General features: G+C 38.8%; 15 protein-coding genes and 1 long non-coding RNA gene across 25 annotated transcripts; 8 read left to right on the top strand and 8 right to left on the bottom strand.

The window, feature by feature from the left end:
- Nucleotides 1–7,615: 7,615 nt before the first annotated feature.
- Nucleotides 7,616–69,051, top strand: LOC130907031 (uncharacterized). Its single transcript, XR_009061404.1, has 3 exons — nt 7,616–7,751; nt 11,271–11,336; nt 68,918–69,051. It is a non-coding gene; the product is annotated as an uncharacterized LOC130907031 (long non-coding RNA).
- A 5,525-nt stretch (nt 69,052–74,576) lies between these two features.
- On the bottom strand, nt 74,577–114,497 carry pls3 (plastin 3 (T isoform)). Its single transcript, XM_057820513.1, has 16 exons — nt 114,107–114,497; nt 91,201–91,306; nt 88,778–88,929; nt 85,934–86,063; nt 84,256–84,388; nt 82,367–82,448; nt 82,126–82,291; nt 81,912–82,054; nt 79,345–79,440; nt 79,086–79,281; nt 78,947–79,025; nt 76,934–77,051; nt 76,736–76,869; nt 76,549–76,672; nt 76,356–76,480; nt 74,577–75,309 (listed from the first exon to the last, which is right to left on the bottom strand). The coding sequence occupies exons 1-16, from the start codon at nt 114,314–114,316 to the stop codon at nt 75,177–75,179; spliced, it is 2,127 nt and encodes a 708-aa protein (XP_057676496.1). The 5' UTR covers nt 114,317–114,497; the 3' UTR covers nt 74,577–75,176.
- Nucleotides 114,498–122,103: 7,606 nt separating this feature from the next.
- On the top strand, nt 122,104–182,160 carry LOC130906425 (transcriptional regulator ATRX-like). Its single transcript, XM_057820759.1, has 35 exons — nt 122,104–122,354; nt 122,806–122,903; nt 122,990–123,039; nt 127,610–127,629; nt 127,725–127,846; nt 129,614–129,730; nt 129,814–129,923; nt 131,045–131,112; nt 134,054–135,789; nt 137,227–137,287; nt 152,206–152,360; nt 152,466–152,633; nt 152,698–152,797; nt 153,009–153,090; nt 153,177–153,362; nt 153,435–153,567; nt 156,864–156,973; nt 158,129–158,272; nt 158,332–158,512; nt 158,578–158,715; nt 162,087–162,262; nt 162,343–162,460; nt 164,328–164,464; nt 164,545–164,591; nt 168,328–168,410; nt 168,576–168,693; nt 168,763–168,851; nt 168,911–169,016; nt 170,361–170,538; nt 171,353–171,544; nt 171,670–171,813; nt 173,671–173,742; nt 173,810–173,905; nt 178,087–178,215; nt 181,678–182,160. The coding sequence occupies exons 1-35, from the start codon at nt 122,347–122,349 to the stop codon at nt 181,768–181,770; spliced, it is 5,565 nt and encodes a 1,854-aa protein (XP_057676742.1). The 5' UTR covers nt 122,104–122,346; the 3' UTR covers nt 181,771–182,160.
- ccdc61 (coiled-coil domain containing 61) lies at nt 181,616–199,246 on the bottom strand. 2 transcript variants are annotated; one of them, XM_057820762.1, is made up of 13 exons: nt 199,011–199,246; nt 195,429–195,584; nt 195,263–195,345; nt 192,648–192,808; nt 192,426–192,578; nt 192,146–192,356; nt 191,997–192,079; nt 191,715–191,890; nt 187,824–187,902; nt 187,557–187,757; nt 187,459–187,492; nt 182,581–182,647; nt 181,616–182,502 (listed from the first exon to the last, which is right to left on the bottom strand). In XM_057820762.1, exons 2-13 carry the CDS (start codon nt 195,574–195,576, stop codon nt 182,408–182,410), a joined length of 1,491 nt encoding a protein of 496 aa, XP_057676745.1. In that variant the 5' UTR covers nt 195,577–195,584; nt 199,011–199,246; the 3' UTR covers nt 181,616–182,407. The 2 variants fall into 2 exon arrangements, with proteins under 2 accessions (XP_057676745.1, XP_057676743.1); XM_057820760.1 differs by having other exon boundaries at nt 181,840–182,502; nt 191,715–191,893.
- An 8,742-nt stretch (nt 199,247–207,988) lies between these two features.
- Nucleotides 207,989–212,178, top strand: kcnk12l (potassium channel, subfamily K, member 12 like). The gene is made up of 2 exons (XM_057820279.1): nt 207,989–208,307; nt 211,238–212,178. Exons 1-2 carry the CDS (start codon nt 207,989–207,991, stop codon nt 212,176–212,178), a joined length of 1,260 nt encoding a protein of 419 aa, XP_057676262.1.
- Nucleotides 212,179–218,552: 6,374 nt separating this feature from the next.
- ppm1nb (protein phosphatase, Mg2+/Mn2+ dependent, 1Nb (putative)) lies at nt 218,553–227,828 on the bottom strand. Its single transcript, XM_057820847.1, has 6 exons — nt 226,896–227,828; nt 224,557–225,128; nt 224,350–224,467; nt 220,037–220,151; nt 219,893–219,947; nt 218,553–219,805 (listed from the first exon to the last, which is right to left on the bottom strand). The coding sequence occupies exons 1-6, from the start codon at nt 227,305–227,307 to the stop codon at nt 219,788–219,790; spliced, it is 1,290 nt and encodes a 429-aa protein (XP_057676830.1). The 5' UTR covers nt 227,308–227,828; the 3' UTR covers nt 218,553–219,787.
- Nucleotides 227,238–241,268, top strand: rtn2b (reticulon 2b). Its single transcript, XM_057820848.1, has 8 exons — nt 227,238–230,331; nt 232,698–233,025; nt 235,522–235,729; nt 238,561–238,699; nt 238,768–238,837; nt 239,569–239,615; nt 239,690–239,748; nt 239,823–241,268. Exons 2-8 carry the CDS (start codon nt 233,013–233,015, stop codon nt 239,917–239,919), a joined length of 633 nt encoding a protein of 210 aa, XP_057676831.1. The 5' UTR covers nt 227,238–230,331; nt 232,698–233,012; the 3' UTR covers nt 239,920–241,268.
- nectin3b (nectin cell adhesion molecule 3b) lies at nt 240,936–308,487 on the bottom strand. 2 transcript variants are annotated; one of them, XM_057820846.1, is made up of 8 exons: nt 308,294–308,487; nt 280,832–281,179; nt 277,011–277,310; nt 276,699–276,816; nt 272,141–272,292; nt 248,314–248,458; nt 243,514–243,616; nt 240,936–243,440 (listed from the first exon to the last, which is right to left on the bottom strand). In XM_057820846.1, exons 1-8 carry the CDS (start codon nt 308,361–308,363, stop codon nt 243,282–243,284), a joined length of 1,395 nt encoding a protein of 464 aa, XP_057676829.1. In that variant the 5' UTR covers nt 308,364–308,487; the 3' UTR covers nt 240,936–243,281. The 2 variants fall into 2 exon arrangements, with proteins under 2 accessions (XP_057676829.1, XP_057676827.1); XM_057820844.1 differs by lacking the exons at nt 240,936–243,440; nt 243,514–243,616; nt 248,314–248,458 and adding an exon at nt 262,199–263,952 and having other exon boundaries at nt 308,294–308,485.
- An 8,024-nt stretch (nt 308,488–316,511) lies between these two features.
- ppme1 (protein phosphatase methylesterase 1) lies at nt 316,512–328,521 on the bottom strand. The gene is made up of 14 exons (XM_057820026.1): nt 328,216–328,521; nt 326,112–326,205; nt 325,888–325,980; nt 325,758–325,815; nt 325,358–325,409; nt 323,369–323,523; nt 323,208–323,298; nt 323,068–323,133; nt 322,874–323,000; nt 322,673–322,802; nt 320,532–320,576; nt 320,387–320,451; nt 317,255–317,322; nt 316,512–317,162 (listed from the first exon to the last, which is right to left on the bottom strand). Exons 1-14 carry the CDS (start codon nt 328,299–328,301, stop codon nt 317,159–317,161), a joined length of 1,134 nt encoding a protein of 377 aa, XP_057676009.1. The 5' UTR covers nt 328,302–328,521; the 3' UTR covers nt 316,512–317,158.
- An 8,143-nt stretch (nt 328,522–336,664) lies between these two features.
- Nucleotides 336,665–345,762, top strand: LOC130906096 (dicarboxylate carrier SLC25A8-like). 2 transcript variants are annotated; one of them, XM_057820030.1, is made up of 7 exons: nt 336,665–336,809; nt 339,899–340,023; nt 342,315–342,522; nt 342,595–342,786; nt 342,854–342,955; nt 344,888–345,068; nt 345,143–345,762. In XM_057820030.1, exons 2-7 carry the CDS (start codon nt 339,907–339,909, stop codon nt 345,246–345,248), a joined length of 906 nt encoding a protein of 301 aa, XP_057676013.1. In that variant the 5' UTR covers nt 336,665–336,809; nt 339,899–339,906; the 3' UTR covers nt 345,249–345,762. The 2 variants fall into 2 exon arrangements, with proteins under 2 accessions (XP_057676013.1, XP_057676012.1); XM_057820029.1 differs by having other exon boundaries at nt 342,589–342,786; nt 345,143–345,761.
- Nucleotides 345,763–347,311: 1,549 nt separating this feature from the next.
- dnajb13 (DnaJ heat shock protein family (Hsp40) member B13) lies at nt 347,312–357,357 on the bottom strand. The gene is made up of 8 exons (XM_057820889.1): nt 354,138–357,357; nt 353,953–354,056; nt 353,632–353,793; nt 352,775–352,923; nt 352,591–352,704; nt 348,803–348,916; nt 348,652–348,728; nt 347,312–348,550 (listed from the first exon to the last, which is right to left on the bottom strand). Exons 1-8 carry the CDS (start codon nt 354,203–354,205, stop codon nt 348,391–348,393), a joined length of 948 nt encoding a protein of 315 aa, XP_057676872.1. The 5' UTR covers nt 354,206–357,357; the 3' UTR covers nt 347,312–348,390.
- Nucleotides 357,358–359,760: 2,403 nt separating this feature from the next.
- LOC130906494 (ras-related protein Rab-6A) lies at nt 359,761–379,751 on the bottom strand. Of its 3 annotated transcripts, XR_009061331.1 has the most exons (9): nt 379,392–379,751; nt 373,126–373,184; nt 372,995–373,048; nt 369,630–369,735; nt 369,417–369,528; nt 366,377–366,470; nt 365,968–366,061; nt 363,777–363,843; nt 362,373–362,452 (listed from the first exon to the last, which is right to left on the bottom strand). XR_009061331.1 is itself a non-coding variant. In XM_057820891.1 (8 exons), the coding sequence occupies exons 1-8, from the start codon at nt 379,459–379,461 to the stop codon at nt 362,388–362,390; spliced, it is 627 nt and encodes a 208-aa protein (XP_057676874.1). In that variant the 5' UTR covers nt 379,462–379,750; the 3' UTR covers nt 359,761–362,387. The 3 variants fall into 3 exon arrangements, 2 of the variants coding, with proteins under 2 accessions (XP_057676874.1, XP_057676873.1); XM_057820891.1 differs by lacking the exon at nt 366,377–366,470 and having other exon boundaries at nt 359,761–362,452; nt 379,392–379,750; XM_057820890.1 differs by lacking the exon at nt 365,968–366,061 and having other exon boundaries at nt 359,761–362,452; nt 379,392–379,747.
- An 8,260-nt stretch (nt 379,752–388,011) lies between these two features.
- LOC130906351 (gap junction delta-2 protein-like) lies at nt 388,012–433,626 on the top strand. 2 transcript variants are annotated; one of them, XM_057820601.1, is made up of 3 exons: nt 388,012–389,078; nt 394,005–394,061; nt 431,814–433,626. In XM_057820601.1, the coding sequence occupies exons 1-3, from the start codon at nt 389,008–389,010 to the stop codon at nt 432,676–432,678; spliced, it is 993 nt and encodes a 330-aa protein (XP_057676584.1). In that variant the 5' UTR covers nt 388,012–389,007; the 3' UTR covers nt 432,679–433,626. The 2 variants fall into 2 exon arrangements, with proteins under 2 accessions (XP_057676584.1, XP_057676585.1); XM_057820602.1 differs by lacking the exon at nt 394,005–394,061.
- A 39,433-nt stretch (nt 433,627–473,059) lies between these two features.
- Nucleotides 473,060–493,485, top strand: LOC130906352 (transgelin-like). Of its 3 annotated transcripts, XM_057820605.1 has the most exons (5): nt 473,060–473,225; nt 491,123–491,309; nt 492,406–492,577; nt 492,647–492,749; nt 492,829–493,485. In XM_057820605.1, the coding sequence occupies exons 2-5, from the start codon at nt 491,130–491,132 to the stop codon at nt 492,980–492,982; spliced, it is 609 nt and encodes a 202-aa protein (XP_057676588.1). In that variant the 5' UTR covers nt 473,060–473,225; nt 491,123–491,129; the 3' UTR covers nt 492,983–493,485. The 3 variants fall into 3 exon arrangements, with proteins under 3 accessions (XP_057676588.1, XP_057676586.1, XP_057676587.1); XM_057820603.1 differs by having other exon boundaries at nt 492,406–492,749; XM_057820604.1 differs by lacking the exon at nt 473,060–473,225 and adding an exon at nt 487,828–487,969 and having other exon boundaries at nt 492,406–492,749.
- A 9,018-nt stretch (nt 493,486–502,503) lies between these two features.
- Nucleotides 502,504–515,891, bottom strand: pafah1b2 (platelet-activating factor acetylhydrolase 1b, catalytic subunit 2). Its single transcript, XM_057820068.1, has 6 exons — nt 515,592–515,891; nt 515,099–515,186; nt 509,586–509,675; nt 509,360–509,476; nt 505,563–505,685; nt 502,504–503,788 (listed from the first exon to the last, which is right to left on the bottom strand). The coding sequence occupies exons 2-6, from the start codon at nt 515,183–515,185 to the stop codon at nt 503,510–503,512; spliced, it is 696 nt and encodes a 231-aa protein (XP_057676051.1). The 5' UTR covers nt 515,186; nt 515,592–515,891; the 3' UTR covers nt 502,504–503,509.
- Nucleotides 515,892–517,298: 1,407 nt separating this feature from the next.
- Nucleotides 517,299–539,650, top strand: LOC130906701 (myelin protein zero-like protein 2). 2 transcript variants are annotated; one of them, XM_057821250.1, is made up of 6 exons: nt 517,299–517,640; nt 528,445–528,614; nt 528,793–529,003; nt 534,093–534,273; nt 537,914–538,106; nt 538,687–539,650. In XM_057821250.1, exons 1-5 carry the CDS (start codon nt 517,583–517,585, stop codon nt 538,086–538,088), a joined length of 795 nt encoding a protein of 264 aa, XP_057677233.1. In that variant the 5' UTR covers nt 517,299–517,582; the 3' UTR covers nt 538,089–538,106; nt 538,687–539,650. The 2 variants fall into 2 exon arrangements, with proteins under 2 accessions (XP_057677233.1, XP_057677232.1); XM_057821249.1 differs by lacking the exon at nt 538,687–539,650 and having other exon boundaries at nt 517,301–517,640; nt 537,914–538,661.
- Nucleotides 539,651–539,943: the final 293 nt, after the last annotated feature.

The following is a 539,943-nucleotide window of genomic DNA, read 5'->3' as shown; positions in this document are numbered from 1 at the left end:
TGGGGGGCAGGCCCCCCTGGTGGCCGAAAAGTGCTATTGCATGTAATTGACTTCCCTATACAGCAGGGGTCCCCAAACTACGGCCCGCGTGCCGGATATGGCCCGCCTCCACATTTGGTTCGGCCCCCTGAACAATACCAGAGAGCATTTTGATTTTTTTTTTTTTTCTCAATAGTGTTATTTATTTCCTGGCCTTTTTCTGTGAAGAACTCAGATAGGATTATTTGATTATTATCTATTTAATTAATAGTGTTATTATTATTTATTATTATTATATTATTATTTTTATTTTATTTACTTTTGTTCCTTGAAGAATCCAGAAAGGGTTAATTGATTTTGGCTTTCTGAAAAACAATACATTTTTATATTTAGGCACTCCTGCAATCGTCACACTTTTTCTGTTACAAACTGACTCCAGCCCCTCATTAGAGAAGGGAAAAGTTATGTGGCCCTCACAGGAAAAAGTTTGGGGACCCCTGCTATACAGTATATGATTATAAAACTGCAATTTCTGGAGAAATTACTCTGGGTCTTTGCTGTGTGGAGATACAGCTCTTAGCCCCGCTCAGGTTGGTTTGGAGACATTTCAGGGACAATATCAGGTCGCTTCCTGTTGATTTGGGGACATTTGGGGGACACTTACTGGTCATATCAGGTAATTTTGGGGACATTTGGAGGGCGTATCCTGCTCATATCCGGTCATTTGGGGACATTTGGTGGGCTTGTCCTAGTCATATCTGGTCATTTTCTGTTGATTTGGGGACATTTGTTTTTTGCCATTGAAAATGAATGGGTAATTTGGACGTCCATGGTCGTCAATGGCATCGACTTACAGTTGAGTCAATGGAATCCAAGTACATTGGCATCAATAAAATCGACAAACATGGCCGTCAATGGCATTAAACAAAGTAAATGTCATTGAGAATGAATAGGTAATTTGGACGTCCATGGTCGTCAATGGCATCGACTTACAGTTGAGTCAATGGAATCCAAGTACATTGGCATCAAAAAAATCGACAAACATGGCCGCCAATGGCATTAAACAAAGTAAATGTCATTGAAAATGAATGGGAAATTTGGACGTCCATGGCCGTCAATGGCATTGACTTCCATATGCGTCAATGGAATCTGGGACGTTTGGGGGACATGTCCTATTGATATCTGGTCATTTTCTGTTTATTTGGGGACATTAATTTTTTTGCCATTGAAAATGAATGGGAAATTTGGACGTGCATGGCCGTCAATGGCATCGACTTAAATATATGTCAATGGAATCCAAGTACATTGGCATCAATAGATGGATGGCATCAGTGCACTGTAAATTCCTTTGGATTTTCCATTGGAAGTGAATGGGAAATTTGAACCAACGTTGCATCCCATTAAAAATGAATGGGAAAGTTTTTCGCATATTTCTGGGGAATCGTAAAATTTTTCCAAATTCTGTATACAACGCCCCTCACCGTCCCGGAATTTTTGATGTCCGAATGATGTGATTTGGTCAAAAATTGTAGGACTGGATACATTTGGAATTTTTTTTTTTTTTTTCCCGAAAAATCGGTGAATAATCGGCGTTTACGGGCAAACGGAAAATAATTTGGGGTTGTTTGAAAAATTTCCTGCGTAGCGTGAACATTCCAGTCGTTTCGATATTCGAACGGTACCGATCGGTCAAACGGTGCGGGCTGTGCGGCGCGCCAAAGAAATCCCATTTAAAAAACAGAATAACACTATCTGTGACTTTTTTCAAAGACCCAGATAATTAAAATTTTCCAGTAAAATATTGTCTATAAAAGCTGTAAAGAAATAAAACAACAAAACTGAATTAAATGGACAAAAAAAGATATATTTATAATGGGTCAAAATTATATTTTGAACAGATCATTTAACTAGCACCTTAGACGGCCATTTGCTTTGCTTAGCCAAAACCACCCGAGGACCGAAGAGGAAAGATGGACATACGTAATTTTTTTTTTTCAAACCTAAGCTTTCAAAAGCGACAACTACTGAGCAAGAACCAAGGATTGAAAATGTGGAACATGAAATGCTAGAGACCACCGACAAAATGGTGAGCGAGTTTCAATTTGCCCCACTAAAGATACTAATTGTACAACAGAGCCACCACAGGTGACTTGCCAATGTAGTTACCCCCGTCAAAAATGGTGTCCCCTGAGTTAAACAATTAATTGAAGCCAGAAAAGAACCACAATTTTATCTTTTGGACATCAACGTTTATCAAACTGGAGAAACTCCGTACAGGACTTGAATTACACTAATAACAGTTATAGGTCATCCTACGAGTAAAACTGTGAAACATGGAATTTTTTACGTTCAGTATGTATGTTATGTTATGTTATGTTATACGACGGGAAAAAAAAGTTGTTGTTTTTTTCGTTGATAACTACATCACCCAAAACACGGAAATCAAGCAAATCAGTGCAGCGCAGTGGCTCCGCCCAGGGGACACAATTTTTGACTGGGGTAAGTACATTGGCACAACACCGGTGGGTGTACCATATTCAATGGATGACGATCTTGGCGAAAGGTATAGCCTAAGCAGCCTGATTTGGAATTCCCCTCAAGAATGATGGGAAACAAAAAACGTTTTCATTTTCAACTTATTATTATAAATATTCTTGTGAGTTAATTTATTGCTGACACTGCGTTTCGGGGTCATCAACATGTTGTCCCCCCCTGCCCTAAAGGTCAAACTCCGCCTATAGTGAATCCTCATTTTTCGCGGTTAATGGGGACCAGACCCCCCTGTAATAAGTGAAAACCACGTAGTAGCGCCCCCCAAAGTGTGTTCAATGTATTTCTTCAGATTAGTGCTGCAACGATTAATTGATTAACTCAATTCGATTATAAAATAGATTTGAATTAAATTTTGATGCTTCGAGTATTCGTTTAATTAAAGTGGCGTTGTAATTGTTTGTTTTGAAAGTGTTTGCGTTTAGTTATATTGATTTGGGCTGATACACTACCTTCTAGTGGTGACAGGGAATATGACATAACTCGGCTGAATGCAGCTGCTCCCTGTTAAGGTATATTTTTGTTTGAGCTAATGTGTTTCTTTATGCATTCTTTATTTAGTTTAGGAGCATATTGAGCAGTTTTTTTGTGGGAATATGTGTTCGAGCATTTTGTTAAGAGCTTTGTTTAAAATAAAAATAAAACGTTAGCATGTTGTAGCATTTAAGCTAACAGACATCTCTATGCAAGTAAGCCAATTGTTCTCCTATTTTTTGTTTGAGCTAATATGTTTTCTTTTATGCATTCGTAATTTAGTTCAAATGTGTATTAAGCCATTTTTGTGGGAATATGTGTTTTAACGATTTGTTAATAGCATTGTTGCGGTATTCATTTAATTCAAGTGTTGTTGTAATGGTTTGTTTTGAAAGTGTTTACATTTTATTGATTTGGGTGGATACACTGTCTTCAAGTGACAAGAGTGAATATGACATAAATCATTTCACATGTCTGAATCCAGCTGCTACCAGTTAAGACCAACATTAGGTATATTTTTGATTAAGCTAATGTTTTTCTTTATGCATTCGTTATTTAGTTTAGAAGTATATTGAGCAGTTTTTTTGTGGGAATATATGTTTGAGGTTTTTTTTAAGAGCTTTGTAAAAAAAAGTTTGCATTTTTTAGGATTTAAGCTAGCAGACATTTTCTATGCAAAATAGCCAATTGTTCTTTTAGGTTTTTTTTGAGCTAATATGTTTTTTATGCATTTGTAATTTATTTCATAGGTTCATTTAGCCGTTTTTGTGGTAATATGTATTTTAACGATTTTTTTAATAGCATTATTGCAGTATTCGCTAAGTTTTTGTTTGTGCTAATGATTTTTCAATGCATTCATAATTTAGTTTATAGGTTTATTTAGCCTTTTTTTTGTGGGAATATGTGTTTGAGCATTTTGTCAAGAACTTTGTAAAAAAAAAAAAAAAAAAAAAAAAAGTTAGCATTTAATAGCATTTAAGCTATCGGACATTTTCTATGCAAGTTAGCCAATTGTTCTTCTAGTTTTTGTTTGAGCTAATATGTTTTTTATGCATTTGTAATTTAGTTTATAGGTGTATTTAGCCGTTTGTGTGGTAATATATATTTTAACGATTTGTTAACAGCATTGTTGCAGTGTTTGTTTAATTAAAGTGGCGTTGTAATGGTTTGATTTGAAAGTGTTTGCATTTAATTTTATTGATTTGGGTGGATACACTGCCCTCTGGTAGTGACAGTGAATATGACATAACTCATTTCACATGGCTGAATCCAGCAGCTCCTGTTTGGACCAGCATAAGCTAAGTTTTTGTTTGAGCTAATGTTTTTTTTTTTTTATGTATTTGTAATTTAGCCCTTTTTTTATGGGAATGTGTTTGAACTATTTGTTATATGAAGGTTGTTAAAAAAAAAAAAAAGTTAGCATTTTATAGCATTTAAGCTTGCAGACTTTTGCTATGTAAGTTAGGCAATTGTTCTTTTATTGTACTTGATTCTCATTTAATTTTTTTATACAGTTTCAGGCTCAGCTCAGGTATTTGGATTTTTTTATGTTCCTTATCTGATTACTCGATTATTCGAACTAAGTAGCTCATAGATTAATTGACTACTAAAATAATCGATAGCTGCAGCACTACATATAAGACTTTTTTCCCCCACTTTTTTCCCCCAAAGTATAATTAAAAAAACTTTTATGTATATGTATGTATATATGTACATTAGTGCTGCAACGATTAATCGATTAACTCGAATATTCGATTAGAAAAAAATATTCGAATTAAATTTTATTGCCTCGAGTACTCGTTTAATTAAAGTGGCGTTTTAATGTTTTATTTTGAAAGGCTTTACATTTAGTTTATTGATTAGGGTGGCAACATTGCCCTCTGGTCTGCATCATTTCACATGGCTGAATCCAACTGCTCCCTGTTAAGACCAACGTAAGCTAAGATTTTCTTTGGGCTAATGTTTTTTAATGCATTCGTAATGTAGTTTATATGTATATTTAGCCGTTTTTTGTGGGAATATGATTCTGAACCATTTGTTAAGAGCATTGGAAAAAAAAAAGGTTAGCATTTTATAGCATTTAAGCTAGGGGACTTTTGCCATGTAAGTTAGCCAATTGTTCTTTTGTTGTACATAGATCCTCATATATTTATTTTTAATATTGTTTGAGGCTCAGCTCAGGTATTTTAATTTTTCATGTTCCTTTTCCGATTACTCAATTATTCGAACTAACTAGTTCATCGATTAATCGACTACTAAAATAAATAAATGAATATTACTTCAGTTGTAATAATTATGATACATTTTAAACATGTTACTGTCCCACCTAATTATTTTTAAATAAGAATACTGTAGAAAAATGCTTGCCTTTATTAAATGGTTCATTGAGTGAGTCCACTCAAATCACTTACACTTACTCACTTACACACAATGAGTTGCCACAGCAAATGTTTAACAAGCTAAACGATGATTGACACATGCGGCGCCTTGACCTTTTGGCTTCCAAGCTTCTCTGGCAAGCTCAAACCTTAACATAAAAAGGCACTTCAAGTGTATTAAAATAAAACATACGTATAAAGTGTATTAAAATAAAACGCTGGAGCTGTCAAATTTACTGATGTGGGCCGTCATGGCGTGCTTTTGTTGTTCTGCTAAACAGGGACATTGTAGCTCATTCATACTGTACATACTAAATTACATGCTTTTATTTTATTTTGGCAATGGCGCTGTAAAATCATCAGTTTGTGTGATCGAGTGCATGCATTTGGCTCCCTTTCGTTCCGCCAGTGTTGTTTTTAAAAGCCCTTTTAATTTTCGTCTTAGTCTCAGTCTTTGGGACGATAATACTTATTAGTCTTAGTCATATTGTAGTCATCTTAAACTGTGTTTGTCTTCATTTAGTTTCTGTTTACGAAAACTCAAAGATTTCGTCTAGTTTTAGTCCAGGTTTACTAAAAATGTTTTGGTCTGTAAAATTTTACTCCAAAAATAAATGGATAAAGGTTTCCAACTATTTCGAATGAACATTGACAGACGAGCACATATTGTAGCATCTAAAAGGACAATGCCAGCTTGGTAATAATACATACTTAGCAGGAGAAAAGTACAATATTTTCAATGTATTGCCTGGACGCCACGAATTGTATGTAAAAGGAAAAAAAAGCTTTCGGACAGTTTAAGAGGACACTCGCCGTTAGCAATAGCATAATGCTAACGCGAATGTGAATGCCACGCTAACGCTACGAGTTACATTAAGTGTTTGGTGATAACTCAGCACAGAGCTTTAAAGGCTAAAGAAACATTGCATTTCTCTCTTGTCAAGATAAAAAAAACAAATCTTACCGTGTGTTCTCAGCCTGGAGACTTGAGAGCACCAGCACGTCACATGAGTGACACAAGCAGACACTGCTATGATGCGTGCTAACTACACAAAAAATGTCACACGTTGTGAACATGTGATGGAAACTATTGTGGATTTTCGTCTCGTCAGACGAAAACTGCCGTCAGTCTCATTATGTTTTAGTCACCCAAAACACGTTTTTAGCTCGTTAAAAAAATTTTTTCGTTATAGTCACAGTTGACGAAAACGACACTGGTGTCCGCAGTGTACATATGTCCATTCGCCCCTCAAGGTCAAAATGGATTGGACGTCTAGCAACGACAATGGCAGCCAATTAGTTAACAAGGATGTGACTAAAAACTTAAATGTTCAATTCACTATAACTGGAAGGACTGGCAGGGAATGCTCAGTGCCATTGACGGCACTCGAGGTCCATTCTTTTTGACTGAGAGGTCAAAATAGTTTGGACGTTTAGCGCCGTCAATAGTAGCCAATGAGTGAACTTAGCATTTGGCCAGAAATAAATTGGTCCGGCCCACGTGAGACCGAATTACCATAAATGTGGCTCACAAACCAAAACACCTCTGCCTACATTATTTGTCCACAACAGGTCTAAAAGCTTTGAGGGCCACTTAAGTGTAAAAAAATAGCATGCTAATGAACTATTCCGTTTTTTTTTTTATTATTTGTTGCAGAAGTGATGATTGAAAACATAAACATTGCCGTTTAGAAATGAAGTGTTAAATGTGTATGTTCATCAGTTTTCTAATTATTGTGAGACAAAACATGAATATGAGAATTACTGGTCATTTGAGGACATTTATTTCCATTTTGAATCAAACTGCTAGCTCTTTATCGGTATTAAGATGTTGACGAAATATAAATCTGAAATACTGACAGCTCTAGTATATATAAATATTTAGTCGTGTTGGGAAATTCCTAAACCAGTTTGACCTCAGATAGTCCTTTTGTGCCAGTCCTTTGTAGACCTTGTTGCCTCTGATCCTTTGGGTAACTAAACAGCTTCCATTTGTGCTGCTGCCTTTATTGGTGTGACGAAATGTACCTTCTTCTTGGATGTGTCCGCGTAGTTTTTTCCTCTGCGTACGCTTGCTTACAGGGAAGGACCAAAAAAATATTTGTGAAGAAAAGCATGTATTGCCATGTTAAAATCGGGTATATCAAGTAACACTAGAATGGAAAATTACTGTATTTGGAGGTGTCTTGAGCAGAGCAGTGGAAAAATCTACGCTGCTTTGCTAGCATAAGCTAATAGAACAAAATTAATATTTGATGCTTCTTTTGATTTTAATGCCTTTTTTTCTTGCACCTTTCAGGTTCACGTGTCATTTGGAGCTGAGCTGACTTGCAGAAAGGAAAATTACACCTAGGACTGCTCACCTATCAGGTAAGTATACCGAAAGACCATCAGAAAGGCAATTTCTGAGCAATTCATTCAAAAGTTCAAATGCTAAAAATACACGCAAAAGTTATGAAAGTTATTACATAACTAAAAATGTTTCGGAACAACTTATGGAATGCTTTATCATAGGCAGCTCGTGATGTCGCCTTTACTAAATCAGGATGTCTTTAAAACATCTTACCTATAGAATTCTTTAAAGATGATGAAACAGAATCGTTTCGGAGCTATTTACAGCATCCGTGACTTGTTCTTTGACATTTTTCCAGAAAATACCTCTATTTTTAATGGGTGGAAATCAATAACCTCGTGACAATATGACAGATTTGATTCAAAGGCCTCAAAGGGAAACTCGGAATTAAAGACTTAAAGGATCTAATAAACAACAATTGTTCTCTTTTACTAAAATATATTATTAGAAACACATAAAATATTGCCATTGATTTTGAAATCTATAATACAGTGGTATGAAAAAGTATCTGAACATTTTGGAATTTCTCACATTTCTGCATAAAATCACATTCAAATGTGAGCTGATCTGTGTCAAAATCACACAGATGAAAAAACAGTGTCTATAGGGTTTAATCAGGATAGTATGCAAACAATGACAGAAGGGGCAAAAATAAGTAAGTGAACCATCACATTTAATAATTTGTGGCCCCCCTTTTGGCAGCAATAACTTCAACCTGACGCTTCCTGTAGCTGCAGATCAGTCTGGCACATTGATCAGGGCTAATCTTGGCCCATTCTTTTCTACAAAACTGCTGTAGTTCAGTCGGCTCCCTGGGATGTATGACATGAATCGCTCTCCTTAGGTCATGCTACAGCATCTCAATAGGGTTTAAGTCTGGACTATGACTTGGCCACCCCAGAACGTGTATTTGGTTCCCCTAAAACCATTCTGAAGTTGATTTACTTCTGTGTTTTGGATCATTGTCTTGTTGCAGCATCCGTCCTCTTTTTAGCGTCAACTGTCTGACACACGGCCTCAGATTTTCCTGCAAAACATCTTGATAAACTTTTGAACTATTTCATCCATGAATGACTGGAATTGTCCAGGCCCTGAGGCAGCAAAACAGCCCCAAATCATGATGCTCCCTCCACCATGCTTCACAGTGGGGATGTGGGGGTGTCGATGTTGGTGAGCTGCTCCATTTTACTTCCACAAATGACATTGTGTTATTCCCAAAAAATTCAACTTTGGTTTCATCACTCTATGAAATTTTTTGCCAAAACTTCTGTGGAGTGTCCAAGTGCAAAAGCGTTTTTGCATTTTTAGACAGCAGTGGCTCCCTCCATGGAGTCCTCCCATGAACACCATTCTTGGCCATAGTTTTACATATATTTGATGTGTGTACAGAGATATTGGATTGTGCCAGTGATTTCTGTAAGTCTTTAATAGACACTCCAGGGTTCTTTTGTACCTCTCTGAGTATTCTGCGCTGAACTCAGCGTCATCTTTGGTGGACGGCCACTCCTTGAGAGGGAGGCAACAGTGCCAAACTCTCTCCATTTGTAGACAACTTCTCTGACTGTCGATTGATGAACATCCAGACTTTTTGAGATGGTTTTGTATAATTTCCCACATTTATACAAATCAACAATCCTTGATTGCAGGTCTTCAATCAGCTCTTTTGACCGGGACATGATGCACATCAGACAATGCTTTTCATCAAGACAATTCTTACCAGGTGTGTCTTTTATAGTGGGCGGGGCAGCTTTAAACCACTCATCAGTGATTGGGCACACACCTGACTGGTTTGGTAAAAGTTGGTTTCAATTGCTTTTTAAGTCTGCTCAGGCAGAGGGTTCACTTATTTCCCCCCCTTCTGTCATTGTTTGCATGCCATCCTCAATAAAATATGAAAACTTATAAATCAGGATGTCCAAACGTTTTGCAAAGGGGGCCAGATTGGGTGTGGCAAAAATATGGGGGGGCGACCTAGGCTGACATCCTTTACGTAGAACAATATATTTAAGCAAATTTTAGCAAGCCATTCTGTGTGTCACATTAGCTTTATTATTATGTTATAATTAATAATTTCAACAATCTCGCAACTCGCCTTTGTGGCGTTCTCTTTCGACTCTCGGGCTCTTGCGAAATACTGCTGCTGTGAAATTAAACTAGCTTAAAGTTAATTCAATTTCTCACTGTCTATCTTCCCTATAATCTTGTCGTACATGTCAGCGTGTCTTGTTTGGTAATATCGCCTCACATTGAACTCAACAGCGACTGTATCTTTGCAAATAAGGCGGACACAGTTGTTGCGTATTTTAGTGAAGAAATAGTCCAATTTCCATCTATCCTTGAAGTCAACAGTCAACTTTTTTTTGTTAATTGTCGCCATTTTAGAAAATTGGAAATAAAGGGTCACACGGGGTAATGTTGCTTAGAGTGCTGCTGCCTTTTAGTGGGTAAATGAGGAGCAGCATTTCGTGTGTAAGCTACTTCATATGCTGGTAGCAGTACTACTGACCAATTTATTAAGTCTGTGTGCGGGCCAGACGTTATTGATTTTATGACAGAAGCTGGGGGCTAGATGAAATTTGAACACGGGCCGCATTTGGCCCCCGGGTCGGACTTTGGACATGTCTGCTATAAATGTTTGAGTGGTTTTAGTTAAAGCAGACAGTTTTTTCATCTGTGTGATTTTGACAAAGATTTGATCACATTTGATGATGATTTTATGCAGAAATGTGAGAAATTCCAAATGGTTCAGATACTTTTTCATTCCACTGTATTTAGTACATATTTTGACCTACGCAGGGCGCGGTTTTATATGCGGTCGGCGTGATGACGTAGTTGGCCTGGACTGGGAGAATAGCTGTGCTAGCTAGCAAGCAACGCTAGTATGATGAATGGCATGATTTTGTCACATTCGTGCCAAATTCAGTGGGTGTTGGCTTATAGTCAGGTGCGCCTTATAGTGCGAAAATTACGGTACATGAAAACCATCCTTTTGAACATCCAACGATTGCTGCCAGCAAAATGGATTGGATGTCTATCGCCGTCAATGGAAATGAAACATTCCTCAATGCCAGCCTTCCCTATTGAAATAGAGGTATAAGTATATTGCAACATACTGTATATTTATACGGTAACACTTTATTTGAGAATGGCGTCATGAGACTGTCATAAGACTTATGATATGACACAATTGTGTCATGTTTTAATTGGACGTAAAAGATGCGGACTGGACATAAATTGAGTTAATAACAACATTAACCAGATGACACTTAATGACATCTGTCATGAGCATTCACTAATGCTCATGACAGTGTCATGTCATAATTATGATGGTCTTATGACAGCCTTAAGACAGCACTGTCACATAAAGTGTTACCATTTATACTACTGGCACAAATTTTGCAGAACAGTGAAAAAAAAATTCCAAATGGCCGTCTATCCCCGCCAATGGTTGACTCCGGCACACCTGCAACTCTAATGAGAATACGCGTTCCAGAAAATTGATTTTTTTTTTTTTTTTTTTTTTGTCCACGTCTCAGGAAGCCGCCAAGCTAAACACTCCCATCTCCAATGACCACAAACAAACGTCGCCGAAAAGCAGGAAGGTACGTGCCGTGACTTCAAGGAAATTGAATGCCTCATTTCAAATGAAAATACCAAGAGTTTTCATCACAACAACTAATTCACATGTTCAGTCCGCTCTGGATAATTTGGCGACCGCTTTCCGGAGTCACGATTGCAAATTGTCACCGAAACACCCAAAAACTAATTATTAGATATGTTTTTCAACAGAAACTGCCTTGCAATTAATTGGCTGACAACGAGTAGAGTGTCTCACGCCTCGCAACTAAAAGTTAAGGACGAGGACTCAATCAAAATGGACGGATGCTTCATCAAAACACATTTGTTTGATATTAAATAGACAGGAATATATTATATATTTTTGTAAAAATAAATTAATAAACTAGGGCTGCAGCTGTCGATTATTTTAGTAGTCGATTAATTGATGAATTAGTTAGTTCAAATAATCGAGTAATCGGATAAGAAACATGAAAAATTAAAATACCTGAGCTGAGCCACAAACGGTATAAGAAAATAAAATAAATAAGGATCTATGTACAACAAAAGAAAAATTGACTAACTTACATAGCAAAATTCCGCTAGCTTAAATGCTATAAAATGCTAACGTTTTTATTACAATGCTCCTGACAAATGGTTCAGGCACATATTCCCACAAAAAAATGGCTATATACAGTGCCTTGCAAAAGTATTCGGCCCCCTTGAATCTTGCAACCTTTCGCCACATTTCAGGCTTCAAACATAAAGATATGAAATTTAATTTTTTTGTCAAGAATCAACAACAAGTGGGACACAATCGTGAAGTGGAACAACATTTATTGGATAATTTAAACTTTTTTAACAAATAAAAAACTGAAAAGTGGGGCGTGCAATATTATTCGGCCCCTTTACTTTCAGTGCAGCAAACTCACTCCAGAAGTTCAGTGAGGATCTCTGAATGATCCAATGTTGTCCTAAATGACCGATGATGATAAATAGAATCCACCTGTGTGTAATCAAGTCTCCGTATAAATGCACCTGCTCTGTGATAGTCTCAGGGTTCTGTTTAAAGTGCAGAGAGCATTATGAAAACCAAGGAACACACCAGGCAGGTCCGAGATACTGTTGTGGAGAAGTTTAAAGCCGGATTTGGATACAAAAAGATTTCCCAAGCTTTAAACATCTCAAGGAGCACTGTGCAAGCCATCATATTGAAATGGAAGAAGCATCAGACCACTGCAAATCTACCAAGACCCGGCCGTCCTTCCAAACTTTCTTCTCAAACAAGGAGAAAACTGATCAGAGATGCAGCCAAGAGGCCCATGATCACTCTGGATGAACTGCAGAGATCTACAGCTGAGGTGGGAGAGTCTGTCCATAGGACAACAATCAGTCGTGCACTGCACAAATCTGGCCTTTATGGAAGAGTGGCAAGAAGAAAGCCATTTCTCAAAGATATCCATAAAAAGTCTGGTTTAAAGTTTGCCACAAGCCACCTGGAAGACACACCAAACATGTGGAAGAAGGTGCTCTGGTCAGATGAAACCAAAATTGAACTTTTTGGCCACAATGCAAAACGATATGTTTGGCGTAAAAGCAACACAGCTCATCACCCTGAACACACCATCCCCACTGTCAAACATGGTGGTGGCAGCATCATGGTTTGGGCCTGCTTTTCTTCAGCAGGGACAGGGAAGATGGTTAAAATTGACGGCAGCCAAATACAGGAATATTCTGGAAGAAAACCTGTTGGTATCTGCACAAGACCTGAGACTGGGACGGAGATTTATCTTCCAACAGGACAATGATCCAAAACATAAAGCCAAATCTACAATGGAATGGTTCAAAAATAAACGTATGTAGCTGTTTTGCAAGGAAGAATGGGCAAGAATGTCAGTCTCTCGATGTGCAAAACTGATAGAAACATACCCCAAGCGACTTGCAGCTGTAATTGGAGCAAAAGGTGGCGCTACAAAGTATTAAAGCAAGGGGGTCGAATAATATTGCACGCCCCACTTTTCAGTTTTTTATTTGTTAAAAAAGTTTAAATTATCCAATAAATTTTGTTCCACTTCACGATTGTGTCCCACTTGTTGTTGATTCTTGACAAAAAATTAAAATTTTATATCTTTATGTTTGAAGCCTGAAATGTGGCGAAAGGTTGCAAGGTTCAAGGGGGCCGAATACTTTTGCAAGGCACTGTATAACTATAAACTAAATTAAGAATGCATTAAAAACAAGAGCTCAAACAAAAACTTACGTTGGTCTGAACAGGGAGCAGTTGGATTAAACCATGTGAAATGAGGCAGACCAGAGTGTAAGTGTATCCACCCTAATGAATAAAACGAAATGCAAACACTTTCAAAATAAACCATTACAACGCCACTTCAATTAAACGAATACTCGAAGCAACAAAATATAATTCAAATATTTTTTTCTAATCGAATACTCGAGTTAATCGATTAATCGATGCAGCACTAAAATAAACCCAAGGGGTTGAACAGTGGCTCGGAATTGGGGTGCTGAGGGTGCTGCAGCACCCCCTGGTGTTGGGGAGAAAGAAAAAAGTTTTGCCAGATTATTTGTGTCAAAAATAAAGATGAAAAAAAAAACAAAAAAACACATTGACCAATAACGTATTCACCTTTGGGGATTAAATATATACAATGCTGGCCAAACGTTTTGGCACCCCTGCAAAATTTGTTGGTAGTCTTCAGACTTCATAATGCCATGCACACGGTCAAGCAGTCCAGTGCCAGAGGTAGCAAAGCAACCCCAAAACATCAGGGAACCTCAGCCATGTTTGACTGTGGGGACCGTGTTCTTTTATTTGAAGGCCTCGTTTTTTTCCCCCTATAAACTCTATGTTGATGCCTTTTCCCAAAAAGCTCTACTTTTGTCTCATCTGACCAGAAAACATTCTTCCAAAACGTTTTTGGCTTTCTCAGGTAAGTTTTGGCAAGCTCCAGCCTGGCTTTTTCAAGTTTCTGGGTCAGAAGTGGGGTCTTCCTGGGTATCCTTCCATAGAGTCCCTTTTCATTCAAACGCCGACGGATAGTACGGGTTGACAGTATTGTACCCTTGGACTGCGGGACAGCTTGAACTTGTTCGGATGTTAGTCGAGGTTCTTTATCCACCATCCGCACAATCTTTCGTTGAAATCTCTTATCAATGTTTCTTTTCTGTTCACATCTAGGGAGGTTAGCCACAGCGCCGTGGGCTTTACACTTATTGATGACACTGCGTACTGTAAACACTAAGGGTGTAGCGGTACATGTATTCGTATCGAACCGTTTTGGTACTTGGTAAAGATGTCCCGATCGATGGACATCGATCGGGACATCTTTTCATCATTTTCAAAGTATCGGAATCGGCAAAAAACTATCAGACATGCCTTTTTTTCTTTTTTTTTTTTTTTTTTTAAATTGTTTTCTAATTGTATTTAACGTTACAGACAAAATGTCTTGCACTCATCCAGAGTCTTTAGTTTTGGTTTAAAGTAGGGCTATCAAATTTATCGCGTTAACGGCAGTAATTAATTTTTTTAAAATTAATTATGTTAAAATATATAACTCAATTAACACATGCGTTTACCTATATATAGAGCTAAAAGGCAGCGTAATATGAGTAGAGTGAATTTAGGTAGTCTTTGGAGCCTTTTTTTAATTGGCTAAAGCCTTACAATCCCTCTCTCATCAATTAGAAATATCGTGGGAAGCAATGTAAAGAAGCAAGGTAGTAGTTGATCTTCTTCTTAACACCCTATGTTATTTCCCAACGCAGAGAAGATATATCAATTGGTGCCACTACGCACAGTCATGGTTGCACTTCCCATCATGCATTTGGGCACAACAGTTAAATGGCTACAGTATCATTTACTGAAAGCTCAACAAATACACTATATGGCAATATTTAGTCACAATATACAAAGTCACATTTATCCTTTAACAATTACAAGTTTTTCTATCAGAGAATCCCTCTCACAGAAAGAATGTTAATAGTGTAAATGCCATCTTGAGGATTTATTTTCATAATAAACAAATACAGTACTTATGTACTGTATGTTGAATGTACTGTATATATTCGTCCGAGTTTTATTCATTTTTTTCTTAATGCATTGCCAAAATGTATATGATCGGGAAAAATTATCGGGAATGATTGGAATTGAATCGGGAGCAAAAAAAAAGCAATCGGATCGGGAAATATCGGTATCGGCAGATACTCAAACTGAAACGATCGGATTGGGGGCAAAAAAACATGATCGGAACAACCCTAGTACTTGGTGCTCGGTTCGGAACGGAGTCGTACCGAACGAGTTTCTGACGTAATGTAACCCTTACTTTTCGAGGCTGTGAGTCGATCGGGTTACAGTTTCTTTGTGTAGATTATATTTACTCCGTCTTCTCTACTATAATGAGGACCAACGCGATAGGACAGTAAATTAGAAACGTCAACGGAGCGACAACGTGGCCGCCGCGAGAACACAGTGAAACGCGGCCGTTAAAGTCAATCAGCCAACGCATACCAGTCGCAGTGCGGCCACGTGTTAGACGCGTCCCAGAAGCAGCTCAACACGACGCAACCGAAAAGAACGGCAGAGTTTATTTATTTGACGCGAGACGCGGCCCTCCTGCGTCAATACTACTGGCTAGCAGACCGGAAGTCACTCGTGTAAAAATACGGTGGATCCGGTCGATTTTCAAACTAATATGCAATCGTAACCCACTTTTTGAGTCTAGCAGATCTCTTGAGTGGTAGATCGGGGCACAGGTGACTTGTCTTTGTTGATTTACTGCTGTCTTCTCTGCTATAATAATAACCAACACGGCACCGTATTCAATACAAAACCCTCCTACCACAACAAAACAAGTAGGAACTAATATTCACATCGGAACTAAAGTTATACAACATAAAATATACAATATAAATGAATACTACATTACATTTGTAAAATACAAACACATAATAAAAGAAATAATAGCCCATTTAAATAAAATAAATTGAAATGAGCTAAAACACCTGTAATTAAATAATAAGAATAATACACAGATCCTGCTTACACAATTAAATTAATTAATTTTTGTGTGGCGATTTAACTCGAGAAAATCCACCAATAAAGCTTTTGAAAACCGTTCCTAAGAAGAAGAAAAAAAGATTCATTTGTAAAATACATGTTAAAATCTTTTGTCATTGGGATTGCTTTTCTCTTTAGCACAGGACTTCTTTTTTCTTATTTCTTTCAGAAAGAAAGCTGACCAATACGCGGGGTCTGAAAGGCAAATTGTTGTTGGATTATTATCTTTGAATACCCGCTACTTTTTGAGCAGAATTCTAGCTTTGTATAGGGTATTGTTCCTATTGTTGAAAGCACAAGTGTAATAAACAATTAGCACATTTACGTATATTTTGCATTTTGTTTTCTTACTGTATCGAAAATGAACCGAACCGTGACCTCAAAACCAAGGTACGCACCGAACCAAGATTTTTGTGTACCGTTACACCCCTCGTAAACACAGGAACATTCAGGACATGTAGCCTTGAGATTGCCCATGCTTCCTCACAATTTTGCTTCTCAAGTCCTCAGACAGTCCTTTGGTCTTTTTTCTTTTCTCCATGTTCTATGTGGTACACAAAAGGACACAGGGCAGAGGTTGAGTCAACTTTAATCCATTTTAACTGGCTGCACGTGTGATGTAATTATTGCCACCACCTGTTATGTTCCACAGGTAAGTAACAGGTGCTGTTAATTACACAAATTAGAGAAGCATCACATGATTTTTCAAAGGGTACCAATACTTTGTCAGGCCCATTTTTGGAGTTTTGTGTAAAATGATAATGATTACATTTTTTTATTTCCACCCTCTTTTGTGTTTTTTGCAAGCAAAATAAATGAAGATATCATTACCAAAGCATTTGTAATTGCAATCATTTTCTGGGAGAAATCGAGCATTATCTGACAGAATTGCAGGGGTGCCAATACTTTTGGCCAGCACTGGATGTTAAAGGTCGAGGTCGAAAATGATTACGATGATAGTTCTATAATCGTGCCCAGTAGGGGTGCAACGGTTCAGTTAGCCCACGGTTCGGTTTGAACCTCGGTTTTGGGATCACGGTTCGGTTTTGGTTTTGCTTTTTTTTAACTGCCTTTCTTTTGCTTTTAAAAAAATGAAATAAACACTTAAAATGTAAACATTTTCGACTGTTAAAATGCCTCTTAGCTCTTTGGCTAGTGTAGTGACTGACTACTGAAATACACACACAGTACTAAAAAAGTTACTTGGCAAAGTAACTGGTGATACCTTTCATGAAAAAAACAAACAAACCCAAAAACATAGTAACCTTTGCTATGTTTGGAGGTCATTTAATGTTGTGAATCAACCGTTAAAGTTGATAAAATTGCTCCCGTTTTTGCATTAGTTCCCTTCTGTCTATTTTCGACGTGAAAATTTTAAAACTGTTTCATCCTTTAAAGATAGACTCAAGTCAAGATTTTGCCGATTTAGGAGTATTTTAGATAACAAGTTGCTTAGGTTCGCTCGGAAGGTTTACTACAACAGAGTCTTTCTGAGAAGTTTACTGCTCTAAAATGGCGGCTGTTTACTAACGCTACCGAGTCTGTCATTTCGCATGTAGTTCTATATGCATGAGTTATCTAGGCGTAGATTGTATGCTGTCGGCTACAGTCAAGAAATATTCGAGCCACCTAGCCTAGCATCGCGTTTGCTACAGCGTCTCAACTAGGGCTGCAGCTATCGAATATTTTAGTAATCGAGGAATCGACTGAAAATTCTATCGATTAATCGAGTAATCGGATAAAACAAATTTTTAGGTGAAGAGCAATTATAAATATACATGAGAAAACAAGACATTTCATCTAATTTTGAACCATTTTCAGTCAATCAATGTCTTTATTTTCGATGTATATTGTTGAAAACAGCCAACAATTGCACCTCAAATGTAACTAGAATTAAAAAAAAAAAAAAAGACTAATTCACTGCTTTCACTCAAAAAACCTTGAGACCTTATTAAAAAAAATATATATATATACACCTAAAAATGCCTTTACGCTTGATAACACACATCACTTAAAAGTTAGAATTTTTTCCCACGTGTTTCAATTGAATTTCTATTTGTGTCAAGCCATTTTTAAGTTCTAGTTAAGTTTTAAGTTAGTCTAAATTGTAAGTCCTGATAGGATTTTGAGTTTTTGCAGAGTTCAAAATAAATGTATGATTACAGGCTGTATTGGAGCACATTAGGGACCAGTGCTACTTGGTGTTTTATCCAGCAATGACTACTGAGCTAAAATTGATAGTTAGCATTATTGAGTTTTTATTTTACACTCTCATCACTCCACATCGCTATGTTATGTTCAAGCCTGTATGTAAGACACGTTAGCCAAGCATCGACAGTGGTCATAATTAATAGAAACCTAGCCCTCCGCAGGGCTAACGTTACGTTAATCTTATTAGCGCTTAGCGCTCTTTATTAGCGCTTTAGTGCTCTTTATTAGCGCTTAGCGCTCTTTATTAGCGCTTGGCGCTCTACTGCTTTAAGATGGCGGCTGTTTACTAACGCTGCCCAGACGCGGCCGAGTCTGTCAATGCGCATCTTGTTCAACATACATGTGATCTCTATGAGACTCATCAGACGCTACCTGCGACCAACCATCGTGCGGGCTAGTATTTAGCAACGTCGGCGTTGTTTTTAGAGGCTGTCAGCTGCAGTAAGTTTTTTTTTTTTTTTGCTTCTTCCTCTACGCACGTGACATCAGCGCGTTGTCCCGCATTAAAAGTAGTACGAGCAAAACGTGATGATTAGAGCTGTCAAAATAAACGATTACTCGAGGTGAATAAAATTACTCGGATCAGTTTTTAAACTCGAGTTACTCGAGTTGCTCGAGTATTCGTTTCAGCTCTAGTCTCAACACTCTTCCCTCTCCATGTCTGACTTTTCTCGCGTCATTCAACCAACGTATTAATGAACATAGTCGTCGTTGCAGAAACGGTGACCAAATCCAAACGGATGAAAAAAAAAAAAAAACAATGCACGAAAAACGTGCAGATATAGAACGTAACGTATGTCGTACACATTTAAAAATCAGTGCTCACTTGTACAAATTACGACGAGACCGTACAACTTGATAGGTATGAATTATAGTGGACCGTCACAGTTAGGTAGTAGCACTCTGTAGCACAGGACGTCCAACTATCAGTGGTCAGGTTGAAACTATGTGCTTTAGCGAAATCATCTTCGAATATTTTAGTAATCGAGTAATCGACCTAAAATCCTATCGATTAATGGAGTAATCGGATAAAACATATAATTTTAGGTGAAGAGCAATTATAAATATACATGAGAAAACAAGACATTTCATCTAATATTGAACCATTTTCGGTCAATCAATTTCTTTATTTTCGATGCACATTGTTGAAAAAAGCCAATAATTGCATCTCAGATGTAACTAGAATGAAAAAAAGACTAATTCACTGCTTTCATTCAAAAAACTTTTAGATCTTATTAATATATATATATTTATTGCGAGCTACTAGTTTATTTTTTGATTGAAAATTTTAAAAACTATTAAAACGAAAACATTAAGAGGGGTTTTAATATAAAATTTCTATGACTAACATTTATCTTTTAAGAACTACAAGTCTTTCTATCCATGGATCGCTGTAACAGAATGTTAATAATGTTAATGCCATCTAGTTGATATATTGTTATAATAAACAAATACAGTACTTATGTACAGTATGTTGAATGTATATATCAGTCTTGTGTCTTATCTTTCCATTCCAACATTAATTTACAGAAAAATACGGCATATTTTATAGATGGTTTGAATTGCGATTAATTACGATTAATTAATTTTTAAGCTGTGATTAACTGGATTAAAAATTTTAATCGTTTGACAGCCCTAAGAACAATATATTTAAGCAAATTTTAGCAAGCCATTCTGTGCGTCACATTTGCTTTATTATTATTTTTTATTATTTAATTAATAATTTCAACAATCTCACAACTAGCCTTTGTGGCGTTCTCTTTCGACTCTTGGGCTCTTGCGAAATACTACAGTGAAATAAACTAGCTTCAAGTTGCTTCAATTTCTCACAACGTATCATCCCTGTAATCTTGTCGTACATGTCAGCATGTCTTGTTTGGCAATATCCCCTCACATTGAACTCTTAAAAAACAGTGACTGTCTCTTTGCAAATGAGGCGGACACAGTTGTTGCATATTTTAGTCCAATTTCCACCTATCCTTGAAGTGTCGGCCGTCACAGTCAACTTTCTTTTTTTTATTTTTATGTTCATTGTCATCATTTTAGAAAATTGGGAGTGAAGGGTCACATGGGGTAATGTTGCTTAGAGTGCTGCTGCCTTATAGTGGGTAAATGAGGAGTAGCATTTAGTGTGTAAGCTACTTCATATGCTGGTAGCAGTACTGCTGACCAACTTATTAAGTCTGTGTGCGGGCCAGACGTTATTGATTTTAGGACAGAGGCTGGGGGCCGGATGAAATTTGACCACGGGCCGCATTTGGCCCCCGGGCCGGACTTTGGACATGTCTGCTTTAGATCTTATCCCCAAAAAAATTATATATATATATAAAACTTTTGCACAGTACTGTATATTTTTATAATATTATGTATATACAGGATATACTGTATGTATATATTATATATATATAAGTGGAAGCTTCCATGATCCTAATAAATTTAATGATTAAAAAAAAAAAACATATATATATATATATATATATATATATATATATATATATATATATATATATATATATATATATATATATATATATATATATATATATATATATACTGGGGCTGTCAAACGATTAAAATTTTTAATCGAGTTAATTACAGCTTAAAAATTAATTAATCGCAATTAATCGCAATTCAAACCATCTATAAAATATGCCATATTTTTCTGTAAATTCTATATATATTCTGTAAAATAAATTGTTGGAATGGAAAGATAAGACACAAGATGGATATATACATTCAGCCTACGGTACATAAGGACTGTAGTGGGCATTTCACTCTACTGTCATTTAAATCTGTCTATGCTGTCCTCACTCCGAAGCGTCTACTTTTTCCAAAGCTAGACAGCTAGTGAACGACGCCTTAATAATCACTTCTTCCTTTTTCATCTGATTTATTAATAAAATGGCCTCAAACCATTGTCCTCTTTAGACCATTTACGTAAAACTACAAAAAAAAAGTAAACAAGCATTGCATTAGCAACAACGTTAGCTTAGCACGCTATACAGGTTGACTAAACATAAACAAAAAGCGTCTCATACAAAAAATATAACATTTCGCTTATTAACATAATATGTACATTCTTTACAACAACCATACTTACGGACAAATCTTTTCCAAGGATCATATAAGCACAACAGAGACATCGTGCAGCCATATTGAACTGGCAAGAAAAAAATAAACCATGTCGCAAAGCGACCACGAGAGTTCGCTGTTAGACAGCACAAAACGCCTTCCTGTAAAACTTACCAAAAGGCAGAATACTGTCTGAGAGGGACATGTGCGTTAATTGCGTCAAATATTTTAACGTGATTAATTTAAAAAATTAATTTCCGCACGTTAACGCGTTAATTTTGACAGCCCTAATATATATATATATATATATATATATATATATAATATATATATATATATATATATACCTAAAAATGCCGTTACGCTTGATAACACACATCACTTAAAAGTTAGGATTTTTCCCACGTGTTTCAATTGAATTTCTATTTGTGTCAAGCCATTTTTAAGTTCTAGTTAAGTTTTAAGTTAGTCTAAACTGGAAGTCCTGATAGGATTTTGAGTTTTTGCAGTGTTCAAAATAAATGTATGATACAGGCTGTATTGGAGCACATTGGGGACCAGTGCTACTTGGTGTTTTATCCAGCAATGACTACTGAGCTAAAATTGATAGTTAGCATTATTGAGTTTTTATTTTACACCCTCATCACTCCACAACGCTATGTTATGTTAAAGCCTGTATGTAAGATACGTTAGCCACGCATCGACAGTGGTCATAATTAGTAGAAACCTAGCCCTCCGCAGGGCTAACGTTGCGTGAGCTAGTGACGGTAACGTTAATCTTATTTATTAGCGCTTAGCGCTCTTTATTAGTGCTTAGCGCTCTACTGCTTTAAGATGGCGGCTGTTTACTAACGCTGCCCAGACGCGGCCGAGTCTGTTATTTCGCATCTAGTTCAACATACATTTGATCTCTATGAGACTCATCAGACGCTACCTGCTATCAACTAGCATCGTGCGGGCAAGTATTTAGCAATGTCGGCGTCGTGTGTAGCGGCTCTCTGCTGCAGTAAGTTTTGTTGTTGTTGTTTTTTTGCTTCGTTCTCTATGCACGTAACATCAGCGCGTTGTCCCGCATTAAAAGTAGTCCGAGCAAACCGTGATGCTTAGAGCTGTCAAAATAAACGATTACTCGAGGTGAATAAAATTACTCGGATCAGTTTTTAAACTCGAGTTACTCGAGTTGCTCGAGTATTCGTTTCAGCTCTCATCGGGGCAGACCTAATCTACAGTAAGCAAATGTATGCTAGTAGCGAACGGCTCTAGGAAAATTTCTATCAAGTTGTTTTTAAAACAAAACTTCGTTTCTTCTTTTGTGTTAAAAGTTGCTACATTTTCCACATAAATCCAATTTATTCACACGGTAGCTCAGTCCTCTGTGGTGGCTCCCATGCTGTGCGCGTTAATGTTTCTCCTTGTGTAGTTGAGTCGTCTGTGGCCGCCTGTTGCTCCTGGCAGCCGCGCAAGTCCGAGCCAGCCGTGAAAAAAGTCGGCGTTATTGCCAAAACCACATATGGCGCTGCGATGACTTGATGGCAATTAAAGCGCTAGTAACTTTCGTTCGTGTTGTCCATCAAAGCTGATATTGTTGGAATTGTCAAACGCTAATGATGAGCCTGTAAACGAATGATGGTGATTCAGGGGCGTAGACGTTCAAACGGCTTGGACGTCTACTGCTCGTGCGTTTGTCCCCTGCGTGATCTTCTTCCTGATTTTGCGTGATTAATTAAGTGTTGCTTCAACTGTGGAATTACAATCAGGGAGCTTTCAGAGTAGCAACTTTGTTTGTGATGCACCCTTTAAGGCCCCAAGGCATGACACACTACCTTCCAAGTGCAGCCTTTGTAATTGAAAGACTGTGGCTTGCATTACAATGTCAGCAAAGCATAACTGAACTCACAGTAGAAGCAGCCACAAGCACTCACTGTACTTTGCATCATTTTTCAACTGAATGAGCTTTCGAAGTACAATTTCGAGGAGATTTACATCAGTGACAGTGAGATTGTATGCTTTATTGTCACATTTTTTGCTTGAAATAACCTAAAAAAAATTAAAACCTTGTCACTATCAGGCTGAAATCATGTGAAAACGAATGATGTGTCACAGCCCGAGCCTTCAGATAAAACATGCTTTCAGTGGCATGGAAAAATATCTGAACCTTTTGGAATTTCTCACATTTCTGCATAAAATCACCATAAAATGTGATCTGATCTTTGTCAAAATCACACGGATGAAAATACAGTGTCTGCTTTAACCCTGAGATGCACAAGTTACTGGACCCTACACTCTTCCATAAGTGGGTCAAAAATGACCCATATTAAAACCAATTCGTTTTTATGCCATTTTGATGAAGAATAATCACTTGTATATTAATTAGTATGATATTTAGGGCCACACAAGAATGATTTAATGCTTGAAATATCTTTATGATTCAATTAACATAAAAAAAACAGCAATAGACTTCATCCTTCCTTGTATTTTATCATCAATGAGGAAGAGCTCCCACGCATCTTTTTGGTGAGCCAGCGGTGCTAAGCCCTTGTGGACGCACTGACCAATTTCTAAAGATATTGTGGCTCTGTGTTCTGCCCTGGGTGGGAGGTACAGTAATTCTCTCTATTAAGAGCCCTACCAACTCATTCTGTTGGCCATGATTTGGACTAGAGATTTCCCGATCCGATATTTGGATCGGCTCGAACGCCGATATGGGCAAAAAAATGCGCATCGGTATCGGATCGGCCGACACGGAAAAATTCCGATCCAGACTTCCGATCCAGTTTTTTTCTTCAAAGTCCAGTCCGGGTTTTCCAGCGCACCGATTTACATAATCTATTCCAGTTTTTGCTTCGGTTTCCCTAATATACGGCACACCTTCAACACACTACATTACAGTCTCCCAATTTACCTTTATCGTTAAAAATGTCAGCTGTGTGGGATCATTTCACCTTAAAGGACGACAAAGACGAAGAGGCAGAGTGCAACATATGCCACAATAAAGTCAAGCGTGGTGTTAAAGCTGTAAGAAGTTTTAATACAACCAACCTAATCAAGCATTTAGCGAAATACCACCACAAACAATATTTTACAATACTTTGCTATGCTATAATTTGCTATGCGTGACAAACTGGCACTCGACAGTCCCAAAGCCCAGGGAATAACAAGAGTCATTGCCCAAGAATTCATTCTGGATGACGAGCCATTATCTCTCGTGAGTAAAGACGCACCATCCAACACTTAGAACCACGGTACAACATGCCCAGCCGTCATTACATCCTTGAGCGATTCGGCCGTGGAAGATTCGAGAACCATTCACAAACATCCAAATTCCGATTATTGAAATATGTCAAGTAAAGCAGAACTAATACACAGCGCAGTCTTCGGGACGCAATGAGAAACGGACCGCATTGCGTCCTGAGAGTAAACATCATGCTTGTCATAGACCCGGGTAATGCCAATGCTCAACTCACGGCTTTAGCTCAACTCATGCCGCTGGATAAAAAACACAAGAATATTAATTAATTTATAAGCTGTAATTAACTCGCTTAAAAATTTTAATCGTTTGACAGCCCCAGTATTAATACAAAAATGACAATTTCTTCAAATGTATAAAAAGTTCATCAAAAATTTGAATGGCATTATATCAAAAACATGTTTTTTGAGGAATACCTGGAATATGAATTGATAGCCCTTTTTCATTACGAAGATTTCTCAAGAAAATAACCTCACCGGGTCATTTTTGACCCACTTATGCATCTAAGGGTTAAGAAAAAGCACAAAACAAGACATGTTTCTTTGCCTCTTAGGCTCTCAAGTGTGTCATTGTAATCTGTTTTAGGCAATGCATGAGCGGGTCATTCCGCGCATGCGTTAAATATTTTAACTAGTGTTGCACCGATACCATTTTTTGGGCCCGATACCGATACCTGGCTGTGCAGTATCGGCCGATACCGATACCATTTCGATACCACTCTGTTAGCAAAAAAATATACATATATATATAAATATACAGTGGGGAGAACAAGTATTTGATACACTGCCAATGGGTTTTCCCATTGGCAGTGTATCAAATACTTGTTCTCCCCACTGTATATATACATGTATAAGGGATGCAACGATACAGTTAAGTCACGGTTCGGTACGATTTTTGATGCAATTCAATACATTTAATGCTCTGAAACAGAAAATACAACTTTATTTTTTTTTTTCTTTATTTGCTAACAAGCAAAAATAAAAGTCCCATCATATAAACAAGCATTTTAGTGCATAATATTTATGTGCTTAATTCTTACTGATCTGAAGAAATTTTGTATATAAGTGCTGAGAACAATCTTTACTGTTTGTAAAGTGGGGCACAATGTTGATTACTGCAGCTCTCTTAGCAGCCATATATACCATATAAGCAGGGGTGCACATAATTTTTTTGCCCAGGTTCTCAGAGGAGGACCTGGAGATGTGACTTGGTCCTCATTTAGCTTGAGAGCCGACCCGCCTGATGCGATAAATTTATGACAAGCTTTACTTAGGGCCAATTAACTTTAATTAATTATATTAACAATTAATTAGGGCTGCAGATATCGAATATTTTAGTAATCGAGTAATCGACTGAAAATTCTATCGATTAATCGAGTAATCGGATAAAACAAATATATTTTTAGGTGAAGAGCAATTATAGATATACATGAGAAAACAAGACATTTTATCATTTTCAGTCAATCAATGTCTTTATTTTTGACGTATATTGTTGAAAACAGCCAACAATTGCATCTCAGATGTAACTAGAATAAAAAAAAAAGACTAATTCACTGCTTTCACTCAAAAAACCTTTAGATCTTATTTAAAAAAAATATATATATATATATATATATACACACCTAAAAATGCCTTTACGCTTGATATCACACATCACTTAAAAGTTAGGATTTTTTCCCCACGTTTTTCAATTGAATTTCTATTTGTGTCAAGCCGTTTTTAAGTTCTAGTTAAGTTTTAAGTTAGTCTAAACTGTAAGTTCTGATAGGATTTTTAGTTTTTGCACTGTTCAAAATAAATGTATGATACAGGCTGTATTGGAGCACATTAGGGACTAGTGCTATTTGGTGTTTTATCCAGCAATGACTACTGAGCTAAAATTGATAGTTAGCATTATTGAGTTTTTATTTGACACCCTCATCACTCCACAACGCTATGTTATGTTAAAGCCTGTATGTAAGACACGTTAGCCACGCATCGAAAGTGGTCTTAATTAATTGAAACCTAGCTCTCCGCAGGGCTAACGTAAGATGAGCTAGTAGTGACAGTAACGTTAATCTTATATATTAGCGCTTAGCGCTCTTTATTAGCGCTTAGCGCTCTACTGCTTTAAGATGGCGGCTGTTTGCTAACGCTGCCCAGACGCGGCCTAGTCTGTCAATAAGCATCTAGTTCAACATACATGTGATCTCTATGAGACTAATCAGACGCTACCTGCTATCAACGTAGCATCGTGCGGGCAAGTATTTAGCAACATCGGCATCGTTTGTAGCGGCTGTCGGCTGCAGTAAGTTTTTTTTTTTTCCCCCCTTCCTCCTCTCCGCACGTGACATCAGCGCGTTGTCCCGCATTAAAAGTAGTCCGAGCAAAACGTGATGCTTAGAGCTGTCAAAATAAACGATTACTCGAGGTGAATAAAATTACTCGGATCAGTTTTTAAACTCGAGTTACTCGAGTTGCTCGAGTATTCGTTTCAGCTCTACAATTAATGCTTGATTAACATCAACTGGCACAACAAAATTGCAATTACTTTGAAGTGAAATGTAAAGAAATAAAAAGCACCAATTCAAAATAAAGGGCATTATGTGGCTCCCACATTAACTCCAAGCCTTTTTAAAAGTGGGATGTCCTCCTCATAAGACCTCATTGAACGTGCATGTTTAGCTTTGTAAAATGCGAGCAAAAACATGTTTGTCAGTGCATGTCGCTGTTCATTACCTTTATTCCGCCGTCACTTGTCCATAGGGCGAGTGGGGTCCTGTTTGACATCGATAGTTTGCTTAATTGCCTCATGCTCTCTGTTTTTTTCGTGCTTTTCAAAGTTTGGATGGCTGAAATTCTTTGACCCTTCATAAAATGCGCTGCTCTTATCGGCGACATTGGGATTCTCACGGCACATTTTGTACCGCATTTCCGTGCGAGCATCATTTGCTTCTAGCCACTGTACCTTCTGTAGCCATTTTTCAGCAAAAGTCCTTTTTTTCGGTAGCTCTGGTAACATCTCTGTCGTCTGTCTGTCTTTTGACGGGGTTGGGGGAACACGGAAGTAATTACTCAGTGTGGCCTGCCTCTTCAACATTTTGAGAATTTATTTTCTCGTGTTTGCCGCAAATACAGTGGTCAGCCATCGGTACGCAAAAGCGTATGGAAGCCGTTGAGGGCCAGCGCGTTTGTCTACGTCCAGTATGCATGCACGCATGCGGACCACTTATGTGCACCCCTGCATATAAGCAAAACATCCTATTTGTGGTCCGAGTCCATCTGTAACATGTACTAAATTAACAGTATTTGCAGCATTATCTATAGTCAATGGTATGGCTTGATTTGGCTTGCCATTCAGTCATGGTGGTTTCTAATTCATCAATGTAGTATATGGACTACGCATCGCTCTGGGCTCACGCAGCTAATGGCATGGGATCTAATGTAGCACATCTCGGTTGCTATTTGATGATATCTAGTGTGCGCACGCGAGAGTTGGCATGGGATCTAACATAGGACATCTACGTTGCTACTTGACGATATCTAGTGTGCGCGCTTGAGTGTTTTCTGGCCACAGAAGTCACTTCTGCTCATTACTGCACAACACCAGCATATGACAATCGACTTTCATAAACAGGACGAGTTTGAAGTACGGCGCTCTTGATTTGACACTCATTGTTCATCATGAAACCATGAGTTTGCTTAGTCTCCCACGGTCTTAAGCTCTCTGATCCCATCGACACTACAACAGTAGGCGTTAGCTTAAGCATGCTAATCGTTCGTGAATGCCATGTTAGATGAGCAGCGTAACATCACGAATATGTGTTGTAGTGTACATCCTTAATATAGAAGACGAAGGTGTAAATTTCGTTTGGTAATTTCGAGACAAAGACATACAGATGTCATGCATCGGGATTTGAGAAATTAGCTCTCGTGGGGAGGACAGTACATTTGCGAGCAAGTGATGCCAGTAGATGGTATCGGCGCCCTAAATGTTGGTACTCGTCGATAACGATACCACCAATTCGGGCCGGATCGGCGCCCCCTGCCGATACTGGTATCGGTATCGGTGCAACTTTAATTTTAATGTGATTAATTTTAAAAAATTAATTACCGCCCGTTAACGCGTTAAATTTGACAGCCCTAGTTCAGAGTGAACAAAGTCTCATTATTGAACCCAAATAACACAACAAGGTGTTGAGGTTTGGTGTAGCCGTTCTCGGCGTCAGAGCTTTTTGTTGCAGGTGGAAACATTCCAATCGCCAAGTAGACACAGTCGAGTAGACTCTCGTCTAGACTGTATGTCACTTTTGGGCACCAGACAAATGGCAGCGGGTGGCTTAGCCATTTCAAAATGACTTCTTTCCTGAAAACTCCTACTTGGGGAAAATTGAGCTCGGTAAACACCATATCTCATCAGAAAACATTTTCAAACTCTTACAAGAGAGAAGAAAGTCAGTCATTTGGATACAGATGGAAATGCACTCTTTTCTTTCGCATTGAAAATAAGCCTTCCATGGGCTCAAGGCTTTTTATTTCTGGCAGCCTACTGTATAGGAGTTGAATATTTGATTTATACATGATGTTATCTTTTGATCTTCTTTCACCCACATCCAAGAACAAACCTTGGGACGGCCACCACCAACACAGTTGTAGGCCAAGGTTTCTTCTTTTTGATCGTCCATTTTCACCTTGATTATGTTCATCATGAAAGATATCGGGGGGGGGGGGGACACTCAGTGGGTCTTTGATGGAAAGATCCAGTTGTGCTAGCTCAGTGTCATTAACACATTGAAAATGGTTGACTTCCAATCCATTGGAACAGAGAGGGCTTAATGATTTTTTTTTTTTTCTTTTTTCAAAGAACAACAACTACAACCCCTAGCAAAAATTATGGAATCACCAGTCTCGGACAAGCACTCACTCAGACATTTTATTATGTAGAACTAGCTGTCGCGTGCTTGGTGGGGCTCGCGTGTGACTGGATGTGATTGGGCGCGCTCGGGTGGGTGGTCCCGGTGCCGGGATTGGCGATGGGGCGGCATAGGGTCGGTCACCAACGGGCTTATACTCACAAGGGATTCACAGGATTACTGGGTTCTAGATCACAGAGCTGATTTGTGTTAACTCTACCCCTTTCAATCACTTAGCTTATAGACTCCCCCACCCCCGTCCCCCTCTTTCCCTGGTCAACAGGCCCCCCACATGGTGTCAACCGGAAATACATCTAGCTGACGATAGCACCAACATATTAATAGTTAGTGTAGACGTTCAATGTACCGTAATTTCCCGAATATAAGGTGCACCCGTGTATAATACGCACCCCAAATTTACTTGTAAAATCTAGGGGAAATTATTGTAGCCGTTTATAACGCACCCTAATTTTAGCACCAATAAATAGAAGAATACAAGAAAACAGAGCTCGTGTACAGATACAGAAATGTCATTTTACTGACTGGTGAAACACAGCACAAGCATAGCATTTTGGTAGTTCAAAACATTACCATAAACTGAGAATATTTAGGGTAATAATATGATTTGACAACTTCTCCAACTTCCCAGAATCTAGGAGAAAACAAAACAGATGTGACTTTTCTTTTAAAGGCTGCTGTATCACTTGCTCGTTTCATCATGATGAATAAATGTTTCTTCCATGGATTGATAGGGTAAAATGAAAGTGAGAACGCAAGTCGGAAATCCGAGAGAGCTCATCGCTGTCGACACGACAGTAACAATAGCAACTATTGTTATCTGGGTTAGAGTTTCCCGAGGGACAGATATAGTTGACGGACACAGGAAGTCTGTATGGGGCGCCGTTTGTAAAGCAGCACATGCTGAAAGCTACGACGACATTTTCTCACATTTAACGCAGCAGTTTTTAAAATGTGTGAAAACTTTAGAGTCACTTTTTTTTTTGCACATTTAATCTAAATCTTAAATCTAAATCGTAAATCTTAAATCTAAATCCTTAATGTAAATGTTAAATCTAAATCCTGAATCTTAAATATAAATCTTAAATATAAATCTTATATATTTAAGATCTACATTTTAAATATATCTTAAATGTAAATCTTAAATCTAAATCTTGAAACAGGTGAAACTAAATATTTAGCTAATATGCAAACACAGTCTGAGCTGCTCCAACTTTTATTTTATTTTATTTTTTTTACTTCCGGTCACCAGTCATATGAATTTACATCTTACATAAATATTTAGTTCCACCCGTTTCAAGATTTAGGATTTACATTTAACATTTACAATTTAGATTTGAGATTTATATTTAAGATTTACATTTAGGATATATATAGTTAAGATGCAGATTTAAGACATATATTTAAAATGTAGATTTAAGATTTAGATTTAACATTTAGATTTAAGATTTATATATGGATTTAAATATTTAAGCCTAATACTTGTTATTTAAAAATAAATATTTAAATTGCTAAATAATGTCGTAAATGTGCAAAAAAAGTGACTAAAATTTTCACACCACATTTTAAACACTGATGCGGCGCTAAATGGGAGAAAATGTTGTCGTAATTTTCAGCATGTGCTGCTTTACAAACGGCGCCCCATAAGTCTGTGTGCTTACGTTTGTTATGGTCCGAGTTGCGGAGCTGCAATAAATGTTGACTCAAATGAGTTCAAGAAACTAAATTCTGTGCTTTATGAAGAGTGAAAAAAGCAGAATTTAACACAGACGAAATCATTAGGCCGATCAGAGTGAAATATTACCGAAACAAAATGGTGACGTCACGTACCGTAATGGTCGGCAACGGATCGCCGCATACGTTTCTTCAACACAATGTGGCCGTGTCAATAAAAAAAAAAAAAAAAAAAAAAATCGGTTTATATATATTAGAGCTGAAACGAATACTCGAGCAACTTGAGTAACTCGAGTTTAAAAACTGATCCGAGTAATTTTATTCACCTCGAGTATTCGTTTATTTTGACAGCTCTAAGCATCACGTTTTGCTCGGACTACTTTTAACGCGGGACAACGCGCTGATGTTACGTGCGTAGAGAACGAAGCAAAAAAACAACAACAACAAAACTTACTGCAGCAGAGAGCCGCTACACACGACGCCGACGTTGCTAAATACTTGCCCACACGATGCTAGTTGGTAGCAGGTAGCGTCTGATGCGTCTCATAGAAATCACATGTATGTTGAACTAGATGCGAAATGACAGACTAGGCCGCGTCTGGGCAGCGTTAGCAAACAGCCGCCATCTTAAAGCAGTAGAGCGCTAAGCGCTAATAAAGAGCGCTAAGCGCTAATATATAAGATTAACGTTACTGTCACTACTAGCTCATCTTACGTTAGCCCTGCGGAGAGCTAGGTTTCAATTAATTAAGACCACTTTCGATGCGTGGCTAACGTGTCTTACATACAGGCTTTAACATAACATAGCGTTGTGGAGTGATGAGGGTGTCAAATAAAAACTCAATAATGCTAACTATCAATTTTAGCTCAGTAGTCATTGCTGGATAAAACACCAAATAGCACTAGTCCCTAATGTGCTCCAATACAGCCTGTATCATACATTTATTTTGAACAGTGCAAAAACTAAAAATCCTATCAGGACTTACAGTTTAGACTAACTTAAAACTTAACTAGAACTTAAAAATGGCTTGACACAAATAAAAAATTCAATTGAAACACGTGGGAAAAAATCCCAACTTTTAAGTGATGTGTGTTATCAAGCGTAACGGCATTTTTGGGAAAGATATATATATATATTTTTTTTTTTAATAAGATCTAAAGGTTTTTTTGAGTGAAAGCAGTAAATTAGTCTTTTTTTTATTCGCGTTACATTTGAGATGCAATTGTTGGCTGTTTTCAACAATATACATCGAAAATAAAGACATTGATTGACTGAAAATGGTTCAAGATTAGATGAAATGTCTTGTTTTCTCATGTATATTTATAATTGCTCTTCACCTAAAAATATATTTGTTTTATCCGATTACTCGATTAATCGATAGAATTTTCAGTCGATTACTCGATTACTAAAACATTCGATAGCTGCAGCCCTAGTTCAGACCAACCGGGCACTTTAGACTTCCATTCTCTGTGTCAAACAGCTGAACAGGACAGGTTTTTAAAAAAAAAATAAATAAATAAATAAATATCATGTAGAACTAACTCAGATAAAAACCTTGAAAAAAATATTGAATTACTTCAAAAGTGCAACTCTTTAGCATTCAGACACACTAAAAGAAATTAATAAAAAACATTGTGGTGGTCAGTAAATGTGCAGGGAAATGCAATGCAGATTCTTGACTCTTGACACCTTGTCCAATGCAGAATCATAACTCTTGACACTTTTGTTTGGTGCTGTTCCAGTGAGATTTACAAAGATGACTGCCTGAAGAAAACATCAAAAATCCCTCAGTCCTTGATAATATGGGGCTGCATGTCAGGCAAAGGCACTGGGGAGATGGCTGTAGTTAAATCGTCAATAAATGCAGAAGTTTACCGGTACATTGAAATTTTAGACAGCTTTCTTATCCCTTCAATTGATAATACAGTGGTACCTCTACATACGATCACTTCGACACACGATCTTTTCGACATCCGACGTAAAATTTGAGCCGCCATTTGTTTCTACATCCGACGAGTTGCTCGAAATACGACGACATGACAGCACTGCAAACGAACGCACGGTGGATTTTCTTGTGTGAGAAATCAACACAGTTTTCAAAAAAAGTTGATACAGTTGGAGAAACAAGGAAAAAAGTGATGCTTACCTTTGAAATGAAGATGCAAGTTATAGAAAAATATGAGCTTGGGGTGCGCGTCCCTGAACTGGCTCAACAATACAGCTCCATGGTCCTCTTCCGACCACTGTTCGCCACTATTTATAAGTTAAGGTGACAATTATTATTGTGGTAACATTGCCAAGGAAATCGCCAGCTTCGTCACGTTTTTATCATTTATTTAAGAACTTATCCAACACAAAACGCCCATTGTCTTAAGCAGTTGACCGCTCTCAAGAAAACGAAAGTATTATCTCTACCGCACCGACCTATCTCACTGAGACGTCACCTTCGCGGTGCGTTCAGGGACAGTAAAAAGTGTCCGCCATATTAGAATCCGATTCGTTACATTATTTACAGGAATAATTATTAATTATTCTTATTATTATTATATTATTCTGAATTATTTATTTATAACTTATTTGTTTTTCTATGTTTAATTGCCATTTGTAACAGTGCCAGCAGTATTTATTAAGAATTTAGTGTATGTTTTTAGGCTTTGGAACGAATTAATGGAATTATAATGTATTCCTATGGGAAAATCCTGCTCGACATACGACCATTTCGACTTACAAACAAGGTCCTGGAACGAATTAAATTCGTATGTAGAGGTACCACTGTATTAGAGATGCACGATAATATCGGTCACCGATAATTATCGGCCGATAATGACAATTATGACGTCACACAGATAATGCAGATAAAACGAAATTCAACCGATAATGCAATCCGATAATTATATACTTGATTTGGCCTCCAAATGTGCGCAATCAACAATTTTGTCCAATTGTGCTAGTTTTAAGGAGGTATTTTTGCAGTGTAATAATGTGATATATGTTAGGAATGGCTTACTTTTAAAGGCATTTTTGTGCAACTTGGTTGTTTACTCTCTAAGTAATTGTTAACAAGAGCTTACCATTACACAATGTCATTGCCATTGTTTAGATGTTGGAATTTACTACTTGTTCACATTTGATGTGGAAAAAAATAGCACTAAATTACATTTTTGCACAGTAACATTTGATCTTTGTATACTTTAAAATTTTACATACATATTTGAATAGAATTATCGGCGTGACATTATCGGTTATCGGGTGGAAGGGGCAGGAAATTATCGGTTATCGATATCGGTTGAAAAATGTATTATCGTGCATCACTAGATAATATGTTTGTCATAAGATGACAATGCATCATGCCACAGAGCTAAAGCTGTTAAAGCATTCCTTGGAGAAAGACTCATCCAGTCAATGTCTGCAAATAAACCAGACCTCAATCCTATTGAAAACCTGTGGTAGAAACTAAAAAAAAAGTGGTCCACAGGAAGGCTCCGACTTGCAAGGATGATCTGCAACTGTAATCAAAGAAAGTTGGCACCAAGTTGATGAAGAATACTCATCAAGTCCATGCCTCAGAGACCGCAAGCTGTCATAAAAGCCAGGGGTGGTGCTACTAAATACTAGAGATGTGTTTTGATTGTTATTCTTTGTTTGTTTCTCATGATTTCATATTTTTTCCTCAGAATGGAGTGATTCCATATATGTTTCCCTGCACTTGCTCTATAAAAGTAACATTTACTGACCACTACAATGTTTTCTATTCATTTCTTTTAGTATTTCTGAATGCTAAAGAGTTGCACTTTTGAACTAATTCATTATTTTTTCAAGCTTTTTATCTGAGTTTGTTCTACATGATAAAATGTCTGTGTGAGTGCTCGTCCGAGACTGGTGATTCCATACTTTTTGCTCGGGGTTGTACTTGAGTGGCGCCTTGGCACTCCTTCAGCTTGTAACCATATTTTTTTGAGTGATGGGGTGCAAGTTGCATAAGAAAACTCCCATCCGATGCCTTCAAGACAGCACACGAGCTGCTAGCTTGGACTTTTGGTCTCCTGGTTACCATGCTCTCCTGCAGCAAGTGTTCAAGTACTGGAAGATCACGTTACCTTCTTGCTTGGGCTATAAGCCTAGTACCGGTAGTTACTGTTCTCTCCTGTCATGCCGTGCGTCGCAGGTTCAAGTCCTGACCTGGACAAGGGGGAGGGAAAAAGCCCATCTTCCATGAAAAGAGCCACTAAGGGTTATTGACTGTTGAATGAGACTCCAACCTAACGGCACTTATATTTTAATGATAACATTTTATGCGATAGTTGTTGTAAACTCAAGGGAGCGCGGTTACTTTAGCAATAATTTCACTCGGCAAATCCTTCCTTTTCACCTAAATTGTCGCTTGAACTTTCTGCCGAGTAACTTCCGCTTTCCCAAACTTTCACTTGAGTTTGTGTAACCTTGAAGTTTGTGTTCGCAGATTTTCCCACTTTTTCAGGGGAAGGTTCTGATGTCTCAGCCTTGGCATTTTGCTGCTCTGAAGCCTTGCTTTTTTTTCCCCGCGTCTTGCTCTCCCACACATTCCCTCCGTTATCTCCACGCCTCTTTCAGCACCACACTCCAGCGTAATATCAGGCCGCATATAGTCGTGGCTGGCAAGAAAATGCTGTGTGAGTACGAGTGGTTGTTATTGGGAATTCTTGCCAAGTTGTAAATCCCAAAACTGTAATTAGCACTCGCTATGAGGTCTAAACCACTTTGCTAAACATGACTACTAGAGCTGGGAATCTTTGGGCACCTAACGATTCGATTACGATTCAGATGGTCCGATTCGATTCTAAAACGATTATTGATGCACCCCCCCCCCCCTTTTTTTTTTTTTTTTTTTTTTTTTTAAATATTTTGTACATTTGTTCCAAAATTGTTCAAAAATACTCTCAGGCTAAACCAAACTACTATTTCAGTATCAAGTTTAGAGCTGAAACGAATACTCGAGCAACTCGAGTAACTCGAGTTTAAAAACTGATCCGAGTAATTTTATTCACCTCGAGTAATCGTTTATTTTGACAGCTCTAAGCATCACGTTTTGCTCGGACTACTTTTAATGCGGGACAACGCGCTGGTGTCACGTGCGTAGAGGAAGAAGCAAAAAAAAAAAAAAACTTACTGCAGCCGACAACCGCTACAAACGACGCCGACGTTGCTAAATACTAGCCCGCACATGCTACGTTAGTTGCAGGTGGCGTCCAATGAGTCTCATAGAGATCACATGTATGTTGAACTAGATGCACAATGACAGACTAGGCCGCGTCTGGGCAGCGTTAGCAAACAGCCGCCATCTTAAAGCAGTAGAGCGCTAAGCGCTAATAAAGAGCGCTAAGCGCTAATATATAAGATTAACGTTACTGTCACTACTAGCTCACCTTACGTTAGCCCTGCGGAGGGCTAGGTTTCAATTAATTAAGACCACTTTCGATGCGTGGCTAACGTGTCTTACATACAGGCTTTAACATAACATAGCGTTGTGGAGTGATGAGGGCGTCAAATAAAAACTCAATAATGCTAACTATCAATTTTAGCTCAGTAGTCATTGCTGGATAAAACACCAAGTAGCACTAGTCCCTAATGTGCTCCAATACAGCCTGTATCATACATTTATTTTGAACAGTGCAAAAACTCAAAATCCTATCAGGACTTACAGTTTAGACTAACTTAAAACTTAACTAGAACTTAAAAATGGCTTGACACAAATAGAAATTCAATTGAAAAACGTGGGAAAAAATCCTAACTTTTAAGTTATGTGTGTTATCAAGCGTAAAGGCATTTTTAGGTGTGTTTATATATATATAATATATATATATGTATATACTTTTTTAAAATAAGATCTAAAGGTTTTTTTGAGTGAAAGCAGTGAATTAGTCATTTTTTAAAATTCTAGTTACATCTGAGATGCAATTGTTGGCTGTTTTCAACAATATACATCAAAAATAAAGACATTGATTGACTGAAAATGATAAAATGTCTTGTTTTCTCATGTTTATCTATAATTGCTCTTCACCTGAAAATATATTTGTTTTAACCGATTACTCGATTAATCGATAGAATTTTCAGTCGATTACTCGATTACTAAAATATTCGATAGCTGCAGCCCTAATCAAGTTAACATATAGCAGTAAACAAATATACAAAAATAACAGTAAATAAAAAACTCCAGTCCCCATTCTGTATCAGCAGCTTTAAACTACATTCAATTAATTTAATGTTGTGAATCAACCGTTAAAGTTGTTAAAATTGCTCCCATTAATCCATAATTTCCCTTTTGTCAACTTTCGACATGTGAAAGTTTTAAAACTATTTTAAAGATAGATTCAAGTCAATATTTTACTGATTTAGGAGTATTTTAGATAAAAAGTTAATTAGGTTTGCTTGGAAGGTTCGCTACAACAGCCTTGCAGAGAAGTGTACTGCTTTAAGATGGCGGCCGTTTACTACGTCTGCATCTAGCTTTTTGTAGATGTGCTGCAAACGCTACCTCTACCGTATTGCATCTAGTCTTATATAAATGATATCTACCGTAACATTATGTGGATGACGTACTTTTGTAGCAGCTTCAGGTATGTTGTTGTGTTTTTTTATCTCGTGGCATGAGTTGAGCTAGAGCCGTGAGTTGAGCATTGGCATTACCCGAGGGGCCGGGTAATGAGAAGCATGATGTTTAGCTACTCTCGCTCCGTTGCTCATTGACCGCGCGGCGCGCTGAGTGTGTTGTACTTCCGCTTTACTTGGCATATTTCAATAATCGGAATTTTGATGTTTGTGAATCGTTCTCGAATCTTCCACGGCCGAATCGCGAATAATCTAAGAATCGGAAATTTTGCACACCTCTAGTGACTACTGAATCTTTATTATTATACCTTAAAGTAACACTAGGTAACTTTTCAACTGTTATAAAACATTTTTATAACATTTTTGATTAGAGTTGTTCCGATCATGTTTTTTTACTCCCGATCCGATTGCTTTTTTTTGCGCCCGATTCAATTCCAATCATTCCCGATAATTTTTCCCGATCATATACATTTTGGCAATGCATTAAGAAAAAATCAATAAAACTCGGACGAATATATACATTCAACATACAGTACATAAGTACTGTATTTGTATATTATGACAATAAATCCTCAAGATGGCATTTACATTATTGACATTCTTTCTGTGAGAGGGATCCATGGATAGAAAGACTTGTAATTCTTAAAGGATAAATGTGACTTTGTATTAGAGCTGAAACGAGTACTCGAGCAACTCGAGTAACTCGAGTTTAAAAACTGATCCGAGTAATTTTATTCACCTCGAGTAATCGTTTATTTTGACAGCTCTAAGCATCACGTTTTGCTCGGACTACTTTTAATGCGGGACAACGCGCTGTCACGTGCGGAGAGGAAGAAGGAAAAAAAAAAAAACTTACTGCAGCCGACAGCCGCCACAAACGACGCCGACGTTGCTAAATACTAGCCCGCACGATGCTACGTTGGTACAGGTAGCGTCTGATGCGTCTCATAGAGATCACATGTATGTTGAACTAGATGCGAAATGCCAGACTCGGCCGCGTCTGGGCAGCGTTAGTAAACAGCCGCCATCTTAAAGCAGTAGAGCGCTAAGCGCTAATAAATAAGATTAACGTTACTGTCGCTACTAGCTCATGTAACGTTAGCCCTGCGGAGGGCTAGGTTTCAATTAATTATGACCGCTGTCAATGCGTGGCTAACGTGTCTTACATACAGGCTTTAACATAACATAGCATTGTGGAGTGATGAGGGTGTAAAATAAAAACTTAATCATGCTAACTGTCAATTTTAGCTCAGTAGTCATTGCTGGATAAAACACCAAGTAGCACTGGTCCCTAATGTGCTCCAATACAGCCTGTATCATACATTTATTTTGAACACTGCAAAAACTCAAAATCCTATCAGGACTTACAGTTTAGACTAACTTAAAACTTAACTATAACTTAAAAATGGCTTGACACAAATAGAATTTCAATTGAAACACGCGGCAAAAAAATCCTAACTTTTAAGTGATGTGTGTTATCAAGCGTAACGGCATTTTTAGGTAAGATATGTATACTTTTTTTTTTTTTTTTTTAATAAGATCTAAAAGTTTTTTGAGTGAAAGCAGTGAATTAGTCTTTTTTTTTTATTCTAGTTACATCTGCGATGCAATTGTTGGCTGTTTTCAACAATATACATCGAAAATAAAGACATTGATTGACTGAAAATGGTTCAAGATTAGATGAAATGTCTTGCTCTCTCATGTATATTTATAATTGCTCTTCACCTAAAAATATATTTGTTTTATCTGATTACTCGATTAATCGATAGAATTTTCAGTCGATTACTCGATTACTAAAATGTTCGATAGCTGCAGCCCTAGTTCAATCCCGAGTTTGCATGTTCTCCCCGTGCCTGCGTACGTTTTCTCCAGCCCTTGGTATGAGTGCATACACATGAATGGTTGTTCGTCTCCTTGTGCCCTGATATTGGCTGGCGACTGATTCAGAGTGTATATAGTTAGCTGGGATAGGCTACAGCCCCCCAGGATCCTAGCTCGAAAGATAAACATGAAGTTGATTTACTTTTGAGGGCCGCGCAAAGTGACGCAAAGGGCCGGATTTAGCCCCCGGCCCGCCATTTTGATAGCCTGATTGAAAGCAACCACGTGTGAAGGTCAATAATTACGAAAATACTCCAGTAGGGCTACCTCAAGGCACTTCCAAAAAAAGCCAAATGCAGGTGGTAAGTGTAGAAGCACGTGTTCTTATCTCGGACATTGGAGTTTGGCACTCAGTCACGGCCTTCCTACGGCAAAATAATAATTCTTCAAGAGGAAGGAAAACAGAATGATACAGAACGAAGTCGTAAACCTTGTCATCTTTGATTTTCAAAAGTGTTTACAGAGCTTATTGGAGGTGACCAAAATTTGTGGCGTGTGTGCGTGAGAAAACAGGCAATTGCGTGTGTCTCACGTTGGCAACTCTGATAAATTAAAATGCTAACGATGGACTACGTTAGCCTATTTGGTTGACCAACGTTACTAATAGTGATGCACGATAATACATTTTTCAACCGATATTGATAACCGATAATTTCCTGCCCCTTCCACCCGATAACCGATAATGTCACGCCGATAATTAAATTCAAATATGTATGTAAAATTTAAAGTATACAAAGATCAAATGTTACTGTGCAAAAATGTAATTTAGTGCTATTTTTTTCCACATCAAATGTGAACAAGTAGTAAATTCCAACATCTAAACAATGGCAATGACATTGTGTAATGATAAGCTTTTGGTAACAATTACTTAGAGAGTAAACAACCAAGTTGCACAAAAATGCCTTTAAAAATAAGCCATTCCTAACATATATCACATTATTACACTGCAAAAATACCTCCTTAAAACTAGCACAATTGGACAAAATTGTTGATTGCGCACATTTGGAGGGCAGATCAAGTATATAATTATCGGATTGCATTATCGGTTGAATTTCGTTTTATCTGCATTAACTGTGTGACGTCATAATTGTCATTATCGGCCGATAATTATCGGTGACCGATATTATCGTGCATCTCTAGTTACTAACCGTTATGTATGTAGGGTGACCAAACGTCCTCCTTTGCCCGGACAAGTCCTACTTTCACGTAGTATCCTCGTCGTCCGGGCGGGTTTTATAAATTCATAAAAATGTCCGGTTTTTATGATTTTTCACGGGACCAATTTTAAGAGAATCCCTCCGGCCGCTGGGTGGCAGCAGTTGACATGGCTCCTACTAGAAGGGAGGGAAGGAGTAGTTCTTCTTGTTTTTGTTGGCAGTTTACCCCTATCATGAGGCATTACCGCCATCTACTGGGTTGACAATTTGGCCACAACGCCTGCCCAGTTGTTAAATTTTTAACGATAAATACGTAAATAATGGCAACTGTTGACTTCTGTCGGAGCTTTGACTGTAAAATCCGATTTGGTGTCGCATCGTTGCGGTGCCGACGATTGTAAACTTTTCTAGCAAAGTTTGATTTTTGCCTCAGCTAGCTATCAGTAAGCTCAACCATGCAAGGCATTATGGGAAACGTAGTTTTGAACTGCTACGTTTGGAAACATGCTGGTTGAATAGTTTATCAGTTTACTTCGGTTATTGTTTGTGTGCAATCTAGAACATTGAATGAGAATATCAATTGAATGGGAATAACAATTTGTCAAGGAACTTCGAGTAAAATTCAAGTATCTTGAGACCGGGCTGAGTGTCCTCTTTTTTGGAAATCAAAATATGGTCACCCTAAGATGATTACATGATTATTTGTACTTTAATAAAGAATTTAAGTGTTCCAAAATATTTTTGTGAATTAATAAGCATCAACAAAAATTTAATTGCTAAATTAGTAAAAAAAAAAAAAAAAAAAAGAAAATTATTAAATTAGTCGACTAATCGTAAATCTAGTCTGCTGAATAACCAGGAGAAAATTTGTCGTTTTGGACAGCCCTAGTGTACCGGAACATATTTCCTCCACACCCTTCTCACCTTTTTAACCCCTGACCCATGAAGAGGGTCCCTGGATATGTTCGCCTTAGGCCCCAAAATTGCCAAGTCCGCCACTGTGTCCCGATCACATATTTTTGCATCCGAGTCAGTCACCTGATTTTGAGTCCTGATTCCATACTGATTTTTTGTATTAATTTGAACAAAAATTCCAAATATCTTACAAAACTGTACTTTTTACAGTACTTCCTCTTCTGCTTTTTCCAGGAGTGTTGCGGAGTATAAAACATATATTTAAGGCTGTCAAACGATAAAAAAATTTAATCGAGTTAATCACAGCTTAAAAATTAATTAATCGTAATTAATCGCAATTTGCAATCGCAATCTGTAAATTATTGTTGGAATGGAAAGATAAGACACAAGACGGACGTAAACATTCAACATACGGTACATAAGTACTGTATTTGTTTATTATCACAATAAATCAACGAGATGGCATTAACATCATTAACATTCTCTTAAAGCGATCCATGGATAGAAAGACTTGTAGTTCTTAAAAGATAAATGTTAATACAAGTTATAGAAATTTTATATTAAAACCCCTCTTAATGTTTTCGTTTTATTAAAATTTGTAAAATTTTCAATCAAAAAATAAAGTAGTAGCTCGCCATTGTTGATGTCAATAATTACACCATGCTCACTCATGGTGTAACACATAAAATCAGTTGGACCCAAGCGCCAGCAGAGGGTGCCAAACACCAAAAAACAAGTAACAAGTGGACATTAAACTGTACTGTCATTTTAATCTGTTTGAGCAGGGCATGTGCGTTAATTGCGTCAAATATTTTAACGTGATTAATGTAAAAAATTAATTACCGCCGGTTAACGCGATAATTTTGACAGCCCTAAATTATTTAAATCCATTGTATTTCTGGATTATTTCATTACATTTTAGCCCATAAAAAGTACAGACATATATGTAAATTAGGCCTGAACGATATTGGAAAAAAATTACATTGCAATATGTTACCAAGGCTCCACACTTTTTGCTCACTTTTTGCATTGGTTGCGCCTCACATTTTTCTTCAGCTGCACCAACACAAAATATAGGCGCACAGAACTGTGAGGTGGACGTGCTAACCACTGTCCTACTGTGCCGCCTTGATAATGTTAGACCAAAGTTCCAGCATCATCACCTTGTCAAGAGTCAAGAATCTGCATTGGAAAAGGTGTCAATAGTCAAGAATCTGCATTGGACAAGGTGATGATGCTGGAACTTTGGTTTGGTGCTGTTCCAGTGAGATTTATAAAGATGACTGCCTGAAGAAAACATCATAATTCCCTCAGTCCTTGATGATGTGGGGCTGCATGTAAAGTAATGGCACTGGGGAGATGGTTGTGGTTAACTCTTCAATAAATGCACAAGTTCACATTGAAATTTTAGACAGCTTTCTTATCTTTTCAATTGAAAATATTGTTTGTCATTTTCCAAGATGACAATGCATCATGCCACAGAGCTAAAACTGTTAAAGCATTCCTTGGAAAAAGACAAGTCAAAGTCATGGCCTGCAAATAGCCCGGATCTCAACCCTATTGAAAACCTGTGGTTGAAATTGAAAAAAAATGGACCACAGCAAGGCTCCGACCTGTAAGGATGATCTTACAACTGCAATCAAAGAGAGTTGGCACCAAATTGATGAAGAATACTCATCAAGTCCGTGCCTCAGAGACTGCAAACTGTCATAAAAGCCAGAGGTGGTGCTACTAAATACTAGAGATGTGTTTTAATTGTTATTTCTTTGTTTGTTTCTCATGATTCCATTTTTTTTTTCTCAGAATGGAGTGATTCCCTCCATATTTCTCTGCACTTGCTCTATAAAAGTAACATTTACTGACCACCACAATGTTTTTTACTCATTATCTGGGTCTTTGCCTTTTCAATACGACACGCCCCCAATGACCTAATATGACCAGGCCACGCCCCCCAAATGACCTGATATGACCAGGCCACGCAACCCATAAGTCCCCAAATGACTTGATATGACCAGGCCACGTCCCCCCAATGTCCCCAAATGACCTGATATGACCATGCCACGCCCCCCAAATGTCCCCAAATGAAATGATAAGACCAGGCCACTCAACCCAAATGTCCCCAAATGACCTGATATGACCAGGCCACGCCCCCCAATTGTCCCCAAATGACCTGCTATGACAGGCCACGCCCCCCCAAGTCCCCAAATGACCTGATAGGACCAGGCCACGCCCCCAAATGTCCCCAAATGACCTGATATGACCATGCCACGCCCCCCAAATGTCCCCAAATGAAATGATAAGACCAGGCCACTCAACCCAAATGTCCCCAAATGACCTGATATGACCAGGCCACGCCCCCCAATTGTCCCCAAATGACCTGCTATGACAGGCCACGCCCCCCCATGTCCCCAAATGACCTGATAGGACCAGGCCACGCCCCCAAATGTCCCCAAATGACCTGATATGATCAGGCCACGCCCCCAAATGTCCCCAAATGACCTGATATGACAGGCCACGCCCCCAAATGTCCCCAAATGACCTGATATGACCAGGCCACGCCCCCAAATGTCCCCGCATGACCTGATATGACCAGGACGTGTCTTTCAAATGTCCCCAAATCAACAGGAAGTGACCTGATATTGTCCCCAAAATGTCCCCAAACGATCCTGGGCGGGGCTAAGATCTGACATAGCAAAGACCCAGAGTAATTTTTCCAGAAATTGCAGTTTCTAGTTTCATTTAGTGTTTCTGAATGCTAAAGAGTTGCACTTTTGAACTAATTCATTATTTTTTCAAGCTTTTAATCCAAGTTTGTTTTAAACGATTAAATGCGTGAGTGCTCGTGATTCCATACTTTTTGCTCAGGGTTGTATTGTATATAATGTTGGATTAATTATCACTACATTCGTGGTTGAATTGATTAAATAAAAAAATGACAATAATACCGCATATCGGCAATAACTTATGAATGTAATTCGTGCGTGAAGGAGTTCATTGTCTTGTCGCTATACAGACTTGTTTTGTTTGAAGCAGACGAGCAAAACGCAGACGATACAGCATGCTTATCTTCAATCAACATTGCGCGCTCGTAGTCAAAATTTGCTACAAGTGACGATGCTCAATAATGTGTTGTTTTGTCTCAAAGAAGCAAGAAAAAACTTTTTGGGGCTTTATTCCAAATGGATTCAAAGAGATTGATCAGAATGGCATATGAATGCTTTCCTGTTTTGTAGGTTACAAGACTCTGTGCTATGACGAGCAAATGTCCCCTTTTACAAACTGTAATCACACTTAAAATGTCACTGAATGATATTTTCTACACTATTGACATTTTCCACATCGCAACCTCGTGCAGTCTGTCATTAAAAGTCGGAAGAGACTCTCCGCGTATCCCGAAGTCATTAAAAGATCGATACGCGTTGCAAAAAAAGTTTGTTTATTTTCTCCCTAATGAATAGAAAAATGTATTCATCCAAAATAACTCCCAGCATGCAATAGTTGAAATAACATTCCCCGTAATTTCATCAAGCGTCTCTAAATTTTGCATTATTTGTCCAATGTTTCCCTCTCAAAGCATGATGCATCATGCAGTGTTTGTCTGAAAGTGTGAAAATAATTTGGCATTGTCTCTCAAGCACTTGATAATCGCTTATGCAACTTCTCTTTTGATTTAAAATGGACAACAGAAATGGAAAATTTGAACACGTTGACATTGCCATCCCAATTCCAATGGATTGGACGCAGGGGCGGATCCACAAGGGTGGCTGTTGCAAGAAGCTAGCAAAAATAAATACTGTTGCAAGCATAAACACTTGTTTATTTTAGGGCTGTCAAACGATTAAAAATTTTAATCGAGTTAATTACAGCTTAAAAATTAATTAATCGTAATTAATCGCAATTCAAACCATCTATAAAATATGCCATATTTTTCTGTAAATTATTGTTGGAATGGAAAGATAAGACACAAGATGGATATATACATTCAACATACGTTACATAAGTACTGTATTTGTTTATTATAACAATAAATCATAAGATGGCATTAACACTGTTAATATTCTGTTAAAGCGATCCATGGATAGAAAGACTTGTAGTTCTTTAAAGATAAATGTTAGTACAAGTTATAGAAATTTTATATTAAAACCCCTCTTAATGTTTTCGTTTTATTAACATTTGTAAAATTTTCAATCAAAAAATAAACTAGTAGCCCGCCATTGTTGATGTCAATAATTACACAATGCTCATGGGTGCTGAAGCCCATAAAATCAGTCGCACCGAAGCGCCAGCAGAGAGCGACAAAACTCCAAAAAACACAAGTAACAAGTGGACATTGCACTTTGTTGTCATTTTAATCTGTTTGAGTGGGGCATGTGCGTTAATTGGGTCCAATATTTTGACGTGATTAATTTAAAAAATTAATTACCGCCCGTTAACGCGATAATTTTGACAGCCCTAGTTTATTTGTTTTACACTGCTGGCCAAAAGTATTGGCCACACATCAACTATATGTAAAACTATGGCCAAGAATGGTGTTCATAAGAGGACTGCGCGGATACTGATATTACTACATTTAAGTACCATAATATTCGGACTATAAGCCCCTACTTTTTTCTCGGCGTGTCTACTCCGCGTCTTTTATAAGGAAGCAGCTTATTTATGGATTTATTTATTTATGGACAAAATATTAAATGGGATATTTCACTTACTGTATTGGCCCGAATATAAGACGGTGTTTTTTGCATTGAAATAAGACTGAAAAAGTCGGGGTCGTCTTATATTCGCGGTCTAGACATTATACCCATTCACGACGCTAGATGGCGGCAGACATCATTGAAGTGATGTTCTGTCATGACAGATCTCAGCTACTCTCAGGTTTAACCATTTTGCATTATTTTATTGCAATGTTTTTCCTTATTCAGATTTGTTTCAAGACAACAGTTTCAGTTAGACTTCACTTTGATGGTTAATGCAGTTATTGCAATTTTGTTGTTTTATCACAATAGATTGGTTTATTTACATTTCAAAAACCAGAAGCCATTCATTTATGAATGTGATTGCACTTTAGTTTACATATTTAAATGTTCAAATATTAAGATTTGAATGACGCAAAATAACATGCTTTTTCTCTCAAATATATTTGTATGATCATGTTTCAGATGTACTGTAATTATTTTCTGGATAAAAATTAATTAGGTGTTCAAAAAGTCTTTTTTCAAACTTGAGTCTTGAAAAAGGGGGTCGTCTTATAATCAGGGCCGTCTTATATTCGGGCCAATACGGTACTTATTTTTCCCCCTTGTGTCGTTTTTTGCATACTATCCTCATTAAAATAAGAAAGCCTATAAATGTTTGGTTGGTTTTAGTTAAAGCAGATACTGTTTTTTGATCGGTGTGATTTTGACAAAGATCAGATCACATTTGATGGTGAGTTTATGCAGAAATGTGAGAAATTCCAAAAGGTTCAGATACTTTTTCATACCACTGTATAAAATAATTAATCGCAATTTTATCAGGGAACGACTTTGAATATTTTAATGCCGCTGCTCGTGGAGACTCATATATGCCTAAGGGAGGTGCCTGTTTTTGGTTTTAGGTCGCTAGTGGCTTTGGTTTTGAAAATATTTGAATTTTAAGTTTTTGAAAATAGCAGCCCTGTGCCCCATTTCCCGTCAACTGATAGTGAAGTATATGGATAATGTATTATATCATCATGAAGTATGTGCCACCTTCAAAAAGTTTTCTAGATCCGCCCCTAATTTGTCATCCATCACCGTCAATGGCAGCCACTGAATTAATATACCATAATTTTTGGACTATAAGGCGCACCTGACTATAAGCCGCACCCACCAAATTTGACACAAAAACAGCATTTGTTCACAGATAAGCCACACTGGACTATAAGCCGCAGCGCTCCTCACTGTATTATGGAATATTTACACCAAAAGTAGTAATAACTGGTAACACTTTATTTGACAGCGGCACCGTAAGACTGTCATAAGACCAAATGAACCACCATGAAGCTTTGAACCAGTGGGCTGAAAAGCTTCATTGCTTCGAGAAGCTTAATTTGCCCATTACTGCTCCACCTGCTGTCAACACTGTTGTCGTCCGACATGCCTCCTAGCATGCATTGCAGCACTACAGATGTAAATAACAATCAAAATTCATGTTCTCTGCAAATTATTTCTTCAGTTACTGATTCAGTTTCATTTATTGCTAGAGATGGTATTTGGTAACTCTTTATTTGAAAATGGCCCCATAAAACTGTCATTAGACAATCATAATTATGACATGACCCTGTTATGACAATTAATGAATGCTTATACCAGATGTCATTTAGTGTTATCCGGCAAATTATCTCACTTTTGAATGGATGTAAAAGATCCGAGCTGAACATAAATGGAGATAGTGACATAGTTTGCCGGATGACACTTAATGACATCTGTCATAAGCATTCAGTAATGCCCATGATAGTGTCATGTCATAATTATGACGGTCATAAGACCAAATGAACCACCACTGCTTCAAGAAGCTTCATTTGGACATTACTGCTCCCTTGGAGAGACAGTCAACGTCTGCTGCCACCTTCCGTCAACACTGTTGTTGTCCATCATGCGTCCTAGCATGCATTGCAGCGCTACAGATGTAAATAACAATCAAAATTCATTTTATGTGCCAATTATTTCTTTAGTTGCTGTTCCAGTTGTTTCATTAATTGCTAGTTATGGTATTTGGTAACATTTTATTTGACAGTCGTGCCATAAGACTATCATAATTATGACATGACACTGCCATGAGCATTAACGAATCCTTATGACAGATGTCTTTTTGTGTCATTGGCAAATTATCTCACTTTTGAATAGATTTAAAAGATCCGAGCTGGACATAAATGGAGTTAGTGACATAGTTTGCCGGATGACAACGACATCTGTCATAAGCATTAATTAATGCCCTTGATAGTGTTATAATTATGACGGTCTGATGACGCTGCTCTCAAATAAAGTGTTACCTATTAACCCAAATAAATCAACAAATAAGCCGCGCTGGACTATAAGCCGCAGGATACTGAGGGAGGGAAAAAAGTAGCGGCTTATAGTCTGGAATTTACGGTATACTTTTTTTTTTGTAAGGGAATCTATTTGTCCCTGAGACAATAGTCATAAATACCGAATCCATTATGCGTGTGGTATTAGTGCAACTCCAGTTACCATAGCAACGTCTCTCTTTGTTGTCTGTTGTTGTAGACCCGCAAGTTGTAGCGTAGCCCCAAATCTCCTCAGCCGATCCAACAAAAATTTCCTCCTCAATTAAATAGCAGCGCGTGAGATATGACCGAAGGTAATAAAGCTCCTCGGCAAAGTAATTATGATGTTTCTATTCGCGTGACTTTTTTAGTAGCGGGCCGGGAACATCTAATCCTCCTTCAAGCGTGTTTCTGCCTCAATTAACAATGTATCCAAAAGTATGCTTGGCTCCTCAAAGCACAAGTCAGAGTGACATTGAGATTGCAACATCCACGATAAATGGGGTCACGCTGCACCTTTGAGCGGGAAAAGAACCACTCGGGCCGCACTTATAAGGCCAATCATTTGAATTTCACGCAGCCTTGACTGAAATAAGAGGAAAACCTTGCTACGGTTTTCACACCGGAGTCGATCTGTTGCTCCGGCTTGGATAAAAAAAAAAGATGTTGTCATCATGAATCTAGTGAAGCGTTTTTTTTTCCTTTGGTTGCATACACTGTACTTATCTTGTCAGCAAGATTGCAGGAAAGTAGCAATTATTTGATCGGATATTGTCCAAGTTGCTACGTCTTTATAGCTTATTACTCGCCTCTATTAAACTCATTGTTGTCCAAAAATGAGCCTGCAGTACCAAAGTTTGCCACTGGAGGTTGGCTTCAAAATAAAGCAGGGCTGTCCAAACGTTTTTTTTTTCCCCGAGGGCCGCTTTCAGACAAATTAAAGGATGCAAGGGCCAATTTGAAAAAAAAAAAAATTTTTTTTTTAAGTTTAAAAGCAACTAGGGCTGGCTGTCAAAATTATCGCGTTAACGGGCGGTAATTAATTTTTTTAATTAATCACGTTAAAATATTTGACGCAATTAACGCACATGCCCAGCTCAGATTAAAATGACAGAAGTGTAATGTCTGCTTGTTACTTTTTACTTGTGGATGGATGTTATTTGGCGCCCTCTGCTGGCGCTTGGGTCCAAATGATTTTATGGGTTTGGCGAGTGAGCTTGGTGTAATGAGATCAACAATGGCGAGCTACTAGTTTATTTTTTGATTGAAAATTTTACAAATTTTAATAAAACCGAAAACGTTAAGAGGGGTTTTAATAGAGCTGGGAACCTTTTGGCACCTAACAATTCGATTACGATTCAGAGGCTCCGATTTGATTATAAAACGATTATTGATGCACCCCCCTCCTTTTTTTTTGTTTTTTTTTTTTGTTTAAATGTTGTGTACATTAGTTCCAAAATTGTTCAAAAATCCTCTCAGGCTAAACCAAACTACTATTTCAGTATCAAGTTAACATATAGCAGTAAACAAATATACAAAAATAACAGTAAATAAAAAACTCCAGTCCCCAGTCTGTATTAGCAGCTCTAAACTACATTCAATTAATTTAATGTTGTGAATCAACTGTTACAGTTGTTAAAATTGCTGCCGTTATTCCATAATTTCCCTTCTGTCTACTTTTGTCAAAGTTTTAACACTATTTTAAAGATAGATTCAAGTCAAGATTGTCCACTGAAACTCAGCCTATTCTCATGAAAGTTTGAAAAACTTTAAGAGCAGCACTCTAAGCAACATTACCCCATGTGACCCTTTACTTCCAATTTTCTAAAATGGCGACAATCAATAAAAAAAGTTGACTGCGATGGCCGACGCTTCAAGGATAGGTGGATATTGGACTATTTCTTCAATAAAACACGCAACAACTGTGTCTGCCTCATTTGCAAAGAGACAGTCGCTGTTTTCAAAGAGTTCGATGTGACGCAATATTACCAAACAAGGCACGCTGACATGTACGACAACATTACAGGGAAGATACGCAGCGAGAAATTATAGCAACTTGAAGCTAGTTAAATTTCACAGCAGCAGTATTTCGCAAGAGCCCGAGTGTCGAAAGAGAACGCCACAAAGACGAGATTGTTGAAATTATGGATTTAAAAAATTATAAAGCAAATGTGACACACAGAAGGGCTTGCTAAAATTTGTTTAAATATATTGTTCTATGTAAATCAGCCAAGGTAGCCCCCCGCATTTTTACCACACCAAATCTGGCCCCCTTTGCAAAAGGTTTGGACACACCTGTTTAACTTCTTTCACTTGGTACCAGCTAAATATTATTCAAAAGATAATGATGGTGGAAGAAATAAGCATCTTGAATTTGAAACTATATGTTGTCGGCGATTAGCCTCGCAATGATCTTAATTGTGGTTGTCAGCCCAAAACCCTCTAAATATATATTAAATGCATCTTACCAGATATAAAATGACTACTACATAATCTGTAGTGATCATTTGGTGCCCAGTTTTCTCGTCGAATTGCAGCAGTCCATCTCGCTCTCCTTTCCGGGTCTCTCGGAATACGGTAGAACTTCAAGTCTCTCCGTCTATCTTCTCTGTTATTGCAACCAACCGCCACACACGCCTTCACCATTTTGATTATTAATGTTAACGAGCAGAAAAACACGCCATAATAGGAGGAATTTACGTAGCGGTAATGCTTAAACCCGACGAGCTGACGGACAATATGGCGTGGAGGCGTGATGTGAGTAGGGTCTATTCATTTGGGTGATTCTCAGGTCACTTCCTGTTCTGTAACTCAAAATAAACAGGAAATGACCCATAAAATACCCGAAAATCAACAGGAAGTAACAGAAAATCTACAGGTACATGACCTTAAATGGCCCAAAATTACATCATTGCCAGGCGTTGGCTGCCACTGACAGCCATAGACGAAACAGCCCCACAGCATCACTGACCCACCCCCATACTTCACAGTGGGTATGAGGTGATTTTCAGCATGCGCATCTTTCGTGGCACGTCAGACCCAGTTAGAGTGTTTGTTGCCAAAAAGCTCAATCTTGGTCTCATCTGACCAAAGCACACGGTTCCAGTTGAAGCCCCAATACCGCTTGGCGAACTCCAGACGTTTGCGTTTATGATTGTGAGTGAGGAAAGGTTTTCTCCGTGCATGCTTGTTGGCGTGTAGACAGCACCTCATACCCACTGTAAAGTATGGGGGTGGGTCAGTGATGCTGTTTCGCTTCCAAAGGCCCTGGGAACCTTGTTAGGGTGCATGGCATCATGAATGCTTTGAAATACCAGGTCATTTTAAATCAAAATCTGTTGCCCTCTGCCCGAAAGCTGAAGATGGGTCGTCACTGGGTCTTTCAGCAAGACAATGACCCTAAACATATGGCCAAATCTACACAGAAATGGTTCATCAGACACAAAGTCAAGCTCCTCCCATGGCCATCTCAGTCCCCAGACCTCAACCCCATTGAAAACCTGTGGGGTGAGCTGAAGAGGAGAGGACCCAGGTCTCTGGATGATTTAGAGAGATTCTGCAAAGAGGGATGGCTGAAGATCCCTCTTTCTGTCTTTTCCCATCTTGTGAAACATTATAAGAGAAGATTAGGTGCTCTTTTGTTGGCAAAAGTATTAACACCAGCGGTGCTAATAATTGTGACACACATTATTTGATGATGGTTGGATTTTTCTCTTTTTTTCCATTAAGGTCCCATATTATTTAGAAAAAAAATATTAGAAGCTAAAAAACACATAATTATTATAAATCCAATAATTATGGAGGGCACTGTACATAAAACGGCGCCATTGTAGTATGTTTGCGGCAATGCATGAGTGGGTCGTTCCGCGCATGCGTTAAATGCGTTAAATACTTTAACTAGGGCTGTCAAAATTATCGCGTTAACGGGCGTTAATTAATTTTTTTAATTAATCACGTCAAAATATTTGACGCAATTAAGGCAGGTGGCCCGCTCAGACAGATTTAAATGACGGTACAGTGACACGCTCACTTGTTAATTGTGTTTTATAGAGTTTTGCCGCCCTCTGCTGGCGCTTGGGTGTGACTGATTTTATAGGTTTCAGCACCCATGAGCATTGTGTAAGTAATTATTGACATCAACAATAGCGGGCTACTAGTTTATTTTTTGATTGAAAATTTTACAAATTTTATTAAAACGAAAACATTAAGAGGGGTTTTAATATAAAATTTCTATAACTTGTACTAACATTTTTCTTTTAAGAACTACAAGTCTTTCTATCCATGGATCGCTTTAACAGAATGTTAATAATGTTAATGCCATCTTGTTGATTTATTGTTATAATAAACAAATACAGTCCTTATGTACCGTATGTTGAATGTATATATCCATCTTGTGTCTTATCTTTCCATTCCAACAATTATTTACAGAAAAATATGGCATATTTTATAGATGGTTTGAATTGCGATTAATTGAGATTAATTACGATTAATTAATTTTTAAACTGTAATTAACTCGATTAAATTTTTTAATCGTTTGACAGCCCTAATTTTAACGTGATTAATTTAAAGAAAATTAATTACCACCCGTTAACGTGATAAATTTGACACCCCTAGTTTTTATATTATTTTTTATTTTCTATACACGAGAGGTGCCGGATCTGCCCAAATAAGTCACGGAACACATGGAGGCCAAAATCAAGAGGTGCCAGATCTAGTTCCGGCAGGATCCGGCACAAATTAATCCCTAGGAAAGGGGGAAGTGACATATGCCTTAAGTGACTCCATCTAGTGTTAAAGATGAGAAGTGCAACAGAATGTAGCCTGAATTTAAACTTCTTGTGCTGGCTGTGATCAATAATATTTTCCTTTTTTTGCTGCAATTGGTAGTTTGGACATCCCTGATATAGCGCATTGCTCTGAAACACCCCAATTTCATCATCAAAATCAGTTGTATTTGACTTCTCAATCTGCCTCCAATTATCTTAAGTTTGCGGACGAATAATGAGCACGCAGGAATGAGCTCCTCTTTACTCTTGACACCCGCAACACCAGATTCATGACTTAACGGGAAAATACTGAGGAAATATCCAGGAACTGCTTTCATAGATCTTTTTTTTTTTTTTTTTTTTTTAACAAAAGTCTGCTTGAAGATGAACACGAACTATGACGGCCCTGCAGGGTAACAAAAACTCAACGCTGGACTGATTGGTAGCTATGATTACAAACTTGTTGTTTTAATTGTGTTGGGTAATGAGTCCTAACGTGAAGAGGGCTATTTAGAGTGTGATTTTACAACCGCTATAAAAGTTTCCGGAAGATGTCGTAAAGTTCCTGCTCTCATTCATCTCGACAATATGAATGAATTTACCTCATGTAAACGGACAAATGGTCATTTGTCTTTTCTCCAAAAGATGGGATAGGAGCACCTCGACATGAGGAACACCACAATTTGATACTTGATTTTCACGAAAGCTTTGCATTACGGTCATAGGCGGCTCTACTATTCAGGCGAAGTACACGATCGCCTTAAGCCCCCGACCAGTAGGGGGCCCCAAACCAGCTGCCGTTGCCCCAACGAGCAAGGAGGGCTTGGGCCACCGGAGCCAGCAGCACTCCCAACTATTCGTCATGTATAATTATGTCAGCATACCAAACAAACAAATAGCAAAACAAAAAAGAAAGCCATTTGAATGCTGAATTTTTATTATCCCCCCACACACGGACTACAATGGACTGTTCCACGACGACGGACAGAGTATCAGTCGCTTAGCTTCATTTAGCGCCGTTTAGCATCGCTTAGCTGTTCGTTAGCTTCACTTAGCTCTCCCGCGGTTTTCACGCCACTAAGCTAGCTATTTTTACAGCTCACTTGCTACTTTGCACGTCGGCTATTGTTTATTTCGAACACATGAGCTCTCCATGAGAGCCAAAGTGCAGTGAGGGAGAAGTTGAGAACAGGCCGGTAATGCCTCTTTAAACTTTCTTCTTCTTCTTCACACCGAACATAAAATACACGACAGCACACCCTGTTGCGAAACAATGCAGTACAGTTCCAATCAGTCACTCATTTGGGATGAAATGCATAACTGATGCTACAACAATCTAACGATATACTGGCAAGCGGGGTGGCCAGTGGGGTGGCCAACCAATTTATAGGGGTGGCCGTGGTTGTTTCTCCGGCCCTTGGTATGAGTGCATGCACATGAATGGTTGTTTGTCTCCTTGTGCCCTGCCCTGCCATTGGCTGGCGACTGATTCAGAGTGTATATAGTTAGCTGGGATAGGCTACAGCCCGCCAGGATCCTAGCTCGAAAGATAAACATGAAGTTGATTTACTTTTGCGGGCCACGCAAAGTAACGCAACGGGCCGGATCTAGCCCCCGGCCCGCCAGTTTGATACCCCTGATTGAACGCAACCGCGTGCGAAGGTCAATAATTACGAAAATACTCCAGTAAGGCTACTTCACGGCACTTCCAAAAAAAGCCAAATGCAGGTGGTGTTGAAGCATGTTTTCTTATCTCGGACATTGGAGTTTGGCACTCAGTCACGGCCTTCCTACGGCAAAATCATAATGTTCTTCAAGAGGAAGAAAACAGAATGACACAGAACGAAGTCGTAAACCTTGTCATCTTTGATTTTCAAAAGTGTTTAGCTAAAATAACCGATTGTCAAAATGAATCAACAGCTACAGTGCCTTGCAAAAGTATTCGGCCCCCTTGAATCTTGCAACCTTTCGCCACATTTCAGGCTTCGAACATAAAGATATGAAATTTAATTTTTTTGTCCAGAATCAACAACAAGTGGGACACAATGGTGAAGTGGAACAACATTTATTGGATTATTTAAACTTTTTTAACAAATAAAAAACTGAAAAGTGGGGCGTGCAATATTATTCGGCCCCTTTACTTTCAGTGCAGCAAACTCACTCCAGAAGTTCAGTGAGGATCTCTGAATGATCCAATGTTGTCCTAAATGACCGATGATGATAAATAGAATCCACCTGTGTGTAATCAAGTCTCCGTATAAATGCACCTGCTCTGTGATAGTCTCAGGGTTCTGTTTAAAGTGCAGAGAGCGTTATGAAAACCAAGGAACACACCAGGCAGGTCCGAGATACTGTTGTGGAGAAGTTTAAAGCCGGATTTGGATACAAAAAGATTTCCCAAGCTTTAAACATCTCAAGGAGCACTGTGCAAGCCATCATATTGAAATGGAAGGAGCATCAGACCACTGCAAATCTACCAAGACCCGGCCGTTCTTCCAAACTTTCTTCTCAAACAAGGAGAAAACTGATCAGAGATGCAGCCAAGAGGCCCATGATCACTCTGGATGAACTGCAGAGATCTACAGCTGAGGTGGGAGAGTCTGCCCATAGGACAACAATCAGTCGTACACTGCACAAATCTGGCCTTTATGGAAGAGTGGCAAGAAGAAAGCCATTTCTCAAAGATATCCATAAAAAGTCTCATTTAAAGTTTGCCACAAGCCACCTGGGAGACACACCAAACGTGGAAGAAGGTGCTCTGGTCAGATGAAACCAAAATTGAACTGTTTGGCCACAATGCAAAACGATGTTTGGCGTAAAAGCAACACAGGTCATCACCCTGAACACACCATCCCCACTGTCAAACATGGTGGTGGCAGCATCATGGTTTGGGCCTGCTTTTCTTCAGCAGGGACAGGGAAGATGGTTAAAATTGACGGGAAGATGGATGCAGCCAAATACAGGAACATTCTGGAAGAAAACCTGTTGGTATCTGCATAAGACCTGAGACTGGGACGGAGATTTCTCTTCCAACAGGACAATGATCCAAAACATAAAGCCAAATCTACAATGGAATGGTTAAAAAATAAACGTATCCAGGTGTTAGAATGGCCAAGTCAAAGTCCAGACCTGAATCCAATCGAGAATCTGTGGAAAGAGCTGAAGACTGCTGTTCACAAACACTCTCCATCCAACCTCACTGAGCTCGAGCTGTTTTGCAAGGAAAAATGGGCAAGAATGTCAGTCTCTCGATGTGCAAAACTGATGGAAACATACCCCAAGCGACTTGCAGCTGTAATTGGAGCAAAAGGTGGCGCTACAAAGTATTAACGCAAGGGGGACGAATAATATTGCACGGCCCACTTTTCAGTTTTTTATTTGTTAAAAAAGTTTAAATTATCCAATAAATTTTGTTCCACTTCACGATTGTGTCCCACTTGTTGTTGATTCTTGACAAAAAATTCAAATTTTATATCTTTATGTTTGAAGCCTGAAATGTGGCGAAAGGTTGCAAGGTTCAAGGGGGCCGAATAGTTTTGCAAGGCACTGTATTTTGATCATCGTTTCATTGTTTAGAGACATTTTTGGCCTAAAAATGGGCCCAGGAATGTCCCGACATAGGCGGATCTACTATTCAGGCGAAGTGGGCGATCGCCTTAGGCCCCCAAACAGTAGGGGGCCCCCAACCAGCTGCCCTTGCCCCAATAAGCAAGGGCTTGGGCCACCGGAGCCAGCATCACCCCTAACTATTCGTCATGTACAATTATGTCCGCATACCAAACAAACAAATAACAAAACAAAAAAAGAGAGCCATTTGAATGCTGCATTTATATCATCTCTCCCTCACACACACTACAATGGACTGTTTCACGACAACGAGCCAAAGTGCAGTGAGAGAGAAGTTGAGAACAGGCCTCTAATGCCTCTTTTAACTTTCTTCTTCTTCTTTACACCGAACATAAAATACACGACAGCACATCCTGTGGCAAAACAATGTAGTACAGTTCCAATCAGTCATACACGCAAAAGCTGGTTAACAGCAAAAGCACGTCATGTTTGTCATATAAATAATGATTTCTGGAGTTAATCCCACATACTTCAGAATTAATATTATAATAATTTGAGTAAATACTACAGAATACAGATTCTACACTAATAGCTTTCAAATGACACTTTATGACAAATATGATTGGCAATGAATAATTATTATAATTATTATACTACTATTATATATAGTAGTATACTATAATAATAATGCTAGAATTTTTTTTAAAGAATTGTTTTGAATAATGTTGGAAAGGCAAAGTCACTTTTCTGAATTTGTTTACTTTCCATTGTTTTGCACTAGTAAATGCTATCAGCATTTCACCGCATTGTTTATTTGTGATTAATTATTGTTATTTACATGATCATTTGTACTTTAATAAAGAATTTAAGTGGTCCAAAATGATTTTGTGAATTAATAAGCGTCAACAAAAATTTCATTTCTAAATTAGTAAAAAAAAAATTATTAGATTAGTCAACTAATCGTAAATCTAGTCTGCTGAATAACCAGGAGAAAATTTGTCGTTTAGGCCAGCCCTAGTGTTCCTCCACACCCTTCTCACCCTTTTAACCCCTGACCCATGAAGAGGGCCCCTGGATATGTTCGCCTTTGGCCTCAAAATTGCCAAATCCGCCACTGCGTCTATTGTTATTTCAGTAAAGATGTTCATTAATGCCACCCAAAAAAAAAGCACAAAAACAGGATTAAAAGAAATGCCTTTTTTTCCATTAGCACGGTTCCTTGACACCAAGACGTCACAAGGTGGCGCCAAAGCACTTCTTTTGAATGAGAGGGGAGATCCTTAGCGTTTCTTTTTTTCCTTTGCTTTGTTAGATCAAAATGCCTTATTATTTGAATACAGTATTTTCTTTTATGGGGCTATACAATTTCTTTGAGACTTTAGAGTTTCAATGTTATCTGGAAGAGAAAGAAAAAAAAATACAGTCACCTTTAAATGCTTTTAAAAATAGTTCCATAAGACGCATGGCACAACAAAGTTTTCTTAATAAGTATATCATGTAAAAAAAATAATAATAAATTCATCCTCCTCACTATCAAGTTTTACAAAAAATAACAGGGAACAATTGCAAAGGTGTTGCTAATATTGGGATATGTATTATTCAAATTATACACTATTGTCATTAAAGACAGAGGAGAAATAACTAATAAGTTTGAATTTGTGCTCCCCTAGCTATTTTTCACGATGCACCAATTTTAATCAAAGGTTTGTTTTTTATTGTGATTGGTGAAACCGTACTGGGTTTCCGTGCGCATTTGACATGACAGGGGGTAAACTGTGTGTTAAGTGCTATTGTATAACTGAATAGCTGTCTGATTAGAAAATAGAAAGCGCTCGCTACATTTATGCTTGACTAACCCATTGTAAGTAGGTACATGAGTCTATATAGCGCACTTTTTATTATATTTAGAAAAATAAAATATAAAATGCAGAATCACAATGTTTTAAATTTTACAGTTAATGTTTGTAATACTTGTCTATATGTGTTATTGAACTATCAACACAAGAGTGGTATTAGGAAGTTAGTATTCATTTTGACAATTCATTTTTGTCTTATTATTTTTTTAAACCACTTGTAGTGACCGGGGAAATAATTCATTGCTCTTCCATTAGATCACAGCAGTTTAAACCCGTTTCTTTGTATACTTTCAATCAACAGGTCCAGGAAGGAAGTGTACAAATCAATTTATCAGTACTAATCCATATATCAGTACTATTCTTAGTTTTCATGGCACTTTATCAGATTGTATGCGGTGTAAAGCATTGGTAATGAGATGGAGCAATATTACCACATGGTGGACAAACTGTTGCATAGCAGTGATGAAAATTGTATTAGAAAAAAAATTCCTTCCCCTTAATGAATTCTGGTCAGTTTGTCTTCATATAGGGCTGTTAAACGATTAAAATTTTTAGTCGAGTTAATCACAGCTTAAAAATGAATTAATCGTAATTAATCGCAATTTAAACCATCTATAAAATATGCAATATTTTTCTGTAAATTATTGTTGGAATGGAAAGATAAGACACAAGACGGATATATACATTCAACATACTGTACGTAAGTACTGTATTTGTTTATTATAACAATAACTCAACAAGATGGCATTAACATTAACATTCTGTTTAAGCGATCCATGGATAGAAAGACTTGTAGTTCTTAAAAGATAAATGTTAGTACAAGTTAAAGAAATTTTATATTAAAACCCCTCTTAATGTTTTCGTTTTAATATAATTTGTATAATTTTCAATCAAACAATAAACAAGTAGCTCGGCATTGTTGATGTCAATAATTACACAATGCTCATGGTGCATAAAATCAGTCGCACCTGAAGGAAAATAGTCGATTATCCTTGTTACAGGTTGTTTTATTCTTACAAAGAACAGGAGATAATGACATAGAATTCGGAAATAAAAAAGAACAAAGAATTTACACGGAAAGACAAACAAATACAGACGAGACATCTTGGTACCAGTAGACAAAAAGACAAAAGTGCCGGCCTCTCTGCTTGGAGTCTTTTTCTTCCCTTTACTTTGGGGGCAGGGTCAAAATTACTTGGAATGTGCATTGTGAACCCCCATCTACTAGGACTAGCTAATATTTTCCAGATGTGCTGCTTTTCAATGGCATATACTATCTTATGATGGAGAATGCAATGTCCACTTATGATTATTGTGAATAAATGGAAATATATTCCTACACACCAAAGCGCCAGCAGAGGGAGACAAAAAACACAAGTAACAAGTGGACATGACACTGCTGTCATTTTAGTCTGTTTGAGCGGGGCATGTGCGTTAATTGCGTCAAATATTTTAACGTGATTATTTTTAAAAAATAATTGCCGCCTGTTAACGCGATAATTTTGACAGCCCTACTAAAAATAAAACAGTTTATTTTAAAGAGGTGTGCAAGAGCAGAAACTGCTTTTTCAGCCTTGTCTGTGTTTTCCGCCATATAAAAATATATACTCATTTATTTTAAAAAAGTTAGCGAGAGAGAAGTCCAGCCCAACCTGACCTGAACATAAATAATTGACATTTTGGGCCCGACCCGGCCCGAAATTCAGGTCGGGTCAGGTTCGGGCTTAAGATTTTACTTCTAAAAACAACAGGGAAAAATGCAAATGCAAGGCAGGATGGCGGAAAACTCAAAATTGTTTATTGATTGTTAACATAAAACACAAGTACAAATAAAAATCAAGGGGATCAAACAAAAGGTATCAAAATTTACTACAGGAACAACCAGGGCAAAAATCATGACGAGAAAAGATGCTTGGGTAGACATCGACAATGACGCAACAAGGAGTGAACAGAAACTGGGAGCTAAAATACACAGACAAGGGGTAATGAGACAATGAAGCACAAGTGCGTGATACAAGAGGCAGCGGATTGGTCAAGACACAAGGAGCAGGCCACAACAGGTGAAATCAATGGGTAATCACGATGACTACAGGGATGCATCTGGGCCGCGCCCTTGCGCCATTTGCGCATTTTGACAGCCACTGGCGCAACTTTGTAACTCCACTGCGCCAGCACCGGCGCAATTCTATTACGATTGGGGCATATTGCTACATGATCTGTACCACATATGACATACTTCTGTTAAAATACCTAAAGAAATAAATTTAGTTAAACAGCAATTGAAAACTGTTCATTTTCCTTCAGAGGTTTTAACTTTCGTCGTCTGCCATCTTGCCTTACCGATATCTAGCCATAATCACCTTGCATTTGTTTTGGTGCGTTCCAAAGTCATGGAAGAGGCTATCTCGGGCTTTTCCGTAATCCGCCGGAAACTTTCGAAAGAGATAATCGATTTACTAGGGCTGTCAAACGATTAAAATTTTTAATCGAGTTAATTACAGCTTAAATATTAATTAATCGTAATGAATCGCAATTCAGACCATCTCTAAAATATGCCATATTTTTCTGTAAATTATTGTTGGAATGGAAAGATAAGACACAAAACGGATATATGCATTCAACATACTGTACATAAGCTGTATTTGTTTATTGTAACAATAAATCAACAAGATGGCATTAACATTATTAACATTCTCTTAAAGCGAAATATGGATAGGAAGATTTGTAGTTCTTAAAAGATAAATGTTAGTACAAGTTATAGAAATTTTATATTAAAAACCCCTTTTAATGTTTTCGTTTTATTAAAATTTGTAAAATTTTCAATCAAAAAATAAACTAGTAGCTCGCCATTATTGATGTCAATAATTACACCATGCTCACTCATGGTGTAACACATAAAATCAGTTGGACCCAAGTGCCAGCAGAGAGCGCCAAACACCAAAAAACAAGTAACAAGTGAAAATTAAGCTGTGCTGTCATTTTAATCTGTTTGAGCGGGGCATGTGCATTAATTGCGTCAAACATTTTAACGTGATTAATTAATTTTTTTTAAAATTTCCCAGATGCATCCCTGTGACTACACGCACAAACTTAACAGAACTGAACTCAAGGCAGGACAGTATTTTCAAAGTCAATTCCAATGAATGCTCCATTTGGCAAATATGAAATGCAACTTCTTGGCGCCAAAGTAGGACACATTGACACAATATCAGTACAGACAGGAACAGGAAGCGCAAAAAAAAAAAAAAAAAAGACTGATCATTTTTGGACTTCAGCAGAAAGCCAATATTTATCTGTTGTTATTTTCAATGAGTTTTAAAACTTTTTTTAGGGTGGCAAAAAAAAAATATTTTTTTTTATGCATACTGTATTTTTCCAGTTAAACCAAAAATGTTTAGTAAGAAACATCGTGCAGAAGCGGTTTAATTGTATAATATCGTACATATTCACCTTTTTTGTCATTGAGTCATGTTGCATCATATTCTGTCTTACATATGATCAACTATTTAATCACACAGTATAGATATTGCCCAATTTCTAATGACTTATCAATAAGATCCATTCATTCGGGCACGTAGACGAGTCGTTTCAGGGGAGTTTGTCGTCGTCGTCGTCGTCTCGTAGACCAGTGACGCCTCACTTCGGGTATTTGACAAACTGACACTCACTGAATCAGAGTGTCCGACTCAGCCTGTCAAATACACTAAGTGGGGGGCCGGTTCGCTCCCAATAGATCTGGCTGTATAGGAGAAAAGTTCCATTCAAAACAGGCAAAGCATTGGTAGAGTCGTTCAAATCCGTAGGTTACCTGCGGTGTCTAGGGCCGACGGCTCTCGGCGCGCCCGTCCTTGGCGACTAAAGAGTCGACAGTGACGACCGACGTGAACATTAAGGCAGCAAAGGGGAAGTCAAAACGAGGAAGATAAGCGAGCCGCTCACTTGCAGGAAATGTGTGGAAACAAAGTGTCAACATGTCAGTGTTGTGAAACGCTCTCGTTTTGTGGCTTTATTCTTCTTATCTTCAGAGCCGTTCTATCAATGAACATCACATAGAACCAGTGGCGCCTCCAGAAATTTTTCATAGGGGTGGCCAGATGGGGCCACTTAAAATCTTGGGGTGCCCAAAACTAAAGGCCATAATTTCAGGTTTTCATTATATTATTGCAGTAAAAAGGTCAGAGGTAAACTATCATAAAAACTTAAGGACATGGCTACTGATATACAGTGCCTTGCAAAAGTATTCGGCCCCCTTGAATCTTGCAACCTTTCGCCACATTTCAGGCTTCAAACATAAAGATATGAAATTTTATTTTTTTGTCACGAATCAACAACAAGTGGGACACAATGGTGAAGTGGAACAACATTTATTGGATAATTTAAACTTTTTTAACAAATAAAAAACTGAAAAGTGGGGCGTGCAATATTATTCGGCCCCTTTACTTTCAGTGCAGCAAACTCACTCCAGAAGTTCAGTGAGGATCTCTGAATGATCCAATGTTGTCCTAAATGACCGATGATGATAAATAGAATCCACCTGTGTGTAATCAAGTCTCCGTATAAATGCACCTGCTCTGTGATAGTCTCAGGGTTCTGTTTAAAGTGCAGAGAGCATTATGAAAACCAAGGAACACACCAGGCAGGTCCGAGATACTGTTGTGGAGAAGTTTAAAGCCGGATTTGGATACAAAAAGATTTCCCAAGCTTTAAACATCTCAAGGAGCACTGTGCAAGCCATCATATTGAAATGGAAGGAGCATCAGACCAAGACCCGGTCGTCCTTCCAAACTTTCTTCTAAAAACAAGGGGAAAACTGATCAGAGATGCAGCCAAGAGGCCCATGATCACTCTGGATGAACTGCAGAGATCTACAGCTGAGGTGGGAGAGTCTGTCCATAGGACAACAATCAGTCGTACACTGCACAAATCTGGCCTTTATGGAAGAGTGGCAAGAAGAAAGCCATTTCTCAAAGATATCCATAAAAAGTCTCGTTTAAAGTTTGCCACAAGCCACCTGGGAGACACACCAAACATGTGGAAGAAGGTGCTCTGGTCAGATGAAACCAAAATTGAACTGTTTGGCCTGGTTTGGGCCTGCTTTTCTTCAGCAGGGACAGGGAAGATGGTTAAAATTGACGGGAAGATGGATGCAGCCAAATACAGGAACATTCTGGAAGAAAACCTGTTGGTATCTGCACAAGACCTGAGACTGGGACGGAGATTTCTCTTCCAACAGGACAATGATCCAAAACATAAAGCCAAATCTACAATGGAATGGTTCAAAAATAAACGTATCCAGGTGTTAGAATGGCCAAGTCAAAGTCCAGACCTGAATCCAATGGAGAATCTGTGGAAAGAGCTGAAGACTGCTGTTCACAAACACTCTCCATCCAACCTCACTGAGCTCGAGTTGTTTTGCAAGGAAGAATGGGCAAGAATGTCAGTCTCTCGATGTGCAAAACTGATAGAAACATACCCCAAGCGACTTGCAGCTGTAATTGGAGCAAAAGGTGGCGCTACAAAGTATTAACGCAAGGGGGCCAAATAATATTGCACGCCCCACTTTTCACTTTTTTATTTGTTAAAAAAGTTTAAATTATCCAATAAATGTTGTTCCACTTCACGATTGTGTCCCACTTGTTGTTGATTCTTGACAAAAATTTAAAATTTTATATCTTTATGTTTGAAGTCTGAAATGTGGCGAAAGGTTCAAGGGGGCCGAATACTTTTGCAAGGCACTGTAACTTTAAACTTTAACACGTGCTCAGATAGGCCGGTATCGGCCAGTATCGGTATCGGATCGGAAGTGCAAAACAATATCGGTATCGGATCGGAAGTGCAAAAACCTGGATCGGGACATCCCTAGCCCAGATGGCCATTATTGACGCACTGATGATTGAACGCCCTGGCGGGCCTCTTCCGGCCCACGGGCCATACATTTAAATTTCACATATTTCATGATTTAATGTGAATTTTAAGTATCATCTTATGTTTTTATTTGTATTTGTCAACATTGTCTTCCTGATTTTCATATGATGTTTGTGCTATACAAATAAATTTGCCTTGCCTCAACAAAGAGCGAGAGCGCTTAACATGCAAGTCACTTTAACGGTGAACCCATATTGAGGAAGTTGGGGCCAAAAAGAAGCCTCCCACTGCACTCTTGAGAAATAGCGGAGTTCACTTTCATCAAGTTGTTCCCGAACACTTGACTGAGGAAACGGGCTGCATTTCTAGATGGAAGATGATTAAACAATGAGAGGAATGGCACCTTATTAATTAATTAATTTATTTATTTATTACAGCATGCTGACATTGAACTGAGAACTTCTTATCGGCTTACCTGTCACTCACTTGCTCTATTACTGTATTTTTACCTGGAGTTGAAAGATGGATGCTCTGAGTGACATTTATTTTTTAAAATTAAACCTGCAACACGAAGCACTTATCAGAGAATCCTAAAATGTGAAAAATAAGGTCCTAATTAGAGCTGAAATGAATACTCGAGTAACTCGAGTTTAAAAACTGATCTGAGTAATTTTATTCACCTCGAGTAATCCTTTATTTTGACAGCTCTAAGCATCACGTTTTGCTCGGACTACTTTTAATGCGGTACAACGCACTGATGTCACGTGCGTAGAGGAAGAAGCAAAAAAAAAAAAAAACTTACTACAGCCGACAGCCGCTACAAACGAGGCCGACTAGCCCACACGTTGCTACGTTGGTAGCAGGTAGCGTCTGATGCGTCTTATAGAGATCACATGTATGTTGAACTACATGCGAAATGACAGAGTCAGCGGCGTTAGTAAACAGCCGCCATCTTAAAGCAGTAGAGCGCTAAGCGCTAATAAAGAGCGCTAAGCGCTAGAGATGATCGGACCCGATCGATCGGGATGCGGATCGATCGGGTCCGATCACGTCATTTTCAAAATATCGGAATCGGCAAAAAAATATCGGCCATGCTTTTTTTTAATACATATATATATTTTAATTACATCGTTTTCTAATTGTATTTAAAGTTACAAACATAATGTTACACTCATCCAGAGTCTTTAGTTTAGGCTTAAGGTAGGGTTATCAAATTTATCCCGATAACGGCGGTAATTAATTTTTATAAAAATGTATCACATTAAAATATTTAACCCACGCATTGTCGCACTCAATCTGTAATGGCGCCGTCTTACCTATATAGAGATATAAAAGGCAGCGTAAAATGAGTAGAGAGAATTTTGGCAGCCTTTGGAGCCTTTTTTTAATTGGCTAAAGCCTTACAATCCCTTTCCCTATGATTACAAATGTCATGGGTAGCAATGTGGGGAAGCAAGGTAGCAACTGATCTTTTTCTTAACACCTAATGTTATTTCCCAACACAGAGAAGATATATCAATTGGTAGCACTACGCACAGTCATGGTTGCACTTCCCATCATGCATTTGGGCATGGCGACAGTATCATTTACTGAAAGCTCAACAAATACACTAGATGGCAATATTTAGTCACAATATAAAAAGTCACAAGTCTTTCTATCCGTGGATCCCTCTCACAGAAAGAATGTTAATGTAAATGCCATCTTGAGGATTTATTGTCATAATAAACAAATACAGTACTTATGTACTGTATGTTGAATGTATATATTCGTCCGAGTTTTATTCATTTTTTTCTTAATGCATTGCCAAAATGTATATGATCGGGAAAAATTATCGGGAATGATTGGAATTGAATCGGGAACAAAAAAAAGCAATCGGATAGGGAAATATCGGGATCGGCAGATACTCAAACTAAAACGATCGGGATCGGATCGGGAGCAAAAAAAAAAAACATGGTCGGAAAAACCCTACTCAGAACCATGAAATTTTAGGTGTATCAAATATGATATATTTGGCAATAAAGGGTTAAGGAAAGCGTGGTACGAAAAAGAAAAACTGAGATTGAAAAATTTGCATTTGAACACTTACTTTTTCATTGAAAAGGTTATGATTGAAACAATCCTTTTTGTGTTTGGGCCATATTATAATTAGGACATTTGTGTCAATCATTCAATCCCAAAAAAAAGTTGCTCCAATCAAAAAAAAAAAATTTTTCTATCAAAGAAAAAAAACATTTTTAAAAATATTTTTTTTCTAATGTATATATAGTTTTAATTCTATGCAAAGCAAATGACCGTCTAAGGTGCTCAAAAAATAATTTTGGTCCATTATAAAAATGTATATTTTTTGTTCATTTCATTCATTTTTGTTGCAGTTTTATTGCTTTTAGGGCTGTCAAACGATTAAAATTTTTAATCGAATTAATCACAGCTTAAAAATGAATTAATCGTAATTAATCGCAATTCAAACCATCTATAAAATATGCCATATTTTTCTGTAAATTATTGTTGGAATGGAAAGATAAGACACAAGACGGATATATACATTCAACATACTGTACATATGTACTGTATTTGTTAATTATAACAATAAATCAAAAAGATGGCATTAACATTAACGTTCTGTTAAAGCGATCCATGGATAGAAAGACTTGTAGTTCTTAAAGGATAAATGTTAGTACATGTTATAGAAATTTTACACTAAAACCCCTCTTAATGTTTTCGTTTTAATAAAATTTGTAAAATTTTCAGTCAAAAAATAAACTAGTAGCCCGCCATTGTTGATGTCAATAATTACACAATGCTCATGGGTGCTTAAGCCCATAAAATCAGTCGCACCCAAGCCCCAGCAGAGGGCAGCAAAACTCCAAAAAACACAAGTAACAAGTTGGCATAGCGCTGTGTTGTCATTTTAATCTGTTTGAGGGGGGCATGTGCGTTAATTGCGTCGAATAATTTAACGTGATTAATTTAGAAAATTAATTACCGCCCATTAACGCGATAATTTTGACAGCCCTAATAACAATATATTTGAGAGAAAAAGCATGTTATTTTGCCTCATTCAAATCTTAATATCTGAACATTTAAATATGTAAACTAAAGTGCGATCACATTCGTAAATGACTGGCTTCTGGTTTTCGAAATGTAAATAAACCAATCTACTGTGATAAAACAACAAAATTGCAATAACTGCAATAAACATCAACGTGAAGTCTAACTGTAACTGTATCTGAATAAGGAAAAACATTGCAATAAATAATGCAAACTGATGAAACTTGAGAGTAGCTGAGTTCTGTCATGATAGAACATCGCTTCAGTGATTTCTGGCGCCATCTAGCGTCGTGAATGGGTATAATGTCTAGACCGCGAATATAAGACGACCCCACTTTTTCAGTCTTATTTCAATGCAAAAAACACCGTCTTATATTCGGGTCAATATATAGGAAAGTTAATTACATGCAATGACACTTTTCGGACACCAGGGGGGGCCTGGCCCCCCCTTAAAATCCGCTTATGAGCAGAACGCGTCAATGCAAGAAGTGCATGAATGAAATAAATATAAAGTGAAATAAATGAATATATATTGAAATAGATATTAAATAAAAGTATTTAATGACACATTTGTTACCATTTAATAAGTAAATTCATTTTTGCACTCAGCGTGGACCTAAAGCAGAAATCCTCTGTGTGTAGCAAACACATTTAACAAGCCAGACTGACATTTTATTAGCACCTCTCAACAGTGATGTTCACAAAACCACATAGAAACGTTTGCAGAATGCTCCCAATCTTTCAGAATGTTTGACACATACCCATTTTCTCAACAGGAATTCTGCTTATGCTGCAGGGCCATCTGCTGGACATTAGCATACACAGCAAGCGAGAACATAAGTTATGGGACAGGGGTCCCCAACCTTTTTTGCACCACGGACCGGTGTGAGTTGGGTCGTTTTTTTCACGGACCGGTGTTCTGTCAAATTTTGCACCCTTATAAAATTTTGCTCCCAAACCTTTTGCGGCGGTGAAAAAAGCCCTCTTTTATATTCAGTTGGACTCTCAATGTTATCCAACGGTGCTTAAAAATTGTTTACATCATAAACATACATGTGCAACACGAAAATGGCGTAAATTAATGCTTAACGACACGGCCAAGTCATTAAGTGAGAGAGCTGCGTGCAGTTATTGTGTCCAGCTAACATGGCAAACGTAAGTTAATAGGGTTGTTCCGATCATGTTTTTTGCTCCCGATCCGATCCCGATCGTTTTAGTTTGAGTATCTGTCGATCCCGATATTTCCCGATCCAATTGCTTCTTTTTTTTTGCTCCCGATTCAGTTCCAATCATTCCCGATAATTTTTCCCGATCATATACATTTTGGCAATGCATTAAGAAAAAAATGAATAAAACTCGGACGAATATATACATTCAACATACAGTACATAAGTACTGTTTTTGTTTATTATGACAATAAATCCTCAAGATGGCATTTACATTATTAACATTCTTTCTGTGAGCGGGATCCACGGATAGAAAGACTTAGAAAGATAAATGTGACTTTGTATATTGTGACTAAATATTGCCATCTAATGTATTTGTTGAGCTTTCAGTAAATGATACTGTAGCCATTTAACTGTTCTGCCCAAATGCATGATGGGAAGTGCAACCATGACTGTGTGTAGTGGCACCAATTGATATATCTTCTCTGCCTTGGGAAATAACATAGGGTGTTAAGAAAAAGATCAACTACTACCTTTCTTCCCACATTGCCTCCCACAATATTTCTAATTGTTGAGAGAGTGATTGTAAGGCTTTAGCCAATTAAAAAAAGGCTCCAAAGGCTGCCAAAATTCACTCTACTCATTTTAACACTGCCTTTTAGCTCTATATATAGGTAAAACGGCGTCATTATCAGTGTTGTTAATAACGGTGTTAGAATATAACGGCGTTACTAACGGCGTTATTTTTTTCAGTAATGAGTAATCTAATTAATTACTTTTCTCATCTTGGCAACGCCGTTACCGTTACTGAGGCGGGAAAGGCGTGCGTTACTTAGCGTTACTAAGTTGGTTGAATAAAAAAAAAGACTGACAGAAACGGACTCACGGAGACGAGAGAGCAGAGCAGGAGTGGGGAAGACGCCGTTGCAACCGCGATGCTAGGTGGCTCCAATAATACCTGACTGTAGCCATAGCCGACAAATTACGCCCACATGACACGGTAGATATCATATTATAGAACTAGATGCAAATGACAGACACACCTGCATTGGCAACATGTTTTAAGGACTACATGCGTTAGTAAACAGCCACCATCTTAAAACAGTAGACCTCTCAGGAAGGCTCTGATGTAGAGATCCTTCCTAGCGAACCTAAGTAACTTTTTTTTTTTAATCTAAAATGCTCCTAAATCGGCCAAATCTTCACTTAAATCTATCTTTAAATGGTGAAACCGTTTTAAAACTTACACATGTTTAAAGTAGACAGAAGGGAACTAATGCAATAACGGGAGCAATTTTAACAACTTTCACGGTTGATTCACAACTTTAAATGACTTCCACACATAACAAAGGTTACTATCTAGTTATTGCAATACCCTTGTGTCTAGTTAAGTGGAGGGTAAAGAATTGGGCTTGGGCCTATTGTCCCCGAACCCTTTAAACTTCACATTGTTTTCTTCACCTGTTTTTTTTTTTTTTTTTTTTTTTTTTTTGAGAGAAAATAAATAAATCACTAGTTACTTTGCCAAGTAACTAATTACTCTTACATTCAGGTAACTGAGTTACTAACGCAATTACTTTTTGGGAGAAGTAATTTGTAACTGTAATTAATTACTTTTCTAAAGTAAAATTAACAACACTGGTCATTATAGATTGAACGCGACAATGCGAGAGTCGTGCAGCGCATGCGCTAATTGTGTTAAATATTTTAATGTGAATTTTTTAAAAAATTAATTACCGCCGTTAACGCGATAAATTTGATAGCCCTACTTTAAGCCAAAACTAAAGACTCCGGATGAGTGTAAGACATTTTGTCTGTAACGTTAAATACAATTAGAAAACGATTTAATTAAAATATATATATATATAAAAAAGGCATGTCCGATATTTTTTTGCCGATTCCGATACTTTGAAAATGACGTATTCGGACCCGACATCTATATAAGTTAATATTCCTTTCTTTAAAGAAAGTCAGTACTTTGGAATCGCTGCATTCGCGGTCATTTTTAACCTTACGCGCATACCAAATTTGTCAGAACACCGGCAATGTGCGGCAGAAAAATACAGCAAATATAAAATAACATTGTTTTTAGCCCCGTCGTGTTAAGTGCAGGGAAAATACAACTCACCCGCTGAATCAGTGGGAGGCCTGAGCTTGTTTCGTTGAGACGAGATGGGAGAGTGAGAGAAGCCCTCTTCACAAAGATACGATGTTGGAAATCATAGCAGTTTTCAGTGCTCTTCTAGCGATGTCAGGATATTCCGAAATGATTTTAATCCAGAACCTCGGTAGAGTTTTTGTCTCAAAAGTACGTCTAAGGTCGCCGTCATTTGTGATCGCTACAAGCTGATACAGACCCCACTCACCAACGTTACACAATGACGTGTCGCTGTATTGTGCCGCCACATTGTCCGTCATTGTGTGTCCGTATTCTAGATGGTCTCAATTTATCGTGCAATTTATAGTGCAATTCATGGAAGCCCCGGTGCCTTCAGACGCTGTAAACTCATTGGATGTGTTGCATAAAAGGCGTTATGTGGAAAAGCTTCGGTCGATCCATTCGCCAGATCCATATTTGATGCCTAAATCGATATTTTTCGACCCGCTGTCTTCGCCGTCTCTGCCTGACATCTGCTACCCTGATATCTACAACTATCTTGTCCACAGAAACTGAGCCTATTCTCACGAAAGTCTGAAAAACTTTACGAGCAGCACTCTAAGCAACATTACCCCGTGTGACCCTTTACTTCCAATTTACTAAAATGGCGACAATCAATAAAAAAAAAAAAAGTTGACTGCGATGGCCGATGCTTCAGGGATAGGTGGATATTGGACTATTTCTTCAATAAAACACGCAACAACTGTGTCTGCCTCATTTGCAAAGAGACAGTCGCTGTTTTCAAAGAGTTCGATGTGAGGCGATATTACCACACAAGACACGCTGACATGTACAAGATTACACGGAAAATACGCAGCGAGAAATTAAAGCAACTTGAAGCTAGTTTAATTTCACGGCAGCAGTATTTCGCAAGAGCCCGACGGTCAAAAGAGAACGCCACAAAGGCGAGATTGTTGAAATTATGAATTTTAAAAATAATAATAATAAAGCAAATGTGACACACAGAAGGGCTTGCTAAAATTTGTTTAAATATATTGTTCTATGTAAATCAGCCAAGGTAGCCCCCCGCATTTTTACCACACCAAATCTGGCCCCCTTACCAAAAGGTTTGGACACCCCTGTTTAACTGATGATCCGGAGACGAGGCCAGCTTCTTTCACTTGGTACCAGCTAAGTATTATCCAAAAGATAATGATGGTGGAAGAAATAAGCATCTTGAATTTGAAACTGTATGTTGTCGGCGATTAGCCTCGCAATGATCTTAATTGTGGTTGTCAGCCCAAAACCCTCTAAATATATATTAAATGCATCTTACAAGATATAAAATGACTACTACATAGTCTGTGGTGATCGTTTGGTGCCCAGTTTTCTCGTCGAATTGCAGCAGTCCATCTCGCTCTCCTCTTCGGGTCTCTCGTAATACGGTAGAACTTCAAGTCTCTCCGTCTATCTTCCCAGTTACTGCAACCAACCGCCACACATGCCTTCACCATTTTGATTATTAATGCTAACGAGCAGAAAAACACGGCGTAATAAGAGGAATGTACGTAGCGGTAATGTGTAAACACGACGAGCTGACGGACAATATGTCGGATCAAGTCAGGGGGGCGGAGTTGTGACGTCATGTGATTGGGGTCTATTCCTGTTGCACAGACATGCAGGGACTACCTGTGTGTATACTAGTATATACAGTGCCTTGCAAAAGTATTCGGCCCCCTTGAACCTTTCGCCACATTTCAGGCTTCAAACATAAAGATATAAAATTTTAATTTTTTGTCAAGAATCAACAACAAGTGCGACACAATCATGAAGTGGAACAAAATTTATTGGATAATTTAAACTTTTTTAACAAATAAAAAACTGAAAAGTGGGGCGTGCAATATTATTCGGCCCCCTTGCGTTAAGACTTTGTAGCGCCACCTTTTGCTCCAATTACAGCTGCAAGTCGCTTGGGGTATGTTTCTATCAGTTTTGCACATCGAGAGACTGACATTCTTGCCCATTCTTCCTTGCAAAACAGCTCGAGCTCAGTGAGGTTGGATGGAGAGTGTTTGTGAACAGCAGTCTTCAGCTCTTTCCACAGATTGTCCATTGGATTCAGGTCTGGACTTTGACTTGGCCATTCTAACACCTGGATACGTTTATTTTTGAACCATTCCATTGTAGATTTGGCTTTATGTTTTGGATCATTGTCCTGTTGGAAGATAAATCTCCGTCCCAGTCTCAGGTCTTGTGCAGATACCAACAGGTTTTCTTCCAGAATGTTCCTGTATTTGGCTGCATCCATCTTCCCGTCAATTTTAACCATCTTCCCTGTCCCTGCTGAAGAAAAGCAGGCCCAAACCATGATGCTGCCACCACCATGTTTGACAGTGGGGATGGTGTGTTCCAGTTTTCTCCTTGTTTGAGAAGAAAGTTTGGAAGGACGGCCGGGTCTTGGTAGATTTGCAGTGGTCTGATGCTCCTTCCATTTCAATATGATGGCCTGCACAGTGCTCCTTGAGAGGTTTAAAGCTTGGGAAATCTTTTTGTATCCAAATCCGGCTTTAAACTTCTCCACAACAGTATCTCGGACCTGCCTGGTGTGTTCCTTGGTTTTCATAATGCTCTCTGCACTTTAAACAGAACCCTGAGACTATCACAGAGCAGGTGCATTTATACGGAGACTTGATTACACACAGGTGGATTCTATTTATCATCATCGGTCATTTAGGCCAACATTGGATCATTCAGAGATCCTCACTGAACTTCTGCAGTGAGTTTGCTGCACTGAAAGTAAAGGGGCCGAATAATATTGCAGGCCCCACTTTTCAGTTTTTTATTTGTTAAAAAAGTTGAAATTATCCAATAAATGTTTTTCAACTTCACGAATGTGTCCCGCTCGTTGCTGATTCTTGACAAAAAAATAAAATTTCATATCTTTATGTTTGAAGCCTGAAATGTGGCGAAAGGTTGCAAGATTCAAGGGGGCCGAATACTTTTGCAAGGCACTGTATATAGCGGAAAACATTCAGGTGACTTGAAGGTCCGCTCTGAGAGCCCCAATTTGGCCAAAAAGACTCACCCCTGTTTAGGTTGAGCAAAAATAACTTTTGACTACCAGTCCACTGTCCCTGACAGGGTTAAAGCAAAAAAAAGGGGCAATCAAGCTGTCAGTATTCAAATTCATATTTATTGCTCCACACAAAGCACTTTGGATTAGACATAACAATTTGGCCCTTGTCGTAGTAGAAGTTGCAGTTGATATTTCTTAAATGCATAAGAAGGCCAAAGTTTCACTTGCTCCTTATTGGACAAAATAACAGAAGGCCAGCTCTGACCAGCAAATGAGCTCACATAGATAGAAAAGAAAAAACAGCATATACTTTTCGGACATCACTGTAGTTGGCTTCTGTATTCTAAGGAGGCACGTGTGAATGTTGCGGGGGCGTCTCTCTCTCTCTCTCCTTCTTAAGCAAATCACTGAGGAATGTGTGGATGTCAGCACAAGTAAAATACAAGTAAACCATTCATAGAAAACAACGATTCTTACACATATCAATAGCACTGCAATTCATCGATAACATTAGGTCCATTTGAAATTTACCAGTGGCATTTTAAATAACAGCGCGTCATTCTTTGTTGAGCATCTCCGGGTCTTTCAAAGACGCGGCGATACTTGCAATTTGATGATTTTTCTTAAAGAAAACAATACAAAAAAGGGGGGGAGAACTCCAAAAAGTGATGTCAGCAAGTGTTACAGCCAATTCTTTAGACTCGCTTCATCCCTCGACCCATCAGGCACGCGAAGACGGTCATCACCATTTTGGGTTTGACTTCCACCAGGTCCTCGGGGAGGGCGTAGACGCGCGCGCCAATTTTCCTCGCCATGGAAATGGCGTATCTGGAAAAACGCATCAAATTGGGCAAGCGTGTTAGCATGAGGTAAGTGTTTTTTGGTCATTAAAATAACAAACATTAGCAGTTAGTATTTTTATTAGGTCTGTCAACTGATTAAAATTTTTAATAGAGTTAGTTACAGCTTAAAAACTAATTAATCGTAATTGATCGCAATTCAAATCACCTATAAAATATGCCATATTTTTCTGTAAATTATTGTTGGAATGAAAAGATAAGACACAAGACGGATATATACATTCAACAACATAAGTACTGTATTTGTTTATTATAACAATAAATCAACAAGATGGCATTAACATTCTCTTAAAGCAATCCATGGATAGAAAAACTTGTAGTTCTTAAAAGATAAATGTTAGTACAAGTTATTAAATTTTATATGAAAACCCCTCTTAATGTTTTCGTTTTATTAAAATTTGTAAAATTTTCAATCATAAAATAAACTAGTAGCTCGCCATTGTTGATGTCATTACACCATGCTCACTCCCCAAATCCCATAAAATCATTTGGACCCAAGCGCCAGCAGACGGCGCCAAACAACAAAAAACAAGTAACAAGCGGACATTACACTGCTGTCATTTTAATCTGAGTGGGGCATGTGCGTTAATTGCGTCAAATATTTTAACGTGATTAATTTTAAAAATTACTGCCCGTTAACGCGATAATTTTGACAGCCCTAAAAAAAAAAAAAAAACATTATTTTTCAGCTTCATGCTTGTACAGCCTCACTCGCCCTCCTGCTGCTTTTCTTGGTTAGCAATGCACTGGAGATTGCTTGTTAAAGTTAACGATGATTGACAGGGTTTGAAGTTTTGATCTAGCAAGAGAAGCTTGGGAGCGCTGCCTTCTAAGGTGCCGAATGTGGCAATCATTGTTTAGCTTGTTAAACACTAGTGTGCTGTGGCAACTCACTGTGTGTGTAAGTGTTCTCAGTATTAAAGACAAGTATTTTTCTACGTTATCCTTGTTTAAAATAATTCGGTGGGACAGTAACATGTTATAAACTTCTTTGTTTTCATATTTGTAGCTTACTTGGCATTCTCCAGCTTGTCGACTTCGGAAAGGCTTCCAGTTTTAACCAGCTCAAAGTTGACGCTGCCGGGCTGGATGGCGTCGATCAGTTGTAGCACTGCTAAACTGCTGCTGATCTCCTTGTCCTGATGACCACACACACCCAAACAGTTACGTGATGATCCTATCTAACACTCCGCACCAAAAGTTTTACCTTAAAACTTGAAATCTTGGTTGCTTTTCCAGCTTCTGCTAATGTTTTGTTGACCCATTTGACAATGATGTCATCATTGACCTTCTCACCGTCGCCCAAATCCTCCAGTACGTTCAGCGTGTACCTGAAACAATACCAACGTCATTGCTTCGCTATCATTGGTTGTTTTTTTTCCCATCGTCCTCACCTTCTCATGAGCTGCCACACCAGCGCCAGGGTGAGCGTAGAATTCCCGTCATTCAAATCCTGCCCGCCGATGCCGACCAGAGAAAACTTGGCGGTGGTTTTGCCAAGGTCCACGGCGTAGTTACAGTTCTCCAACTGGATAAAATAAACACATTTAAATCCAACACGTTTCCAAGACATTTCCAAGTCTGAAACACACCTTCTTCATATTAGTTCCAAGCTTGGGGTACGGCGGCCTGTTGACTTTGCTCTCCCAATCGACACGTACTTTAATCTTCTCGTAGAGCTGCAGGATGACGATGGCGTCTTGCAGGTCTCTGTAAAACATTTTAACCTTTTTCAGGGACATCTATTCAAAAGTTAGTGCTTTGCTAGCTGGTTGTTAGTGTTGCATCGTGAGTTTTGTATCGCAAATCGTATCGTGAGGTATCAAGACGTTCCCACCCCAGGTGGGTGGGGACCAATGTTGTTAATCTTACTTTAAAAAAATAATTAATTACAGTTACAAATTACTTCTCCCAAAAAGTAATTGAGTTTAGAGCTGTCGCGACTAGTCATCGATAACGTAAATGCGTCGACGAGCACAACATCCCGTCAATGGTTTATGAAGGATAAAAAAATTAGGGCTGTCGAACGATTACATTTTTTAATCGAGTTAATTACAGCTTAAAAATTAATTAATCGTAATTAATCACAATTCAAACCATCTATAAAATATGCCATATTTTTCTGTAAATTATTGTTGGAATAAAAAGATAAGACACAAGACATTCAACATACGGTACATAAGTACTTTATTTGTTTATTACAACAATAAATCAACAAGATGTTATTAACATTATTAACGTTCCCTTAAAGCGATCCATGGATAGAAAAACTTGTAGTTCTTAAAAGATAAATGGTAAATGGTGTTATACTTAATGTTAGTACAAGTTATAGAAATTTTATATTAAAACCCCTCTTAATATGTTTTTTTTTAAATTTTTAATCAAAAAATAAACTAGTAGCTCGCCATTTTTGATGTCATTACACCTTGCTCACTCCCCAAAGCCATAAAATCATTTGGACCCAAGCGCCAGCAGAGGGCGCCAAATGACAAAAACAGGTAACAAGTAACAAGCGGACATTACACTGCTCTCATTTTAATCTGAGCGGGGCATGTGCGTTAATTGCGTCAAATATTTTAACGTGATTAATTTAAAAAAATTAATTACCGGCCGTTAATTAGATAATTTGACAGCCCTAAAAAAAAAAATTTGTGCTGCAATGATTAATCAGTTAACTCAATTAACTAAGTATTCGATTAGAATTCAAATTAAATTTTGCTGCTTCGAGTATTTGCTTAATTAAAATGGCGTTGTAATGGTTTGTTTTTAAAGTGTTTGCATTTAGTTGTCTTGATTTGGGTGGATACACTGCCCTCTAGTCTGCCTCATTTCACATGGCTGAATCCAGCTGCTCCCTGTTAAGACCAACATAAGCTAAGTTTTCTGTGTGAGCTAACGTTTTTTTTTAATGCATTTGTAATTTAGTTTATAGGTATATTTAGCAGTTTTTTTGTGGGCATATGTGTTTGAACCATTTGTTAATTATAGGTATTTTTAGCCGTTTTTTTGTGGGCATATGTGTTTGAACCATTTGTTAAGAGCATGGTTTAAAAATAAATAAATAAATAAATGGTAGCATTTTATAGCATTTAAGCTAGCGGACTTTTGCTATGTAAGTTAGCCAATTGTTCTTTTGTTGTACATAGATCCTCATTTATTTATTTATTTTTTATCCCGTTTGAGGCTCAGGTTTAATTTATGTTCCTTATCCAATTACTCGATTAGTCGAACTAAGCAGTTCATCGATTAATCGACTTCTAAAATAATCGATAGCTGCAGCCCTAAATTGGATTACTCACTACTGACAAAAATAACGCCGTTATACTCTAACACCGTTATTAACAACACTGGTGGTGACCTATAGTCAGGTGCGCCTTATAATCTGAAAATTAGAGTAAATATTTTTTTACTGCAAAACATGTGCAGGCAGTAGTAGTACCACTATTGGATGTCAAATGGTGGCCACAGATATTGTCCTGAGGACCGTAAATGGCCCCTAGGCCGCATGTTTGGGACCACTGTCCAATATGAATTCAATGTAAAATGTTATTCATTTAAAAAACATGTGATAATATGTCCAGTGCAGATAAGTCGCTGGTACTTACAGGTAGAGATGATTGACGCTTGGGTTGACGCCCAGTGAGTTCATCCAGTTTCGGAACGTCCGCTCCTCTCGGGTTTCACCTGGACGGCAAAGGATCAGCAAAGATCGTTCGTTTGTACATTTAATGTTGCCGAACTCACCTTCCAGCAGGTGCCAGTCCAGATCCTGGTTCTCGGGTTTTTTCAGAGCGGGGTATTTGTTAAACAAATTAGCCACGAAGGCCATATTGAGTTTGGGGTGGCCGGAAACGACGTCCGTCGGGGTGACGAACTGTCGGCAGCCGAGCCGGTCGGCCTGCTGCAGCATCGCTTCCGCTCTCTTCATGTCGTCTCTCTCCTGAAATAGCGCAGAGGTCGGAGATGGTTCACACTCCGCGATGAAACATTTTCAACTACTTACACTGAAGCCCGACATGTTGATGTTGATGGCCGGCGCGTCTTCCTCTGTACCCTTTGGAGCAATCTGGTTGAGGAGATGGAAGTAGGCCCGCGAGTCCTGGGGAATCAAATAACAACATGGTTGATTTCTGTCGTCTACTCTAGACAAGTCAACCATTGTAATTTTCGTCATATTTCGTCAAAGAACAATTTTTTTCATAACGACGACATGATAACGAGCTAAAAACATGTCTCAGGTGACAAAAACGTAACAAGATTGACAGTTTTCGTCTGACAACTGTGGAAATAATTGTTTTAATGATTTGTTAAGAGCATTTTATAGATGGTTTGAATTACGATTAATTACAATTAATTAATTTTTAAGCTGTAATTAACTAGATTAAACATTTTAATAGTTTGACAGCCCTAGAATAAATATCTGTACAGGCACCATAGTCAAAATAAAGACACGTGATTGAACCTCCTAGCATTAGTGTTGCACCGATACCATTTTTTGGCCCCGGTACCGATACATGGCTGTGCAGTATCGGTCGATACCCATACCATACCGATACCACCCTGATTTTATATATATATATATATATATATATATATATATATATATATATATATATATATATATATATATAATTTTTTTTCTTCCTTTTTTTTTTTTTTTTTTTCCCCCGAAGAGCTACATAATTGGATGTGAAATCATTGCTATTAAGGCTTTGTCAGGCTGTTGCTTACCTTTGCAAAATAGGAAAAACCTTAAACCTCTCAAAGGCCAAACAGTGTAACTTTCATGAAATTATTGTCACATTCTGCTGCTGATTAGATTGTGTTTTGTTGCTGGGCTGTTAGTGGGGGCGTTCCTGACGTCGCACTTGAATCCAATGCGGGCTCATCAACGCAGCATTTAAGCACGGGTGAGCTCAGAGAAGGCTGCCGAGATATTTTCTTTGCTGATCGCCATTTGACATCTCGCACTATGGTCTCGCTACATTTGCTTGTTACGCCCCTGCATTGGGTTTTTTCTGTTAGTGTGCTGCACTCGTTTGCAACCTCTACCCTGTGCAGGTATTTGAGTGTTTTTATTTTGGCTTTTTGGCTCGCTGCCTATCGTCTTAGTTAATCTTCGAGTTTTTAGTATTGAGCTCCGGCAACCTGCTGTCACGGACTCCTTTTGTTATTTCTACTATCCAGTGATCGCGTGTTATTTTTTGTTTGCAATCATTAAACCCTTGTACTTATCCCCCGCTTGTTGTCCGCTTCGAGGTCCAACCTTCTTTCCGCATTTGCGGACGCTCACAATTATAAGTAATAATAATTGACCACAGCATCCCGTCTCTCTATTAGCCTCGTTTTTTCGGGAGGGGGTGGGTCCCTTATTTCTATTTCTGAAAGGTGGCAACCCTACTTTGGAAACAGTTCCCAAATTACTGCAGCATTTCTTTCAGTAAAAGACAATAAAAGTTAAGTAGACGTAGTGAACTGACCAGAGATTGTTGCACCTGTCCAGCGCCCTTCCTCTGGATAGCAGTCCTGCTCTTGCAGGCTCAAACTCGTGTTCGTTCACGTTTCGTCTTCACATGTTTTATCAGGTTTGAGGTATTGAAACTGGCCGATTTAACTCCACATCTCGAAACTTTCAGGCCGCAAATCTTGCACGCAGCCATTGATTTTAATTGACGGGATTTCTATTTTGAAATATTTCCCGACCGCCGCCATGTTGGCCATGTCGCCATGTCGGCCATGTCATTGGTCAGAAGTGGCTATTGGCCCGTTCTCATTAGTCTGGAGCAGGCCAATAGCGATAGCTGTTTGGTGCTCACGTGTCATCACACAACACAGAGACAAAGTGTAGTGAGCGCCAGGAGAAAAAAAAAAAGGCTGCGGTCAAATGTTATAATAATGGACCGGTAAATGGTATCGGCGCCGTCTTTGTTGGTACTCGCCGATACCGATACCACCATTTTGGGCCGGATCGGCACCCCCCAGCCGATACTAGTATCGGTATCGGTGCATCTTTACCTAGCATGCCGCGTGTTTAGCGCCGTTGCTAACTGTAACTGTAGTCTTGAAACAAATCTGAATAAGGAAAAACATTGCAATAAAATAATGCAAACTGGCTAAACTTGAGAGTAGCTGAGATCTGTCATGACAGAACATTACTCCTCAAATTCAGCATTCGCTTCAATGATATCTGGCGCCATCTAGCGTCGTGAATGGGTATGATGTCTAGACCTCGAATATAAGACAACTCCCACTTTTTCAGTTTTATTTCAATGCAAAAGACACCGTCTTATATTCGGGCCAATACGGTAAACAGGCTGCCAAAAACAACACCGATGTCACCAAGTGCTCACATTTAGTTGTCTAACTCACTTTGGCCTACTACAGTAAATCATTTCTTAATAATTAACCTTTTTTGTTTGTTTTTCTATTATTACCCTTGTGTAATTGGCTGTCTGCCAAAGATCACCAGAAGGTTTCGTAACCAATTAAGTGCTATTTTAAGCGTACCGTGCAGTCAAACATTGGGCCGATAGCCTGACTTTTGTGTCAGTGACCTTTGTTCACGCCTACCTTAATGTCAGAGCTGAAGTTGTTGATCTTCTGCCATCCGGCGTTCTCCAAATGGAAGTTGGCCCAGCGTAGCAGCAGCTCTTCCGGAGACAACTTCATTAAGTCCTCCAGGGTCTCGCCTTCTCTCAGCAAGGCTGCCAAAGCTATCAAAGGCGGGAATGACGGGGTAAGAAACGGCAGGGAAAAACAGACTGACGGACATTATAACCTTTACCTTCATTTCTGCTTAGCTCGATGTCTGCAAACAAACCGATCTTGATGATCTGCCAAAGCAGACCCAGCACCAAATGGGGCTTCCCGGCTTTCAAGTCCAAAGCACCGATGTTAACCACGTGGCAGCCGATGGCCGAGGCAGAGTTCAGCGCCAAGTTAAGGTTCTCCTGGAAGAGCCGAGCCGCAGGTATCACAACACTTCATTCCTTTTGTTTTTACTACTCGTGTTTCAATTTACTGACCTGAATTGTAAAGGGTGTGAGCTTCTTCTTGTTGATGGTCCTCTCGTCAATGGTGTCCGGCACTGATTGGTTGATCATTTTGCTGCATATTGGGGGGGAAAAGCGGTGCGTTTAGAAGCGACAGTGAAATGCCTTACGTTTTGTTGTGTATAAGCCTGTCGCAATAACACATTTTAGTAGGCAATAAATTGTAGTGCTGCAACGATTAATTGATTAACTCGAGTATTCGATTAGAAAAAAATATTCTAATTAAATTTTGTGGCTTCGAGTATTCGTTTAATTAAAAGTGGCGGTGTAATGGTTTATTTTGAAAGTGTTTGCTTTTATTGATTAGGGTGGATACACTGCCCTCTGGTCTGCCTCATTTAACATGGCTTAATCCAACTGCTCCTTGCTAAGACTAACATAAGATTAGCGCAAACAAAAACTTATGTTTTTTAATGCATTCGTGATTTAGTTTATAGGTATATTTAGCCGTTTTTTGTTTTTTTTTTGTGGAAATATGTGTCTGAACCATTTGTTTGGAGCATTGTTAAAAAAAAACGTCAGCATCTTATAGCATTTAAGCTAGCAGACTTTTGTTAGGTAAGTTAGCCAATTGTTCTTTTGTTGTACATAGATCCTCGTTTATTTTATACTGTTTGAGGCTCAGCTCATGTATTTTAATTTTTCATGTTCCTTATCCGATTACTCGATTATTTGAACTAGTTCATCGATTAATCGACTACTAAAATAATTACCGATATGCGATATTTGCCACTAATGTATTGACAATACTCCTGAAAAATCACCCATTCATATGCAATAAATTGTTTTTCTTAAATAAAACAAACTATATTAAAGATAATACTTTCATTTAAAAAATAAATTAAAATACCTGATCTTGGCCGCCAGCTTAAATGCCATGTTTTTTTGTTTTTTTTTTACAATGTGTCCGTTTGTTGAAAGCACTGTATTTGTGAAGATGAATGTAACTGCCTAAAATGAAAAAAATAAATAAATAAACGTTCTAAAAAAACACACAATAAATAACGAGTCATTTGAAAGCAAGCTAAATGCAGAATATGAAACGCCATTTTTGTTTTCTGCCATTTAGAGCCCATCAATAGTGTTGATTTGATCCAAAATGGCTGTCATCTTGTCCTGCAAAGTGCACGTCAGCAAATTTGAAGCCAAATTATTCATTTCCAATCCGATTTTTCATAATGGGTGTCATTTTAAAGCTATTCTTAGTGTAGAATCTGAAGTATGTGAGATTAACTCCAGAAATCGTTATTTATATGTTGAACATGACGTGCTTTAATTTTCAAATGTTCACCAGAAGTACCTTTGCTAAGCCGCTAACCGTAAGCTTTACACTCAGTTAAAAAAAATATATATACGATTTATGCATGTGTTTTCTGTAATATTTTTTTCATTTTTTGCATATTGTTTGCAAATGCTGTAAACCAGCAACTTTTCATGTTTGAAGTGTCACCTTTTAACCGCAGTTTTGGGTTTTGGAGTAGACTGCTAATGTTTTATAGCAGGCTAAAGTGGTTAGCACATTTCCATTAGCCTCAATGTAGCAATGCTAACATTTTACGTTTCATACAGATGTTTCCTTATTTCGTAGGTCTGAAGTTTAATTCTTTGGTGTGTTGATGACCAATAAACATCTGAAAGGAACTAAAGTCTCAAATGCCACTAACACGCACGTGTGCACGCAGCGCACACACACACAAATGTATGCACGCACGCGGCGGTAAATCGCAGCCAGGAAAATTAACCGCCCTCATTTTTATTTACCGTGCGATAAATTGGCTTATTGCATATTGAGGTAGGCTTAGTTGTGCATTTCAAATAGGCGTCTTATTTGTTAGCTTGTTACTATTAACTTGATGTCTCACCAGAGTACAATACCGTCAGCCATAGATGTGAACAGAGAGTCGGTGCTGGGATCCATAGGCAAGACATGTTGGCAGTCCGGGTCTCTTTCCAGAGCAGTGTTGATCCAATTCGCAAAAGCGAATCGCTCTTCCTCTGTCGAGGCGCAGGTGGATGGAAGAGACATCAATTGCAAGCAAAGACAATTGTATTGCGTATACTCATAGACTTCATAATGATATTGACGGGTCACAACCATCAAGTAGGAGGCCTCACCACATCAAGAGGAGTTATTCTCAAACACACGCACGCAGCGATCTATCGCCGGATTTAGGTTGAAAAAATACGAAAGCTGTACCGCATTCAAACAGGAAGGATCGTCTCAGGAGTCATTTGTTCGAAAATTCAAGGTAATTATTATATTTTTCGTATCATGCTTGCATTTTGAAACGTGAAAAAAAACAATGGGAGAAATTAGCCGCTGCAGCATTGGCATTATACTTCGCAATTTTTACATAAAATAAATGCCACCTGCTCGTTTTTTTTTTTTTTTTTTTTTAACTTTTAACCAAGAATTGAGACTGTTTCACGTCCATATCCATTTATTCACAAGAATTTTCAACATAAAAAGCTCTGTTTTCATTAGGCAGCCGCTTCACATTCGACATATTTATGTAAAATAAATGCTAAAGGCACATTTTTTTGTCCTTTTAACAAAAAAATGACAGTTTTACGTGCATATCTATAAAGAATTTAGGGATTTAAGCATTTATTCACAAGAATTTCAACATAAAAAGCTCTTTGTTGTGGTAAGGTGGTGCTACAGTGACTGAAAACTAGCAGCACATTCGCCATATTTATGTAAAATAAATGCTAACTGCCCGCTTTTTTTTTTTTTGCTTTTAACCAAAAATAGAGACTGTTTTACGTCCGTAGCTATAAAGAATTGAAGAATTAAGCATTTATTCACAAGAATTTCAATGTAAAAAGCTCTTTGTTGTGGTAAGGCGGCGCCACAGTGACTTAAAGACTAGCAGCAAATTCAATATACTTACGTAGAATGAATGCTAACTGTCCGGTTTTTTTTTGTTTTTTTTGCTTTTAACCAAAAATTGAGACGGTTTTACGTCCATATCTATAAAGAATTCAGGGATTTAAGCATTTATTCACAAGAATTTCAACGTAAAAAGCTCTTTGTTGTGGTAAGGCGGCGCCACAGTGACTTAAAGACTAGCAGCACATTCGACATATTTACATAAAATGAATGCTAACTGCCCATTTTTTGGTTGTTTTTTTTTTTGCTTTTAACCAAAAATCAAATCAAGATTGTTTTACTTCCACATCTATAAAGAATTGAGAGATTTACGCATTTATTCACAAGAATTTCAATGTAAAAAGCTCTTTGTCGTGGTTAGGCTGCAACACAGTGCCTTAAAGACTAGCAGCACATTCGACATATTTACATAAAATAAATGCTTTTAACCAAGAATCGAGACTGTTTTACGTCTACATAAAAATTCAGGGATTTAAGCATTTTATTCACAATAAATTTAAATGTTAAAAGCTCTTTGTGTTCCCACTCGGTCAGCTTTGACGGAGATAGGCCCCCTATTAATTGGCACTGCGCCCCGTGTTCCGTCAATATCATTATTAAGTCTATGGTGTAGTTTAGGATTAGAGTTCAAGAATGTCCCTTCTTACCCGAGAAGGAGTGCTGTGTTCCTTCACTTGACAGCTCCGACGTGCCACCGATGGCCAGGATGCCTTCTTTTCGGTTGATGACTTTACGGAAGGTTTTTGCTACTTCAGAGCCCTTCAGCTTATTCACAATCTTGACACAAGAACAAAATTGACAATTATTATTCAAATACATGGAATTTTAAGCAAGCACAACAAAAAAGCAATTGTTCAGAAGTATCAACAGCTACGTTCTAAGAAGAAAAATAAATATTTGCAGACGACTTAGTCAGCCCGCAAATAAATACTGCTTGACCACAAGAATTATTTTCAATCACTTATGTGAAACCACGCTTGTTGCAAATAGTAGCAAATTCCACTGTTTTTCGTGTTCCGGTTTGTCGTTATCGAGTCAAGGTCAGCTTTTAGACCGCAGCATAGCTGGAATGTCTCATCGGCATGATAACATCATGAGGAGGCACTATACCAACGACACTTTTCAGAACAATGCGCATGTGTTCCCAAAAAGAAAAACAAAGAATGTTGCCTTTTTCATTGGATGACTTCATGACACATCTTAGGAAATAAGAGTCAGCACAAAATGTCATTTGGCTAACCAAGCAGAAGCAGAAATGCTATAAAAAGACACATTGGACCAACACTGACTAAGTTTTCCACAAGCCCACTCGGTCAATAAGACTTGCGACTGTGTAGATTTATTTGAAATGAATCACAAAAACAGCATGTGAGTTGTATCTGAGAATAAGTGGCGGATGCTGGTCTTTCAATGAAGGGAAGCTGAAAGTGTGTACGCCTGTGAGTGCTTTGTGACGGTGGAGGGGCTCAGTGGCACCCGCTGTTCGGTAGGGAAAGAAACGAGCGTGCAGAATGTCAAGTCTCCTAACACAAGCAGCTACAATAAAAAAAAAAAAACCAAAAAAATTAAAAATAGAAGCTCAATTTTTCGTTAGTCGTTTTGCCTTTCCAAGGAAACCAAGACAACGAAAGGTTTTGTACAAAGATGAAATTTCTTAATTACTAACTACAGTTTGTATCTTGTGAATATACTATAATTTTCGGACTATAAGATGCACCTGACTTTAAGCCGCCACCCGCTAAATTTGACACGAAAACAGCATTTGTTCATAGTACGGCTATCCCAAACGACTAATTTTCTCCCGATTCGTCAGCCGACTGCTTTTACGATTGGTCGACTAATCTAATCATTTTTATTTATTCATTTATTTATTTTACCAACACAGCATTGACATTTTGTTGACGCTTATTAATTCACAAAAACATTTTTGAACACTTTATTAAAGTACTGTATGAATAAACACGTAAATAATAATAAATCATGAATAAACAATGAGGTCAAATGCTGATAGCATTAACTAGTGCAAAAGAATGGAATGTAAAGATTCAAAACACTGACTTCGCCTTTCCAACATGATTCAAAACAATTCTTAAAAAAACATCTCACATTACTATTATATTATACTACTATATTTAATAGTATTATAATTATTCATTGCCAATCAGATATTACATAAAGGGTGTCATTTTAAAGCCATTCTTAGAGTAGAATCTGAATTCTGAAGTATGTACAATTAACTCCAGAAATCATTATTTATATGACCAACATGACGTGCTTTTATTCTGAAATGTTCACGGGAAGTACGTCTGCTAAACCGCAAACCATAAGCTTTACACTCCAAAAAAAAAAAGCACTTTTTGTCATTGCATTAGTGTCAGTAATTTTTTTCTTTTCTTCATTTTTTCATTTGCAAATGCTGTAAAACAGCGATTTTTCATGTTTTGGAGACCACTGACAATGTTTTATAGCAGGCTAAAAAGTAGGTTGTCTTCTTCCCCATTAGCCTCAATGGAGCAACGCTAACATTTACAGTGTTTAATGTAGATGTGTTTCCTTCTTTTGTATGTCTGAACTTTAAAGTGCCTATAACACCAAAAAGCATGTTTATTTCATATTTCACGCTGTATTTTATGCTCCTGAATGAAATGGACCGCTTGAATGTGTGTGGAAGCGATAGTTTTATTTATTAAATTTTTGAATCCCGCGCCATGAAAATGAATAACCTCGTGTTTTGAGGAGGAATGTGAATGTGACGTCACCCGGGTCACAATACAGCATTGCTTTATAGCAGGGGTCAGAATCGAGTTTTACGTCCATATCTATAAAGAATTGAGGGATTTACGCATTTATTCACGAGAATTTTCAACGTAAAACCTCTTTGTGGTGACAAGGCAGCACCACAGTGAGAAAGACTAGAAGCACGTTAGACATATTTACATAAAATAAATGCTAACTGTCCGTTTTTTTTTTTTTTAACCAAGAATCGAGACTGTTTTACGTCCATATCTATACGTAAAAAGCGCCCCGTCAATATCATTATGAAGTCTATGATATAACTCAGACGAAATTTTCGTTGACTAAAACTAGACAGACGAAAATATTTTGAAATGATTCAAATATGACTAAGACTAAAAAGTATTTTGGTGCCAAAAACAACACTGCTGCTGAGAATGCCGATTTGAGAAATATTACCATCCGGTGCAGCTGAAGGTAACTCTCTCGCTTGCAGTGAATGAGTTAAAGAATTTCCGACAACGAACGGGCTGCACTGACTGACTTGATAAAAACAAAACGCATCTCATTGGGAACCATTTTGCAGTAGTGCGGCGACTACTGCAGTTCTGCCACACCAGTGAAATTAAATACTGAAGAAAAAACAAAAAATACCACTTGGCTGACATCACTTCCTCCATTCCCGACTGTATGGAGGCTTTCACAGTGAGGGTGAGAGGTTTGAACAAAGGGCACTTTCTAAACGCAACTGGACTCACCGCAATAAACTCGTTGAAACTGATCTTGTTGTCATTGTCCTGATCCAGTTGTTTGATGATTTCTCGAACCTTATAGCCTGGCAGCGGATGGCCGGACTCTTTAAGAAGTTCGTTAAGTTCATCGTAACAGATATGGCCGTCGTTGTCCACATCTAGAGGAAAAGAAAAGCAATTTTAATGAGAGATAGACAGATATATCGGCTGGCCGATATATCGGGCCGATATTTGGAAATTTGACGTATTATCCGTATCGGCCTCTTTTATTTAATCCAACATGAAAAAGTCAATTTAAAACTAGGGGTCATGACTTGGGCTAGCGCCATTTTTCAGAGGATCGGAATTGGGTGAAAGGGATCAGGTTTTCCAATTAAAAAATATATGTTTTTCTGCTTCATACTCGTCCAGCCTCACTCTGCGCACTGCGAGTTTTGCTTGTTAAAGTTAATGATGATTGACAGGCGTTGAAGCTTTGATCTTGCCAGAGAAGCTGTGCACCGCTACCGTCAAACATGCCAAATGTGTCAATCATCGTTTAGCTTGTTAAACATCAGTGTGCTGTGGCAACTCATTGTGTGTGTGAATTTTCACCAGAAAAGCTCCTGTTCCGCAAGGCGGCTGCTCGCCTCATTCACTAACATACTAGCATTGTACTTCGTCAATATATGTAAAATAAACGTTATCTGCTCTTTTTTTTTGCATTTAACCAAGAATCGAGACTGTTTTACGTCCATATCTATGAAGAATTCCGGGATTTAAGCATCTATTCATAAGAATTTTCACCAGAAAAGCTCCTGTTACGCCAGTCGGCCGCTAGCCTCATTCGCTAACAGTATGTAGTGTATTATAATAATAACAAAGGGTTAGTCTATTCTATAATAAGTTGTGACTGTATATAGTTTATTAATAATCTATTTACATATTATTTATACAGTTATAAATAATATGATAATATTCTGCATGTTTTCCTCAAGTATTAAGTTTCTAAAGTTAAATTGAGTGATTTATTAGCTGTTGAAAACAAAACAAAAATTTGTTGCTATTTTGGTCAAAAACATATCATATGTTAAACATTGCTATTGATCCTGAAAATATAGGTGATTGTCTCATCTCTCATTGTCTCATGTAACATCTGAGACTTTTATAGCCATTTTAATTTGTGTTATACTTATATAAAAATAATTAATCAGGATTTTATAAGGGAACGACTTAGAATTTTTGTGCTGCTCATGGAGACTCATATATGGCTAAGGTAGGTGCCTGTTTTGGTTTTAGGTCGGTAGCAGCTTTGGTTTTGAAAATATAAATCAGCCCCGTTTCCCACGTCATGTCAATAGGTTATGAAGTCTATGGCTATTCTTATTTAAAAATAATTCACATTATGAAGGCGGGACAGTAACATGTTTAACCCTTTTTTTTAGGGCTGTCAAAATTATCGCGTCAACGGGTGGTAATTAATTTTTTTAATTAATCACGTTAAAATATTTGACGCATTTAACGCACATGCCCCGCTCAAACAGTTAAAAATGACAGCACAGTGTAATGTCTATTTGTTACGTGTGTTTTTTGCTGTTTTGTCGCCCTCTGCTGGCAATTGGGTGCGATTGATTTTATGGGTTTCAGCACCATGAGCATTGTGTAATTGTAGACATCAACAATGGCGAGCTACTAGTTTATTTTTAGATTGAAAATTTTACACATTTTATTAAAACGAAAATATTAAGAGGGGTTTTAATATAAATTTTTTATAACTTTACTAACATTCATCTTTTAAGAACTACAAGTCTTTCTATCCATGGATCGCTTTAACAGAATGTTAATAATGTTAATGCTATCTTGTTGATTTGTTATATTAAACAAATACAGTACTTGTGTACAATATGTTGAATGTATACATCCGTCTTGTGTCTCATCTTTCCATTCCAACAATTATTTACAGAAAAATATGGAATATTTTATAGATGGTTTGAATTGGGATTAATTTTTAAGCTGTGATTAACTCGATTAAAAATTTTAATCGTTTGACAGCCCTACTTTTTTTTTTCGGGACAACCCTTTTTTGCCGGAGAACTATTTATTCATCCTTTTATTCAACTTTAGAAGAGATGCTTCTGAGTCTGGGAAATTCAGGCACTTGTGGAGCTATTATTTTTTATTTGTGTGATTCAATGAGCATGCTTTCGGCATTTCATTGAAGTTCAGCGTTTGCATTATTCCATTTTTACAAATATCGGCTCCAAAAATCGGTTATCAGCCCCTCTAACTACAACAATGCATTACTTTTTCAAGCTTTTTTTCCCCCCAGAGTTTGTTGTACATGATAAAACCAGTGTCATACATACATATAACATATCCGCTGACCTAATTTTACCATCAAATGTGACGCATATACTGTAGAACAATGGAAAATGTACACATCGACTCACCAATCTTCTTAAAAGTCTCTTGCATTTCCTCCAGTTCCTCTTTTGATATCTTTCCAGACATGTTTTTGTGATTGACCTGAGGCTGGTCAGTCAGCAAAATGTATGGCTGCATGGGAAATATAAAAAAAGTCATAAGTAAGAGTCCCAAAACATCACAAAAGTAGCTTTTCAAAGCTGCAACTTGTGGCTCCTCAGATCAGAACATCACAATTAAGATACTAAAAAAACTGGGTACCACACAACTTGATAATAAGGGTGTGACAAAAAAATCAATTATTAGATGCATCGCGATTTGACACGTGACGATTCGATTACGATTCATAAATGTTCAAAAACAATGATTTTCCCTAATAATTTTATGACAGCCGCTAGTAGCGGAATGACATTTAAGACACGCCTGCCGCCCGGACACCTTTAACGGACGCACGCACAACGCTATGATAGATACAGCTGGTTACTGAGCAAGAGATTTACTCCTTTTTAAAAGACTCGAAAATAAATTCGTGTATGATACAGGCAAGGACCTGGTGGTCGCGCTTTTAGAGCGAGAGGGGAAGAGAGAGAGTTCCTTGTCTTGTCTTTCAGTTGTCCAGCAGTAGGTTCAAGTCAAGTTAATTGGAAAAAGTCCCTTGTGTTTTGCTTAGTCCCGTGTCCGTCTCTCAGAGGTGAGTACATGAACCCTCTTGTACTGTCTAGCTTTTATTGTTATTGTTTTTGAGATGTTGCTCGTTAGCGCCGAGCGCTGTGCTAATTAGCGACTTCGCTCACATGTATTTCCATGTCAAGTTGTGCGTTGTTTGGAGGTGTACAAAAGTTATTCCAGATGCAGAATGTCTAAAACCAGGATTAAGTACAGCGGTAACACTACAAATATGCGAAATAATACAGAAATCTGTGAAAACAAAGTATACAAATAAGACTTCTTTTAACCAATAAAGACTGTTTGTTTGCAGAAAATGTGGAATTCATTCCACCAGTGTAAATCTTATTGTATTGTTGGGAGAAATGAGTACTGCTGTTAGTTTGAAACAGCTAATGTTTTTGCTTCTTCTTGTGAAAAAGAGCATCTCAAGATCAGCGCTGTGTTGTACAGTATAGCAATGTTGAAAAATTGAGTACTGCCTGTTCTTGTTTTTGCACTGTCTTGTATTTTTTTTCTTTTTTAAAGCAGTTTAAGGGCAGCTTTTTGTCATGTTTCTATCGTTCCTGTTGAATCATTAGAATATTTTAAATAAATAATGGACACAAATGTGTTTAGCTACTTTATTAATTAATAATGTATGATGCATCGATAATCGTGATAATTGTGATCATCGTCAATACCGTGATCATCGTTCCATAATCGAATCGTAGCACCCTGAATCGTAATCTGATTGATTCGTGGGGTGCCTAAGATGGCACACCACTAGTCTTATGACGCCGCTGTCATAGTGTTACCCATTAACCCAAATAAATCAACAAATAAGCAGCACTGGACTATAAACTGCAGGATTCAAAATGAAAGAAAAAAGTAGCGGTTTACAGTCCGAAATTTTTATATTTTGTCCCACTTCTCGTGGATAAACAAGCGTGAAAGAATATCCGATAACACGACAAGTCAGCCAAAACCTCCGAAACATCTTATTTTGCGATCCCTAACTCCTCCGAGACAGTCACCCTCTTCCAAAATCCCAGAAAAGGAGGAATTCCTCCTTTTTAAGCTCTTTCCTGAGTGCAAAAGCCAAAGAATGCTCAGGGGCCTTGTGCAGATCAGGCGAGGAGGGTGTGCTGTCTCTCCAAGGCCAAACCGGTGTGGTGGCATTCCTTGTAGAGAACACAAAACAAAGATGAAGCTGGAGCTGGAGTGACGATCTCATTTTCCAGACAGAAATGCCTTCTTGTTTCCCCGATTTGGAATCCACACTCTGGAGCTCTGAGTCAGAAATACCAGACAAAGCCATTTCTGGTTTTCTCACTACCACAGTTTTGTTAGTAATATTTGAACAGTAAAAACATGGTTTCAAGATCTTTCACGCATTTGGATTGTTTGCTTTACAGGGTGTCAGTTTCTCTTTTGCAAACAATGGACTAAATAACTAAACTTCCTCTTCTGCGAGTCAAAACCAGGAACGGTGTGTTCCCAGAGATTAGCCCAACAATCGGCGAGATAAATCTGCTTCCATTAAAAAAAAAAAAAAAAAAAAGTCAACTATACTCGAGACGGCGTTGAAATTTGACTCCTTGAAAAACAATGTTTTCAGGGCAAGAACAAAATGGGAACGATCAAGGAAATAACCCGTGTTGCTATATTTAGCCTCTCCAGAAGGATGTGAAACCCGTCCGCAGCCACAATAAAGGCCGACGCGCATTACCTCATTCGCCGGCCCTTGTCGCACACCCTCGACAGAGGCCGAGTGGAAACAGAAGAGGGGTTAAGCACACAGAGCGGGGGCCACAGATGGCGGCGGACAAATGCGAGACATGGCGTTGGTGCCAGAGAAGAATGGAGCGCTTGTAATTGCCTTAGCAAACCCGTGGCCTCAAATCAAGAGTCAGGCTATGAAGACAGTTGTCTTTTTGGACAGCTGGACTGTGGTTTGGGTAACCCTCTTTGGTGGGGAATATCAGCTAGAAAAGGGGTGTCAAAAATTTTGGTTCGCGGGCTACTTTCATCGAAATTACTTCTTATGTGGGCTATGGCTGTCCCAACTGACTAATTTTCTCCCAATTAGTCAGCCGACTATTTTTACGATTAGTCGACTAATCTAATAATTAAGAGTGTGACAATATCTCGATACAGCGATATATCACGATATTTTGCAACCCGATTGGTTATCGATATGCTCCCGCCACGTATCGATACTTTTAGTTGACATATTGGCCATACGATGGGAGTATGAATGCTGTAAACTGCTCAATGTTTGTTGAGCAATTCCTCGGCGGCCCACTAGGGGCGCTCATGAGTGGCGGTGAAGGTAAAGTGTGCACAAGTCGTCTAGAGAAAAAGAGACGAAGCACCAAGTGGGTTGAAAAAAATAAAAAAGCTCCGTGAGAACGGTGGAGGAAAAAAACAGAAAATATTGCTACAAATCAAACACGTGGACACACTTTAGATTTTACACCGACAAGAAAGGAAGTAAAGTGAACAAGGACTTTGCTGTATGCAAGAATTGTCTAAGAAAAATAAGGTTCACTAGCAATTGGTGACGCAGTGGACACCGGAGTTTATGTGCTTCGCTTTCATCACTTGAGGTAACAAAGTTTTGCATTATAATTGACTTTTTAATTTACATGTTTACATTATTTTGACTAAAATAAACCAGGACCCTAAACTGGATGAAAAGGAATATTGAACAAGCCTACATGAATTTACTAAATTATTTGATATTATTTGATTACAACTTTCAATCTAGTTTACTACACAAACTGTTATTACTACCATTTTGATACAATAAGCTATAAAAATGGTTTGAATAGCTTCCAAGATATATAAGGTGATGTGCATGATAATTAATGTAGCCTACATATTAAAAATAGGTAATTATTGCATTTTTAATTTCTATACATTCATATTTACTCAATACTTCCAACACAACACAAAAAATATCAGGATTTAGACTCAAAAGCTATTAAGTAGCTAATATTTTTGTTTTATTTTGCTTTTAAGGTGAGGAAGAATGCGACTGACAGAGTGCGACATCTCAAATGCTGAAGCAGATTGGTAAAGTGCTCAAACCAATGCTTTTGGCATCAAAGGTCATATACGAAGAAAAGACCCACCAATGTTATCATTGCCCCACTCCAAGCTCATTTGCTGACATACACCTACAGCACTGTTAATTATTTTTTAAAAGATTTAAAACTTTAAAGAAATTAAGGGTGCCATTCATCATGATCTCTCCAAGAGATATTGAAGAGAGGTTGTGGTGTGTTTCCTCTATATGTGCAGGTACACAATTTGCAGTAGATGTATATTTTACAGCAATGTTGCACAAAAAGGTGTCACTGTTCAATAAATGACTTAAACAGTATTTTTTTCTATTCTGAAATATCTTTTTTTCTTTTCGTTTCAACAGTTTCATCGTAGAATATCATGTATCAAATTTCTAACCAGTATATCGATAATCGCTGTATCGTGATATCGTGAGATAATCATTATCGTGAGCCTTGTATCGCAAATCGTATCATATCGTGAGGTGCCCTGAGGTTCCCACTTCTACTAATAATTTAAAATATATATATATATATATATATATATATATTTTTTTTTTTTTTTTTTAACTAATTTAGCAATTAAATTTTTGTTGACGCTTATCAATTCACAAAAACATTTTGGAACCCTAAAATTATTTTTTAAAGTACAAATAAAAACATAAATAACAATAATAAATCACAAATAAACAATGCGTTCAAATGCTGATAGAATCAAGTAGTGCAAAAGAATGGAATGTAAACCGATTCAGAACACTGACTTCGCCTTTCCAACATGATTCAAAACAATTCTTCAAAAAACACCTAGCATTAATATTATAGTATAATACTATATATAATAGTATTATAATAATTATTCATTGCCAATCAGATTTTTCATAAACGGTGTCATTTTAAAGGTATTCTTAGTGTAGAATCTGAAGTATGTGGGATTAGCTCCAGAAATCTTTATATGACGAACATGACATGCTTTTATTTTGAAATGTTCACCGGAAGTACTTTCGCTAAACAGCTAACCATCAGCTTTACACTCCGCAAAAAAGCATTTTGTCATTGCATGTAGTGTCAGTGATAGATTTTTTTTCTTTTTTTTCGTTTGCAAATGCTGTTAACCAGCGATTTTTCATGTTTGAAGTGCCACCTTTTAACCGCAAGTTTGCTATCACGAGACGACTGCCAAAGTTTTATAGAAGGCTAAAGTAGGTTACTTTTATTCCCCCCATTCACTTCAGTGTAGCAGTGCTAACGTTACAGTGTTTAATATAGATGTGTTTTCTTATTTTGTATGTCTGAACTTTAATTCTACAGCGTGTTGATAAGAGAAAGGAACTGGAGTCTCATATGCCATCAGCACGCACGCACGCGCGCAGCGATAAAACGCAGCCGTGAAAATTACCGCCCTCATTTTTATTTGCCGTGCGATAAATGGACTCATTGCATATCGCGACCGGCTTAGCAACTAATAAAACACGTCGTTAGTTAGTTAGATGGACTTACAAACTGGGTGACGGCGCTTTAGGTGTTTATTCACGGCCGACGTGCAGCCAAGCTTGGCATTGAAGAGACAGGACACAAGAGTGTACGCTCCTTTGTTTCTTTGAAATAAGGCAATGTTTTGGACACTCTGGTGCGCTCTTTTGGCTTTGTGCCGCTTTCCCCGCTTGCATACAGAGCGTCCGACATTATGAACTTTCCACGCATATATTTTTTTAACCCTTCATTAACAGTCGACGGGATGTTGTGCTCGTCGACGGATTTACGTCATCGATGACATCGACTATGTCGACTAGTCGGGACAGCTCTAATGTGGGCTAGGGGTGTGACAAAATATCGAAATGGTGATACAGTGCTGGTCAAAAGTATTGGCAGCCCTGCAATTCTGTCAGATAATGCTCAATTTCTCCTAGAAAATTATTGCAGTAATATCTTCATTTATTTTGCTTGCAATGAAGAAACCCAAAAGAGAATGGGAAAAAATCATTTTACTTGTGCTGTCAAATTTATCGCGTTAACGGGCAGTAATTATTTTTTTAAATTAATCACGTTAAAATATTTGACGCAATTAACCGAATGACTCGTCCATGAATTGCCTCAAACAGTTTAAAATGACGCCGTTTAGCACATTGAGAGTGAAAACACAGAAATGCAAGTGGACACAGGCGTTCATTGGACCGCGCCTTTATTAGTTTAAGCTTTGGCAACTCTTTCACAACAAATATACGTATTGTGGCGAACGACGTGAAGAATGACAGGAGACAATCTTTTTCTTTACACGCTTAATTGAATACAACGCAGAACATACTGTACACCATTTGCAGCCACCACTGACAGTCATGGTTGCCCAACTTATCATCATGCATTTGGACGGAAAAGTGTAGACGCTACAGTATCATTTAGTGAAAGCACACCATAAATAATATTCCAATCTCTCACAGAGGACAATCTATTTCTTAATACGCTTAACTGGACACAACACAGAACATATTGTATACCAGGTTTCACTAAGGCACCGAGGTCCGGATTTAGTGAACCCTGCTGTGTACTATTTGCAGCCACCGCTGACAGTCATGGTTGCCCAACTTCCCACGATGCATTTGGGCGGAACTGTTAAGTCGCTACAGTATCATTTAGTGAAAGCACAACAAAAATAATATTCCTATCTCTCAAAAAAATAATGTTCACAAAAAGAAAATCACTCAATACAAAGAGAACTGGCATTCCTACTCAAAATACCGTAACTTCCCGAATATAACGCACACTTTTTTCCCCCCAAAATCAACTTGTAAAATCATGGTGCGCATTATAAACGGGTACAGAGATAGAGACAAAAATATAAGTATATCTTATATATATATATACACACACACGTATATAAAGACCGATTTTTTTTTTTGACACGGCCATGTTGTGTTGAGCTACTAGTTTATTTTTGATTGAAAATTTTACAAATTTTATTAAAACAAAAACAAAGAGGGATTTTGATATAAAATTTCTATAACTTGTACTAACATTTATCTTTTAAGAACTACAAGTCTTTCTATCCATGGATCGCTTTAACAGAATGTTAATAATGTTAATGCCATCTTGTTGATTTATTGTTATAATAAACAAAAACAGTACTTATGTACCGTATGTTGAATGTATACAGTGGTACCTCTACATACGATCGCTTCGACACACGAACTTTTCGACATCCGACGTAAAATTTGACTCGCCATTTGTTTCTACATCCGACGACATGCTCGAAATACAATGGCAGCACCGCAGACGAATGCACGGCGGATTTTCTTGTGTGACAAATCAACACAGGTTTCAGAAAAGGTTGGTACAGGTGGTGAAACAAGGAAAAAGTTGATGCTTACCTTCTAAATGAAGATGCAAATGACAGAAAAATATGAGCGTGGGGTGGGCATCCGTGAAATGGCTCAACAATACATCTCCACGGTCCTCCTCCGACCATCGTTCGCCAGTCTTTATAAGTTAAGCTGACAATTCTTATTGTGGTAACATCTCCGAAGAAATCGCCAGCTTCGCCACGTTTTCATCATTTCTTTCACAACTTATTCAACACAAAACGCCTGCCGTCTGCCGCAATTGACGGTGTTCTCAAGAGAACATTCAAAGTGAAAGTGAAACTCAAGCTCACCGGTCCAGGCACGTCAGCCCCGCGGTGCGTTCAGGTACACAAAAAAAACGTCCGCCTTATTAGAACCCGATTCGTTACACTATTACAGGAATTATTATTATTCTTTTTATTATATTATTCCAATTTTGATTTATAATTTATTTGTTTTGCTACGTGTAATTGCCATTTGTAATAGCACCAGCAGTATTTTTTAAGGATTTAGTGCAGGTTTTTGGGCTGTGGAACGAATTAATGGAATTATAATGTATTCCTATGGGAAAATCCTGCTCGACATACGACCATTTCGACTTACAAACAAGGTCCTGGAACGGATTAACTTCGTATGTAGAGGTACCACTGTATATCCGTCTGGTGCCTTATCTTTCCGTTCCAACAATAATTTACAGAAAAATATGGCATATTTTGTAGAGGGTTTGAATTGCGATTAATTACGATTATTTTTAAGCTGTAATTAAAAAATTTAATCGTTTGACAGCCCTAGTTTTAATATATAACTTGTACTCAAATTTATCTTTTAAGAACTAGTCTTTCTATCCATGGATCGCTTTAACAGAATGTTAATAATGTTAATGTCATCTTATTGATTTATTGTTATAATAAACAAATACAGTACTTATGTACAGTATGTTGAATGTTTATGTCAGTCTTGTGTCTTATCTTTCCATTCCAAAAATAATTTACAGAAAAATATGACATTTTACAGATGGTTTGAATTGCGAATAATTACGATGAATTTTTAAGCTGCAATTAACGCGATTAAAAATTTTAATCGTTTGACAGCCCTACATATATTATATTATATTATATTATAATATAATATAACACTATTAATGAAATAGATAACCAAATAACCCTCTCTGGGTTCTTCACAGAAAAAAGCCAGGAAATAAATAACACTTTTGGAAGAAAAAAAAAAATTGTTCAGGGGGCCGGACCAAATGTGGAGACAGGCCGTAGTTTGGGGACCCCTGATCTAACATATCGGGGAAAATGCGACTAACAAGAAAAAAAATACAATTAAGCGATAGTTATGAGGTAGATATCCGTGACTTTTTTACAGACGCCATTTTTTTCATTGTGACATAATTTGTTTCAAAGTTTCACATTTTTTTTCTAAATGAAATATGAGACATCAATTCATGATTCTAAGCTAAAAACGACAGACATTTTGAATAATAAATATAACTATTACCTTCGTTTTATGGCTGGGTTGAAACAAAAGCGATTGCACGACGTCTGTAAACGGGGGTTTTCAGGGTAAAACGGACAAATTAAAAATAGTTCGGGGGCTTAATGCACTATGAATCTGCTATGGCAGCACATAGACGGATTGTTCTTTCGAACACAACAGTTGTTTTGGCTTAAAATACAGCAGTTTCTTTTAAAGAGGAGTGCAAGAGCAGAAACTGCTTTTTCAGTCTCTTCTGTGTTTTCTGCCATATCGATTCTTGGCGGGAGCATATCGATAACCTTTGAGACTACAAAGTATCACGATACATCACCTTTTTGATATATTGTAACACACGTAGTCCAAGTTGCATGATACCTCGTAGTAGCACCTCAAGAGAAACAGTAGTGTTGAAAAGAGAATGCTTCTGTAACTGTATATCGCTCGGAAGGCACTTCTACGCCGTTTACGAAAGCTCTAGGTGGATCTATCAGCCCATTTAGAGACTCATTCCCGGATGATTTCATTAAGAGGGGCAGGGAGACGGCAGACACACCCGTTCGCCCGCCTGCACTTCATTCACGAGGTTACGTAGGAACTGTGAAGCACGCAAATAGACTGGCACCCTTCCCATGTGGTCAACCTTATACATACACACCCAACAGTCTGTAATAACAGATTTTAGGTTTGTGCCAAATGCATGTCGATCTGAGGCAACGTGACAATGCAACAACACTTCCTTTTTTTTGTGGTCCACGGATGAGCTAGTTCCAGCCACACTCGTTGACAGATAAGCTGTTATGACAACTGCTGCATGCAAATGTGAAAGAAAAAAAAAATCTGACATCATTTAAAGCAACGGCGTTAAACAAGCTTCATGCTAGGAGGTCCAATCACATGCTTTTATTTTGACATTGGCGCCTGTACAGATATTTATTCCCATATATTTGTTCATTATACTTGATATATTAATTTCTACATTGTTTGTCTTCTGACTTTATTTGGATAAGAGTGCAGCTCTCAGCTTCTTCTATGAACCAAGGTCAAAAAAGAGAACATAACATAGCTGTTAGTAATATTCCACTTTCCTGTGAGCCATTTCATGAGTTAATATGTGGGCTTGCCTATTCGCATTTTCAAAAAGGAAGTGTGCTGAAAGGTCGGACGGATTCTTGTACTGGCTGGCCAGCCTTTGATTGTTCTTTTGTTAATAAATGTACCGTATTGGCCTGAATATAAGACTTTATATAAGTTTTTTTGCATTGAAATAAGACTGAAAAAGAGGGGGTCGTCTTATATTCGCGGTCTAGACATTACACCCATTCACGACGCTAGATGGCGCCAGATATCATTGAAGCGATGTTCTGTCATGACAGATCTCAGCGACTCTCAAGTTTAACCAGTTTACATTATTTTATTGCAATGTTTTTCCTTATTCAGATTTGTTCCAAGACTACAGTTAGACTTCACTTTGATGGTTAATGCAGTTATTGCAATTTTGTTGTATTAGCACAAAAGATTGGTTTATTTACATTTCAAAAACCAGAAGCCATTCATTTACGAATGTGATTGCACTTTAGTTTACATATTTAAATGTTCAGATATTAAGATTTGAATGAGGCAAAATAACATGCTTTTTCTCTCAAATATATTGTTATAATCATTTGTTTCAGATGTACTGTAATTATTTTCTGTATAAAAATTAATTTGGTGTTCAAAAAGTCTTTTTTCAAACTTGAGTCTTGGAAAAAGAGGGAGTAGTCTTATAATCAGGGCCGTCTTATATTCGTGCCAATACGGTATTTATAATTGCTCTTTACCTTAAAAAAAAAAAAAAATTGTTTTATCCGATTACGCAACATAATTTTCAGTCAAATACTCGGTTATTAAAATATTTGATCGCTTCAGCCCTACAGTAATTTGCCATTTGTTAGGGCTCCAGAGTGGCTAAGCTAGTGCGAGTCAAATGGGCTGACTTAACATGCCAAATGTTGCTATAAAGTGCATGTGACACGAGAAAGCATGTTTGTTTCATAATTCACGCGGTATTTTATGCTCCTGAATGATATGGACCACTTGGATGTGTGTGGAAGCGATCGCTATAATTATTTAGTTTTTTGAATCCCGCGCCATGAAAATGAGTGACTTCCGGCAACAGTCTCGAGTTGAGAAAGGGCGCTGTGATGTGTACGGATGAAGGCGTCCTCTTCACTATACAGCCATACTGTTGTGTATGAGGACTAAGGATTCAGCTGATTTATTGGCTTAATACGTTTATTTTTCGCATCACGCCAGCCAAACAGCTGCAGAAAAATCTTGCTGTATGAGAGAGAGGCGTGTGCGCCTTTTTGGAGTTTCAAAAGGTTCCCATTCACCGTGGATATTGGCCAAAACAAGCCCTACTACTCTGGGACCATTGGGTGTTTTGTATTATGTCAATTACTGGGATGATTTTAATACTGTATGTAGGTGGCTTGCATTTTGTGGCTGACATGCATGCGGGGCGGCTATTTTTCGGCACAACACCGGCGGCTAGTCGCACATCCACCCGCCGGCAGAGCACTATATTCGGCTTATTGTGCTCATGTGCCCAGTGTTGTGTCAAATTTTCCAACCGATCAGAAATTGCAACTATGAGTTAAAAATAGCCGCGAATAGAGCGATTACAAAGTAAACACTCCAAACTTTCTTTAAATTAAGGACTACTTACGTTTGATCATTGATAGGCATGTAAAAAGCTCTCCACGTGCACATTAGCTGCACAACATCTGCAGCCGCCCTCCTCCGGGGAACGAGCTGTAAATTGCTCTCCGGCGAAGACAATCGACAACCCAGTCGTTATGTCAAAACATCCGAGCTAGTTATGTGTGATTTTCCGCTTCGAAGACTTTGAAACATCACTCGGTTTGGGTTAGCATGTCGGCTAGCTGTCACGCCTCTTGGTTTGTTTACATTCTCCGAAGCCGGGGAAGGGAAATGACATATGTCCGATTTAGGTGTCATAAAATATTGTTCGGGAGGTGCGACAGTAAAGGTGAAGTCGACAGTTTTGGAGTAATTTTGCCATGTCGTCCTGAATAAGTGCATTTTTATTATTTCATATTTCATTTAGCACAAGACTGTTATTTGTCATGACCATGCCATTTATTTAGCAATTGGGGAAAATACTTGGATAAAAAGAATATCCTGTAAAAATATTGAACAAGAGAGACAGAAAAAAATGACATTTTGCAGCTCTCTCTGTCGCGTTTTCCTCGTTGTGAATAATTCCCCCTCGACGGGCTGACTGGTCCTTCTCAAGCCATTTATTTAGCTATTGGGGAAAAATAATTGGATAAAAAGAATATCCTGTAAAAATATTGGAGTAGAGAGACTGAAACAATGACGTTTTGCGGCTCTTCGTCGCGTTTTCCTCGTTCTGAATAATTCCCCCTCAATGTGCTCAATAGTAAAACCGATGAGCCCATTCTCCCGCTGACGTCATCCACCTGTTGGGGACCCTAGAGCCCTATAATGGTAGGCGTGGCTAACCGGCAGATTAAAAGACTAATTTCTCCTCATCTGCGCTTTGCTAAATTGTTGTATATAGTCGAATCGTCTCAAAATATGATTCTAATTCACATAATAATGCTATTTAAGACTTTTTTTTCTCCTGTCGTATGCTCTTTAAGTCTGATGTCAAAAATTCTGAACTTCCTCCTAAGAATGACAGGGGACGTGACCCAAAATGAACTCATTGCCTCTTTGACAACGATAGACATCCAATTCACTTATACAGGAAGGACTGACTGTGAATGCTCATCTTCCAGTGCCATTTACGGTGCTCGACGTCCAATCCATTTTGACTGGGAGGGGATTCATTCATCCCACAGGTGTTGCTTAATGTGGCCTGCGAACCAACATGAATTTGACGCCCCTACTCAAGAGCTGCAAGCAGGGCGTGGCACAATCAATCAACATATTCAAATGAAAAGCTCACCACTGTGACTGGAACAACTCGCTTGTCGTTACTCAAGAGTCAATGAAAGGATGTGTGCGTCGCACTCAACAGCCGTCGCTTAGGAATGTTACAGAACGGGTCGGCAAGTTTGTAATCGGGCACCCTTTTCAACCGCACGTAAACCGACACACCTACCAAATTACTCAAAATGATATATTTCAACAGATCACGATATGAGAGGGCATGAGAAGGGATATGAGAATGCAAAAATGACCCAACAAATAACAAGCAATGGAAATAATCAGTGTAAACATTCTTGCGTTTACAACCTAAACCAATTTTCTCTAGCACGGTTAAATAAAGTGACCAAAAAAAAGTGAAAACATGCAGCTGTGATGGACTGGAAGTGATGCCGCCTGTTTTTTAGTGGTGGCGGCACAGAAAGTGGGCCAACCAGTTCACATGTACACAACCATGAAAGTGTGAGGGGATGGAACATACAAATCATACTGCTTGATAACCTGGTTTCTCTTTAAACGACAATCTGCATTTAAATTAGGACTGCTACTAATGATTTTTTTTTTTTTTAATCATCGATTAATCAGACAATTAAGCGATTATTTGTTTCTTCGGATAACCGTCTTTTTCAATTACCTTCGCAATTTAAGTTGAAGTTGTTTTAGGCATGTTGTGAGTTACAAGGAAGACAAAATGGATGACTATCTCCTTCAAAAATCATATTTTAATACAGATTCCTGACTTAACTATAGTCTACAACTAGACTGTTTTACACTGTTGGCCATAAGTATTGGCACCCCTGCAATTCTCTCAGATAATGATCAATTTCTCTCAGAAAATGATTGCAATTACAAATGCTTTGGTAGTAATATCTTCATTTATTTTGCTTGCAATGAAAAAAAAAATACAAAAGAGAATGGAAAAATAATTAAATCCTGATCATTTTACACATAACTCCAAAAATGGGCCGGACAAAAGTATTGGCACTAGAGGCGTGCGAAATTTCCGTTTCTTAGATTATTGGCGATTCGGCCGTGGAACATTCGAGAACGATTCACAAATATCCAAATTCCGATGATTGAATTATACCAGGTAAAGCGGAAGTAAAACACAGCGCGGTCTTTGCGACGCAATGAGGAACGGACCGAGAGTAAATATCATGTTCAACTCATGCTGCTAGATAAAAAAAACAATCATACCTGACTGCGGCTGACAGCCGCTACAAACAACGGCCAGTTGCTAGTTGCTACAAACATACGGCTACAGTAGATATAATATATAAGTAGAAGTCGATGCAAAATGACAGACAACGTCGGTGTTAGAACATGTATGAATGAACAGAGATGCGAAATGACAGACTTTCCGGCGTAGGTAAACAGCCGCCATCTTAAAGCAGTAGACCTCTCTAGAAGGCTCTGTTGTAGGGAATCTAATTAAATTTTTATCTAAAATACTCCTAAATCGGCAGAATCTTGTCTTGAATCTATCTTTAAGTGATGAAATAGTGTTAAAACTTTGACAAAAGTAGACAGAATGGAAATTGTGGAATAACAGGAGCAATTTTAACAACTGTAACAGTTGATTCACAATATTAAATTAATTCAATGTAGTTTAAAGCTGCTGATACAGAATGGGGACTGGAGTTTTTTAATTTACTGTTATTTTTGTATATTTGTTTACTGTTATATATATAACTTGATACTAAAATAGTAGTTTGGTTTAGCCTGAGAGGATTCTTGAACAATTTTGGAACTAATGTACAAAATATTTTTAAAAAAAAAAAAAAAAAGGGGAGGGGGAGTGCATCAATAATCGTTTTATAATCGAATCGGAGCCTCTTAAAATCGTTAGGTGCCCAAAGATTCCCAGCTCTAATTGGCACACTTTGAAAAATCATGCGATGCTTCTTTAATTTGTGTCATTAACAGCACCTGTTACTTACCTGTGGCCAATAACTAAATCACATTTGCAGCCAATTAAAATGGATTAAAGTTGACTCAACCTCTGTCCTGTGTCCTTGTGTGTACTGCATTGAACATGGAGAAAAGAAAGAAGACCAAAGAACTATCTGAGGACTTGAGAAGCAAAATTGTGAGGCTACAAGTCCATCTCCAAAGACCTGAATGTTCCTGTGTCTACCGTGCACAGTGTCATCAATAACTGTAAAGCCCATGACACTGTGACTAACCTCCCTAGATGTGGACAGAAAAGAAAAATTGACGAGAGATTTCAACGAAAGATTGTGTGGATGGTGGATAAAGAACCTTGACTAACATCCAAACAAGTTAAAGCTGTCCCGCGGTCCGAGGGTACAACAGTGTCGACCCGTACTATCCGTCGGTGTCTGAATGAAAAGGGACTCTATGGTAGGATACCCTGGAAGACACCACTTCTGACACAGAGACTTAAAAAAAGCCAGGCTGGAGTTTGCCAAAACTTACCAGAGAAAGCCAAAAACGTTTTAGAAGAATGTTCTCTGGTGAGCTTTTTGGGAAAAGGCATCAACATAGAGTTTACCAGAAAAAGAGCAGAGGCCTTCAAAGAAAAGAACACAGTCCCCACAGTCAAACATGGCAGGGGTTCCCTATTGTTTTGGGGTCGCTTTGCTGCCTCTGGCACTGGACTGCTTGACCGTGTGCATGGCATTATGAAGTCCGAAGAATACCAACAAATTTTGCAGCTTAATGTAGGGCCCAGTGTGAAAAAGCTGGGTCTTCCTCAGAGGTCATGGGTCTTCCAGCAGGACAATGACCCAAAACACACTTCAAAAAGAACTAGAAAATGGTTTGCGAGAAAGCACTGGAGACTTCTAAAGTGGCCAGCAATGAATCCAGACCTGAATCCCATAGAACACTTGTGGAGAGATCTGAAAATGGCAGTTTGGAGAAGGCACCCTTCAAATCTAGGAGATCTGGAGCAGTTGGCCAAAGAAGAATGGTCTAAAATTCCAGCAGAGCATTGTAAGAAACTCATTGATGGATACCAGAAGCGGTTGTTGACAGTTATGTTGTCTAAAGATTGTGCTACCAAGTATTAGACTGAGGGTGTCAATACTTTTGTCCGGCCCATTTTTTTGGAGTTCTGTGTAAAATGATAATGATTTAATTTTTTTTTCATTGCAAGCAAAATAAATGAAGATATTACTCCCAAAGCATTTGTAATTGTAATCATTTTCTGGGAGAAATTGAGCATGATCTGACAGAATTGAAGGGGTGCCAATACTTTTGGCCACCACTGTACAATCCGAATCCAATTTCAAAGCACACTCTCTTGTATGACACTTTACAGTTTGAATGGGAGTTTGTGTTGAAAGCTGTTATATGAATGGATTTAAGTGTGCAGTTTAATTAGAAAAATGAGAAAACTTTACTGACAACTCAAGGGCTAATATGCTTCACCAAAACACAAATGGACACTTAAGACACTGATTAGCAAAATTGCTCACGAGCTTAGTAGTGCTGCAACGATTAATCGATTAGCTCAAGTAAAAAAAGCTTCGAATTAAATTTTGCCGCTTCGAGTATTCGTTTATTTAGAGTGGCGTTGCAATGGTTTGTTTTGAAAGTGTTTGCATTCAGTTTTATTGATTTGGGTGGATACACTGATCTCTAGTGGCAACAGTGAATATGGCACAACTCATTTAACACAGCTGAATCCAGCTGCGTCCTTTTAAGACCAACACAAGGTAAGTTCTGATTTGAGCTAATATGTTTTTTTATGTATTCGTAACTTAGTGTATAGGTATATCTGGTCGTTTTTTGCGTTAATACGTGTTTGAACAATTTGTTAAGAGAACTGTAAAAAAATGTTTAAAAATGCATTGTATAGGATTTAAGCTAGCGGTTTTTACTATGAAAGTTAGCCAATTGTTTCTTTGTTATACTTAGATCCTCATTTATTTTTTTAACTGTTTGAGGCTAAGATCAGGCATTTTCTTTTTTTTCTTTTTTTTTCTTGTTTTATTTTATTTATTTATTTATTTATTTATTTATTTTAAAAATATTTTATTTATCCTTTTTTTTTTTTTTTTTTTTTAAATCAAGGCATTAAAGCATTTTCATTTTTAAATGAAAGTGCAATTCTTCGCAGTTGGAAGAAACACTCCGAATTTTATTTTGTATTCGCATATAATGCTCTTTTGAAAGTGCAATCTTAGCAAGCGTTTGTTTTACATCTCCTAAACTTTATTTTGAAACACATTAAATGTTCCTAATCTGATTACTCGATTATTCGAACTAACTAGTTGATAAATTAATCGACTACTAAAATAAACGATAGCTGCAGCCCTATAGCTTGGTAGTAGTAACATCATCCACAAAGAAGACAAACAATCCAATTGGGTTTCATTTCCTCCCCTCTGACAGAGGCGCACTGGATCGAAGAAAACTAAAGACAATCTAACTCTCAACTCGTCGAAATATCGATTCAGCAACCCAACCTGAGTGTAGCAGTGAACTCGCTCTCTCTCTTGGCGCAATCACTAGCGCTCGCGCTCACATTACACACAAACAAGGACCAAACAGAACTGCTCATAGCTGCCGGCAAAAATTGATTATCAAATTAGTGAGCAACTAATTTATTAATCGATTAATTGTTGCAGCCTTAATCATAGACTACATAAAGATATTGAGAGAACACATTCCCCAGACACTGCGCCACACCTTCAAGTCCCACACTCCTTCCCACACTCCGCTTCAGTCGGTCGCAGTTATTCTCAAACAGATGCAGCGATCCAACGCTGGATTTAGGTTGAAAAAGTACGAAAGCTGTACCGCATACAAACAGGAAGGATTGTGTCAGGAGTGATTTGTTTGAGGATTCAAGGTAATTATTATATTTTTCGTACCATGCATGCGTTTTGAAATGTGAAAAAAATTCACTGAGAGAAATTAACCGCTACGGCACTGGCTTATAGTTCGCAATATTTACGGAAAATAAATGCTAACTGCCCGTTTTGGTTTTTTTGCTTATAACCAAGAATCGAGACTGTTTTACGTCCATATCTATAAATAATTCAAGGATTTAAGCATTTATTCACAAGAATTATCAACGCAAAAAGCTCTTTGTGGTGATAAGGCAGCGCCACAGTGGCTTAAAGACTAAAAGCACATTCGACATATTTACGTAAAATAAATGCTAACTGCCATTTTTTTTTTTTTTTGCTTTTAACCAAGAATCGAGACTGTTTAACGTCCATATCTATAAAGAATTCAGGGATTTAAGCATTTTTTCACAAGAATTTTCAACGTAAAAAGCTCTCTGTGGTGATAAGGCAGCGCCACAGTTGCTTAAAGACTAGCAGCAAAGCAAATTTGACATATTTACGTAAAATAAATGCTAACTGCCCTTTTTTTTTTTTTTTTGCGTTTAACCAAGATTCGAGACTGTTTTGCGTCCATACCTATAAAGAATTCAGGGATTTAAGCATTTGTTCACAAGAACTTTCAACATAAAAAGCTCTTTGTGGTAATAAGGCAGCGCGCCATAGTGGCTTAAAGACTAGCAGCAAATTCGACATATTTACGTAAAATAAATGCTAACTGCCCATTTTTTTTTGCTTTTAACCAAAATTCGAGACTTTTACTTCTGTATCTATAAAGAATTCAGGGATTTAAGCATTTATTCACATGAGTTTTCAACATAAAAAGCTCTTTGTGGTAATAAGGCGGCACCACAGTGGCTTAAAGACTTGTAGCACATTCGACATAATTACGTAAAATAAATGCTAACTGCCCGTTTTTTTTTTTTTTTTTTTTTTTTTTTTGCTTTTAACCAAGATTCGAGACTGTTTTACGTTCATATCTATAAAGAATTCAGGGATTTAAGCATTCGTTCACAAGAATTTTCAACGTAAAAAGCTCTCTTTGGTCATAAGGCGGTGCCACAGTGGCTTAAAGACAAGCAGCACATTCAACATATTTACGTAAAATATATGCTAACTGCCCATTTTTTTTGCTTTTTACCAAAATTCGAGACTTTTACTTCCGTATCTATAAAGAATTCAGGGATTTAAGCATTTATTCACATGAGTTTTCAACATAAAAAGCTCTTTGTGGTAATAAGGCGGCACCACAGTGGGTTAAAGACTTGTAGCACATTCGACATAATTACGTAAAATAAATGCTAACTGCCCGTTTTTTTTTGGTTTTGTTTTTTTGCTTTTAACCAAGATTCGAGACTGTTTTACGTTCATATCTATAAAGAATTCAGGGCTTTAAGCATTCGTTCACAAGAATTTTCAACGTAAAAAGCTCTCTTTGGTCATAAGGCGGTGCCACAGTGGCTTAAAGACAAGCAGCACATTCAACATATTTACGTAAAATATATGCTAACTGCCCATTTTTTTTTGCTTTTTACCAAAATTCGAGACTTTTACTTCCGTATCTATAAAGAATTCAGGGATTTAAGCATTTATTCACATCAGTTTTCAACATAAAAAGCTCTTTGTGGTAATAAGGCGGCACCACAGTGGTTTAAAGACTTGTAGCACATTCGACATAATTACGTAAAATGTTAACTGCCTGTTTTTTTTTTTTTCCTTTTAACCAAGATTCGAGACTGTTTTACGTCCATATCTATAAAGAATTCAGGGATTTAAGCATTTGTTCACAAGAATTTTCAACGTAAAAAGCTCTCTGTGGTGATGAGGCGGCGCCACAGTGGCTTAAAGACAAGCAGCACATTCGACATTTACGTAAAATAAATGCTTTCTGCCCGGTTTTTTGCTTTTAACCAAGATATGATATGGCACTTTTTTATGTCCATATCTATAAAGAATTCAGGGATTCAAGCATTTATTCACAAGAACTTTCAACGTAAAAAGCTCTGTCAGCTTTGACGGAGATAGGCCCCCTATTAATCCGCCCTGCGTCACGTCAATATATTATGAAGTCGATGCCTGGATTTAAAACCAACATACAGGACCCACGTGGCTTTGGAAACATCTTTGATGCAAAGTAGTAATACCACATTGAACGCCAACAGGGGCAAACCTGTGATTTTATTTTCACAAAATGGAAGAGCAAGAAACACTCTTTCCACTTTTGACACTATGACTAATTTGTTGGAGTCCCGACGATGGCGACACATGGTAAATCACTTAACATTGGGCTGCTGGTTAAAACGCTTTCTCATTATAATCAGAGACGTTTACGTGAACTCATTGGCTGCCACTGACGGCGAGAGACGTCCAATCCATTTAAACTTTCAGGGCTGCCGATAAAGGGATAGGTTTGGTCTCAACATTGGTAGGGACGATATGATAGCATACTCTTCATGTACACTTTTTGCCCGGGATAGGACATTAATAAGACCAAACAGATTGGATGAACGGGGGGCAGGGCTACATTTCTCACGAATATTAAACTAATTTATATGCTAAATCAGGTTGTGCTCATTACGTCGACCATGAACGACCAGTTGATCGGAACGCTAGTGTGGGTAGTTCGTGGCATCCAAAAAAAACATTTGTTTTAAATGAACGTACATCGTTAATTATGATTATGTTGTGTGCTGTAAGTTGTTTTGTGTGAGCAACATATGAGGTTATGCAGCACCTGTCTCTAAGCATCTTCTTGCTCACTCAGCGAGTTCACACAGTTTAATGTTATGCTAACTCTGATGCAGGTCAGACTTTTAGTAGCAAAATTAGTGATGTGTTTCCCACCTCCACAACATTGGTGTCTTTTTAAATTACCTATAGTGACTGGTGCTGGCTGAAAAAAGCTTCTAATAGCCTTCTTTTTCGAAGGTGGTGGAAGAAGCTGACTGTTGACAACATCTATTTCTCTTGGAGCTGTGTGAGTGTGCGTTTGTGTGTCAGGTGTGGGTCAAGTCATCAGCCAATTAAGCGTGCGTTTGAGGGAGGAAAAAATGGAATGGTGCAGTCAGCAAGTGAGAAGGGGTAAATGTAAGTAAGTTTAAGCTAGGCATGTGCCGGTATGAGATTCTGACAGTATGATAACCTTAAGCAAAAATATCAAGGTATTGCAATTACAGTTCTAAAATGTGTTACTTTGAGATATCTGGATTTTAAAACTTTTTTTTTTTTTTAAATAAAAATAAATGCGAAATCATATTCGAGGTATTGCCTCCAAGGCAGCCACCCTCCGCAAACATGTTTTACATGTCGGTTGGCCCCCTCTAAGCCGCGGCCGTCTGTAACTTTTCTGTAGCCGAAGTATTCCCATATCAGCAAATTCATTTTCTTCGATGGGGGGAAAAAAGTTCAGGAGTTTAACCTCCTCCAGCCATGATGTAGTACAGCTGACTCACTGACACTGAGCAACAACTGGTGTGGGAGGGTTGAGCCTTCCTTACAGCTGCAAGCGAGGGATTTCTCCATGTATTTTTGTTACATAAAAAATAGCGAATACCTTAGGGACGGTATGACGGAAATTTTGGGCGGTTCTTGACGTTTTCATAGCGCGGTATACCTTGAAACCGGTAATCGGCACATGCCTAGTTTGAACATATTGAAAATAATTCACTTAATAATGATAGCGTCAATTCTATCCTTAAAATTAATGGGAAGACAATCTTAATTATTTAGTCTCAACATTGTTAGGGACGATATGGCATAATCTGCATGTACACTTTTTGCTGGGGACGGGACATTCATTATAATCAATCCAAAATAAATCTGTATTGACTCATACTAACTTTAATGTGTATTGGTTCAGCCTACACCATTCAATTCAAACCTTTGTTTTAAAAAATTACCAAAGAAACACTTTGAAAACTTCCAGCAAAAATGTCCGGATTTTATAAGCAAATTTAAATTGCATTATTTGAATATAATTTAAATTACATTAACAGAAACAAAAAATGCAAGCTTGTTAATCATCTCTGAATTAAAAAAAAACATTTCTCTTAAGACCACTCAACATTGTCTAAATAAAAAAATCAAATATAGCTGAAAAAACTTGAAAAAATGAAAAATGGAGCTGTCCTTCAGGTAAAACACTACTGCTTTTGTCCACATGAACGGCCAAACTCGACAACAAAAATTAAAGCTCCTGTGTGCTGCCTTAAGACCCCATAAGTAAAACAAAACGTGAAATTGGAGAGGAGTAAACCTCGGTTCACTACATTTCCCACAGTTAATTTAACGTTAACAGTAGAAAACACATAAAGGACACTTTTCTCTAAGCAGCTTCGTACTCGAGTTTTGCAGGTTCACACAGTTTAATGTTATGCTAACTCTGATGCAGGTTGGACTTCCAGTAGCAACATTAGTGGTATGTTCCCCACTTCCACAACATTGAAATCTTTTTACATTTCTTACAGTGGCTGCTGCTGGCTGGCAAAAAAAAAAAAAAACAACTTCTAATATCCCTAAGATCCAATTTGGGTGTGTGTGGGAGGGGGTGTCAAGTTGTCAGACAATCAAATGTGCGTTTAAGAGTGGGGGAAAAAAAGGACCGGCACAGTCAGCAAGTAAAAAGAGGTACATGTATGTCCGGACATAATGAAAATAATTCACTTTATAATGGTACGGTCAATTCTATCCTTACAACATATGGGAAGATGATCTACTGGCCTATATAACATGTAATCATAATAGGGAGAATTTGAGCATTCTGAAAAGTTGGTAGCGGTTTGTCCCTACCGTCCCTATGCAAACCTACACCCTTCTAATGCATATAAGTTAGCTTAAACGTTGGTGGGGACAATTTGAGCATCCTGAAAAGTTGGTAGTGTTATGTCCCTACCATTTTGGTGTAATTCTGTGTATTTTTTTTTAACCCCTAGAATTGTTTTGTACTTTTTGTACGTACTTATATGTGCTTCTATGTATGTATGTGTATGTATGTATGTTGACCAGCAATTCTAAAGTACTGTATTAAAAAACATTGATTAAATTTTTTTTTAAAACGCACAGTACACTGGAGGAACTGATTGAATGAAATGTGTATATGAGAGATCGACATCTCCGAGAATCATTTACTGGAATCGGGCCAACATTAAAGAACGTTGTCCAAAAAAAAAAGGGGGGGGGGAAACTCAAACGACACTTGTCAATCATCACGACGTCTCCAGTTAGGTTATACAAACAATTGCGCGTTTTAATGATTTAAAAGTGGCGCAGCTCGCCCGATTGCGCATGGGTGTTAACTTCAACACTAACTGACGTAAAGTGTGCATTTCATAAGCGATTACTGACGAGAATCAAATTTTAAGACACGTTTGTCAAATCAACGAAATACACCGTGGCGGTCTATTTTGAGACTTTTAAGACCACACTGAATGCTAAAAGAAGCGGGGATGAAAACTACAGCTAATGCTAGGCTGCTAGCAGACAAGAGACGTTTAAGTTTGTCGGACGCCAAAGTATCCTTGGGTTTGATGGAGGTAGAAGGACTCATAAAAAGCTTTAATTCAATTGAGAGGACCCCGGGCTGGCCCAGAAAATGTCTCGACAGGAAATTGGTGCTGTACTCACACTCTGTGCGCCTGAAGTTCCGGACGGCGTCCAGTTCGCAGTGCTGTCTCCTCCACGTCGAGTGGGAAGTAGGCTGAAGTTGGAATTCTTGTCCCGCCCAGCAGCGGTGTCACCGCCTGCCGCCAGACCGCTGCCGGTGACTGGAGGATGCTGAAGCGGCGTTGGGGTTTTGACCATTTCGCCCTTTTTGGCTCTAGTAAAACCCGACATATTCGTAATGTTCTTCGGAGCGTTTACAATTAAAAATTCAAACGTAACGTGGCGCTGGTTGAATTATGCTAGGTTTTGTTCAGCGAACGAGCCGAGTGAAAATCTCAAGAGCCGAGTGAAAATCTCCAAGTCAAATGTTCTTCTGAGACCTCAACGGGAAGGTTTTAGCCCCAAAAGTGTGTTTGAAGACTTTGTGCCTTTACTGTTTTTAAAACGGCTTTAAAGTGACGGCTTTCAAGTATGTGACGTCACGACGCACTGTGATTGCTTTCATGTCCGTGACGTCACCACTCCACACATGGAAACTAAGACTAGACAAATAATGAAAACAATATATGTGTTACTGTGAAGCCAGGATTCTGAATATGTTCTGGGCGAGGTTGGTGAATATGGGAGTAGTCAGAGATGTTTACTACTGACATCTAACGACCTTGGCCAGATTGTATTCAAAATTGTGGATTTACAGTACCACAAATATGAGAACTGTAACCTGATCAACGTTCACATGCAGGGCTTTCAATTGTTTTTTTTTCTCAATTTTGGTACAGTAGAAATGCATAGTTTTGAGTATGGTAGTAGGAGTAGTCGAGAGGTCCACTACCAACACTCACCAACCTTGGTCAGAACTTACTTATTGAGAATTTTGGATTTACAGTAGCACAAATATGAGAACTGTAACCTGATCAGAGTTCACGTGCAGGACTTATAATTCATTTTTTTCTAAATATTTGTACAGTAAAAATGCATAATTTTGAGTACGGCAGTAGTCAGGGAGGTCCGCTTCTAATATTTATTAACATTGGCCATATTTTATTCAGATTTGTGGATTTACAGTACCACAAATATGAGAACTGTAACCTAATCAAAGTTCAAATCCAAGACTTTCAATTATTTTTTTCCCTCAATTTTGGTTCAGTAAAAATGCATAGTTATGAGTATGGGAGTAGTCAGAGAGGTCCACTCCCAAAACTCACCAACCTTGGTAAGAACTTATTGAGAATTTTGGATTTACAGTTGCACAAATATGAGAACTGTAACATGATCAGAATTCACAAGTAGGACTTTTAATTCATTTTTCTAAATATTTGTACAGTAAAAATGCAGAATTTTGAGTACGGCAGTAGTCAGGGAGGTCCGCTTCTAATATTCATTCACACTGGCCGTATTTTATTCAGATTTGTGGATTTCCAGTACCACAAATATGAGAACTGTAACCTGATCAACGTTCACATGCAGGACATTCAATTATTTTTTCCCCCCAATTTTGATACAGTAAAAATGCATAGTTAAGAGTATGGGAGTAGTCAGAGAGGTCCACTCCCAATACTCACCAACCTTAGTCAGAATTTATTGAGAATTTTGGATTTACAGTAGCACAAATATGAGAACTGTAACCTGATCAAAGTGCGCATGGAGGATTTTTAATTCATTTTTCTAAATATTGGTACAGTAAAAATGCATAATTTTAAGTATGGGAGTAGTCAGAGAGGTCCACTAATACAATTCATCAACCTTAGCCACAATTTATTCAGAATTGTGGATTTACAGTCACAGAAAAATAAAAACTGTAACCTGATCAACAAAAATGAGAACTGCAGATAGATTAGAGTGTGCATGTATGACTTTGGATTAAAATTTTCTCAATTTTGGTACAGTAAAAATGCATAGTTATGAGTATGGGAGTAGTTAGAGAGGTCCACTCCCAATACTCACCAACCTTGGACAGAATTTATTGAGATTTTTCTATTTGCAGTAGCACAAATATGAGAACCGTAACCTCATCAGATTTCACATGCAGGACTTATGATATTCTTCTAAATACTGTTACAGTAAAAATGCATAATTTTGAGTATGGGAGTAGTCAGGGAGGTCTGCTACTAATATTCACCAACATTGGCCAGAATTTATTCAGATTTGTGGAGTTACAGTACCACAAATATGAGAACTGTAACCTGATGAACATTCACATGCAGGACTTTGAATGATTTTTTTTCTCAAATTTCGGTACAGTAAAAGTTTTTATGTATGGGTGTTATGTAGAGATTCCTTTTATACTGTAATATCACACCCACAGGAAGGGAACACTATGGCAACAGCAGTGTGACATAAATATGTCACAATGGGAGTAGTCGAGAGGTCCACTATACCAACACTCACCAACCTTGGTCAGAACTTACTGACTGAGAATTTTTGATTTACAGTTGCACAAATATGAGAACTGTAACCTGATCAGAGATGCAGGACTTAGCTACAATTTATTCAGAATGTTTGGCGCCGCAAAAAATTAAAAGGCTTATATCAGCCTGGTAATGAAGGCAGCACATGCTGTATGTATCAGGCATGAAAATCTCTCACCTTTCGGCGAAATTCGCCGTTTTGAAGTCAAAAAGGGCGACCTACGTGAATTGCGTAGATCCGAGGAGGAATTCTTTTTGGGAGGGGGGGGGGGGGTCGGGAGGTTTTATTTAATTATTATTATTATCATCATGTGATTAACTTAGTACGTAAACTGAGCACTTAAGAACACAGTCAGCAAATCCTTCTAGATGCTTTGCTGACGAGAACCAATCATCGGCCCAAGCTGCGTTCCATTATTCCAAACGCGCGCACTCCTTACGCGTGTACATGGAGTGCTCGGAGAGCCTTCGGTTGCATTGCAAAGCTGCGAAAACAAAAAGCAGGCCTTATCCACATCGGGGCAGACCAGAGCGCAGCATACACACTTGCCTGTATTTGCCAGCAGATTGAATTTGGTGAGTAATGGTTTCAATCATTTTCACGTTTTGCGATATAAAAAAGTTACTGCCATTCGTTGCAGCTTGCGTTGAACACTGCCAGAGCTAGCCAAATCTCCCATGAAAAAAAATAGCTCCCGTTAAATTGGCGTCAAGCTTGTGTATTTTGCGGTAATATAAACGAAGAAACACACTGTTGAGTCAAATTAAGCGGCATTCTCTCGGATAGAGGGGGCGCCTCACATCGCTCCCGTCGTCCGCCGGAGACGCGTTATTTTCGGCTTGGATTTGAGCTGACGGCCGGTGTCGGCACAACAGCGGCCCGACGAGTGGTGGGAATGAGTCCTGCTTCTTAAAGCTTTTCAGAAATACAGGGATCGCTCGTTTTTCGCGGTTAATGGGGACCAGAACCCGCCGCAATAAGTGAAAACCGCGAAGTAGCGCCCCAACCCCCCCCCCCCCCCCCCCCCATTTTTTTGTGCGTGTTCAATGCATTTATTCAGATTGGTTTTCAAGCACTTCAAAATGTAAGAATTATGATACGTTTTAAACATGTTACTGCCCCACCAAATTATTTTTAAACAAGAATAAAGTAGTTAGAAAATGCTTGGCTTTATTAAAAGCTTCATAGTGAGTCTACTCAAACCCTGTCAGGCTTTGGTAAACGGTGATTGGCACATGTACAAAGTTTTTCTTTTTATATATTTTTTTTTGTTTGAAGCAACTTATTTGATTGAATAATAAAGACACAAATGTCCTAGCCAAAATGTGGCCCATACGCAAAACATTACTTAAATGGAAAAATTTGTTTCAATCAAGAAAAATAGTTTTCAAATGCTTTTTTTGTCTCAAATTTATTATTGCAATCAAAAACTTTTATTTTTTTATTGAAGCTACTTTTTGGGATTAAAAGTATATACTGTATTTTGATTGAAGCAACTTTGTTTTTGATAGAAGTAACTTTGTTTTTCGATTGAATAATAAAAACACAAATCTAACTCCATCGTTATTGAGTGAGAAAGAAATTAAGAAAGCTTTAAAACTAAAAGCCACCAGGGAGTCTGTTTGTTTTTTTAAATATTTATATTTCATTTAGGGCTGTCAAAATTATCGCGTTAACGCGCGGTAATTAATTTTTTTAATTAATCGCGTTAAAATATTTGACGCAATTAACGCACATGTCCCGCTCAGAAAGTATTCTGCCTTTTGGTAAGTTTTACTGCAAGGCTTTTTTTGCTGTCCAACAGCGAACTCTTGTGGTCGCTTTGCGACATGGTTTATTATTTTCTTGCCAGTTCATTATGGCTGCACGACGTCTCGGGCTGATAATGTTGTGCTTATATGATCCTTGGACAAGATTTGTCTGTAAGTATGGTTGTCGTAAAGAATGTACATATTATGTTAGTAAGCGAAATGTTCTATTTTTTGTATGAGACGCTTTTTGTTTATGTTTAGTGAACCTGTATAGCGTGCTAAGCTAACGTTGTTGCTAATGCAATGCTTGTGTACTTTTATTTTGTAGTTTTACGACGGTCTAAAGAGGACAATGGTTTGAGGCCATTTTATTAATAAACCAGATGAAAAAGGAAGAAGTCTAATTATTAAGGCGTCGTTCACTAGCTGTCTAGCTTTGGAAAAAGTAGACGCTTCGGAGTGAGGACAGCATAGACAGATTTAAATGACAGTAGAGTGAAATGCCCACTACAGTCCTTATGTACCGTATGTTGAATGTATATATCCATCTTGTGTTTTATCTTTCCATTCCAACAATTTATTTTACAGAATATATATATAATTTACAGAAAAATATGGCATATTTTATAGATGGTTTGAATTGCGATTAATTGCGATTAATTACGATTAATTAATTTTTAAGCTGTAATTAACTCGATTAAAAATTTTAATCGTTTGACAGCCCTAATTTCATTACATAGACATGCGTCGTAGGGAAGGGAGATTGAGGGATAAAAAAAAAGGAGTTAAGATGAGGCTGCTAAAGGCAGTGGATACCTCATCAGCTGGGTGAATAGCAGACCTGGTAAGAACAAGTTTGCAAGGATAGTCGGGTATTAAATCCAATTATAAACACAATTACAATGTTATTTTTCTATAAGATTTTTATGTCATTGCTTTATTAATCATTAGGTGCTAGAGTTGTTAAGTATAATAAATAATAATAATACATTTTATTTCTAGAGCGCTTTTCAGATACACAAAGACGCTTTATGTATGGATAATAATGAAATAATAGTTTTAAGAAAACTGCTGTTGGTGGCTCAGTGACCATCTGATGTGGTTTGTTCTCAGATGAACAAGTTGAGGAAGGAAGTTTTGATGCAGAGGTTGAAGGAAGAAAAGAGGCAGACTGACTGAGTCACAGCCAGAAAGTGTTGATGACAGTTTTGATTTCTATTCACTGTTGCCCCCTCCCAATTAAAGTATGTCACAGTCGCAGCCAATTATTATCTAAAGCTGGTTAAAATTGAAGTTATGTTATTTTAAGGTGTATTAAATACTTGTTCATGTGCCCCTTTTGATCTACGAGCACCCACCCCTCCACCGGTCTCAGCATGGCCCTGCTGAAACACAGTGTGGGTCGACAGAGCTCAATATTTTGTTGGGGTGTACAATACAGTGTACTGGAACATATTTCCTCCACACCCTTCTCACCTTTTTAACCCCTGACCCATTTTCATGCCTGATGTATATGTATATATGGCGGAAAACTTAGACAAGGCTGAAAAAGCAGTTTCTGCTCTTGCATTCCTCTTTAAAATAAACTGCTGTATTTTAAGCCAAAAGAACTGTTGTGTTTGATAGAACAATATGTCTATATGCTTCCATAGCAGATTCATGGCGCATTAAGCCCCCGAAGTATTTTTAATTTGTCCGTTTTACCCTGGAAACTCCCGTTTACAGACGTCGCACAACCGCCTTTGTTTCAACCCAGCCATAAAAAGAAGGTAAGTAATTAGATTCATTATTTGAAATGTCCGTCATGTTTAGCTTAGAATCATTAATTGATGTCTAATATTAAGTTTAAAAAAAAAACGACTTTGAAAAATTATTCACTCGCCTATTTTAAACTTTTAAACAAATGACGTCACAATGAAAAAATTGGCGTCTGTAAAAAAGTCACTGAAATCTACCACATGACTATCGCTTAATCGTATTTTTTTTGTTACCGTTGCATTTTCCCCAATATTTTAGATGATAAATAATCGATCCAAACAAAAAAATTTTTTAAAAAACGTTTATAAGGGTTAATATATGAAAAAGAAGATCTCGACCACTCCTTGATGTCTGCGATTTCTGCATCGCGACCCTTGTTATATTACCAAGTTTCACCCATAAAATCCCCCAAAAATCAAGCTGGGGCCATTCACAGCTGTGTCTTGACACTCGATGATACATGCTACATGGAGTTTTTGGATCGAAAACAGGTAAGTACGCGATAATATCTCGTTAAAATCGTGGCGTCTTTAATTCTGCTCTCGCGTGCTCTCACCTCCAGTTAGAGTTTTGCTGTTAGAATTTTTTTTTAAGTGCCCTCCTGTTCAAATTTTTTCTTCCCCCAGAAAATTGGGATTTTAAGCTTTGCAATGATGTATCACTCATGCATATAAGACAATTTTGAAATTTGGCCAAATTGGGGGTCTCAGAGCGGAACTTCAAGTCACCTGAGTGTTTTCCGCCATATCTATATGTAGCCATATTAGCCTACTATCAAAATGACTAAGTTGGCTACAAATACACAATGAGCCTTAATGATTACCGTATTTTCCGCAGTATAAGGCCCACCTAAAAGCCTTCAATTTTCTAAAAAGCCAAATGTGCGCCTTATAATCAATCCAGTGCACCTTATATATGGATCATTATTGATTAATCATAGCTTGGGCTGCAGTTATCGATTATTTTAGTAGTCGATTAATCAATGAACTAGTTAGTTAGAATAATCGAGTAATGGGATAAGGAAAATGAAAAATGAAAATACCTGAGCTAAGCCTCAAGTGGTATAAAAAAAAAAAAAAAAAAAGGATCCCTATGTGTAACAAAAGAACAGCTGGCTAGCTTACATAGCAAAAGTTTGCTAGCTTAAATGCTATAGAACGCTAATGTATTTTTTTTTACATCTCTCTTAACAAATGGTTCGGACACATATTCCCACAAAAAACGGTTAAATATACCGATAAACTAAATCATGAATGCATTAAAAAAATAAAAAACGAGCTCATAAAAAACTTATGTTGGTCTTAACACGGAGCAGCTGGATTCAGCCATGTGAAATGAGGCAGTCTAGAGGGCAGTGTAGCCGTCCAAATCAATAAAACTAAATTCAAACACCTTCAAAATAAACCATTACAACGCCACTTTAATTAAAACCAATACTCTAAGCAGCAAAATTGAATTCAAATCTTTTTTTCTAATGGAATACTCCGGTTAATCGATTAATCGTTGCAGCTCTAATCATAGCATGACATTCCCTTTAGCGCAGCTTCATCTAGTGGATGCGTAACGCAAACCCAACCACTAGTATTACTACTACCACTGCGCCTTATAATGTGGTGCACCCTATATATAAAGTTTTAAAATGGGCCATTCATTGAAGATGCGCCTTAGACACCAAAGCGCCTTATAGTGCGGAAAATACGGTAGATGCCTATTTTCCCTACAGCGCATCTATAGAGAAAGACGCACCATGTGACTACTTTGTTGTACGATGCCGGCTCAAGTTTAATTCCATTACAATATTAATGAATTAGAAGAATGTTTGTTTCATGTTTGTCCTCCTGCGGAAGCCATATTAAACCAAAAAATATATTTCTGTCCCCAATCTTTTTCCTTTTTTAAACATTTATGAAAAAGTTCCAGGGAGCCACTAGGGCAGCATTAAAGAGCCGCATGCGGTTGTAAAGCCACAGGTTGCTGACACCCCTTTAAAGTATAGTGTGTGACCATTATTGCACCTTTTGAAGTGAATTTGCTTTATATCATTAATGAAATATTACTGACTAATACTTGTAATGTAGTCTTCTGTACAATGTTTAAAAAAATGTAATACCTGAAGTGAATCCAACCGATCCAAAAACTAAGGCAAATGATGTAGTTTTACTCCGAACTGAAAGGTGGCGTGTTAGACCCGTTGCAGTGAAATCGTCATCATTGTCATGTGAAATGTTTTTTTCCCCCCGTGCTTTTATTGTTGTACGATGCTGCACTCAAAATAAGCCAATTTTCCCGTTTTTGGAATGCTTAAAAACTAGGATTTAAAAGGATTGTCCAACTGTTGCAGCGATGTTGAGGTAAAAAGGCAAAACCAGTGCGTTCGTACCCTTTTAGCAGCATGCTAGGCTAACTAAAACGGCTAACAGCCAGTCTCAAAGCTAAATACTAAAGTGTCGGTGGAATACTGCAATAACGACGATATCGTCGAAGCCAGGGACTAGTTTGAAACGCGTTTGAACAAATAAAGCATTTTTTTCCTCATTTGACTCCTAACAATATCGCAGTTTCACCGTTAGAAATAACAGTCGTCATATAAGCGTAGTTGGAATTGGTTGAACAGTTTTCATATACAAACCCATTTTCTTGGATAAGCGGTGCTGGGAAAGGATGGCTAATCTTAGTTTTGTTGTTATTTTTGTTTTAAATAAAACCAAGCTCCTTGTATATTTGTTTCCATTATTATTTTTTTAAATTCAGCACCAGATATTTTGGTTTATTTGTTATTTTAACTCATTTTTCTCTCTGCAGTGGCACGACAAGCAAATTGAATGTACTGGTAAACAAGCTGAATGAGTACCTGGCTCAATCGACTAATGAGGATGGCGATGTTTCAGCAGAACCTGATGGTAACAACACCAAGCATTCATCTTTTACTATCGTTTAACATCTGTTGCAATTGCTTGCTGACATTTTCAAACTCTTATATTTACAGATGTGAGCAACAGGAATGGTTTGGTGCAAAATTCAGGAGCCACGATGGAGGTAACGGAACATACAATAGTACACTGCTGGCCAAGGGTATTGGCACCCCTGCAATTCTGTCAGATAATGCTCAATTTCTCCCAGAAAATAATTGCAATTTCCAATGCTTTGGTATTAATGTCTTAATTTCTTTTGCTTGCGATGAAAAAACACATAAGAGAATGAAAAAATATTAAATCATTATCATTTTACATAAAACTCCAAAAATGGGCCGGACAAAAGTATTGGCAGCCTCAGCCTAATACTTGGTAGCACAACCTTTAGACAAAATAACTGCGAACAACCGCTTCCGGTATCCATCAATGACTTTATTACAATGCTCTGCTGGAATGTTAGACCATTATTCTTTGGCCAACTGCTTCAGGTCTCGAGATTTGAAGGGTGCCTTCTCCAAACTGTTTTAGATCTCTCCACAGGTGTTCTATAGGATTCAGGTCTGGACTCATTGCTTTCCACTTAAATGCTTTCTCTCAAAACATTTTCTAGTGCTTTTTCAAGTGTGTTTTTGGGTCATTGTCCTACTGGAAGACCCATGGCCTCTGAGGGAGACCCAGCTTTCTCACAACGGGCACTACATTATGGTGCAAAATTTGTTGGTAGTCTTCAGACTTCATAATACCATGCGCACGGTCAAGCAGTCCAGTGGCAGAAGCAGCAAAGCAACCCCAAAACATCAGGGGACCTCTGGCATGTTTGACTATGGGGACCGTGTTCTTTTCTTTGAAGGCCTCGTTTTTTCCCCCCTATAAACTCTGTTAATGCCTTTTCCCAAAGAGCTCTACTTTTGTCTCATCTGACCAGAGAACATTCTTCCAAAACATTTTTGGCTTCCTCAGGTAAGTTTTGGCAAACTCCAGCCTGGATTTTTTATGTTTCTGGGTCAGAAGTGGGGTCTTCCTGGGTATCCTACCATTGAGTCCCTTTTCATTCAGACGCCGACAGATAGTACGGGTTGACACTATTGTACCCTCAGACTGCAGGACCGCTTGAACTTGTTTTGATGTTAGTTGAGGTTCTTTATCGACCATCCGCACAATCTCTAGATGAAATCTCATGTCAATTTTTCTTTTCGGTCCACACTTAAGGAGGTTAGCCACAGTGCTATGAGCTTTACACTTATTGATGACACCGCGCACGGTAGACAAAGGAACTTTCAGGTCTTTGGAGATTGCCCATGCTTCCTCACAATTTTGCTTCTCAAGTCCTCAGACAGTTCTTTGGTCTTCTTTCTTGTTCCCATGCTCAATGTTGTACCCACAAGGATACAGGACAGAGTTTGAGTCAACTTAAATCCATTTTAACTGGCTGCAATTTTGATTTAGTTATTGCCACCACCTGTTATGTGCCACAGGTAAGCAACAGTTGCTGTTAATAACACAAATTCGAGAAGCATCACATGATTTTTCAAAGGGTGCCAATACTTTAGTCTGGCCCATTTTTAGAGTTGGTGTAAAATGATAATGATCATGATTTTTTTTCCCATTCTCTTTTGTGTTTTTTCATTGCAAGCAAAATAAATGAAGATATTACTACCTAAGCATTTGTAATTGCAATCATTTTCTGGGAGAAATTAAGCATTATCTGAAAGAATTGCAGGGGTGCCAATACTTTGACCAACAGTGTAACTTCTTCATGAATACTAGGGGTGTAACGGTACAGAAAACTCTCGGTTCAGTACGTACCTTGGTTTTGAGGTCACGGTTCGGTACAATAAGAAAACAAAATGCAAACTATAAATGTGCTAGTTGTTTGTGACACACTTTTGTGCTTTCAACAATAGGAACATTAGCCTATACAAGCTAGAATTCTGCTCAAAAAATGGCGGGTATTTAAAGATAATCCCCCCAAAAATTTGCCTTTCAGTCCCCACGTATTGGTCAGCTTTCTTTCTTAAAAAAAAAAAGAAAAAAGAACTGTGCTAAAGAGAAAAGCAATCCCAATGACAAAGATCTTAACATGTATTTTACAAATAAAATGCCTCAATGAAACATTTTTTTTTCTTATGAACGGTTTTCAAAAGCTTTATTGGTAGATTTTAGTTTTTAAGTTAAAGCGCCACACAGAAATGAATAAATTAATTGTGTAAGCAGGATCTGTGTATTATTCTTAATATTTAATTACAGGTGTTTTAGCTCATTTCAATTTATTTTATTTAAATGGGCTATTATTATGTGTTTATGTTTTACAAATGTAATGTAGTATTCATTTATATTGTATATTTTATAATGTATAACTTAAGTTCCTATGTGAATATTAGTTCCTACTTGTTTTGGTAGGAGGGTTTTGCATTGAACACAAGGCCGTAGTGGTTATTATTATAGCAGAGCAGACAGCAATAAATCAACAAAGACAAGTCAACTGTGCCCCGATCTACCACTCAAGAGATCTGATGGACTCAAAAAGTGGGTTACGATTAGAGCTGGTAATCTTTGGGCACCTAACGATTCGATTACGATTACGATTCAGAGGCTCCGATTCGATTATAAAACGATTATTGATGCACCCCCCTCCTTTTTAAATTATAATTAAAAATTTTTTTTTTTTTTTTAATGTTTTGTACATTAGGTCCAAAATTGTTAAAAAATACTCTCAGGCTAAACCAAACTACTATTTCAGTATCAAGTAAACATATAGCAGTGAACAAATGTACAAAAATAACAGTAAATAAAAAACCTCCAGTCCCCATTCTGTATCAGCAGCTTTAAACTAATTTCAATTAATTTAATGTTGTGAATCAACCGTTAAAGTTGTTAAAATTGCTCCCGTTATTCCATAATTTCTCTTTTGTCTACTTTCGACATGTGAAAGTTTTAAAACTATTTTAAAGATAGATTCAAGTCAATATTTTACCGATTTAGGAGTATTTTAGATATAAAGTTAATAAGGTTCGCTTGAAAGGTTCGCTACAACAGCCTTGCAGGGAAGTCTACTGCTTTAAGATGGCGGCCGTTTACTAACGCCCGCATCTAGCTTTTTGTAGATGTGCCGCTAACGCTACCGAATCTATAATGCATCTAGTTCTATATAAATGATATCTACCGTAACATAATGTTGATGTACTTAGTATCAGGTTTTCGGCAGGAGTCAGGGGTGTTGTTGTGTTTTTTTTATCTCGTGGCATGAGTTGAGCTAGAGCCGTGAGTTGAGCATTGGCATTACCCGAGGGGCCGGGTAATGACAAGCATGATGTTTAGCTACTCTCGCTCCGTCCGTAATTGCGTCCCGAAGACCGCGTGGCGCGCTGAGTGTGTTGTACTTCCGCTTTACTTGGCATATTTCAATAATCCGAATTTGGATGTTTGTGAATCGTTCTCGAATCTTCCACGGCCGAATCGGAAATAATCTAAGAATCGGAAATTTTGCACACCTCTAGTTACGATTGCATATTAGTTTCAAAATCGACCGGAACCACCGTATTTTTACATGAGTGATTTCCGGTCTACCCGATCCTAGCTACCGGTAGTAGTATTGACGCAGGAGGGCCGCGTCTCGCCTCAAATAATAAACTCTGCCGTTCTTTTCGCGTGTGTCCCGTTGAGCCGCTTCTGGGACGCGTCTAACACGCGTCCGCACTGCGACTGGTGTGCATTGGCTGATTGACTCTAACGCCCGCGTTTCACTGTGTTCTCGCGGCGGCCACGCTGTCGCGCCGTTGACGTTTCTGGGTTATACTGTCCTACTGAGTTGGTCCTCATTATAGTAGCGAAGACGGAGTAAATATAATCTGCACAAAGAAACTGTAACCCAATCGACTCACAGCGTCGAAAAGTAGGGGTTACATTACGTCAGAAACTCGTTCGGTACGCCTCCCTTCTGAACCGAGCACCACGTACCGAAACGGTTCAATACAAATACATGTACCGTTTCACCCTTACTAAAAAGCGTGAGAAAAATGTGGAGAACGATGTAAAACGCAAGGCACATGCCCCACACAAGTTCCCTACGTGAATTCTGTTATGAGGTAGTGGTCACTACAAAATAAAGATTCAAAAAAATATCTTGATGAGACAGGCGGTGATGAGGGAAAAATTCACCCCGTCTGCCGATACAGCCGCAGCCACAACAGCGTCATCTCTCAGTTCAATAGTTAGTTGTAAAAAAATTGTTACTTTGCTATCAAAAGCTCTATTAGTCTTGTTTGTTATTTTGTAGAAGGAAAACATTATTCAGATGTTTGGTATGTAACTGAAGCAAAAAATAGCTGTGTTAAAGTCAAAGTTATGTTTGAAATGTATGTTTTCACATAAAGCTCAATTTCTTTTTTTCGTCAGAAATTGGAAAATTGCTCAAACTAAGCTATTTTCTAATGCTAATTTCTAAAGAATAGAAAAAAATATGAACTTTTTTTTTTTCACTGAAAGAAGAGAGTTTAATCTTTCTTTTGGTGGGTTTAATGTTTATATAGTAATAGAACAGAGTTTTCTGTGGGCCTTGCAAAATCAGTCAAAATCCAGTCAAACGGCCGGGAGCGAAGGGGGTTGCTCTGGTGAAAATGGCTGGGAGTGAATGAGTTAACAATCCAAACCAGCCTTACAAAGCATGTTAAATATGTAATTTTCCTTCTTCACAGGACACCAGGTTCTCCAGAAGGTGAGTGTCGAACAACTGCACACCAAATGTTCTGCCAAAGCAAAAAGCCGGCATTTCCAAGTGAGATACTTAGTTACTCCTCGGTATGATTTCAGAAAACCTGCTGTCGTAACAAAGCATTCTGGCTTGGACGAGTCTGCGGACTCAAATGACAGTGACAATGTAGAATTCCCCTTCAGTGCAAACGGGCACCTGGATACCACTTGCCTTCCTAAAGGTATATGTAATTTTGACTACATCACTTTTTATTCTCTTAATTCTTGAGCAATTTTACTTTTGAGCATTATAATGATATAGTGGATGTCATGTAACAGTGTATCACAAAAGTCAGTACACCCGTCGCATTTCTGCAGATATTTAAGTACCGTATATCTTTTCATGGGACAACACTGACAAAATGACACTTTGATATAATGAAAAGTAGTCTGTGTGAAGCTTATATGATAGAGTTCATTTATTTTGCCCTCAAAATAACTCAAAATATAGCCATTAATATCAAAACCCCTGGCAACAAAAGTGAGTACACCCCTTAGTGAAAGTTGTCAATATTAACATACGTACAACATGTCAACTGTCAATATTTTGTGTGGCCATCATATTATCCAGAACTGCCTTTACTCTCCTGGGCATGGAGTTGACCAGAGCTTCACAGGTTGCCACTGGAATGGTCCTCCATGACGACGTTGCGGAGCTGCCGGATATTTGAGACTTTGCGCACCTCCACCTTCTGCTTGAGGATGTTCTATTGGGTTCAAGTCTGGAGACATGCTTGGCCAGTCCATCACCTTTACCCTCAGCCTCTTCAGTAAAGCAGTGGTCATCTTGGAGGTGTGTTTGAGGTCATTGTCATGCTGGAACACTGCCCTGCGACCCAGTTTCTGGAGGGAGGGGATCATGCTCTGCTGCAGTATTTCACAGTACATATTGGAGTTAATGTTTCCCTCAATGGAATTTAACTCTCCAACACCTGCAGCACTCATGCAGCCTCAGACCATGACATTCCCACCACCATGCTTGATTGTCAGCATGACACACTTATCTTTGTACTCCTTACTTGGTAGCCGCCACACATGCTTGGGACCATTGGAACCAAACAAATTAATCTTCGTCTCATCAGAGCGTAGGACATGATTCCAGTAATCCATGTGCTCTGTTGACATGTCTTCAGCAAACTGTTTGCGGGCTTTCTTGTCTACCGTCTTCAGAAGAGGCTCCCTCCTGGGGTGACAGCCATGCACAGCAATTTGATGTAGAGTGCAGCGTATGGTCTGAGCACTAACAGCTCCCACCTCTTCAATCTCTACAGCAATGCTGACAGCACTCCTGCGATGACCTTTCAAAGCAGGCATTTGGATGTGACGCTCAGCACGTGCGCTCAGCTTCTTTGGACGACCGACCCGAGGCCTGTTCTGAGTGGACCCTGTTCTTTTATAACGCTGGATGATCTTAGCCACTGTGCTGCAGTTCAGTTTCAGGGTGTTGGCAATCTTCTTGTAGCCTTGGCCATCTTCGTGTAGCACAACAATACGTCTCTTAAGATCCTCAGAGAGTTCTTTGCCTTGTGGTGCCATGTTGGGACTTTCAGTGACCAGTAAGTAAGTGTGAGAGCTGCACTACAAATTTGAACACCCCTGCTCCCTGTGCACACCTGGACCTAGTAACACTAACGAGTCACATGACATTTTGGAGGGAAAATGACAAGCAGTACTCAATTTGGACATTTAGGGATGTAGTTTCTAAGGGGTGTACTCATTTTTGGTGCCAGGGTTTAAATATTAATGGCTATATTTTGAGTTATTTTGAGGGGATAATAAATTAACTCTATTATATATGCTGCACACAGACTACTTTCATTGTGTCAAAGTGCCATTTTGTTAGTATTGTCCCATGAAAAGATATCTTTAAATATCTGCAGAAATGCGAGGGGTGTACTCACTTTTGTGATACACTGTATTTAATGACTAGTTTGCCATGCTTTGTCCAGGTACCGTTTTTGTCCGACCTGAACCTGTAGATAATGGCAGGGATGACTTCAGGGGTCCCGAGTTCCGCAGCCGGAAAACTAATGTCTTACGGAAAGAATTTCCAAGACGACGTGGTGGTTAGTCAAGTTTTGGTGAAAATGTTGCAAGATAAAAGACTACATATTTGTAGCATTTGTAACAGTGTTGTGTGCTTTTACAGGAGGCGAACATTTAGAAATTGTCAGCTGCACTGCTTGCGGCCGCCAGGTCAACCACTTTCAGAGAGATTCCCTTATTCGGCACCCAGTTCTCCAAGTACTCATCTGCAAGGTGGGTGAAACCTAACATTCTCTGGGGTCCCGCGGGGTCTTAAAGAGTTTTAAAAACATTATGAATTTGGAAATAATACCTTAAAATTCTTGAAAAAGTCTTGAATTTTCAGATCTGGGTCACAAAATTTATGATGTACAGTGCTGGCCAAAAGTATTGGCACCCCTGCAATTCTGTCAGATAATGCTCAATTTCTCCCAGAAAATGATTGCAATTACAAATACTTTGTAGTAATATCTTCATTTATTTTGCTTGCAATGAAAAAAATGCAAAAGAGAATGAAAAAAAAAAATTAAATCATTATCATTTTCCACAAAACTAAAAAAATTGGCCGGACAAAAGTATTGGGACCCTCAGCCTAATACCGTATGGGCCCGAATATAAGACAGTGTTTTTTGCATTGAAATAAGAATGAAAAAGTGGGGGTCATCTTATATTCGCGGTCTAGACATTATACCCATTCACGACGCTATATGGCGCCAGATATCATTGAAGCCATGTTCTGTCATGACAGATCTCAGCTACTCTCAAGTTTAACCAGTTTGCATTATTTTATTGCAATGTTTTTCCTTATTCAGATTTGTTTCAAGACTACAGTTAGTTAAACTTCACTTTGATGGTTATTGCAGTTATTGCAATTTTGTTGCTTTATCACAAGGTTTATTTACATTTCAAAAACCAGAAGCCATTCATTTACAAATGTGATTGCACTTTAGTTTACATATTTAAATGTTCAGATATTAAGATTTGAATGAGGCAAAATAACATGCTTTTCTCTCTCAAATATGTTGTTATAATCATATGTTTCAGATGTAATTATTTTCTGTATGAAAATTAATTTGGTGTTCAAAAAGTCTTTTTCTCAAACTTGAGTCATGAAAAAGAGGGGGTCGTCTTATAATCAGGGCTGTCTTATATTCGGGCCAATACGGTATATCTTAAAAAGTCTTAAATTTAACCTGAGGAAACCTGTAGGAACGCTGCAAGAGGTTTCCATCCCTAATTGTCACACCCCTAATTTTCATCATGTTCTTCTATTATCTTGTCCTTGGGATTTTTCTTGTTGAATACAATGTTATTTTCAGTTGTGTTTTTGTTGTTGTTTTTTTTTTTTTTTACAGTCATGTTACAAATATTACTCAAGTGATGACATCAGCAAGGATGGAGATGGGATGGATGAGCAGTGCCGGTAGGATTCAAATAAGAAAATTTACATTTACTTGTAGAGGTTGCATTTGATATGTACAGGCATGAAAATCTCTCACCTTTCGGTGACATTTGCCGTTTTGAAGTCAAAAAGGGTGACCTACGTGATTTGTTTAGTTCCGGGGAGAACATTTGGGGGGGGGGGGGGGGGGGGGTTGAAAGCAGTGTTGTTAATATTACTTTAAAAAGGTAATTCATTACAGTTACAAATTACTTCTCCCAAAAAGTAATTGCGTTAGTAACTCAGTTACCTGAATGTAAAAGTAATTAATTACTTGGCAAAGTAACTAGTGATAATTTTCATGTTTTTTTTTCGTCAAAAAAAAAAAAAAACAATGTTCTGAATCAACCGTTAAAGTTGTTAAAATTGCGTTATTGCGTTAGTTCCCTTCTGTCTACTTTTGACATGTGTAAGTTTTAAAACAGTTTCATCATTTAAAGATAGCTTTAAGTCGAGATTTTGCCGATTTAGGAGCATTTTAGATAAACAGTTACTTAGCTTTGCCAGGAAGGTTCTCTACAACAGAGCCTTCCTGAGAGGTCTACTGCTTTAAGATGGTGGCTGTTGACTAACGCATCTAGTTCAATATATATATTTCTTGCTAATGCCACCGTGTCTGTCATTTGCATCTACTTCTATAGTATGTGATATCTAACGTAGCATCATGTGGGCGTAGTTTGTAGGCTATTGGCTACAGTCAGGAGCCACCTAGCATCGCGTTTGCAACAGCGTCCCCACTCCTGCTCAGCTCTCTCGTCGCCATGAGTCCGTCTCTCTCAGACCTTTCTCGCGTCATTCATAGTAACGCACAGTAACGCACGCCTTTCCCACTTCAGTAACGGTAACGGCTTGGCCAAGATGAGAAAAGTAATTAATTAGATTACTCACCACTGAAAAAAATAACGCCGTTAGTAACGCTGTTATATTCTAACACCGTTATTAACAACACTGGTCGTAAGTCCATCTAACTAACTTGCGATAGATGACATATGAGACTCCAGTTCATTTCGCAGATGTTTCATCAACACACCGTAGAATTACAATTCAGACATACAAAATAAGGTAACGCATCTATCTTAAAAACTGTAAACGTTAGCATTGCTACATTGAGACAATCATTGGAGCCGTGCTATTTATTGGTATATACTTTGGCATCTCTTCCACATCAATTATAACTATTGTGGCGAGTGACGTGGGGAGGAATAACAGGCGATGAGCTTTTTCTTAACACCCTGTATTTGAACCCAACGCAGAGAAGATATAACATTTGCCGCCACCACTGACTGTCATGGTTTCGCAACTTCCCATCATGCATTTGGGCAGCTAAGAACAGTTAAGTCGCTACAGTATCATTTAGTGAAAGCACAACAAAAATAATATTTCTATTAAAGATGTCGATCGATCGGGTCCGATCACGTCATTTTCAAAGTATCGGAATCGGCAAAAAAATATCGGGCATGCTTTTTTTAAAATATATATATATATTTTTTTAATTTAAATTGTTATCTAATTGTAGTTAACGTTACAGACAAAATGTCTTACACTCATCCAGAGTAGTTTTGGCTTAAAGTAGGGCTATCAAATTTATTGCGTTAATGGCGGTAATTAATTTTTAAAAATTAATCACGTTAAGTAATTTACACATGTGCTGCACGACCCACTCACGCATTGTCGCGTTCAATTTGTAAAGACGCCGTTTTACCTATAGATAGCGCTAAAAGGCAGCGTATAATGAGTAGAGAGAAGTTCGACAGCCTCTGGAGCCATTTTATAAGTGGTTAAAGCCTTACAATACCTCTCTGAGCAATTGAATATAACGTTGGAATGTGGGGAAGAAAGGTAGTAGTTGATAATTTTCTTAACACCCTATGTTCTTTCCCAACACAGAGAAGATATATCAATTGGTAGCCCTATGCACAGTCATGGTTGCACTTCCCATCATGCATTTGGGCAGAAGTTAAATGGCGTCAGTATCATTTACTGAAAGCTCAACAAATACACTAGATGGCAATATTTAGTCACAATATACGTCACATTTATCCTTTAAGAATGACAAGTCTCTCTATCTGTGGATCCCTCTCACAGAAAGAATGTTAATAATGTAAATGCCATCTTGAGGATTTATTGTCATAATAAACAAATACAGTACTTATGTACTGTATGTTGAATGTATATATTCGTCTGTTTTGTTCATTTTTTTTCTTAATGCATTGCCAAAATGTATATGATTGGGAAAAATTATCGGGAATGATTGGAATTGAATCGGGAGCAAAAAAAAGGCAAACGGATGGGGAAATATCGGGATCGGCAGATACTCAAACTAAAACAATCGGGATCGGATCGGGAGCAAAAAAAACATGATCGGAACAACCCTAATTCCTATCTCTCCCAAAAAAAATAATGTTCACAAAAAGAAAAGCGCTCAATTCAAAGAGAACTGGCATTCCTAATCAAAATAGCTTTGCAAAATGATACTTAGTTTGGTCAAACTCATTCAAACAGTTCGTTTCGCTCAACAAATACAGTAGATGGCAATATTTAGTCACAATATACAAACTATCAAAATTACTATAACTTGTACTCACATTTATCTTTTAAGAATTACAAGTCTTTCTATCTGTGGATCCCTTTCACTGCAAGAATGTTTATGATCTTAATGTTATCTTGTGGATTTATTGTTATAATAAACAAATACAGTACTTAGGTACAGTAGGTTGAATGTATACATCCATCTTGTCATATCTTTCCATTCCAACAATAATTTACAGAAAAATATGGCATATTTTAGAGATGGTTTGAATTGCGATTAATTACGATAAATTAATTTTTAAGCTGTGATTAACTCGATTAAAAATTTTAATCGTTTGACAGCCCTAATTTTGATATGAAACGGGAGCTCAAATCTTTATTTTCCTTCCTGCAGTTGGTGTGCAGAAGGAGGCAACCTCATCTGCTGTGATTACTGCAGTAATGCTTTTTGCAAGAAGTGCATTCTGCGAAATTTAGGGCGAAAGGAGCTCTCCGGTATCTTGGAGAGCAAGTGGTACTGCTACGTGTGCAATCCCGAGCCCCTTTTTGGCCTGGTGATGGCCTGCGACAGCGTGCTGGAGAACATGGAGCACCTGTGGCAGCAGCAACGCAAGAGAAACCGAGCCGAGCCGGGGAAGTCGGAACTATACGGCACGATTCCTCTACCTCAAATCCTCCCCTTCCAGAATTGGGATCACAACGGTATGGAAGGTAGCGTCGAGTTCAACTACGGCACTTTAAACGTCTCCAAAGATATGACCGCAAAGGTTAAACATTTAGTCGACTCGGCGAACAACGTGAATGCGAGCTTTATTGCTTTCATTCATACCGCAACAAAGACTAAACAAGGCGTTCGAAGCATCTATCTGAAGTCTTATTTGGCGGTGGTGAAATCCATGCGAACGTCTCTGGCGGCTTTGGAGGAAAGCCTTAAAGAAGAATTCAGCGACTTGGATGTCTCCAGCCATTGGGAGGAGTTACTCCGCACTAATTTCGTGAGTCCGCCTGCCGCAGAAGCAGACGCGGGGCTCACCGGCGGTGGAAACTTGCGGAAACTGTCAAATGCGGAAGAGGAAGTTCTCACAGATGCGAGATGCGCAGGCGAGGACGTGGACTCGCCTTTGCACGATGATGGACTGAGTTTGCCGAGGTCTGACTCGGAGTCTTCTCCGAGTCAAGCCAACGTGACTAAAAAGCTAGTGGTCAAACTTACACCAGTACCAGTGGAGGAGGAGGAAGAGGAGGAGCCCTGCTCTGATGTACAGCTTCATCTAGAAGACACCGGTGAAGAGCTTTTTAAGGGAACAGATGCGTCGGGAAATGAAGAGACAGCTGTTGCTGATGGTAAAATGAGCATTGAGAACGCAAGCACATCACTCCACCTGGAAGAAGAGCAAGGCAATCGGCGGTCCCCCCGCGTGAAGACAACACCGTTGCGTCGTCCCAGCGACGTCAAGGGTAAGCCGTCGCTCCGCTCGGCAGCTAGCGAAAGCGACTCGGACACGGAGGCGCCGCCGAGCTCCGCGGACCCCCAAACCACCGAAGAACAAAGTTTAAGCCAGACCCGAGATGACTCCGACTCAGACGAAATCCCGGCAGCGCTCCTCGAGCGAGTCGCGATGACTCAAAGCTCCGACGAGCATCGCAGCGAAGACGACGAGGACGACGAAGGCAGTCAAGCGTCTACCAAAGTGGCTAAGAAACGTCTCTTCTGGCTCACGAAGAACACCCCGATATCGCCGGAGAGAATGCGCCGCAAACGTAAGCTGCTGGATCGTTCACCCGATTCCGAGACCTTGGCGAAGGCTCGACAGGAAAGGGGGGCGGATTCCTCTAGCGAGGATCTAGACATGCAGCCTAAAATGCAGCGCTTGAAGACCATCCGGCCCATCGGCAAGTCTCATCTCGTCCAGAGCGAGACGGAAAGTTGCGCCCGACAGCAGGTGATCGGGATGGCGAGAAAGCACAAGAATCTGGTACACCAGGAAGTGATGGAGATGTCGTCGATGTCCAGTGAGGACGACCGCGAAGATGATTCAGGCGATGATGAAATCGGCGGCGATGATAAGATGAAAGAGATCACAGATGATGCGGCGTTACTGGAACCGGCAGCTTTCCATCAATTATCTGGTGAGTCTGACAAATGATAGTCTACTTCTACGCCTTTTTATCTTAATACCATTGATGCTTGAACAGTTTTAATGTGCCACACTGGAGTTTGTCATATTCCCTTGTGTTTTCTTGTCAGAAAATCCATCGAGACATAAAAGGGTTTAACCCTTTCATGCACGAATTGTTAGTGCCCAAGCACCATATTCCAAACCCAACAGAAAATCGGGTATTTTTGGATTAAATGTGAAGTTTATATCGAGTCACAGTGTGAATGTCTGAGACATTGGCACCTAGGGAGTTTGTTGGATCCTCCTCAAAATTGGTGAGACTGTTCATGAGACATATGAGATCTTAGGTTACCAAAATGGAGTTTTCATTCACGGGCCTGACCTGGGCGGCGTGCCAAAGTTGGCCATTTTTTTGGCACATGCCTAATACATCTGGCATGTATTCGAGGTATACCAACCTGAACACAACTGCGTGGAAATATTATCCTGGTGTCCCTACCGGGAGCAGGAAACTCCCTTTATTACTAGACAGGCTCCTCCGCCAAGGGAAAAAAATTGACTTCAAACCTGCATCAGGCATGTGTCCAGATGCCTGATGGAAAATATTGAGGTTTCGTACTGTAGCGCCTCCTTTTTTTGTAGGACACTCTTCAATAGGGTTTTTTTTTCTCCTAGGTGTATGAATGTATTTCTAATCCCCAAAAAGAAGCGAGTTTTGAGCAAGTTAGGTTCTCATGAGATGATGACAGGGGGACAATCTGCCACCACCCTGACTTGTGTGCCGTCCGAGTTGGGCGACTTCCGAATTGCGCCAAACTGCGAGGGCCCGTTCAGTCCTGCTTGCAGGCGTAGTTTTTTTTTTTTTTTTTTTTCCATGGCAAATGAAGCTGGACAATTTGGAGGCCTTAACATGCTGGAAAAGTCAACAAAATTTGCAGATACATGCGATTTAGCGTAAATTTCAATAATTTTGCAACTGTGCGAAAACTCGTCCCCTTGAATTTTTCAAAAAGACCTCTCCGATTAGGTTTTTTTTCAACGTAAAGTGATGAAATTTGGGGAATCAGTACCTTGTTCAAAACTGCACCAAAAAGTTTCATGGACTCATATCCCAAACCCCCCAAAAAACAGTATTTTGGATTGAATGTGGAAAAGATATGCAATTTTAGTCGATTTACAGGGTGCACATTTGAGTGCCTAGGAGTTATATATTCCTCAAAATGGGTGAGACTGTTCATGAGACATATGAGATTAACATTATAAAAATGGTGTTTTCATTCTCGGGCCTGACGTGGTGCAATAGTTGCCCCTTTTTTGGGCAGTATGCCAAATTCAGTAAGAAAACTCATTTACTAAAGGAGGCAACCTGTGAGGAATGGATACCTCAAGTCGGTGACCCCTTATTAAGGCTTCACATGGCAATTCCTGATTGCTATTTATTTTGCAGGCGATGAGGATGAAGCTGGGCCCGCCTGGGCAGCAGGGGATGACGACGACCCCGAAAATAGGTATGGTTCTGAAAGCCTGGAAGTAGTGTGTGTAAAACAGCCAAGGTTTGGGAGAAAGACTGCAAGTTCGACACGCAAACCCTGTGCTAAATCCACCGACTCCAATGCCATCAAGAGTCAGTTGCGCTCTTTTCACGCGCGGCCAAAACGTAGCTGCAGTCGGGCGCCGGCAATCAAATACACGTCCTAGTAGGGAAGACGAGGGGCATCATAAAGATTGATTCAAATGTTTTATCTTGATCGTATAAATTGATTGCTCCGGGCAAAGCAGCAAGAATCTTGCAGTTCATTGTCCTAAAAGAGGAACTGTTTGTTGCCTTACAGACCCACCTGTATAACAGGCAGGTTTATGTGCTGTGAAAGTATTCCACCCTAGTAACACCGTCCATCCTGCTAGCGCGGGTTAGCTACACAATCAAACAACAATGATGTGTGCAGCACTTTGAACTGATGCAAATGTAATATACTATACAGGTGAAGTATACTTTCACAGGTGAAGTATGAAGTTTGAATCTTGCCTGTATGAATTTTACTCGGATTGATTAAAAAACAAAAACTGTTTCAAATTAGTTATTATGAAAAATTTGAAAACAAACACCAAAAAAAATACGGTGAATTAATCCAACATGCATGTTGGAGGTCAATTCCTGGCAAGAATAAAATGGAAATACTTCACCTTCAACTTCACTATGATTTTCACCATGCACTGAATCGTAAATCATCGCTGTTAGTGTTTCATTTTAAATTAATTCAAATAAGATTTCAAAATATTTAATCAATATCCTTGTGGATATTCTCACTCATCATGCTGCTCTTATTCTCAAGGCATTGAATGTATCCTCAGGACGGATCCACTTTGGGTACAGAAATAACTTAATAATGCAGGTAGTCCCTGGGTTACGAACGAGTTCCATTCCTACGCTGGCGACGTAACCCGAATTTCCACGTAAATCGGAATTCACCCTTTAAGTACCCCTAAATTCCAAAATAACTATCCAAAAACATGTATTATACGTCATTGTACTGTCCATGCCAAGATGTTGGAGCTAAGTCCTAGCTAGACAATGAGCTAAACTGTAATCTTTCCCCTCTTTCTCTCACTCAGCTGCATGACTACTTCTTGCATAGCAAAGTCCTCTAGCTTAAATGCTATATAAGGCACGTACAATGCTCTATATGGCAGATGGGCAGTTCTTCAGTCAGCGTTTTATACCAACTTCATGCAGAATGGAGCAGTATAGGCCGTTGCTTGGTGCCCACTTCGTTCAGACTTTACAGTATAACAGCAGAGGTCTGTGCTCGCGATTAAATGTACATTAATTATAAGAACAATGACAGGTACCTTCTTTTTTGTATGTTTCCGACATAGTGCCGAGTCTGCCGACCTGCAGTTATGTTAGCTTCTATTTGTATTTTAGTCGTAGGTAACTAACCTTTTTATGTAATTCTTTTAGTTTGTCTGTATGTTATTCATTTGATTTTACACTTTCTGAGCTGCTGCAATGCCTGAATTTCCCCCTATGAGGCATTATCTAAATGCTAATGTTTACAGCAATTGGCTAACTTGCATAGTAAAAGTCCGCTAGCTTAAATGCTATATAATGTTAATGTTTACCAGATAGTTTGTGGTGCGCAGTAGAAACAATCTGGTGCGCACCAGATTACTTAAATTTATTTTATTTCTGTTGATGTCCCTTTTTGGGTCTCCATACAAAGCAAAGCAAGTATCGCTAGGATGATTATGAAAGTACGGTTCAACTCAGAACAAGTGTTTTTTTTTTTTTGGCAGCCCTTTTAATTTTCGTCTTACTTTTGGACGATAATACTTATCGGTCTTAGTCATATTTTAGTCATTTGAAAATGTGTTTGTCTTCGTCTAGTTTTTGTTGACGAAAACTCAGATTAATTTCGTCAAGTTTTACCCGCCGTTTACGCACTATTTTTGTTTGAAAAATTTGAAAGATTCACTCCAAAAATAAATATAATAAATAAAAAAAGTTTCCAAGTTCCAACCATCTCGAATGAACATTGACAGACGAGCACATATTGTAGCATCTACAAACATCTACAAATCTATCACGTACCCTAGCATTTTTAGAATTTGTGGTCGTGGGCTGCATCACTCAGACAGCCTCACCATGTCGTGCCACGACAAAATTGCGTCATATCATGACAAATGAGATTTATTATTTTTTTTCCACATTTTTTTCCCAGGAAGAACCATAAAAAAGATCTTGAAATTTCTTCTTCTTGAAATCTTTGAAATATTTCATTAGCCAGACTAATGACGTAGCTCTCAGCTACTCTACATGTACGTAAAATGCGCACAGCTACATTACGCGTACGTATTACGTACGAATACGACATTTTTTCTCATAGCAGTAGTACTACTTACATCTCGTAGTCCTTATTTTTCCTTTAATTGGCCCTAATAGGAGCAGGAGTAGGGGAAAGGTTTTACTAGGTGAGAAGAGGCATAGTTTTTGTTGTTGTTGTTCTTCGTGAACGACATTTCCACACAAACGCACATTGAGGTACCATTTAGCTTAGCAAGGAGAGGTATAAGAGTCATCTTTCAAGAGTCCCAGACCTCGCGGAACTTGGAAAAAAAGCACATTTTTCAAGGTTTCGTCAGCCGAGATTGCGTATATCCGTCCTTCGAAACAGCCTGATAGCACAGATGTAAGTACACATGCCCCTCTGTTATCAGATGTGTTGTTGACGTTAGCACGGTGGCGCTCTGAAAATAGAGCAAAGTTCTATTTTGGGCCCGCCTCTCGAAGCAATTTCATTCAAACTTGCCATTCTGTACAAGACAGCCGTCCACCGCTCACTTTAGCCAAAAAGTCCGATCCAAAATACTGTAATGCCCTGGATGAGGGGGAAGAAGGAGAGGAGTCTGTATTGGCTTACCCACTTTATTGTGGCAACAATGATAAAGAAAAACAACAACAAAATAACAGTGAGCTGCCGCGACATGCGACCGCTATCCCATGCTATCTCACTTGTTCTCCCATTCTTCCTACTCGCTTCCCTCCACGTCACAGCTCCCCAGTCCGATTGTATTTCAAGGGGGCCGTGCATAGTTTTGGACATGGTAATACACAATGAATAGGTTGCTGCTGAACCCTTCACACTAGGCTGCTGCTAGTTTGAAACGGCTTTTTTAAAAAAAAATCTCTTTTGCGAGGCGTGGCGGCTTCTATTTTGGTGTGGCGGTGCGCCACAATCTTTTACTTGTAGGGGAAACCCTGACGCATAACACACACTCCGCAGGAAATAGCATGTTATTTTCAATTAATTACACCCACCTGGACGCCCCAGGACGCTCGACGTTAGCAATAGCCTAATGCTAACGTGAACACGAGTGCTATGCTAACGCTACGAGTTACATTTAGTGTGTGATGATCACTCAGCACAGACCTTTAAAAGCTAAAGCAATTGCTCATTCGCCGTCAATTGACTGTGGTAAACATCCAATCCATTTAAAAGGGGAATTCAATCACTGCCAGCTTCTCCCATTTCAAATGGATTGGACGTCGATTGCCGTCAGTGGCACTGAAACACGATCATTCAATGCCTTGAGGATTACTTAATACAATATAAATATCAAGTGCATCGGTCTGAAGATCCACCTTAGATTGCTGTTATTTCCTCTACTGATTTTCCTTTTAAAGTATCTAATGTATTTCTATATGACAGGCCCGGTTTAAATGTGGCCAGAAATATAATCTCTATTTTAACCAAGTTGCCTTTCCAATGGTTTATGTTGAAGACTGGTGTTGAAACCTTTTGGTGTACATGGCCCAAAAAAAAAAATTCCTCTAAAACATGACGATATACTATGTCAGGTTTTTGTGATGGACATAATCTTGTCATATTAATGATTGAAAAAAAAAAAACATTGATAACAAGACTGATTGGTGATATTTTTTGTAGGCACAAATCACATCTAGTTGTAAAAGATGTGATTTGTGGTGCATGCGCATTGACTTTTTGGACTGTTAATTAGTGCAAGATTTAACATTTAAGGCGTCGACATCAAGCCTTTGGTATTTTCCATTTAAATGAACAATAAATTTTGTTGTGACGTTATACTTTTAAAACTGGCATTTAGTCTCTTATTTTTCAAGGGCCTGTCTTTTGTCACTCTGCGTAAATATATTGTGTTTAACATTTTTTTTTAATTTCCAATACCTTCATCTTTTAAATGATTCAGATTTTTAATGCATGTTTCAGAACAGAGATATGCACTCCCCTACCTAAAAAACAATATTTCTTTCTCTGCCACCAAACTCTTAAAAGTTGAAGACTAGCTTAAAGACTTAAATTTGTGCTAACAAAAAAACTATCACTACTAGTGCCAAGCAAATAGGGCTGCCAAGATGAATTGACTGATAGGCAACTACCGTATTTTCCATACTATAAGGCACACCTAAAAGCCTTCAATTTTCTAAAAAGCCGACAGTGTGCCTTATAATCTGATGCGCCTTGTAATATTGGTTAATCATGACGTTCCCTTTAGATTAGCTCCATCTAGTGGATGCATAACGCAACCCCAAGCACTGCAGTTTTAAAATAGGCAAATTATGCTGTCCTCATGTCGAAGCGTCTACTTTTTCCCAAGCTAGACAGCTAGTTAACAACGCTTTAATAACTAATGATGTTCTGATTTATGAAATGAATGGCCTCAAGCCATTGTCCTCCTAAGACCGTTGTAGAACTACAAAAAAAGTACACAAGCATTAGCATTAGCAACAACGTTATCTCGCCAGACAAGTTTGCTAAACAAACAAAAAACGTCTCATACAAAAAAAATGTAACATTTCTCGTAATAACAGATTACATACATTCTTTTACACAACCATACTTACGGGCAAATCTTGTCCAGGGTTCATATAAGCACAACATTATAACAAAGGCGTCAGCCGGAGAACATATTGGATTGGCCATATTGAATTTGCGAGAATTCAATAAACCATGTTGCAAAGCGACCACAAGAGGGCGCTGTAAGACAGCACAAAAATCTCTGCCGTAAAACTTACCAAAAGGCAGAAAACCAATTGTTGAAGGTGCGCCTAATACTCTGATGCACCTTATAGTGCGGAAAATACTTTAATCGATTTTCAAATTGATAACTAGGATATATATTATGTAGAGATACATAAATAATTTGATACCATATTGATATCATTTAGCTACATAGGAGACCTAAAAATTGTTCAAATCTTCAGTTTTGAATTTTTTAGCTAAAAAGAAAAACGACTAAGCAGTTCATATACTCTTCAGTTTTTGATTTTTTTGACATTTTTTGTATTCAACATTCAACAGTCAACATCTCATTTGTGTTGTCCTCGATGAAAGCAGATTATCTTTGTTAAAATTTAAAATTAATACTCGCAAACATCTGCTTCTACGTTAAAAAATAATGAAACCTTTTCATAGTCACATTCCCGGTATTTTCCCTACTATAAGGTGCGGCGCAATTAAAAGGCGCACCTTCAATGAATTGCCTATTTTAAAACTTTCAGATATGGGGCGCACCGCGTTGTAAGGCACAAGGGGTCTAAGGGTTTGTGTTATGCAGCCACCAGATGAAGCTGCGCTAAAGGAAATGTCATTCCGATTTACGTAGAAATTCGGATTACGTCACCAGTGTAGAAACTGAACTCGTTCGTAACAGCTCCCAAAAATTTTTTTTACAGCACAATCGAAGCATAAACGATTGACATCATTTTTAGCTTTTTTTTTTTTTTTTTTAATCAAAACTTGGGGGCTGGCTGACCTAAGATTGACCTGTAAAAGAATTATAAATATCTTAAAAATGATAGCAGTACAAACGAAATTTTTGTACACAAACGTAGCACAAGCGATTGACATCATTTTTACCGTATATAAATTTGTGTCTGATGGGGGTGCCAACTTCAGAGGTTTGAACAAAATGGTACTGAAAAGAAAATCATAATTAGTGATTTGGAGTGACACTGATGGTTTAGTAAACTTGTTAACATGTTATCTATGCAATAGTCATCTGAATAAGTCTTAATGGCCATGTTACGTTAAAATAATGGGCAGTGGGCACGTTCTCATTTGGTTTTTTTATGCGTCATGTAACATTAGCATCTTGTACACTTATCCAGGCTGTTGTTCTGTATTCAATTTTTTATTTTAAATTGCCTTAAGATGACATTTCTATTCTTGGTTTTGGAGTTTATCAAATACATTCAGTGAGGAGCAGAAGTATTTGAACACCCTGCGATATTGCAAGTTCTCCCCTCATAGAAATGATGGGCAGGTTAGAATTTTTCATGGTAGGTGCTTGTCCACTGTGAGAGACGATCAAAAACAAACAAAAAAATCCAGACATCACACTGAATGATTTTTTTAACAATTTATTTGTATTATACTGCTGCAAATAAGTATTTGTACACCTGTCTATTAGCTAGAATTGTGAGCCTCAAAGACCTGTTAGTTGCCTTTAAAATGTCCACCTCCACTTATTCTCCTAAATAAGTGGAGTGGAGGTGGACTTTTTGAGTCTGACTTTTTGACCTGTTTGAGGCGGTTAGCTGCATATAAACACCTGTCCACCCCATACACAACAAAGACACCAGAGACAGAATTGTAGACCTCTACAAGGTTGGAAAGCGGTATGGTGCAATTGTCAAGCAGCTTGGTGATGTAAGATCCACCGTTGGAGCAATTATTAGAAAATGGAAGAGGCTAAACATGACTGTCAATCTTCCTCGAACTGGGGCTCCATGCAAGATCTACCTCGTAGGGTCTCACTGATCCCAAGAATGGTCAGGAATCAGCCAAGAACTACACAGGAGGAGCTGGTCAATGACCTGAAAGGAGCTGGGACCACAATTTCAAAGGTTGCTGTTGGTAATACACTAAGATGTCATGGTTTAAAAACATCCATGGCACGCAAGGTTCCCCTGCTTAAGTTTGCCAATGACCTTTAGATGATCCAGATGCGTCATGGGAGAAAGTTATGTGGTCATAGTAGTCATAATTCCACTCATAATTGTTGGAGGAAGAAAAATCATGACTACCATCCCAAGAACACCATCCCTACTGTGAAGCATGGGGGGGTAGCATCATGCTTTAGGGGTGTTTTTCTCAACATGGGTCTGGACAACTGCACTGTATGAAGGGAAGGTTGACCAGGGCCATATATTGTGAGATTTTGGGGGGGTAACCGTGACTGTCTTCCAACATGACAATGGCCGGACGCAGACAGCTAGAATAACCAAGGATTGGCTTCGTAAAATGTATATCAAGGTTCTGGAGTGGCCTAGCCAGTCTCCAAACCTTAATCCAACTGAAAATCTTTGGATGGAGCTGAAACTTGGTGTTTCTCAAGGATAGCCCTGAAACCTGACAGATTTAGAGAAGATTTGTGCGGAGGAATAGGCCAAAATTCCTATTTCCATATGTTAAAACCTGGTGAAGAACTGGAGAAAGCGTCTGACCTCTGTAATTGCAAACAAAGCCTTCTACACTAAATATTGGCACTGATTTTCTCAGGGGTACAAACACTTATGAACCCCATTAAATTACAAATAAATTATTTAGAAATCATACAATGTGAGTTCTGGATTTTTTTTGTCTATAAGTGGAAATGCACCTATGATTGAAATTTCAGAACTTGAAACTTGAGAGTAGCTGAGATCTGTCGTGACAGAACATCGCTTCAATGATATTTGGCGCCATCTAGCGTCGTGAATGGGTACAATGTCTAGACCACGAATATAAGACGATCCCCACTTTTTCAGTCTTATTTCAATGCAAAAAACACAGTCTTATATTCGGGCCAATACGGTACTGAAATATCTGCAGAAATGCGAGGGGTGTACTCACTTTTGTGATACACTGTATACTCAGGTGCGACTTATAGTCCGAAAAATACGGTACCCGGTGACTTCATGACTGTCAAAATAATAGTTCGCGGCAGCCCTACAAGCTTTTCAATAACAAGTCCTTTATCTGCTGAGGCTTGGAGCTATCTGTCACCACATTAGTATTTCTGGTCTCAAGGCATTTGATTTCGAAGCAACTGGAAAAATTTTATTCAATTAAAAACTGTTTTAGTAATAATTTGCGGGTACAGATTCAGGAAACTGAATCCGTATACGGTAAACTGGCAACAGCAGCTTTGTAAATTGGCATACTTGTATGTTTTACCCCACTTTCTATGCACAGATAAACATTACTGCTGACCATTTTCTAAAGCTTAATGCACAGCTTCTGTAAATGGAGGACTTTTGACTGCCTTCCAAATCCGACTGAAGTTGAGACAATTTGTGTTTACATTCAAATGTCGCAGGTCAGTACATCCCAATTCGTTAAGAGACAATGTTACACATCTGAGAATCGAGAGTGGGCTGTGAAACAACAATTCTAAACATCCAAATTCCGATACTGTCCTTTTTTTAATGACACCCATGTTTGTTTCTCGTGTTTTTCTCTCCAGGTCGGATTTTCTGACAGCACAGCAGTGAATGCAGTGCTGTTAGGAAGGAATGTCTTAAATGTGGGATTTTGTAGTTCTCGACTCAGTAGTTTGTGACGTGACTTTTTTTTTTTTTTTTTTACTCGCTAACAAAAATGGTCAGCAAGAATGTGAAGATCACATTGTTTGTGCTAACGGAAGCCAAAATCTGGTGCTATTTTATCGGGAGTTAGCCACTTAGCACACTCCGATTTAACACTTTCCGTTGTAAAGACCTTGGATGCACTGGCAAAGGGTGACTGCGGCACTCCCTAGTGACTCATGTTGATGACCTACTTTTAGATTAGGCACACGTACAAGCATCTGCGAGACTTGACAAGGGATGGACAATTGAGATCAAGTCTGGAAGAGGTCCCCTCGCAACACGCTTCGTTCCGGGCCGGAGTTGTGCTAGCATAGAGTAGAGGTAGCGCGAACAGTTTTTATTTATATGTGGTAGTTTTAAATGTTTTTTTTATTTTACCAGGGGACGTTTGGAACAAGAAAGACAGTCTGGGCAATTTTTTGGGGTGCACGAATCATCCTAACTTCACAAGTGTTAAGTATTAATAAGACATTCCATTGGAAAAGTTGAACCTGTTGAGCTACAAATGATTGACAGCCCAATTCTCAACCCCTCCCTCCCGCATTTTGTTCACTTCCTGTGGGTGTAATTGCCTTGTCTCGTTACATTTTTCAATATCTTAAGAAAAAAAAAAGTCATGAGAAATGATGTAATAAAATGGGGGAAAAAAATCATATATATCGTTCCTAGAAAGAAAAATGTTATGTCTTTTGATTCATTTGTGCATACAACTTGCTTGCTCTTAATAAATGTTTTCTTTTTAAAATGTCTCACTAGTCTTTCACGTCACGATGACACCTCAGTGAAGTTGCCCCCCACCCCATCAGACGCAAATTTAAATGTCACTTGTTTGTGCTACATTTATGCTGTAAAAATTTTCATTTGTGCTGATGTCGTTTTTGAGACATTTACAATTATTTTTGGGGTCAATATTGAAGGAATCTGACCTTTTAGCCAGACTGCCGGAGCTGCGCTGGGCCAGCGACCCGGGCCGGCGAGAAGCCAATAACCCGGCCAAAAGGCCAAACTCCGCGCGGTCACCTCAGTCTAAATAATCCCTTGTACTGACTCCATTTTGAAAGCTGGAAAAAGGATTCGAAGCGCAAGTTGACGAATTATTCAGGTCGACAGCGATCAAACGGTAAGGCAAACAGAAAATACTCAGGCGAGGATTCAGGGTCACCATATCACACGTCAACAAAAGGTTCTCGAGAAAAATGACAATGCTTAGTTAAACATGGTCTTTCTTAAGGCTCGTGGGGTGGGCCGTGGGCAGGAAGAAGGGTGTGTTTAGGATATGATAGGTTGTTTTTTATGTTTATTGTGCGGAAATCTAATTGTAACATGTATTTGTTACATGTTTTAATGCATTTAATGCAAAGATTTATGTCTGAAATTTGGGGGGCTTGGAGCTGATTAGGGCATTACACGCGTCCCTACTATGAGAGTTTACAGGTTACGATATAACAGGTAGTCCCCGGGTTACGACGTACGGGACTTATGCAATTTCGACTTTACTCCGCCCAATTTTCTCCAATCTTTTTTTTTTTTTTTTTTGTCGCATAAACAGTACCTTGTTGTAACTCACTGTCTTTTTTTTACTTTATTAATATGACATATTCTGTCCTCACTAAACGTGAAGTTGTCAGCTTGACAGACAGCAAACAAGGCAACTGTGCTTTTTGAAGCTTTTGACTTCCTTCATTTTTGGCAATTTGTAAAGGTATAACACATATGTACACTTACACTGGCATGAAAAAGTGAACCTTTTGGAATTTCTCACATCAAATGTGAACTGATCTTTTCCAAATCACACATGACGGAACTGCTTTAACTAAAACCACCCAAACATTTATAGGTTTGTATATTTTAATGAGGATAGCATGCAAACAATGACAGAAGGGGGAAAATAGGTGAACCGTGTGCCTAAGGAGACTTAAAGAGCAACTGAAACCCATTTTTACCAAACACTTTAAGTCAGGTGTGTGCCCAATCATTGTTGATTGGTTTAAAGCTTCCCTGCCCACTATAAAACACACACCTGGTAAGAATTGTCTTGATGAGAAGCATTGCCTGATGTGCATCATGGCTCGGTCAAAAGATCTGTCTAAACACCTGCGATCAAGGATTGCTGATTTGTATAAAGCTGGGAAAGGAGACAAAACCATTTCTGAAAATGTAGATGTTCATCAGTCAACAGTCAGAGAAGTTGTCTACAAATGGAGAGCGTTTGGCACTGTTGCTTCTCTCCCAAGGAGTTTTCGACCAACAAAGATGACGCCAAGAGTTCAGTGCAGAATACTCAGGTAAAAAAGAACCCTTGAGTGTCTGCTAAAGACTTACAGAAATCACTGGCGCTGTCCAATACCTCTGTTCACACATCAACTATATGTAAAACTATGGCCAAGAATGGTATTCATGGGAGGACTCCACAGTGGAAACCACTGCTGTCTGAAAAAAACATCTCTGCCTGGGCTTCCGGCTGTGGGAGTGGGGGGAGGTCGGGGCTCCGGTCTCGCGTCGCCCCACGGCGGGTCCTCGGCGTTCTCCTGCCTCCGCCTTCCCCTCTCTTCTCTAACTGAGTATCCGCCCTGTGGGCCGCTGCGGATCGCTGGCTGGGCGGCGGTGTATCGGCTGGATGTTGCCTGCTACGGCGGGGGACCCTGTCCTGCCCTGGGCTTGGTGGGCCGCTGGGGGCCCTGTGGCATGCAGTGTCGGCTGGGGGGCTGCGGCGGCGGTTCGTGGCCCGGGTGGGCGGACGAGCATGGGGTTGGTGGTGCGTCCCCTCTTGCCATCCCCGAGGGCCGGTAGATGGGCGCGCGGGTGGCCCGGGGGACCACCCTGTTTTCCGGGGGGGGAGGGACTCCTTTGCTGGGCTGCGGGAGGAGGGATGGGCTGCGCTGACCCCCCTCCCCCCGTGTCGGCGTGCGCGTGGCGTCTCCGCTTGTCTGCGTGGCTGCTGCGTGCCCGGCAGGGCCCGCGTGCGGCTGGATGTTATTGGGCGCGCCCGGGCGGGGGGACCCGGTGCCGGGATTGGTGATGGGGCGGCGTAGGGTCGGTCGCCAACGGGCTTACACTCACTAGGGATTCACACGATTACTGGGTTCTAAATCACAGAGATGGTTTGTGTACACTTTACTCCTTTCGATCACTTAGCTTATAGACCCCCCCACCTTCTTCCCCCTCTTTCCCTGGTCAACAGGCCCCCCACGTGGTGTCAACCTGAAATACATTTAGCTGACGATAGCACCAACATATTAGTAGTTAGTGTAGTTAGGCGTTCAGTGTATTTCTTGTTGTTGTGTTTCTTCTCTTTCTTCTCTTGTGTTTCTTTTCTTCTGTTCCCCCATATCCCCTTCCTGTTCGCTGTTTTGTCATAATAAATGAGGTATGTTGAATGATCACAAAGGGAGTATGTCAGACGCTCAATGTGAAACATTAAAACTGTTCAGACTATCCGGGCACTTAGACTTCCATTCTCCGTGTCAAACAGCTGAACAGGACAGGTTTAAAAAAAAAAAGAAAAAAACATTGTTGCCCGTTTAATGTTCGCAAAAAGGCACTTGGACACTCCACAGAAGTTTTGGCAAAATATTTTGTGGACTGATGAAACCAAAGTTGAAATGTTTGGGAGTAACCCACAACGTCATGTGTGGAGGAAAAATGGAACAGCTCACCAACATCATCACCTCATCCCCACAGTGAATCATGGGAGCATCATGATTTGGGGCTGTTTTGCTGCCGCTGGGCCTGGACAACTTGCAATAATTAGTGGAAAAAGAATTCAAAAGTTTATCAGGATGTTTTGCTGGAAAACCTGAGGCCGTCTGTCAGACAGTTGAAGCTAAAAAGAGGATGGATGTTGGAACAAGACTGATCCAAAACACAGAAGTAAATCGACTTCAGAATGGTTTCAGAAGAACAAAATACACGTTCTGGAGTGACCAAGTCAAAGTCCAGACTTGAACCCCGTTGAGATGGTCTGGTTGAAGTTATTGCTGCCAAAGGGGGTGGGGGGCACAAAATATTAAATGTGATGGTTCACTTTCTTGTTTTCCCCCCTTCTGTCATTGTTTGCATACTCTCCTCATTGAAATATGAAAATGTTTGGGTGGTGTTAATGAAAGCAGTTTTTTTCATCTGTGATTTTGACAAATATCAAATCACATTTGGTGATTTGAAATTAAATGTTTGAAATGAATGCAGAAATGTGAGAAATTCCAAAAGGTTCAGATACTTTTTCATACTACTGCATGTTCAAAACGACACACATTTTAACAATAAAACACTTGACACAAAACAATGTTCAAACATCCATCTAGTCTGATCAATATGTAAAGTAGATTAAATTAGCCTAATTCAACAAAAGACCGCTATCTTAAATGTTAGGAATGCTAACGTATTTACTAGGGCTGTCAAAATTATCGCGTTAACGGGTGGTAATTAATTTTTAAAATTAATCACGTTAAAATATTTGACGCAATTAACGCACATGTCCCGCTCAGACAGATTTAAATGTCAGTAGAGTGAAATGCCCACTTGTTAATTGTGTTTTATGGAGTTTTGCCGCCCTCTGCTGGCGCTTGGGTGCGACTGATTTTATAGGCTTCAGCACCCATGAGCATTGTTTAAGTAATTATTGACATCAACAATGGCGGGCTACTAGTTTATTTTTTGATTGAAAATTTTACAAATTTTATTAAAGCGAAAACTAAAATTAAGAGGGGTTTTAATATAAAATTTCTATAACTTGTGCTAACATTTATCTTTTAAGAAGTACAAGTCTTTCTATCCATGGATCGCTTTAACAGAATGTTAATAATGTTAATGCCATCTTGTTGATTTATTGTTATAATAAACAGATACAGTCCTTATGTACCGTATGTTGAATGTATATATCCATCTTGTGTCTTATCTTTCCATTCCAACAATAATTTACAGAAAAATAGGGCATGTTTTATAGATGGTTTGAATTGCGATTAATTACGATTAATTAATTTTTGAGCTGTAATTAACTCGATTAAAAATTTTAATCGTTTGACAGCCCTAAAATATTCCTTTAACTTAATTTTATTGCTGACACTGCGTTTCGGGGTCATCAACATGTTGTGCCACCCTACCCCAAAGTTAAAACTCCGCCGATGCCTAATATATACGGAGTATGACAAAACTGAGTACACCCCTCGCATTTCTGCAGATAATTAAGTATATCTTTTCATGGGACGACACTGAAAAAATGACACTTTGACACAATGAAAAGTACACAGAATATATATATAATTTACAGAAAAATATGGCATATTTTATAGATGGTTTGAATTGCGATTAATTGCGATTAATTACGATTAATTTTTAAGCTGTAATTAACTCGATTAAAAATTTTAATCGTTTGACAGCCCTAGTATTTACATTTCTCATAGCAAATCGCTCACACGTTACGCTACAAACTGTAGCTGTTAACTTCATTACAAATGCATACACAAACATATATTAGCTGAAACAACTTACACCCTTATGTGGGCTAAACCAGAGCGGAGCTGTCCTTTATCCATGTTAGACAAGAGTCTGCTCCTCAGTCATAAGGCGACAGTCCAGCCAGACTCAACGCTGCCACCAGAGGGCAGTGTATCCGCCATCATTATACAAAATTCAAAGCTTTTGGACTTTTTGATTGTTATTTTGGGGTACTTAAACCATTAATTCCAATTTACGCAAAAATTCAGTTAATTTGTTAGCATAGGAACGGAACTCGTTCGTAACCAAGGGACTACCTGTATTTACAGAACCAATTAATGTTGCAAGTAGAAGTATCACTGTAACTCCAAAACCGTAGCAGCACAAATGAAAATGTTTACAGCACAAACGTAGCACTACCGTTTGGCATCATTTTTATGTAAATTTGCACCTGATGAAGGGCCAACTTCACGAACCCTAAACCCTAACCTAACTCAAACGTAGCACAAATGATTGACATAATTTTTAGCTGGTTTAGATTAAAGTGGTGCTGGTTAACCTCAGATTGACCTATAAAACAACTGGCGATGGCAGCACAAACAAAACTTTTTACAGCACAAACGTAGCACTACCGTTTGGCATCATTTTTATGTAAATTTGCACCTGATGAAGGGCCAACTTCACGAAGGTCACTATTTACGCATCTTTGTCAGTAAATTCACCTTGGCAGCTTTGTATTTTTCCGACAATTTTGTGGTTAAGCTTTCACTTCTCAATCAGACTTTTAATGTCATTTCTACCATGCCAGTATGTATCTAAACAGCTGACGCGATCATGAATTGAATTTGAGGTACCTTGTCCTTCTCTTCTACTTTTTAAAAGAATCGCTAAGAAAATACTTTTGGCCCAAATCAATGCCAACCTCTCATCGTTCGATGAGCTTTCGTCAGATGAAGAAATGCGGGATGACGAGTCTACTTCCGAGACGGAAACAGAATTTAATGAAGTCGCCGGAGAACGTGGATCTGAGGAAAATGGTGAGTTTTCTGTCTTCCAAAGAGAGGCACAAGTCACGTAGGTTCCTGTCCACCGGGAGTTCAAGCCTCCCTTTGGTGACCCCGTCCTTCAAATGTTTACCGCAGGGGAAAACTTGCCCTCGACGTCTTCTGACACTGATTTGGATGGCCCAAACTTGAGGCAGCACCACTTGCTGCGCCGCAAACTCACCTTGGATGAAAGCACAGGAAATGACATGGCGGCATCAGGGAACCAAGCAGAGAAGAAGAAGAAGAGCGTCAAGTTGCCGAGCAGTAAGGACGCCGCTGAGTGTCGCCTTGGAATTTTTTTCTTAACGTGACGCTGCTTTGTGTCCAGTTGATGAGAGCGGAGATACTGAGAATAGCTTCTCGGAGGCAGAAGAACGTGGCATTAGCGATGCGCTGAGTGAGTCAGAGGAGGAACACAAACAAGAAAGGTACAGAAGGAGATTTCAGTTGAGCACAGTCTACAAAAGTCGCATTATTAAGGCCTTGTTCAAATTTGCAGTCAAAATCCGATTTTTAGCACATCTAGATTGAAACTGGGTGGCTCTTTTGTAGTCTGAACAGTCTCAACCCAAAACATGAAAATATATTCAAGAAACCTGGACGTTTGCTTTTGAGCCTTCTACCATGCTCTTGTTCCAGTTCAACCCCTGAAGTCAAGAAAATGTCAATAAACAAGACTCCACCGACCATTATTTTGTTGTCTGACAGCAGTAACGAGGAGGTAACCGTAGCCGTGACCAATCACGTTTCATCACCATCAAGAAGAAGTTCAAACATTTTATTTTGACTTCACTCACATTGGCGCAGGACGAACAAGAGAAGGCTGAGAGCGAGATGAACAAGAGTCAGGGCACACCTAAAGGACGCAAAAAAATCCGCGAAATCATCCAAGACGACAATTTGCGGTCTGAAACGCAGGAGGCCTTGCGAGAGGAGGAGGAGCGATGTAAACGACTGGCAAGTAGGGAGCAGCTGATGGAGGACCGACGAGAGGTACCGCAGAACCGAATGGCGATAAACGCTTAGGTTTGTGGTCGCGGCTGACTGCCTAGCATTGCGTTCTAGACGGTTGTTGCAGAGCTGTCTCAGGAGTCTGTCACCACCAAGCTGATTCTGGATCAGGATGAGCAGACCAAAACACCTCTAGTGCAGGTGCACAGGAACCTAGTGACTGAACTCAAGCCTCACCAAGTAAATGGTCAGTACACACACACTATCATGGAGATATACTTTTGAAATGTAATCCCCAATTTTTTCCAACAGCATTCCTACTGATTTTCTCTCGTCACACATAATTATTTAAACGTTTTGGCAAAACATTTTAAAAAATGTCACATTTTTAACAGAAATTTACAATTTTTCAACCCATGTAAATCTTAATTTCCAGTTGCACATTAACCAGTCATCATTTTAAATATGCCCCCCCTGGGGGCCTGGTGTGTCATTGCATGGAATTGACTTGCCTTTATATGATTTTCCGGTAAAATATTGTCTATAAAAATTGTAAAGCAATAAAACAACACAATGAATGAAATGAACAAAAAAAGTAGGGCTGTCAAACAATTAAAATTTTTAATCGAGTTAATCACAGCTTAAAAATTAATTAATCGCAATTCAAACCATCTCTAAAATATGCCATATTTTTCTGTAAATTATTGTTGGAATGGAAAGATAAGACACAAGACGGATATATACATTCAACATACTGTACATATATGTACTGTATTTGTTAATTGTAACAATAAATCAACAAGATGGCATTAATAAAATTTGTAAAATTTTCAATCAAAAAATAAACTCGTAGCTCGCCATTGTTGATGTCAATAATTACGCAATGCTCACGGTGCTTAAACCCATAAAATCAGTCGCACCAAAGCGCCAGCAGAGGGAGACAAAAAACACAAGTAACAAGTGGCTATGACACTGTGCTGTCATTTTAATCTGTTTGAGTGGGGCATGTGCATTAATTGCGTCAAATATTTTAACGTGATTAATTAAAAAAAATTACCACCAGTTAACGCGATAATTTTGCCAGGCCTAAAAAAAGATATTTTTATAATGGGTCAAAATTGTTTTTTGAACAGATCATGTGACTAGCACCTTACACGGTCATTTGCTTTGCTTGGCCAAAACCACCCGAAGACCAAAGAGGCAAGATTCATGTGGCGGAAAACACTCAGGTGACTTGAAGTTCCTCTCTGAGACCCGCAATTTGGCCAACTTTCAAAATTGTCCAATATGCATTTGTGATACATCATTGGAAAGCTTAAAATCTCAATTTTCTAGGGAAAGACATTTTTCAACAGGAGGGCATTTTGAAAAAAAAAAAGTTTTTTAAACAGCAAAACCCTATCTGGAGGTGAGAGCATGCGAGAGCAGAATTACCGATGCCATGACTTTTGAGATATTATCGCGTACTTACCTTGTTTTGATCCAAAAACTCCATGTAGCATGTATCACTGAGTGTCAAGACACAGCTGTGAATGGCCACAGCTGGATTTTATGTGAAACATGGTAATATAACAAGGTCGCGATGCAGAAACCGCTAACATCGAGTAGTGGTCGAGATGTTCTTTTTCATATGTTTACCCTTATAGATGCTTTTTTTCCAATTTTTCTTTGTTTGGATCGATTATTTATCATCTAACATATCGGAGAAAATGCAACAGTAACAAAAAATACGATTAAGTGATAGTTATGAGGTAGATATCTGACTTTTTTACAGACGCCTTTTTTTATTGTGACATAATTTGTTTAAAAGTTTAAAATATGTGAGTGAATAATTTTTTAAAGTTTTTTTTTTTAACTAAATATTCGACATCAATTAATGATTCTAAGCTAAAAATGACAGATTTACAATAAAAAATCAAATTACTTACGTTTTTATGGCTGGGTTAAAACAAAATCAGTTGTGCGACGTCTGTAAACGGGGGTTTTCAGGGTAAAACGGGCAAATTAAAAATAGTTCGGGGAATTAATGTTCCATGAATCTGCTATGGCAGCATATAGACATATTGTTCTATCAGACACAAGTTCGTCTGGCTTAAAATACAGAAGTTTATTTTATGGAGGGGCGCAAGAGCAGAAACTGCTTTTTTAGCCTTGTCTGTGTTTTCCGCCATATATGTAATTTTTTTAAAACTATGCTTTAAAAAGCGACAACTACTGAGCAAGAACCAAGAATTGAAAATGTGTCGCCAGAGAGTACCGCCAAAATGGTTAGCGGAGATTCAATTTGCCCCACTAAAGACGGTGATTGTACAACAGAGCAACCACCAATGTCTTGCCAGTGTGGTTACCCCCGTCAAAAATTCTTTATCTTTTAAGAACTACAAGTCTTTCTATCCATGGATCGCTTTAACAGAATGTTAATAATGTTAATGCCATCTTGTTTATTTATTGTTATAATAAACAAATACACTACTTATGTACCGTATGTTGAATGTATATATCCGTCTTGTGTCTTATCTTTCCATTCCAACAATAATTTACAGAAAAATAGGGCATGTTTTATAGATGGTTTGAATTGCGATTAATTACGATTAATTAATTTTTGAGCTGTAATTAACTCGATTAAAAATTTTAATCGTTTGACAGCCCTAAAATATTCCTTTAACTTAATTTTATTGCTGACACTGCGTTTCGGGGTCATCAACATGTTGTGCCACCCTACCCCAAAGTTAAAACTCCGCCGATGCCTAATATATACGGAGTATGACAAAACTGAGTACACCCCTCGCATTTCTGCAGATAATTAAGTATATCTTTTCATGGGACGACACTGAAAAAATGACACTTTGACACAATGAAAAGTAGTCTATGTTCAGCTTATATAATAGAGTTCATTTATTTTCTCCTCAAAATAACTCAAAATATAGCCATTATTATCGAAACCCCTGGCAAAAAAAGTGAGTACACCCCTTTGAAAAAACATATATCCCTAAATGTCCAAATTGAGTACTCCTTGTCATTTTCCTTCCAAAATGTCATGTGACTCGATACAAGAGTCCTGTCAGCATTGCTGCAGAGATTGAAGAGGTAGGGGGTCAACCTGTTAGTGCTCAGATCATAAGCCGCACTCTACATCAAATTGGTGTGCGTGGCTGTCACCCCAGGAGGAAGCCTCTTCTGAAGAAAGCCCGCAAACAGTTTGCTGAAGACATGTCAATAAAGCACATGGATTACTGGAACCATGTTTTATGGTCTGATGAGACGGGCGGGTTTTCCTATTTTTCTTTACCAAAAAGTTTGTTTTTTTTCTTCCCAAAACTTCCCACAAAATCCCATTGACACATTCAAATACAAGGCTCATGTCTTTGCCAACATGATGAAAACAAATTTTTTTTCCTCCGTCACATTTTTGACCTTCAGCATGATGGCATTGCCCGCAATCTCTCCTGAAATTGCATCAACTAGTTTTGCCATTCATGAGTGCGAAAGTATCTGTAGGTTGTGCAAAAAGCCCTTTTTCTTTCTCTCCATGCTCTTCGACAGGAGTCCAGTTTATATGGGATAACTGTTGCGAGTCAGTGAAGAAGGTCAACTCCAGTCCAGGTTCGGGCTGCATCTTGGCTCACTGTATGGGCCTGGGAAAAACACTGCAGGTTTGAAGGTTTTCATTGATTTGGAAAAACTACAGGGGTGTCCGAACTATGGTCAGTGGACTACGGAGCCCCCCGGGTGCCAGGGTAGAAAAAAAGAAAATCATAGCTAATCTGTACCCACAGATTACTAAACTATACCTACAGTTTAGCAATCTGTACCCACAGATTACTAATCTTTAAACACATGGATAGTGAATAGAAATACAGGCTACTTTTATCCGGTCGCTGCTAATGCGGCTACTAAAAATAGCTAACTGACAAAAGAACACTAGTTGAATTAAACACGCACGGGCACGACAGCAGCACAGAAAATGTGCAAACACAACATGCCATCTTGATTGATGACACCTAAAGTGATATTTTAGACGGCTACCAAAGAAAACGTGCAATAGTTACCTTTTAAAACCCATTTGTTCGCTGAGGGCAAAACGTGCAGGTGCTTGCTCAGTCGGTCCCTCGGCGTTTGAAGTCCCCGCCAAACATTGGTGACTACTGTTTCCGGGTCATTGCTAAATTGTGGGTACAGTTTAGTAATCTGTAAATACAGATTACTAAAATATACCTACAGATTGCTAAACTGTGGGTACAGTTTAGTTATCTGTGGGTACAGATTGCTAAACTGTGGGTACAGTTTAGTAATCTATGGGTACAGATTGCTAAACTGTGGGTACAATATAGTAAACTGGGTACAGATTAGTAATCAGTGGGTACAGATTAGTGATCTGTGGGTACAGATTACTAAACTGTACCCACAGATTACTAAACTATGGGTACAGATTAGCAATAATTAAATTTAAAAAATTCTACCCGGGCACCTGGGGGGCTCCGTAGTGGACCAACGGCGGCCTGCCGCAAATATGCACATGAATCATGAATTTCAGACGACATTTTGTTGCACTTCTCAGTTTAAACACTAGATGGAGCTAGTCACTTAAACAGTCCCTCAACTATTTCCAATCACTGTAGGACAGTTTTTTTTTGTTTTTTTTAAACCCAATTCTGATATTCTAGCAAATGAAAGTGGAAAAGTTTGGACACCCCTGCACTAAAACTAAAATAATTCTCTGACAGCTCTCCCAATTCAAAATTTTCTATCAAGTCATGTCAATTTTGCTTGATTATTTACTGTACGAATGTATTCTTATACTTCTTTAGGTGGTTGCATTCTTGCATACGGTGTTGCAGTCAGAACGCTTAAGTTTTAAAACAGCCTTAGTTGTGTGTCCTCTCAACACTGTTCTCAACTGGATAAGCGAGTTCAACAAATGGCAACAAAACCTGGGCAAAGATAGAGTCAAGGTATGAGTTCGCACATGTGTAAACTGGAGTATATGCTTAAAAATACAAATGTATGGCAGGTTACCGAACTGGCCACCTCAAAGAATTTTGACGTCCGGTTCCAAGCTCTGCAGAGCTGGCAGACAACAGGCGGCGTTATGATTATGGGCTATGAAATGTACAGAAATCTCTGCTCTTCACGCACGCGGCCCGATAACCAATCAAAGCAGCAGCAGCTGAAAAACATTCTCGTGGATCCAGGTAGACTATTTTGCAGTTTTCAGGTGACGTGAACATTTTGTTAAAGGTTGTTTTTTCATCTTCAGGTCCAGATTTGGTGATATGTGACGAAGGGCACATTTTGCGCAATGTCAACTCCAATATTTCCAAAGCCATGGAAGCTGTAAAGACGCGAAGAAGAGTGGTGCTAACTGGCACGCCGCTGCAAAACAACCTGGTTGAGTGTAAGTTTTCGCCACTTGGAATGTTCATTTTTTACATCTGCCCAGTTTTATTGAAAATATCATGGAATAATGCCTACACAAAAGCTTAAATTCAGCCTACATTCTACGGCTGCAGCTATCGATTATTTTAGTAGTCAGTTATTCTTTGAAGTAGTTAGTTCGAATAATCAAGTAATCGGATTAGGAACCTAAAAAAAATTAAAATACCTGAATTTAGCCTCAAACGGTAAAAATAAATAAATAAATGACATTTAATTAGAACAAAAGAACCATTGGCTAACCTGCATCGTGAAAGTCTGCTAGCTTAATTACTTTAAAATGCTAACGTCATTTTTTTACAATGCTCTTAACAAATCGTTCAAACACATATTCCAACGAAAAACAGCTAAATATACCTAGAAACTAAATTACCAATGCATTAAAGACATATTAGTTCAAACAAAAACTGACCTTATATTGCTCTTAACAGGAAGCACCTGGATTCAGCCATGTTAAATGAGTTATATCATATTCACTGTTGCCACTAGAGGGTAGTGTATCCACCCAAATCAATAAAAATAAATGCAAACACTTTCAAGACAGACCATTACAACACCAATCTAATTAAACGAATACTCGAAGCAGCAAAATTTGATCCGAAGCTTTTTTATAATCGAATTACTCGAGTTAATCGATTAATGGTTGCAGCACTAGTAATATCCCGTCCCCAGCAAAAAGTGTACATGCAGGTTATGCTTTTATATAATCTCTACCAACGTTGAGACTAGTGCTGCAACAATTAATCGATTAACTCGAGTATTCGATTAGAAAAAAAATATTCGAATTAAATTTTGTTGCTTCGGGTGTTCGTTTAATTAAAGCGGCGTGTAATGGTTTATTTTGAAAGTGTTTGCATTTAGTTTTGTTGATTAGGGTGGATACACTGCCCTCTGGTCTGCCTCTTTTCACATGGCTGAATCCAGCTGCTCCCTGTTAAGACCAACGTAAGCTAAGTTTTTGTTTGAGCTAATGTTTTTAATGCCTTCATAATTGAGTTTATTGGCATCTTTAGCCGTTTTTTGTGGGAATATGTTTCTGAACTATTTGTTAAGAGCATTGTAAAAAAAAACTTTAACATTTTAGCGTTCAAGCTAGCTGACTTTTTCTATGGAAGTTAGCCAATTGTTCTTTTGTTGAACATACATCCTCATTTTAAAAAAAAAATAAAAAAAATTACCGTTTGAGGCTCAGCTCAGATATTTTAATTTTTCATCTTCCTTATCCGATTACTCGATTATTCGAACTGTCTAGTCCAACGATTAATCGACTACTAAAATATTCGATAGCTGCAGCCCTAGTTGGGACCAAACCCAAGCACTTGGTTTCATGGACAATGCAATACATTATGCAGAATTGAAAGGGGAATAAAGTCAGGCAGTTTGGCCAAAAATAACTTGGGCAATTATGCTATGTGGCTATACAGTGGTATGAAAAAGTATCTGAACCTTTTGGAATTTCTCACATATCTGCATATAATCGCCATCAAATGTGACCTGAGCTTTGTCAAAATCACACAGATGAAAAAAGTGTCTGCTTTAACTAAAACCACCCAAACATTTATAGGTTTTCATATTTTAATGAGGATAGTATGGAAACAGTGACAGAAGGGGGAAAAATAAATAAGTGAATTATCACATTTAAAATTTGGGATAACTTCAACCAGACGCTTCCTGTAGCTGCAGATCCGTCTGGCAAAACGATCAGGACTCATCTTAGCCCATTCTTGTCTACACAACTGCTGTAGTTCAGTCAGATTCATGGGATGTCTGGCATGAATCGCTATCTTTAGGTCATGCCAAAGCATCTCCATGGGGTTCAAGTCTGGACTTTGACTTGAACATGTATTTTGTTCTTCTGAAACCATTCTGAAGTTGATTTACTTCTGTGTTTTGGATCATTGTCTTGTTGCAGCATCCATTCTCTTTTTAGCTTCAAGTGTCTGACAGACGGCCTCAGGCAAAGCATCCAGATAAACTTTTGAATTCATTCTTAATGATTGCAAGTTGTCCTGGCCCTAAGGCAGCAAAACAGCCCCAAATCATGATGCTCCCTCTACTATGCTTCACGGTGGGGATGAGGTGTTGATGTTGGTGAGCTGTTCCATTTTTCCTCCACACACGATGTAGTGTGTTACTCCCAAACAATTCTACTTTAGTTTCATCAGTCCATAAAATATTTTGCCATAACTTCTGTGGAGTGTCCAAGTGCCTTTTGTGAACATTAAACGGGCAAAAATGTTTTTTTTAGACAGCAGTGGCTTCCTCTGTGGGTCCTCCCATGAACACCATTCTTTGCCATAGTTTTACATATAGTCAATATGTGCACATAGATATTGGACTGTGCCAGTGATTTCTGTTTTTAGCAGACACTGTAGGGTTCTTTTTTACCTCTCTGAGTATTCTGCACTGAACTCTCAGTGTCATCTTTGATGGACGGCCACTCCTTCTCTGACTGTCGATTGATGATCATCCAGACTTTTAGAGATGGTTTTGTATCCTTTCCCAGCTTTATACAAATCAACAATCCTTGTCTTCAGATAGCCGAGCCATGATGCATATCAATCAATGCTTCTCATCTAGACATTTTTTTACCAGGTGTGTGTTTTATAGTGGGCATGGCAGCTTTAAACCACTCATCAATGATTTGGAACACACCTGACTTAAATTGTATGGTAAAAATTGGTTTCGCTTACTCTTTAAATCTTCTTAAGCAGATCTGTCATTGTTTGCATCCTATCTTTATTAAAATATGAAAACCTATAAATGTTTGGGTGGTTTTAGTTAAAGCAGACACTGTTTTTTCATCTGTGTGATTTGGACAGATCAAATCACATTCACATGGTGGTTTTATGCAGAAATGTGAAAAAATCCAAAAGGTCCAGATACTTTTTCATACCACTGTATATGATATTGGATAAAAATACTTGTTTTTGACAATATCTTTATATCGCTGGATTATTTTGTTTAAATTAATTCACCACCATTGACAGTTATAGACATCAAAACCATTTCAATTTGTAAACCTGGCATTTAGTGATGATGTTTCGCTGCCGTTGACGCTGATAGATGTCCAGTCCAATTTGACTTGGAGGCTGCATCCCTGCTAGCCCTCCTGGTTAAAATGGATTTGACGTCTGTCAATGGTAGCTGATGAGTTAATACTTAAAAATAAATAAAAAAATCATATATATTTTTAAAGTAATATTAAGTGCATTAGAGTGATTGAAAACATAAATAGGAGTCAATTAGAGTCCAATGACAATGAAAATGTGGCTACTCTTCACAGTTACGCACATATTGTATTCTCTTTGACTTTGGCTTTACTTTCCGCAGACCACTGCATGGTCAATTTCATCAAGCGCAACCTTCTGGGCTCACTTGGGGAATTCCGAAACCGCTTCGTCAACCCCATCCAGAACGGCCAATGCGCCGACTCCACGCCCAAAGATGTCCGAATCATGAAAAGGCGCGCACATGTCCTCCATGCCATGCTGAGCGGATGTGTTCAAGTAAGGACTTTTTTTTTTTTTTTAATACATCAAAATCAAGTATGGCTGCAGTAATTACCCAAACATCTTTTTTGGATTAGAGAAAAGATTACTCTGAACTGGCTGAGTTTCTGCCTCCCAAGTATGAGTATGTGGTGGCAGTCAGAGTGACACCTCTTCAGGTGACGTTATACCGTCACTATCTGCAGTACGTCAGCAGTAAGTACAAAAAAGGATGTTTCTGAATACGGGACAAATCTGTTTTTTTAAGGGACGGTTGGAAATATTGTCACTGACAAATTTCAAATTGTTACATTTAGAGATGTCCCGGGTCCGATCACGTCATTTTCAAAGTATCGGAATTGGCAAAAAAATATCGGCTATGCCTTTTTTTAACATATATATATATATATATATATATATATATATATATTTAACTTATACTTTTATACTTGATTACAGCTTAAAAATGTATTAATCACAATTAATCGCAATTCAAACCATCTATAAAATATGCCATATTTTTCTGTAAATTATATATATATATTCTGTAAAATAAATTGTTGGAATGGAAAGATAAGACACAAGATGGATATATACATTCAACATACGGTACATAAGGACTGTAGTGGGCATTTCACTCTACTGTCATTTAAATCTGTCTATACTGTCCTCACTCCGAAGCGTCTACTTTTTCCAAAGCTAGATAGCTAGTGAACGACGCCTTAATAATCAGACTTCTTCCTTTTTCATCTGATTTATTATTAAAATGGCCTCAAACCATTGTCCTCTTTAGACCGTGGTAAAACTACAAAAAAAGTACACAAGCATTGCATTAGCAACAACATTAGCTTAGCACGCTATACAGGTTCACTAATCATAAACAAAAAGCGTCTCATACAAAAAATATAACATTTCGCTTACTAACATAATATGTACATTCTTTACAACAACCATACTTACGGACAAATCTTGTCCAAGGATCATATAAGCACAACATTACAACGTAGGTGTCAGCCCGAGACGTCGTGCAGCCATATTGAACTGGCAAGAAAACAATAAACCATGTCGCAAAGCGACCACAAGAGTTCGCTGTTAGACAGCACAAAAAGCCTTGCTGTAAAACTTACCAAAAGGCAGAATACTGTCTGAGCGGGACATGTGCGTTAATTGCGTCAAATATTTTAACGTGATTAATTTAAAAAATTAATTACCGCCCGTTAACGCGATAATTTTGACAGCCCTAATATATATATTATATATGTGTGTATATATATATATATATATATATATATATATATATATATTGTTTTCTAATTGTATTTAACGTTACAGACATAATATGTTACACTCATCCAGAGTCTTATATATATAAGATATATATAGAGCTAAAAGGCAGCGTAAAATGTGTAGAGTGAATTTTGGCAGCCTTTGGAGCCTTTTTTTAATTGGCTAAAGCCTTACAGTCCCTCTCCCTATGATTAGAAATATCGTGGGAAGCAATGTGGGGAAGAAAGGTAGTAATTGATCTTTTTCTTAACACCCTATGTTATTTTCTAACGCAGAGAAGATATATCAATTGGTACCACTACGCACAGTTATGGTTGCACTTCCCATCATGCATTTGGGCAGAAGTTAAATGGCTACAGTATCATTTACTGAAAGCTGAACAAGTACACTAGATGGCAATATTTAGTCACAATATACAAAGTCACATTTATCCTTTAAGAATTACAAGTCTTTCTATCCGTGGATTCCTCTCACAGAAAGAATGTTAATAATGTAAATGCCATCTTGAGAAATAATTGTCATAATAAACAAATACAGTACTTATGTACTGTATGTTGAAAGTATATATTCATCCGAGTTTTATTCATTTTTTTCTTAACGCATTGCCAAAATGTATATGATCGGGAAAAATTATCGGGAATGATTGGAATTGAATCGGGAGCAAAAAAAAAAAGCAATCGGATCGGGAAATATCGGGATCAGCAGATACTCAAACTAAAACGATCGGATCGGGAGCAAAAAAACATGATCGGAACAACCCTAGACTTACGTTTAATCGCCACATTTGTTTTTGCAGGTGTGAGTACCGGTATGGGCGCTGCAAAAATTAAGATCGGAGCAAACCTCTTCAAAGATTTCCAGGTTCTCGGTCGGATTTGGAGTCATCCTTGGTGCCTGGAACTCGGTTATAAGGCCCAACAAAAAAAGCTCCAGGTAAAAAAAACAAAAATCACAAAGATGTCAGCATTTTTGGATGAAATGTGGTTTAAGATTGAAATGTTTTCAACTGCTAGGCACATGGCGGAAAGAAGAAAGCTACTAGAGCTCCAGTTGTGGAAAGGTAATATCAACTGAAGTCACTGTTAAATGCTGTTAAAATAAGGCCCAATGCATATTTTTAGGGCTGTCAAACGATTAAAATTTTTAATCGAGTTAATCACAGCTTAAAAATTAATTAATCGTAATTAATCGCAATTCAAACCATCTACAAAATATGCCATATTTTTCTGTAAATTATTGTAGGAATGGAAAGATAAGACACAAGACGGATGTATACATTCAACATACTGTACATGAGTACTGTATTTGTTTATTATAACAATAAATCAACAAGATGGCAGTAACATTATTAACATTCTGTTAAAGCGATCCATGGATAGAAAGACTTGTAGTCCTTAAAAGATAAATGTGAGTACAAGTTATAGATATTTTATATTAAAATGGTAAATGGTGTTATACTTATATAGCGCTTTTCCACCTTTCAAGGCGCTCAAAGCGCTTTACACTATCTCGCCATTCACCTACTGGTGACACTCTTAATGTTTTGGTTTTAATAAAATTTGTAAAATTTTCAATCAAAAAATAAACTAGTAGCTCGCCATTGTTGATGTCAATAATTACACAATTCTCATGGTGCTTAAACCCATAAAATCAGTCGCACCAAAACGCCAGCAGAGGGAGACAAAAAACACAAGTAACAAGTGGCCATGACACTGCTGTCATTTTAATCTCTTTGAACGGGGCATGTGCGTTAATTGCGTCAAATATTTTAACGTGATTAATTTTAAAAAATTAATTACCGCCTGTCAATGGGATAATTTTGACAGCCCTAATATTTTTGTATATCGGTTTGAGTGCATCTAGTGGCAACCTGTTAGGAAACACAACATTCACATCACGTAATAAGACTGTCATTAATAAGACTGTCATAATTATGACATGACACTGTCATGGGCATTAATAAATGCTTATGACAGATGTCATTAACTCATTCACTTCCAGCTATTTTAACCAGAGCTAGGCCCTTCGCTCCCGGCCGTTTTATTGGATTGACTGATTTTGCAAGGCCCACAGAAAATTCTGTTCTATTGCTATATAAACATGGAACCCGCCAAAAGAAAGATCAGACTCTCTTCTTTCATCAGAAAAAAAGTAAGTTCATATCTTTTTCCATTCTTTAGAAATCAGCATTAGAAAATAGCTTAGTTTGAGCAATTTTCCAATTTCTGATGAAAAAACGGAAAAAATGAGCTTTTTCTAAACACATTTCAAACATAACTTTGACTTTAACACAGCTATTTTTTCCTTTAGTTACATCCCAAACATCTGAATAATGTTGTCGTACTACAAAGTAATAAAGAACAAGACAAATAGAGCTTTTGATAGCAAAGTAACAATTTATTTACACTTGACTAACTGAGAGATGACGCTGTTGTCGCCGCGTCAGCCGGGTAAACTTTTCCCTCATCGTTGCCTGTCTCATTAAGATGGATTTTTTGGAGTCTCTGTGGGGTCTGCTCGGCGAGCCCGCTGCACTGGTGGTCCCAGTTGTTCTGCTCCGTCGTCCAGCGCCTGGCATCCCGGGCGTCCTCTCGGTTGTTCTGCTCGGTCGTCTGCCGCCTGGCATCATACCGCCAGCGCTCCGACTGTGCTGTCCGTCCATTCGTTGCTGTTGAATCGGGTTGCGGGTCTTACCAAATGCACTACTGCCCTCCAGTGGCCAGTTTTATTGCTTTAAAATTGATTTTCAGCTTTGTGCTTGGGAGCTCAGTTGAATCAGGATCCAGAGGTGTCTTTTATGAAAAAAAAAAACATAAAAGACGTATAAATATGTCTCTGGGACACTGAAACAATTAAAATTAGAACGTATGTATACGTTTTTGGGAGCAAATGGATTAGGTGTCATCATTCAGGCAAATTATGTCACTAACTTCATTTGTGTCCAGATTGGATCTTTTACATCACTTCAAAAGTGAGATAATTTTGCTGGATGACACTAAATGACATCTGGTATAAACATTCGTTAATGCTCATGACAGTGTCATGTCATAATTATGATTGTCTTCTGACAGTCTTATATCGTCACTGTCAAATAAAGAGTTGCCAAATACCATAGCAAGCAATTAATGAAACAACTGTTACAGTAACTGAAGAAATAATTAGTACAGAACATGAATTTTGATTGTTATTTACATTTGTAGCGCTGCAATGCATGCTAGGAGGCATGTTGGACGACCACAGTCTTGACAGAAGGTGGTAGCAGAGGTTGACTGTCACCCCCAAAGGGGCAGTGATGGCCAAATGAAGCTTCTTGAAGCAATGAAGCTTTGCAGCCAATTGGTTCAAAGCTTCATGGTGGTTCATTTGGTCTTATGACAGTCTTATGTTGCCGCTGTCAGATAAAGTGTTACAGGTTAATATCTTTTGGTGTAAATATCCCATAATACAGTGAGGACAGCTGCGGCTTATAGTCCAATGCGGCTTATCTATGAACAAATGTCGTTTTCGTGTCAAATTCTATGGGTGACGGCTTATAGTCAGGTGCGCCTTATAGTCCGAAAATTACGGTATTTATTAGTGCTTTCAAATTTATTGCGTTAACAGGCGGTAATTAATTTTTTAAATTAATCACGTTAAAATATTTGACGCAGTTAACGCATGCACGGAATGACCCGCTCATGCATTGCCTCAAACAGATTACAATGACGCACTTGAGAGCTAAGAGGCAAAGAAAGGTGTCTTGTTTTGTGCTTTTTCTTAACAAAGGTATACCACACGCGACGTGCTGGCACTTTGTTTATTAGCACATTCAGCTTCAACATTAACACAGCTTACGGCTCTCGGCAGGGCGTAACTCAAACTCACTCCTGCATCATGTGAGTAAACAGCATTGGCGCCGTGTGCACTTCAGGGTGCCTCGGATAATTCTATATCAGAATATTACAAAAGGCGAGTGGACACAAGCTTTCATTGGACCGCGCCGTTTATTGGGATAAGCTTCGGCAACTCCTTCACAACAAACATAAGTATCATTTAGTGAAACCACAACAAAAATAATCACTCCAAAAAATAATGTTCACCAAAAAAAAAAGGCCTTCAATCTGTATTAATGATGCCCTATTCTCGCACAGTTAAACAACATCGCAAAGAGAACTGGCATTCCCAATCAAAATAGCTATGCAACATACACATAAAACTTACTCAGACTTTGGTCAAACTCTATTCAAACATTTCGTTTAGATCAACAAATACTATGGTTGGCAATATTTAGTCGCAATATACAAACTATCAGAGGTCTTGTACGTTGTGAAGCCAGCACTCAAATGACAGTGAGGTACAATGCATGGACCAGTAAGCAGGGGACAACGGCGTCAGTCAAGGGACAAAAGACACTATTTTGCTTGATTTCTAAGTTAAATTAAAACTCACTGTTGACACCTTGTGGTGTATTTCAATCACTAACAGAAAGGATGTTAATAATGTTAATGCTATCTTGTGGATTTATTGTTATAATAAACAAATACGGTACTTATGTACAGTATGTTGAATGTATAGTAGTATATCCGTCTTGTCTTATCTTTCCATTCCAACAATAATTTACAGAAAAATATGGCATATTTTATAGATGGTTTGAACTGCGATTAATTACGATTAATTAATTTTTAAGCTGTGATTAACTCGATTAATATTTGTAATCGTTTGACAGCCCTAGTATTTATATATATTATATTTTAAATGACTGGAAATACTCACGTTCCCTTTACAGGATTAATGCGTTTTGTTTTCCATTTTTACAGTCCTTTTGCTTTCCTTAGCGGAGGCAGCAACAGCACCACCAGTGATCCAACCACTGCTGCAGAAGCAAATGTTGAAGGACAAGGTACTGAGATTCAGTTCGTGTATTGACTGCTAAAATAAGACTAATAAATATTATCGTCTAAAAGACTAAGACTAAAATTAAAAGGGCTGCCAAAATCAACACTGGAATACACACACTTGGGTTGGCAGTGAATGAGTTCATTTGTGTACTTGCGCCTCACTTTAGGCCAGTCCTGGTTTAAAAACATGCTGTCTCAACACGACGCCGACATCATGGAGCACTCGGGCAAGTTGGTGCTCTTATTCGAGATCCTGAGGATGGCTGAAGCTCTGAACGATAAAGTGTACGAGTCTTTTCTATCCATCCGTCTCAACTCTCTTCCTCGACACCAATCTTTCTTTACTTTTCATAGACTTGTGTTCAGTCAGTCACTGGTCTCATTAGACCTCATAGAGGATTTCCTGGCGGTTTCTCACCGAACAAGAATGGACTCATCCGAAGGTATTGCTGCGTATAAAATTCAACGCACTTTACTTTGATTAAGGCCTTTGTTTGACCAGGAGGAGCATGGATTAAAAACAAGGATTACTACCGTCTGGATGGCTCGACCTCTGCTGCAATGCGGTCCAAATGGGCAGATAGTTTCAATAACTCTGCGAATACGAGGTAAAGAAAAATCTTTACTACAGTGGGGCAAATAAGTATTTAGTCAACCACTAATTGTCCAAGTTCTCCCACTTGAAAATATTAGCGAGGCCTGTATTTCTCAACATGGGTAAACCTCAACCATGAGAGACAGAATGTGGGGGAAAAAAACAGAAAATCACATTGTTTGATTTTTAAACAATTTATTTGCAAATCATGGTGGAAAATAAGTATTTGGCCAATACCAAAAGTTCATCTCAATGCTTTGTTATGTACCCTTTGTTGGCAATAACGGAGGCCAAACGTTTTCTGTAACTCTTCACAAGCTTTACAGATCAGTCGTACTGGTCCATTTGCATAAAAACAGTCCCAAAGCATGATGTTTTCACCCCATGCTTCACAGTGGGTATGGTGTTCTTCGGATGCAATTCAGTATTCTTTCTCCTTCAAACACGAGAACCTGCGTTTCTACCAAAAATGTCTATTTTGGTTTCATCTGACCATAACACATTCTGCCACTCCTCTTCTGGATCATCCAAATGCTCTCTAGCAAACCGCAGACGGGCCTGGACGTGTACTTTGTTCAGCAGGGGGACGCGTCTGGCAGTGCAGGATTTGAGTCCCTGGCGGCGCATTGTTTTACTGATAGTAGCCTTTGTTACTGTGGTCCCAGCTCTCTGTAGGTCATTCACTAGGTCCCCCCGTGTGGTTCTGAGGTTTTTGCTCACCGTTCTTGTTATAATTTGACGCCGCTGGGTGAGATTTTGCATGGAGCTCCAGATCGAGGGAGATTATCAGTGGTCTTGTATGTCTTCGATTTTCTAATAATTGCTCCCACAGCTGATTTCTTTACACCAAGCGTTTTACCTATTGCATATTCAGTCTTCCCAGCCTGGTGCAGGTCTACAATTTTGTCTCTGGTTTTCTTCGACAGCTCTTTGGTCTTGGCCATAGTGGAGTTTGGAGTGTGTTTGACGGAGGTTGTGGACAGGTGTCTTTTTTACCGAAAATCACTTAAAACAGGTGCCATTAATACAGGTAACGAGTGGAGCCTTGTTAGACCTCGTTAGAAGTAGTAAGACCTCTTTGACAGCCAGAAATCTTGCTTGTTTGTAGGTGACCAAATACTTATTTTCCACTCTAATTTGGAAATAAATTGTTTAAAAATCAAACAACATGATTTTCTGTTTTTTTTTCCACGTTCTGTCTCTCATGGTTGAGGTTTACCCATGTTGACAATTACAGGTCTCTCTAATATTTTCAAGTGGGAGAACTTGCACAATTGGTGGTTGACTAAATGCTTATTTGCCCCACTGTATATCAATAATCATGAGACGAATTGAATGTTGTCTTTTTTCCCTTTAGCGGTCGGCTGTTTCTTATCTCAACTAAAGCAGGCTCACTGGGCATCAATTTGGTGGCCGCCAACAGGGTGGTTATCTTTGACGCCTCATGGAATCCTTCCTACGACATTCAGAGCATCTACAGAGTGTACCGCTTTGGCCAGGTCAAGCAAGTGTTCGTGTATCGTTTCTTGGCGCAGGTAAACTCGCTTGGCAGTTAGGATTCCATTTCAACACTGTTATACCAGTATTTTTCTTTCAGATGTACTGTAATAATTTTCTGTATATAAATGAACTTGGGTGTTCAAAAAGTCTTTTTTCAAACTTGAGTCTTGAAAAAGAGGGGGTCGTCTTATAATCAGGGCTGTCTTATATTCGGGCCAATACGGTAGTTTAAAATATTCGAGTGAATAATTTTTCAAGTCTTTTTTTTTTTTCTTCTAAACTAAATAGTAAACATCAATGAATGATTCTAAACTAAAAATGACAGACATTTCGAATTATAAATATAATCCCTGACCTTTTTTTGGCTAGGTTTAAACAAAAGTGGTTGGGCGGTGTCTGTAAACGGGGGTCTCCAGGGTAAAATGGACAAATTAAAAATAGTTCGGGGGCTTATTGCGCCATGAAACGCCTATGGCAGTATATAGATATTGTTCTATCAAACACAAGAGTTATTTTGGCTTAAAATACAGCAGTTTATTTTAAAGAGGGGTGCAAGAGCAGAAACTGTTTTTTCAGCCTTGTCTGTGTTTTCCGCCTTATACCATTTTGTTGCTTAGCAGGCAGGCATAGCACTCTCTGTTGTACTGTATTGGAGCCTACATGGGACAATCGATGGAAATTGTTTGTTTATTAAATTTGTTTGTTGTGTTTTCCGCCTACTTTAGCAGGAGTAGCTGTAGCCCCGCCTAAAATAGGCCTAACGACACCACTGATTACGACCAATAATTTCAGGCAGGCATGGAACATAGAGTTGAAGCCTATTATTGATTGTCTAATATTTGCTTCTAGGGCACTATGGAGGAGAAGATCTACGATCGGCAAGTGACCAAGCAGTCTTTATCTTACCGAGTGGTGGATCAGCAGCAGGTCGAGAGACACTTCACCCTTTCCGAGCTCACGGAACTTTACACGTTTGAGCCGGACTTGCTGGATGAGCCCCTTTCCCGTAAAACCAAGCGGATGAGCGCCGACTCGCCAAAGGTGATTTTTTTTTTTCATCGCTAAAGTGGTTACGCATCATCATTAACATTTAAAAACATAGAAGTCCGATAATAGACATCTGATCCGCTATGAAAGGGGAGGTCAAATGAGTTGAATGTTGTTAGGATTGCGTTCTGGCAATGCTTCTGGAGAAGTGCAAAGACCAGATCGTCAGCTACCACGAGCACACGTCTCTGTTGGACCATAAGCAAGAGGAGGAACTCACCGAGGCGGAACGCAAAGATGCCTGGGACGAATATCAGGCCGAGGTAATGAGCCGTACACCGCCTCCTCTACAGTGCCCTCCATAGTTATTGGCACCCCTGGTTAAGATGTGGTTTTTTTAGCTTCTAATAATTTTTTTTTAATTCAAATAATATGGGACCTTAATGGAAAAAAGAGAAAAATCCAACCTTCAATACAAGTGCATTTATTCATTGGGGAAAAAAATCCCACATAAAGAAATAATTATTTGACATCTACCGTAAATTTCGGACTATAAGCCGCTACTTTTTTCCGTCATTTTGAATCCTGCGGTTTATAGTCCAGTGCGGCTTATTTATTGATTTATATGGGTTAATAGGCAGCACTTTATTTGACAGCGGCATCATAATACTGTCATAAGACTGTAATAATTATGACATGACACTACCATGAATGTTGAATGCTTACGTCATTAAGTGTCATCTGGCAAATTGTGTCACTAACTCCATTTATGTCAATCTTGGATCTTTTACATCCATTCAAAAGGAAAATAATTTGCCAGATAGCACTAAATGACATGTTAAAAGCATTCACTAATGGTCATGACAATGTAATGTCATAATTGTTTTATCTAATGACAGCCTTATGGCGCCACTGTCAAATAAAGTGTTACCTAATACCATAACTAGCAATTAATGAAACAACTGAAAAAGTAACTGAAAAATAATTATCACAGAACATGAATTTTGATTGTTATTTGCATCTGTAGCGGTGCAATGCATGCTAGGAGGCATGTTGGACAACAACAGTGTTGACAGCGGGTGGCAGCAGAGGTTGACTGTCTATCCCAAGGGAGCAGCGATGGCCGAATGAAGCATCTTGAAGCAAGGAAGATTTGCAGCCATTTGGTTCATAGCTTCATGGTGGTTCATTTGGTCTTATGACAGTCGTATGATGCCGCTGTCAATCGAAGTGTAACTGGTTAATATCTTTTGGTGTAAGCATCCCATAATACAGTGAGGACAGCTGCGGCTTATAGTCCAGTGCGTCTTATCTCTGAACAAATGCCCTTTTCATGCCAAATTGGGTGGGTGGCCGCTTATGTTCAGGTGCGCCTTATTGTGCAAAAATTAGGGTAATAATGTGTGTCACAATTATTAGCACCCCTGGTGTTAATACTTGGTATAACCCCCATTTGCCAACTAAACAAAGTTCCAAAGTTGAAGCCTGGGACCGTGTGCTTTGGTCAGATGAGACCAAGATTGAGCTTTTTGGCAACAAACACTAAGTGGGTCTGGCGTGCCACGAAAGATGCGCATGCTGAAAAGCACCTCATACCCACTGTGAAGTATGGGGGTGGGTCAGTGATGCTGTGGGGCTGTTTCGCTTCCAAAGGCCCTGGGAACCTTGTTAGGGTGCATGGCATCATGAATGCTTTGAAATACCAGGACATTTTAAATCAAAATCTGTTGCCCTCTGCCCGAAAGCTGAAGATGGGTCGTCACTGGGTCTTTCAGCAAGACAATGACCCTAAACATATGGCCAAATCTACACAGAAATGGTTCACCAGACACAAAATCAAGCTCCTCCCATGGCCATCTCAGTCCCCAGACCTTGTTTTGTTGGCAAAAGGGGGTTGTACAAAGTATTAACACCAGGGGTGCTAATAATTGTGACACACATTATTTGATGTCAAATATTTTTTTCTTTATGTGGGATTTTTTCCCCCACTGAATGAATGCACTTGTATTGAAGGTTGGATTTTTCTCTTTTTTATCATTAAGGTCCCATATTATTTGAATTAAAAAATATATATATTAGAAGCTAAAAAACACATCTTAACCAAGGGTGCCAATAATTATGGAGGGCACTGTACGTACGCATTTTCCGTGACGATACGCGTATGCGTCTCTCTATATTAGTCCCACACAGCCAGCGCTCCCGTGAAAGTCAAGCTCGACATCTTGAATACGAAGTCAAACGAAGAGCTGATGGTAAATACGCCGCATCTTCCGGCCAGTTTGCATTCAACTCACGTTAACTGAACGCATGTTTTTGCAGCACTTGCTGAACAAAAGCAGAGGCAAATTAGCAGAAGCCTTCCAGTCGGTGCAGATGATGACGTCTTACCCGCTTGAGGAGTACATGCGACATGTGGTAAGAGGAACTCATTTATGATCTGGCCGGCACGAGCAAAAGGACAATAGATGATGTCTATAGGCAGAGTTTGACTTTTTGGGCAGGGGGGGCACAGCATGTTGATGACCCCGAAATGCAATGTCAGCAATAAAATTAATGTACAAGAATATAAATTGACAAAAGGTGTTTTTTGTTTCCCATCATTCTTGAGGGGAATTCTAAATTAGGCAGCTTAGGCAATACTTTTTGCCAAGATTGTCATTAGGGTTGTTCCGATCATGTTTTTTTGCTCCCGATCCGATCTCGATTGTTTTAGTTTGAGTACCGTATTTTTCGGACTACTAGTCGCTCCTGAGTATAAGTCGATCCAGCCATAAAATGCCCAACGAAGAGAAAAAAAACATATACAAGTCGCACCGGAGTATAAGTCGAATTTTTGGGGGGAAATTTACTTGATAAAATCCAACACATAGAACAGACATGGCATCTTGAAAGGCAATTTAATATAAAAATACAATAGAGAACAACATGCTAAATAAATGTACAGTGTACAGTGCATGAACAACGAAATGTGAATATACTGTCCTACGTTACGGCTCGGTCCTGGCTATACAGCGAACTCCCAAAAGACAATGCTGGACGTCCGTATAATTTGCCGAATCAATTTTGGTCCTCGATAGAAAACAGGTTCACATCAACGTAAATAAATGATAATTAGGTACTATTAGTAATAAGTACCAGGTTAGCATGCGTTCGCTATCATTAGCACATCGTTCAAACAACCACACAACTGGCTCTAAGTCTCCGATCGTGGGTGGAAAACACACAACAACAACAGAAAAGATGATACACGCAGGCGTTGCCTCTGTAGAGATGATTTAAAAGCATAAACAATAAAAGTAGGTTCGCAGCCGTCTATTCTCTCTCGCTAACTCGCCTACTCACTCACTCAGAGCTACGCAGCTGTCCGTCGTCTTCTGGCGTGTGAGCACTCTTCTTCACGTAAACAAGTGCGAGTGCGCCCTCACGTGGGCGTGAAAGCACCACAAACTAAATGCATCCATTTCAAGATAAAAAAGTCAATAATCCAATTGAACCAACACTGCCTAAGGCAGAACGCCAACGTGGCCGTAGCTATAAAGAGTTATTCAGATAACTATAGCATAAGAACATGCTAACAACTATACAAAACCATCAGTGTCACTGCAAAACACCAAAATAACAGGTGAAATTATATCATAATGTGTTAATAATTCCACACATAAGTCGCTCCTGAGTATAAATCGCACCCCCAGCCAAAATATGAAAAAAAACCGCGACTTATAGTCTGAAAAATACGGTATCTGCCGATCCCGATATTTCCTGATCCGATTGTTGGTTTTTTTTTGCTCCCGATTCAATTCCAATCATTCCCGATAATTTTTCCCAATCATATATATTTTGGCAATGCATTAAGAAAGAAATGAATAAAACTCGGACGAATATATACATTCAACATACAGTACATAAGTACTGTATTTGTTTATTATGACAATAAATCCTCAAGATAGCATTTAAATTATGAACATTCTTTCTGTGAGAGGGATCCATGGATAGAAAGACTTGTAATTCTTAAAGGACAAATGTGACTTTGTATATTGTGACTAAATATTGTCATCTAGTGTATTTGTTGAGCTTTCAGTAAATGATACTGTAGCCATGCCCAAATGCATGATGGGAAGTGGAACCATGACTGTGCGTAGTGGTACCAATTGATATATCTTCTCTGCATTGGGAAATAACTTAGGGTGTTAAGAAAAAGATCAAGTACTACCTTTCTTCCCCACATTGCTTCCTACGATATTTCTTATTGTTGAGAGAGGGATTGTAAGGCTTTAGCCAGTTAATAAACGGCTTCAAAGGCTGCCAAAATTCTCTCTACTCATTTTACCTTGCCTTTTAGCTCTATGTATACGTGAAACGGTGCCATTTTAGACTGAACACCACAATGCGTGAGTGGGTAGTGCAGCGCATGCGTTAATTGCGTTCAATATTTTAATGTTATTACCGCTTTAACCCAAAACTAAAGACTCTGGATGAGTGTAAGACATTTTGTCTGTAAGGAATTAGAAAATGATTTAATTTAAAAAAAAAAAAAAAAATATATATATATATATATATATATATATATATATATACAGTGCTGCTCGAAAGTTTGTGAACCCCACAGCGATGGTCAGATTTTTTGTAAAAAAAACTAAAATAACCTTATTAAATGTTAAGTTATACCCAAATCCACAATACTGACATTCCAAATAATGGACTGAAACAAAAGAAATAGTTATATTGTCATTCTTTATTTAACAAAAGTGGTTGATTTAAGAAAAACTCAGATATCATGTGTGCAAAAGTATGTGAACCCCTTCAGTTAATAGGATATTGCGCCTCCTTTTGCAGAGATTACCTCAACCAAACGGTTTCTGTAGTGACTAATCAGCCTCTCACATCTACTTTGGGGGATTTTTGCCCATTCTTCCTTGCAGAACGCAGTCAGTTGAGAGAGGTTTGATGGGCGTCTGGCATGAACTGCTCGCTTCAGGTCCCGCCACAGCATTTCAATGGGATTTAGGTCAGGACTTTGACTGGGCCAGTCCAGAACACGAATCTTCTTCTTTTTCAGCCGTTCCTTGGTTGTATTGCTGGAATGCTTTGGATCATTATCATGTTGCATGATCCACCTTCTGCCAAGCTTTAACTTCAAAACAGATGGCGTCAGGTTATGTTCTAGGATTTGACAATATTCCTCAGAATTCATGATTCCCTGGACTATGTGGAGTTGTCCAGGTCCTGAGGATGAAAAGCAAGCCCAGATCTTGACATTCCCACCTCCATGCTTCACTGATGGGAGAAGGTTCTTTTGGTGGTATGCAGTGTTGACTTTTCGCCAGACATGGCGGTTTTGGTTGTGACCAAACAGTTCAATTTTGCACCTACATCAGTTGATGAAAACTCTTTTTAATTTAGTCTCGACAACACAACTGTTAAAAAAACAAAAAAAAACTACTGAATTGATTGATTAGGAAATCAGGTTGAAATAATAGAAAATTCCAAAATGTTGAGGGGGTTCACAAACTTTTGAGCAGCACTGTATATATATATATATATATATAATATTAAAAAAGGCATGTCCGATATTTTTTTGCCAATTCCGATACTTTGAAAATGACGTGATTGGACCCCATCGATCGGGATGCCAATCGATCGGGACATCTCTAATTGTCATCCATTGAATATGGTACGCCCGCCAGTGTCGTGCCAATGTAGTTACCCCAGTCAAAAATTGTAGCCCCTGGGTGGAGCCATATGGAGGTAGATTTGTGTCATTATTATTCAATCCCAAAAAAAGTTGCTTTAATGAAAATATGTATTTTCAATAAAAAACAAGTCGCATCAATCAAAAAAAAAAAAAAAGTGTTTGAATGCAAAAAATTAATTTGAAACTCAAAAGAACGCATGTGAAAGCTATTTTTCCTTGATATAATTTTTTTTGGGGGATTGAAGCAACTTTTTTGATTGAAGTAATGTTGATTTGTGTTGCGGCCACAATTTGGCTAGGATGTTTTTGTCTCATTCAATCAAAAAATGAGTTGCTTCAAAAAATATATAATTTCAAAAAGAACATTTTCAATCATAGAAAATGTTTTTGAATGCGAAAAAATATTTGAGTTTGAAAAATTTGCATTTGAACACACTTCATTTTTCATTGAAAAAGTATTTGATTGAAGCAATCCTTTTTGTTTGGGCCACATTTGTGTCATTCAATCCCCCCAAAAAGTTGCTTCAATCAAAAAAAAAACCTTTTCAATCAAAGAAAAAATCATTTGAAAAATAAAATTGCCCTCACCTAATTTTTTTCTTGGGGGGGGTTATATGCATAGCAAATGACCGTCTAAGGTGCTAGTCACATGATCTGTTCAAAAAAATAATTTTTCCCGCGATTATAAAATTATATTTTTTGTTCATTTAATTCATTTTTGTTGCAGTTTTATTGCTTTACAACTTTTATAGATATAGGAAAGTCAATTTCATGCAATGACACTTTTCGGCCACCAGGGGGTGTCTGCCCCCCCCTTAAAATCCACTTATGATGATGTCCATGAGCTTTAGGAGTTTTTTTTTTATTTTTATGGTCAATATTGATGTATTTCCTTCTGTTCCAGTGGATCCAGAATCCACAACTGCCCCCAGATCAGATCAGGTTGAAGGCCATGAACTGGAAACAAATCGACTCAAAGGAGCTGGATCGGAGAAAAGCCTTATACGCGGAAGTTCTCGAAGAGCAGCGATCTGTAAGTTGAAATATTATACTTAGTTTGTTTTGCCATTAACGATTACAGTGATCCACGTTTTTCACGGTTAATGGGGGCCGCCTCCCGGCAAAAATCAAAAATATGTGAAGTAGATTTACATTAAAAATATACATATGGCGGAAAACACTCAGGTGACTTGAAGTTCCGCTCTGAGACCTCCAATATGGCCAAATTTCAAAATTGTCTTATATGCATGTGTGATGCATCATTGGAAAGCTTAAAATCTCAATTTTCTCTGGGAAGAAAAATTTTGAACAGGAGGGCATTTAGAAAGAAAAAAATTTAAACTGCAAACACCTATCTATCTGGAGGTGAGAGCACGCGAGAGCATAATTAAAGACACCACGATTTTAACGAGATATTATCGCGTACTTACCTCTTTTCGATCCCAAAACTCCATGTAGCATGTATCACCGAGTGTCAAGACACAGCTGGATTTTTTGGGGATTTTATGGGTGAAACATGGTAATATAACAAAGGTCGCGATGCAGAAATCGCAGACTCAAGGAGTGGTTGAGATTTTCATTTTCATATATTTACCCTTTTAAATGTTTTTTTTTTTTTTTTCAATTTTTCTTTGTTTGGATCGATTATTTATCATCTAAAATATTGGGGAAAATGCGAAAAAATACAATCAAGCTATAGCTATGAGGTATCTGACTTTTACAGACGCCATTTTTTTCATTGTGACGTAATTTGTTTAAATGTTTAGAATATGCGAGTGAATAATTTGTTTAAGTCGTTTTTTTTTTTAAACATTAGACATCAATTAAATATTCAAATCTAAAAATGCCAGACATTTCAAATAATAAATACGTTTACTTACCTTTTTATGGCTAGGTTAAAACAAGCAGTTGCACGACGTCTGTAAACGGGGGTTTTCAGGGTAAAACGGACAAATTAAAAATAGTTCGAGGGCTTATTGCGCCATGAATCTGCTATGGCAGCATATAGACATATTGTTCTATCAAACACAACAGTTCTTTTTGCTTAAAATACAGCAGTTTATTTTAAAGAGGAGAGCAAGAGCAGAAACTGCTTTTTCAGCGTTGTCTGTTTTCCGCCTTATACTGTGTTGTTGCTTAGCAGGCAGGCATAGCACTCTCAGTTGTATGGTACTGTAGCCTACATGGGACAATAGATGGAAATTGTTTGTTCATATTGTGTCACATCACATTACGGTCTGTTAAATTTAACCCTCCATCTCCAATTAAATCATTTGAAAATTTACACTGTCATTGCTTGCAAAGTGTTAAAAGTACTGCGTATGTTGTCGTGAGCATGCATATTTTAGTGCTGCAACGATTAATCGATTAACTCGATTATTCGATTTGAAAACAATATTCAAATTAAATTTTGCTTCGAGTATTCGTTTAATTAAAGTGCCGTTGTAATGGTTTGGAAGTGTTTGCATTTAGTTTTATTGATTAGCGCAGATACACTGCCCTCTGGTCTGCCTCTTTTCACAATGCTAAATCCAACTGCTCCCTGTTAAGACCAACGTAGGTTTTTGTTTGAGCTAATGTTTTTTAATGCATTCATAATTTAGTTTATCGGTATATTTAGCAGTTTTTTGTGGGAATATGTGTGTGAAACATTTGTTAAGAGCATTGGGGGGGGAAAAAAAAAATATATATATATATAAGGGCTGTCAAACGATTAAAATTTTTGAGTTAATTACGGCTTAAAAATTAATTAATCGTAATTAATCGCAATTCAAACCAGCTATAAAATATGCCATATTTTTCTGTAAATTATTATTGGAATGGAAAGATAAGACACAAGATGGATATATACATTCAACATACGTATTACGTAAGTACTGTATTTGTTTATTATAACAATAAATCAACAAGATGGCATTAACATTATTAACATTCTCTTAAAGTGATCCATGGATAGAAAGACTTGTAGTTCTTAAAAGAAAAATGTTAGTACAAGTTATAGAAATTTTATATTAAAACCCCCTTAATGTTTTCGTTTTAATAAAATTTGTAAAATTTTCAATCAAAAAATAAACTAGTAGCCCACCATTGTTGTTGTCAATAATTACTTACACAATGCTCATGGGTGCTGAAGCCTATAAAATCAGTCGCACCCAAGCGCCAGCAGAGAGCGACAAAACTCCATAAAACACAATTAATAAGCAGTTCACTGTACTGCCATTTAAATCTGTCTGAGCTGGGGGAGTGCGTTAATCACGTTAAAATATTTGATGCAATTAATTAAAAAAATTAATTAACGCCCGTTAACGCGATAATATATATATATATATATATATATATATATATATATATATATATACATATACATATATATATATATTATATACATATACATATATTATCACGTTAACGGGCGTTAATTAATTTTTTAAATTAATCACGTTAAAATATTTGACGCAATTAATTATTGCACATGTCCCACTCAGACAGTATTCTGCCTTTTGGTAAGTTTAACAGCAAGGTTTTTTTGCTGTCTAACAGTGAACTCTTGTGGTCGCTTTGCGACATGGTTTATTGTTTTCTTGCCAATTCAATATGGCTGCACGACGTCTCGGGCTGACGCCTACGTTGTAATGTTGTGCTTATATGATCCTTGGACAAGATTTGTCCGTAAGTATGGTTGTTGTAAAGAATGTACATATTATGTTAGTAAGCGAAATGTTCTATTTTTTGTATGAGACGCTTTTTGTTTATGTTTAAGTGAACCTGTATAGCGTGCTAAGCTAACGTTGTTGCTAATGTAATGCTTGTGTACTTTTTTTTTGTAGTTTTACGACGGTCTAAAGAGGACAATGGTTTGAGGCTATTTTATTAATAAGTCAGATGAAAAAGGAAGAAGTCTGATTATTAAGGCGTCGTTCACTAGCTTTGGAAAAAGTAGACGCTTCGGAGTGAGGACAGCATAGACAGATTTAAATGACAGTAGAGTGAAATGCCCACTACAGTCATTATGTACCGTATGTTGAATGTATATATATCCATCTTGTGTCTTATCTTTCCATTCCAACAATTTATTTTACAGAATATATATGTAATTTACAGAAAAATATGGCATATTTTATAGATGGTTTGAATTGCGATTAATTACGATTAATTAATTTTTAAGCTGTAATTAACTCGGTTAAAAAATTTAATCATTTGACACCCCTAATATATATATACACCGTTTGAGGCTTAGCTCTGGTATTTTAATTTTTCACGTTCCTTATCTGATTACTCGATTATTCGAACTAACTAGTCCATCGATTAATCGACTACTAAAATATTCGATAGCTGCAGCCCTAATATATTTTAACATTTTTAAATACCTGTACTGTTTTTAACTGAACAAAAAAATCTGCAGTGGATTGAGGGATCACTGCAAGTTTACCCTGTAACTAGCACTTTTGAATAGATGTCCACAGTCTCTGAAAGGGCTTCATTGCTTTTATTCCAGCTCACACTGCACATCCAGACCATTTTGAGCAAGCGACGCAGTCAAGAGATGGCGGGGGAGACGCCTGCTGCGAGCACACAAAAAACCTCATGAGCAGCTGGAAACTGAAGAATTTGGTATTCATTAAGACATGCGTTCAAAAGTTTTCTTAATGTGCCATTTTTCCCCCCAAAAGTTAATAGTTGGAATCATTTCAACTGTTGTTCAGGTTCTCAGCATTAAGCACTTTAATGTATCTCTTGCCTTGTTTTTTTTTTGGTGGTTAAGTGCTATTTTTTTCCAAGTACTGTACTACTAAAAGGGATTACGACAAATATCGGTCTCTCAGTGAGACACTGACCAAGTATGCCCAATATTTTGTCTGACACTGCATTTCGTAACGTTGTTATATACTTTGTCTAAGATGTTTTTGCACTGTTGTCATTGAAGGGACTGAAGAATTCCAAGTTATTTAAGGTTCATTACAGTAAAATAAAAAGCATTTTTCCATGTTAAAAGTCTTTTTGAGTGCTATTTTACAAAAACGTGACGAAAAAGCAGCACTTTGAATATTACTGTCACATTTATTCACAATACTTTAATATAAAAAAACAGTCATGAAAAAGTACTGTGTAGACTTCCACAGTGATTGCTTTCGTTTGACGTCATAAGCATAAACTGTCTCGCGCTCAAAACAAAATGGTGTCCGGAGCTGCCGACGCCGTTCGGTCCCGTCAGGCTGCGCCATCTGTCAATATCCCGTGTCCAAGTCCCTCATGCACTCCTGCAGGGCCTGAAGCCTGGCATCTATCTCCGACAACTCCGCGCCGGTGTCCATGGAGCCGTCTGACGAGCAGAGTGTGACGGTATTAACAAATACGTACGCACACATGGTAAATAATAATAATAAACTAGAAATGATACCTTTATCCTTCATTCTGTACGTTGGAGTGCTGCTTAATGGCTTCCGGGTAATCAGGCTACCTCTGGACTGTTAAAACAAAATGAACTCATTGGCTGCCACGGATAGACGTCCAGTCCATTTGAATGTTGGCAGTGAAAGAACATTCGTTCATTCGCTTCCAACCCTAAGTCAAGTATGTCATAACTACCTGTAATAAAGTGATTATTATTTTTTTTTTTTTAAGGTGAACAAAGTGACTATACTACCGCAGGAAAGAATGAGCTACCGAAAAAAATAAAACACATTGATAATTGATAACTTCAATGGCAGTGAATAAGTGAATAAAGTGCTGGCCTAAAGTATTGGAACTTGGGTTGTTCCGATCATGTTTTTTTGCTCCCGATCCGATCGTTTTAGTTTGAGTATCTGCCGATCCCGATATTTCCCGATCTGATTTTTTTTTTGCTCTCGATTCAATTCCAATCATTCCCGATCATATACATTTTGGCAATGCATTAAGAAAAAAACGAATAAAACTCGGATGAATATATACATTCAACATACAGTACATAAGTACTGTATTTGTTTATTATGACAATAAATCCTCAAGATGGTATTTACATTATTAACATTCTTTCTGTGAGCGGGATCCATGGATAGAAAGACTTGTAATTCTTAAAGGATAAATGTGACTTTGTATATTGTGAGTAAATATTGCCATCTAGTGTATTTGTTGAGCTTTCAGTAAATGATACTGTAGCCATTTAACTGTTCTGCCCAAATGCATGATGGGAAGTGCAACCATGACTGTGCGTAGTGGCACCAATTGATATATCTTCTCTGCGTTGGGAAATAACATAGGGTGTTATGAAAAATATCAATTACTGTAATTTTCGGACTATAAGCCGCTACTTTTTTCCTTCAATTTGAATCCTGCCGCTTATCGTCCAGTGCGGCTTATTTTTTGATTTATTTGGGTTAATAGGTAACACTTTATTTCACAGCGGTGTCATAACGCCGTCATAAAATCATCATAATTGATGAAATGACATGATTAAGGGCCTCACTGAATGCTCATGTGATAGAATAGAATAGTAAGTGTCATCCTGCAAATTATGTCACTAACTCCATTTATGTCCAGCTTGGATCTTTTACATTCATTCAAAAGTGAGATAATTTGCTGGATAACACTAAATGACATATGTTATAAGCATTCATTAATGCCCAGGACAGTGTCATGTCATAATTATGATTGTCTTAAGACAGTCTTATGGAACCACTGTCAAATAAAGTGTTTCCAAATACCATTACTAGCAAGTAATGAAACAACTGGAACAGAAACTGAAGAAATAATTGGCACATAAAATTAATTCTAATTGTGTGGCGCTGCAGTGCATGCTAGGAGGCATGTTAGACAACAACAGTGTTGACAGCAGAGGTTGACTGTCTCCCAAAAGGGAGCCCTGATGGCCAAATGAAGCTTCTTGAAGCAATGACGCTTTGCAGCCAATTAGTTCAAAGCCTCATGGTGGTTTATTTGGTCTTATAGCAGTCGTATGATGCCGCTGTCAAATAAAGTGTTCTGGTTAATATCTTTTGCTGTAAATTTCCCATAATTCAGTGAGGACAGCTGAGGCTTATAGTCCAGTGCGGCTTATCTATGAACAAATTCTGTTTTCGTGCCAAATTCGGTGGGTAGCGGCTTATAGTCAGGTGCGCCTTATGGTGCGAAAATTACGGTACTACCTTCCTTCCCCACATTGCTTCTCACGATATTTCTAATCATAGGGAGAGGGATTGTAAGGCTTTAGCCAATTAAAAAAAGGCTCCAAAGACTGCCAAAATTCACTCTACCCATTTTACGCTGCCTTTTAGCTCTATATACGGGTAAAACAGCGCCTTTAAAGATTGAACGTGACAATGCGTGAGTGGGTCGTGCAGCGCATGCGTTAATTGCGTCAAATATTTTAACGTGATTTATTTTTAAAAAGTTAATTACCGCCGTTAACGCGATAAATTTGATAGCCCTACTTTAAGCCAAAACTAAAGACTCTGGATGAGTGTAAGGCATTTTGTCTGTAACGTTAAATACAATTAGAAAACGATTTCATCAAAAAATATATATATTAAAAAAAGGCATGTCCGATATTTTTTTGCCGATTCCGATACTTTGAAAATGACATGATCGATCGGGACATCTTTAATTGGAACCCCTGCAGTTCTATCAGATAATGCTCAATTTCTCCCAGAAAATGATTGCAATTACAAATGCTTTGGTAACAATATCTTCATTTACCATATCAGCCTGAATATAAGACCACTCCCTCTTTTTCAAGACAAGCTTGAAAAAACACTTTTTGAACACCAAATTAATTTATATACAGAAAATAATTACACTACATCTGAAACAAATGATTATAACAATTAGAGATGTCCCCAAAGTATCGTAATCGGCAAAAATTTTTTTAATATGTATATATATTTTTCAATGAAATCGTTTTCTAATTGTATTTAACGTTACAGACATAATGTGTTACGCATTATCGGCGAGAATGAATATTTTTTACATTTATGACGTTATAATTAACGCAACCGCTGCACGACCCACTCGCGCATTGTCGCGTTCAACCTATAGACCCTACTCACCTACGTCACAAAATGACGTGTCGCTGTATCCGGCCGCCATATTGTCCGTTTTTTTAAACTTATTCTTATTGTTTTCAATTAGTCGTGCAAGTTATAGAGCAATTCGTGGAAGCCCCGGTGTTATCTGACGCTGTAAACTCATTGGATGCGTTGCATGAAAGGCATTATGTGGAAAAGCTTCAGTTTATCCATTCGCCAGATCCATATTTGATGCCTAAATCGATGTTTTTCGACCCGCTGTCTTCGCCGTCTTTGCCTGACATCTGCTAGCTACCCTGATATTTACAACTATCTTGTCCACACAAAATCAGCCAATTCTCACGAAAGTTTGAAAAACTTTAAGAGCTTGGAGGCTTATAAATGCTACGTTGCTGGTTGGGTGAAACAGGTCCTCGTACACGAAAATTCGGCAGGAATCTTGTGCTCGGGAAGGTGAGTTACAAAATTTTCAATTCAAAATCTTTTGTTCTTGCTAACATCCACTGTCAAGTCTAATGTATTTCATGTCATTTGTCAATGGAGCTAGGGCTTTTAATGTTTATATGGTTTAGCGATAGCACTCTCACTACATACATATATAATATGTAATAAATATGAAGTGCGATAGTACTACTCCAGATTGTCCCTAGTTGAATTTATTATTTGGCTTTTGACCTCAATAGTGAAATTGTAAATTAATTGTATGACAACTGTCTTATTATCTCCTTATAATTATATATTTTCAGGTAGTTCATTCACAACGTCTGAGTGTATGTTGTCGGCGATTAGCCTAGCAATGATCTTAATTGTGGTTGTCAGCCCAAAACCCTCTAAATATATATTAAATGCATCTTACCAGATATAAAATGACTACTACATAATCTGTGGTAGTCGTTTGGAGCCCAGTTTTCTCGTCGAATTGCAGCAGTCAATCTTGCTCTCCTCTCTGGGTCTCTCGGAATACGGTAAAACTTCAAGTCTCTCCGTCTATCTTCTCTGTTTTTGCAACCGACCGCCACACACGACTTCACCATTTTGATTATTAATGTTAACGAGCAGAAAAACACGCCATAATAGGAGGAATTTACGAAGCGCTAATGCATTAACATGATGAGTATACGGACAACATGGCGCGGGGGCGTGGCTGTGACGTCACGTGAGTAGGGTCTATAATGGCACCATTTTACCCATACAGAATAAAGAGCTAATAGGCAGCGTAAAATGAGTAGAGTGAATTTTGGCAGCCTTTGGAGCCTTTTTTTAAATGGCTAAAGCCTTACAATCTCTCTCCCAACAATTACAATAATTGTGGGAAGCAATGTGGGGAAGAAAGGTGGTAATTGATTTTTTTCTTAACATCCTATGTTATTTCCCAACGCAGAGAAGATATATCAATTGGTGCCACGACGCACAGTCATGGTTGCACTTCCCATCATGCATTTGGGCAGAACAGTTAAATGGCTACAGCATCATTTACTGAAAGCTCAACAAATACACTAGATGGCAATATTTAGTCACAATATACAAAGTCACATTTATCCTTTAAGAATTACAAGTCTTTCTATCCGTGGATCCCTCTTACAGAAAGAATGTTAATAATGTAAATGCCATCTTGAGGATTTATTCTCATAATAAACAAATACAGTACTTATGTACTGTATGTTGAATGTATATATTCGTCCGAGTTTTATTCATTTTTTTCTTAATGCATTGCCAAAATATATATGATCGGGAAAAATTATCGGGAATGATTGGAATTGAATCGGGAGCAAAAAAAAAGCAATCGGATCGGGAAATATCGGGATCGGCAGATACTCAAACTAAAACGATCGGGATCGGATCGGGAGCAAAAAAACATCGGAACAACCCTAATATTGAGTATTGAATATGTGTATTTTTCTGTTGTACTTTCACAATATTAAGACGAGTGTCTTCCCATAAAAGCAAGAAAAGACCAAGCCTTGTGGTTTATGGAAGTGCATTCATTTTTAGCTGGCTGTCGGGCAGTGCAGAAGTAAAACGCACCGTTTTGTTCATGTCATTATGAAAAATCTGGTGAGATCAAAGGCAAATCCATGTTGAATCCACCACTAGTTTTTTTTTAAACCTCCAGGTGTTCAAAAACTCAGGTTATACATTTAAAAAAAATATATATATATATTATCGGTTATCGATATCGGCTTTGAGGAGCAGGAAGTTATCGATATCAGTTTCAAAAAATGGATATCGTGCACCCCTAATGCAAATGTTCCACAGGAACAAATGGGACTCACCACACCGGGGCCGTTGAAGGTCCGTTTCCTTCCCCTACAAAGTGTAAGCAGACGAGATGAGAATACGCGAGGAGAGTGATGCGGATTGGATTTACTACCTGAACAGCGCCTTGGTCATTTCCTCCATATCCAGCAGAGAGCTCTCCGAGGAGTTCCCGCTCCCCCGCCGCTCCACCGACAAACTCCGACCTCGGCTGCCGGATCGACGTAACCGAGGACAAGCCTCTCTGGAGCGGGAACGGCCTCGTTCGGGTAGCATGGACGGCGACACCATCAAGTCTCGTCGCACCTTTAACTGTCTGGGACAGTGACTGATAATAATACAAACATTTCTGCCAATTAAAAACTTAAGGGGCAAAACTTACTTTTTGAGTTCGGATTCTCTTAAGCGCCGCTGTCTGTCCTGGATGTACGCCGTCGGGTCAAAGCGAGGAGCTCGAGACCCTGCAGGTATGGTAAATGGTGCCGCCGCAATTAATCAACGACTAATCGATGATCAAATGAATTACAGTGTTTGACAAAAGTGAGTACACCCCTCGCATTTCTGCAGATATTTAAGTATATCTTTTCATGGGACAACACTGACAAAATGTCACAATGAAAAGTAGTCTATGTTAGGCATGTGCCGGTTACCGGTTTCACGGTTTACCATGGTGTGAAAACGTCGCGGTTTCAAAACCACTAAAATTTTCCGTCAGACCGTAGTACGGTATTCGCTATTTTTCTTGTGTCAAAAATGCAGCCAGAAGCGGCTTGGCGCAGCAGCGCTCACCCCCTCCCGTTTGTTGCTGTGTGTGAAAGTGACGCTATCGGCTAGCCAGCCAGCGAACCCAAAAACAAATACTCCAAATATAAGGCGTACTGTTCAATTTATTGAGCTCTCAAATGGTGGTAAGTGTAATATACAAAATGAATACATTTAAAATGTTGTACAATTAGATTTTTCCATGTGAGTAGCTTCAACAGATTAGCACAATGGAAAAAGTTCGCCAAAAACAAAACACACATTTTCCTTTCAAATTCAATATAAAAACTAACAAAAAGCTTACAAATATGATTGTTAGCCTAGGCTTACCTGGGAGAGCAACTTCGTTGAGTGTAACAGCCGCAGAGTGAGAAAACAAGCTTGAGTCGCTTGAATGAAGGGGAAAAAGTGATAGCGTCAAAGATCGCTAATTGCGAAAGATGATCTTGCCCTAAGCACAAATCCACGTTCGCTGGATCAAGGAGAGGTCTCACTCCCAATGTTTTTTTTATTTTATTTTTTAGATGAAACCTTTCCACAATAATATTGGCATTTTAACTAACTTATACATTTTAAGTAACTTAAGAATTCTTTATGTTCTTTTTAACACAAAGGCATGACATCATGTAGACATCATGTGAAAATGGCGAAACTTCACTTAAGCTTTTCCACCCTCAAAAAAAAAAGTAATGCAGTATAAATTTCTAAAAAAATTTATTCGGAAGTGTTTTTACTTTTTTATAGAAATTATTTTGTTCTTGCTCTAATCTTGAGCAACTTGAGCTGTGGCTGTGAGTATAGTCTATAAGTTATATTTAGTTTAATTTTATTTTAAATATTTTTTTATTGATTATTTATTTTAACAATATATTCATGTTCCAATTTGCAACTATGTCTTAAGTTATATTTAGTTTAATTTTATTTAAAATATTCTTTTATTGATTATTTATTTTAACAATACTGTATATTCATGTTCCAATTTGCAACTATGGTCTGAAAAAAAAAAAAAAAAAAATCCTGTTCAATGGAAAAAAGTTTTTTTTTTTAAACCCATACATCTCAATTTTTTGGAGCTATAATTGCAATACCGTGAAACCGCAGTATTTTTGCTCACGGTTATCGTACAGTCAAAATATCATACCGGCACATGCCTAGTCTATGTGCAGCTTATATAATACAGTAGAGCTCATTTATTTCTCCCCTCAAAATATAGCCATTAATATCCAAACCCCTGGCAACAAAAGTGAGTATACCCCTTCGTGAGAGTTGTCAATATTAACATACACTACAACATGTCAAATGTCAATATTTTGTGTGGCCACCACTATTATCCAGAACTGCCGTTACTCTCCTGTGCATGGAGTTGACCAGAGCTTCACAGGTTGCCACTGGAATGCTCTTCCACTCCTCCATGATGACGTTGCCGGATATTTAAGACTTTGCGCACCTCCGCCTTCCACTTGAGGATCCCCAAAAGATGTTCTATTGGGTTCAAGTCTACAGACATGATTGGCCAGTGCATCACCTTTCACCCTCAGCCTCTTCAGTAAAGCGATGGTCATCTTGGAGGTGTGTTTGGGGTCATTGTCATGCCCTGCAACCCAGTTTCTGGAGGGAGGGGATCATGCTCTGCTGCAGTATTTCACAGTACATGTTGGAGTTGTTTCCCTCAATAGAATGTAACTCTACAACACCTGCTGCATTCACGCAGCCCCAGAGCATGACATTCCCATCACCATGCTTGACTGTGAGCATGACACACTTATCTTAGTACTCCTCACCTGGTCGCCGCCACAAATGCTTGAGACCATTGTAACCAAACAAAATAATCTTCGTCTCATCAGACCATAGGACATGGTTCCAGTAATCCATGTGCTTTGTTGACATGTCTTCAGCAAACTGTTTGCGGGCTTTCTTGTGTACATTCTTCAGAAGAGGCTTCCCCCTGGGGTGACAGCCACGCACACCAATTTGATGTAGAGTGCGGCGTATGGTCTGAGCACTAACTGGCTGCCCCCACACCTCTTCAATCTCCGCAGCAACGCTGACAGCACCCCTGCGACAATCTTTCAAAGAAAGCATTTGGATGCGACGCTCGGCACGTGCGCTCAGCTTCTTTGGACGACCGACCCGAGGCCTGTTCTGAGTGGACCCTGCTCTTTTAAAACGCTGGATAATCTTAGTCACTGCGCTGCAGCTCAGTTTCAGGGTGTTGGCAATCGTCTTGTAGCCTTGGCCATCTTCATGTAGCGCAACAATACGTCTTTTAAGATCCTCAGAGAGTTCTTTGCCATGTGGTGCCATGTTGGAACTTTCTGAGAGAGTGTGAGAGCTGCACTACAAATTTGAACACACCTGCTCCATATGCACACCTGGACCTAGTAACACTAACGAGTCACATGACATTTTGGAGGGAAAATGACAAGCAGTACTCAATTTGGACATTTAAGGATGTAGTTTTTTTAAACCTGTTTTGTTCAGCTGTTTGACTCTGAGAATGGAAGTCTTAAGTGCCCGGTTGATCTGAACAGTTTTTATGTTTCACATTGAGAGTATGACATACTCCCATTGTTTATTATGACAAAGCAGCAAACGGGAAGGGGTTATGGGGGAATAGCAAAAAAACAGGAGAAGACAGAAAAGAAACAACAAGAAATACATTGAACGTCCACACTAACTACTCATATGTTGGTGCTATTGTCAGCTAGATGCATTTCCGGTTGACACCATGTGGTGGGCCTGTTGACCAGGGAAAGAGTGGGACTGGGGTGGGGGAGTCTAAACTAAGTGATTGAAAGGAGTAGAGTGTACACAAATCATCTCTGTGATCTAGAACCCAGTAATCGTGTGAATCCCTTGTGAGTGTAAGCCTGTTGGCGACCGACCCTACGCCGCCCCATCGCCAATCCCGGCACCGGGACCCCCCCTACCCCAGCGCGCCCTATCACATCCAACCGCATGCAAGCCCCACCAAGCGCGCGACAGCCACACAGATGAGCGGAGTCGCCACATGGGCACCAATGTCTGCAGCAATGCTGATAGCACTCCTGGAACGAGTCACTTGACATTTTGAAGGGAAAATGACAAGCGGTACTCAATTTGGACATTTAGGGATGTTGTTTCTAAGGGGTGTACTTACTTTTGTTGCCAGGGGTTTAGATATTAATGGCTATATTTTGAGTTATTTTGGGGGGAAAATAAATTATTATATAAGCTGCACACAGACTACTTTCATTGTGTCAAAGTGTCATTTTGTCAGTGTTGTCCCATGAGAAGATATACTTAAATATCTGCAGAAATGCGAGGGGTGTACTCACTTTTGTGATACACTTTAATTCCAGCCTATCTTTTTACTTATTCAATGTCAATGCTCATCTTTCGGTTTGACGGCGCCAGACGTCAGATATATTTTGACTGGGAGGGGCAAATTTATTCACCCCTCCCAGTCAAAATGGACATCTAGCGGAGTAGCTTATGTGCTTACTGTGTGTGTGCAAACAGTCCCTCGCACCTGTGGGAGAAGGCGATGACCTTCGCACGACGGCGCGCGGCCCCGCCGAGTCCACTCTCGTTCCTCTTTCCGCGGACCTTTGCGCTCGGTCGCCTCGCCGTTCTCTGGATCCCGAGCGACCCCTGACAGGGTTGCGCGAGCGATAAATGTCTGCGCATCCGGACACGGGCGTCCCTCTGCTTCAAGGTGAGCGGGAGAGAATTATCAACGTCAACTGGGAGGGAACTGGTGGTGGAGATTATCTTTTTTTTACCGGCAGTACAAAACGGCAAAGTTGCAAACCTTCTGCGTAGCAGCGCCAGTTCGTTGGTGAGACTCTTGACGTGAAGCCGTAGCGCGCACTCCGACGCTCTCAGCTCATCCAGCTGGAAACAGAGGAGGGAATGAGTTCAAAGCGCAAGAGAAGAGATTCAAGCGGAAAGCGGCTCCACCTGCTCCATCATGAGTCGCTGCTCCTGGCATCGTTTGCTGGCCGAGTGCTGACTCTTGGCCTTCTCTTTGAGCAGCTGCTCCTCCAGCGTCCTCACCGCATCCCGACCTCTCCACTCGGTAGGTCCGGCGGGGGTGGAAGCGCTTCTGCCGAGCTGAAGACGCTCCAGGACTTTGGCGATGGCCTCTTTCTCCTCCTTCATCAGGGCCAGCCTTGGGAAATTTCCACCAAAAATCACATCAAAGTGTCACGTGACCCGATAATCGGCGTCTCCGACTTACTCCGCTCGCAAGCGATGGATTTCGAGTTCCGCGGACTTGCCGACCCCCTGAGAGGTTAGCGCGCTAAGTTCTGCCCTGAGGCTCCGGATTTCCTTCTGCAGAGCGGCCGGGTCGGGCTTGCCGATGTAGGGCAGCGGTAAAGGATAGTGTATCCTACGGAAAGTCACGCGTGTTAGCGAGGCGCACAATACGGAGGAAAATCAATAGCGAAGGCGTACAAACCTGTCAAACTCCACGGTGTAGATGAGAATAAGGTAACGTTTGGCGGTGAGCGCCGACGACTGCGGGTGGCCTCGAGGGCGACCCACCACCCCCGCTTTCCTGTTCCGCAGCAGCTCCAAGTCTGCGTAGGTCAACAGGTCCAGTGTGACAGAATCGCTTGTCTGCAAAAAAATAAGAGATACAGTGGTATGAAAAAGTATCTGGACCTTTTGAAATTTCTCACATTTCTGCATAAAATCACCACCAAATGTGATCTGATCTTTGTCAAAATCACACTGATGAAAAAAAACTGTCTGCTTTAACCAAAACCACCCAAACATTTATAGGTTTTCACATTTTAACGAAGATAGTATGCAGCCAATGACAGCAGGGGGGACAATAAGTAAGTGAACTATCACACTTCATATCTTGTGCCCCCCCCTTTTGGCAGCAATAACTTCAACCAGACGCTTCCTGTAGCTGCAGATTAGTCTGGCACATCGATCAGGACTAATATTATTCTTAATCCAATAGATGAGTCGTGGTCGGATTTTCAAACATGACAATGATCAGAAGCATACTGCCAAGCTGACCAAGGAGTGGCTGCGTAAAAAGCATAACAAGGTTTTAGCTAGCTAGTCTCCAGACCTCAAACCAATAGAAAATTTTGGGATGGAGCAGAAATTTGGTACATATACTCCATAATGGTATTGACGGGCGATCTAATGCAGGATTTCTGTTGAAAAAGTATAAAAGCTGTACCACATACAGTGGGGCAAATAAGTATTTAGTCAACCATCACTTGTGCAAGTTCTCCTACTTGAAAAGATTAGAGAGGCCTTTAATTGTCACCATGAGTGACAGAATGTGGAAAAAAACAGAAAATCACATTGTTTAAGTTTTAAAGATTTCCAAATTAGAGTTGAAAATAAGTATTTGGTCACCTACAAACAAGCAAGATTTCTGGCTGTCAAAGAGGTCTAACTTCTAACGAGGTCTAACGAGGCTCCACTCTTTACCTGTATTGATGGCACCTGTTTTAACTCATTATCGGTATAAAAGACACCTGTCCACAACCTCTGTCAGTCACACTCCAAACTCCACTATGGCCAAGACCAAAGAGCTGTCGAAGGACACCAGAGACAAAATTGCAGACCTGCACCAGGCTGGGAAGACTGAATCTGCAATAGGTAAAACGCTTGGTGTAAAGAAATCAACCGTGGAAGCAATTATTAGAAAATGGAAGACAAACAAGACCACTGATAATCTCCCTCAATCTGGGGCTCCATGCAAGATCTCACCCTGTGGCGTCAAAATGATAACAAGAACTGTGAGCAAAAATCCCAGCACAACACAGAGGGGCCTAGTGAATGACCTACAGAGAGCTGGGACCACCACAGTAACAAAGGCTACTATCAGTAACACAATGCGCCGCCAGGGACTCAAATCCTGCACTGCCAGACATGTCCCCCCGCTGAAGAAAGTACACGTCCAGGCCCGTCTGCGTTCGCTAGAGGGCATTTGGATGATCCAGAAGAGGACTGGGAGAATGTGTTATGGTCAGATGAAACCAAAATAGAACTTTTTGGTAGAAACACAGGTTCTCATGTTTGGAGGAGAAAGAATACTGAATTACATTCGAAGAACACCATACCCACTGTGAAGCATGGGGGTGGAAACATCATGCTTTGGGGCTGTTTTTCTTCAAACGGACCAGGACAAGTGATCGGTGTAAAGGATAGAATGAATTCGGCCATGTATTGAGAAATTTTGAATGAAAATCTCCTTCCTTTAGCAAGGGCATTAAATATGAGACGCAGCTGGGTCTTTCAGCATGACAATGATCCCAAACACACAGCCAGGGCAACAAAGGAGTGGCTTCGTAAGAAGCATTTCAAGGTCCTGGAGTGGCCTAGCCAGTCTCCAGATCTCAACTCCATAGAAAATCTGTGGAGGAAGTTGAAAGTCTGTGCTGCCCAACGACAGCCCCCTGCTCTAGAGGAGACCTGCATGGAGGAATGGGCCAAAATACCAGCAACAGTGTGTGAAAAGCTTGTGAAGAGTCACAGAAAACGTTTGGCCTCCGTTATTGCCAACAAAGGGTACATAACAAAGTATTGAGATGAACTTTTGGTATGGACCAAATACTTATTCTCCACCATGATTTGCAAATAAATTATTTAAACATCAAACAATGTGATTTTCTGGGATTTTTTTTCCACATTCTGTCTCTCATGGTTGAGGTTTACCCATGTTGACAATTACAGGGCTCTCTAATATTTTCAAGTGGGAGAACTTGCACAATTTTAGTGGTTGACTAAATACTTATTTGCCCCACTGTATATAATTGTTAATCAATTGGTCACTCAAGTGTACACTTCTTGTGTTTTGATATACATGTCAGTCCGGTTGAGGCGTTTGACTTAAACTCAGCTAAAATTTCTCCATTTTCATCCCGGCCTGGAGAGAGCGAACAAGACAGAATTTTCCAAATTTTTCGCTCCAGTGGAAGCTAACCGAATGCTTGTCCGCTCCAGCTCATGCAGCCCGGAGCATCCTCCTGTCCGTTCGCATCCTTCTATTGACTTGCGTGCATTCCAGCCACCTACAACATTGCCCTTTCTTTGCCGACGCACCTTCCTCACTGCCGACTCCAACATGCTGCAGAAAATGGGAAACTGTTTGAAGTTGCCGGTTTTCCGTGTCAGGTCTTCGATGTCTGGGGCGAGAAAACCAGGAATAACTCAATGGGAGGGCTCTGAATGAAATGCACAACTGTGAATGATAAATGGTGCAACTTACACGCTGGATCAAATTCTCCTTTCCATTGATCTGCTGTTTTTGAATCAGAGATTTCTACCAGCAGAACACCGTTATCCACCTCTACCTTCACGGCAAACTCCACTCCCCGGAACGCGATGTTCTCCGTAACCTCCGAGCCCGCCTCCATGTTTATATCTGTGTCAGGGAATAACCAAATCAGTCAGCTGCTAACCAAGATTAATAATTTACATTACCGTATTGGCCCGAATATAAGACGGTGTTTTTTGCATTGAAATAGGACTGAAAAAGGGTCGTCTTATATTCGCGGTCTAGGGGACGCTAACTGATAAATGCTAATCGTTTGTTATTGCTGTATCAGCAGCTACTTGTAAACGCAAATTTGAATTGCTGTTAGAGCCGAGCGGTATACCGAAAATTTACCGTTACCAAAATTCTTCATGATAACTGTCGTAATTTTGACCATATCAGTAAATTTGGTAATTTAATAAAACAAGAAAATATAATTTTTTCATCCCGCTTTGACTCTGTGTTGTGCGGCTATGTTCATTCCCCCTTTAAGAAAGCAGTCAGTGTGCTTATGTATGAAGTCACGTAGTTAACAAGAACTCAAACAAACAGAAGCCCGGTAGGCTAACAGCTAACGCTTCTGCGAACTTTCACCAGACATTAAGACTCTTGGTGGCCTCCAGACAGGCTTTCACCCGCTGTCCTCCCTGGTTCTCACCATTTCAGGAGAGGGTGCTTTCAGTGCTTTCTACTAGTAGCCAGACCACAGGCTAAAGCTAGCGGCTAACGCTACAAAAGAACGTGATGAGTAGAGGTGTGCAAAATTTCCGATTCTTAGATTATTCACGATTCGGCCGTGGAAGATTCGAGAACGATTCACAAACATCCAAATTCCGATTATTGAAATATGCCAAGTAAAGCGGAAGTACAACACACTCAGTGCACTGCGCGGTCAATGAGGAACGGAGTGAGAGTAGCTAAACATCATGCTTCTCATTACCCGGCCCCTCGGGTAATGCCAATGCTCAACTCACGGCTCTAGCTCAACTCATGCCACGAGATAAAAAAACACAACAACATACCTGACTGCTGCCGAAAAGCTGCTACAAAGTAGCATAATGTTATGGTAGATATCATTTATATAAGACTAGATGCATTATTGATTCGGTAGCGTTAGCAGCACACCTACAAAAAGCTAGATGTTGGCGTTAGTAAATGGCCGCCATCTTAAAGCAGTACACGTCCCTGCAAGGCTGTTGTAGCGAACCTTCCAAGCAAACCTAATTAACTTTTTATCTAAAATACTCCTAAATCGGTAAAATATTGACTTGAATCTATCTTTAAAATAGTTTTAAAACTTTCACATGTCGAAAGTAGACAAAAGGGAAATTATGAAATAACGGGAGCAATTTTAACAACTTTAACGGTTGATTCACAACATTAAATTAATTGAATGTAGTTTAAAGCTGCTGATACAGAATGGGGACTGGAGTTTTTTATTTACTGTTATTTTTGTATATTTGTTTACTGCTATATGTTAACTTGATACTGAAATAGTAGTTTGGTTCAGCCTGAAAGTATTTTTGAACAATTTTGGAACTAATGTACAAAACATTTTTAAAAAATAAATAAATTAAAAAAAAAAGAGGGGGGTGCATCAATAATCGTTTTATAATCGAATCGGAGCCTCTGAATCGTAATCGAATCGTTAGGTGCCCAAAGATTCCCAGCTCTAGTGATGAGTCGGATAGTGGCTCTAACCTTGTCGAAACGGCTGAACTTAATCAGTGGATTGGGCATGGACTGCACCTAGCGATCAGTATGTCGCGTTATTTTGTATACCATCATAAAAGCTATGAGTGTAAAACATTCTGCATAAAGTATAATCTAACATGAAGCTTATAATATGACCGTTCTATTTTTCTGTATGTGCTTGCTTTGTTCTGTGTCATTACTGCCATCATAAAATCTTAAATGTTTCATTGGTATAAGAGCAATATAGCTTTTATATATAAAGTTCAGGATTTTTAAAATTCGGCTTAATCTTCGAGTTAGCAGGGGTTTAGTTAGTTGATGGAGTTGATTTCAACAAATTCAGTTAGTCCGTAATTTGTTAGTTTCAGGGCTCTGGAGTAGATAAGCTAGCGCGAGTTAATTTATGTTTAGACTGCATATACAATTGTTAAATTGAAATCTGGTAAACAAATCAACGAGAAACTGTTAACTTGTATTTCGTGCATTGATTCAGATTTTCAAATTTTATAACAGTCAGCTTGGGCAACTTTATCCTTCTTTATCGTTATCGAGGTAAATCTGCTCAATTTACCGTGACACGTACTTAGGGCCATATCGCCCAGCCCTAATTGCTGTTATTGAAGATGAGACTGATGTAATTTCATTATAGTTTAGTTTTATTTGGCAAGTATTGATGTTATGAGCAGCTGAGTAAAGTCACTAAACCACACGGACAATTGACATAGTCATTTCGGAGGTTAGCATGTTGTCTAGCAAGGCTCAAATGTCTTGGCGAGGACAGTACAATGACGTATAATAGATGTTTTAGGATAGTTTTTATTTTATTTAGCGGGTGTTTTGAAGTATTTAAAGGGTTAATTCCGATTTAGGTTTAGGGTTTAGAATTACCCTAACCTAACCTTAGCCAATGTTTGAAAATGGCAGTGTTGTTGTGCTGAACCGGAAACAACGTTCTGAGCGGACCAATCACAGTGCTTTGACGCTCACGTCAATACGCGTTGACGTCATGCGTAGTCAAAATTTTTTGGAGGTGAATGTCAATCTACAGCGGAGGGTCGTTAATCGGGTCTGCGCTAACGGCATGGTAAACTTACAGTCTTCAAAACTGAAAACCAATTATGTGTTTTCAGCTATTTTCGGCCGATAGTTTCCAGCACCGAATTTTCGGTCACATCTCTATCAAAAACACAGTTATCGGATCGGTATCGGCAAAAAATGTTTTGAAAAAAATCGGATCGGAAGTAAAAAACAAAAAAAACAGCATCAGGACATCTAATGTAAATTGTTAGCAGATGATGTGTTTTTATCATAACGCGCTCTAGGAGGCGCTAAAGGGCCGCATGAACCCGCGTCAAATTTAATCTTTTTTGTTGTTGTTGTTAATAGAAAAAATTAAGATTGCTGGTTCAAATTGCAAGAGGAAAACTCTACATATTCAAAATTATGACATTATTTTATCCCGTTGAGTCCGAATTTATTCGAATAGTATCAAAAAAAGAGTTCCCAGTGCGTTCGGCATCACTTTCTCCCACAGAAAAAGAAAGGAGAGAAATTACTGACACATCACACATAAGCCATTTTATTCCATTCGCTTAATTAACTAGTACGATGAAACACAGCTGTCCCGTTTCGGGTTAGTTCGCTGGAACAAACTGACAAGGCGGGTCTCTCTGAGATTGATTCAAATGGACCGCTTGCCCATCTTCACCATCGTTAGCTTTAGCTAACTAGCAAATTCGATACAACGACGACAACATTGCAAGCTTCCTATACACTTTTGCCATTAGAAATAGAAACATGTCACATTATTTGCGCAAATATAAAGTGAGAAACATTTACCTTTGGGTCCAGCGATGAGTCTTGAAGGCGCTAATCACCAGCAAACAATTAATGTTGGGAAAACATCACGGTGTATTGGCTCGCTAAAGCCATTAAATGACAATTAAATCCGCGTTATTGCCATTTTTGTCCGGGTCTCCAAAACAAATAGTAAGTCACCTACGGGAGGACCCGAGGCGGTTCAACTACCGGGAATCGTTCAATTCTTCTTCTTCTATTTCATTCGCTGCGTGCATCTTTTTCTTCTACTTCTTTTTAGCATCTTCGCTCTTTGGTGCCCTCTATAGGTTTTTTTGTTTTTTTTGCCATCGATGGTACTCATTACCAAAGCATACCCTGAAAAAGTAATACAACGCTTTTCTCGACAGTGTAATTTTATTATACATGATTTAAGGTAAAGTAATATTGACATTAGGGCTGTCAAACGATTACAATTTTTAATCGAGTTAATCACAGCTTAAAAATTAATGAATCGTAATTAATCGCAATTCAAACCATCTATAAAATATGTCATTTTTCTGTAAATTATTGTTGGAATGGAAAGATAAGACACAAGACGGATATATTCTAACATACTGTACATAAGTACTGTATTTGTTTATTATAACAATCAATCAACAAGATGGCATTCACATTAACATTCTGTTAAAGCGATCCATGGATAGAAAGACTTGTAGTTCTTAAAAGATAAAGGTTAGTACAAGTTATAGAAATTTTATACCAAAACCACTCTTAATGTTTTCGTTTTAATAAAATTTGTAAAATTTTCAATCGAAAAATAAACTAGTAGGTCGCCATTGTTGATGTCAATAATTACACAATTCTCATGGTCATAAAATCAGTCGCACCCAAGCCCCAGCAGAGGCTGACAAAACACAAGTAACAAGTGCACATGATCCTGTTCTGTCATTTTAATCTGTTTGAGCGGGGCATGTGCGTTAATTGCGTCAAATATTTTAATGTGATTAATTAAAAAAAAAAAATTAACGCCCGTTAACGTGATAATTTTGACAGCCCTAATTAATATGATTAATAATGATTATTATTATCATAAAATCCATTTGATATCTTTGTATTCGTTTATGGAGTTATTGTATAATTACGGCACCACGAATGGAAATATAGGACAGTGATCCCTCGCTCAATGGCGTAAGTTTGCATAGGGACGGAAGGGACATAATACTACCAACTTTTCAGGATGCTCAAAATGTCCCCACTGACTTTTAAGCAACGTTTTTCATCCAGCAGCAGCTACAGTAAACAATGTAAAAATACATCAATGTTGTGGAGGTGGGGGCAACACCACTAATTTTGCTAATGAAAGTCCGACCTGCATCAGAGTTGTCATAACATTAAACTGTGTGATTACTTTTGATTTTTTACTTTTGTTACAATACTTTAGTTTGAGTCTTGGGGTGTTCCATTGTCCCCAAGAAGTGGACCCATTCTTGGATAACTCCCCGTTTTTTTAATAAAGGGACTTGCACTTCAAAATGTTTCTTTAGTAGTTTTTTAAAACAAAGGTTTGAATCAAATGTTATATCACCTGAAACACATGAAAGTTAGTATAAGTAATACAGATTTATTTTTGCATTGATCATTTAGGCTATCAATTAATTAGGTTCACCCAATCTGTTTGGTCTTATAAATGTCCCGTCCCCAGCAAAAAGTGTACATGCAGGTTATGTTGTTATATCGTCCTAACCAACGTTGAGACCAAACCTGGCCCCTTGCCCTTGCTACTTTGGGCCTCAAACTCCCCATTCCATCGCAGATTTTTTCTATTAAAAAACAAAACAAAACAGTATTTTATTTAAGAATGTTAAGATATATGCATGTAAACGTGTACAAATCATTGTTTTCTTTTATATATACAGTATATATTCTTTATCTATGTCATAATTCTTACATTTGCACTGCTTAAAAAAAAAAAACAAATACATTGACCCCCTTCCAAAAAAATAAAAAAAATTCTAAATGTAAATAAGCTCCGCCTCTACTTCGTGGAGTTTCGATTGGTTTTCCATTAACCGCGAAAAACAAGAGATCACAGTATTATATATTAAATCTATACAATAAGACAAAGATGCGTTAGCATTGATAGGGTGCAAAATGCACTTCGTGTAATATTATTTTTTGTAAATTAAAAGCACAGTTGGTCAATCAAGGCAATTTGTTGGGCATTTGATGATACCGTAATTTTTGGACTGTAAGGCCAACCTGACTATAAGCTGCCACCCACCAAATTTGACATGAAAACGACATTTGTAAGCCGCACTGGACTATAAACTGCAGCTGTCCTCACTGTATCATGGGATATTTACACCAAATATATTAACCGGTAACACTTTATTTGACAGCAGCATCGTAAGACTGTTATAAGACCAAATGAACCCCAGGAAGCTTTGAACCACTTGGCGACAAAGCTACATTGCTTCAAGAAGCTTTATTCACGGCCTTCACTGGTCCCTTGAGGGAGTCAATGAACCTCTGCTGCCACCTGCTGTCAACACTGCTGTCATCCAACATGCCTCCTAGCATGTATTGCACCACTACAGATGTAAATTACAATCAAAATTCAAGTTCTCTGCTAATTATTTTGTCAGTTACTGTTGTAGTTGTTTCATTAATTGCTATTTATGGTATTTGTTAACACTATATTTGACAGTGGCGCCATAAGACTGTCTTAAGACTATCATAACTATGACATGACACCGCAATGAGCATTAATGAATGGTTATGACAGATGAAATTTTGTGTCTTCTGACAAATTATTTCACTTTTTAATGGATGGAAAGGATCCCAGCTGGACATAAACGGATTTAGGATCATAATTTGCCGGATGACACTAAATGACAACCATCATAAGCATTCATTAATGCCCATGATAGTGTCATGTCATAATTATGACAGTCTTATGGCAGTCTTATTACGTCGCTGTCAAATAAAGTGTTACCTATTAACCCAAATAAATCAACACACACTGGACTATAAGCCGCAAGATTCAAAATGAGGGGAAAAAAGTAGTGGTTTATAGTCCGGAAATTAGGATGGTAAATAGTAGTGTAAAAAAAAATATTGCATTAAACTACACTGCCTTTGACCTTGAAGAAAAACGTAATGAACACAACTGAAATAAAATTCCACAGGTCTCAATATTCTGTTTGACAGGCATACATACAGTATCCGCACCTGCTTCCAGCAGCCACTCAGGCATCAGATGGTCATCCGAAAGAAGCCTTACCCTTAGCTGCACCTCCACGGAAGATTAAAGCAGTGGCCTGACAACAAACACCTCCCACATAGTCTGCAGCGACAACAAAAAGCCTTCAGAAGCTCCACAAACAGCAGTAAACCCAAGCTGTAGCATATACAGCAGACATGACCAAAGTCCGGCCCAGGGGCCAAATGCGGCCCGTGGTCAAATTTCATCCGGCCCCCAGCCTCTGTCATAAAATCAATAACATCTGGCCCGCACACAGACTTAATAAATTGGTCAGCAATACTGCAACTAGCATATGAAGTAGCTTACACACGAAATGCTGCTCCTCATTTACCCACTAAAAGGCAGCAGCACTTTAACCCTTTATTGCCAAATGCATCACACTTGATACACCTAAAATTTCATGATTTTCAGACTAATTTAGAATTTTGACATTTGTTTTTGGAAAAAAAAATGATGGATGTAAGTCAACACATGCATGTGCAGGTTCCATGAGAAAAAAAAATGATTTAGCATGGGCTATAGATATTAGAGCCCTTATTACACATATTCATTTTGACTTTTCTTTTCACAAATTTGAAAAAAAGGATTCATTAGGACCTTATTTTTCACATTTTGGGATTCTCTGATAATTGCTTCATGTTGCAGGTATTTAAGGGCTAAGCAACATTACTCTGTGTGACCCTCTACTTCCAATTTTCTAAAATGGCGACAATCAACAACAAAAAAGTTGACTGTGACGGCCGACACTTCAAGGATAGGTGGAAATTGGACTATTTCTTCACTAAAATATGCAACAACTGTGTCTTGCCTCATTTGCAACGAGACAGTCGCTGTTTTTAAAGATTTCAATGTGAGGCGATATTACCAAACAAGACACGCTGACATGTACGACAAGATTACAGGGAAGATACGCAGCGAGAAATTGAAGCAACTTGAAGCTAGTTTAATTTCACAGCAGTAGTATTTCGCAAGAGCCCGAGAGTCAAAAGAGAACGCCGCAAAGGCTAGTTGCGAGATTGTTGAAATTATTCATTAAAAAAAAAAATAAAGCAAATGTGACACACTGAATGGCTTGCTAAATTTTGCTTAAATATATTGTTCCACGTAACGGACGTCAGCCAAGGTCGGCCCCCCACATTTTTACCGCGCCAAATTTGGCCCCCTTTGCAAAAAGTTTGGACACCCCTGATATACAGACTCAAAGTCTTGTTTCATGAATCCAAATATTATGATTTTCACAGTAGATTTTTAGATTTCAAATAAAACTATTTGAGAACTTGAAAAAAAAACAATCACCAGCTAAATTCAATCAAAAATCTTTTAGAGGAGCGCAAGATGTTCATGCGTCAATAATATCAACCACGTTGCGGAGGAGACCCTTAATTCTGAATGTCTATTGAAACGGGGGACACGGTTAACCAGGGTGGGCTTCAAGAGGATGCTGTGGGCGGGAAGAAAAATGTTAGTGCATGACGTATGAAGTGTCATTAAGTAGCTGTGCTTGCACCAAAAAAAAAAAAAAAAACTGAAGGGGCTTCCTCTTGCTGGTCATCATTCAACAGATGAACAGCAGCCGCGCTCGGAGAGAAGGAAACTGCGCGCAACCTGATCAGGTAGAAGTCATTTTATTATCAGAATCCACTAAAATCTCATTTGTATATCTATTTTTTTGTCCTCTCTGTAAAATCTGTCCTTGGACACATTTACATTAATTTCATGTTGCATTGTTTATTCATGAATGCATACAAAATGATTTAGAGTATTAGCTAATTATGCATGGAGAGAGAACATAGTGTATTTGATTTTCTGCATTTGACCAACACTGCAAAAACACACCTCCTTAAAACAAGTTACATTCCTTTGTTTTCAGTGTAACTCTACTAGAAATAAGTGAAATGATCTGCCAGTGCCTCAAGTCAATTTTATTCATTTAGATTTCTTCAAATAAGAAAAATATGTAGCTAAAAATGAGTTTAACGTGCTTACTTTAAGCAAAAATTTGTATATTTAATCTTAAAAAAAAAAAAAAAAAAAAGCTTGCCAGAAATGTTCAACAATATATATTGTTCAAAACGGTATATTTTCTTGGTTTAGGTGAAAAATGACAAACTTTTAGATGTACAGTAGGGCAAATAAGTATTTAGTCAACCACTAGATGTGCAAGTTCTCCTACTTGAAAAGATTAGAGAGGCCTGTAATTGTCAACATGTGTAAACTTCAACCATGAGAGTCAGAATGTGGAAGAAAAAAAAAACAGAAAATAACATTGTTTGATTTTTAAATAATTTATTTCCAAATTAGAGTGTAAAATAAGTATTTGGTCACCTACAAACAAGCAAGATTTCTGGCTGTCAAAGAGGTCTAACTTCTTCTAACGAGGTATAACGAGGCTCCACTCTTTACCTGTATTAATGGCACCTGCTTGAACTCATTATTTGTATAAAAGACACCTGTCCACAACCTCAGTCAGTCACACTTTAAACTCCACTATGGCCAAGACCAAAGAGCTGTCGAAGGACACCAGAGACAAAATTGTAGACCTGCACCAGGCTGGGAAGACTGAATCTGCAATAGGTAAAACGCTTGGTGTAAAGAAATCAACTGTGGGAGCAATTATTAGAAAATGGAAGACATACAAGACCACTGATAATCTCCCTCGATCTGGGGCTCCATGCAAGATCTCACCCCGTGGCGTCAAAATGATAAGAACGGTGAGCAAAAATCCCAGAAACACAAGGGGGGACCTAGTGAATGACCTACAGAGAGCTGGGACCACAGTAACAAAGGCTACTGTCAGTAACACAATGCGCCGCCAGGGACTCAAATCCTGCACTGCCAGGCGTGTCCCCCCGCTGAAGAAAGTACATGTCCAGGCCCGTCTGCGGTTCGCTAGAGAGCATTTGGATGATCCAGAAGAGGACTGGGAGAATGTGTTATGGTCAGATGAAACCAAAATAGAACTTTTTGGTGGAAACAAAGGTTCTCGTGTTTGGAGGAGAAAGAATACTGAATTGCATCCGAAGAACACCATACCCACTGTGAAGCATGGGGGTGGAAACATCATGCTTTGGGGCTGTTTTTCTGCAAAGGGAACAGGACGACTGATCTGTGTAAAGGAAAGAATGAATGGGGCCATGTATCGAGAGATTTTGAGTGAAAATCCATCAGCAAGGGCGTTGAAGATGAGACGTGGCTGGCTCTTTCAGCATGACAATGATCCCAAACACACAGCCAGGGCACCAAAGGAGTGGCTTCATAAGAAGCATTTCAAGGTCCTGGCGTGGCCTAGCCAGTCTCCAGGTCTCAACCCCATAGAAAATCTGCGGAGGGAGTTGAAAGTCTGTGTTGCCGAACGACAGCCCCAAAACATGTCGATCCAAGGCTTCAACTGGGACCGTGTGCTTTGGTCAGATGAGACCAAGATTGAGCTTTTTTGAACCAAGCATTCAAATTGGGTCTGGCATGCCACGAAAGATGCGCATGCTGAAAAACATCTCATACCCACTGTGAAGTATGGGGGTGGGTCAATGATGCTGTGGGGCTGTTTCGCTTTCAAAGGCCTTGGGAACTTTGTTAGGATGCATGGCATCATGAATGCTTTGAAATACCGGGACATTTTAAATCAAAATCTGTTGCCCTCTGCCCGAAAGCTGAAGATGGGTCGTCACTGGGTCTTTCAGCAAGACAATGACCCTAAACATATGGCCAAATCTACACAGAAATGGTTCACCGGACACAAAATCAAGCTCCTCCCATGGCCATCTCAGTCCTCAGACCTTGTTTTGTTGGCAAAAGGGGGGCTGTACAAAGTATTAACTAAAGATGTCCCGATCGATCGGGTCCGATCACGTTATTTTCAAAGTATCGGAATCGGCAAAAATATATCGGACATGTTTTTTTAAAATAAATGTATAGTTTTTTATAGGGCTGTCAAACGATTAAAATTTTTAATCGAGTTAATTACAGCTTAAAAATTAATTAATCGTAATTAATCGCAATTAATCGCAATTCAAACCATCTATAAAATATGCCATATTTTTCTGTAAATTATATATATATTCTGTAAAATAAATTGTTGGAATGGAAAGATAAGACACAAGATGGATATATACTGTACATTCAACATACGGTACATAAGGACTGTAGTGGGCATTTCACTCTACTGTCATTTAAATCTGTCTATGCTCCGAAGTGTCTACTCTTTCCAAAGCTAGACAGCTAGTGAACGACGCCTTAATAATCAGACTTCTTCCTTTTTCATCTGATTTATTAATAAAATGGCCTCAAACCATTGTCCTCTTTAGACCGTCGTAAAACTACAAAAAAAAAGTACACAAACATTGCATTAGCAACAACGTTAGCTTAGCACGCTGTACAGGTTCACTAAACATAAACAAAAAGCGTCTCATACAAAAAATATAACATTTCACTTACTAACATAATATGTACATTCTTTACAACAACCATACTTACGGACAAATCTTGTCCAAGGATCATATAAGCACAACATTACAACGTAGGCGTCAGCCCGAGACGTCGTGCAGCCATATTGAACTGGCAAGAAAACAATAAACCATGTCGCAAAGCGACCACAAGAGTTCGCTGTTAGACAGCACAAAAAGCCTTGCTGTAAAACTTACCAAAAGGCAGAATATTGTCTGAGTAGGACATGTGCGTTAATTGCGTCAAAAATTTCAACGTGATTAATTTAAAAAATGAATTACCGCGCGTTAACGCGATAATTTTGACAGCCCTAATTTTGTGATTAAATCGTTTTCTAATTGTATTTAACGTTACAGACAAATTGTCTTACACTCATCCAGAGTCTTTAATTTTGGCTTAAAGTAGGGTTATCAAATTTGTCGCGTTAACGGCGGTAATAACATTAAAACATTTAATGCAATTAACACATGCGCTGCACTACCCACTCACACATTGTCGCGTTCACTCTATAATGGCAGCGTTTTATGTATACATAGAGCTAAAAAGCAACGTTAAATGAGTAGAGAGAATTTTGGCAGCCTTTGAAGCCTTTTTTTAATTGGTTAAATATCGTGGGCAGCAATGTGGGGAAGAAAGGTAGTAGTTGATCTTTTTCTTAACACCCTATGTTATTTCCCAACGCACAGAAGATATATCAATTAGATATATCATACCACTATGCATAGTCATGGTTGCACTTCCCATCATGCATTTGGGCAGAATGAAAAAAAACATGATCGGAAGAACCCTAGTATTAACACCAGGGATGCTAATAATGTAACACACATTATTTGATGTCATATCATTTTTTCTTTATGTGGGATTTTTCCCCACTGAATAAATGCACTTGTATTGAAGGTTGGATTTTTCTCTTTTTTTTCCATTAAGGTCCCATATTATTTGAACAAAAAAAAAAAAAAAATTAGAAGCTAAAAAACACATCATAACCAGGGGTGCCAATAATTATGGAGGGCACTCTAGTTAGACGAGGCTTATTGATCGCGCTGGGAGCATGAAAACAAAACATCAATTCACAACAGGAGAAAAACGAACAACCAAATTAAGGTGTAATGCAGTCGACAATTTGAAAAGTAGTGGAGTAGAGTAAAAAGAAGTTTGAAGTACCACTTTATATTTGTAATCAAGTAAAGTACAGATACACTAAAATGTACTTAAATACAGCAACAAAGTGCTTTAACTTTGTTACATTCCACCACTGCATAAGCATAAATCTACAATCTGAATAATCATGTTCTTGTTGCAGTCAGTCATGGCTCGGAGGAAGGCGCCCCTCAATGTTGACAACGCTCGTTTCTTCCTTCTTGCCGGACTCATTCTCCTCTACCTGCTGTGCGGGGCCGCCATTTTCTCTGTCCTGGAACACCCCTTTGAACTCCGGGCCCGCCGCCTGTGGACGCAGCAGCTGGATAATTTTACCCAACGATACGGCGTCCACGAGAGCGCCCTGCGCACCCTACTGCGACACTACGAGGACGCCAACGGCGCAGGGATACGAGTGGACGCATTGAGGCCACGTTGGGACTTTTCCGGCGCCTTCTACTTTGTGGCTACAGTCGTCTCAACTATTGGTAAACTTTTTCACGCTTTGTATTTTCCAGTTCAACTATCACGGCACACCTCAGAAATTTCTTACATTCTGTTTAGCTGAATACAGAAGCATTTTGTTGTCAGGGAAAAGATAGTTTTGAGGTATACTCACCCGCAATTGACAATAGACGTCCAATCAGTTCATACTGGGAGGGATGGCAGATCCAATTATCTCTGACAGCCAAAATACAGGTAGTACCCGGGTTACAACATACTCGACTTACGTGATTTCAACGCCGGAGTCTCATCTGCCATTTTGTCAGGTTTGGACTCTGCCAAGGTTGCCCTTTGTTACCGATTCTGTTCATAACTTTTATGGACAGAATTTCGAGGTGCTGTCGAAGCTATGAGCGGGTCCGGTTTGGTGGCCACGGCATTGCATCTCTGCTTTTTGCAGATGATGTGGTGCTGTTGGCTTCATCAAGCTGTGATCTCCTGTTGGGATGAAGATAAGCACCTCAAAATCCCAGAGCATGGTCCTCAGTCAAAAGGGTGGCTTGCCCTCTACGGGTCAGGGATGAGTCCCAAGTGAAGGAGTTCAAGCATCTTGGAATCTTGTTCATGAGAAACGACATCGATGCAGCAACTGCAGTGATGCAGACTCTGTGCTGGTCCGTTTTGGTGAAAAAGGAGCTGACCCAAAAGGCAAAGCTCTTGATTTACTAGTCGATCCACGTTCCTACTTTTACCCATGGTCACGAGCTGTGGGTCATGACCGAAACAACAAGATCACTGATACAAAATGAGTTTCCTCTGCAGCGCTCTCCATTAGAGATAGGGTGAGAAGCTTGGTCATCTGGGAGGGAATCTCGGTCATGCCATGCAGTGCTTGTCCCTGAATGCACCACATCACATTATGCCAAGTAGCCAATCACCTCACCAGTCACTACATAAGCTGCCTTGACTCTTCTCCCGTCAGTCATCTAACCTATCTGTAACAAGTGTGAGCTTTGATGTTAAGCACACCAATGAGCTGTACCAATACTGGGTGCATCAGGAAGATCAGGTTTGGCTACGAATGAAGACAGACAAGTTTGAAATCAAATCAATGTCCATCAACTGTAAAAAAAAAAAAAAAAAAACAAGTTCAATTTCCGCACCCCAATGTTCATGGGTAATGAACGGCCAAGCATGGATGCCTTCGGTTTTATGGACGCGCAAGGTGAGTGTCCAGTAGCGCAGCTTGATTCTTTAAAAGTTGAATAGGTATTGGAAGTGCTTGGCTTGAGTAGTGGGGAGAGAAATGGACAGGCTGAAGGACCTCCGACCAGACCGTGACTTGACAATTGTGTTGAAGGACAGGAAAAGGGCAGTCTTCAAGCTCTTGGCCTTGATTCCTAACTTGCCATCCTTTAGCTGGAGTAGTCCCAAGGCAGGGCAGGGCACCTGGCCTGCATGGACCAACCACCCCAATTACGAAACATGTTAGAATTAGCATGCTAACATAATAAAATGATAAAATAATAAGCACCTATAGACACAGAAAATTACATGAACACACAAGTTAGCAGTGTGGCTAATCCGCTAACAATAGATGACAAAATTCAGACTCACCAGTTTACTTGGATGTAATAGAGCATAAGTCCCCCACACAAATAGAACCATTTGGTTCTATAATTTCTAAAACAGTCTTTGAACAACTTTGAAACATATAATTGGTTGAATACATCAAAAAGCGTTCAAGACTGACCTGCAGCTGTTGCTCCTTGGATTTTTTCCCACACGACTTAAGAGGGAGGAGTCAAGGCAGCTTATATAGTGCCTATGTGACTGGTGATTGGCTATTTGGCATAAATTGACTTGTCATGTCAAGTGGGGCCTTCAGGGAGTGTGGGAAAAACAAGCATTGGCTAAAATTTAGGACTCTTGACCAAGGTTACAATCGACCCCTCCGTGTTGAGAGGAGCCAGTTAAGGTGGCTCGGGCATCTGGTTCGAATGCCTTGTGGACGCCTTCCTGGAGAGGTGTTCCGTGCATGTCCCACCGGCGGGAGGCCTCGGGGACGACCCAGGACATGCTGGAGAGACTTTTGTCTCTCGGCTGGCTTGGGAACGCCTTGAGATCCAGTCAGAGGAGCTGGTTAAAGTGGCTGGAAAGAGGGAAGTCTTTGCTTCCCTGCCCCCGCGACCCGACCCCGGATTAAGCGGTAGATAATGGATGGATGAATGGACATTTGTGATGATATATAGACTGACAACGAGTTGAATGACACCTCTGTTATGGCCTGAGACGGTCTGTATCACTTTCACTGGCACTAATTACCTTTGAGGAGGATGGCAGGAACCTTGCCACACAAAAAACTACAAATGTGCTGAGGGCTTTACAGCATACTCACTTTCCCCCTTTCCCCATTCATTTGATATTGTTTAGCAGGGGTGGGCAAACTGGTCCTCTAGGGCCGTAGTGGATCCTGGTCTTTGTTCCAACTGATCCAGCACAGACACTTTAACCAATGAGGCTTCTACTGAAACAAGAATCACTTGACTGCGATCGACTGATTGCGCTTGCAAGACAACAGATTGGTGAAAAGGTTTCCTCTTGATGGGTTGGAACAGAAACCCGAACCCACTGCGGCCGTTTGTGGAATAGTTTGTCCTACCCTTGTTGTTAACTACAAATGGATTCATTACCTCATCATGATTCATCCTGCACACATCTGCTGGAAACAGAAATGTCATTCAATCCAACTGCAGTCGACCAGGAGATCAGGATTTTACAACACTGTGCGCTTGTCCTCTGGGAAATGCAGTCTTCCTTAAGGCAAAACGCTACCGCTTTTGTCCACCTGCGTCGCTAAAATCGACCAAACTAAAAAGTTCCTTTTGTCCCTTTCAGACTTATATCCCGGTAAAGCCATACTCGTTGTTGTCTTTTCGATTTAAATCTTTTCGCTTACTGATTTTGTTTTTAGGGTTCGGGATGACCACGCCGGCAACCGTTTCGGGAAAAATCTTCCTCATCTTTTACGGCCTGATCGGCTGCGCTGCGACCATTCTATTCTTCAACCTTTTCTTGGAGAGGATCATCACCATGCTGGCCTACATCATGCGCTGGTGTCATGAACGTCGCCTTTGCCGCGGCGGAGTCGGCGATGCGTCGGCGAGGCAGGAGTCGTCCGCCGGAGAGGACAGCCTGGAAGGCTGGAAGCCTTCAGTGTATAACGTGATGCTGATTTTAGGACTAGCGTCCATAGTGATCGCCTGCAGCGCTTCCACGTTGTACTGCTCAATGGAGAAGTGGAGCTACGTGGATTCCCTTTACTTCTGTTTTGTGGTCTTCAGCACGATCGGATTCGGGGACCTGGTGAGTAGCCAGAGGCAGAACTATGAATCTCAAGAGGCCTACCGCCTGGGGAACTGCTTTTTCATCCTCATGGGGGTGTGTTGCATCTACTCGCTCTTTAACGTCATTTCCATCATCATCAAACAAACGCTCAACTGGATTTTGGAAAAGATTTGCTCTTGTCCCGCGAGCAGATGCCGCCGGCTCCGCCGCCCCGACGGAAAGCGCGACCGCAGGCGTCGCCCGGCTAATCCGGGAAAGCGACTGAAGCGCAACACGGTCCGGCCGCTGTCGTCTCACTGCCCTGCGGGAACGCGACGGTACGCCGACGGCTCGCCGGAGACCGTATACGGCAGCGAGACGGACGGGGTGTACGTGGGCCGGCGGCCGTCGGGGGAGATGATATGCGTTAATGAATTCATGGTGTCTAATAAGGTGTCGTTGGCGCTGCTGCAGAAGCAACTGAGCGAAACCGCGCACCAGGGGCCGCGGCAGAACGGATTCTCGGACGGAGTCGGGGCGTTGGCCATTATGAATAACCGTCTACAGGAAACCAGTTTTGATAGGTAGCGGCACAGATACCATGATGAATCAACTAATCGCCAACTCGTCGATGAGCAAATTCATCGTTTGTTGACTGATAAATGGTCCAAATCCTTTTTTTGAGCCTCTTAATGGTAAATATTCTGTTATTTTGTAAATGTATTTTATTTTCCCTTTTATCGTCCCATCATCCCCTCCCTGAAGTAGGTTAATGGGGGCGCGGATGGTCCGGGGGACCACACTGGGTCCCGGGGGAGGGCGGTGGCCCTGCTCCCTTGCCGGAGCTGTGGGAGCAGGGACGGGCCGTGGCCCCCACACATCACAGCACACTGCAAGACAATCACACAACTGATGGGACTAACGGATGACTGGGTGCAATTTGATACACTCAAGTAGAGATACCATCAATGCCGGGATTAGCGATCAGGCAGCATAGAATAGGATGTCAATATATCCACACTTACAAGTGATTACTGGGCTCTACACCTCACATTGCTGTTTTGTGTACGCTCCACCCTGCCTAATCACATCTCTTTTTGATTCCCCCCCAACCTCTCTTTAGTCATCAGGCCCCCCATGGTGTCCACCAGAAATACAATTAGCTAACGATAGCACCACTACATACAGTTAGTGTAGGAATTGAATGCATTTGTTGTTGTTCTCTTCTGTCTCGCTCTCTTCCTGTATTTTCCTTTCTGTCACCCCATAAAACAACAAATCTAAGGCTGTCAAACGATTAAAATTTTTAATCGAGTTAATTACAGCTTAAAAATTAATTAATCGTAATTAATCGCAATTCAAACCATCTATGAAATATGCCATATTTTTCTGTAAATTATATATATATATTCTGTAAAATAAATTGTTGGAATGGAAAGATAAGACACAAGATGGATATATACACATTCAACATACGGTACATAAGGACTGTAGTGGGCATTTCACTCTACTGTCATTTAACTCTGTCTATGCTGTCCTCACTCCGAAGCGTCTACTTTTTCCAAAGCTAGACAGCTAGTGAACGATGCCTTAATAATTAGACTTCTTCCTTTTTCATCTGATTTATTAATAAAATGGCCTCAAACCATTGTCCTCTTTAGACCGTCGTAAAACTACAAAAAAAAAAGTACACAAGCATTGCATTAGCAACAACGTTAGCTTAGCACGCTATACAGGTTCACTAAATATAAACAAAAAGCGTCTCATACAAAAAATATAACATTTCGCTTACTAACATAATATGTACATTCTTTACAACAACCATACTTACGGACAAATCTTGTCCAAGGATCATATAAGCACAACATTATCAGCCCGAGATGTCGTGCAGCCATAATGAACTGGCAAGAAAACAATAAACCATGTCGCAAAGCGACCACAAGAGTTCGCTGTTGGACAGCACAAAAAGCCTTGCTGTAAAACTTACCAAAAGGCAGAATACTTTCTGAGCGGGACATGTGCGTTAATTGCGTCAAATATTTTAACGTGATTAATTTAAAAAATTAATTACCGCGCGTTAATGCGATAATTTTGACAGCCCTAAACAAAACATAATGAATAATCACAATGGGAGTATATCGGACTCCCATGTGATACGTTAAAACTGTTCAGACCAATAGGACGCGCAGATTCGTTTTATCCGTGCATAGACTTCATAATGATAATGATGGGACACAGGGCCGATTAATAAAGGGGCTATCTCCGTCAAAGCTGACCGATTGGAATCACAGACAAAGGGCTTTTCTCGTTGAAAATTCTTGTGAATAAATGCTTAAATCCCTCAATTCTTTATAGATATGGACGCAAGTCTCGATTCTTGGTAAAAAGCAAAAAAAAAAACAACAACAACAAAAAAACGTGCAGTTAGCATTTATTTTACGTACATATGTCAAAGTACGATGCTAGTCTGTCAGTCAATGTTGCGGCCGCCATATGTAAACAGAGCTTTTCCGGTGAAAATTCTTGTGAATAATTGCTTAAATCCCTGAATTCTTCATAGATATGGACGTAAAACAGTCTCAATTCTTGTATAGAAGCAAAAAACTATTTCTATACATAAAAACGTGCAGTTAGCATTTATTTTACGTAAATATGTCGAAGTATGGTGCTAGTCTGTTAGTCAATGTGGCAGCCGTCTTATATAAACAGAGCTTTTACGGTGAAATTTCTTGTGAATAAATGCTTAAATCCCTGAATTTTTTATCGATATGGACGTAAAACAGTCCCGATTCTTGGTTAAAAGCAAAAAAATGTGCAGTTAGCATTTATTTTACGTAAATATGTCAAAGTACAATGCTAGTCTGTCAGTCAATATTGCGGCCGCCATACTATATGTAAACAGAGCTTTTCCATTGAAAATTCTTGTGAATTAATGCTTAAAATCCCTGAATCCTTTATAGATATGGACGTAAAACAGTTTTGACTCTTGGTTAAAAGCAAAAAAAAAAACAAAAAAACAAAACGTGCAGTTAGCATTTATTTGACCTTAATATGTCCAAGTACGATGCTAGTCTGTCAGTCAATGTGGCGGCCGTCTTATGTAGACAGAGCTTTTCCGGTGAAAATTCTTGTGAATTAATGCTTAAATCCCTGAATTTTTTATCGATATGGACGTAAAACAGTCCCGATTCATGGTTAAAAGCAAAAAAAAAAAGTGCAGTTAGCATTTATTTTACGTAAATATGTCGAAGTACAATGCTAGCCTGTCAGTCAATGTTGCGGCCGCCATATGTAAACAGAGCTTTTCCGGTGAAAATTCTTGTGAATTAATGCTTAAAATACCTGAATTCTGTATAGATGTGGACGTAAAACAGTTTTGATTCTTGGTTAAAAGCAAAAAAAAAAAAAAAAAAAAAAAAAAAAAAACCCAAAAAACGTGCAGTTAGCATTTATTTTACGTTAATATGTCCAAGTACGATGCTAGTCTGCTAGTCAATGTGGCGGCCGTCTTATGTAGACAGAGCTTTTCCGGTGAAAATTCTTATGAATTAATGCTTAAATCCCTGAATTCTTTATAGATATGGGCGTAAAATTGTTCTGATTCTTGGTTAAAAGCAAAAAAAAAAAAAAAAAAAACGCGCAGTTAGCATATATCTTACGTAAATATGTTGAAGACTGATGCTAGTCTGTTAGACAATGTGACGGCAGCCTTACAACAAAGAGCTTTTTACGTTGAAAATTCTTGTGAGAAAAACTTACCTTGAATCCTGTTTGTATGCGGTACAGCTTTTGTACTTTTTCAGCATAAATCCGGCGTTGGATCGCTGCATGTGTCACGGTGATTAACTGAAGCGGATTGTGGGATGGCCCCCTACTTGAAGCCGTGGCGCAGTGAAAGTCGAATCTGACCCGTCAATATCATTACGAAGTCTATGGCAATTTTTTCTTGATTTAGGTGAAAAATGACCAACTTTTACATGTATGGTCTTCATGAGAACAAATAGTAATATTTACTTAAAGTGGAATAGTAAGTCTTTAACCCTCAAAACAAGATGGGTAACACTTTAGAATAACTATCCGTTTTACTAGTTAATAGATCATTAGTAAACTGTTGATAAAGGATTTATTGTTGATTTGTGAAGTATTTGTTCACAGTTTGTTAAGCATTTACAGGGTGTTCCAATATGGTTGACTCCATTCTAAATGCCCATGCTAGTTGATGGATCTTAATAAAACTATATACATTTTATGTTGAAGGTCATAAGTTTTATTGGTTAAATATAAAGTACAAATATTTTTTGTTGGTTCTATTGCAGATTTTCATAAATGTGCAACATGAGAGCTGCCTGCAAAATGCCTTATCAAAATGCCTTCACTTTTGAAGTGAACGGCAATTCTTAACCTGAAAAGATAGAAATGCCAAACATTACACACAAAAACTTGAAACGTTTCTACACAAACCGTGTTTCAGGTTAAGAACACCCTATAAATGCTTAACAAACTGTTAACAAATACTTCACAAATCAACAATAAATCATTTATCAACAGTTTACTAATGATCTATTAACTAGTAAAACAGATAGTTATTATAAAGTGTTACCACAAGATGGAGAAAATGATTTGACTAGATGTAAGGAAAACGATCTGATTAAGACATGATAAATTTGCAGTGTACGCCTTTGTCGCGGTTTTCTTTTGTGGGTTGAAAACATCTCAAGAATTCGACATCACAATCAAGATGGCTTTGTCCTCAAGTGATTGTCTTCAGATGAAAGCAGCCGCCAAGGAGCACTTGATGGCGGATGACGCTGATGATTTAAGAGCTAGCAACTCCTTCATAAATGTGTGCAAAACACTAAAGCGACATCTTTTAGTTCTTAACTGATACACCGTTCACTCTGTAAGTAAACATGCTCGTTGTCAAAACCAGTTCAAATTGTCTTTATTTAGACTAAACCCCAGTTTAGTTGTAACACAGTATAGCTATACAGACAAAATTGCTTGATGAGATGATACATTAATGACTGAATTCCTTAACATACAGAAAAGAAAATACACTTCACATGCAAAATACTGACATAAGTTTTCAGGCTAGTTTCATTTAGCATATGGTAAAAATCACTAAATGTATTCCTGATATTTTTCTCAAATGTATTATTAATTATACCATGAGTCGTTGTTAAAAAAAAAAAATCTTATTTTATCGTGGCTCCAGTAATCCTTCCCATAAACTATCATATGTTGAGTTAAACGGACTAAGGAAAGTAATAGCCTGAAAATATTATGTTTGAAATGTATTTTTGGGATAAGGCTGCCACGCTTCATCGAAAACCAATCGATTATCAAATTAATTGACAATTCCAATTATTGTTTAAAGCGCGTACGACAGGATAAAAAAAGTCCTAAATTGCATTATTATGTGAATTAGAATCATATTTTGATACCATTCGACTATATACAATAATTTGGCAAAGCGCAGATGACGAGAAATTAGTCTTTTAATCTGCCGGTTAGGCACCATTTAGCAATTGGAGAAAAATACTTAAAATACTTAAAAATACTTAAAGATATCAGAGTAGAGATTGAAACAATGACATTTTGAGGCTCCTCTCGTCGCATTTTCCTCATTCTGAATCTTCCCCCTCAATGGGCTGAATTCTAAATCAGATGAAAGCATGACTAGGGTTGTTCCGACCATGTTTTTTTTGCTTCCAATCCGATCCCGATCGTTTTAGTTTGAGTATCTGCCGATCCTGATATTTCCCGATCCGATTGCTTTTTTTTTGCTCCTGATTCAATTCCAATCATTCCCGATAATTTTTCCCGATCATATACATTTTGGCAATGCATTAAGAAAAAAATGAGTAAACTCGGACGAATATATACATTCAACATACAGTACATAAGTACTGTATTTGTTTATTATGACAATAAATCCTCAAGATGGCATTTACATTATTAACATTCTTTCTTTGAGAGGGATCCACGGATAGAAAGACTTGTGACTTTGTATATTGTGACTAAATATTGCCATCTAGTGTATTTGTTGAGCTTTCAGTAAATGATACTCTAGCCATGCCCAAATGCATGATGGGAAGTGGAACCATGACTGTGTAGTGCTACCAATTGATATATCTTCTCTGCGTTGGGAAATAACATAAGGTGTTATGAAAAAGATCAATTGCTACCTTGCTTCCCCACATTGCTTTCCCATGATATTTCTAATCATAGGGAGAGGGATTGTAAGGCTTTAGCCAATTAAAAAAAGGCTCCAAAGGCTGCCAAAATTCACTCTACTCATTTTACGCTGCCTTTTATCTCTCCTTATAGGTAAAACTGCACCATTACAGATTGAGCAGGACAATGCGTGAGTGGGTCGTGCAGTGCATGCATTAATTGCGTTAAATATTTTAACGTGATACATTTTTTAAAAAATTAATTAACACCGTTATCGGAATGAATTTGATAACCCTACCTTAAGCCTAAACTAAAGACTCTGGATGAGTGTAAATATTATGTCTGTAACGTTAAATACAATTAGAAAACGATTTAAATGAAAAAATATATGTAAAAAAAAGGCATAGCCGATATTTTTTTGCCGATTCCGATACTTTGAAAATGACGTGGTCCCGATCGATCGGGACATCTCAACTATACTGGACTGTCTCAGAAAATTAGAATACACAATATTCTAATTTCCTGACTGTCTCAGGAACTTGTACTAACATTTATCTTTTAAGAACTACAAGTCTTTCTATCCATGGATTGCTTTAACAGAATGTTAATAATGTTAATGCCGTCTTGCTGATTAGAATACACAATATTCTAATTTCCTGACTGTCTCAGGAAATTAGAATATTGTGTATTCTAATTTCCTGAGACAGTCCTGTATATATACACAGGACTGTCTCAAAAAATTAGAATATTGTGTATTCTAATTTTCTGAGACAGTCCAGTATAATGTTATTGGATTTATTGGGATGACGTCATAATAATTTGTACATCATAGATATCATGTTTTTACATGATGGCAATCATGTTTTTACATCATAGATTTCCCGTTGTTACATGATAGTTATCCTGTTTTTACATGATATTTATCACATTTTTAGATGATAATCATCACGTAACTGCTGTTTATGTCATCATGAAAATTCTGGTTAGGTCAAAGGCAAATCTATGCTGAATCCACAACTAGTATTTTTGACCTACAGGTGTTCAAAAACTCAGGTGAATTTACATTGAAAAATTATATATATATTATCGGTTATCGTATCGGTTTCAAAAAATAGACTTCATAATATTATGATGTCTATGCCTACCATTATTAACTTAAACATGATCATAAATCTGTCGGTTTCCCCTCACTTTCCCCCCATTCTGAATCCTCCCCCTCAATGGGCTGAATTCTAAATCAGATGAAATCATGACCCTGCCGACGTCATGCTCCAGCTGGGGACGCTAGAGCGCTATAATGACAGGCGAGGCTAAACGGCAGTTTAAAAGACTAATTTCTCGTCATCTGCGCTTTGCTAAATTGTTGTATATAGTCGAATCGTCTCAAAATATGATTCCAATTCACATAAAATGCCATTTAAGATTTTTTTTTTTATGCTGTCACAGGCACTTTAAGAGTCACATTAAGCTCAGAGTAATGTAACAGTAATCAGGCGATTCATAGATGAGTTGACTCATCGCAAAAATAATTGTCGATTCATCGACTTTCAAACGAATCGGTCGCGGCAGCCCTATTTTGGACGTTTTCCGTCCCTATGCTAAGCTCTTGCAAGAGATGATGTCTCAATAATATAGTGCATTTTCTCTCCGATATAAACTTGAGATTTGCCTTGACTCCTACAAATACATTCGTATCCACTCGTGTTATTTCACAGTTGCTGCTATTCAGTTTTGACAGACTTTTTTTGTTTGTCTTCTGTTTACTGAATATGAGGCAGGTTTTGTTGCTGGGTCAGTGTCGCTGAGTAAGTCTTACAAAATGTCATATACGCTATATATAATTGTACAAATATAGAATGTATCAGAACTGACTCGACCTACTGTTGCATTGTATTCGTTACGACAAGGTGCTGCTCGCTAGGATGATGTAAACAGACATAATATCCCTTTTTTATCCAGGAACATGAATAAAACAGTTCAAATTGACATTACTGACAACGCCGCCATCCAGACTGCCTCTTCAAGAGCCTTCCATACCCTGGTTCAACATTGCAAGAAAAAAAAAAAGTCATAAATAAACTCCTTAAACATAAAGTTGGAGTTTTTGGATCCTTTTTATACTTACATGAGGATTGTGCAATTCTCTCTGCTGGTAGTAAGCGGAAATAATGCAGTTCCTTCTGTAACACACACACACACACAAATGCGCAATGAGCCAATGAGTTCAACTGAACAGTAAGCACACACAGTGACACACACAGACTCTCACTTGCTCTGAATGCCGCCCCCTGGTGGTAATCCCGGGATGACTGCAGATGCGAGAATTGTGAGGACAGCCAGCAAATCAGGATCTTCCCCTCTGGCACATAGCTCATCATAAATCTCTGTTGAGGAGGTAATGTCAAACACAAAGTATATTTATTTCCTCTCTATGGCATCAGAAATTCTACTAAGGCTGGGTGACAAGGCCGGAGCTTATGGGGATGTTTAGGGTGTGCTGGCACCCGAGACAAGGCTTTGAGGGGGCAAGGTTTGTGTTAAAGATAGACTGATACAGTGGTATCAAAATTCCAAAAGCATCTGAACCTTTTGGAATTTCTCACATTTCTGCATGAAATCCCCATCAAATGTGATCCGATCGTTGTCAAAATCACACAGATGAAAAAAAAGTGTCCGCTTTAACTAAAACCACCCAAACATTTATAGCTTTTCATATTTTAATGAGGATAGCATGCAAACGATGACAGAAGGGGGAAAAATAAGTAAGTGAACCCTCTGCCTACTTAGACTTAAAGAGCAACTGAAACCAATTTTTACTAGGGCTATCAAAATTATCGTGTTAACGGGCGTTAATTAATTTTAAAAAAATTAATCACGTTAAAATATTTGACAATGACAGTAAAGTGAAATGCACACTTGTTGTGTTTTATGGAGTTTTGCCGCCCTCTGCTGACGCTTGGGTGCGACTGATTTTATAGGCTTCAGAACCCATGAGCATTGTGTAAGTAATTATTGACATCAACAATGGCGGGCTACAAGTTTATTTTTTGATTGAAAATTTTACAAATGTATTAAAACGAAAACATTAGGAGGGGTTTTAATATTAATTTTCTATAACTTGTACTAACATTTATCTTTTAAGAACTACAAGTCTTTCTATCCATGGATTGCTTTAACAGAATGTTAATAATGTTAATGCCGTCTTGCTGATTTATTGTTAAAATAAACAAACACAGTCCTTATGTACCGCATGTTGAATATATATATCCATCTTATCTTTCCATTCCAACAATAATTTACAGAAAAATATGGCATATTTTATAGATGGTTTGAATTGCGATTAATTGCGATTAATTACGTTTAATTAATTTTTAAGCTGTAATTAACTCAATGAAAAATTTTAATCGTTTGACAGCCCTAATTTTTACCAGACAATTTAAGTCAGGTGTGTGCCCAATCACTGATGGGTGCTTTAAAGCTTCCCTGTCCACTATAAAACACACACCTGGTAAAAAAAAAAAAAAAAATGTCTTGATGAGAAGCATTGTCTGATGTGCATCATGGCTCGGTCAAAAGAGCCATCTGAAGACCTGTGATCAAGGATTGTTGATTTGTATAGAGCCAGGAAAGGATACAAAACAACCTCTAAAAGTCTGGATGTTCATCAATCAACAGTCAGAGAAGTTGTATACAAATAGATAGAGTTTGGCAATGTTGGTTCTTGTTGTGTACCATACAACATCACGTGTGGAGGAAAAATGGAACAGCTCACCAAAATCAACACCTCATCCCCACCGTGAAGCATGGTGGAAAGAGCATCATAATTTGGGGCTGTTTTGCTTCCTTAGGGCCTGGACAACTTGCAATCAATAATGGAAGAATGAATTCAAAAGGATGTTTTGTAGGAAAACCTGAGGCTATCTGTCAGACAGCTGAAGATAAAAAGAGGATGGATGCTGCAACAAGACAATAATCCAAAACACAGAAGTAAATCAACTTCAGAATGGTTTCAGAAGAACAAAATACACGTTGTGGAGTGGCCAAGTCAAAGTCCAGACTTGAATCACATTACGATGCTGTGGCATGACCTAAAGACAGCGATTCATGCCAGACATCCCAGGAATCACACTGAACAAGAGCAGTTATGTAGAGAAGAATGGACCAAGATTAGTCTTGATCGAAGTGCCAGACTGATCTGCAGCTACAGGAAGCGTCTGGTTGACGTTATTGCTGCCAAAGGGGGTGAGGGGCACAAATTATTAAATGTGATGGTTCACTTACTTATTTTTTCCTTTCTGTGATCGTTTGCATACTACCCCCATTAAAATATGAAAACCTATAAATTGATTGATTATATGATGATATGATTTTTTGGTAAAACGGACTGTTTTTTCATCGGTGTGATTTTGACAAAGATCAGATCACATTTAATGTTGATTTTATGCAGAAATGTGAGAAATTCCAAAAGGTTCAGATACTTTTTCATACGACTGTATATTGGCTGGCAGATATATCGGGCCGATATTTGGAAATTGGACAAATATCAGTATTAGGGCTGTCAAAATTATCGCGTTAACGGGCGGTAATTCATTTTTTAAATTAATCACGTTCAAATATTTGACGCAATTAACGCACATCCCCCGCTCAAATAGATTAAAATGTGCACTTGTTACTTGTGCTCTTTGGAGTTTTGTCGCCCTCTGCTGGCACTTGGGTGCGATTGATTTTATGACCATGAGAATTGTGTAATTGTTGACATCAACAATGGTGACTTACTAGTTTATTTTTTGATTGAAAATTTTACAAATTTTATTAAAACGAAAACATTAAGAGGGCTTTTAATATAAAATTTATTTAACTTGTACTAACATTTATCTTTTAAGAACTACAAGTCCCTCTATCCATGGATTGCTTTAACAGAATGTTAATAATGTTAATGCCATCTTGTTGATTTATTGTTATAATAAACAAATACAGTCCTTATGTACTGTATGTTGAATGTATATATCCATTTTGTGTCTTATCTTTCCATTCCAACAATAATTTACAGAAAAATATGGCATATTTTATAGATGTTTGAACTGCGATTAATTGCGATTAATTGCGATAAATTAATTTTTAAGCTGTGATTAACGCGATTAAAATTTTTAATCGTTTGACAGCCCTAATCGGTATCGGCCCTTTTTTTTCTTTTTTAAATTTGACTGCAATATATATAGTATAGTATAGTATAGTATAGTATAGTATAGTATAGTATAGTATAGTATAGTATAGTATAGTATAGTATAGTATAGTATAGTAGGTTGGTTGTTCCAATCATGTTTTTTTGCTTCCGATCCGATCCTGATCGTTTTAGTTTGAGTATCTACCGATCCTGATATTTCCCGATACAATAGCTTTTTTTTTTGCTCCCGATTCAATTCCAATCATTCCCGATAATTTTTCCCGATCATATACATTTTGGCAATGCATTAAGAAAAAAATGAATAAAACTTGGACAAATATATACATTCAACATACAGTACATATTTGTTTGTTATGACAATAAATCCTCAAGATGGCATTTACATTCTCAACATTCTTTCTGTGAGAGGGATCCATGGATAGAAAGACTTGTAATTCTTAAAAGGATAAATGTGACTTTGTATACTGTGACTAAATATTGCCATCTAGTGTATTTGTTGAGCTTTCAGTAAATGATACTGTAGCCATTTAACTGTTCTTTCCAAATGCATGATGGGAAGAGTAACCATGACCGTGTGTAGTGGTACCAATTGATATATCTTCTCTGCGTTGGGAAATAACATAGGGTTTTAAGAAAAAGATCAACTACTACCTCTCTTTCCCCACATTGCATCCCACGATATTTCTAATCAGTGGGAGAGGGATTGTAAGGCTTTAGCCAATTAAAAAAAGGCTCCAAAGGCTGCCAAAATTCACTCTACTCATTTAACGCTGCCTTTTATATATGGGTAAATATAGGTAAATCGGCACCATTATAGATTGAACGCGACAATGTGTGAGTGGGTTGTGCAGCGCATGCGTTAATTGCGTTAAATATTTTAATGTGATAAACTTTTAAAAAATAATTACCGCCGTTAACGCAATACATTTGATAACCCTACCTTAAGCCTAAACTAAAGACTCTGGATGAGTGTAACATATTTTGTCTGTAACGTTAAATACAATTAGGAAACGATTTAATTAAAAAATATATATATATTAAAAAAGGCATGTCCGATATTTTTTTGCCGATTCCGATACTTGACGTGATTGGACCCGATCGATCGGCTCGATCGGGACAACTCTAAAAGTAAGAATAGTGTTAAAATATCACTAACCCCCTTGCTTGACTGGTTATTACCTAATTTTCCACTAGCACCGCCCCCGCCACACACATTGGACGATTGTCTTGAATGGCCTGGGAAAGTGTGGAGGGGGCCACGAATAATCATCCCCTAGGGCCCCCACCCACCGGACGTTCACATCGGGGGGGCCCGTTTATACATATCACACCTGTTCCCTGCTCACACTTGTTCCGCCACTGGAAAGTAAGTTGTGCCATTCTGGAGGACATCCTACCTGCTACTTTGGACTCCAGCAGATCCTCCAGCTCGGCCTCCTGGTGTAACGCCTCGGTGGACAGCTGGGGAGCGCCGGGGAAGCACAGCAGAATGATGCTGATATTGTCCAGGCTGCCCTGCAGTGGAGGAACATCCATATTGATCAAGTAAAACTCAATCACCCATCATGTCTTTTGGATGCTGTACTGAAGAGGCGGGCGCTAACCTTATAGAGGCAGAGGTCAATGACCTGCGAGCAGACGTCCCTCAGGTCGGTGCAGACCAGCAGCCGGTTTCGGACGAAGGCGCAGAGGTCCTCGTTGCCGATGGCGTCCCACACTCCGTCGCAGGCCAGCACCAGGAACTCGTCGGCCGGCGAACGTTCCAGCACGCTCACCTCCGGCTCGGGCGACACCATCTGCTGGTTGGGCGTCCTGTTCTCCGCCCCTTTGTAGCCAAAGTCGCCCAGGGCCCGGGAGACGGCCAGGGAGCCGTTGATGCGTTGGAGGGACACGGATCCGCCGGCGCTCTCGATGCGCTCTTTTTCCAGGGGGCTGTAAGGTTTGTGGTCCTCGGTGGAGAAGCGCACCTGAGCCGAGCGGCACAAGACGGCCCTGGAGTCGCCGCAGTTGGCCAAGTAGATGTTGCAGGGCGAGATGAGAGCGGCCACGACGGTGGTGCCGCCTCGTTCCCATCCTTCTCGGCGGGCCACGGTGTGCAGGTGCTTGTCCGTTTGCAGGAAACCCTCCGTCAGGGCCCCTTTTACCCTGTCGGGGTCATCTTCAGGCCCCAGACCACCTGTCACAAATAACCAAAAATTACACATTGACAATATTTCTGACCATGTGAATGGTACCTTTGTCATTAAGTAAACTCTGGGAGCTGCGAGTACCAGCCATAATGTACCGTAATTTCCCAAATATAATGCGCGACATAAAATCATGGTGTGCATTATAAACGGGTACATTGATGGAGACAGAAATATATATATACATACATATATATAAACTAGGGCTGTCAAAATTATCGCGTTAACGGGCGGTAATTATTTTTTTAAATTAATCACGTTAAAATATTTGACACAATTAACGCACATGCCCCACTCAAACAGACTAAAATGATAGTACAGTGTAATGTCCACTTGTTACTTGTTTTTTGGTGTTTGGCGCCCTCTGCTGGCGTTTGGGTCCAACTGATTTTATGGGTTAGTACAGGGGTGGGCAAACTATTCCACAAAGGGCCGCAGTGGGTGCAGGTTTTTGTTCATACCCATCATGAGGACAGCCTTTCACCAATCTGGTTTCTTACAAGTGCAATCAGTTGACTGCCATCAGGTGTTTCTTGTTTCTACTGAAACCTCATTGGTTAAACTGTCTGTGCTGAATCAGTTGGAACAAAGACCAGGACGCACTGCGGCCCTCGAGGACCGGTTTGCCCACCACCAATTTTAATAAAACGAAAACATTAAGAGGGGTTTTAATATAAAATTTCTATAACTTGTACTAACATTTATCTTTTAAGAACTACAAGTCTTTCTATCTATGGATCGCTTTAAGAGAATAATAAGAGAGTAATGTTAATGCCATCTTGTTGATTTATTGTTATAATAAACAAATACAGTACTTATGTACCGTATGTTGAATGTATATATCCGTCTTGTGTCTTATCTTTCCATTCCAACAATAATTTACAGAAAAATATGGCATATTTTATAGATGGTTTGAATTGCGATTAATTACGATTAATTACTTTTTAAGCTGTAATTAACTCGATTAAAAATTTTAATTGTGTGACAGCCCTAGTTATAATATTTGACGCAATTAACGCACATGCCCCGCTCAAACAGATTAAAATGACGGCAGCATTGCAATGTCCACTTGTTTCTTGTGTTTTTTGGAGATTTGTCACCCTCTGCTGGCGCTTGGGTGCGACTGATTTTATGGGCTTCAGCACCCATGAACATTGTGTAATTATTGACATCATCAATGCCGGGCTACTAGTTTATTTTTTGGTTGAAAATTTTACAAATTTTATTAAAACGAAAACATTAAGAGGGGTTTTAATATGACATTTCTGTAACTTGTACTAACATTTATCTTTTAAGAACTACAAGTATTTCTATCCATGGATCGCTTTAACAGAATGTTAATCATGTTAATGCCATTTTGTTGATTTATTGTTATAATAAATACAGTACTTATGTACAGTATGTTGAATGTATATATCCGTCTTGTGTCTTATCTTTCCATTCCAACAATAATTTGCAGAAAAATATGGCATATTTTATAGATGGTTTGAATTGCGATTAATTACGATTCATGAATTTTTAAGCTGTAATTAACTCGATTAAAAATTTTAATTGTTTAAAAGCCCTAGTAATAATTATAAAGACCAAAAACAGTCAAATGCCCTATAAAAGATGAAATGTGTCCACAGTAGTGACCACAATACCCGAAAGGGTTAAATGATGACAAATTGAGGCCGCTGTCAAGCTTTCGCACCCTAACAGATACCAACACTAGAACTGTTAACATGTTAGCCGTCATTCCACGCGCGTCAACTCACCTGTGGCCAGGATGTGCCCCAGAAGATGTTGCGAGCAGTGCCGCGCCACCGTGCCGCCCGCGTGCCCGTCGAAGACGGCGAAGAAGCTCCAATCGGCTAGTTCCCCCCCGAGCTGAGGCACGCAGTTGTGGTAGTCCTCCATGTTGGCTCTCCATCCTTGCATGCTGGACAGGGCGTAGGTGAGACCCCAGCGGACGCAGCCCTCCTCGCTCAGTTTGTCCAGCACGGGCCTGTCCAGGTAAGGGCTGGGAAGCGCCTCCTCTTTCTCATTCTCCCCGTCGACGGGGCGCTCCCCCTCGGCCGCTCCTCCCCGCCCCCCCTTGAAGAACGAGCTGACCCTCTTCTCAGTCTCTTTGACCAGCTGCCTGACGAAGGCGGGCATCTCCACGCTTCCCTTCTTGGACGTCCTCATGCTTTAGATGCGTTCTTTCCAAGCCTCCCGGTCACGTGCTGCTTCTCGGTGCATGGCCGCCTCATCTGACGGACCTTCTCCTCGCTCTCTCCTCCACCCATCCTCGCTCTCTTCTGCTGCGATTTCACCTTTTCTTCCGTTTTTTCTCGCTGCCTTGTTGTGTTTGCGATGCTTATTCTGCCATTGGCGGGCTATTTATGTGCACCAATCCCCATGCATGCTCCTCTCGCTGTCACCATCATCTTGGAGCTCGTCCTCTCTCCGCATCATCCTGTGAGAAACCGCCGACCAGGGTTGCCAGATCGCAACGACGTTCAGGATAAAAAGCAGCCCAAATGACCTCCTTTTCAAGATAAGAACAACTCTGTAATTTGACTGAATAAATTAACAGTTTGAGACACATTGTAGGGAATCGTTGCGGTTTCACCGATAAGCATCATGGGAAATGTAGTTCTTCTTGGAAAATGTTAAAACTACGTGCATATGTATTCAACATTTAATGCCTAAAAATATATGTTAGTAATCCATGATAGTACTGCTTGTTTTCTGTTGGTAATCTTTCGGGGAAAAAAAACATGCCGAGTAAACACTGCTGCTATGGAACTGACTCCACACATTAAAGTGATCCTCAACCTTAAATACATGTAGGCTCTAATAAACCACAATTGTTCTCTTGTACTAAAATATGTCGTTAGAAACACATAAAATGTTAAATCAATGGCAATATTTTATAATATTTACTACATATTTTGACCGTTAGTTGGTGCCATGGTTTGCGGCCTCGCAGTGATGACGTCACTGGAATCTATCCAGATGTGTAGCGTGTTCAACAATTGCTTATTGCTGCCTAAACTCGCGAAGAAAAATGCCACGATGTGCTGCTTTTGGATGCAATTTCCAGTCAAATGGAAACAAGAGGAGTGAAGTGAGTGGTCAAGGTGGAATTATTATTTTTAATGAATAAATGTGCAAAAGTGGAAGCTTCTCCCCCTTTCTGGTCCCTGTATGCAGGGCCGGCCCAACCTATACGCAGACTATGCAGCTGCTTAGGGCCCCTGACCACTAGGGGGCCCCCAATCTGGCAATTGTTTAATTTATATTCTATTTTGTTTACTACAGTTTGCTTTATTTGACTTTAATGCGTTTTGATACTTGATTACAAGCTTAAAAAAATAAAAGTTCCTTCTTAACTTCTTTCTTTCCTCTTTTAGAAAAAGGTTTGGCGCTGTCTACTGTAAGTACTGACAATCATTTGGGGTGAGAAGTTTGAAGTATGCAGTGCAACAAAATCTGATTAATATACAAAATATGGACGTATGGGTTGGATTGCATGTACGGATTTCACAGTACACTGTGACGAAATGGTGGGCCAAAAATATGGGCCCCTTGGCATTATTTTGCTTAGGGCCCCCAAATGGCCCTGCCTGTATGCACGTATCCTACCCACCACGCGTTACAACTGGCGCCCGAATATTTTTCCTGGATCCTCAGTCAAGAAAGGGATCCGTCTATTTTCTGGATCCGACAGTCTCACCGTGTCTGCAATATTAGTTTTGGATCTGTCTATTTTTTTTATTCGTCAGTCCCACAGCGGCTTTTCGGATCAGTCTATTTTGTGGAATGGACGGCCTGATCGCGGCTGCGACATTGCCATGGGATCGGTCTAATTCCTGGATCTTTCAGTGAGTAAAAAACGCGGATTTGGATTACTATTGCTATCTTTTTGTTGACTATTCTTCGTGACGGTTTTCCCCAAATCATACCAAGTAATCAAAGCAATATGGCATGCTATAGTGACGACAGTGACTCTGACGTGGACCTTACAACAATGTTGGAGTTCGTCAGGGAAAGTATGTCTGCGTACTGCTGAGCTCCCGTGTGAAGAGTGGTCAAGGTGGAAATATTATTTTTTGTTAATAAAATTTGCATAGGTGGAAGCTTCTCCCCTTTTTGGTACTTTTATACACGTATCCTAGCTACCACGCGTTACAATGTACAAGACATGGATTACACAAGGTGTGCTCTTTGGCCTGTACTGTATGTAAAGCACACAACAGCTCTGGATGCTAACAATCTACATAATTATATTGGAATAAGTTTGAAAACGCAATATGCTTACCTTGAATATCTGCTAATAAAACCGGAGTTCCCAACAGCATACACTATCGCTCCCAACTGGAGTTCCCAACAGTTATCATTGAGACTTTTGCCCAACGTTTGTCTTATCAGGTATTTGCTGCACGCATTTTTCCCTGAAGCTCGTCTTGTGAACGACCGACAGTGCTGTCCTGCTCTTCACTTTTCAGATGTGGTTCAAATAGGAAGGGTAGAACTGACCACATGTTGGGAAAGCTAACGAGTGACACGCTGGAATTTCGGCAACGGGACCGGTGACGTCACGCACTGCGACGTAACAAGAATGGCGACCTATCACTTAAAATAATTTTACAAACTTTATTAAAACAAAAACATTGAGGGGTTTTAATATCAAATTATTATAACTCATACTAACATTTATCTTTTAAGAATTACTTGTCTTAAAACTAGAGGATCCCTTTAAGAATTGAAAATGATATGAACAAACATTTTTTTCCTGCTGAAAGAAGAGAGTCTAATCTTTCTTTTGGTAGGTTCCATGTTTATATAGCAACAGAACAGAATTTTCTGTGGGCCTTGCAAAATTAGTCAAAATCCAGTAAAACAGCCGGGAGCGAAGGGGGTTGCACTGGTGAAAATGGCTGGGAGTGAATGAACTACAAGTCTTTCTATCCGTGGATCCCTTTGAAAAAGCACAAATTTGATCAAGCGTTAGAAAATAGCCCAATTGGGCGGAAACCCATCCAAACTGGCAACACTGCCGCAGACCCGCCCACTTCGCTCTGAACCCGCCTCTGATCATACTGGATTATAGGCTCACAGTGATGGATTATGGGACGAGCGGCCATTTAGATAACTGTATGCTTGAGTGATGGCGGGGAGGACAAACACAAAGACAGTGCCTGGTGGGACGGGTTATAAAAACAGGTTTATTTTCAATGTCACTTTTGGCAAAGGCTCGTACTAAACTATAAAGATTTTCATGCACAAATTATATTATTTTTTTAATTGTCACGCTTTTATCATAGGCGGAGTTTGACTTTTGTGAGAGGGGAGGGCAAAATGTATTGATGACCGCGAAACGCAGTGTCAGCAATAGACAGCCTGTTTCCTGCAGAGCTGCTGGATTGCAAATGTTGCTATTCAATCTAAATTTATTGATTTATAAATTTTAACCTGAAAACATAGCCAACGCGATTGATTGTATGCATGGGTCATCAGTTATTCTCATGCGCGCATTTGTTGTTTTTTATTGGTATGCTAAGCATGCAGGCACTATTGACTCGCTCTAGTTTAGCCACAGCGGAGCCCTGAAACTAACAAATAACAAAAAAACTGCAAATAATATGTTGAAATTAAACTCCACCGACTAATTAAACCCCCGCTAACTCGAAGCCACCCCCTTTCAACTCCGCCTATGGTTTGTATTTTTAAAAAATGTTTTACAGTATTACATTCATGTATAGGACAGGGGTGTCAGACATGACCTATAAAATTTATAGTCCAACTTTTCACATTACACACCCATTTCTACTTTAAAATTAACGCTCCATGCAATATAAGAGTAAATCATGTGATTTATAACCAGGCGATTAGTGGACTCAATTCATTAATGGTTTCCCTAATGATTGTACAACTATATACAGTGGTATGAAAAAGTATCTGAACCGTTTGGAATTTCTCACATTTTTGCATAAAATCACCATCAAATTTGATCTGATTTTTGTCAAAATCACACAGATGAAAAAACTGTCTGCTTTAACTAAAACCACCCAAACATAAATAGGTTTTCATATTTTAATGAGGATAGCATGCAAACAATGACAGAAGGGGGAAAAATAAGTAAGTGAACCCTCTCCCTAAGGAGACTTAAAGAGCAATTGAAACCATCTTTTACCAAACAATTTAAACCAGGTGTGTGCCCATTTACTGATGAGTGGTTTAAAATTGCCCTGCCCACTATAAAACACACACCTGGTAAGAATTGTCTCGATGAGAAGCATTGTCTGATGTGCATCATGGCTCGGTCAAAAGCGATGTCTGAAGACCTGCGATCAAGGATTGTTGATTTGTATAAAGCTGGGAAAGGATACAAAACCATCTCTAAAAGTCTGGATGTTCATCAATCGACAGTCAGAAAAGTTGTCTACAATTGAGAGAGTTTGGCACTGTTGCTTCTCTCCCAAGGAGTGGCCGTCCACCAAAGATGACGCCGAGAGTTCAGCACAGAATACTCAGAGAGGTAAAAAAGAACCCGAGAGTGTCTGCTAAAGACTTACAGAAATCACTGGCACAGTCCAATATCTCTGTGCACACATCATATATGTAAAACTATGGCCAAGAATGGTGGTCATGTCAGGACTCCATGGAGGAAGCTACTGCTGTCTAAAAAAAACCCCAAAACATTTTTGCTCGTTTAATGTTCGCCGTAAGGCACTTGGACAATCCATAGAAGTTTTGACAATTTTTTTGTGGACTGATGAAACCAAAGTTGAATTGTTTGGGAGTAACACACAACGTCATGTGTGGAGGAAAAATGGAACGGCTCACCAGCATCAACATCTCATTCTCACCGTGAAGCATGGTGGAGGGAACATCATGATTTGGGGCTGTTTTGCTACCTCAGGGCCTGGACAACATGCAATCATTCATGGAAGAAAGAATTCAAAAGTTTTGCAGGAAAACCTGAGGCAGTCTTTCAGACAGTTGAAGCTAAAAAGAGGATAGACGCTGCAACAAAACAATGATCCAAAACACAGAAGTAAATCAAATTCAGAATGGTTTCAGAAGAACAAAATAAAAGTTCTGGAGTGGCCAAGTCAAAGTCCAGACTTGAACCCCATTGAGATGCTGTGGCATGACCTAAAGACAGGGATTCATCCCATACATCCCAGGAGCCTGACTAAACTACAGCAGTTTTGTAGAGAAGAATGGGCCAAGATTAGTCCTGATCGATGTGACGGACATATCTGCAGCTACAGTAAGTGTCTGTTATTGCTGCCAAAGGGGGCGCACAAAATATTAAATAGGATGATTCACTTACTTATTTCCCCCCCCGTTCAGTCATTGTTTGCATACTATCCTCATTAAAATATGAAAACCTATGAATGTTTGGGGGGTTTTAGTTAAAGCAGACACTTTTTTTTATCTGTGTGATTTTGACAAAGTTCAGATCACATTTGATGGTGATTTTATGCAGAAATGTGAGAAATCCCAAAAGGTTCAGATACTTTTTAATATCACTGTAACAGGGTTGTCAATGGATTTAAAAAAAAAAAATCAAATTCATCCAGCTGCACGAGAGCTGGCGGCCTTACAAACATCTTTGAAACGGAGTGAGGACAGATGCAAGTGGTCTGTCAACTGGCACGGGAGGGCGCGCCAGTGTCTGCAAACTGAGGGATGAGTACACTCTGATGTCTCAAGTTGCCAATTTGTGCATGCATGTGTGCGTGCCTGCCAATCCAAAGTGAGGCTATCCAATACGGGATATAATTAGGCCAGGCCGTCCTTATTTTGCTGACAGCGCGGGGCAGGCCAAAAAAAGCCTGCGGCACTGCAAAGCCAACGTAAAGGGAGCGAGGAGAACCAGCAGGACCTCCGCCGAAATGGCCGGCAAACGTAAGGAAAACAATGGTCGCGCACTTGCTCGGGATGTCATTCACTCACGGGAAATGGTTTATTGGATATGTACGGGAAAGCTGTAGGAAGAGCTGCCGGTCCAATGTGTTTCATTTATAGAGTCGAGTCAGAGTATGATTGATTGAGTATTTTGTTCATTTACAATGATGAAGAGTTTACATGCGCTGAATTTGAAAGTTATTGTAGTATTGACAGATGTTGTGTACAAGCTCCCTTCCTGTCCTGACAGGTTGGATTGGAGATTAATTGACTGTTGTGAATTGAATTTTCATTTTAAATTCATAATTTTGATCAGTGGGAAGCTTTTTTCTTTCTTTCCCATAGTTCCCCATTTCACTGGGTGCTGCATGGTTTCTTATGATGACAATTTATGCAATTAACTGTTATTAGGTCATATAAATCTTTTGAGCCGGGATGTTTTCGACAGACAAAATAAGACCTGTTTGAAAATTCCACAAAAATGAATATGTGAAATCATTGGTGGCGAGAGACAATTTGGAAGCGAATTACTCTTAAAATTGATTAAAATAAATAATAAAATCTTTGGCTTAATTTTTTTTTTGTATTTCCTAAACGATTTTCAATTAATTTGTAATTATTATTCAATTACGTATATACTGTAATTTTCTGAGTATAAGCTGCTACTTTTTTGTTGATTTGTTGCTTATTTATTGATTTGTTTGGGTTATAAGTAACAATTTATTTGACAGCGGTGTCATAAGACTGCCATAAGACCGCCATAATTATGACATGACAACGTCATGGGCATTAATGAATGATTATGACACGTCATTCAGTGTCACCTTGAAAATTTTGTCACGAACTCCATTTATGTCCAGCTTGGATCTTTTACAATCTATTCAAAAGTAAGATAATTAGCCAGATGACCCAAAATGAAATCAGTCTCATGCATTCATTAATGCTCATGGCAGTGTCATGTCATAATCATGATAGTTAAAGATGTCCCGATCGATCGGGTCCGATCACGTCATTTTCAAAGTATCGGAATCGGCAAAAAAAATATCGGACATGCCTTATATATATGTACATATATATATATATTAATTAAATCGTTTTTCTAATTGTATTTAACATAACAGACATAATGTCTTACACTCATCCAGAGTCTTTAGTTTTGGCTTAAAGTAGGGCTGTCAAATTTATCGCGTCAACGGCGGTAATAACATTAAAATATTTAACGCAATTAACGCATGCGCTGCACTACCCACTCACGCATTGTCGCGTTCAATCTATAATGGCACTGTATTACGTATACATAGAGCTAAAAGGCAACGTGAAATGAGTAGAGAGATTTTGGGCAGCCTTTGAAGCCTTTTTTAATTGGCTAAAGCCTTACAATCCCTCTCTCAACAATTAGAAATACCGTGGGAAGCAATGTGCGGAAGAAAGGTAGTAGTTGATCTTTTATTAACACCCTACTTTATTTCCCAACGCTGAGAAGATGTATCAATTGGTACCATTATGCAGAGTCATGGTTGCACTTCCCATCATGCATTTGGGCAGAAGTTAAATGGCTGCAGTATCATTTACTGAAAGCTCATAAAACTCCACTAGATGGCAATATTTGGTCAGAATATACAAAGTCACATTTATCCTTTAAGAATTACAAGTCTTTCTATCCGTGGATCCCTCTCACAGAAAGAATGTTAATAATGTAAATGCCATCTTGAGGATTTATTGTCATAATAAACAAATACAGTACTTATGTACTGTATGTTGAATGTATATATTCGTCCGAGTTGTATTCATTTTTTTCTTAACGCATTGCCAAAATGTATATGATCGGGAAAAATTATCGGGAATGATTGGAATTGAATCGAGAGCAAAAAAAAAAAAAAAAAAGCAATCGGATCAGGAAATATCGGGATCGGCAGATACTCAAACTAAAACGATCGGATCGGGAGCAAAAAAACATGATCGGAACAACCCTAATGATAGTCTTATGGCGCCACCGTCAAACAAAGTGTTACCAAATACCATAACTAGCAATTAATGAAACAACTGCAACAGTAACTGAAGAAATTAGCACAGAACATCAATTTTGATTGCTATTTACATCTGTAGCGCCGCAATGCATGCTAGGAGGCATGTTGGGGGACAACAGTGTTGACAGCAGGTGGAGCAGTGATGGCCAAATGAAGCTTCTTGAAGCAATGAAGCGTTGCAGACAATTGGTTCAAAGCTTCATGCTGGTTCATTTGGTTTTATGACAGTCTTACGATGCTGCTGTCAAAGTGTTACCGGTTAATATCTTTTGGTGAAAATACCCGATTATACAGTGAGGACAGCTGCGGCTTATAGTCAAGTGTGGCTTATCGATGAACAAATGCCGTTTTTGTGTCAAATTTGGGGGATTGCGCCTTATCGTCCGAAAATTACGCTATTTCTTTTTCATTTCTGTAATTCACGGAGTCACTATCAGTGCCAGTGAATGAGTTAAGCTGTTTTTTGTAGTCATGGAGCTGGTCTACTGGAGGAGCATGAGCAGGACCGGTTTGGTGTTCACCGGCTCAGTAGTGTGCCTGGCCAGTCTGTTCCAACTGAGTGCCATCACTGTGCTCTCTCACATTTGTTTGGGGGTCATGTGCCTCACCTTTCCCATGCGCTTCTACTACAAACTTTTGGAGCTGCTACGCTGCAACCCCGGCTTGCATCCTTTCCAGTGAGTCCACACTGCAACAACACACCTCTTTAAAACGAGTTAAATTCCTATGTTTTCAGTGTAAATCCACTAGAAATAAGTGCTTCAAGTCAATTTTTTATGCACTTAGATTTCTTGAAGTAAGCTATAAAAATAGCTGGCCGTAAATCATCTTAACAGATTTATTTTAGGCAATAAATGAGTATATTTAATCTTTAAAAAAAGGCTTGTTTGTCAGAAATGTTCCTAATTGAAGTATATTGTTCAAAAATTGAATGCCAATTTTTCCTTGATTTAGGTGAAAAATGACCAACTTTTAAATGTATGGGCTTAATGAGAACAAATATTAATACAGTATTTACTTAAAGTGCCTATGACAGCAAAAAGCATGTTTATTTCATATTTCATGTGGTATTTTATGCTCCTGAATGAAATGGACCACTTGGATTTGTGTGGAATCCATCAATTTATATATTCAATTTTTTTAATCCTGCACCATGAAAATGAGTGACTTTCTGGATTGAGGAGGAATGCAAATGTGATGTCACCCGAGTCAGCATCTCACATTACAGCATTGCTTTATAGCATGCAGATGGACTTCGGATTCATCTGATTTTGCGGATTAATCCGTTTTTTTTTCGCATCACGCCAGCCAAATGCGCAGGGTTTTGTTGCTGCTCCAGGGTGAGCCTTTTTGGGTTTTAAAAAGTTCCCGTTCAGTGCGGAGATTAGCCAGAACAAGTCCCACAACTGTGGGACCCTTGGACTTACAAGGAAGTAAGTAAACATTATGTTTTGTATTATGTCAAATACTGGGCACACGTTTTAATAAGGAGGTGGCTTGCATTTTGTGGCTGACAATGCTCCTTGTCCAACCAAGAAAGCCACTCGGTCGACGACCGACGGCTTGTCGCACACCCCCCTCGGTCCTCTTCGCGTGCCCGCCGGGAGAGCGCTTAACTCAGCTTATGCTCATATCGTCAAGACTTCCAGCCCCGTCTGCCCTCTTCGTGTGCCCTGCAATTGACCACTATCCTAGGGTTGGGCTCAGGCAGCTACACGCTCCTCCGACTTCGGCCAGTTTGTCCGGCGGTCATTCTCCGGCTTCTACCACGGCAACGAGCTCTCCTCTGTCCGCAGTAGGGGAACGGCAAGCTGTAACTTGCTTGCTGCCAGGGGAGTTGCCGATCGGTGAAACCAATCAACAACCCCGTCGCCATGTGACATGATCCGGTGTAGTTATGTGTGATTTTTCGTTTTCGAAGGTGAGAATAAGACTTGTAAACACCGCTCGGTTGAGGTTCGCATGTCGACTAGCTGTCACGCCTCCTGGTTTGTTCACGCTCTCCAAAGCCGAGGCAGAGAAATGACAAAAGCTGGACTGAAATCCGATGGCATAAAGGTGCAAGAAGTCGACAATTTTGACCATTATGGAGTAATTTTGCCCTGTCGTACTGAATTAGTGCATTTTTGATATTTCATATTCCATTTAGGAAAAGATTTATTTGTCATGATCATACCATTTATTTAGAAATTGGGGAAAAATACTTAGATAAAACGAATATTCCGTAAAAATAATGGAGTAGAGAGATTGAAACAATGACATTTTGATGCTCTCTTTGTCCCATTTTCCTCGTTCTGAATCTTCCCCCTCAATTGGCTGAATTCTAAATCAGATGAAATTGTGACCCTGCCGACGTCATCCTCGAGCTGGAGACGCTCGAGCGCTATAATGACAGGCAGGGCTAAACAGCAGATTTCTCGTCATCTGCGCTTTGCCAAATTGTTGTGTATCGCCAAATCGTCACAAAATATGATTCTAATTCACATAACAATGCTATTTAATAAAGATGTCCCAATCGATCGGGTCCGATAACGTCATTTTCAAAGTATCGGAATCTGCAAAAAAATATCGGACATGCCTTTTTTTAATATATATATATATATATATATATATTTTATTTAAAAACGTTTTCTAATTGTATTTAACGTTACAGACAAAATGTCTTACACTCATCCAGAGTAGTTTGGGCTTAAAGGAGGGCTATCAAAATTATTGGTTGATGGCGGTAATAATTTTTAAAAATTAATCACGTTAACGCATGCGCTGCACGACCCACTCACGCATTGTCGCGTTCAATCTATAAAGACGCCGTTTTACCTATAGACAGCGCTAAAAGGCAGCGTATAATGAGTAGAGAGAATTTTGGCAGACTTTGGAGCCATTTTTTATGTGGCTAAAGCCTTACAATATCTCTCTCAGCAATTAAAAATGAAGTGGGAGGCAATGTGGGGAAGAAAGGTCGTAGTTGATCATTTTCTTAACATCCTTTGCTCTTTCCCAACGCAGAGAAGATATATCAATTGGTGCCCCAATGCACAGTCATGGTTACACTTCCCATCATGCATTTGGGCAGAAGTTAAATGGCTGCAGTATCATTTACTGAAAGCTCACCAAATACACTAGATGGCAATATTTAGTCACAATATACAAAGTCACATTTATCCTTTAAGAATTACAAGTCTTTCTATCCGTGGATCCCTCTCACAGAAAGAATTAATAATGTAAATGCCATCTTGAGGATTTATTGTCATAATGAACAAATACAGTACTTATGTACTGTATGTTGAATGTATATATTCGTCCGAGTTTTATTCATTTTTTTCGGATCGGGAGCAAAAAAAAACATGATCGGAACAACCCTACTATTTAAGATTTTTTTCATGCTGTCACAGGCACTTTAAGGTAAGTGGAATAATCTGATGCATTAATCTGTTAACTAGTCTTTAACGAGACTTAAGTAAAAATCTGTAAGAAATTATACATTTGCAGTATACTTATATACTTCCAGGTCATATTTGGACTATGACAGTTCACTGACAGACAAAGAAATGGTGATGCTTGTGGAGGAGGCGGTACTGCTGATGGCATTTGCCGTCACTGAGCTCAAACGTCTTCTATTCATTGAAAACATATTGGACTCGCTCAAGGTTAGAAACTGAATTTTGAAAGAAAAACAAAAAAATTCTCATTGAAATATTTTTTTTTTTTCTCTTAGTTTGTTTTGCTGCTCTACATGCTGACGTACGTCGGCGTCCTCACTACTGGATTGACTCTGATCATAACAGGTCAGTTTGTGTATGTATAAGCACAAGATATGTCGTTTGAAAAGCATGGCGGTTTTGTGAGGGGGAAAAAAACTATGTTACAGTGAGAGAAGGAGCTTCATTTTTAAGAAAATATGCATTGCAGCCATTTTATGGCATTTATTAGCAAAAAGACAATTCTTACCAGGTGTGTGTTTTATAGTGGGCAGGGCAGCTTTAAACCACTCATCAGTGATTGGGTACACACCTGACTTCAATTATTTGGTAAAAATTGGCTTCAATTGCTCTTTAAGTCCCCTTTGGCACTGGGTTCACTCACTTATTATTCCCCCTTCTGTTATTGTTTGCATGCTATACTCACCAAAATATGAAAAGCTATAAATGTTTTGGTGGTTTTAGTTAAAACACTGTTTTTTCATCTGTGTGATTTTGTCAACGATCAGATCACATTTGATGCAAAAATGTGAGAAATTCCAAAAGGTTCGGATAGTTTATCATACCACTGTATACAGTATATCTATATATATGTATTTTTGAACACACCTCTCACTTACACAACAACTCCAACTTACGCAATGTCTTGAAGTACTGCTGTGTATTGGATATGAAAAGTCTAAGCACCCCTCTATGAAATTGAATGCAAATTTTAAAAAATCGGATCTGAAATCATTTGAAAAATTTGCACTTAATTAATTCTTTATATTCATTTAATATGTATAAAATGACAATATTTCATTTTGTGTGTGTTACAGCTGCCATTGTTCTATTTTCCTTTCCTTTGTTCTACAAAAAACAGCAGGTAAGAATGCATATATCCGAATGGATTAATGCTTAACAGTCGATGGTGTAAAACTATGCTCTTATACTCTCCAGGTGAGAATAAGAAGGGTGGTCAGAGCATACAAAGCTTTTGAGAAGAAAATCACAACCTGGTGAGTAAACATTGCTTAAGTTGCCATGTTCCTTTTTTATGAAACCACATACTGTTATCATGTGATTCTGTCAGGTGTCTGGGGGTACGCGATGCCGTCAGAGCATCTCGAGCGCAAGCCGCCGCCGCTGCTGCCGGGCCGTCCTCTAAGCAGAAAGCGAAGGCAAAGTAAGATGTCAGATCAAAATGTCCTCAGAGAGTCCACCGTGACGTCGTTTTTTGAAGCAGCATCTTCTGTAATCGATGCTGACAGCTGAAACAAAGCTGCTATTCATTAGCGGGAGATGTGTGAGGAGAGAGGAATTTGATTCTGTGAGATACTTTGTGTGGGCAAAACGCTTCACACGTTCACTTTAGTCAGGGATGGCACGAATACAGAATCGCCGTTTTTTTGTTGTTGTTGGGTTTTTGAAGTGGCAACAAGTCTATTTTAACACAAGCACCATGTTCCTGTTAAAACACAAAATGGATGTCGTTGGAATAAAACTGCATTGAGCCTTACCTGTCAATCATATTTTAGATAATGGACTTTTTGTCTGTTTTTGAATCGTCTTATTTTTGAATTTTAGTTTGTATTAAATAAAAACTGATGTTTTTTGCATTCTTGTCCGTTTTAATTTTGTGCATAATATACGGCGCACTGCACTGTACTCCAACTACCATGTCTTATCTTTGAATCTCCATTCGTATTTTTGGAAGATTTCAATCTTTGTTTCAGGCAATTTCTCAACACTTGGACATCTGTTGATTTTTATTTCACTGCAGCTGTGAACCCAAACGTGGCGAAATTGAAACGCACACTATTTTGCAGATAAGCAAAAAAAAAATAAAAAAAAAATTATTATTTCCTCCACCAAGACATTTATAAAGCAGCAAATTGGGAAACCGCATTGATATTATTCCTTTTTTGTTTTTGTTTTTTTGGGCTATTTGTCCTTTTTTACTTAAATTTAAAAAAAAGAAAAAAAAAAGGCTGTAATAATCACTATAGGTAATATTTTATTCTGTCTTACTTTTACTGTTTTCAGTATTTATTTTGATGATGTAAGTGATGACGGAAATAAAAACGGAAATGGATTGAAGGCACCTGTTATTGTAGTTCTTCATGCAACCGCTAGATGCAGCTGTTGGAGAGTGTCCAGTTTGCATCAAAGGCAGATGAGACTTTGACCTGAAAGTTGCAACGACAGCAAAATGTCAAAAACTACAAAACTACACGTGTAGTCGAGTCATATATGTAACCGGCGTTGCATGGAGTTACATATATCCACAAACAGGCAGAGGAAAGATCAACTTGGTTGTTTATTTCACATTTTCCGGTGGGTATACACTCCAAAAAACCAACTATTTGTAGACAATTCAAACCTACATTCACCATAAACATTACAATATGTTTTGTGAATTGCGATAAATATCGCCCAGTACTATTTTGCAGTACTCTTCAAGTACTTTTCTAAATACAGTATATATAAAAAAAAATAAATAAAAAAAAAACAATGTAAATAGTTGCCCTGATATGTGCCTGGAATCTACAGTGTATCACAAAAGTGAGTACACCCCTCGCATTTCTGCAGATATTGAAGTATATCTTTTCATGGGACAACACTGACAAAATGACGCTTTGACACAATTAAAAGTAGTTACTGAAGAGGCTGAGGGTAAAGGTGATGGACTGGCCAAGCATGTCTCCAGACTTGAACCAAATAGAACATCTTTGGGTGATCCTCAAGCGCAAAGTCTCAAATATCCGGCAGCTCCGCAACGTCGTCATGGAGGAGTGGAAGAGCATTCCAGTGGCAACCTGTGAAGCTCTGGTCAACTCCATGCCCGGGAGAGGAAAGGCAGTTCTGGATAATAGTGGTGGCCACACAAAATATTGACAGTTGACATGTTAATATTGACAACTTTCACTAAGGCAGTACTCAATTAGGACATTTAGGGATGTAGTTTCTCAGGGGTTGAAGGGAATAGTTAACTTTCTCGCACACACCATATAACTGTTTGCATTACTCTAACACTTAATATAATCAATCAGAGAATAGTATCGTTTCTCATATGTACTGTAGGACTGTTTGTACTACTCTAACACACCTAATATAAAATAAATAGCGCACCATAGTTTCATGAAGAGAAGCAGAATAGATACACAACGCCATCTTATCACAGAACCCCAACGTGCGCGTCGAGCAAGATTGACGAACCAACTCACGCAATTAATTCCCCCGGCCACTCCAAGACAAAGAGCAGGGCGTTCAGTCCTAAAACAAGGAGCGTCTCGCCCAGCCAGGATAACAAGTTGATAGCGGGCGCTTGGGACGTCAAACCCGGCGTCGGTCGCTGTGGCAACCGCCTCCCAGCCACGAAGGATGACGCAAGAACCTAACCGCCCAAAACTGGCCACAGAGGGATGATCCCAAGACAACACCCAGCCACACCTTCGGCCCGGCCCACTCCACCGCAGCTTCAAAAAGACTGGACACTAAGATAACAAACGGTCGCTGCTCGGAAACATTTCTATCCAGCCTTGTTTTGGATCCAGCAGGGTCCCTCCGTCGTCTGTTTTGTCTTGTTTTTTGACCAATGTCAACGAACAAATTGTCAACCTGTTTTCGGTGAGCCTTATTGAGACTTTTGGAACATGGAGTCAGTACAAAGGGTTATCAAAGGAGGGGAACGCGCGTAATTTTGGATCCTCCCGGTTGACTTGCTTGCGGAGCAGTCACACCGTTTCTGTGTGGCTTGGCCGGGAGGCCTGAATTCCTTCAGGGTGTACTCACTTTTGTTGCCAGGGGTTAAGATATTAATGGCTATATTTTGAGGGGAAAATAAATGAACTATTTTATAAGCTGCACACAGACAACTTTTCATTGTGTCAAAGTGTTATTTTGTCAGTGTTGTCCCATGAAAAGATATACTTAAATATCTGCAGAAACGCGAGGGGTGTACTCACTTTTGTCATACACTGTTCAATGTAACCCTGTGGATCCTTGTGCCTGAACTATATTAGTATGTATTTACTACTTATACTTGATTTCAGGGTTTATCATGTATCACTACTTGGTTATTCTGTATAAGAATTTTTTTAAAAAATGAAATGCAGCAAATTGTCTAGATGCAAATAAAAAAATACAGTATTAGCTTATTGTGGTTTTTGTTTCTTTGAGGTCAAAGTGAATGATCATGTTTCAGTGCGATTGACGGCAAACGACGTCCCATCCTTTTTGACCATCAAAATGGATTGGACGTCAACAGCAGCCAAAGAGTGAACTCCTCTAAGACAGGTGTGTCAAAACTACAACGGGTTGTTCTAACTGACACGCACGTTGGGCAAGGGCTCATTCGCCCATCCCAGTCAAAATGGATTAGCTGTCGAGCGCAGTCAATGGTAGCCACTGAGTTAACTTATTTGGCTAGAAATAAACTAGTGAGTTTGACACCCTTGCTCGAAGAGAAGGTGCGTTTGGCCTCAGTTACGTCCGGATGTTTCTTCATCAATGAACAAAGGCTGCTCAGCCTTTAAAATGAGGCTTCAAATCACACATAGTGTTCACGGTGGTTGATGAAGACCCGCTCCGACCCGCTTTGATGACAAACCCACTCCAAACGGGACCGCCGCGTGGGGCTCTGTCGTGCAGGGACCGCCGGGGTACGCCGTTTCTCGGTGGCCTCGCACCTGCGCTCGGCCTGGCGGCTCTGAGGGCGAACATCCGTAATGGTAGAGGCGGGAAATTCCAAAGTGCCGGCGGATGAAGAAGTTGTGTTTTACCTGAGACAGCCAAGCCACCTGGGACACGTGGACACCAGAGGGAAGATTTGGGGCTCGCTCGGAGTAGGGAGGAGGTGGCTTGTGTGTGGGTGGAAGGTCAATCCTGAACAGGATGGAATCAAGAAATGTATCAACACTTTGAAAAGTCTGGCAACACATTACCGTAATTTTCAGACGATAAGCTGCTACTTTTTCCTTCATTTTGAATCCTGCAATTTATGGTCCAGTAAGGCTTATTGGTAATACTTTATAATAACTATCCGTTTTACTAGTTAATAGATCATTAGTAAACTGTTGATAAATGATTTATTGTTGATTTATGAAGTATTTGTTAACAGTTTGTTAAGCATTTACAGGGTGTTCCAATATGGTTGACCCCATTCTAAATGCCCATGCTAGTTGATGGATCTTAATAAAACTATATACATTTTATGTTGAAGGTCATCAGTTCTATTGGTTAAATATGCAAAGAATAGTACAAATATTTGTTGGTTCTATGGCACATTTTCATAAATGTGCAACATGAGCGCTGCCTGCAAAATGCGTTATCAAAATAACTTTTCTTTTGAAGTGAACGGCATTTCTTAACCTGAAAAGATAGAAATGCCAAATGTTACACACAAAAACTTGAAACGTTTCTACACAAACTGTTTCAGGTTAAGAACACCCTGTAAATGCTTAACAAACGGTTAACAAATACTTCACAAATCAACAATAAATCATTTATCAACAGTTTACTAATGATCTATTAACTAGTAAAACGGATAGTTATTATAAAGTGTTACCGGCTTGGCCGGCTTATTTGTTGATTTATTTGGGTTAATAGGTAACACTTTATTTGACAGTGGCGTCATAAGACTGTCATAAGACAGTCATAATTATGACATGACACTATCATGGGCATTACTGAATGCTTAACACAGATGTCATTAAGTGTCATCTGGCAAATTATGTCACTAACTCCAATTATGTCCAGCTTTGATCTTTTATACCCATTGAAAAATGAGATAATTGCGGGGTTGGCACTAAATGACATCTGTGATAAGCATTCATTAATGCTAATGACAGTGTCATGTCATAATTATGATTGTCTAATGACAGTCTTATGGCGCCACTGTCAAATACAGTATAATGTTAGCAAATACCATAACCAGCAATTAATGAAACAACTGGAACAGTAACTGAAGAAATAATTAGCACAGAACATGAATTTTGATTGTTATTTACATCTGTGGCGCTACAATGCATGCTTGGAGGCATGTTGGACAAAAACAGTCTTGCCAGTAGGTGGCAGCAGAGATTGACTGTCTCCCCCAAGGGAGCAGTGATGGCTAAATGAAGCTTTGCTGCCAATTGGTTCAAAACTCCATGGTGGTTCATTCGGTCTTATGACAGTCGTATGATGGGGCTGTCAAATAAAGTGTTACCGGTTAATATATTCCCGTATATATATATATATATATATATATATATATATATATATATATATACAGTATATATATCCCATAATATATATCCCATAAAACAGTGAAGACAGCTACAGCTTATAGTCCACTGCGGCATATCTATGAACAAATGCCGTTTTCGTGCCAAATTCAGTGGGTGGCGGCTTCTAGTCAGGTGCGCCTTATAGTGCGGAAATGAGTAATTAGTAATAATTAATTATGACATGACACTGTCATGAGTAGGGCTGCAACTAATTTTTTAATTTTTTTTTATAATTGATTAATTGTACGATTAATTTTTGATTGAAAGTAGGGCTGTCAAACGATTAAAATTTCTAATCGAGTTAACTACAGCTTAAAAATTAATTAATCGTAATTAATCGCAATTAATCGCAATTCAAACCATCTATAAAATATGCCATATTTTTCTGTAAATTATGATTGGAATGGAAAGATAAAACACAAGATGGATATATATATATTCAACATGTGGTACATAAGGACTGTATTTGTTTATCATAACAATAAATCAACAAGATGGCATTAACATTATTCACATTCTGTTAAAGTGATCCATGGATAGAAAGACGTGTAGTTCCTTAAAAGATAAATGTTAGTACAAGTTATAGAAATGTTATATTAAAACCCCTCTTAATGTTTTCGTTTTAATAAAATTTGTAAAATTTTCAATAAAAAAATAAACTAGTAGCCCGCCATTGTTGATGTCAATAATTACTTACACAATGCTCATGGGTGCTGAAGCCTATAAAATCAGTTGCACCCAAGCGCCAGCAGAGAGCAGCAAAACTCCACAAAACACAGTTAACAAGTGGGCATTTCACTGTACTGTCATTTAAATCTGTCTGAGCGGGGCATGTGCATTAATTGCGTCAAATATTTTAACGTGACTAATTAAAATAATTAATTACCGCCCGTTAACGCGATAATTTTGACAGCCCTAATTGAAAGAAATGAGAACTTTATCATCTAACAATAACTCCAGTGCTAATATGCTTCTCCAAAACGCAGTACAAACAGATACTTAACACACTGATTAGCATCATCGCTAACTAGCTTAGTGCTCCTTGCTAAGTAGCAACGTCAAATCAACAAAAATTACAATTGGCCTCATTTATACACAAAAGACAATCCAACTCTCGACACTTCATAATAATATTGAGCAACCAAACCTGAGTGTAGCAGTGAACTCTCTCTTGCTCTAATCACTAGCGCACTCGAGCACAGCCTCACATTGCATTTGTTTCATTGTGCGTTTAACTGCTGGGATTTGCATTATAATACACAGGCGCTTTTATTTCCAATGTGAAAACTAACACACACTGTAGGTGAAATAGGATGCTGTCTTTGTAGTAGCCAAGTAGTAGTATATAAACAATCCAGCATGCGTGTGTACTGCCATTGTGCACGCCTTGTAACGAGAAAACGAGCAAGCATGACAAATTTGGACCGAAACGGCTGTTTTGGATGGGAAACTCTAAAACAGACATGTCCAAAGTCCGGCCCGGGGGCCAAATGCGGCCCGTGGTCAAATTTCATCCGGCCCCCAGCCTCTGTCATAAAATCAATAACATCTGGCCCGCACACAGACTTAATAAATTGGTCAGCAGTACTGCAACTAGCATATGAAGTAGCTTACACACGAAATGCTGCTCCTCATTTACCCACTAAAAGGCAGCAGCACTTTAACCCTTTATTGCCAAATGTATCACATTTGATACACCTAAAATTTCATGATTTTCAGACTAATTTAGAATTTTGACATTTCTTTTTGAAGAAAAAAAAAAAAAAAATTATGGATGCAAGTCAACACATGCATCTGCAGGTTCCATGAGAAAAAAACATGATTTAGCATGGGTTGTAGACATTAGAGCGCTTATTACACATATTCATTTTGACTTTTCTTTTCACAAATTTGAAAAAAAGGTTTCATTAGGACTTAATTTTTCAAATTTTGGGATTCTCTGATAATTGCTTCATGTTGCAGGTATTTAAGGGCTAAGCAACATTACTCCGTGTGACCCTCTACTTCCAATTTTCGAAAATGGCGACAATCAACAAAAAAAAGTTGACTGTGACGGCCGACGCTTCAAGGGTAGATGGAAATTGGACTATTTCTTCACTAAAATACGCAACAACTGTGTCTTGCCTCATTTGCAAAGAGACAGTCGCTGTTTTTAAAGATTTCAATGTGAAGCGATATTACCAAACAAGACACGCTGACATGTACGACAAAATTACAGGGAAGATACGCAGCGAGAAATTGAAGCAACTTGAAGCTAGTTTAATTTCACAGCAGTAGTATTTCGCAGGAGCCCGAGAGTCGAAAGAGAACGCCGCAAAGGCGAGTTGCGAGATTGTTGAAATTATTCAATAAAAAAATAATAAAGCAAATGTGACACACTGAATGGCTTGCTAAATTTTGCTTAAATATATTGTTTGAGGTAAAGGACGCCAGCCAAGGTCGGCCCCCCACATTTTGACCACGCCAAATCTGGTCCCCTTTGCAAAAAGTTTGGACACCCCTGCTCTAAAAGGAACCTCAGCACCCCCTGCTGTAAGTGACTTCCAGTGCCCCCTGTCTATCTTCGTGATGCTAGGAAATAGCCAATGGCAGAGCAGCTATGATTATGTTACATTCAGTAAACTCAGAGCTGCGAGTAGCCGCCCATACTGTATTTTAGCCTTTCGTATCCTGAAATTTCTTTCTTCACAAGACGCAATGTAAAGACGTTCGTAAGTAGAGGTACCACTGTACTTAAAATTTTGAGTCCTCCTGACTTAATATTGTTATTTAAAAAAAAAAAAATCGAGCAGTGAAGCAAACAATTAAATCGAGATATGGTTGTCGGAGTGCAACATGGCCACGTTCAGAATCAAAAAGTCAGCACACATTATCCTTCCAACCTCGAGTGTTTTTCTCTTTCAATATACAAGTTCATGCTGCGCTACACACTCTTGTGTGTGATGGAGGAGAAAGTAGAGGCCCGCCCTGGCATCCCGCCGGGACAGTCACGCTTAAGATGCTAACTTAGTTACAGCAGTGCATGATGCACATTTCTGCAGTGTCACACATGCACTTTCCACCTTGAATTGCTCTTTTTACCCACAAACGGCTACAAACAGCACTGACTGATTACATTATATGAGTACGCACAATCGGTGTATAAATGTACAGATGAGGGACAGCGAGTGCACAAATGAAGACTATCTGTCGTGTTATTTGGCACCCGTGCGGTGAATGAGAAGCCGCTGACAGGCCTCGGCCAAGGCTCAAGGGGAATCATTTTCCATCCGTCATTTTTGTTTCTAGTCGAGTCAGATTTCTTTGACTTACACTTTGTCCGAAAAGGCCGCCGGCGGGGCCTTGCGGGCCGTGACGAGGACGATGACGAAGACGGCGATGAGGAACAGAGCCAAAACGGCGCCGATCGCCGCCCCGGCCACCGCGATGGAGTTTGACCTTTCAGCCTGAGACTGTTCTGGGAGGAGAAGAGAGACACATTTTAAAATGGACCAACAGCAATTAGCTCACCCCCCGAGTTAAAAACTTTTATTTAAAGTTTAAAAATAAAATAAAAATAGAAAAACATTTTTTTTCTAATGACCAAAAAATAGTTACTTGGCCCGTTTAGGTTTAATTTCATCTTTAAGTTAAAACCACTGGCAATCTTTACATTTGCGAAAAAATATGTACTGTATCATTTTTCCAGAGGTGGGTAGATTTGCGTAAAATTCAAGGGCGTAGGTTTGCATAGGGACATAACACTCGCAACTTTTCAGGATGCTCAAAATATCCCCACCAACTTTTAAGCAACCTTATTTGTATTATGACTTCAGTTATATAGGTCATTTAGATTTGTCTTTCTATATTTTGTAAGGATATAATTGACTCTACCAGGGCCGGCCCAGGCCATTTGGGGGCCCTAAGCAAAATAATGCAAAGGGGCCCATATTTTTGGCCCAACATCTCGTCACAGTGTACTGTGAAACCAATACATACAATCCAACCCATACGTCCATATTTTGTATATTAATCAGATTTTGTTGCACTGCATACTTCAAACTCCTCACCCCAAATGATTGTCAGTACTTACAGTAGATAGCGCCAAACCTTTTTCTAAAAGAGGAAAGAAAGTTAAGGAAGAACTTTTATTTTTTTTAAAGCTTGTAATCAAGTATCAAAACTCACAAAAGTCAAATAAAGCAAACTGTAGTAGACAAAATAGAATATAAATTAAACAATTGCCAGATTGGGGCCCCCCTAGTGGTCAGGGGCCCTAAGCAGCTGCACAGTCTGCGAATAGGCTGGGCCGGCCCTGGACTCTACCATTATTAAGTGAATTACAGTACTTTCATTATGTTCAGAGTTACACTGATTCCAGCAGCAGCCACTGTAAGTAATGTAAAAAGACGTCAGTTTTGTAGAGGTGGGGACCACTTCACTAATTTTGCTACTGCTCCAGTGCTTCAAGTCGATTTTACTCACTTAGATTTCCTAAAAGCTTAACACTTATTTTAAGCAAAAAGTTTGTATATTTAATCTTAAAAGAAAAAACCTGTCATAAATTTTGTTCAAAACATTATTTGAACAAATTTTTTTCTTGATTTTGGTGAAAAATGACCAACTTTTTAGAAGTATTGGCTCAATACGAACAAAGTAGTAATATTTACTTAAAGTAAATGGAAGAATCTGACGCATTAATCTGTTAACACTCAAAAAAGATTGACTAGATTTAACAAAAATGATGAGATTAAGACATTATAAATTTCCAGTGTGAAACTTTGTATAGGTCAATACAGATTTTATTAATGCAGATATCAATTAATTAGGTTCATATTAGTGAGAAATGTAGCCCTGACCCCCATTTTCTAAATATGTTTGGTCTTATTAATGTCCCGTCCCCAGCAAAAAGTGTATATGCAGGTTGTGCTGTTATATTGTCTCTACCAATATTAACACTAAACCTACGCACTTGTAAAAATTGTACTCAAGTAAGAGTAGCATTACTTCAAAATAATCCCAAAAAATCTAGTTACATGTAAAAAAAAAAAAAAGTATTCAGTGAAAGAATACTCAAGTACTGAGTAACATTGTGAGTAACTGCTTCCGATGTTTGATTATTTTTTTTTGTATAAACCATGTAATTTTTTTATTTATTATTTTTTTCAGAACAATGAACTGTTATTATACAGTAATATAATCATGCATTTTATTTGAGGACACCTTTCTGGCACTCAAGATCGCCGTACATTCATTTGAAAAACAATTAAATTAACTCATTTGCTCACGGAACCGTATAAATACGTTTTATTTTTAAATGCTCAACTGTCCCACAACCGTATTTATACGTCTTTTGCGTTTTTTTTTTATAAGAAGCACATATAGCTTCCGCTGTATCTGAGAAACAAAGAAAAACGCTCCAAACCAATTTTAAAGCAATAAAACTGGCCACTGGAGGGCAGTAGCGCATTTTGGAAGACTAGACAAGCCGATTCAACAGCAGTGAACGGCCGGCCAGCATTGTCAAAGCGCTGGCGGATTGAGCCCAGGCGGCGCTCCGACCGGACAAAACAACGAGAGGACGCCTGGGACACCAGGCGCTGGACGATCGTGCAAAACGAGTGAAACCCCCCGTGGAGCGGCTCGCCTAGCAGACCCCGCAGAAATGCAAAAATAATCCATCTTTGTGAGACAGACAACGATGAGGGAAAAGTTTACACAGCTGACGTGGCGACAACGGCGTCATCTCGGCGACAAACCGTCATCTCTCAGTCGTTGTGTGTGAATAAATTGTTACTATTCTATCTAAAGCTCTATTTGTCTGGTTGTTCATAGTATTTTGTAAAAGGAAAACATTATTCAGATGTTTGGGATGTAACTAATGCAAAAAATAGCTTTGTTAAAGTCAAAGTTATGTTTGAAATGTATGCGTTTACAAAAAGCTCATTTTCTCCATTTTTTCATCAGAAATTGGAAAATTGCTCAAACTAAGCTATTTTCTAATGCTGATTTCTAAAGAATGGAAAAAGATACAAACTTACTTTTTTTTCTGCTGAAAGAAGAGAGTCCAATCTTTCTTTTGGTGGGTTCAAAGTTTATATAGCAATAGAACAGAATTTTCTGTGGGCCTTGCAAAATCAGTCAAAATCCAGAAAAAACGGCCGGGAGCGAAGGGCCTTGCTCTGGTGAAAATGGCTGGGAGTGAAAGAGTTAAAGACTAAAAACAGTAAAAAAAAAAAAAAAAAAAATATATATATATATATATATATATATAGAAAGCTTAAAAAATTAAAAATACTAATAGAAAAAATAACAGGAAAAAAAAAAAGAAATTAGGGATTATGATGGATAGGTGAGTCTGAATAGGTGAGTTTTGAGTTTTGGATTAAAAAAGGTGGAGTGCAAGTGTAACCCATTACATAACCGCATTAAGCCAAATAAATACAAAAAAAATACTAATAACTGAATTCCAACGAGAGAAAAAAAATTATTCTTCCAAAGAGCATGAGTGCCCTCTCGTGGAGAAAATAGTTACTAGTTTGGATAGTTGAAGAGTGAATAGTTCCTTCGAAGTTCCTATTATGAAATTAAGAGGATCATATCTGGTTTTTCGTGGTCCTTCGGTGCCAAATAAAAACTGGGTGAGAGGTTAAAATCTTTTGAGTCATGTCTATGTCAAATACTTCATTTTTAACGGTGTTTTAAAGATGTGACGGGGATTGAACAGGCCGAGTTGATCATAGAACTGCAAGCTTGAGTCTGAACGGGATAATGGAGTCACGGCACTGTGGCTAACCTCCCTAGATGTTGACGGAAAAGGAAAATTGACGAGAGATTTCAACGAAAAATTGGTGGATAAAGAACCTGGACTAACATCCAAACAAGTTCAAACTGTCCTGCAGCCCAAGGGTACAACTGTGTCAACCCGTACTATCCGTCGGCGTCTGAATGAAAAGGGACTCTATGGTAGGACACCCAGGAAGACCCCACTTCTGACCCAGCGACATAAAAAAAGCCAGGCTGGAGTCTGCCAAAACTTACCCAAGAAAGCCAAAAATGTTTTGGAAGAGTGTTCTCTGGTCAGATGAGACAAAAATAGAGCTTTTTTGGGAAAAGGCATCAACATAGAGTTTACAGGGGGAAAAAATGAGGCCTTCAAAGAAAAGAACACGGTCCCCAAAGTCAAACACGGTGGAGGTTCCCTGATGTTTTGGGGCTGCTTTGCTGCCTCTGGCACTAGACTGCTTGACCGTGTGCATGGCATTATGAAGTCTGAAGACTACCAAAAAATTTTGCAGCATAATGTAGGGCTCAGTGTGAGAAAGGAGGGTCTTCTTCAGAGGTCATGGGTCTTCCAGCAGGACAATGACCCAAAACACATTCAAAAAGCACTAGAAAATGGTTTGAGAGAAAGTACTGGAGACTTCTAAAGTGGCCAGCAATGAGTCCAGACTTGAATCCCATAGAACAGAGAGATCTGAAAATGGCACCCTTCAAATCTCAGAGACCTGCAGCAGTTGGCCAAAGAAGAATGGTCTAAAATTCCTTCAGAGCATTGTAAGAAACTCAATGATGGATACTGGCAGTGGTTGTTCGCAGTTTTTTTTTCTTCTAAAGGTTGTGCTACCAAGTATTAGGCTGAGGGTGGACAAATACATTTGTCCAGTCCATTTTTAGTTTTGCGTAGAATGACAATGATTTCATTTTTTTTTTTCCAATTCTCTTTTGGTTTTTTTTCCATTGCAAGCTATTACTACCAAAGCATTTGTAATTGCAATCATTTTCTGGGAGAAATTGAGCATTATCTGACAGAATTGCAAGGGTGCCAATACTTTTGGCCTGCAGTGTGTATATTATATATACAGTGGGGAGAACAAGTATTTGATACACTGCCAACTGTATTATATATATATATCAGGGCTGTCAAAATTATCACGTTAAGGGGCGGTAATTAATTTTTTAAATTAATCCCGTTAAAATATTTGACGCAATTCACGCACATGCCCCGCTCAGACAGATTTAAATGACAGTACAGTGAAATGCCCACGTTAATTGTGTTTTATGGAGTTTTGCCGCCCTCTGCTGGTGCTTGGGTGCGACTGATTTTATAGGCGTCAGCACTCATGAGCATTGTGTAAGTAATTATTGACATCAACAATGGCGGGCTACTAGTTTATTTTTTGATTGAAAATTTTACAAATTTTATTAAAACGAAAACATGAAGAGGGGTTTTATTATAAAATTCCTATAACTTGTAGTTCTTAAAAGATAAATGTTAGTACAAGTCTTTATAGTATGGATCACTTTAACAGAATGTTAATGCCATCTTGTTGTTTTATTTTTATAATGAACAAATACAGTCCCTATGTACCGTATGTTGGATGTATATATCCATCTTGTGTCTTATCTTTCCATTCCAACAATAATTTACAGAAAAATATGGCCTATTTTATAGATGGTTTGAATTGCGATTAATTGCGATTAATTACGATTAATTGAAAAACAAATCCCAAGAATGGCATGTTTTTTATAAAAATTCAACGTCATTTTAAAGAGTCGAAGATTTGTTGATGCACTGAAAAGCTGGACCAACAAATCACACCCGACATAGAAAAAGAATGGGTTTGTATTTATTGTAATATGTTTATTTTTATTTATTTATTTATTTATTTTTTAAAAATGTTTTACAAGTTAGACCTGCAGAGAAACTAATTGCTGACAGTGTACTGCAAGTCCCATCTGTGGTTATGTGGGCAATTGCCCATGCTGTGCTGATTATAGCCTAAATAATTGTAAATTGTTGTCCTAACATTTATACCATGGATATTATCTGAAATTGAGGCTTGTAAGCCACACAGCATGGCAAGTGGGCATTTGCAAGTTTTTTTCGGCACCATTTTCTGCGTATGTTCCGAGACCTGTGCCCGTCTAGTCATTCCCATGCTGTCATATGTACAGTACTTTGTGTTCCGGCACCTTATGATTTACAAATTAAGCACTGGGCCAAAAAGAGTTCGACACCCCTGCTATATACCACTAGTGACCCCGCCTCCATTGTGCGCAGAGCTTAAATAATGTTGTAATGTCTGCCGAATTAGCTTTGTTAGACCATATGCGCCACGCCTGATGGGATTAAGACTTAACGGTGATTAAGATGCATTCATGTCACAGGCCTGCAGCCCAACTTTGTAAAACTGGGAGTACAACACAGACGGCTGGCGGAGGACGAAAGGTGACAGGAGGGAAAAGTACACGTACAAGGGTCAATTACAGTTGATTTAGCCGCGTAGGTGCGGGGAGGGATCGATAATGTGCCGCAATGAATCTTAAATACCGTTTCCATCACGGACAAGTGTGGACTTTGGAGCTTCCTCATCCCCACGCGCCCTTCATCTCGTCCTCCGTAGCCCCTCGACTAGCGCACTTGATCGGACCGCCTTTAAAAATGCAGCTCGTCAACCTTGCCGCCGTAATGCACGATGACTGACCTTCACTGCGTGACAGACCAAGAGCTGCAGCAGCTGCTGTCCGGTTCAAAAGGTCATTTTGGGCTTCCATTTAGCTAAATGCAATCAAGTTTCATCTTTTCATCCCTTTTCAGTATGCAAATAATATCCCTCTAAAACTATTAAATGCCATTAGAAGATTTTAGTCAAATACTGTAGTGTAGATAGGAATTGTGCGTAAAAAACAAAACAAAAACAAAAAAACAGCGGTTTTAAAACATGTATTTTAAAGCGTCAACTCTTTGGCTGCGATAGGCGTCCAATCTATTTTTACTGGGAGGGATGGCAGTGATCGTCTATCGCCGTCAATGGCAGTGAAACATGTTCACACAAAAGCGGAGTTTGACTTTTGGGGTGGGGCACAACATGTTGATGACCCCAAAATGCAGTGTCAGCAATAAAATTAACTTATAAGAAGATTTATAATAACTTGAAAATGAGCATTTTTTGTTTCCCATCATTCTTGAGGGGGATTCTAAATCAGGCTGCTTAGGACAGCTATACTTTTCACCAAGATCGTCGTGCATTGAATATGGTACGCCCGCCGGTGTCGTGCCAATGTAGTTACCCCCATCAAAAATTGTATCCCCTGGGCAGAGCCACTGCGCTGCACTGATTTGCTTGATTTCCACGTTTTGGTAATGTAGTTTTCTACGAGGTTTTAAAACATGGCCCATCCATCAAAAAAAAAAAAAAAAAAAAAAAAATTGATATTTTTTTTCTTTCTTTGTCGTATAACGTAACATACGTACTGAATGTAAAAAAAAAAAGTTTTACTCGTATGATGATCTATAACTAGTATTACTGTAATTCCAAGTCCTGTATGGAATTTCTCCGGTTTAATAAACGTCGATGTCCAAAATATATATCTGTTGTCGACATAACTAATAACTAATGTTTGTGTGTGCGCTCCCGTGGCCAGGGGATACAATTTTTGACGGGAGGACCTACATTGGCAAGACACTGGCAGTGAAAGTTTTGACTTGAAAAAGTTATGTATATCCATCTTGCTTTGGTCCTCGGATGGTTTTGGCTAAGCAAAGCAAATGAGCATCTAAGGTGCTAGTCACATGATCTGTTCGAAATATAATTTTGACCCATTATTAAAATATCTTTTTTTGTTCATTTTGTTCATTTTTGTTTTATTGCTTTACAACTTTTATAGACAACATTTTACCGGCAAAGTTAATTTTTAAATTCATATAAAGAAAAGTCAATGGTTCTGATTCCCATTAACCGCGTAAAATGAGGGGCCACTGTACACTCATGTAAGGCTGTCGGAACATGAGGGGAGAATGAAGAGCATGCTGGGATACACACATACAGCAGGGCCGAGAACCAAAATTGGTATTTGCCATGTGGCAAAGAAAAAAATGCCACATGGCAAAATCCATGTTGCCACATTGCAAAATCCATTTTGCCACATGGCAGAATAACAAAACAAAAAAAAGCAATGCCACATGTCAAAATCCGCTTTGCCACCTGGCAAAATCCATTTTGCCACCTGGCAAAATCCATTTTGCCACCTGGTCAAAAAAATGCCAGATGGCAAAATCCATTTTGCCACATGGCAAAGAAAAAATGCTATATGGCAAAATCCATTTTTCCACATGGCAAAGAAAAAATGCTATATGGCAAAATCCATTTTGCCACATGGCAAAGAAAAAATACTATATGGCAAAATCCATTTTGCCACATGGCAAAAAAAATGCCGCATGGCAAAATCTATTTTGCCACATGGTAAAAAAAAAAAAAAAAAAAAAAAAAAGCCACATGGCAAAATCCGCTTAGCCACATGGCAAAAAAAATGCCACGTGTCAAAATCCAATTTGCTACATGGCAAAATCCATTTTGCCACATGGCAGAATAACAAAACAAAAAAAAGCAATGCCACATGTCAAAATCCGCTTTGCAACATGTCAAAATCCATTTTGCCACCTGGCAAAATCCATTTTGCCACCTGGCAAAATGACAAAATAAATTTTGCCACATGGCAAAGAAAAAAATACTATATGGCAAGATCCATTTTGCCACATGGCAAAAAACAAAATGCCGCATGGCAAAATCAATTTTGCCACATGGCAAAATCTGCTTAGCCACATGGCAAAAAAAATGCCACGTGTCAAAATCCAATTTGCTACATGACAAAAAAATGCCACGTCAAAATCCATTTTGCCACATGGCAAATAAAAAGCCACATGGCAAAATCCATTTTGCCACATGGCAAAAAAATGCCACTTGGCAAATACCATTTTCGGTTCTCGCGGTCTCTCCACACATATAGTAGCGGTCCCTCTTAGCCAATTGAATTCCAGGAATGCTAGGCAATAGCCAATGGCAGAGCAGCTACGTTCAGTAAACTCTCGGAGCTGCGAGTAGCAGGCATACTGTATTTTCGCCTTTCGTATCAAGAGGCAATATTTTCCCATTGAGGCTATTTGGAAATTCTCTATGTAGAGACATTCATATAGTCATGTTAATCACTCACCATCAGAGGTGGGTAGAGTAGCCAAAAATTGTACTCAAGTAAGAGTAGCGTAGCGAGTAGTCAGAAACCTTGGCGTAATTATTGACTCAGACCTAAAATTTGATAGCCATCTAAAGTCCGTCACTAAATCCGCTTATTACCACCTAAAAAATATAACCAGAATTAAGGGGCTTCTGACTCAACAAGACATGGAAAAACTTATGCATGCATTCGTTTTCAGCAGATTGGACTACTGCAACGGTATATTTACAGGTCTTGTTAAAAAATCAGTCAGGAAGCTGCAGCTAGTACAGAATGCTGCAGCCAGAGTCCTCACAAATACAAGGAAGCTGGACCACATTACACCGGTTTTGAAATCGCTACACTGGCTTCCAGTGAGTCAAAGGATAGACTATAAAATACTACTGCTCGTCTACAAAACACTTAATGGCCTTGGACCAAAATACATGCTTGACTTGTTAGATTCCTATGAGACATCTAGACCCTTAAGGTCGTCTGGAACGGGTCTTCTGCATGTTCCAAGAACAAGAACCAAGCAGGGTGAGGCAGCATTTAGTTATTATGCTCCTCACCTCTGGAACAAGTTACCCGAAGGTCTGAAGTATGCTCAAACCGTTAGCTCATTTAAATCAGGGCTAAAAACGCTTTTGTTTAGCACTGCATATCCATAACTGTCTATATATTTCAATCTACCTGCCTTCTATTCCTCTTGTGCTTATCTCCATTGCTGATTTCAATGATTATTAGTAGTAGTTTTTGCTTTATTTCTATTTTTGTTTTATTTTTATTTATTTATTTTTATTCTGTGATTAAATGCGATCTTTTGTCTTGGTTTTTACGTTGTGTTGATTTAAATGTGATTTTTATGGTTTTCATGTGATGTAAAGCACTTTGAATTGCCTTGTGTTGAATTGTGCTATATAAATAAATTTGCCTTGCCTTGCCTTACTTCAAAATATTACTAAAGTAAAATGTACTCGAGTACAAGTAAAAAAGTATTTGGTGAAAGGAATACTCAAGTAATGAGTAACTGCTTATAAATTGCTTTTTCTGAGCAGTTATTTATATGAACTGTTGTTACAATGTACAATAACCACATCAAGCTAACTAGTCAAAATGGAGTGATTCCATATATATTTCCCTGCACTTGCTCTATAAAAGTAACATTTACTGACCACCACATTGTTTTTTTATTTCTTTTAGTGTTTCTGAATGTGAAAGAGTTGCCGTTTTAACTAATTCATAGTTTTTTTAAAGCTTTTTAACAGAGTTTGATCTATATGATAAAATGTCAGTGCTCGTGCGAGACTGGTGATTCCATACTTTTTGCTTGGGGTTGTAGTAGTCTACGAGAACGACAAAACGAGTATTCCCTCGTATGGCGTGCTTGAAGGTCAAGAGCGGATGTGACCTTTGCATGGCAAGGTCATCAAAGATGATAGGGAAGCTAAAAATGGTTAAGGTCATACCCGTGCAAAGATGCAGCAGGGGTAACGGGACATTCCCTGTCGCCGATCGTCAGCGTCGTCATGCACCCCCGGCATTCCCGCCCCTCCCCTCCAGATTTTGTGACCAGGTAGCGGGAAGAGCAGCAGCCCCAGATGAGCTTGTTGCCATGGGGACAGTCAATGGGCTGGAGAGTGGGACTCGGGGCCAGACAAACACTCAGCGTTTAATTTGAACAGATGCTAGACAGTACACCCGACTAAAGGAGTAAAATGCCTTTTTTTTTTTGCCAAATCCAGAAGGAAAATCTGGCCCTTAGTCCAGGTAAGGACAATTAGAGTAACCCCAGATCATTCCGAGACTACGCTGTAGGTAACCAAGTGAGGAAGCATTACATCATCGGCAGCGTCCCAGATGTGCGTACTGGATCTGAAGGAGCGGGAGGGAGGCGGGGAGGCGTGATGTAGCCGAGCGGGGGGGCGGATGGTCTTATGCAGCATTCGGCGATGATGTCATTTATTCAAGCACAAAGAGCACAAGAAGAGAGAAAAGAAACTCACGTGTGCTAAGGTGCTTTATTGAGAAAAACAAATCAATGCTTCACGGACATAAATATATTTTTCCATAAACTTACATTCCTTCTGAATACCGTGTGTATTTATACACAAACAAAATAATGTTCATTTAACATAAACCAGTCACAGTGTCGGTATCTACTGTGCTAACTAAATTTTGAACTTTCCGCATGACAATAGTGGCTTTTCAAGAATCTCACGTACATGGTAAATATATGGCACTGAGTACAACAGTAATGGCACCAAGCATCAACAGGAAAACGACAACAATGGGAACAATTAAACATCTTCTAAGGCACTAGTTCATTTGTCAAGGTGTCTCGTCGCTTCTCTCAACCAAACTCGATGACTCCGGGTACTTCCAAAATCGATTGAGGTTTCCGCCTTAGTGCATAGACGCCAACAAGAGGGGATTAGGCAGCCATGCTTCCTGTTACCTGCGCACCAAGCCGGCCACAGAGCTTATTTTGTCACCCAACCGTGAAACAGTCGACTCCCGCTTATTGTATCTTTGCAAAAGGATTGTATTTTCAATCCCCAACTCCCAAAGAGACAAACGTTGCCTGAGGAGCAATTTAATATCTTCCCTAACTTGTGTCCGGAACAATTCAAATAAAAAAAATACAAGATGGCACTCTTTCAACCGCACAAACAATAGAGGTAAACGGGACAATGTGGCCGTGAAGACTTAAAGGTAAGTTGGTAACAAAAAGAGCATGTGTCTCTAGTATTTCACATTAGAAACCACATGATTAGCACTGGCCGACGTGTCACTACGACCTAATCGCAGCACGATAGTCACATCTGGACTAATAATAAACATCAATTTAACTACCGTTAAAGTGGCCTAACGCGTCTTTCCGTTTCAAGCTACGGTATCCAACGATACGCTAAATATATGCTATGAATTTCAACGTCATCTATTCTGTTCTACACAATATTTGGCCTCTGAGCGACTATTGTAAAGCTACAGTTTCTAAACACTACTGTGCAAGAGGGAGATTGTCCAATCTCCTCCGTTCGTCCGATAAGTGCGCCGTGCCAAAATTACGGTGGCCCCAAAGTGCCAAAACACAGCAGCAAATCAAAAAACACAACGGCAAATATAAAAACACAACGACAAACTCAAAAACGCAACGGCAAACCACATTTAAAAAACAACAAAACGGCAAATCACTTAACGCAACAACAAAAACGACAAAATCCCAAAATTAAATTAAAGAACCGAAAGAAGTAGGTATCAGTCAAAAAGTATATTCATCGCTGATTGGACGAATCTACCGTTAAGGGTAGGTTCTGATCCTGTGGTATTTGAAAATAAGCAACACCAAAGACGCGAACGTGGCTTCCGCTATAAATCCATCCATTCATCTTTATATTTTTATATTTGGGACATACGTACGAAGTAACAAATTACGTATGTGAATGAATATTGTATTGTAGTGTTAAGTGTGTCAGCGCAACTTTCCTAAGGGTGCGTTCGATGTGACAACGCGACGCTCCCATTGGTTGGGTTCGCAGGCACAAAGACTTGTGTGTTAACTGACACCACAATTGTAAATAGCAAGGATATGTCCCAAATAAAAATAATCAAAGCTGTTGAAGATGGATGGATAGATTTATAGGGGAAGCCACGTTCACTCCTATGGTAGAGTCGTCCAGTCAGCAATGAGTATACTTTTTGACTGGGCACCTACCTCTTCCGGTTCTTTCATGTAATTTCATTTTTTTTTTGGTCGTGTCTTTTAATCTGTTACGCGATTTGTCGTTGTGTTTTTTTAGAATTGTTTTTTTATGCGATTAATCGTTGTGTTTTTTTTTTTGGAATTGTTACGCGATTTGTCGTCGTGTTTTTTTTTTTGGAATTGTTATGCGATTTGTCGTGTTTTTTTTGGGAATTGTTACGCGATTTGTCGTTGTGTTTTTTTTGGGAATTGTTACGCGATTTGTCGTTGTGTTTGTTTAGGAACTGTTACGCGATTTGTCGTTGTGTTTGTTTAGGAACTGTTACGCGATTTGTCGTTGTGTTTGTTTAGGAATTGTTACGCGATTTGTCGTTGTGTTTGTTTAGGAATTGTTACGCGATTTGTCGTTGTGTTTGTTTAGGAATTGTTACGCGATTTGTCGTTGTGTTTGTTTAGGAATTGTTACGCGATTTGTCGTTGTGTTTGTTTAGGAATTGTTACGCGATTTGTCGTTGTGTTTGTTTAGGAATTGTTACGCGATTTGTCGTAGTGTTTTTCGGAATCGTTACGCGATTTGTTGTAGTGTTTTTCGGAATCGTTATGAGATTTGTTGTGATTGTTTGAATTGTTTGTCGTTTTTGTTTAATGGTTTATTATGCGATTTGTTGTTTTGTTTGAATTGTATTTGTCGTGTTTGTTTTTTTAACTTGTCATGCGATTTGTTGTCTTAGAATTGTCACGCGATTTGTCGTGATTTTCAGAATTGTTACGCGATTTGTCGTCGTGTTTGTTATGCGATTTGTCGTATTTTGTTTGAATCGTTTATCGTGTTTTTTAATGGTTTATTATGCGATTTGTCATTTTTTAATTTGTCATGCGATTTGTGTTTTGTTTGAATTGTATTTGTCGTGTTTTTTTTAATTTGTCATGGGATTTGTCGTCATGTGTCTTAGAATTGCTATGCGATTTGTCGTGATTTGTTTAGAATTATTTTGCGAATTGTCGTTTTAATTTGTTATGCGATTTGTCGTTTTTTTTTTTTTTTTTTTTTTTTTTTAATTGTTTTGTTAGGTGATTTGTCCCTGTGTTTGTTTGAATTGTGTGTTAAGCAATTTGTCCCTGTGTTTGCCGTTTAATTTGTTATGCAATTTGTCGTGTTTTTTTAAGTCTGTTACGCGACTTGTCATTGTGTCTTTAAGGTCTGTTATGCGACTTGTCATTGTGTTTTTTAGAAATGTTATGCGACTTGTCATTGTGTTTTTTAGAATTGTTATGAGATTTGTCATTGTGTTTTTTAGAATTGTTTGTTATGGATTTGTCTTTGTGTTTGTCTGAATTGTTTAAGCGATTTGTTGAGTTTTGTTTGAATTATGTGATTTGGCATTGTTTTTTTTAATTGTTATGCGATTTGTCAGTTTTTAATTTATGTGATACGTTGTTCCGTTTTTTTAACTTGTTTGTTATGAGATTTGTCGTTGCATTTTTAATTTTTTCTGTTATGCAATTTGTTGCGTTAAATTTGTTATGAGATTTGTCATGTTTTTTAATCTGTAATGAGATCTGTCATTTTTCCAATTTGTTATGTGATTTGTCATTCTTTTTGTTTTTTTGTTATGTGATTTGCCGTTTTTTTTTTTTTTTTTGTAATGCGAGTTGGCATTCTGTTTTTGAATTTGCAGTTATGTTTTTTGATTTGCCGTCGTGTTTGGCACTTCGGACCACCGTACAAAATACTTCACTTCTCGGCGTGGTCCCGATAGGATATCCCGACATTTACCGCAGCCTTCGCTTTGAAACGAAAAAGACGAGTCAAAGGATGAAGCGATCCGATGTCGTCGGCGTACCAGCCACGTTAAAATTCTCAGGTTTGTCTACATATCAAAATCGTACAGTGACATCTTGAAATTAGTTGGCCCGTATGTGGTTCTTCTTACAAGTGTCACAGTCGTGTAACGTAATACTGCACTCGGGTTTGTGATGGCGGTCGTACTCCAGCCTTACTGACAACTTGGCTTAGCGTCAGAGAGCAAACTGTCCAACACGGCTAACAGAGGTTAAATAGAGGTCCTTGCAACACATTTACATAGAAAGAATTGGTTGTCAGCTGGTGGCAGTGACCTGGCTTCTCTTCTCAACTTTCCTATGGTCCGTAGTTGTAAAATTCCATTTGAAGTTAGTTAAGTTTGCAAGGACTGAAATTAGGGAACTGATCCGATGTTGAGACTATGGCAAAAGGCAGTGCAATTACCTCGACTTCTGGCAAACGAGAGGTTATGACCGGTAGGGATCTGAAAAGCAGAGATTCATCACAGGGCGTACATCAGATTCCGGTCTGCCCTTCGATGTCAACGTCGCGTATTTAGAGGTCAAGGGTCTTTCAAACAAATCAGTCCCTGCAAATGAGAAATCAAGGCCACCGTGGCTTCCTCGCCTGAACGCACGCTGGCGGTCCAGGGAGCACACGTACATTTTAACACGGCCGTGACAAGGCTCGTTCACATTATGAGCGAATCTCAAGTGTCTTCCAGGGTGCAAAGTGGTATTTAAAGAAGTGTTCCTAATCTCGTAACGTGGGGCTCGGGACCGCAAGGATGGCGGAGTGGGTCAAACGTACCACTCCCTACGAGAGATGAGCGAACCGTCTTTGTGAGACACGTAATCGCCCTCCGGAGCGCTATCGTAGCCGTTGTTGGGCACGTAGGGTGAGCCATTCCTCGCCGCTTTGGGAGAGTGCGTGTATCTGGGTCTCCTGGGCGCTTGCTGAGGACTACAATACTCCGTTTGTGCCCGCTGGGGATTCTGCCGGTTGCTGTGGTGACCGCCCTCCCTCATGGCCCGCGTGTAGCCGTTAGACGGGTACTCGTCTCCGTCGTAGCCGCGGTGACGCTCGAGCTCGTGGCCGCCCCACTCCTCTCTGTCGTGGTCCTTCCGGCGCTGGGAGCCGGAGCCGACCCCGGCCTTGACGGCGTGGGGCTCGCGCGCCTCCCCGGGGGCTTTCTGGAGGTCGCTAGGACCCGGGTACGCTTTGGCGCAGTAGTCCCCGTGGAAGCTCTGCTGTTTGCGCAGGTAACACACGCCGGCCAGACACAGCAGTAGCAGCAGGAACAAGGCCCCGCCCACAGCCCCGCCCACTACGGTGCCCAGGTTACTGTCAGGTAGGGCTTGGAGGGTGGGGGAGCTGAGACGAACGTGGAGCTTATCGTCCACTAGGGTGGAGGAGGAGGAACCAGAGAGGACAGGAGCAGTAATGGTGGAAGGCATGGTGGGAGGATCTAATGAGGAGTAGAAGGGATGAAGACACACACAAGCACAAAGTCAGTGCCACTACATCGGACTACGGCAGTGATTCCCAAACACTTTGTCGTGGCTCGAAGGTGTGGAGTAAGGATCCAAGTGAGCAATTTTTCGGAATGTTTACGGATTCATTGATCCGGTCCGGTGCAATTTAATCAGATTAACAACAATGATGAGGGTTAAATTGCCTGCAAATTTTCACAGATTGGCTGCCATTGATGGCAGAAGTCTCTGAGCCTCCCACAGGATTTCACACTCAATTCTGCGCCTTGACTCAAAAGGTTGGGAAACACTGTACTACATTAGGGATTGCTTTAGACAACTTTTAACTTTTTATGCCAAGTTCCTGTAAAGTGAAATTTGACACCACAATGGAAGTTTCATACAGTGGCTGCTGAGAAATATTAGGCGAAATGCACAGTCCAAACACTTTGCTCAAAGAAAAAATATTACAAATGCAAATTGCCAAAACACACACATTTCAAACACTTTGCAAAAAGAAAAAAACATGAATGCAAACTGCCACATAGACATAAGCCGATTACCAGTTTTAAGGTATACCGTAATATGAAAACGTCACTGTTTCAAAACCGCAAAACTTTTCAGTCTTACTGTCCCTACGGTATTAGCCATTTTTTATGTCCCCAAATATGCAGGGAGAAATCCCTTGCTTGCAGCTGCGAGGCTCAACCGGTTGTTGTTCAGTGTCAGTGAGTCAGCTGTGCTACACGATGGCTGGAGGGGGTGAAACTCCTAAACTTTTTTCCTCCATCAAAGACTTAGACTGCCACAGTTTAGAGGAGGAGGGCCACCCAACATGGAAAACATGTTTGCGGAGGGTGGCTGCCGAGAAGGCAGTACCTCCAATATGATTTTGCATTTATACAGAATTAAAGGTTAGTAAACACTGTAATTAACGTTTCCCACCAGCTACAAGAGTTAACTCCAGCTGTTTAGCGTGTCTAGAAGTGGTAAAATATGTTTAGTTTTTTTCTCTCTGGCAACTGTGTTGAGAAAGTGTGTATTATGTAAACATGACAGGAGTCATACACAAGTGCTTTTTATCTATAAAATAATTCAATTATTTTTGTTCTGTGTGATAATGTTGAGCTGTGGCTGTAGGTTTAAGCTCAACTGCATTTTAATTTTATTTAGAATATTTCTTTTTTTTTTAATTATTTTTTTTAATCTATTGTAACATACCGTATTGGCCTGAATATAAGACGGCCCTGATTATAAGACGACCCCCTCTTTTTCAAAACAAGTTTGAAAAAAAGAGTTTCAACACCAAATTAATTTTTATACAGAAAATAATTACATCCGAAACAAATGATTATAACAATATATTTGAGAGAAAAAGCATGTTATTTTGCCTCATTCAAATCTTAATACCCGAACATTTAAATATGTAAACTACAGTGCAGTCACATTCGTAAATGAAAGGCTTGTTTTTGAAATGTAAATAAACCAATCTATTGTGATAAAACAACTAAATTGCAATAACTGCATTAACCGTCAAAATGAAGTCTAACTGTAACTGTAGTCTTGAAACAAATCTGAATGAGAAAAACATTGCAATAAAGTAATGCAAACTGGTTAAACTTCAAAGTAGCTGAGATCTGTCATGACTGAACATCGCTTCAATGATATCTGGCGCCCTCTAGCGTCGTGAATGGGGAGAGTAGTTGAGATCTATCATGACAGAATATCGCTTTAATGATATCTGGCGCCATCTAGCGTCGTGAGTGGATATAACGTCTAGACTGCGAATATAGGACGACCCCCTCTTTTTCAGTCTTATTTCAATGCAAAAAACACCGTCTTATATTTGGGCCAATACGGTACTTTTGTTCCAATATGTTTGTTCTCATAGTTGCGGAGCCTCTAAGGTGACACTGAAGAAGAAAAAAACACCTAAAGGTCAAGGCTTTTTTTTTTTTTTTTTTTTTTTACATCAAAGCAAAAAAAAAAAAAAAAAAAAAAATTCACATCAAGGCAAAACACTTTCCAAATCGAGGCTTTATTTTTTTGTTTTTATTTCTTTTTTACATCGAAGAAAAAAAAAGTTAACATCGAAGCCCAAAAAAAAAAAAAAAACGGCTGCGTAACCATATGTTATCACTTCACATCTCCACATGCGCAGAACTTGAAAACATAAGTTACAGAAATTTACTCACAAATTCACACTTTGTATACAATGCTTTGTGACTATCTCTTATATGGCAATAGCAGTACGGGAGTTGTAGTCCTCATGTCAGCTTCCGTGGAATTCAGTCTATTTCCTTGCTATCCTTTTGAGTTTTTGTTGTGGTTTTTTGCAGTTGTGTGTTGTGAGCCGTTTGCATTCGTGTTGCAGGCAACTGAGGGTTTGTGCTTTTGCCAACTTGCAATCGTGCCTTGGCAATTGGGGATCGTGTTTTGGCAGTTTGCATTTGTGCTTTTTTTCTTTTGCAAAGTGTTTGTACTTTGGATTTTGCCTGAAACTTCCCAGCCACCGTAGTTTTACAATGCTGCCAAATTAGAATGATTGTGATTAAAAAAATAAAAATGAAATGAGGCTTCAAAACCTTGAAATATCCACCGTAAATCCAATATGAATGCGCTGAAAACACAACTCCACAAACAGGTAGTTCTCATTTGTTACACATGTAATGTATTGAGGGTACAAATCTGAATTCACTTTACAGGTTCTTAAAAGCTTGGAAAAAGGTGGGTGATGATGTGATGATAGCTGAAAGAAGGAAGTGCGTCAAGGTTATATAAAGCAGCAACGCAAGGCAAAAGTTTAGTTGTTGCGTTCTAAAGGAAGAAATGTGGAAGAACTTTGGCCATGAAAAAACAATTATTGGACACTTTTTTAAACTCGTAGGTGGTTTGCAGTGCATGACAAATTCTATTTGAACTATATTAGCCACCCCCGAGGATGTTTGCTTCTACCTTGGCTCTTGCTGAAGATCAGAACATTCATAAGAGCCGAAGTCGCAGGAATCCACTTGACATTTACGATTTACTACTGTGACTTTTATTTTGTAAACTCGTAAAGTGTTATTAAAACTAATACATGAATTATGATTTTCACGGTGATAATCGAATGACCAAGGAAGATTGTTTTAGAACAATTCAATGGGTGTCCAAACTATTTGCTGCCGTTGATGGTTTTAGACTACCAATCCATTTTGACTGCGAGGGCTGACAGCCATCATTCGATGGCTGCCAGCCTCTTAATCAAGTTAGATTGGACGTCTATCACTGTCTGTGGCAGTGAAGCATGATCACTCAATACAATCCTTCCTAGTTAAAATGATTTGAGGTCTAAAAAACGAGTACAGTGGTATGAAAAAGTATCTGAAGCTTTTGGAATTGCTCACATTTCCACATAAAATCACCATCAAACGTGATCTGATTTTGGTCAAAATCACACAAAAAAAAAAAAAAAAGTGTGCTTTAACTTAAATACCCAAACATTTATAGGTTTTCATATTGTAATGAGGATAGCATGCAAACATTGACAGAAGGGGGAAAAATTAAGTGAAACATCATATTTAATACTTCGCGGCACCCTCCTTGGCAGCAATAACTTCAACCAGACGCTACTTGTAGCTGCAGATCAGTCTGGCACATCGATCAGGACTAATCTTGGCCCATTCTTCTCTACAAAACTGCTGTAGTTCAGTCAGATTCCTGGAATGTCTGGTATGAATCGCTGTCTTTAGGTCATGCCACAGCATCTCAATAGGTTACAAGTCTGGACTTCAACTTGGCCACTCCAGAATGTCTATTTTGTTCCCCTGAAACCGTTCTGAATTTACTTCTGCGTTTTGTATCTTTGTCTTGTTGCAGCATCCATCCTCTTTTTAGCTTCAACTGTCCGACAGACAGCCTTAGGTTTTCCTGCAAAACTGCTGAATTCATTCTTCCATTATTGATTGCAAGTTGTCCAGGCCCTGAAGCAGCAAAACATCCCCAAATCATGTTGCTCCCTCCACCATGCTTCACAGTGGGGATGAGGTGTTGATGTTGGTGAGCTGTTCCATTTCTCCTCCACACAAGACTTTGTTACTCCCAAACAATTCAACTTTGTTTTCATCAGTCCACAAAATATTTTGCTAAAACTTCTGTGGAGTTTCCAGGTGCCTTTTTACGAACATTAAACGAGCAACAATGTTGTTTAGACAGCAGTGGCTTCCTCCGTGGAAGCATAATGCGTGATGTGCAGATATATTGGACTGTGCCAGTGATTTTTGTAAGTCTTTAGCAGACACCCTGGGGTTCTTTTTTAACTCTGAGTATTCTACGCTGAACTCTTGGCATCATCTTAGGTGGAGGGCCACTCCTTGGGAGAGAAGCAACAGTGCCAAACTCTCTCCATTTGTAGACAACTTCTCTGACTGTCGATTGATGAACATCCAGACTTCTAGAGATGGTTTTGTATCCTTTCCCAGCTTTATACAAATCAACAATCCTTGATTGCTGGTCTTTAGACAGCTGTTTTGACCAAGCCATGATGCACATCAGACAATGCTTCTCATCAGAAAATGCTTACCAGGTGTGTGCTTTAGAGTGGGCAGGGCAGCTTTAAACCTCTCATCAGTGATTGGGCACACACCTGACTTAAATTGTTAGGTAAAAAATGGTTTCAATTGCTCTTTAAGTCTCCTTAGGCAGAGGGTTCACTTATCCCCCCCCCCTTCTGTCATTGTTTGCATGCTATCCTCATTTAAGTATGAAAACCTATAAATGTTTGGGTGGTTTTAGTTAAAGCAGACACTGTTTTTACATCTGTGTGATTTTAACAAAGGTCAGACATTTGATTTTATGCAGATATGTTAAAAATTTCAAAAGGTTCAGATACTTTTCCTTACCGCTGTGTAATATATACTATTATATATTTACACCACACAAACAAGTTTATGTAAAACCAAATAATGAAACCCTACAATTTCCTACATTGATTGGAAACAATAGAGGCATTGTTTAACCCTATATTGCCAAATGTATCATATTTGATACACCTAAAATTTCATGATTTTGTGACTAATTCAGAATTTTAACATTTTTTGTTAAAAAAAAAAAAAAAAAAAGAAAAAAAGATGGATTCAAGTCAACACATGCATCTGCAGGTTCCATGAGAAAAAAAAAACAGGATTTAGCAAGGGTTATCATTATTTGAGTGCATATTACACATTTTGACATTTTTTACAAATTTGAAAAAAAAAATAAATAAAAAAAATAAATAAATTAAAAAAAAGGTTTAAGACCTTATTTTTCAAATGTTGATATTCTCAGACAATTGCTTCATATTACAGGCATTAAATGGTTAAGAGACTATCTCCATCTAGTGTTAAAGCTGAGAAGTGCAACAGAATGTGGGCTGAATTTAAGCTTCTTGTGTGTGCTATATTCAATTACTGTAATTTTCGGACTATAGGCCGCTACTTCATTTTGAATCCTGCGGCTTACAGTCCAGTGCGGCTTATTTGTCGATTTATTTGGGTTAATAGTTAACACTTTATTTGACAGTGGCGTCATAAGACCGTCAGAATTATGACATGACACTATCATGGGCATTACTGAATGCTTATGACAGATGTCATTAAGTGTCATCAGGCGAATTATGTCACTAACTCCATTTATGTCCAGCTCGGCTATTTTACATCTATTCAAAAGTGAGATAATGCTCATGACAGTCTCATGTCATAATTATGATTGTCTGTTGACAGTCTTATGGCCCATCTGTCAAATAAAGTGTAACCAAATACAATAACTAGCAATTAATGAAACAACTGAAACAGTAACTAAAGAAATAATTAGAACAGAACATGAATTTTGATTGTTATTTACATCTATAGTGTTGCAATGCATGCTAAGAGGCATGCTGGACAACAACAGTGTTGACAGCAGGTGGTAGCAGAAGTTGACCGTCTCCTCCAAGGGAACAGTGATGGCCAAATGAAGCTTCTTGAAGCAATGAAGCTTTGGAGCTAATTGGTTCAAAGCTTCATGGTGGTTCATTTGGTCTTAGCCTTATGATGCCGCTGTCAAATAAAGTGTTACCGGTTAATATCTTTTGTAAATATCCCATCATACAGTGAGGACTGCTGCGGCTTATAGTCCAGTGCGGCTTATCTATGAACAAATGTGGTTTTCGTGTCAAATTTGGTGTGCGGCAGCTTATAGTCAGGTGAGCCTTATAGTGCGAAAATTACTCTATATCTTTATAATTTGCGCAGGCCTCTAATAAGTGGGCAGCGGGCTACTGTTGGCCCACGGGCCATAGTTTGTACTCCAGATTTAGACCTATGGTTCATTGAACAACTTACCCTAATTTTCAGACTATAGGCCGCTACTTTTTCCCCCTCATTTTGAATCATGTGGCTTATAGTCCAGTGCGGCTTATTTGATGATTTATTTGGGTTAATAGGTCAAACTTTATTTGACAGCGGCATCATGAGACTGTCATAAGAACGTCATAATTATGTCATGACACTATCATGGGCATTACTGAATGCTTATGACAGATGTCAATATGTGTCATGTGGCATATTATGTCACTAACTCCATTTATGTCCAGCTCAGATCTTTTACGTCCATTCAAAAGTGAGATAATTTGCTGGATGACACTAACCGACATCTATTATAAGCATTCAATAATGCTTATGACAGTGTCATGTAATAATTATGACAGTATTATGGCACCACTATCCAAGAAAATGTTACCAAATACAATAGCTAGCAATTAATGAAACAACTGGAACAGTAACTGAAGAAATAATTAGCACAGAACATGAATTTTGATTGTTATTTACATCTGTAGTGCCGCAATGCATGCAAGGAGGAATGTTGGATGACAACAGTGTTGACAGCAGGTGGCAGCAGAGGTTGACTGTCTCCCCCAAGGGAGCAGTGATGGCCAAATGAAGATTTTTGAAACAATAAGGCTTTGCGGCCAGTTGGTTCAAAGCTTCATGGTGGTTCATTTGGTTTCATGACAGTCTTATAATGCCTTTGTCAAATGAAGTGTTGCCAGTTAATATCTTTTGGTGTAAATATCCCATAATACAATGAGGACAACTACGGCTTATAGTCCAATGCGGCTTATCTATGAACAAATGCAGTTTTCATTTCAAATTTGGTGGCTGGCGGCTTATAGTCAGGTGCGCCTTATAGTTCAGAAATTACGGTATCTCAAGATAAACATGTTCAATCCAACTATTTGAACTCTACGCTACATTCAAACAGCTTGTCTTCTATTATTTAAATAGAAAATAACACTCAGGTAATCAAACTAAACCCAACAAACTATCGGGAGAGAATTTATTTGCATGCGACGAGAACAGCTGTAAAGTAGGACAGGGAACAAACATCTTTTGGAAATGCTACTTCATTCATTTTGACTGCGTTGGCCCCGGGAGACAAGACTGACAAGTTGCTACAGTTATATTTCTTGGGTGAATACATAAATATTAAATATACCCAGTCTTGTGTTTACATATCAGGTCAACATAAAACTATGAACTCGATTGCGACCGACAATTTGAATGATTTAAATATACATTGCCAGTTATTTCCCAAGAACGAATATTGAAACTCATTTTTATATTAAGCCCCAAGCACTTTCTTTGCAGTCGCTGCAGCGACAAACTACAGCAGTTAATTTTAAAAGCCAAAGTGAAATCCATTGACGGCAGTGGACGTCAATGGCAGCTGATGAGTGAACAGAAAAAATGAGACGTGAGGGAACTCAAGTCATGAAGAGAGCAAGACAAGCATTCACAACTGATTGGTGAAAACCGCAAAACCACAATGGAACACATTCAATCACCGCGTGCGAGCACACTGACAGACGCCGAGTAAACCAACATGTAATCTAGTGAATGCCAGCACCTCAGAAAAAGGAATACGCAAAGATAAATAATGGAAGATTTGAAACGAACGAGTTCATGTTTTATGAAAGCGAGATATCATCCCAGTCAGGCTGAAGACTTTTTTTTTTTTTGCCTCTTCCTGCGTGACACAGAACAGAAATACACACACGCTGTGCGATGACACATTTCGAGGCGATGCCGGGATGGAAAATGCAAAAAAGTGGAGTCATATTTCAGCTAAAAGGACGGCGACACTGAACGCAACACGCTCACTGATGTGTGTACGCAACGCCGCGCTCACCTTGTATGAGAATGCGGACGTCCCGACTGCGGAGGTTGATGTCGTTGGCGACCTCGCACCTGTAAACACCGGAGTCGTTCCTCTGGAGAGGGCGGAGGAAAAGCAGCGTGCTGTTGAGGATTTCCACGCCATCTGGCATCTCGCTATCTAACCTAAAAGTAACGAAGAACAAACATTACGATTAGTGCTGCAATGATTTATCGATTAACTCGAGTAATTCGATTAGAAAAAAGATTCGAATTACATTGTGCTGCAAGAGGCAACAGTGAATATAACATTTCACATGGCTGAATCCAGCTGCTCCCTGTGAAAACCAACATAAGCTAAGATTTTGTTTGAGCTAATGTTTTTTTTAATGCATTCGTAATTCAGTTTATAGGTATATTTAGCAGTTTTCTGTGGGAATTTGAACCATTTGTTTAGAGCAATGTAAAAAGAAAAAACACGTTAGCATTTCATAGCATTTAAGCTAACAAACTTTTGCAATGTCAGTTAGCCAATTGTTCTTTTGTTGTACTTGGATCCTCATTTACGTATTTATTTTATACAGTTTGAGGCTCAGCTCAGGCATTTCAATTTTTTATGTTCCTTATCCAATTACCCGATTATTCGAACTAGTTGATTAGTCGACTACTAAAATAATCGATAGCTGCAGCGCTAATAACGATTAACACGTTGCCTGCAAACTGACAATCGAAGCCTGATTATGAGGGATATCCCGATCGCATATTATTGCACCGGAGTCACCTGATTTTGGGAATCTGCCGATACAGAGTCCAGATCCAATACCGAAAAAAAAAAAAAAAAAAAAAAAACAAAGTTCCAAACATCTTACTGTCCCACCGTGCAGCCTTCAAAATGTGAATTATCTTATAAACAAGTAGAAAAATGCTTGTCTTTTTTCAATACTTCAAAGAGTGCACTCAAATCCACTTACGCTTTGACGCTCACGTTGCTGAGAACAACTTCTCGCTTACACAATGCAAGTTTAGCGATGATTGACACATTTGTGTTTTTGATCGTAGCGCTAACAAGCTTCTGTGACAAGATCAAAGCTACAAACCTGTCAATCATCCTAAACATTAGTACAAAACGCAAGCTGCACTGGACAGTTTGACCACACTGCTTAGCAGGAGGGAGGGTAGGCACTGTACGAGCATGACGCAGAAAAACAAATATTTAATTAAAAACCTGATCCTTTTCACCCAATTCTAATTGGCCCGATTTCCGATCACGTGATCGGCTCGGGACATCCCTACCAAATATATTGTGAGCATGCGCTAGTTAAGTTAAACATCACTATTGATCTGCAAAGTGATTTATCCCTCTAAAACTGTGCAGCATTAACACTTTTTGTGGTATATTTGTAAAGCTGGTGGCACTAAAGCCTTAAGTCAACAATTATCAGAAAATGCTTACTGTTGCATGTAAGCAGTCCTGGACTTTTGAAAAGGCAGGGTGTTATAGTTACAGAACTTCTCTGAAAAAAGTTATTACTTCACTACAGTAGCTATTAAATTATGAAAGTAACCCATTTAAGTTCTTTTACTCTGAAAGAAATAAAACGATTTGAAAAAGCGTTTTGGGGATTTTCAAATGCTGAAACAAAAATTTCAGCCGATTGCCAATATCCAAAGCAGATTCTGTAAACCGATATATATTCTTTAAAGCACGTAGATTATGAAAAGCATTGCTTCAACAGCTCAAATTTAAATTGATGACCTGAGACTTGAAGGATGAATACTGTCTATTTATACCAAATCAACAAACGATTATGATTATACACGCTCAGTAAGAACAGTATTTTCAAAATACCGTATTGGCCCGAAGACTGTGTTTTTGCATTGAAATGAGACTGAAAAAGTGGGGGTCTTATGTTCGCGTCTAGAAGTCATACTCATTCACGACGCTAGATGCCGTTAGATATCAATTGCCACGTTTACATGGAGCCAAATATTCCAATTACAATCGGAATATTTGTTCAAACCGAATAAATGTGTTCCACATAAACACCTCATTCGGAATGAACAGGCCCAAACCGAATGGAATTTCATTCCGATTCACAGGGGTGGAATATTCCTTTTCCCAAACCGATTAGAAGTAAAATTATATCATGTAAACAGGGAAGCGGAATGGTGTCTGGTTGCGTTCTTTCTGCACATGCTCCGTACTGACGTGGTGACGTCACTTTGTGACGTAAGTAACATCACTTGCAACATGGCTTCCAAGCACAGCGCACCTAATTGGAGTCCGGCGAAAAGATTGTATTTAATTCAAACTTTAAAAGAATTGAATATAATTGCTCGCTTAGACGGGCGTAAGACGAGGAACAGTGAACTATTTAAAAAAGTTCACGAGAGGTTACACGAAGCCGGAATAGACCGGAGCGTTGACCAGATTAGAAACCGGTGGAAAACCGGCTACTACAAGGCAAAAGAGCAAAACAGCAGAAGCGGATACGACCCCACAAACACAACAAGTGGGTTAAAGTTAAAACAGCAGCACGCCGACGATCGATCTCTGTTTTGCAACGTGACGCTTTGTTTTGATTAATCTGCGCATGTCAGACGGCAGTTGTCAAACGTCCTTTCGGAATATAGGCAGTCACATGTAAACGCTGGATCGGAATAGATGAAGTGACATGTAAACAGCCGATCTGAAATTTCCATTCGGAATGATTTGAATCGGTATGAATAAAAGTCAGCATGTAAACGTGGCTATTGAAGCAATGTTCTGTCATGACAGATGTCAGCTACTCTTAAGTCTAACCAGTTTGCATTACTTTATTGCAATGTTTTTCCTTATTCAGATTTGTTTCAAGACTACAGTTACAGTTAGACTTCACTTTGATGGTTAATGCAGTTATTGCAATTTTGTTGTTTTATCACAATAGATTGCTTTATTTACATTTCAAAAACCAGAAGCCATTCATTTACGAATGTGATTGCACTTTAGTTTACATATTTCAATGTTCAGATATTAAGATTTGAATGAGGAAAAATCACATGCTTTTTCTCTCAAATATATTGTTCTAATCATTTGTTTCAGATGTACTGTAATTATTTTCTGTAAAAATTAATTTGGTGTTCAAAAAAGTCTTTTTTTCCCCAAACTTGAGTCTTGAAAAAGACGGGGTCGTCTTATAATCAGGGCCGTCTTATATTCGGGCCAATACGGTAATTAAACCTACCAGGACGTCATTACATGATGTAAACGAGTTTAAGAGGATGCTCGCCATGCTAAAGCTAATGCTACGCTAACGCTACGAGTTACATTTAGAGTATAAGGATCACTCTAAACACCTTAAAAGGCTAACGCCACATTGCATATTCTCTCATACAAAAAAAATAAAATAAAAAATTACAGAACAGGCAAGCTTGCTTCCTGTAGCAGTCTGCCTTCAAGCTGCAGCAGATTCCTTCTGGGGTCCTACCGTTGGTCAGCGGTGGCCACAGTTGCCCACACAGATGCCTGATCAAAACCTTTTTAATGGCTTATTTTTTGGTGGTAATTGGCCGATGGCCGATGTTAGAAAAAATATATCGGCCCAATATATCGGTTGACCTCTAGATAAAACGTAGAAATTATACAGGCATTTTTATAAGTTTGCCGTCAAAACAAAAGTTCCTTAGCAATATGAAATTGATAATCAATTGAAGACAGTCAACAAGCCCTGCCCTACTCTGTCACTAAGTCTCTGATTGGCTTACCCTGAGATCTTGCCTAATATTAGCCAATCAATTCCTTCTTCTGGATTGTGCTGTGTTCAAGTCAAAGTGAAAAGAGCTACATGGACTCAGAGGCTAGTATGAGAACACAAAGTTGTAAACAGAACACCACAGATGGCGCTCTCTCTTACAGAAAGCAGCAGAGACGTCTGTAAAATGAGACTTAAGTGCCACATTGCTGCAAACAATGCGCTAGGGCTGCAGCTTTCGATTATTTTAGTAGTCAATCTATGAACTAGTTAGTTCGAATTATCGGAAAATCGGATTAGGAACATATATAAAAAAAAAAATTAAATTACCTGAGCTTAGCCTCGAAAGGGATCCTCATTTATTTTTTTTATACAAGTAAACAAAAGAACAATAGGGTAACTTGCATAGCAAAAGACTGCTAGCTTAAATGCTTTTTTTTTTTTTTTTTTTTTTTTAAAACAATGCTCTTAACATATCGTCCAAACATATTCCCACAAAAATGGCTCATCATACCTATAAATTAAATTACAAATGCATTAAAGAACCATTAGCTCAAACAAAAACTTACCTTATGTTGGTCTTAACAGGGAACAGCTGGATTCAGCCATGTTAAATGAGTTATGTCATATTCACTGTTGCCATTAGAGGGCAGTGTATCCACCCAATCAATAAAAATAAATAAAAACACTCTGAAAACAAACCATTACAAAGCCACTTTAAACGAATACTCGAAGCAGCAAAATTTAATTCAAAGCTTTTTTCTAATCGAATTACGCGAGTTAATCGATTAATCGTTGCAGCACTACAATGCGCACTGCCAATTTATAGTTTTTAAAAAATTTTATTGGAACACTACACACCTGATCCATCTAAAGTGATGAGCTGGCGGGTTCGCGTTAGCTTTGCACGTCATTTGGACATTGTCCCGCCCCACGTACCAGTCGCCATCGTATCCCACCACAGAGATATCCGGAGCAACTGCGGCAAAGAAACAAAATTGATTCAATGACAAATGTCAGGAAAAGCATGACTGAACAAGGGCATAAAAAAAAATGCCACTTATCGTTTGGAAAACACGTTACTTGGTTACAGTCAAATGAAAAAGCAATGACCTTCGCCGCTCATTGTTGCTCCCTTGGCTTTATTTCATGTCCAAATATAAAAGCACTTACACTGCACATTGAGCTGATAGGGCACCCTGAAGTCATTGAGCAGAGCCGGGTGGCGAACAACGCAGGTGAGCGAGTGACCCTGGATGTGACGGGTGGGCTGCCAAAGGTAGCGCACTTGCGTAGTGGTGGTTCCGTTGACGTCGTCGAAAAGCTGCACTTCCGACTGCCCGAAAAGGTTGGATTCCCACGACACCTCGGCGGGGGGGCGGGCGCGTTCGGCGATACAGGTAGCCACCGTCGTTTCGTTACTGCCGTCTATAAGCGCCCTCGAGCCGGCCGACACGAAGACCTTCGGCTCCACTTGAGTTAACAAGAGGAAGGGATTTCCAGCAGGTGAAATCAAAATGATTCAATTGAAAATATTCATACAACCCCTAGCAAAAAGTACAGAATCGCCAGTCTCGGATGAGCACTCAGACATTTTATCATGTAGAACAAACTCTGATGAAAAGCTTGAAAAAAAATAATGAATTAGCCGTAATTTTCGGACTATAAGCCGCTACTTTTTCCCTTCATTTTAAATCATGCGGCTTATAGTCCAGTGCGGCTTATTTGTTGATTTATTCGGGTTAATAGAAGGGTTGTTCCGATCATGTTTTTTTTGCTCCGGATCCGATCCCGATCGTTTTAGTTTGAGTATCTGCCGATCCCGATTTTTCCCGATCCGATTGCTTTTTTTTTTTGCTCCCGATTCAATTCCAGTCATTCCCGATCATATACATTTTGGCAATGCATTAAGAAAAAAAATGAATTAAACTCGGACGAATATATACATTCAACATACAGTACAATGAACAACAAGTACTATATTTGTTTATTATGACAATAAATCCTCAAGATAGCATTTACATTATTAACATTCTTTCTATGAGAGGGATCCATGGATAGAAAGACTTGTGACTTTGTATATTGTGACTAAATATTGCCATCTAGTGTATTTGTTGAGCTTTTAGTAAATGATACTGCAGCCATTCAACCCAAATGCATGATGGGAAGTGGACCCATGACTGTGCGTAGTGCTACCAATTGATATATCTTCTCTGCGTTGGGAAATAACATAAGGTGTTAAGAAAAAGATCAATTGCTACCTTGCTTCCCCACATTGCTTCCCATGATATTTCTAATTGTAGGGAGAGGGATTGTAAGGCTTTAGCCTATTAAAACATGGCTTCAAAGGCTGCCAAAATTCACTCTACTCATTTTACGCTAACTTTTATCTCTCTAAATGGGTAAAACGGCGCCATTACAGATTGAGCGCGACAATGCGTGAGTGGGTCGTGCGACGCATGCATTAATTGCGTTAAATATTTAACGTGATACATTTTTTAAAAATTACCGCCATTATCGGTACCTTAAGCCAAAACTAAAGACTCTGGATGAGTGTAACATATTATGTCTGTAACGGTAAATACATTTAGAAAACGATTTAATAAAAAAAAAAAATATATATATATATATATACATATATTAAAAAAAAGGCATGGCCGATATTTTTTTGCAGATTCCGATACTTTGAAAATGACGTGATCGGACCTGATCGATTGGCTAACACTTCATTTGACAGCGGCGTCATAAGACTGTCATAATTATGACATGCACTGAATGCTTGTGTCATTAAGTGTCATTCAGCAAATTATGTCACCAACCCTATTTATGTCCATATTGGATCTTCTACATCTATTCAAAAGTGAAATAATTTGCCGGATAACACTAAATGACGTCTGTTATAAGCATTCATTAATGCTCATTACAGTTTACTGTCATAATTATGATTGTCTAATGACAGTCTTATGGCACCACTGTCAAATAAAGTGTTACCAAATTCTATAACTAGCAGTTAATGAAACAAGCGGAACAGTAACTGAAAAAATAATTACCACAGAACATGAATTTTGATTGTTATTTACATCTATAGCGTTGCAATGCATGCTAGTAGGCATGTTGGACAACAACAGCAGACAGCAGATGGCAGCAGAGGTTGACTGTCAACCCCAAGGGAGCAGTGATGGCCATATGAAGCTTCTTGAAGCAAAAAAGCTTTGCAGCCAATTGGTTCAAAGCTTCAGGGTGGTTCATTTGGTCTTACGACAGTCATATGAAGGTCAAATAGTGTTACCTTTTACTATCTTTTGGTGTAAATATCCCATAATACACTGAGGACAGCAGCGGCTTATAGTCCAGTGCGGCTTATTGATGAAAAAATGCAGTTTTCGTCCCAAATTTAGCGGGTGGAGGCTTATAGTCAGGTGCGCCTTATAGTGCCAAAATTATGGTAGTTCAAAAGTGCAAACTCCATAGCATTCAGAAACACTAAAAAAGATGAACAAAAAACATTGTGGTTGGTCAGTGAATGTTACTTTCATAGAGCAAGCGCAGGGAAATATAGAATCACTCCATCCTGCGGATAAATATATGGAGAAACAAACAAAGAAATAACAATCAAAACACATCTCTTGTATTTAATAGCACCACCTCTGGCTTTTATGGCAGCTTGCAGTCTCTGAAACAGGGACTTTAGTATTCTTCATCAATGTGGTGCCAACTCTCTGATTGCAGTTGCCAGATCATCCTTGCAGGTCGAAGCCTTGCTGTGGACCATTTTTTTGAATTTCCACCACAGGTTTTCAATAGGGTTGAGATCTGGGCTATTTGCAGGCCATGACATTGACTGGTCTTTCTCCAAGGAATGCTTTAACAGTTTGAGCTCTGTGGCGCAATGCATTGTCATCTTGGAAAATGACAAACATTTTCAATTGAATGGATAAGAAAGCTGTCTAAAATTTCAATGTAAACTTGTGCATTTATTGAAGATTTAACCCAAGGCCATCTCCCCAGTGCCTTTGCCTGACATGCAGCCCCATATCATCAAGGACTGAGGGAATTTCGACGTTTTCTTCAGGCAGTCACCTTTGTAAATCTCACTGGAACAGCACCAAAGCAAAGTTCAAGAATCATCACCTTTTCAAGAGTCAAGAATCTGCATTGGACAAGGTGTCGAGAGTGAAGAATCTGCATGGGACAAGGTGATGATGCTGGAACTTTTGTTTGGTGCTCTTCCAGTGAGATTTACAAAGATGACTGCCTGAAGAAAACAACAAAATTCCCTCAGGCCTTGATGATATGGGGCTGCATGTCAGGCAAAGGCACTGGGGATGGCTGTGGTTAAATCTTCAATAAATGCACAAGTTCAGATTGAAATTTTAGACAGCTTTCTTATTCCTTCAATTGAAAATATGTTTGTCATTTTCCAAAATGGCAATGCATCATGCCACAGAGCTAAAACTGTTAAAGCATTCCTTGAAGAAAGACTCATCCAGGTAATGCCATGGCCTACAAACATCCCAGATCTCAACCCCATTGAAAATCTGTGGTGGAAATTGGGAAAAAAATGGTCCACAGAAAGGCTGCAAAGATGATCTGGCAACTGCAATCAAAGAGTTGGCACCAAATTGATGAAGAATACTCATCAAGTCCATGCCTCAGAGACTGCAAGCTGTCATAAAAGCCAGAGGTGGTGCTACTAAATACTAGAGATGAGTTTTAATTGTTATTTCTTTGTTTCTCATGATTCCATATTTTTTCCTTCAGAATGGATTCCATATATATTTCCCTGCACTTGCTCTATAAAAGTAACATTTGCTGACTGCCACAATGTTTATTTCTTTTAGTGTTTCTGGATGCTAAAGAGTTGCAATTTTGAACTAATTCATTATCTTTTCAAGCGTTTTATCGGAGTTTGTTCTACATGATAAAATGTCTGAGTAAGTGCTCGTCCGAGACTGGCCATTCCATACTTTTTGCTAGGGGTTGCGGATGCTTACCAAGCACACTGACAGTCGTGGAGGCTTGAGTGTTCCCGAGCGGAAATGTCGCCACCTTACATGTGTACATGCCCATATCTGCAAAGCCCACGTTCTCCAGTACGATGGTGGCATCGTGGGAAGAGGGCGAGCGGAAATACAAACGGTGGATGAAGTCCGGAGAGATGGAGATGCCGTAGCGCGGGTTGTAAACGGCGATGGTGACAGAGCTGGAAGGTAAACGCCGTTCCCAAGAGCTCTGAGTGAGAGTGAGGTTAGTAGCCACATCCACGCGGCACTCTAACGTCAAGTTTTTCCCCAGCACGGCGCTCACGCTGGACGGCACCACCACCTGACTGCCTAACAATCCTGTTAAAAGACAAGCATGGAGAGAATTTGACAATATGATAAAGTGGCATCAAATAAGCCTCAATTCCATGCACCTTTAATAGAAAATTGAAATTACCAGACTTTAAATACCAATGGAAATTTACCGAAGACCTTCCACCACCCGGCTATCCAAAAATACTTTTGACCGTGCCGAAATGTTTAAAACAACAACAAAAAAGTTTTGTGCATAATGAAACGAAATGAAATGAAAAAAAAAAATGTTATATAAATTAGGGCTGTCAAAATTATCGCGTTAACGGGCGTTAATTTTTTAAATTAATCACGTTAAAATATTTGACGCAATTAACGCAGATGCCCCGCTCAGACAAATTTTAATGGCAGTACAGTGAAACTCTCACTTGTTGTGTTTCATGGAGTTTTGCCGTCCTCTGCTGGTGCTTGGGTGCGACTGATTTTATAGGCTTCAGCACCCATGAGCATTGTGTAAGTAATCATTGACATCAACAATGGCGGGCTACTAGTTTATTTTTTGATTGAAAATTTTTACAAATTTTATTAAAACGAAAACATTAAGAGGGGTTTTCATATAAAATTTTTATAACTTGTACTAACATTTATCTTTTAAGAACTACAAGTCTTTCTATCCATGGATCGCTTTAACAGAATGTTAATAATGTTAATGCCATCTAGTTGATTTATTGTTATAATAAACAAATACAGTCCTTATGTACCGTATGTTGAATATATCTATCTTGCCTTCTCTTTCCATTCCAACAATAATTTACAGAAAAATATGGCATATTTTATGGATGGTTTGAATTGTGATTAATTGTGATTAATTACCATTAATTTTTAAGCTGTAATTAACTTGATTAAAAATTTTAATCGTTTGACAGCCCTAATATATATTTATATATTTAAAAAAAAAAGAAAAAAAAAAAAAATCAAATACTAGTGGTTTAACAATACATTCATCATTGATCCTTGTGTCACATCTATGCAACCCAAAAAAGGGTCAAAATTAAAAACATTTTATAACAAATTTTGCAGTATGGCAGTTCAATTGTACAATAAGGTACATAGACTTCATTTCCGATTGACGTGACACTTTGTCATTCTTTGCTTCACGCCTTATCAGAGAGGGCAGAGCTTCTTTTAGTATAGTCAGACACTCATGTCTAAGCTCGATTCAAGCTTGGATTTTTGAAGAACTACGAAAGCTGTACCGCATAAAAACTAAGCTTGAGAACGATAAACCGATACGACCGGATATCCGGTTTTACAGGTGAGTGATACAGCTGTATCGATAGTAAAATTACCATTCGACAGTAATTAGCCATTAAATATTCAATGAACCGATAGTAGAGATAGAATTCGGCTATTGCGAGCACAAGAATCTGCTTCTAATGCTTAGTTCAATGCATTGCTTAATATGATAATTTAGCTTTTACCTCAAATGCTGTGCTTGTGTCATTCACCACACAGCGCACTTAGATTGTGACCGCCGTCTTGGTTGCCTCAACTTCCCATTCATTTCGGCAGAACTGCTAGTAGTCGCCGTCATTACCCTATCGTCACGGGCGTGTCATAACGCGGGAGCTAACAAAACAACTAACGCACGCTCCGTTGAGTTTTCTTCACAGCCCAAAACGAAACTTGTAGTGGCAACGAAGCAACATGCTAAAACAATGGACAGCTTGCGCACCACGCCAGCGACGTGCAGCGACTGATTTTCAACGCACCCAGGAAAACAAATGACTGACTTTGAAGTGACGAAAGCAGCCAGATCTGTTCGCATGGGACAGAGCTAGTGTGAAGTTTGACGCTGTACAGAGATCGTGAGTTTTTAATCCTAAAAATTAACCCACTACAATGGTGGAAAGGGTGGCATATTGTTTCCACGAAACGCAGTCTACTTAAACATGAACATGTGAATCAGTTGATTTTCTTCAAGAAAAATCTGCCCTTCAAAAACGATATAGACAGTGATGAGGAATAAAAAAAATGTGGAAGCACAGGCATAAGTGAATGACTTTGCTGTGTATAAGGTTAAAGTAATGATTATAGACCTGTGTCTAAAATGCCATGTTTTTATTCCCCCAGTTATACCAGTGGTAAAGCATAATTATTTATGATAACACTTGCAGGTTTAATTTTTTTCAAGAGGTGATGTATATAATTAATATTTTTTGCTTGTAAGATGTTTATGTTGAAAGTTTACACTTAAATTACTTACCTATTGTGTTCAAAACACTAGGAAATACAGTAATTAAATTACTGCACTTTATTGTTGTCTGTCACTGTAGTTATATTTTATTATCAATCCCATCCAACAAAATGACTGTCTCCTTTATCTTTTTTAATTAAAAAAAAAAAAAAAAAAAAAAAACATAACATTGGTCTGAAATGTTGTTTAATCTTTAATCTTTTTTTGTAAGTTTATAATACTGTACGAACACACAACAAATATTTATCATATCGTTTTCACTCTGAATCGAACCGTATCGTTCTTAAACTGTATCGAATCGCTCGGCCTTAAAAATTTATCGTTTTTTCTAATCGAATCGTAAACTGTGTATCTAGATACATATCAAATTGGCTTCATGCCAGAGATTCCCAACCCTAATAAAAACGGGAAGGATTCTCTTAGGAGTGGTTTGTTCCAGGGATTGAAGGTAAATATTACAGTGTATCACAAAAGTAACTACACCCTCACATTTCTGCAGATATTTAAGTATATCTTTTCATGGGACAACACTGACAAAATGACACTGACACACTGAAAAGTAGTCTATGCAGCTTATATAATAGAGTTCATTTATTTTCCCCTCAAAATAACTCAAAATATAGCCATAAATATCTAAACCCCTGGCAACAAAAGTGAGTACACCCCTTAGAAACTACATCCTTCAATGTCCAAATTGAGTACTGCTTGTCATTTTCCCTCCAAAATGTCACGTGACTCGTTACAGGAGTGCTGTCAACATTGCTGCAGAGATTGAAGATGTGGGGGGTCAGCCTGTTAGTGCTCAGATCAGACGCCGCACTCTACACCAAATCGGTGTGCATGGCTGTCACCCCAGGAGGAAGCCTATTCTGAAGACTGTACACAAGAAAGCCCGCAAACAGTTTGCTGAAGACATGTCAACAAAGCACATGGATTACTGGACCATGTCCTATGGTCTGATAAGACTGGCGGGCTTTCTGTACATAGTATATGTACTAGGGTTGGGTATCTCTGGCATGAAGCCGATTCGATATGTATCTAGATACACAGGTTACGATTCGATTAAAAAAAGACATACATTTTAAAGGCTGAGCGATTCGATTCGATCCAGTTTATGAATGATACGGTTCGATACAGAGTGAAACCGATACGATAGTAAACATTTGTGTGTGTTCGTACAGTATTTTAAACATATAAAAAAAGATTACATTAAACAACAAAATTTCGTACCAATGTTATATTTTTTTATGAGAAAGAAAAAGCTTACTATGTGACCTTCATTTTGTTGGATGGGATTGATGATAAAATGAAGTGCAGTAATTTAATTAGTGTATTTCCTGGTGTTTTGAACACAATAGGCAAGTAATTTAAGTGCAAACTTTCAACGTAAACATCTTACAAGCAAAAAATATTAATTATATGCAGCAGGTCTAGAAAAAAATAATTAAACCTGCTAGTGTTATCATAAATAAATAATAGATTATGCTTTACCACTGGTATAACTTGGGGAATAAAAACATGGCATTTCAGACGGACAGGTCTATACTCGTTACTTTAACCTTATTCACAGCAAAGTCATTCACTTACACCTGTGCTTCCACATTTTTTTATTCCTCATCACTGTCTCTTTTTTTGAAGTGCAGATTTTTCTTGAGGTAGATCAACTGATCCACATGTTCATGTTTAAGTAGATTGTGTTTCGTGGAAACAATATGTCGCCCTTTCCACCATTGTAGTGGGTTATTTTTCAGGGTTAAAAACTCACGATCTCTGTACCGCTTCTCACTTCACAGTAGCTCTGTCCCATGCGAACAGATCTGGCTGCCTTCATCACTTCAAAGTCTGACTTTTGTTTTCCTGGGTGCGTTTAAAATCAATCGCTGCACGTCGCTGGCGTGGTACGCAAACTGTCCATTGTTTTAGCATGTTGCTTCGTTGCCACTACTAGTTCTGTTTTGGGCTGTGAAGAAAACGCTATGGAGCATGTGTTTCTGTGGTCTTGTTAGCTCTCGCGTTGTTATGACACGCCCGTGACGATCGGGTAATGACGGCGACTACTAGCAATTCTGCCGAAATGAATGGGAAGTTGAGGCAACCATGACGGCGATCACAATCGAAGTGCGCTGTGTGGTGAATGATACAAGCGCAGCATGTGAGGTAAAAGCTAATTATCATATTAAGCAATGCATTGAACTAGGCATTAGAAGCAGATTCTTGTGCTCGCGGTAGCCGAATTCTATCTCTACTATCGGTTCATTGAATATTTAATGGCTAATTACTGTCGAATGGTAACTTTATTATCGATACAGCTGTATCCCTCACCTGTAAAATCGGATATCCGGTCGTATCGGTTTATCGTTCTCAAGCTTAATATGTACATAGTTTATTATGATTATGTTGCGCATTTGATTAAGCTATGAGTTTATGCAGCACCTCTCTCTCTCTCTCTCTAAGCAGCTTCTTGCTCATGTTTTTTCTGGTTCTATAGTTTCCAGCACAGTTTGCAACATTTCTCAGTTTAATTAACGTTAACAGTAGAAAACACAAACAGAATGAAACTTCTCTCTAAGAAGCTTCCTACTCGAGTTTTTCAGGTTAGCAAGTTCACACAGTCTAATGTTATGCTAACTCTGATGCAGGTTGGACTTTCAGCAGTAAAAATAGTGGCGTGTTTCCCACCTCCACACCATTGGAGTCTTTTGAAATGACTTACAATGGCTGCTGCTGGCCAAAAAAAAAAAAAAAAAAAAAAAAAAAAAATCGAATTTGAAAAATCCGCAATGAACTGAGGGCGCAAAACAATATCTCTAACGCCATCGACTTCAGCCAATGTTAAATTGTGTTTTAAAAATAAAGCCAGTAACCCGGGATGGAAATGTAACTCAATCAAACAATATAGGGCATCCTAGGACTTTGTTCCAACTCCACCGAGGAATATTTACATCTAATGTTTCTCCGTTCTTAAAGCCCCATAGGAATGTGACATTTGCGGCGATAAGATAGGATTGAAAGCATGATAGCATCACAGCAGGCGTTGAGCATTTAAACAAATAAAACACAGATGACAGAGGGCGCGTTCATTTGATGAATCTGTTTAATCTGCAGCTTTCCTCCACCCCGACAGAACGCATGAAAGCTCCCGACAAACCCGTGGTCTTTCTGTCACAATTGTGCCGCCGCTCAAACGCCGGAAGCTCATCTTTTTAAGGAGAAGCAAGATAAGATCCCGGCCGGCGAAGGCGAGGGGATGAAGATGACATCATCGCTCAGAGAGTGGGGGGAAAAAAAAGTGTGAGAGGGACGCCGGTTAAGAGAAAACAGACGAGCGACGTCACAGCTTTATGAAAGAAAATTAAAAAATGCGCCGAAGCCTCGGACTACATCGCTAATTGCGACAAACTGCCAGCGTGGAAAACATCATGACTAATCAAGACCTGCTGTGCTGCTCGGCAACAGAGTCCAAAACAGTATTCCATTGTTGTAATGCCAAAATCAGCTCCATCTCCGGCCAAAGACTGTCCTCAAATATTGCCGGGGGACTTTGACGACGTCAACTTGCCGTTTCTTTTCATTTTGTACATGACAAGGCAAAAAACATAGCTCAAATCGGATTAACAAAGACTTCACAACATAGCAAGTACACCAAATAATAATTTCAAACCCAAGTACATAAATCGGTATATTTGTCTACTTTCATGTTCGAAAAACAGTTAGACGAAGTGCAACACTTATTTAAAGGTGCACAAAGTAGGATTTGCACTTTCATTATTCATTAAATGGCCATAATATTTCAATAGGCATAAATGAAACACGTTTTTTGGAAATACTTCTAAAACGCATCTCAATGGTTAAACTGAGATTTTTCCATTTTAAAAGACCATTTATGCCGATTTTGTTCCATTTAAATTTTTAAAAATTAGTTAACGTAGCGCTATTAAATGAGATTAACGTTACTGTACTTTGCTAACGTAATGTTAGCCCTGCGGAGGGCTAGGTTTCTATTAATTATGACTACTGTCGATGCGTGGCTAACGTGTCTTTCATACAGGCTTTATTCAATCTGTAAAAACAGCGCTGTAGAGTGATGAGGGTGTAGAATAAAAACAATAAAGCTAACAGTCAATTCTAGCTCGACAGTCATTGATGGATAAAACAAGTAGCACTGGTGCCTAATGTGCTCCAATACAGCAGGTATCTTTATTTTGAACACAGCAAAAAATTCAAAATCCTTTTAGAACTCACAATTTAAAGACCTAAAACTAGGGCTGTCAAAATTATCGCGTTAACGGGCGGTAATTAATTTCTTTAATTAATCACGTTAAAATATTTGACGCATTTAACGCACATGCCCCGCTCAAACAGATTACAGGGTCCCCCCAGGATTGATAAATCTAAATTCAAGACTTTTAAGACCTTTTTTAATGCCATTTCAACTGAAAATTAATACTTTTCTCGCCCCCGTTATTTAGATAATATTGAATCATTAAAAAAAAATAAAGCACTGAACATCAAATTTAACCTCAATTACCAAGTGGGTTTGACAAAAGAATGCACATTTATTGAAGATACAATTAAAACAAAAAGTTTTGTGCCACAGACCGGCCCTCTTTACGTCATGACCTGCCTTATTAAAATATTGTAATAATAATCGTGCTGTCAAGCGATTAATTTTTAAAAATCGCGACTAATCGCATGCTGTCAATAGTAAACTTGCGATTTTTTAAAAAGCATAAATTATATATTTCAATTTCAAAAAAGGGAGGCACAGAGGAAGAGCATGTCTACTGACAGTTCTGAGATCAAGGGCTCAAGTGCAGGTTCTGTGAGAAGTTACCATTTTATTTTTGGGGTACTAGCTATAATTTTATCTTATATTAGACTGACTTTTTAAAGAATGAGGAACCTTTTGCAGGTGTTTTGAATTACACATGTGGCAAGTGTGTACAAAACTGAAGCTTTTCATCATTTTTTTTTTTGGTTTGTGGTACATGCAAATTGACATACTCAATTTTGTTGGTTTAATCTACCAAAATAAAAACTTTTACTTGATATTCAAAATTTTGGGGCGTACTGTATATAGTTCAAATAAATAAAAAATTAATGGTAATATATCATTACTTATGAGTGTTTTCATATTATTCATGACATAAAATTACCGCAATTGCACTTATACAGTTCAGACACCTGTGTATTTCAGGGTAGTTCACGCTCATCAGTCCACCTCAGAGTGCAATGTTTTGGGTTAAAATGCCCAACTTATGTTTTGCCTGAGAACGTGGATTTCACCCCAATCCTCCGTCTTTGTGCCCAAAAATAGTGCCTGGAGCCTCCATGGTGGAAGTTTTAGTGGTGCGCCCATGAAAAATATTTCATTCTGCATTTTCATCTACGGTTTATCGCTGTACTTTTATCCAAACATGCTCAAAAACAACGATAATGGGTCGCGCCAACAGTCAGACGGGTTCACGCTCGTCATGCTGCCTCAACGTGCCTCATTTCGGCCATTAAAACCCAAAATTAAGTTTTTCCAGAATCAAGTCAACAGGATGATATCATGATACTCTTTCCCAGAGGCAGAGCTGGCAGGATTGGAGAATGAGAGGGAGCCTGTTGCGGGGTATCGAATTTCAAACTACGGAATGCTAGAAGGGCCACAATTTATCGCGCAAAGCGGGGTTGCGTGATGCCGTTAGTAAATAGTTTAACTGAAAGCTTTGTTAAAAATGTATGTATTACGACCGGCCCAAACATCAGGCCGGCCCACCGGGACCTGTCCCGGTTCTCCCGATTAGCCACTCCGGGCCTGGTATTGTGCGATTGCCTGCTGTTGATGCTAAAGGCGCGCACGCTTGTGCATGCACGAGGTGCAGTGCATCGTAAAAATTCTACGCGTCATCTTCGTTACGGATATAATTTAGGTTGCACTGAGATGTTCTTGAAAATTAAAACCACGGTGAAAAAATTCCAGACTCACGACAGCTGATTTAATACTTTTAATACCTTTAATAATGAAAAACTAAATTCAATGCCTTTTTAATACTTTTAATAACCCGCGGGTACCCTGGATTAAAATGACAGCACAGTGTCATGTCCATTTGTTACTTGTGTTTATTGGTGTTTTGTCACCCTCTGCTGGCGCTTGGGTGCGACTGATTTTATGGGTTTCAGGACCATGAGCATTGTGTAATTATTGACATCAACAATGGCGAGCTACTAGTTTATTTTTTGTTTGAAAATAGTACAAATTTTACTAAAAAGAAAACATTAAGAGGGGTTTTAATTAGGGCTGTCAAAATTATCGCGTTAACGCGCGGTAATTAATTTTTTAAATTAATCACGTTAAAATATTTGACGCAATTAATGCACGGGGGGGATGGCATGGCTCAGTGGTAGAGTAGTTGTCCCCCAACCCAGAGGCTGTGGGTTCAATTCTCCGCCCTGATGAACTTGCCTAAGTATCCTTGAGCAAGATACTGAACCCCACATTGCTCCTGGTGCTGCGTCACCAGTAGGTAGATGGCAATATAGTGTAAAGCGCTTTGAGCGCCTTGAAAGGTGGAAAAGCGCTATATAAGTATAACACAGTTTACCTTGTCCCGCTCAGAAAGTATTCTGCCTTTTGGTAAGTTTTACAGCAAGGCTTTTTGTGCTGTCCAACAGCGAACTCTTGTGGTCGCTTTGCGACATGGTTTATTGTTTTCTTGCCAGTTCATTATGGCTGCACGACGTCTCGGGCTGATAATGTTGTGCTTATATGATCCTTGGACAAGATTTGTCCGTAAGTATGGTTGTTGTAAAGAATGTACATATTATGTTAGTAAGCGAAATGTTATATTTTTTGTATGAGACGCTTTTTGTTTATGTTTAGTGAACCTGTATAGCGTGCTAAGCTAACGTTGTTGCTAATGCAATGCTTGTGTACTTTTTTTTTTGTAGTTTTACGACGGTCTAAAGAGGACAATGGTTTGAGGCCATTTTATTAATAAATCAGATGAAAAAGGAAGAAGTCTAATTATTAAGGCGTCGTTCACTAGCTGTCTAGCTTTGGAAAAAGTAGACGCTTCGGAGTGAGGACAGCATAGACAGATTTAAATGACAGTAGAGTGAAATGCCCACTACAGTCCTTATGTACCGTATGTTGAATGTATATATATATATCCATCTTGTGTCTTATCTTTCCATTCCAACAATTTATTTTACAGAATATATATATAATTTACAGAAAAATATGGCATATTTTATAGATGGTTTGAATTGCGATTAATTAATTTTTAAGCTGTAATTAACTCGATTAAAAATTTTAATAGTTTGACAGCCCTAGTTTTAATATGACATTTCTGTAACTTGTACTAACATTTATGTTTTAAGAACTACAAGTATTTCTATCCATGGATCACTTTAACAGAATGTTAATCATGTTAATGCCATTTTGTTGATTTATTGTTATAATAAACAAATACAGTACTTATGTACAGTATGTTGAATGTATATATCCGTCTTGTGTCTTATCTTTCCATTCCAACAATAATTTACAGAAAAATAGGGCATATTTTATAGATGGTAACAATTTCGATTAATTTTTAAGCTGTAATTAACTCGATTAGAAATTTTAATCGTTTGACACCCCTAAATATAATAATAACACTATTAATTAAATAGATAATAAGCTAATAACCCTCTCTGGGTTCTTCACAGAAAAAAGCCAGGAAATAAATAACACTATTGAGGGAAAACAAAAATTGTTCAGGGGCCCGGACCAAATGTGGAGCCGCGGGCTGTACTTTGGGGACCCCTGGTTTATAGTGTAGTAATGTAGTTTCTCCAAACTTCATTACAATAAGATTCATGTAGAGTACAAACTAAACGCTGAATCATAACTCAGAGTCAGTAGTTGTCTATGAAGCAAGGCAATATTTCTTAAATTGAATGCGTTTAATATGTGATTTTCCAACTAGCTCTCAAGCAACTGTTTTATTGCTGCCGATTGATTTTCTTCTTTCTCCTGAATAATAATTGAATAGACAGGAGATTGCCCTAGAAAATGTATCACTACATCCTCCAAGGAGAGAGAACCCATTCTGAATGAAGACTGACAGGGTCGCGCCAATGTTGCTTCACTTAGTGGGGCTAATTAGTTGCCTCAACAAAGGATTCACAATTTCTCTCTCACACACACGCATGCACACACACACACACACACACACACACACACACACACACACACACACACACACACACACACACACACACACACACACACACACACACACAACAGAGATTCAATACTAAGTGCATCATGGCACATGCTCATGGGCTGTAATGTGCTTGGAAACCTATGGTAGTAATCAGATTTTACAAGTGCAAACATATTTTCACTTGAAGGCCTTTGAGGTAAATGGCACCTATTGGCAGCCGTTATGGGGGGAAAAAAAAAAAAAAAAAAAAACTACGTCAGACTAAGACCTCATGAGAAATACGATGATCTTCTCACAGCGCATCACCACTAAATGCATCCAAAAATGTTTCAAACTTGTTAAATTGTCCCAAGAGACACATGACACCATTGGATGGGCTTAAGCCAAAGTACTGTGATAGCATGTCTGCTGCTTGCATTAAACCTGTCAAATTTAAAGCCCAGGCAGCAGTCATTCCATTCGTTATGATCTGGTGGTTTTTCTTCAATTACAACTTGGCTTGTATTTCTGACAACTGCTTTTTACAAAATTATTGAACTCATAAAATATCAGCATTTGTCTATGGTTCCTTTAAAGAAGTGTATGGGGACACGACGTACAGCATTACTACTACAGATGATCCGCGCGCAACTGTAAAGAACCACCCCCAAAAACTCTTATTTTCAAAATAAAAGCTTAGTCATGAAACAACTTGAACGACAAAGCTGATCTGTGTGTAGATGAGCTTCATTCATCAAATGTTTTAACATTTCGCAGAAGTGCTGAACAATTAGTGCTTCAACGATTAACTCGAGTATTCGATTAGGAAAAAAAAATATTCGAATTTTGCTGCCTCGAGTATTCGTTTAAAGTGGCGTTGTAATGGTTTGTTTTCAAAGTGTTTGCTTTTAGTTTTATTGATTTGGGTGGATAGTCTGCCTCATTTCACATGGCTGAATCCAGCTGCTCCCTGTTAAGACCAACATAAGCTAAGTTTTTGTTTGAGCTAATGTTTTTTTTAAATGCATTTGTAATTTAGCTTAAAGGTATATTTAGCTGTTTTTTGTGGGAATATGTGCTTGAACTATTAACTCATTCACTCCCAGTCATTTTCACCGGAGCAAGGCCCTTCGCTCCCGGGCGTTTTTGCTGGATTTTGACAGATTTTGCAAGGCTCGCAGAAAACTCGATTTGATTTCGATGGGTAATCTTCTCCCTGAATTGCCGATAGCAACTATACTCAGTGCATTCATTGGATTAGAGACGCGAACGCGTCATGTCCTTCAGCAGCATGCTTAGGTCTGAAAGGGTTAATTAAAAACCCCATCCTTTTCACCAGAATTCCGATCAGGGTTTCCCCTGCAAATAAGAGATTGTGGCGTACCGCCACACCAAAATAAGATATTTAAAAAAAAATATATATATATATATTTTAAGGCCGTTTCAAACTAGTGGCAGTCGAGTGTGAAGGGTTTAGCGGCAACCTATTCATTGTGAATTGTAATGTCTGTAACTATGTGCCCTTAAGAGACGATCGGACTGGGGAGCTGTGACGCAGGGGGAAGCAAGTAGGAAGAATGGGAGGACGGGCGAAACAGAGATAGCGGTTGCATGTCGTGGCAGCCCGCTGTTATTTTGTTATTTTTTTATTATTGTTACCACAATAAAGTGGAAAAGCCAATACAGACTCCTCTCCTTCCCCATATCCGGGGCATTACAGTAGTTTGGATCGGCCCGGAGCGCCGCCGCGCTACCGTCAACAACGAGGTGCAGGCATACTTATATCTGTGCTGTCAGGCCGTTTTGGCGGACGGATATACGCAATTAATGGGTGATGATACCATGATAGATTCGCTTTTTTTCCCCCCAAGTTTCGAGAGCTCTGGGACACTCGAAAAATGACTCTCATACCTCTCCTTGATAAGTTAGTGGTACCTCGATGTGCGTTTCTGTGGAAAAGTGGTTCAAGAACAACAAAAAACTATTCACCTTCTCACTGAAACTAGTAAAACTCTTTACACGGCTATTAGAATTCTCTCCCTACGACTTGAAATTGGTCTGTTAACAGAAGGACTATTATTGTTGTGGTAATGTAGTACGTATTAGGTCCAAATAAAAGGGAAAACGGACTACGATGGGGGTCTGCAACCCACGCCTCTAGAGCTGAGTGCAGCTCTTTAGTGCCGCCCTAGTGGCTCCTGGGGCTTTTTCAAAGATTTTTGAAAATCAAAAAAGATGGGTGAAGGAAATATACTTTTTGTTTTAATATGGTTTCTGTAGGAGGACAAACATGACCCAAACATTCTTTCAATTCATTAATATTGTAATGAAGTTAAACTTGAGGTGGCATCGTACAACAGAGTAGTCACGTGGCGCGTCAGTTTCTATACGATCCACTGTATGGAAAATAAACATTTAATCATGAACGCTAATTATGTATTTGTAGTCAACTTCGTCATTTTAATGGTAGACTAATATAGCTAATATCGATACATACAGCTGGTGTTGCTTTCATTCTAAGTCTTTTACAAGGCTTTTAATTTTTTTGCGGCTCCAAACAGTTCTTTTTTTTGGCCAAATATGGCTCTTTCAAAATTTTGGGGTACCGACCCCTGAACTACGAGATGCAAGTCGTTCTATTGTTATGAGGAAAAAAAGTGGTACTATTATGTAGGGTAACGTAGCTGTGATCAGCTACGCATTTTACGTACATGTACCGTAGCTGAGAGCTACAACATTAACCTGGCTAATGAAATATTTCAAATATATTTTTGTCTTCGTTCTTCTTGGGGGGGGGGGGGGGGGGGGGGGGGGATGCAGCCCACCACAACAGCTTAAAAAAAACATAGGGGAAACCCTGCCAATCCTCTGAAACATGGCGCGATCAGCCCGATTTCTGATCATTTGATTGGATCGGGACATTCCAAGTCATGGTGATAGAGGTCCAATCCATTAGAATCTGGATGGCTACCAGTTAATAATCATCTTTCAGTGCCATTGACAGCAATCGACGTCCAATTCATTTTGGATAAAAAGGGAGGGAATCAAACGTCTACAGCAGTCAATTAACATAAACATAGGTTTGCAGCTAACATTCAAATCCTCAAACTACTCTAAGGGAAAAAATGATTTATTGTCATTTGGGTACAGGCACAATAACGTTGGACTGCAAACTACAAGCAAAAGAAGCAGCATCTCTTCACTTCTGAATATGTAATGACAGAGGTATAGCGACTGTGTTAAATTTTTTATTGGTGACATGACAACCTTACATAAGCGTGCCCTGGTTTTTCTCCGAGAATAAAAAGTGACGAGAATAAAGTCTATTTGATCATATATGCAGCCTAGCTTGACATTACGCTAAGTGCGTACTTTGTGTGCTTTCAGGGGAGTCTAACAGCTTTTTGGTGAGCTAATGTAACAATGTGTCCCCTTCACACTTAGTACAAAAAAAAAAATTAGAGATATCCGAGCATCAAGGACACATTGCTCTCCTGGGACTGTCTGACGCTTCTTCTCACAATACCTTCACATGCGGCACTTACACATGGGTGACAAATAACCAACATAAAGCATGCTAGCAGGGAAAAAAAAGCTTTAGAGTGCTTTTCCAAGGATTTCCTGGATCCATACCAGATTTCCTTTTAAAGTGGTCTGATGTCAGAGTGGGATCATGGGATTAATATCTTTCTTAAGCCATGTACTCTGGATGGAGAAGTCAGAGTTATAATTTATCAACTCATCGAATTGATTGCCGATTACGCGTTTAGACATTGGTGTCCAAAACCTTTCATTAAAACTTTTATTCCACTCCATTTAACAAGAGTTGTCTGACATTATTGGCAACCAATAATATCGCTTGATAAAAGCATTTCAAAATGATATCGGATAATCGACATCGGCAGGGCTCCAGACTGCCACCAAATGGTCGCATTTTGCGACTAAAATTAGAGCTCGCACGAGTATTTTTTCATCCATATATATTAAAACTGCCTTTCATAACCTTTGTGTTTTCAAATTATCGGCCTAAAATATCGGCTTAAATTGGTAATCGGCTGAAAATTTTGTTAGATATCATATCTGCATCGACATATGAACATCCCATATCAGTCGACCTCTAATCTGGAGCCCTGATCGGTTTTGGGCCAGTATGCATGTTGCCTTCAGAGTGAATGTAGAAGACTTCTGCCCTTGTACAAGGACTGGTCACAGCTTAGAACAGCAGTTATGCTTATTGACCATTAGATGTCTCCAAACTAAGATGCTTGGGATTTCTTACGTGAGCATGATCGTTGTTGAAGCATCCAGTGAGGCATCACAATGTTCAGTCCACGACCGAATGGATCGGTATCAGACATGTGCCGATTACCGGTTTTAAGGCATACCATGGTATGAAAACGTCATGGTTTCAAAACCACAAAAATTTTGTATCGTACCCCCTATACGGTATTAGACATTTTTTATGTCCCAAACAAATGGAGAAATCCCTCGCAGCTGCAAGGCTCAACCCTCCCCCACTGGTTGTTGCTCAGTGTGAGCGAGTCAGCTGTACTACACGATGGCTGGAGGAGGTGAAACTCTGAACTTTTTCTCCCCATTGAAGAAAACGAAATCGCTGGTATGGGAATACTTCAGATACAGAAAAGTTACAGGCAGCCGCAGCTTAGAGGAGGTAGGTAAACCGACATGTAAAATATGCTTGCGGAGGGTGGCTGCCGAGGAGACAGTACCTCTAATATGATTTTGCATTTATACAAAATTAAAGGTCAGTAAACACTAGGGATGGGAATAGAAATCCGAGTACAATTCCGAACCGGTTCCTAGTGTTTCGAGGCCTCGACATCACAATGAAAAAGCCTTAACGATCGCTTTAACTATTCCTAAAGACGTGTATTGCATCATCACGTGATGTGACGTGTCTTGCTGTCCAGACGCATCAAACTAGTATGGCGCCAAGAACCACACGCTTCAAAGTTTTTGCCTGGTACACCAGACTCACCGCTGTTCCAGCTACTGAGTCTGGCCACCATTCACGTGGATACAATTTCCAGGGCGGAGCAAGCCACAGCAAACATACAGCGGAGTGGACCAATCAGCGACGGGCAGACGTGACGTTAGTAAAATGACGAGAGCAGGACGAAAGGACTTGCGCGCGGAAGTAAACATACGACGAGAGCGGAGTTTATTCAACATGGCTAGCGCGAAACAGACTGTTGTCAATGACTGGTGTCGATGTGTTTTTGGTCATTTAAAACTGATTTTACCGTGGATTGGAACATATTCTCGGCTCTCCCGTTCACCATCTGTATTGCTGTGGAGACGACTTTCGACGCGCAAGAGTGACGTTGCTCGTTAAGAACAAGTCACGCAAATAAACTGATTTGTCGATTGATTTTGTACCTGCTCGAGAGGCCGTTAATGGGCTGGTTCCCAGACTATACTCTCAGTGTTTGAAAAATACAGGGAGAACAGTCTGGCAGAGCCAGGCAACCAAAGTTTAGCTACACTTCACCAGGAAAGAGGGTGAAAATGAAAGGTTACGATGGTTTAGCACGAGCATTGCAGCCATAAACATAATGACAGCACGTAGGTTCAAACGCTCAAAAGTGTGTCTTCACTTCACGAGGAAAAATGACAACAAAGCGACTTGCAGTCATTGCAAGATGGAGATAACTGCATCGGGAGGGAATACTGTCCTCACCGAGACGCTAGGGCTCAGTCTTGGCTATACAGCTACCTCGACTCCCAAATGACGATGCAGAAGACGTTGGCATAATTTGCTGACTTTATTCAACCATCACTTGAAGGGTGAAACTAAAAATAGAAATGAAACAAATCAATTTCGTCCCCAATGACAAACAGGTTCGCATCAACGTAAATCAGCGATGATTAGCTGCTAATACAGTAATAACACAAACGGTTAGCATACGTTAGCTAGCATTAGCACAAAGTTCAAACCACTACACAGCTGGATTTAAGTGTCCGATCACGAGTGGAAACACACAACAACAACACAAAAGATGATACATACAGGCGTTGCCACTTGCCTCTAGATAGTTTACAAACATTAACATAGAACGTAGGCTCGTAGTAGTGTTTCCCTCTCTCACTAACTTGCTCAGTCGCTTGGATGCTTTGTAGCTGCACTTCCTTTTCGCGTGCATGCGCGCTCTTCTTCACGTGAGCGCGTTCTTCTTCACGTGAGGAAGCGCAAGGGCGCCCCCACTTGAGCGTGAAAGCACCATAAAAACTAAAAGGCATGCATTTCAATATAATGGTAAATAATGCAATTTAACACATATTGCCAAAGAACAACGAGCTATATGCCAATATATAACAATATTTTTTATTTCTATTAGAAAAATGTTTCAGTAAAATGTTACACATTCTTGTATATTTGCCACTTTTTGCCACAGTTAACATTGAGGCTTTGGGCCTCTTTTGACCTTGTGAGTTTGTAAGGTTCTGACTTCTGATTAAACAAACTCGATGCCAATCAAAACGTTTGTTCTTTTTCTCCAAATTAGAATCGATAAGAGAATCGATAAAGAATCGAATCGTTAAGCAATATCGATAATGGAATCGGAATCGTAAAAATCATATCAATTCCCATCCCTCGTAAACACTGTCATGAAGGTTTGACACCAGTTACGAGAGTTAACTCCAGCGTGGTTAAACATGGTGTTTTTTCCTCTCTCTGGCAACTATGTGTCGAGAAAGAAAGTGTATATAGACCCTACTCACCTACGTCACAAAATGACGTGTCGCTGTATCCGGCCGACATATTGTCCGTATTTTTTAAGACTTATTCTCATTGTTTTCAATTAGTCGTGCAAGTTATAGAGCAATTCATGGAAGCCCCGGTGTTATCTGACGCTGTAAACTCATTGGATGCGTTGCATAAAAGGCGGTATGTGGAAAAGCTTCAGTTTATCCATTCGCTAGATCCATATTTGATGCCTAAATCGATGTTTTTCGACCCGCTGACTTCGCCGTCTTTGCCCGACATCTGCTAGCTACCCTGATATTTACAACTATCTTGTCCACACAAAATCAGCCTATTCTCACGAAAGTTTGAAAAACTTTAAGAGCTTGGAGGCTTATAAATGCTACGTTGCTGGTTGGGTGAAACAGGTCCTCGTCCACGAAAATTCGGCAGGAATCTATCGTGTGCTCGGGAAGGTGAGTTACGAAATTTTCAATTCAAAATCTTTTGTTCTTGCTAACATCCACTGTCAAGTCTAATGTATTTCATGTCATTTGTCAATGGAGCTAGGGCTTTTAATGTTTATATGGTTTAGCGATAGCACTCTCACTACATACAAATATAATACGTAATAAATACGAAGTGCGATAGCACTACTCCAGATTGTCCCTAGTTGAATTTATTTTTTGGCTTTTGACCTCAATAGTGAAATTGTAAATTAATTGTATGACAACTGTCTGATTATCCCCTTATAATTATATATTTTCAGGTAGTTCATTCACAACGTCTGAGTGTATGTTGTCGGCGATTAGCCTAGCAATGATCTTAATTGTGGTTATCAGCTCAAAACCCTCTAAATGTATATTAAATGCATCTTACCAGATATAAAATGACTACTACATAATCTGTGGTAGTCGTTTGGAGCCCAGTTTTCTCGTCGAATTGCAGCAGTCAATCTCAGTCTCCTCTCCGGGTCTCTCGGAATACGGTAAAACTTCAAGTCTCTCCGTCTATCTTTTCTGTTTTTGCAACCGACCGCCACACACGACTTCACCATTTTGATTATTAATGTTAACGAGCAGAAAAACACGCCATAATAGGAGGAATTTACGAAGCGCTAATGCATTAACATGACGAGTATACGGACAACATGGTGCAGGGGCGTGGCTGTGACGTCACGTGAGTAGGGTCTATAATGTAATCATGACACGAGTCATACATGCTAATTAATAATGTTGAGCTGTGGCTGTGGGTTTCGGCTCACCTAAAGGATTGCATTTACTTTTATTTAGAATATTTTCTTATTTTAACATATCTATGTTCCAATTTGCTCATAGGTTTTGAAAAATAAAATATTTAACACTGATATCTCAAACATTTTAGAGCTGCAATTGCAATACCGTGATACCCTAAATCTGTGATATTTTGGCTTAAGGTTATCATACCGTGAGAATCTCATACCGGCACATGCCTAGTGTGGAGTGGTTTATAAATGGGGTAGCGGGAAAACTTGACAGCACTTGCAAACAGTGGCGAAAAGGACAATAAGGCTATATTCATACCGCAGGTCTTGATGCACAAATCTGATTTTTTCGCATTTTTCCGACTCGAGTGAGGAATTAACTTGACGATCAGAACGAGACAGGTCACATATAAAAGTGGACCATTTCAAATCCGATCTACAGTAGGTCACTTTCGTAAGTGGTTTAAATCTGTCCTGGGCCACATTTTTCCAGGATGTGGTGGCGGTCTGAACTGTCAAGTCTCCCAAATAGGAATTCATGCAGCAATTACGTCAGCAAAGAGAGGCACAGATCTGATGGAGCTGTACATTAGCGTTAGCGCCTAGCTTGAACTCAGCTTTTAGGGAAGATGCGGGCTTGACAACAGTAAAAAATAAAATAATAGTAATAATAATAAGATTTGGGAGGGGGAGGTAAGAATGAGTATGCTCCGTTTTCTTTCTGTGTGCCAAATTAGCAGTACTGTATTTCAATATTGCTTACATGGCCAAGAGTTGGGGCAAACTGACCGAATGTGTATGCGTCATGCACGCACAGTGAGTGCATGCGTTCTATCAATCCATATAAACTTTAAGTCCACGGCTGAATAGATCAGTACCTGATTTTTGGAGTTGGACAATATCGAGATATTGGTTAAAAATTCATTGCTGGACAAGTTTTTGCATTTCTTTTAATTTGTTAATCTGTTTTTTGAAACAAAAAAACAAGTCTGTATTTTACTTTTTAAAAAAATACATATTTCAAATTAGGGCTGCAGCTATCAATTATTTTAGTGGTCGATTAATCGAACTAGTTAGTTCGAATAATCGGATAAGGAACATAAAAAAATTAAAATACCTGAGCCTCAAACGGTATAAAAAAAAAATAAAAAAGATCTATGTACAACAAAGAACAATTGGCAAACTTACATAGCATAAGTCCGCTAGCTTAAGTGCTATAAAATACTAACTAAACGAATGCTTCTGACGCATTCCCACAAAAATTTGCTAAATATACATTTAAACTAAATTACGAATGCACTAAAAAAACATTAGCTCAAACAAAAACAAAAAAGCTTATGTTGGTCTTAACAGGGAGCAGTTGGATTCAGCCATGTAAAATGAAGCATACTAGAGGGCAGTGTATCCTCCAAAATCAATAAAGCAATGCAAACACTTTCAAAACCATTACAATGCCACTTTAGTGAAACGAAAACTCGAAGCAGCAAAATTTAATTACAATCTTTTTTTCCCTAATTGACTACTTGAGTTAATCATTTACCGTATTGGCCCGAATATAAGACTGCCCTGATTATATGACGACCCCCTCTTTTTCAATACAGAGGTTTGAAAAAAAAAAGAATTTTTATACAGAAAATAATTACAGTACATCTGAAAGAAATTATAATAGAATAATAACCATCAAAGTGAAGTCTAACTGTAACTGTAGTCTTGAAAGAAATCTGAATAAGGAAAAACACTGCAATAAAATCATGCAAACTGGTTAAACTTGAGAGTAGCTGAGATCTGTCATGACAGAACATCGCTTCAATGATATCTGGCGCCATCTGGTGTCGTGGATGGGTATAATGTCTAGACCGCGAATATAAGACGACCCCCACTTTTTTGTCTTATTTTAATGCAAAAAACATTGTCTTATATTCGGGCCAATACGGTAATCATTGCAGCACCATTTCAAATAAAGAAAAAAGGGAAAAAGCAATTGAAAAAAAAGTTCCAAAAAATGCACAGTGCAACTTCCAATCAATCGCACATTTGAAATCTAAAAAATGTGATCATAAACCACCCGATGAGTCCACACGTCATAAAAATAATCAATGACTCACTATCAAAACAATGGTTTGCGGCAGCCGTATAGAAAAAGCGTGGGCAGTTATGCCTTCAAGTTTGTCTATCATCTCTTAAGTGGCAGCAAGTACTAGTATATAAATATGGATGTGTTGGCAGAGGCCCCACTCCAAGTGCCAATCAGAGCATAAAATACAGTAGATGATGTTCGGGTGCTGAAGCATTATTTGTAGTCCAGACGTATTCGACCAACAAATCAAGATTTGTAGTGGCACGAGTGATCCGTCAATTATAAACGCCGACTCTTTGGCTGCCATTGACGGCGATTAACAGGAGGGGATCGAACGATGGCTGCCAGTGCTCACAGTCAAAACAGATTGGGCATTTATCGATGGCAATGAATGGCCTGGTGATGAATTTCTATATCCAGCAGATAATGGAATGGAATCTCTTTTGCATTAAGTGAGATAAGAGTGTTAGCTTGTTATGAACAACACTTACTTGATTACTCTGTTAAGTTGTTGGCAGGGCAGGGGGGGCTGTTTATATTTGGCAACGTGTCCGTGCGCCACAAGAATGCTTTCATTGTTTTTGGCCGCTCACTCGTTTTGCACACTCTGGTCTGCACTTCAGCTCAGCATTAGGGGTATAAATCACCGGTTTCTTGACACTATATTGATTTTAAATTTTCCGATATCACAAAGTCTGCCACGATTCGATCTGATTCAAGGGCCTTCAATCAACTTAATGTTGTGTGTTGGGCTGCAGCTATCGAATATTTGAGTAATCGACTGAAAATTCTATCGAGTAATCGGATAACGCATTTTTTTTAAGGTAAAGAGCAATTATAAATGTACATGAGAAAACAAGACATGTCATCCAATATTGAACCACTTTCAGTCAATCAATGTATTTTCGATGTACATTGTTGAAAACAGCCAACAATTGCAACTCAGATGTGACTAAATTAATAATAATAATTAAAAAAAAAAAAGACATTCACTGCTTTCACTCAAAAAACTTTTAGATCTTACAAAAACATATTTCTTACCTAAAAATGCCATTACGCTTGAAAACACACTTCACTTAAAAGTTTGGTGTTTTTCCCACGTTTTTCAATCAAATTTCCATTTGTGTCAAGCTATTTTTAAGTTCTAGTTAAGTTTTAAATTAATCTAAACTCTAAATCCTGATAGGAGTTTGAGGTTTTGCAGTGTTCAAAATAAATGTATTTTAAAATATCAGGTTATAATATGGCGGGGATATTTGCATGCGTTCCTTAATGCACTGCGTGACATGCGGAGGTGAGGGAGGTGCGGGAGAGCGAGAAACGTGCCTTCCTGTTGTCCGTCTGGCAGGTGCGCGTGCGTCGGCTGCTCAGACAGCAGTCGTGTGTTGGTTGTTCCACAAGTCCCCAAAATATAAATAACTGCAACCTAACGAAGCGAGCAACTCTTTGTCAACGTTACAGTATGATACCTGCTGTATTGGAGCACATTAGGGACCAGTGCTACTTGGTGTTTTATCTAGCAATGACTACTGAGCTAAAATTGACAGTTAGCATTATTAGTTTTTTATTTTACACCCTCAGCACTCTACAGCGCTGTTGTCACAGATGAAATAAAACCTGTATGTAAGACACGTTAGCCACGCATCGACAGTGGTCAAAATTATTAGAAACCTAGCCCTCCGCAGGGCTAACGTTACGTGAGCTAGTGACAGTAACGTGAATCTTATTTATTAGCGCTTAGCGCTCTACTGCTTTAAGATGGCGGCTGTTTACTAACGCCGCTGACCGTCATTTCGCATCCAGTTCAACATACGTGTGATCTCTATGAGACGCATCAGACGCCACCTGCTACCAACGTAGCATCATGCGGGCTAGTTTTTAGCGGCGTCGTTTGTAGCGGCTGTCGGCTGCAGTAAGTTCTTTTTGATTGTTTTTTTGCTTCTTCCGCTACACACGTGACATCAGCGCGCGGTCCCGCATTAAAAGTAGTCCGAGCAAAACGTGATGCTTAGAGCTGTCAAAATAAACGATTACTCGAGGTGAATAAAATTACTCGGATCTGTTTTTACACTCGAGTTGCTCGAGTATTCGTTTCAGCTCTAAACTGCAGTCTACAACTTGTTCGATTATCAAATTCATTGGCAACTAATTTATTAATCGATTGGTTGTTGCAGCCTTCTTAAGAAGCTAGTTTAGACAGTAAGATGTGCGAAAACTGGCAAAAATGTCAAAAGTAAAAGCAGATTTTTGTTCGTGTCCTACTTTGACTTAAAATATAAAGAAATCTGATCAAATTTACACCTGAGAAGTTACATGTACGTTACAATTTCAAGAATTTAGACAAGTTTAAGGTGAACAAGGTCCTAAACGATTAATTGGTCATCAACATAGTGGTCGATCAATTTGCTAATCCATTAGTTGACAATTAAGTGATTAATTGTTGCACCTCTAGTTCAAAACATTATTTAAAAGCCAATTCTTCCCGATTTAGGTTAAAAATTTTTTACCAACTTTCAGATGTATGGGCTTAAGAAGAACAAGTAGTAATATCTACTTAAAGTAAGTGGATTAATTTGACTCATGAGTGTGTAAACTAGTCTTAAACATTCAAAACAAGAGGGAGATTATTTTCTGACATCTAGTCAAGTGATTAAGGGCACATTCAACACAATCTGTTCCATTGCACCTAAAGCAATAAAATACACAACGCAATTTTGACAATTTTGTTTCTGAAACATATTAGACATTAGAATGAAAACATTTTTGAACAAAACGAGACATCCAAAAGATGATGTTCAATTATTTGATTGGATCACTGCTTCACCAATCAACACATCGTTACATCCCTTAGTAATAATGAAAGCTTTCCCATAGAGGATAAAGAATACATGACTTTGTCTTGTTAAATTATCTGTCTACAACAGTTTCAAGTTCTATCTATCCGTTGCTTAATTCATTACAAGTCCAATCCATTTAAACTGGAGGTGACTGATCGTTGCCAGTAGGGCTGCAACTAACGATTATTTTTATAATCAAATAATTGTTTCATCGGATAAATGTAACTTTTTTCAATTACCTTCACAATTTAACTTGTTTTAGCCATGTTGTAAGTAAAAATGGATGACTATTTACTTCAAAATTTTATTACAGCTTCCTGACTTAAGTGTAGTTTACAACTGTACTGTACTAATTTCTCAGTACACAAATTTGACAAAAGTCCTGTTCATTCAAATGAAAAAAAAAGTGCTGTTGATTGACTGTTGATTTTTTTTTTCTTGTGGGCAAAGCGCTGATATAAATTGTGTCAATTACCCATTTTCTTTAAACAAACTAAACAACAAAATCAAATGAGGGGGAGGCACACTGTAATGAAAGTTTTCTTTATCAAACAGTTGTTAATAAATATAATCCAAATCCATTTTCAAAGCACACTCGCTTGTATGGCAATTTACAGTTTGAATGGTTTCTTCATAAAAAGAAATTAGACAATTCTACCCACTAACCAAGGGCGTAGGTTTGCATAGGGACGGTAGCGACATAACACTACCAACTTTTCAGGATGCTCAAACTGTCTCCACCAACTTTTAAGCAGCCTTATTTGCATTTTATAATGAGTTCAGTTATATAGGTGATTTAGATTGCCTTCCCATATGTAGTAAGGATACAATTGACCCTACCATTATTTAGTGAATTATTTCCATCATGTTCAGACTTCTATTTATCCATTTTACTTGCTGAATGTGCTAGTTTCCCCCCCTGGTCTTAAAGCAACACTTGGTAACTTTTCAGTTTTGGTCAATTTTAGCGACGCTGGTGGACAAACGAGGTAGTTTTTTTGAAGACAGTTTCCCATGAGGACCAGCGCATGAGCGCATAGTGTCTTCCTTTGAGGGGCTTAACAGAAAATTAATTGAGAAGCACTGGTATTAGAGCTGTCCCGACTAGTCGACGTTGTCGGGCAAAACTTACCATCGATGGGTAATGACGGGTAAAAAAAAACAAAAAAACATGCGGATAAAGTTTAGCGGTTGTTACTGGCACCCCCAAGGTGGCCGCTGTTATTTCAATGTGACCTGCATTGTCAAATTGAGCAAAGAGGAAGAAAGTGGGCGAGCAAGCGAGAGAGAGGGAGCGAGATCGGTGAGTTAGGAAAGTGTGCGGGTAGCGCGGAGTTGGAATCCCTCACATTTTTGTTTTGGTCAATAAAAGTATCCATAAAGAACTATCCGACGCCTCTCGGTGTTTTTATGCACGCCGCCGCCTTCCTGAGGAGGAAATCGGACGAACTGACGACAACGAGCCAAGTGAATCGCCGGTTTACTCCTCACTACTGCGAGGAGTTGAAAACACCGCCAATTACCAAAAAGGGCAGAATTGGTAACACGGGCATAAAGCCAAAAAAGCGGACCAGAATAGCCAGAGCCTGGAATTATTTCAAGGAAAATATGGAGGGTGCCACTGTGTGTACTCTTTGCTAAGCTGAGCTCGCATACCACGGTGGCACGTCGGCTATGAACGAACACTCGAAACGTCGTCACCCAAGTGTAATTTTCGAAGACAACAAGACACAACAAGCTAGCGGATTGTAAGTCCATACAGCTTTCTCATGATTTTTTTAAATGGAAGTTGCCTTTATGTGCGTCGTATCAACGTGCATTTTTATTTAATAAAATAATATATATATAATTATATATTTTCTAATTAATATTAAATTTATTAGGATCATGGAAGCTCCAACTTGGGGAAAATATATACATATATCCTGTATATACATAATATAATTAAAAAAATATATATATGGAAGCAGCACTGGCTTGCTTACTGTAATCCATGACTGCACTAATGTTAGTTACTTTGTACTATAAAGTATTATTGTGTATATACATATAGTAGTATACTATAAAATACGATATTTAATTTTTGTTACTGTGAGTATGTGTGCCTTTCATTCAAAATAATTGTGGTAATATTTTAGTGTGCCATCTATTTGATCTATTTTCAGGTTAAAACAAACAAAAGTTGAACAGTTTTTCCCCTCCCCCCAAAATGTGGAATGCACACCAGAAAAAGCATCTGAACTCATACAAAGTATTCTGAAAATGGTTGTCAGGGACATTGCAATTCATTTTAACATTTAGAACAATATAGACAATGATATTCCACAAAAACAGTAAGAATTGCTTTGACCCCTGTTAAAAAGGTGAAGTCACAGTGTTTCCGTTTACATTTTTTTGCACTAGTTAATGCCAGCAGCATTTGACCTCATTGTTTGTGATTTATTATTGATATTTGTGTTATTTATTTATATGTTAATTAAGAATTTAGGTGTTCCAAAATGTTTTTTGTGAATTAATAAGCTTTTAAAAAAAAAGTCATTATTAAAGTAGTTAAAAAAAAGAAAAAAGAATAGATTAGTCGACTAATCGTAAAAATAGTCGGCTGGCTAATCGGGAGGAAATTAGTCGTTTGGGACAGCCCTAATTGGTATAACTCAATACAGATTTATTTTGCAATAATCAGTTAGCCTATCAACTAATTAGGTTCATATTCGAGAGAAATGTAGCCCTGACCACCGTTCACCCAATCTGTTTGGTCTTATTAATGTCCTGTCCCCAGCAAAAAGTGTACATGCATGTTATGCTGCTATATCGTCCCTACCAATGTTGAGCCCAAACCGACACCCTTGTCTCTTAAAATAACTGAATTCCTAAAATGCATATCCAAAACAATACAAACGGACACTTAAAACACTGATTAGCATCATCGCGAACTAGCTTAACTCTCCGTGCTAAGAAGTAACATCTCATCAACAAAGAATACAAGTACAATTGGCTTCAATTTCTCACCTTTGATCGAGCCTCATTGGACACAAAGACAACAAACACACACACACAAAGGACAATCTAACGCTTGACCTGAGTGTAGCAGTGAATTCTCTCTCTCTTGCTCTAAATCACTGGCCCGCTTGCGCACAGCCTCACATTACACATAAACAAGGACCCAAACAGGACTGCTCATAGCTGCTGGCAAAAATCGATTATCAAATTTATTGGCAACTAATTTAGTCATCGATTTAATCGATTAGTTGTTGCATGCTTAGTTGGCAGCCACTTCCAGTTGAAATGAATGGCAGCCAAAGAGTTAACAATGGCTACACAGGTGAATCGCGCCTTTTGCCATCTAGTGGACGAGCATTTCAATGTTGTCTGTCACTATACGTCAATGGTATAGATAGATGCCCACCATGCTTTGAGTCTACAGCAAAAAAAAAAAAAGAAAAAAAAGGTTCCAATACTTTTGAAAGGGCATGTTCATGCCATAGAAACACGCCACTTTGACAGAGAATGTCCAGGCTTTAATATGGCTGCCATTGAATCAGCAGGGCAGCACTATGTACAATTTAATTCCGTCTGTTCCTCCCCGGTTCCTATGGAGTGTTACGAAGGAACCCCGCTCACCATCGCCGTACTTAGCGGAGGAACTGCTCCCCTCACTGGCTGCAAACACCCCGGAGCGGCGTGCTGCTAAGTCAACTTGCAGCCAAGTTTTCTTTGAGCTATTTCTTTGCGAGACACCTGCTAAAAAATCGCAACAGACGAGAGGAGCGATATCTTGACCAACTTGCTGGCCGAGGCTACGCGAGACAGTTGCCTTCGTCCGAAACTTATAAAACACAACGAAAAAGCCGAATTAAATAGCACTCACCTGGAATATGACACAAAAGGTGAAACAAGGCGAACTTGCCGAGGTAATTTGGGTTGGAAAACGGCGTCATTTTGACTAATCAAGGCGTCAATGAGTTGCAACAGGACGCGACGGCTGTATGCCAATTTGATGGTGTGCGCTGAGTGCACGGTGGAACCTCCTCAGCAACAACTCAGAGTGCATGCGGACTGTACCAACTACACCACGGAGTAGGGTGGAACTGGAACTCACCTGCCTATGTCATGAATGACATTCGACTGTGGCTCTACAGTAATATCACCTACGAAGGAGGGAACCACTAGTATTCACATTACGTCATCTCTTTTGAAAACCCACTATCAATTGATTAATCAAGTCACTTTAATCGTTACTGTCCACCACGTGCCAAGCTACATATATAGTCACGAATGACGAACACTAAATTATATCATATATATGTAGGTATTCAATATAACATTTTTAATCATATACTATCTATATAGTATATATATTTTTATTTTAATGACCATTTTTATTCATACTTTGTTTTTAAAGGGATCCTCGGACTTAAAGACTTGCAGGCTCTAATAAGCCACAATTGTTCTCTTTTACTGAAATATGTTATTAGAAACATACGTATATTATTGCCATTGATTTAAAAATCTATATTATTTAGGACATGTTTTGACCTGAGGAGGGCGCCATGTTTTACGCGCGCAATGCACTCTGGGGGTGATGCCACGGTTGGACAGGACTGGGAGAATAGCTGTGCTGGCTAGCAAGCGAAGCTAGTATGACAACAGGCATGATTTTGTCACATTCTGCAGCTGGTCAGATTGTTTTGTTCCAAAGATGTGGAATGAGTTCCCGACATCATACCTGCATTCAATTCCAGCTTATCAGCAGTGTCTTTAAACCGATCCTAGGCGGCTTGCCAAGATATTAACTTGCTGCCATTTGACAGTTTTTATATCCCTCCGTTGCGAGTTGCCTCAGTGCTTTGTTTTTTTTTTTCCGTTTGTCTGCCTCTCACCACAGTTTTCCCTCAGTTTCTCTTTTTTTATTGATTCTGACCTACTGTCTCCCTTTTCACCATCGCATGTTTTTTTGTGTGTTCAATAAACCCCTGTACGCAGTCCCTACATTATTGTTGTGTGCTTGCTGTCTGAAGTGAGGTAGGTCAACTGAATCTTGTCCTATCATTTTTAGCACGCCGAAACTGCTGGTGTCCGATGCGCGCCTGAGCTTAGCCTCAAACGAAATTTAAAAAATATATAAATGAGGATCTTACAAAGAACAATTAGCAAACTTGCATGGCAAAACTCCGCTAGCTTAAATGCTGTATAAGGCTAATGTTTACCAGATTGTTTCTGGTGCTTACTAGAAACAATCTGGTGCGCACTAGAAACAATCTGGTTACATTATATAGCATTTAAGCTCGCGGACTTTTGCTATGCAAGTTAGCCAATTGTTCTTTTGTGGTACTTAGATCCTCATTTATATCATCTGAGGCTAAGCTCAAGCGTTAGTTGAGTCCAAGATTGAAGTTAAACTCAACTAAATCGTGCTAGTAATGCTAATGTTTGCAACAATTGGCTAACTTGCATAGCATAGGTCCTATTTTAAATGCTATGTAATGCTAATGTTTACAACAGTTGACTAATTTACACAGTAAAAACCCACCAGCTTAAATGCTATATAATGCTCATGTTTACCAGATTGTTTCTGGTGCTTACTAGAAACAATCTGGTAAACAATAACATAATATAGCATTTAAGCTAGCGGACTTTTGCTATGCAAGTTAGCCAATTGTTCTTTAGTTGTACTGAGCTCAGGTGTTACTTGAGTCCAAGATTGAAGTTAAACTCAACTAAATCCTGCTAGTAATGATAATCTTTAGAAGAACTCGCTAACTTGCATAGCAAAAGCCAGCTAGCTTTAATGCTACACAATCTAATGTTTACAACAATTGGCTAATTTATATGATAAAAGCCCACTAACTTATGTAGTGCTATGTAGTGCTAATGTTTACCACATTGTTTCTAGTGCACACTAGAAACAATCTGGTAAACAATAACATTATATAGCATTTAAGCTAGCGGACTTTTGCTATGCAACTTAGCCAATTGGTCTTTTGTTGTTGTTGTTTGCTCCTCATTTATTTATTTAATTATTAACCGTTCAAGGCTAAGCTCAGCTGCTAGTTGAGTCCAAGATTGAAGTAAAAATTCTGTATTATCATTCGTACTATGCTAAAACTGCTGGTGTCCAATGCACGCCTGAGCTTAGCCTAAATTACATACAGTGGGGCAAAAAAGTATTTAGTCTACCACTAATTGTGCAAGTTTTCCCACTTGAAAATATTAGAGAGGCCTGTAATTGTCAACATGGGTAAACCTCAACCATGAGAGACAGAATGTGGGGAAAAAAACAAAAAAAAACAACAACAGATAAATTCTTTAAAAATCAAACAATGTGATTATTTGCAAATCATGGTGGAAAATAAGTATTTGGTCAATACCAAAAGTTCATCTCAGTACTTTGTTATGTACCCTTTGTTGGCAATAACGGAGGCCAAACGTTTTCTATAACTCTTCACAAGCTTTTCACACACTGTTGTTGGTATTTTGGCCCATTCCTCCATGCCGATCTCCTCTAGAGCAGTGATGTTTTTGGGTCGTCGTTGGGCAACACGGACTTTCAACTCCCTCCACAGATTTTCTATGGGGTTGAGATCTGGAGACTGGCTAGGCCACTCCAGGACATTGAAATGCTTCTTACGAAGCCACTCCTTTGTTGCCCTGGCTGTGTGTTTGGGATCATTGTCATGCTGAAAGACCCAGCTGCGTCTCATCTTCAATGCCCTTGCTGATGGAAGGAGATTTTTACTCAAAATCTCTCGATACATGGCCCCATTCACTCTTTCCTTTACACAGATCAGTCGTCCTGGTCCCTTTGCAGAAAAACAGCCCCAAAGCATGATGTTTCCACCCCCATGCTTCACAGTGGGTATGGTGTTCTTCGGATGCAATTCAGTATTCTTTCTGCAGACAGGCCTGGACGCGTACTTTCTTCAGCATGGGGACACGTCTGGCAGTGCAGGATTTGAGTCCCTGGCGGCGCATTGTGTTACTGATAGTAGCCTTTGTTACTGTGGTCCCAGCTCTCTGTAGGTCATTCACTAGGTCCCCCCATTTGGTTCTGGGATTTTTGCTCACCGTTCTTGTTATCATTTTGACGCCACGGGGTGAGATCTTGCATGGAGCCCCAGATCGAGGGAGATTATCAGTGGTCTTGTATGTCTTCCATTTTCTAATAATTGCTCCCACAGTTGATTTCTTTACACCAAGCATTTTACCTATTGCAGATTCAGTCTTCCCAGCCTGGTGCAGGTCTACAATTTTGTCTCTGGTGTCCTTCGACAGCTCTTTGGTCTTGGCCATAGTGGAGTTTGGAGTGTGACTGACTGACTGACATTGTGGACAGGTGTCTTTTATACCCATAATGAGTTAAAAACAGGTGCCATTAATACAGAAGAATTAGAAGAAGTTAGACCTCTTTAACAACCAGAAATCTTTCTTGTTTGTAGGTGACCAAATACTTATTTTCCACTCTAATTTGGAAATCTTTAAAAATCAAACAATGTGATTTTCAGTCTTTTTTCCCAACGTTCTGTCACTCATGGTTGAGGTTTACCCATGATGACAATTACAGTCCTCTCTAATCTTTTCAAGTAGGAGAACTTGCACAATTGGTGGTTGACTAAATACTTATTTGCCCCACTGTAAAAAATATTTATAGCATATATATAAATGAGGATTTTACAAAAGAACAATTGGATAACTTTCATAGCAAAAGTCCACCTGCTTAAATGCTATATAAACCTAATGTTTACTCGATTGTTTCTGGTGCGCACTAGAAACAATCTGGTGTATTTTATTTCTGTCAATGTCCTTTTAGGGCAGTGCTTCTCAATTATTTTCTGTTACGCACACCGCGGGAAGACGTAAACTTTCCGCGGCCCACCAACTCTCTGCCGCCACTGTAAATATACTGAAGTAACATTTGTCTATAAAATTCTTATTATTGTATAAGGACACCTCTGCACTCTCTCCCACCTTACTATTTGAGAAGTACTGTTTTAGGGGCTCTGTACATGATTGTACTTGTTAAGGGATTGTGTCTTATTTTAAGAGTGATTAGATGTTGTGTACTAGAAATTACACAATTATTCTTGCTAAGATTTTGAGTTTTTGCAGTGTGACAGTGTGACGTCCAGTCCATTTGGATTCAAAGGGCCGGAAGCGACGAATAGGTTAACTTCCAGCATCACTAAAAAGTCGCATTGCACATTTCTGTTTCCCCAGCAAATTGAAGTAGAATCTAGCAAAAGTTGGATGGCATAGACAGTATTGCAAGTCTCATTAATGTCTGAATGTGGGTGGGATGTAGTGGGGGTTGGGGTACAGCACTCCCTCCTGCTGACAGAAAGCTAACCAGGTCAGTGCTTTAATTTGAATCTCACTGGCAGCCTATGGAGAACCATTGGGGATTGCGTTACTCGGTAGTAATTGCGGCTGAATTATTTGTAAGATTGCCGCAACGACGCGTTCCATTTTGTCGCCTTTACCGTCACATTCCAATGCCATTGTTTTCCAGCTTTTCATTCCGTCAACAGCTTGTTATGTAATTGGACTTTCAACATTGTTTTGGCAAGTTACTAAGCAGAACAGGAGCTGAAAGATGTTGAACACAAACAAATGTGTTTTTTTCCTAATGAAGTCTATTAAAACTACTAAAAACTATTTAAATTTGTTCATAATTAGTAAACGTCCGATCCATTTAAAGTGGGAGGGTGGCAGCCAATGAACGAATGTTCATTCGCTGCCACCCTCCCACTTCAAATGGATCGGACGTCTATAAGGGCATCAATTGGAGCCAATTAGTTAACAAGGAAAATACAAAAATATCCTCCATTACTATCAAGAGCAGGCGATACTTCAATACGTTTCGATTAGTGCTGCAACGATTAATCGATTGAGTATTCGATTAGGAAAAAAGATCCGAATTAAATTTTGCTGCTTCGAGTATTCGTTTAATTTAGGTGGCGTTGCAAGGATGATCTGGTAACTGCAATCAAAGTGAGTTGGCACCAAATTGATAAAGAATACTCATCAAGTCCATGCCTCAGAGACTGCAAGCTGTCATAAAAGCCAGAGGTGGTGCTACTAAATACTAGAGATGGGTTTTGTTATTTCTTTGTTTCTCATGATTCCGTATTTTTTTCCTCAGAATGGAGTGATTCCATATATATTCCCTGCACTTGTTCTATAAAAGTAACATTTACTGACCACCAGAATGTTTTTCATTCATTTCTTTTAGTGTTTATGAATGCTAAAGAGTTGCACTTTTGAACTAATTCATTATTTTTTCAAGCTTTTATTCTGAATTTGTTCTACATAAAATGTCAGAGTGAGTGCTCATCTGAGACTGGTGATTCCATACTTTTTGCCAGGGGTTGTATAAATCAGGAAATCTGTTACATCAACATTTTAGATGTAAAACTGCATTGGAAGTCAAGAAAAGCTGAGAAAAGTTGGACTATGAAGGCTAACTGTGTAACTATCACACAATTTTCCATAGTAGGATGACAGAAATCATAGAATATTTAAGTTTTCTAAGAATAGGATATGAATCGGAATAGGATTATATTTTGGGGAAGAAAATGAAGAAAAAAAAACAAAAAAACATGTCATATATGTCTCTTTCCAATGCTGTTAAATCTGAATAAATACACTGAACAAATTAAACAAAAAAAATTTTTTTTTTGTTTACAATGCTCTTAACAAATCGTTCAAACACATACTCCCACAAAAAAATAATATACCTATAAATGAAACTATGAATGCATAAAAGAAAAAAAAACGTTTGCTCAAATTGTACAATCTTATGTTGGTCTTAACAGAAAGCAGCCGGATTGAGCCATGTTAAATGAGTGATGTCTTATTCACTGTTGCCACTAGAGTGCAGTGTTTCCACCCACAACAAAAAAACTAAACACTTTCAGTACAAACCATTACAACGCCAATCTAATCAAACAACTACTCGAAGCACAAAAATTTGATTCGAAGCTTTTCTCTAATCAAATTACTCGAGTTAATTGATTCATCGTTGCAGCACTAATATATATTTGGGTGGTGTTCAATGTATTTACTCAGATTAAATATGTAAAATAGCTATACGGACATACATACATATAAAAATATATGCAGTAATCACTTGTATGTATGGTATACACTATATATTACAGTATACATACACATTAAGATATCGGCGCACAAACAGCTTTGAAGGAAAAAACAAAAATGTCATTCCAGATTTCCTTGGTGATGCGAGGCAGTTTGCCATCATGACAACAACCTTTGTGTTGGTGTCACTGTCACCAGGTACTTCTCCCTCTCTGGAATGTTTTTCAGGCCTTTAAGTGCTCTTTCACAGAGGCCAAGAAGCTATTGAGAGGCTTCCAAGCTTGTGGCGAGGTAAAGATCGGTTAAATTAGTTCTTTTCATCTCACTGGTTGCCACCTCCCACCATGTTTACGCTCGTAAATTGGCCTTGTTGCCTCTTTCTGGATTGGGGGAAGAAAAATACTGTTCAGTACTGTTGGTAGACAAGTTGCAATACAAAGACCTTTAAACCTATACCGATGAGGACATCTGCTGGATAAAGCATGAAATTGACATTTGATTCTATTACGCATGAAATTGACCTTTAGAGCTATTTTAACTCAGTGGCTGTTCAATCCATTTGAAGTGGGAGTGCTGGCAGCAATCAAATTGAATGGACGGCTATTGCTGTCACTGGCAAGCTAAAAATAGTTTAATGCCTGGTTTTTCATCCCGGTTCCTTTGAATGTCTACATTAACCCCAGTGGTGTTGTTAGGCCTATATTAGGGGGGCTAGAGCCCCCCTAGAATATTCTTAAACCCCACAAAAAAACAAAAACAAAAAAACAACAACAACAAAAAAAAAAAACGGTATGTGGCAAAATGGATTTTGGCATGTGGCATTTTTTTTGCCATATGGCCTTTTTTTGGAATGTGGCAAAATGGATTTTGGCATGTGGCATTTTTTTGACATATGGCAAAACGGATTTTGGCATGTGGCATTTTTTTGCCATGTGGCATTTTTATGTATGTGGCAAAATTGATATTGCCATGTGGCATTTTTTTTGGCATGTGGCAAAATCGATTCTGCCATGTGGCATTTTTTTTGGCATGTGGCAAAATCGATTCTGCCATGTGGCATTTTTTTGGTATGTGGCAAAATTGATTTTGTCATGTAGCATTTTTTCTTGCTATTTGGCAAAATGGATTTTGGCATGTGGCATTTTTTTGCTATGTGGCATTTTTTTGTATGTGGCAAAATTGATTTTGTCATTTGGCATTTTTTTGGGGGGCATGTGGAAATATTTTGGTATGTGGCAAAATCGATTTTGGCATGTGGCATTTTTTTGGGTATGTGGCAAAATGGATTTTGGCATGTTGCATTTTTTGCATGTGGCAAAATTGATTTTGGCATGTAGGATTTTTGGGTATGTGGCAAAATGGATTTTGCCATGTGGCATTTTTTGGCATGTGGAAGTTTTTGATATGTGGCAAAATGGATTTTGGCATGTATTATTTTTTTGTATTTGGCAAAATTGATTGTGCCATGTGGCATTTTTTGGTACGTGGCAAAATTGATTTTGCCATGAGGCATTTTTTTGGTATGTGGCAGTTTTTGGTATGTGGATAATGTGGCAAAATGGATTTTGGCATGTGGCATTTTTTGGCAAGTGGCAAAATCCATTTTGCCATGTGACATTTTTTTGGTATGTTGCAAAATAGATTTTAGCATGTAACATTTTTTTGGGTATGTGGCAAAATGGATTTTGCCATGTGGCATGTTTTTGGTATGTGGCAAAATAGATTTGGGCATTTTTTTGGTATGTTGCAAAATAGATTTTGGCATGTAGCATTTTTTTTTGTATGTGGCAAAATGGATTTGCCATGTAGCATATTTTTTCTTGCTATGTGGCAAAATTGATTTGCCATGTAGCATTTTTTTTGGTATGTGGCAAAATGGATTTCCCATGTGGCATTTTTTTGGTATGTGGCATTTATTTTTTGTATGTGGCAAAATGGATTTTGGCATATAGCACTTTTTCAAAATTCACTTCAATTACTGTACAACATTTTTTTTTAGGTAGTTTCAACCTAATACTAAGATTTCCTATGTGTAAAGAGACAACAATTGTTTAAATCTTCATTTTATTTCAAGAAATACATTAAGCGCAAATTCACTTTGTGCGTCTCATGTTAATGTGCAATGTTAACATTAACGTTCCAAATTTTGCTGTTCACATCTCGCTCGGCAATCATTCAAAACATAGAAAATTTGTTTTTTTGTACAATATTGTACGTGCCTAGTTGATTGCAGTAAAGTATAATTTGTAATTAGAATTTGTAATCATTTCTGTGGCTCTAATGCCGTTTCGAACAGTTCATAAATAACAGTCCATTCAACTGTTAATTAATAGAGCAGCCATGTTGATGTTGCTACGGGGACATATTGCTAAAATTTACACATTAAAAAAGCACATTACACTTTATTACGGTAATCCCTCCGACTCACAAACATTATAACAGCACTTAACGCAAAACAAACGGGGAGCTTTACATTGAAAAAAAAAAAAAAAAACTAATAGCAAATGAATGAATACAAACAAATTGTGTTTTACAATAAAATAAGGCAAAGCTGAAAGGCAAAGTATCTACAGAAAAGAAAAGTGTGGCTTTTTTATAGTGTGTATCTGCATTTGAACAATGATGATGCTTCTTCTGATTAACTGCAGAAAGAGATCAGAAAAATAATTAGGTTTTGAGAGGATTTGGTATTAAAAAACCATCATACATTACATATTTGGGAGGAGAATCTTACCACATGTATCCTTCCTTAAAGTCAGTGAATTTGTGCCGGACCATGAAAGTTGCTAGAGCATCTGCTACCTGAAAGGTGACAAAAGAACAACAATTCAGAGTGGAAAAACAATACAGAGCTAGAACAGTCTCATAGTGAACACACACACATTTTCGATGTACATACTAGAGCATGAAATATTTGGGGTGGGACTACCTGTATAATAATAACAGTTCATGTACCGGTACTGTAATTTTTGGCCTATAAGCCGCTAATTTATTCCTTCATTTTGAATCCTGCGGCTCAATAGGCAACACATGCCTCCTAGCATGCATTGCAGCGCTACAGATGTAAATAACTAGAGGTGTGCAAAATTTCCGATTCTTAGATTATTCGCGATTCGGACGTGGAAGATTCGAGAACGATTCACAAACATCCAAATTCCGATTATTGAAATATGCCAAGTAAAGCGGAAGTACAACACACTCGGCGCGCCGCGCGGTCAATGAGCAACGGAGCGAGAGTAGCTAAACATCATGCTTCTCATTACCAGGCCCCTCGGGTAATGCCAATGCTCAACTCACGGCTCTAGCTCAACTCATGCCACGAGATAAAAAAACACAACAACATACCTGAAGCTGCTACAAAAGTACGTCATCCACATAATATTACGGTAGATATCATTTATATAAGACTAGATGCACTACGGTAGCGGTAGCGTTAGCAGCACATCTACAAAAAGCTAGATGCAGACGTAGTAAACGGCCGCCATCTTAAAGCAGTACACTTCTCTGCAAGGCTGTTGTAGCGAACCTTCCAAGCAAACCTAATTAACTTTTTATCTAAAATACTCCTAAATCGGTAAAATATTGACTTGAATCTATCTTTAAAATAGTTTTAAAACTTTCACATGTCGAAAGTTGACAAAAGGGAAATTATGGATTAACGGGAGCAATTTTAATAACTTTAACGGTTGATTCACAACATTAAATTAATTGAATGTAGTTTAAAGCTGCTGATACAGAATGGGGACTGGAGTTTTTTATTTACTGTTATTTTTGTATATTTGTTTACTGCTATATGTTAACTTGATACTGAAATAGTAGTTTGGTTTAGCCTGAGAGTATTTTTGAACAATTTTGGAACAAATGTACAAAATATTAAAGAAAAAAAAAAGGAGGGGGTGCATCAATAATCGTTTTAGAATCGAATCGGACCATCTGAATCGTAATCGTAATCGAATCGTTAGGTGCCCAAAGATTCCCAGCTCTATAAATAACAATCAAAAATCATGTTCTGTGCTAATTATTTCTTCAGTTACTGTTCCAGTTGTTTCATTAATTACATGTTATGGCATTTGGTAACACTTTATTTGACATAGGCGTCATAAGACTTGCTTACAACAGATGTCATTTAGTTTTATCCGGCACATTATCTCACTTTTGAATGTATGTAAAAGATTTGCTGGATGACACAAAATGACATCTGTCATAAGCATTCACTAATCCTCATGGGGGTGTCATGTCATAATTATAATGGTCTTATGGCAGTTTTATAGCGCCAATGTCAAATAAAGTGTTACCATCATTAACGGGTTAATAAAACATCTGGAACAGTAACTGAAGAAATAATTAACACAGAACATGAATTTTGTTTGTTATTTACATCTGTAGAGCTGCAATGCATGCTAGGAGGCATGTTGGACAACAACAGTGTCGACAGCAGGTGGCAGAAGATGTTGACTGCCTCCCCCAAGGAACCAGTGATGGCCAAATGAAGCTTCTTGAAGCAATAAAGATTTGCAGCCAATTGGTTCAAAGCTTCATGGTGGTTCATTTGGTCCTATGGCAGTCGTATGTTACCGCTGTCAAATAAAGTCTTACCGATTAGTATATTTCTGTGTAAATATCCCATAATACAGTGAGAACAACTGCGGCTTATTGTCCAGTGTGGCTTATTTATTGATTTATCTGGGTTAATAGGCAACACCTGCCTCCTAGTATGCATTGCAGCGCTGCAGATGTAAATACCGATCAAAATTAATGTTCTGTGCTAATTATTTCTTCAGTTACTGTTCCAGTTGTTTCATTAATTGCTTTTTATGGTATCTGGTAACACCTTATTTGACAGGGGTGTCATAAGACACTGTCATGAGCATTAATGAATGCTTATAACAGATGTCATTTAGTGTGATCCGGCAAATTATCTCACTTTGAATGGATGTAGTAGATTTGCCGGATCACACAAAATGACATCTGTCATAAGCATTCACTGGTCATGTCGTATTTATGATAGTGTTATGGCAGTTTTATGGCACCGCTGTCAAATAAAGTGTTACCAAATACCATACCTCGCGATTAATGGAACATATTGAACAGTAACTGAAGAAATAATTAGCACAGAACATGAATTTTGTTTGTTATTTACATCTGTAGAGCTGCAATGCATGCTAAGAGGCATGTAGGACAACAACAGTGTTGACAGCAGGTGGCAGAAGATGATGACTGTCTCCCCCAAGGGAGCAGTGATGGCCAAATGAAGCTTCTTGAAGCAATAAAGCTTTGCAGCAAATTGGTTCAAAACTTCATGGTGATTCATTTGGTCTTATGACAGTCGTATGATGCCACTGTCAAATAAGGCATTAATGTCCTTTGGTGTAAATATCCAATAATACAGCGAGGACACCTTTTTTTTTTTTTTTTTTTTTTTACTTGTACTTGAGTACATTTTGACTAGTTTTACTTGAGTAATATTTTGAAGTAACGCTACTCTTACTTCAGTAGAGGGTTTGGCGACTACTTCAAATAATGACCCATCAGTTAAACTGGAGGAGCTAGTCAGATGAAGGTCCAAGTTATCAGAAAACTTCTTGAGACTGGAAGGTGACGGTACAACTATAAAATAACTGGCATGTAATAAATACGCGGGACTAGTAAACAAGGGCGTAGGTTGGGTCTCAACATTGGTAGGGACGATATAACAACATCACCTGCATGTACACTTTTTGCTGGGCATGGGAGATTAATGAAATCAAATAGATTATGTGGTTGTAAATCTAAAATGCGTGTGCATCAAAAAAGGGTGTGTTCATTGAGACTGTTCTAGATCCATAAAACAAAGCTTAGCCTGAAAGTTGAGGTCCTTGTGATGTACTTTTTCAGGTGCGTCCTCATGGACAGCATGACCGCACTGAGGGAGGACCTGCATTTGAAACTTCCCTGTGGACAGCCAGGAGACAGGAGCAATTTAGGAAAAGAAAAAAAAAAAAAATAGAAAATGAATAAATAATAATAAATACCTTGCATTTGACCTATGGTAAGGTCTTTGTCAAGCCTGTCCACTCCTGCACAAAGATCATATTTTAACTCATCTACTACAAAGCATTATGTCACAAGACATCCCAGTCTTTCAAGCTCTACAGAATATTGTTGTATCTATGGCTACATAAACACAAAACTTGCAGAAAGAAAGATTAGATTCCCATCTTTTATCACTAAAAAAGGTTGTTTCTACTAATTTTGTTCTTTAGTTCTGAGCAGTTGAACATCATAAACAACATTGTTAAGTTTCTGGTAGTCACTGAGTTTATTTAATGGGGTTTCACCAGGGGCAGATGAACCAGGGTGGCAACTGCCACCAATTGTCAACCGATGTAAACTTAAATTTGATATTTACTGCCAATAAATAAGTAGTGGCGTCAGTGAGTAACCTAGTCTAAAGGGACAGAAATAAATTTAGGCAACCTGGTGCGCACCAGATTGTTTCTTGTAGGCACCAGATTATTTCTAGTGCGCACCAGAAGCTATCTGGTAAACATTAGCATTATATAGCATTTAAGAGAGCGGACATTTGCTATGCAAGTTAGCAATTGTTGCAAACATTAACATTATATAGCATTTAAGCTAGCAGACTATTGCTAAACACGTTAACCAATTGTTGTAAATATTAGCACTATATAGCATTTAAGCTCGCGGACTTTTGCTAAGCAAGTTAGCCAATTGTTGTACAGTAAACATTAGACAAACAGCATTTAAGCTCGCGGACTTTTGCTATGCAAGTTAGCCAATTACTGTAAACATTAGCATTACACAGCATTTAAGTTAGCGGATTTTTGCTATGCAAGTTAACCAATTGCTGTAAACATTAGCATTATGTAGCTTTTAAGCGAGAGGACTTTTGCTTTAGACGTTAGCCAATTGTTGTAAACATTAGCATTATTTAGCATTTAAGCTAACGGAATTTGCTATGCAAGTTAGCCAATTGTTGTAAACATTAGCATTATATCGCATTTGAGATAGCGGACTTTTTCTATGCAAGTTAGCCAACTGTTGTAAAAATTAGCATTATATCGCATTTAAGATAGCTGCTTTTTGCAATGAAAGTTAGCCAATTGCTGTAAACATTAGATTTATTTAGCAATTAAGCTAACGTACTTTGCTATGCAAATTAGCCAATTGTTGTAAACATTAGCATTACATAGCATTTAAGTTAGCGGATTTTTGCAATGCAAGTTAGCCAATTGCTTTAAACATTAGCATTATATAGCTTTTAAGTGAGTGGACATTTGCTATGCAAATTAGCCAATCGTTGTAAACATTAGCGTTATACAGCATATATGCTAGTGGACCTTTGCTATGCAAGTTAGCCAATTGTTGTAAACATTAGCATTATATAGCATTTAAGCTAGCGGACTTTTGTTATGCAAGTTAGCCAATTGTTGTAAACATTAGCATTATATAGCATTTGAGATAGCGGACTTTTGCTATGCAAGTTATCCAATTGTTGTAAAAATTAGCATTACATAGCATTTAAGATAGCCGATTTTTGCAATGAAAGCCAATTGCTGTAAACATTAGCTTTATTTAGCAATTAAGCTAACAGACTTTGCTATGCAAATTAGCCAATTGTTGTAAACATTAGACATATATAGCATTTAAGCTAGTGGACTTTTGCTATGCAAGCTAGCCAATTGTTGTAAACATTAGCATTATATAGCATTTAAGCTAGCAGACTTTTGCAATGCAAGTTGGCCAATTGTTGTAAACATTAGCATTACATAGCAGTTAAGATAGCGGATTTTAATTATGCAAGTTAGCCAATTGTCGTAAACATTAGCATAATATAGCATTTAAGCTAGCGGTCTTTTGCTATGCAAGTTAACCAATTGATGTAAATATTAGCATTACATAGCATTTAAGCTAGAGGACTTTTGCTATGCAAGTTAGCCAACTGTTGTAAACATTAGCATTATCTAGCATTTAAGCTAGCAGACTTTTGCTTTGCAAGTTAGCCAGTTGCAACAATGCAAAAACTTGAATGCACCCTCAAAAAGTTCCTGCCCCCCCTCTCGCCACACTATAAATATTTTTATAGATCCGCCCCTGGCTGCCATTGATGGCGAGGCGACGGCATCGAAGAGTTAAAACGATCAACTGGAACCTGCGAGCAGGAGCAGTTTTGGCACGGAGCAGGTGAGGAAAAGTGCGGACAGGCCTTTAAACCAGCCCTCCCAGTACTTCTCCGTCTTGGCCAAATCAACTCGCCACGTGAAGGGACTTTCCTTCTTTGTCTGAAATCAATCCAATCATCATTAAAAAACAACATTTGTCCATCTGTACGTGCTAATAGGAGACAATGAACCTCTTGGTCGTCTTCCTTCATTTTTTTCTTGCTGGACTCTTCTTCCCCTTCTTCATCCTCGTCTTCTTCTATGATGCCTTCACCGATGCTATTGGAGACCACCGGGCTCCTGGTGGACTCCTCACATCTGCGAGTGACATCAAGTGTTTTGATTTGAGGCTCGTCGCCCCCTGAAAGTCGTAAACGGGACCTACTTTTTAACTTGGCCTCCCATCGACACGCGCGCCGACTCGATGTTTCGGATTTGGCCGCTCTTGACGCTAAAAAAAAATAATATTAAGTGAAGCTTTGCACCAAAATATGTGTATGGTTCGTACGGTTGGTTCATGTTTACCTCCACTCGATGGCGTTTTCCAGCGATTTAAACATATTGGGCCTACTTCTGAGAAAATTCTGCATGCTGTTCAGAGCGTCCATTGCCGTGCCTGAAAGAAAGTCATTAACGTTCAAACCACATGAGCATTGTAATAGAGGATTAAAACGCCGACGACCGACCCTCAACAACGTCAATGACGCAGAGGCCGAGCAGCGATGGGATGAGATTTGCAGCGGCGGTGTGGACAGCTATGGCTCCGCCCATGCTGTGCCCAATCATCATGATTGGCGGTGGGCTTTCTCCGTAAAGTGCCTCTACCACTTTGCCGACATCCCTTTGGAAAAAATAGTGAGGAGGGGTCAAAAATTCACGCTTAGGTGTTAATAAATAAGACGTCTATTTCTTTAAGAGTGGATATTAGTCCACACAAGGGTTGTGACAAAATATCAAAATGGTGATATATCGCTGTACTTTGTATTTCAAAAGCAGTGGTGGATGAAGTAGTACTCTTTTTTGTTTTTGTACTTAAGTAAAAGTACAGATACAGGTGCAAAAAATACTGACAGTGGCCTCCATAATTATTGATTTATAATAATTATGTGTTTTTTAGCTTCTAATGATTTTTTTTTTTTCTAAAAAATATGGGACCTTAATGGAAAAAAGAGAAAAATCCAACCTCCAATACAAGTGCATTCATTCAGTGGGGAAAAAAATCCCACAAAAAGAAAACATTTTTTCGACATCAAATAATGTGTGTCACAATTATTAGCACCCCTGGTGTTAATACTTTGTACAACCGCCTTTTGCCAACAAAACAAGGTCTGGGGACTGAGATGGCCATGGGAGGAGCTTGATTTTGTGTCTGGTGAACCATTTCTGTGTAGATTTGGCCATATGTTTAGGGTCATTGTCTTGCTGAAAGACCCAGTGACGACCCATCTTCAGCTTTCGGGCAGAGGGCAACAGATTTTGATTTAAAATGTCCTGGTATTTCAAAGCATTCATGATGCCATGCACCCTAACAAGGTTCCCAGGGCCTTTGGAAGCATCACTGACCCACCCCCATACTTCACAGTGGGTATGAGGTGCTTTTCAGCATGCGCATCTTTCGTGGCACGCCCGACCCACTTATACCCCTTTCCCACTGAAACTAGTGGGTCAACGCGCGTTTTTCCAAGCCGATGCATCCCACTAGCAATTGGCATTTGGCACCTTTCCCATTGACAAAAAAAGCAGTCTTTTTTTTCTTCTTCAGCCGTCTAACCCCCCCACCCCTCCTCAGCCGTGCGTAAGGTTCGTGACGTCACCACGCTAAGATGCGCTTCGACAAGTGCGACCGAATTCATTCAGTTCAAGGAAGTAAACAATGCAAAGCAAGATAGAAGCCTCCTTTCCGTTTGTGTTCATGCTTTTTACTACCCTCAAAATGGTCGAAATGCAGCAAAGGAGCAACACTCTGCTTGTGCTGAGGCAACGTAGGTGACGTGAATTTTGGCTTGAAATTGAAAGGAGTCGTGTATGTCACAGAAGGAGGAGAAGAGCCTTTGTTTCATCTGTTATGGCTATTGCTAACGCTGCTACACCGACTGTTCGCCGTATGTGGATCCGGGCTAGAGCACATGGTTGTTGTTTTTTGTTATGACGCATTACGTACTAGCCCACGTCACCACGTAGATTAGCGTGTTGACTGTTGACCCGGGGTTTTGCTTTCACACTGCATGGCGATCAGAGCAGAGGTGATTTTAACGCGGGTCGCTTGCCGGGTTGATTGACACGAGTCGACGCGGGTCGTTGCACCTTTCCCACTGCCACCAAAAGCCGATTGTTAGCGGGTTGACACGGGTTTTTTGGCCAGTGGGAAAGGGGTATTAGTGTGTTGCCAAAAAGCTCAATCTTGGTCTCATCTGACCAAAGCACACGGTCCCAGTTGAAGTCTGGGACCGTGTGTATTTTTATGTAGGAACGGAACTCGTTCGTAACTTGGGGACTACCTGTATTGTAGAATACTTTCCGATAATTGTTATATCGCCAAATTGTGAGATCATCTTTATCATGAGCCTTGTATTGCATAGTGTATCATAAGCTACCTAGTTTGCCACTCCTAAGTCCACACACCTGTTAAAATGCCATGTTTTGTAAGCTAAAAAAGCTAACATATAGTAACTTACTTAGCCATAGTGTCTGCCGAGAGATCTTCTGAATTTTTCACCTTAGAGTCACCTGCAACAGATGCACAGGAATACAGTGTTGACCCGCTACAGCACAGTTTGTTATTCATGGATTTTAAAGGAATCATTTGCAACTCCATTAAACTGTGTTTCCACATAGCAGAGAGAATGTATACATTTGAGTAGGGCTTAGTGATATGAACTTAAGTTTACATCATAGCATAAACTGAATCTTTACATGTTATGATTTAATTTAACTGTAAAAATGAGCTGATAGCATGACTTTTTTTTTTTTAATTACTCCATCATTCTCCACTTGCCAGAAGTGTTGCTTATCAACATTTATTGTTAAATATGCTGTGTTTACCCTGTGCTGACTACAATAGTTCAAATCTCTTACCATGAGCTCGAAGGTCCACCGCCACCACCCGGCAGTTAATCCTGTTATAGATAACAGCCTATAAAACACGAAGGAGCATTTAAAATGGTAACCGTAACCACGCAATAAGAGTAAAAGTGATAATGCTCACAGTGAAGACAGCCCAGGAGAGAGCAGAGTGTCCTCCTCCATGCAGCAGGAGCAGCACAGGACCGTGAGCACCGCTGCAGTAAACTCGGAAAATGTTCCACGTCGTCAAGGAAATACGGCGACAAGAATTCATCAACATCATAACTAATAACTTCCGACGTGTTCTCAAAAAGCAGTCATGTCTACATATAATAGGACTAAGCGTAAAGAAGCAGTCAAAGATATATCTTTGCCGTTTTCGTTTTCTACTTCAACATCTTCCATGGTTTCAAAATACTGACTCCAGGACAACGGGGTGAAATCTCTCCTTCGTCCAGGCCTGAATTCAAATAATAATGAAGCACAAGTTTTTAATCATAATTGCACTACAGTGATCCCTCGCTACATCGCACTTCAAACTTTGCCACCTCAGTCCATCGTGGATTTTTTTTTCAAAACAAATACAGTATTTTATTTAAAAATTAGGGCTTACAAACGGTTCAAATTTTTAATCGAGTTAATTACAGCTTAAAAATTAATTAATCGCAATTCAAACCATCTCTAAAATATGCCATATTTTCCTGTAAATTATTTTTGGAATGAAAAGATAAGACACAAGACGGATATATACATTCAACATACGGCACATAAGTACTGTGTTTGTTTATTATAACAATAAATCAACAAGATGCCATTAACATTATTAACATTCTCTTAAAGCGATCCATGGATAGAAAAACTTGTCGTTCTTAAAAGATAAATGTTAGTACAAGTTATAGAAATGTTATATTAAAACCCCTCTTAAAGTTTTTTAAAATTTGTAAAATTTTCAATCAAAAAAACAAACAAACTAGTAGCTCGCCATTGTTGATGTCATTACACCATGCTCACTCCCCAAAGCCATAAAATCATTTGGACCCAAGCGCCAGCAGAGGGCACCAAACAACAAAAAACAGGTAACAAGTAACAAGCGGACATTACACTGCTGTCATTTTAATCTGAGCAGGGCATGTGCGTTAATTGCGTGAAATATTTTAACGTGATTCATTAAAAAAATTAATTACTGCCCGTTAACGCGATAATTTTGACAGCCCTTTTAAAAATGTTAAGATATATGCACGTATACATGTACGAAACATTGTTTTCTTATGTATATATTAGGGCTGTCCAAATTATCGCGTTAACGGGAGGTAATTAATTTTTTAAATTAATCACATTAAAATAATTGACACATTTAACGCACATGCCCCGCTCAAACAGATTAAAATGACAGCACAGTGTAATGTCCACTTGTTACTTGTGTTTTCTGGAGTTTTGTCGCCCTCTGCTGATGCTTGGTAACGACTGATTTTATGGGTTTCAGCACCATGAATGAGCATTGTGTAATTATTAAAATCAACAATGGAGAGCTACTAGTTTATTCTTTTGACTGAAAATTTTACAAATTTTATTAAAACGAAAACATTAAGAGGGGTTTTAATATAAAATTTCTATAACTTGTACTAAGATTTATCTTTTAAGAAGTCTTTCTATCCATGGATCGTTTTAACAGAATGTTAATCATGTTAATGCCATCTTGTTGATATATTGTTATAATAAACAAATACAGTACTTATGTACCGTATGTTGAATGTACATATCCGTCTTGTGTCTTATCTTTCCATTCCAACAATAATCTACAGAAAAATATGGCATATTATTTAGATGGTTTGAATAGCGATTAATTACGATTAATTAATTTTTAGACTGTAATTACCTCGATTACACATTTTAATCGTTTGACAGCCCTAATATATAATTTATTGCACAATAATTACATTTGTAGTGCTTAAAAACATTTATTAAAATATTAGCTGTTGTTTTTTTCTTTCAATTATTATTATTATTATTATACTTGGGGGTAGGGCATGTCTTATCTCTATCTCTTTCCAATGCTGTTAAAGCTTAATAAATACATTGAACACATAAAATAATAATAATAATTATTTTTTTATGGAAATAAGCATCGCCTCTACTTCGCGGATTTTCGATTTTCGCGGGGGAGCAGGTCCCGATTAACCGCGAAAAACGAGGGATCACTGTATTAAGACGAATGAATTTCAAACACTTGAAGATTTTCCAATCATCACTTCGATTGCCTCAAATTTTAGCACCGATTTTTAGAAGAGCCTGCCATTGACGGCAATAGGCGTCCAATCCATTTGGACTGTCAAGTCGAATTGGACGTCTATCGCCGTCACGCCCAGCGAGTTTCACTGCTGGCTGTACTTCACTCATGCATAACAGATGAGGTTTTAAATATTAAACGTTGAATTCATCACACTAATATGCTGCTCTAAGATTGACTCACCCCATCTTCATTTTAGAGCTAGACTGAAAGCCACCCGGCATAGGAGGTCTGGAAGCTAACAGGTTCAAATGCAACTGTTTCTCCATCTTCTCGGTCGCTGTCACGGAAACTTTAATGTGACCCTAATCTTAGCTCGCTGCATAAGAGTTTTGTTTTCTTCGACACCTGCACAGCAGAGAGTGCCAGACAAACAGACACAACCTATAACCGTTGACTGTTGCTACATTTATATCTCAGGCTAACTGATATTAGCTAAGGTTCTCTTCTTCGCGGCGTAAACATCGACGACTTCTGCATTGACTTTGAGTGGTGTTGCCCTCTGGTGTCTACAACAAGCACAAGGCGTCTAATATTCTTGTCCAGTAGTAGTTGGACTGTCCTTAAAAAGTGAAACGTACTGTATGTAAAATATACAACTGGATTTAAAAAATATCAATTGAAAATTCTTATATGTTTGATTGTATTTCATTTTGCTGTACATTTGATCGAGGGGACACCAGAGGTAATTTAAGAATCGCTATTGCAATCTGATTTACTGCAAATCATGATTTAAAAAAAAAAAAAAAAGTAAAATAAGTTTTGCAAAATAAAATATTGTATATAAGTTTCAAGAATTATTTAACAAAATTAAAAATACGGTACAATTATTTACTTGATGATTATTTTTTAGGGCTGTCAAAATTATCGCGTTAACGGGTGGTAATTAATTTTTTAATTGTCGTGTTGCCCAACGACAGCCCCAAAACATCACAGTTCTAGAGGAGATCTGCATGGAGGAATGGGCCAAAATACTAGCAACAGTGTGTGAAAAGCTTGTGAAGAGTTACAGAAAACGTTTGGCCTCCGTTATTGCCAACAAAGGGTACAAAATAAAGTATTGAGATGAACTTTTGGTATTGACCAAATACTTATTTTCCACCATGATTTGCAAATAAATTCTTAAAAAATCAAACAATGTGATTTTCAGTTTTTTTTTTTCCACATTCTGTCTCTCATTGTTGAGGTTTACCCATGTTGACAATTACAGGCCTCTCTAATATTTTCAAGTGGGAAAACTAGCACAATTAGTGGTTGACTAAATACTTATTTGCCCCACTGTATTCTTGAATTAAGAACATTTCTGAAAAACATGCATTTTTTTAAAAGATTAAATATCCTAATTTAATGCTTAAAATAAGTCTGATAAGCTTATTTTAAGCTAGCTATTTTTCTTATTTCAAGAAATCGGAGTAAAATTGACTGAAAGCACTATTTTTAGTTGATTTACACACACACACAAAAAGGAATTTAACTAGTTTTAAGAGGTGTGTAGGTACAGTTGCCCATTCATTACACTTGCAGTAATGCAAGATAATAACATGAAATGAAGAGTACAATGTGTTTCTTTTCAAGGCTTTGAATTGGATCATAGCACATCCTTTCATTATTTCTGCAGAAAAGTAGGTGTGGATTTTATTGTTATAGCAGTAAATACTAGGACATGGTTTCAAGTTGCCTAATAAGAAAGACTCTTATTGTTTTATACCATCAGGGAATTATCGTCAGGGGTGAAAGTGGGTAGAATTTCTTGCACAGATTTTTTTTTTTTTTTTTGGGTTAACTACTGAAATGCAAAGACAACTGTTTTAGCACAGTTATTTCTATAACATACAAAAACTGATTTTCATTCAAAATTGCATTTTTTAAATGATTTGCAAAATAAAAGTTAACAAAAACAGCTACAACCCCAACCTCCAGCTCCTAATTTTTATTTGCCCTCATTTCCTCACATACTAAATCTCAATTTTAATTACTTAAGAACATAGGAGGTATATTAAAATTGAAGTTAATGTAAACATTATTTTATTTATTTTTTAATAACAAAGATAAGTAACATACATTTAGAAAAATGAGCACAAATACAGAGTGAAATGGAAAATATTTTGAAGATTGCGCAAACATAGACTTTTTTAAATCGTAAGGAAATTAATAAGTAGCCTAACATTAATGAATAAATTTAAGTCCAAAGTGCACATTGACAGCTAAGATGTTCTGAACCTCCCCATCAGAGCAAATGAAACTAAATATGATAAATAGGCCTCTTCAAGTCTTTAATTGCTCTTAAAGATTTGATCCATTTAATGTTGCGTTGCCCTTTTTTTGTCTCATCAATTCAACAACCTTTTTTTTTTTTTTTTTTGCTGTTCCAGAAAACTTGCACATTTGAACCAATCAGCGCTAACTATATTTGCTGATCACATGTCAGTATGACAGCCAATTGAACGGATAAATGAGTCCAGGCGTTTTGCTTTGCTGCGTGTATTCGCACATTGACGTGACTCATCATCGTCGGACTCTGATAACTGCAGCAGCTGGGGAAACCTCCATGCCGTCCGTGGAATAAAATCAATAATAAATATTGTTGGAAACGGAAGATACTACACAAGCACTTTATCATGCTTGTTGTTAACACTTGTGTATGTAAATCTGATGTTGGTAGATTGTTTTTTTTTCTTGGAGATGAAATGCATGTGTGGCATCTTAGCATTTTTATTTTTTTTTACATAGCGTTTTGACAGTTGCCGTCATATTTTCTGAATCAAAATACCGTGTACCGGAACAGCATTCTGGCCCTTAATCTTATACCGGAACTGCGTTCCTGACCGTTCTGGCCCACTTTTACCCCTCCTTATCGTCCTTATATTACAAGTAGGGCTGTCAAAATTATCGTGTTACCGGGCGTTAATTTTTTAAATTAATCACATTAAAATATTTGACGCAATTAACGCAGATGCCCCGCTCCGACAGATTTAAATGACAATACAGTGAAACGCTCACAGTTTTGCCGCCCTCTGCTGGCGCTTGGGTGCGACTGATTTTATAGGCTTCAGCACCCATGAGCATTGAGTAAGTAATTATTGACATCAACAATGGGGGGCTACTAGTTTATTTTTTTGATTGAAAATTTTACAAATGTTATTAAAACGAAAACATTAAGAGGGGTTTTAATATAACATTTCTATAACTTGTACTAACATTTTTCTTTTAAGAACTACAAGTCTTTCTCTCCATGGATCGCTTTAACAGAATGTTAATAACGTTATTGCCATCTTGTTGATTTATTGTTATAATATACAAATACAGTCCTTATGTAGCGTATGTTGAATGTTTGTATCCATCTTGTGTCTTATCTTTCCATTCCAACAATAATTTACAGAAAAATATGGCATATTTTAGAGATGGTTTGAATTGCGATTAATTAATTTTTAAGCTGTAATTAACTCGATTAAAAATTTTAATCGTTTGACAGCCCTAATTTTAAGTTGTTCCGTCACAATAACATGCAATGAAAAGTGCTCAAGTTATAGTTTTATAAGGGTCAACTCTCCACCTCATAGCCATAAAATAATTTGGCTTGAGACAAAGGGAATGGCTCAGGGCATAATGAAGCATACTGTGTGCGTCTGTAACATTTACGTTAAGTGGCGTCTGATTTTAATAATAGCCGTGTGCTTTATTTATAGCGCGGCTGGCGCTGATAAGTTGTGTTCACTGCTCTCATGCCCGCTCGGTGGTATTCAAAGTGCAACAGAGCGCAGCGAGCGGGTCCGCTCGGTTTCAGTTTGCAGGTCACCTCGATCGGGTTGAAGCCGGAACAGCCAGAAAGTGTTTACAGCTGTCCGCAAAAGTGAAGAGGTTCAAGTTAGATAACTTAACTGGGGCAAAAGTGCCGAGCTAGCCAGCTTTTTCATTGCACTTTACAAGACATCAACAATCATAACGGGTCATTCACCTTTGACTCCAAGACGACATCGATCATCTTGTGGTCGTTTTTCTTGATAACAGAAGGGATAATGTTGAATATGTAGTGGCAAAGTTTTGCATGAGCCTTCCTCATGAGTGGTGATGTAAGTGTGTTGAGCCTTTGGTCTAAAGAAGGCATGGAAAGTCACATGTATACAGGCATGCACCCTGCAATAAAGTGTCTCCCCTCGCAAATACATTCCTTGTTTTGAGGCGTTTCCAGCCTGCGTCGATGCATTGGCTATAGGCTTGAATGATTGCATGCAGATGTCAGACATCTGGCCAGCCTCGTGCCCAGTACAGATTGGCTAAAAAAGTGCAACAGGAAGTTTTATACGGGAATATTTTGTAACTGCCAAGTGCTAACCTTGTCAAATTGAAGAAGAAAAAAAAAGCTCATCAATTAATCGACACTATTTCAAAGAGTCGATTTATCGTTTAGGAACATTGACTTAAAAATTGTCCAAATCCTGTCATAAGCAGAGGTGGGTAGTAACACATTCGATGTACTCCGTTACATTTACTTGAGTAACGTTTTCAGAAAAATGTACCGTATTGGCCCGAATATAAGACTGTTTTTTTCCCCATTGAAATAAGACTGAAAAAGTGGGCGTCGTCTTATATTCGCGGTCTAGACATTATACCCATTCACGACGCTAGATGACGCCAGATATCATTGAAGCGATGTTCTGTCATGACAGAGCTCAGCTACTCTCAAGTTTAAACAGGGGTGAAAGTGGGCCAGAATGGTCAGGAACGCAGTTCCGTCATAAGATTCAGGGCCAGAACGCAGTTCCGGTACGCGGTGCTTTGATTCCGAAAATATGACGGCAACTGCTAAAACGCAATGTGAAAAAAAATAAATAAATGCTAAGCTGCCACACATGTATTTGATCTCCAAGAAGAAAACAATCTACCAGATTTACATACACAAGTGTTAACAACAAGCATAATAAAGTGCCTGTGTAGTGTAATCCGTTTCCACCAATACTTATTATTTTATTCCACGGACGGCATGGAGGTTTCCCCAGCTGCTGCAGTTATCAGAGTCTGATGATGATGAGTCACGTCAATGTGCGAATGCACGCAGCAAAGCAAAACGCCTGGACTCATTTATCCCATTCAATTGGCTGACATACTGACATGTGATCAGCAGAGATAGTTAGCTCTGATTGGGTCAAATGTGCATGTTGTGCATGTTTTCTGGAACAGCTAAAAAAAAAAAAAAAAAAAAAAAAAGGTTGTCGAATTGATGCGACAAAAAAAGGGCAACGCAACATAAACTGTTATTGCAATTTTGTGGTTTACGGTACTTACATTTCAAAAACCAGAAGCCATTCATTTACGAATGTGATTGCAGTTTAGTTTACATATTTAAATGTTCAGATATTAAGATCTGAATGAGGCAAAATGACATGCTTTTTCTCTCAAATATATTGTTATAATCATTTGTTTCAGATGTACTGTAATTATTTTCTGTATAAAAATTAATTTGGTGTGCAAAAAGTCTTTTTTCAAACTTCAGTCTTGAAAAAGAGGGGGTCATCTTATAATCAGGGCCGTCTTATATTCGGGCCAATACAGTATATTACACTTTTGCATCGGGAGAAAATACTTGCAAAGTACATTTTAAAGCAAGTACTTTTGTATTTTTACTTGAGTAAATTTTTTCTTAGATACTTGTACTTAAGTAATTTTTTGCACCTGTGGTGATGCACTTTTTGCACTCTTGGTGATGATCTGGCTGAGGGGGTTTAGGCCTATGCAGAACAGCAGGGGTGACAGAGCATCTCCTTGGTAGATACCGCATTTGATGCTCACATGTGCAACTGGCTTCGAGTTGGCTTCAAGAGTTGTCTTCCACAGCCCCATCGAGTTCTGGAGGAAGGTCCTTAGTGTCCTGTTGATGTTATACAGCTTCAAGCATCCCAGTATCCATGTGTGACATTGAGTCATAGGCTTTCTTGTAGTCAATCCAGGAAGTGCACAGGTTGGTGCTCCTAGCTTTGCAGTCCCTGGCGACTGCCCTGTCCACCAGTAGTTGGTGCATGTCTCCCCTGGTGTTATTGCCAATCCCTTTCTGTGCCCTGTGCATGTATTGCTCCATGTGCCTGCTCATTTTAGCCACTATGATGCCTGATAGGAGCTTCCATGTGGTGCTGAGGCAGGTGATAGGCCGGTAGTTGGATGGTACTGTCCCCTTCTGGGGGTCCTTCATGATGAGGACTGTCCGACCTTGGGTTAGACACTCTGGGTGGGTCCCCGACCTCAGCAGCTGGTTCATTTGTGCTGCTAGGCGTTCATGGAGTGCAGTTAGATTCTTAAGCCAGTAGGCATGAATCTTGTCGGGCCCTGGAGCTGTCCAGTTCTTCATCTTGGACAGTCTTGTCTGGATGTCTGCTGTTGTGATGAGTACTGGGTCTTGTTCTGGCATGTTGCGATGTTCTGACTAGGGTCTGCCAGCCATTGGGTGTTCTGGGTGTTGTGAGACGCCTCTTTTTCCCCAGATACTCTTCCAGTATTGTTCAGTCTCAGCCCTGGGTGGGTCTGCTGTGGTCTTGGTACCTTGCCACTGAGAGTAGACCTTAGCTGGATTATTGGAGAACATAGTGTTTATTCTCCTGGCCTCTACTTCTCCTGTATATCTCTTTAGGCGGCTAGCTAGGGCTGTGAGCCTTTGCTTAGCAGTCTCCAGTGCCTCAGCTGTGGACAGCTTGCTGTATTTCTTCTATGTATGTATATATACATATATATATATATATATATATATATATATATTAGGGCTGTCAACGGTTAAAAATTTTAATCGCTTTAATTACAGCTTAAAAATTCATTAATCGTAATTAATCGCAATTAATTGCAATTCAAACCATCCTAAAATATGCCATATTTTTGTGTAAGTTATTATTGGAATGGAAAGATAAGACACACGACGGATATATACATACAACATACTGTACATCAGTACTGTATTTGTTTATTGTAACAATAAATCCACGAATGGCATTATTAACATTGTTTCTGTTATAGTGATCCACGGATAGAAAGACTTGTAGTTCTTAAACGATAAATGTTATAGTTACAAGTTATAGTAATTTTATATTAAAACCCCTCTTCATGTTTTCGTTTTAATAAAATTTGTAAAATTTTCAATCAAAAGTAGAGTTAGTATAATAATAAGAAGAATAAAAATAACAATAAAAATAGAGTGAAAAGTTTTACGTGTATTTTGCATAGCTAAATTGATATGGAATGCCAGTTCATTTTGCATTGTTGTTTAACTGTGTGTCAGAATAGGGCCTCATTACTATAGACTGAAGTGCTTTTCTTTTTGAGAACATTTTTTTTTTTTTTTTTTTGAGAGATAGGAATATTATTTTTTTTGTGCTTTCACTAAACAATACTTATGTTTGTTGTGAAGGAGAAGCTTATGCCAATAAACGGCGCGGTCCAAAGAGCGCCTGTGCCCACTCGCCTTTAATGTATAACATATACATAACATATAATGGGTTTTCCCATTGGCAATGTATCAAATACTTGTTCTCCCCACTGTATCTGTACATATCTTACCCAAAATAAAACAAGAGACACATAATTGCCACTAAAAGAAAGAAAACTTACCGAAATATGTGTGGAGCACAAATAGCAATTTGCATTGCATTGTGAATACAGCATAAACGTCTCACAACTACTAATTCTCCCACGTTTAGGAGACATAACATGAGTATGGAACGGCGCTGCCCCCAAGCGGCCGGTGGCATTCTCTTCACTCTTAATGTCCATAAACGGCCTCATTGTAATGTTTGAGGCAATATGCCAGCGGGTCATTCACTGCATACATTAATTGCGTCAAATATTTTAACGTGATTAATAAAAAAAAAAAAAAAGCCCGTTAACGCGATAATTTTGACAGCCCTAATATATATATATATATATATATATATATATATATATATATATATATATATATATATATATATATATATATATATATATATATATAGGACCGTCAATTTCATGCAATGACACTTTTCGGCCACCGGGGGGGCCTGGCCCCCCCTTAAAATCCGCTTATGATAAAACACCGTGTGAAATATGAAATAAACACGCTTTTTGGTGTCATACACACTTTAAGCCATAAAACATGAAAAATGTAATGTGATTTATATTTGGAGCTGATAAGCCAAAATACTTGTCTCAATCTTGTCTCAATGCCATTCAAAGAGTTTTTTTTTTTTTTCACTAAATTCCACAACACAAATTGAAACACCCGTTGACAATGATAGACATCCAATCCATTTGAACTGGAATGGCTGGCAGGAATCATTAGACGAATGGGAGCCACTGAGTAAATGACCCTGCCTGTCACTAGCACGTATATCCAACAAAAACTCTCCAGGAATTTCTATAGGGTATCCACTCTGTTTGGTTATAACTTGACAAAGAACTGCATGTTCCGGAAACCCTCTAAAGTATATACCTTGAGTATCCGAATACATGTCCGGGTTACGTAATAGCTCCAACAACAAGTGTGACAATGAAACATTTGGAAAGTGGCAGCCGGTGACGATCAACAAGAGCTCGGGTGTCTGGTCCCGCCTGTGTCTCGCCTCGCGCCCATGCACTCTGGTAAACATGCAACTCCAATAGCAGGTGGGTACAAGTTGTCACGCAGCCTAGGGGTCATGTGCAAGAAGTGTACATAAAGTCAGCAGCTTGGCGCTGAGACAAATAGTAGAGACCAGAGATGAGGAGAGCGGAGGGATCGGGATTCTTGATTCACTTTGCTGATTCTTGGGAATACAACTAAGGTAATCTATGACATAACAATGCAATTCGTACGGATGAGAAAAATGAATGGTACTTCAAATGGTAAATACTTTGACAAGTTTAAATGCTGCAGAGAAAGGAAATGTCTACAAGAGTTGATTTTATTCGAATGGATTTTAATCATTGTTATATCTCAATCCGCATATTGATAGTAGGGCTGCCATGATGACTCAACAAGTAATCGATGATCAAATTAATCGAAATTTTTCTTAATAGTTGATGAATCCTTTAGAGACATGGTTTAGCTGAAAATCCAAATCCATTTTTTAACCACTTATAGTAAAGGTTTTGATTTATTTTTTCATTGTATTTTTTTGAATTTATTATACATATAAAAATTCCCTTTTTATGTTTTTTTAATATTTGGCATAAAACAAATGAGATATTTATGAATACAGTTATCCCTCATTTTTCGCTGTTAATGGGGACAGCCACCCCGTGAAAATTCATCAAGTACAGGCATGGTTTATAGTTAATTTATTTTTTTATGAGAAAGACTGTGTAAATCATACACATGAGCTTTTTATGAAAAATAATTCAATTATTTTATTTCTGTTGGTAATAATTTTGAGCTGTGGCTGTGGGTTTAGGCTAAAATATGTGAGTGAATAATCTTTTAAAGTCTTTTTTTTTTTTTTTTTTTTAAACAAAATATTAGACATCAATTATGATTGTAAGCTAAAAATGACAGACATTCCGAATAGTAAATATAATTATTTACCTTTAGAGATGTCCTGATCGGGTCCGATCACGTCATTTTCAAAGTATCGGAAACGGCAAAAAAATATCGGCCATGCCTTTTTTTAATATATATATTTTTTAGTTAAATCGTTTTCTAAATGTATTTACCGTTACAGACATAATGCTACACTCAGCCAGAGTCTTTAGTTTAGGCTTAAGGTACCAATAACGGCGGTAATTACTTTTTAAAAAATGTATCACGTTAAATATTTAACGCAATTAATGCATGCGTTGCACGACCCACTCTCGCATTGTCGCGCTCAATCTGTAATGGCACCGTCTTACCTATATAGAGAGATAAAAGGCAGCGTAAAATGAGTAAAGTGAATTTTGGCAGCCTTTGGAGCCTTTTTTTAATTGTCTAAAGCCTTACAATCCCTCTCCCTATGATTAGAAATATCATGGGAAGCAATGTGGGGAAGCAAGATAGCAATTGATCTTTTTGTTAACCCCCTATGTTATGTCCCAACGCAGAGAAGCTATATGAATTGGTAGCACTACGCAGTCATGGGTCCACTTCCCATCATGCATTTGGGTTGAATGGCTGCAGTATCATTTACTGAAAGCTCAACAAATACACTAGATGGCCATATTTAGTCACAATATACAAAGTCACAAGTCTTTCTATCCGTGGATCCCTCTCACAGAAAGAATGTTAATAATGTAAATGCCATCTTGAGGATTTATTGTCATAATAAACAAATACATATATATATTATTGTATATATTCGTCCGAGTTTTATTCATTTTTTTTCTTAATGCATTGCCAAAATGTATATGATCGGGAAAAATTATCGGGAATGATTGGAATTGAATCGGGAGCAAAAAAAAACAAACAATCGGATCGGGAAATATCAGGATCGGCAGATACTCAAACTAAAACGATCGGGATCGGATTGGGAGCAAAAAAACATGATCAGAACAACCCTACTTACCTTCTTTATATGGCTTGGTTGAAATAAAAGCGGTTGCGCGACGTCCGTAAACGGGGGTCTCCAGGGTAAAACGTACATATTAAAAATAGTTCGGAAGCTTAATGTGCCGTGAATCTGCTATGGCAGCATATTGTTCTATCAAACACAATACAGCTTAAAATACAGCAGTTTATTTTAAAGAGGGGTGCAAGAGCAGGAACTGCTTTTTAAGCCTTGCCTGTGTTTTCCGTCATATATAACGGCTTAATGTGGATATGTATTAGGTTATAGTATTCTTCACAGTATGATGATTCAGAACAGTTCACAAGGATAACTGTGCTGAGAAAAATACCATTTAAAAAAACAACAACATTGTCAGCAGTTACTCACAATGTTACTCATTACTTGAGTAATCTTTTCACGAAATACTTTTTTAATAGTACTTGAATACTTTTTTTTTTGGATGACTACTTTTACTTGAGTAATATTATTTTTAGGGCTGTCAAAATTATCGCGTTAACGGGCGTTAATTAATTTTGTAAATTAATCACGTTAAAATATTTGACGCAATTAACGCAGATGTCCCTCTCAGACAGATTTAAATGACAGTACAGTGAAATGCTCACTTGTTGTTATGGAGTTTTGCCGCCCTCTGCTGATGCTTGGGTGCGACTGATTTTATAGGCTTCAGGACCCATGAGCATTGTGTAAGTAATTATTGACATCAACAATGGCGGGCTACTAGTTTATTTTTTTCATTGAAAATTTTACAAATTTTATTAAAACGAAAACATTAAGAGGGGTTTTAATATAAAATTTTTATAACTTGTACTAACATTTATCTTTTAAGAACTACAAGTCTTTCTATCCATGGATCGCTTTAACAGAATGTTAATAATGTTATTGCCATCTTGTTGATTTATTGTTATAATATACAAATACAGTCCTTATGTAGCGTATGTTGAATGTTTGTATCCATCTTGTGTCTTATCTTTCCATTCCAACAATAATTTACAGAAAAATATGGCATATTTTATAGATGGTTTGAATAGCGATTAATTGCGATTAATTAATTTTTAAGCTGTAATTAACTCGATTAAAAATTTTAATCGTTTGACAGCCCTAATTATTTTGAAGTAACGCTACTCTTACTTGAGTACAGTTTTTGGCTACTCTACCCACTACTGTTTGTATATGAACAAACGAGTCGACTCATTACAAAACTAATCAGTGATTAATCGACTATCAGAATATGAAATTGCCATTTTGCTAGAACAAAGATGAAACTGGTGGCCAAATCATGAAAATACAGGACATGATTATCTGTAATTGTCACATGTTGCGTAACTTGATGTCCGCGTTCATTCGAAGGAATGTTCAGGTCACATTAAAGAACATATTTTTCCGTGACACAGGTGGAAAAATGGGTGTCAGAGAGGCGGCCCCCTCGGCAACTGTCAAGTTCTTCGGCGCTGGCGCTGCGGCTTGCGTTGCCGACCTGGTCACCTTCCCGTTGGACACGGCAAAAGTCCGACTACAGGTGGGATGATGTGTGAGAAATGATAAGAACTTGGACTGAGGGACAAACCATATTATTCAAATACGCTAAAATCTATATTTTGGTAATGAGAAGTAAGTCAGTTATTTTGATTGTTGACAAGGGATGTCCCCATCATCAAATGATTTTGAGAATCTGATTCGATACCCTCCAAACAAAAAAAAGTTTTTTTTGTTGCTATTTTTTGGGTGTGTTAATTAAGGGATTTTTTTTTTCAGCAAAAGTTCCAAACATGTTAGTATCCCACCGTGCCGCCTTGATAATTATTTTGAAAAAAAAATAAAATAAAGGAGGCACATTGTACATACTGTACTACTCGTGTCAGATTTTTTTCAAATATAAGGTACTTCAGTTGTCATATTTATGAAACAAGAACAAACAAAAAATACATTTACACAACACTAAGAGTCAATCAAAGACAAATCCCTAAGATATTGTGTTGTACAGATACTTTTCTTGTTCTTCGTATGCCTAAGTGTATCTATATACGAATTTTTGTGTGGACTTTGAAACTCTCTCCTTGTGCAAGTAAAATTTACCATGCAGTAACATCAGATTAACTAGAAAGGATGATATTTTAACATCAGAACTAAATCAGAAAAACACAAGGTTGTCCTAACAACTGAGAGACAGCAAGAACCAAAAGTGGTATTTGCCATGTGGCAAAATGGAGTTTGCCATGTGTTATTTATTTATTTTGCCATGTGGCAAAATGGATTTTGCCATTTGGCTTTTTTTTTTTTTGACATGTCGCAAAATTAATTTTGCCATGTGGCATTTTTTTGCCATGTGGAAAAATGGATTTTGGTTTGTGGCATTTTTGGGGGTATATGGCAGTTTTGCAGGCCATGCATGTCCAAATTTTCCATTGATTTTAAATGGCAGAAAAACATGTGTGGCTGTGATTTTGGACCATGAATGGATCATTTTGACATGCATGGCCTGCAAAACTGCCATATACCCCTCAAAATGCCATTTACCCGCCCATAAAATGCCAGATGGCAAAATCTGTTTTGCCACATACCAAAAAAAAAAAAAAAAAAGCCAGATGTCAAAATCCATTTTACGACATGGCAAAAAAAAAAAAAAGCCACATGGGAAAATCAATTATGCCACATGGCAAAAAAAAAAAAAAGCCTCATGGCAAAATCCATTTTGCCACGTAGCAAAAAATAAATGCCTCATGGCAAAATCCATTTTGCCACATGGTAAAAAATGCCACATGTCAAAATCCATTTTGCGACATGTCAAAAAAAAATTCCAAATGGCAAAAAATGCCACATGGCAAAATCCATTTTGCCAAAAGGCAAAAAAAAAAAATCCTATGGGACAATCCATTTCCAGTTAGGATTTATTTTGCGAAAATATTGTGAATTATGACGCCAATGCTGTAGCGGTTAATTTCTCCCATTGATTTTTTTTCCCACAACATTTCAAAATGCATGCATGGTACCAAAAATACCTTGTTTATTATAAATTACCCTGAATCCTCGAACAAATCACTCCTGAGACAATTCTTCCCGTTTGTATGCGGTACAGCTATTGTACTTTTTCAACCTAAATCCGGCGTTGGATCGCTGCATGTGTTTGAGAATAACTGCGATCGACTTGGACCGACTGAAGCGTAGTGTGGGACGGCCCCCTACTTGAAGGCGTGGCGCAGTTTCTGGGGAATGTGTCCCATCAATATCATTATCAAGTCTATGAGCCAAGATAAGAAAACAAAACTTACCAAGCAGCACCTGACATGTGTTTAAAAAATGGCAAGTCTGGAGCTAGCACACTGGTGACTAAGCTTGTGTGTTTTGGGGGTGTCAGCACAGGACCTCACATGAGTGACACAAACAAACACTGCTATGATTCATGCTAACTACATTTTGAATCAAAATGAGGGGCTGTTTGACCTCAGATTGACCGATGAAAAAATTGTTAATATCTCAAAAACGATAGCCGCACAAACGAATGACAATTTTTCTATAAATTTGCATCTGATGGGTGGTCAACTTCACGGATGTCAAGTAAAGGGTTGCCGAAAAATTTTAATTAGGACTGCAAACTTAATTTTTTTTAAGTTAAAAAAATCATGATCATTCTGGCATCTTTAATGTGAAATTGCGCAAGCCTGTCGAGACCATCCAAACTTCACACTGACGAAATTTGAAACCCAATCCACAGAACTGTGAGACAGATGTGCGAGATGGAGAGACAAGCTCACGTGCTGCCCCGCTAAAAATGTTCCGTGTGCAATATGTCTGTCTCGCTGTCATCTTCAGGTTCAAGGCGAAATTCAGAAGGTCGAGGGTACCAACTCGAGACGATACCGAGGGGTGTTTGGCACCATCAGCACTATGGTGCGCACGGAGGGCCCTATGAGTCTTTACAATGGACTGGTCGCAGGACTGCAGAGGCAGATGAGCTTTGCCTCCGTACGAATCGGTCTTTACGACTCTATGAAGCAATTCTACACTAGAGGCACTGAAAGTGAGTTCCCCCGTTTTTGACATTTGATAAAAGCGCCCTGATGTGACCCCCGTACGTATTGGAAAGGTTCAGGAATTGTCACAAGACTCATGGCAGGATGCACCACCGGTGCCATGGCTGTGACCTTCGCCCAACCGACCGACGTGGTGAAGGTGCGCTTTCAAGCCCAGGCACGTCTGCCCGATGGTGGGAGGAGATACAACGGGACTCTAGATGCTTATAAGACAATCGCGAGGGACGAGGGCGTACGAGGGCTTTGGAAAGGTATTTAAATGGACTGTTGAAACTATCAACACAGCTTTTATGTAACTACACTTTGCACTTTATACAGGGTGCATGCCCAACATTACCCGGAACGCCATTGTCAACTGTGCAGAGTTGGTGACCTATGACATCATTAAGGAGGTCATCTTGAAATATAACTTAATGACAGGTGAGTTGACAGCGGTAGACGTCTGATCCATTTGAACTGGAAGGGCAGCCAGTGATCATTAGATTAAATTTGGCACTCAAATCTGGCAGTTTTATTTATTTATTTATTTTTAACCATTTTATAGTTATTCCATCTATAACGATGTATCAGGGAACACCCACTATTGTCAGCAATTCTGGTTATGACATCACAAGCAGAACTGATGATCATGCCTAGCCTTCCAGTACTGCGCTAGCTAGTAAATATTGACAGAATGACATAACGCTCACAGAGAATAGCGCGCCTATGGATAGCATGCTAGCAGACGGCAAAAATCTGGAGATTTTCTAGTGGGCGGGGCCAAGGCAGCCAAGAAACGGAGTAATTAGGATCAAATTTCATTACTAAGCCTTTTCTGTCGCGTTTTTAAATGGATTTGAGTACAAAACAGGGTCTGTAAGCATTTTAAAGTGACTTACTTTAGTATTTTATAGCATGCTAGGAGACTGCAAAAATCTGCAGCTCATTGTGGGTGTGGTATCACCATTGGTTTGCAGATTTTTTTAGTGGGCGGCTGAGAAACGAAGACTAATTAGGATCAAATTTCATTATTAAGCCTTTTCTGTAACATTTTTCAATGGATTTGAGTGCAAAATAGGCTCCGCTAGCATTTCAAAGTCACTTACTAAAGTATTTTATAGCATGCTAGCAGATTGCTTGTGGGTGTGGCATCACCTTCGGTTTACAGATTTTTTTAGTGGGCGGGGCCAAGGCAGCCAAGAAACAAAGAGTAATTAGGATCAAATTTCATTACTAAGCCTTTTCTGTCGCTTTTTTGGATGGATTTGAGTACAAAACAGGGTCTGCAAGCATTTTAAAGTCACTTACTTTAGTATTTTATAGCATGCTAGCAGACTGCAAAAATCTGCAGCTCATTGTGGGTGTGGTATCACCATTTGTTTGCAGATTTATTTAGTGGGCGGCTGAGAAACGAAGACTAATTAGGATCAAATTTCATTATTAAGCCTTTTCTGTAACATTTTCCAATGGATTTGAGTGCAAAATAGGTTCCGCTAGCATTTCAAAGTCACTTACTAGTATTTTATAGCATGCTAGCAGATTGCTTGTGGGTGTGGCATCACCTTCTGTTTGCAGATTTTTTTTTGTGGGCGGGGCCATAGCAGTTGAGAAACAGACTAATTAGGATCAAATTTCATTATTAAGCCTTTTTTGGATGGATGAGTACAAAATAGGGTCTGCTAGCATTGAAAGCCACTCACTATAGCATTTTATAGCATGCTAGCACACAGCCAAAATCTGGAGCTCATTCTGGGTGTGGCATCACCTTCTGTTTGCAGATTTTTTTAGTGGGCTGGGCCATAGCAGCTGAGCAACGAATACTAATTGAGATCAAATTTTATTATTAAGCCTTTTTTGGATGGATGAGTACAAAATAGGGTCTGCTAGCATTTTAAACTCACTTACTGTAGTATTTTATAGCATGCTACCAGACTGCAAAAATTTGCAGCTTTTCCTGGGTGTGGCATCGCTGTTTGCAGATTTTATTTTGTGGGTGGGGACAAAGCAGCTGAGAAAGGAAGACTTATTTGGGTCAAATTTCATTATTAAGCCTTTTAAGTCACATTTTTTGGATGGAGTACAAAATAGGGTTTGCCAGCATTTTAAAGTCACTTACCTTAGCATGTATTTTATAGCATGCTAGCAGACTGCTCATTGGGTTGTGGCATCACCTTCTGTTTGCAGATTTTTTTTGTGGGTGGGGGCAAGGCATCTGAAAAACAATGACTAAATAGGCCTTAAATTCCATTAAGCTTTTTCTGTAAAAATTTGGAATGGATTTGAGTCCAAAGTAGGGTCTGCTATCAAATTAAAGTCAGTATTTCATAGCACCTTTAATTTTGAATAAAGTGCTTTTGGTCTTATTTTTAACAGATAACCTGCCATGTCACTTCACCGCCGCTTTCGGCGCAGGCTTCTGCACCACCGTGGTGGCGTCTCCTGTGGACGTGGTCAAAACCCGCTTCATGAATTCAGGCGCCAACCATTACAGTAGCGCCATCAACTGTGCCCTCACCATGTTGAAGAATGAAGGTCCCACAGCCTTCTATAAAGGGTAAACACATACTTGTACCGTGTTCTTCTCGTCACGTGGCAATCGGCAACCAAGTGATATCGTTCTTCTGTCAGGTTTATGCCGTCTTTCCTGCGACTGGGTTCCTGGAACATCGTCATGTTCGTCACATATGAACAAATCAAACGAGGCGTGACACAATACTGGGAGTCGCCCTTTTGAAGCCGGCAGGAACCTACATTGACTGACGTTTTAACACAGTGCTCAGTGTTGACTGGTTGTTTGTTGACACAAGAGGCTCCAAAGAGCACTTTAAATTTGGGGGCCAAGCTCAGGTAGATTAGAGTTAGACTTGCCACAATAGGAAGTCCAACTTCTTTCTCTAATTCCTGCCACGGGAATGGTTGCAACACGCCTTCCGGAATTCCATGAGGCCATCGCACATTTGGGTATGAAAGATGCGGACCGAAATTGGGTGCAGGATGTTGATGTTTACAATAAGGAACTGTGGTGTTGCTTTTCATGTTATACTGTATCATTATGCAGACCATATACAAAAAGGAGACTGAGCCATATGACCAAAAATAAATAAATTGATGAGTTTACAGTCATGCGGTCTGGACTTATTATGGGAAGTTGACTTAAAACAATGATTTGCTGCAGTTCGATAAATTTTAAGTGTGGTCTAAAAGAGTAACACGATACAAATAAAGTGACATTTTTGAAAATGTCTGTTGTTGATGTGATGTTTGATTTGACTTAGAATCAACACATCCACACTATAAGGCAGATACAGTGGTATGAAAAAGTACCTGAACCTTTTGGAATTTCTCACATTTCTGCATAAAACCCCCATCAAATATGATCTGATCTTTGTCAAAATCACACAGATGAAAATACAGCGTCTGCTTTAACTAAAACCACCCAAACATTTATAGATTTTCATATTTTACTAAGGATAGCATGCACACAATGACAGAAGAGGGCAAAATAAGTAAGTGAGCCCTCTGCCTAAGGAGACTTAAAGAGCAATTGAAACCAATTTTTACCAAAAATTTTAAGTCAGGTGTGTTCCCAATCACTGATGAGTGGTTTAAAGCTGCCCTGCCCACTATAAAACACACACCTGGTAAGCAATGTCTTGATGAATAGAATTGTCTGATGTGCATCATGGCTCGGACAAAAGAGCTGTCTGAAGACCTGCGAGCAAGGATTGTTGATTTGTATATAGCTAGGAAAGGATACAAAACCATCTCTAAAAGTCTGGATGTTCATCAATTGGCAGTCTGAGAAGTTGTCTACAAATGGACAGTTTGGCACTGTTGCTTTTCTCCCTAGGAGTGGCCGTCCACCAAAGACGACGCCAAAAGTTCAGCGCAGAATACTCAGAAAGAATACTCATATCACAAAGCATGTAACTGCAATGATACCAATGATGATGACAATAAATGAATAAATAATAATAAACAAGGTATTTTGAATGATCACAATGGGAGTATGTCATACTCTCAATGTGAAAGATTACAACTGTTCAAACCAACAGGACACTTAGACTTCTATTCTCCGTGTCAAACAGCTGAACAAAGGTTGAGTCAACTTTAATCCATTTTAACTGGCTGCAAGTGGGATTTGGTTATCCCCACCACCTGTTATGTACCACAGGTAAGTAACAGGTGCTGTTAATTACACAAATTAGAGAAGCACCACATTATTTTTCAAAGGGTGCCAATACTTTTGTCCCGCTCATTTTTGGAGTTTGCGTAAAATTTAGGCCTGTCAAACGATTAAAAATTTTAATCGAGTTAATTACAGCTTAAAAGTTAATTAATCGTAATTAATCGCAATTCAAACCATCTCTAAAATATGCCATATTTTTATGTAAATTATTGTTGGAATAGAAAGATAAGACACACGACGGATATATACATGCAACATACTGTACATCAGTACTGTATTTGTTTATTGTAACAATAAATCCACAAATGGCATTAACATTCTTTCTGTTAAAGTGATCCACGGATAGAAAGACTTGTAGTTCTTAAACGATAAATGTTATAGTTACAAGTTATCGTAATTTTATATTAAAACCCATCATGTTTTCGTTTTAATAAAATTTGTAAAATTTTCAATCAAAAGTAGAGTTAATATAATAATAAGAAGAATAAAAATAACAATAATAAAAATACAGTGAAAAGTTTTACGTGTATTTTGCATAGCTATTTTGATATGGAATGCCAGTTCATTTTGCATTGTTGTTTAACTGTGTGTCAGAATAGGGCCTCATTATTATAGACTGAAGTGCTTTTCTTTTTGAGAACATTTTTTTTTTTTTGAGAGATAGGAATATTATTTTTGTTGTGCTTTCACTAAACAATACTTATGTTGTGAAGGAGAAGCTTATGCCAATAAACGGCGCGCTCCAAAGAACGCCTGTGTCCACTCGCCTTTACTGTATAACATATACTGTATCTGTATATATCTTACCCAAAATAAAACAAGAGACACATAATTGCCACTAAAAGAAAGAAAACTTACCGAAATATGTGTGGAGCACAAATAGCAATTTGCATAGCATTGTGAATACAGCATATACGTCTCACAACTACTAATTCTCCCACGTTTAGAAGACATGAGTTTTGAACGGCGCTGCCCCCAAGCGGCCGGTGGTATTCTCTTCACTCTTAATGTCCATAAACGGCCTCATTGTAATGTTTGAGGCAATATGCCAGCGGGTCATTCATTGCATGCGTTAATTGCGTCAAATATTTTAACGTGATTAATTTAAAAAAATAAATTAATGCCCGTTAACGCGATAATTTTGACAGCCCTAGTAAAATTATAATGATTTCTTTTTTCCCCCCATTCTCTTTTGTGTTTTTTCAAAGCAAGCAAAATACATGAAAATATTACTACCAAAGCATTTGTAATTGCAATCATTTTCTGGGAGAAATTGAGCATCATCTGACAAAATTGCAGGAGTGCCAATACTTTTGGCCAGCAGTGTATATGAAAACAGTTTTAAAATACGTTCATTCATTAAAGTTGAACCTCATACTCCGATGCGCCATATAGGGCGGAAAATACGGTACTCAAAGTAGTCAAATTCAATTCAAAAGCACTTTTTAATAGATTTGTAATTTACTAAATACAGCAATATATTGAATATACCTATTTACTGATGACCAATGCATGTGTCGGGAGGAATGAACGTATGGATCTCATTTTGTGTACAGTGCAAAGTGTTCTTGTGTTTTCAGCATGACTCAGCAGATTGCACTGCATTTATGTTGAAGCAGAAGGGACTTACATTTATCTTCCCTGCTTCGTTATGGCAAGAAAATAAATAAAAGGGGGAGGAATGTGATCAATTTTTAAAAAGTAGAGCTTGCTTGATGAGATCCTTCCTGTCTGGGGAGAGCCTCTCTGGGAACTGGATGCCAAAAATGAGAATAAGGTTTCCTCTCTGTGAAGGATTTTGGCAGAGTGGCATCCCCTCTCCGGTCACCACTTTTTGGTATGTGAAGCTGCAGAGTATAGTGAGGTGACACACAAAAATGACAGAAAAGAGAACATTCTATATTTTTTTGTATTTATTATTTTTTAGCACACATACGAGAACACTTACTGCACAATGTCATTGATGGGAACGTTGAGTAGCCTGCCATCTAGTGTTTCCACATTGACAGAACACCCAGTCAGGGCCTGTGATTAAAAAACGCAAAGGCGAGTTCATTGTTGAGTCACTCGTTTTTTTGTTTGTTTGTTGGGTGACTCACCATTGCTAGTGAGATTTGGGCCTTGAAGATCAAGTCATTGTTTTGTCTTTTGAACTGAGGGTGGGTCTTCTGTCGTACTATGAACACAATATCTGCAGGAATCTTGTTGGGGCCCTGTAGATAAGTAGTAAGATAAGATGTAGACAAATCAATAGTACTTCATATCATAGACTTCATAATAGTATTGACGGGTCAGATCGGTCATGCACTGGGCCGCCCACATCAAGAGGAGCTATTCACAAACATACGCACGCGGCGATCTAACGCCGGATTTCCGTTGAAAAAGTACGAAAGCTGTTCCGTAAACAGGAAGGATTGTCTCAGGAGTGATTTGTTCGAGGATTCAAGGTAATTATTATATTTTTTGTACCATGCAAGCATGCATTTTGAAACGTTGTGAAAAAAAATCAATGGGAGAAATCAGCTGCTACTGCATTGGCATCATAGTTGGCAATATGCACATAAAATAAAAGCTAGCTGCACGATTATTTTTTTTGCTTTTAACGAAGAATCGATTCTGTTTTACGTCCATATCAATGAAGAATTCAGGGATTTAAGAATTTATTCACAAGAATTTTCACCGGAAAAGCTCTATTTACATAAGGCGGCCGCTAGCTACATTTACGAACAGACTAGCATTGTACTTCGACATATTTACGTACAATAAATGCTAAGTGCACATTTTTATTTAGCTTTTAATCAATAATCGAGACTGTTTTACGTCCATATCGATAAAGAATTTGGGGGTTTAAGCATTTATTCACAAGAATTTACACCGGAAAAGCTCTGTTTACATAAGGTGGCTGCTAGCTATATTCACTAACACACTAGCATTGTACTTTGGCATATTTACGCAAAATAAATGCTAACTGCAGGTTTTTTTTGCTATGAATCAAAAATCGCTTCTATTTTACGTCCATATCTATAAAGAAGTCTGGGTTTTAAGCCTTTATTCACAAGAATTTTCACCGCAAAAGCTGTTTACATAAGGTGACCACTAGCTATATTCACTTACAGACTAGCATTGTACTTCGACATATTTATGTAAAATTGATGCTAACTACACTTTTTTGTTGTTGCTTTTAACCAAGAATCGAGACTGTTTTACGTCCATATCTACAAAGAATTCAGGGATTTAAGCATTTATTCACAAGACTTTTCAACAAAAAAAGCTCTTTGTCAGTGATTCCACTCTGTCAGCTTTGACGGCCTCGCCAACAATGCAGGCCCCCTATATATCGGCCCCGCACCCCGACAATAGACCCCACTCACATGACGTCACAACCACGCCTCCGCGCCATGTTGTCCATCAGGTCGTCGTGTTTACGCATTACCGCTACATAAATTCCTCCTATTATGGCGTGTTTTTCTGCTTGTTAACATTAATAATCATAATGGTGAAGGCGTGTGTGGCGGTTGGTTGCAGTAACAGAGAAGACAGACGGAGAGACTTGAAATTCTACCGTATTCCGAGAGACCCGGAGAGGAGAGCGAGATGGGCTGCTGCAATTCGACGAGAAAACTGGGCACCAAACGATCACCACAAATTATGTAGTAGTCATTTTATATCTGGTAAGATGCATTTAATATATATTTAGAGGGTTTTGGGCTGACAACCACAATTAAGATCATTGCGAGGCTAATCGTCGACAACACACAGTTTCAAATTCAAGATGCTTATTTCTTCCACCATCATAAAATATTTTGAATAATATTTAGCTGGTACCAAGTGAAAGAAGCTGGCCTCGTCTACGGATCATCAGTTAAATAGGTGTGTCCAAACCTTTTGCAAAGGGGACCAGATTTGGTGTGGTAAAAATGCGGGGGCCTGCCTTGACTGATTTACATAGAACAATTTATTTAAACAAATTTTAGCAAGCCCTTCTGTGTGTCACATTTGCTTTATAATTTTTTATATTCATGATTTCAACAATCTCGTCTTTGTGGCGTTCTCTTTCGGACACTCTGGCTCTTGCGAAATACTGCAGCTGTGAAATTAAACTAGCTTCAAGTTGCTATAATTTCTCGCTGCGTATCTTCCCTGTAATGTTGTCGTACATGTCAGCGTGTCTTGTTCGGTAATATCATTATCGCGTCACATCGAACTCTTTCAAAACAGCGACTGTCTCTTTGCAAATGAGGCAGACACAGTTGTTGCGTGTTTTATTGAAGAAATAGTCCAATATCCACCTATCCTTGAAGCGTCGGCCATCGCAGTCAACTTTTATTGATTGTCGCCATTTTAGAAAATTGGAAGTAAAGGGTCACACGGGGTAATGTTGCTTAGAGTGCTGCTCTTAAAGTTTTTCAAACTTTCGTGAGAATAGGCTGATTTTGTGTGGACAAGATAGTTGTAGATATCAGGGTAGCAGATGTCAGACAGAGAGGGCGAAGACAGCGGGTCGAAAAATATCGATTTAGGCATCAAATATGGATCTGGCGAATGGATAGACTGAAGCTTTTCCATATAACGCCTTTTATGCAACGCATCCAATGAGTTTACAGCGTCTGAAAGCACTGGGGCTTCCATGAATTGCACTATAAATTGCACGACAAATTGAAACCATTGAGAATACGGATAAACAATGACGGACAATATGGCGGCCAGATACAGCGACATGTCATTGTGTGACGTTGGTGAGTGGGGTCTATACACACACACGCATGTGGCAACTAACGCGGGATTTCTGTTGAAAAAGTACGAAAGCTGTACCGTAAACAGGAAGGATTGTCTCAGGAGTGATTTGTTCGGGGATTCAAGGTAATTATTATATTTTTCGTACCATGCATGCATGCATTTTGAAACGTTGTGAAAAAAATCAATGGGAGAAATCAGCTGCTACTGCATTGGCATCATAGTTGTCAATATTTACATAAAATAAAAGCTAACTGCACGTTTATTTTTTTTCCTTTGAACCTAGAATCGATTCTGTTTTACGTCCATATCAATGAAGAATTCAGGGATTTAAGCATTTATTCACAAGAATTTTCACCGGAAAAGCTGTTTACATAAGGCAGCCGCTAGCTACATTTACTCAGACTAGCATTGTACTTTGACATCTTTACGTAAAAAAATGCTAACTGCACATTTTTTTGCTTTTAATCAAGAATCAAGACTGTTTTACATCCATATCTATAAAGAATTTGGGGATTTAAGCATTTATTCACAACAATTTTCACAGGAAAAGCTCTGTTTGCATAAGGTGGCCGCTAGCTATATTCACTAACGGACTAGCATTGTACTTTGGCATATTTACGCAAAATAAATGCTGACTGCAGGTTTTTTTGCTTTGAATCAAGAATCTCTTCTATTTTACGTCCATATCTATAAAGAAGTCCGGGTTTTAAGCATTTATTCACAAGAATTTTCACCGCAAAAGCTGTTTACATAAGGCAGCCACTAGCTATATTCACCTACAGACTAGCATTGTACTTCGACATATTTATGTAAAATTGATGCTAACTACACTTTTTTTGTTGCTGCTTTTAACTATGAATCGAGACTGTTTTACGTCCATATCTACAAAGAATTCAGGGATTTAAGCATTTATTCACAAGACTTTTCAACAAAAAAAGCTCTTTGTCAGTGATTCCACTCGGTCAGCTTTGACGGCCTCGCCAACAATGCAGGCTCCCTATTTATCGGCCCCGCACCCCAACAATACATTATGAAGTCTGTGCTTCATATAAATCCATTTTCTCTGGTTACTCTAGCTTCTAGGTTACAAAAACATGCACATACTTCACTAGTTTGTGGCGTGGTAGTTAGCAAAAAATGTATATCTTACCTGATCTCCCTCTTTAGAGAAAATAATCTTTGTGCCTTCTTTCCATCCGGGTTTTACGTCAATAGAGAGAATCTTATCCTTAATACCTGACGTGTAGCCATCATCATTCATCACCTGCGAGTTGAATCACATCAGTATTTCTTGGTCTCCGTGCTTGGTTTGCAACAAATAATAACAAACGGACCCTTCGAGATATTTTAATTTTCTTAGTGCAGCCGTGGAAGAGGTCATCCAGGGACAAATGGAGATCTCTCTCGATAGGGGGATCTTGTGTTTTGACCTCCTCTGGTAGAAGGCCACCCAACAGGAGTGGGATGTCATGTGTGTAGAAGTCTGACAAACAAAAGGATGACGTCACACAAAAGATGTTGCCAATGTTATTACTGTAATTTTCGGACTATAAAGCGCACCGGACTATAAGCCGCACCGGAAAAAATTCACAAAATTTTAGAAATAAATCCACCTATGTGCCGTACCTGACTATTAGCTGCAGGTGTCCGTGTCTTAACATTAGATATTTACATCCATGTGACGCAAAACTTTTTGAGTGATCAAAAATATATTTACAAGTAGTCTCCGGGCTACGACATACCAGACTTTCGCGATTTCTACACGATGCCAGAGTCTCAACCACCATTTTGTCTCCAGTCTTTTTTTCTTTTTTAGTCCCATAAACAGTACCTTATTGTGCCTCACAGGATCTTATTTCTGCTGAAAGAAGAGAATCTAATCTTTCTTTTGTTGGGTTCCATGTTTATATAGCAATAGAACAGAATTTTCTGTGGGCCTTGCAAAATCAGTCAAAATCCAGTAAAACGGCCGGGAGCGAAGGGCCTTGCTCTGGTGATAATGGCTGGGAGTGAATGAGTTAATTGTCTAATCCATTTTTTTATTTTTAGCAAGAAAATATGAAACTCATTTGTCCAGAAAAACAATAACAAATAAGCCGCTTCCTTATAAAAGCCGCAGGGTACAAACGGCGTGAAAAAAAAATAGCGGCTTATAGTCCAAAAAGTACGGTACTAAACTTTAGGTTGGTACCTGCAAATGGATTGTCGCTGCCAAAAAACTGCCGGAAGGTTTTGTCCGGATTTCCGTGGTAGACGTATTTGGATGACCAAGCGCCGCCGCTGCCAAACTCGTAAGGAATTCCACCTTTCAGGCCTTCCACTCCAAATTTGTCATAAGTTGCCTTTTTTCGAGCTGTCACAACATCGCACACATGCTGTCAACAAACACTGATTATTAAAATCAAAATCAGTCATTTTAAATACAGGATTAGGTTTTGCATCACATCATAACATTATCCTATCAACAAAAAATTACAAAAAATAAAAAGTAAACGTGTGTACATGTGCTTACGGTCACTCAGAACGTCATAGGCTTCACCCAGTTGGTAAAATTTCTCAGCACTGTCAGGTTCTTTGTTGCTGCTCGGATGAAACTTGAGTGCCAGACGTCGATATCTGGAGAGAGAATAAAATATATATCTGACGAGTATCTTGCTGTGATTGGTTGATTACGAAGGTGTTGCTAGGTAGACTTACGCCTTTTTGACGTCTGCGTCTGTAGCATTCCTGTTTATCTCAAGCTTGTCATAGTATTCGCTGCACATTGCTAAATTTGGCTTGGTCTTAATCTTTTTCTTGGAATATACTTCTCAAAATGAACTAATGCTTGAGTATGAAGCGGCCTGGTTAGATGTTAACGTTTATTAATCCCAAACCACGACGTCCTTTTCAGTCCTCGTGACTACGTTGTATTAAAAAACGGTGATATTCACGCTGAAATGGAGGCGTCAAAAATAGCTAGCGCGTCAAAAGAATCGACATAAATGACGTCGTTAAAGTCACGTTATGGTTTAAAAAGCGAGTTACGTCGTGAATATCAGAGGCGCAATCCACCTGAGCACAAAACTCGAACAAGTCGGTTCCAACAAAGCGTCAACAGAGTACAAATTGTTTACACCAAATGCTAGGGGCAACCGACTCGTTTAGGGACCGTCAATAAAGAGTAGAAAAAGTGACTGTCAGTCAAGTGTTACTCATATTAACATGATTTCGCGGCTCAACTTTCGCGCCCTAAATGCATGGCGGATTATTTAACCTTGTTATAAATATCTTGTTAGACGGATTAAAGTTCTAAAAACATTTATGTACATTTCATCAGAGGTGGGTAGTATTGTGTTACATTTGCTCCTTGAATAACTTTTTGAGAAAAATGTACTTCCTAGAGTAGTCTTACAACGCAATACTTCTAACTAGATTTGTGAAGAAGAAACACTACTCTTACTAAGCTACTTTGGGCTTCAGTTGAGTCGTTTTATTTTCCTTCTTTGTTCTACATATTGACTTTATTTTTGCCAGGGATGCCGATACTGGTGGTCACCAATGAGATGTCGCAACAAAACCACATGATACCAATCAACGGTAACAATGTTTTTTGTCCACTTGAGGGCACTCTGCTCTTTTGACGGGTGACGTTCTGGTATGAATTTGATGATTTTTGTGTCATCTTTTAGACTTAATATGGTAATGTAAGAGATTACAGTACAGTATAATAATAACGGTTCATATTGAAGGAGATAGTACCTTTTCTCATTGGCACCGTCTGTTTGTATTACTCTAATACACCAATATATAGATCGAAACGGCAAGGCGAAACAAACACTCAGGCGAGGAGGCAAACTCGTTCCAGGGTTACAATATTAGAAGTCAACAAAAAGGTTCCCGAGAAAAATGAGGATTAGTTAAACATTCAGTCTTTTGAAGGCTTTCGCGGGGCGGGCCGGAAGAAGGGTGTGTTTGGGATTATTGTCTGTTTATGGATTGGACAGGAGGATTTGGAAGTTACCATTGTCCGGGCAATGAGGATTGTGGATTTTGCCACCTCAGCGTCAAAGGGGCTCTTGGAGTCTTGTCAGTCGTGCTATCAGTTATTTTGGCATTCTCCGGGGCTCCTCGTATTAGGACAGACCAGCCCGCCTTTCGTTGTGGACTGTCCGGGAGAATCGATTGCGAGACTTGGTGGTGCAGACGTGTGCTTGTCAGCGTCAATCTTGCTCAGTTAGTTGTATGACGCACGCGCTGGGCTTCCGTGATAAGGCGGCATTGTTTATCTCTTATGCCCTATATTCTGCTTGTTTTCCTTAAACTATGGTATAAGTGCTATTATAATATATATACACATAAATATATATATATATACATATATATATATATGAGCGCTGTCAAACGATTAAAAAATTAATCTACTTAATCATATGTCAACTGTGTGATTAATCATGATTAATCACATTTCTCTTGGGATAAATAAAGTTGCTCTTACAGGAAAAAAAAAAAACTAGGAAAATACTATAATTGACTTAAAATTTGTTTTAAGATGAAATGTATGATGTGTGAATGAATTAATACTTAACCAAATAGAGTTTTAAAATTTTATTTAACAACTCAGCTCGTATGAAATAATAAATAAATAGTCTGCATTATACAGCAAAGAGCTTTAACAGTTTAAAGTGCCTCAGACTAGCAATGTGGCTAAAGTAACGTTTGCCATATTACCCAAAATTAACTGCCAATTTAAAGAGCAGACAAGCACAATACAGTAACAATAGCTAGTGTTTCAAAAAATGTGTAAACAACTTGTCTGTTAAATTCAACATTTCACACAAATAAATGCAGCATTTGCAATTTTACACTAAATGGCCTGAAAGCTGTGAGATTTAAAGGGGAAAAAAATATTTAAAAAATCAGACACTTAACTGAAAAACATTACACTAAACTGTGTGTAAAGGTGTTTAGAAACACTGCTTAAGTTAGCCATACACTTATTTTTTCTTAACCAACTTCCCAGGCAAACTAGCTTGTTGACATTTTCAGATAACAGAGACCTTTTCTTTTGAACAATGTACCCTGTCAAAGAAAAGTCTCTCGCAAGGAACGGTTGTGGCAGGTGTGACCAGATACTTTTTTTTGCAAGGTGGGCCAGCTGACTGTGGGCACTATTGTGCGCAGACCACCACTATAGTGAACATGAGTCCATGCTGGCACTAGTGTTGTATCGGTCGCGAACGATTCGTTCTTTTTGAACGAATTGTTTGGGTGAACGAGACCGAACTAATCACCATCTGCACTGATTCGTTCTATGAAGTTGGTGGCGCTTGTTCGCTGCGTGGGAGGGCGTTGAGCAAGCGGCAGCGTCTTCTGACATCGCACACGACCAATCAGACGCCAGCCTCATCGCGGGCAGGGGAGGGAGCGGAAACAGAATCATGGCGTATGTCACTCATTTCCACGTGTGGCCAATAAGCAGCCAGCGTGCAGGCAGGGGGGAAAGACTGAGTTTTGTCACTTCCCGTTCAGTGATTCGGTCCTCCGGTTCCTGACCTAGCTTGCTGCTAACTTGACTTTCCAGTAATGACTATGCGGTGAACGAGTCATAAAATGAAAGGAAACGACTTTGTCACATATTTGTTAACGTGGAGCCTATCAAATGCTGCTCAAAAAGACAAAAACACCACACAAATCTAGCGAGCATGGTTTAGTGTTCTACTTTTCTCAACAGACTCGGGACTGTGCCTATGACGATATACTATCAAATTTACAGTAATTTAAAACACACGAGGCAAGCAAAACCTGAGCTGCGGTCGCGTGACGGCAGTGAAGCGGGCAGAGAACTGTCACTATATGGGCGCTTCATGGCAGCGATATGTACCTCATATGTGCACAGAAAAAAAAAAATATTTAGTATGATCACATACATGTCAATTTTTTCTGAGTGTTTTTTTTTTTTTTTTTTTTCTCGTGTCAGAGGGTGTCGGTTGGTTTGACAAATTATGTCAATCCGTCCATCATGTGCTACTCAAGCGCCCCAAAAACAAAGCGCGCGGACACGGGAGATGTCGCAATATGTCTACATTTTTCTTAACAGACTAATGAGAGTAGAAAGGCGAAATCATAAAGCAAACAATTATTTCTCGTCAGCATTTGACGATCTGAGATGCGGGGACGACAGGGGAGCTGACCGGATTATTTTATTTATTAATACCAGTGCAAAAATTCAAAACGATCATCTTAATAATAAAAAACAAAAATACAACAGAGCGAGAGGTTAATATGATGTGTTGGCCGTTCCATAATTAGAAATTAAACTTTCGATTTATTTTTATTTTCGTGACAGCAGGCATGCCGCGTTGGCTGTTAGCAGCAGCATTGTATATGTGAGCAAGATCATGCTAAAGAAAGTCCGTGCGCCCCCGACCCCAAACCCCGACTTCCCCCTCAAAAGGAAAATGTTTAACCGTGTCCTAATTCGAAATGCAAGCACGAGCCATGACTTTGAGCCCATAGAACTAGGACAGACGACGCGGAAGTTCTCCCTCGCTTTTGCAGCAGCGGGAGGGAGACGAGGCTGTCTCTGAGAGCAGAATGATATCGCCTGTCACTCATTTCTGAAACTACGACGAGTGGTCAATGTGCAAGAGAGGGAGGGACCAAGCAATGTCACTTCCCGTTCAGTTATACTGCGAAGCGGTCTTTGGTGATTCGTTCGGCAACGTCACTTCCCGTTCACTAACCGAACGATTCATTTGGGTGGGGAGGGAGATGAGGGGGGCGAACGATTCGTTGAACGATTCGTTTGAACGAATCGTTTTACTGAACGAACCGGAATGGATTCGTTTACTCAAGTGAACGACAGATCCCGTCACTAGCTGGCACTGCCTTGTACCTTTCTAGTGGTTTGTCATTGGTTGTTGTTGTTGTTTGTTGTCATTGGATTTCCAAGGCCCTCGTCTTCGACTATGTTAATGGATCTACACTCTACAGTCTCTGGCTACCCATGTAGCGATAGCAGTGGTCAACCTACTTGGTTTCTTTTTGTTGGCAAGTCCGAGTCCGCACTCTGCCAGTGTAGCTTGATGACTGCGGCTTGTTCCCGCAGTGTTAGCGTCATTGCTAACACTAGCGAAGATATGCTTTGCCCGAAGGTGGTACTTTAGGCTGGTTGAGCTTCGATCGAAGGACAGTTTATCACAGCAGTATGTGCACACAACTTTGGTTTTATCCAGGTTTCCATTAGGCAGCTTTTTAAAACGGAATTTGGTCATCATCCTCACTCATCGTGGCTGGCTGCATTATGTCCTGCATTGCCGCGCGGAGAATGTAAACATCAGCGTGTGGGACTACGGGAGGCAGTTGTGGCCAAACTTAGTGTGAGCGGTAAATTGCGTTATTTTTTTTTTTAATGCGTTAATATTTCCAGATTAATCATGGTCGTTAACACGTTATTGTTGACAGGCCTAATATGCTGTCAAAATTATCGTGTTAACGGGCGGTAATTTTTTTGATTAATCACATTAAAATATTTGACGCAATTAACGCACATGCCCCGCTCAAACAGATTAAAATGACAGCACACTGTCATGTGCACTTGTGTTTTTTGGAGTTTTGTCACCCTCTGCTGGCGCTTGGGTGCGACTGATTTGATGGATTTCCGCACCATGAGCATTGTGTAATTATTGACATCAACAATGGCGAGCTACTAGTTTATTTTTTGATTGAAAATTTTACAAATTTTATTAAAACGAAAACATTAAGAGGGGGTTTAACATAAAATTTCTATAACTTTTACTAACATTTATCTTTTAAGAACTACAAGTCTTTCTATCCATGGATCGCTTTAATAGAATGTTAATGTTAATGCCATCTTGTTGATTGTTATAATAAACAAATACAGTACTTATGTACCGTATGTTGAATGTATACATCCGTCTTGTGTCTTATCTTTCCATTCAAACAATAATTTACAGAAAAAAATATACATATTTTATAGATGGTTTGAATTGCGATTAATTTTTAAGCTGTGATTAACTTGATTAAAAATTTTTACTCGTTCGACAGCCCTATGTGGTTGGTATATATATATATATATATATATATATATACACACACACACACATACACCGTATATATATTATATATATGTATAAATCAAGCAAAATAAATATTACGACCACAATCATTTTCTGGGAGAAATCGAGTATTATCTGACAGAATTGCAGGGGTGCACTGTATTTATTTCGACATTTCACCTTACAATTGAACTTCTAAAACAAGGTTTTTCAAAAACCTTCAATGAAATGTAAGCAATCTCAGACACTCAAAGACTCAATTACAGCAGCAGTAACAAGTTCATTTTATTTTCCCCCCATTTAAAACAGTTTCAGGCAGAAATGACTGTATAGAACCTCCTCTGGATATTGACACAAACTAAAAATGCACAGTGAAAAGTGCATGATTCGACAACTATTTAGAAGTAGTATATAGATGTGCTTGACAAGATGTGGTGGCTTACAGTCGTATGAAAATTAGCAATTTCAAGAATGAAAAAAAATTTGATCCATAAAAAAAGAAATATGAAATAAATAAAACAAGTAATTGTGGATGAAATACACGTGTAGATAAATCGCTAACAAAACAAAAAAAAAATCAACACCCAAAATTAAGTTCTTAACTCATTGACAGTCATGACGGAAACAAATGATAGACGTCCAAGTTGGAACGGATCAGAAGTCCATCACTGTCAATGGCAGCCAATGAGCTTACAACCTTATCAAGAAAAGAAGCCCTCATTTTACTTAGAAAAACACACTGCATCCCATTTCTAAGCTTTACAGTAAGTCATAAAATAATTACTCTGTATATATGAGAAAATCTTGATCGAACACTATCATGGAACAAATAGCTATGATACTCTTACAATTTAAAAAAAAAAGATCTATCCAAATAAAAAAAGGGTAGAAAACCATGCTGAAAACTGTCAAACAGCAACTAAATAAAAGGGAAAGTGGTGATTTTTCATGTCATACTGGGAAATAACAGGAGTTGAGTGACCTTGCTGTGAAAGGTTGCTTTGACATGTCACACCTGTTTTTGGGTTGCTATCATGCCTGTTTGCTTTTAGTGCAACCGTGCTTACACAATAGTAGTACCTCCGTGAAGTTGGCCCCCAATCAGACGAAAATTTATACAAAAATTATGTCGTTTGTGCTAGGTTTCTGCTGCTATAGTATAGGTCAATCTGAGGTCAACCAGACCCCCATTTTGATTAAAAATGGTGTCAGTCGTTTGTGCTGTAAACATGTTCATTTGTGCTGCTTGTTTTTGAGATATTAATTTCGAGTGATGATGTCACGCAGCCCCCCATTTATTGCAAAATGAACCCAAAATGGTTCCATTCGTTTATGCCACGTTTGCGCTAGTTGTTGGGACACCCCTGTTCTTGGGTTGGTATGCTTCGTTGACGTTATCAATTGAAATGACTATCAAACAATAGCAGCACAAATGAAAAATGTTTACAGCACAAACCATTGAAACCATTTTAAATCAAAATAGGGGGCCTGTTGACCTCAGATTGACATAAAAGAATTGTTAATATCTAAAAACCGATAGCAGCACAAACGAGCACAAACCTGGCACAAACATTTGTGCTGTAAAAATTTGTTCTGCTATCGTTTTTGAGATATTGAGATACTAATTTCAAGAGATGACGTCACGTACACTTCCCACCCAACTCCCCCGGTTTATTGCAAAATGGACCCATTCGTTTATGCTACGTTTGTGCTGTAAAAATTTTGGTTTGTGCTATCGTTTTATATTAAGATATTAATTTCGAGTGAAGTGTATCAACTCTCTCAATAACGGAGAGATGTCCAATAACTCGTGCAATAAAAATTTTGGTTTGTGCTATCGTTTTATATTAAGATATTAATTTCGAGTGAAGTGTATCAACTCTCTCAATAACGGAGGGATGTCCAATAACTAGTGCAAACGTAGCATAAACGAAGGGCTCTGTTTTAGGTTGCTTTTGCAATAACATAACATCACTCGAAATTAATCTCTCAATGTTTTAAAAACGATAGCCGCACAAACGAGCACAAACCTAGCACAAACATTTGTGCTGTAAAAAATTCCGTTTTTTCTGCTATCGTTTATGAGATATTAATTTCGAGAGATGTCGTCACAAACATACCCCCGCCTGTTTATTGCAAAATGGACCCGAAATGGTGTCATTCGGTTATGCTTCGTTTGTGCTGTAAAAATTTTAGTTTGTGCTGCTGTCATTTTATATTTAGATATTAATTTCGAGAGAAGAGTACCGACTCTCTCAGTAACGGAGAGGTGCCCAACAAGTAGCGCAAACGTAGTAGAAACGATTGGCACCATTTCAGGTCCATTTTGCAATATCGTCATCAACACTCGAAATTAATATCTCAACATCTCAAAAACGACAGCCGCATAAATGAAAATTTTGACAGCACGAACGATTGACAACATTTTTAATCAAAATGGGGGCCTGGTTGACCTCCGATAACAGAATTGTATATATGTAAAAACGATAGCAGCATAAACGAATTTTTCTTTCAGCACAAACGAATGACAATTTTTCTTCAAATTTGCGTCTGATGGTGGGCTAACTTCACAAGGCCAAGAGTAGTTTGTCAATGACAAATTATGGAAGAATCCTGGATGTTAATGTGACGCTCTTTATTCATTCAACACACTATCTCAAATTGACGTGTGATTCAAAAAGTGTTAGTGTCATTTTGTCTTATTCCGCTTGTGCCACCATCTCCTTAACAGACCGACACTGGAGCTGTGAATACCGTGCAAGTATCGATTTGAGACGTTAACGGCCACCCGACGAGCGTTCTCCATTCTCCTCCGGGTTGGGGGCAAGTGAGGCGGATGTAGTGAAGGGTACAGATAGAGACATTTCAACCCATTTCCCAGTAACAACTAGCAGGCACAACCGCCTTCGCTGGCAGGCTGTTCCGGCGGTTTCTCCAGTTTAATGTCGATCACTGAAAGGCGCGAGAGTTAGGGAAGATCGCGATGAAGCTTATTTAACCAATTGACAGGAGGCGTTTTGACTAAAGTTGCACCGATACCAGTATCGGCAGGAGGCGCCAATCCGACCCGAATTGGTGGCATCGGCATTGACGAGTACCAACATTTAGGGCGCCGATACCATCTATTGGCAACACTTGAACGCAAATGTACTGTCCTCCCCACGTGAGCTAATTTCCCAATACCAAAACATTACATCTGTATGTCTTTGTCTCGAAATTACCAAATGAAATTATCACCTTCGTCTTCAATATTAAGGATGTACACTACAACGCATATCCGCGATGTTACGCTGCTCATCTAACATGGCAGTCACAAACGTTTAGCATGCGTAAGCTAATGCTTGCTGTTGTAGCGCCGATGGGATCAGAACGCTTAAGACCGTGGGAGACTAAGCAAACTCATGGTTTCATGATGAACAGTGAGTGGCAAATTAAGAGCGCCGTACTTCAAACTCATCCTGTTTATGAAAGTCGATTGTCATATGCTGGTGTTGTGCAGTAATGAGCAGAAGTGACTTCTGTGGCCAGAAAACACGAGATATCATCAAATAGCAACCTAGATATCCTATGTTAGATCCCATGCCGACTCTCGCGCGCACACACTAGCTATCATCAAATAGCAACCTAGATGTGCTACATTAGATCCCATGCCATTAGCTGCGTTAGCCCAGAACGGCAGGTAGTCCATAAACTACATTGATGAATTAGAAACCGCCATGACTGAATGAAAGCAGGCCAAATCAATCCATACCAGCGACTATAGATAATGCTGCAAATATTGTTAAATCAGTACGTAACACAGATGGACTCATACCACAAATAGGATGTTTTTCTCATGTGGTAAAACATTCCTGCTAATAGAGCAATAGCAATCAACAGTGTGCCCTGCCTCACTTTACAAACAGTAAAGATTGTTCTCAGCACTAACATACAAAATTTCTTCAGATCAGTAAGAAGTAAGCACATAAATATTATGCACTACAATGCTTGTTTATATGATGGCACTGTTATTTTCGCTTGTTAGCAAATAAAAAATAAATAAATAACAGTTGTATTTTCTGTTTCAGAACATTAAATGTATTGAATTGTATCGAAAATCGTACCGAACCGTGACTTAACTGTATCGTTGCATCCCTTATATTTGTTTTTTTGCAAACGGAGTGGTATCGGAATGGTATCCGTATCGGCCGATACTGCACAGCCAGGTATCTGTATCGTTATCGGGCCCAAAAAATGGTATCAGTGCAACACTAGTTTTGACCAGTCAAAAGGATACTGTCCTCCCTGTTTTTGTCCTGTGTTGTGTCCATGCCAGGGAGGGCGGCTGCCACGCGCCGGAAGAGCTACAGGAGGCAAAAAGAAGCAGGTTTGTTAAGACTGTGACATCCAGGAAAGCGTGCACGCTCAATAAAATCAATAACGTGACCTGTATGTGAATACGCACGATCCACCTATCCAACTTAAAAGTCTTCCCTAAGCTAAGAGCATCGTGTCAAGTGACTGATAAAATTTAAAATAAATAAAAGTGCAGCATGTGTTATGATTCATAACATGCAGCAAATAAACCAAAGTCCTATGAAGTGGAATGTTGCTACAGAGTATTGGAAGCACACTCAAAAAAAAGTTGCCCAAAAAAGTGGTGGAAAATTGTCATATTTTTACAAGAATGAAGACACAATTTCAAAAGGGTGAAGTTAACATTACCACAATACTGTCAGTAGAGATGTGCCGATCGATCGGGTCTGATCCTGTCATTTTCGAAGTATCGGAATCGGCAAAAAAATATCGGCCATGCCTTTTTTAAAAAAAAAAAAAAATATATATATATATATATATATATATATATTTTTTTAAATTAAATCGTTTTCTAATTGTATTTAACGTTAGACATAATATGTTACACTCATCCAGAGTCTTTAGGCTTAAGGTAGGGTTATCAAATTTATCCCGATAACAGCGCTAATTAATTTTTAAAATATTGTATCACGTTAAATCATTTAACGCAATTACTGCATGCGCTGCACGACCCACTCACGCATTGTCGCGCTCAATCTGTAATGGCGCCGTTTTACCTATATAGAGAGATAAAAGGCAGCGTAAATTGAGTAGAGTGAAGTTTGACAGCCTTTGAAGCCTATTTTTAATTAGCTAAAGCCTTACAATCCCTCTCCCTATGATTAGAAAGATCATGGGAAGCAATGTAGGGAAGCAAGGTAGCAATTGATCTTTTTCTTAACACCTTATATTATTCCCCAACGCAGAGAAGATATATCAATTGGTAGCACTACCCACAGTCATGGTTCCACTTCCCATCATGCATTTGGGCAAGGCTACAGTATCATTTACTGAAAGCTCAACAAATACACTAGATGGCAATATTTAGTCACAATATACAAAGTCACAAGTCTTTCTATCCGTGGATCCCTCTCACAGAAAGAATGTTAATAATGTAAATGCCATCTTGAGGATTTATTGTCATAATAAACAAATACAGTATTTATGTACTGTATGTTGAATGTATATATTCGAGTTTTATTCATTTTTTTCTTAATGCATTGCCAAAATGTATATGATCGGGAAAAATGATTGGGAATGATTGGAATTGAATCGGGAACAAAAAAAAGCAATTGGATGGGGAAATATCGGGATCGGCAGATACTCAAACTAAAACAATCGGGATCGGATCGGGAGCAAAAAAACATGATCGGAACAACCCTAACTGTCAGTATTTATGAAAATAATACAGAGCCCCTAAAGGGACATTGACAGAAATAAAATAAATGTAGGGAATCTGGAGCGCACGAGAAACTATCTGGTAAATATTAGCATTATATAGCATTTAAGCTAGCGGATTTTCATAAAGCAAATTGTTGCAATTGGCTAACTTACCAGTACCTCTGCCTGGCAGACTTTTGCTTTGCAGGTTAGCCAATTATTGCACTGTTATAATTGGCTAACTTGCTAGCTTAAATGCTATTGTTTACCAGTTTCTGGTGCGCACCAGATTGCTTACATTTATATTATTTCTGTCGATGTAACTTTAAGGGCTCCATAAAATAAAGCCATTACGAATTAAGCATATTCTTGTAAATCCATGACTTTTCTCCCAAAAAGATGTATTCTTGTACTATTAAGCATTCCCCTAAGACCCCTACCATGTAACCTCTGACCCATCTTTTGATATTTATTAAAATGGCTGCCAAAAACAACACTGGTATTCACGGGGTATGTGTTGTGGTAGTGAGTAAAAGAAGACTTTTGAACTGACAGTGTATGATCATGTCTCATACTGCCGCTGAACCAGTCAGCCCTCATCGTTACCATCAAAAGATGGTCAGTACAAATGGCCACGTCTTTTCACCCTGACCACGCCCTTTATGATTTTCAGCATGCATGAGTGTAACATCAAGCCAGTCAAAGGGACAGGGTGAAAACAAACACACAAACACACGCACGCCAAAGTCTACCTGTTTGACATTGTAGCCTGTCTTTGCACTCGTTTCAATAAATAGAACATTCATCTCTTTTGCCCTCTGCTCTCCCTCCTCTGTGGTAATCTGTCTGTGATGAATCACAGCGTACGGACGCAAACAGCCAATCGCACAAACACGCCAACAGACACACAAGACAAAGGGGGGGGGGGGGAAAGGTACAGATTCAATATTTGTTCATAAAATAAGTCGTGCTCATCCCTGCTCCTGCTGCCACCTTTTTCCAAGGCCAAAAGTTGACCATCTGCACTAATGGAGGTAGAAGAAACCAATGACAGTAATTGTACACCCTAAGATTGGGCTTGCGGGGCACTTTTGGACGCGTCGCCAAGGTGGCAGCATCGGTGGCGAGGCGATGGAGCACGACGTTTGCTCTGGATCTTACCTGCTTTACGTTGTAGCCAGCTTTCGCACTAGTCTCAATAAACATTACATTTAGTTCTTTGGCTTTCCGCTCTCCCTCCTCAATAGATACTTGCCTGTGGTAGATAAAGGGATTAACGTTGGACATCACACTACAAGGAGCCACAAAACGAGGAAGACCTTCATTGCACATGTGGTACTTCTCTGTTTTGATCATCGATTAATTGTTTTGAGACTGTTAATAGTATATATGTTCTTATTTTACTTTTTTTTGGGTTTGAAAAGTACAAAAGGGGCACGGCAAACAGTTCAGGGCGTACCCTGTCTCCTGCCCGTTGTTAGCTGTGATAGGCTCCAGCACCCCCGCGACTCTTGCAAGTATAAGTGGTTCAGAACATGAAGGAATGCAGAAAAACAAAATATCTTAAAACAACACAAGGCAACTTCAGTTTTTGTTGATTTTAGCGACGCCAGTGGACACAAGCGGTAGTGTTCTGCCTCAATGAAGACTGCGTTTCCCATGAGGACCAGCGCACACCCGCACAATGTCGTAAAATCATGATCTCCCGGTCACCTGCAGATGGACTAAACGACCCAGTGGCTGTGTGAAGGATGAAAAGTAATAAGGTAATGAATCCATTTGTGGCTAAACAATAGCAAATGATGGTTAGCAATATCCTCCTAGCCTTTTTTTTTTTTCCATTCCTCGGACAAAACTTTTTCTCTCTTTAGTTTCTCTGCCATCTTTGCAGTATTCGAGCGAAAGCGTTTACACTGACTACCGTCTTTATAATGAAAGGGGGAAGTGAAGTATGCCGTAAAGCAATCAGCACATTTGTAAGTTTTTTTGTGTGGCAGGGTTCCTGCCACCCTCCTCAAAGTTAATTAGTGCCAGTGAAAGTGATACAGACCCCTTCAAGATATAAAAGAGGTGTCATTCAACTAGCTGTCAGTCGACATATCACAAATGTTATTAAAATACTTTTTAAAGGTGCAAAAGTTACCTAGAGTTGCTTTAATTTTGTATTTATAAAAAAAGAGTTGCCCGCTATTATCGGTTAGCCGATTATATCGGCCGATAAATGCATTTTAAAATGATATCGGATCATTTCGACAACGGTTTTTGGGCAAATATGCATGTTGCCTTCAAGGTGAATACAAAAGCCTGCCTTTGTACATGGGCTGGTCATAGCTTAGCACAGCAGTTATGCTTATTGACCATTAGATGTCTTCAAACTAAGATGCTTTGGATTTGTTATGTGAACATTATCATTATTAAAGCATCCGGTGGGGCACCACAACACACTTAGCCATATTAGGTTAAGTCCACGACCGCATACAGTGCCCTCCATAATTATTGGCACCCCTGGTTAAGATGTGTTTTTTAGCTTCTAATATTTTGTTTTTCTAAATAATATGGGACCTTAATGGAAAAAAAGAGAAAAATCTAACCTTCAATACAAGTGCATTCATTCAGTGGGGAAAAAAATCCCACATAAAGAAATAATTATTGGACATCAAATAATGTGTGTCACAATTATTAGCACCCCTGGTGTTAATACTTTGTACAACCCCCTTTTGCCAACAAAACAAGATCTGGGGACTGGGATGGCCATGGGAGGAGCTTGATTTTGTGTCTGGTGAACCATTTCTGTGTAGATTTGGCCATATGTTTAGGGTCATTGTCTTGCTGAAAGACCCAGAGATGACCCATCTTCAGCTTTCGGGCAGCAGGGCAACAGATTTTGATTTAAAATGTCCTGGTATTTCAAAGCATTCATAATGCCATGCACCCGAACAAGGTTCCCAGGGCCTTTGGAAGCGAAACAGCCCCACAGCATCACTGACCCACCTCATACTTCACAGTGGGTATGAGGTGCTTTTCAGCATGCGCATCTTTCGTGGCACGCCAGACCCACTTAGAGTGTTTGTTGCCAAAAAGCTCAATCTTGGTCTTATCTGACCAAAGCACACACCGTATCGGCTGGCGTGATTCCTGCGACTTGGCTGGGAAGCCGAATTTTCTTCAGACGGAACAGCAAGTTTGAAAGAATTTGCGCCGAGAGGCGGGGCTCAGAGCGCCGCCGCGCTAACGTCAACAACGCATCCAACGGCAGAGGGGCAGACATCCTTATATATGTGCTACCAGGCTGTTTCGGCGGACGAATATACGCAGTCACGGATGACGAAACCATGATAAATCCGCTTTTTTCCCCCCAAATTTTGCGAGCTCTGGGACATTCGAAAAACGACTCTCATACCTTTCTTTGCTAAGCTAAATGGTGCCTCGATGTGCGATTGTGTGGAAATGTAGTTCACGAGCAACAAAAAAACTATTCACCTACTCACCGAAACTAGAATTTCCCCCTACTCCTTGAAATGGGTCCATTAACAGAAGGACCATTATATTTGTGGTAATGTAGTGTGTTTTAGAGTCAAATAAAAGGGAAAAAGAAGGACTACAAGATGTAAGTCGTACTATTGCTACTAGAAAAAAAGTATTATTACGTAGGGTAATGTAGCTGCAATCAGCTACGCATTTTACGTACATGTACCGTAGCTGTGAGCTATGACATTAGCCTGACGAATGATATATTTCGAATAGATATTTGTCGTGGTTCTTTTGGGGGGGGGTGAAAAAAAATTCTCATTCGTCATGATATGACGCAATTCCGCCGTGGCACGACATTGTGAAGGCTGTCCGACTCGGATGCAGCCCACCACCACAGCTTCAAAAAATCCTAGGGGAAACCCTGTATTGACAACTAAAAGTGATACAGCTTTAAATAATGTGTTTGTATGTGAGCCGATTAACTGCAAAACTAATAAGTGATTAATCAATGATCAAAATAATCACTCTTGACAACCATTTACCAAACATTGGGAATTTAAAGTAAATGAAAACAGTCAATCACTGCACTGGCATCCAAATGGAGAAGAAATGAGTTGCTGCATCAGGAAAGTGGGAAGCACTCTGTATCGGCATAACAGTAGCAACAATCAATGCTTTCATTAGCTTGCCCGCTGCTACGCAAGGGTGTGAGGAAGGAAGAAGAAATTACCTTTTATCTGCAAGGTCTGTCTTGTTTCCCACCAACATGATAATGACATCACTTCCTCGCTCTGTTCTCACATCATCGATCCATTTGGTGGTTTGCTGGAAAGAGTTTACATCTGTCAAAGAGATGAGAAAGGGTAAATGGAGCAGATTTCGCAGCTCAATAGTTATAGATTATTGAAAAATTAGTGTCTGAAAGAACTCGCTCGCCGCCTACTTGTGATGTCGTACACCACGACGGCGGCGGCAGAGTCTCTGATGTAACTTGGGATGAGGCTGCGAAATCGCTCCTGGCCTGCCGTGTCCCACAACTGCAATCTGATCTAAGGGCAGGACGAGCAAAAAAGAGACGAACAAAACGAAACAAACACACCCAAGGGTGGGAGAGGGCAAAATCAAAACATTAGGTCAGATGAGATGGCAAAATGAAAACTAATACCGTAATTTCCTGAATATAACGCACACTTTTTTCCCCCCTAAAATCAACTTGTAAAACTCATGGTGCGCATTATACACGGGTACAGGGATGGAGACAGAAATATATATATTTTATATATATATATATATATATATATATATATATAAAGACCGATTTTTTTTTTTATTGACACGGCCATGTTGTGTTGAAGAAACGTATGCGGCGATCCGTTGCCGGCCATTACGGTACCTGACGTCACCATTTTGTTTCGGTAATACTTCACTCGGATATGTCGAATGATTTCGTCCGTGTTAAATTCGGCTTTTTTCACTCTTCATAAAGCACAGAATTTCTTAATCTCATTTGAGTCAACGTTTAATGCAGCTCCGCAACTCAGACCATAACAAACATAACAACACAGACTTCCTGTGTCCGTCAACTATGTCCCTCGGGAAACTCAAACCCAAATAACAATAGTTCCTATTGTTACATTCTAGTCTACAGCGATGCGCTCGTTCCGATTTCCAACTTAAATTCTCACTTTTATTTTACCGTATCAACCCATGGAAAAAACATTTATTAATCATGATGAAACGAGCAAGTTATACAGCAGCCTTTAAAAGAAAAGTCACATCTGTTTGGTTTTCTCCTGGATTCTGGTAAGTTGAAGAAGTTATCAGATCATATTATTACTAGGGCTGTCAAAATTATCGCGTTAACGGGCGGTAATTAATTTTTAAAATTAATCACGTTAAAATATTTGACGCAATTAATGCACATGCCCCGCTCAAACAGATTAAAATGACAGCAGTGTCATGTCCACTTGTTACTTGTGCTTTTTTGTCTCCCTCTGCTGGTGCTTTGGTGTGACTGATTTTATGGACCATGAGCACTGTGTACGCTAATTATTGACATCAACAATGGCGAGCTACTAGTTTATTTTTTGATGGAAAATTTTACAAATTTTATTAAAACGAAATCATTAAGATGGGTTTTAATATAAAATTTCTATAACTTGTACTAACATTTATCTTTTAAGAACTACAAGTCTTTCTATCCATGGATCGCTTTGACAGAATGTTAATGGTAATGCCATCTTGTTGATTTATTTTATAATAAACAAATGCAGTATTTATGTACAGTATGCTGAATGTATATATCTGTTGTGTCTTATCTTTCCATTCCAACAATAATTTACAGAAAAATATGGCAATTTTTATAGATGGTTTGAATTGTGATTATTCACGATTAATTAATTTTTAAGCTGTGATTAACTCGATTAAAAAATTTAATCGTTTAACAGCCCTAATTATTACCGTACATATTGTCAGTTTACGGCAGTACTTCTCAAATAGTGGGGCGCGCCCCCCTGGGGGGGCGCAGAGCGATGCCGGGGGGGCACATGTGTCCTCGGGGAACATGCTTTTTTCTTTTTTTTGCCGGACTGGAATAAAGTGTACTTGCACATCCACTCAGTGGGTGGCAGTGGCGCTCTCATTTTCAGAGTGCGTGCAGTATTTTTGAACTAAGGAAGAGCACTCAGCACACAGAAAACAGATAGGAAGAGCAGTGCGCCGCCGCCGTTTTCGAAAGCCGTTTTCCGACCGGACTGACTCACGCAGCGACCCACTGTCTTGTCCGGTTCTCACGTTGCCGCCCGAGAAGTGCCATTTTCGGCTTGGGATCGTCACGACGACCGCCCTCACCTACGGTTCTACCTCGGCCGCCGAGAATGCGCTTTTTTCGGGCCGTTTGCCTTTTAGCTTTGACTTTTAATACAGTGGGGTGATGAGGAAAGACTACTGTTCACTGTGTCTGAAAATAATTATAGCGGACTGCCAGAAGCCAAATCAATTAAGACGCCACTTAAAGACATTCGACCCCAATTTCATTGATAAGCCGCTTGATTGTTTTTCAGCGAAAACGTGCCGAATATTGCCAACAATAGTCCTGCTTTGTCAGTGTTATATCAGTAAACCAGTGAGCATTGTTAGCATGCTCATTGCATAATGACTCCACACCATTGCAAAGGAGGTATTACTGAGTGTGAGCAGCAAAAATAAAAACTGTCCTTCTGTCCAAGGACACTCTTTTTTTCCTTTATTCATTTTTGTTTTTTCGGTCAAATTTTTTGGCATATTGTCCTCATGAGTAAATGTTTCTGATCAATTTGAATTTGTTATTATTTACGGATTTTATTACATTTTTCTGTATCAAATGGTCAAAAATACCTTGAGTGTATTTTTACAGTTTGAATGTGACTTTTTTTTTTTTTTTTAAATTCAGGCAAATTGATGCACGTCAAGTCTTCTCTGTTACAAACAAAACAATGTTAATAAAGTTATACTTTATTATAAGTTGATCTGTTCCTTGTTTTCTTTATTAGAAAAAAAGGACACAATGTTAGGCAGATGCGTATTTATAATAGTAATTTTATAGACGAATAATACTATTTACAGTGGCGGCGGAGAGTTTGGGGGGGGCGCGAAACATTTACGTCTTGCTTGGGGGGGGCGTAACAGAAAATAATTGAGAAGCACTGGTTTACAGTAATGTTTTGAACTACCAATGTGCTATGCTTGTGCTGTGTTTCACCAGTCAGTAAAATTTCTGTATCTGTACACGAGCTCTGTTTTCTTGTATTCTTCTATTTATTGATGCTAAAATTAGGGTGCGCGTTATACACGGGTAGAATAATTTTCCCTAGATTTTACAAGTAAATTTGGGGTGCGAGTTAGACACGGGTGCGCCTTATATTCGGGAAATTACGTTAGTTATAAAAATTCCGGCTGCCATAATAAGGACTAATACACCACTAAATTGATTATTATTTTGCTTAGTCATTGCTGACTTGGCCCAAATTAAGCCCGTAGTGATAAGTCACTTGATCACAAAGTAAATAGAAATGAGGTCCATATACATTTGTGTTTTACTTGAGAGGAAGGTTCTATGATTTATTTTTTATAATTACCCATGATTTTACCACACTTTGTCGTGTTTTTTTTTTTGTTATTTAAAGCCAAACATTTATTATATGGCGTTACACTCATGCCACTATTCTGAGCGAGCAGTTACGGAGCCCCTAAAGAGACATCGTCAGAAGTAAAATAAATTTAAGCAATCCTGGTAAACATTGCGATTAAAGAAAGAAAAACCAAACTTACTGTTCTGTCCTCGAGATACATAGTTTTTGACAGGAAATCTATTCCGATTGTGGCCTGAAAGAAGGTACATTGTTCATTAGGTATAGTAACTATTATGTGTGTCAGCAATTGATTGTGGCTGTTGGTCTCACTTGGTAAGTGTTGTCGAAGCTGTCATACATAAACCTGGTGATCAGCGAGGTCTTCCCCACTGAAATCATAACACACATAAGACATCAAAACTTCAAATCATTGTTTGTCATGCTTAAAACCAGGGCTGCAGCTATGGATTATTTTAGTACGCGATTAATCGATAAACCATTAGTTGGAATAATCGAGTAATCGGATAAGGATCATGAAAAATTAAATTACCCGAACTGAGCCTCAAACGGTATAATAAATAAATTAGGGGTGCATGATATCCATTTTTTGAAACCGATACCGATATCGATAACTTCCTGCTCCTCAAAGCCGATACCGATATCGATAACCAATAATAAATATATAATTTTTCAAATGTATCACCTGAGTTTTTGAACACCTGGAGGTTTAAAAAAAATACTGGTGGATTCAACATAGATTTGCCTTTGAGCTCATCAGATTTTTCATCATGACATGAACAAAACAGTGCGTTTCACTTCTGCACTGCCCGACAGCAAGCTAAGAATGAATGCACTTTCATAAACCACAAGGCTTGGTCTTTTCTTGCTTTTATGGGAAGACACTAGTCTTACTATTGTGAAAGTACAACAGAAAAACACATTCAATACTCAATATACAACAAACTGCACAATACACTTATATACACACAACTATTATATGTATAGCATAGCACACTAGCTTGAGCTACAAAGCATTGGCTGGCTTCTATAACAGAACTTATGAAGTTCTGTACATATGACCCTTCACCACAGAAGTAAACATATTTTGCACATCCATATGTAATAGTAAACATAAAATACATATATTTCCGAAGCGGAAACGTAACAGAAAGCCTTCACGACTGTCAATGCTACCGCTAGACACCACAATGTGTAAGTGATTGAACCAAACTACCGTAACAAAACATAGGTGCATTGAATTATTCTGACCAGCAGGTGGGAGCAATGCCCCGCAAATGGTCAACTGATTTCCCATACTATTGTGTAAACTGCAAAGCCAGAACAGTACATATTATTGGTCCTATTATAAATGTTATTGGATTTATCGGGATGACGTCATAATTCCTATTATTGGACCAATAATTATCGTGAACCAGTAAAATAAATGAGGATCTATGAACAACAAAAGAACAATTGGCTAACTTACATCGCAAAAGTCCGCTAGTTTAAATGCTATAAAATGCTAACTTTTTTACAATACTCTTAACAAATGGTTCAGACACATATTCCCACAAAAAACGGCTAAATATACCTATTAACTAAATTACGAATGCATAGCTCAAACAAAATTTTGCTTTTGTTGGTCTTAACAGGGAACAACTGGATTCAGCCATGTGAATTGAGACAGACTAGAAGGCAGTGTGTCCACCCAAATCAATAAAACTAAATGCAAACACTTTCAAACCACAACTAAACCATTTCAATGTCACTTTAATTAAACGAATACTCGAAGGAGCAAAATTTAATCTGAATATTTTTTTCAAATCGAATGCTCGAGTTAATCGATTAATCGTTACAGCACTACTTAGAACTAACTCGTCATTTATTGTCCTGTGGGGGAGTCGTGCAATAGCTTTGCATGAACAATTGCGAGTGTGGACTGTGACACGACACGTCGGAACGATTATGGTTTACGGGGCAGATTATTGATGACCACTGGGTCAATTATTACACATATTTTTACATAAATTTTCTCGCTAAGGACTTAAAGGGAAAATAGTAACATGAATCAGCAACTACGGAGCCAAGACGATAGGTATTGAAACACCTGGCCATAGGAACGTAGGTGAAGCCAACATTGACCGATGAAAATATGGTTTGAAACAATCATTGCAATCCACGTCCGTGAAGTTGGACGCAAATTTATAGAAAAATTGTCATTTGTTTGTGCTACATATTGCTGTTCCTAGTACAGTTATTGACATGCAATGGTAAGTCATAGACTTCATAATTGTATAAACGGAAGGGGTGCTCGATATCCATTTTTTGAAACCGATACGGATAATTTCCTGCTGCTTAAGGCAGATTACGATACGATAACCGATAATATACACTGCATATAATTTTTCAATTTATATTCATCTGAATTTTTGAACACCTGTAGGTAAAAAATACTAGTGGTGGATTCAGTATAGATTTGCCATTGACCTAATCGGAATTTTCATGACGACATGAGCATTATTATAATAATAATATAATGACAGTTTTGACTTCAAATAAAGTGCCCATATTATTTTTTTCAAATAAATATAATTTGAGTCAATCACAATCAATCAGTCAATATCATTGAAGATGTGTTCCACTGAACAATAAGCACAGAACTAAAACAAACATAAACCCAACCGGTATAGTGCTTTGTCGGCAAATAAAACATTTGGTGCAACAGGAGACGAGACTTTTGTCGTGTTGGTCCATTAAACAACTTCCTTAAACTGGCAATTATTTATCAATAACCAAAAAGTCCTTTCAATAATTTGTAAACATAACACTGTAAAATGCAAACATTTGCTAATTGCGAGAGTGATGGAAAAATAAGGCCTCTAGAACAGTAACAAAACTTTGCATAGAGTGGAAACAAATGCACACATCCCAATCCACCGACACCGTGCCAAAATTAATATTAATAGGCCTGATAGTATATAATTAGGGCTGTCAAAATTATCGTGTTAACGGGCGGTAGTTAATTTTTTAAATTAATCACGTTAAAATATTTGACGCAATTAACGCACATGCCCCGCTCAGATTAAAATGACAGCGGTGTTATGTCCGCTTGTTACTTGTTACCTGTTTTTTGTTGTTTGGCGCCCTCTGCTGGCGCTTGGGTCCAAATGATTTAATGGGTTTGGGGAGTGAGCATAGTGTAATGACGTCAACAATGGCGAGCTACTAGTTTATTTTTTGATTGAAAATTTTACAAATTTTATTAAAACGAAAACATTCAGAGGGGCTTTAATATAAAATTTCTATAACTTGTACAAACATTTATCTTTTAAGAACTACAAGTCTTTCTATCCATGGATCGCCGTAACAGAATGTTAATCATGTTAATGTCATCTTGTTGATTTATTGTTATAATAAACAAATACAGTGCTTATGTACCGTATGTTGAATGTATATATCCATCTTGTGTCTTATCTTTTAATTCCAACAATAGTTTACAGAAAAATATGGCATATTTGATAGATGGTTTGAATTGTGATTAATTAATTTTTAAGCTGTAATTAACTCGATTAAAAATTGTAATCGTTTGACAGCCCTATATATAATGTTATTGGATTTATTGGGATGCCGTCATAATTCCTATTATTGGACCGATAAATATGGTGCGCCTCTAATAAACGGGCCACATCGACCAGCCACTGCGCAACGCCTTCAAGCAGGGGCCATCCCACAATCCGCTTCAGTTATTCGCAGTTGGTCGCAGCGACACATGCAGCGATTCAACGCTGGATTTAGGATAAAAGTACGAAAGCTGTACCTCATACAAACAGGAACGATTGTTTCAGGAGTGATTTGTTCGAGGATTCAAGGCAATTATTATATTTTTCGTACCATGCATGCATTTTGAAAAAAATCAATGGGAGAAATTAACCGCTACGGACCAGCATCATTCTTCGACATATTTACTTAAAATAAATACAAACTGCCCGTTTTTTTGCTTTTCACCAAGAATCGACTCATTTATGTCCATATCTATAAAGAACTCAGCGATTTAAGCATTTATTCACAAGAATTTTCACCAGAAAAGCTGTTTACATCTGGCGGCCGCTAATTTCCTTACAGACTAGCCACACAGTTCGCAATATTTACGTAAAATAAATGCTACCTGCATGTTTCTGTTTTTTTGCAAGAACCGAGACTGTTTTACACTTATATCTATAAAGAATATAGGGATTCAAGCATTTATTCACAAGAATTTTCAACGAAAAAAGCTCTTTGTCGGCGATTCCACTCGGTCAGTTTTGACGGTCACACAAACAACGTAGGCCCCTTATTAATCAGCCCCGCGCCCCGTGTCCCGTCAATATCATTATGAAGTCGATGGGAAAGTTTTAAAACCTTAATCCTGAAAATATAGCCAACACTAGATTGCATGGGTCATCGGTGATTGTCTTGCATGCATATGTTGTTTTTTATTGGCATGCTAAGCAGATACCATTGAACCGCGCTAGCTTAGCCGCTCCGGAGCCCTGAAACTAACAAATAACTCACAACTGGACTGAAGATTACGCCTTATGTCAAAAATTCTGAACTTCCCCTTTAAGAGAGTTGGTACGCTTTGTCAGCCTCGACAGAGGTGCTTTGATCGACGTCGTAACTCAAAATTAATATCCCAACAACTAAAAACCTCTGGGTTGGGTAACGACTACTCTACCACTGAACCACGTCACCCCCCAAGTGACAGACTCATTCAATAAAAATGCTTTAGGCATATCAATAAAGTTCACAACGAATGAATATCAGTTCTATAAATCGGTTATCTGCCCTTCTAACAAGAGACGTCCCGATCACGTCATTTTCAAAGTATCGGAATCGGCAAAAAAATATCGGACATGCATTTTTTTTTAGTATATATATATTTTTTAATTAAATCGTTTTCTAATTGTATTTAACGTTACAGACATAATATGTTACACTTATCCAGAGTCCTTAGTTTAGGCTTAAGGTAGGGTTATCAAATTTATCCTAATAATGGCGGTAATTAATTTCTTAATAAATGTATCACGTTAAAATATTTAACGCAATTAATGAATGAGCTGCACGACCTACTCACGCATTGTCGCGCCAAAGCTGTAATGGCACCGTTTTACCTAAATAGAGAGCTAAAAGGCAGCATAAAATGAGTGGAGTGAATTTTGGCAGCCTTTGGAGCCTTGTTTTAAATGGCTCAAGCCTTACAATCCCTCTCCCTACGATTAGAAATATCGTGGGAAGCAATGTGGGGAAGCAAGGTAGTAATTGATCTTTTTCTTAACACCCTATTTTATTTCCTAACGCAGAGAAGATATATCAAATGGTAGCACTAAGCACAGTCATGGTTGCACTTCCCATCATGCATTTGGGCATTGCTGCAGTATCATTTACTGAAAGCTCAACAAATACACTAGATGGCAATATTTAGTCACAATATACAAAGTCACATTTATCCTTTAAGAATTACAAGTCTTTCTATCCGTGGATCCCTCTCACAGAAAGAATGTTAATAATGTAAATGCCATCTTGAGGATTTATTGTCATAATAAACAAATACAGTACTTATGTACTGTATATTGAATGTATATATTCGTCCGAGTTTTATTCATTTTTTTCTTAATGCATTGCCAAAATTTATATGATCGGGATATGATTGGAATTGAACCGGGAGCAAAAAAAAGCAATCGGATCGGGAAATATCGGGATCGGCAGATACTCAAACTAAAACGATTGGGATCGGATCGGGAGCAAAAAAACATGATCGGAACAACCCTACTTCTAACTGTTAATAATCACTATCGGTCCTGAAAAACCCATATCGGTTGATCTCTAGATAAAAGTATTGTCAATATCTCAAATACAATAGCAGCACAAACGAAAAAATTTTCAGCAATAACGAATGACATAATTTTTCTACAAATTTTCGTCCGATTTGGGGGGGCACTTCACGGAGGTCTGCAATCCTATGACTGACAGTAACAGTGACGCAGACGACTCACTCAGGCTACACATACAGTATTAATATTTAATACCCTATTGGCTTTGGGTTCAAGTAACCTCCTGCCAAAGTGCTATTTAAACGTTTTGCGTTGACAGCCCTTTATTTTAACATTGATAAATAAGGACTCCATTTTTGACCCGTCCATGGGAATTTTGTATTCATTTTAATTAGAAGTGGGAGAAAGCGTAGGAAGAGGAATGCAGGAATGCTACTGGCCAGGTTTTTTATAAAAACAACATAAGACTGGTGACAAGTGTACAATCTTTATGTTATCAGTGATTTATAGAACTGCTTGGATTTCTCAATACAGCATTTAGAGTGGTTGCGTTGAACTGCACAGGCGTGGAGGAATTAGTACACAATAGACTAATAGAAATGACTGTCCTGGCTTCAGATTAGAAGAACATTCAGGAAAAAAAACATTACGTGGCTAATGTGAGCTCGCCACAACGAGCGATTAAGACAGTAAAGCCTCAAGCCCACAACCCACCCAAAGTCCTTAGCATCCGACCTAAAACAAAAGCGATTTAGAACAAACTGGCATATATAAAGTAATACTTACCACTTTGTTCTCCGAGAAAGACCAATTTAAATTTTCTTAGAGGGTTTCCAAAGTCTCCGGCCGTGGACATGGCTGTGAAAAAAGCTCTGACGTGACTTCTCTGGAGCTTCCCAGCTAGCCAGCCAAAGTGAGCTAACCACTTTTTTCTCCTTCCGAGTAGAATATGTTTGGAACGTCGAGCCGACTAGTCTGACTCGCTAACTTATAAGTTGTTCCAGTAGTCAAAATGTCCCAGTCGGATTTGAAAACACTTTTTTGACAACTCACTGCCTCGACTCAACCAAGTTAGCATTACAGTCCATTACTTGTGTGACATGTCTACTGGCTAGTTGCCACTTTGGGACACTCTTCTTCTGCGTACGGAGAAAATCACCCGACAACAATTCTACTGCTCCCTGCTGGTGGCATACATTACGTGCAATTTGTCCAATCGTGTTCAAGGTACAAAAAACATATTCACACCAAGCGCATAGGTTTGCATAGGGACGGTGGGGACAAAACACTACCAACTTTTCAAGGTGTTCAAATTGTCCCCACCAACTTTTAAGCAACCTTATTTGCATTATATAATAACTTCAGTTATATAAGTAATTTAGATTATATTCCCGTATATTGTAAGGATAGAACTGACCCTGCCATTATTAAGTGAATTACTTTCTTTATGTTCAGACTTACATTGACCCACTTTCACTTGCTAAATGTGCCAGTCCATTTTCCCCTCAAACTCACGTTTGATTGGCTGATGACTTAAAAAAAAAAAAAAAAAGCCGTAGTGTTTCATCTGAAGCAAGGCTCCATTTTTTTTCTTATACTCCCTAAGATTTTTTTGATACATTTAATTTATTTAGACAGACAATAATGTGTGGTCTAAAGACAAATGCTTATTTTATGCATTCCTGGATAGTTAAGAGATGATCAACATGGTTTGTTTTTTTTGTGTATGATTGCATGTATTTTATGTTTAAATATTGCAATTTAACTTTGCTAATAAAATCCGGAAATTTATTTTGGAAGTTTCCAAAATGTTTAATTAGTAGTTTTTTAAAAACAAAGGTTTGATGACGATGTATCACCTGAACCAATACATATGCACTCCAAAAAGATACCTACTTATAACTTGTTAAATTCCTTTGTTTTCAGTGTAAATTTAAGAGAAATAAGTTAAATTATCTGCTAGTGCTTCGAGTAAATTTTACTCACTTAGATTTCTTGAAATAAGAAAAATAGCTATCTGAAAATAATCTAAACACACTTATTTTAAGCAAAAAAAGAAAAAAAATCTGAAATGTTTTTAATTCAGGAATATTGTTCCAAACATTATCTGAAACCATTTTTTTTCTTGATTTAGGTGAAAAATGACCAACTTTTAGATGTATGGGTTTAATAAGAACAAAGGGTAATATTTACTTAAAGTAAATGGAATAATCTGACCCACTAATCTGTTATCTAGTCTTTAACACTCAAAACAAGATGGAGGAAATTATTTAACTAGATTTAAGAAAAATGATCAGAGTAAGACTTTCTAAATTTGCAGTGTGAAAGTCAATACAGATTAATTTTGCATTGATCATTTAGCCGATCCATTAATTAGATTCATATTTGTGAGAAATGTAGCCCTGACCCCCTTCACCCAATCTGTTTGGTCTTATTAATGTCCTGATACTAGCTACAAGTGTACGCGCGAGTTATGCTGTTTGATCATCCCTACCAATAATGAAACCAAAACTACGCCCTTGATAAAACAGTTTTAAATCTTTCACATGTCGAAAGTAGACAGAAGGGAACTAATGCAAAAACAGGAGCAATTTGAACAACTCTGACAGTTGATTCACAACATTAAATGACTTCCAAACATAGCAAAGGTTACTATGTTTTTTTTTGTGTGTGTGTGAAAAAAATGAAAGAAAAAACATGAAAGGTAACACCAGTTACTTTGCCAAGTTACTAATTACTCTTTGGGAGAAATAATTTGTAACTCATTTATTACTTTTAAAAAGTAAGATTAACAACACTGGTCATAAAGATGAAGTCTGCAGAATGAAAAGTGACGAAAGCGGATATTTTATTCTGCCTATTTGTTGCCGAACATAATTTGCCTGCAACTATTGTTGATCACTTCTCAGAATTAGCAAAAGAAATGTTCCCTGACTCAAAGATTGCATCGGTGAGGTAATTTCATCAATTGACCTTTTTAATTTATAATTGGACACACTAACGAACTACCTTCAAGTCAAACTGAATTGCGAGCTGAAAAGCAGCCATCAAGACATGATAGAAATTGCCAAAAGTGCTAGTACATACAATTATAACAAAAGTCACTGTTAAATTTTTGTAATCATGATGTAGCTGAAGATATTGATTGCACCAGGTTATATGTGACAATATTACCAATAAATTCAAATTATTTTAAAAATTGAGTTTTATTTTTGTTTCATATTGCACGCTATATACAATGTTTTAAGATTAGTCACCAATTTGTAAGAGCATACGTCACTATTTGTAAGACTGCCAACGGCCTTGGGTTGACAGGTACAGTTGTGGTCAAAAGTTTACATACACTTGTGAAGAACATAATGTCATGGCTCTCTTGAGTTTCCAATTATTTCTACAACTCTGATTTTTCTCTGATAGAGTGATTGGAACAGATACTTCTTTGTCACAAAAAACATTCATGAAGTTTGGTTCTTTTATGACTTTATTATGGGTGAACAGAAAAAAGTGATCAAATCTGCTGGGTCAAAAATATACATACAGCAGCGCTAATATTTGGTAACATGTCCCTTGGCCATTTTCACTTCAATTAGGCGTTTTTGGTAGCCATCCACAAGCTTCTGGCAAGCTTCTGGTTGAATCTTTCACCACTCCTCTTGACAGAATTGGTGCAGTTCAGTTAAATTTGATGGCTTTCTGACATGGACTTGTTTCTTCAGCATTGTCCACAAGTTCTCAATGGGACTTTGGGAAGGCCATTCGAAAACCTTAATTCTAGCCTGATTTAGCCATTCCATTACCGCTTTTGATGTGCGTTTGGGGTCATTGTCCTGTTGGAACACCCAACTGCGCCCAAGACCCAATCTTCGGGCTGATGACGTTAGCTTATCTTGAAGAATTTGAAGGTAATCCTCCTTCTTCATTATCCCATTTACTCTCTGTAAGGCACCAGTTCCATTGGCAGCAAAACAGCCCCACAGCATAATACTACCACCACCGTGCTTGACGGTAGGCATGGTGTACTTGGGGTTAAAGGCCTCACCTTTTCTCCTCCAAACATATTGATGGGCATTGTGGCCAAACAGCTCGATTTTTGTTTCGTCTAACCACAGAACTTTCCTCCAGAAGGTCTTATCTTTGTACACGTGATCAGCAGCAAACTTCAGTCGAGCCTTAACGTGCCGCTTTTGGAGCAAGGGCTTTCTTCTTGCACGGCAGCCTCTCAGTCCATGGAGATGCAAAACATGCTTGACTGTGGACACTGACACCTGTGTTCCAGCAGGTTCGAATTCTTGGCAGATCTGCTTTTTGGTGATTCTCGGTTGAATCTTCACCATCCTGACCAATTTTCTCTCAGCAGCAGGTGATAGCTTGCGTTTTCTTCCTGATCGTGGCAGTGACAAAATAGTGCCATGCACTTCATACTTTCAAACAATTGTTTGCACTGTTGCTCTTGGGACCTGCAGCTGCATTGAAATGGCTCCAAGTGACTTTCCTGACTTGTTCAAGTCAATGATTCGCTTTTTCAGATCCATGTATGTATGTTTTTGACCCAGCAGATTTGATCACTTTTTCTGTTAACCCATAATAAAGTCATAAAAGAACCAAACTTCATGAATGTTTTTTGTGACAAAGAAGTATCTGTTCCAATCACTGTATCGGAGAAATATCAGAGCTGTAGAAATAACTGGAAACTCAAGAGAGCCATGACATTATGTTCTTCACAAGTGTATGTAAACTTTTGACCACAACTGTATGTTTATCCATGTCAGACGAGTGTGTAAGCTCCTCTCTCAGTCCAGCCAGACTGAACGCTGCCACCAGAGGGCAGTGTATCCTCCATCATTAAACAAAATAAAATACTTTTGGACTTTTTGGAAAGTTATTTTATGATTTAAAGGGTGAATTCTGACTTGAAATTCGGGTCAGGTTGCCCGCGCATGAACGGAACTTGCTCGTAACCCGGGGACTACTTGTATATGCAAAAAAGGAGATGCGAGATTTAAAGTATTCTCATTATATTTTACGTGACATACACAGATTGAGATCAAATGATGCAGTTTTACACAACAGCCCTGCAATAAACCCTCCTGTCAAGCCCCTTTATAGTATTCCGTTTTTATTGAATCTATTCAACAGAAGTGTTGATTAAGTCATTTTGAAGGTTGTAATTTGTTCTCCCGTGAAACTATCTTGACATGCCCTGACTGAGAGCCATTTTTACAGTCGTTTATGAACATTTTTGCTTTACTGTGACGTCTTATCAAATCAAAACTGAAAGAATCCATTATGCCACTTCCTATCGCACAGAACTGAAGAGTGGAAGCGACCAATCATGATAATTGTTTATGTGCTCATTTATCCATTTATCTCCTTGTGAGGGTAATTTAATCGTTTCCAACAAAACCTCAGTGACTAAATTGATAACAGCAGTATACAGGGACACATGGTGGCTTTGTTTACAGGCATTAATTGAAACGTGACCTTCAACTGCATGAGGTACACAAAATAATTGGATTTCTATAGTGTTGAAGCATAAATGCATGATCCAGTTTTTAGGGGTATCCCTTGCACACGGCACAAAAAAGCTAAACAGAACCTGACCAATCACAATAAAATATGATTTACCTGGCCGTGGCTGAGTGTGAACATAATGTAGGTGATTTCATGCAGTCTTGAGCTGTAGGTCATTAAAGACGAACCTGCGACTGTGAAGCTAAAGTCTCCATTGCGCGGGGATTTAAAGGCCTGAACCTCGCTAAAATTGAGCCAACCCCCTTTGATGCCCGCCTCCTCGTTGCTGCTCTCCACAACTATGCCATATGTCCTTGGTAAGAGAATGACCCCAAGATGCTGAACTGACAAATTTGTCTTTCACGCTGTCCTCTATTAAATATTTCTCTTCTTTCACTTGGATGTTTGGAAGTTTGTTCACTCTGCAGAATTGGCTGGTTATAGCACGTCAGCAGAAAAATCAGGAACTATGAAAGCGTTTTCAGGCAAAATCCAAAGAAGCGTGAGTAAGAAAATAAAAACATCACCTCAAGCAGCGTCTTCATTCCGGTGTGCATGCTGGTCGTCGTACCTCTGCGTCATATCGTGACATACTGTATCGATCTGCCGGTGAGGAAACCCTTCTATGAGTCACCACTGTGTGGTTTTTCCCCTACTATTATTACACTGGGGCTCTATTTGGAAAAAAAAAAAAAAACTGTTGAGTTTGATGCTGATTAATATGGAAGCGTACTATAATAATTATCATGTAAAACGTGATAATTACTGTATCATGTAAAAAAGGATAACTATCATCTAAAAACTTGATACTAGCATGGAAACACATAACACTATCATATAAAAATGTGATATTATCATCTAAAACTGTGATACTATCACGTAAAAACGTAATACTATCAAGTAAAACAGTGATAGATATCATGTAAAAATCTAATACTATCATGTAAAAATGTTCTATTATTTCGAAACATGTTAATTATCATGTAAAAACTTGGTCATTATTATGTAAAAACGTGATTTTATCAAGTAAGAATGTGATAGAATCTGAACACGTGATACTATCATGCAAAGACGTAATACTATCAAGAAAAAATATGATGTTATCATGTAAGAATGTGATAGTATCACGTTTTCAGATGAAACTATCATCTAAAAACGTAATACTATCAAGGAAAAAACTGATAATTACCATGTATAAATGTAAAACTATCATGTAAAAATGTGATAGTATCATGTAAAAAATGTGATACTATCATGTAAGAACGTGAGTTTCATCTGAAAACATGATACTATCATGTAAAAACGTGATAATCATTTTTTTACATGATACTGTCATGTCAAAAAACATATCTATCACGTAAGACTATCATGTAAAAATATGATAATCATCATGGGAAAATGTAAAACTACCATGTACAAATGTGATAGTGTCACGTAAAAACGTGATACGATCATTCTTTAAAAAAAAAAATTTTTTTTACATGATACTATCATCTTATCATATCTATCACAAAATACCATCATGTAAAAATGTGATAGTATCATGTAAAAACGTGATAGTGTCATGTTTTTTTTTTTACATGATACTATCATGTTTTTTTTGCATAATATCATATCTATAATGTAAAACCATGATACCTTCATGTAAAAACATTATAGCTACCATGTAAAAAATAAGAAAATTAGCATGTGAAAACAAGGTAATTATCACGTAAAAACATACTATCATGATTTTTTTTACATCATAGTATCATATCTATGATGTAAAATGTGACACTATCATGTAAAAACCTAATATTATCAAGTAAAAACGTGATCATTATCATGTTAAAATACGATACTATCATGTAAAAATGTGATACGGTCACGCTTTTTTAAAAAACACGATACTATCATGTAAAACATGATAATTATCATGTAAAAACATGGTAATTGTCATGTAAAAACGTGATTCTATCATTTAAAAACATCATAGCATCATGTCAAAATGTGATACTATCATGTTTTTTTACACATGATACTAAATATCATGTAAAAACGTGATACTATTGTGTAAAAATGTTATGCTATCAAGTAAAAACACGATAATTATGTAAAAATATCATATGTAAAAATTTTTCCATGATGCTATCATGTTTTTTTTACATGATACGATACTATCATATTTATCATGTAAAAACATGATGCTATCATGTTTTTTTACATGATACAATACTATCATATCTACAGTATCATGTAAAAATGTGATACTATCATGTAAAAACGTTATAGCTATCATGTAAAAACATGAAAATTAGTTTATGAAAACGTGGTAATTATCATGTAAAAACATGATACTATCAAATAAATTCGTGATCATTATCATGTTTTTTAAAAACATACTATCATGTAAAAACAGCATAACTATAATGTCAAAATGTGATTCTATCATGTAAAAACACAATAGCATCATGTAAAAATGTGATATGTTTATTTATAGATGATACTATCATATCTATCATGTAAAAATGCGATACTATAGTGTTAAAATGATAATTATCATGTAGAAATATAATACTATGATGTAATTTTTTTTACATGATGCTATCATGTTTTTAAAAAAAATTTTTTTACATGATACGATACTATCATATCCATCATGTAAAAACGCGATACTATCATGTAAAAACATGGTCATTATCCTGTAAAAACATGGTAATTATCATGTAAAAACGTTATTCTATCACGTAAAAACATGATCGCATCATGTGAAAACGTGATACTATCATGTAAAAACGTGAGAACGATCATGTAAAAACATGATGCTATCATGTTTTTTTTTTACATGATACGACACTATCATATCTTTCATGTAAAAATGTGATACTATTATGTAAAACATGGTCATTATCCTGTAAAAACATGGTAATAATCATGTAAAAATGTGATTCTATCACATGAAAAAATGATAGTATCATGTGAAAACGTGAGAACGATCATGTAAAAACATGATAACTATCATTTAGAAACATAACTATCATCTAAAAACGTGATACCATCATGTATCCTTGGTTAAAACATAATAGTTAACAATGCAGTCATGCCTGATTCATTCATATTTCATTACATGTCGATATTTGATAAAAACAAGCACATGTGTACAGTCCAGTATTTGTCATATTTTTTTTAAGAAAATGAGGATGCTGTAGTTAAAAAACCTTATGCACTCCAGGAAAAAAAAACTGATCAATTTTGGATTCTTCACCCGAAAAGGAGTTAAAGAACAGTAACTCAACAAAAATCGTGAAACCGCTGTTATTTCAGGCCAAGAGAAATAAAGATTTTCAAATAAGCTTCTCACTGTAAGTGAGCATACCAGTGACGCACCTCTGCCTACATGCGAGTGTGATGGAGGGAGACCTTCCCGTTTCCACATCACCTTAATATAAATCTAATGAATGCAGCTCTCAATGTCACAGCAAAGTGCAATACGGCACTCGTGTCTCCCGAGAGGAATAGGGAGGACGCGGGATGTAATGAAAGAGGAGGAGGGGAGCAGGAGCGAACGGGTTGAGAAACATAGGGGGCCGATTATAAGAGAACGGCATCAGGGTTAGGTCAGGGTAAAGTTAATGTGCTGTCCTAAGAAGTGAAGTGAAACGGTTTTCCCCGGATGAGAAGAGTGTGGGGAAAGCCTACGGAACAAAGGATTGCAGCGATGATGAGACATAATGCAGCGTGAGATGTAGAATCCCTCATTTGTGGCCAGAAGGAGGCATTCTTGCAAGCATAAGTAAAGCTGTGATGAGAGTAAGCACATTTACCAGGGAGGGCGGGAGGAGAGAGTGCCAGAGAGAGAGAGCGAGCGAGCGAGCGAGCGAGAGCGGGGGGTGTTGCATGCTCACAATGTGACAGAGATAGAGCAATTCCATGCACGAGAAGCGAGCAGAGGTGGAGAGGGAACGCAGAGATGGGGACTGAGCGCTGAGAGCAGATCTAGTCGGGGAAGATCGACAGAAACGTGAGTAAGAAGGTTAGCGGGAGCCGAGATGATGGAGCCCAGAAATCGGCTTTACAGGACATTGCTCTCTGCAGCAGACGTGACTCTGAGCACTGGAGTGTGCTCAAATTAGCAAAGGGGGACGAGGCAGGACGGGAGGTCTGCAGAGCCTTGCTTCAGCTTGCCCGCATGCAGCTGATTTATCACCAAAGGGCTCGGTGGCAGCGCGCTTGTACATGTGTGTCTATGCGTGCCGTTTTTTATGGGTCCTTGTAGCGCTCGGAGCTTTGGGAGAGACCATTCCTCCAGTCATAAAATGACATTCAGCAGACAGGAGCTCTGTGCGCTGCTGCGGCTCTGCAGTCCTCAGTAGGAAGTAGGAGAGCGCCAGTCGAGGCTTTTATCCAGTGCGAGAGCCTTTGTTTATGCTTCTGCGCGTTGAGGTAAGCCGGCCAGGATCAGCCAAATGCCTCATGTGTCTTGAGGTGAGAGTAGCAAGACAAGTGAAGACCATGCAAGGACGGGTACTAGTGGCAGGGAGGCCGGCTGAAGTACAGAAAGCGGCGCCCTGGAGGTAGACTGGCTAAAAAAGAGAGGCTGATCATGCCTGTCAAACAGTGAGGTATAGCATATGCTGTAGTGCAGAACAGAGTGGTGCGGCAGGGGAGGACAAGCATCGCTGCACAAGGGAAGGAGGGAGGGAGAAGAGCAAAGCAAAGGGGGGAGGCGAGCAGATCAGCACCTCTTCACCACTGGCCTGGAGGAAGCACAACATCACCCAAGGCCAGGTGTAGAGGTCAAAAGGGAGCTGGTGCCACGCGAAGCTGGGGGAGGCGAGCAGTGCCCGTGACCCCTCCGAGAAGAAGAAAGGTCACCTCCGAGTCCGCAGTTTGCTCGTCCTGACTCTTCACCATGGGAGAATGGACCATCCTGGAGAGGCTGCTGGAGGCAGCTGTCCAGCAGCACTCCACCATGATTGGCAGGTAAGAAACAAGATTCATTTTGGGGACTGTTTATGTGTGTCTTTGCCGAGGACATCTCTACTACGTAGGGGTGTAAATCAGCAATTTCATGACAACGCGATTTTTGCCGAAGTCTGCCAAGATCGAATTCAAGGGCCTTCGATCGATTCAATACGACATTACTTACACGGCATTTCACTTATGTTGACGGGCATTTTTGATTTCAATTCGATATTGCTTAAAGAATCGATAAATCGATCCAGATCTATGCATCGTGACATCCCAAATACTGAGCACAATTCCCTTATTTTAGATTCCTGTACTCCAAACTGACCAAGCATCTTCACGTCCCCTTTCGCACTTAACCATTAAACCAGTGGTTCTTAACCTGGGTTCGATCGAACCCCAGGGGTTCGGTGAGTAAGTCTAAAAGGTTCGGCAAGGACCCACAGCGCCCTAAGCAAAGTGGAGTGTTAGTTTGCTGTAATTTTCGGACTTTAAGCCACTACTTTTCCCTCTCATTTTGAATCCTGCACTTATAGTCCAGCGCAGTTTATTTATTTGGGTTAATAGGTAACACTTATTTGACATTAGCGTCATCAGACTGTCATAATTATGACAGCACACTATCATATATCATACTGAATGCTTATGACATATGTCATTAATTATTATCTGGCAAATGATGTCACTAACATCATTTATGTCCAGTTTGGATCTTTTGCATCCATTTTGAAGGGAAAAGGTACCGTTCTCGCACACACCATATTATTGTTTGCATTAGTCTAACACATCCATGTCCAAAGTCCGGCCCGGGGGCCAAATGCGGCCCGTGGTCAAATTTCATCCGGCCCCCAGCCTCTGTCATAAAATCAATAACGTCTGGCCCGCACACAGACTTAATAAATTGGTCAGCAGTACTGCTACCAGCATATGAAGTAGCTTACACACTAAATGCTGCTCCTCATTTACCCACTAAAAGGCAGCAGCACTCTAAGCAACATTAGCCCGTGTTTCCCTTTATTCCCCATTTCTAAAATGAGGACAATCAACAACAAAAAAGAAAGTTGACTGTGACGGCCGACGCTTCAAGGATAGGTGGAAATTGGACTATTTCTTCACTAAAATACGCAACAACTGTGTCTGCGTCATTTGCAAAGAGACAGTCGCTGTTTTTAAAGAGTTCAATGTGAGGCGATATTACCAAACAAGACACGCTGACATGTACGACAAGATTACAGGGAAGATACGTAGCGAGAAATTGAAGCAACTTGAAGCTAGTTTAATTTTACAGCAGCAGTATTTCGCAAGAGCCCGAGAGTCGATAGAGAACGCCACAAAGGCTGGTTGCGAGACTGTTGAAATAATTAATTTAGGGCTGTCAAACGATTAAAATTTTTATCGGGTTAATCACAGCTTAAAAATTGATTAATGGTAATTAATCGCAATTCAAACCATCTATGAAATATGCCATATTTTTCTGTAAATTATTGTTAGAATGGAAAGATAAGACACAAGACATATATATACATTTAACATACTGTACATAAGTCCTGTATTTGTTTATTATAACAATAAATCAACAAGATGGCATTAACATTAACATTCTGTTAAAGCGATCGATGGATAGAAAGACTTGTAGTTCTTAAAAGATAATTGTTAGTACAAGTTATAGAAATGTTATATTAAAACCCCTCTTAATGTTTTCGTTTTAATAAAGTCTGTGAAATTTTCAGTCAAAAAATAAACTAGAAGCTCGCCATTGTTGATGTCAATAATTACACAATGCTCATGGTGCTGAAACCCATAAAATCAGTCGCACCCAAGCGCCAGAAGAGGGCGACAAAACACACAAAAAACACAAGTAACAAGTGGACATGACACTGTGCTGTCATTTTAATCTGTTTGAGCTGGGCATGTGCGTTGATTGAGTCAAATATTTTAACGTGATTAAATAAAAAAATAATTACCACCCGTTAACGCGATAATTTTGACAGCCCTAAATTAATTTTAAAAATAATAATAAAGCAAATGTGACACACAGAATGGCTTGCTAAGATTTGCTTAAATATAATGTTCTACGTAAAGGACGTCAGCCAAGGTCGGCCCTCTACATTTTTACCACACCAAATCTGCCCGCTTTGCAAAAAGTTTGGAAACCCCTGGTCGAACACATTCATCTAACTATAGTTTAGGCAGACTTCACTCCGTGCCCTCGACGCAGTAAAGTTAATCACCTTATCGGCGCTCATGAGGGGGAAAAGGAAAAATGGTACCGTTTCTCGTAGGCACCGTCTAACTGTTTGCATTACTCGAACACACGTAATATAATCAATCAGGGAATAGTATCATTTCTCATATTCACTGTAGGACTGCACTAATCTAACACACCTAATGTAAAATAAATAGCACACCATAGTTTAAAGAAACAGAATAGATACACAACGCCATCTTATCACAGAAGCCCAACGTGGGCGCCACGAGCAAGAGAGAACAAGCACCAACTCTGGCAATCAGTCCTCCCGACAAACGAACAAGGACAAAGACCAGCACGCTTTGTCCTAAAACAAGTAGAGCCAGCTCGGATAAACAAAGTTGATAGCAGGCGCTTGTGACGACGAGACCAGTGTCGGTCGCTGTGGCAACCACATCCCATTCACGCACGAACCTAAACAGCCCGAAACCGGCCAGAGAGGGATGATCCCAAAGCAACGCCCGGACACACCTTCGGCCGGCCCACAGACTTAAAAAACACTGGACACTGAGATAAGACAGATTTGCTGCTCGGAAACATTTGCTACGTAGCCTTGCTTTGGATTCAGCATTGTTCCCTCCGTCGTCTGTTTTTGCGTTGTTTTTGACCATTGTCGACGAATAAATTGTCAAACTGTTTTCGGTGAGTCTTCTTTAAACTTTTGAAACATGGAGTCAGTACAAAGGGTTAAAATAGGAAGAGAACGCGCGAAGTTCCGCCTTCCCGATTGGCGCACGCGAGGCAGAATCGGCCGAGCGGCACTTGTTTTGGCTGTTGCTGTTTCCGTGCGGCTTGACTGGGCAGGCGAATTTCAACAATTTAAAAGTGAGATAATTTCCTGGATGACCCTAAATGACATCTGTTATAAGCATTCATTAATGCTTATGACAGTGTCATGTCATAATTATGATTGTCTTATGACAGTCTAATGGCGCCACTGTCAAATAAAGTGTTATCAAATACCATAATGTGCAATTATTGTAACAACTGGAAGAGTAACAGTAAGAAATAATTAGCACAGAGCATGAATTTTGTCTGTAGAGCCGCAATGCATGCTAGGAGGCATGTTGGACGACAACACTGTTGGCAGCAGGTGGCAGCAAACGTTGAATGTCTCCCCCAAGGGAGCAGTGATGGCTAAATGAAGCTTCTTGAAGCAATGAAGCTTTGCATCCAATTGGTTCAGAGCTTCATGGTGTTTCATTTGGGCTCATGACAATTTTATGATAAAGTATTACTGGTTAAAAACTTTTGGTGTAAATATCCCATAATACAGTGAGGACAGCTGCATTTTATAGTCCAGTGTGGCTTATCTATGAACAAATGCCGTTTTCATGTCTAATTTCGTGGGTGGCGGCTAAAAGTCAGTTAATAATAATAATAATAATAATAATAATACATTTTATTTCTAGAGCGCTTTTCAAAACACACAAAGACCCTTCACAAGAGACATGGAATCACAGTATGATAAAAAGGTATTAAAAGGATAAAAAATTAAAAGCACAATAAAAAGAAATAAAAATATAACAAAGCTAGGGGTTATGGTGGGTAAGAAAGAGTGAACAGGTGTGTTTTTAGTCTAGATTTGAAAAGTGATAGGGTAGATATGCTGCGAAGATCAGGGGGTAGGGAGTTCCAGAGCTGGGGGGCGCAATGACTAAAAGCTCTGGAACCAAAGGTGGAGAGGCGGACACGGGGGACGGAGAGGGGAAGAATAGTGGTAGAGCGAAGTGAACGGGTTGGATTGTTTAGACGGAGAAGATCGCAAAGTCGTGCCTTATAGTCCGAAAATTACAGTAGGTTTTTGACTAGCTTGCCCCCAATCTATCTAATCTATCCAATCTATCTGTTGTGAGGAGAAACTGTTTTGCTCAGTGGAAGGTTGACTCACACTTGATATGATGAACAGCGTGGACTCAAATTTTTACCTGTTTAAACAATGTGGTGAAAATGAGAAGTTGAATGGGAATCTGCTTAGGGATTAGGTCAGATATAATGGTTTTGACTTTTTTCTTTTTCTTTTAATCATCTAATTCCAAAGGTTTCAGTGAATGCATATGTGAAACTTGTGGGGTTCGGGACCTTTAGCAGGGATAAGAACCACTGCATTAAACAAATGACACATAATCAAAAGAACGCTTCACTAAATCTTAAGATTTCATTCAGAGAGGTTCCTGTATTGATACTACCTACAGGCCTATACTGGGGATCTCCCCGATCTGATCATGTGAACGGAAATCGCGCGAAAAGGATCGGATTTTTAATTTAAAAAAAAAAGAAAAAAAAAAAAAAGTTTATTTTTCATTCATTTTTATTAACAAACTAAATGAATGAATGAATTTGACTACCACAACACATACTCTGTTAACTATACATATACCTGACCTGTCAGCGAATGAGTTAACATTCATTTTTCGATGACAGAGATGACGTGAGCAACATTACATTACGCCAAACTTGACCGTGATCGGTGAGAAATCTTTCAACGATGTCATTTTCATCCAGGTTGTCTGTGGCTGAAATTATTTGAACACAAGGTACGTGGTTACCACTGAGAATCAAGATTTCAAGTCCTTGTGGAGCTGTTTTTTGAGCTAATTTCTTTTACTTCTTGTCCGAGTAAGCAAGGAATGCAATTGCTAACCGAGAGCACAAGGGCTAAAATTGGTGAATATTGGAATTGCGTTCAACAGGTGGCCGGAAAAAGGAGACCAAAGGGATGTCCGTGTTGCTCTGTTTCTACTGGATTTGTAAGTAGGCAACTGTTTGCTAACATGTCAGCCATGGCTACTTGCTAAGCTAATTGCTAACTGTTGTGACTGTTTTTTTGTTTGTTTTAAATGAGTCTTTCCGCCCCGAGTGGTCAACAAAAAATGATTGAAATGCGAAGTCAACTGTATGCCACCTGTGGTTTTTCAGAGGCCTGGAAGCAACTCTCAATTTGTCTGCTTACAAAAGTCATAATGAACACGCTAACAATGTAAATGGCTCCCTCTCCTGTGCTTAATTAAGCTATTTGTTGATCATGCACTTCACTGGAAGAACATTAAAATGGTTCCCTGAGTCACTATAATAATCAGGCTAGAAGCTTTTCTGGCTCAATTTAGAATAGCCCTTTAAGTACTTGTTTTGGTTGTGTTTTTTATGATAGCCCATTAGCTTAATCACCCAAAATTACACAAACAAGGTTAAGTGTTAACGCGAAATGGACAAAACAATCTCGATAGTGGTTGACACCCTCAGGAAATTAACATTCAGACGTGTTTTGGTTTCCCTCTGACTGTGTTTGTCCTGCGAGCCCCTGAAGTTGGCCCATCGGGCATTAGCTGTAACATAAGCGCTTTCCGATGAAGTCTTCCTGCTTGTCCACACAGTTCTAATAGTCTTTGTTGTAGTAGCTTGACAGTGGTGGAATGTAACTAAGTAAAAGTACAGGTAGTCCACGGGTTACGAACGAGTTCCCTTCCAACGCTGGCGACATTACTCGAATTTCCGCGTAAGTCGGAATTAACCCTGTAAGTACTCCAAAATAACTCTCAAAAAAGTATAACAGTATTGTATGGAATGGTCAAAACACTGCCCTTTGGTGGCAGTGTTGGGTCTGGTGGAGCTGTTGCCTTGTATGACAGAAGCAGACTCAGACATCTGACATGGATAAAGGATAAAAAACTAGCAACAAAGGGATATAGAAACTGTCAAATTGCAGCAAGTCAATATCTTGGCAAATCGCCTAGGATCGGTTTAAAGACACTGCTGATGAGCTGGAATTAGACGCAGGTACGATGTCGGGAACTCATCCCTCATCTCTGTGACAAAACAATATGACTAGTGGCAGAATGTGACAAAATCATGCAAGTCGTCATACTAGCTTCGCTTGCTAGCTAGCACAGCTATTCTCCCACTCAAACCCAACCACGCTATCACCCCCACCGTGCATTGGGCATGTAAAAACATGGCGCCCTCCGTAGGGCAAAACATATTAAAGATATTTAAATCAATGGCAATAATTTATGTATTTATAATAATATATTTTAGAAAAAAAGAACAGTTGTGGCATGTAACCAATAAAAAGTACAGGTAGTCCACACATTACGAACGAGTTCCATTCGTACGCTGGCGATGTAACTCGAATTTCCATGTAAGTCAGAATTAACCCTGTAAGTACCCAAAATGACTATCCAAAAGTCCAAAACTATTGTATGGAGTGGTCTAAACACTGTCCTCTGGTGGCAGCGTTGGGTCCTGCGGGACTGTCGCCTTGTATGACAGAAGCAGACTCAGACGTCTCACATGAATAAAGGATAAAAAACGAGCAACAAAGGGATATAGAAACTGGCGAATGGCAGCAAGTCAATATCTTGGCAAACCGCCCAGGATCGGTTTAAAGACAATGCTGATGAGCTGGAATTAGATGCAGGTACAATATCGGGCCCCACATCTCTGTAACAAAACAATCTGACTAGCGGCAGAATGTGGCAAAATCATGCCAGTCGTCATACTAGCTTTGCCTGCTAGCTAGCACAGCTATTCTCCCAGTCCAACCTGACCACGTCATCACCCACACCGTGCGTTGCGCGCGTAAAACATGGCGCCCTCCGTAGGTCAAAACATATTATAGACATTCAAATCAATGGCAATAATATATGTATTTATAATAACATTTAGTAAAATTGAACAATTGTGGCATGTAACCAATTAAAAGTACAGGTAGTCCACGCGTTATGAACGAGTTCCATTCACACGCTGGTGACGTAACTCGAATTTCCGCGCAAGTCGGAATTAACCCTGTAAGTACCTCAGAATAACTATCCAAAAAGTCCAAAAGTATTTTATGGAGTGGTCAAAAGCATTGCCCTCTTGTGGCAGCGTTGTGTCCTGCGGGACTGTCGCCTTGTATGACAGAAGCAGACTCAGACGTCTCACATGGATAAAACACTAGCAACAAAGGGATATAGAAACTGTCAAATTGCATCAAGTCAATATCTCGGCAAACCGCCTAGGATCGGTTCAAAGACACTGCTGATGAGCTGGAATTGGATGCTGGTACGATGTTGGGAACTCATCCCACATCTCTGTAACAAAACAGTCTGACCAGCGGCAAAATATGACAAAATCATGCCAGTCGTCATACTAGCTTCACATGCAAGCTAGCAAACTATTTTCCCAGTCCAACCTGACTGCGTTATCTCACCCAGCGTGCATTGCGTGCATAAAATATGGCGCCCCCCGTAGGTCAAAACATGTTCTAAATATTATAGATTTTTAAATCAATGACCATATTTTATGTTTCTATTAACATATTTTCGTAATGGAGAACATTTGTAGCTTATTAGAGCCTCCAAGTCTTTAAAGTAAGTACTTTTGTACTTTTACTTGAGTAATTCTTTTGTTAGATACTTATACTTTTACTTCAGTATTTTTTCCCCCCCTGTATCTGTACTTTTACTTAAAAACAGTGAGTACTTCATCCACCACTGTGGCTAGAGTAGATGACAAACCCCGTTTCTTAGCATCTGAATCCCCAACATTAAGCATGTATTTGCATGGTCAGGAAATCCATCTGAATTTCCCAGCAAGTTGGAGAATGCTGTTCACCCTCTGGCACAGTTTTATGCTGTACAGGTGCCTCCTACATTGGACCCACTCCACACCCTCAATTTTGTATGGAGTCCAAATTGATGCACTGACCTCTGTGGGTTGAAAGGTTCAAGTCTGTCGCACCACTGACCACAGCCAACCTCTCCAGTTGGGTGTGGTCAGGAGTGATTTGTATTTTCACCCAGTGTGGCCGGAGCATGCAGCAACTGCTCAATGGCAGCACCATTCGAATGTTTAGCTTGTGTAGTACTTGAAAGGATGAATACATTGCATGTCTGCACTGTAGCTGAAATGACATGACGTTATTGTTTCCCATTTGGTTGATAGTTGTCCTTTGCATGTCACTCACTTGTATGAATGTTCTCCTTCTATATGAAAATTGCATTACACCATCAGACATGTGTGCTCCGAGTGCTATTATATTTTTCTCTTAATTGCAGTCTTGAGGTAGACTGTACTATGGAATTAGGTGTGTAATTAAAGTAGAAATAGAAAGCGCCAAGCGATGTTGCTTGGTTTAATTACAGTCTAGGAAAAGGATGGGTTGAAATTTGCTTCTATGCCTCAGATTAACTGCAGGTGGCTTGCATACAATGACTCATTACACAAGGTGACGAGGTTTATCCTTTGGAAGGATGAGCTCCTTTTGTAAAATATGTTCATATTCCAGCAATGAACGCAATTACAATTGCAATGCAAAATACAGTGGTATGAAAAAGTATCTAAACCTTTTGGAATTTCTTACATTTCTGCATAAAATCACCATCAAATGTGATCGGATCTTTTTCAAAATCACAAAGACGAAAATACAGCTGTGTGACGTCATTACTCGAAATTAATATCTCAATATCTAAAAAAAAAAGATAGCAGCACAAACGAAGCATAAACGATTGACACCATTTTTAGCAGTTTTTAATCAAAATGGGGGGGCTGGTTGACCTCAGATTAACCTTTAAAAGAATTGTAAATATCTTTAAATGATGGCAGCACGAACATAGCAGAGACGATTTACATCACTTTTATAAAAATTTGTGTCTAATGGTGGGCCAACTTCAAGGAGGTATAAATTATGTGTTGTATTACTTCTCTTAGTTACTATTTCTTTCTGGTAACGCAGTAGTTATATGTGATAGGTTCATAATTAATTACTTTTCATTTTATTTGTGCACCATGAGTGATTAGAACATTTACTTCAGTTTCCAAATCCAAAGCATCTTAGTTTTGAGCCATCTAGAGGTCAATCTAAGCATAGCTGCTTTGCTAAACTGTAACCGGCCCATGTACAAAGGTTGCAGGCTTGTACATCCTGGCGTAAAACCAATCCCAATATTTTCCAATATGATATTATAAGGTTTTAACTGCTGAGATTATCAACCACCAATAATACTGGACAACTCTAGTATACAGTGGTATGGAAAAGTATCAGAACCTTTTGGAATTTCTTACATTTCTGCATAAAATCACCATCAAATGTGATGTGATCTTTGTCAAAATCACACAGATGAATGCAGCTGCGTGACATCATCACTCGAAATTAATATCTCGATATCTCAAAAACGATAGCGGCACAAACTAAATTTTTTATAGCACAAACGAAGCATAAACGATTGACACCATTTTCAGCCATTTTTAATCAAAATGGGGGGCTGGTTGACCTCAGATTAACCTTTAAAAGAATTGTAAATATCTTAAAATGATGGCAGCATAAACATAGCAGAGACGATTTACATCACTTTTATAAAAATTTGTGTCTAATGGTGGGCCAACTTCAAGGAGGTATAAATTATGTGTTGTATTACTTTTCTTAGTTACTATTTCTTTCTGGTAACGCAGTAGTTATATGTGATAGGTTCATAATTATTTATTTTTCCATCTTAGTTTTGAGACATCTAGAGGTCAATCCAAGCATAGCTGCTTTGCTAAACTGTAACCGGCCCATGTACAAAGGCTGCAGGCGTCTACATCTTGGCGTAAAACCAATCCCAATATTTTCCAATTTTATATTATAGGCTTTTAACTGCCGAGATTATCAGCCACCAATGATATCGGACAACTCTAGCATACAGTGGTATGAAAAAGTATCGGAACCTTTTGGAATTTCTTACATTTCTGCATAAACTCACCATCAAATGTGATCTTATCTTTGTCAAAATCACACAGATGAAAATACAGCTGTGTGACGTCATCACTCGAAACTAATATTTCGATATCTCAAAAACGATAGCAGCTCAAACAAAACTTTTTACAGCACAAATGAAGCATAAACGATTGACACCATTTTTAGCTGTTTTTAATCAAAATGGGGGGCTGGTTGACATCAGATTAACCTTTAAAAGAATTGTAAATATCTTAAAATTATGGCAGCACAAACATAGAGATGATTTACATCACTTTTATAAATAATTGTGTCTAATGGTGGGCCAACTTCAATGAGGCATAAATTATGTGTTGTATTACTTTTCTTGGTGACTATTTCTTTCTGGTAACACAGTAGTTATATTTGTTGAGTTCCTAATTCATTATTTTTCATTTCATTTTATTTGTGCACCATGAGTGATTAGGGCCTTTCCATCAGTTTACAAATTCCAAGCATCTTAGTTTCGTGACATGTAAAGGTCAGTCTAAGCATAGCTGCTTTGCTAGGCTGTAACCGGCCTATGTACAAAGGCTGCAGGCTTGCACATATTGGGATTATCAGCCACCAATAATATCGGACAACTCAGTGGTATACAGTGGGATGAAAAAGTATCTGAACATTTTGGAATTTTCACATTTCTGCATAAACTCACCACCAAATGTGATCTGATCTTTGTCAAAATCACACAGATGAAAATACAGTGTCTGCTTTAACTAAAACCACCCAAACATTTATAGGTTTTCATATTTTAATGAGGATAGCATGCAAACAATGACAGAAGGGGAAAAATAAGTACGTGAACCCTCTACCTAAGGAGACTTAAAGAGCAATTGAAACCAATTTTTACTAGGGTTGTTCCAATCATATTTTTTTGCTCCCGATCCGATCCCGATCGTTTTAGTTTGAGTATCTGCCGATCCCGATATTTCCCGATCCGATTGCTTTTTTTTGCTCCCGATTCAATTCCAATCATTCCCGACAATTTTTCCCGATCATATACATTTTGGCAATGCATTAAGAAAAAAATGAATAAAACTCGGACGAATATATACATTCATCATACAGTACATAAGTACTGTATTTTTTTATTATGATAATAAATCCTCAAGATGGCATTTACATTATTAACATTCTTTCTGTGAGAGGGACCCACAGATAGAAAGACTTATAATTCTTAAAGGATAAATGTGACTTTGTATATTGTGACTAAATATTGCCATCGAGTGTATTTGTTGAGCTTTCAGTAAATGATACTGTAGCCATGCCCAAATGCATGATGGGAAGTGCAACCATGACTGTGCGTAGTGGCACCAATTGATATATCTTCTCTGCGTTGGACAATAACATAGGGTGTTAAGAAAACGATCAACTACTGACTTTCTTTCCCACAGTGCTTCCCACGATATTTCTAATTGTTGGGAGGGATTTTAAGGTTTTAGCCAATTAAAAAAGGCTCCAAAGACTGCCAAAATTCACTCCACTCATTTTACGCTGCCTTTTAGCTCTATATATTGGTAAAATGGCGCCATTATAGATTGAACGCGACAATGCGTGAGTGAGTCGTGCAGCGTATGCGTTAATTGCGTTAAATATATTAACGTGATTAATTTTAAAAAATGTAATTACCGCCATCAATGCGATAAATTTTATAGCCCTACTTTAAGCCAAAACTAAAGACTCTGGATGAGTGTAAGACATTTTGTCTGTACTGCAGACAAAATTGACAAAACTGAAGCTGCAGCTAGTACAGAATGCTGCAGCCAGAGTCCTCACAAATACAAGGAAGCTGGACCACATTACACCGGTTTTGAAATCGCTACACTGGCTTCCAGTGAGTCAAAGGATAGACTATAAAATACTACTGCTCGTCTACAAAACACTTAATGGCCTTGGACCAAAATACATGCTTGACTTGTTAGATTCCTATGAGACATCTAGACCCCTAAGGTCGTCTGGAACGGGTCTTCTGCATGTTCCAAGAACAAGAACCAAGCAGGGTGAGGCAGCATTTAGTTATTATGCTCCTCACCTCTGGAACAAGTTACCCGAACGTCTGAAGTATGCTCAAACTGTTAGCTCCTTTAAATCAGGGCTAAAAACACTTTTGTTTAGCACTGCATATCCATAACTGTCTATATATTTCAATCTACCTGCCTTCTATTCCTCTTGTGCTTATCTCCATTGCTGATTTCAATGATTATTAGTAGTAGTAGTTTTTGCTTTATTTTTATTTTTGTTTTATTTTTATTTATTTATTTTTATTCTGTGATTAAATGCGATCTTTTGTCTTGGTTTTTACGTTGTGTTGATTTAAATGTGATTTTTATGGTCTTCATGTGATGTAAAGCACTTTGAATTGCCTTGTGTTGAATTGTGCTGTATAAATAAATTTGCCTTGCCTTGCCTTGTAACATTAAATACAATTAGAAAACGATTTAATTAAAAAATATATATATAATAAAAAAAGACATGTCCAATATTTTTTTGCCGATTCCGATACTTTGAAAATGACGTGATCGGACCCTGCCAATCGATCGGGACATCTTTCATTTTTACCAAACATTTTAAGTCAGGTGTGTGCCCATTCACTGATGAGTGGTTTAAAGCTGCCCTGCCCACTATAAAACACACACCTGGTAAGAAATGTCTTGATCAATGGTCTGCGGTGAAAAGGAACTTTTTGAAACCCAAAAAGGCTCACACGCCTCTCCCTGGTGCAGCAACAAAAGCCTGCAGCACATTGGGCTGGCAGGGTGTGAAAAACAAACGAAATAATCCGCAAAATCAGCTGAATCCGCAGTCGTTTTGCATAGTGTAGTATTGGCTGTACTGAAGATGATTAGCCAGCTGCTGTCACATTCGCATTCTTCAGCAATCCAGGAAGTCACTCATTAAAAAAATTGAATAGATACAATAAACATGCTTTTTGCCATCATAGGCACTTTAATCCTAATGTCAAAAAGTTCCGTTTTAACAATACAAAAGGACAAATACGTTCTCTCCAAAAGAGATCGGGTTACATGCAAACAAAAAATAATTCAACATGAAGGACATTTAGCTTTTAGGGCCATTACATTACGCGCCAAGGTGACCCCGCAAAGCTCACGCTCATTCTGGAAAGGTCTTTAAACCGCACGCAATACATTTACTACTTTTTAAAGGTACCGTATATTTCTTCCTTGCTGTGTTTAGACTTTCTCGAGATCGCAGGTGTGCTCGTGTGCCTCCGTCTAACGTAAAAGCACGAAGCCTTGGGGTGGTATCCTCAAATCAGAGGTGTACACCTTGCAGGTAGAGCGGAAGGGGGGAAGTGGATGCCTCTCGCTCTCTTCTGTAATGCTGCGAGCTAAAGACAAGTGGAGCGAGAAAAGAGGCTAAGATAATGGAAGAGGAGAGTGATCCTGGGAAGATAAAATCTGAAAGCTCGCCAGATGGAAGGAAGGCGAAGAGGCGACGTCAAGGCAAAAAAAAATCTAAACAAAATCAACAATTAATGTCTTTCCTGTATTACTAAATAGTGCTTTTTAATTTTCACATTCCTCTGCACGGAATTTGGAAGCGCAGTTCTATTTAGAGAGAAATTACATGCAATATTCACCATCTATGGAGACACAGCAATGCAGCTTTGGCTGAATAAACAGCGACTTTAATAAGCAACAGAGGATGCGTCTTCAAATGAAGCATGTTGCTTTTTAAAGCGTGTCTTCATTCATAGCCAAAGCTACATCTGTTCCACACAATTAGAATTAAACATTTACACGTACTTTCCCAGATTTTTTTCTTAAATAAAACATAGAGCAAGGGTGTAGGTTTGCATAGGGACGATAGGAGCAAAACACTATCAACTTTTCAGGATGCTCAAATTGTCCCCACCAACAATTTTATTTGCTTTTTATAATGAGTTCAGTTATATAGGTAATTTATATTGTCTTCCCATATGTTGTAAGTAGGGTTGTTCCGATCATGTTTTTTTTTCCTCCCGATCCGATCGTTTTAGTTTGAATATCTGCCGATTCCGATATTTCCCGATCCGATTGCTTTTTTTTTTTGCTCCTGATTCAATTCCAATCATTCCCGATAATTTTGGCAATGCATTAAGAAAAAAATGAATAAACTCGGACGAATATATACATTCAACCTAGAGTACATAATTACTGTATTTGTTTATTATGACAATAAATCCTCAAGATGGCATTTACATTATTAACATTCTTTCTGTGAGAGGGATCCATGAATAGAAAAACTTCTAATTCTTAAAGGATAAATGTGACTTTGTATATTGTGACTAAATATTGCCATCTAGTGTATTTGTTGAGCTTTCAGTAAATTTCCCAAATCCCAAATTTCCCAAATGCATGATGGGAAGTGCAACCATGACTGTGCGTAGGGGCACCAATTGATATATCTTCTCTGCGTTGGGAAAGAACATTGGGTGTCAAGAAAATGATGAAGTTACTACCTTTCTTCCCCACATTGCCTCCCACATTAATTTTAATTGCTGAGAGAGGGAATGTAAGGCTTCAGCCAAATAAAAAAAGGCTCCAAAGGCTGTCAAAATTCTCTCTACTCATTATACACTGCGTTTAGCTCTATATATTGGTAAAACAGCGCATTTATAGATTGATCGCGACAATGCGTGAGTGGGTCGTGCAGCGCATCGTTAATTATTTAACTTGATTAATTAAGAAAAAATTAAACTACTAAAACTACTCTGGATGAGTGTAAGACATTTTGTCTGTAACGTTATATACAATTAGAAAATGATTTTAAAGGCATGTCCGATATTTTTTTGCCGATTCCGATACTTTGAAAATGACGTGATCGGCATCCCGATCGATCGGGACATCTTTAGTTGTAAGGATAGAATTGACCCTACCATTATTAAATGATTTGTTTTCATTATGTTAGACTTATTTAGCCCTTTTTACTGGCTGAATGTGCCGTCCACCCCTCAAACGCACATTTGATTGGCTTACGACTAGACCCCTACCCCTCTCACACACTCAGGCACAGTCACACAACTCCGACAGAAATACATATCAACATGCCGCCTCCTCCGCCCCCTTCGAAGTAGCCACTGTAAGTAATGCAAAGAGACGTCAATGTTGTGGCGGTGGGGAACACGCCACAAATTTTCCAACTGAAATTCTGACCTGCATCAGAGTTAGCATAGCATTAAACTGTGTGAATTTGCTAACCTGCAAAATTTTAGTAGGATAGAATTGACCCTCCCATTATTAAATAATTTATTTTCATCGTTTTCAGATTAACATTTACCCCTTTTTACTGGCTGAATGTGCCGGTCCATTTTCCCCCTCAAACGCACATTTGATTGGCTTATGACTACATCCCTACCCTCCTCGCACACACAGGCACACTCACACAACGCCGACAGAAATATCAACATGCCGCCTCCTCCACCCCTTTCGAAGAGGAGGGATACTCGTTATTTTTCAGCAGCCACTGTAAGTAATGTAAAAAGATGTCAATGTTGTGGCGCTGGGGAACACGCCACTGATTTTGCCACTGAAAGTCTGTCCTGCATCAGAGTTAGCATAATATTAAACTGTGAATTTGCTAACCTGCAAAACTTGAGTAGGATAGAATTGACCCTACCATTATTAAGTGAATTATTTTCATTATGTCCTGAGGTACATTTACCCCTTTTCACTGGCTGAATGTGCCGGTCCATTCTCTCGTCCCCGTCAAACGCACATTGGCTTATGATGAGACCAATAACCCCCTCACACACACACAGGCACACAACCCCGACAGAAATACATATCAACATGCCCCCTCCTCCGCCCCCTTCGAAGAGGAGGAATATTAGTTTTTTTCAGCCAGCAGCAGCCACTGTGAGTAATGTAAAAAGACGTCAGTGTTATGACGTGGGGCACACGGCACTAATTTTGCTACTGAAAGTCCGACCTACATTAGAGTTAGCATAACATTAAACAGTGTGAATTCGCTAACCGGCAAAACTCGAGTAGGATACAATTATAGTATTCTTGCCTAGTATGTGAGGAACCACAAGTACAGACATTTGGTGTATGTGCTTGGCTGAGGAGCCAATGGTGTGAGGCTAACATCTGTGGGATTGTGACTGAACGCCTCTTAAGTCTGAATCCCGCCTAGCAACAATGTTAATAAAGTTATACTTTATTGTAAATTCTAAATTGTATAAATTGTAAATATAACGTTTTTCTTTAATACTCAAAATGACAATGTTATGCAGGTGTACTTATAATTTTATAGACAAAGGGTTATACTATTTGCAGTGGCGGCAGTGAGTTGGGGGGGGCGAAATTTTTACGTCTTACTGGGAGGGAGGTGGGGGGCCGTAATAGAAAGTAATTGAGAAGCACTGATGTAAAAGCAATAAAAAATACAAAGCGATTCTGACAATTTTGTTTCCTAAAGATGTCAGACATTTGGAAACCAGAAGAAAACAGCATGATATGACCAAGTTAATCAATATTTTGCATTTCAATCAATTTGATTGGATCATTGCTTGACTAATGGATGCATTCATCCCCACTGATGTATTGCTACACCTGTAGTATTTAGCATTTATACAAAAATTCAACAACTTCTTTCATATGGAAAGATACTGTATGTCCTCCTTAAATGGTGTCCTGCCGCATAAGATTCAGTATTTGTATTCCAGCTTCATTTTAGCCTAAATAGGTCAAGTTATCCAGCAGGGGGAGGTACCCTACTTCGATATGACATCCCAAACACTCCCAAAATAATCTCAGTTCCAGCACCACTCTTTGTTGTCCAAATATTTCCCATCAGTTTCCAGGATCGAAATCCAAGTCGACATTTGATTAACAGTCCATCATTCTCTTCTGACCGGAGTTCATTTCACTTTTAGATTAAACTATTTGTCTGCAAATCCAGTGGGCTGTCATTAGTTTATTTGTGCAGTGTTGACTGCTATCGATTTTGCTGTTTAATGGTGGATTTTCCTGGTAAAGCTGAGCTCAGCGTTCACTCACTGCAGGATATTATTCATCCCAGGACTGTATTGATGGGCCGCCTAAGTTCTCAGAGCATGTGCAATGTTTCACTGCTGTGTCGCAGTGAACCATGCGCAAGATGCAGTCTTTTTTAAAAAAAAAGATGATATCATAAATGTCACTGCCATTGACGGCGTTTGACGCCCAATCCATTTGAACTGGGAGAAGCTGGCAGCCAAGCAGTTGACTGCTTTATTTATGCACCATAAATATGTGTTGTGTGGTGATTTATCGCACCACTGGTTTGCTGCTAATTGGACGTCATTGGTTGATGAAGTATAAGAACTGCAGAGTCGAGTGCAGTGTACTTTTATAATACACAGTGGTACCTCAAGATACGAAATGAATTCGTTCCAGCTTTCGTATCATGATTTTTTTTCGTATAATGAATCACGTTTTACATATAAATCGGCTAATTTGTTCCAAGCTTTACCACATTGAATTTGCTGTCATAATCGGCAGATTAGGAGGGAGGGTGCCAAAACACGTTGATGACCCCAAACTCAGTGTCAGCAATAAAATTAACTCACTATATATGGTGGAAACCACTCAGGTGACTCGAAGTTCCGCTCTGAGACCCCAATATGGCCAAATTTCATAACTGTCCGAAATGCACGTGTCATCGTTGCCATCATTGGAAAGTTTAAAATATCAATTTTCTCGGGGAAGAAAAATTTTGAACAGGAGAGCATCTCTGGAAAAAAAAAAATTGTTTTTTAAAACTGCACAACCCTAACTGGAGGTGAGAGGATGACAGAGCATAATTAAAGACGCCATGATTTGAACAAGATATTATTGCATACTTACATTTTTCGATCCAAAAACTCCATGTAGCATGTATCACCGAGTGTCAATACACAGCTGTGAATGGCCACAGTCGGATTTTGGGGGGATTTTATGGGTGAAACATGATCATATAACAAGGGTCGCGATGCAGAAATCACAGACATCAAGCAGTAGTCGAGATTTTCTTTTTCATATATTTACCGTTTTAAAAGTTTCTATTTATTTTTTTAAAATGTTTTTGTTTGGATCTATTATTTATCATCTAAAATATTGGAGAAAATGCGATAGTAACAAAGAAAAAAAAAAACAGTTAAGCGGTAGTTATGAGGTAGATAGCCGTGACTTTTTTACAGACGCCATTTTTTTCATTGTGACATAATTTGTTCAAAAGTTTAAAATATGTGAGTGAATAATTTTTTAAAGTCGTTTTTTTTTCTTTAAACAAAATATGAGACATCAATTAATGATTCTAAGCTAAAAACGACAGACATTTTGAATAATAAATATAATTATTACCTTCGTTTTATGGCTGGGTTGAAACAAAAGCGGTTGTGCGACGTCTGCAAACGGGGGTTTTCAGGGTAAAACGGACAAATTAATTATTGTTATGGCTTAAAATACAGCTTTTAAAGTGGAGAGCAAGAGAAAAAACTGCTTTTTCAGTCTTGTCTGTTTTTTTCGCCATATATATATATATATATATATACACACACCGTATTTTTCAGACTATAAGTCGCATTTTTCTTTCATAGTTTGGCTGGGGGTGCGACTTATGCTCTGGAGCGACTTATGAGTGAAATTATATAAACACATTATTATATCATTTCACATGTTATTTTGGCATTTTGGAGTGACACTGATGGTTTGGTAAACTTGTTAGCATGTTCTTTATGCTATAGTTATCTGAATAACTCTTAATAGCTATGTTACTTTAACATATTTCGTTGTTCATGCATCATGTAACATTATCATGCTATACACTTATTCAGCATGTTGTTCTCTATTGTATTTTTATTTTAAATTGCCTTTCAAGATGCCATTTCTGTTCTATGTGTTGGATTTTGTCAAGTAAATTTCCCCTAAAAATGCACCTTATACTCCGGTGCGACTTATATATGTTTTTTTTCCTCTTCGTTGGGCATTTCATGGCTGGTGCGACTTATACTCAGGTGCAATTTATAGTCCAAAAAATACGGTAATTAAAAAAAAAAAAAATTGCAATTTGGGGAATAAAAATTGAGAAAAAAAACATGTCTTACATGTATCTCTTTCCAATGCCAAATCTTGAATAAATACATTGAACACACACGATTTTTTTTTTTTTTTCTTTTTTTGATGGGGTCGTGCGCGCTTCTTTGCGATTTTTCGCTCATCGCGGTGGGTTCTGGTCCCCATTAACCGCGAAAAACGAGGGATCACTGTAAACTTAAAATGGCGTCCTGTAAATGTATTCACCGTAACAGCAATTATATTCAAAACTTTTGAACAACAGCACATCATGTCATATAAACATTATGTCTCATGTACAGTATTGAGTTACTCATTACAGTATTATTAATCCGTTCTGCACCATTGAACATAGTGGGTGTTGTCCTGTTTGTTTGCCTTTTGTGAGTGATTGCACGTGCACGTGCGTGCGTGCGTGTCAATATGTGCGCCCCTCTGCTGGCTAACAGGATAATCAGCACATAGCAGATTGCTGGATTAGCAGAAAGCAACGAAGGAAGGTTATTTGCAAACATCAGTGTTTTTATAGAGTGCTTTGGCACACGTTGGGCCGGCACTGCCCCGAGCTCTCAATTTGCAGAAGATTTCTAGAGATTTCTAGTGCACTGCACAAAATCAACTTGCAGTCGAGATATCGAGGAGAACTGTGAAGAAATATGTTCGTGCAACTTTGGCGCTTTCTATGTCCCTAGCAAGTCGTCGTTATATTGGCCATACAAAATCGTATGCTTTTATTTTGACACTGCCGCCGTAAAACTAGATTTGTGCAATGACATCCCAGATAGCAAAATATAACTGGAGCGGTCATGGGCCAGATGTACTGCAAATTTTGGCCCAATTTCAGAAAACGGCACCATTGTCTTTTTGAATAATAATCCAAAATCAATAAGGAGTCAGTTGCCGGATTTGGGCCAGAACTGGTTCAAAGTAGTAGACACTACATTAATGCATGGCCTGGATCTGGGCCAGATTTGTATCAAAACCGTTTTCAGAATTAAATTTTAGATCCATTTTGTTGAATGCATCATACTGTCATGTGTTTATATTGCAAATGACAGGCAAGCAGTACAGGATCGAGGGGAAAAAAATAAAAATGAGCACAGTATCAGGATTATGAGATTCTTTGTTAGCTGAAAGTCACGTTATTGAGTTGTTGATCTGGCGATGATGTGAGGGCAAGGACCGGTTTAAGTAGGCTGCTGATGATGTACAGCAGGACCTGGTCCCAGGCTTACCCATCTGTGCAATCAAGGCAGTGACACAAATACACAAACACAAGGAAGAGTAGCTCAGTTTGAATAATAGTATTCAAACATTGAAACATTTATAGCAACATGGAGTAAATGTTTTCTCCCTCCATATGTTGTTATGCAACAAATTTTGAATTCATTAACTTGCAGACATGGCAGATCCCTTGAATAAATCGGTGATTTTATTAACGCTCGATAGAATAACTTGTTTAGCAGTCAAAAAGTGACTTCAAAACGCAATTATGACTTTGAATAAAGCACTTACCATAAAAATTTTCATACGCCATGAGGGCATGTCCTGAATTCTGTGTGTTCTCCTGTTTAGTGTCGCAGCGGATGCCCGCCTTCAGGTAACGCGCTGTTGTGACGGCACACGTCGACCGTTAAATTTCAGATTTCTAGCGCGTCCGGTTTGCACGGTCCGCCCCGAACCGGTGCGTAACCTATCATTTTGACTGTCAGATTTATCATCCTGGCCGCATCTGCCACACTGAGGCGTTCAAGAGACGTGATTGATATGTGAACATGGCGAGCTGACGCCGGATCTGGCGCACAGTCACCTGCTATCGGGTTTGGACTGTCAGATTGATGATCCCCGCCGCATCTGGCGCACTGATGTTCAGCAGGCGGGATTGCTATGCAGATCTGGCCAGCTGACACCGGATCCAGCGCGCAATCACCTACTATAGTGGATGTGAACCTAGCGAGCTGATACTGGATCCGGCGCACAGTCTACCTACTATCTGGTTTGAACTCTCAGATTGATGATTTCCACCGAAACTGGCGCACTGACGTTCAGCGAGCGTGATTGCTATATGGCGCACAGTCACCTGCTATCGGGGATGTGAACCTGCCGAGCTGACACCGGATCCGGCACACAGTCACCTGCTATCAGGTTTGGACTGTCAGATTGATGATCCCCGCCGCATCTGGTGCAGTGATGTTCAGCAGGCGGGATTGCTATGCTATGTGCACAGTCACCTGTTATCAGGTTTGGACTGTCAGATTGCTAATCCCTGTCGCATCTGCCGCACTGATGTTCAGCGGGCATGACTGATATGTGGTCCTGGCGAGCTGACACCGGATCCGGTACACAGTCACCGTCTATCAGGTTTGGACTGTCAGATTGATAATCCCTGCCGCATCTGACGCACTGATGTTCAGCGGGCGTGACTGCTATGTGGATCTGGCAAGTTGACGCCGGATGTGGGCCTCAGTCACCTGCTATCGAGGACGTGAACCTGGCGAGCTGACGCCGGATCCGGTGCACAGTCACCTGTTATCGGGTTTGGACTGTCAGATTGATGATCCCCACCGCATCTGGCGCACTCACATTCAGCTGGCGTGCTATGTGGATCTGGCGAGCTGACGCCGGATCCGGCGCACAGTCACCTACTATCGAGGATGTGAACCTAGCAAGCTGACGCCGGATCTGGCGCACAGTCACCTGCTATTGGGGATGTGAACCTGGCAAGCTGACACCGGATCTGGTGCACAGTCACCTGGTATCATGGATCTGTTCAATAGCCATCTACCGGTCGAAATGGATTGGACATCCATGACCGTCAATGGCAGCCAGTAAGCTCATATATTTAAAAAATCATTCATTTTTAGAGCAGATCTGGTTCGTCTATCACCGTCAGTGGCAGCCAATGAGTTCAATATACATACGGTATTCGTAGTGGGCGGCAGACTGTACGATGTAACTTTAGATGCGCTGTCACTGGTGTGTTGGCTGAACTTACTAGCTTGGTATATCCCACCGGGGGCTTCAGAACACACACACATATTCATTCATAAGGCAGCTGCTACTGCCAACCCTCTAGGGACAACAACGGCCCACAGCATGACAGCAGATGCATTTTTTTTTTAAGCACACATATTCTCTCTCTCACTTCCCCACAATGTGAATACACAAATTCTCCATCCATTTTCAGTACAGCAGGACTGTGTCCTGGGACGACCTACTGAAGTGTGAATTTGTGTCAATCCAATGCAAAAGTTAATCACTACTCAGTTGTCATGGGGGTTTCATTTCACATATTATTAATGTGTTATTTTGAGAGACTGAGGGGTCGTGTACACGGCAACGGCTGTGACAACGCAAGAACTTTTCCAGAGAGCCCTATCGTTTACTCGACAGTGAACACGGAATTAAAATCACGGCAAAACGCCACTTTTGCGTTATTGCGTAAGATCGTTGTCGCGTAAACATGGCCTGAGAAAAAGGCGATGTACTGTTGTGAATGTTAAAACGCTGCTTCTTTGAATAATCTTTGCAGTCAAGCCTTAGGTAAAAAGATTTATCCCGCCCATACGCTCTTAATAATAAGCTCCACCGGCCGCTGTAATGAATAAAGACTTGAGCGGGCAGAGAAATTAGGCAGCTTAATGATGAGTGTGCAGACATTTCTATCCTACTGCCACTCATTCCCCCGCAACCCCGCTTCATTTTACAAGTGCTTTAATAGTTTGGGAATATATGGCAGAAGGTCCTGTAAACGGCGGCGTGAATGATGTTTTCGGGTGTGCGCTCATGACTGCAGGATCACGGAGTTCAATTACCATATTTTTACGGAGATATTTAAATGGAAATGCTTTATAAAGTAGGATGAACTGTGGAGAAATGTAATGAGCTCTCTTCGGGCGCATGAGGGAAACGGATTATTTCTGTAATTGGGAAACTGACCCCTATTTTAGGGTGAGGGAGTTGAGAAAAACAAGACTTTTCATTTTTCAGTCACCCGTTCATAAATAATGATCTTTCCATTTCTCTTCTACTCCTGCCAGAAGTTCTTTGTGAAGGTTTCAAATGAATGAACTGATGCAGTTTTGCTGACTGCATCAAAATGCAGCTCGTGAAACCACCTTATTGCTTTCCAGTGTTTGGGGAAACCACAACTACTCTGTCCTTGAAAATATGATATCCGCTGAGGTTTTGCGTAGTCCTGACTGCAGTTTGATAACTACCGTATTTTTCAGACTATAAGTCAGTTTTTTTTCATAGTTTGGCTGGGGGTGCGACTTATGTGTGAAATTATTAACACATTATGATATCATTTCACATGTTATTTGGTGTTTTGGAGTGCCCCTGATGGTTTGGTAAACTTGTTAGCATGTTCTTTATGCTATAGTTATCTAGGGTGACCATATTTTGATTTCCAAAAAAGAGGACACTCAGCCCGGCCTCAAGATACAGTGATACCCCAGCTCACGAACATAATTGGTTCCCAGAAAGTGTGTGTAAGGCGAAAAGTTCATCTTCCGAACATTTATTTCCCATAAGAAACCATTAAAATGAGAATAATCCGTTCCCAGGTCCCCATAAAACATAATTTTCTACTAAATAAGCCTTAAAATTACACAAAAATATACCTTATTTTCTTTAATGTCTTCTTAGGCTTAACACTAGCCTGTGGTGGGGTCTTTTTCGGTCCCATTAAGCAAAAGTACACTCAATATGGTCCAAAATGTCTATCAAACACAAACCACGTCCGCACTCAACGAAAGGGAGGGGAAGAACTGGGACGCCGTGAGCGTGTGTCAGCTTCTTGTGGCGCTTTTCGACCGCGTGGTTTGGTTCGTCCGGCGAAAACTAGTTCGTCAGCAGAGACTATATGCTTGTGAATTTAATGTTCTTGAGGCGAAAAGTTCGTGAGCTTAAGCGTTCGTGAGCTGAGGTATCACTGTACATGAATTTTACTCGAAGTTCACTCAAAGATGTCTATAGCACTTTAAAATATTTTAAAGTGTGCCCCCGCACTCTGGATGGAAAAATGCAGTTTGGAAAAAAATAATAGTAATAATTAATGACTAATATATATATATATATATATATATATATATATATACAGTACTGTGCAAGACGTTTAGGCAGGACACCTGCCTAAAACTTTTGCACAGTACTGTATATTTTTATTATATTATGTATATACAGGATATACTGTATGTATATATTTTCCCAAAGTGGAAGCTTCCATGATCCTAATAAATTTAATAATAAAAAAAATATATATACAGTACTGTATATATATATATATATATATATATATATATATATATATATTAGGGCTGTCAAAATTATCGCGTTAACGGGCGTTAATTAATTTTTTAAAATTAATCACGTTAAAATATTTGACGCAATTAACGCACTAGGCCCGCTCAGACAGATTTAAATGTCAGTACAGTGAAAGGCCAACTTGTTAATTGTGTTTTATGGAGTTTTTCCGCCCTCTGCTGGCGCTTGGGTGTGACTTGCATATATTATGTGGCATAATGTCGCCCTCTGCTGGCGATTCAGTGCAGCTGATTATTTGGGTTTCGGCGCGCTTTTCTGACGTGATTATATGTCGACGCGAACTCACACTAATAGACAGTAGTGACGGGATCTGTCGTTCACTTGAGTAAACGAATCCATTCCGGATCGTTCGGTAAAAAGATTCGTTCAAACGAATCGTTCAACGAATCGTTCGCCCCCCTCATCTCCCTCCCCGCCCAAATGAATCGTTCGGTTAGTGAACGGGAAGTGACGTTGCCGAACGAATCACCAAAGACCGCTTCGCAGTATAACTGAACGGGAAGTGACATTCTTAGTCCCTCCCTCTCTCTTGCACACAGGCTCCTCATTGACCGCTCGTCGTAGTTTCAGTAATGAGTGACAGGCAATATCATTCTGCTTTCACAGACAGCCTCGTCTCCCTCCCGCTGCTGCAAAAGCGAGGGAGAACTTCCGCGTCGTCTGTCCTAGTTCTATGGGCTCAAAGTCATGGCTCGTGCTTGCATTTCGATTGAGGACACGGTTAAACATTTTCCTTTTGTGGGGGGAGCGGGGGGTTGGGGTCGGGGGCGCACGGACTTTCTTTAGCATGTTCTTGATCACATTTACAATGCTTGCTGTCACGAAAATAAAAATAAATCGAAAGTTTAATTTCAAAATATGGAACGACCAACACATCATATTTACCTCTCGCTCTGTTGTATTTTTTGTTTTTATGCTCATCACTATTATTTTTAGTTACTATTGTTAAAACTATAAGTGTAAATAGCTAGTTGTCGAATGTGCTGCTCTGAAATAAAGACAATACTACATTTTGATAGTTGACAGTTTAATTGCAAATCAGTATTAAGATGATCGTATTGAATTTTCGCACTGGTATTAATAAATAAAATAATCCGGTCAACTCCCCTGTCGTCCCCGCATCTCAGATCATCAAATGCTGACGAGAAATGATTGCTTGCTCTTTACGATGTCGCCTTTCTACCCTCATTAGTCTGTTAAGAAAAATGTAGACATATTGCGACATCTCCCGTGTCTGCGTGCGTTGTTTTGGGGCGCTTGAGTAGCGCATGATGGACGGATTGACATAATTTGTCAAACCAACCGACACGCTCTGACACGAAAAAAAAAAAAAAAACACTCGGGAAAAAATTGACATGTATATACAGTTTCATTGCAAATCAGTATTATGGTGATCGTATTGAATTTTTGCACTGGTATTAATAAATAAAATAATCCGGTCAGCTCCCTTGTCGTCCCCGCATCTCAGATCGTCAAATGCTGACAAGAAATAATTGTTTGCTCTTTACGATATCGCCTTTCTACTCTCATTAGTCTGTTAAGAAAAATGTAGACATATTGCGACATCTCCCGTGTCCATGTGCGTTATTTTGGGGCGCTTGAGTAGCACATGATGGACGGATGGACATAATTTGTCAAACCAACCAACACCTGACACGAAAAAAAAAAAAACCACACTTGGAAAAAATGGACATGTATATACCGTTTCATTGCAAATCAGTATTATGGTGATCATACTAAATATTTTTTTCTGTGCACATATGAGGTAAATATCGCTGCCATGAAGCCTCCTTATAGTGACAGTTCTTTGCCCCCTTCATTGCCGTCAAGCGACCGCAGCTCAGCTTTTGCTTGCCTCGGAGCTACCCGTGTTTTAAATTACTGTAAATTTGATAGTCGCGAGTCTGTTGAGAAAAGTAGTACACTAAACCATGCTCGCTAGATTTGTGTGGTGTTTTTGTCTTTTTGAGCTGCATTTGATAGGCTCCACGTTAACAAATATGTGACAAAGTCCTTTCCTTTCATTTTTTGATTCGTTCACCGCACATTCATTACTGGAAAGTCAAGTTAGCAGCAAGCTAGGTCAGGAACCGGAGGACCGAGTCACTGAACGGGAAGTGACAAAACTCAGTCTTGCCCCCCTGCCTGCACGCTGGCTGCTCATTGGCCACACGTGGAAGTGAGTGACATACGCCCTGATTCTGTTTCCGGTCCCTCCCCTGCCCGCGATGAGGCTGGCGTCTGATTGGTCGTGTGCGATGTCAGGAGACGCTGCCGCTTGCTCAACGCCCTCCCACGCAGTGAACAAGCACCAACTTCACAGAACGAATCAGTGCAGATGGTGATTAGTTCGGTCTCGTTCACCCAAACAATTCGTTCAAAAAGAACGAATCGTTCGCGACCGATACAACACTAATAGACAGCGCTATTCAGACCAGCTAACGTCTGCATCCAGTATATACCCTACCCACCGACGTCACAAAATCACGTGACCCGCCATCTTGGCCGTCTGTCTGTGGCTATATTACCATTAGTGTCAATGGAACGAGCAAATTAAAATGCATTTTATGGAAGACCCAGTGCTTTCCGACGCCGTAAACTCACTGGATGTTTTACACAAAAGGCGTTATGTGGAAAAGCTTCGTTTTATACAGTCGCCGGATCCATATTTGATGCCTAAATCGCTATTTTTCGACACGTTCTCTTCGCCGTCTCTGCCTGACATCTGCTATCCAGATATCTATCACTACCTAATCCACACAAAGTCGGCATATTCTCACGAAAGTTTAAAAAACTTTAAGAGCTTGGAGGCTTATAAATACTTTGTTGCTGGTTGGGTGAAAGAAGTCCTCGTCCGCGAAAATTCGGCAGGAATCTATCTTGTGCTCGGGAAGGTGAGTTACGACATTTTCAATTCAAAATCTTTTATTCTCGCTAACATCCACTGTCAAGTCTAATTTATTTCATGTCGTTTGTCAATGCAGTTAGGGGTTTTTATGTTTATATGGTTTAGCGATAGTACTAACTACATACATACGTGTATGTTGTCGGCGATTAGCCTCGCAGTGATCTTAATTGTGGTTATTTGTCAGCCCCAAACCCTCTAAGTATATCTTAAATGCATCTTACCTGATATAAAATGACTACTACATAGTCGGTGGTGATTTTTTGGTGCCCAGTTTTGGCGTCGAATAGCAGCCGTCCACATTGCTCTCCTCTCGGGATCTTTCGGAATACGGTAAAACTTTATGTCTTTCCGTCCACCTTCTCTGTTAGTGCAACCAACAGCCACACATGTCTTCACCATTTTGTTTAATCGCCGTTAAGTAGCAGAAAAACGCCGTAAATAGGAGGAATGTATGTAGCCTCAATGGGGAAAAACGATGTGTTGCCGGCCAACATGGTGCGGGGGCGTGGTTTAGGGCTGTGTGTGACGTCACGTGGGTAGGGTCTATTCAGTGGCAGTTCTCATAGCCCCATCACACTGTTTGTGTCTAATACATGCATCGCTTGTGAGTTATATTCCTCCTTTGTTTATATTCATGAGCATTAGATAGTTATTGATGATGTGTATTTGAATTTGTTCACATATATGGTGAAATGCAATTACATTGTTAGATGCGTGTGAGCTAATTGGCTAGTGCTACTGCTCAAATGGACACATGTGTGTACATTTTATGTTATTTTGTGATTTATGCAAGTTATTGACACATTGCCTTGTTATTTTCAGTTTTACAAAAATACAAGAAACGTGCTCCTGTCAAAAAGAGATGACTTCAGTAAAGCCCATGCAACTTTGCCACACCGTCTGATTTCTTTTTGGAACTTATGTTCGCTATCTGTCAATTTGTGTACTCACACACATTGAGGACAGAATAGGGCTACTAGTTTATTTTTTGATTGAAAATTTTACAAATTTTATTAAAACGAAAACATTAAGAGGCGTTTTAATATAACATTTCTATAACTTGTACTAATATTCATCTTTTAAGAACTACAAGTCTTTCTATCCATGGATCACTTTAACAGAATGTTAATAATGCTAATGCCATCTTGTTGATTTATTGTTATAATAAACAAATACAGGCCTTATGTACCGTATGTTGAATGTATATATCCATCTTGTCTTATCTTTCCATTCCAACAATAATTTACAGAAAAATATGGCATATTTTATAGATGGTTTGAATTGCGATTAATTGCGATTAATTACGATTAATTAATTTTTAAGCTGTAATTAACTCGATTAAAAAATTTTAATCGTTTGACAGCCCTAATATATATATATATATATATATATTACCCTATAGTTATCTGAATAACTTAATAGCTATGGCCACGTTCGCGTTCTGCCTTTGGCAATGTGTGTTCAATTGTATTATTGACTTTTTTACATTGAAATGCATGCTTTTCGTTTGTGGCACTTTCACGCCCACGTGGGGGCGCACTCGCACTTGTTTACGTGAAGAAGAGCGCTCACACGCCAGAAGAAGACCGACAGCTACGTAGCTCTGAGTGAGTGGGCGAGTTAGCGAGAGAGAAACACTGCGGACCTACGATAGGGTGACCAAACGTCCTCTTTTGCCCGGACAAGTCCTACTTTCACGTAGTATCCTCGTCGTCCGGGCGGGTTTTATAAATTCATATAAATGTCCGGTTTTTATGATTTTTCACAGGACCAATTTGAAGAGAATCCCTCTGGCCGCTGGGTGGCAGCACCTGCCTGCGATGACATGGCTCCTAGTAGTAGTTGTTCCTGTTTTTGTTGGCAGTTTACCCCTATCATGAGGCATTACCACCATCTACTAGGTTGACAATTTGGCCACAACGCCTGCCCAGTTGTTAATTTTTTTACGATAAATACGTATATAATGGCAACTGTTGACTTCTGTCAGAGTTTTGACTGTAAAATCCCGTTTGGTGTCGCATCGTTACGCTGCCGATGATTGTAAACTTTTATAGCAAAGTTTGATTTTTGCTAGCGATCAGTTGGCTAAACCACGCTAGGCATTATGGGAAACGTAGTTTTGAACTGCTATGTTTGGAAACATGCTGGTTGAATAGTTTGTCGGTTTTTTTTTGGTTATTGTTTGTGTGCAATCTAGAACATTAATACAACAATAAATGATAAATAATAATAATAAGTAATAAATAATACAACAATAAATGCTAATTGCAACGTATTTTTTGTGCTTTTAACCAAGAATTAAGACTGCTTCACGTCCATATCTATAAAGAATTCGGGGATTTTAAACATTTATTCACAAGAATTTTGACCGGAAAAGCTTTGTTTACATCAGGCGGCCGCCAACTACATTTACTAACAGACTAGCATTGTACTTCGACATATTTACGTAAAATATATGCTAATTGCACTTTTTTTTTTTAATGCTTTTAACCAAGACTGCTTTACGTCCATATCTATAAAGAATTCAGAGATTTAAGCATTTATTCACAGGAATTTTCAACCAAAAAAGCTCTTTGTCTTTAATTCCTCTGGGTCGGATCTGACGGCCTCGCCAACAATGCAGCCCCCTATTTATCAGCCCTGCGCCCCGTGTCCTGTCAATACATTATTAAGTCTATGGTAAAAAGTACCTTTTCATACTTTTACTGAAGTACAGACACACAAAAAATGCACTGTACTTTGTTACATTCCACCACTGCATATTAGTACATATAAACCTGTTTATATTATAAATTGCCTTGCATTTAGTATCATTATCTTGAGCTAAACGCAACTATGTTCTGTTCTTTGTGAAATGTGGAAATTCACCAGTGCAAGCTTTAAGGATAAAATGAAATTAGTTGTAGCCCTTCTGTCTTGATGGAGGCCTGATTGATGGCTTTCCTTGGCTTCTGGCCTTCTGTGTTGTCTTTGCTGATATATGATGATAAAAGCGAGCGCATGACACAATAAGTGCTAGTATGGCCCATTGAGCCCGTCTGTCCTCGCTCTGCTCTCGTGCAAGCTCCTCCGCAGACCCGTGTCATCATTCTTGAGCGGAACCACGACTCTCCTCCCTGAGTGCTTTGCGCTTCCCACAATAGGACGCAGTGCGGCCATCCCGCAATTTCAAACAGAAGATTACCGCTCGGCGTCTTGGCTAGAAAGATTGCGGATTAAACGCTTTGCTCTGTATACGCCTCAGCAGTGTTGTTTTCGCAGAGAAAGACAATATTGAAAATATTTCATCGGCGAACAATTTTTTCATGGCGATGACATTATGATGATGAGTTAAAAACGTGGCTTGTGAGACTAGAACATAACGAGACAAATGCCAGTTTTCATCTGACGAGATGACAAGTGTAAAGAATCAACCGAAGGTTAAGGCGTTAAAAACACCAAAAATATGGACCTACAACATTTGATAAAGTATATGAAAATGCTGAATTTAGATACACTATTGGCACCCCTGTAATTCTGTCAAATAATGCTCAATTTCTCCCAGAAAATGATTGCAATTACAAATGCTTTGGTAGTAATATTTTCATTTATTTTGCTTGCAATGAAAAAACACAAAAGAGAATGGAAATAAGATTTTAAAAATCATTATAAGTTTACACAAAACTCCAAAAATAGGTTGGACAAAAGTATTGGCACCCTTTGAAAAATCATGTGACAATTCTCTAATTTGTGTCATTAACAGCACCTGTTACTTACCTGTTGCACCTAACAGGTGGTAGTAATAACTAAATAACACTTGCAGCCAGTTAAAATGGATTCAAGTTGACTCAACCTCTGTCGTGTGTCCTTGTGTGTACCACATTGAGCATGGAGAAAACAAAGAAGACCAAAGAACTGTCTGAGGACTTGAGAAGCAAAATTGTGAGGAGGTGTGGGCATTCTCAAGGTGACAAGTCCATCTCCAAAGACCTGAATGTTCCTGTGTCTACCGTGTGCATTGTCATCACTAAGTGTAAACCCCCATGGTACTGTGGCTAACCTCCCTAGATGTGGACGGAAAAGAAAAATCGATGAGAGGTTTCGACAAAAGATTGTGCGGATGGTGGCTAAAGAACCTTGACTAACATCCAAACATGTTCAAGCTGTCCCGCAGTCCGAGGGTACAACCGTGTCAACCCGTACTATTCGTCGGCGTCTGAATGAATAGGGACTCTATGGTAGGATACCCAGGAAGACCCCACATCTGACCCAGAGACATAATCAGCCATGCTGGAGTTTGCCAAAACTTACCTGAAAAAGCCCAAAACGTTTTGGAAGAATGTTCTCTGGTCAGATGAGACAAAAGTAGAGCTTTTTGGGAAAAGGCATCAACATAGAGTTTACAGGGAAAAAAACGAGGCCTCTAAAGAAAAGAACACGGTCCCCAAAGTCAAACACGGCAGACGTTCCCTGATGTTTTTGGGTTGCTTTGCTACCTCTGGCACTGGACTGCTTGACCGTGTGCATGGCATTATGAAGTCGGAAGACTACCAACAAATTTTGCAGCATAATGTAGGGTTCAGTGTGAGAAAGCTGGGTCTCCCTCGGAGGTCATGGGTCTTCCAGCAGGACAATGACCCAAAACACGTTTCAAAAAGCACCAGAAAATGGTTTGAGAGAAAGTACTGGAGACTTCTGAAGTGGCCAGCAATGAGTCCAGACCTGAATCCCATAGAACAGAGAGATCTGAAAATGGCACCCTTCAAATCTCAGAGACCTGGAGCACTTGGCCAAAGAAGGATGGTCTAAATTTCCAGCAGAGAATTGTAAGAATCTCACTGATGGATATCGGAAGCGGTTGTTCGCAGTTATCTTGTCTAAAGGTTGTGCTACCAAGTATTAGGCTGAGGGTGTCAATACTTTAGTCCGGCCCATTTTTGGAGTTTTGTGTAAAATGTAGGGCTGTCAAACGATTAAAATTTTTAATTTAATTTTTAAATTTAATTTAATTAATTATAATTTAGTTTACAGCTTAAAAATTAATTAATCGCAATTAACCGCAATTCAAACCATCTATAAAATATGCCATATTTTTCTGTAAATTATTGTCGGAATGGAAAGATAAGACACAAGATGGATATATACATTCAACATACGGTACATAAGGACTGTATTTGTTTATTATAACAATAAATCAACAAGATGGCATTAACATTATTAACATTCTGTTAAAGCGATCCATGGATAGAAGGACTTGTAGTTCTTAAAAGATAAATGTTAGTAAAAGTTATTTGAAATTTTGTATTAAAACCCCTCTTCATGTTTTCGTTTTAATAAAATTTGTAAAATTTTCAATCAAAAAATAAACTAGTCGCCCGCCATTGTTGATGTCAATAATTACTTACACAATGCTCATGGGTGCTGAAGCCTATAACATCAGTCGCAGCCAAGCGCCAGCAGAGGGCGCCAAAACTCTGAAAAACACAAGTACACGTCTCACTGTGCTGTCATTTTACTCTGAGCGGGGCATTCGTGCGTTAATTGCGGCAAATATTTTAACGTGATTAATTTAAAAAATTAATTACCACCCGTTAACGCGATAATTTTGACAGCCCTAATAAAATGATGATCTTTTTTTTTTTTTCATTCTCTTTTGTGTTTTTTCATTGCAAGCAAATGATATTACTACCAAAACATTTGTAATTGCAATCATTTTCCGGGAGAAATTGTAGTGAATTGAAAAGCAGTGTAGAAAAATGCAGAATTTAGATAATCCGTCCATTTTCTTTTCCTCGGCAAGATTGTAGCAGGCAGACAACCATTCACATCCAAATCATCAGTGAGTGGGTCAAATTCAAATCAAAGAAAAATGATTCATAACTTGTGGTGTGTAATGAGCGTCAATAACAGCAAATTATAAAGTAAACAGGGCCCAGCTATAAACCAAGGATATTGGCATTTTATAAATTCAACCGTAAGAAAGTGAGAAAGTGGCATTGAAGAAGTGCTACCTTCCTACTACTGTATCATCAAGTGTGTCATATATCCAGCCTGAGTGCTTCTTATGAGTATAAAAATATGAACTTTTTGATTAAATCTCAAGGCTGGATTACAGCAAATTTAAATTGAATTTACGACGCTCAAAAGGTGCAGCTGAGCTTTATTGTGTCGACGGAGGGCAAGTCAGTGTAGCGTACGCGTTCACAGCTGCTCCATCACAGACGGTCGGTCACGTTTGCCATTTTTGAACAAATCACCCACGGCTGACTCCAGCTCATTGTCCCGGACGTCGCATCTACGGCTCACGCGGAAGGAAACGTTCACGCGCAGGCAATTTTTGCAGCCCTTTTCATTTTCGTCTTAAGTCTTTTGGACGATAATACTTATTAGTCTTAGTCCAATTTTAGTCATCTCATAACGTCTTTGTTTTTGTTGACTCAAGACTAATTTCGTCACTTTCCTACTATTTCGGATGAACATTGACAGACGAGCACGTATTGTAGGGCAATAGTGCTGCGACGAATAATCAAGCAACTCGAGAAATTCGATTCGAAAAAAAGATTTGAATTCAATTTTGCTGCTTCGAGTATTCGTTTAATTAAAGTGGCGATGGTATGGTTTGATTGGAAAACGTTTGCATTTTGGTTTTTAATTGATTTGGGTGGATACACTGCCCTCTTGTGGCAACAGTGAATATGATATAACTCATTCGACATGGCTGAATCCAGCTGCTCCCTGTTATGACCAACATAAGCTAAGTTTTTGGTTGAGCTTATGTTTTTTTTAATGCATTTGTAATTTAATTTATAGGTATATTTAGCTGTTTTTTTGTGGGAATATGTGTTTGAACCAGGTGTTAAGGGCATTGAAAAAAAAAAAAAAAGTGAACATTTTATAGCATTTAAGCTAGCAGACTTTTGCTATGTAAGTTAGCTAATTGTTCTTTTGTGGTACTTAGATCCTCATTTATTTATTTTTCATACCATTTGAGGCTCAGCTCAGGTATTTTTAAAATTTTCCTTATCCGATTACTCAACTATTTGAACTAACTACTTCATCAATTAATTGTCTACTTACTATAATAATCGATATCTGCAGCTCTACTCAGCGGGAAAACAGCACATTATTCTCAATGAATTATACCCAGCTCGTCGTTAACACTAGTTTAATGCTAACTCGAATGCTATGCTAACGCTGCCAGTTACATTTAGTGTGGGATGATCACTCAGCACAAACCTTTTAAAAGGTTAAACCAACAAAGTTTTTGTTTGAGCTAATGTATTTTTTATGGAATACGTAATTTAATTAATTGGTATATTTAGCCATTTTTTGTGGGAATATATGTTTGAACCATTTGTTGAGAGCTTTGTAAAAAAAGAACAACAACAACAACAAAAAAGTTAGCATTTTATAGCATTTAAGCTAGTGGACTTTTGCTATGTAAGTTAGCCAATTGTTCTTTTGTTGTACTTAGATCCTCATTTATTTATTTTTCATACTATTTGAGACTCACTTCATGTATATAAATTTTTCATGTTCCTTATTAGATTACTCGATTATTCAAACTAACTAGTTCATCGATTAATCGACTACTAAAATAATCGATACTTGCAGCTCTACTCAGTGGGAAAACAGCACATTATTTTCAATGAATTATACCCAGCTCGTCGTGAACACTAGCCTAATGCTAACGCAAATGCTATGCTAATGCTGCGAGTTACATTTAGTGTGGGATCACTCAGCACAAACCTTTAACGATTAAAGCAACAAAGTTTTTGTTTGTGCTAATGTTTTTTTAATGAATATGTAATTTCATTTATAGGTATATTTAGCCATTTTTGTGGGAATATGTGTTTGAACCATTTGTTGAGAGCATTGTAATAAATAAAAAAATAAAAAACATTAGCATTCTATAGCATTTAAGCTAGCGGACTTTATGTAAATTAGCCAATTGTTCGTTTGTTGTACTTAGATCATCATTTATTTATTTTTCATACCATTTTAGGCTCAGCTCAGGTATTTTAATTTTTTTGTGTTCCTAATCCGATTACTCGATTATTTAAACTATTACATGGATTAATCGACCACTAAAATAATCGACTACTAAAATAATTGATATCTGCAGCTCTACTTAGCGGGAAAACAGCACATTATTTTCAATGAATTATATCCAGCTCGTCGTTAACACTAGCTTAATGCTAACGCGAATGCTTTGCTAATGCTGCGAGTTACATTTAGTGTGTGATAATCACTCAGCACAAACCTTTAAAGGTTAAACCAAGTTTTTGTTTGAGCTAATGTTTTTTTTAATGAGTATGTAATTTAATTTGTAGATATATTTAGCCATTTTTTGTGGAAATATATGTTTGAACCGTGTGTTGACAGCTTTGTAAAAAAAAATTTTTTAAAGTTAGCATTTTATAGCATTTAAGCTAGCGGACTTTTGCTATGCAAGTTAGCCAATTGTTCATTAGTTGTACTTAGGTCCCCATTTATTTTTCATACCATTTTAGGCTCAGCTCAGGTATTTTTAATTTTTTTGTGTTCCTAATCCGATTATTAGATTATATGAACTAACAACTTCATCGATTAATCGACTACTAAAATAAGCGATAGCTGCAGCTCTACTCAGCAGGAAAAGAGTACATTGTTTTCAATGAATTATAACCAAGTGGACGCCACGAACTGTATTTAGAAAAATAATTGTCCGAGAATTTAAGAGGATGCTCGCTGTTAGCATTAGCCTAATGCTAACGCAAATGATATGCTAATGCTACGAGTTAAATTTAGTGTGTGATGATCACTCAGCACAGACCTTTAAAGGCTAAAGCAACAGTGTATATTCTCTCTGGCCAAGATAAGAAAACAAATCTTACCGTGTGCGCAAGCTGGAGACAAAACTGGTGAGTCGGAGGAGGGGAGGGCGCAGCACGTCATAAACAGACACTGCTATGATGCATGCTAACTACACATAAAATGTCACACATTGTGAATATGGGACATTTTCGTCTTGTTCTCGTCTCGTCAGACGAAAACTGGCATCCGGCTTATTATGTTTTAGTCTTCCAAACGCATTTTTTGCTCGTTATCGTCATCGTTGACGAAAGCAACACTGCGCACAGGTAGCGCGCTGATTTATCTTACACTTTGTTCACATGTTCGTCTCCCGGTTAGCAACTGGACCAAAATGATCACTTTTTAAACATTTTAAAACTGCGAAATGCAATTTCGTCCAAAAATCCATCCACTTGTCTTAAAACATTTACATTTCAGGACTGTAGCATGTATCACTTATATAAACCTTTTCTCACCCTGCTCAAACATTTCACATCTTTGCAGTTGCTTTGGAAACTGGCCTTTGAATGCAAGTGAGACCACATAAAACGATGCTTATTAAACAATGCAGAAACAACTGTGTAACTATATATAAATGGGATGATCAAGCCTTGTTTCCACGCTGTTCTTATGCGATTTTACTGCTATAAAATAGAGTCTGTACAAATGAAATCAATTTTATTTTAGCTCAACATCATTGGGTTACGTCGCCAGCGTAGGAACGGAACTCGTTCGCAAGCCAGGGGCTACCAGTAATTTTAAAATGCTCTTATCGGCCAATATTATCAGCTACCTGATTATATCGGACAACCCTATGCGTTACTGTAATAAATCAACATCAGATATCATCAATTGATTGAATGTCAAGTTTTTCGATAGCATCAAGCTAACCATTACTTAGCATTAACTGTGATATTTGAACTCAATTTGGATGTTTTGCTATCCAGGTAGTCCCCGGTTTACGAACAAGTTTCGTTCCTGCACTGGTGATGTAACTGGATTTCCGCTTAAGACGGAATGAACCCTTTTAATACCTCAAAACACCCTCTAAATAATAATAATTAAAAAAAAAAAAAAACATGTATTATACGTCATTGTACTGTCCTCGCCTAGACATTGGAGGTAAATCCTTGCTAGACAGTGAGCTAAGCTCCGAAATGACAATGTCAGCTGTCCGTGTGGTTTGCTGACTTCAAAATTTTTCTTCCCCCAGAAAATTGAGATTTCACGCTTTCAAATGATCTATTACACATGCATATCGGACAATTTTGAAATTTGACCAAATTAGGGGGTCTCAGAGCGGAACTTCAAGTCACCTGAGTGTTTTCCGTCTTATACAAATCAACAATCCTTGATCACAGGTCCTCAGACAGCTCTTTTGACCTAGCCATGATGCACATCAGACAATGCTTCTCATCAAGAAATTTCTTACCAGGTGTGTGTTTTATAGTGGGCAGGGCAGCTTTAAACCACTCATCAGTGATTGGGCACACACCTGACTTAAATTGTTTGGTAAGAATTGGTTTCAATTGCTCTTTAAGTCTCCTTAGGCAGAGGGTTCATGTACTTATTTTTCCCCTTTCTGTAGGCAGAGGGTTCATGTACTTATTTTTCCCCTTTCTGTCATTGTTTGCATGCTATCTTCATTAAAATACGAAAACCTATAAATGTTGGGGTGGTTTTAGTTAAAGAAAACGCTATTTACATCTGTATGATTTTGACAAAGATCATATCACATTTGATGGTGATTTTATGCACAAAACGAATACTCGAGCAACTCGAGTAACTCGAGTTTAAAAACTGATCCGAGTAATTTTATTCACCTCGAGTAATCGTTTACGCTGACAGCTCTAAGCATCACGTTTTGCCCGGACTACTTTTAATGCGGGACAACGCGCTGATGTCACGTGCGTAGAGGAAGAAGCAAAAAAAAAAAAAACAACCTTATTGCAGCCGACAGCCTCTACAAACGACGCCGACGTTGCTAAATACTAGCCCGCACGATGCTACGTTGGTAGCAGGTAGTGTCTGATGAGTCTGATAGAGATCACATGTATGGTGAACTAGATGCGAAATGACAGACTCGGCCGCGTCTGGGCAGCGTTAGTAAACAGCCGCCATCTTAAAGCAGTAGAGCGCTAAGCGCTAATAAAGAGCGCTAAGCGCTAATAAATAAGATTAACGTTACTGTCACTAGCTCAAGTAACGTTAGCCCTGCGGAGGGCTAGGTTTCTATTAATTATGACCACTTTCGATGTGTGGCTAACGTGTCTTACATACAGGCTTTAACATAACATAGCGTTGTGGAGTGATGAGGGTGTAAAATAAAAACTCAATAATGCTAACTATCAATTTTAGCTCAGTAGTCATTGCTGGATAAAACACCAAGTAGCACTGGTCCCTAATATGCTCCAATACAGCCTGTATCATACATTTATTTTGAACACTGCAAAAACTTAAAATCCTATCAGGACTTACAGTTTAGACTAACTTAAAACTTAACTAGAACTTTAAAATGGCTTGACACAAATAGAAATTCAATTGAAACACGTGGGAAAAAAATCCAAACTTTTAAGTGATGTGTGTTATCAAGCGTAACGGCATTTTTAGGTGTATATATATTTTTTTAAATAAGATCTAAAGGTTTTTTTTTTTGAGTGAAAGCAGTGAATTTGTCTTTTTTTTTTTTTATTCTAGTTACATCTGAGATGCAATTGTTGGCTGTTTTCAACAATATACATCGAAAATAAAGATATTGACTGAAAATGGTTCAAGATTAGATGAAATGTCTTGTTTTCTCATATATATTTATAATTGCTCTTCACCTAAAAATATGTTTTATCCGATTACTTGATTAATCGATAGAATTTTCAGTCGATTACTCCATTACTAAAATATTCGATAGCTGCAGCCCTAGTTCCGATACTTTTTATACCACTGCATCTCAAAACGGGTGACGACGGGGACATACAGTATTTTAAAATGCGGATTTAGCGCATCCACTGAGAAGTTACCTATCACTTCAACTGAGAATTCGAGCTGTATATTCCGCAGCAGCCCCACTCCAATCCGCATTCATCATTGTGTTTACTGTATTTGGTCCACCCCACCTGGGGGCAGCTCGCATTGATCTCCTCTGCGTTCCTTTTGGCTGCCTGGAAACAAGTGCGCTCTAAGTAATTGGCTCCTCCTCGCAGGAAGTGTGCGCGTCCACTGCATTTTGGCAGCGGGCACCCCGTGATGTGCAGGCGCTCGCTGCTTATTACAAAGAGCTGACGATGCACTCCTGAAGGCCCGCGCCTCCTCTGCAGTGGCCAAGTTGGATCAACACCAATGGATAATATTTAGTGTTTAGTATGACAAACAGCAAACTGTTTAAGCATATGTGTAGCAGTACACACTGGTGCCAGTGTGGAGAATGAGTCACTTCTCTTAATGGAATACTCTCACGTTCACTCTTAATGATTTGTGAACTTGTGTGCTAAAATGAATGATACACCATCATTTTCACCCCATCTGCTGAGCACTAACTCGTACATATGCATGAAGGTGCTCGCATGCATTTACACGGTGGTGTGACAAATCTTCAAGGCCAAGGACAAGGCCAATAGTCATTCTTTTAAGGCACCAGCGTAGTTTCCTGTGACATATTTGTCATTCTTACAGTCAGTCAGGGGCGGACAGGGGGGATGGAGTGGCCTGGGAGTCATTGAAAACCGGCCCCCTTCATGGACTGTGTTGGAAGCCATCCAACTGGCAACACAAGTATCTCTACTGATATCTTGATGAAAAAATAAAACCCTTTTGATGTTGTTTTGGACAAAAATAATCTAGTAACAATAACCAAGGCCCTTAATTATCTTAGAGTAAAATAATTACAACAGTGGTTTTAAGGCATGTAGTGATTTTAATGCAGACAAGTCATTGATACAATAAACTACACAAGTAAACCATTAGAGAACTGTAACCTGATCAAAGTACACATGCGAGACTTTTAATTCGAATTTTGTAAATTTTGGTCTATGAAAAATCCAGCTTTGAGTATGTGAGCAGTCAGAGGTCCACTACTAAAATTCACCAGCCTTGGCCAGAATTTATATAGATTTATGAATTTACAGTTCCACAAAAATGAACTGTAACCTGATGAAAGTAAATATTAGTACGACAAAAAGGCATAGTTTTGAGCATGGGGGTAGTCAGAGAGGTCCATTACTAATATCCAACAACCTTGGCCAGAATTTATTGGGAATTGTGGCTTTACAGTACCACAAAAATAAGAACTGTAATCAGTCGAAGATCACATGTAGGACATTTAATTCATTTTTCCTGAATATTGGTCCAGTAAAAATGCAGTTTTGACTATATGAGCAGTCTGAGAGGTCCACTGCTAAAATTCACCAACCTTGACCAGAATTTATTTAGATTTGTGGTTTTACAGTGCCACAAAAATGAGAACTGTAACCGGATCAAAGTAAAAATGCATAGTTTTGACTATGGGAGTGGTCAGAGAGGTCTACTACTAATATTCACCAACCTTGGCCAGAATTAATTCAGATTTGTTGATTTACATTACCACAAAAATGAGAACTGTAACCTGTACCCAGATCAAAGTACACAAGTAGGACATTTATTTCATTTTTCTAAATATTGGTAAGCAAAAATGCATAGTTTTGAGTATGTGGGTAGTCAAAGAGGTCTACAACTAATATTTACCAAACTTGGCCAGAATTCAATGACATTTTTGTATCTACAGGACCACAAAAATAAGAACAGCAACCAAAGTTCAAACATAGGACATTTAATTCATTTTTTCCCTAAATTTTGGTCCGGTAAAAATGCAGTTTTGAGTAGGTGAGCAGTCAGAGAGGTCTACTACTAAGATTCACCAACCTTATTCAAAATAGTGGATTTACACTGTAACGTTATGAAAGTAAATATTGGTACAGCAAAAATGCAGTTTTGACTATGGGAGTGGTCAGAGAGGTCTACTACTAATATTCACCAACCTTGGCCAATATATATTAAGAATTGTGGATTTACAGTACCACAAAAATGAGAACTGTAACCTACTATCTACGAAAACGACCCATTGCCAAGGGGAATAACATAATATTGTACTGAGGTGGCTGTATGACAATCAGAGTTTACGCTTTATCCATCCCAAGGTTACAATAATTGGATAAATTGTTTTATCGTTTTTATTTATCTCAGTTCACAAAATGTTTTTTCCGATTCTAGTTTTTGACATTTTGTTTATTTCCATTAACGATAACCTTGATCGACACACACCAAATTTCTCCATTAATTATTCTCCACCAGCCCATGTATATGTATAGACATCAACTGGCTACACGCATCTCCCAGTCGAGTTTTGCCATCAATGGTAACATTAGCCGCTTTGGCACTTTAGGAACTATCCACAGATCCAAGAATCTTTTGGGGCACAATGATGTCATTTTGCATGTTTTCACATGTAAGGAACAGGAACTCGATTTCCGACAATCATTTTAGTTTCTTTCAGTGGGGCCGTAGGTACTCAGTTATGTACAGTCCCTGTTTTCTGAGTGAATCTTGAATCCATGCGGGCTCCAGTAGGTCTCCTGCAATATTTGCGGTGACTGTGATGTAATTCAATGGAAGAGTCATCTGAAAAATCCACCTTTTGCCACAAAACAGTGAAGTTTGGTGGTGGCAAAACCATGGTCTGCGATAATATCCAGTATGGGGGTGTGCGAGAGATCTGCAGGGTGGAAGGCAACATAAATAGTCTGAAATATCAACAAATCTTAGCTGCCTTTTACATTCCTAACCATAAAAAGGGACAAATTCTGCAGCAGGATGGTGCTCCATCCCATACTTCAATCAAGATCCTCCAAGACTGGCCAGCCCAGTCACCAGACATGAACATCATTGAGCATGTCTGGTGTAGGATGAAAGAGGAAGCATGGAAGACGAAGCCCAAGAATGTTGATGAACTCTGGGAGGCATGCAAGACTGCTTTCATTGATGTTCCTGATGACAACATTTGACCTTTAGGTCTTCATTAAATGATAAATCTTTTTTCAGTGAAACAAATACATTTTTTGTACATTCAACATCATTTGGGAGGGTCTTAGCTTTCATATGAGCCATTTCTGAAACCAATTGAATAATTAAAAGTCAGGTTTTTGGCAATTGTTTCTACAAAATGGATAAGCGACAAGACTTTTGTCAGGGACTGTCGGTGTTTGGTGATTCGGTGAAATCAGCAACTATGCCCCTTCCATACTCGCGTTTCTTTAGGAGCCGTCCAAAAAAGTACCCTGTACTAAATCTGTGTGCCCTTCGAGTCCCGTCGTTAGACACTGGACTTGCTTGCCAATGGAAACTATTCCCTTCAAACGTGCAAGAAATGCCGAAGTGTCCTCAATGGTCTCCATTTCGTTGTTATCCATATAGCTTAGTTTGCGCAGTTTTATTTTGCCAGGGGTGGGTGCAGTGAGTCAGCAATGCGTCACTGGCACATATGACAACATCGCAGTAGCTCGTATGAGGCGCAGTATTCATCCAGTATGCAGAACATTACTCCCTGTGAAGAATAGTTCCTATAAACACTAGAAAAGCCTATAGTGATAGGAACTAAGTATTCAGGTTTCTACAGTCCATTGACCTACCCTGTTCTGTTCATCCTTTGTGTCCGCAGGATCCTGCTAACCGTGGTGGTGATTTTCCGCATCCTGATCGTGGGCATAGTGGGCGAAAAAGTGTACGAAGACGAGCAGATCATGTTCATCTGCAACACCATGCAGCCCGGTTGCAACCAGGCTTGCTACGACAAAGCCTTCCCCATATCCCACATCCGGTACTGGGTTTTCCAGATCATCCTGGTGTGCACGCCCAGCCTGTGTTTCATCACGTACTCGGTCCACCAGTCGGCCAAAGCTCGGGACCGCAGCTACTCCCTGCTGCACCCTTACATGGACCACCACGGTCACGGTCACCACGGGCGCCACCACGACCATCACGCTCGCAAGCTTCACTCCCGCAATATCAACGGTATCCTGGTGCACCCCGACAGTAGTAAGGAGGATCACGATTGCCTGGAGGTGAAGGAGATCCCCAACGGACCTCGAGGGCTCCCGCCGACGCACAAGAGCGCCAAGGTGCGGCGACAGGAAGGGATCTCCCGCTTCTACGTCATCCAGGTGGTTTTCCGCAACGCCCTAGAGATCGGCTTCCTGGCGGGCCAGTACTTCCTGTACGGCTTCAACGTGCCAGGGATGTTTGAGTGCGACCGCTACCCTTGCGTGAAGGAGGTGGAGTGCTACGTGTCCCGCCCCACGGAAAAGACCGTCTTCCTGGTCTTCATGTTCGCAGTCAGCGGCATTTGCGTGGTGCTCAACTTAGCCGAGCTCAACCACCTGGGCTGGCGGAAGATAAAGACGGCGATCCGCGGCGTGCAGGCCCGAAGGAAGTCCATCTGCGAAGTGCGCAAGAAGGACGTTTCCCACCTGTCGCAAGCCCCCAACCTGGGCAGGACCCAATCCAGTGAGTCGGCCTACGTCTGACAGAGGCTTCTCCGCCTGGGGGCTCTGGGACATGTGACATTTTGGAGAAGAACTTTTCCCCTCGGCCCCGGACCCCCGACGATTAATAGGGCACAAAAAGACCGCCGCATTAAGACTATGACTTCCAAGGAGCACAGCGAAGACTAATCAGCTTCCCGCAAGAGACTTTGGTGCTGCTTAACCCATTAGCTGCCATTGACGGCGATAGCAGAAGAACGACAAGAGCCACGTAGCTTGCAGGTGTCTATCATCGTCAATAGCACTGAAAGAGTAATGCTCCTTCCTAAAACTGAGAGAGCGTTCCACTCTGCCTAGGTGACACTAGGTGCCTTTAAAACACCCAACAGACAAATGAGCAATTAAATAATAGGAACTTAGCGTCAAGGTAAATTGCATTGACTTGCCTTTTGCTGTAGCTCATGAATACTGTAATCCTCTTGTGTTAAGGCAAAAAAAGATGCATACGCATGAGTGCGGAGGAAAAAAGCCAATCGCTCACTTGAGTCGGAAAACGGAATTTGAGGATTATCGGAGATGCTGAGAGAGACTCATACATCTCATCGTCACTCAGTGGACATGTGCTTAACTAACTTTTGTTAATTCTAAGACACAATTTCTCACTAGATATAAGGGCACTGACTACACTGGGCGAGAATTTGAAAAATTCAGGTCTGTTTTTAACCCGTTTTTGGGTGCAGAATCCAAAACTGATCTCAGTTTTCTTCTATCATATCAAGTTTTTACAGGCTGCTCATGTTGTTTTTGTTATTGTTGAGTATGTGTACACTATCCTTTTTGTCTATTCCTCTGTTATTCGCGGATTGATCACAATGAAATTTTACAGGAACAGTGGGGCAAATAAGTATTTAGTCAACCACTCATTGTGCAAGTTCTCCCACTTGAAAATATTAGAGAGGCCTGTAATTGTCAGCATGGGTAGACCTCAAACATGAGAGACAGAATGTGGAAAAAAATCCAGAAAATCACATTGATTTTTAAGGAATTTATTTGCAAATTATTGTGAAAAATAAGTATTTGGTCTATACCAAAAGTTAATCTCAATACTTTGTTATGTACCCTTTGTTGGCAATAACAGAGGCCAAACGTTTTCTGTAACTCTTTTTACGTCTGTAACGCTTTTCACACACTGTTGCTGGTATTTTGGCCCATTCCTCCATGCAGATCTCCACTAGAGCAGTGTTGTTTTGGGGCTGTCATCGGGCAACACGGACTTTTAACTCCCTCCACACCCCGTGGCGTCAAAATGATAACAAGAACGGTGAGCAAAAATCCCAGAACCACACGGGGGGGAATGACCTACAGAGAGCTGGGACCACAGTAAAAAAGGCTACTATCAGTAACACAAAGCGCCGCCAGGGACTCAAATCCTGCACTGCCAGACGTGACCCCCTGCTGAAGAAAGTACACGTCCAGGCCCGTCCGCGGTTCGCTAGAGAGCATTTGGATGATCCAGAAGAGGACAGGGAGAATGTGTTATGGTCAGATGAAACCAAAATAGAACTTTTGGTAGAAACACAGGTTCTCTTGTTTGGAGGAGAAAGAATACTGAATTGCACCATACCCACTGTGAAGCATGGGGGTGGAAACATAATGCCTTGGGGCTGTTTTTCTGGAAAGGGACCAGGACAATTGATCTGTGTAAAGGAAAGAGTGAATGGGGCCATGTATCGAGAGATTTTTAGTGAAAATCTCCTTCCATCAGAAAGGGCATTGAAGATGAGACGTGGCTGGGTCTTTCAGCATGCCAATAATCCCAAACACACAGCCAGGGCAACAAAGCAGTGGCTTCATAAGAAGCATTTCAAGGTCCTGGAATGGCCTAGCCGGTCTCCAGGTCTCAACCCCATAAAAAAATCTGCGGAGGGAGTTGAAAGTCTGTGTTGCCCAACGACAGCCCCAAAACATCACTGCTTTAGAGGAGATCTGCATGGAGGAATGGGCCAAAATACTAGCAACAGTGTGTGAAAAGCTTGTGAAGAGTTGAAGAAAACGTTTGGCCTCCGTTATTGCCAACAAAGGGTACATAACAAAGTACTGAGATGAACTTTTGGTATTGACCAAATACTTATTGTCCACCATGACTTGCAAATAAATTCTTTAGAAATCAAACAATGTGATTTTCTGTTTTTTTTCCACGTTCTGTCTCTCGTGGTTGAAGTTTACCCATGTTGACAATTACAGGCCTCTCTAAGATTTTCAACACACAATTAGTGGTTGACTAAATACTTATTTGCCCCACTGTATGTTCTATGTATGTACACACATCAATCTTCAGAGTCCGATTTATTATTATTTTTTTTCGGGTTGATTAATTATTTGCGGACCTATATTTGTTTGTAGGTTAGGAGTTAGCCACTCTGGAGCATGCAAGCTCTTCGTCACAGCTTTCAGCCTATAGTAGCACGTTTGTGCTTGCTTCGCCACAGCTTAGCCACTTTTGTCGTTACGACATGCACACAACTACACATACTTAATAAAAACATAATTATGTGAAACAAATATTGCAATGTCATGCCATATTCTGTCATACTAAACAGGCAGATGTTAGCTCATTGGCTGACATTGGAGACAAATCTTCTCCTAAAAATGAACTGTTTTCACATTAAACATGGTAAATTTGGCATATTGATTAAAAAATCTTCCTCCATATATCCATTGCCAACCACTTAATCCTGGGTCAGGTCGCGTGGGGGCAGCTTTAGCTCTCCCCACCCACTTCAACCAGCTCCTCTGGTGGGATCCCAAGGCGTTCCCAAGTGAGCCGAGAGACAGTCTCTCCAGCGTGTCCTGGGGTCTCCCGCCGGTGGGACATACCTGGAACACCTCTCCAGGGAGGCATCCAAACCAGATGTCCGAGCCACCTCAACGAAGTCCTCTCAACGCAGAGGAGTAGCCGCTCGACACGAGTCCCTCCCGGATGACCGAGCTTCTCACCCATGTCTAAGGGAGAGCCCAGCCGCCCTGCTGAGAAAACTCATTTCGGCCACTTGTAACCGGGATGTTGTTCTTTCGGTCATGACCCACAGCTCGTGACCATAGGTGAGGGTAGGAACGTAAATTCACTGGTAAATCGAGAGCTTCCCCTTTTGGCTCAGCTCCGTCTTCACCACTACGGACCAGTGCAGAGTCCGCTTCACTGCAGATGCTGCACTGATCCGCCTGTCGATCTCCCGCTCCCTCCTACCCTCACTCGTGAACAAGACCCCAAGATACTTGAACTCCTCTACTTGGGGCGGGATCTCATCCCCGACCCGGGGAGCGCATTCCACCCTTTTCCGACTGAGGACCATGGTTTCGGATTTAATAATAATAATCAATAATCTAATCAAATATATTAGTACATCATAAATAAAAGTCAGGAAAGAACTACACAACAAAAGCTGTTTCAAACTAGCGGCAGCCTAGTATGAAGGGTTCAGCGGCAACCCATTCATTTTGTATGTAGGGAGGGGACTTCTCGGTGAAAGTGAGGGCCGTTTTGGGCAGAACGGCAAGTTTGAATGAATTTGCGCCAAAAGGCGGGGCCCAAAATACAGCCTTGCTTATATTCTGAGCACTGCCTCGCTGACGTCAACTCATTCAATAGTAGAGGGGCAGGCGTACTTATATCTGTGTTATCTGGCTGTTTCAGCAGACGGATACACACAAACCACGGCCAACAAATTCTTGATAAATGTGCTTTTTTAAAGTTTCGCGAGCTCTGGGACACTCAAAAAATGACTCTCATACCTCTCCTTGCTAAGCTAAATGGTACCTCGTTGTGCTTTGTAGTTTAACAACAACAACAAAAAAACTATTTACCTTCTCACCGAAACTAGCAAAACTCTACACAGCTATTATAATGCCTTCCACTCCTTGAAATAGGAAAGTCGCTGTTTTCTTTGGAGTTTAGGACTATAGTAAATAAGCTTGCAGCTATTCACTTCCTGACAGCATCTATCCCATTCTACAGTATGTGGCTCTTTTGGTTTTGTGCTTGCCGTGGATCGCTCTTCACACTAGGCTGACGCTAGTGTGAAAAGGCCTTTAAACTGAGGGAGAAAAAAAACAATGCATTGCGCTAAAAGTCGCTAGCAGTCTTCAAAACTATGTCATTAGCCTACACTTACAGTGGTAGACATCCAATCCATTTTGACTGGGAGGGCTGTAAGCAATCATTCCCAGTCAGGGGCGGGAATGATTATTCAATGCCAGCTCATATGGATTTAATGTCTATCATTGCCAATGGCAGTGAATGAGTTAAGTACAGTTTAAAAAGAAAAATTCTAAGAAGACGGGCATCCAATTGTATAGACTTCATAATGTATTGACGGGACATAGGGCCGATAAATAGGGGGCCTGCATTGTTGGCGAGGCCGTCAAAGTTGACCGAGTGGAACCACAGACAAGGAGCTTTTTTCGTTGGAAATTCTCGTGAATAAATGCTTAAATCCCTGAATTCTTTATGGACATGAACGTAAACCAGTCTTGATTCTTCTTATTTATTTTACGTAAATATGTCAAACTACAATGCTAGTCTGTTAGTAAATGTAGCTAGCGGCCGCCTTATGTAAACAAAGATTTTCCGGTAAAAATTCTTGTGAATAAATGCTTAAATCCATAAATTCTTTATAGATAGGGACGTAAAACAGTCTCGATTCTTGGTCAAAAGCAAAAAAAACATGCAGTAAGCATTTATTTTATGTAAATATGTCGAACTACAATGCTAGTCTAAGTGAATATAGCTCGTGGCCGCCTCATGTAAACAAAGCTTTTCCGGTGAAAATTATTGTGAATAAATGATTAAATCCCCAAATTCTTTATAGATATGGACGTAAAACAGTCTTGATTCTTGGTTATAAACAGAAAAAAAAAGAAGTGCAGTTAGCATTTATTTTACGTAAATATGTCGAAGTACAATGCTAGTCTGTTAGTGAATATAGCTAGCGGCCGCCTCATGTAAACAAAGCTTTTCCGGTGAAAAATCTCGTGAATAAATGCTTAAATCCCTGAATTCTTTATGGATATGAACGTAAACCAGTCTTGATTCTTCTTATTTATTTTACGTAAATATGTCGAACTACAATGCTAGTCTGTTAGTAAATGTAGCTAGCGGCCGCCTTATGTAAACAAAGATTTTCCGGTAAAAATTCTTGTGAATAAACGCTTAAATCCCTAAATTCTTTATAGATAGGGACGTAAAACAGTCTCGATTCTTGGTCAAAAGCAAAAAAAACATGCAGTAAGCATTTATTTTATGTAAATATGTCGAACTACAATGCTAGTCTAAGTGAATATAGCTCGTGGCCGCCTCATGTAAACAAAGCTTTTCCGGTGAAAATTCTTGTGAATAAATGATTAAATCCCCAAATTCTTTATAGATATGGACGTAAAACAGTCTTGATTCTTGGTTATAAACAGAAAAAAAAAAGAAGTGCAGTTAGCATTTATTTTACGTAAATATGTCGAAGTACAATGCTAGTCTGTTAGTGAATATAGCTAGCGGCCGCCTCATGTAAACAAAGCTTTTCCGGTGAAAATTCTCGTGAATAAATGCTTAAATCCCTGAATTCTTTATGGATATGAACGTAAACCAGTCTTGATTCTTCTTATTTATTTTACGTAAATATGTCGAACTACAATGCTAGTCTGTTAGTAAATGTAGCTAGCGGCCGCCTTATGTAAACAAAGATTTTCCGGTAAAAATTCTTGTGAATAAACGCTTAAATCCCTAAATTCTTTATAGATAGGGACGTAAAACAGTCTCGATTCTTGGTCAAAAGCAAAAAAAACATGCAGTAAGCATTTATTTTATGTAAATATGTCGAACTACAATGCTAGTCTAAGTGAATATAGCTCGTGGCCGCCTCATGTAAACAAAGCTTTTCCGGTGAAAATTCTTGTGAATAAATGATTAAATCCCCAAATTCTTTATAGATATGGACGTAAAACAGTCTTGATTCTTGGTTATAAACAGAAAAAAAAAAGAAGTGCAGTTAGCATTTATTTTACGTAAATATGTCGAAGTACAATGCTAGTCTGTTAGTGAATATAGCTAGCGGCCGCCTCATGTAAACAAAGCTTTTCCGGTGAAAATTCTCGTGAATAAATGCTTAAATCCCTGAATTCTTTATAGATATGGATGTAAAACAGTCTCGATTCTTCTCATTAATTTTATGTAAATATGTCGAAGTACAATCCTAGTCTGTTAGTAAATGTAGCTAGCGGCCTTCTTATGTAAACAGAGCTTTTCCTGTATAAATAAATGCTTAAATCCCCGAATTCTTTATAGATATAGACGTAAAACAGTCTCGATTCTTGGTTAAAAGCAAAAAACAAAAACGTGCAGTTAGCATTTATTTTATGTAAATATGTCGAAGTACAGTGCTAGTCTGATAGTGAATGTAGCTTGCGGCTGTCTTATGTAAACAGAGCTTTTCCAGCGAAAATTTGCGTGAATAAATGCTTACCGTAAATCCCTAAATTCTTTATAGATATGAACGTAAAACAGTCTCGATTCTTGGTTAAAAGCAAAAAACAAAAACGTGCAGTTAGCATTAATTTTTCGTAAATATGTCGATGTACAGTGCTAGTCTGTTAGTGAATGTAGCTAGCGGCTGTCTAATGTAAACAGAGCTTTTCCAGTGAAAATTTGCGTGAATAAATGCTTAAATCCCTGAATTCTTTATGGATATGGACGTAAAATACTCTCGATTCTTCTCATTTATTTTACATAAACATGTCAAAGTACAATGCTAGTCTATTAGTAAATGTAGCTAGCGGCCGCCTTATGTAAACAGAGCTTTTCTGGTGAAAATTCTTGTGAATCAATGCTTAAATCCCCGAATTCTTTATAGATATGGACGTAAAACAGTCTGGATTCTTGGTAAGCAAAAAAACAAACAAACGTGCAGTTAGCATTTATTTTACGTAAATATGTCGAAGTACAATGCTAGTCTGTTAGTGAATGTCGCTCGCGTCCGCCTTATGGAAAGAGTTTTTCCGGTGAAAATTCTTGTGAATAAATGCTTAAATCCCCAAATTCTTTATAGATATAGACGTAAAACAGTCTTGATTCTCGGTTAAAAGAAAAAAAAAAAATGCAGTTAGCATTTATTTTACGTAAATATTGCGAACTATGATGCCAATGCAGTGTCGGCTGCTTACTCACATTGATTTTTTTCCCCAAATGCATGCATGGTACGAAAAATCTGATAATTACCTTGAATCCTCGAACAAATCACTCCTGAGACAATCCTTCCTGTTTGTATGCGGTACAGCTTTCGTACTTTTTCAACGGAAATCCGGCGTTAGATCGCTGCATGTGCGTGTTTTTGAACAGCTCCTCTTGATGTGGGCGGGCTCCTACTTGAAGGCGAGGCGCAATACATGACCGATATCACCCCTCAATACCATTATGAAGTCTATACTTATTGTTAAAAAAACTGACATGATAGAAAACAACTGAGATCAGTCACCTAAAAATGAGTTCAGACCTAAACGCTTACCCCAGTGCTATCCGTGTAAAAACATTTCTGACAAAGACTTCATCTTACGACCGCACTGACATGGCCTTGCTGCTCTCGCCAGTAATTTGGCAACATTTTGGTGCTGTGCTAGCGCAACACGAGTCAGTAAAAACACACAAGCGTGCACTGATGATGAGTCCCGCACTTACCTCTCAGCACTGTGTTACACACCTCAGTGCTTACGACGCCCGCAAGGTCGGGCGTTTACTTTCACGAGCAACCGGGGACAAAAAAAAAAAAAAAAAACCACTGAAAAACGCTTTGTGTACGACCGAAAACAACACACCACCTTTGAAATGTATATCACACATTTTAAGCTTTTTCACTGCAGATTTGGTGCCACATTTTAAAGGTACTGTACATATTCTGACATCTAGGAATGAATCATTTTCAGTGCTCTTCACTCAGATTTGGGAATGACGACGAGTCCTAGATAACCAGCTTTAATAATATGTATTATCAATGTGCTCTGTTCAGCCTTCACCCTTCTGAAAAGTGTTCCCCTCTATGGACTGAAAAAGGCATGTTAAAGAAGCATTAATAGAATGGATAGATTATGACATTTAACTTAAGAAGACTTTTATTTATTTGCATCCTGCTCCTGTGAATTGTACTCAGCATGCGTTATGATATTAAGAGATACATAGCCTCCCATCATGGGAACATTGAACGTGAATATTTGAAAGGCTCCCGAATTGCAGCAATAATATAAGATATAATATGTGAGAAAAAAAAAAAATGAAGTCAATAAATTATTATGCAAACACTTTTGCTTCCTTGTCTAGCTGTCCGTCATTCTTATTGCTTATCCAGGACTGGTGTTTGGTGAAGTAAAGAATCCAGTTGATCCACGAGACGAGAGGATAAGACTGTTTACGCATCTGTCAATCAATGTCATTTTCAATAGGGAGATATACAACATGGTCAGCAAGGTTATTCTAATGTTATCTGTTGTTTATTTCAGTATGCTAATCGCTAGAGGTGAGGTAGGAGATATATCACCATCAGGGGCGGACTGATTGGAGTGGCCCGGAAGGCATTGAAAGACCGGCCCACTTCATGGATGGTGTTGGAAGGCCACAGCATTTGATGTTGTTTGGGACGAACATTATATAGTAAACGTTAACATGAGCCCTTTATTAGCCCAGATTCAAGCATGTAGCGATTTTAAACAAGTCATTGATACAATGAACTATAACATGAGTAAACCATGGGAGAACTGATCAAAGTACTCACGAAGGACTTTTAATTCAAATTTATAAATATTGGTACTGAAAATAAATCATAGTTTTGAGTTTGTGAGTAGTCAGAGAGGTCCACTACTAATATTTACCAATCTTGGCTAGAATCTATTCTGATTTGTGGATTTACAGTGCCACAAAAATGAGAACTGTAATCTGATCAAAGTATACATGTAGGACTTTTAATCCATTTTTTCAAATATTGGTATTGCAAAAATGCATAGTTTTGTATATGTGAGTAGTCAGAGAGGTCAAATACTAACATTCACCAACCTTGGCCAGAATTAATTCAGATTTGTCGATTTACAGTACCACAAAAATGAGAACTGTAACCTATACCCAGATCAAAGTACACAAGTAGGACATTTAATTCATTTTTCTAAATATTGGTACAGCAAAAATGCATAGTTTTGAGTGCGTGAGTAGTCAGAGAGGTCTACTACTAATATTCACCAACCTTGGCCAGAATTTATTCTGATTTGTGGTTTACAGTGCCACAAAAATGAGAACTGTAATCTGATCAAAGTATACATGTAGGACTTTTAATCCATTAAAAAAAAAAAAAAAAATACTGGTATTGCAAAAATGCATAGTTTTGTATATGTGAGGAGTCAGAGAGGTGTACTAGTAATATATACCAACTTTGGCCAGAATTAATTCTGATTTGTTGATTTACAGTACCACAAAAATGAGAACTGTAACCTGTACCCAGATCAAAGTACACAAGTAGGACATTTAATTTAATTTAATTTTCTAAATATTGGTAAGCAAAAATGCATAGTTTTGAGTATGTGAGTAGTCAGAGAGGTCTACTACTAATATTCACCAACCTTGGCCAGAATATATTCTGATTTGTGGATTTACAGTGCCACAAAAATGAGAACTGTAACTTGTACCCAGATCAAGGTACACACGTAGGAAATTTAATTCATTCTTCTAAATATCATTTAGAGTATGTGAGTAGTCAGAGAGGTCCACAACTAAAATTCACCAACCTTGGCCAGAACTTATTCAAAATTGTGGATTTAATGTACCACAAAAATGAGAACTGTAACCTGATCAAAGTAAACATGTAGGACTTTTAATCCAGTTTTCAAAATATCGGTACAGCAAAAATGCAGTTTTGAGTATGTGAGTAGTCAGAGAGGTCCACTTCTAATATTTACCAACAATGGCCAGAATTTATTCAGAATTGTGGATTTACAGTACCACAAAAATGTGAACTGTAAACTGTAACCAGATCAAAGTACGCATGTAGGACATTTAATTCATTTTTCCTGAATATTGGTCCAGTAAAAATGCAGTTTTGAGTATGTAAGCAGTCAGATTGGTGAATTTTAGTAGTAGACCTATCTTGGCCAAAATCGATTCAAAATTGGGGATTTACAATACCACAAAAATGAGATCAAACTATACATGTAGGACTTTTAATCACATTTTCTAGACAATGGTACAGTAAAAATGCATAATTTTGAGTATGTGAGTAGTCAAAGAGATCTACTATTAATATTTACCAACCTTGGCCAGTATTTATTAAGAATTGTGGATTTACGGTACCACCAAAAGGAGAACTGTAACCTGCACCAAGATCAAAGTACACAAGTCGGAAATTTAATTCAATTTTTCTAAATATTGGTACAGCAAAAATGCTTAGTGTTGAGTATGTGAGTAGTCAGAGAGGTCAACTACTAATATTCACCAACCTTGGCAAGACTTTCAGATTTGTAGATTTACACCAACACAGGGTGAGAACTGTGACCTGTACGCAGATCAAAGTACAAATGTAGGGCATTTAATTCATTTGTCTAAATATTGGTCCAGAAAAAAATGCAGTTTTGAGTATGTGAGCAGTCAGAGAGGTCCACTTCTAAAATTCACCAACCTTGGCCAGAACTTATTCAAAATTGTGGATTTACAGTACCACAAAAATGAGAACTGTAACCTGTAACCAGATCAAAGTACACAAGTAGGACATTTAATTCATTTTTCTAAATATTGGTCCAGTAAAAATGCAGTTTTGATTATGTCCGTAGTCAGAGAGGTCTACTACTAATATTCACCAACCATGGCCAGAATTCATTCAGAATTGCCAGTTTACAGTACCACAAAAATGAGAACTGTAACCTGTAATCAGATCAAAGTACACAAGTAGGACATTTCATTTAAAAAAAAAATATTGGTCCAGTAAAAATGCAGTTTTGAGTATGTCAGCAGTCAGAGAGGTCTACTACTAATATTCACCAAACTTGGCCAGAATTGAGGCTTAACAGTACCACAAAAATGAGAACTGTAACCTGATCAAAGTATATATGCAGGACCTTTAATCCATGTTTCTAAATATTGGTACAGCAAAAATGCATATTTTTGAGTATGTGAGTAGTCAGAGAGGTTTACTATTAATATTCACCAACCTTGGCTAGAATTAATTCAGATTTGTGGATTTACAGTACCACAAAAATGACAACTGTGACTCATGAATTATAGAAGTTTAACATTTCCTGCCGTCTTCACAGCTATAAACCTCCAATCTGAGAACTACACTCAATAGTTCTTCGAAAAATCCAAAATCCATTTTCAATTTTAAGATTTTTTAAAACTGTTTTGTTGTGGTTATAGGCTCACCCCAGACGAGGGCTAGATTGGCGGTGAACCTTTCAGCGCTATTTAAAAACTTGAGTGCAGTGCAGGTGGCGTGCAAGTGGATCTAAACAAGAGGAAACATTGTGATCAAGTGGAGTTTTAATAGAGTCGATTGGCTGATGGGATGTAGGTTAATGAATTTTGAACATATTCATCCTGATTCACTTAAAGGCCACGCTGAGTTCTTATCGACATGCGATTGACACTGGTACACTCACATCAACGAGCGACCGACGAGCGCACACAGATACAGGCGCAAAGAGTCAATAAGTGGCCAGACAAAAGCATTAGTGAGGATGTGGCCAGTCTGGTTGCTGTGGTGACAGAAGGGTGGGAATCATAAGCAGTACACACAAGACAAGTAATGAGGAGCACTGCATTATCTCCCCCGCTGTTGCTTCATTGGGGCTCAGTGGTAGAACAGCGCGTGCTGACTCATAACCATGCAGTACAATATTAGGTAGGTACTGTTAGGATTTGAATTAAAATATAAACAAAAACACAACAACAACAACAAAAATCAACACTAGTTCAGGTTGTGCCCTGATAGGCTCCAGCAGGGGACAATAGGGGTAGTACCCAGGTTACGACGTACTCGACTTACGCGATTTTAAATTTACGACTACGGAGTCTTTTTAACTTTTTCAGTCGCACAAACCATACATACAGTGAGGCAAATAAGTATTTAGTCAACCACTAATTGTGCAAGTTCTCCCACTTGAAAATATTAGCGAGGCCCGTAATTGTCAACATGGGTAAACCTCAACCATGAGAGACAGAATGTGAAAAAAAAAAACAGAAAATCACATTGTTTGATTTTCTAACAATTTATTTGCAAATCATGGTGGAAAATAAGTACTTGGTCAATCCCAAAAGTTCATCTCAATACTTTGTTATGTACCCTTTGTTGGCAATAACTGAGGCCAAACGTTTTCTTCAACTCTTCACAAGCTTTTCACACACTGTTGCTGGTATTTTGGCCCATTCCTCCATGCAGATCTCCTCTAGAGCAGTGCTGTTTTGGGGCTGTCGTTGGGCAACATGGACTTTCAACTCCCTCCACAGATTTTCTATGGGGTTGAGATCTGGAGATGGCTAGGCCACTCCAGGACCTTGAAATGGCCACTCCTTTGTTGCCCTGGCTGTGTGTTTGGGATCATTGTCATGCTGAAAGACCCAGCCACGTCTCATCTTCAATGCCCTTGCTGATGGAAGGAGATTTTCACTCAAAATCTTTCGATACATGGCCCCATTCATTCTTTACTTTACACAGATCAGTCGTCCTGGTCCCTTTGCAGAAAAACAGCCCCAAAGCATGAATATTTCACCCCTATGCTTCACAGTGGGTATGGTGTTCCTCGGATGCAATTCAGTATTGTTTTTCCTCCAAACATGAGAATCTGTGTTTCTACCCAAAAGTTCTATTTTGGTTTCATCTGACCATAACACATTCTCCTAGTCCTCTTCTGGATAATCCAAATGCTCTCTAGCAAATCACAGACGGGCGTGGACGTGTACTTTATTCAGCAGGGGGAAACGTCTGGCAGTGCAGGATTTGAGTCCCTGGCGGCGCATTGTGTTACTGATAGTAGCCTTTGTTACTAGTTGTATAGAGTTCATTTTGCCTACACTTATATATTCGTCAAACCCTTTCTTTTATCCCAGGCAATAGTAGGTGGTTTTATTTACCTGACATGTTTCGGCGGGCACTTCCGCCTTCGTCAGAGGGTCAAACGTTTTCTTCAACTCTTCACAAGCTTTTCACACTGCTTCTGACGAAGGCGGAAGTGCCCGCCGAAACATGTCAGGTAAATAAAACCACCTACTATTGCCTGGAATAAAAGAAAGGGTTTGACGAAGCCTTTGTTACTGTGGTCCCAGCTCTCTGTAGGTCATTCACTAGATCGCCCCGTGTGGTTCTGGGATTTTTGTACACCGTTGTTGTTATCATTTTGACGCCACGGGGTGAGATCTTGCATGGAGCCCCAGATTGAGGGAGATTATCAGTGGTTTTGTATGTCTTCCATTTTCTGATAATTGCTCCCACAGTTGATTTCTTTACACCAAGCGTTTTACCTATTGCACATTCAGTCTTCCCAGCCTGGTGCAGGTCTACAATTTTGTCTCTGGTGTCCTTCGACAGCTCTTTGATCTTTGCCATAGTGGAGTTTGGAGTGTGACTGACTGAGGTTGTGGACAGGTGTCCTTTACACCGATAATGAGTTAATACAGGTGCCATTAATACAGGTAACGAGGAGAGCCTCATTGGACATCGTTAGAAGAAGTTAGACCTCTTTGACAGGCAGAAATCTTGCTTGTTTGTAGGTGACCAAATACTTATTTGCCACTCTAATTTGGAAATAAATTCTTTACAAATCAAACAATGTGATTTTGTTTTTTTTTTTCTCCACGTTGTATCTCTCATGGTTGAGGTTTACCCATGTTGACAATCACAGGCCTCTCAAATCTTTACAAGTAGGAGAACTTGCACAATTGCTGGTTGACTAAATACTTATTTGCCCCACTGTAACTGTACCTCACAGTGTCTTAAATGTTCACTTTACTTTATTAACATGACTTGTTCTGCCGTCACTAAACGTGAAGTTGTTCAGCTTGACAGAGAGCAAACAAAGAAATTCCTGCTTTTCTGACAATTTGTAAAGCTGGAACACACATACTGTATGTACACGTATGTTCAAAACAACACACATTTTAACAATAAAACAATTAAAACATGTTCAAACGTCCATCTCATCTGATCAATACTTAAATTAAGTAGATTAAATTAGCCTAATTTGCCGAACAAACGTCCGCTAGCTTAAATGCTACGAATGCTAACATATCGACAATACTAATAGCAAATCACTCACGCGTAACTCCACAAACTGTAGCTCTGAACTTAATTACAAATGAATACACAAACATATTAGCAGAAACAACTTCCAGCCTTATGTGGACCAAACCAGAGCGCAGCTATCCTTTATCTATGTGAGACGTCTGAGTGCTCCCGTATGGGAGCATTATTGAACAATAGTCCAGCCAGACCCAACGCTGCCACTAGAGGGCAGTGTATCCTCCACCAATAAACATTATTTTAATTTTTAATACGGCGTGCTCTCGTGGGAAGAAGCGGAAATGTAAAGGAAACTACGGTGCCTTAGATAAACCAAGATGGTGCGGTTTTGAAAATCGAGCGTACAGATTTCAACGTGTTCAAACATTGTTTTAACCAGAATAGTCTGTTTTCGTTTAAAATCCATTAACCGAACAGCCTTACTAGCACCTGACACACATACACATATCAGTCACTCATCTTTGGGGGCCCGCGAATAATTGTTGTATAGCACACCCGCTATCGGAAAGTCCACTTGGTGGTTCCCATTTATGCTAATCGCACCCGGGCCGTATTCACATTTGTTCCGCCACTGCCATCATTCAATTGATTTTATGTGATATTATGTACACAATTAACTAATTTGCTCCTAAAAATGTATAAATACATTCTATTTTTAATTGTTTCAGAGCCCCAAAAACGTATTTATACATCTTTTATGTTTTTTTTCACAAGAGACATCTCTAGGTTCTGATGCAACTCCGCTCTAAAGCACAATGCTGAAAATTCATTTTAAAGCAATAAAACTGGGCAGTGGAGGGCAGTAGCGCATTTGGTAAGACCCCCAACCCGATTCAATGGAATGAACGGCCGGGCCACACGGCCGGGGCGGCGGCGGAAGATGACCGAATGGACGACCAGGAGGACATCCAGGACGCTAGGCACGGGAAGTCCGAGCAGGATGACCGAGAGGACGTCCAGGATGCCAGGTGACGGACGACCAAGTGCGACCACCAGGAGGACGTCCAAGATGCCAGGCGGCGGAGGACCGAGCAGAACAACCGGGAGGACGCCCAGGATGCCAGGTGCTGGACGACCGAGCAGAACGACCGGGACCACCAGTGCTGCGGATGATGCCGTTGAATCCGTGCTGCTTGCAGACCAGAGCCCGCGCCGCCGTGCTCGGCCGCTTGCATCCCCCGCGACTCTCCAGTGTGACGCGACTCAGCCGGAAACGCACACGGCCAAACCAGTTCCCCCCCAGGAACACAACATGCCCCACACAAGTTCCCCAGGCGAACTCCACCACAAGGCAGTGGTCACCACAAATGAAAGACTCAAGAAAATCCGTCTTGATGAGACAGGCAGCGATGAGGGAAAAGTTTACCACGGCTGTCACAGCCACAACAGCGTCATCTCTCAGTTCAATAGTTTAGTTATGTGTAAATAAATTGTTACTTTGCTATCAAAAGCTCTATTTGTCTTGATGTTTATGTTATTTTGTAGAAGGAAAACATTCAGATTCCGATAATATATATTGTTATCGGATTTATTGGGATGACGTCATAATTCCTATTATCGGACTGATAATTATTGTGCATCTCTATGTTTTATGGGTTTTTTTTTGTTTTGTTTTTTACAAGAGACATCTCTGGGTTCTGATTATATTTAGCTCCAAAGCACAAACCTGAAAATCCATTTTAAAGCAATAAAACTGGCCACAGGAGGGCAGTAGCGCATTTGGTAAGACTTGCAACCCGATTCAACGGCAACGACCGGCCGGGCCGCACAGTCGGGGGCTGGCGGAAGACGACTGAATGGCATCCAGGATGCCAGGCGGCGGACGACCGAGCAGAACAACCAGGACCACCAGTGCAGCGGACGATGCCATTGAGTCTGTGATGCTCGCCGAGCAGACCCCGCAGAAATTTTTTTTTTGAATCCATCTTTATGAGACAGGCGGCGATGAGGGAAAAGTTTACTCGGCTGTCGCGGCCACAACAGCGTCATCTCTCAGTTTGTTATATGTAAATAAATTGTTACTTTGCTATAAAAGCTCTATTTGTCTTGTTGTTTATGTTATTTTGTAAAAGGAAAACATTATTCAGATGTTTGGGATGTCACAAAAGCAAAAAATAGCTGTGTTTAAGTCAATGTTTGAAATGTATGCTTTGACAAAAATCTCAATTTCTGTTTTTTTAATCCAAAATTGGAAAATTGCTCAAACTAAGCTATTTTCTAATGCTGATTTCTAAAGAATGGAAAAAGATATTAACTTTTTTGTCCTGCTGAAAGAAGAGTTTAGTCTTTCTTTGGGTGGGTTCCATGTTTATATAGCAATTGAACAGAATTTTCTGTGGGCCTTGCAAAATCAGTCAAAATCCAGTAAAACGGCCAGGAGCGAAGGGGGTTGAACCGGTGAAAATGCCTGGGAGTGAATGAGTTAATACGATCCATTATTATAAGTAATAATTTAAAAGAAAAACATTATTTCGAACAAAACGGCGATTGTAAAAGATGAACACGCTGATCGATTTGATTAGATAATGTAACATTAGCCCTAGTCAGTGTTGTTAATCTTACTTTTACAAAAGTAATTACAGTTACAAATTACTTCTCCCAAAAAGTAATTGCGTTAGTAACTGTTACTTGAATGTAGAAGTAATTAGTTACTGGTCACACAATCTGAAGTTTAAAGGGTTTTTGGGATAACAGGGGTATTGCAGATATTGCAATAACTAGATAATAATAATAACTAGATACTAACCTTTGCTATGTGTGGAATTTTAATGTTGTGAATGAATCGTTAAAGTTGTTAAAATTGCTCCAGTTATTGCATTAGTTCCCTTCCGTCTATTTTCGACATGTGTAAGTTTTAAAACCGTTTCATCATTTAATGATAGATTTTAGTTAAGTTTTACCGATTTAGGAGCATTTTAGATAAAAAGTGACTTAGGTTCGCCAGGAAGGTTCTCTACAACAGAGCCTTCATGAGAAGTCTACTGCATTAAGACGGCGGCTGTTTACTAACGCATCTAGTTCTTTATTATACTTGATGCTAATGCCGCTGTGTCTGTCATTTGCATTTAGTTCTGTATATATGTGATATCTACCGAAGCATCATGTGGGCGTAGTTTGTAGGCTATCGGCTACAGTCAGGAATTATTGGAGCCACCTAGCATAGTAGCATCGCGTTTGCAACGGCGTCTCACTCCCTTGCTTCCTACCTGCTCTGCTCTCGTCTCCGCGAGTCAGTCTTTTTCCAGACTTTTTCGCGGCAATCGACTAACATTGTATCGCACAGTAACGCACGCCTTTTCCGCCTCAGTAACGGTAACGGCGTTGCCAAGATGAGGAAAGTAATTAATTAGATTACTCACTACTGAAGAAAAAAACGCCGTAAGTAACGCCGTTATATTATAACGCCGTTATTAACAACGCTGGTCCTAGTAAATGATGAGCGCTGTCCAAAGTAGCATGTCATGACTAACATGGCTTCTATTTTTGTGCCATGAATGCTCAGTTGGAGTGGCATGTTTGCTCATCGTGATGTCACTTCCTGCCCTGGAACCTTCTCTTCACAATCGACCTCCTTTATGATTTTTCTCCTCATGTCAGATAGGATAAATCGGAGTTAGCGCATTGATTTCCGTTAACTGGCTATTCACAGGGTTGCCTTGTTCATCAAATTTTTATGCCCTGTGCGACCCACATAACAGCGCCGCTTGTTCATTATTATTCGGCGTGAAGAAAGATCATTTCATTAGGCGCTATTGTTCCTCGGGTATTTGCCTTTGCGCTCGTCGGCTCATTCATAAAGATGAAAGTGGAGTTGGCGTGTCCCTCTGGATAGTGCTCCTCCTTTTGCAGCCTCTTAATGTCTCGTGCCATCATTTTGTGTCAGTCTCCATTTTGCTTTCTGCCCGCTTGGCACCCGCTCGCTCCCCCCTCTCTCTCTCTCTCTCTCCATCTGGCTCTCCTCATCCACCTGAATCACTCTGCTTCTTCTGACCTTGCCTGTCCTCTCTCAAATGGACCTGTTTTTGCTTTACCACCTGGGTAACATTAAAACACAATGACTTGTCCACCTATCCGACCATTTTATATACCTTTTGTCCCTCAGACTCTCCGTCTCTTCTCCGTCTTTCTTCAAATCCATCGTTCACCTTTGAATTCATCTTGTTCATTTTCATCTGTTACAGTGCTGGCCAAAAGTATTGGCACTAGTGCTGCAGCTATCGAATATTTTAGTAATCGAGTAATCGACTGAAAATTCTATCGATTAATCGAGTAATCGGATAAAACAAATATATTTTTAGGCGAAGAGCAATTATAAATATACATGAGAAAACAAGACATTTCATCTAATCTTGAACCATTTTCAGTCAATCAATGTCTTTATTTTCAATGTATATTGTTGAAAACAGCCAACAATTGCATCTCAGATGTAACTAGAATAAAAGACTAATTCACTGCTTTCACTCAAAAAACCTTTTGATCTTATTTAAAAAAAAAAAAAAAATCTAAAAATGCCGTTACGTTTGATAACACACGTCACTTAAAAGTTAGGATTTTTTCCCCACGTGTTTCAATTGAATTTCTCTTTGTGTCAAGCCATTTTTAAGTTCGAGTTAAGTTTTAAGTTCGTACTGTAAACTGTAAGTCCTGATAGGATTTTGAGTTTTTGCAGTTTTTAAAATAAATGTATGATACAGGCTGTATTGGAGCACATTAGGGACCAGTGCTACTTGGTGTTTTATCCAGCAATGACTACTGAGCTAAAATTGATAGTTAGCATTATTAAGTTTTTATTTTACACCCTCATCACTCCACAATGCTATGTTATGTTAAAGCCTGTATGTAAGACACGTTAGCCACGCATCGAAAGTGGTCATAGTTAATAGAAACCTAGCCCTTCGCAGGGCTAACGTTACGTGAGCTAGTGACAGTAACGTTAATCTTATTTATTAGCGCTTAGCACTCTTTATTAGCGCTCTACTGCTTTAAGATGGCGGCTGTTTACTAACGCTGCCCAGACGCGGCCAAGTCTGTCATTTCGCATCTAGTTCAACATACATGTGATCTCTATGAGACTCATCAGACGCTACCTGCTACCAACGTAGCATCGTGCGGGATAGTATTTAGCGACGTCGGCATCGTTTGTAGCGGCTGTCGGCTGCAGTAAGTTCTTTGTTTTTTTTTTTTTTTTTGCTTCTTCCTCTACGCACGCGTACCCACGCATCAGCGCGTTGTCCCGCATTAAAAGTAGTCCAACCAAAACGTGATGCTTAGAGCTGATAATAATAATTACTCGGATCAGTTTTTAAACTCGAGTTACTCGAGTATTCGATTCAGCTCTAAATGGCACCCCTGCAATTCTGTCACATAATGCTCAATTTCTCCCAGAAAATGATGGCAATTACAAATACTTTGGTAGTAATAGCTTCATTTATTTTGCTTGGAATGAAAAAACACAAAAGAGGATGAAAAAAAGAAAATCATTATCATTTCACTAGGGCTGTCAAAATCATCGCGTTAACGGGCGGTATTTTTTAAAAATTAATAATGTTAAAATATTTTACGCATTTAACTCACATGCCCCGCTCAAACAGATTAAAATGACAGCGCAGTGTCATATCCACTTGTTACCTGTGTTTTTTGTCGCCCTCTGCTGGCGCTTGGGTGCGACTGATTTTATGGGTTTCCGCACCATGAGCATTGTGTTATTATTGACATCAACAATGGCGGGCTACTAGTTTATTTTTTGATTGAAAATTTTACAAATTTTTAGGGCTGTCAAACGATTAAAATTTTTAATCGAGTTAATTACAGCTTAAAAATTAATTAATTGTAATTGATCGCAATTTATTGCAATTCAAACCATCTAAAATATGCCATATTTTTCTGTAAATTATTTTTGGAATGGAAAGATAAGACAAGATGGATATATACATTCAACATACGGTACATAGGGACTGTATTTGTTTATTATAACAATAAATCAACAAGATGGTATTAACATTATTAACATTCTGTTAAAGCGATCCATGGAAAGAAAGACTTGTAGTTCTTAAAAGATAAATGTTAGTACAAGTTATAGAAATTTTATATTAAAATCCCTCTTAATGTTTTCGTTTTAATAAAATTTTGTAAAAATTTCAATCAAAAAATAAACTAGTAGCCCGCCATTGTTGATGTCAATGATTACTTACACAATGCTCATGGGTGCTGAAGCCTATAAAATCAGTCGCACCCAAGCGGCAGCAGAGGGCGACAAAACTACATAAAACACAATTAACATGTGGGCATTTCACTGTACTGTCATTTAAATCTGTCTGAGCGGGGCATGTGCGTTAATTGCGTCAAATATTTTAACGTGATTAATTAAAAAAGTAATTACCGCCCGTTAACGCAATAATTTTGACAGCCCTACAAATTTTATTAAAACGAAAACATTAAGAGGGGTTTTAATATAAAATTTTCTATAACTTGTACTAACATTTATCTTTTAAGAACTACAAGTCTTTCTATCCATGGATCGCTTTAACAGAATGTTAATGCCATCTTGTTGATTTATTGTTATAATAAATACAGTACTTATGTACAGTATGTTGAATGTATATATCAGTCTTGTGTCTTATCTTTCCATTGCAACAATAATTTACAGAAAAATATGGCATATTTTATAGATGGTTTTGAATTGCGATTAATTACGATTAATTAAGTTTTAAGCTGTGATTAACTCGATTAAAAATTTTAATCGTTTGAAAGTCCTACATTTTACACAAGAATCCAAAAATTGGCCGGACAAAAGTATTGGCACCCTCAGCCTAATACTTGGTAGTACAGCCTTTAGACAAAATAACTGCAAACAACCGCTTCAGGTATCTGTCAATGAGTTTTTTTACAATTGCTCTACTGGAATTTTAGACCATTCTTTGGCCAACTGCTCCAGGAGATTTAAAGGGTGCCATTTTCAGATCTCTCCAAAAGTGTTCTATGGGATTCAGGTCCGGCCACTTTAGAAGTCTCCAGTGCTTTTTTCAGACTTCATAATGCATGGTCAAGCACTCCAGTGCCAGAGGCAGTAAAGCAACCCCAAAACATCTGGGAACCTCCTCCATGTTTGACTGTGGGGACAGTGTTCTTTTCTTTGAAGGCCTCGTTTTTTTCCCCAGCAAACTATGTTAATGCCTTTTCCCTAAAAACTTTATATACTTTTGTTTTATCTGACCAGAGAACATACTTCCAAATCATTTTTTGTTTTTTTCAGGTAAGTTTTGGCAAATTCAAGCTTTTTCCCCCCTTCTAATGGGCACGTACAGTTTACAGGTCAATTTGTACTAAAATTTTCCATAGAAAATGAAATGTTGGGCAATTGTGGACTTAATATGATAATGTGATTATGCATTCATGATTCACGGGCATTCTTTATTTGCAAGAATAAGGTACTTCCATAGCGATCGTTATTTAGAATGGTAAATCCTGAGCTGGCGGCGCGTGTAGGCGAGAAGGTGATATGTGCGTCAGAGGCATAAATAACATGTACGTAAGGGCAAGGCTGGTGGAATCCACAATAAATAGCACAATGTGCTGACAACAACAAAAACAGATAACAAAACTAAAAAGATATATTTAGGGCGACAGTCTACATCTTCTTATAATTCTCTGTTTCTTCTTCTTCTTTGCAGCTTGGTGCTTCGTCATGGGCAGATTCTGTTTTTAGAAAGTAAATTGTACTACATATTAGAGGAGCCTCTTACCCATAAAGCTTCTCAAACTAGTGCTGAACTGCAGTCAGGGATTGAAAAACGGGCAACAATCTTGTCTTATTGGAATGACTGGAGCTGTCCAATGTTGATGGCTTAAAGTGCGTATGACACCAAAAAAACATGTTTCATATTTCAGTATTTTAGGCTTCTGAATGAAATGGACCGCTTGGATGAGTGTGGAAGCGATCGTTTTATTCATTCAATTTTTGATTCCCGCGCCATGAAAATGAGTGATTTTCCGCTCCAGTCTCGAGTTGAGGACGAATGCGAATGTGACGTCACTCGGGTCAGCATCTCACAATACAGCATGGCTTTATAGCATGCAGATGGACTGCGGATTCAGCTGATTTTGCAGATTAATTCGTTTATTTTTTGAATCACACCAGCTAAATGGCTGCAGGGTTTTGTAGTTGCATCAGGGAGAGGCGTGTGAGCCTTTTTGGGTTTCAAGAAGTTTCTGTTCACCCCGAGATCGGCCAAAACAAGTGTGCGACTACTGTGGAACCATTTGACTTACGAGGAAGTGAGTAAACCTCGTGTTTTGTATGATGTCGTACCGTATTCTAGAGTTACTTATGGTGTGCCGCAAGGATCGGTCCTCGGGCCCATCTTGTTTACGCTGTATATGCTTCCTCTAGGTAATATCATCAGAAAACATAGCATTAACTTTCATTGTTACGCCGACGACACACAACTGTATTTATCAATTAAACCTGAGCAGATCAGGCAAGTGGACAAACTAAGCACCTGCGTCCGAGATATAAATACCTGGATGAGCACTAACTATCTTCCACTTAATCCTGAAAAGACAGAAGTCCCTATAATAGGCCCGAAAAGTGTGAGAGACTCTTTAGCTGCCCAGATAGTCACTCTGGATAATGTAAGTGTAGCCTCCAGCACCACAGTTAAAAACCTAGGAGTTTTATTCGACCCTGACTTATAGTTTAAAGCTCACATTAAACAAACCTGCAGAACGGCCTTCTTTCACCTGCGCAACATAGCCAAAATTAGAAATATTTTATCTAAAAGCGATGCAGTAAAATTAATTCACGCGTTCGTTACATCGAGATTGGATTACTGTAACTCCCTACTTGCAGCTTGTCCTAAAAGTTCTCTAAAAGGTCTTCAGCTTGTCCAAAACGCAGCAGCAAGACTTTTAACAGGAACCAATAGAAGAGAGCACATCACCCCTGTGCTTCAGGCCCTTCACTGGCTTCCAGTCGAGTTTAGAATTAAATTTTAAAATCCCCCTTCTTACATTTAAGACCCACCCCAACAGAACACTCCGCTCTCAGAATGCAGGTCTACTGGTAGTTCCTAGGGTTTCTAAAAGTACTGTCGGAGCTAGAGCCTTTAGCCACCAAGCCCCTGTTTTATGGAATGAGCTTCCAGCTAATATTAAAGAAGCCGAGACAGTCTGCACATTTAAGATTAGATTAAAAACGTTCCTATTCAACAAAGCTTATGGTCAGGCTAGTTGAAGTCGGAGTAGACTCAAAGTTTAGTCTAAGCTGCACTAGAAGCTATAAAGCTGGGGGAAGTACAGCCACTGAGTTCCATCTCCTTTTTCTCATTCTACCTACCACTTATCTTACTTTATTTCTATTTTCCAATGTTAATATCTAGTTGTCTAGTCTCTTCATCACTAGTCACCCGGTGTCCCCCTTCCCCCCTCCCCTCTGGGGAGGGGCTATTTTTCAGCTGCAGCCTCCTGACTGTCCGGACCCCAAGCTGGATGGACGTCCTCGTTGCTACCCCCGTCTCATCTGGCTAGATGGACCTCTTCTTGTTCCTTTACTCCACTGCATCTTTACGGACTGTAACTTCGCCTGCTAATTCCCATTAGCGGTCCTGGGGCTTCCTGTCTATCCGTCCTGGGAGTGGATCTCTCCTGACTGTGGTACTCCCCATGGTTTCTCATTTTCTCCCGAAGACTCTGGAGTTTTTGGAGTTTTTCCTTGCCGACATGGAGGGTCTAAGGATGGGGGATACCCAAGACTTGAATTTATTTATTCATCTTTGTTGCTTCATTTGCCGTTTCTGATTGTGTATCATATTGCCTCTGCAAAGCCCTTTGAGACAACGTTGTTGTGATCCAGGGCTATACAAATAAAATTGAATTGAATGTCAAAAAATAGGGATCATGGCACACGTTTTAATATGGAAGTGGCTTGCATTTTGTGGCTGACAATTCTCCTTGTCCACCGAGAATGCCACTCGGCCGACGACCGGTGGCTTGTCGCACACCCCCGCGCCGGGAGAGCGTCAAATCGTCTGTCAAATTTTCCACCCCATCAGAAATTGCTTTGTGTTAAAATGTCTACGAATACAGTGATTACAAAGTAAACACTACAAACCTTTTTCAAATAAAGGACTATTTACTTATGTTTGATCATGGACGGACATGTAGAAAAATTCTCCTCAGACACATCCTGCCTTGTTAGCTGCACGCAACACCTGCACGCCGCTCTCTCACTGTTTACGTTTTCTCCGTGTGGTTAAGTATTAATTTTCGCCATATTCGTGTTGACCATGTGGCAGGTACGCGCTCCTCCGACGTCGGCCGGTGTGTCCGGTTGTCATTCTCCAGCTGCTTCCCCGCAAGCGAGCTCTCCTGCCCATAGCAGGGGAACGACGAGCTGTAACATGCTCGCCGCCGGGCGGGTTGCCGATCGGCGAAGACAATCGACTACCGCGCCGCCGTGTGATATTGTCCGGGGTAGTTTTGTGTGATTTTTCACTTTGAAAAGCGAAAACAAGACTTTGAGACGTCACTCGGTTCGGGTTAACATGTTGGCTAGCTGTCACGCCTCATGGTTTGTTTACATTCTCCGAAGCCGGAAAATGACAAAAACCGGATTAACTCCGGTGGCATAAAATATCCTTCGGGAGGTGCTACATTAAAGGTCGACAGTTTTGACCATTATGGAGTAATTTTGCCATGTTGTACTGAATAAATACAGTTTTAATATTTCATATTCCATTTAGCACAAGACTGTTATTTGTCATGACCCTACCCTTTATTTAGCAATTGGAGAAAAATAATTCGATAAAAAGAACATCCTGTAAAAATATTGGAGTATCGAGATTGAAACAATGACATTTTGCAGCTCTCTTCATCGCATTTTTCTCGTTCTGAATAATTCCCCCTCAATGGGCCGAATTCTAAGGGGCAGTTTACATGGCGACTGTGCGACACAAAGACCTGACCTCGCGTGCATATGGTGTCGCCGAAGACAAAAAATTCTGAATCCTGCCACCAAAGTGGAAGAATTCGATTGCGGGGTATTTAATGGGGCTTGCTCCGCATGCATATCAAAGGCTCCCGCGGCGCCAGACCGCGCCGATAATGTCAGCACTCGTACACGTCACATTGGGCGTGCGCAACGGTGCTACTTAACATTAAAAACAGCAAATATGGCAGAATGTCGGCTTTAATTTTCTGTTTTAATAATATTTTTAAATTCAATATGTTGAATGTTTCATTTTTTTTGCCTTTTTGAAAAAAAGAAAAATGCCATTGCTTCGAGTGGGCGGGCATATTTTTTTCCGGGTTGAGGAGCTTGGTGGGGTCAAAGTGAATCATTCGCTGTCACCTTGTAAATCTGCACTGCCCCCTAGGGCTTGGCATGAATACTACATCGTTTTCATGCGGAATTGCGATATTGTTCAAATGGAGACGGGCCCATATAAATGCAAATTTGAAATTTTTCGTATTCTCGGAGAGTCACCATGTAAACAGCCCCAAAATTTGATGAAATTGTGACCCTGCTGACGTCATCCTCCATTTGGGGGCGCTAGAGTGCAATAATGGCAGGCAGGGCTATACGGCGGATTAAAAGACTAATTTCTCGTCATTTGCGTTTTGACAAATTGTTTTATATAGTCGAATCGTCTCAAAATATGATTCTAATTCACATAATAATGCTATTCAAGACTTTTTTCATCCAGTCATACACACTTTAACATTTGTCTGAACAATACCAGAATGTAATGATCGCTGCCAGCCCCTGTCGCTCATAACGTATTGGACGTCTATCATCGTCAATGGCAGTAAAACATGATCATTCACAGGCCTTTGCACAGAAAATAAATCCTGCAGATCCTCTACAGTTGTTCAACTAGAATTTTACCCACATAGCTGAGGAACAAAAATATCTTTCAGGACTCCAATGGGGTGTGAACACGGACATATGATCACACCGCTGCACCCACATATCTCTGAGGATTGGCTTTAAGAACACCTAATCCTCGGGTGGAAGCCGAAATTAGCCTCCGCAGCAATAAATCCGGTCGGCGTGTGGCCGCTGTCGCGCGCATTTGTCATCTCTGCTCGCCTTTGTTAGTCGCTGTTAAAAAGAAGCATGAAACCAGCGGTCGAATCTTGTTTTCCTAATGCAAACGGAGTTGTACGCACCTTTCATCGAGATGTCACAGTCGTTCCATCTGTTGGCCGACATAACCCCACTTTGGATCAATAAACATGAATTAAGAGGAAGCATAATCTTATTTCTTAAATTAGTGTCGTACAGGCAGTAGGGTTGCCACAAACCATTATTTTGATAGCTGATTCATCACCGATTATTTTTGCGAGTGGTCGACTAAAATATAAATAACGTTATTCATTCATTCATTTTCCAAGCTGCTTATATTCACGAAGGTCTTGGGGGTGCTGGAGCCAATCCCAGATAACTATGGGCAGTAGGCATCCCACCTGTTTTGTTTTTATTATGCCATCAAGTCACATATGTTTCTTCATTGATATACATATGTTTCTTTATTGAATAAAAAGCTTTTTGTGCAAAAAATGACTTGTGTTGTGCATCATCAGCCATCCATCATCAGCATTAAGACAATTATAGCACCATGCATACAAGAAACAGTGCAACTAAATATTCAGAGAGATTGAGACAGCTGTTCTTTCTCAATGCTGTAATGTCAGACAGTCCTCCGCAACAAATCCCCAGCGAAAGAAGTGCTCTGATATCTTCCCAATTTTGTCAAATTGTGAATAATTCAATCACATTAGACAACCATACTGAGCAGTTACCAAACACTAAAACATACTGTAAAAAGGTTGTCCGCCCGTTTGCCTGCCTGAGCGGTCCACTGTCCGACAAAGCCAAGGCAGCCCTGCCCTGCAAACGCTCAAGATGCTAATTGGAGCAATCCAACCCGGCGGTTTCGCAAGTGTGAATGGGAATGACTAACGAGGACATCAATACTCACATAAAATATGCTGATTAGGGTCAGATGACCCTTCTCTGGGTACAAAAAGGATTTGTATCAACTGATCCACCCTTGGTAGTTTTAAGGGCCAGAGAAATAGTGGAGGGTCCCATGAAAAATCATCCCTTAGAATGTCCCACCTGCCGCATGTTCACCTCAGGGTCCCTGTTCACATTTGTTCTGCCACTGCATTGGACAATAAATACTGTGTAACTATGTACTTGTATCATTATTTTTTTAAAGCAAAAGCATATTTTTCTAAATACATCCTATTGATTCATTACAAATTAATCATTTTTAAAACTATAAAATGAATTGAAATGAAAGCACTTATTTTCAATGAAGCCTCACTTATTAACTCATTTGCTCCCAAAATGTATAAATACGTTCTGATTTTAATTGTTTCAGTGTCCCAAAGAGGTATTTATACGTCTTTTACGTTTTTGTTTTTTTACAAGCGACATCTCTGGGTTCTGATTCAATTTAGCTCCAAAGCACAAACTTGAAAATCCATTTTAAAGCAATAAAACTGGCCACTGGAGGGCAGTAGCGTATTTGGTAAGACCCGCAACCAGATTCAAGCGGAACGACTGGCCGGGTGGCACGGTTGGGGCACCGGCGGAAGACGAACGAATGGCATCCAGGATGCCAGGCAGCGGACGACCGAGCAGAACGACTGGGACCACCAGTGCAGTGGACGATGCCATTGAGTCCGTGCTGCTCGCTGAGCAGACCCTGCAGAATTTTTTTTTAAAAATCCATATTTATGAGACAGGCAGCGATGTGGGAAAAGTTTACTCAGCTGTCGCGGCCACAACAGCGTCATCTCTCAGTTAGTTATGTGTAAATTAGGGCTGACAAACGATTAAAATTTTTAATCGAGTTAATTACAGCTTAAAAATTAATTAATCGTAATTAATCGCAATTCAAACCATCTATAAAATATGCCATATTTTTCTGTAAATTATTGTTGGAATGGAAAGATAAGACAAGATGGATATACAGTGTATACATTCAACATTCAGTACATAGGGACTGTATTTGTTTATTATAACAAAAAATCAACAAGATGGCATTAACATTATCAACATTCTGTTAAAGCGATCCATGGATAGAAAGACTTGTAGTTTTTAAAAGATAAATGTTAGTACAAGTTATAGAAATTTTATATTAAAACCCCTCTTAATGTTTTCATTTTAATAGAATTTGTAAAAATTTCAATCAAAAAATAAACTAGTAGCCCGCCATTGTTGATGTCAATAATTACTTACACAATGCTCATGGGTGCTGAAGCTTATAAAATCAGTCGCACCCAAGCGCCAGCAGAAGGTGGCAAAACTCCATAAAACACAATTAACATGTGGGCATTTCACTTTACTGTCATTTAAATCTGTCTGAGCGGGCCATGTGCGTTAATTGCGTCAAATATTTTAACGTGATTAATTTTAAAAATTAATTACCGCCCGTTAACGCGATAAATTTGACAGCCCTAGTGTAAATAAATTGTTACTTTGCTATGAAAAGCTCTGTTTGTCTTGTTGTTTATGTTATTTTGTAAAAGGAAAACATTATTCAGATGTTTGGGATGTAACTAAAGCAAAAAATAGCTGTGTTAAAGTCAAAGTTATGTTTGAAATGCATGCTTTCACAAAAAGCTCAATTTCTCCGTTTTTTCATCAGAAATGGGAAAATTGCTCAACCTAAGCTATTTTCTAATGCTGATTTCTAAAGAATGGAAAATGATATGAACGAACTTTTTTTTCTGCTGAAAGAAGAGAGTAATCTTTCTTTTGGTGGGTTCCATGTCTAGATAGCAATAGAACAGAAGTTTCTGTGGGCTTGCAAAACCAGTCAAAATCCAGTAAAGCGGCCAGGAGCGAAGAGGGTTGCCCCGGTGAAAATGGCTGGGAGTGAATGAGTTAAAAAATAAAAATATACCCTAATAGGCAGCATGTAGCCCATCTATGACAGCTTGCATGCACATTTTACATTATTGTTCACCAACACAAATCTGGTGTAAAACCTTTGGAGCGGTGAGTGACTACACCAAAACATACAGCCACCTTGAACATGTCCATTGCACAGCATCCTATAGCCTTATGAGAGAGGGGGGAGATGGCAACCACAAGATTTATATGGACACTTAGGGGTCACAGTTTAAACGCCTGGTAGCTGCGTGGGATGAAACAGCGCCCTCAAGAGGATTTAGACGACTACAACACGCATGTTAAATGATGCTGAAATGAAGAGAAAGTCAAAACAAATGTTAAATGGAAGGTTACAAAGGCAACGTAAGGGACATAAAAAAAGACACCATATGGAGACTTTCTAATCTAAGTGCTGTAAGCAGCATTCTCGCTAAAACTATCATGGGTATAATTAAACTACATCCCAGCAAGTGTGAAAGAAGGTTAGGAATAGATCAGAATATAAATGTCTTCCCTGCTGTGTCCAACTGTTAGTTGGTCCTGTGGTATTCCGTCTTGCCCGTGGTCTTATTAATGTTGACTTTTATTATTCATGCAGGCACTGCACCTCATTATCAGCACACCTCTCACCGCGCGCATAGCCACAAATGGGGGAAGGTTGTGCCCATGAAATATGAAGATAAAGAGATCCAGCACAGACTGTAGCACTTTATCTTCCATATCTCAAGATAATAACGTAGAAACGAATAAATGCAGGCCTATACAGTGAAACGTATGACATGAGTGGGAAGCAATTAGCGCAAAATAGAATCAAGGGCCTTTTATGTGATGTTCATCTGGTGAAGTAAAAGGTTTGATTTGAACTGAGATATGAGCATTTATGTTCTACAGTAGTGCTGAACTCAATTATTGTTTCCTCCGAGAATTCCGACATCTACTGTATACTCACTCTGCCTTTTCAACCACAATCATTAAATTGTATATCTGTTTTTCTGACACCGATTTCATGGGCGTCACCAAGCATATTTCACAGGCTCAACGTGCCTCCAGTATTGATCTGCAGTGCCCCAGAATTAATTTTACCGGTAAAAAAAATAAATAAAATAAGTTAAAGTGCCTACGACAGGATAATAAAAAAAGTCTTCAATAGCATTATTATGTGAAATACAATCATATTTTGAGACGATTCGACTACCGTATTTTCCGCACTATAAGGCGCACCTAAAAGCCTTAAATTTTCTCAAAAGAGGACAGTGCACCTTTTAATCCGGTACGCCCTATATACAGTGCCTTGCAAAAGTATTCGGCCCCCTTGAATCTTGCAACCTTTCGCCACATTTCAGGCTTCAAACATAAAGATATGAAATTTAATTTTTTTGTCAAGAATCAACAACAAGTGGGACACAATCGTGAAGTGGAACAACATTTATTGGATCATTTAAACTTTTTTAACAAATAAACTGAAAAGTGGGGGGTGCAATATTATTCGGCCCCTTTACTTTCAGTGCAGCAAACTCACTCCAGAAGTTCAGTGAGGATCTCTGAATGATCCAATGTTGTCCTAAATGACCGATGATGATAAATAGATCCACCTGTGTGTAATCAAGTCTCCGTATAAATGCACCTGCTCTGTGATAGTCTCAGGGTTCTGTTTAAAGTGCAGAGAGCATTATGAAAACCAAGGAACACACCAGGCAGGGCCGAGATACTGTTGTGGAGAAGTTTAAAGCCGGATTTGGATACAAAAAGATTTCCCAAACTTTAAACATCTCAAGGAGCACTGTGCAAGCCATCATATTGAAATGGAAGGAGCATCAGACCACTGCAAATCTACCAAGACCCGGCCGTCCTTCCAAACTTTCTTCTCAAACAAGGAGAAAACTGATCAGAAATGCAGCCAAGAGGCCCATGATCACTCTGGATGAACTGCAGAGATCTACAGCTGAGGTGGAGAGTCTGTCCATAGGACAACAATCAGTCGTACACTGCACAAATCTGGCCTTTATGGAAGAGTGGCAAGAAGAAAGCCATTTCTCAAAGATATCCATAAAAAGTCTCGTTTAAAGTTTGCCACAAGCCACCTGGGAGACACACCAAACATGTGGAAGAAGGTGCTCTGGTCAGATGAAACCAAAATTGAACTTTTTGGCCACAATGCAAAACGATATGTTTGGCGTAAAAGCAACACAGCTCATCACCCTGAACACACCATCCCCACTGTCAAACATGGTGGTGGCAGCATCATGGTTTGGGCCTGCTTTTCTTCAGCAGGGACAAGGAAGATGGTTAAAATTGACGGGAAGATGGATGCAGCCAAATACAGGAACATTCTGGAAGAAAACCTGTTGGTATCTGCACAAGACCTGAGACTGGGACGGAGATTTATCTTCCAACAGGACAATCATCCAAAACATAAAGCCAAATCTACAATGGAATGGTTAAAAAATAAACGTATCCAGGTGTTAGAATGGCCAAGTCAAAGTCCAGACCTGAATCCAATCGAGAATCTGTGGAAAGAGCTGAAGACTGCTGTTCACAAACACTCTCCATCCAACCTCACTGAGCTCGAGCTGTTTTGCAAGGAAGAATGGGCAAGAATGTCAATCTCTCGATGTGCAAAACTGATAGAAACATACCCCAAGCGACTTGCAGCTGTAATTGGAGCAAAAGGTGGCGCTACAAAGTATTAACGCAAGGGGGCCGAATAATATTGCACCCCCCCACTTTTCAGTTTTTTATTTGTTAAAAAAGCTTAAATTATCCAATAAATTTTGTTCCACTTCACGATTGTGTCCCACTTGTTGATTCTTGACAAAAAATGTAAATTTCCTATCTTTATGTTTGAAGCCTGAAATGTGGCGAAAGGTTGCAAGATTCAAGGGGGCCGAATACTTTCTCAAGGCACTGTATGAATCAATATTGAGCCGCAACATTTTTTTTTTTTTTTTTGAGATTGCATTTACCCTAATTTTCGCACTATAAGGCGCACCTGACTATTAGCCGCCACCCATCAAATTTGGCAGGAAAACGGCATTTGTTCATAGATAAACCGCACTGGATTATAAGCTGCAACTGTCCTCACTGTATTACGGGATATTTACACCAAAAGATATTAACCGGTATCACTTTATTTGACAGCGGCATCAGACGACTGTCATAAGACGAAATGAACCACCATGAAGCTTCATTGCTTCAAGAGCCTTCATTTGGCCATCACTGCACCCATGGGGGAGACAGGAAACCTCTGCTGCCACCTGCTGTCAACACTGTTTTCATCTAACATGCCTCCCAGCATACATGGCAGCGCTACAGAAATAATCAAAAATCATGTTCTATGCTCAATATTTCTTCAGTTACTGTTCCACTTGTTTCATTAATTGCTAGTTATGGTAGTTGGTCACACTTTATTTGACAGTGGTGCCATAAGACTGTCATTAGACAATCATAATTATTATATGGCACTGTCCTGAGCATGAATGAATGCTTATAACAGTGTTATCCGGCAAATGATCTCATTTTTGAATGGATGTATAAGATCCAAGCTGGACTTGAATGGTTTTAGTGGCATAATTTGCCGGATGACACCAAATGACATAACCATACAGTAATGCCCATGATAGTGTCATGTCATAATTATGACGGTCTTATGACGCCACTGTCAAATAAATTGTTACCTATTAACCCAAATAAATCAACAAACAAGCCGCACTGGACTACAAGCCACAGGTATCAAAACGATGGAAAAAAGTAGCGGCTTATAGTCCGAAAATTACGGTATATTTCAAAGAAAGAATTGTTCAGAATGGCCTGGTTTGGTTCCTTTTTTCAGGAAACCTTGAACTTCATGTCTAAACTGTTGTTTTCTTCACTGACCAATTATCAATCAACATTTTGGTACCAAAAAGGCAAAACATTCCCCCCCAAATTTGTATAATACCGTATTGGCCCGGATATAAGACTGTTTTTTGCATTGAAATAAGACTGAAAAAGTGGGGGTTGTCCTATATTCGTGGTCTAGGCGTTATACCCATTCACGACGCTAGATGGCGCCAGATATCATTGAAACGATGTTCTGTCATGACAGATCTTAGCTACTCTCAAGTTTCACCAGTTTACATTATTTCATTACAATGTTTTTCCTTATTCAGATTTGTTTCAAGACTACAGTTACAATTAGACTTCACTTTGATGGTTAACGCAGTTATTGCAATTTTGTTGTTTTATCACAATAGATTGGTTTATTTACATTTCAAAACCCAGAAGCCATTCATTTATGAATGTGATTGCACTTTAGTTTACATATTTAAATGTTCAGATATTAAGATTTGAATGAGGCAAAATAACATGCTTTTTCTCTCAAATATATTGTTATAATCATTTGTTTCAGATGTACTGTAAATATTTTTTGTATAAAAATTAATTTGGTGTTCAAAAAGTCTTTTTTCAAACTTGAGTCTTGAAAAAGAGGGGGTCGTCTTATAATCAGGGCCGTCATATATTCGGGCCAATAGAGTTTTATATTTGATAATTCAACATAAGCAGCAGGTATAGTCATAGGCGTTTTTGGCCTTTATACATGCTCTGGTCAAATACAGTGCATACATTGCAAAACAGTGGAAAAATTATAACCCATCTAACACAAAAAGGGTGACTTTGGAAAAGAAAAAAGTTCCCCTCTACTATGGGATATAAATGTTGCATTACATGTTTTAACCTTGCTGTTGTGTTGCTGTTTTGTTGACATTCCCTTTAGCGCAGCACCGTCCAATGCATACATAAAATAACCCCAGCCTCTACTGTAGCGTTTATTCTGTGCACCTTATATATGGATAAAGTTTTAAAATTAGTCATTTATTGAAGGTGCGCCTTATAATCCAGTGCGCCTTACAGTGCAGAAAATATGGTTGATTAAACAATTTGGCAAAGCGCAGATGACGAAAAATTAGTCTTTTAATCTGCCGTTTAGCCACACCAAAAATTATAGCGTTACTAACAGGAGGATGACGTCGGCAGAAACAGAAACACCGATTATTTGCATTTAATTACAGTGAAATATTCCCATTTCTGTCCAGACAAATAAGAACATCAGAATGCAGGAAGAGGTGAAGAAGAGATGGAAGTTGATGAGCATGAGCAGAGGTCAATTGACTATCAACATTAATTAAAAAAAAAAAAAAAAATTTTAAAGTCACTTTTTTTGCAGAAACTTTGGTATTTTGGTTTGAAAATGTCATTTAAAGCGCTATTTCTGACTTTATGATAGATAAGGGCTAAAAAAATTATGTATATAAATATATATATTACCTTGCGTGCCAGTGTCCCGCTGTCCCCCAGTAATGTATTAGTTCTAGTGACGCCCCTGTGATAACATAACAATTTTGTGTGCCCTGAAGGTGTCTCTTTTTCAATTAGCAGCTCCCAGCAGGATGGTTAACACAAGCAGAGTGTCACATCACCCCAAAACCAAATTAAACCTGTTAGTTCGGTTCACAGGAAGAGCTCCAGTCTGAGCCACCAGATGTTTGATTGTGTGTGGAGGAAGCCTGAGGAGAATGACTCATCAAAATATGATTTTACAGAAGAGTAGATGAAAGACGAGGAACATCAAAACAGTCTAACGAGATGCGATACAAAAGCAGTGTTCGAAATTCCAGGATATAATTTTTGCTTTAATTGACACTGTCATTGGTTGAGTGCAACTCTATAACTAGCGTGCTGTCTAGCAATCAAAAACTGTACATTATTAAAATTATATTATTACTTCAGATGCGCTTTGAAATGTATATGTTCTATCTATTCATTGCTGATAGGTGTGAACAACTCAGATTCTGTTGTACTAATGAGCAGGCTTCTTTACATTCCCTTTAATAACCTTACGTGTCTTTTCCGAGACTCCTTGTTTATTACGAATTGATGCAGGGTCACTGCAGGGTTCTGCAAGCAAAATTTAAGACTTTTAAAGACTTTTTTAAGACAACAATGAATACAATTTAAGACCCATTTCACATCGACACCGGCAAAAAAATGTACAAAAGATTTGAAAAAAAAAATTGGAGGCCTGGTATTAATTGCAAAGTATATGAATTTATTCCCAGCTCTTTCAAACCGTGATACAAAATGCTTAACCTAACCAAAAACACTACAACATGTGAACCACAACGGCGTTTGCCACATGACAAAATCAATTTTGCCAAACACCCCCCAAAAAAATTCCACATGCCAAAATCAATTTTGCCACATAGTGTACCCCCCCAAAAATGCCACTTGGCAAAATCAATTTTGCCACATACCCCACCCCCCAAAAAATGCTACATGGTAAAATCAGCACATACCAAAAAAAAAAAAAAAAAACCCACATGGCAAAATCCATTTTGCCACTTCCCCCAAAAAATGCCACATGCCAAAATCCATTATGCCACATACCAAAAAAAAGGCCACATGCCAAATTCCATTTTGCCACATCACCCCCCCAAAAAATGCCACATGGCAAAGTCAGTTTTGCCGCATACCAAAAAATGCCTCAGGGTAAAATAAATTTTGCCACATACAAAAAAAACAAAAAAAAATGCCACATGGCAAAATCAATTTTTCCACATACCAAAAAAAGGCCACATGCCAAATTCCATTTTGCCACATCACCCCCCCCAAAAAATGCCACATTGCAAAGTCAGTTTTGCCGCACACCAAAAAATGCCTCAGGGTAAAATAAATTTTGCCACATACAAAAAAACAAAAAAAAATGCCCCATGGCAAAATCAATTTTGCCACATACCCCAAAAATAAATGCCACATGCCAAATTCCATTTTGCCACATACCCCAAAAAAATGCCACATGCCAAATTCCATTTTGCCACATACCCAAAAAAATGCCACATGCCAAATTCCATTTTGCCACATACCCCCAAAAAATGCCACATGCCAAATTCCATTTTGCCACATACCCAAAAAAATGCCATGTGCCTAAATCCATTATGTCACATACAAAAAAAATGCCACATGCCAAATTCCATTTTTCCACCCCCCCCCCCCCAAAAAATGCCACATGGCAAGTCAGTTTTGCCACATACCAAAAAAATGCCACACGGTAAAATAAATTTTGCCACATACAAAAAAAATGCCACAATGCCAAAATCGATTTTGCCACATACCAAAAAAAACCCACATGCCAAAATATATTTCGCCACATATGAACACATTTGGATATAGCACGCAAAAATGCGACAACAACTCATTCACTGCAAGTCAGTGTCACTGATTGTGTTCTAATAGTGAGTAAAATTGATATTAAAAACACCAACAGTGTTGTTTTCGTCAACGATGACAATGACGAAAATATTTCATCAATGAACAAGTTTTTTCCATGATGATGACGAGACGATAACGAGCTAAAAACGTGTTTTGGGAGACAAACATAACAAGACTAATGCGAGTTTTCATCTGACAAGACGAAAATGCGCAAGTTTCCGTCACGTGTTCACAATGTGTGACATTTTATGTGTCGTTAGCCTGCATCATAGCACTGTGATGTGCTGCTGCTCTCCAGTCTCCGAGCTTGCAAAGACACACACACGGTAAGATTTGTTTTCTTATCTTGGCCAGAGAGAATATGCAATGTTGCTTTAGCCTTTAAAGGTTTGCGCTGAGTGATCGTCGCACACTAAAACTCATAGCTTTAGCATAGCATTCGCGTTAGCATTAGGCTAATGCTAACAGTGAGTGTCCTCTTAAACTCTCGGACATTTTTTGTTTTGTTTTACATACAGTTTGTGGCATCCAGGTGGGTATAATAATTGAAAATAATCAACTTTTTTCCTACTGGGTGTGTATTATCACCAAGTTGGCGTTGTCTTTGTAGATGCTACAATATGTGCTCGTCTGTCAGTGTTCATTCGACATAGTTGCAAGCCTTTATTTATTTATTTTTGGAGTACAATTTTTCAATTTTACAGACATAACATTTTAGTAAACGTCGATTAAAACTAGACAAAATTAGTCTACAAGAAGACAAACACATTATGGCTAAGACGAAGTATTATCGGTTAAAAGGGTTGCCAAAAACAACACTGATTGGTCATGATTTTTCTGAACAATACTACCACGCAACTTGAATTCCAAGTGGGTTAATGGGTAACGCTGTTGCCATATCTGCCGTTCTATACAATACACTACAAGAAGTAGTTGTTTGAACAGTCTTGAATACAATTTTAAACCCGGATCAATCTCGGTGACCTTCGAGCCGATGACTCCACACATGTGATGTCATTGTTTGTTACCCTGTGCAGACTTGCTCTTGTCTCTGGCATGTTTGGCACGGGGAGTGTCCGTCCTTGTCACTATGGAAGCAAACTATGAACAAGAACAAGCATGAGTTTCAGTTCCAGCTTGGTGCAAGCCATGACTTGACATGCTCTTTTCACACAGGATTAACCCATTGAAGTGAAATACTATGTCTGGCGACGCCCATGGTCCGGCCTCACTGGTTTCTAAGGGCAACTCAAGGGTTATTGTCAAAATTGTAAGATGCATGGACCGCCCAAACTCAAATTGCAAAATATGTACTCAAGTCATGAGTAACATTGTGAGTAACTGCTTACGATGTCTGATTAAAAAAATATATATATATATATATGGGCTGTCAAAATTAACACGTTCACGGGCGGTAATTAATTTTTCAAATTAATCACGTTAAAATATTTGATGCAATTAACACACAAATGCCCCGCTCAAACAGATTAAAATGACAGCACAGTGAAATGTGTACTTGTGTTTTTCGGAGTTTTGGCGCCCTCTGCTGGCGCTTGGGTGCAACTGATTTTATAAGCTTTAGCAACCATGAGCATTGTGTAAGTAATTATTGACATCAACAATGGCGGGCTACTAGTTTATTTTTTGATTGAAAATTTTACAAATTTTATTAAAACGAAAACATGAAGAGGGCTTTTAATATAACATTTCTATAACTTGTACTAACATTTATCTTTTAAGAACTACAAGTCTTTCTATCCATGGATTGCTTTAACAGAATGTTAATAATGGTAATGCCATCTTGTTGATTTATTGTTATAATAAAGAAACAGTACTTATGTTCCGTATGTTGAATGGATATATTCATCTTGTGTCTTATCTTTCCATTCCAACAATAATTTAGTGAAAAATATGGCATATTTTATAGATGGTATGAATTGCGATTAATTGCGATCAATTACGATTAATTAATTTTTAAGCTGTAATTAACTCGATTAAAAATCCACTCAAGCAATGCCGCGAACAGACTACAATGGCGCAGTTTAAAGTATATTGAGAGCTAACGGCAGAGACAAGCAAGTGGAGTGGACGCAGGTGTTATCGGCACCCCCCAAGGGGGCCGCTGTTATTTTCAATGTGACCGGCATTGTCAGATTGAGCAGTGAGGAAGAAAGTGGTCGAGCTAGAGAGGGAACGAGAGAGTCGAGAAAATGCGCAGTTAGCGCAGGCTCAAGTGCAGCGTCCCCCACATGCTTTTGTTTTGTTAGTAAAAGTACCCACAAAAAGCCATCCAACGCCTCTCGGTGTTTATATGTACGCCGCCGCCGCCTACCTCAGGAGTAAATCGGATGAACCGAGCCAACCGAAGACAACGGACCAACATGAATCACGGGTCCATAGCACCGCTAATTACCAAGAAGGGCGAATTGGTAACACAGGCATTTATTGGAGCCGCGCTATTTGATGGAATATGCGGTGGCATCTCTTCCACAACTGTTATAACTAATGTGGCAAGCACCATGGGGAAGAACAACTGGAGGTGATATTTTTCTTAACACCATGTATTGTACTCAACACAGAGAAGATATACGATTTGCAGCAACCACTGTGACTCATGGTTGCTCAAATTCCCATCATGCATTTGGGCAGTTAAGAACATTTAAGTGAATTTAGTGAAAGCACAACAAAAATAATATTCCTCTCTCAAAAATAAAATAATGTTCACAAAAAGAAAAGCGCTCAATGCAAAGAGATCTGGCATTCCCAATCAAAATAGCTATGCAAAATAATACTCTATTCAAACATTAAGTTTAGCTCAACAAATACAATATTTGCAATGTTTAGTCACAATATACAAACTATCAAAATTACTATAACTTGTACTCACATTTATTTTTTTTATTTTTTTTTTTACTTTTGTTTCGTGAAGAATTCAGAAAGGGTTATTTGATTGTGACTTTCTGAAAAACAATACATTTTTACAGTTTCTGTTACAAACTGACCCGGCCCTTCATCAGAGAAGGAAAAAGTTATGTGGCCCTCATAGGCAGAGGCGTCGAGTCCCATTAGGCAAACCAGGCAATTGCCTAGGGCCCCTAGCCAGCAGGGCCCCCCATAGGGCCAACAGATTTCACACACACAGCTTTACTGCAATGTGAAACTGCTTTACTGCACAGCGACAAGTGCGACAGTGCAAGTGAAAGCCTTGTGTCTAAGTTCCCTAAAGGGGCCCCTTCACTCGCTCTACCCCCCCCCCCCCCCCCCCCACTTAACTCAGAGTGAGAGGCGATTTGGCTTTTTTTTTTTTTTTAATTGCGTATATCCAAAATGAAGAGAAGTTATCCTTTTGGAAGTGACAAAGAAAAAAAAAAAAAAAAGCAGAAGAGGAGAAAAGGAAGCAAGACAGTGGTGAATGTACTATGTTACTGTAGTTTTATGTCCTAATGTAGTAGAAGCCGGGCACTTTGAGTGTCCTAAAAAGCGCTCTATGAGACCGAGGAGTTATTATACTTTTATTAAATATGCTTTTGATCCAAGTCCAACTGTCCCCCTTACTTGCACACGCTCGAAGGGCCCCATGTTGCTTGTTGCCTGGGGCCCCCGGGGACCCTTGCTACGCCTCTGCTCACAGGAAAAAGTTTGGGGACCCCTGCATTAGGCCCTCCCAGTCAAAATGGACGTCCGTTCCCGTCAATGGCAGTGAATGAGTTAAGAGCACTCCTCACTCCTGCCTCACTAATCCAACGCTATTCCACAGAGTTGGGGCGGGGGAGATATTCGGAAAATGCTTCTCAGTGACCACACTAAACTCCCCAGTCACATGACCTCTTTTTCCTTCCCTTCTTCTCCTAAATAAGGAATTGCAATTGAGCAAAGAATGGGAGAAAAGGCAAAGGGGTGGGTCACAGAGTGAAATAGGAGGACGTGAGGGCGTAGCTCTTCCTCTGACTCCCTCTTTTCTAGTGAATGTGGTGAAGTCATATATTTCAGACCAGGGTGTTTGCCGTATTTACCTTGGCAACCTGCAAAGTGCACAGTGTACTGTGCTGAAGGGATTAGATAAGAGTGGGAGGAGAGCGGTGCAAGACAAGACAAGTGGACCATTACATACCTGAATACGTCAATACAAAGTAAGTAAGATTCTTTTTGACTTTTTGATTTCCTTACAGGCTAAAGACTAACTTTTTTGAAGTTAAAAAGTAAAATGTATCCTCCTTTCTGGCTCTCACAGAACAGAATCCACTACGGTAAAGTTCCTTCTTGGGATAAAATTGCAGTGTTCTGAAAGCGTATTGTTTCATTTTGGCGTTCCTCAACTGAGAGAAAAGTAGCCATTCATTTTGAATCATAGCTGTTCCCAATACAAAGCCTACAGATGAGTACAGGGGCGTTCAATCCACAGTGTGGGTCGACATAATTCTTCGGGGTCGAAAAGGTCACGAAATAGCGTCTAACCGGAATGTAATATGTTAGTAACGAAACTCGACCTGACGCAACAACAGGGAAGTTGCAAAATGTAGAAAAAAAAGGTATGATGGCAACAACAAAGGTCACCCATGAGTAATACAGCTTCGGGGGAAGGTTTAATACAATAATAAAGACACTATTGTGTGCGCGAAAGATGACAGGTGCTGAAGTGAATTCCTAAAAAGTTGATCAGCAGTGTCTATTACTACAGTTAATAAAGGAAGTATACCACAGCAATCGACATATCCCATGCTAACACCCACTCTTGGGTCTTTGGGTAGTGAAGGTCCTAAAAGTACCTGACTTTGGCTAGGTTCATACCGCAGTTCTTAATGCACAATTTTGATTTTTCTTCATATCAGTTTTTTTTTGTTTTGCGTACCATTCAGACTGCCTTTTTCCAATGTAGTACGCATGCGCACTAACTCGCAGTCCGACATGCGCAGAAGCATCAACACAAATGACTACACATGCTGGCTCTACATCATTCTAGGGTGATCATCAATGTTCCTTCTAATTTTTCATGTGTCTGAACAGACACACAGGCTCCCTGAGCAAACTGAGGACCACTGTGAGCAACATCAGATGTGTACGCTGTGGCCACACACCGGTATAATGTCTGTTCAAAACCTTGGATCATAGGAAGTTACATGGCTTGTTAAAAGAAAAAAAAAATACAGCAGCAATTTGCATTAGTTTACTTTTAAAATACCGTATTGGCCCGAAAATAAGACCGTGTTTTTTGTATTCAAATAAGATTGAAAAAGAGGGGGTCGTCTTATATTCGCGGTCTAGACATTATACCCATTCACGACGCTAGATGGCGCTAGATATCATTGAAGCGATGTTCTGTCATGATAGATCTCAGCTAATCTGAAGTTTAACCAGTTTGCATTATTTTATTGCGGTGTTGTTCCATATTCAGATTTTTTTCAAGACTACAGTTACAGTTAGACTTCAATTTGCTGGTTAATGCAGTTATTGCAATGTTGTCGTTTTATCACAATAGATTGGATTCTGGTTTTTGAAATGTAAATAAACCATTCATTTACGAATGTGATTGCGCTTTAGTTTACATATTTAATTGTTCAGATATTAAGATTTGAATGAGGCAAAATAACATGCTTTTTCTCTCAAATATATTGTGATAATCATTTGTTTCGGATGTACTGTAATCATTTTCTGTATAAAAATTAATTTGGTGTTCAAAAAGTATTTTTTCCAAACTTGAGTCTTGAAAAAGAGGGGGTCGTCTTATAATCAGGGCCGTCTTACATTCGGGCTAATACGGTAATTGATCTGGCCCACTTAAAATGAAAAGACAAAAGTCTCATTGTTCATGAGATGTGCACTATGTTATTCAATGGGGCAAATAAGTATTTAGTCAACCACTAATTGTGCAAGTTCTCCCACTTGAAAATATTAGAGAGGCCTGTAATTGTCAACATGGGTAAACCTCAACCATGAGAGACAGAATGTGGAAAAACAAAAACAAAACAAAAAATCACATTGTTTGATTTTTAAAGAATTTATTTGCAAATCATGGTAGAAAATAAGTATTTGGTCTATACCAAAAGTTCATCTCAATACTTTGTTATGTACCCTTTGTTGGCAGTAACGGAGGCCAAACGTTTTCTGTAACTCTTCACAAGTTTTTCACATACTGTTGCTGGTATTTTGGCCCATTCTTCCATGCAGATCTCCTCTAGAGCAGTGATGTTTTGAGGCTGTCATTGGGCAACACGGACTTTCAACTCCCTCCTCACCCCGTGGCGTCAAAATGATAACAAGAACGGGGAGCAAAAATCCCAGAACCACACGGGGGGACCTAGTGAATGACCTACAGAGAGCTGGGACCACAGTAACAAAGGCTACTATCAGTAACACAAGGCGCTGTCAGGGACTCAAATCCTGCACTGCCAGACGTGTCCCCCTGCTGAAGAAAGCACACGTCCAGGCCCGTCTTCGGTTCACTAGAGAGCATTTGGATGATCCAGAAGAGGACTGGGAGAATGTGTTATGGTCAGATGAAACCAAAATAGAACTTTTTGGTAGAAACACAGCCACACTGTGAAGCATGGGGGTGGAAACGTCATGCTTTGGGGCTGTTTTTCTGCAAAGAGATCAGGAGGACTGATCTGTGCAAAGGAAAGAATGAATGGGGCCATGAATCGAGAGATTTTGAGTGAAAATCTCTTTCCATCAGCAAGGGCATTGAAGATGAGACGTGGTTGGGTCTTTCAGCTTGACAATGATCCCAAACACACAGACAGGGCAACAAAGGAGTGGCTTCGTAAGAAGCATTTCAAGGTCCTGGAGTGGCCTAGCCATTCTCCAGGTCTCAACCCCATTGAAAATCTGCGGATGAAGTTGAAAGTCTGTGTTGCCCAACGACAGCCCCAAAACATCACTGCTCTAGAGGAGATCTGCATGGAAGAATGGGCCAAAATATCAGCAACAGTGTGTGAAAAGCTTGTGAAGAGTTACAGAAAACGTTTGGCCTCCAGTATTGCCAACAAAGGGTACATAACAAAGTATTGAGATGAACTTTTGGTATTAACCAAATACTTATTTTCCACCATGATTTGGAAATAAATTCTTTAAAAATCAAACAATGTGATTTTCGTTTTTTTCCCCCTACATTCTGTCTCTCATGGTTGAAGTTTAAACATGTTGACAAATACAGGCCTCTCTAATATTTTCAAGTGGGAGAACTTGCACAATTAGTGGTTGACTAAATACTTATTTGCCCCACTGTATGTGAGAGTCCTGCTATTACACTTGGAAGAGTCCTGCTTTGGCCTGGAAAAGGTCCAATTGTGGCATAGGTGAGTTAATAAATGAAACATAATGAACAACCACAATGGGAGTATATCGAACTCCACATTAAAACTGTTCAGACAATAAGGACACACTCAAGATGCCTATTCTCCTTGTCTAAGCAGCTAGACAGGACATGTTTAAAAAGAAAAAAAAAAAAAAATCTCACTCAGTTTCACCGCTTGTTCTTTTATCTGCACATACTGTGAGAGCCATTCCATCTTGCATTCCATCTTAAAAGAACCGCATTTCTTTTTTACTTTGGCTTGATGAGTGTCGTATCGTTGCCCATTCCTTTCATCCACGATAAGGGGTTAGCATTTCCATCTCTACTCCGCTGCACTGTTGTTGGCTAGCTAACCTGCAAGCCACCTTTGGGCTGCGTAGTGTAAGGCCATGTCCACACGTAGCAGGGTTTTTTTTTTTAAATGAGGCATTCTGCCCTAATACGTCGGGGAAAAATAATTGCATTCACACCTGCACGTTTGTGTAGAAAAATAAAAAAAACTTCCACAGCCAACCGCTTTTCCTTTTTGAGTACATTCAAAACAAAATACTTGTCCAAAATACCCATTATTCAATAGGAAGCAAGGCAAGAGTTTGTTAAAAAAAAAAAAAATGGAAGCAAAAAAGCGCCTATTTAATGTACTCCAAATGTAAAAATTGGTCTCATGTCAGGGCCGGCCCAGCCTATACGCATACTATGCAGCTGCTTAGGGGCCCTGACCACTAGGGGGCCCCCAATCTGGCAATTGCTTAATTTATATTCTATTTTGTTTACTACAGTTTGCTTTATTTGACTTTTGTGAGTTTTGATACTTGATCACAAGCTTAAAAAAAAAAAGTTCTTCCTTAACTTTCTTTCCTCTTTTAGAAAAAGGTTTGGTGCTATCTACTGTAAGTTCTGACAATAATTTGGGGTGAGAAGTTTGAAGTATGCAGTGCAACAAAATCTGATTAATATACAAAATATGGACGTATGGGTTGGGTTTCACAGTACACTGTGACCAAATGGTGGGCCAAAAATATGGGCCCCTTTGCATTATTTTGCTTAGGGCCCCCAAATGGCCTGGGCCGGCCCTGCTCATGTGTGACGTGAGGACAAAATTTGTCGCAGCCAGTGAAGTAGATCTTCGGTTATCAGTGTCCACATGATGGAGCCACGAACGCAGAATTCGCAAATCCTCACCTTCCCGTCGTTTTTAAGAACCCTGGCTTAAATCTGCGTGCGCGTGTGGATGATAGGTCAAACCGAAGAAAAATATCTTCTTTTTGCCAAATACCCTGCTATGTGTGGACATGGCCTAAGTGAAGTGAACTGTGTCACATTATTGGCTAGACGCCTGTTGCTCATTGAGTTACGTTGCAAAATGATACAGAAAACAATTCTGTTGGTCTAATTAACTAGATTATATCGTCGCATTGGCGTATGGAACGCACCAGTGGGAGCGTCGCGTTGCCGTATCGAACATACCAATAGAAGTGTCGTGCTGCGGAGCCGACAGTAGTCCAAGTGACACAACAATACGATTGTTTTATTTTGGGCGCAGTAGATTTACTTGTGCGCCGAGTTTGTGCAAGCAGTGCGCGACTGTGCATGCGCGCAGCTTAGAGGGAACATTGGACTGATCATATTTTGTTTTCCAAAACAAGGACACAAAAAGCAGAAATAAATAATCCCTGTTTAGTCTCACAATAAAAGTAAGGCTGTCAAAATTATCGCGTTAACGGGCGATAATTAATTTTTTAAATTAATCACGTTAAAATATTTGAAGCAATTAACGCACATGCCCCGCTCAAACAAATTAAAATGACAGCACAGTGCAACGCCAACTTGTTACTTTTGTTTTTTGGAGTTTTGTTGCCCTCTGCTGGCGCTTGAGTGCGACTGATTTTATGGGCTTAAGCACCCATGAGGATTTATGTAATTATTATCAACAATGGCAGGCTACTAGTTTATTTTTTAATTGAAAATTCCACAAATTTTATTGAAACGAAAACATTAAGAGGGGTTTTAATATAAAATTTCTATAACTTGAACTAACATTTATCTTTGAAGAACTACAAGTCTTTCTATCCATGGATCGCTTTAACTAAATGTTAATGCCATCTTGTTGATTTATTGTTTTAATAAACAAATACAGTAATTATATACCGTATGTTGAATGCATATATATCCATCTTGTGTCTTATCTTTCCATTCCAACAATAATTTACAGGAAAATATGCCATATTTTATAAATGTTTTGAATTGCGATTAATTACGATGACTTAATTTTTAAGCTGTAATTAACTTGATTAAAAATTTTTATCGTTTGACAGGCCTAATTCAAAGTTTATATAGATTGATAGAATGTACGTGCAAGACGCACACACATACGGTCAGTTTGCCCAGACTCTCGGCCATGTGAGCAATATTGAAATACAGTACTTCTCATTTGGCGCACAGAAAGAAAACCGAGCATTCTCAGGCTTATCCCGTTATGAACGGCAAGCCGTTGATGTAGATCCCAATCACAGACCCTGAGACTGGGGATAGTAAATGTTTGTATTTAATAAGTGCAACAGAGGGAGCAGGCCAAAAAATGTGAGTATAACAAAGTCCAACTAAGGGAGCACACTAGAAGACACGAATATAACAGAGTACAAAACTAACTACAAAGTCCAAAAGAGCACAAAAGTAAAAATTATCAAACCAGGACACGACTGTAGAAACGTCGGGAAGCACGAAGGATGATGAAGTACAAACAGCAGTAAGCAAGGCAAGTAGCAAGCAATAGTCTGACACTTGCAGATGGTAATAGGAATCCTTTAATGTCAAGCATTCCTAATGCGCCACAGATGTTTTGTATGGCCCCGCCCATCCAGCTCAATCAGGTGCTGAATGAAAAAAAAAGGAACTGAGAACAGTTAAAATTTTTTTTTTTTTTTTTATGACTTGTCAAGCCAGCCTCTACCCTAAAAGCCAAGCTCAAGCCAGGCGCTAACACTAAGGTACAGCTCCAGCGCTGCTGTCCTCCATGCCTCTCGCTCTTTGCTAACGTAATTGCGGCATGAATTCCGATTTGGGAGACTTGTCAGGTTAGACCACAGCCACATTCTCGAAAAATGTGGCCCAGATCGGATTTTAACCACATCCAAATGTTACCCTTATTGGGATTTGAAATGGTCCACTTTTATGCGACCTGCGACATAGGATGTGTCCCCCAAACTTTCCTGATTCCACTGATGCTTATGAAGGGTTCTGCCATTGACGGCCATGGACGTCCAAATTTTCCATTCATTTCTAATGGTATTTACTTTATTTAATGACATTTACGGGCATCTTTTTCCATTCTATCGATGCTGATGTACTTGGATTCCAATGACGCCTATGTAAGTCGATGCCATTGACGGCCATGGACGTCCAATTTTTTTCCTATTCATTTTCAATGGCAAAAAAAAAAAAAAAAAGTCCAGTTGTTGTTCAGATTTCAATAGGACGTGTACCCAGACGTCCCCCATTCCAGTGACGCTTATGGAGGGTGCTGCCATTGACGGCTCTGGATGTCCAAATTTCCCATTTATTTCTAATTGCATTGACTTTGTTTAATGCCATTGATGGGTATGTTTGTCCATTCTATTGATAGACCTGGGCGGAGCTAAGATCTGTATCCCCACACAGCAAAGACCCAGAGTAATTTCTCCAGGAATTGTAGTTTGTAGTTAAAATATGAAAACCTATCAATGTCTGGGTGGTTTTAGTTAAAGCAGACACCATTTTTATAACAGTGTGATTTTGACAAAGATCAGATCACATTTGATGGTGATTTTATACAGAAATGTGAGAAATTCCAAAAGCTTCAGATACGTTTTCATAGCACTGTATATATTCGGGATGTGACGGTACACACAAGTCACGCTTCAATACGCCTCTGTACGGGGGTTCCGGTTCGATGCAAATTCAGTACAACAGGAAAAACAAAAAGGCTTTTTTTCTCACAGCCTTTGAAAGTTAAAGTTTGTATCCTGTTACACTATTATATACAGTAGGTGAAATTTTAAGTCAAAGATGTAAAAAGTGACCTGTTTTTTTAATGAATGAAAAAAATCAGTTCAATTCAATCAGTGACTATAAAAATCTTTGATGTGAAAGATGTTATAGAATGTATAATGTAATGACATGTAGAACATGAAAAGTAGCGTCAGTTACTTTGCTGAGTAACTAATTATTCTTACAATGAGTGACTAACTCAGTTTTTAGTGAATTTGTAACTAATTACTTTTCTAAAGTAAGTTTAGCAACACTGCGTCTGACCCCAACAATATTGAGAAATTTGTAAACATCGCAATATCACGCTCCATTGAACAATGTGACATCCTCAAGCAGCATCATGTGCACCCAAAAAAAATCATTCGTTGTTGGTCATTCTATTTGAAAAACTCATGATCTCCAATCAGTTGTTTACACGCATGTCTGAGAGCTCAAAGTGCACGTTAGGGTTAAAGTGTACACATTTTTCAGCTTGAAAGTCTGTACAAGATTGGATATGCCCGACAGCCCAGATCTCGAGATTGAGCGAGATAGTGTCCAAGCAGATGTTTTAGATCATGTGAGTTGGTTTGGAATCATTTAGTGAACAGGCATAGGCTCCCACCCGTACAACCGCGACAGCCTCATACAATAAACAGACACTAGTCTCATCCAGAGGAGCGTAGCGCCGTTAAAACAAAACCGTCATTTGTCAAACTGCCAGCTCACGTTGCGCAAGTCAGGCCTCTGTTTTGCAAAGGATGTAATAGGTGTGCCTTTCGGCCCTGGGGCGACAAAGGTGCTGCTTCGCATCACAAACGCAATTTGGCTGCCGCTACAATACGTCACTTACTGAGACGATTTCTGATATTTGCAGTAGACGGACATAACGGGCGAGAAAAAGGGAAGTGTGGGAATATTTTCCTACCAAGCCTAAACATTTCCATATGGCGCCCACTTCTGTAAAATAGGCCACAAAATGATTTAAATGATAGATTTAGATGTTTTCAAAGGCGTTACGGCTACGTTCCGACTCGAGGGTTTGTTTGCTATAAGGGTTGTTCTCACACGCAGCATTTTGTTTAGATTCTTGTATACACATAAGGTTCTTTGTTAGCGAGGGAGGAAGGAAGTGACAGCTGAATGAGCAAACAGGATGCAGGAAGGATGACTATTCTGTGGAAGGCAACAGGAAGCTCAGACAGCATTAATAAGAGGTAAAGTCAGCCATGATTCTGAGAAAACAAGGCTGCCGGAGCTCAACAGAACACTCAATAATACTTTTTCGACCATTAAACCCATTAGTATTGATTTTTTAAAAGCAGATGTTTGCAAGTGTCTAATTTTGATTAGTTACAATGATGATCATTTGCATTCATCGAGGAATTAGAGGTAGGAGAATAATTTCTGTTTTTTTTCCCCTCCCTTTTTTTGGTTTTAATTAAATAAATAAAAACCAATTTTAAAATTAGTAATACAAAAGGAATGAAAGACACTTATTACCGTATTGGCCCGAATATAAGACGGTGTTTTTTGCATTGAAATAAGACTGAAAAAGAGGGGGTCATCTTATATTCACAGTCTAGACGTTATACCCATTCACGACGCTGGATGGCGCCAGATATCATTGAAGCGATGTTCTGTCATGACAGATCTCAGCTACTCTGAAGTTTAACCAGTTTGCATTATTTTATTGCAATGTTTTTCCTTATTCAGATTTGTTTCAAGTCTACAGTTACAGTTAGACTTCACTTTGATGGTTAATGCAGTTATTGCAATTTTGTTGTTTTATCACAATAGATTGGTTTTAGAGCTGAAACGAATACTCGAGCAACTCGAGTAACTCGACTTTAAAAAGTGATCCGAGTAATTTTATTCACCTCGAGTAATCGTTTATTTTGACAGCTCTAAGCATCACGTTTTGCTGGGACTACTTTTAATGCGGGACAACGAGCTGATGTCACGTGCGTAGAGGAAGAAGCAAAAAAAAAAACAAAAACACTGCAGCCGACAGCCGCTACAAATGACGCCGACGTTGTTAAAAACTGGCCCGCATGATGCTACGTTGGTAACAGGTAGCATCTGGTGCGTCTCATAGGGATAACATGTACTGTATGTTAAACTAGATGCGAAATGACGGTGTCAGCGGCGTTAGTAAACAGCCGCCATCTTAAAGCAGTAGAGCGCTAAGCACTGATAAAGAGCGCTTAGCTCTAATAAATAAGATTAACGTTACTGTCACTAGCTCACGTAACGTTAGCCCTGCGGAGGGCTAGGTTTCTATTAATTATGACCACTGTCGATGCGTGCCTAACGTGTCTTACACACAGGCTTTAACATAACATAGCGTTGTGGAGTGATTAGGGTGTAAAATAAAAACTTAATCATGCTAACTATCAATTTTAGCTCAGTAGTCATTGCTGGATAAAACACCAAGTAGCACTGGTCCCTAATGTGCTCCAATACAGCCTGTATCATACATTTATTTTGAACACTGCAAAAACTCAAAATCCTATCAGGAGTTACAGTTTAGACTAACTTAAAACTTAACTAGAACTTAAAAATGGCTTGACACAAATAGAAATTCAATTGAAACACGTGGGAAAAAATCCCAACTTTAAGTGATGTGTGTTATCAAGCGTAATGGCATTTTTAGGTAAGAAATATATATATATTATTTTTTTAAAAAATAATAAGATCTAAAAGTTTTTTGAGTGAAAGCAGTGATTTGTTTTTCTAGTCACATCTGAGATGCAATTGTTGGCTGTTTTTAACAATGTACATCGAAAATAAAGACACTGATAGACTGAAAATGGTTCAATATTAGATGAAATGTCTTGTTTTCTCATGTATATTCATAACTGCTCTTCACCTAAAAATATATATGTTTTATCCAATTACTCGATTAATTGATAGAATTTTCATTCGATTACTAAAATATTCGATAGCTGCAGCCCGAATTGGTTTATTTACATTTCAAAAACCAGAAGCCATTCATTTACGACTGTGATTGCACTTTAGTTTACATATTTAAATGTTCAGATACTAAAATTTGAATGAGGCAAAATAACATGCTTTTTCTCTCAAATATATTGTTATAATCATTTGTTTTGGTTGTACTGTAATTATTTTCTGAATAAAAATTAATTTGGTGTTCAAAAAGTCTTTTTTCAAACTTGAGTCTTGAAAAAGAGGGGTTCATCTTATAATCAGGGCCGTCTTATATACGGGGCAATACGGTATTTTAGTTCTTTTTTTTAGCTATATTATTTTTATTTATTTATATGATAATATTGTGTAATAAAAACTGCAATTTCTGGAGAAATTACGATGGTGCTTTTCTGTGGTAGATAGAGATCTATCAGGTCACTTACTGTTTATTTGGGGAAATTTAGGGACACGTCCGGCTGACATATCATTTCCTGATTATTTGGGGACGTTTCATGGACACGTCATGTCGCATGGCTGTCAATGACATGGATTTACAAGGGTGCCAGTTGAATGTCAATGAGCTGTAATGGTACATTTATTTTTGGTACAAAAAAAAAAAAAAAAATCACAAAGGTTTTTCTGCTATTGAAAATGAATGGGAAGTTTGGACGTACATGGCCATGAAATGGAATGGACGTGCATGGCTGTCAATGGCATGGACTTACTTGGGCGCCAGTTGAATGTCAATGGGCTGTTATAGTGGAATGGTCAAAAATCACCAAGACCTATGTTTTCCTTCCACTGAAAATGAATGGGAAATTTGGACGTACATGGCTGTCAGTGGTATTCTATTAGACATTAATGGGAAAGTTTTTAGCGAATTCTGGGGGAACAGTACATTTTTGGCAAATTCTGTATTCAACTTTGATGCCCCTCGAGTCCTGGAATTTTAGATTATGCGATTTGGTCGAAAATTGGAGGACAACTAGCGTTTTGGATTTTTTTATTTTCAAGTCAAGTCGCCAACACGGGACAAGTCTGAAAGAGTCCACCAAGGGTATTTTCTGTGACATCGCTCCATGTCTGAAAGCCATGACACGGGTAAATCCAGTGTCACCTTACAAGGGAATTGAGAGGGATATAAGTCTGAAAGTGGCAATTATATGGCTTAGATGACAGAAAACACTCAGGTGACAGACATGAAGTTCCGCTCTGAGACCCCCAGTTTGGCCAAATTTCAAAATTGTCCTATATGCATGTGTGATACATCATTGGAAAGCTTAAAATCTCAATTTTCTGGGGGAAGAAAATTTTTTAACAGAAGGGCATTTAAAAAAAAAAAAAAATTAAACAGCAAAACCCTAACTGGAGGTGAGAGCACGCGGGAGCATAATATGACCCCACGATTTTAACGAGATATTATCGCGTACTTACTTCTTTTCCATCCAAAAACTCCATGTAGCATGTATCACCGAGTGTCAAGACACAGCTGTGAATGGTCACAGCTGGACTTTTGGGGGAATTTATGGGTGAAACATGGTAACATAACTAAGGTCGCGATGCAGAAATCGCAGACATCAAGGAGTGGTCGAGATTTTCTTTTATATACATTTACCCTTTTAAACCTTGTTTTAAAAAAAAAATTTTTTTTTTCTTTGTTTGGATCGATTACCGTATTGGCCCAAATATAAGACTGTGTTTTTTGCATTGAAATAGACTGAAAAAGTGGGGGTCATCTTATATTTGCGGTCTAGACATTATACCCATTCACGACGGTAGATGGCGCCAGATATCATTGAAACGATGTTCTGTCATGACAGATCCCAGCTACTCTCAAGTTTAACCAGTTTGCATTACTTTATCGCAATGTTTTTCCGTATTCAGATTTGTTTCAAGACTACATTTACAGCTAGACTTCACTTTGATGGTTAATGCAGTTATTGCAATTTTGTTGTTTTATCACAGTTTATGTATATTTAAAAAAACAGAAGCCATTCATTTACGAACGTGATTGAACTACGGTTTACATATTTAAATGTTCAGATATTAGGATATGAATGAGGCAAAATAACATGCTTTTTCTCTCAAATATATTGTTATAATCATTTGTTTCAGATGTACTGTAATTATTTTCTGTATAAAAATTCATTTGGTGTTCAAAAAGTCCTTTTCAAACTTGAGTCTTAAAAAAGAGGGGGGTTGTCTTATAATCAGGGTCATATTATATTCGGGCCAATACGGTATTTATCATCTAACATATCGGGGAAAATGCGACAGTAACGAAAAAAAATACAATTAAGCGATAGTTATGAGGTAGATATCCGTGACTTATTTACAGACGCTAATTTTCTCATTGTGATGTAATTTGTTTAAAAGTTTAAAATAACCGAGTGAATCATTTTTTAAAGTCTTTTTTTTTTTTTTTTAACGAAATATTAGACATCAATTAATGATTCTAAGCAAAAAAATGACAGACATTTTGAATAATAAATATAATTATTTATCTTATTTTTATGGCTGGGTTGCAACAAAAGCGGTTGCGCGACATCTGTAAATGGGTGTTTCCAGGGTAAAACGGACCAATTAAAAATAGTTCGGGGGCTTGATGCGCCATGAATCTGCTATGGCAGCATATAGACATATTGTTCTATTAAACACAACAGTTCATTTGGCTTAAAATACAGCAGTTTATTTTAAAGAGGGGTGCAAGGGCAGAAACTGATTTTTCAGTCTTGTCTGTGTTTTCCGCCATATAAAGTAAGGATTTTAATTTTTTGCGTCTCCTAACTCATTTCCTCCCAAAAACGTATAAATACGTTCTATTTTTAATTGCTTCAGTGTCCCAAAAACGTATTTATACGTCTTTTGAGTTTTAAAAAAACTTTTTTTTACAAGAGGCATCAAGAGATTCCGATCTATCTTAAGCCACGTTTACATGCTGACTTTTATTCATACCGATTCAAATCATTCCGAATGGAAATTTCAGATCAGCTGTTTACATGTCACTTCATCTATTCCGATCCAACGTTTACATGTGTCTGCCTTTATTCCGAAAGGACGTTTGACAACTGCCATCTGACATGCGCAGATTAATCAAAACAAAGCGTCACGTTGCAAAACATGGAGATCGATCGTCAGAGTGCTGCTGTTTTAACTTCAACCCACTTGTTGTGTTTGTGGGGTCGTATCCGCTTCTGCTGTTTTGCTCTTTTGCCTTGTAGTAGCCGGTTGTCAGCGTTTTCCACCGATTTCTAATCTGGTCAACGCGCCGGTCTATTCTGGCTTCGTGTAACCTCTCGTGAACTTTTTTAAATAGTTCACTGTTCCTCGTTTTACGCCCGTCTAAGCGAGCAATTATATTCAATTCTGTTAAAGTTTGAATTAAATACAATCTTGCCGTTGGACTCCAATTAGGTGCGCTGTGCTTGGAAGCCATGTTGCAAGTGACGTTACTTACGTCACCAAGTGACGTCACCCCGTCAGTACGGCGCATGTGCAGAAACAACGCAACCAGACACCATTCCGCTTCCCTGTTTACATGATATAATTTTACTTCTAATCGGTTTGGGAAAAGGAATATTCCACCCCTGTGAATCGGAATGAAATTCCATTCAGTTTGGGCCTGTTCATTCTGAATGAGGTGTTTATATGGAACACATTTATTCGGTTTGAACAAATATTCCGATTGTAATTGGAATATTTGGCTCCATGTAAACGTGGCATTAGATACAATGCACAAAGCTCAAAACCCATTTTAAAGCAATAAAACTGGCCACTGGAGGGCAGTAGCGCATTTTGGTGGGTTCCATATTTTTTATATAGCAATAGAACAGAATTTTCTGTGGGCCTTGCAAAATCAGTCCAACTCCTGTAAAACGGCCGGGAGCGAAGGGCATTGCTCCAGTGAAAAGTTTTTGGACATTTTTGGACCAATATGGCTCTTTCAACATTTTGGGTTGCCGACCCCTGACCGAAGCTAACCGTTAATACCTGAAATAAAGTAGATAATAGAACAAAACGCAAAGAAAAAATATAGCTTACCTTTCGAGTGAGGTAATATACTTCCATGAAATGGATGGTGTCGATCGCCTATCTCGGCTCTTTTGAAGTCTGAACGGTCGCAAAGCACAGAAATCTTGATTTTTGCAAGACAGTTTGAAGCCACATAGAGGTAGTTTCAGATCAGATATGGACAAGATGCTTCTCAGTCTGAACAGCCCAGATTGGTTTTGACTGTGACATCACTCTACGCTGGGTGACGCCTTCATTGCCACAGCAACTTGTCAGGTGTTTCCAGTCTGAAAAGGCCCAGATCTGATTTAGACGCTATCTAAAAAATAGTGTGAACACTCAGCCCTGAAAATGAGATTTGAGCGGGAATCTGATTGGAATCAGATATGCCTGCAATCTGAACGCGGCCTCTGTATCGTATAAACTGATTCCACATGGGTGCATCTTTTCACCAAACTGGAGTCTTACAAATATAATCAGTAGATTGCAGTCAGGTGCTGCTTGTTTCAGCAGAAACCTCATTGGTTAAACTGCCTGTGCTTGACCTGTTGGGTTGAAAACGCATGCCCAACGTGGCCATTTGTGGAATCAGTTTGAGACTCCTGCTGTATTGTGTCTAGCTGAGCAACTTAGGTATGTTTATCCACTTATCTCAAGGTTACATTGTATATTGTTATATAGAAACTAAGGGTGGGAACCTCTGGGTAGCTCACAAATACAAAAGGATTTGCGACACAATGCTCACGATAACGATCTGGCAATATGGCGATGCAACAATTATCGATACAGTGGTAGGGAAATCATTCTAGGATGTTCTATTAAACGACTATTAAACAGAAAACCAAGCTATTTTCATCCTTTCTCTGTGAGTTTATCACTAGTAGACGTTCAATCCATTTAAAGTGGGAGGGTGGCAGCGAATGAACATTCGTTCATTCGCTGCCACCCTCCCACTTCAAATGGATTGGACGTCTATGGCCGTCAGTGGCAGCCAATTCTTTACAATGGTTACTGAAAAGGATGTGACTCAAGAATGTCCCCAAATAAATCAGAAGTGCCCTAAAATGAACAGGAAGTGGCCTGTAAATGCCCACAAAGCTGGCTGTGAATTCTCTGGATTCAGTGCCAATGACGCCGTTTGACGTCCAATCCGGTCAAAATGAATTGGATGTCTTGTTAGGATGTGCGCGAGCAGGAAGGGATCCCAATGCAGACAACTTCAGGCGAGCAGTATTTTATTAGCGGTCGCGAGAAGAGCGTGGCAGGTGGAAGTTTGCTTGGCTCGGGGTAGTTGAGCTGACGAGGAAGCTCGGAAGGGAGGCAGGCGTGGAATCCGATGAGGGGCGCGCAGAAAACAGGACCTGGGACGAAAGCAAGGTAGTCGTGAGCCAGTGAGCAAAGATATCATGTAAGGAATGCGAGATACAACTGACGTGCGTAACAGACGAGTTGATCGGGCGACGTGGTGGTGCGACCGCAGAGTTTTTAAGCTGGCTGATGATGAGTCACAGCTGGCCGCTCCACCCATCTGACAATTGACCTGTAATCAAGCAAACCCCCCTCACCTGAGGCAGGGCTCAGGAAGGAGGGGCAGAGGCCCTAACATGTCTAGGGCCGTCAATGGCAGCCGGTGAGTTAACGTAGCCACTATTCAAATGGAAAATTTTGGTAGCTGTTGTTTTTTTGAAGAGTGACACCTTTTTTAAAAGATATATCTATTCTTGATGGGAGCATACCGATAACTTTTTGGGCTACAAAGTATTACGATATATCACCTTTTGTTATATTGTCACATCCCAAATGCAAATGATGGTTTAAAAACTAAGTTAAAAATCAGAGTCAGTTATTTCCTCCTGATTTTCCAGCTTTGTTCTATAACTTTTAATCAAAGTTTAATTTTATTAGTCGTCTTAATTGTTCTAAAAATTTGTTTTGGGCCTGACTAACATTCTGCACAGTTTTACACGCTACCTGTCACAGTTTTGTAAGCACTGGTACCCTGCTGGCCAAAAGTATTGTCACCCCTGCAATTCTGTCAGATAATGCTCAATTTGTCCAAGAAAATGATTGCAATTACAAATGCTTTGGTAGTAATATCTTCATTTATTTTAATTGCAATGAAAAAACACACAAGAGAATGGATTAAAAAAAAAAAAATCATTATCATTTTAAAAAAACTCCAAAAATGGGACGGACAAAAGTATTGGCACCCTTTGAAAAATCATGTGATGGTTCTCTAGTTTGTGTAATTAAAAGTACCTGTTGCTTACCTGAGGCACATAACAGCTGGTGGCAATAACTAAATCACACTTGCAGCCAGCTAAAATGGATTAAAGTTGACTCAACCTCTTTCCATTGTCCTTGTGTGTACCACATTGAGCATGGAGAAAAAAAAAATACCAAAGAACTGTTTGAGGACTTGAGAAGCAAAATTGTGAGGAAGCATGGGCAATCTGAAGGCTATAAGTCCAAGACCTGAATGTTCCTGTGTCTACCGTGTGCAGTGTCATCAATAAGTATAAAGCCCATGGCACTGTGGATAACCTACCTAGATGTGGACGGAAAAGGAAAATTGACAAGAGATTTCAATGAAAGATTGAGCGGATGGTGGCTAAAGAGCCTCGACTAACATCCAAACAAATTCAAGCTGACCCGCAGTCCGAAGGTACAACAGTGTCAACCCGTACTATCTGTCGGTGTCTGAATGAAAAGGGACTGTACGGTAGGATACCCAGGACGACCCCACTTCTCACCCAGAGACATAAAAAGCCAGGCTGGAGTTTGCCAAAACTTACCTGAGAAAGCCAAAAACGATTTGAAAGAATGTTCACTGGTCAGATGAGACAAGCCTTTTGGGAAAAGGCATCAACATTGAGTTTACAGGGAAAAAAATGATGCCTTCAAAGAAAAGAACACTGTCCCCACAGTCAAACATGACGGAGGTTCCCTGATGTTTTGGGGTTGCTTTGCTACCTCTGGCACTGGATTGCTTGACTGTATGCATGGATGGCAATTTGAAGTCTGAATACGACCCAAAAAATTTTGCAGCATAATGTAGGGGCCAGTGTGAGAAAGTTGGGTCTCCCTCAGCGATCATGGGTTTTCTAGCAGGACAATGACCCAAAACACACTTCAAAAAGCACTAGAAAATGGTTTGAGAGAAAGCACTGCAGACTTCTAAAGTGGCCAGCAATGAGTCCAGACCTGAACCCCATAGAACACCTGTGGAGAGATCTGAAAATGGCACCCTTTAAAAGTCAGATACCTGGAGCATTTGGCCAAAGAAGAATGGTCTAAAATTCCAGCAGACCACTGGATGAAACTCATTGATGGATACCAGAAGCGGTTGTTCGGAGTTATTTTGTCTAAAGGTTGTGCTAAGTATTAGACTGAGGGTGCCAATACTTTTGTCCGGCCTATTTTTGGAGTGTTGTGTAAAATGATAATGATTTTTTTTTTTTTTTTTTCATTATTTAGTGATTTTTCATTGAAAGCAAACCAAATGGAACATATTACTACCAAAGCGTTTGTAATTGCAACCATTTTCTGGTAGAAATTCAGCATTATCTGCAGGGGTGCCAATACTTTTGGCCAGCAGTGTAGATGTGCCTTTAAAAAAAAAAAAAAGGTCTCTAGGAGAACCAGCGCTTACTGTTATCCACTTGTTATTAGTTTATACATTTGTTTTTAATCTCTTGCTTGGGTTCTTGTGATTTGGACATTGACTCTGTTAATAAATCTATATATTTTTAAAATGTGCATTACTTGAAATTTCTCTTTTCACAGGAACAAAATGGCAAACAAGGGCCCGTCGTATGGTCTTACCCGCGAAGTGCAGAACAAGATTGACAAGAAATATGACCCAGAGCTGGAGGAAATACTGGTGGAGTGGATCATAGCCCAGTGTGGACCCAATGTGGGTCGGCCAGAGTCGGGCAGACCTGGCTTCCAAGAGTGGCTGAAGAATGGATGTGTAAGTTGATTGAAGCATTGTCATTAGAGATGTCCCGATCGATCAGGTCCGATCATGTCATTTTCAAAGTATCGGAATCGGCAAAAAAATATCAGACATGCCTTTTTAAAAAAAAAATATATATATAGAGAGAGAGAGACTTAATATGTTACTCATCCAGTGTCTTTAGTTTTGGGTTAAGGTAGGGTTATCAAATTTATTCCGATAATGGCGGTAATTCATTTTTAAAAAAATGTATCACTTTAAAATATTTAACGAAATTAATGCATGCGCTGCACGACCCACTCACGCATTGTCACGTTCAACCTGTAATGGCGCCGTTTTAACTATATAGAGAGCTAAAAGGCAGCATAAAATGAGTAGAGTGAATTTTGGAAGCCTTTGGAGCCTTTTTTTAATTGGCTAAAGCCTTACAATCCCTCTCCCTACAATTAGAAATATCGTGGGAAGCAATGTGGGGAAGCAAGGTAGTAATTGATCTTTCTCTTAACACCTTATATTATTTCCCAACGCAGAGAAGATATATCAATTGGTAGCACTACGCACAGTCATGGTTCCACTTCTCATCATGCATTTGGGCATGGCTACAGTATCATTTGCTGAAAGCTCAACAAATACACTAGATGGCAATATTTAGTCACAATATGCAAAGTCACAAGTCTTTCTATCCGTGGATCCCTCTCACAGAAAGAATGTTAATAATGTAAATGCCATCTTGAGGATTTATTGTCATAATAAACAAATACAGTACTTATGTACTGTATGTTGAATGTATATATTCGTCCGAGTTTCATTCATTTTTTTTCTTAATACATTGCCAAAATGTATATGATCGGGAAAAATTATCGGGAATGATTGGAATTGAATCGGGAGCAAAAAAATAAAGCAATCGGATCGGGAAATATCGGCAGATACTCAAACTAAAACGATCGGGATCGGATCGGGAGCAAAATAACATGATCGGAACAACAACCCTAGTGCCAATACTTCTGGCCAGCACTGTATGTATATTGTAATAAATGGTTTTTAAGCACTGCAAATGGTGAACGTTGGAGTAATTTGTTGCAGAAAGTAAACTCTTCCAACATTGTTGTAGGTGCTGAGTGAGCTCATTAACAGCTTGAGTGCCCCCAACAAGCCAATAAAGAACATCAAGCGCTCCGGAATGGCCTTTGCTCAAATGGAGCAAATCTCACTGTTCCTCACCGCAGCGGAGAAATACGGAGTCACCAAAACAGACATATTCCAGACAGTTGACCTCTATGAAAGTAAGACTACTTTATCTCTTGGTTTTTTTTTTGTGGTGTGTCTTATTCATTTGATTATTCATCTCCAAGGCAAGGATATGGCAGCTGTCCAAAGGACCTTGGCGGCTCTGGGTAGTTTGGCTGTCACAAAGAATGATGGGAACTACAAAGGAGACCCCAGCTGGTTTCATAAGTACGTTTTTTTTTCTTCTTCTTTTCATCTCTTTCTGAAAACGTGCTTTGACAAAGTACTTCTGTCATTTTGTCTACAGGAAAGCCCAAGAGAACAGGAGGGATTTTTCTGACGAGCAGCTGAGCGAAGGCAGGAACGTCATCGGCCTGCAAATGGGCACAAATAAGTTGGCGTCCCAAGCTGGCATGACTGGTTACGGGAGACCCAGACAGATCATCAACAACAACCCATAAAACTCATAAAAAAGGTTTTGAGGCTGCCTCTGCTCGGTGAAAAACGGAGAAACTCTTCGACGAATGTGACCCGTCTGTTTTTTTCAGACCAAACTGGACCAAAATGGGGACCAAAGCAACCACGTGCACATAAATCATCTAAATAGAGATGTTTCCTTGCCAGTTAAGCATTTTGATTAACATCTTACCTGCTAAAGTGCGTATTTTGCAAGTTTCATTAGGAAAATGTTAAACTACGGCTGAATTACGTTCAAGTTTAGACAGTTGAGGGCTACTATACTACTACAAATGATGCGTTCAAAGAAACTCCGGCAGTGTTAACAGCTGCAAACATTTATAGCTGAATTCCAATGGGATTTCTTGAAACAAAGCCACAGAAACCAAACAGATGATCATTGTTTCATTTCTGCTTTCAATACTTTTTATAATCACACTGATGGTCCTATTGTTGTAATGCATTTAGTTTGAAATTGATTTGAAAATAAAGTTATTTTTTAAACTTCTGGAAAGACTTGTTTCATGAACAACAATGTTGCACTGTCAGGGAATGACAGTTTTGACTCATTGGCTGCCCATAACAGCGACATTATTGCTGTTAAGTCTATTAGTGCTGCAACGATTAATCGATTAACTCGAGTATTCGATTAGAAGAAAAGATTCCAATTAAATTTTGTTGCTTCGAGTATTAAAGTGGTGTTGTTGTGGTTTGTTTTGAAAGTGTTTGCATTTAGTTTTATTGATTTGGGTGGATACACTGTCCTCTATTCTGCCTCATTTCACATGGCTGAATCCAGCTGCACCCTGTTAAGACCAACAAAAGCTAAGTTTTTGTTTGAACTAATGTTTTTTTCGTAATTTATAGGTATATTTGGCAGGTTTTTTTTTTTGTGGGAATATGTCTGAACCATTTGTTAAGAGCATTGAAGAAAAAAAAAAAAAGCATTTTATAGCATTTAAGCTTGCTGACTTTTTCCATGTAAGTTAGCAAATTGTTATTTTGTTGTCCATAGATCCTCATTAATTTTTTTATGCCGATTGAGACTCGGCTCAGGTATTTTAATTTTTTTATGTTCCTTAGCAGATTACTCGATTATTCGAACTAGTTCATCGATTAATCGACTACTAAAATAATCGATGGCTGCAGCCCTACTTTTAAGTGACGTGTGTTATCAAGCATAATGACATTTTTAGGTAAGAAATACGTTTTTTTTTTTTTTTTTTTAATATGAGATCTTTTTTGAGTGAAAGCAGTGAATTAGTTTTAATTTTCTAGTCACATCTGAGATGCAATTGTTGGCTGTTTTCAACAATGTACATCTAAAAGACATTCATTGTCTAAAAATGGGTCAATGTTAGGTGTATTGTCTTGTTTTCTCAAGTATATTTATAATTGCTCTTTACCTTTAAAAATGTTTTATCCAGTTACTCGATTGTATTTTCAGTAGAATACTCAATTACTAAAATATTCGATAGCCACAGCCCTAAAGTCTATATCAGGGGCGGAGCTAAGGGGATAGCGGCGGCATTCAGGTGGCTAGCGGGTTAACATTAACATTATTAACATTCTGTTAAAGCGATCCATGGATAGAAAGACTTGTAGCTCTTAAAAGATAAATGTTTGTACAAGTTAGAGAAATTATATATTAAAACCCCTCTTAATGCATTTGTTTTAATAAAATTTGCAAATTTTTCATTAAAAAATAAAGTAGTAGCCCACCATTGTTGATGTCAATAATTACACAATGCTCATGGGTCGCACCCAAGTACCAGCAGAGGGCGACAAAATGCCAAAAAACACAAGTAACAAGTGGAGAATACACTGTACTGTCATTTTAATCTGTTTGAGCGGGGCATGTGCGTTAATTGCGTCAAATATTTTAACGTGATTATTAAAAAATAATAATTACCACCCGTTAACGCGATAATTTTGACAGCCCTAATTAAAAGAAAATAAGATACTGTAAGGTACAATAAGTTACTGTTTGTGCGACCAAAAAAAAAAAAACGACTGAAAACAAAATAGCGGACGTCGTAACGTCGAAATCATGCAAGTCGAGTACGTCGTAACCCAGGGACTACCCGTATATATTTTAACTACCACAACACACACCCTCAGTCAAAATGAATTGGACATCTACAATATGCTTCAGACATCAAATAAAGGCATAAACATACAGTAACCTGAAAGATAGCATTATCTTATGATTTTAGCCTGCAGCAAAGTACAATATAACATCTACAGCTAAACAAGAGGGAAAAAAAGGCAAAAATGGGAGAAGACAAATACCATACTCGGGAAGTATGTCATAATATAAGTGAGTTATAGGAGATAAACAAGAGATAAAAGAGCTAGAACATTCTGCTGATTTGAAAGAACATCTGATTCCAGAAGAAGTCAGAGGAGTGGCAGACTCCAGAGAGTATTTCCAAAAAAGGAATAACCGTTACAGAGGAAGGCTGAACAAAAAGACTTCCTTTCCCCCTTCCTCCTCATTCTTACCTCTGTCTGCTCAAAATGGAGCACAAAGAGGATATTAGGGATTTCTAAGACAATAGTGAAAAGAACATTCGACTGCACGTTCTACCAAAGGACTGGTGGACTGTTTCACGCTAGCAATGTTGTTTTCCTAAAACAGAGATATTTTCATTTTATCACTTTTATTAAAAGTGACACAGCACAACATACTCCTTGCCTTACTCCAGTGGAATTTACTTGGATTCCATACAGGGGCTTAGCTGGAGCAACAATAGCCTTGAGGTTAAAGATATGACCTTTTGACTATCAAGATGCTTGTCTGAGTGCATAGAATTCCAACTTTTTGTTTTTTAATTCTAATTATCTATAGGTCAGTAGTAGCTCATGCATTAAGGCCAAGTTCTGCTTCCGCGTCAGACCTGCGCCTTCAAGGAACACCCGATTTACGACCTTGCCCCGAAGCCTGCTTTTCAAATTTTCAAACCCTTGCGTCACGTCGACGCATATGACGTGGCGGAAATGGACTGTGATTGGTCCGCTCAGACTGTTGTTTCCGGTTCTTTTTCTACACGCAAAAATGGACCAAGCCGACGGGAGTATCATCGAAGAGCAAGTCTCGTCATGACATCATAAAGATTGTCAAATGGCACGGTCAGCGATTGAATAAAGAAAATGGAAGAACCACCGAGACGTGTGTGTTCGGAATCGAGTGGCCACACCAAGCGGTGACCCAGTCGGCCAAAAACTGCCAGCTTTTTATCACTTTGTCGTATTTTTGGTTGGTGCACTTCACAAGTCTGTGACTTATTTACGTGTCACACTTCAAGTATATGAAAAATAAAGCACAGGTTTGTTGTCAAAAGAGTTGTTTTGATGTTTAATTTTGAACAGTTCACACTCAATACATCATCACTGGTTGAGAGTGCCTCGGTGCTTTTATGATAACGTTAACATCAAGGCTTCCAACGCGGTTTGGGTTCCATAGACGCCAGAAATCTGCTATGGCTTCCCACTGGCTGGTTGTAGAACACAGCAAACAAATCGTGCCGGAGGGCTTTGCAGACCACGGACAAAATGCTGGACGCAGTGCTCGACGCCAGTTTGAAGCTAGCTGCCACAGCTAGCTGGTTTCCCACCCGAAGCTAGAACTCTCTATGCGGCATCAAAAGTTGGACAGACCGCCTCGAAACCGTCTTCTGCGTCGCCTGCGCCTCAACATTTCTTTGATCAACATTTATTCAATGTTGAAGAGCTGAAGATCCACATTCAAGCGTTCCATCTTGCATTGTTTATTTTTCTCCGTTAAACTAGACAAGAGGAAGTCAACAAGCATGCCCCAAAACCGTACGAACATAACGCCACACCCCTCTAGTGGTTTGGCGGTGAATTACAGAGTCACCTGGCCGGAGAACCATCGAATGTCGAATGACGCCGTAGTCGCTGCGCCGTCACCGCAACGCAGGAGCAAAACTCAGGCTTTAGGACTCAGGGTTTGGAACCAATTTGAGACCCAAAGCCTTTCAGTTTGCGGGACACATCACACATCAGGCCTGGGGGGTGGGGTCGATGTATTCAAATGCATGCTTTTATTTGATGCTTGTATTGTCTTCCATGTTTAAGGTAAACTGTGGAATACATATTTCCGTCCGTTTAAACCTTACAATTCATGAAACGTATTGAGTTTGGATTGATTGTGGTCACAGATAAGCCTGTCGCGATATGCAATAAGTCAATTAATCGCACGGTAAATGAAAATTAGGGCAGCAATTTCCCCAGCTGCGATTTATCGCCGCGTGCGCGCATACATTTGTGCGTGCGTGTGTTTGCGTGTACTCATCACACGTGCGTGTTGATTGCATATGAGACACTGGTTACTTTCACAGATGTTTATAGGTCATCAACACGCCATGGAATTAAAGTTCAGATATACAAAATAAGGAAACATATCTATGTTAATCATTGTAAAACGTTAGAATTGCAACAATGAGGCTAATGGAACTACAGCCTGCTATAAAACATCGGCAGTCTTCTCCATACCGCAAGCTTAAGCTTTAAGGTAACACTAATAACATGAAAACTCGCTGGTTTACAGCATTTGCAAACGATGTGAAAAAACAACTATTACTGACACCACTTGCATGACGAACATTTTTTTTCTCTGAGTGTAATGCGAACAGTTAACATTTTAGCGAACGTATTTCCCGTGAAAATTTTTATATAAAAGTACGTCAAGTTCAACATGTAAAATGGACAAGCCCTTGTCAAGAGTTAAGAATCTGCATTGGACAAGGTGTCAAAAGTCAAGAATCTGCCTTGGACAAGGTGATGATACTGGAACTTTTGTTTGGTGCTGTTCCAGTGAGATTTACAAAGATGACTGCCTGAAGAAAACATTCAAATTCCATCAGTCCTTGATGATATGGGGCTGCATGTCAGGCAAAGGCACTGGGAAGATGGCTGTGATTAAATCTTCAGTAAATGCACAAGTTTACATTGAAATTTTACCTTTCTTATCCCTTCAATTGAAAATATGTTTGTCATTTTCCAAGATGACAATGCATCATGCCACAGAGCTAAAACTGTTAAAGCATTCCTTGGAGAAAGACACATCCAGTCAATGTGGCCTGCAAATAGCCCAGATCTCAACCCTATTGAAAACCTGTGGTGGAAATTGAAAAAAATGGTCCACAGCTAGGCTCCGACCTGCGAGGATGATCCGGCATCTGCAATCAAAGAGAGTTAGCACCAAATTGATAAAGAATACTCATCAAGTCCATGCCTCAGAGACTGCAAGCTGTCATAAAAGACAGAGGTGGTGCTACTAAACACTAGAGATTTGTTTTGATCGTCATTTCTTTGTTTCTCATGATTCCATATATTTTTCCTCAGAATGGAGTGATTCCATATATATTTCCCTGCACTTGCTCTATAAAAGTAACATTTACTGACCACCAGAATGTTTTTTATTCATTTCTTTTAGTGTTTCTGAATGGTAAAGAGTTGCACTTTTGCACTAATTCATTATTTTTTCAGGCTTTATATCTGTGTTTGTTCCACATGATAAAATGTCCGAGTGAGTGCTCGTCCGAGAGTGATGATTTCATACTTTTTGCTAGGGATTGTAGATTTCTGGAGTTCAGATACTACACAAAGAATACCTTTAAAATGACACCCATTATGAAAAATCTGGCAATTAATAATTTGGCTTAAAATTTGCTAACGTGTACTTTGCAGGATAAAATTACAGTAATTTTGGATCAAATAAACACTTTTGATGGGCTCTATGATTGGCAGAGAATGAAAACGGCATTGGGTTTCTCACCTATCTCATATTCTGCACATAGCTAGCTTTTAAATGACTCAATGTCAAATTTTTCTTTGGCAAGAGAATACACGGAAACCAGGACAAAATTTAACCAAAGTAAACCGTTGAAAACCAAATCAAGTAAAAACAGGTTCCATTGTAGAAAGGTTTTATGTTGAGCTAGCCTTAGATTTTGATAGACAAATAGGTACTGTACTTGTAGGACGACAAGCTTAAAAACCCAAGAAAATGTCCACCTGAACAATATTATCGAAATACATTTAATCCAATATGTTTAATTCGATTATTGGATACAATGTAATGAATAAAAATAAAGCCATGCAGGCAACATCAGGATCCAATGAGCGCCGACCCATTGTTTACACTTGGCAGCTGATTAAAGACAACTCCAAATCCAGAGTGATAAAAAGAAGCAGACTGAAGCCAAACGTAACTGGTTAACAATGCCTCAAGTGCAAACATGGCCGCCATTGCTATTTTATTATTAGATTTCGAAGGCCTGCTGGGAATAGAAAATTTGGCCTTTACGAGAAAGCTTTTTTTTTTTTGGGGGGGGGGGGGGGGGGGTTATTAAATGTATGCTTGACTCCAGATTAACTCATTGGCTGCCATTGACAGCCATAGGCCGTCCAGTCCATTTGAATAGTGAATGATCCTGCCATGCATAAGCGGAGTTTAAGGGGGGGTTAGGCCCCCCTGGTGGCCGAAAAGTGTCACTGCATGTACTTGACTTTCCTATATACATATACTGTATATATAAGTTGTAAAGCAAGAAAACAAACAACAAAAATGAATGAAATGAACAAAAAATATATTTTTATAATGGGAAAAAAATATTTTTTGAACAGATCATGTGACTAGCACCTTTGACGGTCATTTGCTTTGCATATTACTTAAAAAAAAAATTAGGTGAGGGCAATTTTATTTTTCAAATGATTTTTTTCTTTGATTGAAAATATTTTTTTTATGATTGAAGCAACTTTTTGGGGGATTGAGTGATTGAGACACAAATGTCCTACCCATAATATTGCCCAAACACAAAAACGATGGCTAAAATCAAAGAAAACTTTTTTTTTTTTTTTTTTAAATGAAAAATTCGCTGTTCGAATTCAAATTTTTGAGTCTCAAATATTTTTTCGCATTCAAAAACTTTTTTTCTATGATTGAAATTTTTCTCTTGATTGAAGTGATTTTTCTTTTGAAAATACATTTTTTTGTGTGTGAAGCAACTTATTTTTTGATTGAATAAGAAATGCACAAATGTCCTAGCCAAAATGTGGCCCAAACACAAAACAACATTACTTGAAAAAGTTGCTTCAATCAAAAAAAAAAAACAAAAACAAAAAAAATCAAAAATTAGGGTTGTTCCGATCATGTTTTTTTGCTCCCGATCCGATCCCGATCGTTTTAGTTTGAGTATCTGCCGATCCCGATATTTTCCGATCCGATTGCTTTTTTTTGCTCCTGATTCAATTCCAATCATTCCCGATAATTTTTCCCGATCATAAACATTTTGGCAATGCATTAAGAAAAAAATGAATAAAACTCGGACGAATATATACATTCAACATACAGTACATAAGTACTGTATTTGTTTATTATGACAATAAATCCTCAAGATGGCATTTACATTATTAACATTCTTTCTGTGTGAGGGATCCACGGATAGAAAGACTTGTGACTTTGTATATTGTGACTAAATATTGCCATCTAGTGTATTCGTTGAGCTTTCAGTAAATGATACTGCAGCCCTGCCCCAATGCATGATGGGAAGTGGAACCATGATGGGAAGTAAAACCATGACTGTGCGTCGTGCTACCAATGGATATATCTTCTCTGCTTTGGGAAATCATTATTACAGATTAAGCGCGACAATGAGTGAGAGGCTCGTGCAGCACACATAATAGTGTTAAATATATTATCGTGACACATTTATTAATAAATTAATTGCCGCCGCTATAGGGATATTTTTGATAACCCTACCTTAAACCCAAATTACAGACTCTGGATGAGGGTAACATATTATGTCTGTAACGTTAAATACAATTAGAAAACGAATTAAATTAAATACATATATAATAAAAAAGGCATGGCCGATATTTTTTTTGCCGATTCCGATACTTTGAAAATGAGGTGATCGGACCCGATCGATCGGGACATCTCTAATAAAAATAGCTTTCAAATGCATTTTTTAAATTTCAAATTCATTTTTGCATTCAGACACATTTTTTTGATTAAAGTGACTTTTTTTTGATCGAATAATGAAGACACAAATCTACCTCCATATGGCTCCGCTCATGGGATACATTTTTTGACTGAGGTAACTACATTGGCACGACGCCTGCGGGCGTACAATGTTAAATGGATGATGATCTTGGCAAAAAGTATAGCTGTCCTGCCAGCAGCCTGATTTAGAATTCCCTTCAAGAATGATGGGAAACAAAAAAAAACTCATTTTCAACTTATTATTAAAAATATTCTTCTAAATTAATTTTATTGTTGACACTGCGTTTCACGGTCATCAAAATGTTGTGCCCCCCCCTGCCCCGAAAGTCAAACTCCGCCTATGCTGTCAGGTGAGAGATACAACCAATTGCGTATCGCGAACATAAAATTTTATTTGGGTTGGCAGACAGTGAAAACGATCAGAAACTGGAGAGATGGCGTAGTCGGGTCGAGCAGGTCAGGCTGGAGATTCTGGCATGGTTGGGTCAAGCGGGATAGGTTGAGTTTACTGGGTCAGAAGCGGTGATCGGTCAAGGACGGTTGACGAGCAGGAGCGTGTTAAATCGTAATGAACTGACACTATTTGGAGGCAGTGCCTTAAATGCACAGCTGGTAACAAGTTGTAGGTTTAGACTTACAAAACACCCCCCGTTATCATTACTTTAACTACAGGTATCAAGAAGTGGAAGAACCTCAAGTGGAGAGAGAGTGGTGTGATAATTCATCAAATTACCCAAGTTTCCTGAAGGCAGCATTATTTGGGGTTGCTTTGATAGGCTGTCTCAAGTCAATACGCCTCTTGTCGAAACCACCTCCCACCGCCCATCAAAACGCGGCTAAAAGTTTTGAAACTCAAAAAAAAAAAAAAAGGTCTGAAAGCAAAAAAGGTTCAAAAGTGAAAAAAAAATTTAAACTGAAAAAAATGATCTGAAAATGGAGGAAAAATTTGAAAAAAAATCTGAAAGTAAAAAAAAAATCTTTGAAGCTGAAAATATCAAAAGGTTTTTTTCACTTTTGAAATATTGAATTTAAAAAAAAAAATTAAAAAAAACATTGTTGAGTGCAGGAATATTCTTACAATTAGTGACAAAATGGCCAGGCACATGACAGATCCAGTTTCCCCCCCCAAAAATGAACCTTTACAGTTTTTTAATTTTATGATTCTTTTTCTCGCCTTCAATAGCAGCAAATGAGTTAAAATATGTTTTTAATACGGGGTAAACAACTAACATCCCAAATAGTTTCATTTGAACTCAAAGTAGTATACTCAAGGTAGTCTTTTCTTGTAATCAAATTGCGCCAACCGTCGGTAAACATCTCAAACTGCAACAGATATTCATACATTAAAAAAAAAAAAAAAAAAAACGGGGTGAGCATGAGCATTCCAAAATTGAATTCAGATGACAAAGATCACCTATAAATGTTCAAAAAACAATTTTAATGTAATTTTTTTTTTTTTTAATGTAATGTGAAGCACAAGATGACTCTCAACTCCAAACGAATGACATCCATGTTTTTTTCTTTATTGGAATGCTTTACTTTTAAGTCAAGTAACGAGACAACAAGCCAAACAAGTGTACATGATGCATCACACCGACACGCGCCCACAATCCGGACATTTTTTACTGTCTCTTATATACAGTCAGGGTCAGTTTTTAACACTCCAACTTCCATACCATAGATGTCGGAGGCGCACGCAACACAATCATACACGACACGCATTGAGCAGAGCTTGAGACAGTAGTAACTTGGGATAATTTGAACCTCAGTATCAGAGCTGTAAAGAAGCTTGTAGCGTAAGCTTGTCGACCATCTTTATTTTTTTTGCTCGGTAGCGTGATAATATTCAGGAGCTTCTGCAACTGTATATTCCTAGAAGTAATGAAGTCGAGAAGCCAAAAGAAGAAAGGTTGTGTGAGAGGTCAAAAACAGTTGGATATAATTACAAAGAACAAAAAAAAAAAGTCACAGAAAGGTGCATAAGAAAGAAAATACTGAGTTTCCATCAAAGATGGTGAAACAGAGGGAGAGTGTCATTGTTTGTCCATGTTAGCATATATATCACTTTGCATGATCAATTCGACGAGTCACGATTTCTTCAATAGAGTGTAAACTTGCACACTGTGAGAGTTGAACTGGATTCATCTCTTTCACATTTAGGTGATCATCTAAATTCATTTGTGCTTTAATGCTACGCTGTTTGGCAAATTATTTTGTGATACTGCTTATGAACCTTTAAAATAAAGTGATGGAAGGACTTTTGTGTTTTTTTCCTTGAGCGTAGATTTTAAACAATGTACAAGCCGACATTTTACTATAGCGAGGAAGAAACGAGGCTGTTCATATCAGTATGCAACGGTGCTCGGAAATCTAGACGAATTACCATACTTCATTTGATCTGACAGTGCGCTTGCAGAAGGCAGTAAAAGTCACTTGAAGAGTAGTGATGTCTCTCTCCCTCTTGCCACTCCGAGCCGCGCCCTTGTCAGGGTGCCGTTCCTCAAACCAGCGACGCCCTCCGCTCTTCCGGCGTCTCTTCCAGTATCTGGAGCAGCAGGTCGCTGAGGGGCTTCGCTACAGCGCGGTAACCCGTCGACGTCAGGTGGAGGAAGTCGAACATGTCCTGAGGCGCGATGGTGCCGTCGGAGTGGACCAACTCGGCGCTCACGTCCAGGAATTGCGTCTGAGCCAGGCGGGGCAGCCAGGAGCGTAGAAAGTCATTGACCGCCGCGTTCTTCTCCCGCAGCGGGTTCGGACGCTCCCCCCTCGGTAATAAACCCTGTTGGGTTTTAAATCAGTACAAATGCAACATCGGATATGTAAGAGTCGACTTCAGTTTCCTCGGCCGTTCTAATGCCGATTTTGAAAAAAACTGTCGTTCAGTGTTATGTCGAGAAGTCCTAGTAATCATTCATTCTTATGTTAGTTTTCATGGTATCTGTTAGTGTTGCAGCGAATAATCGATTAAGCTTTGACTCAAACTTTGCTACTTCGAGGATTCATTTAATTAGAGTGACGTTGCAATGGTTTGTTTTGAAAATGTCGTATTTTGTTTTATTGATTTGCGTGGATATACTGCCCTCTAGTTGCAACAGTGAAAATGACATAACTCATCTAACATGGCTGAGTCCAGCTGCTCCGTTAAGACCAACATAAGTTTTATTTTCAAGCTAATATATTTGTTTATGCATTATTTAGGTTAGAAGTATATTTAGTATATTATTTAGTATATTTATTTGTTAAGAGCTTTGTGAAAAAAAACAACTCTGAAATAACTTTTAACATGGCTAAATCCAGCTGCTCCGTGTTAAGACCAACATAAGTTTTCTTTTTGAGCTAATATGTTTGTTTAGGCATTCATTATTTAGTTTAGAAGTATATTTAGTATATAGGGAAAAAAACAACAAACTATGAAATAACTCATTCAACATGGCTAAATCCAGCTGCTCCCTGTTAAGTCCAACATAAGTTTTCTTTTTGAGCTCATATGTTTGCTTATGCATTAATTTAGTTTATTTAGTATATTATTTAGTATATTTATCTATTAAGAGCTTTGTAAAAAAAAAAAAGAAAAAAAAAAGAAAGAAATAACTCATTTAACATGGCTAAATCCAGCTGCCCTCCCTTAAGACCAACATAAGTTTTCTTTTTCAGCTAATATGTTTGTTTATGCATTCATTATTTAGTTTAGAAGTATATTTAGTATAAAAAAAAACAAAAAACAACAAACTATGAAATAACTCAGTTAAGATGGTTAAATCTAGCTGCTCCCTGTTAAGTCCCACATAAGTTTTCTTTTTGAGCTAATATGTTTGCTTATGCATTCATTCTTTAGTTTATTTAGTATATTATTTCGTATATTTATTTGTTAAGAGCTTTGTAAAAAAAAAGTTATGAAATAGCTCATTTAACATGGCTAAATCCAGCAGCTCCCTGTTAAGACCAACATAAGATACGTTTTTGTTTGAGCTAATATTTTTTTATATATTCGTAATTTAGTTCATAGGTATATTTAGTTGTTTTTGTGGGAATATGTGTTTGAACAATTTGTTTGATACCGTTTGAGGCTAAGCACAAGCATTTTAATTTAGTTTTAAATGCATTTATTGCTCTTGTGAAACGGAAGTGCAATCCTGCATCGTTTGAAGAAACATTCAGGAATTTTATTTTGTATTTGCATTAAATGCATTTTTGAAAGTGCAATCTTAGCAAGCCAAAATAAATGTTATTCCAAGCATAAACACTTGTTACTGTGTTTTACATCTAAAATTTATCCTGCAGTGCATTAAATGTTTGTAATCCGATGACTTGATTATTTGAACTAACTAATCGATTACTTAAATAAGTGATAGTTGTAGCCATAGTATCTATACATTCAACAACCAGTTTTAAAATGTCTGAAATATCGACGTCAATGGCAGCCAATGAATTAAATTGAACCGAGATCATTATTTATACTTTCTGGGGGATATTTCGAGTTTTGACTGAGTAAATGTAAGAGAAAACAGCTTTTAAGAACTACTCCTTACATGTTTTAATAGAAGTGAACTTACCAGCACAACTACTTTTGCTTTTGGTAGCCGGGAAGTCAGCAGCTTTGCGATGGAAAGAATTCCCCCGGCAACCTGCTCTGCCGTGTGTTCGTGATTGTTAGTTCCTACCCACACCACCACAATCTGGACAAAACCAAAGACACATGTGAGGATTGTTTCCGCCCAGAGAAAAGTGCATTAACTTTTGCAGCAACTGTTCCTGTGCAAAACAGAACTATTTAAAACACATTTTATACAGAGTCCCGATCCAATACCGAAAAAAAATTGTTCAAAAAAGAATTTAAAAAATGTTACTCTCCCACCGAATTATTTTAAAACAAGAATAACATAGAAAAATACTAGTCTTTATTAAATGCTTCATTGAGTCAGTCCATTCAAATCTGCTCACTTATACACAAAATGAATTGCCACTCACCCTACCGCAAGTGTTTAAACAAGCTCAACGATGCGACGTCTTTCAAGTATAGCAACATCAAAGCCTCAACAGCGGTCACTCATCTCTAACTTTAACAAGCAATCTCGAGCGCACTGCCGACCAAGAAAAGCAGCAGGACGGAGTGTGGTCCGACTAGGACATCTCTAGTTTGTTAGCATTGGCGTAGCACATTACAAGTATCTAAAGCAGTGGTGTCAATACTATTCCACATAGGGCCGCAGTGGGTGATGGATTTCATTCTTACAAAACAAGATGACATATTTTCACCAATTGGTGTCTCACAAGTGTAATCAGTTGATTGCAATCAGGTGCTGCTTGTTTTAGCACAAACTTCATTGGTTAAACTGTCTGTGCTCGATTGGTAGGAACAAAAACCAGGACCCACAGCGGCCCTTGCGGACAGGTTTGGACACCCATGATCTAAAATACCTATACTCATAAAAACTTCTCGATACTCTGAACGTAACATAAAGGATCGCGATATATCGCCAGATGATATTTTATCCCGGGCTCTACTACTTGCGCAATTTTCAGTAGCTACTTCCATAGCCAATTAATTTCGTAAGTAGTGGTTACCACTGTACTTAACTTTATAAGTATACGTATACAAAAATCAGGGTTTCCCCTCAGCGCTTTATAAGCCTGGCGGTCCACCACGTTTAAAATAAAGTATAAAAAGAATGCCGTAATTTCCCGAATATAATGCGCATTCCCCCCCCCCCCCCAAATCAACTTGTAAAATCATGGTGCGCATTATAAACGGGTACAGCGATGGAGACAAAAATATAATATATACATATATAAAGACCGATTTTTTTTTTGACATGGCCATGTTGTGTTGAAGAAACGCGGCGATCCGTTGCCGACCATTACGGTACGTGACGTCACCATTTTGTTTCGGTCGTGGCGAGCTAGGGAAGGAGTCGGAGGCGGAGTATCAAACAACGGAGCTAATCCGCATTGCTTTATTGACATTTAGGCTGCAACAAAATACGGTAGCAATGTCTGTCTCACTCTTCATAAAGCACATAATTAAGTTTCTTGAACTCATTTCAGTCAACGTTTATTGCAGCTCCACAACTCGGACCTTAACAAATGTAACATAACACAGACTTTCTGTGTCCGTCAACTATATCTGTCCCTTGGGAAACTCAAACCTAAATAACAACTCTTGTTAGTCTACAGCGATGCGCGCTTTCGGTTTTCTGACTTCTAGCCTCACTTTTATTTTACCGTATCTATCCATGGAAGAAAAATTTATTCATCATGATGAAACGAGCAAGTTATACAGCAGCCTTTAAAAGAAAAGCCACATCTGTTTTGTTTTCTCCTGGATTGTGGTAAGTTGGAGAAGTTGTCAAATCATATTATTACGTACATATTGTCAGTTTACGGTAATGTTTTGAACTACCAATGTGCTATGCTTGTGCTGTGTTTCACCAGTCAGTAAAATGACATTTCTGTATCTGCACACGAGCTCTGTTTTCTTGTATTCTTCTATTCATTTGTGCTAAAATTAGGGTGCGCGTTATAAACGGGTACACTAATTTTCACTAGATTTTACAAGTAAATTTGGGGCGCGCGCTATACACGGGTGCGCTTTATATTCGGGAAATTACAGTAGATATTCTGGTGTCACGGCTGAATGGCAACATCTTACGGTCAATATGTGAACAAAAGCTGTCCAAGCTATGCCATTGCGCACCGAATTGCATTGTAATATTGTTTGTTTGTAAAAACTGTATTTCAAGATTGTCCCATATTTTTAATACTAGTTATGTTTAAGTTGTATTTTGAAGTATTGTTAATAAATGGCTTAAGACAAAGCTTAATAGTCATGATTTCAAAATTCCTGTCTATTAGGCTCGAGCGTTTACGTCACAGCAGCACGGGATCATGCGAGATTTGCGACAATGCAGCCATTTCGGAAGCACGTCTGCATCACGGGACATTTAAACTTAACGGCAAATAAAATTCAACTACGAGTGTCAAAGATGGAAAAAAGTAAGGAAAACTTGCCAGTTCAATACAGAGACAAACTTGTTACCACGGCGAAGGACAGATATGTGAGCAACTTTAAGGATGTGAACAATGTTGACCCATACGAGCAAGCCGAACACAAATGGAATAAAGATGTCGACAAGCTTCCACCACGACGCGAAATGGACATCATGCTGTATTTAGTGTTTGGTGTAAGTTACTACACTCATCAGCAATTCCAAAACTACAAATCGCTACAAAGCTACGAACAGTTTTGCTGCGGATGGGTGCAGGATCTGCACATTATGACCATAGTAAACGGTAACACCATCTTTCTAGCAAAGGTAGGCAATGTGTGTTTACATTAGTCTGTGACCATGGATGTACAAATTTTTTGTTGCAGAAAATGTAGCCTGTGTACAAATTCTTTGCCACTCTCTCATGTCAAAATATTACAGCTTTTTCATTTAGCTACGGCAGGAATTATGTCTTATGAAGACAATGCACATGTATGCATGCTAGTTGTTTAGCTGTAGCTATAGCTAACAACAGGCCGACTTAGGGCACAAAGTTACCGAAATTTGCGTAAACAAACGAAATTAACTTACCGGAGTGGAAGTGCATAGAGCAAACTCTGTGTGTAACTGGAGAATCAAACGTTATGCCCTTCCTTTTGATCGAAGCCACCCATGCCGTTCTTCGACGTTTGTTAAGTCCAGATATGACCTTTCCCTCGCTTTTTCATCACGTAGGGATCCGGAAGAAACTCAATGGTGTTCCGTCGAGCTGTACATTCTCCTTTCTATTCGATCGGTTGTTGCAATTCTTTACCGCACAATAATTTCCAACCATTTTTAAAGAACGACCTGTGTTGAAATGCCTCACTGTTTATGTTTCCCCCTTCCAAAATGGCGATGGCGGCGGAAACCTGGCGAGTGCCACGTCATACGCTCGAGCCCAATTTGCATATTTATTTAGTTATATATTTATTCTTCCAAAAACATGGTGGCCCACCGGTGGGCTTTTTTTACCAACAGGCTTTGCAAGTTTTCTGTGGGAAACCCATGACATGCAAGTACACCGAGCCATTGACTGCAATACAATACTAAAATAAAGTGAACCACTAGATCATTTTAAATGTTCAAATCACAAACAACTTTTACAGGTAATTCTTTGGGGGCATATATTTGGCTTTTGAAGGTGTACAGACAGCCCTTAGGGCATTCAACATCACGAATACGTATAAGGTGCCACTACTCCATTTATGACCGCGGCACAAGATGGTGAGGTCAGGAGGGGCCAAGTGCGCTTCAGGGACAAACCGTGCATGGTAACAAGGACAGAAACGCAAAATGTTTCTAGGTGTGTGAGTCAGACCAACCTTGGGACGGATATTCTCCAGCTCTCCATTCTGCAGCCGCCATAACACGTTGCAGGTGGTGTCGCCTCCGATGCCAAAGTTGAGGGCATGAAGTGGTGAGAACAACTCCCTCCAGACCTGTACAAGCAAACCTTGAGTTATTTTTTTTTTATTTCCATTTGACGGTTTGTGCTTCAGTTATCTATTCGTTATGTAAAAGAGCAAAAATGCTATGTAATACTCTTACCTCATACTGCTGCATTAGCTGTACCATAGAGTCTCCTACAAAAAGCACATCTGGTTCTCCATCCTTGCACTCCTGCACAAATCGGGTGTGCTGAAAAATTATAAACACAACCTGGTCAGAAAAGGAATTCGATTCAGATAAACAGTAAGAGTCTAAGTGTATTTATTGCACTGTGGAGCTGCCATTAGACATGTGCCGATTATCGGTTTCAAGGTATACCGTGGTATGAAACCATCACAGTTTCAAAACCTCAAAAAATCTCAGTCATGCCGTCCCTATGGAATTAGCTAATTTTTATGTCCCAAAAATGCAGACAGAAATCCCTTGCTTGCAGCTGCAAGGCTCAACCCTCCCCCCACCGATTGTTGCTCAGTGTAAGTCAGCTGTGCTACACGATGGCTGGAGGAGGTGAAACTCCCGAACTTTTCCCCCCATCGAAGGAAACGAAATCGCTGGTATGGGAATACTTCGGCTACAGAAAAGTTACAGACGGCCGCGGCTTAGAGGAGGAGTGCCATGTTTGTGGTGGGTGGCTGCCGAGGAGGCAATACCTCCAATATTATTTCACATTTATACCAAATCAAAGGTCTGTAAACACTCGAGGTGGGAATCTTCGAGCACCTAATGATTCGATTACGATTCAGAGGCTTCGATTCGATTATAAATCAATTATTGACCCCCTCCCACAGCTATTAGCTGCTTTCAATGTTACGTACAGAGTTACAAAAATTGTACAAAAATCCTCTCAGGCTTAATTAAACAAACTTCTATTTCAGTATCCAGTTAACAGTTCAAAACAGTAAATAAAAGACTCAAGTCCCCATTCTGTATTAGCACCTTTAAACTACATTTATTTAATGTTGTGAATCAACTGTTAAAGTTGTTAAAATTGCTCACATTATTCCATAATTTCCATTCTTTCTACTTTCGACATGTGAAAGTTTTAAAACTGCTTCATCATTTAAAGATAGATCCAAGTCAAGATTTTGCCGTTTTAGGAGTATTTTAGATAAAAAGTTAATTAGGTTCACTCGGAAGGTTCTCTACAACAGCCTTCCAGAAAAGTCAACTGCTTTAAGATGGTGGCTGGTTGCCGAATCTGTCATTTCGCTTATATTTCTTTATACATATGATATCTACCGTAGCATTTTGTGGGCGTAGGTTGTAGCAGTTGTTGGCCGCAGTCAGATATGATTGATTTTTTTATCTAGCGGCATGAGTTGAGCTATGTTTACTCTCGATCTGTTCCTCATTGCGTCCCGAAGACCGCGCTGACTGTGTTTTAAATCCGCTTTACTTGGCATATTTCAATAATCGGAATTTGGATGTTTGTGAATCGTTCTCGAATCTTCCACGGCCGAAACGCAAATAATCTAAGAATCTGAAATTTCGCATGCCTCTAGTAAACACTGTCATGAGCGTTTCCCACTAGCTACGAGAGTTAACTCCAGTGTGTTTAGTGTGTCTAGCGGTGGTAAAACGTGTTTTTCACGTGTTATCACCTGAACTGACAACTACTTTGGTCGTTAATAAATTGTTTTGACACTGTTGACCCAAAAATGTCCAAAGTAGAGGTGTGCGAAATTTCCGAGTCTTAGATTATTCGCGATTCAGCCGTGGAAGATTCTAGAACGATTCACAAACGTCCAAATTCCGATTATTGAAATATGCCAAGTAAAGTGGAACTAAAACACAGTCAGCGGTCTTAGGAACGCAATGAGGAACGGACCGAGAGTAAACATCATCCTCAACTCATGCCGCTAAATAAAAAAAACAATAAATGCCCGACTGCCGCCAACAGCTGCTACAAACTACGCCCACGTAATGCTACGGTAGATATCACATGTACATAGAACTAGATGCGAAATAACAGACTTGGCGGCGTTAGCAACACATGTATAGAAAACCAGATGCGAAATGACAGACTCGCCGGCGTTGGTAAACAGCCGCCATCTTAAAGCAGTAGACTTCTCTGAAAGGCTGTTGTAGCGAACCTTCCGAGCGAACCTAATTAACTTTATCTAAAATACTCCTAAATCGGCAAAATTTTGACTTGAATCTATCTTTAAATGATGAACGAGTTTTAAAACTTTCACATGTCGAAAGTAGACAGAAGGGAAATTATTAATAATCGATTTATAATCGAATCGTAGCCTCTGAATCGTAATCATGATTGAATCGTCGGGTGCCCAAGATTCCCACTTCTCGTCCAAATCCCCTTTTAGAGGCTTGTGATTGTAAACATTGTTTTTCTTCGATTCATCTAGTAAACATTCAATTTCTTTTTAAACCTGTATTTGTTCTGATCTGATATACATTTTTATCTATTTATTTATTTTTAAATATATAATTCTGATTTTTGGGGAGTTTTTAATCTAAATATAAAAATTTTAATTTTCTCAGATTTTGGTAGTCCTCAATAAAAGCAGATATTAATCATATAATTAGGAGTGAATCCAAATGAGAGAATCCTAATCTACTGATGTGAAACGTCTGTTGTCCCATCTAATGGACTGCTTGAACTCTAGCAGACCGTCTCAGTCTTATTAGAATCAGTGGATTAACCTTGCAGAGACCTAGCATGTGGTGCAACTAAACAAGTTGGATAAAGGAATGCTACGGATCCAACTTAGACACACACAACATTGTATCAACACATGGGGGGAAAAAAAAAAAAGATTATTTTGTGCCTTGCCTAAATGATCAAAGATCACTTATTTGTGGTGCAAAAATCATTTTCTGACCAAATAACTCTTTGGCTGTCATTGAGGATAGCAGTAAAAGTAAGTAACTGAACAGTAAATAACGCAATTTATACAGAAACTGATTTCTTGACAAATTGCAAAGATAAAGTGATGATTATTGGTTCATTTCGCCAGGTTTGGCTGATTATCTCACTTTGAAAATTAACATGGGAAGCCAATGCTACCATCACACGTCCGTGAAATTGGCCCATCAGACGCAAATTTATAGAAAATTATGTCATCTGTTTGTTCTGCTATCGTTTTTGAGAAATAGATAATTCTTTTATCGGTCAATTTGAGGTCAACCAGCCCCCATTTTGAATAAAAATGGCGAAAAAAAGGTGTTATTTGTTTGTGCTATATGTGTGCTGTAAAAATTTTTGTTTGTGCTATCCTTTTTGAGATATTGAGAAATAAATTCGAGTGATGACGTCACATAGTCCCTCATTTATTGCATTATGGACCCAAAATCGTGCCATTCGTTAATGCTGTTTCTGCTGTAAAGATTTTTGTTTGTGTTGCATCGTTTGATACATATTGAGATATAATCCCGACAACTAGCGCAGACATAGCACAAATAAATAAATAGCAACCCATCGGGTCCATTTTGCAGTAAATGAAGGGCTAGAGATAATCATTTCGAGTGCGCAAACAACTCGCAGCCCCCCATTTCCTGCTGAATGGATCGGAATTGGATGCCATTTGTTTGTGCTACGTTTACACTAGTTGTTGGGACACCCGCTGTTATTGAGAGAGTTGGTACGCTTCGTCAACCACAACAGAGGTGCTACGATTGACGTCATCACTCAAAATGAATACAGTGGTACCTCGACATACGATCGCTTCGACACACAATCTTTTTGACATCAGACGTAAAATTTGACTCGCCATTTGTTTCTCCATCCAACGACATGCTTGAAATACGATGATTTATGACAGCGCCGCTGTTCCTTCGTTTTCCCGCAAGACGGACGCACGGCGTATTTTTTGAGGGAGAAATCAACATGGGTTCCAACATTGTTAGTGCAGGTGGCGAAAAAAGGAAAACGGTGAGGCCTACCACTGAAATGAAAGAAAAATATGAGCGTGGTGTGCGCGTCTGGGAACTGGCTCGATAATACGGCTGTAGAATGTCTACGGTCTCGACGGTCCTCCTCCGACCTCCGTTCGCTAGTCTTTATAAAGTGTAAATCATTACCGTAATTTTCGCACTATAGGGCGCACCCGACTGCAGCTGTCCTCACTGTATTCTGGGATATTTACACCAAAAGATACTAATCGGTAACACTTTATTTGACAACGGCATCATACGACTGTCATAAGACTAAATGAACCACCATTAAGCTTTGAACCAATTGGCTGCAAAGCTTCATTGTTTCAAGGAGCTTCATTTGGCCATCACTGCTCCCTTGGGGGAGACAGTCAACCTCTGCTACCACCTGCTGTCAACACTTGTTAATGTCCAACATGCCTCCTAGCATGCATTGCAGTGCTACAGATAAAGTAAATAACAATCAAAATTCATGTTCTGTGCCAATTATTTCTTCAGTTACTGTTTCATTAATTGCTAATTATGGTATTTGGTAACACTTTATTTGACAGTGATGCCATAAGACTGTCATGACTCAATCATAATTATGACATGACACTGTCATGAGCATTAATGAATGCATATAAGAGATGTCATGTAGTGTTATCCAGCAAATGATCTCACATTTGAATGGATGTAAAAGATCCGAGCTGGCCATAAATGGAGTTAGTAGAATAATTTGCCATATGACACAAAATGATATCTGTCATATGCATTCATTAATGCCCATGACGGTCTTATGACAGTCTTATGACACCGCTGTCAAAAAAGTGTTACCTATTAAAAATAAATCAACAAATAAGCTGCACTGGACAATAAACCGCAGGATTCAAAATGAAGGAAAAAAGTAACGGCTTATAGTCCGAAAATTATATTATTGTGGTAACATCTTCGCAAAATTGCCAGCTTTGTCAGGTTTTTAATCATTTAAAGAACTTGTGCAACACAACATGCAGACTGTCCGCCACAGCTGAACATGAAAAGTGAAAGTAAAAAGTCCTCTCTCACGCTGTCAAGTCAGCCACGCGGTGCGTTCAGGTACACAACGCAAAACACATCCGCCACATTAGAACCCAATTTGTTATATTAATATTGTTATTATATTAGTATCATGATTTTCATTCATCATTAATTCGCTTTGCAATAGTACCAGCAGCATTTATTGAGGATTTAGTGTAGGTTTTCAGGCTGTGGAACGAATTAAATGAATTATAATGTATTCTTATGCGAAAATCCTGCCCGACATACGACCAATTCGACTTTCAAACAAGGTCCTGGAACGAATTAACTTCGTATGTAGAGGTACTACTGTATCTCAATATCCATAAAACGATGGCAGCAGAAACGAATTCCACCATTTCGGGTCCATTTTACAATAAACGGGGGGCTGAGTGACGTCATATTTTTAAATTAATCTGTCAATATCTCAAAAACGTTAGCAGTACAAACAAAACATTTTACTTCACAAATGTAGCACAAACAATTGGCATTTTTACAGCACAAACGATTGACACCATTTTTAGCCATTTTTAATCAAAATGGAAGGCAGGTAGACCTCAGATCGACCTATAAAGGAATTGCTATTATCTCAAAAATGATTGCAGCACAAACGAATGACATTTTTTCTATAAATGTGCGTCTGATGTGGAGCGAACTTCACGGAGGTTACCACCACCAACCTGTGACATCCACCGCCCATCTCCTTGCACATCTTCTACTGGCTGAGCCACTGCAGCAGGGTTGAAACCATCACCATCGCCACTCATCCTGAAGAACAGAGAGTGTCTCTTATCAACTCTTGAATGAAATCAGACACGCGACGTAAAAGCTGCACTGAATGTACGTCATTTGTATGAGGACCAAAGCATCAGCACCAACTAGCAGAGACATTAGCCGCAAAAGCAGCAGATTAACATTGTACTAGCAGCGTGGCCTAATAGACAACAAGACTGCTTTCGCTTTCAAAGCGACTGCTTAAAACCTCCAAAAACATATTCGGCATTAAAGAGGCCCTCTTTTACAGCGAGTGAGGTTATTTGTCGTTAGCTTGTTAGCTAGCTAAACGCTGGATACTACAGCAGCTGCATCTGACAGACGCGAAACGTCCTCGCGTTTGACATAAAACGCGGAATAATGTCATGTTATGATGATGCCTGGTAGAAAACGGTCTACCTGGCAAAGAGAGGAGCGTTAATTCTCGACCCGAGGCTGACTTTTGTACTTGACAGCTGTCTTGCAGTTGACGAAGGGATGCTCGCTAGGGTAGCATCAAAAAGGCTCCAAGCTAGGCGAGGACAACAAAAGGCGTGTCATGAAGGCAACCACCAGAGATCCTCTTTGGGGAAGAGTGTTTGGTTGGCTGCAACGCAAACTAACATCATCATTGTGTCCAGGAAGTTAAAACCATTAAAATAAAAAATAAAGCAAAAATATATTTTATAATAGTTGTAATCCTTGTGGTCGTGTTATGAAATGCGTAAGGAAATGAATTATTGGTGACTAGGTGCTTTCATGTCTTTGCGTAATTTTCTAATGCCTTTGAAAACCTTTCACCTAGTAATTCAGGCAATGAAAAATTGTTTATTTAAACTGGTGAATACATATGAGGAAAGACAACCGATTCTTGGTTAGTTGTGAGATGGAAATAAAATAAAAAAGCAGATGAATAAAAACACATTTACTGAATGACTGATTGTAACAAAAATGCTTAAAATTAAGGCTGCAGCTATCGATTATTTAAGTAACCGATTGATATAGTTAGTTGGAATAATCGACCAATCAGATTAGGAAAAATTAATGCTTTGAAGAATACATTTCAGAAGCTGTAAAACAAAGGCTTCATAAGATTGCACTTTCCAATTGGCATTAAATGCGGATTACAAAATAAAAATTCCGAGTGTTTCTTCAAACTTTGTAGAATTGCACTTTGATTTCACAAGAGCAATAAATGTATTTTAAAAGAAATTATAATATCCAAGTTTAGCCTCAAACGTATTTAAAAAAAATAATTAATGAGGATCAAAGAATAACAAAACAACAATTGGCTAACTTGCATAGCAAATGTCCGCTAGCTTAAATGCTATAAAATGGTAACTTTTTTTTTTTCCCCACGATGCTCTTAGCAACTTGTTCAAACACATATTCCCACAAAACACGGGTAAAAATACCGATAAAATAAATTGCAAATGTATTAAAAACATATTAGAATATTAGCATAATTCAAAATATGGCCTAAAAAGGATTGCTTCAATCAAAGAAAACCATTTCAACGAAAAATAAAGTTTTCAAATGCAGATTTTTGAGTCTCAAATATTTTTTTGCATTCAAAAACTTGTGATTTTTTTTGTTTTTGTTACTGAAGTGATTTTTCTTTTGAAAGTTTTTTTTGTTGTTGTTGTCGTTGTTGGTTCGAAGCAACTTACTTTTTAATTTAATTATGAAGACAAAATGTCCTACCCAAATGGGGCCCAAACTCAAAAAGTTGGGTTCTTAAGGGTTAATTTTTTTTTAAAACTTCACTTCGATCAAAAAAAAAAAATCAATCAAGGAAAAATAGTTTTGAAATGCTTTTTTTTAGTCTGTCATTCACATTTTTTTTTATGATTGAAGTGACTTTTTTTCGAATAAAAGTATATGTTTTGATTGAAGAAACTTTTTTTTTTTTTTTTTTTAAATTGAAGCACCCTTTTTTGATTGAATAATAAAGACACAAATCTACGTCCCTCCAAAAATAAGGCGATTAATCAACATTCACCTATTGGATATTAGCCACCAGGTGGAGCCAAAGATGCGACTGTTAGCTTGCGTCACAGAAACAAATCTTTAATCTACATTTAAAAGTGAAACAAAGAAACAAAAACAATGGAACCCACTCCCAATCCATACACCACTATGTGATCCGAAGGGGTGCGCGGACTGGAGTCAATTTGAGGAAGTAGAGCAACAGGTTATGCAAGAGTAGCTAAACGCCGCCCATCAGGTGTGTTCTTGCTCGAAAAGGTGACTAAAAAATTTCCACCACTGTGGGTGGGAATGGAATGGAGTGAGTCGGAGTTTCACCCCACCGACTTTTCCTTTTTTTTTTTTTTTTTTTTTTTTTCCTGCGGACATCCATGCCTGCCCACATTGTCCGTACACGAAGGGACTGTCCGAGTTGAGGCGGCATGTTTATCAGTCTCATGTTGCCGTCATGGCTTCTCCTTGGAGGATTCCTACTGTCAGGTGAGAAAAAATGAGAAAAATGTGTCTTTTCAAAGACACTTTGTCTTAAGCTTAAAGCCCACTCAGTGTAGTGCGTTTTTTGTGGTTGCTGCTGTTGTTTATGCCCTTCAAATTTCACGCAAATACTGTAATGTGTTGCTGACATGTTGGTTAAACTTTAAACAAACAAAAAAATCTTGCTAGATTAGTTCTGTGTTGGTGCTGGTTTTGCGAGTACCGAAACAGGGATTTCGCACATTTTGAATCGGAACTGTATAACTTTACAACCGTTTTTCCAGGCCGACCTTCTAAAAGTATAATTTATAAGCACTTTTTCTCACCCACTGACATTTTCAGCAAAATATTTTGCTTAGATAATCTTTGCAAACTGCTTTAAAAAAGCCATAATTCACTGTAAAATATAAATTTACTACTTAAAAAACCTAAGTTGCTACCTTAGAAAATGTTATTTATGTTAGTTACAATAACGAGATGCAATTTATTAAATTTTTTCAAGTATTAAATACTGAAATTAACCTTAATAATTGGATTAGTGCTTCAATGACTAACTTGACTAACTGGATTAGAAATAAAAGATTCGAATCAAATTGGGCTGCTTCAAGACTTCATTTAATTAGAGTGGCAGTGTCATGGTTTGTTTTGAAAGTGTTTGCATTTAGTTTTATTGATTTGGGTGGATGCACTGCACTCTAGTTGCAACAGTCCATAAGACATAAGTCGTCTATCATGGCTGGATCCAGCTGCTCCCTGTTAAGACCAACATAAGGTTGGAAGTTTTTGTTTGTGAGCTAATATGATTGTTTATTATTCATAATTTAGTTTAGAAGTATATTAGCAGTTTATTTTGGGAATATGTGTTTTATCGATTCGCATTATATAAAAAAAAAAGTTAGGATTTTATAGCATTTAAGATAGCAGACTTTTGCTATGCAAGTTAGCAAATTGTTCTTTTGTCGTACTTATTCTCATTTATTTATTTATTTATTTATTTATTTATTTATTTATTTATTTTACACCGTTTGAGGCTAAGCTCAGGTATTTTAGTTTATTTTTAAATGAAAGTGCAATCCTTGGCAAGCAATTGTTTTACATCTCCATTGATTGTGCATTAAATGATCCTATTACGATTACTCGATTGTTCGAACTAACTAGCTGATAGATTAATCGACTACTAAAATAATCGATAGCTGCAGCCCTTCTTTACTATCAAAGTAACTAAGTTACTTTAATAGTAATTTATCGGTTACTTTTTACCAATTTTGCTCCCTGTTAAGACCAACATTAGGGTGCAAGTTTTTGTTTGAGCTAATATGATTGTTTATCATTCGTAATTTAGTTTGGAAGTATATTTAGCAGTTTATTGTGGGAATGTGTGTTTTAATTATTTGTTTAGAGCTTTGAAAAAAAAGTTAGCATTTTATAGAGTTTAAGATAGAGGACTTTTGCTATGGAAGTTAGCCAATCGTTCTTTTGTTGTACCATAGACTTCATAATATAAACAGTATACCAATTATGAAGTCTATGGTTGTACTTAGAGCCTCATTTATTTTTTGATATTGTTTGAGGCTAAGATGAGATATTTTAATTTATTTTTGAATTCAATTATTGCTCTTGTAAAATGAAAGTATAATTTTTGCATAATTTGAAGAAGCACGAAGGATTTTTATTTTGTATTCGCATCCACATGCTCCTTTGAAATTGCAATCTTAGCAAGCCTTTTAAATCTCCTAAAATTTATTCTGCAACACATTAAATGTTCCTAATCTGATTACTCGATTATTCAAACTAACTAGTTGAGAGATTAATCGATTACTTAAATAATCGATTGCTGCAGCCCTAAATTGGATTATAGTAAATTGTTTATATTTGCAGTACAGTACTCGGATTAACTTGAATTGACAGTAATGTATTTATTTTGAGTTTTCAGTACTGAAGTGTTACCTTAGTTAGCTTTACTGCTTCTCGTTCATCATATGCAGGTGAACTTCAAAACACAAGAGACATTGGCTCTTGACACACTGCTTAATGTTTTGTTGATGTTTGGTGTGAAGTGAACAATCAGTAGCATAAACAGAGCTCTCTTCAACACCTTAACCAACTTCACATCGATTTAGTAAGTAACGACTGTGGCGAGCGACCTGTAAAAGGATGACAGAGACAGTTTTTGTAATTCACACTTGCTGTTGTTGTGCGGCATATAGGCCTGTCGCGATAACAAATTTTAGTAGGCGATAAATTCTCTCATAAATTATTGCGATATGCGATATTATTGTGCCCTTCCCCAAATGGTTTTTAACCAATTTACAATAACACAGTTAAAATACAGTATATATTAATAATACTAAGTAATATTAAGTACACCCATTTAAACGCAATAAACGTTTACTCTTAAATTAAAAATAAAACAAAAGACCATGCCTCTTTTAAGTAAAAGACAAACACAGAATAAACAAAATGTCTTTTTCAAGGAAAGATAAAATTCCACTTCAAAAACTTGAGCATTTAGGCACAGAGGTATAAAGTTGTAGTAACACAGAAAACTGCACTTCAACAACAACAGAGAAAAATAGATTAATTAAGTAGCAATAACAAAAAATTGGCTTCACTAAGGCTAAGTTTATACTGCAGGTCTTAATGCACAAATCCGATTTCTTGTCATGTCTGGTTTTTTGGCGTGCCCGTTCAGACTGCCTTTGTCCATGGAGCCCGTTCAAGTATCACGCATACGCACTAATTCGCAGTCTGAGATGCGCTCAGCAAAGTGACAGCATGCGCAGAAGCATCAAAACAAATGACACATGCTAGCTGTATGTCATTCCAGGGTGATCATATTTTGATTTCCAAAAAGAGGACACAAATAACAGTCATTAATGAATAATCCCCGTTTAGTCCTATATTCAAAGTTTATATGGACTGATAGAACGCATACACGCATGCACATAAGCCTTGACTTGTCTGCGTGACATGACGTGGGTGTGTCAATTTGCCCCATCTCGGCCATGTAAGCAATACTGAAATATTGCTCATTCGGCGCATAGAATTAAAATCGAAAACGGTCAGGCTTATCCTTTTCTTCGTTTATCTTTTTATGACCGTGTTCAAGCCCGCTGAGTGGATAAAAGCAGAGTTCAAGCTAGAAGCTCATGCACAGCTACATTGGGTGGGGATGGGATTTAACCCTTTAACACTTAAGCCTATTTTGACCGAATTTGCATGCCTTTGATGTTGCCTTTATATTTCAAAGAGAAAACTGTTCATAATGGCCAGGACACCTTGAACTTCATGTCCAAACTGTTGTTTTCTTCACTGACCAATTATAATCCATATTTTGGACCCAAAAAGACAAAATAATCCCAAAACTTTTTTTAAAAATTGTAATGTTGATGTCCCACTGACAGCCAAACATGCTCGACCAACCGTTTTGAAGCTTGACAATATTTATTCAACTTGTTAGGATAAACATTCTATAGAAAAAAAAGATTGAATAGTTTTATGTTTGATAGTTAAACACAAACAGCAGGTATGGTCATAGGCGTTTTTGGCCTTTACACATACTATGGTCAAAACAGGTTATATACAGTGCAAAAAACTTTTTTTAAATTAATCACGTTAAATTATTTAATGCAATTAACGCATGCGCTGCACGACCTACTCACGCATTGTCGCGTTCAATCTATAATGGCGCCATTTTACCTTTATATAGAGCTAAAAGGCAGCGTAACATGAGTAGAGTGAATTTTGGCAGTCTTTGGAGCCTTTTTTTAATTGGCTAACGACTTACTATCCCTCTCTCAACAATTAGATATCGTGGGAAGCAATGTGGGGCAGCAAGGTTTAGTTGATCTTTTTCTTAACACCCTATGTTATTTCCCAACGCAGAGAAGATATATCAATTGGTGCCGCTACGCACGGTCATGGTTGCACTTCCCATCATGCATTTGGGTTGAATGGCTGCAGTATCATTTACTGAAAGCTCAACAAATACACTAGATGGCAATATTTAGTCACAATATACAAAGTCACATTTATCCTTTAAGAATTACAAGTCTTTCTATCCGTGGATCCCTCTCACAGAAAGAATGTTAATAATGTAAATGCCATCTTGAGGGTTTATTGTCATAATAAACAAATACAGTACTTACGTACTGTATGTTGAATGTATATATTCGTCCGAGTCGTATTCATTTTTTTGTTAATGCATTGCCAAAATGTATATGAGCGGGAAAAATTATCGGGAATGATTGGAATTGAATCGGGAGCAAAAAAAAAAAAAGCAATCAGATCGGGAAATATCGGGATCGGCAGATACTCAAACTAAAACGATCGGGATCGGCTTGGGAGCAAAAAAACATGATCGGAACAACCCTAGTTTGGAGGGTATCTCTTTGTGAAGTTAGGTATTGTACCCATCACCTTATCAAAGGTATATATGTACATGCAATCAAGCTTCTCAAACACACATCTATATAAAAATTGAAAAGATTCATAGCGAAGAAAAAAATATTTAAAAAAAAAAAAAAATATATATATATATATATATATATATATATATATATATATATATAACATTGAAAAAAGTATTTTAAAAAATATTGACAAGTAGTTCAGTTCAATTAAATTTTTTCAGGCATGCGACCCAATAAAGTTTTTTTTGCGCACTCAATAAAGGTTGTTCTTGAACAGATCACTGACACACGTCACACTGTTTGCGTGCTGCTGTCACTTCTACTTGCCGAGACGCCGACTCATCCGAGGAAAACAACGACAAATACGGCTCATCCTCTTCCTTGAGTTAATGAAACAATGCATTAGCCTGCACTAAATTTAGTTTTCGATTCATTCTGCACATTTCAAAGTTGCTCGCTCAATCTAACCGGCCATTGCTTGCTTCGCATGCCTCCCTTTCCTTAGTTGGCGCCTTGCTCGGCAATGTATTAAAAATGTTCACATTAGGTTCGTCCTTGACATCACAACGGCTCTTGGGATATGTAGTCTTCTGTGCTGCTGTAGGTTTTGAAAAAGGACAAGAAATGATGGAAATATGGATATAGACACATGGTCCATGCATATTTATGAGTGCAATAAAACTCTAAAACTCAAATGACATTATCTCCCGTTTTACTCGGTCGATTGACTTCAAATAAAAACTGGTGTGGACTTCAACTTTCGTACTTTCAAATGAGAGCAACCAGCGGCACGTTGGTGACGTAATTACAGCGTGACAAGGCTTCAAAGATGATATGCGTAAACGTGTCGCATCCGACACGTTAAGTGTTAAAGGGTTAATAAACCCAGGCTTCTCCCGTCAGCCCTTGTCTTGTCTTCGGGTTAATTAATTAATTTTATCACGATGCTATCTTGTAACTGTCAATGATACCGATGATGATGACAATAAACAACAACAACATCGCTCCCGTCCTGCCTGCCGCTTTCGCTTTCCTGATGTCATTGCTGCATGAATTCCGATTCAGGAGACTTGAACGTTCAGACCGCCATCCACATTCTGGAAAAATGTGGCCCCAATAGGATTTAGACCACATATGAAAGTGACCCAGATCGGATTTGAAATGCTCCACTTCTATGCGACTTGTCACGTTCAGGCCGTCAAGTTAACGCCTCACTCGAGTTGGAAAAACACGAAAAAAAATCGGATTCATGCATTAATACCTATAGTATGAACGTAGCCTTAGGCTAGGTTCAAATGTGTAAAACGAACATACCCAGTAGTCACTAAAACAGAGTAGGGCTGCAGCTATTGATTATTTTAGTCGATTAATCGATAAACCATTAGTTCGAATAATCGAGTAATCGGATAAGGAACATGAAAAATTACCTGAGCGGAGCCTCAAACGGTATAAAAAAATAAATAAATGAGGACCAATGTACAACAAAAGAACAATTGGCTAACTTACATCGCAAAACTCCGTTAGTTTAAACTTTTTTACAATGCTCTTAGCGAATGGTTCAGACACATATTCCCACAAAAATAGGCTAAATAGACTTATAAACTAAATTACAAATGCATTAAGAAAAAAAAACATTAGCGCAAACAAAATTTAGCTTAAGTTGGTCTCAACAGAGAGCACCTGGATTCAACCGTGTGAACCAAATCAATAAAACTAAATAAACACTTTCAAAATAAACCATTACAACGTCACTTTAATTAAACGAATACTCGAAGCAGCAAAATTTCCTGTAATTTGAATTAGGGATGTCCCGATCCAGGTTTTTGCACTTCCGATCCGATATTGTTTTGCACTTCCGATCCGATACCGATACTGGCTGTTACCAATACCTGAGCATGTGTTAAAGTTTAGTTATTTAGCCTCCTTACTTAGTTGTCAGACTCATGTTGAAAAAGGTTTTAGTACTCTTGATAACAACTAGCCAGCTGAATTAGGTGAGTTTGAATAACACACAACGGTTGGTAACAAGAAACTGACCTGTTTATTCAGTGACAAACACAAAACATTATAAATAACAAACACAAATGGCATAGTCAGTCAGTAAAACGTGCAAATAATATTGTAAACTGTCTTTAAAAAAGCAAAACACGAACAACCTCGGTGGAAAATCCCCCAAATCCCCCAAGCTATGAGATGCTTTTAATGTTTCGTGCAGTAGTTACAAAAATTGTATAAAAAGCCTCTCACGTTTAAATAAACGACTATTTCAGTATCAAGTTAACATTTTAAAACAGTAAATAAAATACTCAAGTCCCCATTCTGTATCAGCAGCTTTAAACTACATTCAATTCATTTAATTTTGCCAATCAACTGTTAAAGTTGTTAAAATTGCTCCCGTTATTCCATAATTTCTCTTCTGTCTACTTTCGACAGGTGAAAGTTTTAAAACTGTTTTGAAGATAGATTCAAGTCAAGATTTTGCCGATTTAGGAGTATTTTAGATAAAAAGTTCTTTAGGTTCGCTTGGAAGGTTCACAACAGCCTACTAGGGAAGTCTTCTGCTTTAAGATGGCGGCTGTTTACTAACGCATTTGGTTTTCAATACTTAAGTGTTGCTAATGCAGTCGAGTATGTCGTGTAGCATCTGGTTCTATATACATATGATATCTATTATCCACAGTAAAACGATGTTGACGTCGTTTGTAGCGGCTATCAGCAGCAGTCAGGTATTCTTGTGTTTTTTATCCAGCCGTGAGTTGAGCTAAAGCCGTGAGTTGAGCATTGGCATTACCCGGGTCTAAGACAAGTTATGTTTACTTTCGGGACGCAATGCCGTCAGTTTCTCATTGCGTCCCGAAGACCGCGCTGTGTATTAGTTCCGCTTTACTTGACATATTTCAATAATCGGAATTTGGATGTTTGTGATTCATTCTCGAATCTTCCACGGCCGAATCGCGTGTTGGATGGTGCGTCTTTACTCACGTGAGATAATGGCTCATCATCCAGAATGAATTCTTCGGCGATGACTCTTGTTATTCCCTGGGCTTTGGGACTGTCGAGTACCAGTTTGTCATGCATAGCAAAAGTTTCTGCCAGTGTTAGTTGCGTAGGACCTTTCTTTTTGTCTTCGGTTTTCTTAACATACTCCTCATATTGTTTGTGGTGGTATTTCGCTAAATACTTGATTAGGTTGGTTGTATTAAAACTTCTTACAGTTTTACCACTACGCTTGACTTTATTGTGGCATATGTTGCTCTCTGCCTCTTCGTCTTTGTCGTCCTTTAAGGTGAAATGATCCCACACGGCTGACATTTTTACCGATAAAGTCTCTCGGTAAATTGGGAGACGGTAATGTAAATGTAGTGTGTTGAAGGTGTGCCGTAAAATGCGGACCGGATTTTAGGGCAAGGCAAGGCAAGGCAAATTTATTTATATAAAACAATTCAACACAAGGCAATTCAAAGTGCTTTACATCACATGAAGATCATAGAAATCACATTTAAATCAACACAACGTAAAAACCAAGACAAAAGATCGCATTTAATCACAGAATAAATAAATAAATAAAAATAAAACAAAAATAAAAATAAAACAAAAACTACTACTACTAATAATAATTGAAATCAGCACAAGCACAAGAGGAACAGAAAGCAGGTAGATTGAAATATATAGACAGTTATGGATATGCAGTGCTAAACAAAAGCATTTTTAGCCCTGATTTAAAAGAGCTAACAGTTTGAGCATACTTCAGACGTTCGGGTAACTTGTTCCAGAGGTGAGGAGCATAATAACTAAATGCTGCCTCACCCTGCTTGGTTCTTGTTCTTGGAACATGCAGAAGACCGGTTCCAGACGACCTTAGGGGTCTAGATGTCTCATAGGAATCTAACAAGTCAAGCATGTATTTTGGTCCAAGGCCATTAAGTGTTTTGTAGACGAGCAGTAGTATTTTATAGTCTATCCTTTGACTCACTGGAAGCCAGTGTAGCGATTTCAAAACCGGTGTAATGTGGTCCAGCTTCCTTGTATTTGTGAGGACTCTGGCTGCAGCATTCTGTACTAGCTGCAGCTTCCTGACTGATTTTTTGTCAAGACCCGTAAATATACCATTGCAATAGTCCAATCTGCTGAAAATGAATGCATGCATAAGTTTTTCCATGTCTTGTTGAGTCAGAAGCCCCTAAATTCTGGTTATATTTTTTAGGTGGTAATAAGCGGATTTAGTGACGGACTTTAGATGGCTATCAAATTTTAGGTCTGAGTCAATAATTACGCCAAGGTTTCTGACTTGATTTGTAGCTGTAAGTGACATTGTGCTAAGTTGGCTGCTTATCTTTGACCTTTCCTTTTTTTGGCCCAAAAATGATCACCTCTGTCTTCTCCACATTTAACTGGAGAAAATTCTGGCACATCCATTCATTGATTTGATGAATGCATTTACTCAGGGAGACTAAGGGACTATAATCATGTGGGGACACAGAAATGTACAGTTGTGTGTCATCTGCATAGGCGTGATAGGAGATGTCATACTGTAGGGAAACCGAAGCAAAAACTGGAATGGATTATGTAAATCGACACGGCTGACATTTTTACCGATAAAGTCTCTCGGTAAATTGGGAGACGGGAATGTAAATGTAGTGTGTTGAAGGTGTGCCGTAAAACGCGGACTGGATTTTAGGGAAACCGAAGCAAAAACTGGAATGGATTATGTAAATCGGTACGCTGGAAAAGCCGGAACAGACTTTAAAAAAACTGGATCGGAAGTCTGGATCGGAATTTTTTCCGTGTTCCGATCCGATACCGATGCGCATTTTTTTGCCCATATCAGCGTCCCATCCGATCCAAATATCGGCTCGGGACATCTCTAATTCGAATATTTTTTTCTAATCGAATACTCGAGTTAATTGATTAATCGTTGCAGCACCAAAACAGAGTGAATCCTCATCACAGCATATTGCGCTGTTGGTAACAAGGAAGCCGAACTTTTAAAAGCAATGTCCGCCACACATCTGCTGCACGCACGCACGCACGCACGCACGCACGTGAGGCGATAAATCGCAGCGGGAAAAGTACCGCCTTAGTTTTCATTTACCGTGCGATAAATGGAATTATTGCATATTGCGACAGGCTTAGCGGCATACACCCCACAGCCCCTAGAAAAAGCATACTTTGTTGACTAAAACACACGTGAAATAATAACAGCAACCACTACTCTCAGTAGTGGTTACCACAACTACCCATCATCCATTGCGGTGGAACAGTTCAGAGGTTGCGCTAGACTTTTTCGTTGTCTGTCATTTTGACTGACAGGGTCATAAAAATCCGGTCATAATCTATTTTTACCCGTCACTTATATTTTTTTAAATGATGATAATGACATTGTGGTGACCCTTTGTTTGACATAATTCACCTTCCGTACTTGTGTGTCCATTTGGCCGAGCGCGTTACCGGCTATGACAGTCACGTGACAGAGACACTTAAGAGCCGCGCGCGGTCCCCTCACTATCCACTCGCTCTCGCTATATGATTGGCCGAAGAGTCGAAATGCTCTCCCGTGAAATGCCTGTTTAAAAATGTTCCCGTTGTTACTTCTTGCGTTCGCTTATAAGTGCCCATTTAAAAAGGAAAAGCGACTGATGATACTACACACAGAGCGTATTATTAACAAATGTTAAAGTTGTATAATCATATAGCGAGAATAAGAAACGTCACTGAGGCCCCAGTAGGTAGGTAGCCTACCATATGTAGCATATGGAACAATGAAATTAACAGTTCACCTGCTGTGGCCTGAACTTAGTCTCACACTTTCCTCCTTGTACGCATGGACTTTAATTGCGTGTCCGCTTGTGCAGTCCCTGTTTTTTCACCTCATTTATCAACACCATCGTCGTTTTGGGGCTTTTTGAAGAAACTTTGGACACTCAGTTGCCTTGACATTTTTCAGAGAAAGGCCAACGACGTCATGCATCAAGAGAGACAATAGCTAAATAATATGCTCACTCGCCACCCTGTGGTCTGGGGTGTGAATTGCAACCGGTCAAAGTGACAGATGGACTTCAGTTTTTTCCGTCACCGTTTTAAAAAATCGGTCAACGACGGAAAATATTCGGTTAACGCGACCCCTGGAACAGTTCGATAACAATTGCGACAAAATTGTACCCTTATAAACTGTCATGTTACTGTATAAAACAAGGCAACTCAAGTTTATACAGGAGTAAAATAAAAATTGTTGTATCGCCATATTTTGAGATAATCGTTATAGTGAGCCTTTTATCGCAAATCGTATCGAGAGGTTCCAAGGTTCCTACCCCGAGTTGTCGTCATGGCTACAAGTGACCTTCAGACTTTGCAACAATCATTAACAGTTTGGGAATGAACTTTTTGCCCTCTTGGTTTAGGAGTGGCACACGTCTCAGGGATTGAGATCTACGCTCCCCCTCTGATAGAAGCAGTAAACGGGACGACGGTAAAACTCAAGTGCACCTTCCGCTCCAGTCATCCTGTATCGGCCCAGTCCGTTAGTGTTTCCTGGAACTTCCGTGCTCCGGATTCTAAAACGGAAGAGTCGGTGAGTAGAAAACGAATCTTGTAAATCACCGTAAGAATAATAACTTTCAGACTATGGGCTACCAGAAACGATTATTTTGAAAGACCATGAATCACAGATTATTTTTGCTTTACATTTTAACTTGAAATGTGCATTGGAACCAAACGCTAGGCACTGAGAAAAGTTGCATGTCTGTCAGGTGTTCTACTATCAGGAGACAGCGCACCCTCCTCCGAGCGGACGCTTTAAAGGCCACGCGGTGTGGTCAGGGGATATTGCCAGGAATGACGCCTCCATCACCCTGCATGAGGTGCCCCCAACATTTAACGGCACGTACATTTGCAGCGTGCGAAACCGCCCAGACGTGCATGGAAATAACCCAGAAACGGTCCTAAGAGTCGTCGCCCAAGGTAGGGATTGCACTGCATTCTGACAACCTTTCTCTGATCATTTTTGCTAGTGTCAGGCAATATATTGTACAGCTGGATTCGAGTGAAATTTTATTTAAGATCAATGTGGAAAAAGTGTAACTGAGTTCATTTTGTTTGCGACTTAAAATTTTTCTCTTACATGCGAGTTCATACACATTCTGACATATGTGAACTGGGTCCAGTGTTATTGTTTTTGTTTGTGCTGCTATCGTTTTTGAGATATTAATTTCGAGTAGGCATGTGCCGGTATGAGATTTTGACGGTACGATAACCGTGAGCAAAAATACTGCGGTTTTACGGTATCACGGTATTGCAATTATAGCTCCAAAATGTGTTATTTTGAGAGGTATGGGTTTAAGAAAAAAAAAAAAAAAACTTTTTTCCAGGATTTTTTTATTTTTCAGAAAATATTTGCAAATTGGAACATGAATATTATGTTAAGATAAATAAATAAACAAAAAAATATTTTAAATAAAATTAAAATAAATAGAATTTATAGACTACCCACAGCCACAGCTCAGGTTGATCAAGATTGGAGCAAGAACTAAATTAATTGCTATAAAAAGTAAAAACACTTCTAAATAAAATTGAAAAATATTGACTGTACTTTTTTTTTTTTTTTGAGGGGGCAAAAGCTCAAGTGAAGTTTCGCCATTTTCAGCCACTGTGTCAACTCTAGTCTACATGTCATGCCTTTGTGTTAAAAAGACGCAGAATTCATAAGTTAATAAGTTAAAAATGGATAAGTTAGTTAAAATCTGAATGTTGTTGTGTAAAGGTTTCATCTAAAAACACTGGGAGTGAGACCTCTCCTTGTCCAGCGAGCGTACATTTGTGCTCTAGGGCAAGATCATCTGTCGCAATTAGCGATCTTTGATGTTATCTCTTTTCCTTCATTCAAGCTTGTTTCTCAGTGGCCGTGAGATTTATAACCTCGACGAAGTTGCTCTCCCAGCTAAGACCAGGCTAACATTTGTCTTTGTAAGTGTTTAGTTAATTTGTATTTTGAATTTGAAAGGAAAATGTGTGTTTTGTTTTCGGCGAACTTTTTCATGGATGACTTCCTCACATTCTGTTGTGATTGTGCTAATGAAGCTACTCACACGTGTAAAATACTATTGTACAATGTTTTAAAACTGTATATTTCAGTTACCATGATTTGAGACCTCCATAAATTCAAGAAAAGTACGCCTTTTGTTTGGAGTGTTTCTTTTTTGGTGTTTAGCAGAATAGCGTCACTGACACACACACATCAACAACCGGAGAGGGAGGGGTGAGCGCTGCCACTCCAAGATACTTCTGGCTGCATTTTTGAGACTTGTAAAATGGCGAAAACCGTACCACGGTATGACGGAAGATTTTAGTGGTTTTGAAACCGTGACGTTTTCATACCACGGTAAACCTTGAAACCGGTAACATGCCTATTTTCGAGTAATGATGTCACACTGCAGCACATTTATTGCAAAATGAACCTGAAGGAGTGCTAGTCGTTTGTGCTACGTTTGCGCTAGTTGTTGTGACACCCCTCTGTTATGGAGAGAGTTGGTACGCTTCGTCAGCCGTGATGAAGGTGCTGTGATTGACGTCATCATGATTGCGATCTTGCAAGTTCTCCAACTTAGAAATGATGGGCAGGTTTGAAATTTTCATGGTGGGTGCTTGTCCACTGTGAAGGGCGATCTAAAAGAAAATCCAGAAACCACACTGTATAATTTTTAAAGAATTTATTTGATTATACAGCTGCAAATAATTATTTGACCACCTGTCTATTAGGTGGAATTGTGAGCCTCAAAGACCTGTAAGTCTCAAAGAGCTGTCTAACGACGCCACAGACAGAGTTGTAGACCTCTACAAGGCTGGAAAGAGCAATTGTCTAGCAGCTTGGTAATATAAAATCCACCGGTAGTGTATTTATAGACAGGTTTTCTAAGCAAAATATCAGTGGTGCCATCTAGGAAAATTTCTGGTCGGAACATCCAGTTTAGAAAGAACAACATGAATTGCGATTGAAGTAATCAGTGTTGACAAAGTTAAAATTGCCAAATCAAACCAGAGGAACCCACAGAATCTCCAAAAATGGATTCAGCATGACGCAGATGAGACTCCGAGACTTTCTGTGCTGTGCGTGAACTCCTGGAAGCGCCTATATATATGGTTTGAAGGGGAATGTTTTGAACCGCGTCTAGCTTCCAGCGTGGATCTACCTCACCATATACCTTAAATCGAAACTAGCTACAGACAAGAAGTTAAGGATGTGATTTAAACCTAAGGATATACCGAAAATATTGTATGATTTTTCTCTTCACTTCGTTGATCAAAATGGAAATTTTTGGTGTTAATTCCACTCATAGTGTTTGGAAGAAAAAGAATGATGAGTACCAACCCAAGAACACCATCCCTACTGTGAAGCATGGGGGTGGTAGTAGGGCTGTCCCAAACGACTAATTTCCTCTCGATTAGTCAGCCGACTATTTTTACGATTAGTCAACTAATCTAATACTCTTTTTTTTTTTTTTTTTTTGATTTTTTTTGCCTGATTGTTCTAGAGAAGATCTGTGTAGAGCAGTGGTGCAAAATCCCTGCTGCATTGTGTGCAAACCTGGTGAAAATTTACAGGAAACGTTTGACCTCTGTCATTGTAAACAAAGGCTACTGTACCAAATATTAACATTGATTTTCTCAGGTGTTCAAATACTTAACGAATTTCTATAAATTTGCATCTGATGGATGGGCCATCTTCACAGAGGTTCTTTTTCTTTTTGTTCAATATTTCCTGAGCAAGGTATTGGTAATTGTTAGAGATGTCCCGATCGATCGGGTCCGATCACGTCATTTTCAAAGTACCGGAATCGGCAAAAAAATATCAGACATGCCTTTTTTTAATATAAATATATTTTTTAATTAAATCGTTTCCTAATTGTATTTATCGTTACAGACATAATATGTTACACTCATCCAGAGTCTTTAGTTTAGGCTTAAGGTAGGGTTATCAAATTTATCGCGTTAACGGCGGTAATTAATTTTAAAAAAATTTATCACTCACGCATTGTCGCGCTCAATCTATAATGGCGCCGTTTTACCTACATATAGAGCTAAAAGGCAGCGTTAAATGAGTAGAGTGAATTTTGGCAGTCTTTGGAGCCTTTTTTTAATTGGCAAAAGCTTTACAATCCCTCTCCCACTGATTAGAAATATCGTGGGACGCTATGTGGGGAAGAAAGGTAGTAGTTGATCTTTTTCTTAACACCCTTTGTTATTTCCCAACGCAGAGAAGATGTATCAATTGGTACCACTATGAACAGTCATGGTTGCACTTCCCATCATGCATTTGGGCAGAACAGTTAAATGGCTACAGTATCATTTACTGAAAGCTCAACAAATACACTAGATGGCAATATTTAGTCACAATATACAAAGTCACATTTATCCTTTAAGAATTACAAGTCTTTCTATCTGTGGATCCCTCTCACAGAAAGAATGTTAATAATGTAAATGTCATCTTGAGGATTTATTGTCATAATAAACAAATACAGTACTTATCTACTGTATGTTGAATGTATATATTTGTCCGAGTTTTATTCATTTTTTTCTTAATGCATTGCCAAAATGTATATGGCGGAAAACACAGACAAGACTGAAAAAGCAGTTTCTGCTCTTGCACTCCTCTTTAAAAGAAACTGCTGTATTTTAAGCCAAAACAACTGTTGCGTTTAATAGAACTATATGTTTATATGCTGCCATAGCAGATTCATGGCGCATGAAGCCCCCAAACTATTTTTAATTTGTCCGTTTTACCCTGAAAACCCCCGTTTACAGACGTCGCGCAACCGTTTTTGTTTCAACCCTGCCATAAAACAAAGGTAATTAATTATATTTGTTATTCAAAATCTGTCGTTTTTAGCTTAGAATCATTCATAGATGTCTCATATTTCGTTTAAAAAAAAAAAAAAAGCTTTAAAAAATTATTCACTCACATATTTTAAACTTCTAAACAAATTATGTCACAATGAAAAAAATGGCGTCTGAAAAAAAGTCACGGATATCGACCTCATAACTATCACATAATTGTATTTTTTTTTGTGACTGTCGCATTTTCTCTGATATGTTCGATGATAAACAATCGATCCAAACAAAGAAAAATAGAAGAAAAAACGTTTTGAAGGGTAAATGTATGAAAAAGAACATCTCGACCACTCCTTGATGTCTGCGATTTCTGCATCGCGGCCCTTGTTATATGACCATGTTTCACACATAAAATCCCCAAAAAATCCAGCATTGGCCATTCACAGCTGGGTCTTGACACTCACTGATACATGCGACATGGAGTTTTTGGATCAAAACAAGATACGTACGCGATAATATCTCGTTAAAGTCATGGCGTCTATAATCTGCTCTCGCGTCTTCTCGCCTCCAGATAGGGTTTTGCTGTTTAAAAAACTTTTTTTTTTTAAAAATGCCCTCCTGTTCAAAAATTTTCTTCCCCCAGAAAATTGAGATTTTAAGCTTTCCAATGATGTATCACACATGCATATCAGACAATTTTTAAATTTGGCCAAATTGGGGGTCTCAAAGCGGAACTTCAAGTCACCTGAGTGTTTTCCGCCATATGATCGGGAAAAATTATCGGGAATGATTGGAATTGAATCGGGAGCAAAAAAAAGCAATCGGATCGGGAAATATCGGGATCGGTAGATACTCAAACTAAAACGATCGGATCGGGAGCAAAAAAACATGATCGGAACAACCCCAGTAATTGTTGTATCGCCATACGGTGAGATCATTGTATCGTGAGCTACCCAGCAGTTCCCACCCCTACTATCGGATGATATGACCTTGTTTTTGCAGTTCGTCGTTGTAATCAAGGTAATTTTTTGAAGGATCTACGTATGTATTTGATACAGGACAAAGTACATAGAGCTCAGTGCAAAGAATGTCCAAAAACTTCTTGTCTTTGTTTTTACAAATCTTATCTGTTTTACGCAGCTGCAATTCACGCAGCTCACCAACGATTGCATTCAGCCTTCTCCCCTATCATCACTGTTTTGTTTTGGTTTTGTTTCCCCTCCAGCTTCCTTATCCGAAATCAGCATCCTGGTCATAGCAGTCGTTGCCAGCTGCGTGTTTATCCTCATACTCCTCGGCATCTTCGTGGCCGTGAAGGTCTACAAGAGGAGGCGGAAGGGCGAAGCCGAGGACGAGGACTTAGAGATGAACCCAAGGGAGCCTAAACGCAAGGACCCGACCGTGTGGTGAGGGGTCACGGGGGCCGCCGCTCCTCTCCTCATCTTCCTATCGGGACTGGTGTGGCTACTTTTGGCTATGGAGAGACCAATGACAGTGTTTTCTTCCATATTTGCTCCTCCAATGTGAACCTTTCAAGATGTTAGTTAGATGCGATGGATTTCGCACATTTCTGCTTTCTACCAATATTAGAAAATGTCTTTGTTTGTCAGAAGATGTAAATTTGGAGGAATCTTTCTATGGTCCTTGGAATAAGTGATTTGAGTTCACAGCAGCAGTTTTGATCAACTGAATTTTGCCAATGTAAAATGGAGTTCTATTCCTTAAACTGCAAAATTGTTGCTGTGAAGTTCCTGTCCTTTTGGCCTTCTTAAGGTTTGAAAACATCATCTGAGCAGATTAACACTCTTGGCTTTACAAAGCAGATGCTAGTCAGCACATTTACCTTTTTGTATATCGGGAATACATGTGAAAAACCTAAATTTCGAGAAGCCAAACCCTACACAATTACAACCTGGTTTTGAATGTGGTGTTATCTAAAAGTTGACTGATATATCGATCAGCGATCAGTCAATATTTTTACCGATAAGTCGGCCAGCCGAAGTATCAGGCTGATATGGACCTTTTTGTTCAAGATCGGCCAATATATAGCCGATATGATAGAAGAGCTTAGATCAGCACCCACATTTATCATTTTTTATATCAGGAACAGATGTGAGGAATCTAAACCTCTCGAATCCAAACCCCACACATCCGATATATCGGCCGGTTGATATTTCCGACCGACACATTGGCCCGATATATCTGCTGGCCGACATATCGGGCCGATATGTCAGCCAGCCGAAGTTTCGGGCTGATATGGGCCTTTTTATTCCTAGATCGGCCATCAGCCAATATAGAGCCGATACAATAGAAGACCTTAGATCAGCACCCACATTTATCATTTTTTTTATATCAGGAACACATGTGAGGAACCTAAACCTCTCGAAGCCAAACCCAACACAGCTATTAAATCGGCCTGTCGATATTTCGACCGATATATCAGCTATATAATAGAAGAACTTAGCTCAGCACCCACATTTATCATTTTGTATATCGGGAACACATGAAGAACCTAAACCTCTAGAAGCCAAACCCCACATAGCCGATATATCGGCCGGTCGATATTTCGACCGACATGTCGGCCAGCCGATGTATCAGGCTGATATGTCGGCCAGCCGAAGTATCGGGCTCATATGGACCTTTTTTTTTTTTCCAAGATTGGCCATCGGCTAATATATAGCCGACATAATAGACCTTAGATCAGCACCCACATTTATCTTTTTGTATATCAGGAGCACATGTGAAGAACCTAAACCTCTTGAGGCCAAACCCCACACAGCCGATATATCGGCCGGTTGATATTTCAACCGATATATCGGTCCGATATGTCGGCCAGCCGATGTGTTGGGCTGATATGTCAACCAGCCGAAGTATCGGGCTGATTTGGACCTTTTTTTCCAAGATCGGCCATCGGCCAATTTATAGCCAATATAATAGAAGATGTTACATCAGCACCCACTTTTATCTTTTTGTATATTGGGAACACGATAGGAACCTGAACCTCTAGAAGCCAAACCCCACACAGCCGATATATCAGCCGGTCGATATTTTGACCGATATATCGGTCCGATATGTCGGCCAGCCGAGTTATCGGTCTGATATGTCGGCCAGCCGAAGTATCGGGCTGATATGAACCCTTTTTTCCAAGATTGGCCATCGGCTAATATATAGCCGACATAATAGACCTTAGATCAGCACCCACATTTATCTTTTTGTATATCAGGAGCACATGTGAAGAACCAAAACCTCTTGAGGCCAAACCCCACACAGCCGATATATCGGCCGGTTGATATTTCAACCGATATATCGGTCCGATATGTCGGCCAGCCGATGTGTTGGGCTGATATGTCAACCAGCCGAAGTATCGGGCTGATTTGGACCTTTTTTTCCAAGATCGGCCATCGGCCAATTTATAGCCAATATAATAGAAGATGTTACATCAGCACCCACTTTTATCTTTTTGTATATTGGGAACACGATAGGAACCTGAACCTGTAGAAGCCAAACCCCACACAGCCGATATATCAGCCGGTCGATATTTTGACCGATATATCGGTCCGATATGTCGGCCAGCCGAAGTATCGGGCTGATATGAACCCTTTTTTCCAAGATTGGCCATCGGCCAATATATAGCCGATATAATAGAAGATGTTACATCAGCACCCACGTTTCTCTTTTTGTATATTGGGAACACGTGAAGAACCTAAACCTCTAGAAGCCAAACCCCATACAGCCAATATATCAGCCGGTCGATATTTCGACCAATATATCGGGCTGATATTTTGACCGATATATCGGTCCGATATGTCGGCCAGCCGATATATCGGTCCGATATGTCGGCCAGCCGATTTATCGGTCCGATATGTTGGCCAGCCGATATATCGTGCCGATATGAACCTTTTTTCTCAAGATCGGCCATCGGCCAATATTTTGGCGATATAATAGAAGACCTTACATCAGCACATGTGAAGAACCTAAACCTCTAGAAGCCAAACCCGACACAGCCGATATATCAGCCGGTCAAAATTTCGACCAGTATATCGGTCCGATAAGTCGGCCAGCCGATTTATCGGGCTGATATGAACCTTTTTTCTCAAGATCGGCCCTCGGGCAATATATTGCCGATATAATGGAAGACCTTAGTTCAGCATCCGCATTTATCCTTTTTTATATCAGGAAGACATGTGAAGAACCTTAACCTCTAGAAGCCGAACCCCACACAATCACAACCTGGTTTTGAATGTGGTGTTATCTAAAAGTAGACTGATATATCGATCAGGCGATATATTGCCCGGTCGATATTTCAACCGATATATCGGGCAGATATGTCGGCCAGCTGATGTAACGGGCTGATATTTTGGCCAGCCGAAGTATCAGGCTGATAAGGACCTTTTTTCTTTTTTTCAAGATTGGCCATCGCCCAATATATAGCCGATGTAATAGAAGAACTTAGATCAGCATCCAAACAGCTAACATTTCTCGGAAAGGTCGACCAATATGTTTGCCGGCTCATATATCGGCCGATCTATGGACATTCTTCCAGATTCCCTGATATCAGCCGATATAACAGGATAACTACAATGTTCACTATTTGGGTGATGATCTTTCTGATGAAGTTCAACCGATATATTGGCTAATGAACTTTGTTAATTTTGATTTGACACAACCAAGTGGCTAGTGTTGCAAAAGGAAGTAATAGAAGAAAAATTGAACCTCTAATATAGACAATGATATAATGAGTGTTCCAGTTATCGTATATCTGTATATCGGCTTACAAAATTGGCTTTAGACACTGACAGTTTTTGTTCTTGTTGAAAAATCCGCATCGTTCTTTGAAAATCCCGTATCAGTCGACTTCTAGTTTTATCTATAGTTAATTCACCCTTCTGTGGTACGCCGTCTGGGGTCAAGCTGAGCATTCTGGGTATAACTGTCGCACAGGGCTTTCTGCTTATGTCCTACTCTTCCCAAGTAGAAGCTCCTCTCACGCTTGGTGTGTATGTGTGTGTGTGTGTGTGCATGCACGTGATTGCTGGTGCGCATCAGTAAACCTGAAGAAGCAGTTCATCTGACTGTTGTTGAGGAGAAACTGGAAGTTGATAGCTCTGATGATGAAGAGTCCGAGCCCAGCAGTGGAGACGATGACGATGAAGACGGCAGTGAGGAAGAGGATGATGACGATGACGACGACGATGATGACTATGACGACGACGATGATTGAATGTACCAAAATTGCGAGGTGGACATTTTTTCGATTATTAGGCCTTGGTGTAGTAGCGCAAGCGCTTGGCTGAGAACTGGTCTCGTATTTGTTAGTTTTTTTGCTTGTGTCGTCTGGCTTTTTTTGTTAAAAGTGACTTGCCGTGCTCTCGCTTCAGTTCAGCTGCAATTTCCGCCACGCTCTCGAGTATTTTTTGGATGCATGTGTGTTTTAGAACAAACAAGCACAGGCAGTCCATTCTTTCATACTAATCATACAGGCATGTTCATCTGCTCATTGTTAAACACTATAGTACTAACAACCACTGTTCTTCACATCAAGAGTGCCTTTAATTGCTGATTAAAAAAAAAAAGTGACCAGTCCTCTATTGGTTCTTCCATGTAACATGGCAAACAGTTGTTTACATCTGTACTATGGTAACTTTGCACTTCAAATTTTGTATTTTTGTACACTTGTTGTCCAGTAGTCTATAATGCTATTTGTAACTGGAATAAAGCATTTAAGTCATTTGCTCCCAAAAATGTATAAATAAGTTCTATTTTAATTGTTTCAGAGTCCCAAAAATGTATTTATACGTCTTTTACTTTTTTTTCTCAAGAGACATCTCTAGGTTCTGATGCAACTTTGCTCCAAAGCACAACGCTCAAAATCCATTTTAAAGCAATAAAACTGGCCACTGGAGGGCAGTAGTGCATTTGTTAGGAACTCGGACAATGAAAGGAAGTGAGGAGAGGAGGTGTAAACCGCGGAACGAATGGACGGGTTGCACGGCTGGTGGAAGATGACCGAATGGATGATCAGGAGAACGTCCAGAATGCCAGGTGTGGGAAGTCAGAGTAGGACAATCGGGAGGACGTCCGGGATGCCAGCTGATGAACGACCAAGTGCGACGACCAGGAGGACGTCCAGGATGCCAGGTGGCAAACGACCGAGCTGAACAATCGGGAGGACGTCCAGAATGCCAGGCGTTGGACAACCGAGCAGAATGATCAGGATCAACAGTGTAGCGGATGATGTTGTTGAGTCTGTGAGTTTTCGTTGCCGTTTTCTGACCATAACATATTCCCCCAGTCCTCTTCTGGATCATCCAAATGCTCTCTAGCGAACCGCAGACAGGCCTGGACGTGTACTTTCTTCAGCAGGGGGACAGGTCTGGCAGTGCAGGATTTGAGTCCTTGGCGGCGCATTGTGTTATTGATAGTAGCCTTTGTTACTGTGGTCCCAGCTCTCTGTAGGTCATTCACTAGGTCCCCCCGTGTGGTTCTGGGATTTTTGCTCCCTGTTCTTGTTATCATTTTGACACTATGGGGTGAGGAGGGAGTTGAAAGTCCGTGTTTCCCAACGACAGCCCCAAAACATAACTGCTCTAGAGGAGATCTGCATGGAGAAATGGGCCAAAATACCAGCAACAGTGTGTGAAAAGCTTGTGAAGAGTTACAGAAAACGTTTGGCCTCCGTTATTGCCAACAAAGGTTACATAACAAAGTACTGAGATGAACTTTTGGTATAGACCAAATACTTATTTTCAACCATAAATTCTTTAAAAATCAAACAATGTTATTTTCGGGGGGGGGGGGGGGGGGGGTTCCACATTGTCTCTCATGGTTGAGGTCTACCCATGTTGACAATTATAGGCCTCTCTAATATTTTTCAAGTGGGAGAACTTGCACAATTAGTGGTAAACTAAATACTTATTTAACCCACTGTATGTGTAAATAAATTGTTATTTTGATATCAAAAGCTCTATTTGTCTTGTTGTTTGTTATTTTGTAGTAGGAAGACATTATTCAGATGTTTGGGATGTCACAAAGCTGTCACAAGATTACAAAAAAGCTCACTTTCTCCGTTTTTTCAT

Source organism: Corythoichthys intestinalis, chromosome 18, assembly GCF_030265065.1.
Source record: "Corythoichthys intestinalis isolate RoL2023-P3 chromosome 18, ASM3026506v1, whole genome shotgun sequence".
Taxonomy (NCBI): domain Eukaryota; kingdom Metazoa; phylum Chordata; class Actinopteri; order Syngnathiformes; family Syngnathidae; genus Corythoichthys; species Corythoichthys intestinalis.
The sequence above is the reverse complement of the archived record's forward strand: the minus strand, read 5'-3'. Positions and strand labels throughout refer to the sequence as shown.

Bases quoted from the DNA above. Each gene is read 5' to 3' on its own strand.
- LOC130906701 (XM_057821250.1), top strand. From the start codon at position 517,583: ATGTTTATCAGTCTCATGTTGCCGTCATGGCTTCTCCTTGGAGGATTC. The intron at 517,641-528,444 runs GTGAGAAAAAAT...CTCTTGGTTTAG, and splicing joins TGGAGGATTCCTACTGTCAG to GAGTGGCACACGTCTCAGGG. The intron at 528,615-528,792 runs GTGAGTAGAAAA...CATGTCTGTCAG, and splicing joins ATTCTAAAACGGAAGAGTCG to GTGTTCTACTATCAGGAGAC.
- ccdc61 (XM_057820760.1), bottom strand. From the start codon at position 195,576: ATGGAGGCGGGCTCGGAGGTTACGGAGAACATCGCGTTCCGGGGAGTG. The intron at 192,357-192,425 runs GTAAGTCGGAGA...AAATTTCCCAAG, and splicing joins ATCCATCGCTTGCGAGCGGA to GCTGGCCCTGATGAAGGAGG. The intron at 187,903-191,714 runs GTGCGAGGGACT...CCATACCTGCAG, and splicing joins GTCATCGCCTTCTCCCACAG to GGTCTCGAGCTCCTCGCTTT.
- LOC130906351 (XM_057820601.1), top strand. From the start codon at position 389,008: ATGGGAGAATGGACCATCCTGGAGAGGCTGCTGGAGGCAGCTGTCCAG. The intron at 389,079-394,004 runs GTAAGAAACAAG...TGCGTTCAACAG, and splicing joins CACTCCACCATGATTGGCAG to GTGGCCGGAAAAAGGAGACC. The intron at 394,062-431,813 runs GTAAGTAGGCAA...TTGTGTCCGCAG, and splicing joins GCTCTGTTTCTACTGGATTT to GATCCTGCTAACCGTGGTGG.
- ppme1 (XM_057820026.1), bottom strand. From the start codon at position 328,301: ATGGAGAAACAGTTGCATTTGAACCTGTTAGCTTCCAGACCTCCTATG. The intron at 323,134-323,207 runs GTAAACATGAAC...ATTTTTTTTTAG, and splicing joins GAAAACGCCATCGAGTGGAG to CGTCAAGAGCGGCCAAATCC. The intron at 320,452-320,531 runs GTATTTATTATT...GGCTGTCCACAG, and splicing joins TACCATAGGTCAAATGCAAG to GGAAGTTTCAAATGCAGGTC.
- pls3 (XM_057820513.1), bottom strand. From the start codon at position 114,316: ATGTCGGGTTTTACTAGAGCCAAAAAGGGCGAAATGGTCAAAACCCCA. The intron at 91,307-114,106 runs GTGAGTACAGCA...TTTCCCATGCAG, and splicing joins GAACTTCAGGCGCACAGAGT to CCATACATTTTGCTGACTGA. The intron at 84,389-85,933 runs GTAAGAAGGGAC...GCGCCTCGACAG, and splicing joins AACACAGCACTCCTTCTCGG to AGGAAGAGCGATTCGCTTTT.
- rtn2b (XM_057820848.1), top strand. The intron at 238,700-238,767 runs GTTAGAAACTGA...TTTTTCTCTTAG, and splicing joins ACATATTGGACTCGCTCAAG to TTTGTTTTGCTGCTCTACAT. The intron at 239,749-239,822 runs GTGAGTAAACAT...TGATTCTGTCAG, and splicing joins GAGAAGAAAATCACAACCTG to GTGTCTGGGGGTACGCGATG.
- LOC130906096 (XM_057820029.1), top strand. From the start codon at position 339,907: ATGGGTGTCAGAGAGGCGGCCCCCTCGGCAACTGTCAAGTTCTTCGGC. The intron at 342,523-342,588 runs GTGAGTTCCCCC...CGTATTGGAAAG, and splicing joins CTACACTAGAGGCACTGAAA to GTTCAGGAATTGTCACAAGA. The intron at 345,069-345,142 runs GTAAACACATAC...TTCTTCTGTCAG, and splicing joins CCCACAGCCTTCTATAAAGG to GTTTATGCCGTCTTTCCTGC.
- LOC130906352 (XM_057820603.1), top strand. From the start codon at position 491,130: ATGGCAAACAAGGGCCCGTCGTATGGTCTTACCCGCGAAGTGCAGAAC. The intron at 491,310-492,405 runs GTAAGTTGATTG...ACATTGTTGTAG, and splicing joins AGTGGCTGAAGAATGGATGT to GTGCTGAGTGAGCTCATTAA. The intron at 492,750-492,828 runs GTACGTTTTTTT...TTTTGTCTACAG, and splicing joins GACCCCAGCTGGTTTCATAA to GAAAGCCCAAGAGAACAGGA.
- kcnk12l (XM_057820279.1), top strand. From the start codon at position 207,989: ATGGCTCGGAGGAAGGCGCCCCTCAATGTTGACAACGCTCGTTTCTTC. The intron at 208,308-211,237 runs GTAAACTTTTTC...TTTTGTTTTTAG, and splicing joins TACAGTCGTCTCAACTATTG to GGTTCGGGATGACCACGCCG.
- dnajb13 (XM_057820889.1), bottom strand. From the start codon at position 354,205: ATGTGCAGCGAATACTATGACAAGCTTGAGATAAACAGGAATGCTACA. The intron at 348,917-352,590 runs GTAAGATATACA...ACTTATCTACAG, and splicing joins TCTCTAAAGAGGGAGATCAG to GGCCCCAACAAGATTCCTGC. The intron at 348,551-348,651 runs GTAAGTGTTCTC...TATACTCTGCAG, and splicing joins CCCATCAATGACATTGTGCA to CTTCACATACCAAAAAGTGG.
- pafah1b2 (XM_057820068.1), bottom strand. From the start codon at position 515,185: ATGAGTGGCGATGGTGATGGTTTCAACCCTGCTGCAGTGGCTCAGCCA. The intron at 509,676-515,098 runs GTTGGTGGTGGT...ATAATTTTTCAG, and splicing joins ATGGGCGGTGGATGTCACAG to CACACCCGATTTGTGCAGGA. The intron at 505,686-509,359 runs GTTGGTCTGACT...GGTTTTGTCCAG, and splicing joins TGGAGAATATCCGTCCCAAG to ATTGTGGTGGTGTGGGTAGG.
- nectin3b (XM_057820844.1), bottom strand. From the start codon at position 308,363: ATGACGCCGTTTTCCAACCCAAATTACCTCGGCAAGTTCGCCTTGTTT. The intron at 272,293-276,698 runs GTGTGTAGTGTT...CGTTACTTTTAG, and splicing joins CATCACTTTAGATGGATCAG to GTTAGATAGCGAGATGCCAG. The intron at 263,953-272,140 runs GTGAGCGCGGCG...ACTCCTCATTAG, and splicing joins CGTCCGCATTCTCATACAAG to ATCCTCCCACCATGCCTTCC.
- LOC130906425 (XM_057820759.1), top strand. The intron at 137,288-152,205 runs GTATGGTTCTGA...ACTTTTTAAAAG, and splicing joins GACGACGACCCCGAAAATAG to AATCGCTAAGAAAATACTTT. The intron at 158,273-158,331 runs GTATGAGTTCGC...AATGTATGGCAG, and splicing joins TGGGCAAAGATAGAGTCAAG to GTTACCGAACTGGCCACCTC.
- ppm1nb (XM_057820847.1), bottom strand. From the start codon at position 227,307: ATGAGGACGTCCAAGAAGGGAAGCGTGGAGATGCCCGCCTTCGTCAGG. The intron at 220,152-224,349 runs GTAGGATGTCCT...CCTCCTCAACAG, and splicing joins GCTGGAGTCCAAAGTAGCAG to AGATTTATGATGAGCTATGT. The intron at 219,948-220,036 runs GTGAGAGTCTGT...TGTGTGTTACAG, and splicing joins GGGGGCGGCATTCAGAGCAA to AAGGAACTGCATTATTTCCG.
- LOC130906494 (XM_057820891.1), bottom strand. From the start codon at position 379,461: ATGTCCACGGCCGGAGACTTTGGAAACCCTCTAAGAAAATTTAAATTG. The intron at 373,049-373,125 runs GTGAGACCAACA...ACCTTCTTTCAG, and splicing joins GCTTCGACAACACTTACCAA to GCCACAATCGGAATAGATTT. The intron at 363,844-365,967 runs GTAGACTTTGGC...TGCCTCCTGTAG, and splicing joins CAGGCTACAATGTCAAACAG to CTCTTCCGGCGCGTGGCAGC.